At 45.6% G+C, this 500,479-nt stretch overlaps 3 protein-coding genes across 9 annotated transcripts in view; 1 reads left to right on the forward strand and 2 right to left on the reverse strand.

The window, feature by feature from the left end:
• The window catches only part of GOLM2 (golgi membrane protein 2), a 44,183-nt gene extending 30,582 nt beyond the window's left edge, over window positions 1–13,601 (reverse strand). The window contains exon 1 of one of the 3 annotated variants that reach the window (XM_073568994.1): window positions 13,106–13,601. In XM_073568994.1, coding sequence (XP_073425095.1) covers window positions 13,106–13,432 — 327 coding nt within the window. In that variant the 5' untranslated portion in view covers window positions 13,433–13,601. The remainder of the gene's footprint in view (window positions 1–13,105) is intronic. The other 2 variants (XM_073568993.1, XM_073568995.1) reach the window with 2 other exon arrangements.
• A 70,533-nt stretch (window positions 13,602–84,134) lies between these two features.
• On the forward strand, window positions 84,135–181,067 carry FRMD5 (FERM domain containing 5). 2 transcript variants are annotated; one of them, XM_073568996.1, is made up of 14 exons: window positions 84,135–84,316; window positions 125,569–125,673; window positions 130,200–130,242; window positions 137,861–137,939; window positions 150,656–150,753; window positions 151,266–151,389; window positions 152,743–152,830; window positions 152,936–153,024; window positions 163,523–163,586; window positions 164,586–164,677; window positions 164,774–164,848; window positions 165,353–165,421; window positions 165,709–165,815; window positions 173,278–181,067. In XM_073568996.1, exons 1-14 carry the CDS (start codon window positions 84,212–84,214, stop codon window positions 173,823–173,825), a joined length of 1,686 nt encoding a protein of 561 aa, XP_073425097.1. In that variant the 5' UTR covers window positions 84,135–84,211; the 3' UTR covers window positions 173,826–181,067. The 2 variants fall into 2 exon arrangements, with proteins under 2 accessions (XP_073425097.1, XP_073425098.1); XM_073568997.1 differs by lacking the exons at window positions 84,135–84,316; window positions 125,569–125,673; window positions 130,200–130,242; window positions 137,861–137,939; window positions 150,656–150,753 and having other exon boundaries at window positions 151,277–151,389; window positions 152,743–152,825.
• A 6,607-nt stretch (window positions 181,068–187,674) lies between these two features.
• WDR76 (WD repeat domain 76) lies at window positions 187,675–474,192 on the reverse strand. 4 transcript variants are annotated; one of them, XM_073568999.1, is made up of 15 exons: window positions 474,006–474,189; window positions 457,442–457,726; window positions 448,891–449,175; window positions 439,236–439,517; window positions 433,368–433,697; window positions 432,809–432,898; window positions 400,175–400,224; window positions 377,964–378,069; window positions 276,694–276,734; window positions 266,210–266,363; window positions 264,707–264,853; window positions 263,722–263,936; window positions 211,722–211,874; window positions 191,154–191,204; window positions 187,675–189,295 (listed from the first exon to the last, which is right to left on the reverse strand). In XM_073568999.1, exons 2-15 carry the CDS (start codon window positions 457,652–457,654, stop codon window positions 189,049–189,051), a joined length of 2,364 nt encoding a protein of 787 aa, XP_073425100.1. In that variant the 5' UTR covers window positions 457,655–457,726; window positions 474,006–474,189; the 3' UTR covers window positions 187,675–189,048. The 4 variants fall into 4 exon arrangements, with proteins under 4 accessions (XP_073425100.1, XP_073425102.1, XP_073425101.1 ...); XM_073569001.1 differs by lacking the exon at window positions 211,722–211,874; XM_073569000.1 differs by lacking the exon at window positions 191,154–191,204.
• Window positions 474,193–500,479: the final 26,287 nt, after the last annotated feature.

Raw genomic sequence — 500,479 nt, forward strand, 5'->3', positions numbered from 1 at the left:
AGATGAAAAAAAATTCCCTTCCCATGCCGGCCTTGGAAAACAATAAATGCAGCTTCAGATTTGCCTTATCCAGCAATTGTCAAAGCTGCAAGCACGGCATTAGTCATAGTGATGTATTGACCTTTATTATATGAAAATACAAATTGTCTTTACCTTTTATGAAGCAGCATAGATACTGCGCCATGGCTGGGTAGTAAATGATCTGTCAATACGGCTGGCACACAAACAACTCTCACTCCAAAAAGTGGATTTTGCAGCTTAAGTTTACCTTAAAATTGTATTCAGAGTTTTTCTACAGTTTCCTCTTTCTATATTTCCCAGCGCTCATCTCCATGGTAAGCAGACATTATTTATGACATCTATTATACACAGCACCCATAGATAAATGAAGATGCTACTCCCCTTATCACTCTGTAGTTTACTCTCAGAAGCAGGGCAGAAGTACACAGCAATGTAACTGTGAATCCAGCTGTGTGATGAGATTAAAAACTTACTAGAAAGCAGCAGAAGTATCTCTGCCTTTCTGTCTGAAAGTGGCGCTAGGTGGTAAATAAAGCTGGGGAGGCAGGGGCTTGGGAAGTGCTCCGAACACGCCCAGAGCATTTCAACCTCACGAATATAGACTAAGACGTGGATTTTCAGTTATGGCTCAGAGGATTTTGTAGATAACGTTACAGATTTGTTTTACCTTTAAAAGGCTACAAGACCATAAAAGTGGTGTGAGAGGGTGGATTCAGGATAACTAGGATTGATGACGAATATATAGTCAGTTTTCAGTGCCAGGCTGGAGGGTCGCACTAAGCGTACGGATAGGGATGCCCAGGTGAGACGCTGATACCATATACTACATAATATGAGTAGAATTATAGTGCAGGGATAACGAAAAATACTTTAGTAAGTGAATAATAGCTTCTTTGTCCTGCCTTAATGGCAGGAAAAAAAAAAAAAAAGATAATTGTGAAGCATTATGGCGCTGTACAAAAGGAATTTACTATTTATTCATTAAGTCCTGAATCCTGTTGCAACCCGGATTACACGGCAGTGTAATAATACCTGCTGGACAGACACGTTTATCTAGGTACAATCTTAGGGCGCTTTTCCCAGGGCTGTAACTGGCTAAATACCGGTTAGAAAACCTATTATGCTCACCCTGCCACGTCCAACGCATTAGAAAACAGCGATGCCCTAGAAAGGACATGAATCATGAGTAGAGTTGAGCGATACCGTCCGATACTTCAAAGTATCGGATCGGAATGGATCGGCCGATCTTAAAAAAAAGTATCGGTATCGCCGATTCCGATACCGGAAGTCCCATTCAAGTCTATGGGACTTCCGGTATCGGAATAAGAAAAATCCTGTTTTTCCCTTGTACAGCCTCTCTGGGGTCTGTACGGGCCTTTCGGGGGGCTGTGCCGGCCTGCCAGGGGGTCTGTGCAGGCTCCGGTGGTCTGTGCAGGCCTGCCGGGGGGCTGTGCCGGCCTGCCGGGGGGCTGTGCCGGCCTGCCGGGGGGCTGTGCCGGCCTGCCGGGGGGCTGTGCCGGCATCGTCCGATGGGACTACAAGTCCCATCGGGCGATGCCTGCTACCATGACAGTGATTGACACATTAGCCAATGATGGGACAGTAGTAGTCCCATCATCCGGCTAATGTGTTGAATGTAAAAAAAAAAAAAAAAAAAATTACATGCAACATATATACTACATGCATGCAACATGCATACTACATGCATACTACATGCATACTACATGCATACTACATATATACTACATGCATACTACATATATACTACATGCATACTACATATATACTACATGCATACTACATATATACTACATGCATACTACATATATACTACATGCATACTACATATATACTACATGCATACTACATATATACTACATGCATACTACATGCATACTACATGCATACTACATGCATACTACATATATACTACATGCATACTACATATATACTACATGCATACTACATATATACTACATGCATACTACATATATACTACATGCATACTACATATATACTACATGCATACTACATATATACTACATGCATACTACATATATACTACATGCATACTACATATATACTACATGCATACTACATATATACTACATGCATACTACATATATACTACATGCATACTACATATATACTACATGCATACTACATATATACTACATGCATACTACATATATACTACATGCATACTACATATATACTACATGCATGCAACATATATACTACATGCATACTACATATATACTACATGCATACTACATATATACTACATGCATACTACATATATACTACATGCATACTACATATATACTACATGCATACTACATGCATACTACATATATACTACATGCATACTACATATATACTACATGCATACTACATGCATACTACATGCATACTACATGCATACTACATATATACTACATGCATACTACATATATACTACATGCATACTACATATATACTACATGCATACTACATATATACTACATGCATACTACATATATACTACATGCATACTACATATATACTACATGCATACTACATATATACTACATGCATACTACATATATACTACATGCATACTACATATATACTACATGCATACTACATATATACTACATGCATACTACATATATACTACATGCATACTACATATATACTACATGCATACTACATATATACTACATGCATGCAACATGCATACTACATATATACTACATGCATGCAACATGCATACTACATATATACTACATATATACTGTAGTATATATGTAGTATGCATGTTGCATGCATGTAGTATATATGTAGTATGCATGTAGTATATATGTAGTATGCATGTTGCATGCATGTAGTATATATGTAGTATGCATGTTGCATGCATGTAGTATATATGTAGTATGCATGTTGCATGCATGTAGTATATATGTAGTATGCATGTTGCATGCATGTAGTATATATGTAGTATGCATGTTGCATGCATGTAGTATATATGTAGTATGCATGCAACATGCATACTACATATATACTACATGCATGCAACATGCATACTACATATATACTACATGCATGCAACATGCATACTACATATATACTACATGCATGCAACATGCATACTACATATATACTACATGCATGCAACATGCATACTACATATATACTACATGCATACTACATATATACTACATGCATGCAACATGCATACTACATATATACTACATGCATGCAACATGCATACTACATATATACTACATGCATGCAACATGCATACTACATATATACTATATGCTACATACATACTACATACATACTACATACATACTACATACATAACACATATATACTACATGCATGCTACATACATAACACATATATACTACATGCATGCTACATACATACTACATACATACTACATACATACCACATACTGTACATACTACATGCTACATACATACTACATGCATGCTACATACATACCACATACATACTACATGCATGCTACATACATAACACATATATACTACATGCATGCTACATACATACTACATGCTACATACATACTACATACATACATACTACATTCTACATACATACCACATACATACTACATACATACTACATGCTACATACATACTACATACAGTGCCTACAAGTAGTATTCAACCCCCTGCAGATTTGGCAGGTTTGATAAGATGCAAATAAGTTAGAGCCTTCAAACTTCACACAAGAGCAGGATTTATTAACAGATGAATAAATCTTACAAACCAAAAAGTTATGTTGCTCAGTTAAATTTTAATAAATTTTAAACATAAAAGTGTGGGTCAATTATTATTCAACCCCTAGGTTTAATATTTTGTGGAATAACCCTTGTTTGCAATTACAGCTAATAATCGTCTTTTATAAGACCTGATCAGGCCGGCACAGGTCTCTGGAGTTATCTTGGCCCACTCCTCCATGCAGATCTTCTCCAAGTTATCTAGGTTCTTTGGGTGTCTCATGTGGACTTTAATCTTGAGCTCCTTCCACAAGTTTTCAATTGGGTTAAGGTCAGGAGACTGACTAGGCCACTCCAACACCTTGATTTTTTTCCCTCTTGAACCAGGCCTTGGTTTTCTTGGCTGTGTGCTTTGGGTCGTTGTCTTGTTGGAAGATGAAATGACGACCCATCTTAAGATCCTTGATGGAGGAGCGGAGGTTCTTGGCCAAAATCTCCAGGTAGGCCGTGCTATCCATCTTCCCATGGATGCGGACCAGATGGCCAGGCCCCTTGGCTGAGAAACAGCCCCACAGCATGATGCTGCCACCACCATGCTTGACTGTAGGGATGGTATTCTTGGGGTCGTATGCAGTGCCATCCAGTCTCCAAACGTCACGTGTGTGGTTGGCACCAAAGATCTCGATCTTGGTCTCATCAGACCAGAGAACCTTGAACTAGTCTGTCTCAGAGTCCTCCAAGTGATCATGAGCAAACTGTAGACGAGCCTTGACATGACGCTTTGAAAGTAAAGGTACCTTACGGGCTCGTCTGGAACGGAGACCATTGCGGTGGAGTACGTTACTTATGGTATTGACTGAAACCAATGTCCCCACTGCCATGAGATCTTCCCGGAGCTCCTTCCTTGTTGTCCCTAGGTTAGCCTTGACTCTTCGGACAAGCCTGGCCTCGGCACGGGAGGAAACTTTCAAAGGCTGTCCAGGCCGTGGAAGGCTAACAGTAGTTCCATAAGCCTTCCACTTCCGGATGATGCTCCCAACAGTGGAGACAGGTAGGCCCAACTCCTTGGAAAGGGTTTTGTACCCCTTGCCAGTCTTGTGACCCTCCACGATCTTGTCTCTGATGGCCTTGGAATGCTCCTTTGTCTTTCCCATGTTGACCATGTATGACTGCTGTTCACAAGTTTGGGGAGGGTCTTAAATAGTCAGAAAAGGCTGGAAAAAGAGATAATTAATCCAAACATGTGAAGCTCATTGTTCTTTGTGCCTGAAATACTTCTTAATACTTTAGGGGAACCAAACAGAATTCTGGTGGTTTGAGGGGTTGAATAATAAATGACCCTCTGAATAAACTTTTCACAATTTAAAAAAAAATTAAACAAAGAAATAACATTCTTTTTTGCTGCAGTGCATTTCACACTTCCAGGCTGATCTACAGTCCAAATGTCACAATGCCAAGTTAATTCCGAATGTGTAAACCTGCTAAATCTGCAGGGGGTTGAATACTACTTGTAGGCACTGTATATACTACATGCATGCTACATACATAACACATATATACTACATGCATGCTACATACATGCTACATACATACTACATATATACTACATGCATGCTACATACATACTGCATGCTACATGCATGCTACATACATACTACATACATACCACATACATACCACATACAATACATACATAGACATACAGTACATATAACATAGAGTAACATACTTACCAATACTTGTCACATTGTTCCCCGAAGCCATTGTCTTTTACGGAATAAATATTAACATAACAAACCACAAAAATACTCACCCACGATCCGAAGCAGTCCACGAGTGTGTCCCACGACGATCTTGGGTAGAGAACTGCAGCATCAGCTGTTGCTGCCGTTCTCTACGGGCTGCAGGAATCCAATGACGGAAGGTAGGTATCCTTCCGCACTGTATTCCTCCGCCACTTAAAAAAAAAAAAAGTCCCTAGTCTCACTTTATGCCATTGCTGTGTGGGAAATTCCCACGCAGCAATGGCATAAAGTGAGACTAGGGACTTTTTTTTTTTTTTTTTTTTAAGTGGCGGAGGAATACAGTGCGGAAGTATACCTACCTTCCGTCATTGGATTCCTGCAGCCCGTAGAGAACGGCAGCAACAGCTGATGCTGCAGTTCTCTACCCAATATCGTTGTGGGACACACTCGTGGACTGCTTCGGATCGTGGGTGAGTATTTTTGTGGTTTGTTATGTTAATATTTATTCCGTAAAAGACAATGGCTTCGGGGAACAATGTGACAAGTATTGGTAAGTATGTTACTCTATGTTATATGTACTGTATGTCTATGTATGTAGCATGCATGTAGCATGCATGTAGCATATATGTGTTATGTATGTAGCATGCATGTAGTATATATGTAGTATGTACGTAGCATGTAGTATGTATGTACGTAGTATGTACGTAGTATGTACGTAGTATGTACGTAGCATGCATGTAGCATGTATGTAGTATATATGTATGTAGTATGTATGTAGCATGCATGTAGTATGTATGTAGTATTTTTTTTTTTTTTTTAACATTTAACACATTAGCCGGATGATGGGACTACTACTGTCCCATCATTGGCTAATGTGTCAATCACTGTCATGGTAGCAGGCATCGCCAGATGGGACTTGTAGTCCCATCGGACGATGCTTGCACAGACCCCCGGACATCAGCACAGCCCCCCGGCAGGCCGGCACAGCCCCCCGGCAGGCCGGTACAGACCCCCACAGGGTGCACAGACCACCGGCAGGCCGGCACAGCCCCCCGGCAGGCCGGTACAGACCCCCACAGGGTGCACAGACCACCGGCAGGCCGGCACAGCCCCCCGGCAGGCCGGTACAGACCCCGGGCAGTCCACACAGCCCCCCGGCAGGCCGGCAGAGACCCCCGGAAGGCCCGAAATGACGGCGCATCATGATGCGCACACACCGCGCATCATGATGACGTCAGGCTGTCAATCAACTTTGAACTTCCGATTCCGATGCCGACTTCCGATATTGAAAAAATATCGGAAGTCGGTATCGGAATTCCGATACTTGCGGTATCGGAATGCTCAACACTAATCATGAGCGATTATCACTTTAACATGTTATGGAGCTTTTTATAGAAGTCCTTGCATGTATAATATTCTGTATATATAGATATTTAACATTTTGTTACATAGCAAAGTTTATATTTCTATGTATTGTACTTGATTATTGGCACTAGCACTTTATTCTGCCTTCTTATATTTGATGTTCATATTTCAATGCAACTTATTTTGCACTTTCTTCACATTATGTATTCGCATTTTTATTGATTATTAACCTTTCCCTATTACCACACATGCACTTTAATGAGAACGGATTACCTATTATTTGACTCTTGTAGCATCCATACAATCGTATCCTCTCCTGGCCTCCCTTCTTGCGGTATCATATTTTAGTCACGTCGAAAACGGCCACGTTTATGGGACTCCGTAAAGAATTCGCGCTCTGATGTACCGTGTCTTATAGCCTCTCCCGGCCGTTACTAAAAGGCGACGCGCGCGTGTCTATCATAGCGGTGGGCGAGTGCAGATTCTAAAAGACACGGACTACAGCGCCCAATTATTCGACACCTGTACTTGGGGGTACATAGTTAATGTATCTCTCAGGACTACAATGAGGTCGCAAGCACCCTTGAGAAAGCACATGCAAAACGCGCGTCGGGGTAGTATGGGTGGGCACATTCTGTCTCTCCTAGCTATGGGTAAGCACTACATATCTAGCAGCTACACAGCACTTTTGTAAGTACTGTCACTTTATTAACTTTACTAACTCTGCTACCTCTTGACACCACCTCTTCTACTCTCATATAAAAGGATGTTGTCAGTATGTGCACCTATATGTATTGCATTAGGGTCTGATGCTTTTTCACACCCATTATATTTCTCCTTGTTAGACCTGATTTACATCCTTATCTGCTGAACCTTTTCCTTTGCATGGTGGTAATTGATTATTCCACTTTTGTTTGTTTCTGGTTCATTAATGTTATGGGAGTATGTCGCTATTTATTTGGTTTACTTAGGGCGGATTGTACACCAATTATCCCCAACCTAGATCTATAATGTGTTTTTTTAAAAACTTCATACTGATATAGAACGGACATGTGTCAGTCAGTCGTAGATGAAAAAGATAATACATCTTCGAGCACTCGGATATAATTCCGCATGGCTGACAACCTCAGAATAACGTAGGGACTATTATTAGGCTATGTTAGTAGTCAGTATGGCCACAATCCTTAATGACCCTTGTAGGAGATTACAAAAAATTTCCAGTCTTAAAAGTATTTCTGACAACCTTCTGCTCCTCCAGACCTGACAACTGCAGATCTATCATCTGAATGTTGGACACCGAATACCATGTCCGAGTCCCCGCAGCTGCATGTCTTATAGCTGTTCAATAGCCGCAGCACGTGCAGGGGTTTCCCGTCCGTTAGGCAATCCCTGCATGTGTTATGGCTGTCGAACAGCCGCTGGGACTCGAACATAGCAGTACAGTGCGCCGAAGATACCCTGTTAGCACGCATGGAATATGATGGCGCAAAATACATCTAATTGCTAGGAGAACCCAAAGATCCTCAGGTCCAGTCCCTGCTCCTCCTTCCTGCGGTTGACTAGACCATGACCGCTGCTCCCCCCAGTAAGTGTCTATGGGACCGACGGTGGTAATAGAACACAACACTCAGCCATCTATCAGTCCCACAGATACTGATGGGGCAGCAGTGTGGCACAACCTCCACGCCATTCAATGCCAAGCACAATGCAGAGAACCGGGAGATCAGAACCGAATGATCGTGGGGGCTCAGTGATCATGCATTAACCATCCTGTGGAGAGGTGATCAAGTCCCTGAATTGATGCTTTCTCGAGAGTACATAGAATTGTTGGCCATCCGCCCACTCCTTTTGCCATATATCTGTGACTCTGCTGACACCAGTAGGCTCCGTCCCAATTACCACGGCTCTTATCTATTCCTAAGGTGTGTTCAGGATCCTGATCATTAAAACGTGACTAATGCCAAAATAATGGTCACTTATTTCTGCAGTAGATTGTCGGCTTCTTGTGATCTGACTCTCTCTCTGGGAGAAAATTCTATCACACGTAGATGCAGAACAAGATTTCTCCATTCTGTGAGCCTGCAAAAGTCAGACTGCACTCGGATGTCATCTGAGAGCAGTCGGATATTTTCCACGCACTCATGGACTTGAATGGGTGAGTGCATCTGATTTGCACAGCCACGCGAAGCATGCTGCAATTTTTTTTCTCATGCCAAATCGTTGAATTTTAACGGCTGAAGGTTTTGTTCTCCAGGAGATCAGCAGCTTCTCATAGAGAACACTGGAGCGATCGGCCGAGCCTAGTCTTCCCACGTCTGGGGAACTCAGGAGAGATAGCGGTCATCATCATGATCGTTAGGTTGGGAGCCATCTGATGTGGAGACCAACGTTAGACATTTTGGGTCGAGCTTTCGGTAGGATTCTTCAATGTGATAACTCACAGGATGGTGTCTCCCCCCCTTGGATCACTGATGTCTATTCCCGAGAACCTGCAGACACATTTATGTTTATCTGAGTGACATAAGCATCTCGGTTTACAGCACATATTTCAGGTTTGATGGCCCTTTAAAGCGGATCTGCCACCAGATTTCACAATGCAAACTGCAGACAAAAGGTGAACAGCACCAGGTGGACTCATGAAATGCTCCTCTTGATATCCGACAGCAAAACTTTCAAATAGGGTGACAGCCATTGTGACATTTTCATAGTAAATATACCAGCCTCATCAGGTAACGGATATGCTGAACCCAATAGGTATTTTTTATTCACTAGATATATGACAAAAGTTAAATTAGTGTGTGTGGGGGGAAGGGGGGGGAGGGGAGGGGTCCTGACCACTCGAACCCCAACTGTCATGGTTGTGTGTCTCCAATGAACCAGACTCCCACAAGCACCCCCACTTCTGGAAATTGGTGAAGTATCACAATTCCTACACACAATGTGGGACACCACAGAGGCCTGCCCCTACTAAAGGGTCTTCATCTAGAAAACGTCTCACTCAACATGAAATAACAGAAAAATGGGGCCAGACGCTGGCACCACCAGAACACTGGTCCGGAGCAATCATCTCCCCGTGGCCGATCACTACAGAGCGTCCTCTGATCTTACTAATCGGTGATTTACAGCACAGAGCTCATTATGGGAACGTCTATGACTGTTCCTCTATACGGCTCATAAACCTGTCGGCAGTCGTCATCGCCCTTTAATAAGTGTGATTTCACATGGACACGTTTTTGGTTCATGTGTTTCTTGGCATTCATGTCTATTTGTTCAAGAATAATATAAATGACACTACAATAGAAGGAAAGGAACCAAGAACAAGGCTCCTAGGACCCAGGAAATAACAGCAGCTGACATATACTTCATGGAAAACAAGTCACACAACTACGCAAAAGTCACCGGTCACAAGGAGGAGAAAACTAACGCAAGGCTATCTCCATTGTGTATTCAGTGTAAGTGACTCACAAGATCCCACTGCGAACCTGGGGGTCCAGTTATCACAAATGATCACCGACCCCCAGCATAGGCAACAACTTGTGAACTGGAGGGGGTCCAACTGCTGGGACCTGCCCTGATTGGCTGCACTTTCTAGTGGGGATTAAAGGGGACCGTTCTGCCATTCATTCTCTATGGTGCAGCTCAGCTTTTTCCGGCAGCCCCATAGAGAATGAATGGAGCGGCCATCCGACCTGCTGCGTCATTTTGGAACGGAGATCAGAGGTATCAGTAAGGGATAAAAGTTCCCGAATCCGTCCATCAGCGGCGGGACACCGACACGGCTGCAGGTTATAACCCTCTGGAGAGGTGAGGTTCAGGTTCAGCATTGTGGTTTGGATAACAAGATGTAAAGTTTCACAATGCTAAAGGATGGCACAACAGACTCCAGAGAAATCCAGCAAAAAAGATAAATTCACCCCCACACACAGGTACATGAAGATCGGTGGTCATCTCAGGAGTTAGAGCGCACCAATCAGCAAGTGCACGGGTCTACTGGCCCCTAATAATGAGTTTAACCCCTTCCTGACATAGGATGTAATAGCAATGTGCCCGTAACATCAACTGGACCCGGCGCCAATTGCTGCCATTTAACCACCACCGACATTTAAAAAAGTCTCCGCTGTCGATGGACTGGCTCCCGCTGGCCCCTCCGTGATCATGGGATGCCAAAAGCACATTACAAAAAAAAAAAAAAAATGTTTGAATGACGCCCTTCCCCAGATTAAGAAGAAAATTAATAAACCATTATGATAATCTGTGTAAAGTGAAAAGAAAACACTGAAATGCAAGAATTGGTACTTTTGAATTGCCGACCCCCCCCCCCCCCCCCCAATACAAAAACTCTATAAAAAGCGATCAACACATAGAGATCATACTAAGGCTTTACTCACTCATCAGAATTGCGATCTATCTATACCAAAACACAGGAGTGGGGGAAGGCTGTCAATTAGAGCTATTCTCTGTAAACTCCACTCTTGGCATAAAACACTGATGCAAAATACTGACCAAAAACTCCCCCGGACTGGCCGGCTGCTGCCCCCCCCAACAATCCCCCCCCCCCCGGACTGGCCGGCTGCTGCCCCCCCCCCCAACAATCCCCCCCCCCCGGACTGGCCGCCGGCTGCTGCCCCCCCCCCCCCCCCAACAATCCCCCCCCCCCCGGACTGGTCGCCGGCTGCTGCCCCCCCCCCCAACAATCCCCCCCCCCCGGACTGGTCGCCGGCTGCTGCCCCCCCCCCCCAACAATCCCCCCCCCCCGGACTGGTCGCCGGCTGCTGCCCCCCCCCCCCAACAATCCCCCCCCCCCGGACTGGTCGCCGGCTGCTGCCCCCCCCCCCCAACCATCCCCCCCCCCCGGACTGGTCGCCGGCTGCTGCCCCCCCCCCCCAACCATCCCCCCCCCCCGGACTGGTCGCCGGCTGCTGCCCCCCCCCCAACCATCCCCCCCCCCCGGACTGGTCGCCGGCTGCTGCCCCCCCCCCAACCTGCCCCCCCCCCAACCATCCCCCCCCCCCGGACTGGTCGCCGGCTGCTGCCCCCCCCCCCAACCATCCCCCCCCCCCGGACTGGTCGCCGGCTGCTGCCCCCCCCCCAACCCCCCCCCCCCGGAGTGGCCGGCTGCTGCCCCCCCACAATCCCTCAGAGTGGCCGGCTGCTGCCCCCCCACAATCCCTCAGAGTGGCCGGCTGCTGCCCCCCCACAATCCCTCAGAGTGGCCGGCTGCTGCCCCCCCACAATCCCTCAGAGTGGCCGGCTGCTGCCCCCCCACAATCCCTCAGAGTGGCCGGCTGCTGCCCCCCCACAATCCCTCAGAGTGGCCGGCTGCTGCCCCCCCACAATCCCTCAGAGTGGCCGGCTGCTGCCCCCCCACAATCCCTCAGAGTGGCCGGCTGCTGCCCCCCCACAATCCCTCAGAGTGGCCGGCTGCTGCCCCCCCACAATCCCTCAGAGTGGCCGGCTGCTGCCCCCCCACAATCCCTCAGAGTGGCCGGCTGCTGCCCCCCCACAATCCCTCAGAGTGGCCGGCTGCTGCCCCCCCACAATCCCTCAGAGTGGCCGGCTGCTGCCCCCCCACAATCCCTCAGAGTGGCCGGCTGCTGCCCCCCCACAATCCCTCAGAGTGGCCGGCTGCTGCCCCCCCACAATCCCTCAGAGTGGCCGGCTGCTGCCCCCCACAATCCCTCAGAGTGGCCGGCTGCTGCCCCCCCACAATCCCTCAGAGTGGCCGGCTGCTGCCCCCCCACAATCCCTCAGAGTGGCCGGCTGCTGCCCCCCCACAATCCCTCAGAGTGGCCGGCTGCTGCCCCCCCACAATCCCTCAGAGTGGCCGGCTGCTGCCCCCCCACAATCCCTCAGAGTGGCCGGCTGCTGCCCCCCCACAATCCCTCAGAGTGGCCGGCTGCTGCCCCCCCACAATCCCTCAGAGTGGCCGGCTGCTGCCCCCCCACAATCCCTCAGAGTGGCCGGCTGCTGCCCCCCCACAATCCCTCAGAGTGGCCGGCTGCTGCCCCCCCACAATCCCTCAGAGTGGCCGGCTGCTGCCCCCCCACAATCCCTCAGAGTGGCCGGCTGCTGCCCCCCCACAATCCCTCAGAGTGGCCGGCTGCTGCCCCCCCACAATCCCTCAGAGTGGCCGGCTGCTGCCCCCCACAATCCCTCAGAGTGGCCGGCTGCTGCCCCCCCACAATCCCTCAGAGTGGCCGGCTGCGGCCCCCCACAATCCCCCGGCTGCTGCCCCCACACTCACCCTGTCCACCTCGCAGCGCTGGGCCTCCACGTCCCGGGCCTGCAGCCGGTCGCCCACGTTCTGGTACTCGCCCAGTCGCTGCTCCAACTGCCGCCGGTTGCTCTCCGCCTGCACCATCAGCTCAGAGTGCCGCTTCTCCAGCCGGCTGCGGGCCACCTCCGTGCGCTGGACCTGCTCCTGCAGAGCCGCTATGTCCTCCTGCAGGGCCGCCTGCCGGCCGGACACGCTCCAGTAGTTGAAGGCCAGGAGGGCGATCACCACTAACAGCGCCACCAACACGAAGGGGGGCAGCCGTCCCGTGCGCCGCGGGGCTCCGAATCCCACCATGGTCGCCCCCTCGGCCAGGCCCTGTCTCCGCTTTCACACCGTCTTTCTCTCTTCTCCGCCGCTGCCAAACCTGCTGCGCTGTGACAGCTAATGCCTGACCCGAGACGATGCTCCAATAGGATGAGGGCCGTCCAGAGACAGGCGAGCGGTGATTGGGTGACGAGATGCGGTAACCCCGCCCACACTGTTGGGTTGAACGGAAAGAGAACGGATAAGAATTGGGGAAAAAAAAAAAGATTCATCAGTGTACGCATGCGCAACTCAGTTCCGCATTCGTTGTCATGGCCGCGTTGCCTGTCTCCAGGGGGGCGTGGTTCACACATCCGGTTACCATGGGGATGAGACAGCTCTGAAGTTTTCTGATTGTATACCCTGTGAGTGTTGGTGACATCTCCTTGTCACTGCTGTCCCCAGTTACCATAGAAAAGGCAAAAACATTGTGTAGTGTGCGGGTCAGCACTGGGCACGCAGAGGGGTCACCTTCATGCGGGTCAGGGCTGGGCACGCAGAGGGCTCACCTTCATGCGGGTCAGCGCTGGGCACGCAGAGGGCTCACCTTCATGCGGGTCAGCGCTGGGCACGCAGAGGGCTCACCTTCATGCGGGTCAGCGCTGGGCACGCAGAGGGCTCACTTTCATGCGGGTCAGGGCTGGGCACGCAGAGGGCTCACCTTCATGCGGGTCAGCGCTGGGCACGCAGAGGGCTCACCTTCATGCGGGTCAGCGCTGGGCACGCAGAGGGCTCACCTTCATGCGGGTCAGCGCTGGGCACGCAGAGGGCTCACCTTCATGCGGGTCAGCGCTGGGCACGCAGAGGGCTCACCTTCATGCGGGTCAGCGCTGGGCACAGAGGGCTCACCTTCATGCGCGTCAGCGCTGGGCACACAGAGGGCTCACCATCATGCGGGTCAGCGCTGGGCACAGAGGGCTCACCTTCATGCGGGTCAGCGCTGGGCACGCAGAGGGCTCACCATCATGCGGGTCAGCGCTGGGCACGCAGAGGGCTCACTTTCATGCGGGTCAGCGCTGTCACGCAAAGGGCTCACCTTCATGCGGGTCAGCGCTGGGCACAGAGGGCTCACCTTCATGCGGGTCAGCGCTGGGCACGCAGAGGGCTCACCTTCATGCGGGTCAGCGCTGGGCACGCAGAGGGCTCACCTTCATGCGGGTCAGCGCTGGGCACGCAGAGGGCTCACCTTCATGCGGGTCAGCGCTGGGCACGCAGAGGGCTCACCTTCATGCGGGTCAGCGCTGGGCACAGAGGGCTCACCTTCATGCACGTCAGCGCTGGGCACACAGAGGGCTCACCATCATGCGGGTCAGCGCTGGGCACAGAGGGCTCACCTTCATGCGGGTCAGCGCTGGGCACGCAGAGGGCTCTCCATCATGCGGGTCAGCGCTGGGCACGCAGAGGGCTCATCATCATGCGGGTCAGCGCTGGGCACACAGAGGGCTCACCATCATGCGGGTCAGCGCTGGGCACAGAGGGCTCACCTTCATGCGGGTCAGCGCTGGGCACGCAGAGGGCTCACCATCATGCGGGTCAGCGCTGGGCACAGAGGGCTCACCTTCATGCGGGTCAGCGCTGGGAACGCAGAGGGCTCACCTTCATACTGGTCAGCGCTGGGCACAGAGGGCTCACCATCATGCGGGTCAGCGCTGGGCACAGAGGGCTCACCTTCATGCGGGTCAGCGCTGGGCACGCAGAGGGCTCACCATCATGCGGGTCAGCGCTGGGCACAGAGGGCTCACCTTCATGCGGGTCAGCGCTGGGCATGCAGAGGGCTCACCTTCATGCGGGTCAGCGCTGGGCACAGAGGGCTCACCATCATGCGGGTCAGCGCTGGGCACAGAGGGCTCACCATCATGCGGGTCAGCGCTGGGCACAGAGGGCTCACCATCATGCGGGTCAGCGCTGGGCGCAGAGGGGTCACCTTCATGCGGGTCAGCGCTGGGCACGCAGAGGGGTCACCTTCATGCGGGTCAGCGCTGGGCACGCAGAGGGCTCACCTTCATGCCGGTCAGCGCTGGGCACAGAGGAGTCACCTTCATGCGGGTCAGCGCTGGACACGCAGAGGGCTCACTTTCATGCGGGTCAGCGCTGGGCACGCAAAGGGCTCACCTTCATGCGGGTCAGCGCTGGGCACAGAGGGCTCACCTTCATGCGGGTCAGCGCTGGGCACGCAGAGGGCTCACCTTCATGCGGGTCAGCGCTGGACACGCAGAGGGCTCACTTTCATGCGGGTCAGCGCTGGGCACGCAGAAGGCTCACCTTCATGCGGGTCAGCGCTGGGCACGCAGAGGGCTCACCTTCATGCGGGTCAGCGCTGGGCACGCAGAGGGCTCACCTTCATGCGGGTCAGCGCTGGGCACGCAGAGGGCTCACCTTCATGCGGGTCAGCGCTGGGCACAGAGGGCTCACCTTCATGCGGGTCAGCGCTGGGCACGCAGAGGGCTCACCTTCATGCGGGTCAGCGCTGGGCACGCAGAGGGCTCACCATCATGCGGCTCAGCGCTGGGCACAGAGGGCTCACCTTCATGCGGGTCAGCGCTGGGCATGCAGAGGGCTCACCTTCATGCGGGTCAGCGCTGGGCACAGTGGGCTCACCATCATGCGGGTCAGCGCTGGGCACAGAGGGCTCACCATCATGCGGGTCAGCGCTGGGCACAGAGGGCTCACCATCATGCGGGTCAGCGCTGGGCACAGAGGGCTCACCATCATGCGGGTCAGCGCTGGGCACGCAGAGCGGTCACCTTCATGCGGGTCAGCGCTGAACACGCAGAGGGCTCACCTTCATGCGGGTCAGCGCTGGGCACGCAGAGGGGTCACCTTCATGCGGGTCAGCGCTGAACACGCAAAGGGCTCACTTTCATGCGGGTCAGCGCTGGGCACGCAGAGGGCTCACCTTCATGCGGGTCAGCGCTGGGCACGCAGAGGGCTCACCTTCATGCGGGTCAGCGCTGGGCACAGAGGGCTCACCTTCATGCGGGTCAGCGCTGGGCACAGAGGGCTCACCTTCATGCGGGTCAGCGCTGGGCACAGAGGGCTCACCTTCATGCGGGTCAGCGCTGGGCACAGAGGGCTCACCTTCATGCGGGTCAGCGCTGGGCACGGAGAGGGCTCACCTTCATGCGGGTCAGCGCTGGGCACTCAGAGGGCTCACCTTCATGCGGGTCAGCGCTGGGCACGCAGAGGGCTCACCATCATGCGGGTCAGCGCTGGGCACGCAGAGGGCTCACCATCATGCGGGTCAGCGCTGGGCACGCAGATGGGTCACCTTCATGCGGGTCAGCGCTGGACACGCAGAGGGCTCACCTTCATGCGGGTCAGCGCTGGGCACGCAGAGGGCTCACCTTCATGCGGGTCAGCGCTGGGCACGCAGAGGGCTCACCTTCATGCGGGTCAGTGCTGGGCACGCAGAGGGCTCACCATCATGCGGGTCAGCGCTGGGCACAGAGGGCTCACCTTCACGCAGGTCAGCGCTGGGAACGCAGAGGGCTCACCATCATGCGGGTCAGCGCTGGGCACAGAGGGCTCACCTTCATGCGGGTCAGCCCTGGGCACGCAGAGGGCTCACCTTCATGCGGGTCAGCCCTGGGCACAGGGCTCACCATCATGCGGGTCAGCGCTGGGCACAGAGGGCTCACCATCATGCGGGTCAGCGCTGGGCACAGAGGGCTCACCATCATGCAGGTCAGCGCTGGGCACAGAGGGCTCACCATCATGCAGGTCAGCGCTGGGCACGCAGAGGGCTCACCTTCATGCAGGTCAGCGCTGGGCACAGAGGGCTCACCTTCATGCGGGTCAGTGCTGGGCACGCAGAGGGCTCACCTTCATGCGGGTCAGTACTGGGCATACAGAGGGCTTACCTTCATGCGGGTCAGCGCTGGGCACAAAGGGCTCACCTTCATGCGGGTCAGCTCTGGGCACACAGAGGGTGTTACGGCTGGCGGAACGTACCAACTCATAAAATAGTAGTAGGTGCGTTCGCAGCCCGGGGTCCACCGTGCAGAGGTGGTACGCTGCTGCTAGATAATGGCGGGAGACAAGCGGTGTGAAAACAGTCACACGTGGGTTACGTCACCCAATGTGAACAGTAGCGAACTGTTAACTCACAAAGCCACACCACCGCTGAAAGTAAATGCCGGAGCCTGTTTAGCTTACAGAGCCCGGCCAAAAGAGCACACAGTGAATGGCCACAGAACTCTACCCCAAGGACACGGGGTTAGAGTCCCTCTAGGCACACTGAGCGCGCGGCGTCGCTGCCACAAGCGCCGCTAAAGACACTGGCTATGGAATGTGGAGCACTCGCACTGAGGCGTGCCGAGTCACTGGTGTGGACTAAAGCCTGACTCCAACTCTGACCTACCTACAACTAAGCCTGGGCGCTAGCAGGCTAGGCTGCACAACACATGCGTACCAAGGGTAGGGGTATCTTAATGAGTCAGTCACCAGAGACATTCATATGTGCATGCAACACTAACTCCTCATAGTCTGAAATTACAGTCTATCCTAGCGCATGACCGAGCGGCCATGCAAACCTTTTATAGCCGCGAGCGTCCGAGACCTTCCTTGCCTCTCGGATTGGCCAATCCGCACATGAGCAGGACCTGAGCACTTGACCTTCGATCTCCAATGGGCGATCTCTCCACGGGCATGCTCAGTGACCCGACATGAGGACTTAGTCCCTGGAGAATCTTGCTGCTGAGCAGCATGCATTGCCATAGCTGTGCCAGAGGTGACAACAGCAAGCAAACCCACAGAGCTTGTCTGGGCAGAGCGCCGGGACCGATGAGTTTGCTGAGCAAACTCCTCTGTGGCTGGAGAGGAATGGGAGACCATCGGAGGCAAGCTCGGGATTCTCGCTGTGCAGCTACAGAAATCTGACACCTAACATTACCCCCCCCCCCTCCTCCCTGAGCCTCGCTCCACTCAAACTCTGCAATGAGAAGTGGAGTGTGGATGTTCTCCACTGGCTCCCAGGTCTGGACCATGACGCTTCCAATCCACCAAATAAAACTTTTTGCCCCGCATCACCTTGCATCCCACGATGGCATTGACCTCAAGCTCGTCTGATGACAAGTCTGATGTCCTGGCAGATGGCTCAGAAAACCGGGACATGTGAACCGACTTAATAATAATAATCTTTATTTATATAGCGCCAACATATTCCGCAGCGCTTTACAGTTGAACAGTTTCAAACACAACAGTCATAAGTAACAACGTTAACAATACAATAATTAAAGCGAAATAAGACGACCCTGCTTGTGGAGCTTACAATCTACAATGAGGTGGGGGAGATACAAAGCATAGGTTTGTATTTACAATGATGTATTTACAATGACGGTCCAGCCATCTTCAGGGGGTGGGGGTTAGATGGAGATAGTGAATGGGCTACACACACACAAACATAACATGACTTTGATTACTGAATGTGATAGGCCGCTCTGAACAAATGTGTTTTGAGCGAGCGCCTAAAACTATGCAAATTGTGGATGATCCTAATATCTTGGGGTAGAGCATTCCAGAGGATTGGCGCAGCACGGGAGAAGTCTTGGAGTCGGGAGTGGGAGGTACGGATTAGGGCAGAGGTTAGTCGAAAGTCATTTGCAGAGCGCAGCGGTCGGTTAGGCCGATAGACAGAAATGAGGGAGGAGATGTAAGGGGGTGCCGCACTGTGGAGAGCTTTGTGGGTGAGAACAAGTACTTTGAATTGTACCCTGTAATGAATTGGCAGCCAGTGTAACGACTGGCGAAGAGCGGACGCGTCTGAGTAACGATTAGCCAGATGGACAACCCTGGCTGCTGCATTAAGGATAGACTGGAGAGGGGAGAGTCGAGTGAGAGGGAGGCCAATTAATAGAGCATTACAGTAGTCCAGGCGGGAGTGGATCAGGGCGACAGTGAGAGTTTTTGTTGTTTCCATGGTGAGACTTGAGGAAAGACACATGAAACGTGTCCGAGATAGCCAAGTGTGGTGGAAGGGCCAGGCGGTAGACCACAGGGTTGATCTGCTCGAGGACCTTGAAAGGGCCAATATAGCGTGGTGCGAACTTAGCGGATTCCACCCGCAGCCTGATGTTTCGAGCGGAGAGCCACACTAAGTCTCCAGGGGCAAAGGTCAGAGAAGGGCGCCGGCGACTATCAGGGGAGGACCTCATTCTCTCCTTAGAAGCCCGGATAGCATCCTGTGTGCGTTCCCAAATGTCACGTGCCTTCACTGCCCAGTCTGCCACCCTAGAGTCGGTGGACGACACGGGCATGGGGACGGGGACGCGCGGATGCTGACCGTAATTTAAGAGAAATGGGGTCTGACCGGTGGAGTCGGCCACCGCGTTGTTCAGGGCGAACTCCGCCCACGGCAGCAAGGATGCCCAATCATCCTGCCTGGCCGAGACAAAATGTCGCAGATATGTCACCAGGGTCTGGTTGGCTCTCTCCACCAACCCATTCGTCTCGGGATGATAGGCCGAGGAGAGATTTAGCTCAATGCTGAGCAGAGAACAGAGCTCTCTCCAGAACCGAGACGCAAACTGAGGACCCCGGTCGCTGACAATCTTATCCGGCATGCCGTGTAGGTGTGACGGACTCAGCTCCTGCTGAGCCCATTTTTTGAGTGGACCCTCTGGGTCGTGGCACCCACCCACCGAGGGCGAGCTGACCTTGTGAGAATCCACCCCCTATACAGGGAGTGTCAGGGGCAAGACCAAGGGGGTGAGCCACCACGACTGCTGGGACCAGACGGCCGGCTCAGGGGACACTAGACGAGTGTCTGACGACAAGGACGAGCAGGAAGCAAGACGAGACCAGACGTAGGTGCAAGGTATCTTCATTAGAATAACACAGGATCACATACAGAGTAAACAAGCAAAACGTGCAAGGTGCGCGCGTGGGCACGCCAAGGTCCATAACATGGTACGTGCCAGGTGGCACACCTAGGCACAGGTAATGGCACTGGACTCCGGACTGCTGGCAAACCGACAGGGTCCAGGGATCAGGCTGCGGACGTCAGCTCCGGACATCAGGCCGTAGTCATCTGGTTCCGGACCTCTGGCAACGGTCGGCAGGTTCCGGGCATCCGGCAGGCAAGCCAGGGTTCAGGCAAGGAGGCACGACAGATATCCAAGCAGGGTGCGTGTTTAGGGAACACGCCAAGGTCCAAGGCTAGGTGCGTGTGTAGGGGACACGCCAGGGGTCAAGGTTAGGTGCAAGGCAAGGTGCGTGTGTAGGGGACACGCCAGGGTTCAAAGCGAGGTGCGTGTGTAGGGGACACGCCAAGGTTCACAAACGAGACAGGGTGCGTGTGTAGAGCCATGCCAAAGCATAGGATAAGACAGTGCGTGTAGAGACACGCCAAGGCACAAGGTACAAGACAGAGTGCGTGTAGAGACACGCCAAGGCACAAGGTACAAGACAGAGTGCGTGTAGAGACACGCCAAGGCACAAGACAGGGTGCGTGTAGAGACACGCCAGGGTCCAAGGTACAAGACAGAGTGCGTGTAGAGACACTCCAAGGTTCAAGGCAGGGTGCGTGCTAAGAGCCACGCCAGGGTTCAAGGCAGGGCTGCGTGCTAGGAGCCACGCAGAGACGCACACCTCACTGGCCAATGCACACGGCTGTAACGCCAGTACGAGGCACGACTAAGGCACAGGAGGCGGTCAAAGGAACCTTCGTGCTAGGAGCCACGCCAGGTTCAGGGCAGGGTGCGTGCTAGGAGCCACGCCAGGGTTCAAGGCAGGGTGCGTGCTAGGAGCCACGCCAGGGTACAAGGAAGGGCTGCATGCTAGGAGCCACGCAGGGGGCACGCCACACTGGCCAGTGCACACGGCTGTACACAAACACGTGGCACTTACCACGGCACAGGAGACGGCCAAGGGGAACCCACGCCGGGGTTCAATGCAAGGACAAGGCAGGGAACAAGGCAAGGAACAAGCAGAAACAGAGCCAGGTCAGAGCGAGGACAGAGTCTAGCAGCAGAGCGTAGGCAGAAGCCCAGAGCCGGGCCAAGGGAAGACCTTGGGACTAGACATAGAAACGAGCACTAAGGAGAGGAGAATTGGTGCGTGTGCCAGGGAGCACTACAGAGCACCATAGGAGAGAGCGAGGCAGAGCAAGCAAAGACTGAGACCATAGGGAGGAACACAAAGGAAGGAATAGCAAGGCAGAGAACACAGGGAGGACTACAAGTCAAAGCATAGCAAAAGCAAGACATGGCAAAACAGGCGAGGCAGAGAACACAGGAAGGACTACAAGTCAAAGCATAGCTAAGGCGAGACATAGCAAAACAGACTAAGACAAAGAACAGCAGAAGGACTACAAGGCAAAGCAAGGCAAAGACAAACATGGCACGAGAGACAACACAAGACATAGCACAAGACAAGAGGTGGAATACGAGCACGGAGCGTGTGCAGAGACGCACTACAGAGCAAAGTGCAAGGGCACAGAACAGCGGGAGCAACCCCACAGACCCAGCGCCTAGCAGGGAAGCAACACAATAATCAGGCCCTGAGCATAGGAAGAGGCGGCCTGATATAGGGCATAGCACCTGCTCCTCCAGGTCAGGACCAGGGGAGCACTTCCGGGATTCTAGACATGACGAGATGATAGCAGAACCAGACAGTGCAGGATCTTAGGAATCATCACATGATCAGGGTTTCAGACATGACGAGATGATCACCGAACCAACCAGTGCAGGATCCTAGGAAGAACACATGATCCGGGATTCTAGACATGACGAGATGATTGCAGAACCAGACAGTGCAGGATCTTAAGAAATGTCACATGATCAAGGACTCCAGACATGACGAGAAGATCACAGAAGGCAGAGCAGAAACGCAGGCATCCTGTAGCTCAGACATGAGGTGAGTGTGCACACTGCTCTAGCGGACATGCAGGACAGCAGACAAAGCATGCGCATCGCTCCAGGAGTTCTTGAGACAAACAGATATGGCAGACGTGACAGTAGGCGGAAAACATGTGTGAACAACGCTGCCAGGCCTCGTGCCGAAGGTAGCCGAGAGTGTGGTACCAGATGCACCATCTTGGAGAAATGATCGGTGATCACCCAAATGACGGTGCTGCCACTGGACTTGGGCAGACCCACCACAAAGTCCATACCGACCATCTCCCATGGCCTGTCCGCAACCGGCAGAGGATAGAGTAACCCAGCGGGCCGCTGCCGAGAGGACCGATTCTGGGCGCAAGAGACGCCTGAATATAGTCCCTGACGTCACGAGCCATATGCGGCCACCAGTATGTCCTCGCCAGGAGTTCAGATGTCCGTTTGATCCCGAAATGACCACCCACTCTGGATGAATGAGCCCGAGAGAGGACCTCTGGTCGCAGATGGGCAGGGATAAAAGTCTTGCCCGGAGGTACAGACTCGAGAGCAACCAGAGCCACGGTCATCAGGCTCTCCGATGGGACTATCAGTCGAGGCTCCTCCTCCGATGACACCACGGAGCGAGAAAGAGCATCGGCCCGGACGTTCTTCTCCCCGGAGAGAAAATGCAGTGTGAAATGGAATCGGGAGAAGAACAAGGACCATCTGGCCTGGCGAGAATTCAGCCGCTGAGCCGTCTGTAAATAGACCAAATTTTTGTGGTCGGTGAACACCTGGAAAGGGTGGCGAGCCCCCTCCAGGAGGTGTCTCCACTCTGAGAAGACCAGCTTCATTGCTAGCAACTCCCTGTCCCCGATGGAATAATTCCTCTCCGCCGGTGTGAAGGTCTTGGAGAAGAAGAAGCATGGATGCTTCCGACTTTGCGAGTCCTTCTGAAAAAGGACCGCTCCACCTCCAGAATGAATGGCTTAACTACATCAGGGTGATGTAGAATGGGAGTGCTAGCAAAGTGGGACTTAATGGAGGCGAAGGGCTTGGAGACAGTTTCCGACCACAATTTGGGATTTACACCCTTCTTGGTGAGGGCTACCATGGGTGCTACCAAAGTTGAGAAATGGGGAATGAATTGGCGATAGTAATTTATGAACCCCATAAAGAGCTGCACCTCTTTGAGAGAATGGGGTTCCTGCCAATCCATCACCGCCTGTAGCTTGGCAGGATCCATGGCCAAACCCTGGGATGAGATGATGTAGCCCAGGAAAGGCAAGGACTCCTGCTCAAACACACATTTCTCCAATTTGGCATAAAGAAAGTTGGCCCGCAGGAGATCGAAAACTTTGCGAACATCTCTCCGGTGGGAGTCAATGTCTGGAGAGTAAATGAGAATATCATCCAGATAGACTACTACCGAGGTGGCATGCATATCCCGGAAGATATCGTTCACAAAATCTTGGAAGACAGCTGGGACGTTACATAGCCCGAAGTGCATCACCAGGTATTCATAGTGCCCGTCTCTGGTGTAAAAAGCAGTCTTCCATTTGTCCCCCTCACGAATGCGAATCAGGTTATAGGCTCCCCGCAGATCAAGCCTAGTAAACACTCTCGCTCCCCGTAGCCTATCAAACAGTTCTGATATCAGGGGCAGAGGATACTTATTCTTAACGGTTATGGCGTTACGTCCCCTGTAATCGATGAACGGACGTAATCCTCCATTTTTCTTTTGAACAAAGAAGAATCCCGCTCCCGCCGGAGACACCGACTTCCTAATGAATCATCTTGCCAGATTCTCCCTGATATACTGAGACATGGCCTCTGTCTCTGGGAGAGATAGGGTGTATACTCGACCCCGGGGAGGCTCAGCGACGGGCAAGAGGTCAATAGGGCAGTTGTAAGGGTGGTGCGGCGGAAGGGTCTCCGCCGCCTTCTTGGAGAAAATGTCTGCATACTGCTGATATGGCTTGGGAAGCGAGGAGAGTTCTGCAGGGACCTCGGAAGTAGCGACCTGTACGCAGTCCCTCAGACACCTACCCTCGCAGGACTTGCTCCAACCGAGGATTTTTCCCAAAGACCACTCTATGTGGGGAGAGTGAGCTCGTAACCAGGGAACCCCTAGGAGGACCTCGTCGATACCTTCTGGCATCACAAGGAGAGACAGCATCTCCTGATGAGAAAGAGACAGTGAGAGTCTTAGTGGAGCCGTCTGGTGGGTGATTTGGGACGGGAGTGTCGCCCCATTCACCACCCTGATGGTGACTGGTTGAGGTAGCAAGACCAGGGGGACTGCGTGTTGTTGAGCGAAGGCAGATGACATGAAATTGCCCTCCGCCCCAGAGTCCACGCAAACCTCCACCATCAGAGTGGAAGAATCAAACTCTAATGCCCCTTTAAACAAGAGCTTGGAGGAGAAAGTAGCGGTGTCTAGTAGGCCCCCTCCGATAACCACTAGACGGGAGTGTTTCCCGACCGCTGTGGGCACTGGTTAGCAAGGTGCCCAGTCTGCCGACAGCGGAAGCAAACTGGAGGTACCCGCGCGGCCCGGGCCCTGGGCCCCGTGCGGGACACCTCCATGGCCTCTGGAGGCTCGTGCGGTGGACCGGGGGTTCCAGCGGTCTAGCACAATTTGGAGCCAACTTATAACGCTGGCGGGACCTGGAGCGCTCCAACCCTAGCTCAGTGAAGCGAAAGTCAATTCGGGTGGAAACCGTAATGAGATCCTCTAGAGTGGTGGGCACCTCCCTAGTGGCCAGGGCGTCTTTGACATGATCAGCCAGGCCTCTCCAGAATATGGGTATGAGAACCTTATCTGGCCACTCCAGCTCTGAGGCCAGAGTTCTGAAGAGGATGGCATACTGGCTGACCAAAGACGAACCCTGAGTTAGAGCCAGCAACTGAAGTGCCGTATCGTGCGTGACCCGAGGTCCCAGGAACACCTGTTTCAGAGTGACCAAAAAATGGGTGACACTCTGTACCAGGGGATCCCCGCGCTCCCACAGCGGGGTGGCCCATTCCAAGGCCCTGCCCGACAGGAGGGATAATAAATCCCACCTTGGCCCGCTCAGAGGGAAATCATGTAGCCAGCAACTCCAGGTGAATGGAGCACAGACTCACGAAACCCCTGCATGAAGCACTATCACCTGAGGACTCGGGCAGCGGGAGGCGGGACAAGGTTGGGGCAGGACTGGCCGTGGAGACACGAGCGACAGCCTCTGTAGCAGCATGAACGGCGACCGAGGTAACATCCGCAGCTGAGGTGGAACGCTCTAGCGCTCCCAACCTACCCTCCAGCTGCTGGATGTACCTATGCAGTCGTTCTTCATCCGCCATTATTAGCCAGACCCTGGCGCTAGGATAATGTTACGGCTGGCGGAACGCACCAACTTATAAAATAGTAGTAGGTGCGTTCGCCGCCTGGGGTCCACCGTGCAGAGGTGGTACGCTGCTGCTAGATAATGGCGGGAGACTTAAACGGTGTGAAAACAGTCACACGTGGGTTACGTCACCCAATGGGACCAGTAGCGAACTCTGTTAACTCACAGAGCTGCACCACTGCTGAAAGTAAATGCTGGAGCCTGTTTAGCTCACAGAGCCCAGCCAAAAGGGCGCACAGTGAACGGCCACAGAACTCTACCCCAAGGACACAGGGTTAGAGTCCCTCTAGGCACACTGAGTGCGCGGTGTCGCTGCCACGTGCGCCGCTAAAGACACTGGCTATGGAATGTGGAGCACTCGCACTGAGGCATGCCGAGTCACTGGTGTGGGCTAAAGCCTGACTCCAACTCTGACCTACCTACAACTAAGCCTGGGCACTAGCAGGCTAGGCTGCACAACACATGCGTACCAAGGGTAGGGGTTTCTTAATGAGTCAGTCACCAGAGACATTCATACATGCATACAACACTAACTCCTCATAGTCTGAAATTAAAGTCTATCCTAGCACATGCCGAGCGGCCATGCAAACCTTTTATATCCGCGGGCGTCCGGGACCTTGCTTCTCGGAGGCCCGACCTTGCTCAGTGGCCCGACATGAGGACTTAGTCCCTGGAGAATCTTGCTGCTGAGCAGCATGCATTGCCATAGCTGTGCCAGAGGTGGCAGTAGCAAGCAAACCCACGGAGCTGGTCTGGGCAGAACGCCGGGACCGATGAGTTTGCTGAGCAACCTCCTCTGCAGCTGCAGAGGAATGGGAGACCGTCGGAGGCAAGGCTCAGGATTCTCGCTGTGCAGCGACAGAAATCCGACGCCTAACATTGGGCTCACCTTCATGCGGGTCAGCGCTGGGCACAAAGAGGGCTCCCCTTCATGCGGGTCAGCGCTGGGCACAGAGAGGGCTCACCTTCATGTGGGTCAGCGCTGGGCACGCTGAGGGCTTACCTTCATGCGGGTCAGTGCAGGGCACGCAGAGGGCTCACGTTCATGCGGATCAGCGCTGGGTACACACAGAGGGCTCACCATCATGCGGGTCAGCGCTGGGCACCCAGAGGGCTCACCTTCATGCGAGTCATCGCTGGGCACACAGAGGGCTCACCTTCATGCGGGTCAGCGCTGGGCACACAGAGTGCCCACCTTCATGTAGGAAAATATAACAATTATCAATTTTATCAGGAAAATAAAAATTCTACCTGTCTGATGTCCTCACCTCCTTCTCTGTTGTCAGGGGACCCCTTTATACAGATGAATGACAGCTGAGCAAAAACGAGCTTCTAGGTACCAACTGCCCCTGTAATCTGCATTTGTGCGTCCTTACCCAAACAGGTAATATAGAGGAAAGGCAGACTGGACATGTTAAACGTCAACATGCCTGATCTGTAGATTTCAGGAGAGATCAGCCACCTGCAGAGCTGTCTGGAGGGTTTTTTTTTTTAATCAGCCTTCAGTTCCATCTCCAGCCATGGAGACTTGATGGATGAACGCTCTGTAGGACTTGTGTAAGTCTAGACAGATCCACCGGGGTCTTCTCCATTATCTCCATAGTATCAAGCCATCGGGTTGCTGGCCATGCTCTTCACCATGTTCCTCATATCCTTCCCACGATGATGTCCTTCTCCATTGATGGTGATGGCTTTCTTCATATGAAGTGTCCAAAGCAGCCTTGTCGTAGCTCGGTGATCCTTACAGTGACATGTCGGCTTGATTTGTTTGTTCTTCTTGCCATCCATCCATATGTTACCACAGAAAAGACCAGACTGTGTACGAGCCGTGTCTTCATCTCCAGTGAAATGTTCCTCGATTTGCAGACCTTGTCCGGTGACTTCCTTGTTGATTTGCCCTCAGCTATTCTCCTATTGACTTCTGGTGTTGTCGATGTATCTTGAGTTATCATCGATCCGAGTAGGTCGCCGTCCATCTCAGATGTGTCCCAGTTGTACCAGGCAGTAGTCAATATCTTCCTGCGGAAGACTTCTCTGAATAAGGACTGTGTACGGACTATAAAAGAAGGATCTGCCTCTGTTTTCCAGAGAGACACTAGAGAGCAGCAGCCAAGGCACCATGGCTCCAAAGTCTCCATTTTTCGGGATCTGGGGTTGGGTGAGGGCATACTTTTTGTGCGCTGAGATGACGTTTTTATCAATACCATTTTGGTGTAGAAACAGTCTTTCGATCACCCGTTATTGCATTTTATTGCAATGTTGATGCGACCAGGAAAACGTAATTCTGGCGTTTTGATTCTTTTTCTCATTACACCGTTTAGCGATCGTATTAATTATTTTTATATTTTGATCGATCAGACATTTCTGAACTCGGCGATAGCAAATATGTGTATTTTTTATTTTTATTTTATTTTGAATGGAGCCAAAGGGGGTTGATTTAAACTTTTAGATTTTTTTAAATTTTTACATATTTTTTAAAATATATTGTTTTTACGTTTCACTGGCTTCAATAGTTTCCTTAGGAGACTTGAAGCTGAGATCTTCTGATTGCAGATCTGCTATGAGATAAAAGTACTTCCTTCTTCTGACCATTGAGGATTATCAGAAGTCAGACCACCATCAAGCAACTAGTTATCACCTATCCTGAGGATAGGCAAATTTGTTGGTGTGACCACTCCCTTGGATGAAAGAAGACTGCTGTATTTTCATGTTGAGTGTTTGAACCTTGTGTTAGAGTTTTTAGCTTCTTACACATATATAACATTTGTAACCTCACTCTAGTGTCATTGGACCTGATGAAAAGACTGGTTCACTCTTCAATCTCATAGTCCGGAATAAAAGTTTGCTTTCCCATTGTCACCGATGGAGTCCCTCATCTCTCCCATTGGTATCAAATCCAATTTCAATAATTTTTTCCTTGGATCTTGTAATCCAGCAGCTGGACTGTATAGGAGATTGTAAATTTCACAATATGTAAGGGAGGGACAGGACTGTAGTCGTGACCCGGATAACTGCACTATCGAGGTCCAGTCCTTCCCCTACAGAAAACTGTACTCTTCTCTCTGGCATATCTGCATCTCCAGATTCAGCGTCCTCTGGGCACTTCCCAGGCAACGACGGTCCCTCTCTCAGGCGACCCCCATCAATGGAGACACAGTTCAAATTAACTTTAATACTTTCTTTACTGAGTACTTCACATGTTACACTCACAGTTGATACATTGTGGCATTTGCTTGTTTCCTCATCTTTCCCTTTCTGGCTGTCACTTCTGTGCAGTACACGCTCGGACTGGACCGTCCTAGACTGCTCTTTAGTTCCTTCCTGGCCTAACCTCGCCATGATGACAATTCCTTCTGCCTGTTTCGCCCTAGACTATAGCCCATGTAGACACTAGGGCACCCTGGCCCCGTCAGACCTAACTTGCTACGGGGTCCCTGCTTACTACCCAGCAGCCCATCCTACACTTAACCCTCTATGAACGTCCTATGAGCTATACCTATAGAGCCCACTAGTATGCCCCCATCTAGTGGCCCACAACAGAACTACACTTAAGGCCCAGTCACACACAGTGATCTCGCTAGCGTGAGCGCTGATATTGTGACGCCACAGAGATCTCGCCAGCGAGATCGCTGTGTGTGACGGGGATCAGCGACCAGCCCCCCTGCCGGGTATCTGCGATCGTGCTCGATCGGCCTGGGCCATTTTTTGATCGCTGGTCTCCCGCTGGCCAGCACGCATCGCTGCGTGTGGCAGCGAGAGACCAGTGATCAGCGACGCTGCACGTTGGTTTCTAAAGTAAACATCGGGTATCCAGGAGCCGCACGGCTCTTAGATACCCGATGTTTACCTTGGAAACCAGCGTGTACGCCGGTTTCGAAGGTAAACAGCGGGTATCCAAGAGCCGCGGCTCCAGGATAACCGATGTTTACATTAGAAACCAGCTTGCTCACTGGTCCTGATCGCTGGGGCTGTCTATGTGACAGCTCGCCAGCGATCAGCCTAACGATGTCCCAGCGATCCCATCCATGTCGGATCGTTGGCGGGATCGCTGGGACATCGTTATGTGTAACGGGGGCTTTACCCATAACTATGTAAACTATATAGTTAAGTACCCTCCTCTAATGTCCCCAAAAGGATGCACTAACTTTCCCTAACTGTACATGCAATAATATAATACAGAAACACAAGACAATATGTTACAGTTTTCTGCACAATGGTAACACATACATGTGGCAATGCCATTAAAGACAAGATTTAATACATATTTCTATATAACATGTACCGCAGACGTTTATCATAAACATTATCACTAAAGGTACTGTCACACTAAGCGATATCGCTAGAAAAATCGCTATAATTTGTGACGTTATAGCGATATTGCTAGCGATATCGCTATGTCTGATACTTACCTACGACCGGCTCCCCCGCTGGTTATCGCTGATCGCGCGAGAACGTCCAGGACTGTTTCTCGTCGTCAGCTTCCTGCGGCGCTTCCTGTGGAGAGACGAGCGACGAGCGTGGAGCCGGGCGGGAGGACGTCAGGATCGCCTAGTGTGGCAGGTAAGTAGCGACCCCCGTCCCCAGCGATGTCGCTGGTGAGATCTGCCTGTGTGGCAGCTCACTAGCGACCACTTAGCGATGCACCAGCGATCCTGACCGCGTCATATCGCTGGTCGGGATCGTTGGTACATCGCTAAGTGTGACCGTACCTTTAGCAATATATACACAATAACATAGGAGGGACAATCTGAGGAAAGGAAGCAAGAAAGACTTCATATCTCACTCCTTTACAAATACTCCACTGCTAAAGGGGTAGTTCACGAGTCTGACAACCCCTTCTCAATTACTATGCTCCCCCATGTAAAATAATAACAACCTATACTCATCTCCAGTGCCAGTGTAAAGTGGCCAAGCCAGGTAGTCGTGGGCGAGCTGATGCTCCCACTTGCTCTGGCACTCTAAAGACAGCACATGTCCCTGTCCCGGTGTGCTTCTGTGCGTGGGGTGTATCACACTTCTTGCCCGCAGGCCTCCACTGGCTCCAGGTTTTCCTCTTCTGAAACCTTGGCAGCAATCAATCCAGGGGACACAGGTTTCGTAAAAACAATCAAACTTTTACTTCACAACTGGAAGTTTTTACAAACAGGAATTAATGATAAGGCCCAACGGGTTGTTGTCTTTTACGCAAGTACCGTACACAACTTCAGCCCTGGTCCTCGGTGTGGGTACAGCATCCGTCTTGCTAACTTCTCTAGAACTAGGAATTCTTTTCCACCACTAGCAGTGCACCCAGATTGCATCACCTCTCACCTCTTAAAGTTTGAGTCCATTTTTCCCTATAGCTTCACAGGTTGAGTGCGCCTAAGGGCCCAGACATCCATCTCGAGGTTCCTTGGCCAGCAGACGGATTCACACAGAAGGGTTCTTTGGCAATCCACTGCTCCGAGTATTAGGCCCACGTTCCTAGCAGCCTATTGCCTGCGACTGCTGCTATGACTTCCCACTACTTCTCTCAACTGCACTTTACTTCATGTTCCTCACACTAACCTGAAATTCCCAAACCTCCTCCCCACAATGGGAGGCTGGCCTTTACATCTCTCACTGTCTTTGTGCCTGCTGTGTTGCTGGCAGACCTCACTTTTCACTTACATTCTAGACAGTGGCATCATGTGACCGTGCGTTAGTACTGCAGCCTCCAGGGCAATTAATAATTGTTATCACAAGGAAACATATGAGGAGCAAAACATTATTCACATTCTATACCACAGGAGAATTAATGGGAGGAACATGACAGTTGTCCATCTCCTTACACCGGTACCACTCTAACAATGTCACCGCCAGGTCTATCGGGGCTTGCATAACATTATCATGTCACGTGAACCCAGTAGCAATTCATTGGTCGCTAACTGGCTGCTTTACACTCACTTCCTTTGGAAACTGACATCCGCAAGAAATGAAAACTGCTGTTGCTTTCTGACTTCCATTGGATGTTAGTTATGTATGAATGAGGTGAGTATGAAGCAACTGCAGCACTCAAATGACAGAATGTAGAAAGCCCTGGTGCCAACATTGCTGGAATGGCGTTGGTACTGGAGGCTATTATTTTACTTCAATAAATTTTTATTGCATATTTTCAAAAAAGAAAACATATAAGTAACAACACCCCCAACGTAGGGGTTTAAACAAGGGAAACAAGCATAAATGCGCATACTCATAGATTGACATAATGTATAAAACAGAAAACATATCGACACTTGCATAAAAAAAAAATATGAAAAGACATATATCTTCAATGCAAAGGGGCAGACCTCTGACTAAGTATCCATGATTCCCATATTCGATCAACCTTTTTCTTGGTAACTGACGAGTGCGCCAGAGTTTGTTCATATTGACAATGTATATTAATTTAGTCCACCACTTCTCTCATGGTGGGAAGAGACATCCCCTTCCATTTAGCAGCAAAGGTGAGCCTAGCCGCAATCAGAATATGTGACACTATACCCCTGATATTTATAGGAAAATCATTTGTCCCTATATGCAACAATCCCATTGATGGTGTCAAGTTAACCTGAATCCCAGTCACCTCCCTTAACAACATATTTATAGTATTCCAAAAACCGATCACCACCGGACAGGACCACCACATGTGGCTCAATGATCCCAAACCTCCGCAACCTCTCCAGCAAGCCGAAGTCTGGTTTGGCCCATAATGTACCAGTTGTCTTGGACACCTATACCACCTAAGATGCATCTTCTTTAACTGTTCCAGGTGACCAATACAAGATGACACTCTACGTATTTCTCTTAAACTATCCCTCCATTCCTCTGGATCCTACGTTGTTCCCAATTCCGCCTCCCATTTTAGCATATATGATAATTTAGCATCCACCTCTGGATCATTTAATACACTATAGAGGATTGAAACACCTTTGGGGCCTGATTCAGGTCGTAGGAGGAATCCCATGGCTTTGTGATTCACAGGGGATTTAAGGAAGAGGGAGTGTGGCATAGTTTGGAGCAGATGTCTGATGTAGGTATTGGTAAAAAAGACGCCTAATACTAGGGAATTTGGAACAGAGTTGATCGAATGGGATGACAAGAGAGCCATGTATCAGGTCTTGGAGGGATTCAACTCCTGCAGTGGACCAGCATTGTAAGTTAATAAAGGGGATATGCATTTCCAAAGCTTTTAAGGAAATATTTCTTAAATGAATATTTAGAAGGCTTGAAGCAAATTTCCTCCAATAACATATTGCTGTTGATGCGGTAGGTAGACACGAGGTGTAGTTACTTAATTTAATAGCTTCCATTTCCACCGTGAGCCGCGTCGAGGTCAATTTAGTATAAAATGACTCAATCTGAAGCCACTTATGTGTCTTATCCAATAACCACCAGTCTCTAATACCCGTTAATACCGCCGCTTTATGATAAGCATGTAAGTTAGGGGCACCCATCCCCCCAAATTCATAAGGATAATCTAGTAACCTACCAGCCACTCTTGGTTTTTTATATGCCCAAATGAAGTCATTAGCTATTTTTTGAAGGGATTTAATTATCCTAAAGGGCCTGTCACACTAAGAGATATCGCTAGCAATATCGCTATAACTTGTGACGTTATAGCGATATTGCTAGCGATATCTGTGTGTGTGATACTTACCTACGACCGGCTCCCCCGCTGATTATCACTGATCGCGCGAGAACGTCCTGGACTGTTTCTCGTCGTCAGCTTCCTGTGGCGCTTCCTGCTGTGAGGACGAGCGACGCGTGGAGCCGGGCGGGAGGACGCAGGATCGCCTGGTGTGACAGGTAAGTAGCGATCCCCGTCCCCAGCGATGTCGCTAGTGAGATCTGCCTATGTGGCAGCTCACTAGCGACCACTTAGCGATGTACCAGCGATCCTGACCGCGTCATATCGCTGGTCGGGATCGCTGGTACATCGCTAAGTGTGACAGTACCTTAAGAGGAATCTGGACAGGGATGCAGCGAAAATAATATAAAACCTTGGGAAGTACCAACATCTTCTAAATGTTAATCCTTGCTATCCATGACATAGTAGCTGTACGTAATTCGTCCAGACTCCTCCTAGATTCTTGTATCAATTTTGAGAAATTCCTTTCCACCAATTGTGTAGAATTAGTGAGGACTATGCCTAAATATGGGAGTTCATCACTCACCCACTTAAAGGGATACTCCCGCTCCAAACATTCCTGAATTGTGGGTGGAACCAATACAGGAAAGACCAAAGACTTAGCAGCATTTAGTTTATAATATGAGACATTAGTAAACTCCTCCAAAGCAAGGATAATAGCACGGAAGGAGGACTCTACATTAGTACAAGAGATAATCACATCATCGTATAATCCAATTTTGTGAGACACCTGTCCAACTCTAATACCTGCTATATCCTGGGCACTCCTTATTTTTTCTGCCAAAGGTTCCATGCACAAGGCAAATATAACAGGAGACAATGGGCAGCCTTGACGTGTACCATTCGATATACAGAACGACTCTGAAAGGAACCCTGATGATAAAACTTTGGCAGAGGGATTCAAGTACATGAGGCTATTATTTTAGATGGCAAAGTATAGCAATTGAGAAGAGGTTGTTCGATTAGCAGACAACCTCTAGTGTTTTGCAGTGTACTGAATAGGGGATCAAGAGATCACTGTTTCAAGTCCCCTAAGAGGACCAGTGAAAGAGAATGTGTCATCAGTAAATTGCATTGTTTAAATCATGGTTTTCTGTTAAATGTATTTTTTAATAAATCATGTTTATTTTTGATTATCACAATATGCATAAAAAATAGACTTTTAACTTTCACAGTTGCCATTTTAGACTCATGTATCTTGTCCTATGAGGAAGAATTGTCAGCATGCTCCATATTATCACAGGCATGATTTCAATGACAGATGAAACCTCAATATGGGTCGCCCCTCACACCCAGGGCTGCGGGGTACTCGGTACCGGGCCGGTGTCAGGGGGAATGTGTGTCACAGCAGCGGTGACCCGGTCCGTGGCCCTGGGCACCCAATATCAATGGCGGTGATGTTAATGGTGTAATAGTTTAGTTGAATAGTTTGTGACGCCACCCGTGGTGTTTGGCAAGTAAGATGTTGAGCCAACGCTGCATGCAGATCCGCTGGGACTGATGGTGTGGTGCAGCAGAGAAGGTATAGCTTCCCACAGTTGGAGCTGTAGTCCCAGGGCAGTGTAGGTGCAATGGATGAGGAGAGGCGCAGAATGGTATAGAGGCTGGTACCCAGGTGTAGCGGTGCTGGAATAACTGGAGGACACCAGAGTATGCGGTTCCAAAGCTTTACTCACTGTTTGCAGTTCACACAAATGCCTGCCTCCGCACTGTGTTCTTCAGGTCAGGGCTCCAGCCATCCTCCAGGCAGGATAGGATTCTCCCCTCCACACTCCGCCAATATGCACCTTACTGAACGACTCCTCCAATGCGCCTTTAGGTGCGAAGCATTCCAGTACTTAGTTACCCTGGAATGCCTCTCTCTACGTGTTCCTAGTCTCTACTTGTATGACAGACAGCTGTAGCCTGCTTCGGGGACTCCTCTCTGCGTCCCGGCTCACTATCCAGTTGCTGTTGTGTCCCAAGTCTATGATGGGAGCAAGGCGTTAGTGGCTCACTACTCCTCCGGTGTCTGTTGCCGGACATAAAGATCCAATCAGCCTCGGGGACCGGGCCCCGGCCTTTGCGCTCTGGACTGGAAGGGTTCTCTCTCTTTCTCAACCTGCTTCCCACCGTCCTTCTATTCTCCTTCGTTCCGATCTGTTCTATCTCTCTTATGGAATCTGTAGTCTCCAGTCTCCTTCTGTTCCTTTCCCGTGCCAGCTGGCTCAGGTCAGGGATTTGGTGAGATGAGTATCACTTAGGAATCGCAAAATAAGATTTTATCGTCAAAATGTATTAAAGGGCTTGTCTAGGACTAACATATTGATGATCTATCAATTAGATAGACCAGTGATATGAGGTCAGTAGAGGTCTAACACCTAGCACCTCACCCATCAACTGCTCTGGCAGCAGCTCAATGAAAGTGATGCTATACTTGGTGAAACATAGGAGCGCCATACCTTATTTAGTAGCTGCTGCTGAGTATTGTAGTTTATCTCCCATTCACTTGAATGTTGAACCTGTTAGAGGTGCATCCACTAAGCTGAAGGTCTGGATGAACACATGGACCAGTGGTGATGGGATAGCAGCAAAGATCTGAACAACAGGTAATGATGGTTGGCAAGTAAACAGGTAGAGCAGAACACAGTATGAGCCAGGGAGCCAGGAGTGAAAATCACAGGAAAGACAAGGTCAATGGTCTGAATGTCTGAATGAAATTATTGATGCAGATTATTGAAACCATAGAAGATGACTAAAGTGATACTTGCTACGTAATTTGAACAGTTTCTAAGCAGCAGTGCAGCAGACGATGGGTAAATCAACAGGCAGCAGTAAACCAGCAGGTCTGAAGGACAATCTATCAAAACAAATAAAGGATCAATCAAAGGAGTTTACAAAGATGAATGCAGAAAGATGTAAGCAGTTAAATAGAAGCAATTTGTTACACCGCTCCGACATACTCACCCGGCCTCCGCTCCCACGCCGTCTCTGCATATTCACCCGGCCTCCGCTCCCACGCCGCAGCCTCTCGCCACCCGACGGCCACGGCGGTCATCCCTGACAGGCTCGCCTCCCTTCAAGCACCTTCGGACCAATGACAGACCAGACAGGGCCAAATGAGGCCGCCTCCCCCTGGGGGAGGCGCCTGATCATTGTGTTATCTTTCACACTGGGCCCTGCTTTCTCATGTGCTCTCTGCAGCCTCTCGGTGCCGTCCTCAGTGTTTCCTGCAGCAGCCTCGCAGCCTGTCTTCCGTGTTCCCTGCAGTATTTTCAGTCCTGCTCCAGTCCTGCCGTCCTACTCCAGTCCTGCCTCCGGTGTTCCTGTTCCATCCTTCTCCAGTCCTGCCGTCCTACTCCAGTCTTGCCTCCGGTGTTCCTGTTCCATCCTGCTCCAGTCCTGCCGTCCTATTCCAGTCCTGCCTCCGGTGTTCCTGTTCCATCCTGCTCCAGTCCTGCCGTCCTACTCCAGTCCTGCCACCGGTGTTCCTGTTCCATCCTGCTCCAGTCCTGCCGTCCTACTCCAGTCCTGCCTCCGGTGTTCCTGTTCCATCCTGCTCCAGTCCTGCTGTCCTACTCCAGTCCTGCCTCCGGTGTTCCTGTTCCATCCTGCTCCAGTCCTGCCGTCCTCCTCTAATCCTGTCTCCTGTGTTCCTGCTCCAGCCATCCCTCCACATTCCAGTCTACAGTCTTACTCCACTCCTGTCTCCTGTGTTCCAGCTCTGTTCTGTCATCTACACTTCAGTCCCACAGTCCTACTCCAGTCCATCCTGAGCCGCCCCTCTCAGTACCGGCTACCGTGGTACTTGAACCCCTGGGCCTGCTCCTAATGGTCCCTGTATAGGGGTCGGTTCCACCTGGCAGCTCGCCCAGGGCCCCTCGGAGCCACGGTCCAGAGGGTCCACTCCTGGAGATTCTGGCTCCTGACCACCCACGCTAACAGTACGATCAGGCCATGGACTCGGTACTACCGCTGCTACTCAGAAAGAGTTGCTCTTCCTGCGGGAGAATCAGGGACACATTATGTCGGTCATGAAGCCTGTGGTGCTGAATCGCTTCCATTCCTTGCCTGATCCTGGTCCTCAGCCGGTGGGTGCCGATGATGTCTTTGAAGTGCAGGACATTCTCGCTATGAAGAGGGTTAGAGGTAGGACATTCTTGTTGATTGGAAGGGCTTTGGTCCTGAGGAGAGATCCAGGGACCTCGGGAGAATATCTACGCTCCCCGTATCCTCAAGAGATTTCTTGCTAATCTCCGGGGAGGGCGGCTTAGGGGAGGGGATACTGTAACACCGCTCCGACATACTCACCCGGCCTCCGCTCCCACGCTGTCTCTGCATATTCACCCGGCTTCTACTCCCACGCCGCAGCCTCTCGCCACCTGACGGCCACGGCGGTCACCTCTGACAGGCTCGCGGCCGACGCCATCTCTGCATGCAATGCGCATGTTCCATAGGCCGCGGCCGCGCCTCCCTTCAAGCACGTTCGGACCAATGGCAGACGAGACGGGGACATATCAGGCCGCCTCCCCCTGAGGGAGGCGCCTGATCGTTGTGTTACCTTTCACGCTGGGCCCTGCTTCCTCCTGGGCTCTCTGCAGGCTCTCGGTGCTGTCCCCGGTGTTTCCTGCAGCAGCCTCGCAGCCTGTCTTCCGTGTTCTCTGCAGTATTCTCAGTCCTGCTCCAGTCCTGCCATCCTACTCCAGTCCTGCCTCCGGTGTTCCTGTTCCATCCTGCTCCAGTCCTGCCGTCCTACTCCAGTCCTGCCTCCGGTGTTCCTGTTCCATCCTTCTCCAGTCCTGCCGTCCTACTCCAGTCCTGCCTCCGGTGTTCCTGTTCCATCCTGCTCCAGTCCTGCCGTCCTACTCCAGTCCTGCCTCCGGTGTTCCTGTTCCATCCTGCTCCAGTCCTGCCGTCCTACTCCAGTCCTGCCTCCGGTGTTCCTGTTCCATCCTGCTTCAGTCCTTCCGTCCTCCTCTAATCCTGTCTACTGTGCTCCTGCTCCAGCCATCCCTCCACGTTCCAGTCTACAGCCTTACTCCACTCCTGTCTCCTGTGTTCCAGCTCTGTTCTGTCATCTACACTTCAGTCCCACAGTCCTACTTCAGTCCATCCTGAGCCGCCCCTCTCGGTACCGGCTACCGTGGTACTTAAACCCCCTGGGCCTGATCCTAACGGTCCCTGTATAGGTTCGGTTCCACCTGGCAGCTCGCCCGGGGCCCCTCGGTGCCACGGTCCAGAGGGTCCACTCCTGGAGATTCCGGCTCCTGACCACCCACGCTAACACAATTCATGATGCTTACAACAATGTTTAGACCAACAGGTCTTTAGGAGCATTAGGTGCAAATTGTAGAAATCACAAGAGTCTGAGAAGATGATGACAACAGAAGACACTGATTGCTGGTAAAGAAACAGCAACTGAACACATCACAGTCTCAATACTCAGACACAGGGGTGTCTCTAAATGGCTCTTCAAAAGCTATGGGAGATGATAAACGCTGGGTCACTTGTAAGGCCCAACCTAGGGTACAGCTTATGATGGCAGCCATAGGAGAAGGGAGAGCGGCCGAGAAGATAAGACAGGTGTGTAACTGTACCTCTGAGAGATAAGCCATTGACACAGTGCATATTTATCATGTGCATGGCAAAACTGTCAGGAAAATTCTTAATTGAAAGTGGGTTAGTGTAACATTTTGCAAGTCAGTTTTCCAGAGAACAATTTTGCTATGACGGAGAGGGCAATGGAAGTAACGGTCAAAATTAGTCATCGGAGAAAAACCCAGTCCCCTGCTCAGCACAGAGATTTGTTCCATACCGGAGCCTCTAATAACGGCGGTTCTTGTGCCGGTAGGGTATCTTCCTCCCCTCCTGTGTTTCTGGCCCGCACGTCTCCTGCGTTTTTTGGAAACGCTCCACTTGAACTCGGAACATTTATGGTCATTCTCTGTTGTGCTGAGTCTGTACTGTTCATAGATCCCGTAGATGAGTCCGAAAATTCATCGGGTTTTTCTCCGACGACTAATTTTGACCGACTTTATTAGATTTGAATAAATTTGCACGCAATTTAACAGTTATATGTCGCTTTCTCTCAGATAAAGTCAATGATCATGATATTTGTACAGAGGAAACTGATGACACCATAATAGAGAGTATTCGAATGTTTCCGGAACAGAAAGCGTTTTTAGATTTAAGGAAATTAGAAAAAGAGTCCTTTATGGACTCAGTATCATTGAATGAGTCATTTCCTGTTAATAATCCATCTTTCTATCTTCTAAAATCTAGACCACTTGTACTGGATTAATTCCAAGATTTAATTGAAAAAGATCTAGTTGAGTTAAATAAACATAGTAAGGAATCTAAAAACTGGCATTCTAATCTCTCTGTAAAGATAAAAAAAAAAGCATTGAAAGAGCTTAACAATAACCATGACTTGATATTTAGACAATCAGACAAGGGGGGCACTATCGTGCTGCTAGATGCAGGTTTATACAAAAAAATTGATTCAATGGATTTGGAAAATAGTGACATCCCACCATGGAATATAATTCACTACTTAATGATCTATTATTGGAAGGGATGCATATGAATGTAATAGATAATAAATTAGTGGAATTTTTGAAAAATAACCACCCCATTACATCAATATATCACTCATTCTCTAAAATCCATAAAGGGTTATTCCCTCCCCCATTGAGCTAATTGTTGCTGGTATTGAGCCCCTGGGAGAGAAATTAGGATCTTGGGTAGACCATTACCTGCAACTGTTGGTAAAAAAACACTCCCAGATTCATAAGAGACTCAAAATACATTACTGCCATTTTTGATAAATTCTACTGGAAAAAAAGAATACGCATGGTTAACATGCGTTGTGGTGGGATTATATCCACCAATACCCCACTCTGTGGCCATATCAAGTCTGTCATACCATCTGGATACATATTCTGTTTACAATAATGACACAAAAAATTCTGATATCAGCAGTAGATTTTTTATCAAAACATAACTATTTTTGCTTTGATAACAGATTTTTTTTCTACAATGAACAGGTGTTAGTATGGGTGCCAAATTCTCGCCTTCCTTAGCAAATATTGTAATGTCAAAATGGGAAGAAACCCATATTTTTGATGACAATAATGATATTTGTAAACATATAATATGGTATGGACGTTATATAGACGGATTTACTCTTTATATGGAGGGGGGTACACAAGAAGAGGCCATTAAGTTTATTGATCACATAAATAAAAATGATTATCAATTAAAATTTACTTTTTCCTATCAGAAAAATCAGATTAAATTTTCAGACTTGTGTCTTTTTGGTAACGAACTTGGACACAACATTGAAATTTCTCCGTATAGAAAACCGACCGCCAGTAACTCTATCCTCAGAGCCAACTCTTGCCATCCGCCACGTGTCACCAAGAACATCCCATATGGGGAACTAATCAGAATAAGAAATTGTTCTGAAAACAGTTCATTTTTAGCTTAAGCAGACAAAAATCTGCGCGCGACTTTCGCTAGGGGGATACCCCAAATGGAATCTGGATAGTGCAAAGAAAAAAATTCTAAAAATAGATCAAAATAAATTATTAGCCACAAAAAAATAGGAATTTATTTGAAATAATGCACAAAAAATATCAATAATGTGGTTTTCAGTACTTCTTATAGCACACAATACAGAGAAATTGTAGAGATCATCAAAAAATATCTACCTATGTTAAAACAAGTCAATAAATTAAAACAGATATTGTTACAAAAATGATATAAAGTTTGTAGCTAAAATGTCTCCAACCTTGGGATCGGTCCTGTCACCCAGTTTGTTTTCCAGCTTTCCCAATGAAACTAATCGAGCAACTTGGCTTAACGCCACTGGGCTTTTTAAGTGCGGAGCAAGTTGGTGCAAAGTATGTAATTATGTTCAAAAAACACTTTATATTAAGACAATGAATACGCGATTATAGTAACTGCAATACTGAAAATGTGGTGTATCTGGTTGAGTGCGCTGAGTGTAAAGTACAATATACTGGTTGCACCACATGTCCATTAAAAGTACGTATTAGACGACATCTCTCTGACGCAGTGAATTCCAAAGCAATCTCAGTCTCTGCGGTTTCCAGACATTTTTAATGTAACTAATTTAAAATTTTGAATTGAATTTTTGGATTGAAAAAGTTTTACAACAGAAATTATTGAATCGTGGAACCTATTGGATAGTCATGCTTGATGCCCGAATTCCGCATGGTCTCAATGCGAGTCGAGATATGATAAAGCAATATTAATCATTATTCAGAAATCCACATTGTATAGTTGATATAATTGCTATCGTGTCAATAATTCTGTATCTGTGATTGGTTTTTCCTTTTTTCTTTCATTTGCATGTTTTTTTCATTTTCATTTGCATTTTTTAACTGTCTGTCCAATCAATGTTTTGCATGTATTATATGTATGTCCTCCTCCTACTATTAGGTAGATCATGAGTAAGACTTTTTAGTTGAAACGCGTTGATCGCCGCCACTGGTGTGCCAGGTGTGTGCTACGTTTTGGATATTTTAAGTTTGTCCAATAAAGGTTTGTCCTATTTTTGCCTACTCCGTCTTGAGCTGGATTCTTCCTTTCTTCACTTGATGTTTGCTGTGGCTGCTCACCACGATCCGTGATGGACATGAGCTGGCTAGGGGAGTTTCTTCAGACCGATAAGCTGACTTTCACCATTTCTTTTTAGGGCTACAATAATGATGCAATACATTGGCCTATTCAGTAGGTGATGTGCAGATTGGTGGAGCCCGACATTTTACAGCTGTGTCAAGGGATCATGATACTTGAGAAAGTGCTGCAGAGTCTTTGGTGTTACACTGTTCCATGATACATGGCTCCTTGAAAACAGCTGTCAAGACTCAGACTCCATCGATCTGAACATCATCTACTGAATAAAACTGATTCTCTCACCAAGACAGCTCCCTTTTAAGCTTTTGCATTGCCTGGGAATATACAAGCCCCCCTTTAGAGCACATAGTGTGGGGGCTTCATGGTATTGTGGCACCAGCTACCTCATGTTTTCTATTGGCTAATTGGATTAGAGTTCAGTTTTGGTATGTTCCCTTAGTTCTCTCAATGTTTAGGGTTTATTCATATCTCCCCCCTCTTTGATTTGTTATGTTAATGGTGCTTACCTTTTTGTGGATTGGTTCTTCTAGTCCTCAGTTGACAGGCAGAAATGAGCCACAGGAGTCTGATTGGTTAACAGATTTCGGCGCCAAGGAGAAGAACTCCTTAAACACTGCTTTACTGTCAGAAGAATTACAGCAGCCGGGATCTTAATTACAGCTGCCCGCCCTCCCTAAGTTAACATCGTCGTGGTATTTATTAGATTGTGCTCGTCCAGCTTTCTGGGTGGAGACTGGATGGTTTTATTGTCTATGGAGTAATTAATTTTATTGTTATTTATTGGTTTACTATACCGTATATACTCGTGTATAAGCCGAGATTTTCATCCCATTTTTTGGGGGCTGAAAGTCCCCCTCTAGGCTTATACACGGGTCATATACCTGGGGGTCGGCGGGGGAGGGGGAGCAGGGGTGTCAGGGATCATACTTACCTGTCATGCTGCGGTCTCTGCAGCCCCCCCCGCTTCTCCACTGTCTCCCTTCCTGTCTTCAGCGGTCACGTGGTACCGCTCATTACAACTCATGAATATGCGCATATTCATGAGTGTAATGAGCGGTACCATGTGACCGCTGAAGACAGGAAGGGAGACAGTGGAGAAGCGAGGCTGCAGAGACCGCGGCAGGATGGGTGAGTATAGCGATATTCACCTGTCCCCCGGTCCATCGCTGCTCACCGCTGTCTCTGCTGCATCCTGTGTCAGTCCTACTCTAACATGAAAACCTCAAAAAGAGGAAAAAATCCTCCAAAAAATTCAAATACAAACCAGACAGGCCTAAATGCATCTGCACTAATACAAGGTGCAGCAGACCCAAGTAAAATGGCAGCTGCACAGGTGCATAAATACCAAAGGAAACAGCCAGCCTACAATCAGGGATTGGCCGTGTGGTACACCAGTGCAGAAAAAATAATCCGCATGTGGCAGTGTTCTCAGGCAGCGGGGGGGGGCGGTGATGTGGTTAGTGTGCGCCGCCCCTCTGCTGGTTGAACAGTCACTGACACAAGAAGCGGCAGACAGCGGCGATGGACCCAGGAGAGGTGAGTATGACATTTTTTGCAGCATATGGGGGCATATTCTATGGAGAAGCATATGGGGGGCATAATCTATGGAGCTGCATATGGGGGCATAAACTATGGAGCAGCATATGGGGGCATAATCTATGGAACTGCATGTGGGGGCATAATCTATGGAGCTGCATATGGGGGCATAAACTATGGAGAAGCATATGGGGGCATAATCTATGGAGCAGCATATGGGGGCATAATCTATGGAGCAGCATATGGGGCATAATCTATGGAGCTGCATATGGAGACATATTATTCTATGGAGCTGCATATGGGAGCATAATCTATGGAGCAGCATATGGGGGCATAATCTATGGATTCCACCCTCGGCTTATAAACGAGTCAATAAGTTTTCCCAGTTTTTTGTGGCAAAATTACGGGGGGTCTATGGAGCTGCATATGGGGGCATAATCTATGGAGCTGCATATGGGGGCATAATCTATGGAGCTGCATATGGGGGCATAATCTATGGAACTGCATGTGGGGGCATAATCTATGGAGCTGCATATGGGGGCATAAACTATGGAGAAGCATATGGGGGCATAATCTATGGAGCAGCATATGGGGGCATAAACTATGGAGAAGCATATGGGGGCATAATATATGGAGCAGCATATGGGGGCATAAACTATGGAGAAGCATAAGGGGGCATAATCTATGGAGCTGCATATGGGGGCATAATCTATGGAGCTGCATATGGGGGCATAAACTATGGAGCTGCATATGGGGGCATAATCTATGGAGCAGCATATGGGGGCATAATCTATGGAGCTGCATATGGAGACATATTATTCTATGGAGCTGCATATGGGAGCATAATCTATGGAGCAGCATATGGGGGCATATTCTATGGAGCAGCATATGGGGGCATAATCTATGGATTCCACCCTCGGCTTATACACGAGTCAATAAGTTTTCCCAGTTTTTTGTGGCAAAATTAGGGGGGTCTATGGAGCTGCATATGGGGGCATAATCTATGGAGCTGCATATGGGGGCATAATCTATGGAACTGCATGTGGGGGCATAATCTATGGAGCTGCATATGGGGGCATAAACTATGGAGAAGCATATGGGGGCATAATCTATGGAGCAGCATATGGGGGCATAAACTATGGAGAAGCATATGGGGGCATAATCTATGGAGCAGCATATGGGGGCATAAACTATGGAGAAGCATAAGGGGGCATAATCTATGGAGCTGCATATGGGGGCATAATCCATGGAGCTGCATATAGGGGCATAAACTATGCAGCTGCATATGGGGGCATATTCTATGGAGCAACATATGGGGGCATAAACTATGGAGAAGCATATGGGGGCATAATCTATGGAGCTGCATATGGGGCATATTCTATGGAGCAACATATGGGGGCATATTCTATGGAGCAGCATATGGGGCATAATCTATGGAGCTGCATATGGGGGCATAATCTATGGAGCTGCATATGGGGGCATAATCTATGGAGCTGCATATGGGGGCATAATCTATGGAGCTGCATATGGGGGCATATTTTATGGAGCAACATATGGGGGCATAAACTATGGAGAAGCATATGGGGGCATAATCTATGGAGCTGCATATGGGGCATATTCTATGGAGCAACATATGGGGGCATATTCTATGGAGCAGCATATGGGGGCATAATCTATGGAGCAGCATATGGAGACATATTCTATGGAGCTGCATATGGGGGCATAATCTATGGAGGAGCATATGGGGGCATATTCTATGGAGCAGCATATGGGGGCATAATCTATGGAGCTGCATATGGAGACATATTCTATGGAGCTGCATATGGGAGCATAATCTATGGAGCAGCATATGGGGGCATATTCTATGGAGCAGCATATGGGGGCATAATCTATGGATTCCACCCTCGGCTTATACACAAGTCAATAAGTTTTCCCAGTTTTTTGTGGCAAAATTAGGGGGGTCGGCTTAAACACGGGTCGACTTATACACGAGTATATATGGTATTTAATATTTGGGTAACCATTATTTATTGGTTGAATATATTTAATTTTGAGTAACCATTAATAAATACCGCGGCCTTTTATCTTCACACCATGTGTTTCGTGTCATTTATTTGGTAAGTTGGGAAGGTGGTTTGAGGCGGGGGGAGTTTTGGTGCCTGCTATCCCATTAGATGAATTAAGGGCCGATACTACTTTGTCCGCTACTGCAGCAAAGGGACAGTTTTCCAGCCAGCACCACTGTCCCTTAATTCGCTTATTGGCATGGGTCTTAGGATTGAGACCCAACCAATCACTGATGGATGGTCTATCCCATGGATAGGCTATTAATGCAATATCTTGTAAAATCACTTTTAAGGACTATTTTTCTAATAGTCGTAATGATGTATAAGGTTCTGGAAATGCTCTTAATGGCTATAACATGTTACGATTGCTATAAAAAGCCTTCAAGATCTGTTCCAGTAATTGACGTTCTGCTAGGAACAAACTGAACAAGCTTGTAGCAGGAAATCAGAGACTCTCACAGTAATAAGATTTACATAATTTCATGTTAAATTATTCCTGCTGTCTTTTAACCCAGCCCAGATTTTACATCTTCTAATCCTAGTCACATAATTCACTCCCTTCTCACCCTAGATTATCTTTATGGAAACAACAGTGATCTGGTTTTAACTTGTAACATGCATTGCATAGTTATCAACAATCTCGAATTTACCAAAACTAGGCTTGGACTGGCACACAGTGGAACAGGTGAATCCCGGGTGGGCCCCCCATCTCCCTGCATGGCAGATAGCACAATACACTTGATTTACAATGTACAGACAATGCAGGATCTCATCATTCATTTTACAAACTACCCATTACATTATTTTATAAATTTGTGAAAGAGTGTAATATAATATTTGCATGCAGCTGAACATAGGGCTCCAAGATTCAATGTTAATGGTCGGCCCTTGGCACCCTAATCCCACCCTGGCCCAAAGGATCCCTACCTCTTACGGTCAGTCCAGGCAAATGTTTTTCCTGGGCACTGTCCCTTATATGCAAGCTCATCATTTTTGTTTATAAATTGTCTGTTCCCTATTGGATTAGTCTAATACAGTATTCCTTACGGCCCCCAACATGTCATGTTTCCAGGATTTCCATAGTATTGCATAGGTGAGATAATTCCTGTTGCCTTTATGATATTTCCACCACCTGCGCGATTCTAAGGAAATCCTGAAGAACTGACCTGTTGGGAGCGTGAGGACAAAAATTTGGGAAACACTGGACTAATAGGTAAAGCCAAGGCTGATATTAATTACTCAGTTGTAATTACTCTTGACTACTCTGCAGGCACAGCTCCTTTTCTTATTTGGCCTGTTGCAGATCATAGAGCGTCATCTGTAGCAGCATCCAGAGCTAAGGACTTTGTATTATGGGGTGAACATTGGGTTCTGATTGGGAGTATGGCCTCAGGTCTGAATATTGATTGGGGTCTGCTCTGGAGTGTTAATGTTGAGGTCTGTCCTGGGGTCTAAATTATGGGGTCTGTAGTTTGGATTCTGAGTTTTAGGTTCTTGAATAATTTTAGGTCTGATTTTAACAGCAAATGGCATTCAAAGTCTTTGTAGTGGACAAATTACTGTATTTTCTGCAGTCTAAAGTTCTTATTGCGAGGACAATATAAAAGCAATACTTGAAAAATAAATTTGATTTTTCTGGTAAGCTCCCCTCGTTCACACTCTACGGACACTCACTTGAGGCTTTTGTTGGTGACATCAGTGTACTGAGCATTGCATTATTTTTGGTGACTTATCAGAATTTGTAATTTGTGTAATGAGCAGTGTAGCTGTTAATCAAGCAGTTCTTTAGACAATAAGTCCAGGATCACATATGCGAGGAATACGACTGAGTCTCGCATGTTAATACCCGGCACTGCCGCCAGCACTCAGGAGCCGCACGCTCCGCTCCTGAGTGCCTGCGGCGCGGCAGTGCCGGGTATTAACGTGCGAGACTCGGATGTATTCCTCGCATGTGTGATCCCGGCTTAAAGACTTAATAGAATTAACAGCATCTTTGTGGGTCCATACCTCTCTCTTCTGCTCCTACTCCACTGGCTACATACATCTATGGGCAACTGAAACTTGATCTCTGTAAAGCTGATAATCCATCTTCATATATTTTAGTGATAGGTTGAACTTATTGGACTTATATCTACCTTCAACCTTAAAAAAACTATGAAAGAGAACATGTTAGCTACTGTTTATATATACAGTGTCAGGAACACCACACTACACTCGCTCACTGAGCCAGTGCGCATGTCCTGAGTACAAAAAAAAGTGCTCAAAGATACCTGTGGAGCAGGGCAGCAGCGGTGACAATGCGTGCTTCAAACTATCAGGACCTGAAGCATGTGACTCCTGGGGGCGTGGCCTAAGCTCCACAGAGCTAGGAGCTGCAGGGAAACTCCTAGAAAGGTAACTACAGGACAAATTACCAAGGGGCAAAGACAGGGGCGGAAACCAGATCAAGCCGGGGTCAATGCACGAGATAGCAGGACAGTACCAAAGGGTTAGACAGAGCGGATAGTCAGGACGTAGCAATAGATCAGAAAACCAGAACGGGCAATAGACGGTACAATAGGGGCAAACGATAGCGGAGTAACAAAGCCAAGCCAGGAGGTCAGAACCAGAGAAGACAATAGTACCTAAAGCATGAGACGGAGTTCAGAGTGAGGGGACAGGCCGGGTCATACACGGGAATCAAACAAGCAATGCAGTACACGCACACCAGGGGGGTCGGTCAGACACACAGCCAGAATAACAGTATAGCTGACAGAGAATGCTAGTCTGGAGTGAGTATAAATACCCCTCCCAGATCCAAAGAGAGGCCGGCAAAAGTTAGCCCTGTGAGTACTGGACATTAACCATGTTCTAACCATGACAGTACCCCCCTCTTAATGGGGGGCCACTGGACCCCCAGGTTTCTCAGGGTATCTGGCATGAAAAGCCCGCACCAGTCGATCAGCGTGCACCGAACTGGCCGGAACCCACGACCTATCCTCAACGGAATATCCCTTCCAATGGATAAGGTACTGAAGTCTCTGGCGCACCCATCGCAAATCAACGATGCGCCCTACCTCGTACTCCAGTTGACGCTCTACCAACACTGGTGGAACCACAGATGAGGGATCTTCTCTAACTGTCCCCACAGGTTTTATTAGGGACCTGTGGAAGACGTTAGAGATTTTGAAGGAGGTGGGCAACTGTAATCTGTATGCCACCGGGTTGATGACCTCTACAATCTTGTATGGGCCAACAAATTTGGGGCCCAACTTCATAGAGGGTATTTTAAGTTTGATGTTACGGGTGGACAACCAGACTTTTTCCCCCACTGTCAACGTAGGAACCACCCCCCTCCTCCTGTCTGCAAAATGTTTGAACTTCTTCTGGGCTTTGGAAATGTTCCCCTGCACCTCCTTCCAGAGGGTTTTTAATTGTTGTACCATCCCCTCGGCACCAGGGCAATCCGAATCCATACGGGAAAATTACCCAAACTGCGGACCAAACCCATAATTGACCTGAAAGGGAGACTTTCCGGTAGACTGATTAATCCAACAGTTGAATGCAAATTCTGCCATGGGTAATACCTCACACCAGTCTTCCTGTCTGGAGGAGGCCAGGCATCTCAGAATCTGCTCCAGCGACAGGTTGGTGCGTTCAATTTGTCCGTTGGATTCCGGGTGATAGGCAGAGAATGACAACGTGACCCCCAACTTCATACAAAATGCTCTCCAACATCTGGCCACAAATTGCACACCCCTGTCCGACACCACGTTCACAGGCACTCCATGCAGTCGAACAATGTGCTGTATAAACAAGCGGGCCAAGGTTTCACCAGATGGTAATGCAACAAAGTGGGCTTGCTTAGAAAATCTATCAACCACTACCCATACCACTGAGTTGCCCTTGGAAGATGGAAGATTAGTGATAAAGTCCAAGGACAGGTGTGTCCATGGTTTATCCGGAATTGGCAAAGGCCCCAATTCCCCGGCCGGCCGGACCTGAGAGCTTTTAGAGCGCACGCACACCCCACAAGTATTCACAAACCTTTTTATATCAGTACCCATAGAGGGCCACCAAAAACCCCTAGCTACCCCTAGCTACCCCCCGGGTAGCTGCAATTCCAGGGTGTGCACTTAACACAGAATCATGAAATTCTTGAAGGAGTGTGGGACGGAATTGTTCGGGTACAAACAATTTACCTGGGGGCTAATTCCTGGGAGCTTGTGCTTCCAGAATCTCTCTCTGTAACTCAGAGGAGATTTTGGCTACAACCACTCCCGGTTGAAGAATGGAGGAAGGAGGTTCTGGAGGGGACACACAATCAAAACTTTGGGATAAGGCATCCGCCTTTACATTTTTAGACCCTGGTCGGAATGTGATGGTAAAATGAAATCGAGAAAAAAAAAGTGCCCACCGAGCCTGTCTGGGGGTCAATCTCTTAGCAGACTCGATATAGGCCAGGTTTTTATGATCAGTGATGACCGTAATGAGATGAGCAGCCCCCTCCAAAAAATGCCTCCATTCTTCGAAGGCCAATTTAACTGCTAACAATTCCCTGTTACCGACATCATAGAGTCTCTCGACCGAAGAGAACTTCTTAGAGAAAAAGGCACAGGGTTTGAGGTTAGTCAGGGTAGAGGGGCCCTGTGACAATTCTGCCCCCACCCCCACCTCCGAAGCGTCGACCTCAACGATAAAAGGTCTTGACGAATCGGGTTGTACCAACACAGGGGCTGTAGTAAAATACTTCTTTAATGCCAGGAAGGAATTTTTTGCGGCCACGGACCAATTTTTTACATCTGCCCCTTTAAGAGTGAGGTCTGTCAAGGGTTTCACCACCTGCGAGAACCCTTTATTGAACTTCCTATAATAATTAGCGAAGCCCAGAAATCGCTGCAACCCCTTCAGGTCATGAGGATGCACCCAATCTGTAATGGCCTGAACCTTCCCTGGATCCATGCGGAATCCCTCCCCGGATACAATAACCCCCAGAAAAGCTAGTTCTTGCATAAAAAATGAGCAGTTCTCCAGCTTAGCATACAAATGGTTCTCCCGGAGTCTCATAAGAACCGTACACAGATGGTGCAAGTGTGACTGACTGTCCTCAGCGTAAATCAAGATGTCATCCAGATAAATGACTATGTAACGTCCAATCAAGTCAGAAAAAACAACATTAATAAAGTTCTGAAAAACCGCAGGAGCATTAGTGAGGCCGAAGGGCATAACCATGTTTTCAAACAGCCCCTCAGTTGTCAGGAACGCTGTTTTCCATTCATCCCCCTCCCGGATCCTTATAAGGTTATAAGCCCCTCGTAGATCAAGCTTAGAAAACCATTTGGCCCCCGTGAGTTGATTGCATAGATTAGGAATCAATGGGAGAGGGTACGTGTTTTTAACAGTAATTTTGTTCAGTTCTCGAAAGTCGAGGGACGGTCGCAACCCACCATCTTTTTTCTTTACAAAGAAAACCCCCGCTGCCACGGGTGACACCGAGGGCTGAATATGCCCCTTGCGAAGGCTTTCTTTAATGTACTCATTCATAGCTTGGCGCTCAGGCCCGGGCATTCGGAAAACATATCTTTAAAGTCTCTCAGGTACTCCGGAATACCCTCCAGACCGACAGATGACACAGATACAGATTTTATCGGATTGACAAAAGGAACCGGGTTACAACACAGACCAATATCATTACATCCCCATTGGGTGATCTCCCCCTTCACCCAATCAATAAGAGAATTGTGGCGTTGTAACTAGGGCATTCCCAATACTAGTCCTGGAGGCAGATTATTCATAATGAAACAACTTAAATTTTCCACATGAGTGGAACCCACTTTCATAGAAAAAACTTGAGACATAAAACAAATTCCATCCCGGGTAAGAGGGGATGAATCCACAGCCACAATTTTAACAGGGTCTTTTAACCTGACTATCCCTATCTTATTAAGAGTCACAACTTGGGCATCAATCAGATTAATTGAGGAACTACAGTCGACAAAGGCGGTGGTCATAACAGGACTGCCAGCAAGTTCCAATTCAACCTGGAGCACCATTTTTATACGTGAGAAAAAATGTACCTGGGAGTCCGGACAACCTCCTCGATTGTTGCCCAGACTCAGTCGTTTCTCTGATGGTTTCTCTGAAGAAGGGCAGGAGGGGCAATTCCTTTTCCAATGTCCAGAGGCTCCACAGTAAAAGCATAGTAGGTTGTCTCTACGGTGCCTTCTCTCTTTCTCCTTAACCGAGACTGACCCAACCTCCATGGGCTCAGATACAGGTGCAGTGTCACACAATTTGGGGTACAAGGGAGACTCTTGTTGCATCATTCCTCTAGCACGGAGTCTCCGGTCCATACGGACCGCCAGCATCATGGCGTCCTTCAGGGTATCAGGAGGCGAATGTAATGCCAGAGCGTCCTGCAGACGGTCAGACAGGCCCCTGCGAAACAACCCTCTCAGGGCGGCGTCATTCCAGGATACTTCGGACGTCCAACGTCTAAACTCTGAGTAGAACCATTCAGCAGAGTGCCTCCCCTGTGTCACACTCATCACCATATCCTCTGCCAGACGCACTCTATCAGGCTCGTCATAGATGTGCCCCAGAGCCTCAAAGAACAAATTCACAGACATACGTTCAGGAGCAGAGGAAGAGAGAGAAAGCCCATGCCTGTGGAGCCCTCCGAAGTAGGGAAATAATGACCCTCACCCTCTGGAACTCATCCCCGGAGGAGCGGGGCCTTAGAGAAAAAAAAGCTTGCATCCTTCTCTGAAAGACCTGAACTCCTTTTTATCCCCTGAGAAAGGGTCTGGCAATTGGACCGGAGATTTGGGGGACGCTAATGACAATCTCTACCCCCAGAACTAGAAGCCCCTGCATGGACAGCCCCCTGCACAGTAACCACCAACTGTTGCTGGGTATGGGCCCTCGTGCGCTGTTCCACATTGAGTTTATGGAACATTTGGGTAAGGTGCTTGACCTGATCAGCCAAAGCTTGTATGGGATCCATGAGGATAACACACTTTTTTTTTCCCTTCAGAGAAAAAAAAAGAACTGAAACAGTTAGCTATAATGTCAGGAACACCGCACTACACTCGCTCACTGAGCCAGTGTGCATGTCCTGAGTACAAAAAACCGTGCTCAAAGATACCTGTGGAGCAGGGCAGCAGCGGTGACAATGCGTGCTTCAAACTATCAGGACCTGAAGCACGTGACTGCTGGGGCGTGGCCTAAGCTCCACAGAGCTAGGAGCTGCAGGGAAACTCCTAGAAAGGTAACTACAGGACAAGTTACCAAGGGGCAAAGACAGGGGCGGAAACCAGATCAAGTCAGGGTCAATGCACGAGATAGCAGGACAGTACCAAAGGGTTAGACAGAGCGGATAGTCAGGATGTAGCAATAGATCAGAAAACCAGAACGGGCAATAGATGGTACAATAGAGGCAAACGGTAGCGGAGTAACAATAGCCAAGCCAGGAGGTCAGAACCAGAGAAGACAATAGTACCTAAAATGTGAGACAGAGTACAGAGTGAGGGGACAGGCCGGGTCATACACGGGAATCAAACAAGCAATGCAGTACACGCACACCAGGGGGGGTCAGTCAGACACACAGCCAGAATAACAGTATAGCTGACAGAGAATGCTAGTCTGGAGGGAGTATAAATACCCCTCCCAGATCCAAAGAGAGGCCAGCAAAAGTTAACCCTGTGAGAATGGGACATTAACCATGTCCTAACCATGACATACAGTATAGTGATATTTCTCTATAGGCACTTGAGCCCCAATAAAAATTATACCTTTTTTGTTGAGATCTGATGTGCAAGTCATGAGATATCAAAGGCCTTGTTCATAAGGTGTTTATGACAGAATTTGGTTGAACAACACCTTCAAATGTTGCATTTTTGCGCAACATTTTTGGTATTTTCACAACACTTTCATCCAGCTCCACCAGAGAGGGCAAAACGGGAGTAGGACAGGAAATGGCAAAACCGGCCTAACAAATTAATGAAAAAATGTGAAGTAATTTACACCAGAAATGTTACTCCAGTATTGGCCTGGAATAACAATTCTGACAAAGACTAACTCAAGCTGTAAGATGTACCTAATTCATTAAATGTCATACTCTTCTTAATTAGGCGTTTATTACTCCCTCACTCCCATCAATAACACTGAATCAATCAGGCCCTTATTGCAGAAGCAACATGCAAACCAGCTGGACGTGCACTGGGGGGTGCCAAAGCACTTGAAAGATGCCGTCCAAGTTCACTGACACATCCCCAGAACACTTCCAGCTTGATTTTCATATGGCTTCAACATTGGCACATTGGACCTGTTCAAAATTATATAATTGCATCTTTAGCCACTATGCCCTCCAAAACAGAGATATTCCCAGCTGACAGACACAACCATTCAGGAGTTTTTAGCCTCTGTCATGGATATGAGAGAGGTATGACCAAGGGAAAAAGAGTACACAGATAAAGGGTCACAATCCAATCACTATGAGTTAAGTCCAATCTACTAAGTGCAAAGGTCCTCACAGGCAATCTATCATGGGTTCTGTGATTATGGCGACCTATGCTCCACGGTGTCTGTGGAGGGAAAGGGCTGAATGACTCAAGGGCCAAGTTCTGTATAGGAAGAGAGGGTCTAATTTATGAGGGGGCAATCAAACAGGGGTCAGCGGGTCTATGGGGTGGACAGAAAAGTGGGAATGCTTAGACATTTAGATGTTAGCATATGCTGCCCCGGTGTACCATCCCTTTCTGCTCAATAGTAGAGAGAAAACTCCAGCTCCATGGATCACGTAAAACACCAAGGCTTATTGAAAAATATATTAAAAAAGAGAATGCTTAGGCACGATGGTCACTTCCCTGGGGGAGAGATAAGGAGCAGACCCGTTTCAGACCCTAAGGTCTTCAGTCATTTCAGTCTGAAGTGACCCAGAAAGTCAGTGTTAAATATCGCTTCCTGCTTAAAGGGAATCTGTAACCCTTTTTTCGAATATGAGCTGCCAGCACCGACATCAGGGGCTTATCTACAGCATTCTGTAATGCTGTAGATAAGCCCCCTATGTAACCTGAAAGATAAGAAAAAAGAGTTATATTATAATTCTGCGTTTAAAAAGTCAAACGGCGCTCCTTTCCTTCCGAGCTCTGCCATGCGCCCAAACAGTGGTTCTTCCCCACATATGGGGTATCAGTGTACTCAGGACAAATTGTACAGCAACTTTTGGGGTCCAATTTCTCCTGATACCCTTGGTAAAATAAAAAAATTGGATCTGAATTAATTTTTTTGTGTAAAAAAGTTAAATGTTCATTTTTTTTAAATATTCCAAAAATTCCTGTGAAGCACCTGAAGGGTTAATAAACTTCTTGAGTGTGGTTTTGAGCACCTTGAGGGGTGTAGTTTTAGAATGTGTCACTTTTGGGTATTTTCTATCATATAGACCCCTCATAGTGGCCTCACATGTGATGTGGTCCCTAAAAAAAAATGGTGCTGTAATAATGAGAGATCACTGGTTAACTTTTAACCCTTATAACCTCCTAACAAAAAAAAAATTGGTTCCGAAATTGTGCTGATGTAAAGTAGACATGTGGGAAATGTTACTTATTAAATATTTTGTGTGACATATTTCTCTGTTTTAAGGGCATGAAAATTCAAAGTTGGAAAATTGCAACATTTTCAAAATTTTCGCCAAATTTCCATTTTTTTCCCCACAAATAAACGCAAGTCATATCAAAGAAATTTTACCACTATCATGAAGTATGTCATAAGAAAATAATGTCAGAATCACCAGGGTCCATGGAAGCGTTCCTGAGTTATTACCTCATAAAGGTACAGTGGTCAGAATTGTAAAAATTGGCCCGGTCATTAACATGCAAACCACCCTTGGGGGTAAAGGGGTTAATGTTCAATTTTTCCAAAAGCGGAAACATTGAGATTGTGCCCTGTGTGGCTACACCAATGATATGTCCACCCCTGCAGTGTCAGCCGACCAAGCAGAAGAGTGGTCACATGGACTTGAAAACAGGCGAGAAGGGTTGGAAACTAGGGAAGACAGCGATCGTTAGGTATTTTAATAATACTACATCCAGGATTAAGGGAAAAGTTTCCTGAGACCTCTTCTTTAATGTGAGGACAATATTTCAGTTGGCAAACCTCAATGTATAAAAGGTCATGCCCCATGATATTTAAAATGAAAGAAACAAAAACATGTTCCCTTAAAATGTGAGCCTCTCTGCCACGTGGCTAAATAGCCTAGACGGACTGTGCATATGCCATGTGCCATGAAAAGACCAGGGGCACAGCAGGAGTGTGGGGGGAACTGTGACGACTACGGAGGTAACCTGTTGGAGATGACTACATGCTCCTAAATGTTGCGCAGTTAATGACTGTTTCTGAAGGTAACCGCCATGTGTAATGGGGTTTTACACTTAGTCAATCACATTTTTTGACCATAAGGTTACATTCACACTAAGTGTTCTTGCTGCATTTTTATTTGCAGGCAAAACCTGTTCTCTTGGCTGTAAGGGGTTGGAGAATTAACCCCTTTAAGCCTTCTTATTGTATGCATAATTTTAATATATTTATATTGTTGTTGCTGTATTACCCATGTATTATATGTTGTCTTAATGCTGTTGCTTGTGTATGGTAGGGATAGTGCAGTTTGGGTTGTAGCCACTAGATGGGGGCATAGAGGTCACTACTGCAGTTAGTAATATAAGAGTTAACTATAGGAGGGGTTAGTTGGGGAATAGCCAGGAAGGTCCTGACCCTGTAGTGCTCGGGTGGGCTATATGCCCGAGCTGCCTTACTACCCTGTAACATTAAAGGGTACTCCCAGCCATCCACGGGGGGAACTTAGAGAAGAACCAGGTACAGCAGAACCAGCAGTAGAGAGGAAAAGAAGGAAGTAGAGGAAGATGGAAGGTCACCGTAAAAGTGTACGGGCAGGTCGCTACAGAAAGTGGTGGATAGCCTCGTGGGCTGGATCTCTGTTGTCTGAGGCGAAGCAGACAGGAGAATGCTCTACCGTGGTGACACTCCACTGGGAGGACACTGAGGGGTCGTCTGAGATACCCCGTCCTGCGGAAACACTTAGTGACGCAAGGAGCAGTGAAGGGAAAGATGAAGTAATGTGCCGTCTTTACTGTGATGGAAATGCTGGATACTACATGGATGTGCTGTGTTCTGAAGCAAATAAATATGTTCAGTTAAGAGTTGCCCATGACTGTGTCTCTATTCTTTGGGATCCAGGATCAGCTTCAAGTCAGTGCAGCAAAGAAGACACTGATAGCACAGTGAGTACTGATTATAACATGCAAGAGAAAAGGTACCGCTTTCCTGTAGAGGGAAGCCAGGGTATACAATGCCCGACAACCTCAGCTGCGGCTACCACCCTGGCCAACCTTTACATGGCAGTAAAAACACTGAGTTGAAAACGCCCATTTTGTGTGTTTTTTTTCTTTTTGCAGTATTTTTTTTTTATTGTACAGATCACGTGTGCTTTGTCCAGAGTACATGTTCATTGAATAAAACTACTGAAAAAAGGCGCAAATACACATATTTTGATCACTTTCTTATTGCTTTCTATGTGTGAAAAAAATGCTACAAAAAGAAAGAATTAACATGTTGCAGATTTAAAGAATGCTGCAGTTCTCATTCTCAGTCAAGGAGAAAAAAAAACAAGTCTGCAGGAGATTTCTGAAAACTCATAGCTTTTGCTGGGACTGTTAGAAGCAGTTTTTAATTTGAAAAAAAAAAAAACCCTGCAAAAACGCTGCATGTGAATGTAAGGAGGTGGCAGACAACCCCATTGCTCCCCCTGTAATCACCAGGCCGAACGTTCCCTGCTATCCACCCCCACACAGTGTCCGCAGCTGAAGGAATTATGACACACACCGGTCTCGGGGATAACAGTTGCTGTTACTTCAGCAGGAACGGGAATTATAACTTGGAACAAATAAGGAACAGTCTCTCATGGGTAGGAAACAGCAATTACAGTTCACACTTAGATGCTGAGATGTGATTGGGGTCTGGAGCATTAAGAGCACTGGATAGTGTCTTTTGGTATTTTACAGAGGGAGGTAGACGCAGCAATTAGAGGTTACATACCTGTACTTGGGGTTATCTCCACAGTGTGTACGTATAGGTGAATGTTGAAACTGTGGTGAATCCTGTCATAAAGACTTTAGATGTGGTTAATCCTGTCAGCAATACTTTAGATGTGGTGAATCCTGTCAGAACCCAGACGGTGTACCCGTTTAGTAGTAATGTCTGCATTCTTATTGCCTTATGTATCTGTGTTAACTTGTAATGCACTGTAATGGATAATGTCTGCTGTTGTTGATGTACTTGTATGTTAATATGATGTCTGTATATTAGAGTGCTAAATTTACAATGCCCTTACAATGTTCATATACTGTATGTATTAGAGGCAGGGCCAGCAGCAGAAAGACAGCAGGAAGTTGCTGCTTCCAGTCAGCAGCCTGGTCACATTGGCCCTGGGCAGGTGTATAGGAGCAGCCGGGGAATTGCCAGATTCCAGGAGGGAACAGAATCTGCTGCCCCAGACCAAGGACTTAAGGACCGCAACACGGCCCCAGGATTTCGTAAGGGCCCCCGCTGAAGGGACTAAGGCGTCCAGATTCCAGCGAGTGGACTGCTCCTTGATTTCGGCTACCGTGGCTGCAGTGGGTACGACGGTGGAAAGTATCATGGAGAGAGCAGGAAGTCAGTGTTGTACCCCTTGTGCTCATTACTGTTTTATTAAAGTTCATTCCCTGTTGGACTGCAGCTGGATCCTGGACTCTAATTGCCTTGACTACCATGGCTGGAGGAAGAAAAGGTAATTTGTGGGGGAAGCTGTGTCCGTCCGTTGATTCTTGTTCAAGTGGACTGTGTCTTGTGGGTGAACTCAGTCAGGGCTACCACCCCGGTCATCCTTGTTAGGCCAGGTTCACATAGCGTTAACAGCAGTCCGTTCAACGCATAGCGCTGACGGACTGCGTTAAGGCTATGACATAACGCGATAGCGTTATGCACTCCCGCTAGCGCAGATGCCTCATCTGCGCTAGCAGTGACGGAGCCTCAGACGCTGCAGCCCGCGTCCGAGGCTCCATCACAGAATGACGGCACATTGCTAGCGCATGACGATTATGGCATGCGTTAGTGATGCGCTCATCTATAGCTGTGTATGGGTGCGTTAACACATCCATTACATAGCGTTAATGCCGCTGTGTAGCGGATGCGTTAAACGCAGTCCATTAACGCTATGTGAACTCAGCATTACATGAATATGGTCTAATGCCTGTGTTTATGTGCCCTTATTGTGAGAGATTTGAAATATTTTGTCCTGTAGCTGACTTGCTTCAATGTACCTGTATTCATAGTAAACTTTTTCATTTTGCTAGAATCTAAACCCGATGTCCACTTCTTATTCCAGGCGGCATGGCCTAATAGGCTGCTACTCAGTGTTAGGGCAGGTGCAGCGGCCAGAGATTGACCCAATTCTCTCGGATGAGACAATTATAAAAATGACAGCCTGATCAAACTCTCATCAGAGTGAACATAGGCGTGATACAATTCTCTCGGATGAGAACAAGATGGAGAACAAAATTCTCCATCTTTTCCATTCTATCAGTCCTGGAAATCATACTGTACTCAGATGTCATCTGCGTGCAGTCTGATTGTTTCCATGCACTCATTGACTTCCATGGCCCAGTGTAATCCGAATATCAGATCGGGCTTGCAGCGATTTTTTTTTTTTTTCTTCCTTGGACTGACTGCCCGAAGAAAAAGATCTGACATGTGCACAGTCCCATAGACTGAGTGTGATCCGATGTTTTATCAGATCTCACTAGGGCCAAAAATACAGTCATCTATACCTGCCCTGAGACCGGGTTCAGACAAAAGTATGAGAAATCCTCCCATTTTCATCAAGAACAATCGGACCACTTTCATTCCCAGGCTACGGCCACACTATCAGTATTTAGTCAGTATTTCACATCAGTATTTGTACGCCAAAAGCCGGAGTGGGTCAAACATGCAGAATTGGTGCACTTGTTTCTATTATACCTTGTCCTCTGATTGCTCCTCATCCGGTTTTGGCTTACAAATGCTGGGAAAAAATACTGAACAAATACTGATAGTGTGGCCGTAGTAATTTATTAGAGACGCTTGTTCATCTGTTCATATCTCCTACTGGCGTAAAAGAATAATGTTGAAGAAAGAGACGCAGCATCAAATCTGTGATAAAAACGTAAGTAGCCTAATTTTCTTAATAGGTGCAAAAACTCCCCAAAAGCTCATTGTGATAACGTAGCCTAAAGTCTGGTCTAGTAAAACATACAAATAAATAAATTATACAAAAGGGAAATATAATAAACCGAAAAATAATCAAAATGCTAAAATTACAGTTTTTCGGCCTTAAAAAATGAACTACCGTAAATATCAATCCAAACATCGTAACTGGTATCAAGAAATGCATCAACTCACCACACAAAAAAAGAAGCATCTCCACGGATGGAAAATAAAAATGTTTCTGGACTCTAAAAATAGTGACAGAGACTGAGTGTTTTTGTTTTTTATTACAAACCTCTGAATTACTATTTTTTTTTTCACAATTACAAGAGGATTGCTTTTGCTTTTGTTCTCACAATGAGCTTTTGGTGACTTTGATTATTTAAATTAGGTTACTTGCGGTTTTTCATTGCTTTTTTTTACATGCGTTTTCATCGTGTTATGTCGCTGCGTTCTTTTATATCTGTTTGGAGTGTCATGCTTTAAGTAAAATTGCCAGGGAAATGAATGCATTCTTGCTTACAGGATGACATCCACAATCGGATATGATGGTGGTTTATTGTCAAGGCATTTCAGAGTCACACCGACTCCGTCTTCAGGACCAAAATTAATTCATGACACTTTCATATGGAGGCTGCAGAATCTGGTTTTTAGACTTTCAGTGGTTGCGTCTCACTCAGTCCCACAAGGTAAGCGTATTTACTCGTTTTCTTTCTCTTGTGTATTAGGATAAGACCCTATTGCGCTTGTATTTTTCTATGCTTTAAATAAAGCTGCTTTGTTTTTTATACGTCCTGGTTATTTGGCTTTGACATTTCGCATTGCAGCCATGAGATTTTTATAAATCCCATACACTTTGGTAGAATTGTAAGGCGCTGCATTTTTGACACAGTGAAAATACGCAGCGTAAAAAATACACCAAAAGCTCATCATGGGAACGTAGCCTTAGAGGGTAAAATCAAGACAAATTTGCAAAAAAAAATACAGCTTCTTTCACTTAGGGCGGATTTACACCTCCGGGTGTCACTGTCCTAGTACAGTCTGTAATGCATGGATACATACAATATGGAAATGCACCTTTATGTCAAAATTTAGCGTTCTTGTTGTGACTATACCTGAAAAAACTGCATAGGCGTAATGGCTGGCCACAGAGTTTTGCATGGGACACAGCTGTTCGCGATGCAAAATCAAATCATTGTTTGACCCCTTTACGACATCAGAAGCAGGTAAATGGAGCCAGGGGCGGACATGAACAGCTTGGGGCCCCTGTGCAAGAAATGTGTCTGGGCCCCTTTCCTATATATACATTTAGCCACACACACATACATGTATATATATTACATAGTCTCCTTTATTATGCATATTGCTGTCCCTTTTACAGTGCCCTCTCTTGTTATGTACAGCACCGTCCCTTACATATTGGATTATATAGAGCCCTGTTTTTTTATTACATACCGTCCTGTCTTGTTAGCTGTATAATGCAATGATGGCTGATGAAGCATGGGAAAGCTTCCATTCTAATGTAGGAGCTGATGGACTGGTAATCTGGTCACCGGCTCCTCCATCAGCAGTCATTTTATAGCTAACAAGAAAGTGGACTATGTAATAAAAGGGCACTGTGAATCAAAAAATTAACAAGAATACACTATGTAAGAGACAGCACTATACATAACAGCAGAGGAAGCTATATAACTAGAGAGGATGGTATGTAATAAGGGACGGTGTTATACATAATAAAAGAGGAAACTATGTAACTAAGGATGGTGTTATACAGAATTAGTGAGTACACTATATGCTATATATGCTAAGGGACTGTGTTATACATAATAAGTACGTATACTATATGCTAAGTGAGTATATTATATACTAAGGGACTGTGTTAGACATAATAAGCGATAATGTCTTCCTCCACCTTTCCCTCTTCCTAAGGCCATTATAAGTCCCCCTTCCTCTCATCCCAATCCCCCACACCCCTCATTGTCCTCTTCCCCCTGCATCCCATTATTGTCCTCTCCCCCACCCCATCATTGCCCTCTTCACCACCTCCATCATTTCCTTCTTCCCACCACTATCTTTGCTTTCTCCCACACCACTGCCATCTTTGCCCATTCCACCACCTTCATCATTTCCTCCCCCCACCACCCTCATTATTGAATTCTCCACCACCATCATTGAATTTTCCCCCATCATTGCTCTTTCTACCACCTCCATCATTGCCTTCTCCCCTACCACCACATCATTGCCTTCTCCATCACTCCCATCATTGCCTTCTCCATCACCCCATCATTGCCTTCTCCCCATCTCCCCATCATTGCCTTCTCCCCATCACCCCCAATATTGCCTCCTCCTCATCACCGTATCATTGCCTTCTCCCCATCACCCCCATCATTGCCTTCTCCCCATCACCCCCATCATTGCCTTCTCCCCATCATCCCCATCATTGCCTTCTCCCCATCACCCCCAATATTGCTTCCTCCTCATCACCCATATCATTGCCTTCTCCCCATCACCCCCAATATTGCTTCCTCCTCATCACCCATATCATTGCCTTCTCCCCATCACCCCCATCATTGCCTTATCCATCACCCCCATCATTACCTTCTCCCGTCACTGCCTTCTCCCAATCACTCCCATCATTGCCTTCTCCATCACCCCCATCATTGTCTTCTCCCTATCAGTGCCTTCTCCCCATTACTCCCATCATTGCCTTCTCCCCATCACTCTCATCATTGCCTTCTCCATCACCCCAATCATTGCCTTCTCCCCATCAGTGCCTTCTCCCCATTACTCCCATCATTGCCTTCTCTCCATCACCCCCATCATTGCTTTCACTCCATCACCCCCATCATTGCCTTCTCTCCGTCACTCCCATCATTGCCTTCTCTCCGTGACTCCCATCATTGCCTTCTCTCCATCACCCCATCATTGCCTTCTCTCCGTCACCCCATCATTGCCTTGTCTCCATCACCCCATCATTGCCTTGTCCCCATCACCCCATCATTGCCTTGTCCCCATCACCCCCATCATTGCCTTGTCCCCATCACCCCCATCATTGCCTTGTCCCCACCACCCCCATCATTGCCTTGTCCCCATCACCCCCATCATTGCCTTCTCACCATAACCCCCATCATTGTCTTCTCACCATAACCCCCATCATTGCCTTCTCACCATAACCCCATCATTGTCTTGTCACCATCACTCCCATCATTCCCCTCTCCTCCACACACACACCACCACTCATCTCTATACACACCAGCTCTCACCTGTCCCCATCATTGCCTTCTCTCCGTCACTCCCATCATTGCCTTCTCTCCGTCACTCCCATCATTGCCTTCTCTCCGTCACCCCATCATTGCCTTCTCTCCGTCACCCCATCATTGCCTTGTCTCCATCACCCCATCATTGCCTTGTCCCCATCACCCCATCATTGCCTTGTCCCCATCACCCCCATCATTGCCTTGTCCCCATCACCCCCATCATTGCCTTGTCCCCATCACCCCCATCATTGCCTTGTCCCCATCACCCCCATCATTGCCTTGTCTCCATCACCCCCATCATTGCCTTCTCACCATAACCCCCATCATTGTCTTCTCACCATAACCCCCATCATTGCCTTCTCACCATAACCCCCATCATTGTCTTGTCACCATCACTCCCATCATTCCCCTCTCCTCCACACACACACACCACCACTCATCTCTATACACACCACCTCTCACCTGTCCGCAGCATCACCGGCGCCCGCACTTCCTCGCTCTGGCACAGCGGCCACTGAATGATGACGTCATCCAGCGGTGTCGGTCTCTGTGTCAGAGACAGGAAGCGCGGGGGCCGGGCAGGAAGCAGGATGGATCCTTGCAGCTCCGCTCGTGCTATTTTCTCTTGCAGGCAGCGAGCTGCTGGGATCGCTCCCTGCCTGCAGTACATGAGGGCAATCTGGCCAGGGGCCCCCTGGAGCCTCGGGCCCGGAGAAACCAGCCAGATTGCCCTTATCATTAGCCACCCTGCAGGCATACCTCCCAACTTTTGAAGAAGGGAAAGAGGAACAAATGCACCAGCGTGCCACAGCAAATTTAAGGCCACGCCCTGATCACACCCATTTCACAACGAGTCACACCCATGTCCACGCCCACCCACACCCATTTAGCACTGCTGATCACACTGACTAGTACTGAGGGCACAGTGGCTGGCATTATGGGCATAGTGGCTTGTACTGTGGGCACACTGACTGGTACTGAGGAAAATAAAGAGAGAACAGAAAGAGAGAAAACAGAAAGAACAGAGAAAGAATAGAGAGAAAGAAGTAACGAAAGAAGGAGAAAGAACAGGGAGAAAAAAAATAAAGAAAGAGGGGAAAGAAAGAACAGAGAGAGAGAAAAAGGAAAAAAAGAAAGATTAAAGACTGAAAGAAAGAACAGAGAGAGAGAGAGAAGCAGAGAGAGAAAGAAAGATTCTTTAAAGATATTATAGCAGCCCGGCTTCCCATGCAGGACATATCATTATCCGCTCACATGGCCGGCATCCCTGATTCCAAGGCGATCCCGCTGTCGGAGGAGGACATAGTGATGGATCTGAAGCATTCCCTGAAGTGCCTCCATGGTTCTGTCACAATCTCCTCCCGAAATTATCTCATTTCTGGTCAGCTTCCAGCACATCACTTCCGGTGGAACATCATGTGTGAGTTTTAAAGTGCTCCTCGGGAATCCGCTGTGTACTCCTGTGTCCGTGGGAAAAGTATGCTCCAGGCCGGGACAACAGGGCAGACTCTCAAAATCGGGACTGTCCCGCTGGATCCGGGACTATTGGGAGGTATGAATGCTCCACACCATACACCTTGTATACGCATGGCTCCACACACCTCATACACACACGGTTCCACTTTGTAGGCTTTGTACTCACACGGCTCCACTCCGTACACCTCGCGCACACACACGGCTCCACTCAGTACACACATGGCTCCACTCTGTAAACCTCATACATACATGGCTCTGCTCCGCCCTGTACACACATGGCTCAGCTTCGTACACACAGGGCTCCATTTATTACACCCCGTACACATGCGGCTTCGCTTTGTACACCAAGCACACACATGGTTCCACTCTGTACACTTGTACACATGTGACTCTGCTCCACACACCCCATACACAGGTGGCTCCGCTCCATACACAAAGTACAGACACGGCTCCGCTCCGTACACCAAGTACAGACACGGCTCCGCTCCGTACACTTCGTACACACACGGCTCCGCTCCATACACCTCGTACACACACGGCTCCACTCCGCACACCTCATACACACACAGCAACGCTCCGTACACCTCGTACTCACACGGCTCTGCTCCGTATACACACAGCTCTGCTCCGTACACCTATAAACACATCTCCTCTCCATACACCTCTTACACACGGCTCTGCTACATCCAACCTGTAAACCCCTCCTGACCCCACACATAAACTTCCCCCATCCAGCACCATGACAACCAGCACAGCAGCATCCTGCATACACTGAGGCCCCTGATGATGTGACCCCTGACTCCTCCCCTCATGTGACCTCATCACAGGTCCTGTGCGCACAGAAGAGAACAGCCTAGCGATGTCATTGCAGGCTGTGAGGGGCTGCGGTGGGTCTCACTGGGAGGGTGAGGATGGGGTCGGTGCATGGGGGCGTGCGGCTCATCTCAATGCAGTGCGGGAAAAATAGACTCCCGGGACAGCAAGTGGGGGGGAATCAAAATCAGAACTGTCCCGCGAGAATCAGGATGGTTGGGAGGTATGCCTGCCAGGGCCCCCCGGATCCTCCAGGCCCCGATGCACCAGCGAGCGTACCCCATACCTAGCAGGCGATGGCTGTATATTACAGCCAGGACTTGTCGCTAACAATCGCAGGTGGACTGGTGCTCCGTCTGTGATTGTTAACCTGACAGCTGCATTAAACACACTTCGGCATGCACACGTGTCATTCTCTCCGCCCATCAGAGCGCCAGTGACGTGATCGTGGGTCGCCGATTGGTTGTCATGACAGCTGGAGGTCAGCTCATGACCCCCCGTGCCTGTTATTAAGGAGTTCCTCTGAAACCCCTACTGTGACTGGTCTTCAAAGAAGACCATGATATCTGCTCTATGCTGCAATGCTAATGCATCGCTGCATATACATATCAGACTCTCGCCTACCGTAGAAACCTTCAAAAAGAACCTGAAAACCTACCTCTTCCAACAAGCCTACAACCTGCAGTAACCATCGATCGACCAAACCGCTGCACGACCAGCTCTACCCTCGCCTACTGTATCCTCACCCATCCCTTGTAGATTGTGAGCCCTCGCGGGCAGGGTCCTCTCTCCTCCTGTACCCATCGTGACTCGTTTTGTGCAGGATTATTGTACATGTTTTTATTATGTATACCCCTCCTCACATGTAAAGCCCCATGGAATAAATGGCGCAATAATAATAATATAGCACAAGCTATTGGACGATCGCATCTTCAATTCCACTTAGAGGGCTAACAATAATAGTAGAAAAAAAAAAGAAAAGACCCTAAAAGTTCAAACCACCCCCCTTTCCCATTGAAAATAAAGATATTAAAAAAACATACACATTTCGGTATATCCGAGATCAGAAAAGTCCAGTCTATGAAAATATGAAAACAATTAACCTGATTGGTAAACACTGTAACCAAAAAAAAATCAAGAACGCCAAAATTCCTTTTTCTTTTGGTCGCTGAAATTCCACAAAAAATGCTGTAACAAGCATTTAAAAAGTCGCATCTATGCAAAAATGGTGTCAATAAAAGCATAATTTTACCCCCCAAAAAATAAGCCATCACACAGTTCCGTTGGAGGAAAAATGAAAATGTTACGTGTCTCCAAAAATGGTGACACAAGTGAATTTTTTTTTCACAAACTTCTGATTTTTTTTTTCACCACTAAAACAATAATAAAACTGGACATGTCTGGTATCTCCGTAATCGCACTCATGAAAAGAATTGTAATTGTAAGGTCATTTTTACCACGAAATGTCCACTGTAAAAACAATTCTCCAAATAAAGTCAGAATTACATTTTTTTATTTTTTTTTTGCAATTTCACTGTACTTAGAATTTTTTCTTTTACTTTCCAGTACACTATGTGATAAAATGAATGGTGTAAATTGAAAGTACAATTTGCCCTGCAGAAAAACAAGCCCTCATATGTCTATGCACAGTTGTGGCCAAAAGTATTGACACCTCTGCAATTCTGTCAGATAATGCTCAGTTTCTTCCTGAAAATGATTGCAAACACAAATTCTTTGGTATTATCTTCATTTAATTTGTGTTAAATGAAAAAACACAAAAGAGAATGAAGCAAAAAGCAAAACATTGATCAAAATGGGCCAGACAAAAGTATTGGCACCCTCAGCCTAATACTTGGTTGCACAACCTTTAGTCAAAATAACCGCGACCAACCGCTTCCGGTAACCATCAATGAGTTTCTTACAATGCTGGTATTTTAGACCATTCTTCTTTGGCAAACTGCTCCAGGTCCCTGATATTTGAAGGGTGCCTTCTCCAAACTGCCATTTTTAGATCTCTCCACAGGTGATCTATGGGATTCAGGTCTGGACTCATTGCTGGCCACCTTAGAAGTCTCCAGTGCTTTTTCTCAAACCATTTTCTAGTGCTTTTTGAAGTGTGTTTTGGGTCATTGTCCTGCTGGAAGACCCATGACCTCTGAGGGAGACCCAGCTTTCTCACACTGGGCCCTACATTATGCTGCAAAATTTGTTGGTAGTCTTCTGACTCCATAATGCCATGCACACGGTCAAGCAGTCCAGTGCCAGAGGCAGCAAAGCAACCCCAAAACATCAGGGAACCTCCGCCATGTTTGACTGTAGGGACCGTGTTCTTTTCTTTGAATGCCTCTTTTTTCTCCTTTAAACTCTATGTTGATGCCTTTGCCCAAAAAGCTCTACTTTTGTCTCATCTGACCAGAGAACATTCTTCCAAAACGTTTTAGGCTTTTTCAGGTAAGTTTGGCAAACTCCAGCCTGGCTTTTTTATGTCTCGGGGTAAGAAGTGGGGTCTTCCTGGGTCTCCTACCATACAGTCCCTTTTCATTCAGACGCTGACGGATAGTACGGGTTGACACTGTTGCACCCTCGGACTGCAGGGCAGCTTGAACTTGTTTGAATGTTAATCGAGGTTCTTGCGTTGAAATCTCTTGTCAATTTTTCTTTTCCGTCCACATCTAGGGAGGTTAGCCACAGTGCCATGGGCTTTAAACTTCTTGATGGCACTGCGCACGGTAGACACAGGAACATTCAGGTCTTTGGAGATGGACTTGTAGCCTTGAGATTGCTCATGCTTCCTCACAATTTGGTTTCTCAAGTCCTCAGACAGTTCTTTGGTCTTCTTTCTTTTATCCATGCTTAATGTGGTACACACAAGGACACAGGACAGAGGTTGAGTCAACTTTAATCCATGTCAACTGGCTGCAAGTTTGATTTAGTTATTGCCAACACCTGTTAGGTGCCACAGGTAAGTTACAGGTGCTGTTAATTACACAAAGTAGAGAAGCATCACATGATTTTTCGAACAGTGCCAATACTTTTGTCCACCCTCTTTTTTATGTTTGGTGTGGAATTATATCCAATGTGGCTTTAAGACAATTCTTTTTGTGTTTTTTCATTTAACACAAATTAAATGAAGATAATACCAAAGAATTTGTGTTTGCAATCATTTTCAGGAAGAAACTGAGTATTATCTGACAGAATTGCAGGGGTGTCAATACTTTTGGCCACAACTGTAGATGGTAAAATAAAAGTGCTATGTCTCTGGGAAGAAGGGGAGGAAAAAACAACAATTGGCCGCGGTCTGAAAGGTTAATCGGCAATTTAAAACACTACTGCGACATCTGGCCACCAAGGTTCTCAGCCGCAATTCTGGCCATACACTTAAAGGGAATCTGTCACCTCATTTTTGCCCTGTGAGATCCGGCCACCGCCATCATGGGTTTATCTACAGCATTTTGTAATGCTATAGTATGCAAATTGCCTCTTCAGAGAAAAAGAGGACTTGAACTCTGTAGCGCCACCAGTTGGTAGTAGTGATCCTACAAGTCACAATCAACCCTTTAACGAGTCTTGTAATATGACTTCCTATATTACAAGACTCGTTAAAGGGTTGATTGTGACTTGTAGGATCGCTACTACCAACAGGTGGCGCTACAGAGTTCAAGTCCTCTTTTTGTCTGAAGAGGCAATTTGCATATTTTCCCAGAGGAGCATTGCATGGCAAATAAGCCTCCTTACCTTGACAAGCCAGAGCTGGCATGTCACTCTCCACAAGGAGAAACCTTACCCCTTAGGCCGGTTTCACATTAGCGCTTTTTAAGCGCACGCACGGCCGGGGGTAGCTCCGCCCCCGAGCCGGCTCTCTGCCCGGCGTGCCCGCCCCTTGCTTGTAGCGCCGCCTACTAGCGGACAGCGGCGCCTGCGATCGGCGCACCCTATCTTTAGCATAGGGTGCGCAGATCGTGCGCAGGCCGTGCGCTAGTTGCGCTTTGACCTGCGCTGCGCACTTTTGACGGTGCGCCGTGCGCGCCAAAATCCGAAAAGTTTGATTTTGGCGCGCACGGCGCACCGTCAAAAGTGCGCAGCGCAGGTCAAAGCGCAACTAGCGCACGGCCTGCGCACGATCTGCGCACCCTATGCTAAAGATAGGGTGCGCCGATCGCAGGTGCCGCTGTCCGCTAGTAGGCGGCGCAACAAGCAAGGGGCGGGCACGCCGGGCAGAGAGCCGGCTCGGGGGCGGAGCTACCCCCGGCCGTGCGTGCGCTTAAAAAGCGCTAATGTGAAACCGGCCTTAGACCTGTAATGATATAGATAAGCCCCCGATGTTACCTGAAAGATAAGAAAAACAAGGAGCCGCGGCAGAATTAAGGAGGAGGACGTAATCTCTAGAAGATGGGAGGCGCCTGACCAGACCGGACCCCGGGTGAGTATAATCTAAATCGTTTTTCTTATCTTTCAGGTTACATCGGGGGCTTATCTACAGCATTACAGAATGCTGTAGATAATCCCCTGATGGCGGTGGCCGCATCTCATAGGGCAAAAATGAGGTGACAGATTCCCTTTAAAGGGGTTATCCACTGACTAGGTGATAACTTGTTGATTGTGGGGGTCCAATCACTTGGACCTGCACCGATTGGAAGAACAGGACCCTTTTATCCCTGTTAGAATGTATTGACAGTAATAATGGATGACCTGCGCTCCATTCATTCTATATGGGGCTGCTGAGCGCTGCACTCTGCTTTTTCCCTAGAGAATGAATGGAGCTATGGTCGGGTGTTCAACCTGCCGAACCTTTTTGTAATGGGAATAAAAATTCCCCATCAGTGATACAAATTCCCAAATTTGCCGATCAGCGACGGCCCCAGTGATGGGGCATCCACCGATCATCAAGTTATCACCTAAACAGCGGATAGTTGATCATTTGTTTTAAATGCACAACACCTTTTTGTGTAAATGGTTCGTACACTTTAAGAGCTGAACATGTGTAAGAGGTGAGCATCTCCGGTCCGAGAACTGTGCGATGTATTCCCTTTGGGCAAGTTATGAAGATTCCTTTTATATCACGCTGTCGACAGAAATGTTCTGTGCGCTTCGGCTGTCTATGGAGCAGGCTGTCCCTTCCCTGTGATGTGCAGACTCATTGATGTGACTGGTGGAGTTCTTGATGTCACCTTGTCCTTGAAGCATGTTACTGTGCAAATGTGAGGACAAGTGGAAAGTAGGACAATAGTATTACAACATCTTCAGAATCATGGGGTGATGACTCTTGAAACCAATCCTTCTCTAGTCTTTTTTTTTTCTACTGTGATCATAGAATCATATTTAATCTTTCCATCAAAATGGCCATACAAGGGCTTGTTCTTTATGTATGAGGAGTAACATTAGTTGTTGTTGTTTCTTTGATTATGACTAGTGATGGGTGAGCATTAAAATGCTCGGGTGCTCGCTCATCATTAATTATGACATGACATCTTCACTTCATTCCGTGGGTCAGTACAAATGCAGTGATGCCAAAGTTATATAGATTTTTTGTTTTGTTACTTATACTCAAAAAACCCCTTTAATAATAATTGTTTGTTTGGCCACAGAAGCATAACTTCTATATTTTTAAATGAAATTTTTTTTTTAATTAAAGTTTTAAATTTATTTTTAATACCTTTTTGAGAGGTGGATGAATAAAAATGCCATTTTTACAGTGCTCACTGCACGGATTAAAGGGAGTCTATTGTAAAAAAACACTATAAGGGTATGTGCCCACGTTGTGTGTTAAAACGCACACAGAAAACCAGACTCCTTCCGAGAAATCGTGCGTTTTTTTTTTTTGCGCGATTATGTTCGCGATTTTGCCGCGATTTTCGCGTGCGATATTCAAGCAGTTTCCAAGCATCGCTTGGAAAGTGATTGACAGGTTGGTCACACTCGTCAAACATAGTGTTTGACAAGTGTGACCGGGTTTTTACTATTGAGGCTGCCTATGCGGCCTCAATAGTAAAAGATAGAATGTTAAAATGCTAAAAAAAAATAAAAAAATCGGGGTATATTTACCTTCCGTCGTCCCGCGCTGCCATCCCGGGCCTCAGCGTTCCCAGTAATGCCTTGCGAGACCTGTGATGACGTAGTCTTGCGTTGCTATAGCGATCTCGCGAGACTACGTCATCACAGGACCTTGTCGCAAGGCATTACAGGGAACTCTTAGGCCGGGAATGCAGCGCGGGACGTCGGAAGGACCGCACCGTATGGGGGTATACTGTAATTAAAGGTATTTTTTTTTAATCTGCAGATAAGATTGGAGACCTAAATACTGTTTACTAAAATACTGTAAAAGAGGCCTTAAGGCTGTGTGCCCACGATGCGATTTTTAAGCGTTTTTGCCGCGATTTTCGGCGCGAAAACGTTTAAAAATCGTGTACAGAACGCCCCCCATGCATTCCTATGGCATTCCGCACATGCTGTGCTAATGCTGCGCTTTTTTCCGCGGCGGAATCGCATCGCGGAAAAAAATCGCAGCATGGTCATTCTTTTGTGTGGAATCGCAAAGAATTGCCGCGATTCCGCACCCATAGGAATGCATGAGAATCGCTTACTTCCCGTATGTGGCTATGCCCACCATGCGGGAAGTTAAGTGTCTCATGTGCGGTTGGTACCCACGGTGTGGAGGAGAGTAGACTGTCCTCCAGGCCCTGGGTACCATACCCCTGTAAAAAAAAGAATAAAAAATAAAAAATCAGGGTATATTTACCTTCCGACGTCCCGCGCTGCATTCCCGACCTCAGCGTTCCCAGTAATGCCTTGCGGCACGGTCCTGTGATGACGTGGTCTCGCGTGACTCTAGCAGTCTCGCGAGATCACTATAGTAACGCAAGACCAACGTCATCACAGGTCTCTCAAGGCATCGCTGGGAACGCTGAGGCCCGGGAATGCAGCGTGGGACGTTGGAAGGTAAATATACCCCGATTTTTTTATCATTTTTAACATTCTATCTTTTACTACTGATGCTGCATAGGCGGCCTCAATAGTAAAAAGCTGGTCACACTTGTCAAACACTATGTTTGACGAGTGTGACCAACCTGTCAATCACTTTCCAAGCGATGCTTCAAATCGCCTGGAAAGTGCTTGAGAAAATCACGGCAAAATCGCTAACAGAATCGCGGTGAAATCCGCGCGATTTCTGGGAAGGAGTCCGGTTTTCATTGTGCGTTTTAAAACGCTACGTGGGCCCATAGCCTAAAGGTGGTGGCCGAACTTTATATTGGGAAAACCTGGTGACAGATTCCCTTTAATGATCTTAAATATTAATGATCTTTACATACTGTGATATCTGACCAGTTGCTGTATCTTGGTGGTGATGCCAGATGGCTGGAATTACATTTATTTTACAGGTCTTAGAACTTCAGTGTTATAATAGTCTAAGATCCAGTCTTCATTTCAATATCCCAGCTTACATTCATTATTTACTCATACAGTCACTGTCATTCCAACAAACTTTGAATGAATCAGTAGTACAAGCAAATATGAGAAACTCTGTTACCTCTATTATTAGAAATCTGCTTCTTTCTTTACCTTTGAATCATTTCTCTTCCTCCTACTGCCTCTTGGACTCATCATTTATGCTGGAATCACACTCACTAGCGGGCAGCACGGTGGCTCAGTGGTTAGCACTGCAGCGCTATGGTCCTGGGTTCATATCCCACCAAGGACAACATCTGCAAGGAGTTTGTATGTTCTCCCCGTGTTTGCGTGGGTTTCCTCCGGGTACTCCAGTTTCCTCCCACATTCTAAAGACATACTGATAGGGAATTTAGATTGTGAGCCTCATCAGGGACACCTATGATAATGTGTGCAAAAACTGTAAAGCGCTGCAGAATATGTTAGCGCTATATAAAAATAAAGATTATTATCATTATAGCGATTTTAAAATCGGTCCGATTTTGTTCTTGCAAAGTCAGACGAGTGTAATGCAAGTGTCATGTGTTTTTCATGCAAGTGCCATCAGATTTTTAACACCTAACATCAGATTGCCATCCAAGTGCAATGTGATTTTAACATGAGCTTTTACATACAGCAATTCTCTGTCATTTATACATTATTTTCAAAGGAAATATTCTTCAAAACACATAGATAGATAAATACATAACACTGCATACTGTATCTTTCTTGCATAGCACTCGGCCATATTCTACGGTAGTGTGACTCCGGCCTAAGGGAGAGACGCACACACGTCACTCTTGCTTTCTAGTAAGTGTTTTATCCCACTGACTGCTGGATTCACAGGTACACTCCTCTACTTTTGCTTCCAGGCATGTGCTACAGAGATACAGAAGAGTAGGAATCTGTCATGTTTGTGTGTCCTCTATATAGGAGACATCATAACATCTAGTGTCCAGCTACAAGCTTCGAGACCACTGAAAATTAAAGCTGGAGCAGGAAGAACATGGAAAAATAAAAGATGAAAATGGCATAAAAACTAGGAATAGTGTTATTCCTCACGTGAACATAAATGACAGCTCATTCTGAACATTCACCTGAAATGACAGATACTCTTTATCAGTGACTCAACATACTCCAACACGATCTGTGCCGCATTGTTTGATTCCTGAAGAAAATGAGATGATGGCATTGTACAGCTTATATTCAGCCTCAAACTATTTTCACTGTTTGTAAAGAGCTTGTCTCAGCTTCATAAAAGGGTAAACGTGCATAGTGCTGGTAGAAGCAAAAGCATTTTTTATTTAGTATTTATGGCTCCAGTCTATCAGAGCAGGTTGGTCTCCTAGAGAAGGAGCGCAGTGCTTACAAGCACTCTTCTATACAGCTTGTAAGCGCTGCCTTGCATGTGGTCAGATCGCTGGATTCAGCCAGCCTCAGTGCCCCTGCTACTCTTCCGAGGTTGCAGAGGCAGAACTGTGTTATATAGCAGTTTGGGGGAGCGCACAGTATGGGCCAGCTGCGCAACCATGCCGTTGATCTGTACTATCAATCGATCGGTAGAGCACCACGTCGGGAGGTTTAAGCAGACAAGTTGGGAACAATACTTTAATGCATTTAGTAAGCCAATGAAAAGTGAAAGGTATTGTCGCTTATACATCCCTTTTAACACATATTCCTTTTAATAAGATATTGAGCTGTTATAGACTTCACAGTCACGACGCATCCATTATGATGCAGTTTTTATAAGCAAAAACTGGGAATGGATCCAAAAAAGAGACGTATACAGCTTTTAATTACTTATCCTCCACTATTGATTATGGCTTAAAAAATAATGGAAAAATCTGCACTGTGATCTGTCTCCCATCTTCATTGCTTAGGCTGGGACAGATTTACATGTATAGACATTTTACCTGAAATATCTGTGCAATACACGAAGTCACAAGGGCCACCACAGGGGTGGACATAACGCTGGAGCAACCTATGCAGCCACACAGGGGCCCAAGTGGTAAGGGGGCCCGCTTCTACATCCTCTGCAGGTGGCGTTGTGCATTATGGGTTATTAGACTGCAAATGGCCCATATATTGTTCTTGTACAAGGGTCCTCTTATTCCCGTGTCTGTCCCTGGGCCATGTGTATTTGCATCCACAAGGGATAGTGCGGGGATAAAAAGGTGGCAGCACTGAGGGTCCGTGTCAGACCATCAGCTCTTCCTACCTGAAGCTGCCTCACCTTCCCGACCTTTCGAAGGGGTAATTCGTAATGGCCATTGGGATTAGTCGTCCAGGATATGGGCGGACAGAGGTTTGATGGCTAACGGGCTTGAGTGTATTGGGCTAAGCGGCGTTTTGGTAAGTTCTATAGTTATGGATTTATAGATGATTTTATATTATGGTTGTATTTTTAATTTCAAGAAAGGCCATGGCCAATATTTATCCACCAATTTAACGTGTCGGATGATTTTTTTATTTTGTGTCTTTAAGTTAATTATTTATATTGTGCTATAAATTCACCACATAGAGACATAGAGTATAATCCAAAAATTAATTTTATTCCAATACAAAAATATTTTAAATGAAATCTTAAGCAGAGGCTACTAATACACATAGAAGGACTATAACACCGGCAAAATGTCTAAACTTATTGCACAAAGCCCATATCAAATAGTAACATTACAATAAATTTCATGAGGGCACCGAATGCAGTATATAATCATAATTGGCATAAAAAAGTGCTTGATATGTCACAAAAAATGAACATGACTAAATGCTGCTAGATGTCTTATATAAATATAGTATAATGGATTTTAGTAATTATATCAGACCAACAAAGTTATATATAAAATTATTTTTATACTAATTAAATGTGCACAAATCCATGTACTGGCACTTAATTTAAATGTGCATAAAATCTATTAAACTGATACAGCAATAAAGTGCACAATGAATGCCTTTAATGTGATAGAAAACCAAGTGGTCACAATAAAGAATAATGGATTTAAATAATAATACGTGTATTAAATCATATATTTATGTTGCTGCACTGATTTGGATGTGCACAAGTCCATATAATGGTGCTAGATATAAGTGTGCACAAGTTCATTACACTGATACCACAATAAAGTGCTAAATGGATGCTTGTATCATAATAAAAGACCAAGTGATCAGAATATGTAAGCAAAGACTAATGCAACATTAAATAAAGCAATGTCAATATAAAGCATAAAGTGCCAAAGAATTCTTACATGAAGCCAGTGAAAGTCCCGCGCCCAAACACACGTATACGCCTCCTGATGAAGTGAGCCGCGATACACTTTTTATTGTGACCTTGGTGTTTTAGTCCTTCAATGTGTATTAGTAGCCTCTGCTTAAGATTTAATTTAAAATATTTTTGTATTGGAATAAAATTAATTTTTGGATTATACTCTGTCTCTATGTGGTGAATTATTCGAATAAGAGTTCTCTGTCCTAATTCATATACTGTGTACTATTATGTATATTTATATTGTGCTATGTAATGTCATGACTGGATGACTGGTGCAGCGGTAGGCATCTGACCGCCACAGCATTTTGTCACAGGGATAAAATGTATCCGTCAGGCAATAAAAATTCAACTTTCCGACCATTATTGTGGGTCCAACAGTTGGACCCTCACCAATCAGCAAGTTATCACCTATCACCTTTTTTCGCTGGCCAACACTTAACCTTTGTCCCAGACGAGGCTATCCCCGAACACTGGAGGACGTACTCTTGGCAGAAGTGATCTGTAATAGATTACTATTAAGGCAAGAGATAAATGACAGCTATGAAGCCACTCACTTCTGTTCGACCTACACAGGAAATGGAGCACCCCCAGGACAGTGGGGTTTACTTTTTACCGGGCCGGTGTCTTAAAGGGGATGTGTCACGGTGGCAGTGGCCCGGTCCGTGGCCCTAGGTGTCCATGTAGAATAAGGCCGGTTTCACATTAGCGCTTTTTAAGCGCACGCACGGCCGGGGGTAGCTCCGCCCCCAAGCCGACTCTCTGCCCGGCGTGCCCGCCCCTTGCTTGTAGCGCCGCCTACTAGCGGACAGCGGCACCTGCGATCGGCGCACCCTATCTTTAGCATAGGGTGCGCAGATCGTGCACAGGCCGTGCGCTAGTTGCGCTTTGACCTGCGCTGCGCACTTTTGACGGTGCGCCGTGCGCGCCAAAATCAAACTTTTCGGATTTTGGCGCGCACGGCGCACCGTCAAAAGTGCGCAGCGCAGGTCAAAGCGCAACTAGCACACGGCCTGCGCACGATCTGCGCACCCTATGCTAAAGATAGGGTGCGCCGATCGCAGGCGCCGCTGTCCGCTAGTAGGCGGCGCTACAAGCAAGGGGCGGGCACGCCGGGCAGAGAGCCGGCTCGGGGGCGGAGCTACACCCGGCCGTGCGTGCGCTTAAAAAGCGCTAATGTGAAACCGGCCTAAGAGGAATAAAGTTTATGTGTAGATAAGTTTGTGACGCCACCTGTAGTATTTGGTCAGAGGTGACCAGCGCTGCAGTTGGTGGGATGCAGTAGAGATGTAATAGCTCTCCACAGGCAGAGCCGTAGTCCCAGGGCAGTGATAGTAAATGTTGAGGTAGATAGTGTAGTATTCAGGTGAAGGATTTAGCAATGCTGAAAGGTTGACGCAGGAAGGAGGCTGAGACACAGCTGAATGTAGTTCCAAAGCTTTACTCACGTTTCTGGCATATACAGGTGCCCGCTTCAATGCCATGTCCTCCAGGTGAGGGGCTCAACCAACTCCCAGGCAGATGAATTACACCCTTCCAGCACCCCCTTCCGTATGTGCCTTTACTGGACGTCTCCTTACTAGCGCTAATCTGAAGTACTTGTAGTTATGAATTACACTCAAGTTCCTCTTCCTTGCTGTTACTTAGAACTCCACTCGCCTGACGGGTAGCTTGTAGCCTACTTCAGTGACTCCTTACAATCATATCCCAGCTCACACACGTGGCTACTGTGTCGTCGAGTCTTAGGTGGGAATAAAGTGGTCAGAACTTCTATTCCTCCAGTTTCTGCTGTAGAACCATTAGCATTCACACAGCCTCGGATACCGGCGCCCGGCCTTTGGCGCTTAAACTTAGGGAAGGGCTCTGCTCTAGCTCCAGTTCCCAGTTCTCCTCCACACGTCCCGTCCTTTCCTTTCTATCCTTCTGAAGAACTGATACTTCTGTTCCTCTCCTTCCCAGCAGCTCCAGCTCACAGGAGGCTGCTGCATACAAGTCCTCTCTCTGCTTCCCCTCTGGGGAACTGACTGACTTCCTATCAGATCTCCCGCTCTCTAGTGCAAAACGAAACTCCACCCACCTCCCAGCACCCTTCATGAACCAAGGAGAGGTCATAGAGGGTGCCCTGCTGTACTAAGGTTTCCGTGCTGGGTGCAGGTGCTGGAGTCTGGTCAGGTGTCTCCAGCTTAGGCCTGTTTCACACTTCCGTTTTTGTGTCCGCCAAACGGATCCGTTTCCGTTTTTTTGACGGAAACTGATGCAAACGGATCCGTTTTTTTAAAAACGGATCCGTTTTTTTGACGGATCCGCGGTAACCGTAATGGAAGTCTATGGGACAAAAAAAACCGGATCCTGCAAAAAATGGCGGATCCGTTTTTTTACGGAAAACAACGGATTTTGACGGATTTGAAAAAACGGAAGTGTGAAACAGGCCTTACCTGGGAAGTGGGGCACCACACCTTAGGAAGAAGTACAGTACCTCTGTGGCGACTGAACCCTCAGGGGCACCACAGAAACACTTATATTCTTCTATATACAATAGAAGTTGGATTTGTATGGAGCAGCCTCACTCGTTCTATATCGGGCGTGTGCTGGTGGTTTTGCACAGCAGGCACCTGCCTGTAACTGCTGAGAACGGAGCCTGCTCTGCTTGCAGAAGTTTAGTCCTTTAGGTGCCATCTGGGCCGGATTTACATATTTCTATGCCTAAGGACAAAACAAATAATTCTGCGCCCCCATCCCCAACCCTCAAAAAGCTGATTAGAAATGTATTGATTCAAAAGTTGCCATGCCTGCTGAAATGAGCTTCACCATCATGTGTCTCATCGGAATGAAGTTTCCTGGGTATCGAACAATTTGCATCGCGCTCACATATTTTCTTTTCAGAAAGGTTGAGCGCTTTTTCCTAAAATCAATAAATAATAATACAATCAATTAAATAAAATAAATAATAAATCAAACTGAACTTTAGTAATGATTGGAGACCTTCGACAACTTCCAGAACATCAATTCCCACATTTTTGCACATGTGTTCACTTGGTGTAATGTGAGCAGCCCCGTTCCCCAAACTTATGCCATGAGCGCTGCTTCAGGTCTGGGCAGCTTGATGCTTATATCTCTAGCCGCTGCTCGAGTTCCTGCTTTTTGACTTTCGTCACCTTGGAGGCATTTTAGAGCATCTATTAGGCAGTAGATATGTAGAACGGAAGCTGTATGAGCGCAATCAATCACTTGGAATCACTATTGTAACGCCAAGGCTGGAATGTTCCATTAACACGTGGTTTTCGCTGATTGTGCTAATCTATCCCTGTGTGGCACAGTCAAAAGTTTTACCATAACCAGGTTCCCCGCATCATGTTCCCACATGCTTTATGCATCCATTAGCCCTCTGTGTCTGTACTGTTACACACTTAACATTATGGCTGGTCCATACAATCAGGGCAACTGTTACCACCCACCTTTTGTGTCTACCTCTTTCCTCATAGACTGTAAGCTTGCGAGCAGGGCCCTCATTCCTCATGGTATTTGTTATAATCTATGTGGTTATTGTTATGCTGTAATGTCTATTGTCTGTACAAATCCCCTCTGAAATGTAAAGTGCTGCGGAATATGTCGGCGCTATAAAAATAAAATTTATTATTATTATTAAGAGATGCACCCCATGCTTTTTGCTTGTGACTGAGCAAGACAGCGACGCTGTAGAGATGGGCGACGTAAATGTGCCGCTCAGTTTATTTAATGTGTATGGATGGAAATAAAAAAAAAGCATTTTACTTGGGCTTTTCAAAATAATACTGAAAAATGTGTCAATATTTGGTTGTTGTTTTGTCTGTATATACGTCCCTTGATTGCTGCGCCCTTGGCCATGGCCTAGGATGGCTTCCAGTGAGTCTTTGCAGCCCACAATGCCAATTCCCGGGGACTGCAATGCTTTGGCCGGCAACTGTATTTCGATGTCTGCTGGCCCATTAATTTCTTCTTGCTCTGTGAGCACATGGACGTACTGAGCGCAGAGGCGTGTGCAATGCCGGCGTCAGGACGTATTTTGTGGGCAGTGTTAGTGCGCGATTTGGACGGCCCCCGAAGGATAGCGTACAGATATCCAAATGGCCCTTGGCAGAAAAAAGATTCCCCCCGCCCCTGGGTTAGCTGATCACCCCCATTGGGACCCTATGACGGAAACCCCATGCAGGCTCGGACTGGCCCACCGAGGTACCGTTGGATCCCTCGGTGGGCCCCGCCCCCGCCTGACCATGAATGTCACTGAACAAGCCCGCTTGCTGCCGGCCGCTTGTACCTGTGAAACAGATCATCCAAGTAGTGCAATTACATACTCACCACCTCTTCTAGCATGTCTCTTGCAGCCCCCTGTGCTTATTCCATCTTCAGTCTCAGCGATGTTCTATCTTCCTGTATTCAGCGGCCGCTCATTACCTATGCGCATAACTAATGAGCGGCTCATTACATATGCGCATATGTAATGAGCGGCTCAGCGGAACCACGTGGACGCTGAAAGCAGGAAGAAGAACAGCGGTGAGATTGAAGATGGAATAAGCACCGGCCAGGGGCTGCCAGAGACATGCTAGGAGAGGTGGTGAGTGCCTCTGTCCTGTCCCTGCGCTCTGCCCTGTCCTGTCCCTGCGCTCTGCCCTGTCCTGTCCCTGCGCTCTGCCCTGTCCCTGTGCTCTGCCCTGTCCACTCAGCTGCACTCTGCCCTGTCCCTGCGCTCTGCCCTGTCCCCTCAGCTGCACTCTGCCCTGCGCTCTGCCCTGTCCCTGCACTCTGCCCTGTCCCCTCAGCTGCGCTCTGCCCTGTCCCCTCAGCTGCACTCTGCCCTGTCCCCTCAGCTGCGCTCTGCCCTGTCCCCTCAGCTGCGCTCTGCCCTGTCCCTGCGCTCTGCCCTGTCCCTGCGCTCTGCCCTGTCCCCTCAGCTGCGCTCTACCCTGTCCCTGCGCTCTGCCCTGTCCCCTCAGCTGCACTCTGCCCTGTCACTGCGCTCTGCCCTGTCCCTGCACTCTGCCCTGTCCCCTCAGCTGCGCTCTGCCCTGTCACTGCCCTCTGCCCTGTCCCCTCAGCTGTGCTCTGCCCTGTCCCCTCAGCTGCGCTCTGCCCTGTCCCCTCAGCTGCGCTCTGCCCTGTCCCCTCAGCTGCGCTCTGCCCTGTCCCCTCAGCTGCGCTCTGCCCTGTCCCTGCGCTCTTCCCTGTCCCCTCAGCTGCGCTCTGCCCTTTCCCTGCCGCCGCTCTCTTCTCTTTGGGTATGTGCACACGTTGTGGATTGTGCTGCGGATTTGGCTGAATCCGCAGGTAAAATGACCTGTGCTTTACCTGCAGATTTAGTGCAGATTTTGTGCGGATTTCGCCTGCGTTTTTACACCTGCGTATTCCTATAATGGAATTGGTGTAAAAACGCTGCGGATTCCGTACAAAGAAGTGACATGCTGCAGAAAATAAACCGCAGCAAATCTGCGTAGAATTTTCCGCAGCATGTGTACAGCGGATTTGGTTTTCCATGGGATAACATGGTACTGTACACCGCATGGAAAACTGCTGCGGATTCGCAGCCAAATCTGCAACGCGTGCACATACCCTTCCTCTGCCTGTGCCAACGCTCTCTTCTCTTTCTCTGCCTGTGCCAACGCTCTCTTCTCTGTGCCGCTACGCTCTGCATGCACCTGAGTTTTGTACAGGCCACAATATGTTTTGCGCTGTACACAAGAAATGGCCGTCAGTGTCAGTATAACTTCAAGGAAATCTATCAGCAGAATTCACATTCCAATCTGCCTGCATTAGTGGACCTGATGAGGCTGGTGAACTGACTGCAAATCCATGTCTGGTTGGCTGGATAATCCTGCATGAAGGTTTTGCTGCCTGAATCTCCGCTGGGCGTTTTCTGAACGCTAGTCGGGTTGTGAAATTCTCATCTTATAAGGTCCCAGGATTATACAAACATTCATTCCTACAAGCCGTGCACCAACCGGAGGAGCACAGGAGGGAGCGCTGAGTAATTACAGGGGGTGGGAGGGTGAATGCACAGGTTTCACAGCCTGGAGCTGTAATACTCCTATGTCACCGGGAGCGCTGCTCCTGCAGCTGTACATTCTATCATCCCACAGGGGAGAGACGGATGTGAACTACAGCTCTGGAATGTAATACAGCAGGTAGCTCAGGATCAGTAATGAAATGTTATAATTCTGTATGGAGGCCTATGTGGTGCCTATAATACTGTATGGAAGACTATGTGGTGCCCGTAATACTGTATGGAGGGCTATGCGGTGCCCATAATACTGTATGGAGGACTATGCGGTGCCCATAATACTGTATGGAGGACTATGCGGTGCCCATAATACTGTATGGAGGGCTATGCGGTGCCCATAATACTGTATGGAGGACTATGCGGTGCCCATAATACTGTATGGAGGACTATGTGGTGCCCGTAATACTGCATGGAGGACTATGCAGTGCCCATAATACTGTATGAAGGACTATGTGGTGTCCATATTTCTGTATGGAAGCCTATGTGGTGCCCATAATTCTGTATGGAGGAATACATGGTGTCTCATAAATCTGTATGGAGGACTATGCGGTGCCCATAATTTTGTATGGAGAGATATGTGGTGTCCCATAATTCTGTATGGAGGCCTATGTGGTGCCCATAATTTTGTTTGGAGAGATACGTGGTGCCCCATAATTCTGTATGAAGGACTATGCGGTGCCCATAATTCTGTATGGAGGACTACACGGTGCCCCATTATTCTGTATGAAGGACTATGCGGTGCCCATAATTCTGTATGGAGGACTATGCGGTGCCCATAATATTGTATGTAGGGGATATGTGGTGTACTGTATGCTATGCCAGGCCTGCCATTGCCATTAATGATCCCTCTTCTGGATTCTTCTGTTTGGTTCTTGTATGTACGGTGATGGCGCTGACATCCTTGTGTTCAGACATCTTTTCTCCAAGTCTCTAAATTAAAATGTCCACTATTGTACTAATGTACGGCGAGGGGTTCCGTCGGTCCCTGCAGCTAAACGCACGGGTACCGGGAGGCTTTCGCCGCTAAGATCGGCAGGCAGCAATTTTAGCCCCCCCCTGCAGATACGAACGCTTCGATTGGCTGGGCTGTGTAGCATCTACCATGGAACGCTTGTTGGGACAAAGTGATCACTATACCCCATACGTCAATCCTTGGGGGTGTATGTTCCACAATTGGGTCACTTTTTAACTTCAAAGTAACACAGGTCAGATTTGCAAAAAAATGGCCTGGGCATTAAGGTGAAAACAGGCCTGCGGCCCTAAAGGATTAAATGAATCGTAGTGCGGAAAGATCTGCAGCATATGAACAACGGTGCAGCTTTTAGTAGAATTAGGATGCTGAAATTATGCAGATTTGGCGTGGGATATACGGCAAAAGAACCCATGGTGTAATTCCGCGGTCTCAAAGCCTAAATGTTGAGTTGTACATTACTGTAGGTGGGCCCCTAAAATTCATTCCCTTGGTGGGCCCTACACACCCCAGTCCAACCCTGACCCCATGGGTCGATGGCCGTCGGGGCATGCTGTGATGCCCCTGGTCGCCATGTCCTCCTCTGCCTCAGGGATGACTGATGGCTGACTACAGAGGGACACATTTCGGCTGGTATACCTTCCACCCCTGCTTTGTGCTCTCCCCAGTTTGGGGATGAGGGGGGCACCATTTAAAGCTGTGAAGAAGGCCATGCATGGGGCAGCATGGCAATAGGGCTGCCTTGGTGGACGTCTCAGTGCCAATACGCAGACCCACATACATAGCGTTTTACTGTAATGCTGCAAACATGACGAGCCGTGAGGTGGCACGGGTGACTTCTGGGTGACGTGTGGCCCGGCCTGGCCGCGCACCGCGCTCCACCAGCCGCTCCATCAGTGTCACCGTCCTCTCTGGGTACCAGCAATTATTGTAGTGATGATGGGGATACTGAGCCACGCCCCCTGACCGCCCCTTTCGCCAATTAGCGGAGAGATCTTCTTTCTTAGGAGATTCTCTACTCCTATTGGCTACTTAGCCATCATTCACTCATTACGCGGTTATGATTGGTTGGGCAAATTCTAGGGGGCGGGCTGTGTCTGCAGCACAGCCCGGCGGGCGCACTGTGACCCGGAGCGGGTGTGTTCCCGTCGTGTGCCCGGTTTCGGGATGATGTTAAGTCGCTTAATGAGCGGAAGCAACCGCAGTCTGGATCTCCCGTGTGTGTGCACCGTGAGGCTGCTGGATGACTCGGAGTATACGTGTAACGTGCAGGTGACCGGAGGGAGCAGGGGGACTGGATGGTGGCGAGGGGGACACGAAGGACAGGCAGGGCACGGGTGGGCCTGTGTGTGGCCAGGAGATGGCACGCTGTGTGGCACCCATGTGTCTGTGCTCCCATAATGTAATTGTGACCAGAGGCAATGCCTGTAATGCTGCATCTGGGTGCTGATAGCAGGGGGCGCCCTCCAGAACTTCACAGGGCAGTACCCAGCCCTGACTGTGGGGGGCAGCTCTTCTTGTCTCCTCACCTCAGGCATAAAAGTTCCTTTACCCATTTTTCGAAATGTCTGCTAAGTGTCGCTGCTGCTTTGTAATGGCATAAACCTTGGGCGCAGCTCCTGTCTGCAGCCGCCAGCCAGGGCTCGCTCACACTGGCATATAACTCAGACGAGTGCTAGCCCATGCTTTATCGGATCAGTGGTGTGCCATGGGGCAGATCAGCCGTATTTTCTCATGCTGCAGTCTGTGGGTGTGTGTGAAACATCAGACTGCACTCGGATGTCATTGGAGTGCAGTCCCATGTAAACTCACAGAAACAATGAAGAAATTAAGTTCTTCGTCTTCTCCGCACCTGTGCTGCGATTCTCTCACGCGAGAGAATTGGATCAAACTCAGATGACACTCGGCGCAAACTCTGACAGAGTGTCATTAGCATAATGGTCCCCATTCTCTCTCATGAGAGAACATGCTCCAGTCTGAGCAAGCCCTAAAGATGTGATCCGTATACCTGCTGTATCCCTACAGACAGATTCCCTTTACAAGTCATCTTTTCTTGCCCTCCTCTGCTCCAGTGCTGGATCTCTGCCGCTGCTCCCAGTGACCGTTTGCAGACAGCACCCATGACATCATAACTACAGTGCACATGAGCGCTGCAGCCAATCGCTTGCCCTAGCAGCTTATTGCGTCTACATTGGATGAGCTGCTGAGCTGAGTAACACGGTCACACGCGCTATGGTCGGGATGTCACCAATGCAGTCTGTAGACAGTCACTGGCACTGTAGAGCCAGCACTTGGATTTGGGAGGATAAGTAGCGTAGATTATATTATTTTTAGCTACCGCAAGCCAAGGGGTTAAAGAAATTTATAGATGAAAAACCACTTTAGTGGGTTATTCCAAAAATATTCATTGGATAGGGGTTAAAACGTCTAATTGCTTGTTGTCTGTCCACTGGAACTCCCAGCAATCGTGAGATCAGGGCTCTGCAGAGTCCTGTCTTCAATGAAGCAGATGTGCGCATGCTTGACCTCCTCTCCATTCATTGTTCATAGGACTGCTGGAAATAGACGAGCGATGTACGCAGCTTTCTCCGGCAGTCCCATAGACAGTGAATGGGACTGCTTCATTCAAGATCTCCCCTGAATGGTGAAGTGAGGATAATTCAAAGGCAATCTCTCAGTAGGATCAACCCTCCCAAGCCGTCTATATTGCCATGTAGGTCCTAGAAAATGGAATAACATGATACCTTGATATTTGCAATCTGATGCCTTATTCCAGAGAAATCAACATTTTTCGTAATATGTAAATTTGCTGTTCAGGACTATGGGCTGGACATAGATCTCCCTGAGAATCTGCCTCCAGGGATTATTTTAAATGAATGTAGTGTTACCAGTGTGAGACATGTGATGACTGACAGTCTGCTGTCATGATCTACATGTCTCATACTGGTAATGCCCCCAAATCTCTGCCGGCAGATTCCCAGGGAGATCTATGTCCGGCCCATAGATCTTAACAGCTCATTTACATATTCAGAAAAATGTGGATTTTTCTGGAATTAGACATCGGATTACAGATATCATGGTATTAGATTCCTATGACCTGCATGTCCATATTGATAGTTTAGGAGGGTTGATCCTACTGATACCCTTTATGGCGCGCTCACATGGGCGAGTAGCCTCTGATGATTGTCTCATGCAAGAGAATCGGATGCAATATGCAAATGACCCTCAGCTCAAACTCTGCTGAGAACGTGATCCAGGTGTTGATTTACTGTGATCTGATTACACCCATAGACTTGTATGGGTGCGTACCGACCGATATATGCTGTGGTGCCCCATTTGTCTATGAATGAGCTTTAGATCAGGGGGCGGTGGATGTGAGCTCCGTGCTCAGTTAGATCAAGGGGCGGTGGATGTGAGCTCCGTGCTCAGTTAGATCAGGGGGCCGCGGATGTGAGCTCCGTGCTCAGTTAGATCAGGGGGCCACGGATGTGAGCTCCGTGCTCAGTTAGATCAGGGGGCCGCGGATGTGAGCTCCGTGCTCAGTTAGATCAGGGGGCAGCGGATGTGAGCTCCGTGCTCAGTTAGATCAGGGGGCCGCGGATGTGAGCTCCGTGCTCAGTTAGATCAGGGGGCGGCGGATGTGAGCTCCATGCTCAGATCAGGGGGCGGCGGATGTGAGCTCCGTGCTCAGTTAGATCAGGGAGCAGCAGATGTGAGCTCTGTGCTCAGTTAGATCAGGGGGCCGCGGATGTGAGCTCCGCGCTCAGTTAGATCAGGTGGCGGCGGATGTGAGCTCCGTGCTCAGTTAGATCAGGTGGCGGCGGATGTGAGCTCCGTGCTCAGTTAGATCAGGGGGCGGCGGATGTGAGCTCCGTGCTCAGTTAGATCAGGGGGCTGCGGATGTGAGCTCCGTGCTCAGTTAGATCTGGGGGCGGCGGATGTGAGCTCCGTGCTCAGTTAGATCAGGGGGCGGCGGATGTGAGCTCCGTGCTCAGTTAGATCAGGGGGCGGCGGATGTGAGCTCCGTGCTCAGTTAGATCAGGGGGCCGCGGATGTGAGGTCCGTGCTCAGTTAGATCAGGGGGTGGCGGATGTGAGCTCCGTGCTCAGTTAGATCAGGGGGCTGCGGATGTGAGCTCCGTGCTCAGTTAGATCAGGGGGCTGCGGATGTGAGCTCCGTGCTCAGTTAGATCAGGGGTGGCGGATGTGAGCTCCGTGCTCAATTAGATCAGGGGGCGGCGGATGTGAGCTCCGTGCTCAGTTAGATCAGGGGGCAGCGGATGTGAGCTCCGTGCTCAGTCGCTCCGTAGACTCTACATGGGGACAGTCGTGGCACTCATACTGTGCATGCTCCACAGTTATATGAGACCCCTCTGCTTCGGTCACAGATAGGACCCCTGTCTATCAGGAGACCTGGTCTTTGCTGTGATATAGAGAATGTTATTTTTATGGGTGGTCTGAAAATTGCAAAGTGTGCCTTCCGAGCTAGTTTTGGAGCGGTGCATGTGCATTGATTGCCACAAGTGAGTGTTAGAAAAAACTTGTGTTTTTATTATTCGCTCTTTTTTTCCTTTCCTATTGCCTCTGTGCACATGCTTTGTGTAGCCCCCCTGTGTGATAAAGCCATAGTCTGCTCCTTGTTACAGGATGTCTCATCAGCTGGGTCTTCTCCTTATACACTGTACTTGTGGTTAGTTATCAGACAAAGGGCCTCTATTCCTGCGATCTGTATGGTCACGCACAGCCGAGTCCGTGATACTCATTGTACATGAGCTGCAGCGTTAATATAGGCCCCCATCCCCTTTAGTTTTCCTGTTCACGGCAGCCCCCGGACACCAGCTGTACAGGGGGCTCTAGCACATTTCTATTCCATTGAATGAGGCACCGCGGCAGCTCCTTCCTTTACTGAATACATATGCTAATTTGATCTCCTCCATAAGGAAGAAAGCTCAGATCTAGCAATTCCGAGACTCCTCCTTAAGAAGAGTGTGATCTACAGACAGCTGTCTCAGGTGTCTTGTCCCTCATTGGAATTTGAAGCCTAAGATGTTTCAGGGGAGTCACTTCCTTCATAAGTTATTCCCAAAATTGAACATAATCCCCTATTAATAGGATATATATATACAGTATATTGATGGTCTGACTGTTGGGACCACTAGCAATTCTGAGAAAAGGACACTGGATCTCGAGAACAGAGCTCCGTCTGAATGGAGATGCACATGCTTGCCCTCTGCTCCATTCGTTGTCTATGGGACTGCCAGAAAAGAAGAGTACAGCGCTCAGCTATTTCTGACAGTCCCATAGACAATGAAGCTGAGGTCGAGCATGTGCATCTCCACTCTATAAGGCCCCAATACTTTGGGCGTCCCAGCAATTGGACTACTAGTGATCTAAGGTAGGGGCCAACTTTGAGTTGTGGGAATACCCCTTTATTTAAAGGGATGCTCCAAGAGAAAACAATAGGTAAATGAGCTTTCCTCCAAAAGCTGTCTCATATCAGCATTTATGAGAAATGATAAATTCATAAAACTTTGCTGGTCCTGTAATACGCAGAGATATGCTTCCCCTTAATACCCTAATTCTGTGTGTCTGGACATCTGTCATGATAGAACTATTAGATACTGATCTGATTTCTGGGAGAACACTTGACATTTTCCAAAACACTCATTCATTTCAGTTAGGAACTATTGTGCATTCATGGCCCGGGGCCACCTGGGATAGCCCAGGGGCCGATCAGTGTCCGATCAGAATGTGTGACACTTCGGTGTGAATTCTCCTTCATTTGTCAGTGATTCACAAAGATATCTCCTCACGGTCTTTATAACTTTATTGTCCAGCGACCGAGGGTAATTCTCAGGATTGTCAGATCCCTTTTCCATTCAGCGTGATCTTATTTACACAAGGTTCTGCACGATCCTTTATGAATCCCGTCTTATCTGCGTACTAAGGCTATGTGCACACGGAGTTTTTTGCCTCTGTGGATTTTGTAGTGAAAACCGCAGATAAATCCGTAGGACTAAAGTCCTGCGGTTTATCTGCGGTTTTACACCTCATAATGGATAAGGTGTGAAACCGCCGCGTTTCTGGACAAAAGAATTGACATGCTGCGGATTTGAAACCGCAGCAAAACCGCGCGGAAAAATCCGCAGCATGTGCACTGCGTTTTACAGTTTACCATTGAAAACAATGGTTCTGTACAACGCACCTAAATCTGCTGCGGACCTGCAGAAACGCTGCGGATCCGCAGCAGAATCCGCACCGTGTGCACATGGCCTAAATGGCAGCCCGAATATTGTCAGCCAGCTCAGGGTCAGGCTACTTATTCTGAACCTTTGGGTGGTGCAACGAGTAAAGGACTCCCTAGTATTAGCGGTGACTTGACCCAACACACACTTCTGATAGTCTTTCTTAGGCCTCGTTCACAAATTCAGTATTTGGTGAGTTTTTTACCTCAGTGTAAGCCAAACCCAGGAGTGGAACAGTCAGAGGGAAAGTATAATAGAAACACGTCACCACTTCTGGATTTCTCACCCACTTCTGGTTTTGGCTGCAAATACTGAGGTAAAAAACTCACCAAATCCTGAATGTGTGCACATTTCCTTAGTCTAGGATCACACGACCGTATTTTCTCTCATCCGAAAAAATCGGTCAGATTATGTTACTCATACTCTGATCAGAGTGTGATAACAGTGTGATCCGATTTTCTCGGATGCAGAGAAGATGTAAAAACAAAGCTTCTCCATCTTCTCGATTCTGTCAGTCCGTAAAAATTGGACTGCAATCACATGTCATCCGAGTGCAATGTAATTTTTTTTTGACGGGCTCATTGACTTGTTTGGTCGAGTGCGACCTGATTTACAGATGCAAATCGTGCTTGCTGCGATTTTTTTTTTTTTTTTCATGGACAGACTTAGTTCGAGGAAAAAATCAGACATGTGCACGGTCCCATAAAATAACTGGTTTGTGTGATCTAGTTTTGGTCGTCGGCACAAACCCTACCTTTTATGAAGTTCTCTGCGACTTTACACCTGTTTTCCAGCACTTACCACTTCGGCATCTGACCCCCTCGTGTCCTTCGGCTGCTTGCCTGCTCTTGTGCACAGCCAGCAAGTATTGTGCACCTGTCCTATATATAAGAATAGCTGTGTGCTGTATATATCGCTTGTTAAGCACAGTGAGTCGTGGCTGCTGAAAATCACAGCACAAAATGATCTTTTTCTAAGTTTATAACATTTCTGTTTCCCCTTTGTTTTTCAAAGCGCCGGCATAAACCACGGTGCTGTACATGGATTGTCATTAGATATTATAAACAACCCAAAAAACTGTAGCAATAATTTAGACGCGTTGACTACCCGATTCCTGCGATTTGTCACTCCTTGAATTGCTCATGGGTCGCCCTCCCAGGGCCGTGGGGTACTCTGTACCGGGCCGGTGTCAGGGGAAGGTGTCACAGCAGCGGTGACCCGGTCCGTGGCCCTGGGCGCCCAAGTAATGGGGCAATGTAGTTAAAGGAATGGAATAGTTTGTGACGCCACCTGTGGTGCTCGGCAAGGGAGGTGTTAAGCCGACGCTGCAGACAGATCCTCTGGGACAGATGGTGTGGTGCAGCAGTGATGGTATGGCCCTCCACAGGCAGGGCTGATGTCCCAGGGCATTGTAGATATGGAGACACTTAGATCGTGTAGTGTTTGGCGCAGGGGATGTAGCAGTGCCAGGCGGACGGACGCAGGAAGGAATGGAGGACACCAGGGCATGTAGCTCCAACGCTTTACTCAGTCAGTAATGCCCGCTTCTGTGCCGTGTCCTCCGGGTCAGGGACTCGGTCAACCTCCAGGCAAGATGGAAAGCTCCCCTCCAACACTCCGCCAACTTATGTGCCTTTCCTGAACGTCTCCTCTATAGCGCCTTTAAGTGTGAAGATCTCCAGTACCGTGGTACTCTGGAGTTCCTCCTGACAGATGTTCCCAAGAACTCTCCTTGTACGGCAGACAGCTGTAGCCTGCTTCGGGGACTCCCTTCTCCTTAGTCCCGGCTCTCTATCCATGTTGCTGTTGTGCCCCAAGTCTTAGATGGGAGTAGTGCATTTACAGTCAACTACTCCACCGGTGTCTGCTGCAGAACCATTAGTGTCCATACAACCTCGGGGATCGGGCCCCGGCCTTGCGCTGAGAACCTATAGCCAGGGTTCCTCTTCCAACCCACGTCCTCTCTGTTCTCCTACTCCTTCGTTCCGTACTTGTCTTTCTCTCTTATGGAAGCTTAGGTTGCAGTTCTACGTCTTTCTCCTTCTTTTCCTTTCCCGTGCCAGCTGGCTCAGATCACTGAGGCAGCTGCAGCACTCCTTCCTCCATCCCTTCTTCCAGGGATCCTCACTCCTGTCTGAGTGGCTTCCTTCCTCGCTGACCTTCTGTCAGACTGACCTGTCATCCTACACTTTCCCACTCTTTTATGTATCTTAACTCCACCCACCTTCCAGCACATCCAGTGTTCCATGCAGGGAACCACCAGAGGTGCTCTGCTACTCTCTAAGCACTGAGCCGCAAAGTGGTTGTGCAGAACTACCCTGTTGTGTGGGGTGCGAGTGTTGGAGTGTGGAAAGGAGTTCCCACCTTACCTGGATGGTGGGGCACCACACCTTAGGAGAAGGTGCAGTACCTCTGTGGCGACTGAGCCTCAGGGGCGCCACACTTACATCAGTTCCTGTGACCCATAGAGCTCACAGTCTAATTTCACTGCTGAATGTTATGCTCATGTACACACAAGTTTTTTTGAATGATCATGCCTCACATGAAATGAACCTGAACCCCATCCCCATAGAAATCTATGGGGACCTGAAATTTAGAGCTGGAAAATTCTCTCTCCTGACTGTAAAACGGACTTCCAGGAGAAGTCCACGTTCAGAGTGTTCGGTACAAACCCCAAACGTTGACCCATGATCAGTGGAAGTAGTCAGTACTTTCCTCCTCTCTACAGTCTGAATGTTGCCAGATAGTGACATGAGACCGCCCAACAAGCAGCAGTTTTCCTGCTTCTTCCTGGCGATGATGTCCATAAGGGTATGTTCACACTACTTTTTTGTAGTGTTTTTTTTTTTTTCTGCATGCATAATGTTGACAGGAAAACTGCTGCGTATAATACGTGCATTTATTATGTGGTTTATTTACTGTAGTTTTTCATGTTTTTTTCCCTCCACTTACCGTAATTGAATGGTTCAAAAAGGTGCAGCAAAAATGCTGAGAGAATACGCACCAGAGCTTAAAAAAAAAAAAGCGCAAGTGACGAAATGCACCATATGAATGAGATTCTAGACATCTCATATATTTTGCTGCTATTGTAAAATGCTGTGTCTGAATAAGCCTGAATAAGTGTTTTCATGGCTATTTTTCTACCCTGATATGAGTCTTCTGCAAGAGAACCTCTTATGGTTTCCAAGTCTTAGGTTTGTTCTTAATAAAGTTACCCATGTGTAGGTGACTTTTTATTTGTTTTTTTTCTTTTTTTAGATTATTTTAACCCCCAGCTTGTCTAGAGGTTAGGCAAAGTTTTCACCATCAGAGGCATCTTTTTAGTTTTGAACGTCAGAAGTGTCACCCTATGCTAGAAGTAGGGAATAAAAGCGAAAGGCCACCTAAAGTTCTGCTCTAAGAACCCCTTACAACACGGGGGACCAGAATTGAAGGATCTTCACTCTCAATTATTGTCGTCTTTCGTGTTATTTTGGATATGATTTCCTTACCATTTAGTGAGCTCCTTATCTCTGTCCGTGTCTATAGTTATATCATTATTACCGCCATCTCTCGGCATTGACGGCTCGCGACTGTGATCACTTTGTCTTCCGCACAAAACCCTTTTCTCCTTGTGGCGTCTCCAGTGACTGAATGGCGCTTTGTGACTGGTGAATGCTCGGTATTATACCCACCATGACATGATAACGAGGACAATGAGCTCTATGAGAGGGTTTTTAGCAAAATTTGGCTCGACTTCAAAAATATATGATGTCTTGAGTGACTAGTCTGTGTGATCCACAGTTCATTCCACGTATTTATCCTTGATCTTCCTGAGCAGTGGGGTGGAAGTCCTGAGCCTGGAGGATACTCTCACAGCAATGATTTTTCCAAAAACGTTGGATCATTGCTGTGTGACAGGCAACAATTCACCACAAGAGCATTACTGGGGTTGGCGTTGGGATGGCGGCGGATGTGTTGTGCCTCGCAACTAATTTCAAAGCTTGTCAATGGGTTGAGGTGAATGCTTTTTGTAGGACACTTGATTGTTCTTTCATATCAAACAAGATTTTTTTACTTCAAGCTTTATATCAATAGTGTACTATTAATTATCTCCATCCAGTGGAACTTCCCGCAACAACAAATACAAGGGAAAAGAAGGATTGGACATGTTGGATTTCTATATGTCCAAATTTTTTTTCTATTAAAGGGGTTTTCTCACAAACATAGCTAATTTTATTCAACATTTTAATCAACAGATCTTGGAATAATAATAACTTCCACAATTGGATGTGTTTAAAAAAAATGTTCCTGTGCTGAGATAATCTTATAAATGTCCCCTGCTGTGTACTGTGTAATGGCTGTGTCTGACCGTGCAGGGACATGGTCTGATCATACCACAGCTCCTGGGCAGGGGAGGAAGGAAAAGAGTATACAGACAGGACAGCAAGGGGACATAGCTAATTCTTTCTGTGAGGTAAAACATCTCTTAAAAACAGGAAGTGAAATGTTTTACCTCACAAAAAGGATCAGCTGTGATCATCTGTTGTAATGTCTGTACACTCTCTTTTGTTTCCTCCCCCGCACAGGAGCTGTGGCACTTTGTTAGTGGGAAAACCCCTTTAAGGCTATGCTCTCACTTAGCGTATGTACTGCCGACCACCCGCAGCGTCGGATCCACAGTGATATCCACAGTCATATTTCCTGCTGTCAATATTATTGCTAAGAAGATGTGGGGGAGCTGCGCCCTGTGCAATGCAAAGAGTAAGGCTAGTTTCACATTAGCGTTTACGGCCGCAGCGTCGGGCTGCGCACGGCCGCCACTAAGCCCCGCCCCCTGCCACGCCTCTAACGGTAGCTCCGCCTACGGGCGCAAGACGCTGCATGCGTCCTGCGTCCCCTATCTTTATCACTGGGGACGCAGGCCGTGCGCAGTATGCGTTTGGTGGCGCATGCGTCCTTTTGACGGTGCGCCAAGCGCAACCAAATTGCAACAGATTGCGTTTGGCGCTGGTCGGCGCACCGTCAAAAGGACGCATGCACCGCCAAACGCATACTGCGCACGGCCTGCGTCCCCAGTGATAAAGATAGGGGACGCAGGACGCATGCAGCGTCATGCCCCCGTAGGCGGAGCTACCGGCGGAGGTGCGGCAGGGGGCGGGGCTTAACGGCGGCCATGCGCAGCCCGACGCTGTGGCTGTAAACGCTAATGTGAAACTAGCCTAAGGCCGGGGTCAGACTTGCGAGAAACTCGGACAAGCCTCGCACGTCAATACCCGGCACTGCCGCCGGCACTCAGATCGGAGCGTTCTGCTGCATAGAAATACATGCAGCTGAATGCTCCAATCCGAGTGCCTGGGTATTGACGTGCGAGAGTCGTCCGAGTTTCTCGCAAGTCTGACCCCGACCTGAAAGTCACGCTTGGTCGCTGCAGAAAATGACATGCAGCAGATCACAAACCTGCTGCTCTTGTCATTTTATAATGCAGATATTTATTTTAAGTTTGTGTATGAGATTTCTAAGACTATGCTCACACGTTGTAATTTTGCTGTGTTATTTGCTGCTTATTTTATGCAAATTTTAAGCTGTTACAGCACCAGCAAAGTCTGAGATTTCAGAAATTGGTTTATTTTCCTGACCGATTTGGAAAACTGTTGCATTTTTGCAAACTATAAAATGTCACTACTTTCAGCGTTTTTTCAACCATAGGAAACAATGGGTAATTGCAAAAACGCAGCAAAAAAATGCAGGTATCCATTTTTGTTGCACTTTTGGTGCAAAAACCTAAGGCTATGTGCACACGCTGCAGATTCTGCTGCGGATCCGCAGCGTTTCTGGCCCTGCGGGTCCGCAGCAGTTTATGCTGCGTTGTACAGTACCATTGTTTTCAGTGGTAATACCAAAAACGCTGTGCACATGCTGCAGATTTTTCCGCGTGGATTTGCTGCGGGTTACAATCCGCAGCATGTCAATTCTTTGTGCGGATTCCGCTGCGGTTTCACAACTTCAGCATTGTGAGGTGTGAAACCACAGGGCTAAACCGCAGGCTAATCCGCAGGTAAACCGCAGGTGTTTTGAACTGTGGATTTTTCAAAATCCGCGTGGAAAAATCCGCAGCACTTCCAACTACGTGTGCACATAGCCTAAGGCTGTTAAATCATGCTTTTTTGGGGGGTGGGGCACTAAACTTTATCAACATGCATAAGAGTCAGCAAAAACTCAGCAAAACCTGTTTTTGTAGGTTGCTTCTACCAAGAGAGCAGGTTTTGCCTGCAGAAAAAATGCAGAAAAAATGCAACATGTGAATATAGCCTTAAAATTTCATGCACTACCCTGGTACTGTAAATGTAGCAGATTTTCTGCAAGTGAATACAGAGCAGGAAGTCTGCTGGATCTTCACTATATAGGAATATAACCTATGAGATGAGCCTCTTCCTATTGAGAACACAAGGAGTAGCCTTTTACAAATGAGTGTGTGACCAATGGCTATTTAAATTGTGTTTCCAGTCTTAAGCTGTCCATTTACATTAGGTGGTTGTTGACTGAACAGTGCTTCGTTTGGTTGACAGTCATCTCTTTTGGCTGAGTGCTCCTGTGTTCTGCATGAGAGCCACCGGTTGACATGTCAGCCTGCAGCTTATCTCCAGGAGAACAGTGCCATCTTCTCTGATCATTATCAGGTATCTGGGACCCCAATACAAATTAGACCAGAGGTCTCCACATAGCCTCCTATTCACCACATGAGCCTCAACATAGCCTTCCATATACAGCTTGAGCCCCCACATTGCCTCCTATATACAGCTTAAGCCCCCACATAGCCTCCCATATACAGCTTGAGCCCCCACATTGCCTCCTATATACAGCTTGAGCCCCCACATTGCCTCCTATATACAGCTTGAGCCCCCACATAGCCTCCCATATACAGCTTTAGCACCCACATAGCCTCCCATATACAGTTTGAACCCCCAGTCTCCCATATGCAGCGTGAGCTCCTCATAGCCTCCCATATACAGCTTGAACAACCACATAGCTTCCTATATACAGTTTGAAATTCCCACAGCCTTCCATATACAGCATGAGCTCCACATAGCCTTCTATATACAGCGTGAGCCTCACATAGCCTCCCATATATACACTGTTATCCCCACATAGCCTCAAGATATATAGGGTGAGCCCCCAAAAGTCTCCCATATATATATATATATATATATATATATATATATATATATACAGTTGTGGCTAAAAGTATTGACACCCCTGCAATTCTGTCAGATAATACTCAGTTTCTTCCTGAAAATGATTGCAAACACAAATTCTTTGGTTTTATTATCTTCATTTAATTTGTCTTAAATGAAAAAACACAAAAAGAATTGTCCTAAAGCCAAATTGGATATAATTCCACACCAAACATAAAAAAGAGGGTGGACAAAAGTATTGGCACTGTTATAAAAATCATGTGATGCTTCTCTAATTTGTGTAATTAACAGCACCTGTAACTTACCTGTGGCACCTAACAGGTGTTGGCAATAACTAAATCACACTTGCAGCCAGTTGACATGGATTAAAGTTGCTTCAGCCTCTGTCCTGTGTCCTTGTGTGTACCACATTGAGCATGGAGAAAATAAAGAAGATCAAAGAACTGTCTGAGGACTTGAGAAACCAAATTGTGAGTAAGCATGAGCAATCTCAAGGCTACAAGTCCATCTCCAAAGACCTGAATGTTCCTGTGTCTACCGTGCGCAGTGTCATCAAGAAGTTTAAAGCCCATGGCACTGTGGCTAACCTCCCTAGATGTGGACGGAAAAGAAAAATTGACAAGAGATTTCAACGCAAGATTGTGCGGATGTTGGATAAAGAACCTCGACTAACATCCAAACAAGTTCAAGCTGCCCTGCAGTCCGAGGGTACAACATTGTCAACCCGTACTATCCGTCGGCGTCTGAATGAAAAGGGACTGTATGGTAGGAGACCCAGGAAGACCCCACTTCTTACCCCGAGACATAAAAAAGCCAGGCTGGAGTTTGCCAAAACTTACCTGAAAAAGCCTAAAACGTTTTGGAAGAATGTTCTCTGGTCAGATGAGACAAAAGTAGAGCTTTTAGGGCAAAGGCATCAACATAGAGTTTACAGGAGAAAAAAAGAGTCATTCAAAGAAAAGAACACGGTCCCTACAGTCAAACATGGCGGAGGTTCCCTGATGTTTTGGGGTTGCTTTGCTGCCTCTGGCACTGGACTGCTTGACCGTGTGCATGGTATTATGAAGTCTGAAGACTACCAACAAATTTTGCAGCATAATGTAGGGCCCAGTGTGAGAAAGCTGGGTCTCCCTCAGAGGTCATGGGTCTTCCAGCAGGACAATGACCCAAAACATACTTCAAAAAGCACTAGAAAATGGTTTGAGAGAAAGCACTGGAGACTTCTAAGGTGGCCAGCAATGAGTTCCGACCTGAATCCCATAGAATATCTGTGGAGAGATCTAAAAATGGCAGTTTGGAGAAGGCACCCTTCTAATATCAGGGACCTGGAGCAGTTTGCCAAAGAAGAATGGTCTAAAATTCCAGCAGAGCATTGTAAGAAACTCATTGATGGTTACCGGAAGCGGTTGGTCGCAGTTATTTTGGCTAAAGGTTGTGCAACTAAGTATTAGGCTGAGGGTGCCAATACTTTTGTATGGCCCATTTTTGGAGTTTTGTGTGAAATGATCAATGTTTTGCTTTTTGCTTCATTCTCTTTTGTGTTTTTTCATTTAAGACAAATTAAATGAAGATAATAATACCAAAGAATTTGTGTTTGCAGTCATTTTCAGGAAGAAACTGAGTATTATCTGACAGAATTGCAGGGGTGTCAATACTTTTGGCCACAACTGTAGTGTGAGTCCCATATAGCCTTTCTTATACACAGTATGAGACCCACGCAGCCTTCTATATTTTAAGCGTGAGCCCCAACTAAGCCTCCCATGTGTACAGTATGAGCCCCACATAGCCTCTTTTATACAGTTTGGGCCCCACATAGCCTCCCATATATTCAGCATGAGACCCACACAGCCTTCCATATATAGAGTGTGAGACCCACATAGCCTCCATATATACAGTATGAGCCCCACATAGCCTCCTTTCTACAGTGTGAATCCCCTCTATATACAGTGTCAACCCCACATAGCCTCTGCATATACAATGTGAGCCCCACATAGCCTCCCATACACAGCATGAACCCCCTATATACAGTGTGAGTCCCACACAGCCCCCTATATACATAAAAGCATCCCATATGCATGAAAGGAAACACCATATACTCACCTCGCTCTCGTTCCTCAGGCGTTCTGTGAAATGATATCATTGCGTCTGCTGTCTCAAAACCTGATTGGTGGAAGAAGGTGCTGGTGGCCTCTCCTCCACCAATTTATTCACTGTTTGCATACTGAGGATGCAGATAGTGGTGATGGAGACGGCAGTGGTGGCCAGGCGGGGGAGGGCACTTGGCGGCCCGCTGTTTCAGCCCTTTGGCTGTGTCGATCCGCGGGCCGGAGTAGAACAGCCAGAGGGCCGGATGTGGCAAAAAAAGGTTCTTTTGGCCCATATGAGAAGACCAATACTGTAAAAGACCCATGATAATTGGGGTTTCTGTTGGAGATGTTGCATTAGAGTAAACAAACTTCATATTATGCCATTATTTGGGCATTTGGGCAGTGCACATACAGAAGAAGCAATCAGTAGATTCCTTCTTCCTTGTCTATTGGTCTTCACGGAGGCAAAACTAGGAGAATTTGTAGGCTCTGAAGGCAATGACTACTGTACACTCCAGTGGGGGCTCTGGTGAGGTGTGGGGCTGCCTCATCCAGTAATACAACCAGACATAGTGGGATCCACTAGGGGCAAGGGATTCCCTGCTGATCCTCAATTTTTCAGCCAATGAGAGCTAAGAGCTTACAGAGATCCTGATTGGATGAGAGCTGGAGGATGCGCAGGGATTCCCTCCCAGGGTGCTGCATAAAATCTGAGTATTAATGAGATCCAATGCATATTTATAGTCTTGGCGAAGTGGGTCACAATGAGCTAACCATGCCGCACACAGCCCCGGGGATATCCTGAGCTTGTTTCTGGTACGTCTGATCAAAACAAGTCCATATAGTAAATCTGAGGATCCGTTCACCTGGGACTGGCAAGATATCAAATACTCGTGAGCGACCGGTTACCTGAGCTAAGATAATAAATTCTGAATGAGGAACAGACGAATTTCTTATGATTTGCATCGCATAGCTCCTGTACAAGGTGCTCTTGTATCTAGTCATCATATTTAACATTTCAAGCTAACTTTTTCATAGATTTGTCCTCAATTGCATAGTTGTGATCCCCATCACACAGATCCTGGCACCTGGATGACTTTTCCTAAGGATAGGACTATCCATATAAAATTGGGGTCCCACTCTTGGCACTACATTGAAGAGGCTTCACCACCGTTCCATTTTCATTGTGTACATCGGTCCGTACAGCACGCTGCCGTCATTTTAGAGCTATGCTTACTTTTGAAGTTTTTTTTCCTATGCGCTTAATGTAATATTGATGTCCCATGCTGAGGATAGGCCAGCATTTTATTTAAGAACTGGGTGACTCTTTTACGAGTCTATTTATACACAGAATCTTCTGAGAATCCTTTTCCACTGAATTTGGCTTGCAGAAAACCATCTAAGGTACTTCCTCCCGAAACAGCCCCATTCAGATGCATGGAACTGATTATCCGGATGCAAAAATTTCTGCATTTTATTCAAGTAAGTTTTACTAACTTTAATTTGTAATATACCGTACTTTTTTTGTGTTTTTCTCATGGTTTTGGAAAGCTACCAGAAAAGAAGCTTATACCCAGAGATCAAAGCTTTTAAATAAAAATGCTAATGACCCAAAAAAACACTGCAGAATCACATGCTTAGTATGTCGTTTATTTTATATTTAATGTAACATGACTGCGCATTAAAAGAAGGTGAGGAAAAAAGCTATTATAAACCACAAAAAATGGCACCAAAAACTTTAATTCCTCTGATATTGTTCAGTTTGGCCAGGATTGTGGCCATGATATGCCAGTGTTGTGCTGGGTACAGCAACAGCCACACAAAAATCAGGACACTCGCTTCTTAAAGGGGGTATCTGGGACGTTACAAAAAAAAAAAATGTACGTAAGCACTAACAGGCAGGTAATTTCAACTTACCTGCCTGTTGTGCCCGATGCCCAGTTAGGCAGAGGGGATCCGGCTGTCAATCAGAATGACCTTGGAAGTCCCCCCCCATCGGAAAAGAAGCCTCAAACATGACGTCAGCAGAGGCTTCTGAATCCCTGGCAGGAGCTGACGGCTCTGTGCTGGGGAAGAACGGCGCCGTGCTCAACAGGCAGGTAAGTTGCAATGACCTGCCTGTTAGTCAGTGGACATTTTACAGCTGACATCAACTCCAAAACCAGTACCCTGATTGCCACAGCGCCCGCAAAGAGCTGAGGCCAAGCTCCAGAAGTGGAACATCTGATAAATGCGCTATTTCTGGGTTGGCTGAGGGCTGGTCTTATTAGGCTAAGAAGAGGTCGATATCCATGGCCCTTTCCAGCCTATTAATATCAGTCCCTAGCTATCTGCTTTCCCTTAGCTGGTTATTAAAAATAGGGAGGACCCAACATCATTTTTTGGGGTCCCCCTTTTAATATCCAGTAAAGGATAAGAAGACAGCTGTGAGCTGATGTAAATAAGCTGGGAAGATCCATGTTTATAGGCCCCTTCTCTAACTAAAATACCAGCTCTCTGCTGTCTGCTTTGCCTTAGCTGGTTATTAAAAATAATGGGAACAATCCTGTTTCTTTTTCTTTTTTTGTTTTTGTAATTGAAAATGATATAATCTTTCAATAAAAATTTTGAAAAAATAACGGGAGCCCCACGCCATTTTTTTCTTTTCATTATTTATTAGCTAAAAACAAGTACAGTAAAAAATACATGCAAACACTGATTAAATATTTCACTGACATCTTTCTATCTATTCAATTATGACTGTTCTGTCTGTGAATTTACCGTACTGGGCTGGTAAAATTTCCTGTGAGTGTGCATAAATTCGGACAGCATACACAGAGTCCATGTGCCGTGCAATATTTTTCCCGCACTCAACGACAAGTCACGTCCGATTTACGCGGCCACTTGAAGCATGTTGTGATTTTTTTTCTCATCCAGATTCCAGCCGAGAAAAAAACCCTGCAGATTTACACTGCCTCATTGAATAACATTTTTATCAGATTGCGCTCGTCCGATTTATACACAGTTGAGAGCGAGCCCTTATACATAAAATTCTCTTGGGCGAGAGGCCATAGCCTTTTCTCTTGTGAATTTAGGGCTTGGCGGGTGTGAAGATAGAGAAGGTATGTTGTGTTATTAGGAGCGCGGCTGGCATGTGCTTGTGCGTTATCACAGGAATTAGTCAGGGTGAATTCTATTATGAGCTGTGCGAGGGAAGGAGGGAATCTAGAGCTGGAACAGGCAGAGAGACTCGAATAAACCAGAGCTCAGGGAATACAGAAATTAAATGGCTTGATGAGAAATCTGTGTTCCTTCATCAGACACTTTCTTTTTGTGCAACGTCTCTGGGGGTATGTGCTAAAGCAAATGCTATTTTAAAGGGTAAATATGCTCGAAAAATGAAGATATAGCCAGCGTACTTCTGCCGAGGCTCAGAGTCGCTGCGATCGCTATCATCTCATTACATGTATTAGCTAATATTATGCTACATATGATACGACACAGAGGTCTGGCACATAAGGAAATTAGTTACAGGGTTTAAACATTGTCTTATATCCAGGATTTTGGTAGTTTGTGTATTTCTACTACGTATAGGGCTAGATTCAATATGTCAGATTGAGGGCTTATCCATAAAGCCTTAGTAAAAATCTGTGTTGTGCTGATCCATATGGTGCCTGTAGTGTTGTGCTCATCCATACGGTGCCCGTAGTGTTGTGATGATCCATACGATGCCCGTAGTATTGTGCTGATCCATAAGGTGTCCGTAGTGATGTGCTGATCCATACTGTGTACGTAGTTTTGTGCTGATTCATACGGTGTTTGTTGTGATGTACTGATCCATACGGTGTCCATAGTGGTGCACTGATACATAAGGTTTCCATAGTGTTGTGATGATCCATACAGTGCCTGTATTGTTGTGATGTTCCATACGGTGCCCGTAGTGTTGTGCGAATCCATATGGTACTCATAGCGTTGTGCGCATCCATAAGGTACGAGTAGTGTTGTGATGATCCATACGGTGCCCGTATTGTTGTGATGTTCCATACGGTGCCCATAGTGTTGTGCAGATCCATACGGTGCCCGTAGCGTTGTGCGAATCCATATGGTACTCATAGCGTTGTGCGTATCCATAAGGTACGCGTAGTGTTTTGCTGATCCACATGGTGCCCACAGTGTTGTACTGAATCATACAGTGCCTGTAGTGTTGTGCTGATCTATAAGGTGCCCATAGTGTTGTGCTGATTCATACGGTGCCTATAGTGTTGTGCTATTCCATACGGTGCCCGTAGCGTTGTGCGGATCCATAAGGTACCAGTAGCGTTGTGCGGATCTATAAGGTAACCGTACTGTTGTACTGATTCATACGGAGCCCGTAGTATTGTACTGATCCATAAGGTGCCCGTAGTGTTGTGCTGATCCATACGGTGCCCGTAGTGTTGTGCGAATCCATATGGTACTCATAGCGTTGTGCGTATCCATAAGGTACGCGTAGTGTTGTGATCCATATGGTGACCGTAGTGTTGTGCTGATCCGTACGGTGTCCATAGTGTTGTGCTGATCCATGCAGTGCCTGTAGTGTTGTACTAATCCATAAGGTGTCCGTAGTGTTGTGCTGATACATATGGTGCCCGTACTGTTGTGCTGATCAATATGGTGCCTGTAGTGTTGTGCTGATCCATACGGTGCCCGTAGTGTTGTGCTGATCCATACAGTGCCTGTGGTTTTGTGCTGATCCATATGGTGCCCGCAGTGTTGTATTGATTCATGCGGTGCTTTAGTGTTGTGCTGATCCATACGGTGCCCGTAGTGTTGTGCTGATCCATACGGTGCCCGTAGTATTGTGCTGATCCATAAGGTGTTCGTAGTGATGTGATGTTCCATACGGTGCCTCTAGTAGTCACATACAATCCAAACCTGGAAGTGCTAAAGGGAGCTGCACGGAAATTACAGCCTTTACTACAAAAAGATGCCCAATTGCAATTCATTTTTCCAGACCCCCCACTGCTGTGTTTTAGGCAGCCCCCAAATTTAAGAAGCATCATTGTCAGAAACTCCCTGCCCTCCCCAACAGCTACAGGAAACTTTCCTTGCAACCATAAAAAATGTAAAACCTGTCCATTTATAATGACCTCACAGCCGGACTACAAGATCCCAGGTAGTTTCAGCTGCATCACATCTAATGTGGTGTACCTAATCATTTGTACTAAATGTCCAACTGGGGGTCTGTATGTGGGGGAGACCGAGCAAAAACTGAGAACAAGGATGAATTCTCATCGCCAGACAATAAGAGAAAAAATAATGGATCTACCTGTGGCAAAACACTTTTGCATGCCTGATCACAGCACCATGGACATGAAATTACTGGTATTGAAAGGTAACTTAACATCTCAGAGAGACAGAAGAGTCTGTGAGTACAAACTCATAACGACCTTTGACACACTCAATGCTGGAATGAATGTGTCGCATGGATTTATGTCTTTTTACATCAATTAAGGAATTTGCTCCTTAGACCTTGTGGGGGCTTCACAACACATTACCAGACCACAATCAGAGGACAATAAAACTTTCACTCCTTATCTATGAACTGTTCCAATATTTATGGCCATAACTGTCTATCACTCCCCATAATGATTGTTCTGCTTCATAACTTGTCTTATCTAGTGCATTATTTCTGTGCTGTGTTGTGCATAATTATGTGATTCTTCAGATTTTGTATTAGTCAATGCCTGATGAAGAGACCTGAGTAGTCTCGAAAGCTTGCAATTTGTTCCCATCTTATCAGTTAGCCATTAAAAGGTATCAACCAATGAGGACTCTCAATTCTGAATATTTTTTGTGGTGATCCATATAGTGTTGTGCTGATCCATACGGTGCCCGTAGTGCTGTGATGTTCCATACGGTGCCTGTATTGTTGGGATGTTCCATACGGTGCCCGTAGTGTTGTGCTGATCCATTCGGTGTCCGTAGTGTTGTGATGTTCCATACGGTGCCCGTAATGTTGTGATGTTCCATACGGTGCCTGTAGTGTTGTGCAGAGCCATTAAAAGGTATCAACCACTGAGGACTCTCAATTCTGAATATTTTTTCGTAGTTTTGTGGTGAACCACATAGTGTTGTGCTGATCCATTCGGTGCCCGTAGTGTTGTGATGATCCATACGGTGCCCATAGTGTTGTGATGATCTATACGGTGCCCATAGTGTTGTGATGATCCATATGGTGCCCATAGTGTTGTGATGATCCATACGGTGCCCGTAGTGTTGTGATGTTCCATACGGTGTCCGTAGTGTTGTGATGATCCATATGGTGCCCGTAGTGTTGTGATGATCCATACGGTGCCCGTAGTGTTGTGATGATCCATATGGTGCCCGTAGTGTTGTGATGATCCATACGGTGCATACGGTGCCCATAGTGTTGTGATGATCCATACGGTGCCCATATTGTTATGTTCCGTGCGGTGCCCATAGTGTTGTGCTGATCCATACGTTGTCTATAGCGCTGTGATGTTCCATACGGTGCCCGTAGTGTTGTGATGATCCATATGGTGCATACGGTGCCCGTAGTGTTGTGATGATCCATAGGGTGCCAGTAGTGTTATGATGATCCATACGGTGCCGGTAGTTTTGTGATGATCCATACGGTGCCCATAGTGTTGTGATGATCCATACGGTTCCCATAGTGTTGTGATGATCCATATGGTGCCCGTAGTGTTGTGATAATCCATACGGTGCCCGTAGTGTTGTGATGTTCCATATGGTGCCCGTAGTGTTGTGATGATCCATACGGTGCCCATAGTGTTGTGATGTTCCATACGGTGCCCGTAGTGTTGTGATGATCCATAGGGTGCCCGTAGTGTTGTGATGATCCATACGGTGCTCGTAGTGTTGTGATGATCCATACGGTGCCCGTAGTGTTGTGATGATCCATACGGTGCCCGTAGTGTTGTGATGATCCATACGGTGCCCGTAGTGTTGTGGTGATCCATACGGTGCCCGTAGTGTTGTGATGATCCATACGGTGCCCGTAGTGTTGTGGTGATCCATATGGTGCCCATAGTGTTGTGATGACCCTAACCCATCTCTTCAACCTATCACTAGCAACTGGTATTTTCCCCTCAAGTTTTAAACATGCCTCCATCACACCTATCCTCAAAAAGCCCTCTCTTGACCCATCCTCTGTATCTAGCTATCGCCCTATATAACTTCTCCCCTATGCCTCCTAGCTACTGGAACAACACGTCTACCTTGAACTGTCCTCCCATCTCTCTTCTTGCTCCCTCTTCGACCGCTTACAATCTGGCTTCCGGTCACACCACTCCACTGAAACTGCTCTTACTAAGGTCACCAATGACCTCTTAACCGCCAAGAGCAAGCAACACTACTCTGTCCTCCTCCTCCTGGACCTGTCGGCTGCCTTTGACACAGTGGACCATTCCCTATTATTACAGACCCTCTCATCCCTTGGCATCACAGACTTGGCCCTATCCTGGATCTTATCATACTTAACAGACCGGACATTCAGCGTCTCCCACTCACACACCACCTCCTCACCTCGCCCGCTATCTGTCGGAGTCCCACAAGGTTCAGTGCTAGGACCCCTGCTCTTCTCCATTTACACCTTTGGCCTGGGACAGCTCATAGAATCTCATGGCTTTCAGTATCATCTCTATGCTGATGACACACAGATCTACATCTCTGGACCAGATATCACCTCCCTACTAACCAGAATCCCTCAATGTCTGTCCGCTATTTCATCCTTCTTCTCCGCTAGATTTCTGAAACTTAACATGGACAAAACAGAATTCATCATCTTTCCCCCATCTCACGTGACCCCCCCAACGAACCTATCCATTGCAGTAAATGGCTGCCCACTCTCCCCAGTCCCACAAGCTCGCTGCCTCGGGGTAATCCTTGATGCTGATCTCTCTTTCAAACCACATATCCAAGCCCTTTCCACTTCCTGCCGACTTCAACTCAAAAATATTTCACGAATCCGTTCATTCCTCAACCAAAAATCTGCAAAAACCCTAGTCCATGCCCTCATCATCTCTCGCCTTGACTATTGCAACCTCCTGCTCTGTGGCCTCCCCTCGAACACTCTCGCACCCCTCCAATCTATTCTAAACTCTGCTGCCCGACTAATCCACCTGTCCCCCCGCTATTCCCCAGCTTCTCCCCTCTGTCAATCCCTTCACTGGCTCCCCATTGCCCAAAGACTCCAGTACAAAAACCTAACCATGACATACAAAGCCATCCACAACCTGTCTCCTCCATACATCTGTGACCTCGTCTCCCGGTACTTTCCTGCACGCAACCTCCGATCCTCACAAGATCTCCTTCTCTACTCCCCTCTTATCTCCTCTTCCCACAATCGCATGCAAGATTTCTCTCGCGCATCACCCCTACTCTGGAACTCTCTACCACAACCTATCAGACTCTCACCTACCATCGAAACCTTCAAAAAGAGCTTGAAGACCTACCTCTTCCGACAAGCCTATAACCTGCAGTAACCACCGATCGAACAAACCGCTGCATGACCAGCTCTACCCTCGCCTAATGTATTCTCACCCATCCCTTGTAGATTGTGAGCCTTCGCGGGCAGGGTCCTCTCTCCTCCTGTACCAGTTATGACTTGTATTGTTTAACATTATTGTACTTGTTTTTATTATGTATACCCCTCCTTACATGTAAAGCGCCATGGAATAAATGGCGCTATAACAATAAATAATAATAATAATGATCCATACGGTGCCTGTAGTGTTGTGATGATCCATACTGTGCCCGTAGTGTTGTGAAGATCCATACGGTGCCCGTAGTGTTGTGATCCATACGGTGCCCGTAGTGTTCTGATGTTCCATACGGTGCCCGTAGTGTTGTGATGATCCATATGGTGCCCATAGTGTTGTGGTGATCCATATGGTGCCCATAGTGTTGTGATGTTCCATACGGTGCCCATAGTGTTGTGATGATCCATACGGTGCCCGTAGTGTTGTGATGTTCCATACGGTGCCCGTAGTGTTGTGATGTTCCATACGGTGCCCGTAGTGTTGTGATGTTCCATACGGTGCCCGTAGTGTTGTGATGATCCATACGGTGCCCGTAGTGTTGTGATGATCCATACGGTGCCCGTAGTGTTGTGATGTTCCATACGGTGCCCGTAGTGTTGTGATGATCCATACTGTGCCCGTAGTGTTGTGATGATCCATACGGTGACAGTAGTGTTGTGATGATCCATATGGTGCCCGTAGTGTTGTGATGACCCATACGGTGCCCGTAGTGTTGTGATGATCCATATGGTGCCCGTAGTGTTGTGATGATCCATACGGTGCCCGTAGTGTTGTGATGATCCATACGGTGCCCGTAGTGTTATGATGATCCATAAGGTGCCCGTAGTGTTGTTATGATCCATACGGTGCCCGTAGTGTTGTGATGATCCATACGGTGCCCGTAGTGTTGTGATGTTCCATACGGTGCCCGTAGTGTTGTGGTGATCCATACGGTGCCCGTAGTGTTGTGATCCATACCGTGCCCGTAGTGTTGTGGTGATCCATACGGTGCCCGTAGTGTTGTGATGATCCATACGGTGCCCGTAGTGTTGTGATGATCCATACGGTGCCCGTAGTGTTGTGATGTTCCATACGGTGCCCGTAGTGTTGTGGTGATCCATATGGTGCCCGTAGTGTTGTGGTGATCCATATGGTGCCCGTAGTGTTGTGGTGATCCATACGGTGCCCGTAGTGTTGTGATGATCCATACGGTGCCCGTAGTGTTGTGATGATCCATACGGTGCCCGTAGTGTTGTGATGACCCATACGGTGCCTGTAGTCTGCTCTGGCCGCCACAGATTGTACCTCCTTAAATGATTTTATATGTAAGAAACTGTAAAAAAAAAAACCCAACCACGTAAGTTGCCACAATGAGTTTTTGATACTTGATACTGAATAATTTTGCTGCTTAAAAAAATCAGCATATTACAGTTCCAGCAAAGTGAATGGGATGTATAGAAACCTCATGACAGCTGTACTTTTTTTTTTTAACACAGCGTAAAACTGACCTGCGGTGCTTGTTCAAATCCACAACATGTGAATTTCTCTTGCGGGTAATCGGAGTTTGTGTAGATTTTCCCAATAGAATTGCATTAGATGTAGAAAATCCCCAGGTAGAAAACGCAGAAACACAGTAAAAACACATGTAATCTGTACGTGAGTTTATCAATAAAGTTTTGTAAAAACCAAATACTAGGAAGTATCAAAACCAAAGCAACTTTATTTAAAACGTGACATACCAAAAAGAGACAAATACCGCAGTGTCACAAATGTGATAAAACTGCATGTAAAAAAAAAACGCAGTAAAAAATCAATGAAAAAACCCAAGTCACCTAATAGGTGCAGAAATGGTGCAGGAAATCTGCATAATCAAAAACTCTCAGCATTCCAATTATTGACCCCCTTTAGGCTCGGGTCACACCACCGTATTTTCTGTCATTTTGAGAGAATTAGGAAGAGTATACTAATCACACTCTGACCAGAGTTTGATCACAATGTGATCCGACTTTCTTAGATTGGGAGGCTATGGAAAAAATAATGTCTCCATCTTCTCCACTCTGTCAGTCTGTGGAAATTGGACTGCAGTCAGATATCATCCAAGTGCAGTCGGATGTTTGCCATGCGCTCATTGACTTATAGAGCCGAGTCTGAATATCATATGCAACTTGTGCATCCTTTGATATTTTTCCTCGGACCAAGGAAAACATCGGACATGTGCATGGCCCAATAGAATAACATTGGTTGCAGTTCGAGCTGACGTTTTTTTGGAATGCACTTTGACCGAAAGTACAGTCCAAGTGTTAACTGTTAAAAAAAAAAACCAGGTCGCACTTGGACCAATGTTATTCAATGGGACAGTGCAGATGAACAATTTTTTTTACTGTGAGTGAATCTGCATGTAAAAACATCGCAAAAGGGACAAATTTCCTCCGAAAATCAAATGAGACCCATGCAAATTAATGAGTGTTAAAAAAAAAAAAACGGATGCTGTGCAGAAACATAGCGTAACATCCGATTTTTACCGATTCAGTGCAGTTCTGTAAAATAGGAAAACTTAAATGGTCCTGTAAATGATTAATTGCTGATGAGTTAAAAATCGGTTTGCATATGGACTGCACACGACCCATGGGGTCTCGGCACCTTTGTGAGTGTCAGCCAGGGCCGTAGTCATGGCCTGCATATGTGTCTGCTTCAGCGCTCGCTGGCTGCCCGCACCACATACATACAAGTCCACTGACCCACTTGCCTGGTTTTCAGGGTCCTCTCTGAGCCACAGAGTAACTTCTTCTTTTGATCTCTCATTAAGGCTATGTGCACACGTATGCAGAAAATTTCTGCATGAAAACCGGACTCCTTCCCAGAAAACGGGTTTTTTTCCCGCACGTTTTTGCCGCGATTTTTTCTGGAGCGTCCCCAGACACATAGAAAATATCCAGAAATGCGGAATTTACCGCAAAATTAATGAGCATGCTGCGTTTTTTACCGAGAAGCGTATGCGAAGCTTCTTTTAGGCGTTTTTTGAGCTGATTTTTGGGTAAATCCCTGGGGAAAACGCGAAAAAAACGCAACGTGTGAACACAGCCTTAAAGAGACAGAGTCCAATTTCAACTTTAAGCATAGAACTTTACTTGTATTCCTTTGAACTACGTCCATGTCAGTTACAGCATTTACATAGAGTTCCACACAATTCACTTCCTTCATTTTCCCTGTATTCTTTGCTAGGTCATTCAGTACATTGCTGGATCGTAGCGTCTCATATGATACCACAGCGTCCTCCCTGTTTGACTTTACCACGTTCAGCAGTTCCCTTGTCCGTTTCACCCCAGACATGAGGGCTCTGCCCATGTGGTAAGCTGCCACATCCTAGAATGACCTGCGTCCCTGTACTACTGTTACTTAGGCTGTAGCTTCCATTCTCACCACTGCTGTCACTGCTGTTGTCTCTCTTGCTGTCTCTGCTGGCCACTACAGGTCCTGGACGGCTGGGCTATCTTCCTTGAACGTTACGGAATCCAGCCACCCTACACCTGCACTGGCTCCTCCTAAGTTAACTATGTACACTACTACGTACTACCATGTCCCCATCTAGTGATTTGATTAAACGTGCGTATAAAAATTGCACGAATATAAATCAGGATTCTTTAATTGCCACTAGAACTGTAAACTCAAAGGAAAATAAATTTCTGTGAAATTTTATCACACATTTCTGTACTGAACATAAAGTTATACGTAATATTTTGCAAAAAAAGTTGGCATATTTTGTTAGATGACCCTTTTCTCAGTAAAATTTTACCCAGAAATCCTGGCATTACTTTCCGTAGAGCACCTTCTATCAAAAATATTATTGCACCGAGTTGTCTAAAATCTTCTGCAATTGAATCAAATTCTGTTATCAAAGATATTAAAGGAATTTTTAAATGGAATCAATGAAATTGTTTATGCTGCCATATCCTCAGTCATAAAACCGAGAGTGTAAGTTCTGCTACTACAAATGAAATTTTTCCAATTAATCAATATCTAAATTGCACTACTGATTTTGTAATTTAGGTTATAGAATGTAGATGTAAGAAGCAATATGATGGGAGAACTGTTCAACCCTTGCATTTATGATTAAACGCTCACAGACATAATATACGCAAAGGCTTCCTTCAACATGGATTATCCCGACACTGCACTATTATGCATAATGAGAACTATAGCAATCTGAAAATAAGTCCAATAGAACATATCCCCAAAGATGCCGCAAATAGAATTCAGAAATTAAATAGGAAAGAAATCTATTGGATTTATAGATTGAATACTTTAAAACCACATGGGTTAAATGATATTACAGAGGTCTTCCTTTAATAAATTTAATTATTTTTTAATATAAATGTTATATATATATATATATATATATATATTTTTTTTTTTTATGAAATATTAATTTTTATATTGTATGATACATCAAATTTTATTAATTAGAAATCTCATCACCGGCACCTTTTTAAATATAACCTTTTTAATTGTTTTTATTTTAATCAATCCCTTATATAATTGTTTTAATAATTATTCCTGAATGACTTTTTTTTTACTATGTATACTACTTTAATTTATCTTTGGTATATTTGTGATAATTCTTCTTAAACAATGGTTCTCAAATAGTTAATATATCTTTATATGTGTTGGCCTTTTGAAAATAATTACAGTCATGGCCAAAAGTTTTGAGAATGACACAAATATTAATTTTTACAAAGTCTACTGCTTCATTTTTTCTAATGGCAATTTGCATATACTCCAGAATGTTATAAAGAGTGATCAGCTTAACAGCAATTACTTGCAAAGTCAATATTTGCCTAGAAAATGAACTTTATCCCCCAAAACACATTTCAACATCATTGCAGCCCTGCCTTAAAAGGACCAGCTAACATCGTTTCAGTGATTGCTCCATTAACACAGGTGTGGGTGTTGATGAGGACAGGGCTGGAGATCAATCTGTCATGATTAAGTAAGAATGACACCACTGGACACTTTAAAAGGAGGCTGGTGCTTGGCATCATTGTTTCTCTTCTGTTAACCATGGTTATCTCTAAAGAAACACGTGCAGTCATCATTGCACTGCACAAAAATGGCCTAACAGGGAAGAGTATCGCAGCTAGAAAGATTGCACCTCAGTCAACAATCTATCGCATCATCAAGAACTTCAAGGAGAGAGGTTCCCTTGTTGCCAAAAAGGCTCCAGGGCGCCCAAGAAAGACCAGCAAGCGCCAGGACCGTCTCTTAAAAGTGTTTCAGCTGCGGGATCGGGCTACCAGCAGTGCAGAGCTTGCTCAGGAATGGCAGCAGGCAGGTGTGAGCGCATCTGCACTCACTGTGAGGCGGAGACTCTTGGAGCAAGCCCTGTCTCAAGGAGGGCAGCAAAGAAGCCACTTCTCTCCAGGACAAACATCATGGACAGACTGATATTCTGCAAGAGGTACAGGGAGTGGACTGCTGAGGACTGGGGTAAAGTCATTTTCTCTGATGAATCCCCTTTTCGATTGTTTGGGACATCTGGAAAACGGCTTATTCGGAGAAGACCAGGTGAGCGCTACCACCAGTCTTGTCTAATGCCAACTGTCAAGCATCCTGAAACCATTCATGTGTGGGGTTGCTTCTCAGCCAAGGGAATGGGCTCTCTCTCAGTCTTGCCTAAAAACACAGCCATGAATAAAGAATGGTACCAGAATGTCCTCCAAGAGCAACTTCTCCCAACCGTCCAAGAGCAGTTGGGCGATCAACAATGCCTTTTTCAACATGATGAAGCACCTTGCCATAAAGCAAAGGTGATAACTAAATGGCTCAGGGAACAAAACATAGAGATTTTGGGACCATGGCCTGGAAACTCCCCAGATCTTAATCCCGTTGAGAACTTGTGGTCAATCATCAAGAGACGGGTAGACAAACAAAAACCTTCAAATTCAGACAAAATAAAAGCATTGATTTTGCAAGAATGGACTGCTATCAGTCAGGATTTGATGCAGAAGTTGATTGAGAGCATGCCAGGGAGAATTGCTGAGGTCCTGAAGAAGAAGGGTCAACACTGCAAATATTGACTTGCTGCATTAACTCATTCTAACTGTCAATATAACCTTTTGCTACTCATAATATGATTGCAATTATATTTCTGTATGTAATAAAAACATCTGACAAACACACATAAAAACCAGAGGCCAGCAGATCATGTGAAAATATAATATTTGTGTCATTCTCAAAACTTTTGGCCATGACTGTATATGTCAATGTAAACAAACTATTTAAAGGGAATCTGTCACCTGGTTTTGGCGGGCTATTTAAATGAGGTCTGTCCGGTCCAATAGGCGGTGTTTCGGATCTTTGCCGCCTCCCCATTCTTGGCCGCCGTCCGCAGTTTTTTCATGAATAGGAGTAGGTGTCCGCCATCTTTCCGGGGCTTAGTTAACCGGCGCATGCGCAGTAAGGCTTTTCGGCTTTGCCCGCAGTTGGGCAAAGCATACGGAGTGTGCATGAGTCAAGAATGCTTAGCGCACACGTGAAAGATGGCGGACACCTACTTCTATTCATGAAAAGACTGCGGACGGCGGCCAAGGATGGGGAGGTGGCAAAGATCCGAAACACCACCCATCGGACCGGGCAGACCTCTTTTAAATAGCCCGCCAAAACCAGGTGACAGATTCCCTTTAAGAAGTTTTTTTTACTTTATCGAGAGTGTATAATTCTTTATTTCATGGCAGCCTCCTTGCATTTAAAAATCCCCCGTTTTTAATGCTCTCCGTTCATTTAAGTATAATTCTTAGCGGTGCATTTATGTACATATTTATTAAGACCTGTATATGAATATTATTTAAAAAAAAAGAAGTTCTTTGGTTGATGTATTTTTGCTGGCCACATTGCTGGATCCTGTCTCCCTCCAGGCTGTATTTGTGCATGGTGGCGCGGGGTTGGGCTTCCTTCCCGCCATCCTATGCAATTGTTTTGTATCCAGTTGATCTCAATTTCTCTTGTTTCCCTTTATGTTGCTTCCTTTTATTTTTTAATATTTTTTGGTTTCACTCCCTGTTTAAGAAAAAAATGTTAATTTAACAATCTGGGTTTTTTTTGCTGATATTTACATATTTTTATGATAATTTCTAGATATTACTGCATATACTCGAGTATAAGCCGAGGTCCCTAATTTTGCCACAAAAAACTGGGAAAGCTTATTGACTCGAGTATAAGCTGAGGGTGGTGCTGCACGAGGGTTAATGGTGGTCCAAAGAGATGCTCCATAGATAAATACCCCCCCATAAAATGTTGCACATGGATTAATGGTGGCCCAAGAAGATGCTTCATAGATAAATACCCCCCCATAAAATGTTGCACAAGGATTAATGGTGGCCCAAGAAGATGCTTCATAGATAAATACCCCCCCATAAAATGTTGCACATGGATTAATGGTGGCCCAAGAAGATGCTTCATAGATAAATACCCCCCATAAAATGCTGCACAAGAGTTAATGGTGGCCCAAGAAGATGCTTCATATATAAATACCCCCATATGTGGCTAACGCTGCTGCAATTAAAAAAAAAATGACCTCTCGTTGCTGGGGGCCAGGTGCCGGTGTCCAGAGCAGGCGGGGACACTGGCGAGCTATGTGTGCCAGGTGCCGGTGTCGCCGCTGGCTCAGGCCCCCGGCACTGGCAATATTTATCGGTCCCCTTTCCACTGCCGTGCGCCGCTCTGTCTTCCGGGTCGTCTGCAATGATGTTCAGCAGAGGGCGCGCACTGACTACGTCATCACGCCCTCTGACCTGAACGTCACAGAGGACAGCAGGACGCGGAAGACAGCGCGCAATGGTGGAATGGTGACAGGTGAATATTGTAAGTGCCTGTGCCCTAAGCAAGCGGCGACACTGGTACCTGACTCCCATAGCGTGCCGGTGTCCCCGCCTGCTTAGGACCCCGGCACTTGCCCCGCTGCCAACGCTGACCGCAAGCCCTGCAGCAGTCACTGGGGACACTGACAGAGGCTTCAGGGACGCAACTACATCGTCCGGAGATGCCGGGGACCTCCACCCTGCATCTGTGACTAGTTACGTGGGACCCATGACTCGAGTATAAGCCGAGGGGGACTTTCAGCCCAAAAAAGGGGCTGAAAAATTCATCTTATACTCGAGTATATACGGTATATTATTTTATGAATCAAGTACACAAGCAATTTTTTCAAACAAATTTATTCTATATCCACAACAAATTTATCTAGTGAATTTACATAAAATAATGTTTTTCAATCAAATATATACCTTTTTAGTTAATAAATAAATATTTTTATCCTAATTGATGATGGTGACTTTTATTTTTTCTCTCTCATTTTTCGTTTTCTTTTCTTTTTTTCTCAAATCTCTTCGTTTTTTTTGGGTACCTGTAAATAGAAACATATGTATGAAAATAATTGTTATTATTTTAAAAACAAAACCCATTTTTTTCTGTAACTCTCATGTGCTGCACCATGTGTTAATTCCATGAACTTTGACATTTGTTTGACATGTGATTTCCTATTTGGTGCTAGATTTGAATGCTAGGCCTATTTATTATAGCATGTAATGACTGTGCATACTTGTATCAGCTCCTGAACAAGAAGTCCTTGAGACTTTGAAAGAAGATAACCATATATAGCATCATGTACCTATCATCATGACAATGGGTAATCGCGATACCTATAGAATCCCCCCATCTACTATATATACATGTGTATATATATCATCATGTACCTATCATCATTACGATAATACACATACAGATAAATAGCACATGGCACATATACAATAGCAGCATTAGGTACACCATATTAAGTACAGTAAAAGGCACATGTATATTGGGTTCTCTACAACCCCTTACACCTTCACATTTGCCTCTGACACATTCAGAGAGCGTCCTCTTTGCCTTTGCTGTTGGTGGCATGTATGAAGGAGGATGTCTGTGAGGCTGAGTTTTGTTAAGCCAGCACCCTTCTTTGTGCCACAGCCATAAAGGAGAAGGAGTCTGGCTTAGTTAATGAGCTGAGCCGGCCAGCCATCCTCTTCATCACATGGAGACACACTGGAGGGTGGGAGCAGGGCAGGACAGGGTATTTTGGTGCCTCAGGCAGATGAAGCTGATGGCGCTTCTCCGATGAACCCTCAGCACCTAAGTAAAGGAATGGGTCAGAGACTAAAGTAAAAAAAAACCCTAAAGTGCCCGCCTTTTTTATCAAAGAATTCCAGCAAATGTAAAAAAAAGTGATGTACTTCAGGGGTGAGGCGCAACAATGAGTAGGGCCGGTTGGTTTCAAAGTGTCCATCATTTGGCAGATGCCCTAATGGAAGCTAAACAGATAAAGGGATACAGATAAGTATGAGTGTTTTAAAGACGCACTCCTCCTCCTCCTTCCATCAAAATTTTTACTGTCTCAGTATATTTTAGTCGTCATATTATATAGCACTGTGTTCCTACAATTGCTCATTTTGCCCATATACCCATCTATTTCTTCCCTTTTCCATTGGGTCTATGACATCACGTGATTAAGAACTGACGAGCTGAATCCTTCTAAGTCAGGCCCATATACATTTGTATCTCATGAATCTATAACTCCCAGTATGTCCTTAACAATGGTAAGGAGATGCTGGGAGTTGTTATCAGTCTTAATCAGACTGCGGACCATACAAGAACCACCGTACAGATGAGACTAGTCAGTATCAACAAGTAAACATTTACATCCAAAGTATCTTACAGATTACATCTGCTCTGAGTCTTTTCTTTCTTTTCATGTCCATCTTGAACAGACCCCATGATGACTTTTCACATCCACAGCTCGATTTTCCAGATTTCTGTCTTCTCCAATCTTTTGCAGCACATCCTGACATTTTGCCCTTTAAAAATAAGAGTGTTATTTAAATTCCCTCTGCATAAAAATATCTGTCCATATCATGGCCTAAATGACCTGCCTGCCCTTATGAACCATGGCCTATACCATGGCTGTCCCCCCATCATGCTAACCTCTCTCGTACTGTGCTCCCATTTCACTCTGTCCCCTCTCCATATCCATTTTTATCCCTTTTCACACTATGCCCTCATAATGCCCACCACGTTGTCCTTATATCCCCCTCACACTGGTCTCTTAGGCTGCTTTCACACATCCGGCTTTTTGAATCCGGCACGATGTGGCGAAATTTACCGGATCCGGTTTTGTCCCATAGAGTTGTATTGTCGCCGCACCGTGCCGGATAGGTATGCGGCGCATCCAGTTTTTGGTGGATACGGCAAAAAGTAGCCGTCCGGCGTCTGCAAAAAACGTTCGCTGCAACGTTTTTTGACAGCGCCGGACCGGTTTTTCTCAGAGCGCATGCGCGGAGACTGAGTCTCGCGCTGCTCTTTTAAATGTGGGCGCCACCGTATCCGGCCACACAGGCATCCGGTGTCTCCGGCACATCCCGGATCCGCCCCTACGGCTTTTCGCCGCACGGCATCGGAGACACAAAGCCGGATGTGTGAAAGAAGACTTACACGGACAGTATGATGGTCACCACAGCCATCCGTACAGTGTGATATCCAAAATATCCCTGTAATATACACTATGATGCCCTTTCAGATTATTATACCACGGCTGCAAAATGCGCATCTCCCACAGTTCTTCTGAATCGGATTCAGATCATCAAAGGACCCTCTATTGATCTAAGTCAGGAGCTCCTTTAACTACGACCACAAAACAGACACTAAAATGCTTTTTTACACTTGTGAAAAAGGAAAATGTTAATGTCAGAATTAACATTACATTAAAACAAATCTGAAGGTCTCCTATGATCACTGTGTAAAGAAAAAATCAAAATAGAACTCAAAATGGTAAACAATAAAAAATGTTTAAAATTAACAAAAGAGATGACCATACAGTATATAAAGTGGCCATAGCTGAAAGATAAATCCCAATAAAACTTTACTTAGTGATTTTTTTTTTTTTTTCTTATCCCTTAAAACACAAAAAAGAGAAAGACATGCATAAGAAAGTACAATAATAAAGCTTCTGGCATCATGAGAAAGATAGAACATCTATGTGGATGTCGGAACAGAAGTTAATTGTCATTTTTTCTCAGAGGAGTCTGGTCACTAACAAGGGAAGAAGTCCTCTTACTGAAGTGGTTAATCTAAACATGTAACTTAGACTTTTATCTTCATAAATGGGGAAAAATCCCCCAAATGTGATGTTGAGAGCTCGATGGTATTATGACGAATGGTCTAAAATCACTGCGAAAAAAAGTGATGAATTTCAATCCCTTATCTTTTATATTTGTCAGTGGCAGTAAAAGACCTCATAAGTGGGATCAGTACACATCCCTAGCGTGTGGCCCCTATGGAGAGCTGACCCCTGACCTAGGAGCCCTGATAGTGAACGCTGTTGGTGAGGTTAATACCGCCGAGCCACCGACGGCACATCAGCTCTCTCCGCGCTCCCATTTCCCCGCTAAGAGATTATAGTCCACTCAAGCACACAATAAGATCAGAGCCGCTCAATTAACCCAGGGCCTGCGAGCCCCATGCCTGGAAATGATATGGAGAGCGAGGCAAGGCCTGGAAAGAAATTCGTTTTCCTTTCACCATTTTCCACAACCAAGGATTTTCTTTCTTAAAATGGACTCACCAGTACAAGTTGTGTAATCGGCTGTGAACAATCATTGCTTCGTAGAGACTCTACATAATAATGCCGCCTTACAGCCATCTGCATTGAGATTGCAGTCTATGGGGGGGGGAATACACCAGTCTTAAACAAACCTTGCTTTATTGAAGCGCGCCACATTTTTAACCGATGCCTGCCTTTTAAAGAAGTGTCGAGAAACAGAAAAAGTCTCAAACTATTGTGAAAAAATAGCCTCGAAAGTTGTGAACATATAGTAAGTACAGATCCTAATAAATGTTCTCTTATAGGCTGACTACACACGTTAGGATCGAGTTAGACAAACCTGCCTGTATCAGAAAAATCATTCCCTCCATGTGTGAAATTGGGGGAAGCAGTGACATGTTGGGTTTCACCATGGCTACTCCTTTGCCACAACCAAGGTTGTCTGGCAGCAACATATTCAGCTCTTCTCAATAAAATATACATTAATAAGTCATAACGTTAAGACCATCTGTCTAATATTGTGTAGATTTACATGATCAAAGCAAAGAGTCCAACAGACCACCCTATGTGGCACCAAGGCATTGCCAGCAGATCCTTTACTAGCAATTGTGATGGGCAGCGTCCATGGATCCCACTTGTTCTAGTACATCCCTACATGCTCCATCAGATTGAGATTTGGGGAATGTGAAGGTCAAGTCATCACTCTGAACTTTGTCATGTCCCTCAAACCATTTCTGATTGTGCCAGGGGCATTACTTGCTGATAAAGCCACTGCCATATTGTTACAATGAAGAAGGGGTGCACGTGGTATGCATAAATCTTCAGGTAAGCGGTATGTACAAAATTAACATCCACATGAATGTCAGGAGTCAGGGTTTCCCAGAAGAACATTGCCCAAAACGTCACACCACCTCCCTTGGTTGGTCTTCTTTCCATCGTGCATCCTTCCTTATGTAAGAAATATGTCTCTCTGTGTTCCAGTTTCTTGGTGGTGTGAACACTGTCTTACCGAACTGTTCACTGTATGTGCATGGCCCATGCTTTTGTTTTTATTCTTATGTAAGAAATGCAGACACACACATACGGCCATCCACATGATGGAAAAGAAAACACAAGACCATGGCCAGCTTCTGTTGCTCCATGGTTCATTTCTAACGGTCAGGTGCCCATTGTAGGTGCTGTCTGCGGTGGACGGGCTTCAGTCTTCAGCTATGTAGCCCCATAGTTTTCATTAATCTGTGCCACAATAGTTATCATAAATTCACGGAATGATTATAAAGTAAATATCTCCAAGAAATATCACCAATAATTCACTGTCTAATCCAATTGGAGTAAAATGTAAATTATAAAACCTAACTTTAATATTCAATTTTAAAATGGATAAACACACATTAAGATGTCAAACGTCCCAACCAGATGAACCATGCTCGCACTCTCCTTGTTATTCTTGGGTACTAGTAGGGATTCACGGTTCTGCGATAGGGCCTGTCGATATGCATCACCAAACACTCTCTTAGGATATCCTTTTTAAAGGAAGCCCACATATAGTCACCTTTAGGCCGGGGTCACACTTGCGAGAAACTCGCACTAGTCTCACGACTCAATACCCGGCACTACCGCTGGCTCAGCTGCATAGAAATACATGCAGCCACACACTCCGGTCCCGAGTGCCGGCATCAGTGCCGTGTATTGAGACGCGAGACTCGTGTGAAATTCTCGGAAGTGTGACCCCAGCCTTATTGGAGCAATTTCTCCTTAGCTTTAGGTATTGGCCCTTCAGAATTCCTCTACGAAGTAGCACAGGATGGTGACTGTCCCATGATAAAAAAAAAATAGTGTTCAATATAGCTGATATCAAAATGTAGGCTAGTACGGTATATTCTAGTTTGTTGATTGGAGATTTAGGGTGTCCTTAATGTGAATAAGGGGTTATGTTTGACCAGGGTTATTGAGGTCAAAATATTAATATAATAATCATTTAATATACTCAGGCCCAAATAATACCTTGTTACAGCAATAGGATCATTCATAGTCTGTGTCCTGAGAGAATTTCTGTACTTTTGCATATTTGTATTGATGTTGTAATGTGTTTATCCATTATAAAATTAAATATTAGAAGTTAGATTTTATAATTCTACATTTTACTCCAATTGGATTAGACAATGAATTATTTGTGCTATAATAGTTCTTCTGTTGTTTCAGACTAGACAGATTGCCCTTTTCTCCCCACGGCCATCAGTAATCCTTAGGTGCCCATGACCATTACCAGGTCACAAGTTGTCATTCATTAGACCACTTTTGGTAAGTCCAAACCACTGAACAAACAAGACTTGCCATGTTAGAGATGCTATAGCCCAGTTGCTGAGCCCTCACTTATTGGCCTTTGTCATAGTCACTCAGATCCTTGCTCGACCAATTTTTTTCTGATTCCAACACAAGAGCTGATTCTTCTCTTCCTGCCGCATATTCCAGGTCCCATTGTCACATGATGTGTGTATGCACCTGCTGTGGCTGATGGGTGCATACTCCCGCGCCCAGACAATGCACCACTGCTTACCACCAGCAACTTTGTTATGCTGTTTATATTCTTTTTTTCCTCTCCTAGGTGTGCAGTATGGTGTAAAACATATTATGTGGGCCATTTGGGATGAATGAATGAGGCGGGGCGGGATGGGGGTAGTAATACATGCCTTACCGCATCAATGAAAAGATGACTGGTAATCCTTATAGGACTTGGTGGCATCAGCTTGCTCATTTAGGAGATCATAGAATCATAGAATCGTAGAGTTGGAAGGGACCTCCTGGGCCATCTGGTCCAACCCCTGCTCAAAGCAGGATTTGCTAAATCATCCCAGACAGATGTCTGTCCATCCTCTGTTTGAAGACTTCCATTGAAGGAGAACTCACCACCTCTCATGGCAGCCTGTTCTACTCATTGATCACTCTGTCAAAAAGTTTTTTCTAATATCTAATCTGTGTCTCCTCCCATTCAGTTTCATCCCATTGCTTCTAGTCTTTCCTTGTGCAAATGAGAATAAAGTTGATCCTTCTACAATGTGACTGCCCTTTAGATATTTGTAGACAGCTAATAAGTCTCCTCTCAGTCTTCTCTTTTGCAAGCTCAACATTCCCAAATCCTGCAACCATATACTGTGTGTGTGTGTGTGTGTGTGTGTGTGTGTGTGTGTGTGTATATATATATATATATATATATATATATATATAAAATTTCAGACAGAAATGCTAGTTAAGGATTATTTTAATGCTCAGTTATGGCCTTTGTAGCTGGTAGGGGGCTGCACAGATGATTCTGGGGTCCCAGTTTTGTAATCCCGCTATTCGCCTGGTTGGTCCTGGGTTGGGTTTGCAGAGACACTTGGCTTTCTTGTATTTCTGGAAGCAATTCATTATCTGCAGCTCCTGAGTATATAAAGGCCACAAGATGAATTAGGAGTCACAGATTACACATAACAAGCAATAAATGAGGAGCTCCCCGGATGTGAGCAATCTCCAGTAATGGAGGCTCTCCCGGGGTGAGACACTCCGGTCCTGCCTCATATTTTCCTCTTGCATTATTTTTCCTTACCGGCGTAATCCTCCAGTGCTTTAGAAGACGTGTTTTAGCTGGAGCGTACTTAGTATTAGCCACAGTAGGGCTTTGCCTGGGGGAGATAAAGGCTTCCCCTGCATACAGCATTTGTCAGGGTGGATTTATCTTTTTCTTTTTTTTTCACAGAAACAAAAATATAAAGTGTGACAAAAATCAGCTAATGTGTATGGGAGGAAGCCTATTGCACATATCTGTAGTAGATACACATGCATACAAGTGACAGCAGTATATTCATAGACACACATACCCACATACTGTACATACACATAGTAGCAGTATAGGTGTACACACATAACAGTATATACCCAGACATCACATAAAGAGATGCATCTACACAAATACATACAGTGCCTACAAGTAGTATTCAACCCCCTGCAGATTTAGGAGGTTTGATAAGATGCAAATAAGTTAGAGCCTTCAAACTTCACACAAGAGCAGGATTTATTAACAGATGCATAAATCTTACAAACCAAAAAGTTATGTTGCTCAGTTAAATTTTAAGAAATTTTAAACATACAAGTGTGGGTCAATTATTATTCAACCCCTAGGTTTAATATTTTGTGGAATAACCCTTGTTTGCAATTACAGCTAATAATCGTCTTTTATAAGACCTGATCAGGCCGGCACAGGTCTCTGGAGTTATCTTGGCCCACTCCTCCATGCAGATCTTCTCCAAGTTATCTAGGTTCTTTGGGTGTCTCATGTGGACTTTAATCTTGAGCTCCTTCCACAAGTTTTCAGTTGGGTTAAGGTCAGGAGACTGACTAGGCCACTCCAACACCTTGATTTTTTCCCTCTTGAACCAGGCCTTGGTTTTCTTGGCTGTGTGCTTTGGGTCGTTGTCTTGTTGGAAGATGAAATGACGACCCATCTTAAGATCCTTGATGGAGGAGCGGAGGTTCTTGGCCAAAATCTCCAGGTAGGCCGTGCTATCCATCTTCCCATGGATGCGGACCAGATGGCCAGGCCCCTTGGCTGAGAAACAGCCCCACAGCATGATGCTGCCACCACCATGCTTGACTGTAGGGATGGTATTCTTGGGATCGCATGCAGTGCCATCTTGTCTCCAAACGTCACGTGTGTGGTTGGCAGCAAAGATCTCGATCTTGGTCTCATCAGACCAGAGAACCTTGAACCAGTCTGTCTCAGAGTCCTCCAAGTGATCATGAGCAAACTGTAGACGAGCCTTGACATGACGCTTTGAAAGTAAAGGTACCTTACGGGCTCGTCTGGAACGGAGACCATTGCGGTGGAGTACGTTACTTATGGTATTGACTGAAACCAATGTCCCCACTGCCATGAGATCTTCCCGGAGCTCCTTCCTTGTTGTCCTTGGGTTAGCCTTGACTCTTCGGACAAGCCTGGCCTCGGCACAGGAGGAAACTTTCAAAGGCTGTCCAGGCCGTGGAAGGCTAACAGTAGTTCCATAAGCCTTCCACTTCCGGATGATGCTCCCAACAGTGGAGACAGGTAGGCCCAACTCCTTGGAAAGGGTTTTGTACCCCTTGCCAGCCTTGTGACCCTCCACGATCTTGTCTCTGATGGCCTTGGAATGCTCCTTTGTCTTTCCAATGTTGACCATGTATGAGTGCTGTTCACAAGTTTGGGGAGGGTCTTAAATAGTCAGAAAAGGCTGGAAAAAGAGATAATTAATCCAAACATGTGAAGCTCATTGTTCTTTGTGCCTGAAATACTTCTTAATACTTTAGGGGAACGAAACAGAATTCTGGTGGTTTGAGGGGTTGAATAATAAATGACCCTCTGAATAAACTTTTCACAATTTAAAAAAAAATTAAACAAAGAAATAACATTCTTTTTTGCTGCAGTGCATTTCACACTTCCAGGCTGATCTACAGTCCAAGTGTCACTATGCCAAGTTAATTCCGAATGTGTAAACCTGCTAAATCTGCAGGGGGTTGAATACTACTTGTAGGCATTGTATATGTAGCAAAGGTATATACATATGCATCCACATATACATACATGTAGCAGCATCATTTTTGTACATATAAGTATGCATTTATACATAAAAACTATATGTGCACATACAGCATATACGTAGTAGGAGTACTGTATTTCCATACAAATACCAGCAGAATATAGATAGACAGATATATACAGATATAAGCAATCTATACATACACATACTCTATATGTAGAGCTATATAAATATACACATAGCTGCAATTTATACATATACACAGTAGCGGTATATATACCGTGTGTACAGTGTGTGTGTGTGTATATATATATATATATATATATATATATATTTACAGCAGTATATACATACTCACAGTAACAGTATATATATATACATATATATAATATATGAATTACAGCAGTGTGTATATATACATACATACACACACACATATATATATATATATATATATACTCGTATATGTACAGTAATTTACGACAGTATATACATACACATAGTAACACTATATATATATATATATATATGATTTATGCATTACAGCAGGATATACATACACTATGTAAATTATCTATAGAAAATGACATATTCTAAAAGCGGCTTTGCAATGATCCATGCACCTGGCAGAGCATGGTGACTATGATGAATTCACGTCCCCCTTCACTCAGCTGTCCTTTTAGCACCGTCAGCAATATACAGGAGCCGTGTGGCTGTCACTATGTGCAACAGCCGAGGTTGTAAATGCAAGCAGAATGTAAAATAGTGGAATGGTAACTACGGACATTGTGAATTCTCTACAGCTGCAAAAATCTAAATCCCCCTGACCATATCAGGGTTTAGCTCTGCGGGACGTCTTGCTGCTGGGACCCCCAGAGAGAAGCTACTAGTAACTAGTAGAAGTAACTAGTGCTTAATACTCCTGCAGCGCCACCACAGGGGATAAAAAGCATTGCACCGCTCACACTGAAATGAAAGAGAGGCTTCTTTGTAACCCTCTCTGGTTGTCTTGAGTTTGGGACCCCCCTCCCCATTATTATTTATTTATAAAGCACCATTGGTTCCATGGTGCTGTACATGAGAAGGGGTTACATGCAAATATTTCATTTTAATTCAAATTCCAGTATAAGGGTTTCTGAAAATGTGTTTTTTTTCTTTTTTAAGCCAGACTTCCATCTCTAGACAGATGTTGCGGGCTCTTGCCCCTCATTAGTGCAGAGCAGGATACTGGTTTGCAGCAGATGATACAGCTCTGGTAGGGGGACCGGTTCTCATTGAAGACATTTTTATCTCTTACTTAGTATTTTATCTTGTTTTACAGAGAGATGCAAAGGGCCAGCAGGTGTTTGATCTCCTCTGTCACCACCTGAATCTTCTGGAGAAGGACTACTTTGGAATCCGATATGTAGATCCCGACAAGCAGAGAGTAAGTGAAAGAACAGCTGAAAGTGGGGGGAAAAAGCCATTTATTATTAATAATCCAATTATGACTTATCAATTAGCCAATTATTTCCAGATAAATACGGTAGTGATCAGGCATAATTAGAGAATAGACCATTCACCTGAACTGTAGCTGATATCTTCTCTGACTGTAGTCTTCCATATCAGCCACAATACTCACCGTGACAGCGACAGTTCCGTCACAGCCTGTTTGCCCTTCTCTGTCAATAATGCTCGCCATGATAGCCACAGTGCCCCTCATAGCAGCCACAATGCCCTTCATGCCAGGCACAAAACGGCGCAATAACACAACGCCAATGGAATAGGGGAGAGGAAGGCCCTGACAATAGGGAATCGGGGACGGTCAGCTCCTGAGCTCCAACCTGAGCCAGTCCCTGTTCTAACCTAACACCCTATGCAGGTCCTTCCCCCTGCCGACGTCAGGATACCTTGTCCCTAAATGTCACCTAGATCGGCCCTGGTTAGTGCACTGGCCAGCAAGGAGCACTAGTCTCACCTCTGCAGATAACACACAGGGGGAAGTGACAGATACCAAAGGGACAAGGTAACAAAAATACAACTTAGCTTTCTCTGCTGCAAAGCACCGCACAGCAGCATGAGGCACCAGAAAAGCGAACTCAGCAAAGCACCACTGCACCCAGATAGCACCTTCCTCCAGCTTGGTCACTGTAGAATGCCCTAAGGTCGGGGTCAGACATGTGAGAAACTCGCACCAGTCTCGCATGTCAATACCCGGCACTGCCGTAGGCACTCGGGACCGGAGTGTGCGGCTGCACAGAAATACATGCAGCTGCACGCTCCTGTACGAGTGCGGTATCGACATGCGAGACTCGTGCAAGTTTCTCACATGTCTGACCCCAGCCTAACACCGACAGCTGATCCACTAGCAATGTAATTACACCAGATTGCCAGTGGGGAAAAAATGACATTAACCCCCACTGGACTGAAAGGAAAAAAGTTTCAATCTGAGATAAACCAGATCTGCCACAAATCCAAAAATGGATCGTGACAGCTGAATTGTTTTTGATTCTTCCTGGTATTTGGCTTTTACCAAACTTTGTTAATGCAGTCATATTTGCATTACACGCACTTAGTGCGTTTCCACAGTAAAAATGCTCTAAAAACACATACGGCAAAAACTATTTTTTGTAAGCTAAGAGTTATATACAAAGGTTTTTTACGCAGTGGGCAGAAAATGTGTGTCACAGTAGCAGCTCTGTGTAGGCATTTTAAGCTGCAGATTTCGTCACGGGTTTCGCTCTTTGCAATGCAAAGGATAAAATATGCAGCTTTCCTCCACAAAATAATCAGCGGTTAAATTCTCAGCGCCGCGTGAAAATCTTATCGTCCCATAGTCTTACTGCCCATACACTACAGAATACGCTGCTGAAGCTTCTGTCTTACGCGTAGCGGATGCCGCCTTGTTGTAGTTACAGTCCGGGATATTAAAGGATCATTAGACAGAGCTCTCTGTTGACCTTTGGTATAGTTATACTGGTAAGCAGGTCACCCCTAATCCACCCTGTCTAAATCATTACAGTTGCGCTAATCTTTCCTTCTACTGACATCCGCACGTTCCCTTAATTACTGTGGTCGTCTGCCTGTAAACCCTCTCCATCTCTGCCATGTCCTCCTTACATAATAAAGACAAAAACCATGTGTAATATTCCATGTGTGGCCAGACGAGTGAAATCATAGGACGCTGCTCACATCAGGTACATCCAGACCTGCCCGTAAAAAAACAAAAAGGAGACCTGTACTATATGTTCGTGACCTGAGTCAGGGATCAAACGCGCCAATTCAAGTCAGTGAAAAAAACCAGCACATAGATGAAAAAAGGATGGATTATGTATGTGAAAAAAAAGTTAGTTGTCTGAATAAAGTCCTATTTACAGCCTGGTCCTAGGTATTTGCCAGCAGGTTTACTTCCTTAACATTCTGGCAAATTTTGTATTTGTCAACCAGGCCTCCTATTGGTATCTCCCAGTAATTAAAAGGATGGATCTCTACTCCCAACATTTGCCTTCATTGACAATCAAGCTGCCCCCACACTTTAGACTGTTGTTACAGATTTGGAGGTTTTGGACAGTGTTGTGCTGCAGTGAGACCAGGCTTGGACTGGCCCACGGGAGAGCAGGAGAATTCTCCGGTGGGCCGCTGTATAAGACTGTGACCGCCCTCTTATATAAGCAGTACTTGGCACTGTACAGACAAAGGCAGAATCTTATTTATCAATCTACTCAGTCCATTGTTATATAAATTTGTGATTGAGGAGAACGTCACGTTTGCATGTAGCTGAAAAGCGGGACCCTGGAGTTTGTTACTGGTGGACCCTTGGCCCCCCCCAGTCCGACACGGAGTGAGACCGATGCTTGGTGTTATCCTGTGCGGACACCGAGCTCCAAATGGGGAGATCTAGTGTGGTCACTACGGCCGATGGTGTCTAGACAGCCAGGGATATTATCATTAATCTCTGTCTTCCCTACACGGCCATGGATACTATTTTTACACATCAACCAACCTAAATCACCGGCGATATTAAAAGCAAACAATAAAACCCACTCTTCACCAGCAGGACTATTATTTATCATACCCCTAAACTACCCATCAGGGATATTATGTGCTGACCTATTGATCGCCAGGAATACCACTGATATTAACATCACCTCCACACATCACTTATTATAGGGACTGTTCAGTAGTGTAGCCTCTGGCTGCAGAGCCATAGTAAGCACCGAGCCCCCCAGGGGTGCAGAAAGCCGCTCTGTTACACAGGGTCATGTTTTCTTAAAAATGTTCATGAGATTGTATGACGAATATCTTCACATTGGTTTCAGCTAAAGATAGAAATGAAATAATTGTTGGTGTAATGGTTAAATGCATTTTATTAGGTATTCAGGCAGTTTGAAGAATGCTGTGTTTTGGCCACTAGGGGGCACTGCAGCATCTGAGGTCATTCTGGATGCTGTCTGCAGCAGGGGGGCATTTGCAGTGCCAGCGCCATGTTTGCTTCCATTCCAGTTATTTCTGTGGTGCTTCTCCCATGTTACTGACAACAGCACACAATAAATGGAGTCACAGTGCCCTCATCCTCTCAGTGGGAAGAATTTGTTAATTGTACAGGATATTAAAAAGTTATTTCTTTTTGGAAAGACTGGGTTAGAGCTCCACATTAAACAAACTTTGTGCAAACCTAAATTTTCATCTTGACAAAAGTTATATTTTAAGGCTTGAAGGAGTTGTTCAGGATTTTGATATTGTTGATCTACCCTAAGGGTACGTTCCCACGATCAGTGTTTGAGTATTTGGCGTACAGAAATGTCTGCAACCATTAGTTTACTTGCATTTTTTCCTCTCATTTTTGATTTGTTTTTGTCTCAATAATCTTGGTTGAAACACGGGCAGCAGAGAAAAATGGATGTTGCCCAAAGCAAAGAGTTCAGCACTTAAACACATATACAGACACAAACAATATAAAGATATAGCAAGATAAATGATAGAAATATATTAGATACAATAGAGAGAGAGAAAGGTTTCCTGCAGCTATCTAATTTGCCAACCTCCCTTCATGTTATAAATTTGCACCCTATAGTGCCTTTCATGTGGTACTAAATGTGTTTAGCTTTATTTAACCTTATAAGTAAATGAATAAATAATGAAATAAAAAAACACTGGTTCTAGACTATTTTTTGATATCCAGCTAAGGTAAAGCAGACAGCTGCAGGCTTATATTAACAGGCTAAGAAGGTCCATAGATAGTGGTCCCTTCCCAGCCTAAAAATATAAGCCCGCAGCCAATTCTGGCACTTTGCCTCTGCCTTCCTGATCACCCTGGTACGGTAGCAATCAGAGTGATGGTTTTTGGGGTTGATGTTACCCGTGAATTGTCCAAAAAAACAGCTGCCATCCTCCTTGGCGTTAGTAATGAAGACGTGTCTATCAGAGATCTTCATTATTAACCCAGTAAATATAAAGATAAAAAAACACACACAAAAATAGTTTATTTAAAAAAAACAAAACAAAAAACATTCCCTGACTTTCTCCCTGGTTCACCAATTTATAAAAAAAAAAAAGCCATGCAGATCCACCATGGTCCAAATACGCTGCATCCAGATGCAGATTCAGTAAGTGAGAAAAATTGCAATGCCCCATTGATAGCAGTCAGACCGAAAATACAGTCGTGTCCACAAGCCCCTAGGATAAGTCATTAGTATAAGGTCTGAGTACTGTGACAGTCAGCAAGTCAGTGCTGGAACTAAAAACTAGAATAAAGAATTTGTGATGTTTTTGAACACACTGCTGTTATTTTGAACACTATATATATATATATATATATATATATATATATATATATATTGGAGAACGCTTTGCTATAATCACGATCTAATAAATCTTGGCCTGATTGTTGGGGAGTTGTTTGTGTGATTCGGCAGCATTGTAATCCTGGATGTTAGAATGGAATATATGACTGAATTCTCTTTTCTTTTTTAGCACTGGTTGGAGTTTTCTAAAGGGCTCGCCAAACAAATGAGAGGTAAAGTAGTACGTGCTCAACAGTTCACATGAGTCTGTGTCCGGTGTATAAGGTGAGAATATTATATATTCAGTGCTGTCCGTGGGCCCAGAGGAAAGAGGCAACATAGGATGAATTGCCTTCCCCAGGTGGACAATCATGGAAACAGCACCATATGGCTAAATTCACATGAATGTATTACACGGGTGGTGTATGGACCGCTGTGCCTGACCCGAGTACAGGTCTCCTGACTCTAACAGCCTCGTAGGTACAGAATAGGTATGTATGATGCTGTTAGTGTGCGTCCGGAGACCGGCCGTCTTTCTGGTCAGTGCAGTCCATAGTCGGAGCACATAATGCGTTAATGTGGACGTAGCCTATCACTGAATTCCTGCCTAACTATAAAGAGCCGAGAAGCTGTTCCAGTTGGATTACTCCATTAGCCAGTTTTGCATTTTTTAGCAGCCAAACAATAAGATCCTCAGCAGACATCAATTGAGCTGAAACAAATAAAGTGCCAGCAGCGGATTGCTGGAGACATTGGTGTGCTGAGATTTGTCTTTCCTGAGGGTTTGTAACGTTAAGGGAACACTTACACAGTACAGTATAACCCCAAGTCAAGTGACCTTCAAGGCCATCAACCTGTCCAGGTAGGATGCATAAGACGGCATCCTTGCGTGAACGCAGTCTGAGCTATTGTGAATCTGGGTCACCTACTTCTCTGCAAATGACAGTGACAACAGACACAGAAAGGGAGACAATCCCCAAAAGGTAATGGTCCTGAGGGTGGTGGCCACAGACAGTTGTTCTGTCCTTATCCTTCCTGACTGATTCTTCTCTAGTTTTGCTTTTTGCTAGTGGCCTTGCAGAATGCCTCAGTCCACGGCCGGTATCTGCTCCTTCTTGAGTGGAGGAACAGGAGTAGCACGGCCAAATGACCTCTAGTGGGCAACTGGTGTGCACCCTTCTGCCAAACTGTCAGAAAGAGACTCCATGAGGGAGGCAAGAGGGCACGACTGTAGTGGGACCTGTGCTCACAGCCCAGTATTGTGCACCTCGATCAACACCAGAATGGTCAGGTCCTCCATTAGCACCGCGGACTCTTCATAGACGAGAGCACGTTCCACTTAAGCACATGCGACAGACATGAAAAGAGTCTGAAGATGCTGTGGGGATTATTATGCTGCCTGCAGCATTATTTAGTGTGAGTGGTTTGGCGGTGGCTCCGTCATAGTCTGGGGAAACAAATCCTTGGAGAGTCGCATGATAGTCAATGGTCCCCAGACTACTGTTAGGTGCCACGATGAAATCCGCAGAGCCATTATCACTCTGGTGCAGGACAATGCCCATATCCGTGCCTAAACTGTGTAGACAGTTACTGGATGATGAAGGCGTAGGTGCCATTGACTGGCCCTCATATTTCACAGGCCTAAATCCAGTCAAGAACCTCTGAGACATTGTATATCAGAACATCCGGCACCACCAAGTACCGCCACAGACTGTTCAGGACCTCACTGCTGTCCTGCACCTCTGTCACCTCATCAGGAGCATGGCCATATGTTGTTAAGAGAGCATTCCGGGATGTTGGACCGAACACAAGACACATTATGAATTGAATATTGGATTCGCCTGCGATTCTGATTTTTTTTTTTTTGGGGGGGGGTGGGAGTAATTTGGAATCGAGCTCTAAGTTGGTTGATAACTTTGCTCTCTTTTCGCTATTGATGCATCATTTTGTTTTGCAATTGTGGTGTAGTGACCACTGTGTCCGCTAGGGGGTGCTGTGTAGATGTTCTAGGAGAGACGATGAATGGCTGAGTCCTGAATGACTGTTATGTATCTCAAGGTGGGTGGCCTAGAGATGGAGACTTATGTGTGTGTTGATCAGCAGTGATATTGCTGAGGTGCTGTTTCAATGTGTCAGGGAGAAGTCTCCAGGTAGCTGGGGAGACGGGCTGCCCCAGTTACCTACAAACCCACCCAGGTGGTGTGTTTAAGAACGCTCTTGCAAAGAGTGTGTGAATGGTTCAAGGACCTGTGATGAGGTCATAGCCATGTGACCCAGTGGGCGTGGCTACGGACCATATAAGGTGGCCAGGATAGGTCACATGTGGTGAATGCAGGGACCTGGTTGGTCCATTGTGGAAGGTCCCGCTGGGAGATGTGTCTCCTGGCTAACAGCATGTGAAGTGGCTGTGTGTAATGGCTGCACGTGTCTGATGATTCCCTGGAGGGAATGGATGTCTGCAGCATGGTGAAGGAACCATGAGGAAATCCTGACGTGGGTGAGATAACTATGAGGCTGAAGAGCCTGCGTATGGAACATGGTATAACCTGTGTGACCACAGGGAGGACAGAGTGAAGCTCTGTCATGGATGCTATGCTGTGAATATGAACTTTATGTTGCTGGTTATGGTTTATGATGCCTGAATAAACCACACGGACTGAGATTGTTTTATGGAAAACTTGTGCTGGTTGTGATTATTTGGCTGCCAAGCGAGAATTCCCTACTTGAATGACAGCGCTACCTCACACAATGAATAGCTGAGGTCAGGTGTGTGATTCAAGTGTTCCCTTAATTTTTTACATTTTTTACCAATATATTATGTTCTTGGACAAATCTGAACCATGTGCTGAATCATTGGCAACGAATTACGGTAAATTCACATGTGGCAGATTCAACAGTAACGGTCGTAATTTTGATTTCATTAATCAATAGTACACGTAAGCAACTTTGTAATATATCTTACCTGAGACATCTGCTTTGGTCTCCTTCTGGTCCACTTTTTCACTCTCAATTTATAGGTAAAATCTATGTTCAGTGAAGACAGATTTCCCCATTACTGAGATAGGAGATGACAGTTAGTGTTTATAATCTTCTATGGCGAGGGGACAGTCTGCTGAAAATTCTCCTGAATTTGAAAATGTTCCAGTCATTTCCTGTGAACTTCCAGCGGAATGTCTGAATGCCTTCCTCCATCCCCCTCTCCGTAGAACCTTATAAACACCAATTGGCATCTCCTATCCAAGTCCTGGAAAAAAGGTGTCTTCACTAAATACAGATTTTACCACTAAAATAAGAGTGAAAGATCAATGTACTAGGAAAAAGTAACAGATTCCTCTGACAAGATATATTACTAAATTGCTTATTTTCATGTGTACTATTTATTTATGAAATAAAAATTAAATAATGGTTACTTTTTCTCTACATATTTTACTTGCGGGTTTGTGAAGGTAAAATGTGTGGCCAATTCAAGTGCCAGGAATATGGATGAGATTTTACTAATCTCCTCCACATGCTGTAGACATTTTCTGTTCAGAGAAAAGATCATGTTTGGATTTTCATGCAGTAGGGGGACTCTGCCCTAAGCGATACTGACATTTTTTTTGTGTTTACAGTAAAGGCCCCTAGCCACATTAGATAATTCATCCAAACGCAACTTATGGCTGGACCGTCCATCTATCTGATATGAATGGGGGCCTGCTAAGTCAATCCCGACAGGTGATATCGGGGTAGAGAAGGATCCGGTCTGTTGAATTTCGAAACAAGATCCTTTTGTTAGGTGTACAGATAAGTCTCTTTTCTCAGTAGATCTCAGAGAGCACAGTTGCACTTGGCTGAGCCAAGAGTTCCTGTTTATGGGGGAGATACAGTAAAACACCCAAACTATTGTTGGACCCACAGCTATACAATGTGCAAATTGGTAATCTTTTAATTTTCACACTTGCCACTGGGACTATTTTAGACTCATAATTCCTTGTATTTCAGAAACGAACAGTTTTCAGCAGTCTCATTATCATCAGAGACAGGATTACAATGATAGGTAACACCTCCATAAAAATCTGATAACACAAAATCCACCAATCATAATAGGTGATGTCACAGCTCCACCTCCCTTCACAACGACCTCTGCACACACTCATTAGATGCTTCAGTACAAAAGATAGGGTCAGAGTGTGTTCATTGCAGCAAATGTACATGTGGATTTCCTCAAATAACACGAAGTATGAGTCTAAAAAAGCTCCAATGTCCAATGGGAAAATGACAAGATTTCTATTTTTTATTTTTAATACAGATTGTGATATTGGGAAAAAAACCTTTGCCATTTTTTTTAAATACATGTAAAACAAAAATCTGATTTAAACAATAGGTCATTTTCTGATGAGACTTCACTTTAAGAAGCCGTTACCTTGTCTTCATTGATCTGTATGTCTATGCACGTGTTGATGTTTCACCTGTATGTATTGCTGCAGATGCAGGGGCGGACACTGACAGCTTGGAGCCCCTGTGCAAGAAATGTGTCTGGGCCCCTCTCCTTCTATTGTGGCAAAGATATATATATACACAGGGGTTGGACAAAATAATGGAAACACCTGGAAACATCAACAAAAGTTAGGTTAATATGGTGTAGGTCCACCTTTTGCGGCGATTACAGCCTCAATTCTCCGAGGTATGGATTCATACAAGGTGTGAATTGTTTCCAAAGGAATTGTAGTCCATTCTTCAGTTAAAACACCCTCCAGTTCTTTGAGCGACAATGGCGGCGGAAATCGACGTCTAACTTGAATCTCTAAAATCGACCATAAATGCTCAATAATGTTGAGGTCTGGGGATTGTGGGGGCCAGATGAGATGCTCAGCTTCATTACAATGTTCCTCGTGCCATGCTTTAGCGATTCTAGCTGTATGAATTGGTGCATTATCATCCTGAAAGATGGCGTTCCCCTCCGGGAACAGTGCTTGAACCATAGGATGCACTTGGTCGCCCAAAATGCCTAAATAATCTCGGCTGTTAATTCTTCCATGAAGGGATATCATTGGCCCTGCAGATCTCCACGAAATAGCACCCTAGATCATCACAGAACCTCCGCCATGTTTTACGGTTGGGAGAAGGCAGTCTGGATGGAATGCTTCTTTCGGCTGTCTCCAAACGTACACTTGGCCGGAGGTCGGAAAAAGGGTAAACGAAGATTCGTCTGAGAATATCACATGTTTCCACTGCTCGAGGGACCAATTCTGGAGGTTTCTACACCACTCTAAACGCTTGGAAACATTTGTCATTGAGAGCAGCGGTTTTCTAATTGCAGCTCTTCCGTGGAATCCAGATTTGTGCAGCTCCCGACGAACAGTTTTCGTGGAAACTGGGTTCTGTAGGTGTTCATTGAGCTCAGCAGTGATTTTCAGAGCCGTGGTCTTGCGATCCTCTCACAATTCGCTTTAGAGTCCGACGGTCTCTCTCAGTCAACTTCGACTTTCGGCTGGACCTGTGCTTGGCTGCGGACGTTTTTCCTTCTCTTTCAAACGCAGTCATTACTTTGGAGACAGTACCTCTTGACACGCCAAGCATTCGGGCACTTTCTGTTACACTAGCGCCTGCCATACGAGCACCAACAATTTGGCCTCTTTGAAAATCCGAGAGGTCTGCCATTGGTATCAGGTTCTCATCAATGTTCTTACAATTCTGCAAAACAAACAGTTAATTTACTTACACATATCACATAACACAAATAATCAACTACAAAACATTACCATATGTCACGGTTTGCATGTTTATAACACGTTCGAAGATTATGATGCCAAAACGTTAGGTGTTTCCATTATTTTGTCCAACCCCTGTATATACACACACATACATGTGTGTGTATATATATCATAGTCTTCCTTATGTATATTGCTGTCCCTTATTATACAGTGCTCTCTTGTTATGTACAGCACCGTCCCTTACATATTGGATTATATACAGCCCTGTTTTTTATTACATACCGTCCTGTCTTGTTAGCTGTATAATGCAATGTTGGCTGATGGAGCATGGGAAAGCTTCTTTTCTAATGGAGGAGCTGATGGACTGGTAGTCTGGTCACCGGCTCCTCCATCAGCAGTCATTTTATATCTAACAAGGGAGCGGACTATGTAATAAAAAAGGGTGCTGTGAATAAGAAAAATAACAAGAATACACTATGTAAGAGACAGCACTATACATGACAGCAGAGGAAGCTATATAATAAGGGACAGCATCATAAAAAGTGACTACACTATATACTGAGGGATGGCGCTATACATAATAAGCAAGTACACTATATACTGAGGGACTGTGTTAGACATAATAAGCGATAATAATGTCTTACTCCACCTCCCCCTGTTCCTAAATCCATTGTAAATCCCCTTCCTCCCATCCCAATCCCCCACACCCCTCATTGTCCCCTTCCCCCCGCATCCCATTATTGTCCTCTCCCCCATCCCAATCATTGCCCTCTTCACCACCTCCATCCTTGCTTTCTCCCCCACTACCTCCATCATTACCTTCTCCCCACCACCCCCATCATTGCCCATTCCACCACCCCATCATAGCCCTTTCCATCATCATTGTCCTTTCCACTACTACCACATCATTGCCCATTCCACCACCTCCATCATTTCCTCCTCCCCACCACCCCTATTATTGTCCTTTCCACCACGACCATCATTGTCCTTTCCACCACCACCATCATTGTCCTTTCCACCACCACCATCATTGTCTTTTCCCCACCACTCCATCATAATAATAATAATAATAATCTTTATTTTTTATATAGCGCTAACATATTCCGCAGCGCTTTACAGTTTGCACACATCATCATCACTGTCCCCGATGGGGCTCACAATCTAAATTCCCTATTAGTATGTCTTTAGAATGTGGGAGGAAACCGGAGTGCCCGGAGGAAACCCACGCAAACACGGGGAGAACATACAAACTCCTTGCAGATGTTGTCCTTGGTGTGATTAGAACCCAGGACCCCAGCGCTGCAAGGCTGCAGTGCTAACCACTGAGCCACCGTGCCGCCCATCATTGCCGATTCCACCACCTCCATCATTGCTTTCTCCGCCACCACCCTTATCATTGCTCTCTCCATCACCCCCATTATTGCCTTCTCCCCCACCATCCCATCATTGCCCATTCCACCACCTCCATCATTTCCTCCTCCCCACCACCCCCGTCATTGTCCTTTCAACTGCCACCATCATTGCTTTCTCGCCCACCACCCACATCATTGCCCTCTCCATCACCTCTATCATTGCCTTCTCCCCATCACTGCCCTCTCCTCTACCTACACACAGCACCATTCACCTCTCTGCATGTTCTCTCGCAGCGACACACACACACAGCACCATTCACCTCTCTGCACATTCCACCGCAGCTACACACACACAGCACCTCTCACCTCTCCGCACGCTCTCCCGCAGCACCACTGTTGTCGTCAGCTTCCTTTCTATGGCACAGCAGTGGCGCTGAATGATGATGATGTCATTCAGCCACGCTGCTGACTGTGTGAGAGACAGGAAGCGCGGGCATGGAGCAGGACGCATCGCTGCAGCTCCGCTGCCATTTTCTCTTGCAGGCAACAGAGCTGCAGGGATCTCTCCCTGCCCGCCGCACATGAGGGCAATCCAGCCAGGAGTCCCCCGGAGCCTCAGGGCCAGATAAACAGGCCAGATTGCACTCATTATTAGCCATCCTGCAGAGGCCCCCCTCCACCTCTGGGACCCAATGCAGCCGCACCGGCTGCACATGCGGTATGTCCGCCCCTGTGCAGATGGTAAATCTAATTGCTGGAAAAGGCAGTCAGATTGCATTACTTAACTCCCTATGTTTCCCCTCCAGCTCGTCCTCCCTTTATTCTCTGCTTTCGGGTGAAGTTCTATCCTCCAGATCCAGCAGCTCTGAAAGAAGAAATTACCAGGTGAGTGACATGCATCTGTTTATCACACAGTTTAATGATAGTTCAGATGATTAAAAGGAATCTGTTTCCAGGCCTTTGCCTCTAAGGCCGGGGTCACACTTGGAAGTGCAATGCGAGAAACTCACCTGAGTCTCTCGCATCAATATCCGGCACTGCCGCCGGTGGTGCAGACCGTAGTGTTCAGCTGCATAGAAATACATGCAGCCCCACACTCCGGTCCCGAGAGCCGACGGCAGTGCCGGGTATTGATGCGCGAGTTTCTCGCATTGCACTCGCAAGTGTGACCCCGGCCGTAATCAAGGTGCAGCATGGTGTAAAGACTGATTCCAGCTATGTCACTTACTGGGCAACTTGCTATAGTTTTGATAAAATCACTGTGTTATTAGCTGGAGATTATCACTAGAGGACTAGTAAACCTGCTGCCAGGTAGTCCTACATAGTCATGAGCTCTGCATAACTGCGCCTCCATCACTGATTGGCAGCTTTCTGCCTATGCACAGTGCAAAGAGATCTGCCAATCAGTGATATGTGCGGGATTATATAGAGCTAAGCATTCAAAGAACTGCTAGATCTGCAGGAGATAAATGAGTTACTTTATCAATACGGTACAAGCAGCCCAGTAAATGACACATAACTGGAATCAGGATCGCTGCCTCTACATCATGCTGCTCTCTGATGGGTCAGCAAAAACCTGGTGTCAGATTCCCTTCAAGACTTTCCAGGCTATGATTGTCAAGTCTTGCCAAACTGTTTTTTCTGAATATACGCTGTATACAGTGATGAATGCAAATTCCAGTAAAGAACAGCAATGTCTGATTAAGTTTATTAATCTCCACCTGTTAGGGAAATGCGGTTTCCTTGTGTATTCGTGTAAGGAGATGGGCTCCTTCCAGTCTGAGCTAGCAGCTGCAGTAGTACAATATTCCTGCCTCTGTCAGCAGTGAGTTATGGCCACAGATGTAGTTTCCTAAGGAGGCTCCTACTACTGTCCCAAAGTTTACTGGAAAGGGTAGCTGGACTTTAAACGACCTTTCTCCTTTACACAGACTACTAAAACTAAAGTGGCCAGCTTATAAAAGACAAGCTCTGACATCGGTCACACATATTTATAGAAATGTTCCTGGATGGTGTCACAACTGAACGTACGTGAGATGTGGTAGTGATTATGGGGCAATTTCTAGTTAGTCATTCTATTAAAGAAGAATCTAAACCCAAAGAAATGAGCCGGAATATATGTTGGTAGAAGTGTAATGTGTAGGTGAACGTTCACACTGTGGCCATTTAACAGGCAGAATCTAAAATAAAAGCAAAATGAGCAAATCTGCAGCAAGTAAATAAATAAATAGTAATAGTATATTACATAACATGGGGTACTTAACACTATTGGGATGAAAAAAGCATAAAAGCCATCCGACTGCGACAAGGTGTACCCAATCGGGATGGTACCTGACTCTTGTAGTTCACCTCACTATGTGTCAGCAGTCGGGTCTGAATCCGGCTCTGCCCTTATCCGTTTGGATGTCTGCTGACACATAGAGAGGTGAGATACAGGAGTTTGGTACTGTCCCGATTGGGTACGCCTTGTCATGGTGGGATGGTTATTACACATTTTTGATCAAAATATTAACTAAGTAATACTATTCACTTACTTTTAACAGGGTATTTGTTCATTTTGTTTTTATCTTAAGTTCTAAAGAAGAATATAGTCAAACTCCTTGCAGAAAAAAAACCCCTGCAAAGTGTAAACTAGACCTTTTAAGAAAAAATCAATTGCATTCAGCTGCAGAGTATTTGTTGTTCGAGGATCACATTGCAATCCTTGGACTGGCTGCCGACTCTGCTGATCTGAGCCTGACAGCTGCATAGAAATGCATCATGCTGTCATGCTCAGGTCAGGAGAGGTGCTGGGCCAGTCCATGCACTGCAATGCGATCCTCGCACGAGAAATACAGCCGTCTGTCTGCACCATTAGGCTATGGTCGTCCGAGAAAATTGGTCAGATAATGCAAATCACACTCTGATCGGAGTTTGATCACAGTGTGATCCAATTTAAAAAAAAAAATGTCTCCATTTTGTGTCTTCGTAAAAATCAACCCGCACTCGGTTGTCATCTGTGTGCGGTCCAATCTTTCCACAGATTTGTTGACTTGCATGGCCAAGTGCGATGTGATTTTAGGGATGCAAATCATGCTTGTTGCAATTTTTTTCTGGGACAGAGTCACACTAAAAGTATGAAAAATCAGTCCAAGTCTCCCTGCCGAGAATCGCACGAGTGTAATGAGAGTGTCATGCAAGTGTCATGCGAGTACAATCCAATTTTTCACACCTAGCATCTGATTTACATCCAAATGCAGTGCGATTGCTCTCCGATTGCAATGAGATTTTAACACGAGCTTTTACAAACAGCAATTCTCTGTCATTTACACATCGTTTTCAAAGGAAATATTTGTCAAAACACACACATATACAGTGAATATAGATAGATAGATAGATAGATAGATAGATAGATAGATAGAAGAAATGCCGGCAATTCATGTGCTGTAAAATCACAGAGTGCCAGGTTAGAATAGAATAGATATATACACATAGAATACATAGATATATAGATGTCACTGACATATATATATATATATATATGTGTATATATATATATGTATTTATGTTGCATAGATAGATACAAGATAAGCCGGCAATTCATGTGCTGTGTAGTGTAAAATCACTGCAGGAGCCGGCAGGATAGAAGAGTTGGATTACATACAGTTAATACAAATAGATTAGGTAGATATACAGATGTCAGTAACAAACACAGTTAGTACAGTGTGTGCAGCTTACTATACATGTATTTAATTACTAAAAGATTTTTCTGAAAAAAATGGTGTGGGCTCCCGCGCAATTTTCGTAACCAGCAGAGGGAAAGCCGACGGCTGGGGGCCGATGTTTATAGCCTGGGAAGGGGGTAATACCCATGGAGCCTCCCAGGCTATTAATATCGGCTCACAGCTGTTGGCTTTCAATCTGCTGGTTATGAAAATTGCACTGGAGCCCATGCCATTTTTTTCCGAAAAATAATCTTTTAGTAATTAAATACATGTACAGTAAGCTGTGCACACACTGTACTAATTGTATTTGTTACAGACATCTGTCTATCTACCTATTCTATTTGTATTTACAGTATGTAATCCATCGCTACTATCCTGTCGGCTCCTGCAAGGATTTTACAGTACACAGCACATGAATTGCCGGCTTATCTTGTATGGCTGTGAACTCGCAGGACCTGTCTGAAGGCACCGCAAGCAGGAGAAGTTTCTCACGCTCGCGGTGCCCTCAGACAGGGAATCAAAGGCAGTCACTAAGCACACGGTGCTCAGTGTCTACTGGATGGCAGGCTGCATGGTCACATCATGCAGCCTGCCATCTAGATGTACCAGACCTAGACCCGTCATGGGACAAATGGATTAGCAGCATTTCCGTGGAAGGTGAGGAAGTTTGTTGTTTGTGTTTTTTTACCTCTTTTGCAGATGACAAGGGCATCAAGGAATGTGCGAGGTCGTAAGTTTGGTTTAATTAAGATTATTAAAGTAGTCTGTGTCTTTCAATTAAAGGAGTTTTTTCTGGGCGTCTGTGTTTTCTTACAATGTGACTATGGGGATAGTAATGGGGGCGTCTCATTGACGCCTCTCCATTGCTAACCTCACGGCTTGATGTCACCTGACGATACAATGGTGACAATAACCCCCCCAACTATCACCCCACTTGCCACCGCTACAGGGCAAGTGAGAAGAGCGAGGCTCTTAGAGATGCGCCTTTTCTGGGGTGGCTGAGAGCTGATGTTTTTAGCCTGGGGGGCATTATCCATGGCCCCTTCCTATGCTGTGAATATCAGCCCGCAGCTGTCTGCATAACCTTTGCTGGTTATTAATTATAGGAGGACCCAATGTCAGTTTTTAAGGGGTTCCCCTTTTTAATAGCCAGTAAAGGCTAATTATACAGCTGTGAGCTGATATTAATAGCCTGAATAGCTCCATAGGTATTGCCCCCTTCCCAGGCTATAAACATCAGCCCCCAGCCGTCGACTTTCCCTCTGCTGGTTACGACACTTGCGCGGGAGCCAATACGCCATTTTTTTTTCAGTAAAATATATATATTTTTTAATTAAATACATGTACAGTGAGCTGCACACACTATTAATTGTACTTGTCACATTCCTCTATATATCTACCTGTTCTATTTGTTTTTACTGTATGTTATCCATCTCTTCTATCCTGTCGGCTCCTGCAGTGATTTTACAGTACATGGCACATGAATTGCCAGCTTTTCTTGTATCTATCTAATCTATCTATATATATGTATACATACATACATACATACATTATATATGTGTGTCACTGACATCTATATATCTATGTATTCTATGTGTGAATATCTATTCTATCTACCGTATATACTCGAATATAAGCCGAGATTTTCAGCCCGTTTTTTTGGGCTGAAAGTCCCCCTCTCGGCTTATATTCGAGTCATATACACCGGGGGGTCGGAGGGGGAGAGGGGGCAGGGGTGTCAGGTCATACTTACCCGTCCTGACGCTGTCTCTTGAGCCCCCAGCTTCTCCGCGCTCTCTGTTCCTGCCTTCAGCGGTCACGTGGTACCGCTCATTAAAACTCATGAATATGCGCATATTCATGAGTTTTAATGAGCGGTATCACATGACCGCTGAACGCAGGAAGAGAAAGCGCGGAGAAGCTTGGGGCTCAAGCGACAGCGTCAGGACGGGTAAGTATAGTGATACTCACCTGTCCTGCGTCCATGGCTGCTTGCTGCTGTCTGTCATCGGTCAGTGACTTGAGACAGCAGAGGGCGCGGTGACGTGATTAGTGCGCGCCGCGCCCCCTGCAGTCTGAACGTCACTGACTGATGACGTGGCAGATAGCGGTAAGCAGCCATGGATGCAGGACAGGTGAGTATCTGACACCCAGCGACGGAGAGGTGAGTATGTCATTTTTTTTATTTTTACATGCTGCAGCAGCGGCAGCACATGGGGAACAATCTATGGAGCTTCTTATGGGGGCAGTATATGGGGGAACAATATGGAGCTTCTAATGGGGGCAGTATATGGGGGAATAATCTATGGAGCTTCTAATGGGGGCAGTATATGGGGGAACAATCTATGGAGCTGCTTATGGGGGCAGTATATGGGGGAACAATCTATGGAGCTGCTTATGGGGGCAGTATATGGGGGAACAATCTATGGAGCTTCTTCTGGGGACACCATATGGGGGAATAATCTATGGAGCCTTTCCCACCCTAGGCTTATACTCGAGTCAATAAGTTTTCCCAGTTTTTTTGTGGCAAAATTAGGGGGTCGGCTTATACTCGGGTCGGCTTATACTCGAGTATATACGGTATTCTATTGTAACATGTCACGCTGTGATTTTACTGTACACGGCACATGAATTGCCGGCTTTTCAAAGGACACCAGTGCACAAAAATCGGATATCACTCGCATTGGTCTGAGTGCTGTGCGATTTTTTTTTTTTCTCTCGCACCCATAGGCTTGCATTGGTGAGTCTTGGACGATATACACGTGCAATCGCAGCATGATCCGAGTTTACACGCACGCTGAATAAACCTGAGGAAAAAACGTTAATGTGATCTGCCCCATAGATTGACAATGGGCCGAGTGCTATGCAGTGTTTTCTCGCATAGCACTTGCCCGTATTCTATGGTAGTGTGACGCTGGCCTTAGGAAAACATCTAAGGCCTGTTTCACACTTCCGTTTTTGTGTCCGCCAAACGGATCCGTTTCCGTTTTTTTTGACGGAAACGGATGCCAACGGATCCGTTTTAAAAAAACGGATCCGTTTTTATGACGGATCCGCGGTAACCGTAATGGAAGTCTATGGGACAAAAAAAAACGGATCCTGCAAAAAATGGCGGATCCGTTTTTTTACGGAAAACAACGGATTTTGACGGATTTGAAAAAACGGAAGTGTGAAACAGGCCTAAGACATTTGCACGGCCCCATAGACTAAAATTGGTCCGAGGGTGATCCAATGTTTTGTGATTGCACTTGGACCGAAAATATGCTCTTCTGTATGAGCCCCAAGGGCAGGTTCACACGAGCGTATAAAAAATCGTTCACAATTTTATCCAGAAGAGTGGAGCGATATTTTTTCTCACATTTGCAGTACAGTCTTTTTTACAGCAGCTATTAATCATTTACCGGACCATTTACAGTTTCCTGTGCTACAGAATTGTAATGTATCAGTAAATAGCAGATGTTCTGTCTCCATATGGGATGTGATTTTTTTTTTTGTACACCCTAAGACTTGAATGTCTGAGTCTCATCCGACACAAAGAAGAAACTCATGCACGCGATCTGAACAACGATATGCACAGCAGTATTTATGGCAATATATTTTGGTGCAGCTTTTCTTTTTTTTTTTTTTAATCAGATCATTTTTATTGAAAACTCCAAATACAAATTTTACATTTTCAGTTATCATGTATGACATAAGCAAATTGTCTCTTCAGAGAGGAAGAGGACTAGAACTCTAGTGCCACCTATTGGAAGTAGCAATCCTAAAAGTCAATGTTGACCCTTTAACGAGCCTTGTCACATGACTTAGAATAAAAGCCAAATCAGAATCTCACTATGCAGACACAGTGTTTCGGGGTACTGCCCCTCGTCAGTGCAAAGTGTGAGATCTGGTTTGGCTGGGTGAGAGACATCTGACTGGTAAACAAGGAGTAATGTTTCTCCATGTGGAGTATGACATGTCAAGCATGCCGAGATGAGGAGACTTAAAGCCGCAATGCTCTTCTAGGGAATATGCAAATTGTCTCTTCAGAGACAATACATTCCCTATCAGTATGTCTTTGGAGTGCAGGAGGAAACCTGAGAACCCGGAGGAATCCCATGCAAACTCCTTGCACATGTTGTCTTTGGTGGGTTTTGATCCCATGACCCCAATACTGAGAGCATTAGTGCTAACCACTGAGCTGCTCACAGATGGCTCAGTGGTTCATAATTGATAGTAAAGAGAAAGTGGAGGTACATAGGAAACATAATACAGGGTGGGCTATTTATATGTATAAACCTGGGTAGGCCATTTAAACCTAAATTAAATGGGAATGGTTGGTGATATCAACTTCCTGTTTGTCTCACATTAGTATATGGGAGGGGGAAAACTTTTCAAGATGGGTGGTGACCACGGCGGCCATTTTGAAGTCAGCCATTTTGGATTGCATCTTTATAAATGGCCCACCCTATAGTTCTCTCTTTTCTTAATCCAGTCCGGGTTTTGACTTAAAAAAAACTGCATGAAAACAGCACATGTGCACGCATCCCAACACTGCGGTACTGTGCTGTATTGTACCCCTTTCCTAATAAGCTACACAACAGGATCCTTCTCTGTTTCTGTGACTTCCTTAGACTTGGGTCGCTGCCATGTATCAGTTCACTTGTGTCTTAATCTTTCCATCTTGTATCTCACTACCCAACAAATCCTTTCCTCATTATGCCGGTGTCTCATTACCCTCTGGGATGTTTGTAGCTGGCTGCCAAACATGTGAAAGTGATGTAATCTCTAAAAGGTGTTCACTGCGCGTAGACCGTGCCGCCGCCTGGAATTGTTCTACAACTGTTCCGTTATCCGCTGACTTCTGACAAGTGCCAGGAATCGCTCAGTGATGTAGAAGTTATAAATTAAGAATGAATCTGCACTTTGGAGCCACATACATGGATATGTTAGGAAACCGCATAACTGGCCAATCCCTAATATAATCTTATCGTTGGCATCGTGCCCTTTACAAGTGGGAACATCCCAATGATAATCCAGCAGGACTGCAGGGAAATCACTGGTCACGAGCAAATCTCAGCAGCAGTAATGCACTGACTGGATACAGGCGGCCACAATGTGAAGAACATTGATGCAGAATTGAAAGTCCAGTAGCCCACCAGCCTTAGTATAAAGCCCACCATGCACATTAGAAAATATCTGATATCAATGGGTCCGGCCAACACCAATGGTGCACCAACCGACTGATTGTTGGGGGAGATATCAGTCGGCTATGTCCAGTTTCAGACTTCCGTTCACATTATTCTCTTTGAGATAAGCCACTGGCAGACATGTTTGTTGGCGGTTTTCTCTTAGAGAACACAGGAGCGCTCAGCCAAATGAGGGCTCCTGTGTGGCAGAGCCGCCAAGGTGGTTATCTGCCAAACATTCTTCTAACAGCCATCTAATGTGTACAAAGGGCTTTATGCCGGGTTCAGATGGCCGTACTAAATATGCCTGTCCTGTCTACAAATTGGGAACTTCATTGGCTCCTTGTGCTCTTCACATTGCGGACAGGTGCTGGAGCTGCCTCCTATTCTATACACTGGGCCATAAAACAGACCAGACTAGTGCAATCTGCAAAACCCTTCATATTTCCCAAAATCCATTTACAAAAAAGTGAAGAAAATCCACATGAAAATGAAAGCCCCCTGCAGGTTTTCATATCTGGACCATGCTGATCCCTGTGCGGATTTTCACCCGATTTCACCCTGTGCAATGCATTGTAATCCCTGGGCAAATCTACCATAAAATCCGCTTTTCACTGATGTGGATTCTGTTGCAGATTTTCTGCTCCATGTAAACATTTCCAAATATTCACAGAACTAGTGAATATTTGCTGGGCTCTTCTCTTGGTCAACCTGACAACCCAACTCAATAGGTGTCATATATCAGCAATCTGTCACAGTAAATACTGTATATGGCTGATAATACGTGAATGTGATGGCTCGGGATTCTATGTTGAGGATTGAGAATAGATTTTAGTCATGTATAGGGATGGTCGCCTTGTTTGATTGTGATGGGATGGACTCAACGCGATTTGGTTGCATATCGACAGGTAGATGGATGATCACTGCCGGTATTCTTCTTCTCCCTCTGTGAGGATGGAGTGGAGGATATAGAAGTAAATGGTCAGCAGTGTTGGAGACCGATGAATACCAGCAGACTGGTGCAGTCATGCAGGAGAGTTCATGTTGGCTACGGTTCTTTATATTATTACTAGGCATCACCATTAGAAACAACGCGCTTCAGGGATCCATAACTCCTTTCTCAAATGTTCTGAAGCACAGCTGCCAGCACTAGTCGCCATCTTCTGTATCATAGTACATATAGTGAGTATGCCTTGCAGGATATTATTTCTGCCAGGATGGAGGTGGATCTTATAAGTAGAGGAGCGCATATGGTGAACGAAGCAACTGCTGGATTCACAACTGCTCAGAATTGAGAAACACAAATTCTGACGTTGGATCACTGATAATCAGAGACTTCCATGGCCTCAGAAGTAGCCACAACACCTCTAAGGCCACGTTCACATGTTCAGTATTTGGTCAGTGTTTTGCCGCAGAATTTGTAGCCAAAACCGTGATTGGAACAATCAGAGGAAAAGTATAATAGAAACACGTCACAACTTCTGTATTTATCACCCACTCCTGGTTTTGGCTTACAAATACTGAGGTTAAAAAAAAAAATCACCAAATACCCAACTTGTACACGTGGCTTAAAACGGCTACACACTATCTAATAAATGGGCTTGTTTACCTTTGTGGACATTTTTTCTTCCCTTAAGGCCGGTTTCACACGTCAGTGGCTCTGGTATGTGTAGCGACAGTTTCCTCACGCACCGGAGACACTGACACACGTAGACCCATTCAAATGAATGGGTGTATGCACATGTCAGCGTGTTTTCACGGACACACGGTCCGTGTGCAAAACACGCTGACATGTCAGTGTTTGTGGGAGCCCACAGTCCACAAAACGTGCTGAACGCGTGCACACGGAGAACAGTTCACACTGTCCTCAGTGTTCACAGATGGCCGCCGGGGAAGAAGTGCTACAGTAAGCACTGTTCCCCGGCAGCTGGTGCTGAACTCCCCTGTCATTCTTTTCTTCTGCTCTGCCGGAAACAGCGAGCAGGAGAGAGAGAATGAATGAAAACCCAACGTGGGGTCCCCCTCTGTTTGTGAACCAACCCGGCAAAACTCACAGCTGGGGGCTGCTATTCTCAGACTGGTATGGGGCCATTGATCTTGGCCCCCCACAGCCTAAAAACAGCTGCCCAGAAAAGGTGCATCTATTAGATGTGCCTATTCTGGAGCTTTGTTGGGTTCTTCCCACTTGCCCTGTAGCGGTGGCAAGTGGTGTTAATAAGGGGTTAATGTCACCTTTCTATTGTGAGGTGACATTAAGCCCGGCTTAGTAATGGGGAGGTGACAATAAGACACCTATCCATTACTAATCCTAGAGTTATTCAAAGGTTAAATAAAAACACAATAAGAACAAAGTATTTTAATGAAAAAATACACAGTGTTTAAAGCTTTATTTTACTCCTAATTCCATATCGACACCATCGTTCTCCTGTAAAAAATTATAAAATAATAAACCAACAATGTCCCATACCTGTCCGGCATATAGTCATGTCCGATGGCGTAAATCCATCTCGGGGGGTTAATCAGTTTACAAGCCGGAGCGCTGTTAATACAGCCGCTCTGACAGTAAACTACTGGGGAATGAATGGAAGCAGCGCGCATAGGCTCTGTGGCATCACCGCACCGCTAGTTATTGAGCCTGCGCGTAGCTTCTCATTCATTCCCCAGTAGTTTACAGTCAGAGCGGCTGCATTAGCAGCAATCCAGCTGTAAATTGATTAATCCCCCGAGATGGATTTATGCCGTGGGACGTGACTGATCGCCGGACAGGTATGGATATTGTTGGTTTATTATTTTTTTTACAGAACAATGGCTTTGACATGGGATTAGGAGTATAATAAAGATTTTATATTTTATAGTGTATTCTTTAATTAAAATACTTTATTCTTATTGTGTGTGTTTATTTAACCCTTGACTAACTCTAGGATTAGTAATGGATATGTGTCTTATTGACACCTCTCCATTACTAAACCGGGCTTAATGTCACCTTACAATAGAAAGGTGACATTAACCCCTTATTAATCCCACTTGCCACCACTACAGGGCAAGTGGGAAGAACCCGACAAAGCTGCACCTTTTCTGGGCAGCTGCGGGCTGCTGTTTTTAGGCTGGGGGGGCCAAGATCAATGGCCCCTTACCAGCCTGAGAATAGCAGCCCCCAGCTGTGAGTTTTTCCCAGTTGGTTCACAAACTGAGGGGGACCCCACATCAGGTTTTCATTCATTCTTTCTCTCCTGCTCGCTGTTGCTGGCAGAGCAGGAGAGAAGAATGACAGCTGTGTTCAGCACCAGCTGCCGGGGAATAGCGCTTACTGTAGCGCTTCTTCCCCGGCGGCCGTCCGTGTGGTTCTGATGCGGCACACGGTTGCCACACGGATGTACCATGTATCCACATAGACACCCGGACACGGATAGCTCCGGTACTGGAATTATCTGGACCTGTGAGACTGCCCTAAGTAAATGAATGTATTTTGGGAGAAAAATAGACTTTGTGATTCTGTTTCATTAAAAATGTTGCACCATTGGCCTTCTATAGCCATTGTTGTACTGTTATTGCCGACTGCAGAAAGTGTTAACTGAGAATCCATCAGTGAGCTCATTCTGTTCGTCTAAGGCCACGTTCACACATTCAGAATTTGGCCAGAATTTTACATCAGTATTTATAAGCCAAAACCAGGAGAGGAAAAATCAGAGGAAAAGAATAGTAGAAACCCGTCACCACTTCTGGATTTATCACCCACTCCTGGTCTTGGCTACAAACACTGAGGTAAAAAAAAACTCACCAAATACTGAATGTGTGCACATGGCCTAATGGAAGAGTTTCTAAGGTCGGAGTAACACTAAGGCTTGGGTCACACTTGTGAGAAGCTCGCACGAGTCTCGTATCTCAAAACCCGGCACTGCCGCCGGCACTAGAACAGGAGTGCTCAGCTGCATGGAAATACATGCAGCCGCACACTCCGGTCCCGAGTGCCGACAGCAGTGCCCGGTATTGAGACACAAGACTCGTGCGAGTTTCTCGCAAGAGTGACCCCGTCCTACCGTAGAGTACGGACGAGTGCTATGCGAGAAAACATCGCGTAGCACTCGGCCCAGTGTTACTCTATGGGGCAGCTCACATCACCTTTTTTTTTCTCAGGCGTAGTCAACGTGCGGGTGAAATCACAGCATGCTGCGATTGTACGCGTATATCGAATCGTTCGAGACTCGCCAATGCAAGCCTATGGGTGTGAGAAACTCGGACACCACACGGAGCATCAGTGTAGCTTGTGACAAATACGCACATATTTTCCTCATTTCAGCCCATTGAGCCATTAAATTCAATGGGGGAAAATCAATGAGAAATGTAAAGCCATACGGATGTCATATGGATGCACGGGTGTGAGAAAATCGCATCATCGCATTGCAAATGCATTACACACGGATGACCATACGGAGAACACTTGTGCGACTCTCGGCAGGGAGACTCGGACGGATATTCCATATGTTAAGTGTGACCCCTGCTTAACACTGTTATCTGTCTTTTCTGAGCTCCTCTCAGCTGATTTATTAACATGGACCACATGAAAGTTTAATTCTGGAGGGAAACAAAAAACCTGTACAAGCTAAACAGTGCAACAGTATTGATGAGGCCAAATACAAAATAATAAAATGTCCTCAGAAGATATTTGTACCATCTTTGCTGTGATGTGACTTTTGTGCACGCTAATGATGTAGGTGATTGATTCTTACAGGTATCTGGTTTTCCTACAAGTAAAGAGGGATTTGTACCATGGCCGCCTCCTCTGTAAGACGTCTGACGCGGCTCTGCTGGCAGCCTACATACTACAGGGTATGTTCTGTTAGCAGATTGTTCCTGCTGTTTCTGATAACGTTTCTGTGTTTGTATGGCTTTGTTCACACTGACTCGTTGATTTCCAATTTTATCAGAACCATGACAGATATGATCGGTTCATCATGATCTCAGAACCTGACAGATCCCTTATGATTTGTGGGATGGATCTGTGTTTTTCTCCATGAATTTATAATTGATCCATCAGGTTTCTATTTTTTTTCCCGGATACATTATTGGAGCATGTTACACTATATGTTACGACAGCCTGACGCTCGGCTTATGCATCTTGTTAAGGCTGTGTTCACACTGCCATCATGTTTTCAGTTTTTCACCGACAACAACAACTCCCAGCGAAACCCGCTGACTTATAATTGTGCTCTGTCATTTTCGGCTGTGGTGTCCAACGCTATTATGTACCCCGCCATATATGATCTCATGACAGAAGTGTGAACAGAGCCTTTAAACATCATTGTCTTTTTTCTGTCACTAATGTTCTGTCCCTCCACCAGCTGAAATTGGGGATTATGACCCTGGGAAGCATCCAGAGGGTTATAGTTCCAAGTTCCAATTCCTCCCCAAACACTCAGAAAAGCTGGAGAGACGGATCGCTGAGATTCACCGGCATGAGCTCAGGTGAGGTCTTCAAGAGCACAATGGTCTTGTTCACACAAAGCAGTTCTGTGAAATTTTTTGCTGGTGTTTTTTTTTTGTTTAACACTTTTGAGACGTTAACATGTTAATTACTCCCAGTAGAAGCAATACCTATTGCAGGTTTCCTAAAGAAGACATGAAACTATCAGGTCATTTTTTCCTTTAAATACATATTTTGAGCTAAAAATAATTTTGGGGTTTAAATAAACATTATGCACCAATTGGCTTTCACAGTGTCATTGTTTCTGGCACATTGCTGGTAGCAGAACGAGTTAACTGTGAACCCGTCAGTAAGCTAATTCTTTCAGGAGAGTTTGTAACTCTTATCTGTCTTTTTCTGAGTTCCTGTCATCTAATTTTAAGACTGTGTCACAGCTCACTGCTCCTTTGATGTGGTCTGTGGTCAGAATTAGCTCACTGACAAGATTCTCTGTTAACTGATTATTCAGCCAGCAATGTGCAGGGAAACAGCCTTAAAAGCCGAACGGTGTAATCATCTATAATTATATCCAATAACCAGATTCATTTTTAGCTCTAAATACATGCACTTAATAAAAAAAATGTCCTCAGAGGTTTGCTTATTTTTTTTAAAGGGATTGACTGGTTTAAAGAAATAAAATAAAATATATAAATACCCTTTGGCCGGGGTCACACATGTGAGTGTGATGCGAGAAATTTGCACGAGTCTCTCGCATCAATATCCGTCACTGCCGCCGGCACTCGGGACCGGAGCGCTCAGCTGCATAGAAATACATGCAGCCGCACACTCCGGATGCAAGTGTGACCCCGGCCTTTAAGTGAATACTGGGCATGAACTATTAGCCCTAGCAGACAACGACCATACAGAGTATCTCTGTGTCTGTCGTTGCAGGACCTGATGTGTCTGTGAGTTAGGACGGGGGTCACACTTGCGAGTGCAACACGAGAAGCTCATGCGAGTCTCTCACCTCAATATCCGGCACTGCCGCCGGCACTCGGGACCGGAGTGTGCGGCTGCATGTCTTTCTATGCAGCTGAGCGCTCCAGTCTGAACCGCCAGCGGCAGTGCCGGGTATTGAGGCGAGAGACTCGTGTGAGTTTCTCGCAGTGCACTCGCAAGTATGACCCCGGCCTAACACAGACTGTTGAGAGATTTAAATTGCCACCTTGTAATGCCTCATTTTGCCTGTGGTGGCGCTGCAGGAAAATTGTGCTATTGCTGCTTGGTTCCTTCAAATTCTAGCTGATCATTTTACTTGGGACTGACAATTGTAAAGAACTTGATGGAGATGCATAAAATGCAGAGACGTTGTGGAGCGCTCCCCATGTCATCGCTGTCTCTGCTCTCCCTTGTAGTGGCCTGTTACCTGCGCAAGCAGAGCTGTGTTTTCTGAGGAAAGCTCAGACTCTGGAGACTTATGGCGTGGATCCTCATCCGTGTAAGGTACCTCATACCCCAATTGTTGTCTCTGTGCGACCTCCGCCTTCTTCTCTTTCTTCCACTTTTTCTTTCCCTGTCCTTTCTATTCTCTGTCTCCCTATCTTTCAGGATGTCTCTGGGAACTCTGCATTTTTGGCCTTTACTCCTTTCGGCTTTATCGTGTTGCAGGGAAATAAGAGGGTTCACTTTATAAAATGGTGAGTCTAGAAGAGCTCTATCGCCAGCTGTACTTTTAAATGACCCCATTCATTTTATCATGGGATGCACTGAAAACCAGAAAAAAATCCAAGTGTGTTGAAATACTGTAGCAAAAAGAGTGCAATTCCACAATTGTTTTTTTTTTATTTGCCATATTAACTATATGGTAAAACTGACCTGGCAATATAATTCTCAAAGTCACTGCGAGTACGCAGATACCAAACTTGTATCATTTTTTGTTATTTAAGTGATGAAAGCAAATTCAAAAATTTGTAAAAAAAAACGTTGCTTCGGCTGTCATGGCAACCCATCGGCACCCCACTATCATGTCACAGAGGTGCCAATGGGTGGCTGGAATGACGCGCTCCGTGTCAGCACGTGTTAAATGCCACTGTCAGCTCCACTCCATCCGCAGGTATTAAAGGCACATGATGGCTGATAAAATCAGCAGGTATCTTTATTTAATATACATGTGTGCGTGTGTATGTGTGTATATGTGTATATATATATATATATAGCCATATAGTTGACAGCCAATGAACTCAGCTCAACTCAATGACATCAGTGCTGAACTCTGATGACCTTTCTGACAGCATCGTGAGTGTCGTTTGCGGTGACGTCAGTGAGGTGAAATGAGTTCATTGGATATGAACTCCACTCAACTTTAGCACATCACCGAAAGGCACTGAGCTTAGCAAGTATGCGCAGCTCAGTGTCTCTGCTGGATGGCAAGCTGTATAGTCGCATCATGCAACAATGCAGCCTGCCATCTAGATATAGCAGAGCTATGCGCATCACAGGAAAATTGGATTATTATCTTCTCAGCTGACAGGTGAGGAATATAGTTGTTTATTATTTTAATGCTTTTACAGGGGACATTGGTTCAGTGGATTGGGTGTAAGGTTAGTATAACAGTTTTTGGTTAATTTAGAGTCAATAAAGGAATCTGTAATTTGTTCAAATAAAGGACTTTATTCTGTTATTTCTTTCTCAATTTGCCTATGGGGTTAGTAATGGGGGAGTCTTAAGGTATGTGCACACGTTGCGGATTCTGCTGCGGATTTTTCTGCGCAGATTTAGCTAAATCCGCAGGTCAAATGACTTGCGTTTCACCTGTGGATTTAGTGCGGATTAGCCTGCGGTTTTCCCCTGCGTTTTGCACCTGGTCATGGAGCAGGTGTCAAACCGCTACGGATTCCACACAAAGAATTGACATGCTGCGGATTTAAAACCGCAGCTAATCTGCACAGAAAAATCCGCAGCATGTGCACTGCGTTTTTCAATTTCCATTGACTATAAAGGTACTGTACAATGCAGCAGAAACTGTTGCGGATCCGCAGGGCCAAATCCTCTGCGGATCCACAGCAGAATCCGCAACGTGTGCACACACCCTTATAGATGCCTCTCCATTACGAACCCCTGCACTTGATGTCACCTGACAACAAAGGTGACATCAACCTCAATACTATCACCCCACTTGCCACCTCACCAGGGCAAGATGCACCACTTCTGGAGCGGCTGAGAGCTGATGTTTTTAGTATGGGAGGGGCCAATATCCATAGCCCCTTCTTAGCCTTTTAATATCAGCCTGCAGATGTCTTCCTAGCCTTTGCTGGTTAATTATAGGGGGACCCTACTATTTTTTGGAGGGTCCTCCATTTTAATAATCAGGAAAAACTTAGTATACAACTGTGAGATGATATCAATAGCCTGGGAAGCTACATGAGTATTAAACCCTTCCCAGGCTATGTATATCTGTCCCCAGCTGTCTGCTTTCCCCTTGATGGCTAATAAAATTTCAGGTGATCCCACGTCATTTTTTCAGAAAATAATTTTTTCAGTATACATGTATAGTAAGCTACACACACACTGTACTAATTATATATGTCACAGACATCTTTATATCTATCGATACTATGTATATATACATATACATAGAATATATATATATATATATATATATATATATATATATATACACATGGTGGGCAGTTTATATGGATAGACCTAAATAAAATAAGAATGGTTGGTGATATCAACTTCCTACTTGTGGCACATTAGTATGTGGGAGGGGGAAAACTTTTCAAGATGAATGGTGACCATGTCGGCCATTTTGAAGTTGGCCATTTTGGATCCAACTTTATTTTTTTCAATGGGAAGAGGGTCATGTGACATATCAAACTTATTGAGAATTTCACAAGAAAAGCAATGGTGTGCTTGGTTTTAACGTAACTTTATTCTTTCATGAGTTTACAAGTTTATGACCACTTATAAAATGTGTTCAAAGTGCTGCTCATTGTGTTGGATTGTCAACCCTCTGCCATGGTCACCACCCATCTTGAAAGTTTTCCCCCTCCCATGTGCTAATGTGCCACAAACAGGAAGTTGATATCACCATTCACTCCCATCTTATTTAGGTGTATCTATATAAATGGCCCACCCTGTGTGTGTGTATGTATATGTATGTATGTATGTATGTATGTATGTATGTATGTATGTATATATATATATATATATATATATATATATATATATACACATACATATACACACACAGTTGTGCTCAAAAATTTACATACCCCGGCAGAATTTTTGCTTTCTGGGACTTTTTTTCAGAGAATATGAGTGATAACACCAAAACTTTTTCTCCACTCATGGATAGTGGTTGGGTGAAGCCATTTATTGTCAAACTACTGTTTTTTCTCTTTTCAAATCATAAGGACAACCCAAAACATCCAGATGACCCTGATCAAAAGTTCACATACCCCATTTCTTAATACCCTGTATTGCCCCCTCTAACATCAATGACAGCTTGAAGTCTTTTGTGGTAATTGTGGATGAGGTTCTTTATTTTGTCAGATGGTAAAGCTGCCCACTTTTCTTGGCAAAAAAGCCTCCAGTTCCTGTAAATTCCTGGGTGGTAAATTCTGCCGGGGTATGTAAATTTTTGAGCACAACTGTAGATAGATAGATAGATAAACAAGCTTTTGAACGGTATGGTATATATTTAGTCATATATCTATATAGTAGTAGATATTTAGTGGTTCTCTTTGTTCGTTGTGGCATATGCACATTATAGATTTAGACTAAAGGCAACAAAACCATGAAGAAACACATATAATGAAGGAACACATGTGAAACAATGCAGAATGTGACAAATATATGTACAGGTGTTCTTGACAAAATTAGGATATCATCAAAAATTTAATGTATTTCAGTTCTTCAATTCAAAACGTGAAACTCATATATTATATAGAGTCAATACAAACAGAGTGATCTATTTCAAGTGTTTATTTCTGTTAATGTTGATGATTATGGCTTACAGCCAATGAAAACCCAAAAGTCATTATCTCAGTAAATTAGAATATTTTATAACACCAGCTTGAAAAATGATTTTAAAATTCGAAATGTTGGCCCACTGAAATTCACAGCAGAGCCCCGGCGACACCGGCAGCAGTGCAGGGCACCCCCGTATCACTGCCGGACACCTGCAGCAGCATCGGGCAGCACCACTGGACACCCCCGTAGCACCGCTGGACACCCGCAGCACCGTACACACTCACAGCAGCACCAGATACCCACAGTACACACTCGCAACAGCACCAGACACCCGCAGTAGCATCAGACACCCGCAGCGGTGCGCTGCTCATCGGAACACCCCCTCAACCCAGCCTGTGGTCTGCAGCATCACCCCACTCCTGCCTCCTGGGACCCCGCTTCACCACAGCCACCACTCCTGGTAAGCAATAAGACGCATGGATTATAAGAACCACAACCATTTTATTAAAAAATAATTTTTTTCCTATTTTTCTCCTCAAAATTTGGGGTGCGTCTTATAATCCAAAAACTACGGGAATTATTAAAGGATTATTTTATTTAAAAAATGGCGTGGGCTCCCGTGTAATTTTCTTGACCTGCAGACAGAAAGCTGGAGGCAGATGTTTATAGCCCGGGAAGGGGGTAATACCCATGGAGCTTCCCAGGAAATTAATATCAGCTCACAGCTGTATACTTAGCCTTTAATGGCTATTAAAATGGAGGACCCCCCCAAAAATGACATAGCGTCCCTCTATAATTAATAACCAGCAAAGGCTAGGCAGACAGTTGCAGGCTGATATTAAAAGCCTAGGAAGGTGCATGGATACTGGCCTCCCTAAGCTAAAAACATCAGCTCACATCCGCCCCAGAATAGGCGCATCTATAATATGTGCCAATTCTGGTACTTAACCTTGCTCTTCCAACTTGTCCTGTAGCCGTGGCAAGTGGGGTGTGATAGTTGGGGGAGTTTGCTGTCACCTTTGTATTTTCATCAAGCCCTGAGGTTAGTAATGGAGAGACTTCAATTAGAGGCCCACTGTTAACTGCATAGTTACACTGTATAAAAACACATACAGAAAAAAGTCCTTTTGTTAGCGTGGATGGTCTGGAGCCGGAACTCCAGGAGTGGACCCTCTGGACCGTGGCACCGAGGGGCCCCGGGCGAGCTGCCAGGTGGAACTGACCCCTATACAGGGACCGTTAGGAGCAAGCCCAGGGGTTCGAGTACCACGGTAGCCGGTACCGAGAGGGACGGCTCACAGGAAACACGGTGAGTATGTCTGAAGGACGGTACTGGATACTAGGAACACCAGGTGTGTACACGGAAGTGTGCTAACTACAGGATAGTGCGAGACAGGTACACTTGAGCACGTATGGCGAGTAGCGAGAAATACATCCGGAGGTAACCAAAGCAGGACGCGTGCAAGGAGCACGACAGAGAACCGAATGGAGCAGCAGTCGTGCCAGGAGGCGTAACAGAGCACAGGGACAGAGTGAGTGCCAGGAGGCACGACTGAGCAAGAGACAGAGGACAGGATACGAGAGTGTGCCAGGAGGCACTACTGAGCAAAAAGCAAGTGAGAGTTCAAAACGAGAGCTAGAAGCACAATAGAATGCAAGACAGAGCAGAGGACCTGGGAACAGCGCACAGCCAGGCAGGGACAAAGCAGACCCAGCCAGGAAGCACAACAATAATCAGGCACCTCCCATAGGGGGAGGTCGCCTGATATAACACATGAAAACTATTGGTTCCGGGTCAGGTCCTCTAGCCAGAAGCACCTGACCACTACAGCTTCCGGGTCAGGTCCTCCTTTACCATAGAGAGGACCGACCGGAGGCCTGCAGGACAGGAACGCGGCAATGCGAGCGCAATATGGAGGAGGCGAAAACCCGAAAGCGCGGCGTGCGCGTGTGCACCCGATGAGGGACCCGGAGCGGCGCGACACCGGAGAGAATAAAGTCGGGACCACAGCCCCGCCTCCTGGTGAGCACGGCATGACACCTTTAATTGAAAGAATAACAGACTCCTTTAATAAATCTTAATGAAACCATGCTTATGACATTACCCTTTCCACCATATATGTAACTATCCTACAAGAAGTTACTTTGGGCACTCAAGTACTATGGGTATGGAAAGGATAACATAGTGTTTCGGCAAAACAACGACTTGAAGCATACGTCGAGATTCCCGAAGAATTGGTTCAATGACAATGAAGTACAGGTGCTGATTTGGCCCCCACAGTCCCCAGACCTAAACCCAATTGAACACTTCTGGGTAGAGTTGAAGAAAAAAACTGTATACATACCAAAGTGAATCGACTTTGGGAAAGTGTAAAAAAGACCTGGGATCAGATATCTAATGAGACATGCTTGAATCTGAAGCATGCCCAGAAGGATTCAGGCAGTGTTGAAAGCCAAAAGTGAATTTACAAAATACTAGCAAGATAATAAAAAATTAAAATTTAGATTTTCAGGAGCAAAATAGTAACAATGCAGTGACATGACAAGAATCTGCATAACTAATCACATGCTAATAGTTGAAAATCAAATTTATGTATGAGATAGCCAAAATGATGGTAGTCTCACGTTCGAAGCTGTAGTGGATGGTGCGAGATGAAGGCCTGAAAGTAGTCAAAAGTTCTAAACGTTACCCTTTTGCTCGTCAGTGTATGTGTGGATTTATATTATATATATATACACCCATTAGCTAGATTTTATAAGGACATATTTATAATATCACAACAGCTTCCACCTCTTTCCAGTGCAGAATGTAGGGCCCTTGTAGTGATGGCGCTGTGTCCCTCAGAGGCAGAGGATGTTACTTGCCTTCTCAGCAGACTCGCATACAGTCGCCTAATATATACTGCTCAAAAAAATAAAGGGAACACTAAAACAATACATTGTATTGTTTAGTGTTCCCTTTATTTTTTTGAGTAGTCTGTATGTCGCTTCCAGTTCAGCAGAGCGTTTTCCCCATAGTACAGCTGCCATGTTGTAAGTAGGTCAGATTCCCTTGTTGTGCCTGATACGGCTGAGAGCGGGTCTAGTGACTTCATCCAGAGGGCTCCCAGTTTGTGTCTTGTCCTGTGACCTGTTCTGCAGTGTCTCGTCATCCGTGTCTGTGTTCTCTGCTCGCTCTTATTCCGGCTACAGGTTGTACTCTTTCCAACTCAACCCAAGTAGAGCCGAGTCTGCACTCATAACATTCCTAGATTTATTAATATTACCAGAAATCACTACTGTCATTATACTGATTTTTACATGTGATGTGTTATACTAGAATATAATTGATGTCATCTACTCAATCGTCCATCACCGTCCATGCTAGAAGGGCTCACCAGCATTTCTAGTTGCACTCAGTGAAATAGAATTGATTGGTCATGGAATTTCTTAATGTAATAAGTGTTTTTCCAATGAGTAAATTAGTGAGAGAGTTTTCTACAAAGTAAACTTCCCATACACTTAAAAGTTGGCTGAATCTGCCGATTTTGATAGGAATGGCCAATGATCTGATATGTATGAGAGTTCCTGACTTGCCTCCCTTGTCTCCTTCAACCGATGAAAAAAGGATCAGGCTATTGGAATTTCAGTTTAGTGGGTGGAGAGGGGGGTTAGACCACAGCCAGAGAAATATATCAGTATCTTTCTCTTTTCTCTCCGTTGAACATGTATGCTCATTAGAGCTGAGCACTCATGTATATTGGAAAGTTAGTAGAGACAGCTGTCTGGCGAACATTTGGCTAATGCCTATATACAGTGAACGATATAAGTATTTGATCCCTTGCTGATTTTGTAAGTTTGCCCACTAACAAAGATATGAACAGTATAAATTTAAGGGTAGGTTAATTTTAACATTGAGAGACAAAATATCAAAAATTAAATCCAGAAAATCACCTTGTAAAAATTATATAAAATTGCATTTTGCAGTGAGAAATAAGTATTTGATCCCTCTAGCAAACAAGACTTAATACTTGGTGGCAAAACCCTTGTGGCAACACAGCAGTCAGATGTTTTTTGCAGTTGATGATGAGGTTTGCGCACATGGCAGGAGGAATTTTGGTCACTCCTCTTTGAAGATCATCTCTAAATCATTAAGATTTTGAGGCTGTCGCTTGGCAACTCAGAGCCTCAACTCCCTCCATAAGTTTTTTATGGCATTAAGGTCTCGAGACTGGCTAGGCCACTCCATGACCTTAATGTACTTCTTTTTGAGCCACTGCTTTGTTGCCTTGGCTGTATGTTTTGGGTCGTTGCCTTGGCTGTATGTTTTGGATCATTGTCTTGCTAGAAGACCCAGCCTCGACCCATTTTTAATGTCTTGGCGTAGGGAAGGAGGTTGTCACTCAGGATTTTACCGTACATGGCTCCATCCATTCTCCCAACTGACGCGGTGAAACAGTCCTGTGCCCTTAGCAGAGAAACACCCCCAAAACATAATGTTTCCACCTCCATGCTTGACAGAGGGGACAATGTTCTTTGGGTCATAGGCAGCATTTTCTCTTCCTCCAAACACTGCGAGTTGAGTTAATGCCAAAGACCTCAATTTTTGTCTCATCTGACCACAGCACCTTCTGCCAATCACTCACAGAATCATCCAGGTGTTCACTGGCAAACTTTAGACAGGCCTGCACATGTGCCTTCTTGAGCAGGGGGACATTGCGGGCACTGCAAGATTTTAAACCTTTATGGCGTAATGTGTTACCAATGGTTTTCTTGGTGACTGTGGTCCCAGCTGCCTTGAGATCATTAACAAGTTCCCTCTGTGTAGTTTTATGCTAATCTCTCACCCTCCTCATGATCAAGGATACCCCACGAGGTGAGATTTTGCATGGTGCCCCAGGTCGATGTCGATTGACAGTCATTTTGTATTTCTTCCATTTTCTTACTATTGCACTAACAGTTGGCCCTATAAACAATAGATAGCTGTCGGATAAACAATGGCTTGGCTGATGATCTCTCCTGACTCCGTCATATGCAGGAGCACTTGATCTGCCCTACACTCCTGTGATCCTTATGAGAGAGCCACAACTAGACTTATTTTGCCAAGAACAATAAAGATGGGCAGTCCGATATCAAACTTGTCAGGTCCTTATCTTCCCCGACATCATCTGTGGGGGTAGAGTCGGTTGGTGCTCATACACATTAGGCTGCCACTGAACCCACTGATTTCGGCAGCCTTGGCTGACGTTACTCTAAGGTGTATGGCAGCCTTTACTCTACTGAATTTCTTTGTAAATTTCATTACTTAATTTCTTTAACAGCAGATAGCTGTCGGACAATTCTTATTCAGTCCACAACTATCTCTCCTGACTTCCCAATACATACAGACCTTGGGATCAGCCGAGCATTCGTGTGTTTTCAATAGGGAGAAAGCCGATATCAGGCTCTGATGGTCTCATACCTGATGGGGTAACGAAAGAATCAGGTGTTTAAATTCACCATGTGTCTGGGGTCCCTACATCTGGTGGTCAGGGACTTAGGCCAAAATGGGAACACTTGGGTTTAGGTCAGCAGAGGAGATGCAGAAATGAATTTCTCTTCCGCAGATGTTCTGTGATTCTCTGACACAGCAGAAATGGAGCCGAGGGGCATTAGCATCTCGCATCTGCAATACGCTAGTGTGACTCCAGCCTTAGAGTAACGATTTCATGGATTATTGTGGGGACCACAAGCAATATTTGTTTATAATAGATTAGCTGAAGAGCCCGGCGCTGCCCAGGCATAGTAACTAACTACGGTTAGGTATAACAAATTCTAATGAATATATATATATATATATATATATATATAGCTGAGTGTATAGCCTCGCCCACTCCGCATAGCCACATTCACTATAATATCCCACATCATTCCATCAGCCAGAGTTGCCGGACTACTACCCCTAATATTACACATCATCCCATCAGCCATAGCCACAGGACAACTACTACTAATATCCCACATTATCCGGTCATAGCCGCCGGACTACTGCCCCTAATATCCCACATCATCCCACCAGCCAGAGCCACCAAACTACTACCCTTAATATCCCACATCATCCCGTCTGCCTGGTGTCAGAACTGAATGGAATGGAATGGCCCTAACTTCCATACCGGGGATCCCTTTAAGAGAGCCTGGGGCGAGAACCATAACGCTGAGTGGGATTGCCCTAACTTCCATACCGGAGATCAATTTAAGAGAGGCCTGGGGTCAGAATCAGAGCACTGAGGGATTTAACCTAACTTCCATACCAGAAATCCCTTTAAGAGAGGCATGGGGTCAGTACCAAAGCACAGAGTGGATTTGCCCTCACTTACATACCGGGGATCCCTTTAAGAGGGGCCTGGGGTCAGAACCAGAGTGCTTAGTGGAATTGTCCTAACTTCCATACCAATGATCCCTTTAAGAGACTCTGGGGTCAGAACCACAGAGCTGAGTGGAACGGTCCTAACTTCCATACCGGGGATCCCTTTAAGAGAGGCCTGGGGTCTAACCAAAGCGCTGAATGGATTTGCCATCCTTCCATATCAATGATCCCTTTAAGAGGGAAGATCTGCCTATGGGATGGAGGATGTGTGATGGGTATATGGGCAGGGACGAGGTGATTCATTTCTGTCATGTGCTCTTTGCTCCTTCCTGGGGGTCAGACAATGGCTGGGAGCTTATATTCCCAGGGATGCTAGATTTCTCCCACCCGGTCAGTGTCTGCTGAGGTGTTGTCGTGGAGTGGGAAACCTGTTGCTCATAGCAACCAATCACAGCTCAGCTTCTTTTAAACAGCTCTGGTGAAATGAAAGATGCTTTGTGATTGGTTGGTGATACCCACACACATATTCAGTATGTATATATAGATATATATATATATATTATATTAATAGAGCCCATATAGAGTGAATACAGATGAGATCCCCGATGAGAACACTAACATTATTGTATAATGCCTAGATGTGCTGGTGTATTTTCATTGTGTAATCGTATTTAGTGAGAAATTGGACAAATCTTTCTCCCATCACAACCCATCGACCTGATCATCTTCGGCGTGGCCTCGCATCATAAACCCACCATCCTCCGCTGTCACGTAATGTCTTCCTCTTCGCAGCCTCATGCTAGCTTCTTGCACTTGTTCTTGTCTTATGTCCTGTCGTTCCGTTTTTCCTTGTGGAAGTCTTTGTGATTTTTATTTCTTTTTGTTTGTTTCAGGAGTGATGCCACAAAAATGAAATTTGAAGGAAAAACTTTTCACTTATATGTGAGAGAGAAGGAGGTAAAATGTTATTATATACCCTGACAGACTGGTATATACATAAGGACTGGTATATATACTGGGTGACTAGATGATGTGAAAATCTTCATATATATATATATATATATATATATATATATATATATATCTATATATACACTAACTGACTGGAATGTTTATTATGCCTGATTATGACAAATTAGGGGCTGTGAGTTATATACGATATATACCTTTACTAAATGACTGATGTGTATACATACAGAATGGGACAGGTATACACACCAACTCAAATTCCGGTATTGCATATGTCCAAAAATTAGGACATGCATTATTTTTGGACTTATTCCAGTAAAGAATTGCATCTTTTCGTATGGGGTTTTTGATCATTTCTTGCCTTCAAAACGCTCAAGATTGCACAAGGAAATTATCACTTATGTTGAAAATTTGCCATTTGATGGCATCACCCTTTCGTTTTGTCACGAAAAACATATTTTCACCAACTCTGGATGGAAAGTATAAAAGGATTGGGAGTCGCAATACACGATGATCTTTTCTAAAATTTATTGCTATAACTTGACTGAATGGCATCGGTTGCAGAATGTTGTCACTTTTGTGTTATCGTTTTTTTCTACACATTCATTTATTATCACCTTTTATTTGTAAATTTACAGGATTTGACTCATCTCTCTACTTTATAGAAGGGAGAGGATAAGCTCCAAACCATAGATGTGAAAAATAAAGACGAGCCCCTATCACATTCAGTGCTCTGGGCTCCAGCCTTCATGTGTGTATTAATATTCATTTCTGAGTGTGTGTATTCATCAGTCATATAAGCCCTATATATACCAGTCAGTCAGGATATATATAATGTACATGGGCAACCAACCATCAGATAGCGAGGCTGTCAAATTTTAGGCCCTTCCTTTGTCAGGAGTGACACTATTTGACAGCACTTTATTTGTTCTCTTTGGATCTATTACATTTAACCTTAAATCTACCTTTCCATGTCTGTCTCTGTAGGAAAAGCGCTTGGTGCTGACGTTCCTGGCCCCCACTCCAGAGGCCTGCAAACACCTGTGGAAATGTGGTGTGGAGAACCAGTCTTTCTACAAGTCAGTCTTCTGCTTTCTAATCTATGCATTGTCTTGTATGTCACATGGATCCTCCTGTTTCCACATCTTCTCACCACATTATCTCACTCTCTTCAGACTTGAAAACTCCAACCAGGTCCGCACGGTTTCTAGTAGTAACTTGTTCTTTAAAGGGAGCCGCTTTCGATACAGGTAAATAAAACATGGAAAATAATTTTTAATTTTTTTTCTCTAAAACTTATCTCGCAAGAACTAGCCTGGTGGGGCTACATGGCAACTCTGGCCACGACACACTTATCACATGACCAAAGTTCATGCTACATAGCAGAGCAAAACAAGTTAATGGAGTCGCATTGCATCCCTGATGGTACTGCGACGACAATAAGCAAGTTGCAAAAAATCCAAAATAGTCGGACGTTTGGTGACAGGTTGCATCTGCAGTACCCTTGGGGTCGAAGTATAAAAAACAAAGCAGCTTAAATTTACCTCAAGACACACTAAAAAGAGACAAATACTTCAATATCAAAACTGCTATTAAAACAATGATAAAAAATGCAAGTAAACTAATTTAGGTAATAGAATATCTGCAACATCAAAAACTCAAAGTGATTCTAACTCTACAATATTTTTCTTCCCCTCCCTGGTTTTATGTAGGATTTTTATTTTCCACTTCAAAATTTTTATATATTTCCTTAGTGGTCGAGTTGCTAAAGAAGTAATGGAATCAAGTGCCAAAATCAAAAGGGAGCCTCCTGAAATTCACAGGTACATACTATTTACCAAACTCTTATTATTCCTTCCTAATTACTTAGTGTTCCTTAGAGGGGATGTCCAATATTAAAAAAAGAAAATCGGTGTCATATCAAAAACAGCAACACGCTGTGCCTTTATTACTGCTCCACGTGGATGGGTCTAAACTGCCATAACCTGTATAGTGGTGAAATGGTCTCCGGTATCCTTCCACTTGGGGTCTCCGAACAACTACATGCCTTTAGTTAAGTCCTGCTGACTTAAAAACCCTATTGACACATTATGTCTTGTTTGTGCTGCAGAGCAGGAATGGTGCCGAGTCGTAGTTGTCCCTCAATTAGCCATGGACTGAGGTTAAGTAGTGTTCCCCGGACACGGAGACGTGCTGTTCATATATCCATCATGGAGGGTAGGTATCGCTTTAAATATTTGTCAGGCACAAATCTACCCATAATGCTTATGTTTTGTCATTTAGGTTAAAAGGTATCACTAAAGGAGTTTCCAAAAAGTTACGGTAGAGCAGGAATTTACTTACCAGTTCTGTGCCCCTCTGCTCTGATAATGCCACTTACCGGTTCTGTGCCCCTGTGCTTCGATAATCATAGAATCATAGAATCGTAGAGTTGGAAGGGACCTCCTGGGCCATCTGGTCCAACCCCTGCTCAAAGCAGGATTCGCTAAATCATCCCAGTCAGATGTCTGTCCAGCCTCTGTTTGAAGACTTCCATTGAAGGAGAACTCACCACTTCTCGTGGCAGCCTGTTCCACTCATTGATCACTCTAACTGTCAAAAAGTTTTTTCTAATATCTAATCTGTGTCTCCTCCCATTCAGTTTCATCCCATTGCTTCTAGTCTTTCCTTGTGCAAATGAGAATAAAGTTGATCCTTCTACAATGTGACAGCCCTTTAGATATTTGTAGACAGCTATTAATGTCACTTACCGGTTCTGTGCCCCTGTGCTTCGATAATGCCACTTACCCATTCTCTGCCCTTCTGCTCCGATAATGCCACTTACCCATTCTCTGCCCCTCTCCTCCGATAATGCCACTTACCTGTTCTCTGCCCTTATGCTCCGATAATGCCACTTACCCGTTCTCTGCCCCTCTGCTCCGATAATGCCACTTACCCGATATCTACCCTTCTGCTCCGATAATGCCACTTACCAGTTCTCTGCCCCTCTGCTCCGATAATGCCACTTACCCATTCTCTGCTCCGATAATGCCACTTACCCGTTCTCTGCTCCGATAATGCCACTTACCCGTTCTCTGCTCCGATAATGCCACTTACCCATTCTCTGCTCCGATAATGCCACTTACCCGTTCTCTGCCCCTCTGCACCGATAATGCCACTTACCCGATATCTACCCTTCTGCTCCGATAATGCCACTTACCAGTTCTCTGCCCCTCTGCTCCGATAATGCCACTTACCAGTTCTCTGCTCCGATAATGCCACTTACCCATTCTCTGCTCCGATAATGCCACTTACCCATTCTCTGCTCCGATAATGCCACTTACCCGTTCTCTGCTCCGATAATGCCACTTACCCGTTCTCTGCTCCGATAATGCCACTTACCAGTTCTCTGCCCCTCTGCTCTGATAATGCCACTTACCAGTTCTCTGCTCCGATAATGCCACTTACCAGTTCTCTGCTCCGATAATGCCACTTACCCGTTCTCTGCCCCTCTCCTCCGATAATGCCACTTACCCATTCTCTGCCCTTATGCTCCGATAATGCCACTTACCCATTCTCTGCCCTTATGTTCCGATAATGCCACTTACCCGTTCTCTGCTCCGATAATGCCACTTACCCGTTCTCTGCCCCTCTGCTCCGATAATGCCACTTACCCGTTCTCTACTCCGATAATGCCATTTACCCGTTCTCTGCTCCGATAATGCCACTTACCCGATCTCTGCTCCGATAATGCCACTTACCCGTTCTCTGCCCCTCTGTTCCGATAATGCCACTTACCCGTTCTCTGCTCCGATAATGCCACTTACCAGTTCTCTGCCCCTCTGCTCCGATAATGCCACTTACCAGTTCTCTGCTCCGATAATGCCACTTACCAGTTCTCTGCTCCGATAATGCCACTTACCAGTTCTCTGCTCCGATAATGCCACTTACCAGTTCTCTGCTCCGATAATGCCACTTACCCATTCTCTGCTCCGATAATGCCACTTACCCATTCTCTGCCCTTATGCTCCGATAATGCCACTTACCCGTTCTCTGCTCCGATAATGCCACTTACCCGTTCTCTGCTCCGATAATGCCACTTACCCGTTCTCTGCTCCGATAATGCCACTTACCCGTTCTCTGCTCCGATAATGCCACTTACCTGTTCTCTGCCCCTCTGCTCCGATAATGCCACTTACCCGTTCTCTGCTCCGATAATGCCACTTACCCGTTCTCTGCCCCGATAATGCCACTTACCTGTTCTCTGCCCTCTGCTCCGATAATGCCATTTACCCGTTCTCTGCTCCGATAATGCTACTTACCCGTTCTCTGCTCCGATAATGCCACTTACCTGTTCTCTGCCCCTCTGCTCCGATAATGCCACTTACCCGTTCTCTGCTCCAATAATGCCACTTACCAGTTCTCTGCCCCTCTGCCCCGATAATGCCACTTACCCGTTCTCTGCCCCGATAATGCCACTTACCCGTTCTCTGCCCCTCTGCTCCGATAATGCCACTTACCCATTCTCTGCTCCGATAATGCCACTTACCCGTTCTCTGCTCCGATAATGCCATTTACCCGTTCTCTGCTCCGATAATGCCACTTACCAGTTCTCTGCCCCTCTGCTCTGATAATGCCACTTACCCATTCTCTGCTCCGATAATGCCACTTACCCGTTCTCTGCTCCGATAATGCCACTTACCCGTTCTCTGCTCCGATAATGCCACTTACCCGTTCTCTGCTCCGATAATGCCACTTACCAGTTCTCTGCCCCTCTGCTCTGATAATGCCACTTACCAGTTCTTTGCTCCGATAATGCCACTTACCAGTTCTCTGCTCCGATAATGCCACTTACCCGTTCTCTGCTCCGATAATGCCACTTACCCGTTCTCTGCCCCTCTCCTCCGATAATGCCACTTACCCATTCTCTGCCCTTATGCTCCGATAATGCCACTTACCTATTCTCTGCCCTTATGTTCCGATAATGCCACTTACCCCTTCTCTGCTCCGATAATGCCACTTACCCGTTCTCTGCCCCTCTGCTCCGATAATGCCACTTACCCGTTCTCTGCCCCTCTGCTCCGATAATGCCACTTACCCGTTCTCTGCTCCGATAATGCCACTTACCCGTTCTCTGCCCCGATAATGCCACTTACCTGTTCTCTGCCCCTCTGCTCCGATAATGCCATTTACCCGTTCTCTGCTCCGATAATGCCACTTACCCGTTCTCTGCCCCTCTGCTCCGATAATGCCACTTACCCGATATCTACCCTTCTGCTCCGATAATGCCACTTACCAGTTCTCTGCCCCTCTGCTCCGATAATGCCACTTACCAGTTCTCTGCTCTGATAATGCCACTTACCAGTTCTCTGCTCCGATAATGCCACTTACCCATTCTCTGCCCTTATGCTCCGATAATGCCACTTACCCGTTCTCTGCTCCGATAATGCCACTTACCCGTTCTCTGCCCCTCTCCTCTGAAAATGCCACTTACCCATTCTCTGCCCTTATGCTCCGATAATGCCACTTACCCGTTCTCTGCTCCGATAATGCCACTTACCCGTTCTCTGCTCCGATAATGCCACTTACCCGTTCTCTGCTCCGATAATGCCACTTACCCGTTCTCTGCTCCGATAATGCCACTTACCCGTTCTCTGCTCCGATAATGCCACCACTTACCTGTTCTCTGCCCCTCTGCTCCGATAATGCCACTTACCCGTTCTCTGCTCCGATAATGCCACTTACCCGTTCTCTGCCCCGATAATGCCACTTACCCGTTCTCTGCCCCTCTGTTCCGATAATGCCACTTACCCGTTCTCTGCTCCGATAATGCCACTTACCCGTTCTCTGCTCCGATAATGCCACTTACCCATTCTCTGCTCCGATAATGCCACTTACCCATTCTCTGCCCCGATAATGCCACATACCCGTTCTCTGCCCCTCTGTTCCGATAATGCCACTTACCCGTTCTCTGCTCCGATAATGCCACATACCCGTTCTCTGCCCCTCTGTTCCGATAATGCCACTTACCCGTTCTCTGTTCCGATAATGCCACTTACCCGTTCTCTGCCCCGATAATGCCACTTACCCGTTCTCTGCCCCGATAATGCCACTTACCGGTTCTATGCCCCGCTGCTTTCTTTTTTGCGATTTTGATTTTCCCTACGGGTTTGCACACACAACGTCTTTTTCAGACTGATTCTGCTTGGAACCTGCCACAAAATCACCACAAAAAAGAAAATAATGCTTTGCAATGTTAAAGCGACATTACTGTGCACGTGTTCAGTCTTTTGTTACGTCTTCTAATCGCTTGAGGGTTTGGAAACTGTGAAGCAGATAAAAGTCGCAGTTCTCATCCTTCAGTCGCCTTCTAGTTATACTTTACATTACAGAAAAATACAGCTGCAAAAACGACATAGAAACTGCCTTCGACTGCCGGCTTTTTCCTGAAGCGTCATCATCTCGGAAAACCTCAGCGTCTTTAAGATGCCATGTGCACATACCATACCACTGCATAATAAAATGCAATTCACATGGTGAATGGGGCACATCCATACTATCACCTGCGCCCATCCTCCTTCCATCACGGGGGGAGCAGGGGAAGCTACACTGCAAAAAGCGCATCTGTCACTCATAATGCACGTTGTGCACCTAGTGAGTCCTTTTTTTAGTGATTTGATTTTCTATTAACCCTTGCATGAATGCAGGGCCGGCGTTGGCGGCAGGCAGACCAGGCAGCTGCCTAGGGCCCCCGATCCCCCAGCCAGTGGCCGTTATGCGCCGGTACAGTTCAATGCAATGATTGAGGAGAGAGCGTCAAATGACGCTCCCTCTCCCATCATTCCCCTCTGACACTGCAGGTGCGCGATGACGTCACTTCATCGCGTACCCACTGTGTGCCGAGCAGTGCAGCTGCTGAGGCCGGAGCCGAGCCTGGAGCAGCGTGGGGCACGAGGGGAGGTGAGGATTTTTTTTTTTTTAATGTCAGTGAGTCCTGGACTGTGGGGCCATTCTCGAGGGGGGGGGGGGTGGCTACATTATATTCTATGGGGACTGGGGGGATGGATACATTATATTCTATTGGAACTGAGGGGTGGCTACATTATATTCTATGGGGACTGGGGGGGCTACATTACATTCTATGGGGTGCTGTATTATATACTATGGGGGGCTGTATTATATTCTATGGGGGCTGTATTATATTCTATGGGGGAGGCTGTATTATATTCAGTTGGGGGGCTGTATTATATTTTATGGGCGGCTGTAATATATTATATGGGGGGGGCTGCATTATACTCTATGAAGGGGCTACCATATATTTTATGGGGGAGCTGCATTATATTCTATGGGGGTTACATTATATTGTATGGCGGGGCGGCATTATACTCTGAGGGGGCTACATTATATTCTGTGGGGTGGCTGCATTATACTGGATCGACAACTATGGAGAATACATTATACTATATGAAGAACTATGGGGTGCATTATACTATGGGAATTGAATTGTACTAAATGGATGAGTATGGCAGTGCATTATACTATATGGAGCATTATGAGGAGTGTATTATACTATATGGAGGACTGAATGAAAATTTTTTTTTTACAGCAGAGTATTTTTTCACGTTTGTTGTACTGTGTTTCTCTGTGTTCCTATATGGAGGACTGAGCAGTGTATTTTAATATATGGAGGACTATGAGAAGTGTATTATACTATATGGAGGACTATGTAGTGTATTATACTATATGGAGGACTGAGAATATTTTAATATGGAGGGCTATGAGGAGTGTAGTACACACTATATGGAGGACTGAGGAGTGTATTATACTATATGGAGGACTATGGGAAGTGTATAATAAGAGTGTATTTTAATATTTGGAGGACTATAGGGATTATATTATACTATATGAAGGACTATGGGAAGCGTTTTATACTATATGGAGGACTATGGGATGTGTATAATAAGAGTGTATTTTAATATTTGGAGGACTATAGGGAGTGTATTATACTATATGGAGGACTATAGGGAGTGTATTATACTATATGGAGTACTATGGGGAGTGTATTATACTATATGGAGGACTATGGGGAGTGTATAATACTATATGGAGGACTATGGGGAGTGTAAAATACTATAAGGAGGACTATGGGGCATATTATATGGAGGAATATGGGGTGTGCATTTTACAATATGGAGGACTGTGATGCACATTATAATATATGGAGGACTATGGGGTGTATTATATTAAACAAGCAAAATGCTTCCTATTCATCGAGTGATTGGATTGTTTATGGCGGAACAAAAATCATTGTTCTCAGCAGCACATCGCCAGTGTAAACTGCAGATATGCTGCTGATAACATGATACTATATGGGGACAGACTGATCCATTAGTGATTGTTCTGTCCCCATCATTCTTTCTCAGTTGGTGTAAAGAGGCCGGGAAACAAGTGTTGAACGACTTCAATATCGTCGATCACACTCATTTAGCGTCCTGAACTCAGCGCATGTAACTACAAACAAAATTCTTCTGTGTGATGTGCAATACGTTAGCATTTGGGGCCCCATTTTAAACTTTTGCCTAGGGCCCCACTTTGCCTAAAACCGGCCCTGCATGAATGTCTATGGACGTGGCGCTATTTCGTCAGTATATTCCACATTACTACTCAGTGGAGCATTGGTTGCTATGTATGAGGGTGTCCTGTTTGCAGCCATCATTCCCGTATTATGCTTGGTGAGTTTCCAGGTCGGTGTACAGACATATCCATCAGCATCATAGGAACAGCAGCTTGCTAATGTTCACACACTGCAGTTTGGGAACCCTGTGAGTACTGAAGGGTTAAACTCACATAGAAATCCACTACATGAGGACAGGAGTCTGGGAAGTGGGACAGTGTCTGTAAGGAGCTGCCCACCATGGGGGGAGTGGTAAATGACAGCTGGGGTAAGAGTTCTACCGATTCTGCTCAGTAGTAAATATACTGGTTCCCAAAATAGCGTCCAGGAGCCAGAAGCTTCACCTTGTATGTCAGAGCATAGGGAGAGGGGAGGTGGGGAGACACAGTGCGGAGATGAGGAGAGCCAGATGCCCGGGGGAAGAGAAGTAGAAGGTTATAGAAAGTGTCTAGAGAGAGTGGCAGGCAAGTGCGGGTGATCAGGGTGAGACGTGCGGGTGATCAGGGCGAGACGTGCGGGTGATCAGGGCGAGACGTGCGGGTGATCAGGGCGAGACGTGTAGGTAGGAACATAGGTGAAAGTGCTAAACAGAAAGTGTGACTAGAAATAAGGGCTGTCCTTCATTCATCATGGTGAAGTGTCTCATCCGTATCAAAACCAAAGTGAACGTTCACCTGCGTATGATCAATCACTGTTACCGCGATGTGAAGATTCGGGTGCTGAGTCTGGGGCCTAGGCTTTTGGGTAGAGCATTGGGGGCATTGCCTCTCTTCCCAGCTCTTACTGCAGCGATCCCTGTGTTTACTACACCACCTGCACCATCGAGAGAAATGGGAATGTCAGAGGAAGCAGGAGGACTCCCTGCACCATGTGCACCAGCTGCAAATGTGAGGGAAACTGGAATAAAAGGTAAATATCTCAGTATGGAGCATAGCTGTATGCCGATCCTTTATTGTGCTCGTGCTTGTGTGATCTGTTGTGCGTGTCTACATTACTTTCTTTCTCTAAGTGTCACTGTCCCCCCAGGTCTGGAGTCTCTGCGTGACAGTACCCACTCTACTCCGGTTTGCTCTTCTGACAACCTTGATGCTTTATCTCCTTGCTCCTCCCGGGAGACGGTGATCAGTGATGAGGCATACACTCCATGTTCCAGCATCCTTCCTACTCCCGTGTCGGATTCTAACCTGGAGTTATCGATTGGGCAGCAGGTGAATGGTACAACCTGTACAACCCAGGATGAGGAGAGTGATCCGGCTGCTACCAGCATTCCTGACCTGGAGATACCCCCGCCAGCTCTGCCCGGTCCAGAGCGAGCAAGTCAAAGGGAACCTGAACCGGAACAGGCAAATAAGTTTCTACAAAGTGTTCTGCGGCTGCTTGCAGTCACTCTGTGTCTTCTGTTGGCATTACTGTTGTTGCTGGTTATATTGGCAGAGTCTGACCTGGAATTAGCATTTTTGAGGGACATCAGGTTGACCCCTGAATTCCAGCAGTTTCATTATCAATACTTCTGTCCTCTGCGCCGATGGGTATCATGCAAACTACATCCTCTCATCCGCCTTATTGACTCCTGATGTTACAGTACGTGCAGTGGCCCTCATTGACTGTGGAGTGATGTCTTCCAGTGCCCTCCCCTTCTCACCCCTGTCTTGTCTCACAGACCCTTCATAATACAAAGGTTGTCAGAATAAACCTTTGCTTAGGGTTGTCCAGTGTGAATGGATGGATGACAATGAGAGAGGTGGAGGGTATCCCAAGACATTTGCATGGGGCTTCTGTAGCCACTTTCAGCTGTGTAATCTCACACCCATGGACCCTATATATGGGTCAGGCAGGATTAAATTTCCTCTACTCGATAACAGATTAGGGTTTCTAAGAGCCACATGCAGCCGCCAGGAATGGACACTTGATAGCAGATGTGCTGCAGGCTGGCAATACCTTACTCCAGAATTACAATTTCCAGCGTGACCCAAGCGGTTACTGTAAAGATAAATGGTCAAGAGTAGGAACATTGGGGGGAGATTAACAAAGGGCCCAAATCCGTCTAATATCTTCAAGATGAGCCACATGTATCACACGTGATACGTCATGGTGATACATTGGGTCCAGTTTTTGCTTGTCTCGTCTATTTTTAAAGATGAGCATCTCCATTCATGCTGCCCGGTTCCACGGTCTGGTCCTCTGTGACACCCGGTCTTCACTTCTGTGCCCAACATCGTGGGCACCTCCTACAGCGTGACGTGCATCATGAGGTTGTGTGAGGCAACATCAGGATGAAGCTGGGTCTTGTAAGCGCCAGAGGTGCCCTGGATGCCACGTCAACCACACTGCTCGCAGGAGTAAAGTCCAGCTGCCACCTAATGCCGGACCGGTGCAGTCTGAATCAAATTGCTCCTCTTTATCTAGTTTCCTGCGGTGACAATATTAATGTATCAGCCCCATAGGTACAAGTAGGACCCTACGTAAGGCCAGTCCAGCAGTATAGGTTATTTAGGATTAGTCTGGCTACATGACATTATCACGGCTGATGGGCACAGGGAAAACCTACAGCGTCCAGCAGCTACCCCCAACAGATGCACCTGTCAAGCACTGGTTTGCTATGGTTTTCTGTGAATTACGGTATTTCCCCTTAGCCTTGATCCCGCCTCACACAGTACCTACCTGCATTGTACTGACCCAGGTACAACTAATGATAGGATAAAACTAACTAAATCTGCAGAACTGGCACTGTCTAGTGTAGGTAAGAGCAGGTGCCTGGTTAGTGCTGGGTCACAGCACTTTACACCATGTCTTACATGATCATGAGCTGCAGAGCTTCGTCAGCATTGTTTAAATCGAGGGTCCAATAAATGGCCATTAAATAGCATGCAGCTGTCACTGTTTCAATCACCTTCCGCACAGGGAAGGTTCCTGCTGGGATCAGGCTTCTTAGATTTGTTTTAATAGTGACATCTGGAGGTTAGTTGTGGGAACTGCACCCAAAATCAGACCTAAATTATTATGAATTGAGTTCTATAAAATAGGTAACATTATAGTTGATAATACCTTTTCTGTAAGAAACCCTTTGTTATATTAGAATTAAACCCAGGAAATCACTTTTTTCATCCTAGATTGCTCTACAATGATTGAAAGCCATGTTTAAACTTAGGTTTTGCTGTAACACGTGTCCGATTTCTCCTACGGTTTACTCACCCATCATGGTCCTGTTGAATTGTTTTTTTTTCCAGTGATTTTAACAAAATCATTTTGCCCCAGTTTAAACGAAAATTGCAGCTAAACCCAGAATATGACCATGACTGGAGTATATCCCGAGCATCCGTTTATAAAGCAATGTGATCTGTGCTAAAAGAATCCATCACAGGATCCCTCAATAATAAAAACACATATCCATGTAGCCAGGTAGGCTTTGCCCCAGATTCCACCAAATTTAATACAGTGGGCAAAATCTCCTGTGATATGAAATTGGTCACAGACGATGCACGCTGCAAATTGTAATTGGCCAGGTGTGAATGGGGCTTAGAAACACTCGGTCACGGCCATTTTTCCCTGCAGTTGGTGTGGATAGAACATGAGCCTGCAGTGTGGAGTTTTTCAAAAATTGTTTTTCAATCGAAAACTGGTTGTTCAGGATGTGATCCTTTGTGGTAGGAGATGTTGGAGGAAGAGTTTTTGAAGATGTTTTTTCAGCGTTTTGCTTAGACTGTGCCTAATTTGGAGAAGTTTCCTTAGGGATTTTATTTAAAGAACTGACATAAAAGCACATTGCTTTTCACTAGGAAAAAAAATCATTAACCATTTAAGATAAAAAAACGAGCTCATAAAACTCCCCATAAGAAACAGCAATGTGGATTTCCCATAGAAGAAAAAAAAATTGTGTGTGAAGCTTTTATATTAGGATATAAGGCTCACCACTGCCCCAGTGTTATTGGGCGCTATCCCACTACATGAGATGGGATCCATCTCCACCACATTAATCTGACATATCCAGACCGGTAGAGCAGAGCCGCCATCATAGGCTGAGTGGTGTGTGGCTACGATCATCGGCATTGATAGGACTATGACAGGCAGCCTCATTGTCCTGGCGATTACACACTATCCTGGCTTGCCCAGATGGCTTTGTAATTGAAAAAAAAAAAAAAAAAAAAGTCACATATCGCTATCACCCAGAATCCTAGAAGGAATACCGCCCCCTCTATTTCGTAAGTCATACCGCAGGGACTGCAGCGGCACAGTGGCCCCATAGTCCTGATCTATAGGACATCACAAATCAGAGCAGAGAGTCCAGGCAGAGGATACGCCGAGTCCTACAAAGGGATTGTGTTACTGGGTATTAGCAGATGGTAAGAGATCTGCGTCATCATAGCTAGGAATTAGGAAGTGAGAATTCTGTGACATCTGCAGATAATGAGATTGATCTCTGCCTTCATGTCTGGAAGTAAAGCTCTATGTCCCGATGTCTGTGTATTAGGTGAGAGCTCTATGTCTGTGTATTAGGAGGAGGGGAGAGCTCCATGTCCTGATGTCTGTGTATTAGGAGGAGAGAGCTCCATGTCCAAATGTCTGTGTATTAGGAGGAGGCGAGAGCTCCATGTCCTGATGTCTGTGTATTAGGAGGAGAGAGCTCCATGTCCAGATGTCTGTGTATTAGGCTGTGTGCACACACTGCGGATTTTGCTGCGGTTCCACAGCGGTTTTGGCCGCAGCGGACCCGCAGCAGTTTTTGCTGCGGTGTACAGTACCATGATTCCCTATGGGAATCAAAAACCGCAATGCAGATGGTGCGGAATTTTCCGCGCGGGTTATCTGCGGTTTTCAATCAGCAGAAAGAAATGACATGTCAATTCTTTCTGCGGATTCTGCTGCGGTTTGCCATCTCCTCCATTGAGGAGATGAAAAACCGCAGAGCAATCCGCAGGTAAAACCGCAGGTATTTTGACCTGTGGATTTTACAAAATCCGCGCTGATGAATCCGCACCTAATCCGCAGCGTGTGCACACAGCCTTAGGAGGAGGCGAGAGCTCCATGTCCAGATGTCTGTGTATTAGGAGGAGAGAGCTCCATATCCAGATGTCTGTGTATTAAGAGGAGGAGAGAGCTCCATATCCAGATGTCTGTGTATTAAGAGGAGGAGAGAGCTCCATATCCAGATGTCTGTGTATTAAGAGGAGGCGAGAGCTCCATATCCAGATGTCTGTGTATTAAGAGGAGGCGAGAGCTCCATATCCAGATGTCTGTGTATTAGGAGGAGGAGAGAGCTCCATATCCTGATGTCTGTGTATTAGGATGCGAGAGCTCCATATCCAGATGTCTGTGTATTAGGAGGAGGAGAGAGCTCCATGTCCAGATGTCTGTGTATTAAGAGGAAGCGATAGCTCTTTGTCCTGATGTCTGTGTATTAGGAGGAGAGAGCTCTATGTCCCGATGTGTGTGTATTAGGAGGAGGCGAGAGCTCTATGTCCCGATGTCTGTGTATTATGAGGAGAGGAGAGCTCTATGTCCTGATGTCTGTATTAGGTGAGAGCTCTGTCTGTGTATTAGGGATTCGAGAGCTCCATGTCCAGATGTCTGTGTATTAGGAGGCGAAAGCTCTATGTCCCGATGTCTGTGTATTAGGAGATGAAAGCTCTATGTCTCGATGTCTGTATATTAGGAGAAGGCGAGCGCTCTATGTACCGATGTCTGTGTATTAGGAGGAAGCGAGAGCTCCATGTCCAGATGATTGTGTATTACGAGGAGGCGAGAGCTCTAGATCCTGACGTCGGTGTATGAGGAAGGCGAGAGCTCTATTTCATGTCTATGCATTAGGTGAGAGTTTTATATCCGGAGGTCTATGTAGTAGCTGAAGCTTTGTCTGTGTGGGAGAGAACAGCTGTTACCCAGTTTTAGGATATTAGACGTTAAAAACTCTCCATATTGAACTGTTCTGAATATCATTGAGCTTCTATATGGGTTACTTATATGGGAAGGGACAGAGCTGCTAGTTGGGATTTTGCAGTATGGTTTATTTTTTTCTATATTGGCAGTGAAGCAGACATATGCACCTGTGGAGGGATTACTTCATATCAGAAGATTGCGGTATATGCCGTCTGTCCTAGCCTTGTGTCTTATTTCCTCCACTGGCTCTAGAAATGTGAAGGAGGGCTCCAATATAAGCTGAAATATAGGGCACCATGGACTATAGAAGTGTTTTCATTCTTTCAGCCCAGTGGTCATGTATACTGGCGTAGTGGAAGAACTACTCTGTATAGGTGCCCATTATTAACCCATTGAGTGGCTGTTTAACAGGCGCACAAGCCTGGGAGCTGTCCATAGTAGAATGAGTGTGGTGTCGTTTTCTCCCCATAATCCTAGTTGTTATACGTTGTGCTTCGTAGCTAAATGCCTGTGTCATCATTAATGGACCTTCTTCCCATTCCCTGCAAATGTGGGGAACTATTTGCCTCCAAACATATTATTGTACCTTACTTTTGTATCGCAGAGACTGTTTCAAGGTTATATTTTAAGAAAATAGTATTATTTTGTTATCAAAATTATCTTTACTTTTTTAATTGCTTTTTAGAATTTGTTTTGTTGGCGTGCTGTGTGTCAAAATAAAAAGTAGAATTATAGTTAAGTTATAGTCACAGAGCAACTTCATCTCCAGTTCATCACAGAAGGAAAACATATGTATAAGGGAAAATATGTGCCCAATTCTGTACAGGCAAGAGCTGGTGGGTGTAGGCCCCTGCCCAGCACCGCTAACTCTATGATATTATTGCCCCAATATCACGGACGACTTATTAAGTCCTTATCAGTGGAAACATATTTGATGACTGGGGCTCTTCTTTTAGGTCACATTGGAGAACAAGACTCCCAATAATGTCTCTGGGGTAATAGTGTACATACACTTGTACTGAACAGGTTTAAAGATAGACATAATGTAAAGGTAGCCCAATATCAGCATGCTTGACAAAGACCTGCAAAGGTCGAAACGTTGCATTTTGGCAGAATAAAGTTTTTTGAAAACGTCTAATCACCTGGAAGGGATGCTGTTCTTCTCTATTTGATAATGTAAAGGTAGCAGCACACCTTCAATGTCTGGCGGACAAAAGTTACTCCTCCTCTATTTACATGGACGCTTGGCCGAGCATTAGCGAGTCTGTGGAATAAGCTGCGGCTAGAGTTGTCCGCTCATCTCCCATGAGAACAAAAGATGGGGTGTCTAGAAATCAGACATGCCCGACAGACTGTTCCCCAATATCTGCCACTTGGGGCTCGGACGCTCCGATACATAACATAGTAGAATGGTCCTGCTAGAATCGGTGGCTTTGCTCTACATCCAGCGAAGGTGTATGGCCGCTTTTAGACACCATCCGGAGCCATTTCCTCCAGCAGCTGGCATCTCTGCATGCTTTGCTTAGTAATGAAGGCAGGTGCATGCAAAGCTGTGAAGGCTTCTACCATCCACGCTGAAGTGGCCAAGCTTGGACTAGACAAAACAAGTCAGGAGTTCAGGCAAAGTGCTCATGTCTTATCATTGTAAAGAATTGTTTGCATATTAATGTGCCAATGTCTGATAAAATTGTGACGTCGAGTGTTGTGTACATTGTGATGTGGAATTGTTCCGTCAATGGAATCTGTCACGAAGACAAGGACCTTTTAAAATGGCTTCGCTCAGCACCCGCCCCTGCTCAAATAATGAAACACAGCCGGACTTGGGGACGTATGGTGATTTGTGTAACTTTATTCCTGGATATTCTCCCATAGAATCAGTAGTTATAGGGGACAGCATCAGATAGAACGTGCCAAATGTTATTGTCAATCTTACAAGAGAAGAGCCGTTCTGACACCTGAGGCATATGGAAGTGCAGCATGGCGCCATGAGAAGGTTCACAGTTCTGTAGATCTGGTAAGTTGCAGCACAGTCATCGGCATGAGGCCTGGTTACACATGGCTATAATATGGATACGTATTAGGCTGCAGCACGCAGACCCCTGAAGTTCTAATAAACCAGATTAGATACATGTAGAGGCCTGTGGTTCTGGCTCTTGCACTGCAGACATTAGTGTGCGGCTAAGATACAACCAGACCAAGCCATCTAGTCCATCACTGGCACTTTCAGGTGATTATTATCGTGTCTAGTAGTTTAGCTCTAATTGGCAGATACTATAGTCCGGGTATGTTCCCTAACACATTTTTGGTTACTGTTACTCGAAAGAAGCCTTTAAGTGACTTAGGAAATAAAGCCACAGATAAGAGGAGCCATTTTATATTCCACGTGCTTAGTTATCATTCCAGCTCATCGTCTTTCTCTTCATGCATAGCTGGTATCTATGCAGCAAACTGAGGTAGCTCATCTGTGCCAATACAACGCTGACGGATAGGCATGTCGTGGTAGAAGTGTCAAATCCATGGTCTGTTGAAATACTTCTATGCAGTTTTCTTTCTAGAAGATCTAGAAACATTTGATTTGTATTCTGGTGCTGGGTTGCTTTGTGACTGTATCAAGCATATTCAGAAGCTGCCATACAGCGCACTGCCCATGGCTGTCATTTTGGCATAGAGAAGTTGTTCTGTGTTTTTCTCATATTTGCTTGTTTCCTGTTCTGCGCACTTATAGTGTGGTCGAGCATGAGACGGCAGACCGCATGATGTATTTGCCGGGGAAACATACTGCAACTGTGAATCTTATGGCTTCGTAGATGAAAAATGACCTCCTTGTGCCAATTCCAAGTCATGTTCTCCACCGCGCCCTCCCGCATAGTACGGTGGAGACACGCATAATAGTCCTGGTGGTGGACAGAATTTTTAAATAATAAAAACAACATTGTAAACTGCTCAGACTCTGTGCTTTTTTAGTTCTCCCTGTTGGGCATCACCAGACAGCAGAGATAATGTGGTGACAAGTTGCCTTTGCGCAAAGACGACAATCTCACTATTTCAGCAGCTGTTACAAGGCTCCCGCTGTGCATTCAGCGCTCCGCAGCCTCTAGAGAAATCACAGGTTGGTGGTCACGTTATATTATTTTCTGGGACGTGCAGCATTTAGTTACCGATATTTTAAGCAACTGTTCAGCTCATCCTGCAGTGTAACCCTGCTTTGGTGTCATCACAGACAGCAGGATGTGTGCAATACTGTCAGGTACTGTTCTTGTCTTCTTAGAATAGGACATGATCCATGGAGATTGTGCCTGCACCCTGACAGGTGTCTCCTCATGCGCTGTCACCAGCGCGGCACCCCGATGCCAAAGTGAGGGGCACTGTACACACCATGCAGACCAATATGTTAAGACTGTTTGGATCGAAAGGGTAATTCCCATCTTTCTGGCTCATGCACATGAGCATATACATCGGATGAGTCTATCTGATGTTTTCTTGGATAGCACTCAGACCGATGTTCTACTATGGAACAGCGCAGACCTGCAATTTTTTTCTCACGCCAACCCGCATGAGAAGAAAATGGTCTTCCATTGACGTCCAAACCTTTTTGAGTTCCCAAGCTCACCAGAATGTAACAAACTGTTGATTTGGCCACTCGTAACATTTCTGCTCTCTCTATGATAGATTTTTCCCTTTCAGCCCAATGATAGTCTGTGTCTCTTCCATTGAGAGCTCCTTTGATCACATGTTGTGAGTACATATCAACCGCTTCCAAATGCAAATGCAACACCTGGAATCAGCTCCAACCTTTTACCTGCTTAATTGATGCTTGATTAAAGAGGAAAAAGCCTATTTAGCCCATCAGAGCTTTTGAGACAATTGTCCAATTACGTTTGGTCCCTTGAAAAAGAGGCAGCTACATATTAACCCCTCTCTGACAGACGTACTATTCCGTCCATGTGCCCTGCGCTCACGGGGGGAGCACGTCCAGGTGTCAGCTAATTCTCACAGGTGACACACTGCACTAAGTGCCGGGAGCGGTCACAGACAGCTCCCAGCACTTTAAGCCCCAAAATGCTGCAATCAAACATGACCGCAGCATTCTGGGAACAAGCCGAGAGACTGACAACCCCTCCGACTTTGTATCAGAGACCCCGCGGCATGACGCAGGGTCCCGATCGCTGCCATGGAGAGCAGATGTCGTCATGACGACATCCAGGTTACTAGAGCGGAGAAACTTCCCGGTAATGCGCAGTGATGATCAGGAAGTCTCTCAGGTCAGTGTGCAGTGCTGACAGCTTCTATAGTGATAGAAGCGAGCAGCCTGCACAAAATGATTGTCCCATAGTGGGACAAAGTGTAAAAGACAGAATGAAGTAAAAATTATTTTTTTACATAATTGTAAAAATATATATAAAAATAAAATAATTAAAATCAATATTTATGCTATCACTAAATAAATATGAGTGAAAATAAAATCTAAATAAAAGTACCCGACCTACCTATAAAACGCTCCCACTAGTTAACCTCTTTTAGTGAACAACATAGAAAAAGAAAACAAAGCAAAATCATCATAACGCCGAACAAAAAGATGGATATATAAATAAACATGGTACCGCTGAAAAGTTATCTTGTCCCCAGAAAATAAACCCCCACACAAATCCATCACTGGAAAAATAAAAAAAGTAATAGCTCTCAGAATAAAGCAACGCAAAAATAATTATTTTCTATATAAAAGTTTTTATCGTATAAAAGCGCCAAAACATTAAAAAATTATATAAATGAGGTATTGCTGTAATCGTACTAACCCAAAGAATAAAACTGCCTTATCAATTTTACAACACGAGGAACGGTATAAACCACCCCTCCAAAAGAAATTCACGAATTGCTGCTTTTTGTTAATTCTGCCTCCCAAAAATCAGAATAAAAAGCGATCAAAAAATGTTGTGCGCCCGAAAATGGTACCAATAAAAACGTCAACTCGTCCCGCAAAAAAAAAAAAACCTCACATGACTCTGGGCCAAAATATGGTGATGCAAAAACTATTTTTTGCAATAAAAGCATCTTAGTGTGTGACAGCACCAAGCATAAAACACACTATAATGCCTTTTTCACACGTCCTGATATTTCCGGTACCGGAGATGTCAGTGTCCGTGCCGCATCAGTACCACAAGGGCGGGCGCCAGGGAAGAAGCGTTACAATAAGCGTGGTTCCCCGGCGCTGAACATGGCTCTCATCATTCTCCCCTGCCATTTGCATTGATGAGGGCCAATAGCCCAAAACACCATATCTGCAAATTGAGTTTCTGATTTGGCTTTTATCCTAAGTCATATTACAAGACTCGTTAAAGGGTTGATTGTGACTTCTAGGATCGCTACTACCAACAGGTGGCGCTATAGAGTTCAAGTCCTCTTCCTTCTGAAGAGGCAATTTGCATTTTTTTTTAAACATTCCAAAAATTCCTGTGAAGCACCAGAAGGGTTAATAAACTTCTTGAATGTGGTTTTGAGCACCTTGAGGGGTGCAGTTTTTAGAATGGTGTCACTTTTGGCTATTTTCTATCATATAGACCCCTCAAAGTGGCTTCAAATATGATGTGGTCCCTAAAAAAAAAAAAAAAAAAAATGGTGTTGTAAAAATAATAAACCGCTGTTTAAATTTTAACCTTTATAACTTCCTAACGAAAAAAAATTTTGATTCCAAAATTGTGTTGATGTAAAGTAGATATGTGGGAAATGTTACTTATTAAGTATTTTGTGTGACATATCTGTGTGATTTAAGGGCATGAAAATTCAAATTTGGAAAACTGCAAAATTTTTGCAAATACGCAAGTAATATCATAAAATATGTCATGAGAAAACAATGTCAGAATCACCGGGATCCATGGAACTGTTCCAGAGTTATTACCTCATAAAGGGACAGTGGTCAGAATTGTAAAAATTGGCCCGGTCATTAACCACTTACTGGCCGATGACGGGATAATACGTCAGCAGCCAGTGGGCTCCGGCGGTGAGCCCGCATCAAAGCCGGGAAATGTCAGCTGTTTTGAACAGCTGACATGTGCCCGCAATAGGCGCGAGCAGAATCGCGATCCACTCGCGCCTATTAAGTACAGTAGTTAAATGCCGCTGTCAAACACTGACAGCAGCATTTAACAAGTGCTTCCGGCCACTGCGCCGGAAATACGTGCACCGATGACCCCCATCACGTGATCAGGGGTCATCCGGGCGTTGGCATAACAACCAAAGGTCATTCTGCTACATAGAGGCGATCTGAGCATTGCCTCTATGTAGCAGATGCGATCGAGTTATGGCAGCTTCTATTGAAGCATGCCAAAAGTAAAAAAAAAAAAAAGGTTAAAAATATAAAAAAAATATATAAGTTTAAATCACCTCCCTTTCACCCCATTCAAAATAAAACCGTTAAAAAAATCATGCATACACATATTGCAACAGCATCTCGGGTACCAGGCAACTGTTCATTGGCTTTTTTTTTTTAACCATTTGGAAGCCGGGTGTGTTCCGCTACAGTAGGAACACTCATGGCAAAAATGACGAGTGATCGGCCACTTAAACCAGGAGTCATTAAATGAGCAGCAAATTCCTTTTTTATGAAGTTGCTGCGACGCCAACCTCTGAGTCACGTGACGTTGGGAAAGCATTACGTTATTCCAAAGCCCGACGTCTTTGACTCCCCAACAAGCAGTAGTATGAACTGCTATTTTTGGCCGGAAGGCCTAATCATAGGCCAGCCAAGTTGTTCCCCGAAAGTTACAGAACGCCTCTAAAATGATATCGCGATGTTGAAATAAACCGGAGCCAAGGCTCAGCTCCTCCCAAAAACAGCAGCGTAAATGTAAAATGCTTGTATCCAACAGTGGAAGGATTTGAAGGTTTTTCTCCTGTCCACATCAGATTCAAGCCTATTATCCTTTGTCAGTTGAAGCCACAAGCTTATAATTAGGGAACAAAGTGAAAATATCCAAATACTCCTGCTGCCAGATCTTCTCTTAGACCGCAGCAGCTAGGTGAAATCCCAAAGGTGTCATTTTACAAACAATAGCTTCCTTCAACAATATCTCAGAAATTCTAGAGGACCCAACTGCAGTAGGAGGGTGAAGCTTAGGGCACAGGGTAGCCACAGCTACCAGACAGCGCCTGATTGACAGATTTTTGCACTAACCCAAAAACCCTCCTTTCATCTCATACATTAGAGACCAGCATATCAGATGAAAAACATCTCACCAGATCCAGTGCAAAGAGGAAAGTTGTGTTCCTGTGATCTTCTCGGGCCCTGGGGACACGCTCTCTGTGACCCTTGTCATCGCTGGATAAGTCATGGGAAGCTCAGGCCTGGGCTGGTGCAGCACTGACCGCTGATACAGTCAGCCTGGTACGCTGGCACGGTCGCTGCGGTGAGGGGTTGGTGTTGGCACCGCCGACAGATGGGTCCTGGATCAGTCCCTTCTGGCGTTATCCACGGTCCCCTCCGCCGGAGCACCCGCTGATGCTGGATTTCTTGCTTCTGGGCTGTCAGCGGTAATCCTCCTTCCTCCATGCTTCCCGATGCCATGGGTCCTCCTGACAGGGAATGAGTCAGGTGAGTAAATCACCTTCGAACACCTCTTCAGTGGTGCACGGCTACTACTCGGCCGTTCCCTCAACGTTGGCTCATCTTCCACTACCTCACACATAGCTGGACCTAGTTGATCAGGGTATCCACGGGGATGGCAGCAGCAGGGGGACCTACAGTACCCAAGCAGGAATGAAGCCATTCAAAGCTGCCCTCTCCTCCACATGTCTCCTAAATTCATCAAGCAAAGCGTCCATAGTGACAGTTGCTTCGTCTCAGACAACTGAGAATTCCAGAGGGAGGGAGGGATGTATATAGAGCACCTTCCCACACTTTTTCCAACCAATCCAAATTAACAGCTGATAGCCAGGCCAGCTAATCAGGGCAATCACCTGCTTCTGTTACATGACAACATTAACCCTTTACCAGATCAATCATGAGGATACCTCATGAGACAAGGCAACCTATAGTAAAACAAAATGGTTCCAGACAGCATATTCCTAACAATATCCCTACACGTCATACATTTACCCTAAGAGCCACGAGCTCTAATTGATGTGGGGGCTTTCCAGTATTGCTATGCTGGAAAATCTAGCTCTTTCAGAACACAACATGTCGGAGTGCATGTATGTAAGTTGTTAATTTTGAAGAAAAAAGATAGGAGATATAAATAAAGGGCCAGAATAATATGTCAATTGGAAAAAAAATAGTTATAATTTGGAGTCAGGAAAATATGTGCATACATGGATTCTGCCTATCCATAAATTATATCCAAAAAAGAAAAATGCACAAAAAACAGCAAAAATATGCACTAAATATATCTGCTCTCATAACTTCCAAGTACAAACTCATTAATACTTTCATACTTGGTATCTTTATCCTAGGGATATAAATAAAAAAAAAAAAATTATGTTTACTAAATACCCTTATTATTATTATTACCTTTATGCATTATTTGCAGTATATTTTTTACTTTTTAGTTCAGGATATTTGTGTTTTTTGCTTTTTGTTTTCTCTGGTTAATGGTCATGTGTTAACATGCGCTTACATTGTGCATACACATTAACTTACTTTTCTCAGTTCAGATTTGTTTTTTATTCATTTCATTGTGCATTCAGTGCATATAGGGGTGGGACCGCCCTCTTTCTGAGCTGGGAAAGCCATCCAGTCTGGCCTAAGCTGTTACTAGTGGTTCAGCCGCTCGACCCTTATTCACATTCACGCCACTTGGCAAGTGAAAAGGTTTTAAATACTAGAGTAGGGACTGTCCCACAAGGGTTGCCGTGACGTGGCAGGATGGCTTGTACATTATTTTGATCAAAATTATGTTTACTAAATACCCTTATTATTACTACCTTTATGCATTATTTGCAGTATATTTTTTACTTTTTAGTTCAGGATATTTGTGTTTTTTGCTTTTTGTTTTCCCTAGGGATATAGCAGACGCAGAAGCAGTTAGTTCACAACACACTGACTCAGGCTATATTTCGGGGGAACGCCTCCTTTATCAAGCATGCACCTGTGAACACGGTGCGTTTTAGGGATTGGAGGCACGTCTGCAAAATTGTACTTGGAAATTATTACAGTAAACATTTTAATGCATATTATTTGCACAAATTTTTTTTTTTTTTTTTTTTTTTTTTTTTAAATAAGTCGCCATTAAAAGATCAGCAAGGAAGAGATCGTCCAGCGACGATCGGTATAAAACGTATATTCCAATATATTAAAGGCAGAGAAATGCAGGCAAATCCACAGGGACAGTATAACCTAATGATGGCTTATTCATGGTACCATAAGGCATCACACTGAAACGGGCAAGTTACACTTTCATCGCCAGAGGATCAGCCCTGCCGGGGGCGTCTCCGCGTGATGTCTCCCAGCCACAGCAGTGAACACTACTATGGTGAGCTGACGCTCCTTCCCTGTTTGGTTGCTGTTTGGCCATCAAAAGATGGGTGGAATATGTAAAAATAAGTTAATGCAAATAGCCATAAGGATTCATATAGTTTTAATACACAAGGCACATTATATTAACCATAAAACAAAACAGATAAAAGAATGACAAAGAATTTAACCTCTTGCTTTCATGGCTATTTTCCTATTTTTATGCTTTTGCTTTTCCCTCCCCCCTCCAAGAGCCATAACTTATTTTTTTATCAACATAGCCGAATAAGGGCTTTTACTTAACTGGATGAGTTGCACTTTTGAATTAAACTCTGTCTTAACCATTTAAAACAATTTTAGAATCTAATGTAATGTAGTGGGGAGAACAATTTGCTTTGATCGCCTCTTATTGTATCTTTTTTAAAGTGTTGCTGAAGCCGAAAAAAAAACGCAGTGCAGGTGCTCATACCATTTACTGATCCGGTTAATTAATTTTATATTTGTATGGATCGTCGGCGTTTTACAAAAATAATACCACGTGTGTTTTTTAAATTCTGAATTTTAAATGAGAGAAAAGGGATGATTTTAACCATTAAATTTTTTTTTTCTTCAGATTTTTAAAAACTTTCTTTTTACTGTATTGTTAGCTCTCCTATGGGACTGGAACCTGCAACAGTCTGATCCCTTGTGTTTTATACAACAATGCCAAAATAATGCTGTATAGTTACAAAATCATGGTCTCCTAGGAAAGCCAACCATAGGCCGGCCCTGCACAGGAGTACCATCAGGACAGGCCTGGGGGGGGGGGCTATAGCAGACCGCTGGCTGACACAGCAACACATCAGTGCACAGCTGTTACAGGCAGATGACGACTGAACATTACAACAATCATCTGCCAGCAAAGATTCAGCTGTTGAGGCCACATTAAAGTCAGGGAGCCGACATATGATGCACTAGTAGTATGTCATAGGTTGGTGAGGGGTTAAAAGTAGTGATGAGCGAGCGTGCTCGGTTAAGGTGTTATCAGTGCTCGTGAGTTAATTGTGTGTGTTCGGCATGTTCGAATACTATGTTCAACAGCTGCAACACATGCAGCCATGGCGACTCGACAGATTATTCTAGCACGTCGATTATTAGCACACAAGCATGCTTGCTCATCACTACTTAAAAGGAATGTTCACCTGTGACTTGAGAATTTATTTTATTGCTGCACCACATAAAAACAAACACCGCCATGAAAACATTTTTGATATAGACCAGTGTGTTACTCGAGTTACAACCGTCAAAACAAGCCATATGAAGACCGATCCTCCTACTTTTTTCTGTCCCCTCCTCTGTAAACTAGCTGAAAGTCTAGCCTCACAACAATAAACAAAGTGCAAAAAAGTAATACAACACCTATGTCCTTATTAATAGGTTACCATCAGTTTCCAATAAAGTTATTACAAAAATGTGTTTTTTTACTGGCATCCGGTTTGTGTTTAAATTTTTTTCCACACACATACTTGTCCAGTCGCTGTCCCCGCAACCATCAGGTCTCTAGTGGGATGAAAGGCACAAGCAGAAGGCTGAGACGTAAGAGGAGTACAGGAAAATGTGTGTAAAAGTTGTCCATTCACGTGAAAAATATTTATTTTATGATCGATTTTGATTCCTTGTCCAAAGCAGTTTTCTTGTTTTCGGTCCCAGGAAGCAGGAATGCGGAAATGTGAAGCATCTTCCTTAAATCTGAGAAAGAAGAGTGTGCACCAGGTTAGGAAACCTCACCATTCATTACTTAATATTTGAGACAAAAAAAACAAAACCTCTATTATCATCCAACTATAATTAATCACACCGGTGATGGCGTGGCCAGCAGGCAGCATGCACGAACACACAGAGAGCGCCACAATAAACTCAGTTTACCATCTATGCTCCTGATGTAATTGGGCTGTAACAGCACCCAAGGGTCGGGACCTAGAGTCTTATGAGCAAAACGATGAACAAGAAACAACAATGCATGGCAAAGCTTTGAGAATTTGCACAGTCTGCCTCACAAAGTGGCGCCAAGGTCTCAGAACAACAAGAGGTAGACGAGATGGGGCAGGAAGCCAGAGTGGGGGGGTGGGGGAAAACGCAATCGGAGGAACCCAAACTCACATTATAGCTCAACTACTATCAGCTACTCAAGCCTCCACTTTTTCGCTTACCGGCAAGATAGACGAGGTGAAAATAGATGTTGGTTTGCAGAGACCAGATTAAAATCTCCGGGAGTGGGCAAAGGAGAGTGAATTCAGGATATACACAGGGGAAGACACATCTGCTCCGGTGACGGGTATGCTATCAATTCTGGAAAAAGCTTTCTAATATGTGGACCCAGAAAGTGGAGGAAATTGCATCTACCTCAATAACTTGCGGATACGGAGATTCTCAGAACAAGCTGAGGGAAAAGACCTCTAAATTCAGGGAAAACCAGATTAAATCTACATTCCCAGATGCTAATCTGTCCATAGCGTTTGCCATAGAATGGGCACACCGGGTTCTGACCTGTCCTCATCTGCCAAGAGCTCAACCCAGGCCCCTACTAGAAAGCTTGTTGAGCAGCGTAGACAGACGCTTTTCTAGGGGCCACACATCGTAAGGGCCCGATCACATACAATTCATTCACTGCAATTTTCCCGGATTTTTCTGCAGCACTACAGAAGACAAGTGTCACATTTATAAATGTTAAAAAAAAATGTCTGAAAGAGTTACACATCCCTGACTTGATGTCCTTAACAGCGCGATTACAGGTGATACCTGGAGAAACTACATTATTTTTCTCATCCCCATCAGAAGGAGATGAGTGACTGAAATTGACTCTTGACTTAACGTCCTAGATTGCGCTAACACCTCAGAGCAGGTTTTATATCAAGTTCCTTCAATGGTTCCTATACCCATGCTGCATAGAAGATTATAGAGCAATTATTACTGCGCTTTTGCATTTCTTCGCCTTTTTTGTTATGATATCCTGACTCTCTCTCCCCCCATTTTTCAGTGGTAAAAGCAATAGCGTTATTCAAAACTAAAACTTGTCCACAAAAAACAAGACCTCATACGGCTACGTCGACTAAAAAACAAACTAAAGTAAAAAACTATAGGGCTTAGAAAAAAATGAAATTGCAAAAATAAAGATTAAAGTCACTCAGATCCTTACACTTGCCCATTTTTCCTGTCAATGAACACATTCTATTTGTCCCCATTATATCCTACCCTTTTACACGTGATTCTATTCACCTCTCACTAGGTTTACAGTCGGAACATACTGTCTTATATTTGTCTTCTACTTGTAATAATGGACGATCAGCAGGTTAGAAAGGAGTAGAGGAAAGATGGGAGGGTATAACTGCAAAGCTGTCCAGTTTTTCATTTCACACGCTCAGAAGCATTACAATGAAAATAAAAAAGTTACCGTAGCTTTTTTTTTTTTTTTTTTTTAAAGCCCTAACCTAACGGTCCAAAGTTGAACTACTTTCTGCCCTCTCTAAAAACACTCTTGCATATTAATAGCCACAAAATTCTGATGGCATCCAACTATCATTGCGCATAATAAGGACTCATACATTACCCAATGGACGTGACAGGATACGTATTCTCCATGTACATAATTCTAAAAATCCTAAAAGACAATAAAAATCACATTTTTGCATCGAAATCCATTATTACAATGAAGTACATTAAAGGAGTGGTCCACTACCAGACAACTCTCTCTTACATGCTAAAGTGCCACATACAAAATAAAAAACAAAAACATCCTCACCACCCAGACCAGCCCCATTGAAACACAGATGGCGCGGTGTTTCAAAAAGTCAGATGCCATCATGTCATGTAAGCAGTGCAGCTCATCAGTGGCAGATGATGGATTGCAGCCTTCAGAGTTTTGTTAGACTTGTGTTAAGGCTGCAGCTGATTAGAGGGTGCTGATTATCTCCCAGCGGTCAGGTGGCATTGTTAAGGGTGTGTGCATGCGGTGCGGATTACCCTGCCAATTTTTCCCTGCGGATTTGGCTAAATCCGCAGGTGAAATGACCTGCATTTTTCCTGCGGATTTTGTGCGGATTTCCCCTGCGTTTTGACACCTGCGGATTCCTATATAATGGAGCAGGTGTCAAAAGGCTGCGGATCAGCACAAAGAATTGACATGCTGCGGATTTAAATCCGCAGAAAATCAGTAGCATGTGCACAGCGTTTTTCATTTTCCATACGCTTTAATGGTACTGTACTGTACTGTACAACGCAGCAGAATCTGCTGCGGATCTGCAGGGCCAAATCCGCTGCGGATTTGCAGGGCCAAATCCGCTGCGGATCCGCACCGTGTGCACATACCCTTACTATTCCATCTAACGAATCTCTGAGGGCAGCAACTCATGATCTGCCACTGATCATCTGCTGTGCTCATGTGACAATGCCACCTGACAGCTTGGAGATAAAGTACGGACGATACCACTGGATCTGTGTAGATCCAGGCTGTATATACGCTTTTCCTTTTTTGTCTGTGGCACTTAGTATTTAGGGTGTTGTCCAGTAGTGGACAACTATTGATGTAAAAAAGCAAACGTCAAATGGAAATGCATGAAAAAGGCACAGAGAGGAGAGGTGACACAAACAGGAAAAAGAGGACCATAGTCAGAATCTGTCCACAAGAAAACTATTAGTCGTATACTCCATAAATTTGGCCTTTTTTTGCAAGAGTGGCAAGAAGAAAGCCACTTTTTAAAGCAAACCAGAAGATGTCCAGCATGCAAAAAGCCATGTGGACACAGCTAACAAGTGGAGAAAGTGCTCTGGTTAGAGGAGACTAAAGTATCGTTTTGCATTTATCCCAAAAATTGTATGTGTGGCGGAAAACTAACATTGCACATCATCCCGGAAACCCCATCCCCAGTGTCAAACATAGCGGTGGCATAATGCCGTGGGAATACTTTTCTTCAGCAGGGACAGGGAAGTTGGTCGGAGTTGATGGAGCTACATACACGGCAATTCTAGAGGAAAACCTGTTAAAGGCTGCAAAAGACTTGAGACTGGGGCGCCGATTCACCTTCCAGCTGGACAATCCTAAACATAATGCCAGAACTACAATAGAATAGTTTAGATCAGACCTGGGTAAAGTGTGGCTCACGGGCTACATCTGTCCCTTCGGCTGTTCCAATCCAGACAGACAAAGGTCTGAAAACAGTGTTCAAAGGCTGCACGCAAAGCCATCTGCTGACCGCGTTTCAATATCACCACTATCTGCACCCACATGATTCAGATAACTGTGAATACATTAGTGGGGTTTGGAACTGCAGGCTCCTTCTTTCACCAATCAGCGTGTGCGACTGACACAGTGGAGGCGAGGACGTCACTACATCTTTTCTGCTGTGTGGAAAGTCAGTGCTCCGGAGGCTGAAGCAGGGGGAACAGGAGCAAGGTATGTGTTGGTTATCACTTTTTATGCATCTGTTACAATATACAAGTCACCCATAGGCTCTAATGCCATCAGGGAATTGAAATATTTTGACAAACTCAGAAAGTATTCACAAAACCAGGGTTGTTCAAACTCCATTTCTGAGGCCTCACCAAATGGGGCAAAATGAAACTCTGGCGTAGATTTGCAGGACAACAACCCTAAACACACTGCCAGAACTATAATGGAATGGTTTAGAGCAGGGGTCCCCAACCTGTGGCTCAGGAGCCACATGTGGCTCGCGGTCCCATGAATTGTGGCTCGCGACTGTCTACCAGCTTGGTGCATTAGCTCCATATCTAGCAAACAGGTTTGAAGATTACATCTCAAAATGGTGAATTTTTGAGTAGCCCTGCAAAGAAGAGCAGATCTGGATGCACATACACTGGTCTTGGGGGTTTAGAGATGTTTTCGGTATGGTACGCTGGAGGATGGTACTACCTGTTATAGGAGGTTCTTGAAGCAGGATGCGACAGTGTGTTGGGAGTCCTCAGTGGCGGATTATAATGAGGTCAATTTGGGCAGTTGCCCCGGGCCCAGTGGGGTTAAGGGGCCCACAGCCCAGGCCAGTAAATTGCCCAATTATAATCTGCCACCGCGCAGGGCCGGATTATAGGGAGGGCAGGCGGGGCTTCAGCCCCGGGGCCCCCACCACAAGAGCTTCTAAGGGGGCCCCCACCACATTCCTGCTGGCTGCTGCAATGGCACTCCATCTTCTCCCCACCTAAAAGTGAGTGACCGTGGGGGCGGCATTATGTGCTCTGCTACCAGCAGCATCTACAAGTAGCGTGAACGCTGGTGCTGCTGGTAGCGTGCAAAGGCTTGTGATGAGATCACAGGAGGTAAGGTGTCAGGGCCCCCGATCATGTGACCCCTGTCTCCTCCCCTCCTGTGACCTCATCACAGGTCCTGTGCGCACAGCACAGAGCACTGAGAGCAGCCATGTATGTGGAGTGCGGCTCTGCGGGTGGAGGTCGGTGCTGGAGGCTCCATTATTCTCTATGTGGAGTGGGGCTCTGCGGGTGGAGGTAGGTGCTGGAGGCTCCATTATTCTCTATGTGGAGTGCGGGTGGAGGTCGGTGCTGGAGGCTCCATTATTCTCTATGTGGAGTGTGGCTCTGCGGGTGGAGGTCGGTGCTGGAGGCTCCATTATTCTCTATGTGGAGTGCGGCTCTGCGGGTGGAGGTCGGTGCTGGAGGCTCCATTATTCTCTATGTGGAGTGCGGGTGGAGGTCGGTGCTGGAGGCTCCATTATTCTCTATGTGGAGTGCGGCTCTGCGGGTGGAGGTCGGTGCTGGAGGCTCCATTATTCTCTATGTGGAGTGGGGCTCTGCGGGTGGAGGTCGGTGCTGGAGGTTCCATTATTCTCTATGTGGAGTGGGGCTCTGCGGGTGGAGGTCGGTGCCGGAGGCTCCATTATTCTCTATGTGGAGTGCGGCTCTGCGGGTGGAGGTCGGTGCCAGAGGCTCCATTATTCTCTATGTGGAGTGGGGCTCTGCAGGTGGAGGTCGGTGCTGGAGGCTCCATTATTCTCTATGTGGAGTGCGGCTCTGCGGGTGGAGGTCGGTGCTGGAGGCTCCATTATTCTCTATGTAGAGTGTGGCTCTGCGGGTGGAGGTCGGTGCTGGAGGCCCCATTATTCTCTATGTGGAGTGCGGCTCTGCGGGTGGAGGTCGGTGCCAGAGGCTCCATTATTCTCTATGTGGAGTGCGGCTCTGCGGGTGGAGGTCGGTGCCGGAGGCTCCATTATTCTCTATGTGGAGTGGGGCTCTGCGGGTGGAGGTCGGTGCTGGAGGCTCCATTATTCTCTATGTGGAGTGGGGCTCTGCGGGTGGAGGTCGGTGCTGGAGGCTCCATTATTCTCTATGTGGAGTGGGGCTCTGCAGGTGGAGGTCGGTGCTGGAGGCTCCATTATTCTCTATGTGGAGTGCGGCTCTGCGGGTGGAGGTCGGTGCTGGAGGCCCCATTATTCTCTATGTAGAGTGTGGCTCTGCAGGTGGAGGTCGGTGCTGGAGGCCCCATTATTCTCTATGTAGAGTGTGGCTCTACGATTCGTGAACCCCGTCACGTGACGAGGGGGGCCCACAGAGTCTGAACTGCCCCGGGCCCTGGCTACCCTTAATCCACCCCTGGGAGTCCTTCATGGGAGAATTCTGAATGGGGGTATTGTGGGAACCCCTGGATCTCAGTGTACTGCTTTGGAGTGATTTCTGTGGAAAATCTTCGGTTATCATTACACCCGTAATTTGGGCATTGGTTGACACTACATTGAGGGGGACAGGAGCAGGATGTTGCTCGTGACCCCCTCTCAGTGCTGAATGTAGCTCTCAAGGTCAAAAAGGTTGGGGACCGCTGGTTTAGAGCAAAGCATATTCATGAGATTGCCATTGAGAATCAGTGGCAAAAAGGGAAAATTTCTGTTCACAGACTCACTGAGCGAGAGCTATTTTGCAAAGAAGTATGGGGAAAAAACATAATTCTCTAGATGTGAAAAGCTAGTAGAGACATACCCCAAAAGACTTGCAGTAATTGCAGAGAAAGATGGTCCCACAAAGTATCAGACTACAGGGGGCTGAACACAAATGCATGACACAAATTGCAGATTTATACTTTTAAAATATTTAGAAACCCATGTATTATTTCCTATACACTTCACAAATACCTGCTACTTTGCGTTGGTATATCACATGAAATCCCAATAAAATATATTCAAGTTTGTGGTTGTAATGTGAAAAAGCTAAAACCGTTCACAGGGTTTGAATACTTTTAAAAGGCACTGTAGATAGGGCTATGGATAAAAAAAAAAGTAAATTAACCCCTTTAGGACACAGCAAATTTTAGTATTTTCATTTTTTCCTTTCCTTTTTCAAAAAGCCACACTTTTTTAAAAATGTTTTACAGACATATTTAGATCTGGTTGTTTGCAGGACGAGTTCATTTTACCATACAAAGAGAAAATGGCCAATAACTTAATAAATTGCAAGTGCAGTGAAATAAAACCGTAATATAGTCAATGTTTTTTGGATTTTATTTTTACAGCATAAATTGTGCAGCGAAAATGCCCTGACAACATCATGTCAGTACAATTTCGTTGATACCACAACCCCCCCCCCCCTCCACCACCTGCAATTTTGCCGTTTCGGTTTTGGTCCCTTTTACAGCGTTCAATTGGGTTTGTTAATTTTATACTTTGATAGATCAGACTTTTATGGATGTGGTGATCCCAAACGCATTTTTGTTTTTAACAATTTCATTAATTAACAAGCAAAAAGTGGAGTGAATTGAATTGTTATAATTTTTTTTTTTTTACTACTATTTTACAGATGCCCAGCTTAAAGCTAAATGTCACTGGAGAATTCACATGACAGGTTTCTTCTTCAGTCATCTCCCAAATGTCATAGCAACCCATAGTCCCTTGCGCAGGATCATTCCGCTTTAATGACACATCAGTGATTGACAGTGGCATAAGAGGTTAACAGAAACAAAGAAGAAAGATTTAGAAGTTCTTTCTAAGTGGCCTTGGAAGATAAGCTGTGATGAATATGCAGAGTCCAGGCCATAAAGACTTTGCTGGTGCAGGACAACACAAAAGGTAAATCATAAGGTGGAGTCTGCTGTCGAAAAATCTGCTCTAGGGCTCTTTCAGACGTCAGCGTTTCCAATACATGCGTGAGTTTCCACACATACCGGAGACTTACACACACAGACCCATTCAAGTGAATGGGTCTGTGCGCACATGTGAGTGTGTTTTCACGGATCGTGTGTCCATTGGCAAAACACGCTGACATGTCCATTTTTTGAAAACAGCATGGTCTGCAAAACGTTCCCCGCACAAGTGCTCACGTAAGAACGTAAGATATCTGTGTGTCATCAGTGTGACATGTACCTGGGAATCAGGGGTACAGTTAGTGCTGTCCCCCGGCGCCGGGTGCTGAAGACAGGTCACATCACTGTCCCCTGCTCGAACTGCAAGGGACAATGGAAAGAGTTGTATTCAACTGTTAAGGCTATGTGCACACGCTGCGGATTGGTCTGCGGATTTGTATCTGCGGAACCGCAGGTAAAATGACCTGCGGATTGGCTTGCTGTTTTGCCCTGCGGTTTATCATCTCTACAATGGAGGAGATGGTAAACCGCAGCAGAATCCGCAGAAAAGAAGTGACATGTCATTTCTTTCTGCGGATTCAAAACCGCAGCTTTTCCGCAGTTAAAAATCCGCAGCATGTGCACAGCAGATTGTAAATCACACATGCTACTGTACACTGCAGAACTGCTGCAGATCCGCAGCGGCCAAAACCGCAGCGGATCCGCAGCAAAACCGCAGTGTGTGCACATAGCCTTACAGTGAGAGCAGGTGGCGATTGATGGGAGTATTAAGCATCTGCCTGCGTGGGGCTCCCCTGTATTTCTGAAAACCAGCCAGGCAAAACCGACAGCTGCAGGCTGCAACCCTCAGCTGTCAGCTTTAGCAAGTCTAGTTATCAAGAATAGGGGTCCCCACACAGTATTTATCTATTTAAATGCAAATAATAAAAAAATGATGGGGAGCCCCCATTTTTGACAACCAGTCAAGCTAAAGCAGACAGCTGGGGGCTGGTATTCTCAGGCTGGTAAGTGGCCATGGATATAGCCCCCCTAGCTTAAATATAGCAGCCTGCAGCTGCCCAGAAATGGCGTATCTATTAGATGCGCTAATTTTGGTGCTTTGCCCGGTTCTTTCCAGTTGCCCTGTGGCAGTGGCAAGTGGGGTTCATATTTGTGGGGTTGATGTCACCTTAGTATTGTCTGGTAACATCAAGTCCACTGGTTAGTAATGGAGAGGCGTCTATAAGACACCTATCCATTACTAATCCTATAGTTATATTGTAAATAAACACACAGCCAGAATAAAATCCTTTATTTGAAATAAAAACAACACTTTTCATTTTTTATTTAAAAACGACAGACACTTAGGCTAAGTGCACACGTAGATTTTCCTCCTGCGGATTTTTCTGCGCAGATTTGAAGAAATCCGCAGGTCAAATGACCTGCATTTTTCCTCCTTTTTTATTGCGGTTTTCCAGCGGTTTTTGTGCGGTTTTCCCCTGCGGATTTGGAGAATGGAGCAGGTGGAAAACCGCACAAAAGAAGTGACATGCTGCATTTTTTGTACTGCACAAAAACCACACGGAAAAAACTGCAGCGTCTGCACAGCGGTTTTTTTTTTGCATTGATTTACATTGTACTGTAAATCACTTTGCGGATCTGCAGCGTTTCTGTGCGGTAAAATCTGCTGCGGATCTGCAGGAAAAATGCATCATGTGCACATGGCCTTATACTCCTCTAAAGCCCATTCAACTGAAGTCCTCATCTCCTGTAATAAATCAGAAATAAAAACAACCATAGCTCTCACCTGTCTAACATTCTGTCCCACGCCATAATCCATGTCTGGGATAAACAGTTTTCAACCTGGACGGTGCCAAGATTCGATCGTCGAGGCTGAGAACCACTGGGGAATGAGCTGCTGCGAACGCAGCATCAGTGACTAGCAGGGACATCATCAAGGTTACAGTGGGTCACTGAGGCTGCGTTCCCAAGTGAACTCACTGAGCTTGAACTGCGGTGAACTCGCTGTCTTTTTCTCATGATGTTGAGATCACTGCAGTTCAGGGGCCCAGCTGGGAACGCAGCCTTAGTGACCCGCAGTAGATGGATTACGGCATGAGACGAAACGACAAACAGGTGAGGGATATGGTTGTTTTATTACAGGAGATAAGGGCTTCTGTGGGATGGAAGTTAGGTGAGAATAACTGTTATTTTTAAATGAAAAAGGAAAAGTGTGTTTTGCTTTTATTTTAAATAAAGGACTCAGAAAAAATGCACGAAAAGCACTTGAGTGGATAACGAACCTGCTCTGCGATCCAACCTGAACCAGGCAAAAGAACTGGGTGGATAGCAGGCAACTCTGGATACAAAAAAAAAAGTTACGCCCTGGTCACAAGTAAAGCCAGGGTCTCCATTAATTAATCTTCCTGTGAGGACGTCATCAGTGGTGACTAGGAAGGATCCACCATTAATTAAGTGAATAACGAGGGGACCAGACAGACAACAGGGACCACCAAACACCCTCATGCAACGGCACAAAAACATGGATTTTTGTGAGTACTCACCGTAAAATCCTTTTCTCCGAGACGCTCATTGGGGGACACAGAGACTGTGGGTGTGTGCTTCTGCCGTCTGGAGGCTGACACTAAGTATACAAAAAAAGAGTTAGCTCCTCCTCCGCCGCATACACCCTCGCCCCCAGACCGGGCGTAACTCAGTTTAGTGCATAAGCAGTAGGAGAACGCGCCTTAAACTCAGGCAAGAAATTATACGTCTGAAAAAGGGACCACCCTGATCCTTACATAAGGATTTGTATAATTCAAAATAAACAGATGCCAACTGGCTAATAGGGTGGGTGCTGTGTCCCCCAATGAGCGTCTCGGAGAAAAGGATTTTACGGTGAGTACTCACAAAAATCCATGTTTCTCCTTCGTCTCATTGGGGGACACAGAGACTGTGGGACGTTCTAAAGCAGTCCCTGGGCGGGATCTTAGCTCACCCAATCCATGCTATTTTGCGCCCCTGATTAGAGGTGCGCAACTGCTGCCTGGAGAATCTTTCTTCCCAGGCTTGCATCCGAGGATGCCTGGGTATGTACGTTATAATGTTTGACAAACGTATGCAAACTGGACCAGGTAGCTGCTTTGCACACCTGTTCCGCTGAAGCCTGGTGTCGCAGTGCCCATGAGGCACCCACTGCTCGAGCCGAGTGTGCCTTGATCCCTGCCGGAACCGGCGTGCCACTGATTTGATATGATTCTTGGACTGTCAGACGAACCCATCTGGCCAAAGTCGCTCTGGACGCAGCGAGTCCCTTCCGCCGCCCTTCTGGAATCACGAATAGAGAGTCTGTCTGGCGGAATGGCGCTGTCCTTGTCACATACCTCCTAAGGGCTCTTACCAGATCCAGGGTGTGCAATGCCTTTTCTACCCTATGCACCGGTGCCGGGCAAAACGAGGGTAAGACAATGTCTTCGTTGATATGGAATGCAGAGACAACCTTCGGCAAGAAGGGGGGAGCTGGCCTTAAAACTACTTTATCCTTATAAAAAGTCAGGAACGGCGGTTTACAAGATAAAGCCGCCAGCTCCGAAACCCGCCTAATAGATGTTATCGCTACCAGAAAAACGACCTTCCTGGACAGGTAAGGTAAGGAGACTTCTTGTAACGGTTCGAAGGGAGGCTCCTGAAGGGCCCTGAGCACTAAGTTCAGGTCCCATGATTCCATCGGTGCCTTATAGGGGGGTACTAAATGTGCGACCCCTTGCATAAACGTCCTAACCTGCCAGATCGAAGCGACCTTTCGTTGGAAAAGCACCGACAGGGCCGAGACTTGCGTTCTGAGCGAACTTGGAGCCAATCCCGCGTCCAGCCCTGCCTGCAGAAAAGCCAGTACGTTGGGGATCGAAAAAACCAGAGGAGCCACTCCGCGATCCCTACACCAACGGAAAAACTTCCCAAGTCCGATGATATACCTTCGCCGAGGAAGGCTTTCGGGCACTCACCATCGTGGCCACCACATCGCGCCTGAATCCTGCCTGTGTTAACAGCCAAGATTCAATGGCCACGCCGTCAAACAAAGGGCCCCTAAGTTCGGATGGCAGATCGGCCCCTGGGACAGTAAGTCCGGCCGATCTGGGAGACGCCAGGGTACGCCCACCACTAGCTGAACCAGATCTGCAAACCAGGCCCGCCGAGGCCAGTCTGGGGCCAGCAGAATTGCTGGAACCTTCTCTCTCCTTATCTTTCTGATGACTCTTGGAAGCAGAGGTAGCGGGGGGAACAAGTACGGGAGCCGAAACTGGCTCCACGGAAGCACCAGAGCGTCTGCTGCGATTGCCTGCGGGTCGAGGGATCGAGCGACGAACCTTTGAATCTTGGCGTTCTCTCTGGATGCCATAAGGTCCACGTCTGGTGTCCCCCACCGTTGGCAGATCTGTTGAAAAACCTCGGGGTGCAGGGACCACTCCCCTGCCGCGACCCCCTGTCGGCTGAGAAAATCCGCCGCCCAGTTTTCGATTCCCGGAATGTGCACCGCTGAAATTACCACGTGGTTTTTCTCGGCCCAACGCAGTACCACCCCGACCTCGCGCATGGCTGCCTGGCTGCGCGTGCCCCCCTGATGGTTCACATACGCTACCGCTGTAGCATTGTCCGACTGAACGCGCACCGGCCGGCTTGTCAGCCAACGCTGAAAATGTTGCAGGGCCAATCGTATTGCCCGTATCTCCAGAATGTTGATCGGGAGAATTACCTCCCGAAAGGACCACCGCCCCTGGGCTGTGTGACTCTGGAAAACTGCTCCCCAACCCTGCAGGCTTGCATCGGTCGTCACCACCAACCACTGTTCCGGGGGAAAGGGTTTCCCCTGAACCAGAGACGAGTCGCGAGTCCACCACTGGAGTGACCGTCGGACCGGTGGAGACAAACTGCACCGATGATTGAGGGAAAGCAGCCTTCGGTCCCATGCTGACAAGAGCGCATGTTGAAGCGGACGGAGATGGAACTGGGCAAACGGGATTGCCTCCATCGCCGCCACCATTCTGCCCAACACACTCATGCCGTACCGGATGGATCTGGAGCCCGGCTGAAGAAGGTTCCGTACCCCCTGTTTGATCCTTTGCGCCTTGTCCTGAGGGAGGATCACCAGCCCCTGGGAGGTGTCGAAAACCATGCCTAGAAATACGATTCTCTGAGCCAGAACCAAGGACGACTTGTTCCGATTGATCAGCCAACCTAGGCGGGCCAGGGTATCCAGAGTGATACCGACATTCTCCTGGCACGCCTGAAACGACGGCCCCTTTACCAAAAGGTCGTCCAGGTAGGGTAGTACCGTTATGCCCCGAGCATGCAGGATGGCCATAACCACCGCCATTATCTTTGTAAAGACTCTGGGGGCAGTGGCCAGACCGAAGGGCAGAGCAACAAATTGGAAATGTCGCCCTCCGATCGCAAAACGCAGGAACCTCTGGTGTGGAGGAAAAATCGGGATGTGTAGATATGCATCCTGCACATCGATCGAGGCCAGGAATTCCCCTGGATCCATGGCTGAAATGACCGAACGGAGGGATTCCATCCGGAATCGCCTGACCCTGATAAACTTGTTCAGGATCTTTAAATCCAGTACTGGCCTTACTGTCCCGTCCTTTTTGGGGACTGAAAACAGGTTGGAGTAAAAACCTTGCGTCTCTTCGCTTTTCGGCACTGGGACAATGACCCCGTTGCGCTGTAGCGTCATTATAGCCTGCAACAGACCTTCCGCCTGCGATTCTGTTCCGGAGAGCCGGGAACGGAAGAAACGGCGTGGCGGGAGTCCGACAAACTCTATCTTGTACCCGGACGATATCAGTTCTGCCACCCAAGCGTCGCGTGCCACTGCGACCCAAACGTGGCTGAACCTTAGTAGGCGTCCGCCCACTCTGTCGTCCGTAGGTACGAAGTGCCTCGAGTCATTTTGCTGGAGGCTTTTGTGATCTGGCCCCTCTCGCTCTGGGCAAACGGCCTCGGCCTCTACCCAGCGGATTGGCCCTGTAAGAAACTTGCCTTTCTCTAATCTGACCATCATTTGCGGAGGTGGATGCCCTGGCCGAAGTCCACCTCCAGGAGCTACGAAAGGGCCGAAAACGCCTCTGCGTCTGCCTGAATGCCGGCCAACTTTTCTGCTGCGGTAGAAAACTACTCTTCCCCCCTGTGGCTTCTGAGATAAGCTTATCAAGCTTTTCACCGAACAACCGATTGCCTTGAAAAGGCAATGAGGTCAAGGATTTTTTAGAGATAGAATCCGCTTTCCATAATCTCAGCCATAATGCTCGCCTTACGGCGATCGCATTTGCTGCTGCCACAGCAGAACACTCGGCCGCATCCAGAGCGGCGCCGACGAGATAATCACTCGCTCCTGATATCTGATTTGTCACCTCCAAGATTTCCGCGGGCAGATCCCTGTCTTGGAGGGCCCTATGCAGAGTGTCTGCCCATGAAACCATGGCCTTAGCCACCCAGGTAGCCGCAAAGGAGGGGGCCAGAGCCGACCCTGCTGCCTCATACACTGAGCGGGCAAGCCCCTCTATGAGGCGATCAGTTGGGTCCTTAATAGAAGAACCGCTGGGTATCGACAATAGCGATCTTGATGCTAAACGTGACACCGGTGGGTCCACTACTGGCGACTCCACCCACCCTTTATGGAGTTCAGGAGGAAACGGATACTTTGCTTGCAGCGCCTTTTGCATTGCAAAGCGCTTATCCGGGTGTTCCCTATGTTTCTGGACTAGCTCCTCGAACTCCGGATGTGTGGCAAACCTTCTATGCGGACGCCTGGTTTTCTTGAAGGAGACCTTGTGACCTGAGGCCGTGGACACATCATCCTCGATCTCTAAAGTCTGGTTGACCGCCTCAATGAGGCTGTCCACCGAGTCCTGGTATCACAGGCTTTCTGGATTCCAGGCTTCCTCCTCCTCCTCCTCGCCCTCGTCCTGATCGCTTCCTGAGCTTGGCGACAGGGAACGAGATGCCCTAAAAATCGCCGCCGACTCCCCAGAGGGCCCGGCCGACGGAGAACGAGCTCTCTTACCATGAGCTTGTCTGGTGCTGGAGCGGCCCCTAACGGACGAAGGGTCCTGAGACGTGGACGAGCTGTCTTCCGCTGGCAGACCACCATCCTTGACCCTGCCCGGGCCTCGAAGGGACTCAATTGCCTTCGTAAGGGACATCATAGAATGCGATAAAGACACTGCCCATTCTGGGGGGTCCTGACCCCTGGGCTCTGCAACAATGGGGGGCTCCTGGGCTCGCTCCGACTCACAGGCTTCGCAAAATTTACCCGGCTGCGCCTTAGGCAGCCTGACCCCACAGGAAACGCAAACAGCGTATAGGAAGGAGTGAGCTTTCCCTTTGCCAGACATATTGCAGGGTAGGGTAGGAGGAGGAGGGTAACCCCTTCCTTGACAACCAGTGCGGCACTCGAAACGGGGTTGCACTCACCCACCGGTAACGTCCCACCTCTTCCACGGGGTGCTCTGGCCGCAGCGAAAACTCTGAGACGTGGACGAGCTGCTTCACGTGCCGTTACTCGCCGGGGGCACTGCGGTGCACTTTGGAGAGAGGCGGCGGGGCTTCCGACCGCACTCCGGCGAGGAAATGCGAGGAGGGGGAGGGGGGCGGGAGCCTCCGGTCACTGTGCGCGCCTGCCGCGCTCCCCGGGCCGCCGGAAGTCAGTGGGCGGGGCTTCCGGCCCCCACCGGAAGCGGCGGGCGGGCCTCGCGCGGAACTCGCGGCCCTCCCCATACAGCGGGGACCGCGGCCGCCGGTGGAGCTTCAGCCGTACTCCGGCAGGGACCTGCGAGGAGGGGGAGGAGGGCGCGCGCTCCCCGGTCACTGCGCGCCCGCCGCGCCCCCCGGGCTGCCGGAAGTCAGTGGGCGGGGCTTCCGGCTGCCACCGGAAGGGGCGGGCAGGCCTCATGCGGCCTTGCGGATCTCCCCATACCGCGGGGACCGCGGCCACCGGCGGGACTTCTGCCGCACTCCGCATGTGGCACTACTCGCACCGGGTTCCACCGGGGAGAGAGTCGGGCCCCGAAAGTAACCCCGTCGGGCGGGGGAACAGACAGCCCCGCGGCGCATTCTGGAGGGTCCCGTTCTGGGGGGTGCCCCTACAAACAAAAGGTGAGCCTGGCCGCCGGGGGGGCTCTCTTGGGGTGCTCTCAACCCCATCCCTGGGCGGGGAGGGGGAGGCTACTGGGGGTGGATGCTTCGATCCCCTGGCTCACCTGCGCCTCCAACTGCACCCCTGGTGTCACTACCTAGGGGTGGAAGGGGCCAACCTGAAATCCCGCGTTGCAGGAGAGGAACAAAAACGTGGAGTCCGTTGGGGATCGCCCATCGCTCACACGTGCTCGCCCGTTGTAGTTCATGGGGAAATCGAATCCTCTCATCAGGATGCGTTGCCCCTCTTTACAAAATAAAAAAGAAAAATGGTTGTCTGGGGAAAAGTCCCAGATGTGTCCCTCGGTGCGGGAGAGAAAACACGTGGAGGACTACTCACACGTGGTCGCCCGTTGATGATTTGGGGAGATCGGACCCTCTCTATAGGATCCGTCGCCCCTGTCTTATCTTCAAAGAAAGGAAAAAAAAAAACCTAGTCTGGAGCTCCAGACTGCGTGTGCCTCCATCAGACACTAAGCAAAAACTGAGTTACGCCCGGTCTGGGGGCAAGGGTGTATGCGGCGGAGGAGGAGCTAACTCTTTTTTTGTATACTTAGTGTCAGCCTCCAGACGGCAGAAGCACACACCCACAGTCTCTGTGTCCCCCAATGAGACGAAGGAGAAAACACGTCAAGAAGCAGAAAAACATTGTTTTCTACCTAGTGTTAAGGTGTATACCTACTGTTTTGTGTTTCGCAATGCTATTAATAAGAAAGATCAATCATTTTGTGATGACGCATTCCCTTTTACATCTTGGGTCAAGTCTGGTGCTAATGTTCACATAAGAAGATACATTTATTAAAACTCATGAAAAGGAGAAAGAAGAGTGACATTACTTCGCATGGAAACCAATCAGATAAGTTATCTCAATTTCATAAACCTAAACAGGCTGAAATCTGATTGGTTGTAAAAGACAACTGCTCCAATTTTCTTTTGTACCAGTTATCTTTTGGGATCGACTTGGGAAGACAGACATGTATATGAAACACAACACTTATAGGTAAGTACACAGGAAGTCTAACTTTTGGTCCATTTTCTATTGAAGTCTATGATAGTTCTCAATGCCAGGTCTTTAAAGAGGTTGTCCACTTCATTCATAATGCCACCACCAACTTAAGCCATGCAAAGAAGTATATTTGTAAATACCGTTCGTTGTCATCTGCGCCTGTGGCGGCGCTACTGCTAACTGCTCACTTGGCATCACGTGACCCCAGCTGCAGCCGCAGCTGATGTTACGTCAAGTACCATAATGCCTTGCATTACCTGGGAGTGACTCAGTTGCACACACCCCTATTGATTGACTGGGCTGTGGGCTGAGTTTCACCGCACGTCACAACCAAGTATTCAGTGTGTGTTTTCCCGCTCTCTTCTGCTTTCATTAGCCATAAGCATGCGCTGGATACTGGGCCGTGACGTGCGGCAAAACTCCGCCCACAGCTCAATCAATCAGGAAGGGTGTGCGCGACTGGGTCATGCCCGGGTGATGTAAGGCATTCTGGTACTTGACGTGACATCAGCGCATGTCAGAGGTGGCTGCACCCGGGGTCACTTGATGCCGAGTAAGAGGTCAGCAATAGCACCACTCACAGGCACAGATGACAACAAGAGGTATTTACAAAAATACTTCATTACAAGGTTTAAATCGGTGGTGCTACAGAATGCAGTGGACAACCTTTTTAACCCCTTAACGACCGCCAATACGCCTTTTAACGGCGGTAGTTAAGGGTACTTAAAGCACAGCGCCGTGAATTCATGGCGCTGTGGAAAAAGTGTATAGCGCCCCCCAGAATCAGATTTTCTCCGGGGTCTTGGCTGCTGGTGGTAGCCGAGACGCCAGAGAACATGATTCGAGTCGGTTTTTACCGACCCCGCTTTTGCAACCGCCGTTATTAACCGTATAACGGCGACTGCAAAAAAAAAAGCCACGATTTTGCATTAACTTTCTCTCTCCTCTGATGTGATCGCATATCAGAGGAGAGAGAAACAGGGTCCCCGATCCCCGCCGATACCTCACGGTGGTCCTCGGGCCCTCCTGCATCGGCCAGCAGAATCCATTCATTCACTGAACGTACATTTTGATCACTGTGATAGAGTTTATCACAGTGATCAAAATAAAAAAATAGTAAATAACCCCCCCCCCCTTTATCACCCCCTTAGGGAAATATAATGAAAAAGAAAATATATTTATTTTCATTTTTCCATTAGGGTTAGCGTTAGAATTAGGGTTAGAATTAGGGTTGGAATTAGCGTTAGGGATTAGGATTAGGGATTAGGATTAGGGTTGGGATTAGGGGTGTGTTGGAGCTAGAATTAAGGGGTTTCCACTATTTAGGCACATCAGGGGGTCTCCAAATTGAAACATGGCGCCACCATTGATTTCAGCCAATTTTGCATTCAAAAATTCAAATCGTGCTCCCTCCCTTCCGAGCCCAGACGTGTGCCCAAACAGTGTTTTACCCCAACATATGGGGCATAAGCGTACTCAGGACAAATTGCACACCAACTTTGGGTGTCTAAATTCTCCTGTTACCCTTGGTAAAATAAAAAAAAAGGGAGCTAAAAAAATCACTTGTGGGAAAAAAATGATTTTTTATTTTCACGGCTCTGCGTTATAAACTTTTGTGAAACTCTTGGGGGTTCAAAGTGCTCACCACACATCTAGATAAGCTCCTTGGGGGGGTCTAGTTTCCAAAATGGGGTCACTTGTCGGGGGTTTCTACTGTTTAAGGCACATCATGGGCTTTACGCAACATGACACCCGCAGACCATTCCATCAAAGCCTGCATTCCAAAACGTCACTACTTCCCTTCTGAGCACCGACGTGTAGCCATACAGTAGTTTTCTCCCACATATGGGGTATCAGCATAATCAGGACAAATTGCACAACTACTAATTTCTCCTATTACCCTTGGGAAAATAAAAAAGTGGGCTAAAAAAAATCATTTTTGAGGAAAAAAACGTTTTATTTCCATGGCTCTGCGTAATAAACTTCTGTGAAGCACTTGGGGGTTCAAAGTGCTCACCACACATCTAGATAGGCTCCTTGGGGGGGGGGGGGTCTATTTTCCAAAATGGGCTCACTTGTGTGCGGTTTCTACTGTTTAGGCACATCAGGGGCTCTGCAAACGCAACATGACGCCTGCAGAACATTCCATCAAAGTCTGCATTCCAAAATAGCGCTCCTTTCCTTCCAAGCTCTCCCATGCGCCCAAACAGTGGTTCTCCCCCCACATATGGGGTATCAGTGTGCTCAGGACAAAATGCACAACAACTTTTATGGTCCAAATTCTCCTGTTAGCCTTGTGAAAATAAAAAATAGCGGGCTAAAAAATTTTTGAGGAAAAAATATGATTTTATTTTAACTGATCTGCGTTCTAAACTTCTGTGAAGAACTTGGGGGTTCAAAGTGCTCACCACACATCTAGATAAGTCCCTTAAGGGTATGTGAACACGGTGCGGATTCTGCTGCGGATCCGCAAGCAGAGTACAGTACAATGTTATGCAATGGCTTTTAAAAACCGCAGTGCACATGCCAATTCTTTCTGCGGATTCCGCTGCGGTTTGTCACCTGTACCATTGTCCAGGTGTCAAAATGCAGGGGAATCCGCAGGTCATTTTACCTGCAAATCCGCACGGAAAAATCCGCAGCTGAATCTGCACTGTCTGCACTCACCCTAAGGGGTCTAGTTTCCAAAATGGTGTCACTTGTGGAGGTTTTGCCACTGTTTAGGCAAATCAGGGGCTCTCCAAACGCGACATGGCGTCCAATCTCAATTCCAGCCAATTCTGCATTGAAAAAGTCAAACGGTGCTCTGTTCTGCCCTCTTAATAGGGCAAAGAATGTTTTGTATTTTGTGCTGGGTTAATTATAGCACCATTTAGTGGTGGCTGAATTTATAGCAGTGTTTTTTTTATAGCATTATATAGTCTGTGCCTTTAACAGAAGCAATGCATGAGGGATTGAAGCAATGCTTTGTGGGAACGAAGCAGTGTATTCTGGGATGAAGAAGGGACATTTTGCTTCTGTGGATCTCATAGGATGCACATGTTATTTTGTCCTTCTGCTTAACCTTTGTTTTTCCTGCAACTTCTCTACTTGAGTCACTACCCGGCTAAAGCATATCTGGTGAGAGTCAGTGTTTTCTTGCAATGCAGTGATTCAGAGAGGTGTTATTTACTGTCTAGCAGCCAAGAGATGTCATTAACCCTTTAGTTGCCAGTTCAGTAAATGTAATCATAAACTAATGTATTCCTATGTAATGTTTGCATCTCAGTGTACACTTCTGTGATTGTGTTAGCTGTGATCATCTGCCCAATACTTACGCATGTTATTTGTATTCCTTGTAGTTTTACCACGCATGTTATATACTCTTCACAAATAAACAAGTTAGACTACAGAGAACAGTCTGCTGATTTTGAAGACAGAGCTGTGGTTTATACTGTATGCTGGATTGCACATCGTGTCAGCGTGCCTAAAGGCAGAATAGTGCTCCTTCCTTTCTGAGCTCTGCCGTGCGCCCAAACAGTGGTTTACCCCCACATATGGGGTATGGGTGTACTCAGGAAAAATTGCACAACAACTTTGGGTGTCTAATTTCTCCTTGTAAAAATAAAAATTTGGGGTCAAAAAGATAATTTTTGTGGAAAAGAAATATTTTTTATTTTCTCGGCTCTTCGTTATAGACTTCTGTGAAGCACTTGGAGGTTCCAAGTGCTCAGCACACATCTAGATAAGTTAATTAAGGGGTCTAGTTTCCAAAATGGGGTCACTTGTTGGGGGTTTCCACTGTTTAGGCACATCAGGGGCTCTCCAAACGCAACATGGCATCCGATCTCAATTCCAGCCAATTCTGCATTGAAAGAGTCAAACTGTGCTCCTTCTGTTCCAACCCTGCCGTGCGACCAAACACTGGTTTACCCCCACATATGGGGTATCAGCGTATTCAGGAGAAATTGCAGAACAAATTTTGTGGTTCATTTTCTCTTTTTCCACTTGAGAAAATAAAAAAAAATTGGTTCTGAAGTAAAATGTTTGTAAAAAAAAAAGTTGCAAATTGTCTCCTCGAGAGGAAGAGGAGTAGAACTCTAGTGCCACCTATTGGAAGTAGCAATCCTAAAAGTCAATGTCGACCCGTTAACGAGCCTTGTTACATGACTTAGGATAAAAGCCAAAACCAGAATCTCAATTTGCAGACACTGTTTCGGGGTACTGCCACTCGTCAGTGCAAAGCGTGTGATCTAGTTGGAGAAAGACATACTAAGCATGCCGAGATGAGGAGACTTAAACCGCAATGCTCCTCTGGGAAATATGCAAATTGTCTCTTCAGAGAGGAAGAGGAGAACTCTAGTCATTCTCTGCAAGGAGAAACGATACTTCTTGGACAAAAAAAGTTAAATGTTAATTTTTTCCTTCCACATTGCTTCAGTTCCTGTGATGCACGTAAAAGGTTAATAAACTTCTTGAATGTAGTTTTGAGCATATTGATGGGTGCAGTTTTTAGAGTGGTGTCACTTTTGGGTTATTTTATGTCATATTGACCTCTCAAAGTGACTTCAAATGTGATGTAGTCCCTAAAAAAATGGTTTTGCAAATTTTGTTGTAAAAATGAGAACTTGCTGGTCAACTTTTAACCCTTAGAACTTCCTAAAAAAAAAAATAATTTGTTTCCAAAATTGTGCTGATGTAAATCAGACATGTGGCAAATGTTATTAAGGATTTTTGTGACATATCTCTCGGATTTAAAGGCATAAAAATTAAAAGTTTAAAAATTGCAAAATTTTCGGCATATTTCCATTTTTTTCATAAATAAATGCAAGCCATATCGAAGAAATTTTACCACTAACATGAAATACAATGTCACGATAAAACAATCTCAGCATCAGCGGGATCCGGTAAAGCATTCCAGAGTTATAACCTCCTAAAGTGACAGTGGTCAGAATTGTAAAAATTGGCCTGGTCATTAAGCTGCAAATTGGCTCCGTCACTAAGGGGTTAAAGAAGCACTCCTCCTCCCATTAAAGATTTTAGGCACTTACTATATTACATACATCATATGATAAAGCACTGTGTACTTACAAATTATTATTTTGCAAACCTACCAAGTTAATTCTTCTCTTTTTAATCACGTGAAGTCATAGCCATAATGGAAGACGAAACTAGGAGCAAAAAAGTTCAAATAGGGTCTTATCAGAGTAAAATAAATAAAAAGGTTATGCTAGTCTGATGAGGTTATGTATACACAACCATGTAAAAGCATAGTCGGTCAGCTGCTGCAGATCCACAGGTCTTTCCACCATTAAAGCAGGAAAAAGAGCCAATGATGACCAATAATGGAAATCCAGATTGTGGGATGATAGTGCTTGATCAGCAGTGGAGAAAATTCACAATCTTGCCCCTTTTTCCTGTATCATGTGATTAAAAACAGACTAGGTGAATCATTCTACACTCTATATACAAACAGTCTATTCTTCCCTAATAAATGAACATTAGAACTACAATTCCACAACACTGCAAACTCCCTGGCAGCCCAGCTCCACCTCCTCTTCCACTCCTGACTCAGCTACTTCACTTCTCCTCACGCCAGGGACTTTGCAGTGAGTAGATTTGTAGTTCTAATGATGACTCATGCAGGGAAAGCAGATTCCTGTTTCTACATAGAGCATAAAAGGATTCAGCCAGTATGTATTTAATCATGTGATGTCATAGACATAATGGAAAAGAGAAGAATTACCGTAACTGGGAAGGCAAAAATGAGCAATTGTAAATACACAGAGCTATACAACATGATGTTTGCAACATATTAAGAGGCTAAAAACTATGATGGGAGGAGGAGTGCTTCTTTAAGGAATCAAAATTATAAAAGAGTGTTCAGGATTTCATACCCAGATGAAGATATCAAGGCTCCTTACCGTATCACGTTTTCCGCATCATTGGTAAGAACGTGATTGCCGGTGCTTGGAGAGAAGGAAGCGCTACAGACATCTCTTTCATGCCCAAATAAGTGCATCACTGGCTGGGTGCTGCTGGTGCTGAGCTTTCGCACATCATAGATAAGGGAACTTCTGTAAGAAATTCATATATAAAAAATATAAAATTTTAAACCCGTGTAGCAGAGTACTCAGGTAACTGACAAACATTAACTCATTAAGCAAAATATAGAAAGAATATAAAATTTTATTCTTTTACTTTTTGGATTACAATCTTGGCTAAAAGGCTAAAACTAAGTGTATGAAGCTGTGGAGCCAGATGATGAGGTCCCTCGCCAGCCCAAACCTGCTCCTGTATGAAGCGGCAACAGTGAAGGAACTCAAGGAATGCCAATCAATCCTGTGGCGCTCCAAAAACACCATTCAGGGAACTCAAATGTCATTTGATGGAGGTCTGATATTTTATATTTGGTGCTGGCTCATTCTTCATTCCAGAAAATATAAGAAGCAAAGTGGGTTGTGGATTTCCTTTTGTGAAGCAATTGTAATAATTAAGGTAGGAAGAGAGATTTTTGGCACAATTTGCAACCCAAATCTGACAAGTGGGTGTGACCTTGCTTTAACATGTGTGGTTTACAGAAAGTGGGAGTTGGCTAACATGCAGCACTGTGCCGAAATAGTGGAGGACAATGTTGTCACGAAGGAAGAAAAATACATGGTGCAAACCTAGGCAAGAGACAAGACAGTCCAAAAACACAGCAGATTTATCAAACAATATTAGCCATGGAGACAAATCTGGCACATTTACGTAAGAACTAGGCTGTATAATTATGTTCTGCTTTCTTCCTTAACCAGACAGCCAAATAAATATTACATAGCTTACATGGCTTTATTTTCAATGCTGACTACACAAGGAATAATGTATGAGAGCCATATGAGGGGTTGTTTTTTTTTGTGGAGCAAGTTGGACATATACACACACTTTTTTTTTAAGTTGGCAAAAAATTTGAAATTAGGGAAAAAAAAAAAAAAATCATATTTTGCTTGTGTCATTATATTCCAAGAGTTTTGTGCAGAGTTTTGTACCTTTTAGGTAGAAACATGACTATCACATTTTTTCTGGTGTTGACCAATTCTTGCCTTGGATTTTTTTTCTCTTTCTCTGCTTAGGACGGTTATAAATTTAATTTATTTTTAATGGGGGGAAAAGAGGAGCAACTCGAATTTCATTTTTTTTTTTTACTTTGTATTTTATTTTGTAGGCCCCTTAATAGATGCGAATATACAGTCGTTTGATCACATACTAAATACTACAATACCATAATATTTAAGTATATTATAAAAAATAAAGTCTTCTTTGAATGCCAGCCACAGGCTGTTCTTCATAGAGCACTACCCTGGCAGGAATGGAGGTCATCAGAAGACCCCTAAGCAGCCATGACAACTCTTTGGCACCACTAAATTGCATCAGTGGGGGCTTGGAAGAGTTTTCCACCCTGGGTCATGGGCTGTACATATCAGATATTTGCAGGGCATTAAAAAGGTTAAGTGCAGGAGGAGTCACTTGCTTAAAAGCAGATGATGGCTGAATAAGTCATCTGAGCCCACTGTCATTTTATATGAAAAAAACACAACAAAAAAACAAACCACAACATAAAAAAAAATCCACAAATTCCAAATCCACTAACTTTTTCCTTCGCTATCTATTCTGCAGATCAGTGGGGGTTTATGTTCTGAGACACCGCCAACCACTGTAATACTCTGGAGTACAGAGCACATATGAGTTCACAGAATCCTATAGCTTTTACAGCAGCAGCAAAAGGGACGCTGACAATCGGGCTAAGTGAAGAAAACTTTTATCCCCTAAAACCTTTCTAAACATGTCTGTAGTGTAGTTTTATTAAAATACCTACCAACTGCCGTCTTTGCCAGTTTCCACTGCCGTTCCTTCCTCTTCTGACTCTCGTCACTTCATTTCCCGCACACATACAGTTAGGCCCATATATATTTGGACAGAGACAACATTTTTCTAATTTTGGTTCTAGACATTACCACAATGAATTTTAAACAGAACAATTCAGATGCAGTTGAAGTTCAGACTTTCAGCTTTCATTTGAGGGTATCCACATTAAACTTGGATGAAGGGTTTAGGAGTTTCAGCTCCTTAACATGTGCCACCCTGTTTTAAAGGGACCAAAAGTAATTGGACAGATTAAATAATTGTAAATAAAATGTTCATTTCTAGTACTTGGTTGAAAACCCTTTGTTGGCAATGACTGCCTGAAGTCTTGAACTCATGGACATCACCAGACGCTGTGTTTCCTCCTTTTTGATGCTCTGCCAGGCCTTCACTGCGGTGGTTTTCAGTTGCTGTTTGTTTGTGGGCCTTTCTGTCTGAAGTTTAGTCTTTAACAAGTGAAATGCATGCTCAATTGGGTTGAGATCAGGTGACTGACTTGGCCATTCAAGAATATTCCACTTCTTGCTTTAATAAACTCCTGGGTTGCTTTGGCTTTATGTTTTGGGTCATTGTCCATCTGTAGTATGAAACGACGACCAATCAGTTTGGCTGCATTTGGCTGGATCTGAGCACACAGTATGGCTCTGAATACCTCAGAATTCATTCAGCTGCTTCTGTCTTGTGTCACATCATCAATAAACACTAGTGACCCAGTGCCACTGGCAGCCATGCATGCCCAAGCCATCACACTGCCTCCGCCGTGTTTTACAAATGATGTGGTATGCTTTGGATCATGAGCTGTACCACGCTTTCGCCATACTTTTCTCTTTCCATCATTCTGGTAGAGGTTGATCTTGGTTTCATCTGTCCAAAGAATGTTCTTCCAGAACTGTGCTGGCTTTTTTAGATGGTTTTTAGCAAAGTCCAGTCTAGCCTTCTTATTCTTGATGCTTATGAGTGTCTTTCACCGTGCAGTGAACCCTCTGTATTTACTTTCATGCAGTCTTCTCTTTATGGTAGATTTGGATATTGATACACCTACCTCCTGGAGAGTGTTGTTCACTTGGTTAGCTGTTGTGAAGGGGTTTCTCTTCACCATGGAGATTATTCTGCGATCATCCACCACTGTTGTCTTCCGTGGGCGCCCAGGTCTTTTTGCATTGATGAGTTCACCAGTGCTTTCTTTTTTTCTCAGGATGTACCAAACTGTAGATTTTGCCACTCCTAATGTTGTAGCAATTTCTCGGATGGGTTTTTCTGTTGTTGCAGCTTAAGGATGGCTTGTTTCACCTGCATGGAGAGCTTCCTTAACCGCTTGTTTCCGTCACAGCAAAACCTTCCAAATGCAAGCACCACACCTCAAATCAACTCCAGGCCTTTTATCTGCTTAATTGAGAATGACATAACAAAGGGATTGCCCACACCTGTCCATGAAATTGACTCCAAGGCTATTGTCCAATTACTTTTGGTCCCTTTAAAAACAGGGTGGCACATGTTAAGGAGCTGAAACTCCTAAACCCTTCATCCAATTTTAATGTGGATACCCTCAAATGAAAGCTGAAAGTCTGAACTTCAACTGCATCTGAATTGTTTTGTTTAAAATTTATTGTGGTAATGTCTAGAACCAAAATTAGAAAAATGTTGTCTCTGTCCAAATATATATGGACCTAACTGTACAACAGAGGGTTCCTTTGTGGACCAAAAAGTCACTTGTAAAATGTAAATCTATAGAGTCTTGCTCTGCCCACGATTATTAACCTGTTAAATCCCACAATCAATCTAGGACAGCGGCATTTAACAGGCGCCGGCAGGGAAAACGTCATTTCCACCCGCCCATGGGCATGCCCATTATGTGAAGGCAAGGTACCAACTGGTTGCCATGACAGTCGGTGGTCTGCTGAACACCCAACACCCATGTGCCCGTCATTACAATCCTCCGCTTAGCTGGTGTTCATAAGAGATTGTGATTTTAGCAGTAGAGTACAAGCGATCAGATTATCGCAGCTTCAAGTCCCCCAAGGAGAATATTGAATACAATATTAAAAAAGGGTTTTAAAAATATGAAAAATAAAATCAAAACTTCAAACCACGCCTTTTCTGCCTCATTAAAAAAAAAAAAACAACACATTTGGTATCGCTGCGTTTATAAAAGTCTTATCGATCAAAGTATATTAATCCAATCGACAACAGCGTAATGAGAAAAACAATTGAAATGACAATTAGCTTTTTGACAGACGCAACGTTGCCGCAAAAGGCAACAGGATGCAATCAAATCATCATATCTACCCTAAAATAGTATCATTGACCCCTTAACCCCCCCCCACCCGGAGGTATTTTCGGTTTTGTGTTTTCACTCCCCTCTTCCCAGACCCATAACTTTTTTATTTTTCCTTCAATATGGCCATGTTAAGACTTATTTTTTGCGGGACGAGTTGTACTTTTGAACTACATCATTGGTTTTACTACGTTGTGTACTAGAAAATGGGAAGTGCAGTGAAACTGCAAAAAAAAGTGCAATCCAACACTTGTTTTTTGTTTGACTTTTTTGCGGGGTTCACTAAATGCTAAAACTGACCTGCCATTATGATTCTCCAGGTCATTACGAGTTCATAAGTTCATAGACTCTAAACATGTCTAGGTTCTTTTTTTTTTAGACTGTTTTTATTAATTTTATACACAAAGTGAACATACAGAGTCACAAAATGCTTATAATCTTAAGCTAAATATCAAGCAGTATGTTAAATTGCTATAACTCAGTCAAACTCTCCATTAACATATTTTTTTCCCATCCCCCCCTCTCCGCGTGCACCATTACCCAAAATAATTCTCATTAAACTGGCGTTTGTCCACCAGTACATTGTAATAAGTACCAATTCGTATTTTCAAATTGCAGCTTGTCTGTTCTTAGTCTCTACATCTAGAGTGGGAATAAAAGATGACCATGTAGTAAAAATTTCTCAGTCAGCTTTTCTTTGTTGGTCAGCGCTTCCAACCAGTCCAGCTTAAACAAAAAATTGAACCTTTGCCAAGATTAAAGATCTCAGTGGTGCATTCGGATTCATCTACTGATGCAGTATACTTTTTCTGACCGCAGAGGCGCAGATCACCAGTAACGCTCTCAAATGTTTAGGTAATGATCTCTGGGGCTCCTCCAAGATATTGAAAATTGCCCATTGTGGGGAGAAGGGTAATTCAACCCCACAAGTATATTGCAATTCAGAGTGAATATCATGCCATAACTTTTAAATTTTAGTACAGCTCCACATGATGGAATATGTCTGTTATGCTGACCACATTTTGCACATTGATATGAATTCATGGCTGACATTTTGAACTGTATATAAGGGGTAATATAAGCCCTATGCATAAGTAATAAAGTCATATCAGTATAGCTACTATATGGAATAACTTTTCTTTGTGTCATAGTAGCTTCTAAGATGTCTTGCACCTCTAACCCCCCCCCCAATGTCTTTTGTCCATCTCGCCGGGACCGTGTCCTTTACATCCCATGACCATTCCCTGCGCAAAACAGAATATATGTTACTTGTTGATATTAACTGAAATCTGTGTTCTAAGAAAGATGTCCAGTTTATCTCCCCAACCTAGCTTTTGTCTATTAAAAGGAATCTGCCATGACATCAGGGGCTTATCTACAGCTTTCTGTAATGCTGTAGATAAGCCCCCGATGTAACCTGAAAGATAAGAAAAATGAGTTAGATTATACTCACTGGGGGGCGGTCCGGGTCCGGTCTTGGGCCGATGGGTGTCACGGTCTGGTACGGCGCCTCCCATGTCCTAATGGTGACGTCCTCTTCTTTCCTTCCCGTCACGGCTCCTCTCCCGGCGCCTGCGCACTGCAGGACTCTGCACTGCCCTAAACAGGGCAGAGCAGTGCGCTTGCGCAGGAGCCACGACAGGCAGCAAAGAAGACGTCAGTCAGGGGGATAACAGCCAGGGGCGGCGCGGACGCCGCTCCTGGCTGTCAGTGCAGGATGCTCAGCCACTGCAGCGCTGAGCTCCAGATTGACTGACCAATCACAGCACTCTGGGTGCGGGGACTGACTGCAAGGGTCCCCGCACCTCATCCCGTGCCTGTCAGCTGTCATAGACACCTGTCGGCACTAACTGTCACTGCGTGTTTGCACACAGTGACAGTTCAAATGCATGACGTGCACAGCCCGTCATGGTGCGGAAAGTTACACCCGGGCATGACGGACTATGCACGTCAATGGACATTAAGGGGTTAATAGATTAATGTCAGACTGGGGTAATAGTGGGAGTGTTTGAAATAAATATAACAACTTTGGGAACACTGTCATTTTGAGTAAATTACACCGCCCTGAGAAGGATAGAGTAAGGCTATGTGCACATGTTGCAGAAATGCTGCGGAAATGTCTGCATTTCCGCAACTCCCTGCCGCTGGTAAAACGCATGCGGAATTCGCATGCGTTTTCCCAAGGTTGGTCACACTTGTCAAGCATAGTACTTAACAAGTGTGACCAACTTTTTACTATTGATGCTGCCTATGCAGCATCAATAGTAAAAGCTAGAATGTTTAAAAATAAAAAATAGAGAGATATACTTACACATTGTTGGCCCCTGGAGTCCTCAGCAGAGCTCCCGGTACGTTCCGTTCCCAGGGATGCATTGCGCGAAGGACCTTTGTGACATCACGGTCGCGTGACCGCGACATCATCTGGGGTCATTCGCGCAATGCATCCCTGGGAATGGAACTTGCCGGCAGCGCCGCATGCACCACTGAGGACTCCGGGGGCCGTCAGAGGGTAAGTATATACGGTACCTATATTTATTTTAATTCTATTTTTTTTACAGGAATATGGTACCCAGGGCATGGAGGAGAGTCTCCTCTCCTCCAGACCCTGGGTACCATTCGCACATGAAGCGCTCACTTTACGCATGGTGGGCATAGCCACATGCGTAAACTGAGCGTTTCAATGCAATCCTATGGCGGTGGAATCGCCGCGATTCCGCAGAATTAACGAACATGCTGAGGATTTTACCGCTATGCGATTCCGCAGTGGAAAAATCCACAGCATTAGCACACCAATTGCGGAATCCCATAGGATTGCATGGTAATGCATCTTGTTAGCGTTTCCACGGCGGAAACGCATAAAAAACGCAACGTGGGCACACAGCCTAAAGTGTTTCCAAGAGTTCATTATTTTAGGAATAAGGCTGGGTTCACACGTGGCTTTTTTTCGCGTTTACGCGGCGGTTTTTACCGCACGATTTTTTCCAAACGCGAAAAATAAGCACCCCATGCATTCCTATGGGATTTCGCAATGCTGTGCTAATCTTGCGGTTTTTACCGTGGCGGAATCGCTTCGCGGTAAAAAAAGCAGCATGCTCATTAATTTTGCGGAACCGCGGCGATCCCGCACCCATAAGAATGCATTGTTCTGCTTACTTTCCGCATGTGGCTGTGCACACCATGCGAAAAGTAAGCAGAACATTTGCGGATGGTACCCACGGTCCGGAGAAGAGGAGACTGTCCTCCGGGCTTTGGGTACCATATCCCTGTAAAAAATTGAATTTAAAATAAAAAATATTGCTATTCTCACCTTCCGACGTCCCGCGCAGCCTTCCCGCCTCTCTCCACGCTACCGGTCCCAGTAAGCCTTTGTGAGCGATGACGTCCGTTTTCGCGGGATCGCGAAGTCTCGCGGTCATTAGCACCACGTCATCGCGAATGACCGCGAGAAGTCGCGATCCCGCGAGAACAGACGTCATCGAGGTAATTGTCGCAAAGGATTACTGGGACCGGGAGCGTGGAGAGAGGCGGGAAGGCTGCGCGGGACGTCGGAAGGTGAGAACAACAATATATATATATATATATATATTTTTTTTTACATTCTATCTTTTACTATTGATGCCGCATAGGCAGCTTCAATAGTAAAAAATTGGTCACACTCGTCAAACACTATGTTTGACGAGTGTGACCAACCTGTCAATCAGTTCTCCAAGCGATGCTCCAGATCGCTTGGAAAACGCTAGCAATTCTGCAAGCTAATTACGCTTGCAAAATGCTAGTTTTTCCGCGGGAAAATCGCGGGAATTTAAAATGCGATTTTCCCGCGGAATGGAATTCCGGAACTCTCGCGGTAATTTCCGCGAGAGTTCCGCTACGTGTGAACCCAGCCTAAGGGGTTTATAATTGAGTCTATATAGGGTGTGAGGATCAGCATACCCAGATATTTGATAGATTCCGTCCTCCAATGGAAAGGAAAGGAGCCACCAGATATCCTACCAGATGTAAACATTGCCAGAGCTTCCAACTTGTAGTTAATTTTAAACCCTGTATAGTCTCCAAAATTTTGGAATGTTGACACTATGGCTGGGATTGCCTGGGAAGGATTGACAATAAATAGAATATCATCAGCAAAAGCTAGTAGTTTAGTCTCCACATTCGCCGAGTGTATCCCTTCAAATTCTGAAGAGTTCTTAACAGGGGATTTAACGTCAAATTAAATAGTAGTGGAGATAGCGGACACCACTGTCTGGTACCTTGCTGAATTTCAAAAGACGATGTGACAGGGTATTATTTATAAAAAGCCTGGACGTGGGTGGCTCTATATATCAACCTATCTGCAATACAAAACCATGACCCAAATCCCCGAGTTTCCAGTAACTTATAATAACTCCACAAAACCCTGTCAAAGGCCTTGTCTGCGTCAATACCAACCACTATGTTCTTTTTGCAATTATTAAGTCTACTACAAGATATTGTGCCTATCGCTGTTCTGATATTATAAGTTATTGACTTCCCGTGCACAAACCCCGTCTGGTGCGATGAGATTAATTCAGGAATGATTTCCTGAACCCTGCTTGCCAATATCTTTTTGAGGAGCCTAAAGTCAGAATTAAGCCATGAGATTGGTTTGGTAACCCTCTACTTGCATCGGATCCCTCCCAGGCTTTGGGAGCATAATAATACACGCTTCTTTGAATCCGTCTGGAATGCCACCCGTCTCCATTATTCCATTAAACACCTCATACACCGAAGGACCCAGAATTTTATAATATTGGCCACTAAAACCATCTGGACCCACTGCTTTAGAAATCTTAAGTGTAGTAATGGCCTGTAACACTTCAGAGGTACTGATGGGCATATTAAGCAAAATTCTATGATCCTCAGTAATAATAGGAGCCATCGCAATCTGAAGGAAACATGAGTCTCCAGCAGTTTTTAGTCTCCCTCGGGAGGAAATGGTTGAGGAGGTAAAAGTGGCTGGGACCCTAGGAGGTAGCGACCATGCTATTTTAGAATTTTGGATAACTAGAGGCGGAAGACCTGTGAAGACTCAGACGTCAAGGTTAGATTTCAGAAAGGCAGATTTTAAGGGATTCAGAAAGAGAATTGGAGGGATCCAATGGCTGGATATCCTTAAAGACAAAAATGTCCAGGAAGGCTGGGAAATCTTGAAAAATGAAATTCTCAAAGCACAGTTGTTAACAATTCCGAAAAGAGGGAAGAATAGGAAGCATTTAAGGAAACCAGGATGGATGAACACAGAACTTAAGCACATGCTAAAAAGGAAGAAAAAAATGTTTATAAAATGGAAAGAGGGAGGCATATCTAAAGAAGAATATAATGCTGTCTGCAGAACCTGCAGGGCACAAATCAGATTAGCTAAAGCTGAAAATGAATTGAGGCTTGCAAGAGATGTCAAAAGCAATAATAAAGGATTTTGGGGATATGTCAAAAGTAAAAGAAAAGTCAAAGATGCTATAGGATTTTTACAGGATGAAAATGATGAAATGGTAAGACAGGATGTTGAGAAGGCTGAACTTTTAAATTCCTATTTTGCATCTGTTTTCTCTCAGAAAGGAAATGTAACATCAACTGTTATTCACTGTCCTATTAAGGGAATAGAAGAATCCAGGATATCTATAAACAGAAAGATAGTGAGGAAACACTTAGCTAACCTAAATGAATTCAAGTCTCCAGGTCCAGATGAATTACACCCCAGAGTACTGAAGGAGATAGCAGAAGAAATTTTTGAACCCCTCTCCATAATCTTTGAAAATTCTTGGAGAACAGGAGATGTGCCAGAAGACTGGAGAAGAGCAAATGTTGTTCCTATCTTCAAAAAGGGGAAGAAGGTGGACCCAGGCAACTATAGGCCGGTGAGTCTGACTTCTATACCAGGAAAGATCTTTGAACAAATTATTAAACAACATGTATGTCAATACCTGGATAAGAATGAAGTGATTAAACAGAGTCAGCATGGGTTTGTAACTAATAAGTCATGTCAGACTAATTTAATTTCCTTCTATGACGGTATTACTGATTGGGTGGATCAAGGAAATGCTGTAGATATAGTATATCTTGACTTCAGCAAAGCATTTGACAAAGTCTCTCATTCAATCCTTATTGAAAAAATGACTAAGTATGGAATGGACAAGGCAACTGTTAGGTGGATTCATAACTGGCTTAGTGATCGGACCCAAAGAGTGGTCGTAAATGGCTGCACATCCAGTTGGAAGAATGTCTCAAGTGGGGTACCACAGGGCTCTGTCCTGGGCCCTGTATTGTTCAACATCTTTATCAACGATTTAGATGAAGGAATTGAGGGTAAACTGATTAAATTTGCTGATGACACAAAGCTAGGAGGGATAGCTAATACTAGAGAAGAGAGAGAGAGGATTCAAAAAGATTTAAATAAACTGGAGAAGTGGGCAGCAACTAACAGAATGGTTTTTAACAGGGAGAAATGCAAAGTACTACATCTGGGCAATAAAAATGAAAAAAGCATATATAGAATGGGAGGAATAGGGCTAAGTGACAGCACATGTGAAAAAGACTTGGGTATACTAATAGATCACAGACTCAATATGAGTCAACAGTGTGATGCAGCAGCAAAAAAGCAAAAAAGGCAAATGCAATTCTAGGATGTATTAACAGAAGCATACAGTCTAGATCACGTGAAGTAATTATTTCCCTCTACTCCTCTTTGGTCAGACCTCATCTGGAATATTGTGTCCAATTTTGGGCACCACATTTTAAAAAAGACATCAACAAACTGGAGCAAGTTCAGAAAAGAGCGACCAGAATGGTGACCGGTCTGCAAACCCTGTCTTATGAGGAAAGGTTGCAGGATTTGGGAATGTTTAGTTTGCAAAAGAGAAGACTGAGAGGAGACTTAATAGCTGTCTACAAATATCTAAAGGGCTGTCACATTGTAGAAGGATCAACTTTATTCTCATTTGCACAAGGAAAGACTAGAAGCAATGGGATGAAGCTGAATGGGAAGAGACACAGATTAGATATTAGAAAAAACTTTTTGACAGTTAGAGTGATCAATGAGTGGAACAGGCTGCCACGAGAAGTGGTGAGTTCTCCTTCAATGGAAGTCTTCAAACAGAGGCTGGACAGACATCTAACTGGGATGATTTAGCGAATCCTGCTTTGAGCAGGGGGTTGGACCAGATGGCCCAGGAGGTCCCTTCCAACTCTACGATTTTATGATTCTATGATTCCATACAGAGAGCTAAAAAATTGTTTAAACTCCTCTATTATCTCTTCATTATCTGTTATGATTTTACCATCCTGTTTACGTATTTTATTTATTCTAGCTGCATTTCTATAAGGTTTAGTGATTGAGGCAAGTAACTTCCCCAGTCTGTTCCCCCATTTAAAATATCGGGAGGCACATAAAGACACCTCACCCCCTTCACCAAGATGGGAGCAGCTATGGGGAATGCCCGTCATCATCATTATCCCCCTGCAGCCTCTCCTCATGGCATGAGCCTGCCACATCGGCGCCATTAGTGGGTGAGGAATGGGACTGGAAGGCACACATCAAGGTCATCCCGACTAAGGCCTCTTTCACACATCAGGTTTTCGCCGTCAGGCGCGATCCGGCGCTTTTGACAAAAACCGGATCCGGCGTAATGCAATGCCGGATCCGGTTTCCCCCCCATTGACTTGCATTAGAGCCGGATGGCCATGCGTTTCATCCGATTTTCGCTGGATCCGGCAATGTGACGCGATCCGGCGTCTGGAAAAAACGGCTATTGTAACGTTTTTTGTCTCCGGCAAAAAAGCCGGACACGCCGGATCCGGCGTGTCCGGCTTTTTCATACAATGAAAGCCTATGAGCGCCGCAATGCGCCTGATCCGGCGATAGCCGGATCCGGTGGCCGGATCCGGTTTTTTTGGTCTGAGCATGCTCAGTAGCTCTGCCCACAAGACATATATAAAAGCAAGACAGTGGGACCCTCAGCCACACCCAACATGCCACCCAAGCCAAGAACCAGGAGCAGGAGAAGGCAGGAGACATCTGCAGCAGCACCATCAGCACCACCACCCCCCCAAATGGAGCAGCATGCTGAACAACGGGAGGGGAGTCCAGCAGCAGATGAGAGACGGTAATTATCAAATCCCCCATTTCTCCAAACTAGGGCTATGGAATATCAAGATATTCATTGCCCCTTTGTTTCTCTTTATTCAACAGCCGCCCAATAGATGCAGCAGCAGCAGCAATGGCAGCAGCAGGAACACCACCCACAGCCATGGAGTCTGGCCATGAGGAAGACAGCACATCTTCTTCTGGGAGCCCTCCCTCGCATCGTCAGCGTTTGACGGTAAGTTTTTATTTCCAAAATCCATCATCTCTGTAATATGTGTCTATTCATTGCCTTTTATTTCAAAACAGGAATCACAAGATGAAGAGGAGCTCCCAGAAGAAGGAAGGGGTGGACAGACACTTGGAGTGGGCTCACAATTGGTAAGTTTTTTGCATCAAACGCAGAAACACAACATCACACAACACACAACACATAGAAAACAATGTTCTGTAGACCACACACAGCAAACAAATGCCTACATCCAAAGACATAACATTTTTTGTTTTCTTCTCTAGTCTTCCCAATCTGGTGCTCGGCCAAGAGGTCCTCGCAGTGCCTCCCAGGGTCGTCGGCGACAGCAACGCGGCGGTCACCAGTTTGTAAGTATAAATATTTTTGCTTTGTTTTTTTGCACTTTTTATTTCATTTCTTTTGTGGAGGCTAATTATGTTATTTTTGTCTTTTTCTTTAACAGCCTTCACAGCGTGCTCCCGACTCTGACGGTGAGGATGGAGGAATCGATGTGGACCACCTCATCGATCTCGTCAGAGAAAGGGAGCCGCTCTGGAATATGGCTGACCGCCGCCACGCTGACCTTATCGTTACCCGACGACTCTGGGAGGAAATCTGTTCGCTCCTTGTGGACCGCTGGGAGGACCTCGAAGCTCGGGCCCAGATTAAAGAGCGTAAGTATATACAGTACCGGTTGCTTGATTTAAACCAGTGTTTCCCGAACTCCAGTCCTCGTGGTCCCCACGGATCATGTGTTCAGGATTTCTATTTACTTTAGAAATCCTGAAAACATGACCCCTGGGGACCATGAGGACTGGAGTTTGGGAAACACTGATGTTGTATACTAACCACTTTGTCCTTTCTCGTTTCAGGGGAGAGAATTGTGAAGCGGTGGCGGTCTGTGAGGGATCGTTTCAAGAAGGAGTTCAATAAAGAGATGCGGGCCCCGAGTGGATCTGGAGGACGCAGGAGCAAGTACAAGTACGCACGAGCCCTGTCGTTCCTCCGGGAGACAATGCTCACCAGAAGGTAAATATTACACACCACATGTGACAAAAAAATGTTTAGATGTAACTTTTTTTTTTCAGCCAGGGCCATACCATGTCACTATTTTAATTGTTTTTTTTTCTCTTTATTCCACAGCACGGTGAGCAGCACTCGGGAGCCTGCACGATTGGACCCTTCTGAGGCGATCCCTGAGGAGACCGGCACCGAGGGACACTTCGACCGCCCCGGTACATCTGCACCTTCCCAGCCTTCCCACACATTCGACCCATCTGTCCCATCCACCAGCACAGGAGCATCGTGGCCGCCTACATTACATGAAGCTGCTGGTGAGGAGATCGCTTTCCCTTTACCCCACCCTTCTGCCCCTGCCACCTCTAGTACACCTGCGGGTACTGGGCGGCAGCGGCAGAGGGGTCAGGAAAAGAGTTATGCGCCAGAGTTCTTGCATCTGAATGCATCTTTCCAGAACTGTCTAAAAGTCTTGTCAGAGCAAATCTCCGCAGGCTTTCAGCAGATCAACTCCAGCATTCTGGAGGTGAAGACACTTCTGCAAACCATGCATTCAGAAGCAAGATCTTCGCCAAACCACACCTTTTTCAGGTCTGTTGTGGAGCGCATGGCAACACTATCTCCTACCCAGCAGATGCATGTAATGCATTCGTGCCACGGTGCTCTACAGCAGGTTACCTCCCAACCTCCACCTCCCACCACTGTAGTTCCTCCACCTGCACCCCCTCCAGCCACTTTCCATCCTCCCCCTCCTATTACATCTGCACCCCCTCCAGCCACTTTCCATCCTCCCCCTCCTATTACATACCAGCAACCTCCCCAGTACCAGCAACCTCCCCAGTACCAGCAACCTCCCCAGTACCAGACATCTCCCCACTTCCAGCAACCTGCCCCGTACCAAACTCCTTCCCCATACAACTTTCCATCAACATCATCCATCTGCTCCTACAGTCCCTGCCCAACCCTCCACTCCACCGCCCACCACCTCTTCTGCCTCCCACATGTCCACCCATTCTGTAGCTTTTTCCACACCATCACCTCTAACTGTTCCTTCCCCACCACGATCCCAGTCCTCTCTCCACACTCCCATTGTCGAAGTGTCCCGCAGCCCCTCCAGCAGTATTTCCACCCCACACTACACAGATTTATGATGTGTTTTGTAATAAAAATGCCCAGTTGGTTTCAAACCTTTATTAAAAAAGTTTTTTTAACTTTAAAAACAGTTTACAAAAAAAAAATATTTTAAATAAAAGTTAAATTATTGTTTACACTGGTTGTCTGTCATTTCTTTCTGCGGCGAAATATGTTTAAAAAAAAGGTTAAATACAGGGTACTTAAAAGGTAAAAAGTTATTCAAAACCAGGTATATAACTGTGGGTAAATTTTAGCTTTTTGCCACAGTTGTGTTCCTGGTTGTGTTTGAAGCAAAGTATTTCACCTAAAAAGTTGTGTTTATTGTTGGTGATTTCCTAACAATGTACACAACTTTTGTTAAAAGGTGAAATACTTTGCATAAAACACAACCAGGTACACACCTGTGGCCTAAAGCTAAAAATAGAGACCATGACAAGATAGCCAACTTTGGTTGGCAAAGGTATATACTGTTGGTACAGAAGGTACACAAGTTTGGTTAGGGAACAAATCTTTCACACTCTGTCATCCTGCCAGTGTACTCTGCCTTGAGGTGACATAAAGTATAGTGCAAAATTGTCCCTCATTACTGAAACCGTCACAGAACTTCTAGTGGTAATGTCATGGTAATCTTGCAAGGTTGTTTCTTCAGAGGTGTCCTCAATGGAAATGGGTTCCTTGCAGATAACAAAATTGTGGAGTACCACGCAAGCTTTGATCACCTCGTCAACAGTTTCTGTCTTGAGGTTGATCGCAGTCAATAGGACCCGCCATTTGGCTGTCAGAATACCAAAGGTACATTCAACCATTCTTCTTGCTCTTGTGAGGCGGTAATTAAAAATGCGTTTTGGTCTTGTCAATCCTCTGCTAGAGTACGGTTTCAAAAGGTGTTCTGACAGCTGGAAGGCTTCATCCCCTACACAGACAAATGGCATAGGTGGACCAGATGTTTGCGGCAGCGGTCTAGGTGGTGGGAACTGGAAGGTGTTTCCATACAGTTTACGCCCCATGGCAGACAGTTTGAAAACTTGAGAGTCATTGGAGCGGCCATAGGCCCCAATATCAACAGCAATAAATTTGTATTCCGCGTCAGCGATGGCCATGAGGACAATTGAAAAATATTTCTTGTAATTGAAATATTCCGATCCCGATCCGGCTGGCTTTACAATGCGGATATGTTTCCCGTCCACAGCGCCCAAGCAGTTGGGAAACTGACATATCTGTTGAAACTTGTCAGCAATTTCAATCCACCTCTCTGTTGTGGGCTCTGGTAAAAACTCTTCAGCTAAGGAGTCCCACAGTGCACGGCATGTGTACTTCACTATTCCAGATATGGTGGAAATCCCGAGTCTGTACTGGAAATGCAGTGACGAAAGGGATTCTCCAGTTGCAAGAAATCTGTGGGGAATTAAAAAACAATAAATTAGTTTTAAATCACAGCATTACATACCAAAACTCAGCTATAACACTTGGAGATACAAACTACCACCAACAAGATTGCAGTGAAAGTGTGCTCTGATGCGATCACATCCAATAAATGTGGCTTACCTTAAAGTCACCATCAGACGCTCTGCGGGTGAAACAGAGAAGCGGCAATAGGTGTCCGCTTTTCTTATGAGGTGTGCAATGCGCTCCACCAAGTAATCAAAATTCTCCATTTTCATCCGAACATATCCAAAAAATTTATCCGGGTTTCGTCGAAGGTCCATGCAGAGTGTAGAATAGACCCCACGCGTCATTCTCTTGGCTGTGATGGGGTGGATCCACAAACGTCGTCTACGATGCCTGATGCGCTGCTGTCTCGCTCTCTCCTTCTCCAGAACAATCACCCTCAAACGATTCGCCTCCGCTATAAAATCCGCCAAATTCTTCAAAATATTTCCAATCACAACATCCATCTTCACCAGTAACGTGCTCTTCTCTCCAACCTGCACTTTCTCCTCTACAACCTGTCAAAGAAGGGCTGTAGGAACACGCTATATATAGTTTTCCAGTAGCCAATCCCGTTCGGAAGGCCACAAGGGTCAATTTTAAAAACCGGATCCGGCGTAATCCGTCGAAAAACGGATAGAAAAACGGATGAACCGGATGAGACGGAACCGGATGAGACGGATCCGGTTTTGTCTGTCAAGAACAAGACGGATCCGGCAGAAAACCGGATCCGGCACATCAGGTTTTACAAAACATTTGCCGGATCCGGCGTTCCGGCACGACGCCGGATCGCGCCTGATGCCGAAAACCTGATGTGTGAAAGTAGCCTAAGCTGGAGACGGATGCTCTACTAGGCAAATTAGAAGCTTCTCATAAGGAAGACATGTTTGTCCTTAAAACGGAGATACAACATGTGGGTCAATGCATGGCAGACATGGAGGCCACGCAGGAGCAGTTTTATCAACAGCTGAAGGCACACCAACAGGCGTTGCAGGATCATTCTCTGCAGATAACTGATATTCTCACTCATCGAGATGACATTGAAAATAGACACAGGCGCAATAATTTACGCATTCGTGGCCTTAGTGAGAAAGTGGAACATGCACAGCTTGACAAATGGGCCCAAAAATGCTTCAGTGACATATTGCAGAATAAAGCACAAGACATTGTTGAAATTGATCGTGCTTTGGGGCCCAAATCCACCGATCCAAATAGACTCAGGAACATTACAAGAAAAAAAGAGGTAATCCTGAGGGGAATCAGGGATAAAGGTCCCCTCTCAAAAAGGTACCCGTTTTACTATACTGCCTGACCTAGCACGCAGAACATTCCAACTCAGCCGGGCTCTGAAGCCTTTGTTGAGCTCACTTAAAGACAGGGATATCCAGTATGGCTGAGGTTATCCCTTTCAACTCATGCCAAAAAAGGAGGGAAGACAGCAGTCTTCCGTCATATGGGTGATCTTCCGAAATTTCTAGGAACATTTGAAATACCTATGGTGCGACTTCCAGATCGGCTAGTAATGAACTACCTGAAGCCCTTACCTCCCAGAGAGCAGTGGCAACCAGCCTCTTCGAGATCAAGACAAGCAGGGGGTGGTCATTTCCCGGCTGTTCCATGAGAAGATACCCGTTAATCTGTGCAGGACATTATCGCTTTTTTTTTTTTTCTGAGAGCGGCGCTTTCAGGGAGAAGTTGGGTCAGGGATGATGGAAATGGACCTTGCCATTTCGATACATTCTGGTTTGGTTTACATTCCCCTCTTCTCTTGTCACTTATTATTTATTTATATAGCACCATTAATTCAATGAAGCTGTACATGAGAAGGGGGGTTACATACAAAGTTATAGATATCGTTAACAGTAAACAAATTTACAATGAGACTGGTGCAGAGGGGAGAGGATCCTGTCCTTGCGGACTTACATTCTATGGGATAGTGGGGAAGAGACAGAAGGTCGGGGGTGCAGCAGCTCTGGTGGTGGTGAGGCGGCAGAATGGTTATTGCAGGCTGTAAGCTTTCCTGAAAAGATGGGTTTTCAGGTTCCGTTTGAAGGATCTGAGGGTGGTGGATAATCGGACGTGTTGAGGCATGGAATTCCAGAGGATGGGGGATATTCGGGAGAAATCTAGGAAGCGGTTGTGTGAGGAACGAATAAGTGTGGAGGAGAGGAGGTCTTGGAAGGATCGAAGCCTACGTGAGGGAAGATATTGGGAGATTAGTTCAGAGATATAAGGAGGGGACAGGTTGTGGATAGCTTTGTAGGTCAGTGTTATTAAGGTATAGATAGAAGAGTAAAAGTAAACTCACCAGACGATTTTTGTTAACTAGCTAGGGAATGGTGTTTATGATAGGTTGTCAATTACCTGGTGACTGAGTTATGACAACTTCCAATGTAGTTTATGATTGTTTTTTTACAATGTTTTCTCTCAAAAAGTTACAAAGCTTTCTATATTAGGTTATATTTAGGACCCAAGGGGTCTCATATACAGGTGCTGGAGCACGAGGAGCTTGTTTCCCGGCATATGCGGCTTCGTTACCTCACTTAGGGAACACAGCGCAAGAGCTGTACTAGACAATTGTCCGTCTTAGATACTTTTCTGGGGTTATCACTCTAAGATAACCTATTGTTCTTTTTTTCTCTATATTTTTGCTTTCTTGCTTCTCTTATTATTTTTGATTACTTCTGTGGATGTCAGGGTTAACATTCTGCACATATAATGCTAGGGGTTTGAACAAACCTGAAAAAAGGAGACAAGTGTTATACCGCTTTCATAGGAAAAAAAATAAAAAGTCATGTTTCCGGAGACCCATTTTGTAACCACCAATATACCTAAATGTGTCTAAATTTTACCCAACCTGGTACCATTGTCCCCATCCTTCCTGTAAAGTTTACGGGGTTTCGATCGCCTTTCATAAAACATTCCAACCAAAGGTAATTGACATAAAGATGGATTCAGAGGGAAGGTTTATATTTCTTAAACTTACGTTCTTAAACTCTGTATACACGTTGGCTAACATGTATTTCACAAATCAGGGGCAAGTGAGTTTTGGATCTGGAACTCTCCGGGTACTGGTGGACTTTGCAGATGGCTCCAATATTATTTTTGGTGGTGATTTTAATCTTACTCTGGACCCCTCGGTGGACTCGTCCTCAAGCAGGTCCTCTGTCTCCCTCCTGGCACTGCGTAAATTTGCTGGCAGGAGGATTTGCTGGCTCTTGGATTGGTGGACATGTGGCGGGTGCTGCATCCGAGGGTCAGGGGTTATAGTTACCACTCGCTAGCACATAATAGTTACTCTACACTGGATCATTTATCTCACATAATTTGTTAGGCCAGGGGTGGGGAACGTCCGGCCCGCGGGCCGCATATGGCCCGCCATATCATCTTGTGCGGCCCGCAGCCACTTTCCCCATTTTTTGGCCGCGGGCCCTTTAAGAGGTGCGCGTGGTATTGTGCCGAGCTTTTCCCATCAGTGCTCAGCAGGGCCGTATTTGACATTTTCCCCCCTCCCCCCATACTCACCTCCTCCAGCGGTGCCTGCTCTGCAGGTCCTGTGAGTGCGCGGTCACACGTGGTATCGCTCATTAAGATCATGAATATGGATGCCACTCCTCTCTAATAGGCGTGGCGCCCATATTCATGACCTTAATGAGCAGTACCACGTGACCGTGATCGCGCGCTCACACACACACACAAACAGGAAGTAGTGATACCCGCAGCAGCAGGGAACGGACCAAGCCAAGACACAAGTGAGCCGTATCGTGAATGAGCTGCGGCGGGGGGCAGAGTGAGCGCTGGGGGGGCATAATAAGCCAGGTGGAGAATGGGGGCCGGGGGGGGGATGAGCGCTGGGGGGGACAATGAGCGGAGCCTGCACTGGGGAGACGGCTGCACTGGGGAGACGACTGCACTGCATCGACATAAACTAAATCTCCGAGCACGCCAAAATACTCAGAGGACACCCGAACATGCTCGGGAAAAGCAGAGCAACGAGTATACTCTCTTATCATTATTAATAATTTTATACTGCCCCCGAACGCTATTATAAAATTCCAAATGGCCCTCGGCAGAAAAAAGGTTCCCCATCCCTGTGTTAGACAATAGTTCGGGTAGTTCAATAGATACTATCCTGTAGTCAGACCATGCCCCAGTATACGGAAAACTGGAGGTGCATGAGAAGGGATGTGGTGGGGGATACACATGGAGGCTAGATGATAATCTCATGAAGGATGAACTATGTATGGCAGACCTTAGGGGTGCTGTTGATACCTTTCCAATAGATCATTCTAATGACCCCACACCAAAGCCTATCAAATGGGAGGCTCTAAAATGTATGTTAAGGGGAATTTTCATAACTCATGGAACTAGACTAAGAAGCGAAAGGGTCCAAAAATTGAAGGATACTCTTACTCTGTTGGGGGTCAGAGAGGCAGCCAATAAAGCAGCATCAAATTATATACTTAAAGCAGAAATCTCATCTCTAAGGCAACAAGCTTTATCTATTTTGGAACAAAAGTTCGTATGCATGAGACACAAATTTTGTAAAAATTACTTTGAATTTGGAGACAAATGTGGATGTCTGTTAGGGAGATCTCTTCATCCTAGGCTCGCACAATCCCCAATCCTTAATATAAATTTTTCCTAGTCACTTCTTCGTTTGTTTCTTTCAAATGTTTATTATGTAATATTCCCAGATACTACGAATACTGTTTTAATTGTGTAATAAAAATATATTGAACGATAAAATATCTACCGTATGTTTCTGATAGTCTAAGCTATACAGCACTCTTTCATGCTCTATGCTCTCAGCAGCCTTCTTAGCGTCCCAAATTTTTGTCTAATTAGGGAAGAGTTAGATAGTTTGAAGTTCTTATAAGCCTGGGTTAACTTTCTCTGCGTCACTAATGTAGCCTCTAGCAAATTTTTCCGTTTATTCCCCACATAAGATATAATTTGTCCTCTTAGTACAGCCTTAGAGGCCGCCCAGAATAGATGTGGATCACTGCAATGTTCTTTGTTATCCTCTTTGTATGCATCCCAAGATGTCTGCAGAAAAGCCCTAAAATCATCAGATCAGTATTAATAAGAGGGTAACCTCCACCTCCTCTCTTAAGTACAGAATTTGTTAATCTAGACTTGAAGACCATCGGGGCATGATCGGACACATGAACATTCTTGCACAAGATTCATGGACATGGGAATAGCCCCTTTCAGTGGAGTGCTGCCATCTCCATACATCCGTCAGCCCCAGATGAGCTATCAAATTCTGTATAAGACCTCCGTGTATTGGTGCGCCAGACCTATTCGAACCTGACCTGTTGAGGGATGAGTCGTGAGCCTCATTAAAGTCCCCCCCCCGCCAATTATCAGGTTAGGTGTATCCCATTCTGCTAGTTTGGAAAGCAACTGGGATTGAAACTGGGTGTCTGGGTGCATTTACATTTACTTAGCAATAAGGAACCCCTTCTATTATGATATTGACTATCAAGAGCCTTCCCATTGGGTCTTCCCATATCTCTAAAGTGTCATAATTAATACACTTATTGATGAGAATTGCCACTCCTCTCTGTTTTTTTTTTAAGAGTATGACGCCTCTGCACATAAAACATTTTTTACTAAATAATGATGGGTGTTTACCACTTACAGAAATTGGTCTCCTGCCAAAAAAAAAAAATCACATGAAAGTTTGTACGTTGTAAATAGTGCAAAATCTTTTCCCTCTTAACTGGGGAATTAAGCCCATTTACGTTCCAGGAACACCAGTATAGTGAATTTTTGGAGTCTACAGGAACGCGAAGTGATCAACCAGAGTGGTATCAGGTATGTGTAGACCCCACACTCATCCCAGCAAGTCAGCGTAAAGGTCACATTATCTAGACAATAAAATTAATGCACGCAAGGACCCCCCCTTCCCCCAACATTAACATCTCACTAATAACCATGCTCAAAACACAGATGAGCATTAGCCTGTTCAAAAGGAACAAAAAAAAAGTTCAATGTCTCAACAAGGGTAGAACCATTAAGGGTGACATCACCCTAATAAGCAAAAAGAGCAAAAGAAAAAGAGGATACGTGCCATCAGGTCTTAACCAAGGTCTGCGTGGTTGATTGGGTATCTGTACGAAGATATTGTAGCGCCCTTTTCCGGATCATTAAGGACCCTGTTTTTCCCATTCATGGAGAAGCGTAGAATTGCTGGATATTCTTTGCCGCTAAGAGTGCACATCCGGGATTAAAGGCCTTTCGTTTAGTTGCAACAGCAGCCAAGTAGAGAAACAGTTTATGGTGATCCATATGATAATAGTTGCTTCTTTCTGTATGCAGATAATAGGCCACCTTTATCTTGAAAATCTAGGACCCAGAATATTACTGGACGTGGTCTAGAGTCTTCTTCATTCCTAGGAGGACCTAAGCGGTGGACTCTTTCAATTTTCAAGGCACCTGATGTTAGTGTTAAATTCACTGCTTTTAGGAGCCATTCTGAGACCAGTCCCATTAAATCGGCCGATTTGATCGATTCAGGGAGTCCCACCAGTTTCAAATTGTTATGGCAAGACCTATTCTCTAAGTCGTCAGCTTTGTCTAAATGATAGGTAACGTTTTTGTCTCTCTGATCTAACTTCTCTGAGCGATCCGCAACCATGTCTTCCAAATCCGATACTCTGTTCTGCGCCCATCAGACATGTCCCTTGTGTGTTAACCTGAGAGGCAATAGCATCCAGAGTTGCTTAAAACGCTACCAATCGGGAGTCTATTTTTGGCATTAGTATGTCTGTAAAGGCCTGAGCAATAAATTGTGTATCCTCATGCTCAGTATCAGTAGTTATCTTAGGTGGAAAGGTTGCATTTTGTTGTTGAGTCGAGGGTTGATTGGCTTTGTTAGATTTAGCCACGTACTTTTCTATATTGCATGAGGGTTCTTATGCACGTATGTAGATATGTTGGTGACGTCACTACGGAGTATTCCACTCACATTGAAAAGATCATTGAGAAAATCTTTGAATAAATCAAGTACTCTGCACCCATAATAAAGAAGCTGTCCTGGGAGGCAGTAAATGGACCCCCGCTAAAGGTATAGGGATTGCCCCACAACAGTGTATGTTCTTCCAGCTAATAATGTAATGAGTTAATTATACATACTATCATAGTAAGGCTGGTTTCACATTTGCGTTACAGGCCGCAGCGCCGGCCTGCGCATGGCCGGCGCAAAGCCCCGCCCCCTGCCGCGCCTCCGGCGGTAGCTCCACCTCCGGGTGCATGACGCTGCATGCATCCCCTATCTTTATCACTGAGAACGCAGGCCGTGCGCAGTATGCGTTTGGCTGCGCCTGCGTCCTTTTGATGGTGCGCCGACCAGCGCCAAACGCAACCTGTTGCAACATGGTTGCGCTCGGCGCACCGTCAAAAGGACGCAGGCGCCGCCAAACGCATACTGCGCACGGCCTGCGTCCTCAGTGATAAAGACAGGGGACGCATGGAGCGTCATGCGCCCGGATGCGGAGCCACCGCCAGAGGGCGGGGCTTGGCGGCAGCTGTGCGCAGGCCGGCGCTGCGGCCTGTAACGCAAATGTGAAACCAGCCTAAGGCAGCACCCGAATCCAGCAGGGGGCAATGTGATCCAGCGTCTGATCTGAGTGCCAGCCTGCTGTATGAGAGCTGAGTCACCGGATTTAATTGTGCAACACTATTATAACAAGGCAACACCGAAATCTAGCAGGGGGCAGCGCCTCCCAAGGTCAGAACCGTATGCTAATCTGTAATGTCTGAACAAAAGCACTGAGTAGTGCAGAGTTTATTATATACAGCACCGTTATCCTTTCCTCTGTGCTATGAGCTTACAGAGATGGGTACAGCTCGCGTGGTCCAACCCCGTCGCTCCCAGATCTCAGACCGCGGCACCAATCAGCATCAGCCTGTGGCCCGGCACTCACAGCTTCCCACCTCTACTGTTACTCGGGTACGTGCTCCTTAATGTTGATCGCCGCTGCTCCGTGCTCCTCCGGTAACAAGCACCCGGCGTCTTCCTTTAACTTTATACCTCGTGGCCCGAAGGGAAGATGTTGTGTGTGCCGAGGTGGCCTCCCGCTGCCATCTCCGTCCGTGAGGCCGTACACTTTTCAGCGTTGCCTGCGCCTGGTTCCTCCAGGATCCCCGGAGAGCTGGATCCGATGCTTGGGATCCTTGCCCGGGCCTTTTCCCCGCCGCCTGATAAATTTGGCGGTGAGATGGCAATAGATTATGATCTGCCATCGGGGAGCTCGATTAAAACGTGGCCATCTTACACTCCCGGAAGTCGTCTAGGTTCTTTTTTTATCTAAGGCTGGTTTTACACTTAAACCGCATTTTTTGCGGTCTGTTATTGTGGCCCGTATCGCCGCATTTTTTGTGGTGTATCGCAATGTTCCGCAAATTCGGAAGTGATGGTGCACCGCAAAAACAAACTTCCGTTTGTTTTTGCGGCCCCATTGACTTTCAATCAATAGGGGCTGTGGCCGTACGCCGCAAAAAAGATAGAGAAAGCTCAATCTTTTTTTTTCACGGCCGCAAAAACGGCTCTCATGGCCGTACAGCACACCCTGTAATTTTTGCGGGCCGATTTAGAGGCCCCATAGAAATGCATTGGGGCGCAAAATTGACCCGCAAAAATACGGTAAGTGTAAAACCAGCCTAAGTGATGAAAAAAAAATTCCAAACTTTGCAAAAAAAAAAAAAAGAGAGAAAAAAACCGCATCATTTTCTGATACCTGTAGCGTCTCCATTTTATTTTGAATGGGGCGTAATATGAATATACATACATATATATATATATATATATATATATATATACACACAAAAAATATATATATATATACACACACACACACACACACATATATTTATTAGGGTGCCAAGGAAAAATGAACTTTGCAAATTGGTAAGTCTTACCCCTCAAATTTGTTCCTTTGGCATAAGATTCGCCACGTAAAATGTGTTGACATTAAATTTAGATTGACCACTTGCTCAAGTATATATATATATATATACACACATATACAGTGCCTTGCAAAAGTATTTGGCCCCCTTGAACTTTTCAACCTTTTCCCACATATCATGCTTCAAAGATAAAGATACCAAATGTAAATTTTTGGTGAAGAATCAACAAGTGGAACACAATTGTTGAACAAAATGTATTGGTTATCTTAAATTTTTGTGGAAAGTCAAAAACTGAAAAGGAGGAGGATGTTGGCAGTCACAGGAAAGCCACGGGGGAGTTGGGAGCAGGAGCCATCATCGGAAGGTGACTATAGTGACGGGGCAGGGGGGGGGGAGAGTGCAGGCACATGCAATATGCGCTGCTCTCCTGTCTACCAACTTGGCGCCGCTTCAGCACCGAGGTGATGGACAGCAGGTGCAGTGAATATTACATGAGCCTAATGAGGGGGACCACGTGACCTCCTGCTGTCTCTGCAGCCAGCCCACCCCAGTCCTGACACCATGCCAGAGCCACCCCCCCACCCTACTCTATAGCACAGCAGCACACAGATTCGGATTATCAGACGCACCCCCCACTTTCCCCAAAAAATTTGGGGGAACAAAAGTGCGTCTAATAATCCAAAAAATATGATATATATATATATATATATATATACAGTGGGGAAAAAAAGTATTTTTCAGCAATAGTGCAAGTTCCACCACTTAAAAAGATGAGAGGCGTCAGTAATTTACATCATAGGTAGACCTAAACTATGGGAGACAAACTGAGAAAAAAAAATCCAGAAAATCACATTGTCTGTTTTTTTTTCATTTTATTTGCATATTATGGTGGAAAATAAGTATTTGGTCAGAAACAAAATTTCATCTCAATACTTTGTGATATATCCTTTGTTGGCAATGACAGAGGTCAAACGTTTTCTGTAAGTCTTCACAAGGTTGCCACACACTGTTGTTGGTATGTTGGCCCATTCCTCCATGCAGATCTCCTCTAGAGCAGTGATGTTTTTGGCTTTTTGCTTGGCAACACGGACTTTCAACTCCCTCCAAAGGTTTTCTATAGGGTTGAGATCTGGAGACTGGCTAGGCCACTCCAGGACCTTGAAATGCTTCTTACGAAGCCACTCCTTTGTTGCCCTGGCGGTGTGCTTTGGATCATTGTCATGTTGAAAGACCCAGCCACGTTTCATCTTCAATGCCCTTGCTGATGGAAGGAGGTTTGCACTCAAAATCTCACGATACATGGCCCCATTCATTCTTTCATGTACCCGGATCAGTCGTCCTGGCCCCTTTGCAGAGAAACAGCCCCAAAGCAGATGTTTCCACCACCATGCTTTACAGTAGGTATGGTGTTTGATGGATGCAACTCAGTATTCTTTTTCCTCCAAACACGACAAGTTGTGTTTCTACCAAACAGTTCCAGTTTGGTTTCATCAGACCATAGGACATTCTTCCAAAACTCCTCTGGATCATCCAAATGCTCTCTAGCAAACTTCAGACGGGCCCGGACATGTACAGGCTTAAGCAGTGGGACACGTCTGGCACTGCAGGATCTGAGTCCATGGTGGCGTAGTGTGTTACTTATGGTAGGCCTTGTTACATTGGTCCCAGCTCTCTGCAGTTCATTCACTAGGTCCCCCCGCGTGGTTCTGGGATTTTTGCTCACCGTTCTTGGGATCATTCTGACCCCACGGGGTGGGATTTTGCGTGGAGCACCAGATCGAGGGAGATTATCAGTGATCTTGTATGTCTTCCATTTTCTAATTATTGCTCCCACAGTTGATTTCTTCACTCCAAGCTGGTTGGCTATTGCAGATTCAGTCTTCCCAGCCTGGTGCAGGGCTACAATTTTGTTTCTGGTGTCCTTTGACAGCTCTTTGGTCTTCACCATAGTGGAGTTTGGAGTCAGACTGTTTGAGGGTGTGCACAGGTGTCTTTTTATACTGATAACAAGTTTAAACAGGTGCCATTACTACAGGTAATGAGTGGAGGAAAGAGGAGACTCTTAAAGAAGAAGTTACAGGTCTGTGAGAGCCAGAAATCTTGATTGCTTGTTTCTGACCAAATACTTATTTTCCACCATAATATGCAAATAAAATGAAAAAAAAACAGACAATGTGATTTTCTGGATTTTTTTTTCTCAGTTTGTCTCCCATAGTTGAGGTCTACCTATGATGTAAATTACAGACGCCTCTCATCTTTTTAAGTGGTGGAACTTGCACTATTGCTGACTGACTAAATACTTTTTTTCCCCACTGTATATATATATATATATATATATTTATTGTAAGATAGCGCTTACTGTGTGTTGGGGGACACTCGGCTGCGATATTGAGGCACACAGGAACACTTTCTCACTTAAACAGTCCAATGCAGTTTATTATGCCATCATAAACCGCACCGTACGCAATGTTACAGTTCACAGGCTTATAACATTCTTACAGGGTATGGCTTTTCCTTGTAGTCCCTAAACACGCTGGACCTCTCTGTCCAGAGACCGTGGGCGACCGCACGCCAAACAGTCCAGTAACATCCACGGAACATCACAAACACCAACGGTCTGAGGAGGTACCTTACAGGAGCTCCTGCTCCAGATGCCGACTCTTTGTTAGTCCTCTCTCCCGGGGAAGCTGCCTTGCTGGGATCACTGTCCTTGTGACCAGGGCACTCCAGATAGTCTAGACCCGCAGAAGGTCAGTAGCTCCCACAACACAGGCCGTCACAGACTCTGCTCACACATTGCCACTCCGGGTGCTATTCAGGACGTCTGTCCCCTCCTGGGACCGTCCAACACACAGGCCTCACCGGGTGCTATTCAGGACTTCTGTCCCCTCCTGGGACCGTCCAACTCACAGGCCTCACTGGGTGCCACCCAGGGATCTGATCCTACTCCCAGGATCTCCCAACACCCAGGCCTCACCGGGTGCTATTCAGGGATCTGATCCTACTCCCTGGATCTCTCAACCCACCGGCCTCCAGGTCCAGGGCCCCACCATGTGCTCTTCAGGAAGGTAGCAGCTTCCAACACACAGGCCTTCCAGGACCTTCCACACGAACCAATCAGGTCCATGCACTCTCCCCCCATGTGACCAGACCTCACACTATATGATAAGTGGCAACACCCACAAGTGAGGTACGGATCACATGGTCATGACCACATTGCAGGTCCTTTTACACACAGCCACACATATACAGGCTTTATCGTAGAATCATAGAATCGTAAAGTTGGAAGGGACCTCCTGGGCCATCTGGTCCAACCCCCTGCTCAAAGCAGGATTCGCTAAATCATCCCAGACAGATATCTGTCCAGCCTCTGTTTGAAGACTTCTATTGAAGGAAAACTCACCACTTCTCGTGGCAGCCTGTTCCACTCATTGATCACCCTCACTGTCAAAAAGTTTTTTCTAATATCTAATCTGTGTCTCTTCCCATTGAGTTTCATCCCATTGCTTCTATTCTTTCCTTGTGCAAATGAGAATAAAGATGATCCTTCTGCAATGTGACAGCCCTTGAGATATTTGTAGACAGTTATTAAGTCTCCTCTCCGTCTTCTCTTTTGCAAGCTAAACATTCCCAAAACCTGCAACCTTTCCTCATAAGACAGGGTTTGCAGACCGGTCACCATTCTGGTTGCTCTGTTCTGAACTTGCTCCAGTTTGTTGATGTCTTTTTTAAAATGTGGCACCCAAAACTGGACACAGTATTCCAGATGAGGTCTGACCAAAGAGGAGTAGAGGGAAATAATGACTTCACGTGATCTAGACTGTATGCTTCTGTTAATACATCCTAGAATTGCATTTGCCTTTTTTGCTACTGCATCATACTATTGACTCATTCAGTCTGTGATCTATTAGTATACCCAAGTCTTTTTCACATGTGCTGTCACTTAGCCCTATTCCTCCCATTCTGTATATACTTTTTTCATTTTTATTGCCCAGATGTAGTACTTTGCATTTTTCCCAGTTAAAATCCATTTTGTTAGTTGCTGCCCACTTCTCCAGTTTATTTATATCTTTTTGAATCCTCTCTCTCTTTCTCTAGTATTAGCTATCCCTCCTAGCTTTGTGTCATCGGCAAATTTAATCAGTTTACCCTCAATTCCTTCATCTAAATCGTTGATAAAGATGTTGAACAATACAGGGCCCAGGACAGAGCCCTGTGGTACCCCACTTGAGACATTCTTCCAACTGGATGTGCAGCCATTTACGACCACTCTTTGGGTCCAATCACTAAGCCAGTTATGAATCCACCTAACAGTTGCCTTGTCCATTCCATACTTAGTCATTTTTTCAATAAGGATTGTGTGAGATACTTTGTCAAATGCTTTGCTGAAGTCAAGATATACTATATCTACAGCATTTCCTTGATCCACCCAATCAGTGATTCCGTCATAGAAGGAAATTAAGTTAGTCTGACATGACTTATTAGTTACAAACCCATGCTGACTCTGTTTAATTACTTCATTCTAATCATTCATCTTGTGTTCAGACACACGCCCTTGGGTGGGTTTGTAGGTGGGTTTGTAGGTGTCTGGTCCCACCCATCTCACCAAGTCACCTGGAAGCCTCCCAATGTAAAACAAAACCATCAGCAGTAGATCTGCTGATTAAAACACGTTCCAGATTCCATCACAGGGCACCCACCCCTGTGATACATATTGGCCATTTAAGAGATAAATAACAAGGAAAGGGGAACTTCAGCCCAAAATGCCAAAATTATGTGATCTTATTGTAATATATATCTGGGAAATCCAAATGTGAAATAAAATATAAATCACCACACCAAAATGGCACCACAGGCAAAAAAATGGACCTAATAAGACCGGACCATCGGAAACATAACCTATAAATACCAGAAAGAAAAAAAATGACTAAAAGTCCAATATATAAAGATGTAAATTTTATTATTAATATAAGTATATCAAGTTAAAAACTAGTTTTATGCAGTCACAATTCATAAATATGGGTACGAATATATAGTACAAAACTGTATATTCAAGAAGAAAATGGGGCACTATTAACCAGGAATGTAGAATAGATGTGGAGGTCTCAGTATGTAGCAATGCTAAAATTTACACAGTGACAAAACAAAATTATATACAACAAGTGTATAACATGTAAAGTGCATAACAAATTACATTTAGTATACACTCACTGGCCACTTTATTAGGTACACCTGTCCAACTGTGTGTTAAGACTTAATTTCTAATCAGCCAATCACATGGCGGCAACTCAGTGCATTTAGGCATGTAGACATGGTCAAGACAATCTCCTGCAGTTCAAACCGAGCATCAGTATGGGGAAGAAAGGTGATTTGAGTGCCTTTGAACGTGGCATGATTGTTGGTGCCAGAAGGGCTGGTCTGAGAATTTCAGAAACTGCTGATCTACTGGGATTTTCACGCACAACCATCTCTAGGGTTTACAGAGAATGGTCCGAAAAAGAAAAAAAATCCAGTGAGCGGCAGTTCTGTGGCCGGAAATGCCATGTTGATGCCAGAGGTCAGAGGAGAATGGGCAGACTGGTTCGAGCTGATAGAAAGGCAACAGTGACTCAAATTGCCACCCGTTACAACCAAGGTAGGCAGAAGAGCATCTCTGAACGCACAGTGCGTCGAACTTTGAGGCAGATGGGCTACAGCAGCAGAAGACCACACTGGGTACCACTCCTCTCAGCTAAGAACAGGAAACTGAGGCTACAATTTGCACAAGCTCATCGAAATTGGACAGTAGAAGATTGGAAAAACGTTGCCTGGTCTGATGAGTCTCGATTTCTGCTGCGACATTCGGATGGTAGGGTCAGAATTTGGCGTAAACAACATGAAAGCATGGATCCATCCTGCCTTGTATCAACGGTTCAGGCTGGTGGTGGTGGTGTCATGGTGTGGGGAATTTTTTCTGGGCACTCTTTGGGCCCCTTGGTACCAATTGAGCATCGTTGCAACGCCACAGCCTACCTGAGTATTGTTGCTGACCATGTCCATCCCTTTATGACCACAATGTACCCAACATCTGATGGCTACTTTCAGCAGGATAATGCGCCATGTCATAAAGCTCGAATCATCTCAGATTGGTTTCTTGAACATGACAATGAGTTTACTGTACTCAAATGGCCTCCTCAGTCACCAGATCTCAATCCAATAGAGCATCTTTGGGATGTGGTGGAACGGGAGATTCGCATCAGGGATGTGCAGCCGACAAATCTGCGCCAACTGTGTGATGCCATCATGTCAATATGGTCCAAAATCTCTGAGGAATGCTTCCAGCACCTTGTTGAATCTCTGCCACGAAGAATTGAGGCAGTTCTGAAGGCAAAAGGGGGTCCAACCCCTTACTAGCATGGTGTACCTAATAAAGTGGCCAGTGAGTGTATATAAAGTGCAAGTGACAAAAATATGTGCATATAAAATTTGAATAGAAATATAAAAAAAATCTAAAAATCTGAAAAATACGATAAAGTGCACACAGTGCTAAAAAAATGTATAACAGCATGTGCTGATGTGCCTAAAAATAGAGCTATTGATGGAAAAAATAATAATAGAGTGCTATAACATACAGGCACCACTAGATGTCACTATATCCACATAGAGTAGTTAAGTAACCAGGAGGGACATTCAGGATAAGTAGGGATTATACTGTCATAATAAACAAAAAAAAAATTATATACAACAAGTATATAACATGTAAAGTGCGTAACATATTACATTTAGTAATTCCAAGAGGTCTTCAAATTAAAGTTATACCGTCATTTCCTATAGAGGACGTTGAATTTATTAAAACATGGGAAGAAGTCTGCAATAGTGCATCTAAGCGCTTTATGGAATTATTAATTGATTCCAACACCAAAATTTTAGAAGATCTTGATAAGCGTTTGGATGAACTATTGAAACAGGCCAAAACAGATTTATACATGGAAAACTTTCAATTGATGAATACTCAGATTGAGAAACAGATGGAAACACTGGTTAAAAATATACAAGAGAATCAAATTAACAAGTACAACCGGGACCTTAAAGATTTCCTAAGCAATAATGTCTATCGGTGGAGGAAAACCAAATCTGAACAACAAGTGGCTCGTAGTTCATCTGTATCCTCGGCCACATCTGCAAGTGACACATCTGTTAATTCGTCATTTTCAATGACTACACGTTTTGGTCCAAAGTACAGACGCAATCGGGATCAGAGACATTTCCCATATAAACATAACATGGATGACTCTCCCGAAAGGAGCAGGCGTGATGTGAATCTGAAGGTAATTAACTTGAGCACACATGCTCTGTCAATCACTGATACTGGGGTCCTATCTAAGGGTCTCTCTTTTTCTCCACAATCAAAAATGCATCTTTTTTCTGTAATTAAGAATTTACATATTTTCGCACGATCTCTGATATTTAATAAGTATTTTCATGACCAGACAATAAATACTATGTTTCCCACAGAAACGGAGCAAGAGGCTCTGAGAAATCTGGAAGAGTTGGCCGAGGATCACGATACTCCTGAAAGTGGTAAGATCCCTGTCTCGATACGCCCCAAGTCAAAAAAATTTCCAGCATTATCCACATGTCCCAATGTGGATTTGTTTGTGAAGTTGGTATCCAAGAATCTGGAGATGATACCTAGAAATCTGAAAAATGACAATTTATCTAGAGAGGAACTCAATTCTTTGAATAAGTTTCGTGAGTGGGATGACGTGGTAATTAAACCGTCTGATAAGGGCGGAAACATTGTCATTTGGCCAATACAACAGTATGAACAGGAGGCATTTTGACAATTGGGGCACTAAACAATGATACAAGAAATTAACATACAATCCTTCCAATTCATTTTGCATAGAATTACGAGATTTGATAACTAGGACGTTTGATGAAGGAGTTATCTCTAAAGAATTGTGTTAAGCCCTCCAGGTATCAGAACCAATAATACCAACGTTATACCCATTACCGAAAATTCATATAACCAAAGAAATCCCTCCAGGGAGACCAATTGTCTCCGGAACCGGCAACTATCTTGAATAGGTAAACAAATTCATCGATGCCAAGCTTCAACCGCTTGTGGAATGCTTACCGTCATATGTGAAAGATACAACGGATATTTTGAAAAAGATCGATGGATTATTTATTGGTAAGGACACCTTTTTCGTAACCTGCGATATTGAATAGCTGTATACTAACATACGGCATGTGGATGGGATTGAAGCCACCAAATTTTATATGGAATCCTCTGATTCCTCATCAGATATGACCATGTTTATTATCCAACTTTTGGATTTCTCTTTAAGGCACAATTTTTTTTACATTTAAAGAGTCCTTCTACCTGCAGCTCCAGGGTACGGCAATGGACGCGGCTTTCGCGCCACATTACGCCAATTTATGCCTGGGGCTGTGGGAGAGGGACCTCTATGTCAGATGGGAAGTCATCGGTGGACCGTGTCCTTTTTTGGGTACGGTACATCGATGACCTTTTTTTTATCTGGCAAGGGACAGCTGATGAATTAGAGTCATTCATTTTGGATCTAAATACCAACAACAAGAATATCCATCTGATTAATACTTGTAATCCTAATGTGGTTGACTTCCTAGATGATAAATTTAGATATGATGAGAATAATCTCCTGCAGACAGATATTTTTCGGAAACCAACAGCTGTGAACACCTTAGGGTGGTTTCACATTTGCGTGTAGGGCCGCAGCGTCGGCCTGCGCACGGCCGCTGCTAAGCCCCGCCCCCTGCCGTGCCTGCGCCAGTAGCGCCGCCTACGGGCGCATGACGCTGCATGCGTCCTGTGTCCACTATTTTTAGCACTGGGGACGCAGGCCGTGCACAGGTATGCGTTTGCGGCGCATGTGTCCTTTTGACACTGCGCCGACCAGCGCCAAACGCAACCTGTTGCAATTTGGTGCGGTCGGCGCAGCGTCAAAAGGACGCATGCGCCGCCAAACGCATACCTGCGCACGGCCTGCGTCCCCACTGCTAAAGAGAGGGGACACAGGACGCATGCAGCGTCCTGCGCCCGTAGGCGGAGCTACAGGCGGAGGCACGGCAGGGGGCGGGGCTTAGCGGCGGCCGTGTGCAGGCCGACACTGCGGCCCTAAACGCAAATGTGAAACCACCCTTACTGCATGCCACATATGCTCATCCCCAATCTGTCGTACAGTTGTGGCCAAAAGTATTGACACCCCTGCAATTCTGTCAGATGATACTCAGTTTCTTCCTGAAAATGATTGCAAACACAAATTCTTTGGGATTATCTTCATTTAATTTGTCTTAAATGTAAAAACACAAAAAGAATTGCCCTAAAGCCAAATTGGATATAATTCCACACCAAACATAAAAAAAGAGGGTGGACAAAAGTATTGGCACTGTTCGAAAAATCATGTGATGCTTCTCTAATTTGCGTAATTAACAGCACCTGTGGCACCTAACAGGTGTTGGCAATAACTAAATCACACTTGCAGCCAGTTGACATGGATTAAAGTTGACTCAACCTCTGTCCTGTGTCCTTGTGTGTACCACATTGAGCATGGAGAAAAGAAAGACCAAAGAACTGTCTGAGGACTTGAGAAACCAAATTGTGAGGAAGCATGAGCAAGCTCAAGGCTACAAGTCCATCTCCAAAGACCTGAATGTTCCTGTGTCTACCGTGCGAAGTGTCATCAAGAAGTTTAAAGCCCATGGCACTGTGGCTAACCTCCCTAGATGTGGACGGAAAAGAAAAATTGACAAGAGATTTCAACGCAAGATTGTGCGGATGTTGGATAAAGAACCTCAACTAACATCCAAACAAGTTCAAGCTGCCCTGCAGTCCGAGGGTATAATAGTGTCAACCCGTACTATCCGTCGGCGTCTGAATGGAAAGGGACTGTATGGTAGGAGACCCAGGAAGACCCCACTTCTTACCCCGAGACATAAAAAAGCCAGGCTGGAGTTTGCCAAAACTTACCTGAAAAAGCCTAAAACGTTTTGGAAGAATGTTCTCTGGTCAGATGAGACAAAAGTAGAGCTTTTTGGGCAAAGGCATCAACATAGAGTTTACAGGAGAAAAAAAAGAGGCATTCAAAGAAAAGAACATGGTCCCTACAGTCAAACATGGCGGAGGTTCCCTGATGTTTTTGGGTTGCTTTGGTGCCTCTGGCACTGGACTACTTGACCGTGTGCATGGCATTATGAAGTCTGAAGACTACCAACAAATTTTGCAGCATAATGTAGGGCCCAGTGTGAGAAAGCTGGGTCTCCCTCAGAGGTCATGGGTCTTCCAGCAGGACAATGACCCAAAACACACTTCAAAAAGCACTAGAAAATGGTTTGAGAGAAAGCACTGGAGACTTCTAAGGTGGCCAGCAATGAGTCCAGACCTGAATCCCATAGAACACCTGTGGAGAGACCTAAAAATGGCAGTTTGGAGAAGGCACCCTTCTAATATCAGGGACCTGGAGCAGTTTGCCAAAGAAGAATGGTCTAAAATTCCAGCAGAGCATTGTAAGAAACTCATTGATGGTTACTGGAAGCGGTTGGTCGCAGTTATTTTGGCTAAAGGTTGTGCAACCAAGTATTAGGCTGAGGGTGCCAATACTTTTGTCTGGCCCATTTTTGGAGTTTTGTGTGAAATGATCAATGTTTTGCTTTTTGCTTCATTCTCTTTTGTGTTTTTTCATTTAAGACAAATTAAATGAAGATAATAATACCAAAGAATTTGTGTTTGCAATCATTTTCAGGAAGAAACTGAGTATTATCTGATAGAATTGCAGGGGTGTCAATACTTTTGGCCACAGCTGTAAATTCAGTACCTATAGGACAATTCTTCGACTTAGGAGAATTTGCTCTTCAGATGATGACTTCGAAAACCAGGCTCATGATCTCAAGTTGAGATTTTATGACCGGGGTTACAGTCGCCGGGTGGTGAAACGTGCTTATCAGAGAGCGAAGCACTAATCACAGAATGAGTTACTTTACTCCAGTAAGACACCTGAAGCGAATAACAAAGTACTTTTTTTTTACAAAATACAATGCTCAAGCAGAACATATCCGTAAATGTCTTAGCAAATCTTGGCCTGTTTTATGTGCAGATCCTATTCTAACCTGAGAGACCCTAGATAACATTTCGAAAAGTGAACAATTTGAGGGATCATTTAGTGAAAAGTCACTATGTGACTGCCCCCAAATCAACATTTTTGGACAATTTTCCTGCTGATGATAATGGTTCTTATCCTTGTAGTGCCCAAATATGGAACGGATTAAAACTTTTTACAACCAAGGAGGTATCCGTACATATGAAATCAGGCATAGCATAACATGCAATTCAAAAGCAGTTGTATACTTTGCAACCTGTCCATGTAATAAAATATACATAGGCCTGACTACCAGACAGCTGAAAGTACGGATACGAGAACAAGTTCTGGGCATCAAAGCCGCCATTGGAGAAAATGACGTGAATAACTTGAAGACCATCCCTAGGCTCTTCAAACTCCATCACAACTGCGACAGCACCCAATTGAGGGTACGGGGTACTGATGTGATTAAAACTAACATCAGAGGTGCAAAAATTAGCCGTCAACTCGCTCAATGTGAAACAAAATGGATCTGGACACTGAACACGGTCCATCCATTTGGTCTTAATGAGCATAATAGTTTTGCTCCAGTTCTCCAACCATCTTCATTTTACTGATATCTGTATATAATTTTCTTATTTTCATTCTCAATGTAATATAATAAAATAATTTGTGTGCTTTTAGGAGGTGGTTTTAAATAATTATTTATATGTTTTATTGTATATTAAAATAAATATATATATATATATATATATATACACACACCATATATTTAATTACATTTGACACGGGTATCCAATGTTTATATTGTGTTTTAATTTGCATTTATTAATCATTTTTTATATGTTTTTTAGATCGTGATATCTATTGCTGTATTCTGATCTCATGTGAATTCCGGCAGCCACGATGATACTGATTCCATGGACTACATTGAAGATTTCTGTTGATACTATCTGCATATTGTCATTTTCATGTAATTTCCTTGACTACGACATTTATATATTTACATTTGTATAGTAGGTTGTTATAGTATAGGTATTATTCTCCATTTCTCATATCTTTAAAACATGGTTATTTGCATTTGTATACTGATGTGTTTGGCCTTCTTATCCTCAAGCAGCAGCTGCTCCTGGTCAGGTGCGGTACGCGGTTGTGGCAGTAGTGTGTGTGCGGTGCCCGGCTATGGCCCCGTCTTGCTTGTTGTTGGGTGGTATGACGCGTCTGTTCTGGTCACCTCCTACACCATCCGCGTCACTCAGCGCGTCCTGCTCAGTAAGCTCCGCCGCTCCTGTTGCTAAGGACGCTACACTCACATTACGACCTTTTTGAAGCACTACACTACCGCTCATGCGCAGTATAACCACACGAGATGTGGTCTGTTATTCAGCTGACACAATCTCCTTCCTGACATGCGCATTGGCCTATACTGCCTCTATGACGCTGCATCTCTTGATTGGATGCCCGGAACACACCTCTCTTGTTGTGATTGGTTATGTAACATACATATACTTATCTCTCTCCTTGTGGCGCCACCCCCTGATGAAGGTTACGTGCCGAAACGTTGGGTTGGGTGGGCGCTTTCCAGGAGACCAGGTGGACACTGTATTTGTAAGTTACTGAATTTTATTATGACTGTATAATCCCTACTTATCCTGAATGTCCCTCCTGGTTACTTAACTACTCTGTGTGGATATAGTGACATCTAGTGGTGCCTGTATGTTATAGCACTCTATTATTATTTTTTCCATCAATAGCTCTATTTTTAGGCACATCAGCACATGCTGTTATACATTTTTTAGCACTGTGTGCACTTTATCGTATTTTTCAGATTTTTTTTATATTTCTATTCAAATTTTATATGCACATATTTTTGTCACTTGCACTTTATATATACTAAATGTAATTTGTTATGCACTTTACATGTTATACACTTGTTGTATATAAATTTGTTTTGTCACTGTGTAAATTTTAGCATTGCTACATACTGAGACCTCCACATCTATTCTACATTCCTGGTTAATAGTGCCCCATTTTCTTCTTAAATATACAGATTTGTACTATATATTCGTACCCATATTTATGAATTGTGACTGCATAAAACTAGTTTTTAACTTGATAGACTTATACTAATAACAAAATTTCCATCGTTATATATTGGACTTTTAGTCGTTTTTTTTTCTTTCTGGTAGATATTGGCCATTTACAACGCTGCCGCTCACCATTCCATATCACAATAAAGGAAACGCCTGCATGCATGTCCTGGGAAGCCCATACAGCGCCCCCTAGCTGTCACAGGGGTCACTGCATCACATATACTGTATATATATATATATATATATATATATATATATATACACAGTGCCTACAAGTAGTATTCAACCCCCTGCAGATTTAGCAGGTTTACACATTCGGAATTAACTTGGCATTGTGACATTTGGACTGTAGATCAGCCTGGAAGTGTGAAATGCACTGCAGCAAAAATGAATGTTATTTCTTTGTTTAATTTTTTTTTAAATTGTGAAAAGTTTATTCAGAGGGTCATTTATTATTCCACCCTTCAAACCACCAGAATTCTGTTTGGTTCCCCTAAAGTATTAAGAAGTATTTCAGGCACAAAGAACAATGAGCTTCACATGTTTGGATTAATTATCTCTTTTTCCAGCCTTTTCTGACTATTTAAGACCCTCCCCAAACTTGTGAACAGCACTCATACATGGTCAACATGGGAAAGACAAAGGAGCATTCCAAGGCCATCAGAGACAAGATCGTGGAGGGTCACAAGGCTGGCAAGGGGTACAAATCCCTTTCCAAGGAGTTGGGCCTACCTGTCTCCACTGTTGGGAGCATCATCCGGAAGTGGAAGGCTTATGGAACTACTGTTAGCCTTCCACGGCCTGGACAGCCTTTGAAAGTTTCCTCCCGTGCCGAGGCCAGGCTTGTCCGAAGAGTCAAGGCTAACCCAAGGACAACAAGGAAGGAGCTCCGGGAAGATCTCATGGCAGTGGGGACATTGGTTTCAGTCAATACCATAAGTAACGTACTCCACCGCAATGGTCTCCGTTCCAGACGAGCCCGTAAGGTACCTTTACTTTCAAAGCGTCATGTCAAGGCTCGTCTACAGTTTGCTTATGATCACTTGGAGTACTCTGAGACAGACTGGTTCAAGGTTCTCTGGTCTGATGAGACCAAGATCGAGATCTTTGGTGCCAACCACACGTGACGTTTGGAGACTGGATGGCACTGCATACGACCCCAAGAATACCATCCCTACAGTCAAGCATGGTGGTGGCAGCATCATGCTGTGGGGCTGTTTCTCAGCCAAGGGGCCTGGCCATCTGGTCTGCATCCATGGGAAGATGGATAGCACGGCCTACCTGGAGATTTTGGCCAAGAACCTCCGCTCCTCCATCAAGGATCTTAAGATGGGTCGTCATTTCATCTTTCAACAAGACAACGACCCAAAGCACACAGCCAAGAAAACCAAGGCCTGGTTCAAGAGGCAAAAAATCAAGGTGTTGGAGTGGCCTAGTCAGTCTCCTGACCTTAACCCAATTGAAAACTTGTGGAAGGAGCTCAAGATTAAAGTCCACATGAGACACCCAAAGAACCTAGATAACTTGGAGAAGATCTGCATGGAGGAGTGGGCCAAGATAACTCCAGAGACCTGTGCCGGCCTGATCAGGTCTTATAAAAGACGATTATTAGCTGTAATTGCAAACAAGGGTTATTCCACAAAATATTAAACCTAGGGGTTGAATAATAATTGACCCACACTTGTATGTTTAAAATGTATTAAAATTTAAATGAGCAACATAACTTTTTGGTTTGTAAGATTTATGCATCTGTTAATAAATCCTGCTCTTGTGTGAAGTTTGAAGGCTCTAACTTATTTGCATCTTATCAAACCTGCTAAATCTGCAGGGGGTTGAATACTACTTGTAGGCACTGTATATATATATATATATATATATATATATATATATATATATATATATATATTAGGGTGCCAAGGAACTGCATGGTAAAAATTAAGTAGCGAGCTTTTGAAGGTCTTGCCTCCTAATTTTGTTCCTTTTTTTGGTCATAAATATTCTATAATTTTCTTTTTTTAACCCCTTCACTACCAAGGGTGGTTTGCACGTTAGCTACCGGGCGAATTTTTACAATTCTGACCACTGTCCCTTTATGAGGTCATAACTCTGAAACGCTTCCGTGGATCCCGGTGATTCTGACATTGTTTTCTCGTGACATATTGTACTTCATGTTAGTGGTAAAATTTCATTCATATAACTTGTGTTTATTTATGAGAAAAACGGAAATTTGGCGAAAATTTTGAAAATTCCGCAATTTTCCAACTTTGAATTTTTATGCCCTTAAATCACAGAGATATGGCACACAAAAAAGTTAATAAGTAACATTTGCCACATGTATACTTTACATCAGCACAATTTTGGAACCAAAATTTTTATTTGTTAGTAAGATATAAGGGTTAAAAGTTGACCAGCGATCTCTCATTTTTGCAACACCATTTTATTTTTACTGACCACATCACATTTGAAGCCACTTTGAGGGGTCTATATGATAGAAAATACCCAAAAGTGACACCATTCTAAAAACTGCACCCCTTAAGCTGCTTAAAACCATATTCAAGGAGTTTATTAACCCTTCAGGTGCGTCACAGGAATTTTTTGAATATTTAAAAAAAATTAACATTTAACTTTTTTTCACAAAAAAAATTACTTCAGGTTCAATTTTTTTTATTTTACCAAGTGTAACAGGAGAAATTGGACTGCAAAAATTATTGTGCAATTTGTCCTGAGCACGCTGATACCTGATATGTGGGGGGGAACCACTGTTTCGGCGCATGGCAGAGCTCAGAAGGGAAGGAGCGCCGTTTGACTTTTTCAATGCAAAATTGGCTGGAATTCTGATCGGACGCCATGTCGCGTTTGGAGAGCCCCTGATGTACCTAAACAGTGGAAACCCCCCACAAGTGACCCCATTTTTTAAACTAGACCCCCTAAGGAACTTATCTAGATATGTGGTGAGAACTTTGAACCCACAAGGGCTTCACAGAAGTTTATAATGTACAGCGGTACAATTAAAAAATCATATTTTTTTCACAAAATGATCTTTTCACCCCCAATTTTTATTTTCCCAAGGGTAACAGGACCCTAAAAGTTATTGTGCAATTTGTCCTGAGTACGCTGATACCCCATATGTGGGTGTAAATGACTATTTGGGCACATGGCAGAGCTCGGAAGGCAAGCAGCGCCATTTGACTTTTTTGGCTGGAATTGAGATCAGACACCATGTCGCGTTTGGAAAACCCCTGATGTACCAAAACAGTGGAAACCCCCCACAAATGACCCCATTTTGGAAACTAGACCCCCCAAGGAACTTATCTAGATGTGTGGTGAGAACTTTGAACCCCCAAGTGCTTCACAGAAGTTTATAACGCCCATGCGAGAAAATAAACATTTTTTTTTCCACAAAAATGATATTTTTGCCCCAAAATTTTTATTTTCTTAAGGGCAACAGGAGAAATAGGACCCCAAAAGTTGTTTTGCAAATTGTCCTGAGTAGGCTGATACCCCATATGAGGGGGTAAAACACTGTTTGGGTGCATGGCAGAGCTTGGAAGGGAAGGAGCACCATTTGACTTTTTCAACGCAGAATTGGCTGGAATTGAGATCAGATGCCATGTTGCGTTTGGAGAGCACCTGATGTGCGCAAATAGTGGAAACCCCCAATTCTAACCCTAACCCTAATGGGAAAATGGAAATAAATACATTTTTTTAATTTTATTATTTTTCCCTAACTAAGGGGGTGATAACGGGGGGTTTGATTTACTATTTATGGCGGTTTTTATGTTTGACAGCTGTCGCACGCTAAAAGACGCTTTTTATTGTAAAAATAGTTTTTGCATCACCACATATTGAGAGCTATAATTTTTCCATATTTTGACCCACCGAGTCATGTGAGGTCTTATTTTTTGCGGGACGAGTTGACGCTTTTATTGGTATCATGTTCGGGCATGTGACATTTTTTGATCGCTTTTTATTTCGTTTTTTGGGACGCAGAATTTACAAAAACCAGCGTTTCATGAATTTCTTTTGGGTGGTGCGTTTACGCCGTTCTGGGTGCGGTAAAATTTATAAGGCGGTTTTATTCTTCGGGTCAGTACGGTTACAGCGATACCTCATATAGGTAGTTTTTTTATGTTTTGGCGCTTTTATGCAATGAAAACAATTTTATATAAAAAATAATTATTTTTGCATCACTTTATTCTGCGAGCTATAACTTTTTATTTTTTCGCTGATGATGCTGTATGGTGGCTCGTTTTTTGCGGGACAAGATGACGTTTTCAGCGGTACCATGGATATTTATATGCGTCTTTTTGATCGCGCGTTATTGCACTTTTTGTTCGGCGGTATGATAATCATTTTTTGCTTCGTTTTTTATTTTTATTTTTTAAGGGGTTCGCTTAAGGGGTTAACTATTAGGATAGTTTTATAGCGCGGGTCGTTATGGACGCGGCGATACCAAATATGTGTACTTTTATTGTTTTTTTTTTTATTTCCAAATAATGAATTTATTGGGGAATATTTTTTTTTTTTTTTAATTTATTTGGCGATTTTTTTTAAATTATTTTTACACTTTTTTTATTTTTTTTTTACTTTATTACAATGTCCCAGGGGGGACATCACTGTCCTGTGACAGATCGCTGATCTGTCACATCACAGATCACTGTGACAGATCAGCGATCTGTCACAGGCACTGCACAGGCTTCCTCATGCCTGCGCTTTGCAGGCACTGAGGAAGCCAGCTTCCTGCAGGCCCCCGGAGGTCCCCGTCGCCATATTGGATCCGGGGACCTGCAGGAAAGGAGTCCCCCGCAGCAGCGCTGCACATTGCACTGCCATGGGGGGCTCAGGGAAGCAAGGAGGGAGCCCCCTCCCTGCCGATGCTTCCCTTTAACCCCCGGGACACTGCGATCGTGTTTGATCGCGGTGTGCAAGGGGTTAACGTGTCGGGGGCGGTCCGTGACCGCCCCTGACACATTGTGCCGGGTGTCAGCTATGATAATTAGCTGACACTCGGCCGCGATCAGCGGCGCTCACCACGTGGGCGCCGCTGATCGCGATGACGTAATATTCCGTCCATGGTAATTAGGTCCATGGTCACATGGACGGAATATTACGTCGTTTGTAGATAAGGGGTTAAGATTAGTTATCATTTACTGGTTGCTTAATGGCACATCACATTGCAGTTTTAAGTGTTTGTTTAGAATTTATCGTCATGCATATCCCGTGCTATGTATGGTATGCTATGCCATTTACTGATCAGATTAATTGATTTTATATTTTGATAGATCGGGCGTTTCTGATCACGGTGATACCAAGTGTGCGTGTGTATAATATATGAGATATATGAGATATATATATATACACACACACACACACACACACACATACACAGTACAGACCAAAGTTTGGACACACCTTCTCATTCAAAGAGTTTTCTTTATTTTCATGACTATGAAAATTGTATATTCACTCTGAAGGCATCAAAACTATGAATTAACACATGTGGAATTATATAATTAACAAAAAAGTGTGAAACAACTGAAAATACTGTATGTCTTATATTCTAGGTTCTTCACATTAGCCACCTTTTGCTTTGACTACTGCTTTACACGCTATTGGCATTCTCTTGATGAGCTTCAAGAGGTAGTCACCGGAAATGGTCTTCCAACAGTCTTGAAGGAGTTCCCAGAGATACTTAGCACTTGTTGGCCCTTTTGCCTTCACTGTGCGGTCCCAGCTCACCCCAAACCATCTCGATTGGGTTCAAAACAGCTGACATGTGCCGGAAAGGATGTGGGCTCAGCGACGGAGCCCAAATCAAAGGGAGGGAGTCCGACATTGGCGTAAATATACGCCCCATGTCGTAAAGGGGTTAAAAACATTTTCTCAGTGTGCAAAAAATAAGTACTCAGAGAGCACCTTATCCGAAAAAATGAAAACATTACAGATCTTGGAAAATGGAGACAAGATTTTTTTTTTTGAATTTTCAGTTTAAAAAAAAATGCATGTTTGGTATCTTCATATTGACCTGGATAATCAATATTGCCAGGTCACTTTTACCATACAGTGAACATGATCAATAAAAAAATTCTCAAAATAATTGTGAAAATGCACTTTTTTGCAGTTTGAACACTTGCAATTTTTGTCCCCGCTTTCCAGTACAGTACATGATGAATTAAAAAAAAAAAAAAAATCAAGCCATGACACGGCTATATTGATAAAAAAAAAAAAAAAAAAAAAGTTATGGTTCTTGGAAAAAAGGGAGGAAAAAAATAATAAAAAAAAAGCAAAAACAAAAAACACAGAAAATGCCCATAGAGTGAAGGTGTTAATACAGCTACACTACACACATACAGGTTCTTCTCACAAAATTAGAATATCGTCAAAAAGTTAATTTATTTCAGTTCTTCAATACAAAAAGTGAAACTCATATTATATAGAGTCATTACAGAGTGATCTATTTCAAGTGTTTATTTCTGTTAATGTTGATGATTATGGCTTACAGCCAATGAAAACCCAAAAGTCATTATCTCAGTAAATTAGAATACTTTATAACATCAGCTTGAAAAATGATTATATAATCAGAAATGTTGGCCTACTGAAATTTATGTTCAGTAAATGCACTCAATACTTGGTTGGGGCTCCTTTTGCATCAATTACTGCATCAATGTGGCGTGGCAGAGAGGCGATCAGCCTGTGGCACTGCTGAGGTGTTATGGAAGCCCAGGTTGCTTTGATAGCAGCCTTCAGCTCGTCTGCATTGTTGGGTCTGGTGTCTCTCATCTTCCTCTTGGCAATTCTCTATGGGGTTAAGGTCAGGCGGGTTTGCTGGCCAATCAAGCACAGCGATACTGATGTTTTTACACCAGGTATTGGTAATTTTCACAGTGTGGACAGGTGCCAAGTCCTGCTGGAGAATAAAATTTCCATCTCCATAAAGCTTGTCGGCAGAGGGAAGCATGAAGTGCTCTAAAATTTCCTGGTAGAAGGCTGCGCTGACTTTGGTCTTGATAAAACACAGTGGACCTACACCAGCAGATGACATGGCTCCCCAAACCATCACTGATTGTGGAAAGTTCACACTAGACCTCAAGCTGCTTGGATTGTGGCCTCTACACTCTTCCTCCAGACTCTGGGACCTTGATTTCCAAATGAAATGCAAAATTTACTTTTATCTCTAAACACCTTGGACCACTGAGCAACAGTCCAGTTCTTTTTCTCCTTGGCCCAGGTAAGACGCTTCTGGCATTGTCTATTGGTCATGAGTGGCTGACACAAGGAATGCGACACTTGTAGCCCTCTCCAGCACCGCATGGCTAATTATGACAAAATTCAAATTAGCCATGTGTAGTGCAATGAGGAGAGCAGCGCTGCGGAGGCAAAGGGGCCCCTGTGAGGCGGGGGGCTGCCTGCCCCCAGCGCCGACTCCACCCCCAGCTCCCCGCATTGAAGGAGGAAGGAGGCAATGAAGGAGCCTGGAGGAGAGAGCGTCAGATGCTCCCTCTCCCATCATCGCACTCTCACTGTGTTCCAGGCAGTGCAGGAGAGGAGACAGGAGCCGGGAGCAATGCAGGCATAAGGAGAAGGTGAGGAGTGTGATTTTTTTTTTTTTTATTTAAATCAGTGTGAGTACTGGACTGTGGGGCCATGCTGGGGGGGGGGGGGGGCTATATACCATGCTGGGCTGTATTATACCATGCTGTGGAGGGCTATATGCCATGCTGGGGGGCTATAGGGGGGGGGGGCTATATACCATGCTGGGCTGTATCATACTATGCTGGGGGGGGCTATATACCATACTGGGGGGTGCTATTTACCATGCTGGGATGTATTATACCATGCTGGGGGTTTATACCGGGTGAGTCATAAAGGACGGACGTTTTTAAACTAATCATAAAATCGTTAAATATTTATTAAATATAAATGTATTCACAGATTTGGTTACGTATACTAATAGCATTTGACAAATTCAAGTGTGGAAAACAACATTTGCCATGTGGTGGCCATTATCAGTGATGCATTTCCAAAGGCGTTCTTGGAAGTTGGCATCAACACGTTCCAACACAACTCTGTCGATTTGGGCAACTTCCACTCGAATAGCTTCCTTCAGTTCTTGTAATGATCGAGGCTTAAGCTTGTATACACGTGATTTGAGGTGACCCCATAAGTAATAATCGCACATGGACAGGTCTGGGGACCTAGGAGGCCAATTAATATCGCCAAACCTGGAAATGATGCGACCAGGGAAGAGAGGGCGAAGAACGTTCATTGTTGCTCCGGCTGTGTGGGCCGTTGCCCCATCTTGTTGAAACCACACACTAGAGATGGGGATATGTTGCCGTCGTAACTCAGGAACAAAGAAGTTATTTATCATGGCGATATAACGTTGTGAGTTCACGGTAACAGTATTGCCATTATCGCCTTCGAAAAAGTACGGACCGATCACGCCATATTTGCCCATAGCGCACCACACCGTTACCTTAGGGCTGTGCAGCGGTCGTTCATGTAATTCTTTCGGATTTTCATAGGCCCAATAACGGCAGTTCTGCTGATTAACCATGTCATTGACATGGAAATGAGCTTCATCACTCATGAATAAAATAAGGTTGTCGTTTTGCTCAATAATTGCTTCCATCTCATGTGCGAACTTCAGTCGCGCTGCGTAATCCCCGCGCTCCAACTGTTGCACAATGGCCAATTTATAGGGGTGGAAATGCAGGTCTAAATGCAAAATACGCCTTACTGTACGATTACTGAGGGCAAGTTCTAAAGAATGTTTCCGAGCAGATCGACTCGGACTACGCAGCATGGCTTGCCTGACGCGTTCCACATTTTCAGGGGTACGTGCCGTTCGTGGAGCCCCCGGTGGTCGTTTGTTCATTAGTGTACCTCGTGTACGGAGTGCTTCAACCCAACGTAGGATAGTGTTACGAGCGGGAACAGCTTGATTTCTGTGAATATTGAAATGACGCCGAAACTCACGCTGAACGGCTGTGATACACTCATTATTCTTGACAAAACTGTCGTACGCAAAAACGCGATGTTCTATCGTCCACGGCACCATAGCTTAAACTGAAACTAAAATAAAAACAACGCTTTCACCTCACAAACATAACCCCGCCTCCCGCACATCTCTACCTCCACCTGGTGGTGAGTTATAGCCACTTCAAATACATCCGTCCTTTATATTTAACGATTTTATGATTAGTTTAAAAACGTCCGTCCTTTATGACTCACCCGGTATATCATGCCAGGCTGTGGGGCCATGCTGGGGGGGCTATATACCATGCTGGGCTGTATTATACCATGCTGGGGGGGCTATATACCATGCTGGGCTGTATTATACCATGGTGGGGGGGCTATATACCATACTGGGGGGGCTATATACCATGCTGGGCTGTATCATACCATGCTGGGGGGGGCTATATACCATGCTGGACTGTGGGGCCATGCTGGGGGGGGGCTATATACCATGCTGGGCTGTATTATACCATGCTGGGCTGTGGGGCCATGCTGGGGGTGCTATATACCATGCTGGGCTGTATTATACCACACTGGGGGGTGCTATATACCATGATGGGATGTGGGGCCATGCTGGGGGTGCTATATACCATGCAGGGCTGTATTATACCATGCTGGGGGGGGCTATATACCATGATGGGATGTGGGGCCATGCTGGGGGTGCTATATACCATGCTGGGCTGTATTATACCATACTGGGGGGTGCTATATACCATGCTGGGCTGTATTATACCATGCTGGGGGGGCTATATACTATGCTGGGCTGTATCATACTATGCTGGGGGGGGGCTATATACCATACTGGGGGGTGCTATTTACCATGCTGGGCTGTATTATACCATGCTGGGAGTCTATATATCATGCTGGGCTGTGGGGCCATGCTGGGGGTGCTATATACCATGCTGGGCTGTATTATACCATACTGGGGGTGCTATATACCATGCTGGGCTGTATTATACCATGCTGGGGGGGGGGGGGTCTATATATCATGCTGGGCTGTATTATACCATGCTGGGGGGGCTATATAGCCTGCTGGGCTGTATTATACCATGCTGGGGGGGGGGGCTATATACCATGCTGGGCTGTATCATACCATGCTGGGGGGCTATATACCATGCTGGACTGTGGGGCCATGCTGGGGGGGCTATATACCATGCTGGGGGGGCTATATACTATGCTGGGCTGTATCATACCATGCTGAGCTGTATCATACCATGCTGGGGGGGCTATATACCATGCTGGGCTGTATCATACCATGCTGGGGGGCTATATACCATGCTGGGGGGGCTATATACCATGCTGGGCTGTATCATACCATGCTGGGGGGGGCTATATACCATGCTGAGCTGTATCATACCATGCTGGGGGGCTATATACCATGCTGGGCTGTATTATACCATGCTGGGCTGTGGGGCCATGCAGAGGGTGCTATATACCATGCTGGGCTGTATTATACCATACTGGGGGGTGCTATATACCATGCTGGGCTGTATTATACCATGCTGGGCTGTATCATACCATGCTGGGGGGGTTATATACCATGCTGGACTGTGGGGCCATGCTGGGGGGGCTATATACCATGCTGGGCTGTATCATACCATGCTGGGGGGGGCTACATACCATGCTGGGGGGGCTATATACTATGCTGGGCTGTGTTTATACCATGCTGGGCTGTGGGGCCATGCTGGGGGTGCTATATACCATGCTGGGCTGTATTATACCATACTGGGGGGCTTTATACTATGCTGGGCTGTGTTATACCATACTGGGGGGTGCTATATACCATGCTGGGCTGTATTATACCATGCTGGGGGGCTTTATACTATGCTGGGCTGTGTTATACCATACTGGGGGGTGCTATATACCATGCTGGGCTGTATTATACCATGCTGGGCTGTATCATACCATGCTGGGGGGCTATATACCATGCTGGACTGTGGGGCCATGCTGGGGGGGGCTATATACCATGCTGGGGGGGCTATATAACATGCTGGGCTGTATCATACCATGCTGGAGGGGCTATATACCATGCTGAGCTGTATCATACCATGCTGGGGGGGGGGGCTATATACCATGCTGGGCTGTATTATACCATGCTGGGGGGGGCTATATACCATGCTGGGCTGTGGGGCCATGCTGAGGGTGCTATATACCATGCTGGGCTGTATTATACCATACTGGGGGGGTGCTATATACCATGCTGGGCTGTATCATACCATGCTGCGGGGGCCATGCTGGGGGGGCTATATACCATGCTGGGGGGGCTATATACCATGCTGGGCTGTATCATACCATGCTGGGGGGGCCATGCTGGGGGGGCTATATACCATGCTGGGGGGGCTATATACCATGCTGGGCTGTATCATACCATGCTGGGGGGCTATATACCATGCTGGGCTGTATTATACCATGCTGGGCTGTGGGGCCATGCAGAGGGTGCTATATACCATGCTGGGCTGTATTATACCATACTGGGGGGTGCTATATACCATGCTGGGCTGTATCATACCATGCTGGGGGGGCCATGCTGGGGGGGCTATATACCATGCTGGGCTGTATCATACCATGCTGGGGGGGGCTACATACCATGCTGGGGGGGGGCTATATACTATGCTGGGCTGTATTTATACCATGCTGGGCTGTGGGGCCATGCTGGGGGTGCTATATACCATGCTGGGCTGTATTATACCATAATGGGGGGCGCTATATACCATGCTGGGCTGTATTATACCATGCTGGGGGGGGGCTATATACCATGCTGGGGGAAGCTATATACCATGCTGGGGGGGGTCTATATACCATGCTGGGCTGTATTATACCATGCTGGGGGGGCTATATACCATGCTGGGCTGTATTATACCATGTTGGGGGGGCTATATACCATGCTGGGCTGTATTATACCATGCTGGGGGGAGATATATACCATGCTGGGGGGAGCTATATACCATGCTGGGGGGCTTTATACTATGCTGGGCTGTATTATACCATGCTGGGGGGCTATATACCATGTTGGGGGGGCTATATACCATGCTGGGCTGTATTATACCATTCTGGGGGGGGGCTATATACCATGGTGGGCTATATACCATGGTGGGCTGTACACCATGGTGGGCTGGGCTATATACCATGTGGTGCTGGGCTATATACTATGCAGCTGTGTTATATACCATGGGGGGTACATTTTACATTATATTCTATAAGGGGAGGCTGTGTTATATAATATGGGGGGCTACATTATATTCTATGGGGAGGTGGGCTGTATTATATTCTAGTTGGGACTACATTATATTCTATATGGGGGCTGTATTATATTTATTATATTCTATGGGGGCTACATTATACTATATGAGGAGGGCTACATTGTATTCTATGGAGGGGCTAGATTATACTATATAAGGGGCTGAATTATATCCTATGAGGGGGTTGCCATATATTCTATGGAGGGGCTGCATTATACTATATGGGAGGGGACTGCATTATATTCTATGGGGGGTTACATTATGTTCTATACAGATATTATATCCAGCCCTGCATAGCCTCAATATTAGATAACAACAAATAACAAATAACTTTGTTGCCCTATGAAGGGTTGGGGGGGCCAGAAAAATTTCTTGCACAGGGGCCCACTACAGTCTGTGTCCGCCCCTGTTGTAGCCCATGTCTTGGATGCGTCTGTGTGTGGTGGCTCTTGAAGCAGTGACTCCAGCAGCAGTCCACTCCTTGTGAATCTCCCCCAAATTTTTGAATGGCCTTTCCTTAACAATCCTTTCAAGGGTGCGGTTATCCCTGTTGCTTGTGCTCCTTTTTCTACCACACTTTTTTCCTTCCACTCAACTTTCCATTAATATGCTTGGATACAGCAGGCTGTGAAGAGTCAGCTTCTTTAGCAATGACCTTTTGTGGCTTACCCTCCTTGTGTAGTGTGTCAGTGACTGTCTTCTGGACATCTGTCAAGTCAGCAGTCTTCCCCATGATTGTGGAGCCTACTGAAACAGACTAAGGGACCTTTTTAAACGCTTGGGAAGCCTTTGCAGGTCTTTTTTGTTGGGTTTTCATTGGCTCTAAGCCATAATTATCAACATTAATAGAAATAAAACACGTAAAATCGATCACTCTTTCTGTAATGATTATATAATATACGAGTTTCACTTTTTGTATTGAAGAATTGAAATAAAGTAACTTTTTAATGATATTCTAATTTTGTGAGAAGCACCTGTGCATAGAAAGGTTTAATGATTAGGGGTTTAGTTGGGACTTTAAAGTGGTGTTCCCAAGTTTGAAAGTTATCACTTAACCAAAGGGTAGGGGATAATATTCTGATCACTAGGGATCTATCCGCTGTGGCCCCCACCAATTTCAAGAACTGGTGCACTGAAGAGCCCCGGCTGAATGGAACAGAGGTGGATCACGCGCACTGCTTCTCCATTCATTCCAATAGGAGTGCTGAGGACCAGACAAGCACTGCACTCGGCAAATTAAGAATTAATGAAGTGGCAGTGTGCATGATGGACCTTCGCTACAGTCAAAACCCTAGTACTCGAGATTGGTGAAGGCCACAACGATCGGACTCCCAGAGATTGGAAAGATGTCCCTATCCCGCAGATAGTCAACTTTTAAACTGCAGAACACCTCTTTAACATTCAAAATAACCCAAATACATGAATTACCTACCAAAGACTATGAGAAAAAAAGAAATCATAGTGAGACAAGCTTACCTATCTTCTGCAACCAGAGAGAAATCTCTTGCGAGAGGATGCACATTAACAGTACGGACGTAGTTCAAGTGCAGAAAACCACGAACATTGTGTGTATTTGGTGGAGTCCTGCAGTCCACCACTGATAGCTTCGAATCAAAGTGACTAACTATGAGAACAGAACCGTCCGCTGAAAGGAAGTCAAACGAGGAAAGGCTTTCTTCCCCACGATAAACCTAGACAGGAACATAAAACAAGTTAGCATTTAATAAAGTAAGCAGTATGGACGTGAGAACATTCACCTCTGGTGAGATGATGGACCTTCACTGCTACATTTTATTCTCCTGTATGCCTGGTTTTAGATATCTTTGAAAACACTGTTGTGCGGCAAAACTCTGGGTCTGCATGTGCCACTTACACCAGCAAAAATTAAAAATGTCCCTTCACAGTCTTGAAAGGCAGCATAAAGCGAGGAAGGCAGAAAGAATTGCTGACAGACAACAACCCTTTACGAGCATCTGACAGACCGATATTAATGGTTTGTAGCCTCAGTTGGTTCTTGGTATCGTGAGCCAAAACCGATCAGACTGATAGGTAGATGTGCAAAGCTTGTAAGACTGGGAGCTAAGGGGTAAGGTTTCTCCATGTGGAGAGTGGCAAGCCGGTTCTGATAAATTGCTGTTTGGGTTCAAAGCGGTTTGCTTTGCCCTGGTGGCAAACTCAAGAAATGAAGAAATGCTGGAAAGAATTTTTATTGAATGTTTGTACCGTCGACGCATTTTAAAGTTATCTAACTTCTTCCTCCGGACATAAAACCAAAACCAGGCTGGACATGTCAGAGTGTGAGGAGACTTATATGCCATGCATGCTCCTCTGGGAAATTAAATATGCAATTTGCATATCTAAGCTTGTAAAAGACGCGTCATGGCCGCCACTGTTTTACTGGAAGAATTTGGAACTATAATTTCACTTATGGCATTTTATGTATATGAGTGAGTGAACTCACCTCATCAAAAACAGAGCGGGATATGTCTCCGCAGCGTATTGTCCCTTCCCGACCGGCCGACAGCAGGCGCTCAGCATTTGATGGTGAGAAACCAATAGAACAGACTCTGGAATGGAGGAGTGGAAATCGATATACCCCAGCAGACTGCTGTTATCATATATAAAAAAAGCATGAGGCAATATAAGAAGAGGGGGAGCATTGAAATATTCAATATATTCATATGGAATTCATTATATACACACACATATGGAGCGCAGGGCAATATGTATGTAAAAAGCCATGCTGTGGGACAAGTCGCACAATACACTGGGGGCCGTGCACAACAACTACAGCACGGCTAGATCACATTACTTGGTGGGTACTACACGTAATATGTCATTACTTCTATACAATGCAGGAAACGGTCAAATTCTAGCTATGCATGCAAAGACTTGAGGGTCTACGCAAAATAGCAAAGACATGTCCGATTATAAACGGATTGTCTATGGTTGAGTGAATAAAAATTAATTGGGCAGCACTCGGATGCCATCTGAGTGTGCTCTGCGTTTCACTGACTGTTACATAAGATAAACTTTTTTTTCCCCACGTACGAGAAAAACTGATCACACTTGGATTAAACTGATAAAATTCTGTTCAAAATCACTGATGAAACTGTCAGGTTTGCATGCATGTGAAAAAAAAAAAAAAAAAAAAAAAAAAAAAAAAAATCGATGTCTGAATAAGGCCTTAGAAAGACCAAACATCATTTTTACTTTTATTATAAGGGTTATCGGGTCGAAATCGATAAGTCTGCAGTCATTATGTTACTGCAGACTTATTAAGTTCCCCAGCGAACGCACTGTGTGCCGCGAGGATTCCCCAGTTTCAAAGCCGGGACCTGAGGGTATGTATGAGTTATAGATACTCCTGGCCAGACAGCCTGTCCAGTAGGCGCAGCCTTGCTCCATACATGTTTGGTGGGAGGCCGCACCCTCCACTCGGCCATGCCCACTGGACCGCTGCGTCACTAGACAGGGAGCGGCATCGCTCAATACAAGTGTATGGAGTGAGGCCAAGCCCACTGGATGGGCTCTGGCTGGGAGTATGTATAACTCATATGTCACGGCTCAGAAACCGGCGAATCCTCGCAGCGCACAGTGCGTAAGCTGGAGAGATTCATGAGTCTGCAGTCACACAGACTGCAATCGTATTGATTTGGACCAGACAAGCCCTTGAAATATTCAGGTTAATTATTCCTTTTGGACTGACAGCTCTGCAGTAGTTCAATAAAAAAAAAAAAATCAATCAAAAACACGTTGCCTAATTATTGTGCACGCAGTATATATACGTCCTAGCTGAAATTTGTAGTAAGATTGCAGCGATACTAATCTTGTATAGTTTAATTTAAATTAAATATGTGAAAATTCTTGACAAAAAATAGATATTGCTTGTTATGCCATTTTCCAAATGGTTACTACATTCACACACAAAGAACATAAACCATATAATGTGACTGATATATACCATATCCCACAAGCCAATGACACCACGCATGTCTCCGCCTGCCACAAGGGTACTTGTATTTGATGGATGAATAGCTAAACAGCAAACATAGCTGGGGACAACACGAGCGATAGTCTGCTTGTCCGTCGTCATTGACATCAAGTCGTTTACATAACTGAAACAAAAGTTAGGAGACATATACGTAAGCTACTGAAACAACCATGACGATAGTATCCACATCTCCATGTAAATTCCTAATATATGTAATAATAATAAATTTTATTTTTATAGCGCCGACATATTCCGCAGCACTTTACATTTCAGAGGGGATTTGTACAGACAATAGACATTACAGCATAACAATAACCACATAGATTATAACAGATACCAAGAGGAATGAGGGCCCTGCTCGCAAGCTTATAGTCTATGAGGAAAGAGGTAGACATGAAAGGTGGGTGGTAACAGTTGCCCTGATTGTATGGACCAGCCATAATGTTAAGTGTGTAACAGTACAGACACAGAGGGCTAATGGATGCATAAAGCATGTGGGAACATGATGCAGGAAATCTGGTTATGGTAAAACTTTTGGCTGTGCCACACAGGGATAGATTAGGTTAATGTGTTAAGGCGATAGGCCAGTCTGAATAAATGCGTTTTCAGGGCGCGCTTAAAATTGTGGGGATTGGGGACTAATCGTATTGACGTGGGAAGTGCATTCCAAAGAATTGGCGCAGCACGTGTAAAGTCTTGGAGACGGGAGTGGGAGGTTCTGACTATTGAGGATGCTAACCTCAGGTCATCAGCAGAACGGAGGGCGCGGGTAGGGTGGTATACTGAAACAAGGGAGGAGATGTAAGGTGGTGCTGAGCTATGGAGGGCTTTGTGGGTGAGGGTAATAAGTTTATACTGAATTCTGGAGTGGATGGGTAGCCAGTGTAATGACTGGCACAAGGTAGAGGCATCGGTGTAACGATTGGTGAGGAATATGATCCTGGCTGCAGCATTCAAGACAGATTGGAGAGGGGAGAGTTTGGTAAGAGGGAGACCGATTAGAAGAGAGTTACAATAGTCGAGATGAGAATGAGTCAAAAGTAAGAAAAGGTCGAATTCTAGAAATGTTTTTGAGGTGCAGATGACAAGAGCGAGCCAGTGATGGAATGTGGGGGGCAAAGTAAAGCTCGGAATCAAGTATGACCCCAAGACAGCGGGCCTGTTGCTGGGGAGTAATAGTGGAACCACACACGGAAATGGCAATGCCGGGTATAGGTACATTAGTAGAGGGAGGAAACACCAGGAGTTCAGTCTTTGACAGGTTCAGTTTCAGATATAGTGAGGACATGATATTAGACACAGCGTTTAGACAATCGCCGGTGTTTTCTAGAAAGGCTGGCGTGATGTCAGGAGAAGAAGCGTATAATTGGGTGTCATCAGCATAGAGATGGTACTGGAAACCAAATCTACTGATTGTTTGACCAATAGGGGCAGTGTACAAGGAGAAGAGGAGGGGGCCTAGAACCGATCCTTGAGGGACCCCAACAGTAAGGGGAAGGTGAGAGGAGGAGGAACCGGCAAAAGATACAGTAAAGGAGTGGTCGGAGAGATAGGAGGAGAACCATGAGAGAACGGTGTCCTTGAGGCCAATGGAACGGAGCATAGTGAGGAGGAGCTGATGATCCACAGTGTCGAATGCTGCAGAGAGATCCAAGAGAATTAGCATGGAGTAATGACCATTTGATTTAGCTGTAAGCAGATCATTAGAGACTTTAGTGAGGGCAGTTTCAGTGGAGTGTAAAGAGCGGAAACCGGATTGGAGAGGGTCGAGAAGAGAGTTTTCTGAGATAGCGGATAAGACGGGAGTGGACCAGGCGTTCCAGGAGTTTAGAGATGAAGGGAAGATTAGAGACAGGTCTATAGTTAGCGGCACAGTTTTGGTCGAGGGATGGCTTTTTAAGTAGTGGATGTATGATGGCATGCTTAAATGAGGGAAAAATACCAGAAGAGAGAGAGGTTAAATATTTTAGTTAGGTGAGGGGTGACAGCAGGGGAAAGGGACTGGAGATGTGACGGAAATAGGTCACTGGTGCAAGTGGTTGGGCGAGAAGATGCAAGGAGCCTGCTTACTTCTGTGACTGGTTCAAAATCAGAGAGTGAGCTAGATGCAGTGGGGGAGGGAGGACAGTGCATGGTATGAGGTGATTGGGAGATAATTTTCTGTCGAATCTGGTCAATTTTTTCTTTGAAGTAACTGGCCAGTTCGTCAGCTCGGAGCTCCGTGGTTGGGGCCTGTACTCTTGGGTTGAGTAGAGAATGAAAAGTGTCAGAGACGTTTCGGGTTATTGGACAGTGAGGTGATGAGCGTGTTGAAATAGGCTTGTTTGGAGAGGTGAAGGGCAGTGTTGTATGTTCTAAGCATAAACTTATAATGGATGAAATCTTCGTTTAGATTGGATTTTCTCCACAGACGTTCGGCGCACCTGGAGCACCGCTGCAGGAAACGTGTTTGCACCGTGTGCCAGGGTTGTCGCCGTCTGTGTTGTGGTGTTCTATTTATAGGGGGTGCAAATTCATCCAGGGCACTTTGAAGTGTTTCATTGTAATGCTTCAATGCAGAATCAGGACATGAGAGGGAGAAGATAGGGGCCAATGAAGACTGCAAGTTCTTCATAAGTTTCTGGGTGTTAATGGCCTGTATGTTTCTATAAGCCTGGACAGTGGGGGTGACCTGAGCAGCCTGGCAGTTCTTGATAGAGAATGAAAGAAGATTGTGGTCAGAGAGCGGGAGAGGGGAGTTTGCAAAATCATCCACTGCACAAAGCCGAGAGAAGATCAAGTCGAGGGAGTTTCCGTCTTCATGAATTGGAGAATTAGTAAGCTGCGAAAGGCCAAATGAGGAGGTTAGAGATAAAAGGCGAGTAGCAGATGGGGAGAGGGGAAGAGCAATGGGGATGTTGAAATCTCCCATGATGAGGGTAGGGATGTCACAGGAGAGAAAATGTGGAAGCCAAGTGGCAAAATGATCCAGGAACTCATGGGAGGGGCTGGGAGGACGATATACCACCGCCACTCGCATGGAGAAGGGGGTGTAGAGTCTGACGGCATGGACCTCAAAAGAAGGGAAGACTAGTGAGGGTAGTTGAGGGATAACCTGAAAGGTACATTTTGGTGATAGGAGCAGACCAACGCCTCCACCTGCTCTATTGTCTGATCTTGGGGTATGAGAGAAGTTTAGCCCCCTGTATGAAAGAGCAGCAGCAGCGGTAGTGTCTGACTGCTGGATCCAGGTTTCAGTAAGAGCCAGGAGGTTAAGAGAATTGGAAAGGAAGAAGTCATGGATGAAGGAGTTTGTTACACACAGAGCGAGAATTCCAAAGTGCACAATTAAGAGAGACAGAAGGCATGCAGGGAATATTAATAAGATTAGAGGGGTTTCTGAGTGTAGCAGTCGGGGGGTTTGACTTTCTATAACATGGGGGACCAGGGTTGGGAGCAATGTCTCCTGCGACTAGGAGAAGGAGGATAGAAAGAGTGAGCAGATGGTTAAGTGATTTGTAAGAGCGTCTCTTATGTTGAATGGTGGGACTGACTGGATCTGTGCAATTTAACATTGTGAAAAGAGCGTGAGTGCTATACATAGGAGAGGAAAGAAGCGAGGGGCCGATATGGATGGAGTGTAGAGAGTTAATGCCAGGGCGGTGGATGTGTGAGAATACAGCGGCCAGGATATAAATTACACAAATGCATATGGTATATATTTGATATACTCCAAATGTACAGGGAGTAGATGTATATAATTGTCTTACCCGTCTCCTGCCCTGTCTAACTGCCATATGTAGGGGATAAAAGATATTTCATGGGGTCACAATAAAGCTTTGAATGTTAAAAATTGGAAAATTGGAGATAAGCAGATCCACTACAGAGTCAAATTTCCCTAAACTCGCATGTCCCTACAAATTTGAACTCTCTGCAAACTGTCACTATATGAGCAGTCACAGGGCTGAGACAATGGGTAGGCACCTGCTTAGGGGGCTACCTCCTGCCTCCCAAATGGGGGCGCATTGCGCTGAATGCCTGCGTCCGCCCAGCGCTTTCCCCCAGCCGCAGACATTCAGCACGGTGACGTCGGGGCACAGGCACAGAGGGGAGCACTGTCAGTCACTGAGACCGCTAGCCCCTCTCTCTGCCTGCGCTCCAGCCGTCGATCCTTCCCCGCACTCAATTGTATTTGCTTCTGTCAGACGTGATACAACTGAAGTGAGAGCCGCCCGGGACAGGTGCAGAGGAGCTGTAATCAAATCAGCTGCCCGCCCTGTCGGGAACTCCAGCATGACACAAGCCATTTGGAGACAGCGCATGTCGGAGGGCACTGCTGCACGTCATAGGAGAGTTGACAGTGGCTATGCCAAACAAAGCTGCAATTAGGTGAGCATAATCTTTTTTTTCTTATACTATTTAACTAATGAATGGTGGCCATCACAAGCAGAGTTGTGGGGATATTATACTGGGGGATGCTGGCTGTGGGGGACATATTATACTGGGGGGATGCTGGCTGTAGGTGACATACAGGGGTAGGCTGGCTGTGGAGGGCATTACATTGGGAGATGCTGGCTGTGGGGGGCATATTATACTGTAGGATGCAAGCTGTGGGGGACATATTATACTGGAGGATGCCGGCTGTGGGGGACATATTATACCGGGGGATGCCAGCAGTGGGGGACATATTAAACTGGGGTTTACAGGCTGTGGAGTACATATTATACTGGGGATGCTATCTGTAGGGTACATGTTCTACTGGGGGATGCTGGTTGTAGGGTACATGTTCTACTGAGGGATGCTGACTGTAGGGTACATGTTCTACTGGGGGATGGTAAGCTCTAAGGTACATGTACTACTGGGGGATGCTGATGTGGGGTACATGTTATATCTGAGTTTTGGGGGCCTCATACTGTATATTGGGGGTCTGTTGTGGATATTGTACTGTATAGGCAACTGTGGTCACCATTATACCGTGTAAGGAACATGTGTGAGGAGGGGGTACAGTTTGGAGAGAACAAAGTGGTGGGCAGTATGAAGGCATAGTGTGAAGAGGGAGCAGAGAATGGATGTGGAGTGGGGGCAGGATGGAGTGGGGGCACAGTATAAAGAGTGGTTAGCATGGCAGGGTAGTGTGGAGATATAAAGAGTGAAAGGGAAAAAAGTGGAGATGGAAAGGCCATGGTATAGGCCGTGGTTCATAGGGGCAATGGTGTGGCAGTTATCTAATATATACTTACCTTGTAATGTCTTCACATCATGTTCCGTCCAGATGTCTCCGGATCCCAGAATTCCAAGAGGCGGAAGGTCACTGACCGCCATTTTGAGACACCCAAGTGATGGGTGTCTCAATATGGATACTGCTGGTGGTACCAGCTTATTGCGCGGTACCACCAGAGGAACACTGTGGCACCACACACTGTATACGCCGTACGCAGCCTCTTGCGCGGTACCATCAGTGGAACACGCCGCCACTGGGATCAGCCGAATGATTCACTGACCGCTGTCATCTTTGTACAGGAGGAGCGCATGCGCAGTTTTAAAATGACAGCCGCTATCTGTCTGCACAAAGATGGCAGCGGTCTGATTTACTGTGCCTGTGCGAATTCCAAGCTGGCGCAGTGAATCATTCGGCTGCTCCCGGCAGCAGATGCGCAATGTGTCTACAGGCAGAGGAATCCGGTCACATTAAAGGGGTTTTCCCACAAACGAAAGTTAATTTTAAAAATTGTCTGTGTCTGACCGTACAGAGCATACCACATCTCCTGGGCAGGGGAGGAAGCAAGAGACATTACTGACATTACAGCAGGGGATCACAGAGGATTCATTTTGTGAGGTAAAATATTTCTATGACTGTTTTTAAACAATATTTTACCTCACAAAATGTATCCTCTGCGATCTCCTGCTGCTATGTCAGTGTTGTCTTCTGCTTCCTCCCCTGCCGAGGAGCTGTGGTGTGTTCTGTACAGTCAGATACAGACAATTTTTAAAATGAACTTAAGTCAGCACATGGGGAAAGGGAAAGAGGATAGGTGGGTGAGCATAATGGGGGGGGGGGGGAGGAGATTCTCAACGCCGCAAAGCCTGCCCCCATCATGACATTACCACCCTTCCGATGCGATAGCATTGGGCCTCCATCTAGTAGCTGATAATGGCAGACAGTGGGGTGGTTATAGATCATGAAGGCGGACAGTGTGGCTGGTGTAGCTGATAAGGTCAGAGAGTGTGGACCCCATATTCCATAGAAGGCTTATTTAGGGCATAGTATGGAAAGATATTTTTGTGCAGAGGGCATGTTAATAACCAGGGCTGTGGAATTGTTAAGACAAACCTCCGACTCCTCAATTCCCCTGAATCCCAAGGCTGACTTCATGACTGACTCCACAGCACTGGCTCACTACTGAGCATGTACATAAAGAGCAGCACAGACTCATCTCAAATTAAAAGCCTAGATCCTTAGATCAGGAACAGAATAGACATTTATAGGACGTTAATAAATTTCCCAAATTCTTATGAAATCATTCATCTACAGCACATTCTGCATTGAACTACTGCAACCAATTTATTATATTTTAGGAGATGGACAAAACTGGACACTGACTCAGACTCCACAGCACTGTTAATATCACTCCTATTTTAAAAGCACCATGTGAGGACCTCTGCAGAGGGGAGATGTGGATGTGACAAGTCACCATGAATTCTGGACAAAATGGAGCCGAAAAGAAAGACCACCACAAATCAGAGAAGAAGCCACTTATAGGGTACCTGGATGTAAATGTTTATTTGTGACCCTGCCTGCGTCTCATCAGTACTGTGGTTCCTATATGGTCCGCAGTCTGATAATGACTGATAACACTAACTCCAAGCATCTCCTTACTATTGTTTCCGACATACTGAGCGCTATAGGTACATGTGAAACTAATGTATATGGGGCCCACTTGACAATACACTTGATTGCTGTACTAAGCTTGGTAATACATTTATGTACTTATGGGGATTCTGGTGATGCATTTGTGTACTGATGGTGGTAGTGGTAATGAATTCATGTACTGATGATGTTACTGATGTATTTATTTACTGATGGTGGTTCTGGTGATGTATTCATGTACTGATGAAGGTTCTGGTGCCTTATTTATGTACTATTGATGGCTCTGGTGTTCTATATACTGATGATTTTATTGGTGATGAATACAACACCAGAACAACTATCACTACAGGAATGTCACCAGTACCACAATCAGTATAAGACTACGACACCATTTTTTTTTACTTGTGCTGGTATTTTGTGGCGTAAAAGGTAACAATTTTAGTGTAACTGGTTGTTAGAGTTTGTTACCTGACCCACTGGACTAAGGGCCAGGGTGGGGTGCGCTAGGGTTCCTGTTACCTTAGCCTCTGACCAATTCCTTAGTTTGGGGACTGAGAATTACTTGGGGAAGGAAACTATTGGCTTCATCTGCCTAGGGCATCAAAATTCCTTTTCCGGCCCCTGAGCGGTCATAACCATACATACCTAAGGCTAGTGCAATGCCCTGCACATGGGGTAAGCAACACAGCTAATAAAAAGAAGTATGCTACATTTCTAATTGGAAATATTTGTTAAAAATATTATTAAACCCACTAGATAATGGGGTAGTATCTAGGAGATTGGAACACCCTTTAATCATATAAAAATGTTGTGAAGGAACCTGAAGTGAGCAGTTCATGGTGAAAAAAACAAAATAAAACAAAGCTGTTTTGTAGAGAATAATTGGCTATAATTCCTCCAATCTGATGTACAGGACTAATCAATAACCGGAACCATTTAGAAGTAGTTATTACTATGTAAGGTTCCAGCAGGAACTCAAGATGCAGCAACGCGCAGGAGGCAGAGCAAGGGTTAACAGGTTTATTGACAGGGGAAATTACTCCACGCAGGGAGATGCGAGTTAGACGATATTAAAGGCACTGCACAAAAGCAACAGTACAAATACACAACTATTTGCGTAACATGTATATCAGGAAGTCCTGACTCTGCAACTTCTGCTGCGTACTCAATAGCACGGACAACGGCGGGCGCTGCGCCTCCTCCTGGAGGTCGCTGTAAACGGTAGTCCATCTTCGGGTGACAGTGGTCGGTCTCTGGCACCTTACACTGCCCCTTGTCCATATATTAACATGACTAATTAAAGGCACGGGCCAAACAACTGTGCGGGCCAAATGTGGCTCTGGAAAGCCTGTCCTAACTGACGCGGTCAGGTCACAAAGGGTCAGAACAACCATTAAGGGTCCATGTCGGGGATGTGGGTGTCAGGCCTATGTGTGGTCTCTCCTGGGCAACGTGTGCGCGGTACTCACGGTCACGTCGTGCACAGCAACAGTACTCTCTGGCGGCCACTAGGCACACACCATAGGCTCCGCTCCCCCGGGTCCCTGCTGTTGGCAAGTGGCTCTTCCTCATTACCGTCGGGAACCTCAGGAACGAATGTCACCGGATCTTCTGGCGCTGTCTCCCCTTCTTCAGGACCTTGTGGTCGCGAAATACTTTAATGGTCTTCACGGGGGTTCGTCTCTTCCCTCCCTTCAGGCTGAAGCTCACAGACGGAACCTTTGGACCCAAGTGGGAGCTCTACCAGACTTGCCTCCACATGTCTAACCAACGCAGCTGTCTCATCGTAGTCAGTGGACACTTCCTCCACCTCTCTCCGGTGTTGGATGTCGTGGCTTCACCTGCGTCTGGATGGAACTCTTCTCTTCCTGCTATACCACTCACTGCAAGGACGACGCTCTCTCCAATTAGCTGAGCCTTCGGAGGAACGAGCGAACTTTCCCCGTCATCTGTCTTGTGTGGTGCAATTTCTGGACAGTTGTCCCACTCTTCCACACGTCCAGCACTCGCTCCGGCCTGGTGGGCGCTTTGATCTGGATCGTCAACCTCGGCGGGAAGCATGTCTCACTGGCCTTTGCTCTTCACCCCGCAAACTGAGAATAAATCTTGAGTCAAACGCTGGGGTACTCGTACTGCGTCACAGTCTCCCCCTCTCTTTGCATGCGGCTAAAGAAACGCATCCTCAGTTCCCCTACATCAGTGGGGTCTCCAAGTATTTTCAGTATCTTGTCAAAGGTGTCTCGCACCTGGGGGGGTTGCAGCATGACGGAATTCCTCGCCTCTCCGTCCAGGGCCATCACAGCAACCTCCGCCTCTAACGCAGGAGTCATGGGGTACATCCTCATTATCCCCCTGACCCGCTCAGTCCAGCTCCATAACCGAACATTGCTCTTTGTGAACTTGGAGAGATTACACAAAATTGTCCCCAGTGGTATACTGGCCCTTGGAGCTTCCCCAGCCACTTGATCTGCCACCTTTGCGTCCGTAGGCTGCATCCTGCAGACTACGCCAAGTGTAAGGTTCTAGCAGGAATGTGGGATGCAGCAACGAGCAGGAGGCAGAGCAAGGGTTAACAGGTTTATTTACAGGGGAAATTACTCCACGTAGGGAGATAAAAGTTAAACGGTATTAAAGGCACAGCACAGAATTAACAGTACAAATACACGACTATTTGCGTAACAGGTATATCAGGAAGCCCTGTCTCTGCAGCTTCTTCTGCGTACTCAATAGCGCCGACAACGGTGGGCGCTGCGCCTCCTCTGGAGGTCGCTGTAAGCGTTGCTCCGTCTTCTGGTGACAGTGGCCAGTCTCCGGCACCTTCCACTGCCCCTTGTCCATATATTAACGTGACTAATTAAAGGCACGGGCCAAAGAACTGTGCAGGCCAAATGTGGCCCTGGAAAGTCTGTGCTGACGTGGTATGTTCACAAAGGGTCAGAACAACTATTGATGGTCCACATCAGGGATGTGGGCCGGCACCGCGAGACTCTCTTTGCTGGCAACCGTAGCTCCCTCTTTCTTGCCCGTCACCACAACGGAACTCTTGGGGGGAAAGGCAGGTTGCACCGCTAACCGTTCTCCCGGCTACTCTCAGCGCAGCCCTCTGCACTCCTGTCTGCCGGCGCCAGGATCTGCAGCTTCGCGCGCTTTTTCCCTTTATCCTGCCGACGCTGCGCGCTCTTTTCAGCTTCCCCCCGCCCCGTCACTCCAGGAAGCTTCGTCTCCCTCAAGCTTCCTCCAGACTGCAGGGGAAGCCCCGCCTCTCTAATCCTTCCTCCCGGGGACCGATGATGCAGCCTCTCAAGTTCCGGACCCAGCATGCAGGTATCTGTGGTCCGCTCCACCTCCCTACAACTTGAGTTGGTTTTCTTTATTTTTAAGAGGTGAAAGTCTTATGCAGTTTCAGGTCACTTATGCCGAAATATGAAAAAAAGGTTCACAAACTTTCAAGCATCACTGTATGGGCTTGTTAGTTAATGCTGGCTGCAGTCCCTCAGACGTAGCTAGTCACTAGAGAAAAGATGCACACTTTCCTTTGCATTAAAAAGATCATTGATTCAAAGAGACGTCTAAGATTTCATGCATTATGTAGACTATTTGCCCCTACCTTGCCGAGTTCCTGTATTCATAACTTGAGGGTTTGGGAAACTGAATGAAGGAGGAAAGAAAAGAATCCAGTTACATTTGTGATAACTCTTAAATACATACTGTATATACTAGGGCTGTGGAGTCGGTAAGCCAAACCTGCGACTCCGACTCCTCAATTTCCCTTACACCGACTCCGACATATATTGCTTATATTTAAGTGAAAAATTTATTGTAGTACAATGTGAACATCAGACAATTAATCATTTCTATGATACAATAATTAAGATATTTAGATAGAACATAATATCTATTTATTGGAATACAACTTTAGAACACAAAAAACTGTAATAAATTGTAAATATGTAATACACTGTATACATGTACACATATACGTAACAGACCAAAGATTGGACACACCTTCTCATTCAAAGAGTTTTCTTTATTTTTATGACTATGAAAATTGTAGATTCATTCTGAAGGCATCAAAACAATGAATAAACACATGTGGAATTATATAATTAACAAAAAAGTGTGAAACAACTGAAAATATGTCTTATATTCTAGGTTCTTCAAAGTAGCCACCTTTTGCTTTGATTACTGCTTTGCACACTCTTGGCATTCTCTTGATGAGCTTCAAGAGGTAGTCACTGGAAATGGTCTTCCAACAGTCTTGAAGGAGTTCCCAGAGATGCTTAGCACTTGTTGGCCCTTTTGCCTTCACTCTGCGGTCCAGCTCACCCCAAACCATCTTGATTGGGTTCAGGTCTGGTGACTGTGGAGGCCAGGTCATCTGGCGTAGCACCCCATCACTCTCCCTCTTGGTCAAATAGCCCTTACACAGCCTGGAGGTGTCTTTGAGGTCATCGTCCTGTTGAAAAATAAATTATGGTCCAACTAAACACAAACCGGATGGAATAGCATGCCGCTGCAAGATGCTGTGGTAGCCATGCTGGTTCAGTATGCCTTCAATTTTGAATAAATCCCCAACAGTGTCACGAGCAAAGCACCCCCACACCTCCTCCTCCATGCTTCACGGTGGGAACCAGGCATGCAGAGTCCATCCGTTCACCTTTTCTGCGTCGCACAAAGACATGGTGGTTGGAACCAAAGATCTCAAATTTGGACTCATCAGACCAAAGCACAGATTTCCACTGGTCTAATGTCCATTCCTTGTGTTCTTTAGCCCAAACAAGTCTCTTCTGCTTGTTGCCTGTCCTTAGCAGTGGTTTCCTAGCAGCTATTTTACCATGAAGGCCTGCTGCACAAAGTCTCCTCTTAACAGTTGTTGTAGAGATGTGTCTGCTGCTAGAACTCTGTGTGGCATTGACCTGGTCTCTAATCTGAGCTGCTGTTAACCTGCGATTTCTGAGGCTGGTGACTCGGATGAACTTATCCTCCGCAGCAGAGGTGACTCTTGGTCTTCCTTTCCTGGGTGGTCCTCATGTGAGCCAGTTTCTTTTGTAGCGCTTGATGGTTTTTTGCCACTGCACTTGGGGAGACTTTTTATGTTTTCCCAATTTTTCGGACTGACTGACCTTCGTTTCTTAAAGTAATGATGGCCACTCGTTTTTCTTTACTTAGCTGCTTTTTTCTTGCCATAATACAAATTCTAACAGTCTATTCAGTAGGACTATCACCTGTGAATCCACCAGACTTCTGCACAACACAACTGATGGTCCAATTCCATTTATAAGGCAAGAAATCCCACTTATTAAACCTGACAGGGCACACCTGTGAGGTGAAAACCATTTCCGGTGACTACCTCTTGAAGCTCATCAAGAGAATGCCAAGAGTGTGCAAAGCAGTAACCAAAGCAAAAGGTGGCTACTTTGAAGAACCTAGAATATAAGACATACAGTATTTTCAGTTGTTTCACACTTTTTTGTTAATTATATAAGTCCACTTGTGTTAATTCATTGTTTTGATGCCTTCAGAGTGAATCTACAATTTTCATAGTCATGAAAATAAAGAAAATGCTTTGATTGAGGTGTGTCTAAACTTTTGGTCTGTACTGTGTGTGTGTATATATATATATATATATATATATATATATATATATATACACACACACACACACATATTGACTTATCTCGGCTAAGATAAAGCCTAGATACTCAGGCTACATTCACACTATGGGCGTAGCCAGGATCAAACCTGGGGGGGGTAGAACCTCATACTGTTCCGCAGAATTTCATACTGCACACCTCAGCTGCTGCAGAACCTCATACTTCACACCTCTACACTTGAAAATAAAGCCTGCACCTTAAGAAGATGTGGTGATGAATGCAGTCTATTTATTCCAACTATCAGTTGATGTTGATGTGTTACTGAAGACAAGCAATGCCTGTCCTGGGCGTCCTTTTGGGCAGCTATGAGGTGTACCTGACTGGTGCTAAAAAAAAAAAAAAAAAAAAAGGAGTGTTAGTCTGTGTGCTATCCGGCTTTCATTCTTTTTGGTACAGATATGATATGGATAGATATGAATAAATGGATATATAGATAGAGCAGATTTCTAATCTGCTTTTGCTATTGAAAACATTATCTATGAGCTCAAAAACAACCTTTCAGGTGATGCGGTTTTTTAAAAAGCTGATCTGCTTTTGCAACTGAAAAACGTATCCTCAAAAAGCGCAGCAAAAACGCTGTGTGTGAATGTAGCTTTAGATCAGGAATAGAACCGTCATTTATAGGACATTTCATAACTTTCCCAAATTCCTATGAAAAAATATTCAGCACATTCTGCATTGAACTACTGTACCCAATTTATTATATATTTTAGGAGTCGGTCCATTTTATACCGACTCCAACTCCGCCAAAATGAGCTCCGACTCCACAGCCCTGGTATATACTCGCGTATAAGCCGACATTTTCAGCCCATTTTTTGGGGCTGAAAGTCCCCCTCTCTCTGCTTATATGCGAGTCATATACGCCAGGGGGTCGGCGGGGGAGCCAGATCATACTGACCCCCCTGACGCGTCTCTGCATCCCCCCTGCTTGTCCCATGGTCTCCCTTCCTTCAGTGGTCACGTGGTACTGCTAATTAAACTCATGAATATACACATATTCATGAGTTTAATGAGCGGTACCACGTGACCGCTGAAGGGAGACCGTGGGAGAACGGGGCTGCAGAGACCACGCCAGGAGGGGGTAAGGGCGCGGTGACGTCGTTAGTGCGCGCCGTGCCCTCTGCTGCCTGAAGTCACTGGCAGAGGATGCGGCAGACAGCGGAGAGCAGCAATTGACCCGGGACAGGTGAATATCGCAGGTGCCGGGTCCTGAGCCAGCAACGACAGCGGCACCTGGCCCTCATAGCGCACCAGTGTCGCCGCCTGCTCAGGACCAGACACCTGGCCACCAGCGACGAGAGGTGAGCATGCCATTTTTTTTTTATTTTGCAGCAGCATATGGGGGCATAATATATGAAGCATCTTATGGGGGCAGCATATGGAGCATAATCTATGGAGCATTTTATGGGGGCAGCATATGGGGCATAATCTATGGAGCATCTTATGGGACAGCATATGGGGGCATAATCTATGGAGCATTTAAAAGCCTTGGACGTTCATCCTGTTACTGAACTGCATTCATGTTCTGGACTATTGTATCCTCAGTGTGGTGGATTGTTTATGGACCTTTTAGTTTTGCCTATAATAAAGGTCTTGGGATTGTTCACACTTCCCTTGCTCTGTTGATGGTGTGGTATCGGAGAAGGACCCCGTGACAGGGGGCATAATCTATGGAGCATCTTACGAGGGCAGCATATGGGGGCATAATCTAGAGCATTTTATGGAGCAGCATATGGGGGCATAATCTATGGAGCATTTTATGGGGGCAGCATATGGGGGCATAATCTATGGAGCAGCAATATTGGGGCATACTCTATGGAGCATCTTATGGGGCAGCATATGGGGGCATAATCTATGGAGCATCTTATGGGGCAGCATATGGGGGCATAATCTATGGAGCATATTATGGGGAAGCATATGTGGCATAATCTATGGCCCATCTTATGGGGCCTATTCTATGGAGCATCTTATGGGGCTGCATATGGGGCATAATCTATGGAGCATCTTATGGGGCCATAACCTTTATGGAACAGCATATGGGGCATATTCTATGGAGCATCTTATGGGGCCATTATTAACCTTTGGGGGAGTATTTTGTATGGAGCCTCTTATGGGGTCATCAACTGTATGTATAAACCACCACCACAGAGTATAGTCCATAAAATCAATTTTATTATTCCATCAAATATTAAAAATTAATACAACACTGCTGGACACCAATATGAACAAGTACAAAGTGTTTATCCAGAACAATATAATATTGTGGACAGAAAAAGAACCATATAAGTCAGCTCACATAAAACCTTAAACATAAATTAGCCACCATTTTAAAGAAAGTGTAATATGCTAATACATGGCCAGACTGTGTATACAATAAAGTGCTATATACTAGTTACACATCAGGCGCTAATTAGAAAAACAGTTCATTAAGGACATAAATTTAGAGCACACAGTGTGCTCATATAGCAGTATAAACTGACTTGCAGGGTATCCATAATAAAAAAAAATTTTCAACGTTGCCACAAAAATTAAACCAGAAAAAGTACACCCTATTAATATCCAAATAATATACTATAGAATAGAGGAAAAAGTGCAATGTGCCTATAGATAAATCAACCTGTGCAAATATAAGCTAAAGTGCTGAATTACTGATGCATGAATTGCACACAGGCCGCTAATGAAGACACCTCCTGAAGAAGTTCGTTACGAAACGTGCGTTGGGGCAGCAGGACACTTGTGTTATCCTGCACAGCCAGTAAGTTCATCTCTATGCCCTTTGTGTGCATTATCTTCCTCTTCATTAGCGGCCTGTGTGCAATTCATGCATCATTAATTCAGCACTTTACCTTATGATATTTGCACAGTTTGATTTATCTATAGGCACATTGCACATTTTCCTCTATTCTATAGTATATTTGGATATTAATAGGGTGTACTTTTTCTGGTTTAATTTATTTTTGTGATAACTTTGAAAATTTTTATTTTTTTTATTATTATTAAATACCCTGCAAGTCAGTTTATTACTGCTATATGAGCACACTGTGTACTCTAAATTTATGTCCTTAAGGGCCTGTCACACTTAGCGATATCGCTAGCAATATCGCCATAACGTCACTGGTTTTTGTGACATAGCAGCGATATTGCTAGCGATATCGCTATGTGTGATACTTACCTCCGACCGCTCCCCCACTGGTTATCGCTGATCGCGCGAGAACGTCCTGGACCGTTTCTCATCGTCAGCTTCCTGCTGTGGAGACGAGCGACACATGGACGCGGACGGGAGGACGTCAGGATCGCCTCGTCTGACAGGTATCGACCCCCGACCCCTGCGATGTCGCTGGTGAGATCTGCCTGTGTGGCAGCTCACTAGCGACCACTTAGCGATGCACCAGCGATCCTGACCACGTCATATCGCTGGTCGGGATCGCTGGTGCATCGCTAAGTGTGACAGTACCTTTAATGAACTGTTTTTCTAATTAGCACCTGATGTGTAATTAGTATTTAGCACTACAGCACTTTATTTGTCTATTGTTTACACAATCTGGTCCATGTATTCGCATATTACACTTTCTTTAAAATGGTGGCTAGTTTATGTTTAAGGTTTTATGTGAGCTGAGTTATTTGGTTCTTTTTCTGTCCACATTATTATATTGTTCTGGATAAACACGGTGCTCCTGTTCATATTGGTGTCCAGCAGTGTTGTATTAATTTTCTGATGGAATAATAATTTGATTTTATGGACTATACTCTGTGGTGGTGGTTTATATACTTCCTCTCGTTGTGCTCTGGTTCAATTGTATTGTGAGTTTTTGTCCTTGGAAATATTATTTTGGGACTTTTTGTGTTTCAACATTTCTATGCAACTGGATATTTTGATGGCAATTTGTGATTTAATTGACGCATTAATCAAATTAAACGGTTTCTCCGAAAGTTGTGAATCCTTTTAAATATTAAATCTGGTTCTAAATAACTTTATTTAGAAACAAGGCATGCTAGATGTACTGAACTCTGTCAGGATTTTAAAGATGGGGAACTGCCATGTTGCAGTGTGCAACCGTCATAGATTGCAGAGGACACGCAGTAGGATGGACAGACATACTACTTGCTCTGCACTAAACCTGTAAGGATGTTGATATTCAGTCAGCTAAAGAAAGGTGTTCATTTTCTCCTTTAGTCCGGCTCTACTAAGTGTCCTCTCAGGTTGACTGAACAGAGAAATGATGCCTGGCAGGACGCTGCTCTGACCTGATGTTCTTCAAGCAGACCGTCCTACTGCGTGTCCTCTGAAATCTAGGACGGGCTGCACACTTGATTTATGGCAATTGCCATGTTTTAAATCCTGACAGAATATAAAGCATACCTTTTTGCTATATAAAGGTATTTAGAAAAGAATTGTAATATTTAAACACGCATTTATTTTATAAGAATTATTGGAGAACCCCTTTAAAATGTTTTGCACAATTATCAGGATATGGATGCAAAAAGGAGAAGGTGTTAAAGCCCTAGAAGTTGAAGTCATTTTTACATTTTTCATCCACCGTCCATGATCCATTGGCATTTGTCACTATATTCGCAGATCCACCATTTCTTCCCGTCGAGAAAGCCGTGTGAGGACATGTTTTTCTGTGGTGCAAGACGAAAGTTTTATTGTAAACAGTTTGGGGTACGTATGACTTTTTTTTTCAATCAGGTAATTTTTTATTGAACATTTTCAAAAGCTGAAAAAACAGGTAAAATTCCCAAACAATGTATTACATAAACACATTAAAACCCCATAAAATTCCCTCCCATCTCACCCCCCACCCTACCTATACTTTTTGATCACATTGTATTCCATTTTCTTTCGGTGGGAAAGGAACAACTGAAACCAGAAATTCATGCAAAAGTAATTTTTTATTAGTTTCACGACTTTCACTTTTCAGCATAATTACATCATCTTTTAATAGTTCCTAACAAACAGCAGTATCTATTATGTGAATCCTTTTAAGTATTCGATTCCAAAACGTTGGAAAAAGGAGAGATTAAAAGACCGTTTTCCCTGGTAAAATGCACATCAATAACAGGAGTACTATGAGGACTAGTCTGGAAGACTTCATTAAGGCTCACTCTGTGATGAGAAACCATCTCCAGCTAGCGATCATGTGGAAAAGGGCCGACGGGGTGATTGTCAGCCCCCTTGCCTTGTCCAACCACTTAAGCTAAAAGATGCTAATGACCATTATCTTCAAGTTAGGAAATTACCGGTCTGTATCAGTTGTAATGACAATATATCTATCTATATATATATATATTTTCATCATTATCAGCCACCGTGTATCACCACCTGGGCCAGCTCTATACACTCCATCTCGACATCAAAAAAGAGGAGAGAATGGAGGTAGTGAGAAAACAAGCGGGTGAGAAGGTGTCTTCGTCAGCACAGAATAACTACTCAAACCAAGCGCAGGTCATATATGATAATGCCCAGTATCAGAGAACGAGACAAGGCGGTGACCATGGTCCAAAAACGCCTTGTGCATGGATTACCACTCCATATGCTAATCTTAAAAAGGAGAAAACGGAGTAACGGATACAAAATATATGCAAAAGTATAAATTTTATTAATACTCACATCAAGTGCTGACAAGTATACAAGTTGACTAAAATAGGGGGGATAAGCCCCAATGATACAACAATCAGGACAGACAAGGACAGGGTAAATAAAATGATACCAGTGCTCGAAATCTACATGGCACAACGTTCAGTCAGCCCATGGGCATTGCACATAACAGACATGTGTCTAATGGTAAAAGATAGTCAAATATGGCATACTCAATTAAATGTGTATTGTACATAGTTGTACATGTCTAGAGCGCCAAAAAAAAAAAACATCCAGAGGGGTCAATGTGCAAGTCCAATGGACACTGAACATAAGTGAATCAATGACATGTGGAAGGATTCTTACATAGTAAATAACATATGTATCAGCATATCAAAACTGCGCAATTGTGCCAGAGAGAACCCGGGAGACGACCCGCCCAGCGGTCCAAATGACCGAAGTGTGGAAACAAGTAAAGGCAGGCTGCTTACCGGGGAGCAGAGGAGGTGAAGGCCCATGCAACGACACCCGACGTACGTTTCGCGCCCGCCACAGGCGCTTTATCATGTGGAAAAGGGCCGACGGGGTGATTGTCAGCCCCCTTGCCTTGTCCAACCACTTAGGCTAAAAGATGCTAGTGACCATTATCTTCAAGTTAGGAAATTACCGGTCTGTATCAGTTGTAATGACAATATATCTATCTATCTATCTATATATATATATATATATATATATATACACTCACTGGCCACTTTATTAGGTACACCTGTCCAACTGTGTGTTAAGACTTAATTTCTAATCAGCCAATCACATGGCGGCAACTCAGTGCATTTAGGCATGTAGACATGGTCAAGACAATCTCCTGCAGTTCAAACCGAGCATCAGTATGGGGAAGAAAGGTGATTTGAGTGCCTTTGAACGTGGCATGATTGTTGGTGCCAGAAGGGCTGGTCTGAGTATTTCAGAAACTGCTGATCTACTGGGATTTTCACGCACAACCATCTCTAGGGTTTACAGAGAATGGTCCGAAAGAGAAAAAAAATCCAGTGAGCGGCAGTTCTGTGGCCGGAAATGCCTTGTTGATGCCAGAGGTCAGAGGAGAATGGGCATACTGGTTCGAGCTGATAGAAAGGCAACAGTGACTCAAATTGCCACCCGTTACAACCAAGGTAGGCAGAAGAGCATCTCTGAACGCACAGTGCTTCGAACTTTGAGGCAGATGGGCTACAGCAGCAGAAGACCACACTGGGTACCACTCCTCTCAGCTAAGAACAGGAAACTGAGGCTACAATTTGCACAAGCTCATCGAAATTGGACAGTAGAAGATTGGAAAAACGTTGCCTGGTCTGATGAGTCTCGATTTCTGCTGCGACATTCGGATGGTAGGGTCAGAATTTGGCGTAAACAACATGAAAGCATGGATCCATCCAGCCTTGTATCAACGGTTCAGGCTGGTGGTGGTGGTGTCATGGTGTGGGGAATTTTTTCTTGGCACTCTTTGGGCCCCTTGGTACCAATTGAGCATCGTTGCAACGCCACAGCCTACCTGAGTATTGTTGCTGACCATGTCCATCCCTTTATGACCACAATGTACCCAACATCTGATGGCTACTTTCAGCAGGATAATGCGCCATGTCATAAAGCTCGAATCATCTCAGATTGGTTTCTTGAACATGACAATGAGTTCACTGTACTCAAATGGCCTCCTCAGTCACCAGATCTCAATCCAATAGAGCATCTTTGGGATGTGGTGGAACGGGAGATTCGCATCAGGGATGTGCAGCCGACAAATCTGCGCCAACTGTGTGATGCCATCATGTCAATATGGTCCAAAATCTCTGAGGAATGCTTCCAGCACCTTGTTGAATCTCTGCCACGAAGAATTGAGGCAGTTCTGAAGGCAAAAGGGGGTCCAACCCGTTACTAGCATGGTGTACCTAATAAAGTGGCCAGTGAGTGTATATATATATATATATATTTTCATCATTATCAGCCACCGTGTATCACCACCTGGGCCAGCTCTATACACTCCATCTCGACATCAAAAAAGAGGAGAGAATGGAGGTAGTGAGAAAACAAGCGGGTGAGAAGGTGTCTTCGTCAGCACAGAATAACTACTCAAACCAAGCGCAGGTGATTGGTGCATCACAGCGTGGCCAAAGTTGAAATGCACCTTCCCACCCGCTTGTTTTCTCACTACCTCCATTCTCCCCTCTTCTTTGATTGACAGCCATGGCTGTGCGTGTTCGTACATACACTTTCAGGGTTAAAAAAAAAAAAAAAAAAAGAGAGGAACTAAAATGTCCCGATTATAAAAATATTTAAACACGTTGTAATGTAATAAAATATATAAAAAAAGAAAAAACCCCAAAAGGACAGAGGGAGGGGGTGAATACTTTTTCAAGCCACTGTGCATTTGCCAAGAGTAACATTTTGCCCATTTATAAATTAGATTATATGTCCATACTTTTTATAGGTAAGGTGACTTTCTATTCTCTAAGGGGCTTTTCAGGATGTCAATAGCACAACGTCATTGTTTTTCGTTATTTTGGACTTCGTCAATTGCATTTTTCATCTTAATATAAGTTTCTTTGCCTTTCTTCTCTTTTCTCCACTGTTCGCATGCATGGGGGTTGTTCTGCTATATACAGTTATTGACGCGGTTCAGTTGCACCATTACATATGGGGATTTGTGGACAGTCATTGTTATGAGGGAAGGTTCTCTGTGAGCCACAGATTTGAGTGCAAATGAAGGGGTAAACCTGACCGATATTGAGCAGTGATAGGTTCCAGGCTGGAGCGCATACAGTTGCTTATGTGCTCCAAGGTAGGTCGCACATGACTGTACATGGCCTGATATTACCGCGCCTCCGATCTCGCCTGCCTACCAGAGTAATGTGACACAGCCACATTGCGCTAATGCGTTCCAAAGAGGAGAGGGAGTTCTGTTTTTTTTTTTTTAAATTCGTTTATTGAACCAAAGGCAGGGTATACAATATGCAAACTGACAATGATGAAAATATCATGTAACACACATACATTTCTCAGAGCATTAATGTCAAACAGTGTATGTATACCAGCTGTACATAGAATAAATCATACTGTCAATTGCCTTACACTAGCCTGTGCATTATCATTCAAATAACAAAGCCTGCCAAACCTTTAAAACCTTACTACTACTATAAAACATTTCAACAATGTGTCCAAATATACAAAAAAATGACACTTCAAGATAAGACACAAAACACTATGGTGGCAACAAATTAATGAGCTCACCATTAAAGAAGCGACCCAAAATTGAATTAAAAATTATAATTTATTACAAAATCATGTTATAATAACAAGACCACATATCCATTATAGTAAAAAATACCCCAATATAGGAGACTACAGCATAACCTAAACACAATATTCCTCAGGCAATAAATACAGATACCCCGAGGGCACGTCTCCTTATCAGCATAAAGATCATATATCATATAATAAATGTAATTAGTGCCCTAAAGGCATCCAACCAAAATTTATTGATCCATTTTGCTTACAAGCTAGACTGCCCTAAAAGGATCTGTACTAATTGTAAAGCAACACATTTTATCCTCCCTTTGTTTTGGGCTTAGTTTAATGTAGCACAAAACGTCCTACCTTTTATCATATAAAAAAACCCAGTGAAAAAGAGGCCTATTTATATCCCATAACATGCGGCCCATACATAGCACATAAATTACATCCACAATGGGAAACCTAAAACTGGTGAATTTATCTCATTAATCACTGCGCTTCCTTGTACGTAACATAAATGATGCGCCCATTATATCTATAACCCCTACAAAGAGAAGCCCAAAAGAGGATATATTGTTTATACCTGATGGTGTGTTTTCACGGTCCTGTCGCTGTCCCCTGCGCCCCGACGCGCGTTTCGCCCTGCTGCTTCTTCCGGGGGCGTGGCTAGATGGTGTCCGTAATGGGTTTAAATATATATAGAGAACCAATAAAAAAGCCCCTACCCCGTCATGTGACCCGAAGAGGAGTGTCGGATTATAGGCGCGTCACTACCATGGTTACCCTTACATGCTAGAAAGAAGATGACGTCTTCATTAGAGGCAGGACACTTGCGGCGCATGCGCCCATCATATGCCACCCGAAACAAATGTATTTCCCGTCCACTGTCTCAGTGAGCGGCGTCACACAATGCGCCGTCCACATCTATGACACGGCAGGAAACACCGGGGGCATTGACAGAAACGCGCATGCGCACTGCCTGTCACAATGAAAATTTCTTAAACATAGAAGAAATTAAACTAAATATACATCAGTGCATGATCCTGCAATTAAAAACAGTAACATTGAAGTAACCGGTGCAATTAAGGTGCGCTGATGTTTATTACAAAAAACAAACTTGCGGCATACATATCAAACATCCCTATATAAAAAACGCATCTTATTGTGAAAGTGAAAAAAACACCGGAAGCATTGACAGAAACGCACATGCGCACTGCCTGTCACAATAAAAATATATTCAAATGTGATTTCTTAAACCTATACAAAAATAAATAACAATGCATGACCCTTAAATTAAATCATGCATGGCCCTTAAATTAAATCATGCCATTAAAGACCATGACATTAAAGTGACCAGTGAAATTAAAGTGCGCTTATGTTTATGAAATATCAAACCATCCAAGATATTACTATATAGAGAGCACATCTTTTATATAGAAGTGACAAGTGCAAGTGAAGTGTATACTACATTAATATAAATCATAAAATTGATAAAATAAAAACAAAAAAATACATATTTTTTCATATCAACATCATCATTTCAACTCTTCCTGTTGAATCCTCTATATATTTGATTGAAGAGACATCCTTCTGCGTGATGACATAAAAACTATGTGACCTCCGAATCCAAGGCGGGAACTTGTGGGGGCATCCTAAAACCCAGAAACTATCATTATAAGCACTAAATAAAAATAAATAAAAACATACATTACTAAACAAATATCAGAATTATACCCTAACCCAGTGATTTTCAACCTTTTTTGAGCCGCGGTACACTTTTTATACGTAAAAAATCCCGGGGCACACCACCAACCAAAATGGCACAAAATGACACTAAAACAGTACATATTATACATAATTATCCCTTTCTTTTAGTAATATGCCCCATCATTATCCCCTTCTTTTAGTAATATGCCCCATCATTATCACCTTCTTGTAGTAATATGCCCCATCATAATCCCCTTCATGTAGAAATTGCCCATTCCACTACCTCCATCATTTCCTTCTCCCCACCACCCCATTATTGCCCTTTCGACAACCCCATCATTGCCCTCTCCCCACCACCGCCTTCTTATCACCCCCATCACCGCCTTCTCCATTGCCCTCTCCCCATCACCGCCTTCTCCATGACTCCCATCATTGCTTCTCATCACATCCAGCAACTCACCTACACACGCACACAAACACACACCTCTCACCTAGACACACACACCCCTCACCTCTCCTCACCGGCAGCTTCCTCTCACTGGCACAGCAGCCGCGGGGCTGAATGATGATGTCATCCAGCCGCGCCGCTGACTGCTGTGTCAGGGAGGAAGCGACACAGGAACACGGGACTGCTGCCTCTCCGACCCGCCGCCCTGCTTGCCTCCACATGGCTAATTTGCATCGCATGTAAATTAGCCATGCGGACACGCGGCACACCCGACCAATTTGTTCTAAAAAGGAGAACTTTGAAGAACAAGCAGTGGATCTTTCAAGAAGATTCATGGAAAGGGGTTATAGCAAAAAGATGATAAAGAGGGGCTATTTTAGAGCCTCTAAAGCCCCTCGTGATAAATTGCTTTATGGTCCTTCATGTCCAAAGAAGTCATTAAATCAGGATCAAGTTCGATTCATTTCTACGTATAGTAACAAGTGGAACGAACTTAAAGCTATCATATGGACTTTACTTTAAGCTGTCATGGACTTTATTCTCATTTGCACAAGGAAAGACTAGAAGCAATGGGATGAAACTGAATGGGAAGAGACACAGATTAGATATTAGAAAAAACTTTTTGACAGTTAGAGTGATCAATGAGTGGAACAGGCTGCCACGAGAAGTGGTGAGTTCTCCTTCAATGGAAGTCTTCAAACAGAGGCTGGACAGACATCTGACTGGGATGATTTAGCGAATCCTGCTTTGAGCAGGGGGTTGGACCAGATGGCCCAGGAGGTCCCTTCCAACTCTACGATTCTATGATTCTATGATTCTATGATATATAAGCATTGGAATGTTTTGCTGGTTGATCCAATTTTGAATCAAGTCTTACCCAATCAACCTTCTTTTGTAGCCAGAAGAACATCAAATTTGAAAGACATGCTGGTTCATAGTCATTTTGAACCTATTAAGTATGGGTCTGGCCTTGGAACGCCTGTTTTTTTCCCACGTGGTCTCTGCAAAGGGTGTCTGAATCATATCAAATCTACTTTTTCAAATTTTGATGGGTCACGACAATTTGAAATACGAAAACATCTTAGCTGTAATTCCCAAGGTGTTATTTACCACGCTAAATGCCCCTGTGGAAAAATATACGTCGGATTGACTACCCGAGAACTAAAGGTAAGAACCCGCGACCATGTCCGTGACATGGAAAAGGCTAAAAATAGCGAGGATACCATTTCTTTAAAACCTCTACCCAGACATTTTAAAATGTTTCATAATTGTAACGCAAGAGGCCTAATGATCAAGGCCATTGATCAGGTTTGTCTGGGTTCTAGAGGGGTTGATTTGGGTAGAGTTTTGGCTCAGGTTGAGAGTAGGTGGATTTTTCGGTTGGGGACCCTTAGTCCCAAGGGTTTAAATGAAACATTGGGCTTTTCAGCTTTTCTATAGTTATGCATATCTTGAGAGGTATTTTTTATGGGTTAGGGTATAATTCTGATATTTGTTTAGTAATGTATGCTTTTATTTATTTTTATTTAGTGCTTATCATTAGTCAGTTTCTGGGTTTTAGGATGCCCTCACAAGTACCCGCCTTGGATTCGGAGGTCACATAGTTTTTATGTCATCACGCAGAAGGAGGTCTCTTCAATCAAATATATAGAGGATTCAACAGGAAGAGCTGAAATGATGATGTTGATATGAAAAAATATATTTTTGTTTTTATTTTATCAATATTATGATTTATATTAATGTAGTATACACTTCACTTGCACTTGTCACTTCTATATAAAATATGTGCTCTATATAGTAATATCTTGGATGGTTTGATATTTCATAAACATAAGCGCACTTTAATTGCACTGGTCACTTTAATGTCATGGTCTTTAATGGCATGATTTAATTTAAGGGTCATGCATTGATATTTATTTTTGTATAGGTTTAAGAAATCACATTTGAATATATTTTTATTGTGACAGGCAGTGCGCATGTGCGTTTCTGTCAATGCTTCCGGTGTTTTTTTTCACTTTCACAATAAGATGCGTTTTTTATATAGGGATGTTTGATATGCCGCAAGTTTGTTTTTTGTAATAAACATCAGCGTACCTTAATTGCACCGGTTACTTCAATGTTACTGTTTTTAATTGCAGGATCATGCACTGATGTATATTTAGTTTAATTTCTTCTTCTATGTTTAAGAAATTTTCTTTGTGACAGGCAGTGCGCATGCGTGTTTCTGTCAATGCCCCCGGTGTTTCCTGCAGTGTCATAGATGTGGACGGCGCATTATGTGTGACGCCGCTCACTGAGACGCTGGACGGGAAATACATTTGTTTCTGGTGGCATATGATGGGCGCATGCTCCGCAAGTGTCCTGCCTCTAATGAAGACGTCATCTTCCTTCTTTCTAGAGTGTAAGGGTAACCATGGTAGTGACGCGCCTATAATCCGACACTCCTCTTCGGGTCACATGACGGGGTAGGGGCTTTTTTTATTGGTTCTCTATATATATATTTAAACCCCTTACTGACACCATCTAGCTACGCCCCCGGAAGAAGCAGCAGGGCGAAACGCGCGTCGGGGCGCAGGGAACAGCGACAGGACCGTGAAAACACACCATCAGGTATAAACAATATATCCTCTTTTGGGCTTCTCTTTGTAGGGGTTATAGATATAATGGGCGCATCATTTATGTTACGTACAAGGAAGCGCAGTGATTAATGAGATAAATTCACCAGTTTTAGGTTTCCCATTGTGGATGTAATTTATGTGCTATGTATGGGCCGCATGTTATGGGATATAAATAGGCCTCTTTTTCACTGGGTTTTTTATATGATAAAAGGTAGGACGTTTTGTGCTACATTAAACTAAGCCCAAAACAAAGGGAGGATAAAACGTGTTGCTTTACAATGAGTACGGATCCTTTTAGGGCAGTCTAGCTTGTAAGCAAAATACATAGTAACACAGTAATTAAGGTTGAAGGGAGACTTTAAGTCCATCTAGTTCAACCCATATCCTATCCTAACTTGCCCTAACATGTTGATCCAGAGGAAGGCAAAAAAAAAAAAACCCATGTGGCAAACAGTAAGCTTCACATTGGGGAAAAAAATTCCTTCCCGACTCCACATACGGCAATCAGACTAGCTCCCTGGATCAACGCAATATTAAGGAAACTAGTGTATATACCCTGTAATATTATACTTTTCAAGAAAGGCATCCAGTCCCTTCTTAAATTTTAGTAGGGAATCCCTCATTACAACATCATATGGCAGAGAGTTCCATAGTCTCACTGCTCTTACAGTAAAGAATCCGCGTCTGTGAGTATGCTTAAACCTTCTTTCCTCCAGACGTAGAGGATGCCCCCTTGTCCCCGTCACAGGTCTAAGAGTAAAAAAAAAATCATTAGAAAGGTCTTGGTATTGTGCCCGCATTTATTTAAACATTGTAATAAGATCACCCCTAAGCCTTCGATTTTCCAAACTAAATAACCCCAAGTGTAATAACCTGTCTTGGTATTGCAGACCCCCTGGATCAATAAATTTTGGTTGGATGCCTTCAGGGCACTAATTACATTTATTATATGATATATGATCTTTATGCTGATAAGGAGACGTGCCCTCGGGGTATCTGTATTTATTGCCTGAGGAATATTGTATTTAGGTTATGCTGTAGTCTACTATATTGGGGTATTTTTTACTATAATGGATATGTGGTCTTGTTATTATAACATGATTTTGTAATAAATGATAATTTTTAATTCAATTTTGGTTCGCTTCTTTAATGGTGAGCTCATTAATTTGTTGCCACCATAGTGTTTTGTGTACTACTATAAAACAACTATTTGCAGCCTATGTCTATATAATTAGTTCTTATCATTCGGTATCTCCGTCCTACAGTGAGGTGAGAGGAATTCCACCTCTCCCATATCTTCTCAAATTTATCTGGGCACCCTCTGCTTTGATAGACCGTACGCTCGTATGGTATAATCGAGTTCACCAATTCTATCCAGGCCCTAAGGGAGGGATCCGAATCCCCCATCCACCGCAGTGCCAGCACCTTCCGTGCCATGAACAATGTCTCATAAGAAAATCCCGGTATAATGTCCCCATGTCTCCATCCCACACCCCAAACAGACAAACCAATGGCTCAAGGGGAACAGGAATCTGTGCCAGGGAGGTTAATAATGACGTTACCCCTTTCCAATAATGTATTATAATTGGACATTGCCAAATCATGTGGATAAAATCTGCATCGGATGCATGGCATCTCAGACACTTCGAAGATTGAAAACGGCCCATCTTAAAGAGTCGAGTCGGAGTCAAATATGATTGGTTTATAATATAAAGTTTTATCATTCTATTGTTATTTGACGGAGACACCTTAGTTGGTGACTCCAGGATTTCCTCCCACTCTTCTCCCTGCGTATCAGGGATGAGCCTTTTCCATTTCCCCCTAACCAAGCATATGGCAGATTCCGTCCCAACCGATAGCATGTGTGTGTACAGAGAGGAGAGGAGACCCTGGGGACCTTGTGACTTAAGAATGCCTATCAAGGGTAGAGACGAAATAGCACTATTCATACCGACACATCTCATGTGCGATTGGAAGGCTGATCTTAATTGCAAATATCGGAAGAATTGTGACCTCGGGACATTGCACTTAATTTGTAATTGTTGAAAAGATAATAATGTACCACATTCATATATATCCCCTATCGTAGAGACATTGTACTGAGGCCAGAATTCAGCAGATGGGTGGGCAAACAGTTTCAGAAAATAACTATTATTCCATAAGGGCATTTCAGCTATGATATCACTAAATCCGACCACCCTCTTAATCTGTCGCCACAGTAGTCTTGCCAGACGAAGCATGGGTAGCAAACGTGGGACTTTTACTTTTTGCATCTCCGAGAATCCTAGCGGGCAATCAGCATGTGCGGCATGAAGCAAATGACTCTCAGAATTAGGAAGGTGATTACCGGGCATCCACTTATTTATAGCTCTTGCCTGTCCCGCCAGATAATATAGAAAAAAATCCAGTAATGCTACCCCGCCCCCTTTTTTTGGCCTTTGTAGGGTGGATAACTTAAGTTTTGGCCTAGTTTTTCCCCATATGAAAGATGTAACCTGGGAATTCAAGTTAGTGAAAAAAGACTTAGGCACCACCACAGCACTGTGTTGGAGAAAATAGCTGATCTTAGGGAGTAGTATCATTTTAATTAAATTAATGCGTTAATGCGTCCAGCTACAGACAGCTGGAGTTTGCTCCAGTTCGCAAATTTGACTTTAACCATTTCTAGTAATGGATATATATTAAGCTGCAGATTAAGTGTGCTGGATTGAGAAATATGAACACCCAGATATTTAAAATGTGGTACAATAGGCAACAAGGAGAGAGTCCCAAGTCGCGGCATCGGGGCATGAGAAAGAGGCATCAGAGCAGACTTCTCCCAATTTATATACAGGCTGGAATATCTACTGAATTCATTTAGTGGCAATCACTCCTGTCAGCGTCTCCTCCGCCCTATCCATGAATATTATATCGTCCGCATATAGGCCAAAGGTGTCTACCCGATCCGCTATCTCTATACCCATAATGTTAGGAGAAGTACTTATGCGAATTGCCAAAGCCTCTATTGCAAGAGGAAAAAGTGCGGGGAGAGGGGACACTCTTGACGAGTCCCCCTGTGTAAAGAAAAGGACTCGGAAGTGGAACCATTTACAACAACACGGGCTTTAGGTTTATACAATGTGTTGACCCATTTTAAAAACCTATCTCCAAAACCGTATTTCTGCAAGCATGCGTGGAGGAAAGGCCACTCAAGAGAGTCAAAGGCCTTAGCCGCATCCAACGACGCCAATGCCCACCTATTGTCCGGCACCAGGGAACTATATTGAACCACTGATTGCACCCGTCTGATATTAATGGAGGTGCTTTCCCAGGCATAAAGCCAGTCTGGTCAGGATGTATAAGTTCCAAAATAATTGGATTCAGCCTAGCCGCCAAAATCTTCGTAAAAATTTTGTAATCCACATTTACTAAAGATATGGGGCAATAAGATCCACAGTCCAGAGGATCCTTCCCTTCTTCCTTAAGCACTATTATATTAGCTTCATAGAAGGACTCCGGCATGACCCCCCCCTCCCCAAATCTCCCGAAACACCGAAAACAAAAGTGGCGCTAAAATCTCCCGGTATTTCCTGTACAGCTCAATAGGAAACCCATCCGATCCAGGGGCCTTCCCAGAGGCTATATCCCTCACGGCATCTTCTATCTCCTCCAGAGTGAACTCAGCGTCCATAAAGGCCCGCTGAGAAGCACTCAATGTGGGAAATGTTATATCTGATAATCTAGACACCCCTGGCTATCAATGTCGTTTTTAGAGCTGTACAGTGAGCTATAGTAATCATGGAAGCATCCCGTCGAGGACACTACTGTACCATCTGAACTGCGGACCTGTAATATTGTGTTAGTTGTATTGTGCTGTCGCACCAAGTAGGCCAGAAATTTACTAGACTGGTTCTCTAGTTCAAAGTAGGATTGACGAGTAAAAAGTAATTTACGTTTGGACTTGGGAGTCTATATGTTGAGTATATAATCATTGGGCCGTCAACCACTCCACTCTATTACCACTAGTTTGATCATAAGTGATACATAAGTGGCCTCTGAATTTTTCAATCATTGCTCTATTTCATCATCCTCCCCCGACGTCACCCGTTTGATGTAGATCGTGGAAGATAGACAACCCCTCAAGGGTGTCCCAAAATAAATTAACATTCCGGGGTTTGGGGTGGGAGGACACGAAGACATGTAATTGGTCGGTTGTTCTATCAGGTGACTTAATCAATTTCAGCCAGAAAGGGTTTAATTTCCATGTTATTCTACCACCTGGCGGGCCATACCTGAGTTTAAGGATAATTGGGCTATGATCTGAAATCCCTCTACTTCCATGTTTAATACTGTCCATCCACATTGCCAAACCACTAGATCCAAAGATGTAATCTATACGGGATAAGGAACGCCTAGTGGAGGAATGGCAAGTATACTCTTGTGTGTGGGTGTCGTGTTCTCCATAGGTCCAACCATCTACTACCCTCTATAAACTGAGATAATTGGGATGTAACTGTTGCCGGGGTCCCACCCCGTGTCCCATCATCCAGTGTCAATCTGTCGAGGCAATTATTCATTGCCAGATTAAAGTCTCCCATACAAATGACATCAGCGTCTGGGTAATTCAAAGCAAAACTCAATGCTTTCTGGAGAATTGACGTGCCCGCTGGAGGGGGATTATAAACACACAAAATAACATATTTCCTAGAGTCGATCAGTGCATACACAAATACGAAGCGCCCTTCAGAATCCCTCCGGGCTTCCCGGACCTCCCATCTAACGTTCTTGTGTATTAGTAATGAGACCCCCCTAGAGTAACTGGTGTGAAATGCGTGTATAGACCACTGAACCCACGGTTTTTGTACAGTCCGAACTGTATCTCTGGTCAAGTGTGTTTCGACCAGAGCCACGATGTGAGGGTGATAGTGCCTAATTTGTGAAAATACTTTAACCTTTTTTCGGGGGGTCTTAACACCCCTTACATTCCATGTCATGCATATTAAATCAGAACCCATCTCCATTTATCTGAACATATTGCGCATCGGCGCCTAAGTGGAACTTAGAGACACCGCATAAATAGCAAGATTTCCATTGGCTGCAACTTCTACCTAAATAACACTTAAAGCTAAAACAACAAACAGCGTAGGAGCAGAGTCCCATACTCCCATCACCAAGCAAACAAGGAGATACCATCACTGAGTCCAGTGTCCGGTATTGTTGGAAACCTGAACGCCGTCAAGTGAAGCCCCAATCAGCCGAGTAATAGAAAAAATTCCAGCTAGCAATCGATGTATTAGGATTCTTTTTCAGCAGACCCTCTGTGGGATCGCAGCAACTCCGCCGCTTCTGCAAAAAAACTAAGTAGAACCCCCGTTGACCACCCGGTGCTGGGCCGGATAAATCATCGAGTACACAATATTCCTCTCCCGTAGACGTCTCTTGACCTCCATAAACTGTGCCCGTTGCTTCTGGAGTTCCGCAGAGAAATCCGGGAAAATCAAGATCGTGGCGTTGTTGAACTTAATCGGACTCTTTTGTTGCACCAATCGTAGAGCCAAGTCTCTATCCCTGTAGTTAAGAATGCGCGCCAAGAAGGGTCTAGGCGTGGCTCCCGGAGGAAGAGGCCTAGTAGGGACTCTGTGAGCCCTTTCCACTGCAAAGATTGAGGAGAATTCATCGCCCAAGGTGATTTTGAGCCAATCTTTTAGGAATTGCTCCGGATGTTGTCCCTCCGATCGCTCTGGCAGGCCAATAATTCGGATAGTTTCGACGCATCCTGTTTTCCAGGTCATCAGCCTTTTGCCTCCACGCATTCATGGATCCTGCCACTTTCGTCAGCTTAGCTTCCATGGGCATAATGATGTCTTCCACCTGGGATATCCGCGTCTCCACCTCCGTAATGCAGCCCCTCATGGTTTGCATGTCTTGTCGGAGGCGTCCCACCTCGGTTTATACGTCTTCTATCTTCCCAGACAGAGATGTCCTGGTCAAGGAGATGGCCTGCATAAGTTGCTCGGACACCTGTTTAAGGGTTAATTCCCCCTGCTCACATTCTTCCCCACCTTCAGAGGGGCGGTTCTTACGCCGAGTTTGTGTGGGGTTATTTTTAGTAGATCTTGAGCTCTCAGCATGGTCTGGCATATTCTTTTAGCTTTTCAGCCGCTGTGCCAGACCCCTTAGAATGACTCATTTTGGAAGCGATAGGGCAAAGCCTGGAAGCAGGAATCATGCACTCCGGAGTCTCTAAACAGGATGACTGACGGTATGATAGGCAGGTGGTGGCTGCAGGGTCCTTGACGCAACACAGACCCTCAACGTCTCACAAGGGGGCAATATCTAGCCCCAGGCGGCAGGCAAGGGCCCCCCAAGAACAGAAAACATCTCCCAAGGCCCCACAGGGGTCACAGCCAGGGAGGGATCCAGGTCCCACTAGGTATGGCGCTGGCAGGTAATATAATGAATAGGGGACGCGGGGCCCAACTTTTCAGTGCACACACTGCTTGTCCCTCACAAATGATCCAGTTATCTGCTCACCGTCCCTTGCTTCTTCAGCGCTGCAGGATGGAGCCTGGCGTCACGTCTCACACAGACAGGGCGCGCGCCTTCAGTATGACTGCCACCCCCTGCAGGCCCCGCCGGCCGCCCAGGTCCTCAGAGCCGCAGGCACCGCCGAATCCAGCCACGCTCTCACGCAGGGGTCCAGGAGCGACCCTGAGCTCACAGGAGTCCAAAAAACTGGTAAGTATGCCCCCAAAGCACGGGTCCGCTGATAGGATTTAGTCAGGATATCAGGAGCCTTACAAAGCGCGTCCTCACTCCGTCCCTGCCATAGCCACACCCCCCGAGAGGGAGTTTTTAGCGCAGATTGGAGCACACAGGCAGTAACATCACATGCCCAATGTGCACTCCTGGTCTAGCATGGGCAAACGTGCATCTGGGGACCTGGGAAAGGTGATCTGCTAAGTTTGAACAACTGTCCACTCTTTATGAGGAAAGAAGACATTTGCAACTTTATTATTACACCTGAAAGACCGGTGGGCGAAGGCATACCTATTGGTATTTAAGGACTGCTACTGACTATGGTCTCATTTGAAGGACTGGTCTCTAGATGGTTATACTAAGCGGCCTGGGTCATGGCATGGGTTCAATTAACCTACAGACTTTGAGTCTTTGTATACAAAAACACTTGGAGTAAAGACATCCACCAAGAAGAATAATTAAAATAGTTTTATTCTCAAAGATTCATGATATAAACAAGAAACACATAAAGACGGGTCACATGATTAAAGAGCTCCATATGATGAAGAATTCAGGTGCAGAAAAAACACACATGCAGCAATACTAAGAGCAATGGAGTAGAAAGTGTGTATAATGGATATACAGAGATGAATAAAGTGCCAGTGCTTCAAGTCTTTCTCTCAAATATCCAAAACATCCCACAAAGTGACCCCCTCACAGTAATAAACCGTCACAGCATAGTAGCTCAAAATCTTAGTTTGGAGGCCACATATTGAAAACCTGTTCAAAAACGCTTACCCATAGCTGATTAGTATGCCACACGTGTAGCCCCTACGCGCGTTTCGCGTGGGCTTCGTCGGGGGGGGCTGTGATGGCATGTTCTGTCCCACTCTCCCTTATATCACCCCATCGCAGCTGTAGAGAATCATCATAGATGGCGCATGTCATCACAATAGGACCCGGAATTCGCGTCAACAGACGGTGCCAAAATGGCGGTGCGGCTCACCCAGAACTGGTGACGTCACTGAACCGCACACGTCATTAAACGGCGCCGGAGGTAACGCGCCGGTTATCTCTATTTGCGAGACATGCGCACCGATAATCTCCCAGTGCTGATCACCAGGACAACGGGTGACGTCATCGGACCGCCCACACCATACAGCGGCACCTAAGAATGACGCGCCAATCGTCTCAGGATGTGCGTTCTACCCATCTGGCGGTGCAGTCTAGCAATTGGAATCGATCACAAATTTAAAGGCGCATCTCTAATAATAAGAAATTTGCACCCTACAAACCAATGCAAGATTATATGCACCGCTGAGCAAGGTATATAATATTCAATTCACAAATTAATAACGCATTAATGCACAATGAGTTAAATCCAGACCCATATACACATGAAAAATAAAAAATATGAAAAATTATTAAAATTAGATTATATAATATATATACTATATGGTATACTATACTATATTTCATGTGGTCACCATGGGTCAGGGCCACCTGTAATCATATGTTCACTGCCCTTGAAATCTTGTTTGCTAGACTTATAGCAGTTCCCCTGAAGAATCCTGGCTGAGTAAACGCATTGGGAGGCACAAAGGAAATGGACAAGGCCAAAAGTGATACAGGGTCAGCTGTTTACTGCCCTTGTAAGGGTGGGAGTCTTTGAGGACATAGAGCTTTTTAGGTGACAATACTTAGGCTGTGTACCCACGCTGCGGATTGTATGCATTTTTGCCACGAAAATGCATACAGAACGTACCCCATGCATTCCTATGGCATTCTGCATTGCTGTGCTAATGCTGCGTTTTTTTCCGCAGCGGAATCGCATAGCGGAAAAAAACGGAGCAGGCTCATTATTTTTGCGGAATCGCCGCGATTCCGCACACATAGGAATGCATGAAATCGGTTTACTTTCCGCATGTGGCTATGCCCACCATGCACAAAGTAAGCGGATCATGTGCAGATGGTACCCAGGGTCTGGAGGAGAGGAGACTGTCCTCCAGGCCCTGGGTACCATATCCCTGTAAAAAAAATAAAAAGTTTAAAAATAAATAAATAAATAGGGTTATACTCACCTTCCGGCGTCCCGCGCAACCTTACCGAAGCTCCCGCCAACTCCCGTTCCCAGTAATGCCTTGCGGCAAGGACCTGTGATGACGTAGCGGTCTTGCGAGACCGCTACAGTATCGCGAGACGGCTATGTCATCAAAGGTCATTGTCGCAAGGCATCGCTGGGAACGGGAGCATTGCGCGGTACGCCCGAAGGTGAGTTGATCACGATTTTTTGTTGTTGTTATATTTAACATTCTATCTTTTACTATTGAAGCTGCATAGGCAGACTCAATAGTAAAAAGTTGGTCACACTTGTCAAACACTATGTTTGACGAGTGTGACCAACCTGTCAATCACATTCCAAGTGATGCTTCAAATCGCTTGGAATGCGCTTGAATTCCGCACATGAAAATCGCGTGAAAAACGCTTGTTTTCCGCTGGAAAAACGCATGTGAATTCCATGCGTTTTCCTGCAGCGGGAGTTGCGGAAATTTCCACAGCATCTCTGCAACGTGGGTACATAGCCTTAGGGTCATCTTTTTACTCTCCCTACATAATGAATGCATAATGATGAAATCTCTGACTGACCCTGCGCGTCTTGACACCAACTATAGAGGTGAGATCGTTTCATTTTTATATTTCACCACTGTGTTTTGGAAGAGTTGGGAACATTATATTTATTAATAACCATTGCAGCTTCATTTTATATAGCATCACTGTAACTTAACTGTATGAGAACATAGTTTTATTAGTCAGTTTCTGAACAAGTCTAATAGAGGTTATGACTGAACATTCAGTACTTGCATCCAACCACTGTTGGTCTCTTTTTGTGCTACATTTAATTATATGAGAACGTCTGTTGTTTGTTTTTGAACATATTTTATAGGGATGGTGAATGTATTTAAGTATTTGTGCGCAACCACTGTTGGTCTATGTAACCCAGTATTCAATTCGGTTTTCTGGAATTGGGGTTTAATTTCAATTGTGAATTTTAGATTTCCTGAGGTCTGATACTCGGGATTTTGTACTTAGGATAGATACACCAGTTCCCCCATAATTGGAATCAACACATGTTGCAATTCGTTTGAGCATGTCAATACGACGGTTTTTATGTCCACTTATTGATATTGGCAAACTTGATAGAACTACTTTGTTGTCCAACATTTTACACTATAATCTAGGATAGGGCGGATCATAATGTAAAACACATACCAGATAAGGTTTATCCTACTATGCCCCCGTTTTTTTTTTTATTATTGATTGGTCTCAATTTTAGATTTATCTAATAAGTTGTTTTAACGTAATTCTCACATATTTGATGGAAAAAATAACTAACTACCATAAATAAAATGTTCATTTTTAATACTTTGTAGAAAATCTCTTGCAGGCATTGACTGCCTGAAGTCAGGAAGCCATAGACATTAATGGTGGATTTCCTCCTTTAATGTATGTGCACACGTTGCAGATTTTTGTGCGGATCCATAGTGCTTTTTCCGTGCGGATTTGCACCAAATCCGCAATGGTAGTAAAAGCAATGTTAATCAATGGGAATCCAGAATTGGTGTGCACATGCTGCGGAAAATTCCACACTGATTCGCAGCGTTTTATTTTCCGCAGCATGCAAATTCTTTTTGCGGACCTGCAGCATTTCTGCACCCATTGAGTCAGTCAAATCCACAGCAAAACTGCAGGTGTAAAAGGTTTGCGGATTTGCTGCAGATATGGCTTTCAAAAACTCTGCGGAACTGTCAAAGGGAAATGATGTCAGAAGGAGGAAGTGTGTGGGCGGAGAATGTGTCTGTGGGCAGAGAATATAGACTAGTGACCATCTTGGAAGAAGCATAGCCAAAATGGAGTCCTATCGTCGCATGGAGATTGATCGTGCCCGTCTAATTGAGATGGGAAGTTGTGTGTGTGTTCCCATGCGATGATAGTGACAATCATTGTACTTAGGCGTAGTCTGATGGGACTACAACTCCCATCTGGCTATGTCTGCTGTCACATATAACAGAGACAGCCAGACCCGATGATGGGAGAGTAGTCCCTTCATCAGGCACCTCAGTACAATTGTAAAAAAACCCCCAAAAACAAATACATACATATTCACATACTCACCGAACACCTAATCCCCGACGTCCTTGTTCTACTGCAAAAAATCCAAAATAATAATCCAACATTTACTCCCTGTCTGCTGTAGTCCAATAACGAGTGTCCCACATCGATCTCACCCGGCTGCCATTGATACAGTGTATAGCAGCTGTCGCGAGAGTTCAACGGAGTTCAGCTGCTCCGGTGCTGTCACTTTATGGCACTACCGCTGTGTGAGAACTTTCCCACGAAGCGGTGTCGTGAGAGTACCGCAGCTGCTGAACTCAGGTGAATTCTCGCGGCGGCGCAGTGATACACTGCAGGAGCGATTATCTCCTGTCAGTGTATCACCAGAGGCCGGGTAGAGCAGTCGCATCTCCCGATGTGACTGTTCTACAAGTGAGATCGTCGTGGGACACTCGGTAAATGGACTACGTTGAACATGGAGTATTTCATGCTGGATTTTTTTTTTTTTTTTTTGCAGGAGATCGAGGGCTTCGCTGGAATTAGGCGTTTAAATAAAAATGGAAAACTATTTAGTCTTATTTCAAATAAAGGACTTTATTCTGGCTGTGTCTTTATTTACCATATAACTATAGGATTAGTAACGGATAGGCATCTTATAGACGCCTGTCCATTACTAATCCGTGGGATTGATGTCACCAGACAATACAAAGGTGACACCAACCCCACAAATATTACTGCATTAAGTGCAAGAATTGGTGCATCTATAAGATGCACTATTTCTGGGGTGGCGGAGAGCTGATGTTTTTAGCCTGGGGGTGCCAATATCCATGGCCCCTTCCCAGACTATTAATATGAGCCTGCAGCTGTCTGCCTAGCCTTTGCTGGTTAGATTTTATAGGGGGACTCCATGTCATTTTTTTTCCTGGGGTTTGCCTGTAAAACAGCCAGCAAAGGCTAAGCAAATATTTGTGAGCTGATATTAATAGCCTGGGAAGGTGCCATGGATAATGGCTCCTACCCAGAATATTAACATCAGCCCTCAGCCGTCGAATTTACCTCAACTGGTTATGAAAATTACGCAGGAGCCCATGCAATTTAAAACATTTTTTTTTTTAAAAATAGATAGTGTTTCACGCAGATTTTTGACAGTTGCTGTTTTGTGATAGCATATGTAGGTTAATTATGTTCATGCTCCTACATAGGCTGGTGTGTGTGTGTGTGTGTGTGTGTGTGTGTATCTCTTCATGTAATGTTTTATTAACGAGGTTATCTGGCTGACAAATATATATATATATATATATATATATATATATCTCCATATGCCAAAGAACGTATGGAGTAGGGACTGTGGGGATAATGGGTGGGGACTGTAGGAACGATGGGGCACAGGGCACGCGCTCACAAACTGCTGCCATCTCCACCGCGATTTCTTCTCCAGCAGGATATAAGTTTTCTCTTCCTCCTTCATGGAGCTGAAATCCGGAAGAGATCGGATAGTCTCCTGAGGCGAGTGTCCTTCTCTGGTGAGTATTTGGTGCAGTTTAGCAGGAAGTGGGTCAGTGTAGGAACAGTCTTGTCTTCCCTGGGCTTGTAGCTCTGTCTGTGCCGGTCGACCTCGATGGCCAGATTGTGGGCACTGAGTCTATACCGGCTCAAGATCTGGCAGTGTCTGGGGTCTGAGAGTTTCTTTAGATATGGAGCCAGTCTGTAGTCTCTCTGTAGACTCTGGTACATGGTCAGTTTCTGAGAGCTGCTGATCTCGTTCCTTGTCATTGATGTACCTTCTCCTGCCCCTCGTCTACTATCTTCCTGATTCTGGCTTTTGTCAGGTTACTTTGGTTGACTATTCGGTCAGGTTGGGTGAGCTGTTCCAGGGGTCCTGGTTTGTGGGGATCACCTATGGTGATGCGAGCTTGGGTTGCTACTCTGTAGGTGAGCCTGGAAGGACAGCGCTCTCTTCCGGACTGCTAGGTGCAGTGGGAATCTGCCCAGCTCAGCCCGGCAGGCATTGTTGGTGGTGCTCCAATGAACTTGGAGGTGTCTACAGAATTCCAGGTGGAATATATCTGTTGGACTGGAATCCCACTTTGACCAGTCTGGGTATGTGAGGGCACCAGACTTCACTGCCGTACAGGAAAATTGGGGTGATTATGGCATCAAAGATTTTTAGCCAGACCCTCACTGGCGGCTTCAGATGGTAGTTTCCTTCGAATGGCATAGAAAGTCTTGCAGACCTTGTCCTTTAGGGTCTCTATGGCTTGTTAGAAGCTCCCTGGATAGTGAATTTCCAGGCAGGTATAATTGTTCGTTTCTGTAAGAATGCAGTTGTTTAGCACAAATGGAACGTGCTGATGCGAACTTGGCTTTCTCCTCAGGAACACCATGATGTTGTTTTTCTTTGCATTGATCGGTAGTGTCCATGTGGAGCTGAAATTCTCCAAGATTTTCAGGTTTTCTTGGGGATCTTTCTCAGTTGATGACAGCAGCAGTAGGTCATCTGCATACAGCAAAAGTTTCACCTGGGCATCATGGAGTGTGAGACCTGGTGCTGTGGAAGATTCCAAAGCGGTGGCCAGATCATTGATGTAAATATTGAAGAGCGTTGGACTTAGGGTGCAGCCCTGTCTTACTCCACGGCTCTGCTGGAAATCAGGAGCTCTTTTATCATTAACACTCATGCTGCAACGATTCTTGGTGTATGAGTTTTGATGACATGATTGGTCTTTATCCTATTTCAGTAACAGGCCTTGGTGCCACACAGAGTCAAAAGCCTTTCTAAAATCCACAAAACAAGCGTACATCTTCCCGTGCTTTTTGTTGTAGAACTAACTATGAATGAGGCTGTGCAGGGTGTAGATGTGGTCGGTAGTGCAGTGATTTGGCATGAACCCTACTTGGCTTTTGCTGAGGACGTTATGCTCGGTGAGGAAATTAAGCATTCTTTTGTTCAGGATGCTGTTGAACAGTTTCCCCAGGTTACTGCTGACATATTCCTCTGTAGTTTGCAGGGTTGTATCTGACCCCACTCTTGTGAATGGGTGAGATGAGGCCTTGATTCCAGGTACGAGGAAAGTAGTCAGCACTCAGCGCAATATTGAACAGTTTAACCATTGCTGCCTGTATTTCCTGTGGGCTGTATTTCAGCATTTCTGGTGGGATTCCACTTGGGCCACTGGCTTTTTTTTTTTTTTTTTTTTTACACCTTATGGAAGAGATTCTCTGTAACTTCCTGAAATGTGGTTTATCCAGAGGGTTTGGGAAATGTTTGACTTTTTCCTCTATTGCCTTTAGTTTTTCAGATATGTTTTTCTGCTTTTGGTTTAGTTCTTCCTTCGGGATGTCTTTGTAGAGGTCTCTGAAGTACTGAAGCCAGATATTGCCATTTTGGATATGGATGTTGTTTTTCTTGCTTTTTGTGCCCATATTGTTCCATAGTTACCAGAAGGAGTGGTCTTGGAGTTGGTTAAGTTTGGTGGAGATGTATCGCTGCTTCTTCCTCTTGAGGATGGTTTTGTATTGCCTTTGTATGGTGTCGTAGGCATCCCTCAGACCCGGATGGTTAGGGTCTCTGCGTTTCCTGTTTGAGGCTTTTCTCAGGGTCTTCCATACGGCTTTACATTCTTTGTCAAACCAACCATTGGTCTGTTTTTCTTTTGGCCTTTTATAGTTGAATTTTTTTTAAGGTCGGACAATTCGACCATGGCATAGAATATATAATTGAGGTCTTTTGTAGCTTGGTTCACTCCTTCTGGATTAGGCTGGTAATTGAAGAAGTGGTGGAGCATCTCCTGTGTTCTGGGTCTGTTGGGAGCATCTTGATATTTTATTGCTGACGTCTTGGACCATTTATTGGATGGAGGGAGGTTGAAGAGGCCGCTCTGCTGAGGCTTTTGTGTCTATGGTTTCTTTGTAGATTTCATGCATAGGAGAAGTTGACTGTGATCTGACAGTTGTGCTTGTGGGGTGACTATGAAGCCGCCGATATTTACCATGTCCATATCTGCAATGGCGTACTCTACTACACTCCTTTCTACATGGGAGTTTAATGTATATCTTCCTACGGAGTCTCCCTTGGTACAGCCATTAAGAATATTATGTCCTAAACTTCTACATAGGTTCAGGATCTTTTGGCCACTTTTGTTGACTGTACTGTCGTAGCCGTTTCTCTCCCTGTGTACTGAGTCATGGCCGTCAGTCTCTGCTCCAAATATGTAGATGTTTCCATCCGTGGTCAGAAAGTCTTTTTCTCTCCCAGTTCTTACATTGAGGTCTCCAAAGATGAAAACTTTGCCCAGGGCCTGATAATGGGCAGCTTCTCCCTGTAAGATCTCAAAGCTCTCTGAACTGAAGTAGGGTGACTCTGGTGGTGGTAAGTAGGTGGCGCAGACATGCACATCAGACTGATCGGTGAGGATGGAGCTGCTGATTCTAAACCATATGTGGTTGTCTCCTCTCCATCGGTTTGACATACTGGTGGAGCTCTTCTTTATGCCAGATCAATATTCCTCCTGGGCAGCGGTCCTGTTTAATGTTTATATTTTTCAGGGAAGGGACACAGATTTCCCTGTATCCGATGGGTACCAGGGATTCGTTTTCGGCCCTGGTCCATGTTTCTAGGAGAATCTCAATGTTTATGTTTTTCAGTCTTTGTATACAATCTGGGTCATTTGTTTTACATCCAAAGGCCAAGGTGTTCAGGCCTTGGATGCTCCAGCTGCTAATTTTAACCCCTTTCCTACATTGGACGTAATATTCCGTCCATATGACCTGGGCCCTAATTCCCATGGACGGAATATTACGTCATAGCGATCAGCGGCGCCCACGTGGTGAGCGCGGCTGATCGCGGCCGGGTGTCAGCTGATTATCACAGCTGACACCCGCCGAACAAAAAGTGAAATAAAGCGCGATCAAAAAGACGCATATAAATATCCATGGTACCGCTGAAAACGTCATCTTGTCCCGCAAAAAACGAGCCGCCATACAGCGTCATCAGTGAAAAAATAAAAAAGTTATAGCTCGCAGAATAAAGCGATGCAAAAATTATTATTTTTTATATAAAATAGTTTTCGTTGCATAAAAGCGACAAAACATAAAAAAAAGACATAAATGAGGTATCGCTATAATCGTACTGACCCAAAGAATAAAACCGCTTTATCAATTTTACCGAATGCGGAACGGTGTAAACGCACCCCCCAAAAGAAATTCATGAAACGCTGTTTTTTGTTCATTCTGCGTCCCAAAAATCGGAATAAAAAGCGATCAAAAGATGTCACCTCTGGTTCCAGGTCACACAGCACATTAACCTCATGGCTAAGGACTTCACAATTACGCCTGAAAGAGCACTTCTTTCATTAGACATGGAACAATTTGATGATTCGGTAAGACATATCATCCACATCCTCTTAGTGACTAAGACCATTGTTAGCACAATGGTGGAAGAAAGTCGAGGTTCCTAAGTTTTCGGACATACTTGATAAAATAGGCCAACATAGTGATTTAGAACTCAGATTTGCGATTAACAACAATCACATCCACAAATATACAAAAAAATGGAGGACTTGGAACAACAAATTCCATATCAAATACACCTATTAAGAGGTATTATATTTTGAGGCCTAAACATCGCCGTTGTAGAACCGGGATGTCGTATTTCCTTCCAAGAATGTTACCCTATAATAAGGATTGTCGATTTTCTTTTCCTTTTTTATTTGCTATATGCTATTTAATGGCTATTTGTGGGTTCTCTAGTTTTAAATTTTTTCCGTACCTGTACAAGGTTCTTTACTTCCCATTCCCTTTCCTCCCTTCCTTCCCTTACCCTGTTTAATGACTGAAAACCAATAAAATTATTTGAAAAGAAAAAGATGTCACGTACACTGGTGTCTTCGACCGAGGATATTCTTGGCTGTTTTCAGGATTACTACAGGTCATTATATGAATCTAAAAGTGACTTTGACACTTTGGGGTGTTTAGACTATTTGTCAGATATATCATTCCCCACATTAGATTCGGAACAGCGAGCCCTTATGGACGCTGAGTTCACCGCAGAGGAGATAGATAATGCTATGACAGATATGGCTTCTGGGAAGGCCCCTGGACCTGATGGGTTACCTATTGAACTATACAGGAAGTATCGAGATATATTGACGCCACTTTTGGAAAAGGTATTTCGGGGAATATGGAAAGGGAATTCAATGTCTGAGTCCTTTTACAGGGCTAATATCATAGTGCTTCGGAAGGAGGGGAAGGACCCTTTGGAATGTGGATCCTATCGTCCCATTTCATTAGTAAATGTGGACTATAAAATTTTCACCAAGATCCTAGCTACTAGACTGAATTCAATTATATTGAATCTCATACATCCAGATCAAACGGGTTTTATGCCTGGTAAAAGTACTTCTATTAACATCAGAAGAGTCCAGTCAATAGTCCAATATAGTTCCCTGGTGCCAGACAACAGATGGGAATAAGCATCGTTAGATGCTGCCAAGGCTTTTGACTCTCTTGAATGGCCTTTTCTCTCCGCATGTTTGCAAAGGTATGGCTTTGGCAATAAATTTATAACATGGATCAAAATATTATACATGAAACCTAAGGCCCGTATTATAATAAATAATTCTATATCTGAGTCTTTCATGTTGCATAGGGGAACCCGTCAGGGTTGCCCTCTTCGCTCTTGCGATTGAGGCACTAGCAATACGTATAAAGTCCTTCCCTAATATCCGAGGTATAGATATAGCAGGTCGGGTAGATACCATAGGCCTATATGCCGATGACATGGTGATATTCTTGAATGATGTGGAAGACACTTTGCCACAGGTGATATCCCTTATAGATATAGTAAATATTCAGGCTTACATATAAATTGAGAAAAGTCTGCCCTGTTACCCCTTTCCCATGCCCCGATGCCCCAGCTGGAGGCTCTCTCCTCGCTGTCTATCGTATCTAGTTTTAAGTATTTGGGCATCCACATATCCAATAATAGTACGCTTGATCTACAACTTAATGTCCATCCGTTGCTGGAATTGGTTAAAGCTAAATTTGCATCGTGGAGTAGACTCCCATTATCTGTGGCTGGACGCATTAATATGATTAAAATGATACTGCTCCCTAAATTTGGCTACTCGCTCCAACACAGTGCGGTAGCGGTGCCCAAGTCCTTTTTTGTTAATCTTAACTCCCTGGTCACATCCTTTATTTGGGGGAAAACTAGGCCCAAACTTAAATTGTCCACTTTACAAAGACCAAAGAAGGGAGGTGTGGCGGCGCTGCCAGATTTTTTCCTATATTACTTAGCTGGGCAGGCTAAAGCTTTAAATAAATGGATGCCTGGTAATTGCCTCCCTAATTCTGAAAGCCACCTGCTTCACGCTGCACGAGCGGATTGCCCATTAGGTTTTCTTGAGTTGGAAAAAACTAATGTTCCACGTCTGGTACCCCTGCTTCGGCTGGCATGATTAATATGGCGACAAATCAGGAAGGTAATAGGGTTTAAAGATGTTATGGCGGAAATGCGTCTGTGGAGTAATAACTATTTTCCCGAGCTGCTGAATCACCCATCCGCTGTTTTTTTGAACCCAGTGTGGAGTTTCTTCAGTGGGTGACTTGTATGACCAGGGGGACCTTAAAGTCTTTTGAACAATTGCAGGCCACACATGATATTCCGGTATCTCAGTTTTTCCGCTATTTGCAGCTGAGATTGGCTCCTCTTCAATCACATATGAGGGACACGGGTGTGGACTGTACTATCTCATCGTTACCTCTGATAGGAATTCTTAATTCGCAGGGCCCCCAGGGTCTCATATCCTCCTTGTATACATATATGCTGTCAGTAGGGGCAGAATCAACCATAAGCTCTATTAAGAAGTGGGAACGACTCATCCCTGATACGCAAAGAGAGGAGTGGGAGGAGATTCTGGAGTCTCTGATTGGAGTATCACCATCTATTAATAACAGAATGATACAATTGTATATAATAAATCAATCATATTTGACTCCGAGGCAACTTTTCAGGATGGGTCGGCTTCAGTCTTCGGAATGTTTGCGATGTCACTCGCCAGATGCTGATTTCATTCATATGGTATGGCAATGTCCCACTATCCTACACTACTGGAAAGAGGTGACTACACTACTGACGTCCCTGGTCCCTCTAGAGCCATTGGTCTGCTTGTTTGGGGTGTGGGAGGAGGAGATTTGGGATCGCTATACTGGGGTCTTCTTGCGCGAGACGTTGTTTATGGCGCGGAAGGTGCTGGCGCTGCGGTGGATGGGGGGTTCATGTCCTTCCCTTAGATTTTGGATCAAGTTGGTGAATTCAATTGTTCCATATGAGTGCACGCTATACCAAAATAGGGGATGCCCGGGTAAATTTAAAAAGATCTGGGAGAGGTGGAATTCCTCCCACCTTACTTTGCAAGACTGAGACATCACATGCGACACAATATGATATAGGAAACCAGGCTGCGGAAATAGTAGATATTAGTTGATGTAGTGCTAGCTGTAGTTTAGAAGTTTTAGTTAGATCTTACCATTGCATGATATGACAAGGTTTGTGAAATCGGATTGATATATATGTTGGAAAATGCATAAATAATTATCCGTTACGTATGCCTGGAGGGAAGTGTACATATTACCTTGTTCATCTATAGAGTGTGCAACTTTTGTATTATATTTTACTACATGTGTGCTTTGGATGGTGTCTGTTTTCATAAGCTAATGTGTATGTTGTGCATTCTTTATACCCTGATGTTTAATAAACGAATTAAAAAAAAAAAAAAAATGTGACGTGCCCGAAAATGATACCAATAAAAGCGTCAACTCGTCCCGCAAAAAATAAGACCTCACATGACTTAGTGGGTCAAAATATGGAAAAATTATAGCTCTCAATATGTGGTGATGCAAAAACTATTTTTACAATAAAAAGCGTCTTTTAGGCTGTGTGCCCACAATGTGATTTTTAAGCGTTTTTGTCGCGATTTTCGGAGCGAAAACGTTTAAAACTCTTGTACATGACGCACCCCATGCATTCCTATGGCATTCCGCACATGCTGTGCTAATGCTGCGCTTTTTTCCGCGGCGGAATCGCATCGTGGAAAAAATCGCAGCATGATCATTCTTTTGTGCGGAATCGCAAAGAATTGCCGCGATTCCGCACCCATAGGAATGCATGAGAACCGCTTACTTCCCGCATGTGGCTATGCCCACCATGCGGGAAGTTAAGCGTCTCATGTGCGGTTGGTACCCACGGTGTGGAGGAGAGGAGACTGTCCTCCAGGCCCTGGGGGTACCATACCCCTGTAAAAAAAAAGAATAAAAAATAAAAAAATCGGGGTATATTTACCTTCCGGCGTCCCGCGCTGCCATCCCGGGCCTCAGCGTTCCCAGTAATGCCTTGCGGCAAAGTCCTGTGATGACGTAGTCTCGCGTGACTAGCGGTCTCGCGAGATCGCTATAGTAACGCGAGACCAACGTCATCACAGGTCTCGCAAGGCATCGCTGGGAATGCTGAGGCCCGGGAATGCAGCGCGGGACGTCGGAAGGTAAATATACCCCGATTTTTTTTATTTTTTTATCATTTTTAACATTTTATCTTTTACTATTGAGGCCGCATAGGCGGCCTCAATAGTAAAAAGCTGGTCACACTTATCAAACACTATGTTTGACGAGTGTGACCAACCTGTCAATCACTTTCCAAGTGATGCTTCAAATCGCTTGGAAAGTGCTTGAGAAAATCGCGGCAGAATCGCGGTGAAATCGCGCGGAAAAAAACGCGCGATTTCTGGGAAGGAGTCCGGTTTTCATTGTGCTTTTTAAAACGCTACGTGGGCACATAGCTTACGCGTGTGACAGCTGCCAAAAATAAAAACCGCCATAAATAGTAAATCAAACCCCCCGTTATCACCCCCTTAGTTGGGGAAAAATAATAAAATGAAAAGAAAATGTATTTATTTCCATTTTCTCATTAGGGTTAGGGCTGAGATTAGGGTTGGAGTTAGAATTGGGGGTTTCCACTGTTTGCGCACATCAGGTGCTCTCCAAATGCAACATGACGTCTTATCTCAATTCCAGCCAATTCTGCGTTGAAATAGTCAAATGGTGCTCCTTCCCTTCCAAGCTCTGCCATGCGCCCAAACAGTGTTTTACTCCCACATATAGGGTATCAGCCTAGTCAGGACAAATTGCAAAACAACTTTTGGGGTCCAATTTCTCCTGTTAATCTTAGGAAAATAAAAAATTGGGGGCAAAAATATCATTTTTGTGGAAAAAAATGATTTTTTTATTTTCACGCCCGGGCGTTATAAACTTCTGTGAAGCACTTGGGGGTTCAAAGTGTTCACCACACATCTAGATAAGTTCCGTGGAGGGTCTAGTTTCCAAAATGGGGTCACTTGTGGGGAGTTTCAATAGTTTAGGTACATCAGGGGTTCTCCAAAAGCAACATGACACCCACAGACCATTCCATCAAAGTCTGCATTCCAAAACGTCACTACTTCCCTTCCGAGCCCCGACATGTACCCATACAGTAGTTTTCGCCCACATATGGGGTATCAGCGTACTCAGGACAAATTGGACAACAACTTTTGGGGTCCAATTTCTCCTGGTACACTTGGGAAAATAAAAAAATTGGTGACTAAAAGATCATGTTTGTGGAAAAAATACAATTTTTTATTTTCACGCCCGGGCGTTATAAACTTCTGTGAAGCACTGGGGGGTTCAAAGTGCTCACCACACATCTAGATAAGTTCCTTGGGGGGGTCTAGTTTCCAAAATGGTGTCATTTGTCGGGGGTTTTCACTGTTTTGGTACATCAGGGGCTTTCCAAACGCGACATGGTGTCCGATCTCAATTCCAGTCAAAAAAGTCAAATGGTGCTGCTTCCCTTCCGAGCTCTGCCATGCGCCCAAATAGTGGTTTACCCCCACATGTGGGGTATCAGCGTACTCAGGACAAATTGCACAATAACTTTTAGGGTCCTGTTACCCTTGGGAAAATAAAAATTGGGTGTGGAAAAAATATGATTTTTTAATTGTACCGCTGTACGTTATAAACTTCTGTGAAGCCCTTGTGGGTTCAAAGTTCTCACCACATATCTAGATAAGTTCCTTGGGGGGTCTAGTTTCCAAAATGAGGTCACTTGTAGGGGGTTTCCACTGTTTAGGTACATCAGGGGCTCTCCAAACGTGACATGGCGTCCGATCTGAATTCAAGCCAATTTTGCATTGAAAAAGTCAAACGGCGCTCCTTCCCTTCTGAGCTCTGCCATGCGCCGAAACAGTGGTTCCCCCCCACATATCAGGTATCGGCGTACTCAGGACAAATTGCACAATAACATTTCCAGTCCAATTTCTCCTGTTACCCTTGGTAAAATAAAAAAAATTGAACCTGAAGTATTTTTTTTGTGAAAAAAAGTTAAATGTTCATTTTTTTTTTAAATATTCAAAAAAAATACCTGTGACGCACCTGAATGGTTAATAAACTTCTTGAATGTTGTTTTGAGCACCTTAAAGGGTGCAGTTTTAGAATGGTGTCACTTTTGGGTATTTTCTATCATATAGACCCCTCAAAGTGGCTTCAAATGTGATGTGGTCCATAAAAATAAAATGGTGTTGCAAAAATGAGAAATCGCTGGTCATCTTTTAACCCGTATAACTTCCTAACAAAAAAAAATCTTGGTTCCAAAATTGTGCTGATGTAAAGTAAACATGTGGGAAATGTTATTTATTAAGTTTTTTGTGTGCCGTATCTGTGATTTAAGGGCATAAAAATTCAAAGTTGGAAAATTGCGAAATTTTAAACATTTTCGCCAAATTTCCATTTTTTTCCACAAATAAACGCAAGTTATTTGAATTAAATTTTACCACTAACATGAAGTACAATATGTCACGAGAAAACAATGTCAGAATCACCGGGATCCATGGAAGTATTTCAGAGTTATTACCTTATAAAGGGACAGTGGTCAGAATTGTAAAAATTGGCCTGGGAGTTCACGTGCAAACCACCCTTGGTAGTGAAGGGGTTAAGTGAAGTCATTTTTCTATATCACTTGTGTGTATACCTTGCAATGAGAGTAGCTGTGTAGGTCACACCGGATCTCTGACTGGTTTACTAATGATGTTGGTTCAATTCCAGTCACATTAGTTTCCTGCACAATGTGTTGAGCAGAGTCTTTATTTTCTCCATATATCTGCTCCGGATGCCAATTTTTGTACGTCTCTGTGTGAGATCGGTGGTCTCCTCCTCTGATGGTCCAGTTTTGGGCGAGGGTGTATGTTTCCACCTTCCTTTGATATAATTGTTTCTTGCCTTCTCATTGTTGTGGGTCTTTCCATGGGATTCTGGTTGGTGTTGCATCCAGGCTTAGGGTCCCTGTTTAGTACAATGTCCTTCAGCTCTTTGGCCAGAAGGCTGAACACACTAGTTTGTTCAGGTGCTTTCTGTCATAGAGGTGATGGTGATTTATGGAGGGGTGTTGTGCCAGAATCACTACTGGCACAGATTTCATTCTTGCCGTTAGGTCAATATTGATGTTCTGGATGGTGTAGTTGGATATATTATCTTGGGAGCAGAGATGACGGAATGATTTTGCTGTCAGGGAATTTTAATTGTGCTGTCCTTGCTAGTTGGGTCAGTTGTCCTGAGATCTGCTGGTGCTGGTCTGGCAGATTGTTAATGATATGGTTTTGGTTGGTAAACCGTGGATTATTGATGACCGCTGTCACCTGTTCAATAGCTCACAGCAGATTTTATTGACCATTTTTCCTGGGAATAGCCACCGTGTATTCAGGTATTTCCCATTTGAGTCCATTATGAGGACGGTGTCAGGACTTTGTGGGTGGGTGATGTGGCTGCTGATGGGGGTCTGTGCTGGCGATTATGCTGGTAGCAGGTTATCTTTTCTCTTCTATGGGTCTTATTTCTGGCTCACTTTTACTATACTCAGGTTCCTCCATATTGAGGTTATTTAGCCTGACAGCCTCCTGGCTAGTGGAGGTCATGTCCTCTGCACTCCTCGTCTCCAAGGCCACCTCCTGGCTCAGATGTCCAGGGGTCGGTGGTTTCAGCTTTTCCAGCTCCTGTCTCAGCCTGGCATTTTCTTTCTGCAGTTCACACATTGCAGCTCTTATTTCCTGCAATGCTGACCTGTATTCACATTTCAATTTGTTTATCTCATTAATTACTTGGTCATTAGCATTTCTGTCTCCAGTGTTTCTCAAATGTTCTTCCTTAAATTGTACAAAGTCTCTTTCTAATTGAGATAGACAGTCTGAGGGTCTGGGGTGAGGGGTGTGAAGCATTGGGGGCAGTGGTGTCTCAGGAGGTCTCTGTAAGGGTGAGGACATCAGAGGTGGCTGGGGTTTGTTGTTCTTTGTGAGATTGGGCCTGGAGTTTAACATGAGGGAATCGGTCTTAAAATTGCTGCAGATTGTACAACAGTGGCACCGTCCTGGTACAAGGGACTGAGGACAGAGTGATGGTAAATGAGCTGTACTTATCGTCATGGTTTCTGAATCTGATCTGCCAGCCATTATTGATATCAGACTTGGTTGTATATGTTTTGCACAAGGTGGTGTGCCAGGCCAGGAGATGCTGTGATGAATAGCACATTGGTTTTTCTTTTATCTTCCTCACTTGATGTAAAGTCAGCATAGAGGGTCTCTGGGTTTACTCTAATTGTGGCAGTTTTTATGGCTTTCTCTGCATGAGTGCTCTTCTGCTTTGCAGAGTATGTGATCTCCAGGATCTCTGACCCCCTCTGCTGGCTTGTGTTCCCCAGCTCTCTAACATTTACTTTGTTCTGTTTCTTTTGTTCCAAATTTAAATTTATTTTTATAATTCTAATTCTTATTTCTGATAGTTTGCAAGACTATGAGTGTGGTCCTACCTGAGGGTGCTGTCCTCTGGATGTCAGACCTGGTGCTGCTTGGTGATTGATGTCTGTCCTCCAGAAGATTCTTTTTTTGTCCTGTAAAAATTATTTTTCCTCCTTTTTCATAAAAATCTTTAGTCCGGCTCAGTCCAACTTGCTTCTGTAATCCACGGAGATGAAATTTTCCAGGTTGTGTCCTAAAGTTTCCTCATTACAAAGTATAAAGTGATGAAAATACAGGAGCTCATGTTCAGTGCTGCTTACTTCTGGAATGGTTGGCGGGGCTATCTATGTCTATATCCATATCCACATATATAGATATCTAATTTATATAAATATCTAACTTATATACTCTATATACTCGTGTATAAGCCGACCTGTGTATAAGCGACCCCCCTAAATTTGCCACAAAAAACTGGGAAAACTTACTGACTCGCGTATAAGCCTAGGGTAGAGAATGCGACAGCTACTGGTAAATATCAAAAATAAAAATAGATACCAATAAAAGTAAAATTAATTGAGACATCGGTAGGTTAAAGGTTTTTGAATAACCATATTGAATCAGGAGCCCCATATAATTGCTCCATACAGTCCATGATGGCACCATAAGATGCTCCGTACAAAATATACCCCATATAATGCTCCATACAGTTCATGATAGCCCCATAAGATGCTCCATACAAAATACGCCACATATAATGCTGCACAAAGGTTAATAATGCCCCATATGCTATTCCATAGATTATGCTCCGTAGATTATGCCCCCCGTAAAATGCTCCATAGATTATGCCCCCATATGCTGCTCCATAGTTCATGCCCCCATATATTGCTGCTGCTGCAAATAAAAAAAAAATTACATACTCACCTCTCGTCGCTGGGGGCCCGGTGCCGGTGTCCTGAGCAGGCGGTGACACGCTGGCTCACGACCCCAATACTGGCGATATTTACCGTACCTCGCTCCAGGGCTGCGCGTCGCTGTCTGCCGGGTTCCTCTGTCAGTGACGTTCAGGCAGAGGGAGCGGCGCGCACTAAGTACGTCACCGAGCCTTCTGACCTGAACATCACAGACAGAGGACGCAGCGGAGAGGACAGAGCATCGTGCAGCGATGGACCGGGGGAAAGGTGAATATAGCTTATACTTACCCCCTCCTGGCGCAGTCTCTGCAGACTCCCTGCTTCTCCGGGCTCAGGCTCCTTTCTTCAGCGGTCACGTGGTACCACTCATTAAAAACATAAATATGCGCATATTTATGACTTTAATGAGCGGTACCACGTGACCGCTGAAGGAAGGAGCCGGAGACCGGGAGAAGCAGGGGGGCTGCAGAGACCGTGCCAGGAGGGGGTAAGTATGACCTGACACCCCCGCCGACCCCCTGGTATATGACTCGCGTATAAGCCGAGGGGGGACTTTCAGCCCCCAAAAATGGGCTGAAAATCTCGGCTTATACGCGAGTATATACGGTAAATATTTAAATATCTATCAATAAATATATCTATCTATATTATATATATACTAGCTGAAGAGCCCGGCGCTGCCCGGGCATAGTAACTAACTGTGGTTAGTTATAGCAAATTATAATTATCCTCCATCCCATAGTCCCGTGCCCATATACCCATCATACATATCCACGATCCCATATGGCCCGTGCCCATATACCCATCATACATATCCTCCATCCCATAGTCCCATGCCCATATACCCATCATACATATTCTCCATCCCATAGTCCCATGCCCATATACCCATCATACATATTCTCCATCCCATAATCTCATGCCCATATACCCAACATACATATTCGCCATCCCACAGTCGAGTGCCCATATACCCATCACACATCCTTCATCTCATAGTCCCATGCCCATATACCCATCATACATATCCTCCATCCCATAGTCCCGTGCCCATACACCCATCATATATATCCGCCATCCCATAGTCCCGTGCCCATATACACGTCATACATATCCTCCATACCATAGTCCAGTGCCCATATACCCATCACACATCCTCCATCCCATAGTCCCGTGCCCATATACATATCCACCATCCCATAGTCCCGCGCCCATATACCCATCACACATCCTCCATCCCATAGTCCAGTGCCCATATACCCATCATACATATCCTCCATCCCATAGTCCCGTGCCCATATACATATCCGCCATCCCATAGTCCCGTGCCCATATACCCATAACACATCCTCCATCCCATAGGCCCGTGCCCATATACCCATCATACATATCCTCCATCCCATAGTCCCATGCCCATATACCCATCATACATATCCTCCATCCCATAGTCCCGTGCCCATATACCCATCATACATATCCTCCATCCCATAGTCCCATGCACTCATCATACATATCCTCCATCCCATAGTCCCGTGCCCATATACCCATCATACATATCCGCCATCCCATAGTCCCGTGCCCATATACCCATCACACATCCTTCATCTCATAGTCCCATGCCCATATACCTATCATACATATCCTCCATCCCATAGTCCCGTGCTCATATACCCATCATACATACCCTCCATCCCATAGTCCATTGCCCATATACCCATCACACATCCTCCATCCCATAGTCAACCATTATGACATCATAATGAGCGGCGGCGGGGCTTGCAACCTATGATGACATCAGCTTCGCCATGGCAACCATTGTGACATCATAATAAGGAGCGGGGCTTGACGCGCACACACTTTTTCCCCAGTATGTAGATAGGGGCAAAATTGTTTGGTGAATTGGAACGCATGGGGTTAAAATTTCGCCTCACAACATAGCGCAGGACGCTCTCGGGGTCCAGACGTGTGACTGTGCCAAATTTTGTGGCTGTAGCTGCGACGGTGCGGATGCCTATCCCGGACATACACACATACATACACACTTTGAGCTTTATATATTAGAGAGAGATATATATATATATATATATATATATATATATATATATATATATATATTTGCTGAAGAGCCCGGCGCTGCCCGGGCATAGTAACTAACTGTGGTTAGTTATAGCAAATTATAATTATCCTCCATCCCATAGTCCCGTGCCCATATACCCATCATACATAACCACGATCCCATAGACCCGTGCCCATATACCCATCATACATATCCTCCATCCCATAGTCGAGTGCCCATATACCCATCACACATCCTCCATCCCATAGTCCTGTGCCGATATACATATCCGCCATCCCATAGTCCCATGCCCATATACCCATCATACATATCCTCCATCCCATAGTCCAGTGCCCATATACCCATCACACATCCTCCATCCCATAGTCAAACATTATGACATCATAATCAGCGGCGGCAGGGCTGGCAACCTATGATGACATCGTCGCCATGGCAACCATTGTGACATCATAATGAGGGGCGGGGCTTGATACGCACACACTGTTTCCCCAGTATGCAAATAGGGGCATTATGACATCATAATGAGGGGCGGGGCTTGACACGCACACACTTTTTCCCCAGTATGTAGATGGGGGCAAATTTGACTGGTGAATTGGAACGCGCGGGGTTAAAATTTCACCTCACAACATAGCTTAGGACGCTCTCGGGGTCCAGACGTGCGACTGTGCCAAATTTTGTGGCTGTAGCTGCGAAGGTGCGGATGCCTATCCCGGACATACATACATACACACACACACACACACTTTGAGCTTTATATATTAGAGATATATATATATATATATATATATATATATATATATATATATATATATATATATATATATATATACATATACACACACACACACAGTACATACTAAAAATTTGGACACACCTCATTCAAAGAGTTTTCTTTATTTTCATGACTATGAAAATAGTAGATTCACTCTGAAGGCATCAAAACTATGAATTAACACATATATATAGCGCTAACAAATTCCGCAGCGTTTTACAGTTTGCACACATTAGCATCACTGTCCCCGAAGGGCTCACAATCTAAATTCCCTATCAGTATGTCTTTGGAATGTGGGAGCAAACCGGAGTACACGGAGGAAACCCACGCAAACACGGGGAGAACATACAAACTCCTTGCAGATGTTGTCCTTGGTGGGATTTGAACCCACTAACCACTGAGCCACCGTGCCGCCCTAAACACATGTGGAATTATATAATAAACAAAAAAGTGAAACAACTGAAAATATGTCTTATATTCTAGGTTCTTCAAAGTAGCCACCTTTTGCTTCGATTACTGCTTTGCACACTCTTGGCATTCTGTTGATGAGCTTCAAGAGGTAATCACCAAAAATGGTCTTCCAACAGTCTTGAAGGAGTTCCCAGAGATGCTTAGCACTTGTTGGCCCTTTTGCCTTCACTCTGCGGTCCAGCTCACCCCAAACCATCTTGATTGGGTTCAGGTCTGGCGACTGTGGAGGCCAGGTCATCTGGCGTAGCACCCCATCACTCTCCCTCTTGGTCAAATACCCCTAACACAGCCTGAAGGTGTGTTTGGGGGTCACTGTCCTGTTAAAAAATAAATGATGGTTCAACTAAACGCAAACCGGATCGAATAGCATGCCGCTGCAAAATGCTGTGGTAGCTATGCTGGTTCAGTATGCCTTCAATTTTGAATAAATCCCTAACAGTGTCACCAGCAAAGCACCCCCACTCCATCACACCTCCTCCTCCATGCTTCACGATGGGAACCAGGCATGTACAGTCCATCCGTTCACCTTTTCTGCGTCGCACAAAGACACGGTGGTTGGAACCAAAGATCTCAAATTTGGACTCATCAGACCAAAGCATAGATTTCCACTGGTCTAATATCCATTCCTTGTGTTCTTTAGCCCAAAAAAGTCTCTTCTGCTTGTTGCCTGTCCTTAGCAGAGCAGTGGTTTCCTAGCAGCTATTTTACCATGAAGGCCTGCAGCACAAAGTCTCCTCTTAACAGTTGTTGTAGAGATGTGTCTGCTGCTGGAACTCTGTGTGGCATTGACCTGGTCTCTAATCTGAGCTGCTGTTAACCTGCGATTTCTGAGGCTGGTGACTCGGATGAACTTATCCTCAGCAGCAGAGGTGACTCTTGGTCTTCCTTTCCTGGGGCGGTCCTCATGTGAGCCACTTCCTTTTTAGCGCTTGATGGTTTTTGCCACTGCACTTGGGGAGACTTTTAAAGTTTTCCCAATTTTTCAGACTGACTGACCTTCATTTCTTAAAGAAATGATGGCCACTCGTTTTTCTTTACTTAGCTGCTTTTTTCTTGCCATAATACAAATTCTAACAGTCTATTCAGTAGGACTATCAGCTGTGTATCCACCAGACTTCTGCACAACACAACTGATGGTCCCATTTATAACGCAAGAAATCCCACTTATTAAACCTGACAGGGCACACCTCTGAAGTAAAAACCATTTCCGGTGACTACCTCTTGAAGCTCATCAAGAGAATGCCAAGAGTGTGCAAAGCAGTAATCAAAGCAAAAGGTGGCTACTTTGAAGAACCTAGAATATAAGACATTTTCATTTGTTTCACACTTTTTGTTAATTATATAATTCCATGTGTTAATTCATAGTTTTGATGCCTTCAGAGTGAATCTAAAATTTTCATAGTCATGAAAATAAAGAAAACTCTTTGAATGAGGCGTGTCCAAACTTTTGGTCTGTACTGTATATATTATTTTCAATTATATTTGTGTGTGTAAACATTATAAATTAGAATATGACATGTAATGACATTATGGTATACACTGTAAGTAAAGGACATTCCAGCTCTGTAAGACGCAACTTGTGAGGGATAACAGGATTTTTAGTTGTTTACCGTAAAATCTGTTTCTCTGAGCCTTCATTGGGGGACACAGAAACCATGGGTGTATGCTGCTGCCACTAGGAGGCTGACACTATGTAGAAAAAAGTTAGCTCCTCCTCCGCAGTGTACACTCCACCGACAGGAAGTAGGATGTTCAGTTAGTGAGAAAGCAGTCGGAGAAGCAATCTGTGAATGATATAAAAACCACAGAAAAACACAATTCCACCCTGTAACAATGTTATACAGTAAACCGAGCTGTTCAACTTGGGAGGGTGCTGTGTCCCCCCAATGAAGGCTCAGAGAAACAGATTTTACAGTAAGCAACTAAAATCCTGTTTTCTCTATTGCCTCATTCGTGGACACAGAAACCATGTGACGTCCCAAAGCAGTCCCCAAGGGGAGGGAACAGCAAATAACTCCATCAGGACAAGGAAGTCACCCTCGTCACCTGCAGGGTCACCTGCGAGGTCTTTTTTACCCCGATCGGCACTTGCCGAAGCTAGGCATGGGCTTGAAAGTCTTATGGACCTGTGGGGGACATATCATTGCACTGCAAAGGTGCCCGACGAAGGCCCCGAGAGTACCGTCAGGAGGACACACACTGCCCGGGCAGAGTGCGTCGAACTTAAAAGGAATGCAGTCCTTCCTGATCCGGCATCCCTACTAATGCCACCCAGTTTCCTCGAGCAGAAGTCTAACCTGAAGGCCAGAGGGACTCTACACCTCAAGCCTGAGCTTGAGAAGTACCGTTGCCGTGGCCAAGTAGCCTGATGAGAGGGCGTCACGAAGGAAGAGTCCGAGGCGGACAAAAGAAAGAGAATTTAGAATGACCGATAGTGGATCCTTGATCCACAGGAAGTGCACCACAGCTACTACAGACTGTGTAAGACCCCAGGAGTGGTTGACAGTCTGAAGAGAAAGACACCAACTAAAAGGGAAGATGAGTCCGTTCGTGCAAAAGTATCGCCCAAGCCCTGAAGACCTGGATAAGAGCTGCACTGAACCAGGAAAAAATCTTGCGATTCACAGAAGGTAAATGTTGAACAAAGAAATTTCCTTCCTGAAAAAACCAAGGATGAACTCAATCCTAGATCTCCAAACGTCATGCTGAGGAAGAGACACTGAAGAAACGACGAGGCTGAGCTTGAGGAAGGGGAGCGCTTGTCCTTCTGGTGAGCTGCGTAATAATTTGGCCTATCGGAGCTATACGGAAGGAATGGAAAGTTGGTGAGGGACCTTGATGGCCATAATTCCACTCGGGAACAGAAAGCCAAATGGACCCTTAGATGGGAACAATTAGGCGAAAACCCATGTCTCCCTGCAAGAAAAATCTTTGGACAGTAAGGATTGTCAGATCTTCCGACTGGTCACCAGAGAGAATGCTCTGAGTAAACTAAGCACGCATCTTTAGAACTTCGCAACACGAGAGGGTGCTAAGGCAGAACACGCTATTGCAGCGGGTGCTTTGAAGGTTGATCCTGTTAACTACTGTGTGAATTCGACGTCTGTATCCCTGAGGGCAGAACGTCTGGGCGAGGAAAGGTCGTAGCGGAGAACTTGGAACCGGAGGGTTCGTAGTCGCAGAAGTAGTCTAATATGTGAAGCACTCAGGAGAAAAAGATACACCGAGGCGCTCCATTGTTTGGAAACGGCTGAAGTCCGTTCCATGAGAATATGACAAGCTCTGAGAGCAGGCCCTGAGAACCTGCTAAAGAGCCGAACACTGAAAACATACTGAATGGATCTAAACGCTGCAATGAAGGCACAGGTTGGCTTTGAAGAGACAACTGATTGCTTGATTAAGCAGATAGACTGAAGACTACTGGATGACCTTTTAGACTGAGATTAAGAGGAAGATAAACCCCACACACAGGGATGAGGGTGAGTCTGGAAAAAAATTAGCCCAGCTTGACTTATAAAAATGAATAGTCGAGCCAGGAAGGTCCACGGCAAAACATGAAGTATGTCAACTGCAAAGAAAGTTGGCTCTAGGTAGACCAAAAAGACCCCAGAAAGCCAACTAAACTGCAAAGAAAGTTGGCTCTAGGTAGACCAAAAACACCCCAGAAAGACAACAAGGCCGATAAAAAGGTTAATCCTTATGACGATGTAAACGGCCGAATCCATCCTGGACCCTCTGGAGCAGGGGGGGGATTGCAGTGTGTAGATCTGCATGCCTAGTCTAAGACCACACGCGCCTGAAGAACACAGTGAAAAAAATTACAATTCTAGCTGAAGTAAGAAACCTGTTATCACCATACTCATCCTTAGATCCAAGACTGGAGCAGCTGTCCACCCTGGTCGATACTTGCGCAGAGTGAGATCCCACTCCTGTCTGAGGTGAGAAACTTGTCACGGTCAGAAGTCACATCTGTGATCCGCTGGAGGCTTTATCCGGTGTCTGAAAGAAAGAATAGGTAAGATCCGACAAATAAGGAGCTTAGGTATTGTTGTAGCTCGAAGGTCCTTAGGACTTACTAGAACCTATAATCTACTATTAGCCAAACCTTAATGATAGGCGTAACCCACTGGGCAGTATGCTAGCCTGCAGACGGTACTGTAAAACTGGACAGAAGGTGGGACAAAATTCTTGTGGAGTAACTCACCTCTAGGGTCCAGTACATGCTACAGTAAACTTTGACCATCCGTACCTGACACGAGAGTGTCTGACCTACCTGAAGGTGGAGTATACAGTTATGTTGCTACTGAGATCAGCCCTGTGGTACAGAGATCCCCTCCGTTTGGGCATGATAGCCTTTTACGTTTAACTGTTAACAAACCACAGATGTTATTGAGTAAGAAATAAGCAGCTGAAAGATGTCTTAGACTCACATGAAAGAGGTTTGAAATCGCAGCTGAAGCCCGCTGGAGGTAATAAATGCCGTCACCTCATTCAGAGTGGTGATTGTACGAGAGTTAGGCAGACGCTGCAAAGGACCCTGAGGAACGTGAGAGAGGGCGCTCCTGACTCATCTGACAATGGGACAATAGAACCGGGCCAGTATAGTCGCTGGACCTTGGATACGGTTGAGTTAGCGGAAAGACGGCGTATTGACAAAACCTGTCTGGTAGAGGACCATCCATGTGCTCGACAAGGGATAGAATACTGCTGCAATAGGACGCGAGGAACTTGAATACGAGGGTGTATGACTCACCTGAATACGGTACTGAACACCAGTACCACTGAAGCAGTCAACCCCAGAACACGTCTCCACAGTAATACAGCCATTTCAAACACTGTACCTGGTAGGTGTTGCGTGTGAAGCCTGGATAGCGGATATAGTATAGCCCTGTGAAATAATCAGCGTGGAGAGAACCCGGAGAAGGATATAGAAGACGGCTGCTTCTGTGTCGCGGTGCGGTCTAGGCCTGGATACTTGACGACATTAGGCAGAATAATGGCTCCTGTGTTGTGGTCTGGATACCTGATGACATTAGGTAGAATAACGGCTTCACGTGTAGTAAGCCGTATCACGTAGTCTGTATTAAAGAATATTCTGACCAGTCAATTCTTTTGACAGTAGAACAGTAGGCCTGGAATCAGAGGGAGACAACTCTACTCTCTGTTGTGCGACAGGGTTCCAACTACTGGATCTGAGAGTTGTGGTCAGCTTCTTTATCCACTGAGCCACTGCAGAAAATTTCCGGGTCACACAGACTTGACTTCTATCCAGCTGGAAATCTGGCCCAAACACTGCAGAAGTGAAGGGACAGAAACAGCTCATCATTCTGCTTAGAGCAGCGTGATGCCGGCGACCGGATTGCTTGCGAGCAGGAGATATGGAAGCATTTGCTATGCCGAGGCTCCCGCAGCATAATGTGTGAAGTAATGGTCGAATCCTGCACCGCCGAGAATCAAGGTACAGATCTGCGATAGCAGAAACCACAACAGCCATGTGACAAAATCAGATCTTCGAGGCAAAACGTGCGATTGAAAACTTCTACCCGGCAGACGCCATATGGCAAGTTTTATCCTGTCCAATGTACGTGAGCAGACAGAGAGTGGATCGTGTCACAGAAGACAGCCGCAAGGGGTAACACATACACCATCGACTGCATGGCTCTTGTGTGCTATGACACCGGACATACTATTCCACTAGAGATTGAGCGGCAGGAGATTACTATTACGTCAGTGAATGTTATGCATGACCCCGGACCTGCGAGCGCAGGTTGATCTCCCATTCGAGTCTCAGCCCAGGCTCAAGCTGCTTAGCGGTCGCCACGTGACGAATGCGGTGACGCTCAGCCTAGAATGGCCGGTGGCTCTAGACTACAATTGCACTAGGGCTGCACGGCTCTAGAGTACTACCGGCTGTAGGTCACTATTACCCCAGTGACCACACGACGCCCAGGTACTATTACGTTAGCGACTGTATGGCTCTGGAGCACTGTTCTGTCGGTGAACGCACATTTCCAGAGCACCATAACGCCAGTGACTGCCCGGCTATAATACAACTACTGATAGTACGGCTAGGAGTACTTAATACACTAAAGACTGCACTGCTTATATGAGAGACTGCACCGCTATAGCGCAATTCCCATCAGTTTACCTAAGAAGATGGACTCAATGCCCCATCACTGGCCCTGCGGATAGTGAGGCCATGCTTAATTTTAATATAAGTGGAATATTCTCCGCACTGTACCTGTCTAGGCCGAGTGGAGATGGGCAGGCAAAGGCTGGACCTGCCCGGTGAAGACACTAACCGGGTCCCACTCTGATAGAAAACGACCGCCCCTTAAGCGGTGCCGAGTAAATGGAGGCAGCCTGGAGGAGCAGGGCAGAAAAGCGCATGGTTTAATTGAGGGGCCGAGTGAGGAGGAATGAAGGCCCAAGATGGCGTAGCCCGAAGACAATAGGCAGGCATGGGGAAGTGGGTGGGGCCGTGCGCCGCCTCAGGGATGCAGAACCTGGAGGGAGTGAGCGGTGGGCGGGATAAAACGGGTGGGAGAGAAGCCCGCCCGAGAATGAAGGCGGGGGCGTGGCCGCGACGCCGAACAAGGCCCAAATTGAAGCCGGGGCCTGGAGTAAATGCGGCGGCCGCCGGGGAACGCGGGGCGGCGCGAAGCCACCGTTGCACCCACTTCTGAAATGGATCCCTGCATGAAGCCCGGCTGCAGAGATGAATAAGTGCAGCTAGGGGGGGGAAGAAGCCCTTAGTAAAGAAAGGCGCAGGGAGAGGAGGGGGAAGCCAGTAAAAGAGGCCTTACACCTAAAGGGAGGCTGCCACAGGGAGCTGGATAATGAAGGAGCCGTGATTTGTCGCCCTTTATTGAGGAGAAAACCTGGGGAAAGAGAGGTACCTCACTGTCCAGGTGAAGTAAAGACGTCCATGAATTTTCTTAGGACGTCCGCGCCTCCTCCAAACCGTCAGGCTCTCGTGGACGAGAGACGGGGTTCCAGGACCATTCTGGATCGCCTGACACACATTCGTGTTAGGGGGCTCTTGGTCCTGCTGTGGAGAGCTATGAGGATACGGGGTGGCAGTACACGCCGTACTCACAGTCTCTTTGTGGGACTACAGATGTGACTATTCACTCTGTATCCCTCCAGAAAACCTAAAAGGAAACGACGCACAGTGAGGTAGATAAGGGTCTAATGAAAGACCCGTGTCCACCTCCTACTGACACTAAGCTAAACTGAACATCCTACTTCCTGTCAGTGGGGTGTACACTGCAGAGGAGGAGCTAACTTTTTTCTGCATAGTGTCAGCCTCCTAGTGGCAGCAGCATACACCCATGGTTTCTGTGTCCCCCAATGAGGCGATAGAGAAATAAAGAAATACCATCGGCATGTTTGCTGGAGCAAAATGTACAGAGACCTCTATCCTGAGTGGGAGTCATTCACGAGCGCACTTCAGCTGCGAGCTGGTAATTATTTTTTAGTGCTATCTAAAAATGTATAATATTGTTTAAAAAATTGACTGATAATGATCATAGTGGGTTGTATTTTTTTTTTAGCTTGTGATATTAAACAAAAGGCTGGTTTTACACTTGCCGTGTTTTTTGTGATCAGTTTTTGTGGGCCGTATGGCCGTAATTTCCACGTTGTTCCGCAAAAACAGGCCACAAAAAACCTTCTCGGATCGCCGTTTTTCCCGTTATAACAAATAGCATATACGGTGTACCGCAAAAATAAGCTAATGTTGTTTTTGTAGTACCATTGAAATGCATTGCGGCCATGTCCGTAAGCCGTGAAAAATATCGAGTTTGCTCGATATTTTTTCACGGCCGCAAATACGGCCCTCCTACTAATTTTTGCGGCCCCATAGAAATGCATTGGGGCTGCAAAAACACGGCGAATGTAAAACCAGCTTTAGGGATAGGTTTAATAAATTCAATACTCTATATTCCAAGAGTGGCATTTCACCACCTATACATAAATGCCCATACTACGGACAGCTGATGCTTACATTAGCAAAAAGGACATTACGGAGGTAAGTTTTTCAAAATAATGATAAATTATTAAAAATATATATTGCCTTTATAATGATGAGTTTTTTCTTTTATTTACACAGCACTGATGGGAATCTTCATCCGGCTGAGCCCCAAGACGCCAACATAGAAGATGCAGCAGCCACAACTGCAGAAGCAGGCACATCTGCTGCTGCAGAAAGTACACCATCAACTGCGAGCACATCCAGAGCTGCCTATCCCGTGGCACAGAGCCAAAAAAAACAAACAAATAAAGAGTCTGAGGCTACGAGACCGGCTAGTGAAACATTAGAGCTGATCAAAAAAACGACAACAGAAGATCAATTTGATTTTTTTGGGTCAACTATAGCCAGCAAGACTTAGTTACTGACATGGGATAGGCAGACACCATTTATGGCTGCTGTGTTTTCTATGATGGCCGCATTTGAGGACCCAGCACCAATCGGTAGTTTAAACAACCTTTTGGTGGGGGTCACTAGTATTGTACGGCCGAAACCCCTACCACCAGCATTGGAACAACACCAGTGATACCCAGCAAGTTCAACACCATCAAGTACATTTCAGTACTGTTCGGAGTCAACAAGGTCACAAAGGCCGGGCCCCTCACCCAATGAAAGTTTAAATTCTGATACAGGTCCTAGATATGGGTATTGCCCAGAGTATCAGTTTTTAAATTAACAACCCGCCTTTGGCATCTGGGGGTACAGAGACCTGACCACAGCTGGTGCCATGACCCTCTGCTACCGTGATATGGGTACACGCCATCATGCTCATGCCAACTCCATTAACATTTTGAAAGTTGAGGTGATTCCTTCCAAGTGTCGCAGACCAGCCATCAAGCAGTTCCATGATTCAAAAATCAAATTTTGCCACACAGAGGTTTGCGTTGCCAGCACAAGCCCCGCGTGACCACCAAGAGACCAAACACCTTCTAAGCAAGGCAACATTCTTGTTCTGTGGTCAAAGAAATTACTTATTTGACCAAAAATTAAAAACTGGTTTTGATATTGAAAAAAGAAATGACAATGTCAATGTTTTTATTGTTTATAAAATAAAGTTATCTTTGAAAAGTTTTGTTAGTTTTAGCAACATTCACATAAGGGGTATATACAAGGGCTCTTGTGCTGAATAACAAATACTTTTGCCACTACTCCAGCTCATTTTATTACAGCGCTGGAGTGGTGATACAAATGTAATTAAACTGAACAACTGAACAGCCGCAATTTAAATTTATTCCTGACGACCTTCCCACCCTACACCACCATCTTTTGACCAATACTTGTGACTGAACAGAATAAAAAGTCACCTAGCAAACTAAAATGTATGATAGCCATGTTCTAGTCTTGTTATTGCTGTCATGGATTTACATAGAGATCACGGCCGGCGTTAGGGCCACAGCTCGTCCAGGGGCACCCAACCTGCCGCTATGTGTTCCCTGAGTAAGAGGGTCTCGGCACCGAACTTCACCCCAATTGCGCATTCAACTATCGGCATCATAGAAGCGGATACAATTACGCCAGGGTCACACTTGCGAGTGCAATTCGAGAAACTTGCACGAGTCTCTCGCCTCAATACCCGGCACTCGGACCGGAGCGTTCAGCTACATAGAAATAGATGCAGCTGCACACTCTGGTCCTGAGTGCCGGCGGCAGTGCCGGTTAGTGAGACGTGAGACTTGCGTGAGTTTCTCACATTGCACCTGCAAGTGTGACCCCGGCCTTACAAAGCAGTGGAGGAGAGTCATGTGTCGCTCCCTCTCCCATCACTCATAATTAAAAGCAATTAAAATAAATAAAACACAAAAAATTAATCAATTAGGGTTTATTTATAAACATGAAAATAGATAACGAACATTCTTCGCAAAACCAAAATTTCCTTAGGCATCTTTTTTTTCAACTTTGTTCAGTTCTTCTCTGCTGGTCAGGATTCACATCAACAACACAGGACTATTGCCAGTGCACGGCACCTTCTGGACTCATGAAATAGTCAGTAAAGGTTTCTCGCACACAGTCACCAGAGTCGGATGGTGTTCCCAGACCCACGTTGAGCACTGGAGTAAATACTGTCTGCTGTGACTCCTCATCTACATCAGTGATGTACTCACGAGCATAGTTATGGAGTACACAGCATGCCTTAATCACAGGGTCAACAGTGTCTGTACCCAACTGGATGACAGTGTGAAAGATCCTCCACTGATTAGTCATGATTCCGAAGGCGCATTCCACATATCTGCGTGCACGACTCAGCCGATAATTAAAAACCCTCCGCCGGGCATCCAGTCCCATTTGTGGGTATGGGCGCAGCAGGTGGGTCATTAGGGGAAATGCCTCATTCGATACCATCACAAAGGGAACTGGATGTGTGGAACCCGGCAAAGGTCGTGGGGCTGGAAGCGTACCAGAATCTTGAAGAATTTGCAGAGGAATCTGTGATGTTCGCAACACCAGAGAGTCCCCAGTGTTGCCATAGGCACCAACATCAACGGCAACAAATTTATAACGTGCATCAGCCACCGCCATGAGGACTACAGAAAAACACTGCATACAATTAAAGAAGTGTGATCCTGATCGTACTGGCTGCTGAACTCTTACATGTTTTCCACCAACGGCACCTACGCAGTTTGGGAAATTGGCCACAGACTGAAAGCCTGCTGCGACTTGCAGCCAAGTCTTCTCGGTTGGGGAAGGCATCACGATGGGCTGCAACTTCTGCCATATCACGTTACATGTGCGCCTCACAATTTGTGAAATGGTGGATTTACCAACTCTAAATTGGATTTCCAGTGATGTATAGCTCTCTCCTGTGGCCAGAAATCTGCAAAGGAAAAGAAAAGGTGATTAGAAACGTCAACAAAAACTAATGACATACAAATAAAAAAAATAAATGTACTTACCGCAAGGTGATGAGCAGCCTTTCCTCAGCAGAGTTCGCCTTTTTTCTGAACGTACTGCAATAGCTCAGCTCTGGGGATAATATCTGTAACAGCCTGTCAAATCCTTGTATTGGAAGCCGGCAAAAAGCTTTGAATTTATCTGGATATCTGTAAAAAAAAAAAATTGACATGAAAAAAATGGTTAGGCAATATATTGTGATTTATTGGGGACACATTTTACACAGGAAACTCTTTACATACAGTTAACTTACCTCCTTAAATCTCGGTATAACTCATTGAAATACCACTTCTCCCTTTTCTCCGAAACTATAGGGTAGACCCAAAGCTTTTTTGCTCTTCTTCTGGACTGCTCCTATTAAGATAAAACAATTGGTTACTGCATAACACAGTTAAAAAAGAAAGACATGCAAGATATTACTTACATATTCTTTAGCTTACCTGCTCTCTGCGACTATACAGAATATGTAGCACCAATCCCCATATCAGGTTTTTATAGGGCCTGCAGAGCCGTAAGGGCTGCTGTGTGCTCATCTCTGCCCTCAACTGTGCGCTCAATCTCTCCAAAATGGAGAATAAAACAAAAAAGGTTGAACAAGGAAATTACACCACACTTCTATTTAATAATATATCTTTATTTAGCTTGCAAATCTGCATGAAAATCCGCATCAAAACAGAGCAGATTTTCAACTGCGTTTGCTGCCAAGAGAGGAAGAATCCGTGCAGAAATTTCCACAGGCAAATCTGCAACGTGAGCACATACCCTAATGATGCTTTGTCAGGCCTTCACAGCGGCTGACTTCAGTTGTTGCTTGTTTGTGGATTTTTCTGCCTTTAGCTTTGTCTTAAATGTTTGGGCACCTTTCGCACGAAATAAAAATGTTTTCACGTTTTTTTGCTATGATTGCAGTGTGACTTTTTCTCCTATACATTATTCACTTGCCAGTGGATTTTGAGGACCGTACCCACTTTCTTTTTCAATATGATAGATAGATATATATATATATATAGATATATATATATATATATAGATATATATAGATATATATAGATATATATAGATATATATAGAGATATATAGAGATATATATATATAGATATATATATATATAGATATATATATATATAGATATATATATATATAGATATACATATATATAGATATATATATATATATATATATACATAGATATATATATATATAGATATATATATATATATATAGATATACATATATATATATATATACATATATATATATATATATATATATATATATATATATATATATAGATATACATATATATATATATATATATATATATATATATATACATAGATATATATATATATATATATATATATATACATATATATATATATATATATATATATATATATATATATATATATATATATAGATATATATACACTCACTGGCCACTTTATTAGGTACACCTGTCCAACTGTGTGTTAAGACTTAATTTCTAATCAGCCAATCACATGGCGGCAACTCAGTGCATTTAGGCATGTAGACATGGTCAAGACAATCTCCTGCAGTTCAAACCGAGCATCAGTATGGGGAAGAAAGGTGATTTGAGTGCCTTTGAACGTGGCATGATTGTTGGTGCCAGAAGGGCTGGTCTGAGTATTTCAGAAACTGCTGATCTACTGGGATTTTCACGCACAACCATCTCTAGGGTTTACAGAGAATGGTCCGAAAAAGAAAAAAAATCCAGTGAGCGGCAGTTCTGTGGCCGGAAATGCCTTGTTGATGCCAGAGGAGAATGGGCAGACTGGTTCGAGCTGATAGAAAGGCAACAGTGACTCAAATTGCCACCCGTTACAACCAAGGTAGGCAGAAGAGCATCTCTGAACGCACAGTGCGTCGAACTTTGAGGCAGATGGGCTACAGCAGCAGAAGACCACACTGGGTACCACTCCTCTCAGCTAAGAACAGGAAACTGAGGCTACAATTTGCACAAGCTCATCGAAATTGGACAGTAGAAGATTGGAAAAACGTTGCCTGGTCTGATGAGTCTCGATTTCTGCTGCGACATTCGGATGGTAGGGTCAGAATTTGGCGTAAACAACATGAAAGCATGGATCCATCCTGCCTTGTATCAACGGTTCAGGCTGGTGGTGGTGGTGTCATGGTGTGGGGAATTTTTTCTTGGCACTCTTTGGGCCCCTTGGTACCAATTGAGCATCGTTGCAACGCCACAGGCTACCTGAGTATTGTTGCTGACCATGTCCATCCCTTTATGACCACAATGTACCCAACATCTGATGGCTACTTTCAGCAGGATAATGCGCCATGTCATAAAGCTCGAATCATCTCAGATTGGTTTCTTGAACATGACAATGAGTTCACTGTACTCAAATGGCCTCCTCAGTCACCAGATCTCAATCCAATAGAGCATCTTTGGGATGTGGTGGAACAGGAGATTCGCATCAGGGATGTGCAGCCGACAAATCTGCGCCAACTGTGTGATGCCATCATGTCAATATGGTCCAAAATCTCTGAGGAATGCTTCCAGCACCTTGTTGAATCTCTGCCACGAAGAATTGAGGCAGTTCTGAAGGCAAAAGGGGGTCCAACCCCTTACTAGCATGGTGTACCTAATAAAGTGGCCAGTGAGTGTATATAGATATAGATATATATATATATATATATATATATATATATATATATATATATATATACACATACTCAGCAGACACAGGGGCGCGCAGCGATGGATGGAGGATCGGTAAGTATCGCCAGTGCCATAGTCCTGAGCCAGCCGTGGCCCCGGCACCTGGCCCCAAGCAACGGAAAGGTATTTAATTTTTTTTATTTATTTGCGGCGGGAGCAGCAGCAGAAGCATACGGGGGGGTATTCTATGGAGCACCTTATCGGGCAGCATATAGGGGGATAGTCTATGGAGCACCTTATGGGGCAACATATGGGGGGGTATTCTATGGAGCACCCTATGGAGCAGCATATGGGGGGAGGGTATTCTATGGAACACCTTATGGGGCAGCATAAACTATGGAGCAGCATATGGGGGCATAAACAATGGGGCATCTTACAGGCAGCATATGGGGGCATAGTCTATGGAGCAGCATATGGGGGCATAATCTATGGAGCATCTTATGGGGCCATAACCTTTATGGAGCAGCATATGGGGCATATTATTCTATGGAGCATCTTATGAAACTATCATGTACTGTATGAAGCATATATGGGGCTCCTGATTCATATGGATATTCAAAAACATTTAACCTACTGATGTCTCAATTAATTTTACTTTTATTGGTATTTTTTTTTATTTTTGAAATTTACCAGTAGCTGCTGCATTTTCCACCCTAGGCTTATACACGAGTCTAAGTTTTCCCAGTTTGTTTTTTTTTTTGTGGCAAAATTGGGGGGGGGGGGGGGGGGGGTCGGCTTAGGCTGGTTTCACATTTGTGGTTTTTTTCGCGGTATTTTAGCGCTAAATAGCGCATGCGTTTTTTTCCCCTATACTTTGCATGGGATGCGCTTATGTGCGCATACACATGCGTTTGTATGCGTTTTACCGCGCATGCGTTTTTTTGCGGTATGCGCTCGGGCGCACAAAATGCAACCTGTTGCATTTTTTGGGCGTCCGACTTGCCTCAAAAAAACGCATGCGCGCGCAATGCCTTTTTTTACAGCAAGACACCCATTATAAGTCTATGGTGAGCATATGTGCGCATTGGCATGCTTATGTATGCGTTTTTTTGCACATGCATTTTTTTTTACCATTAGTTTAGACAATGGAATTTAGGGGTTTGGGTTAGAGTTAGGGTTAGTTAAGGGGGTTTAGGGTTAGGGTTAGGATCAGGGTATGGTTTGGTTAAGGGTTAGGGTCAGGGTTAGGATCAGGGTATGGTTTGGTTAAGGGTTAGGGTTAGGATCAGGGTATGGTTTGGTTAAGGGTTAGGGTCAGGGTTAGGGTATGGTTTGGTTAAGGGTTAGGGTCAGGGTATGGTTTGGTTAAGGGTTATGGTCAGGGTCATGGTTAGGGTTAGGTTCAGGGTTAGGGTCAGGGTTAGGTTTAGGGTCAGGGTTAGGTTTAGTTAGGGTTTAGGGTTTGGGTTAGGGTTAAGTATGGTTTGGTTAAGGGTTAGGGTCAGGGTTAGTAAAGTCATGGTTTGGGTTAGTGTGAGGGGCCACCTAATGTTGGAAAAAAACGCAAACGCGGTAAAAACGCACTAAAAACGCATACAAACGCATAAAAACGCTGCGTTTTTTTCATGCATGCTCATAAAAATGCTTGAAAAAAACGCAGCAGTTGTATGCTTTTGTATGCGTTTTTTCAATGCGTTTTTTTGCGGGAAAAACGCGCTGCAAAAAAAAGCAAGTGTGAAACTAGCCTTATACACGAAAAAAAAAAAAAATAAATAAAATATATATATATATATATATATATATATATATATATATATATATATATATATATATATATATATATATATACACACACACACACACACACACACATACATATATCGCAGTCAATATAAATTTTGTTGCACACCCCTACACAAAAAAACAATAAAAAGGCAATAACAATTGATCAAAAAACACCTTATGCACCTAAAAATGGTATCAATAAAAGCGTCAGTTAGCCATATAAAAACAAGCCCTCACACAGCTCAAATCGACGAAGAAAACGTTAGATGTCTCAGAAACATGATTTGTTTTACCACACAAAAGAACAAAACAACCAACCTATGCAACTTTGGTACTGTAATGCGAAAAGTGAGCAATTGTAAGAGCACAGTGCTAATATAATGAAAATTGCAATATATTAAGAAAAAAACTTTGATGGGAGCACTTCTTTAAATGGATACTCGACATTGGCATCCATCACTCATAGATTAACAACAGTGATTTCAAAGTAAATCAAACATTTTTAATAGCTTTTTGACGACATATCAATCAAATGGATAGAATGAAAGCCCATACATGTTGGATGTCACTTTTTATGCCTCTGTTTAATAAATAAGTTACCCACAGGCTCTAATGGTGTCTGGGTATCCAAAATATCCTTAGAAACTCAGAAAGCAACCAGGGCTTCTCAAACTTTTCCTTCTGGGGCCTCACCAGATGGACAAAAATGTTGCCTAGACCTCAAAAAGAAGCCAAACAATATGCCCAAGCCTCACCATTAGTGGTGAAAGTCCATGCCAAAATAAAATATCCTACTTAATTTAACTTTTACTTGTTTCTGAGGATCTGAATAACATTAAAATATGAATAATTGTCAATTATTTTGCTAAATACTAATTTGCTTCAGCCATAAAAAAAGGAGTGTGAAGCTTATATTGACTTCTGTAAATTTCACCTAATCAGCTGCAGCTTGCCAACAAGCAGGAGCCGCACTGGTGAGACCCACCTCAAAATTTGAAAAGCCCTGCAGAGGCATTCATCACCAATGGGTTCCTAATAAAGCATACAGTTCATTGAAAAAGTATTTATATGTTGAGAATTTTTACACGTTTTCAAGTGACACTCACAGTCTTAAAGGGAACCTGTCAGCAGGAATGTGCCCAATAAGCTACACACAGTGTCAGGTCGGCGCTGTTATACTGAATAAAATGATACCTTAGTTGACGAAATCAGTCCTGTAGCTGTTTCTTAATTTTTATTTGCAGTTCTGTGTTAAGGACATTCTCATGTCCTAAGGTGTGGTTCATGTACGTGGTGCTCGGATCAGATATTCATAGTGCAGACTGATCCCTCGGTGACCCGCCCCCTAGTTCGCATAATGAACATCATCGCATACTGAATATACTGCAACATAATCACATGGTTACTGTACACTTAATCCCTTTTGCAGATTTACTTGAGTGAGGAGAAAAAAAAAATCATTTTGAAAATGGCACCCGGGGAGCCTGCACAGTAGCAGCTATAGGTGTGTATAGAGATCCGATAGCTGTTGTTGTGCAGGCAGCGCCATCTTGCTGGAAAAGAAATAAAAATGTCCTCATCCAAGATGGTGCCGCCCACACATGAGCAATAGCAGCTATTGGCGATTTCCGAGAGCTGATACTGCGCAGGTGCGGGCGGCGCCATCTTGGAGGAAATTTTTTTCTTCTCCAGCAAGATGGCACCGGTGGCACCTACACAATAGCAGCAATTGGATCTCTATACAAACTAGTAGCTGCTACTGCGTAGGTGCCCCGGGCTCAAGTAAATTTGCAAAAGGGATTAAGTGCACAGTAACCATGCGATTATGCTGCAGGCAGGTGCCACAGTCGGCACCTGCCTGCAGAAGCGCTTTTTTTAAATTCAGTATGTGATGGTATTCATTATGTAAACTAGCGGGCAGGTCAGTGAGGGACCAGTGACCTATCAGAAGTCTGCATTATGAATATCTAATCACAGCACCACATACATGAACTCCGCCTTAGGGCACGAGCATAACATTAACACAAAACTGAAAAAGATTAAGAAGCAGCCACAAGACGGATTTCATCAATCATTTTACTCATTATAATGGCGCAGACCTGACACTATGTGTAGGTTGCTATGCACAATCCTGGTGACTGGTTCCCTTTAAATGTAATTTATGTGAAATCCCAACACAAAGTATTTGTGAAGTGTAAAGGAAATATGTGTTTCTAAATATTTTAAAACTATAAATCTGAAATTTGTGAAGTGCATTTGTATTCAGCCCCCCACCTCTTGCCAATACTTTGTAGCATCACCATTCGATGTAACTACTACTGTCAATCTTTTGTTAGTAGCAGGTCTCGTCGAGCTTTTCAAATCTACAGACATGAGACTAGAGAGTAAGTTCACCTTCCAGCAGAGAATTGTTAGGCGTCGGGTTCCTGCAGCGGTTCAACAGGAATCCAGAGCCTCACAGTCTGCAGTCTCCCATTCTCTTTCGACCGCAGCGGAGATTGCTCAGCAATCCCTGCTTCCCAGACGCTCTGCCCAGACCTGCTCTGTGGGGCTAGCTATTGCTGCCACCTTTTGCTCAGCAATGGCAATGAAGGATGCTCAGCAGCAAATCGCTCCAGAGGCTAAGTCCTCCTGCCGCTCCACTGAGCATGCTCACGAGACGATCTCCCATTGGAGATCTGGAGCCACATGTCCAGGTCCTTCTCCAGATCTGATTGGTCCATCTCAGGGATCTGGAAGCTTACAGAAAGTCCTGGCTATAAAAGGTTCGCATGGCTGCTCGCTCATGCGCTAGTATAGTCGCTACTGTGTGAATGGTGATGGATGCATGAACCTGCAAATGACTCATTAAGATCTCCTCCCTCTGATATTACGAGTGTGTATAGGGACTTAGCTATAGAGTCAGCGCCAGCCAGTGGCAAGCTACAAGCCACTACAGCATCCTCCACAGTGCTAGCATCCGACAGTGCGCCTGCTTCTGGGCATTGTCGACTAGCGGCAGTGTCTGTCGCCGCGCTGCAGTCTGCAGCTCCTCATAGCGTCCGCAGTTGCGACGCCGCACGCACGGTAGGTCTAGACGGACGCAGACCCTCTGCCTAGGGCCCAGCTCCTGTGACCATATACCGTGCGTGCACTTCTCTGAGACCTGTGACGCTAACAGGCTCAGTCTTTTGTGTTTTTCACTTAAGGCATCTCTGTGAGTAAACAGATCGCTCAGCGCACCAACCCACGTGCGTAATACCGCCATATGGTACGTCCGCCATTAGCTGCACGGTGGACCCCGGGCGGCAAACGCACTTTACGTTATTTTATATTTAGTGCGTTCCGCCGTCCCTAACATGAATGACCGTAAACGTACTGCCAGAGCTAGAATAGACTGGTTTAGATACAAGCAAGTGTGTGTGAATGGCCCAGCGTCACGCTGTGACTGTACGCGATTAGAAAAAGGGGCTTGAAGACTGTGGCCCTAACTATCCCTGCTCCAAAAGGTACTTCTAAAGGTGAGCAGGTTTGGGCCACCAGCCTTACTGCTCTCTTGTTATTCCGTAAGCTGTCCCCTTCCCCCAGGAGATCCTGGACAGAATTGCTAGGGTATCAACACGTAAAACAGACAGGGAAAACAGAAAGCATAAAACATACACCAAAAAGTAGGGCGGTATATAGGGAAGGATAGGGATGTACCAACCAAATGGGAATAAGACAATGAGGGAAGTATACACCCAAAAACAGCACACAACAATCTGCAATAGCAACACCAAACTTGAATTCAGCACAGCATCTCCTAGGAGCTAGGAAGCAAAGCTTTCACTAGCAAGGAAGAGAAGGTCTGACCAGATTTTATGGGGAGAGGAAAGGACCAGGTCAGGAGCAGCTGTGTAATGGAGCTGCAAGTTTCTAACCACCTCTTCAGCACCAAAGGAAACATAATTAATTTAATATTAAAACACAAACACACAAGCTGGAAGTGCATTGAGCAGCAGGGTGGTGTGCTGGTAAAAGGGAAAAAAAAACTTAAATCTTCTGCCTGAGCGAGTGTGAATGAGCTGAGTGTGACCTGAGCGTAAGTGCGAACTGTGGGACTTGTGATTCAGTGAAGAGGTATTTGGAAAACCTATAACAAATACCTGTGCGAGTTGCTGAATTGTAGGTTGCGGAGTGCTTTCTACCTGTTCAATTTTGGGGGGGGGGCTTTGGGGATTGTTTAACCTATTTTTTCTTTCTACAGGGTTAATCTCTTATTTTACTATCTGTGTTTTTAAGGGTTAACTATACTGCATTTAAATCTTGAGGTGTAACTATATTCACAAGGGGTTAATTAAGGGTGGGAGTTCATAATTAAGGGTTTATAAGGGGCAGCTGGTTGGGGCTCAACTCCTTTTGGAAGTGCATTGAGCAGCAGGGTGGTGTGCTGATAAAAGGGAAAAGAAAATCTTTTAAATCTTCTGCCTGAGCGAGTGTGACCTGAACATAAGTGTGAACTGTGGTAAGTGTGTGACTTGTGATTCAGTGACTTTGGATTCAGGGAGTTTCCAAGGGAGGTATTACTGAATTGATGTTATATTTTATTAATACTTTTTATTTATTTGTGCTTATCTTTTTGTCTGGTGCAATCCCCATTAGGATGTGCTCCACTATTGCCAATGCCATCCAGTGCACGTTTTGCCGCATGTATGAAATCCTTGAACAGCTGGTCGAGGGTGCATACTGATGTGCGAGATGTGAGCACGTTGTGCATTTGGAAGCCCAGATACTGGATCTAAATGTGCAGCTGGCAACACAGATCCATAGGCAATATGGAAAACGGTAATTAGACCTACCGGTGATTGTGTTTCCAGGAATCCATACTGACAGCACATTGGAGGACGTCCTTCTCATCCGTAGTGGGACAGTAAACCACGAGAGTTTAAAAGGATCCTCCCCTTCCCATCCCTCAGTGATTTCACAAAGTAACACCTCTGGATGGATGCAAACAGATTTTATTTAAACCAACATTCTCCATACACGTTACATCACAGTTGTATGAAAAGTATTATCGGGAGGGATCTAACAGTGCTGTCAGGATGGATTCCTGGAAACACAATTACTGGTAGGTCTAATTACCGTTTTCCAGGTCACCACCTGACAGCACATTGGAGTAGTACCAAAGTATATTGGTCCTAGGGCGGGACTACTGCATGGAGTACTTTTCTCCCAAATGCCAGCTGTGTGGATGCTATGTCTAGTATATAGTGTTTGGAGAAAGTACTAAGACTAGACCAAGATGCCGCCCTGCAAATATGCTCCGCCGAGGCGCCCCCCTTTCTGCCCATGAAGCGGCCATGGCCCTGGTTGAGTGGGCTCTAAGGTTCCCCGGGGGATTTTGACCCTGTGATTTGTAGGCTTTGCTAATAGTGGACCTAATCCACCTTGCCAGTGTCGATTTTGATGCTCTTTTCCCTTTATTAGGACCTCTAAACTGGACAAAAAGATTACTATCCTGTCTCCAGGGTCTGGTTGCATCCAGGTACCTGAGCACAGTTTCCTTTACGTCCAAGCTATGGTAGCTTTTTTCCCTGCTATACTGGAAAAAGGAAGGAAGAACTACTTCCTGATTCATGTTGGGAGTTTGAGACGACTTTGGGTAGGAAGGCCGGGTCGAGTCTTAACACTAACCGGTCACTGAACACCTGTAAGTAGGGATCCTGGGTTGATAAGGCCTGCAGTTTTCCTAACCTCTTGGCTGAGGTGACTGCCACTAAGAAGGCTGTTTTAAGAGAGAGATTACGAATACTTATCTCTGTCCCTATCTGATATGGCTGTTTGCAAAGCGTATTGAGGACTAGGTTAAGGTCCCAAGGTGGTATGCTGTTCCTAATTAGGGGTTTAACACCGCTCTCGAGAACCGGGCTACCCATGGGTGTGATGATAGGGCTGTGTCATAGAATACACTCAAGGCTGATATCTGTACTCTCAGAGTACAGAGTCTAAGGCCTTTCCTGAACCCTTCCTGTAAGAAGTCGAGTATTTTCGGGATGTCAGGCTGGTCAGTTCTGACTGTCTCCTCCCCACAAAAGCTGCAGAATTTTTTCCAGATTTTATTATATATTGCCGCGGTCACGGGTTTTCTACTTGCTTGTAGAGTAGAAATGACTTCGTCCGATAGACCTCTTGCCCTTAGGACCTGCCGCTCAGGATCCAGGCTGACAACTGGAAAGCTTCCGGTTTTTGATGCAGAACCGGACGCTGATGGAGGAGGTCTTTCCTTCTTGGTAGAAAAATGGGTTCCTCGCCCGCTAGCTTCCTGAGTAGGGGAAACCAGCTTCTTCTTGGCCAGTAGGGAACTATCAATATAACGCTGGCTCTGTCCTCGCAGATTTTCTTGAGGACCCGTGGAATGAGGGCTAGGGGCGGGAAGGCATACAACAGACCCCTGCTCCAAGACTGTGATAGGGCATCTATTCCTGCCGGATTTCCCAGGGGGTTCAGGGAGTAGAAGGTCGTAAGCTTTGCGTTCTCTTTGTCCGCGAACAGGTCTACCGCTGGTTGTCCCCAACGATCGCACAGGCTGCTGAACACATCGTCGTTGAGCTCCCAGTCCATTGAAGTTACCCTTCTCCTGCTGAGGAAGTCTGCGATCTGGTTCCGAGAGCCCGCCAGATGTACGACCGAGATTGAGAGGACTTCCCTCTCTGCCCATCCGAAAATCTGATCTGCTAAGGCCTGAAGTGTGGGATGTCTTGGTCCACCTTGATGGCGGAGAAAGGCTACTGTTGTGGTGTTGTCTGACAGGACTTTGACGTGTTTGTTTCTCACGTGGGACCTGGCGACGAGCAGCACCTTCCAGACCGCATGTAGTTCTCTGACGTTGGAGGTTCTTCTGCTGTCCTCTGGACTCCATTGCCCCTGGTAATACTTTCCTGCGACGTGTCCGCCCCAGCCGAATAGACTTGCGTCCGTCGTCACTACGACCTCCGGGGACTGAACCCATGAGACACCCCTTTTTAGGTTTCTCGGAATGGTCCACCATAGAAGCGATCTTCTGGCTCGGAGGGTTAACCGTATCTTGCTGTCCAGAGAAGTCTGCCTTCTGTCCCAGGATGTTAGAATTGCGTGTTGGAGGTCGCGGGAGTGGAACTGACTCCATCTGACACAGGAAATGCAAGAAGTCATCAGCCCCAGGATCCTCATTGCATCTCTGACCGATACCTGATTTTTCGAGAACTGACGAATTTTCTTCGGCTTTGAAGTCTGTTTCTCGGCTGGTAGATACGACATCCTTTCTTCTGAGTCTAACATGACCCCCAGGAATTTTACTCTGGGTTTGGGTATGAGATCTGATTTTGCCCAATTTATTATCCATCCTAAACTCTGCAGCGTGGAGATTGAGGATTGACAGTCGATCCTGAGCTGGGCTGCTGAATCGGCTATAAAAAGGAAGTCATCTAAGTATGGGACCACCGTGATATTTCGGGCCCTTAGGTAGGCCACTACCTCTATTATTACTTTTGTAAAGACCCTCGGGGCCGATGCTAGGCTGAAGGGCAGGCAACGAAACTGATAGTGGTATATTGTGCCGTCTTTTTCAACCGCAAACCTGAGGTATCTCTGGTGATCCAGGTGGATAGGGACATGATAATATGCGTTTTTTAAATCCAAAGTGCACATTACCACATCCCTTCCCAGAAGGGGAATCGTGGATCTTATCGATTCCATTTTGAAGCGCCTGTAAGACACCCATTTGTTCAGAGGTTTTAGGTTTATTATTGTTCGGGTTTCCCCCGAGGGTTTTTTTATTGCAAAGAGACTCAAGTAGTGTCCTCTGCCTTCCTCCTGGGCGGGGACCGGAGTAATTGCTTCCATGTCTAGGAGATCTTGGATGTCCAACCACATTGGGGAAGCTGCACTGAGGCGTGAACTGGTCACCAGAAATCTGTTCGGGGGTAGGGAGCTGAATTCTATTTTGTACCCCTTTGAGATGACTTGTAATACCCAGGGGCTGGAGGTGACCTTTTGCCACTCTCCCGGGAACTTGAGTAATCGCCCCCCTACTCTGGTGGCGTCATTTCCTCCGGGAGCTGGACCCCAGGCTGGAAAAGATGTTATCTCTATTCCAATTTCTACCTTCGCCTCCTTTGGGGTAGCTCCATCTACCCGTTTTACCTTTCCCCCTGTAGTGCGCTCTCTGGTTGTAACGGGGCCTACGAAAGGGCTGGTATCTTTTACGTTTCTCCTCAGGGAAACCCTTTTTTTCATCCGACGCTTTCTCTAAAATGTCGTCGAGCACGGGCCCGAAGACCCTGCCCCCCCGAGAAAGGAATTGAGCAGAGTTTATTTTTTGACTGCATGTCGCCTGTCCAATTCTTCAACCAGATAGCTCTTCTGGCTGTGTTGGACAGGGACTGGCTTCTGGCCAAGAACCTAACTGATTCTGCTAAGGCGTCGGCCAAGAATCCCGTAGCCAACTTAAGCAAGGGGAGTGATTTTAGGATTGTTTCCCTCGGGGTTCTGTCTGACAGATGCTCCTCTAGGTCATCTATCCACAGATGCATGGAGCGTGCTACCGATGTCGCGGCTATATTTGTTTTTATGACCGCTGCTGAGCTTTTCCAGGCCCTTTTTAAGAGCCCGTCTGCCTTCCGATCTAGGGGTTCCTTCAAGCTTGAGGAATCCTCAAACGGAATTGCCGTTTTCTTTGATACTTTAGCTACTGGAATATCAATTTTAGGGATCTCTTCCCAGACTTTAACCTCCTCAGGGTCGAATGGTAGACGCGACCTAAAGTCCCTGGGAATAGTTAATCTCTTCTCTGCCTCCTCCCACTCCTCCAGTATCATTGCCCGTATGTGGGTGTTTACTGGGAAGACCATCGAAGTCTGGGAGCGTAATCCCCCGAACATTTCATCCTGTATTGAGAGGGAAGGAGGGGGTTCCTCAATCTGCATAGTCTGCCGCACCGCTCCCAATAGTTCGTCCGTATCCCCAGACGAAAACAAGTATTTTCTCCCCCTTTCTGGGTGTTCTCTAGTCTTCTCTTCCTCTGCGTCAGAGTCGGACAGAATGCCTTCCGATGACGTATCAGACTCCCTCTGTCTTTTCCTGGATGGCTGGGGGTTCGCCTGCGGGGCCTGGGAGGTGGCTAGGCCGGATACAGAGGCCTGCACTTCTTCCCTAATTATTGCTCTCATATTAGACAAACGTAGCCTGCTCTTCCCCCATTATACGCTTGGTACATGCGTCACAAAGGGTCTTCTGCCACGTGTCCTTTAGCTTTTTAGAGCAGACCGGACACTTCTTATCCTTCCGTTTAGGCTCCTTTTTCTCAGAGGTAAGAGGTTACCCCCTAGAACATATAAAATACGGGTTCTATGGGGTTTATTCTTACGGGGCCCTCCAGTGACCTCTTCAGAGGTTACTCACGTGACCCTGGCACTCTGCTCCTGCCTCAGTCTTTGCCTGGTCCTCCATGCTGGTGATGGAAGTCGCTGACTGCTGAGGAGACACATACATGTGAGTGGTGACGGGCGCCCCCTGCCACCTGCCCTGTGGAGCAGAGCTGCATACCTCCTCTATTGTTGCTGCCGCTCCGATCTCCGGACGCCTGCCCTTCTCCTGATGGGCCGATGCCGCCACGGTGTGCTCAGTACCGGGCGGTCACTGCCTGAGGTGTCCTGACAGCGGCGCAGCCGGAATTACTGCGTCCGGTCGGCAGTGACGCGCGCACCGGAAGTGACGCGCGCGCCGGAAATGAAGTGCCCCCGGCCTCTGGCGCTCTGGCCTGTCCTCCGGTGGGGCGGGCGGCTGACGCGCGCCTGCTACAGCGCGCTCCCGCCCTCCTGACACAACGGCGTCACCCGGCGGTAGTCTGCTGTAGATGGACCGCTTGCGGGCTCTGCAACCCCAGTGGCGGTCTGCGGTGGTGGCGTCCAGGGTCGAGAGCCCCCGTCAGGGGGAAGCGACCCCGCGTCCGGGAGCAGCGCTACACCGGAGAAGCTGAGGGACCCTACATCGGGTTTCAGCCGCAGATCTTATCAGGTAGGAAGGGTGAGGCTGAGCCCCCCGATCCTGACCATCTGCATGGAACGGCCCGGATCCTCTCTCGTCGTTCCCATCCGCAGTGGGACAGGAAAAACACTGAGGGATGGGAAGGGGAGGATCCTTTTAAACTCTCGTGGTTTCCTGTCCCACTACGGATGAGAAGGACGTCCTCCAATGTGCTGTCAGGTGGTGACCTGGAAAGGAGTCTTCTGCTCACTGAGCAGACGCTCAATGGGATAGATGAGGGGGGGGATGCTAGGTTGGATCTGCAGGACAATGAAGCAGCTAGCTGGGTGACAGTCAGAAGGCGGGGTAGAGGGAAGAGCACCAGGGAGGCTAGTCCTGATCTGGCACACCCCAATAAGTTTACTAAGTTGGCAGATGAGGGGAGTGTTAGTGCAGGAGTAGCACTGCTGCAGCAAGGTATGTCCTCTGAAAGCCAGAGGAGTGTCTGCTCCAGTAAGGGGGGAAATAGGAGAGCAGGGAAGGCCAGACAGGTTCTGGTAGTGGGAGACTCAATTATTAGGGGAACAGATAGGGCAATCTGTCACAAAGACAGGGATCGTCGAACGGTGTGCTGCCTACCTGGTGCTCGAGTCCGACACATCGCTGATCGGGTTTACAGATTACTGGGAGGGGCTGGTGAGGATCCAGCGGTCATGGTGCACATTGACACAAATGACAAAGTTAAAGGTAGGTGGAAAGTCCTTAAAGATGATTTCAGGGAATTAGGCTGTAAGCTTAAAGCAAGGACCTCCAAGGTGGTATTTTCGGAAATACTTCCTGTACCACGCCAGAGAGGCAACGGGAGATTAGGGAGGTTAATAAGTGGCTCAGGAATTGGTGTAGGAAGGAGGGGTTTGGGTTCCTGCAGAACTGGGCCGACTTCTCAGTTGGCTACAGGTTCTATGCTAGGGACGGGCTGCACCTCAATGGGGACGGTGCAGCTGTGCTGGGGGAGAAAATGGCTAGAAGGTTGGATGAGTGTTTAAACTAGGGACGGGGGGGGGGGGGGGGTATTCCTTTTATAGGAGGGGAAGCCAGTGCAGATAGAGACCTGGGCACAAATAAGGAGATTTTTGTGTATTTTGTGATTATTGGGGGACACAGAACCATGGGTGTTATGCTGCTGTCCACTAGGAGGCAAAACTATGCATAATCTGAAAAAGATTAACTATGGCTCCTCCTCTGCAGTATACACCCCTGAACGGCATCAGCCTTCTCCAGTTTTGTGCAAAAGCATTAGGAGGAACGGAACAATAACATAACGATGCCTGTAAGAAGGCTACTATGTACGAGCTCAAAAAAACAATATCAGAACTCAACCGTAACAACGGCCAGTAAGGGCAACAGGGTGGGAGCTGTGTCCTCCAATTAGAGGCTAAGAGAAAGAGATTTTACGGTGAGTACACAAAAATCTCCTTTACTCTGTCGGCTCATTGGGGGACACAGAACCATGGGACTTCCCAAAGCAGTCCCTGGGTGGGAAGCAATGGACGAATATTGTGCTAGCAGGTCCCTAAACTGGGGGCACTGCTGCCTGCAGAACCAGTCTACCCAGGCTCGCATCCGCTGAGGACTGGGTATGAACACTGTAGTGTTTCGTAAACATGTGTAGGCTAGTCCAAGTGGCCGCCTTACACACTTGTTGTGCCGAAGCCTGGTGCCGAATGGCCAAGGAGGCCCCTACTGCCCGTGTAGAGTGTGCCGTGATACCGGCCGGAAGAGGGGAACTGTAAAGTCGGTAGGCCTCATGTATGGTGGACTTGATCCTCCTGGCAAGGGTAGCCTTGGAAGCCGGCAGTCCCTTGCGACCGCTTTCCGGAAGAATGAAGAGGGAATCAGACTTCCGGAAGGGTGCAGTCCTGGACACGTAAATCTGCAATGCTCTGACGAGGTCAAGCGTATGCAGAGCCTTCTCCACTCTATGGACCGGAACCGGGCAAAGGGATGGCAGTGAAATTTCCTCATTGAGGTGGAAGTTGGACACAACCTTCGGAAGGAAGGATGGTATTGTACGGAGAACCACCTTGTCCTGTTGAAAGGCTAGGAAAGGCCATCTGCATGAAAGTGCTGACAATTCCGACACTCTGTGTAACGAGGTGATTGCCACTAGAAAAACCACTTTCTGTGACAGAATGCAGAGTGGAACTTCTTTAAGGGGTTCGAAGGGTGGTGCCTGCAATGCTGTCAGGACCAGATTGAGGTCCCACGTTTCCAGCGGACGTTTTTAGGGAGGAACCAATCGGGAAACTCCCTGGAGGAAAGTCCTTACTTGCGGTTTGGTAGCAATGCGCCTTTGAAAAAGGACTGAAAGCGCTGACACTTGACTCTTAACCCCTTCACCCCCAAGGGTGGTTTGCACGTTCATGACCGGGCCAATTTTTACAATTCTGACCACTGTACCTTTATGAGGTAATAACTCTGGAACGCTTCCATGGATCCTGGTGATTCGGACATTGTTTTCTCTTGACATATTGTACTTCATGCTAGTGGTAAAATTTCATTCAAATAACTTACGTTTATTTGTGAGAAAAACGGAAATTTGGCGAAAATTTTGAAAATTTCGCAATTTTCCAACTTTGAATTTTTATGCCCTTAAACCACAGAGATACGGCACACAAAAAACTTGATAACTAACATTTCCCACATGTTTACTTTACATCAGCACAATTTTGGAACCAAAATTTTTTTTTGTTAGGAAGTTATGGGTTAAAAGTTGACCAGCGATTTCTCATTTTTACAACACCATTTTATTTTTACGGACCACATCACATTTGAAGCCACTTTGAGGGGTCTATATGATAGAAAATACCCAAAAGTGACACCCCTTAAGGTGCTCAAAACCACATTCAGTAAGTTTATTAACCCTTTAGGTGCGTCACAGGAATTTTTTTGAATATTTAAAAAAAAATGAACATCAACTTTTTTTCACAAAAAAAATACTTCAGGTTCAATTTTTTTTATTTTACCAAGGGTAACAGAAGAAATTGGACTGCAAAGTTATTGTGCAATTTGTCCTGAGTACGCTGATACCTGATATGAGGGGGGAACGACTGCTTCGGCGCATGGCAGAGCTCAGAAAGGAAGGAGCGCCGTTTGACTTTTTCAATGCAAAATTGGCTGGAATTCAGATTGGACGCCATGTCACGTTTGGAGAGTCCCTGATGTACCTAAACAGTGGAAACCCCCTACATGTGACCCCATTTTGGAAACTAGACCCCCCAAGGAACTTATCTAGATATGTGGTGAGAACTTTGAACCCACAAGGGCTTTACAGAAGTTTATAACGTACAGCCGTACAATTAAAAAATGATATTTTTTCCACAAAAATGATCTTTTCACCCCAATTTTTATTTTTCCAAGGGTAACAGGACCCTAAAAGTTATTGTGCAATTTGTCCTGAGTACGCTGATACCCCACATGTGGGGGTAAACCACTATTTGGGCGCATGGCAGAGCTCGGAAGGGAAGCAGAGTCATTTGACGTTTTTGGCTGGAATTGAGATCGGACATCATGTCGCGATTGGAAAACCCCTGATGTACCAAAACAGTCGAAACCCCCCACAAATGACACCATTTTGTAAACTAGACCCCCCAAGGAACTTATCTAGATGTGTGGTGAGCACTTTGAACCCCCCAGTGCTTCACAGAAGTTTATAACGCCCGGGCATGAAAATAAAAAATTCATATTTTTTCCACAAACATGATCTTTTAGTCACCATTTTTTTTTTATTTTCCCAAGGGTACCAGGAGAAATTGGACCCCAAAAGTTGTTGTCCAATTTGTCCCGAGTATGCTGATACCCCATATGTGGGAGAAAACTACTGTATGGGCACACGTCGGGGCTCGGAAGGGAAGTAGTGACATTTTGGAATGCAGACTTTGATGGAATGGTCTGCAGGTGTCATGTTGCCTTTGGAGAGCCCCTAATGTACCTAAACAGTGGAAACTCCCCACAAATGACCCCATTTTGGAAACGAGACTCCCTAAGGAACTTATCTAGATGTGTGGTGAGAACTTTGAAACCCCAAGGGCTTCACAGAAGTTTATAATGCCCGGGCATGAAAATAAAAAAATCGTATTTTTTCCACAAACATGATCAATTAGTCCCCAATTTATTCATTTTCCCAAGGGTAACAGGAGAAATTGGACCCCAAAAGTTGCTGTCCAATTTGTCATGAGTACGTTGACACCCCATATGTGGGAGAAAACCACTGTATGGACACACGTCAGGGCTCGGAAGGGAAGTAGTGACGTTTTGGAATGCAGACTTTGATGGAATGGTCTGCGGGTGTCATGTGCGTTTGGAGAGCCCCTGATGTACCTAAACTATTGAAACTCCCCACAAGTGACCCCATTTTGGACACTAGACCCCCCACGGAACTTATCTAGATGTGTGGTGAGCACTTTGAACCCCCAAGTCCTTCACAGAAGTTTATAACGCTCGGACGAGAAAATAAAAAAAACATTTTTTTCCACAAAAATGATATTTTTGCCCCCAATTTTTTATTTTCCTAAGGGTAACAGGAGAAATTGGACCCCAAAAATTGTTTTGCAATTTGTCCTGAGTAGGCTGATACCCTACATGTGGGGGTAAAACACTGTTTGGGCGCATGGCAGAGCTTGGAAGGGAAGGAGCACCATTTGATTTTTTTCAACTCAATTGGCTGGAATTGAGATCAGACGCCATGTTGCATTTGGAGAGCCCCTGATGTGCCCAAACAGTGGAAAGCCCCAATTATAACTCCAACCCAAATCCCAACACACCCCTAACCCTAATCTCAGCCCTAACCCTAACACTAGCCTTGGACCTAACCCTAGCCCTAACCCTAATGCAAAAATGGAAATACATTTTTTTTATTTTATTATTTTTCCCTAACTAAGGGGGTGATAACGGGGGGTTTGATTTACTATTTATGGCGGTTTTTATGTTTGGCAGCTGTCGCACGCTAAGGCTGTGTGCACACGTAGCGATTTTTAAACGTTTTTGCCGCAATTTTCGGCGCGAAAACGCTTAAAAATCGTGTACAGAACGCCCCCCATGCATTCCTATGGCATTCCGCACATGCTGTGCTAATGCTGCGCTTTTTTCCGCGGCGGAATCGCATCGCGGAAAAAATCGCAGCATGCTCATTCTTTGTGAGGAATCGCAAAGAATTGCCGCGATTCCGCACCCATAGGAATGCATGAGAATCGCTTACTTCCCGCATGTGGCTATGCCCACCTTGCGGGAAGTTAAGCGTCTCATGTGCGGTTGGTACCCACGGTGTGGAGGAGAGGAGACTGTCCTCCAGGCCCTGGGTACCATACCCCTGTAAAAAAAGAATAAAAAATAAAAAATCGGTGTATATTTACCTTCCGGCGTCCCGCGATGCATTCCCGGCCTAGCGTTCCCAGTAATGCCTTGCGGCAAGGCCCTGTGATGACGTGGTCTCGCGAGATCGCTATAGCAACGCGAGACTACGTCATCACAGGTCTCGCAAGGCATTACTGGGAACGCTGAGGCCCGGGAATGCAGCGCGGGACGCCGGAAGGTAAATATACACCGATTTTTTTATTTTTTTTTAGCATTTTAACATTCTATCTTTTACTATTGAAGCCGCATAGGCGGCCTCAATAGTAAAAACCTGGTCACACTTGTCAAACACTATGTTTGACGAGTGTGACCAACCTGTCAATCACTTTCCAAGCGATGCTTCAAATCGCTTGGAAAGTGCTTGAATATCGCACGCGAAAATCGAGGCAAAATCGCGATCATAATCGCGGTAAAATCGCGCGGAAAAAAACGCGCAATTTCTGGGAAGGAGTCCGGTTTTTAGTAAGTGTTTTAAAACGCTACGTGTGCACATAGCCTAAAAGACGCTTTTTATTGTAAAAATAGTTTTTGAATCACCACATATTGAGAGCTATAATTTTTCCGTATTTTGACCCACCGAGTCATGTGAGGTCTTATTTTTTGCGGGACGAGTTGACGTTTTTATTGGTATCATTTTCGGGCATGTGACATTTTTTGATCGCTTTTTATTCCGATTTTTGGGACGCAGAATGAACAAAAACCAGCGTTTCATGAATTTCTTTTGGAGGGGTGCGTTTACACCACTCTGCGTGTGGTAAAATTGATAAAGCGGTTTTATTCTTCGGGTCTGTACGGTTACAGCAATACCTCATTTAGGTTTTTTTTATGTTTTGTCGGTTTTTTGCAATGAAAACTATTTTATATAAAAAATTATTTTTGCATCGCTTTTTTCTGCGAGCTATAACTTTATTTTTTCGCTGATGATGCTGTGTGGCGGCTCGTTTTTTGCGGGACAAGATGACGTTTTCAGCGGTACCATGGATATTTATATGCGTCTTTTTGATCGCGCGTTATTGCACTTTATGTTTGGCAGTACGATAAATCATTTTTTGCTTCGTTTTTTATTTTTTAAGGGGTTCGCTAAAGGGGTTAACTAATGGGACAGTTTTATAGGGTGGGTCGTTACGGACGCGGCGATACCTAATATGTGTACTTTTATTGTTTTTTTTTTTATTTCCAAAAAATGGATTTATTGGGGGAATATTTTATTTTTTTTTTTAATTTATTTGGCGATTTTTTTAAAATTTTAACACTTTTTTTTTTTTTTTTTACACTTTATTACATAGTCCCAGGTGGGACATCACTGTCCTGTGACAGATCGCTGATCTGTCACATAACAGATCACTGTGACAGATCAGCGATCTGTCACAGGCAGTGCAGAAGGCTTCCTCATGCCTGCGCTTTGCAGGCACTGAGGAAGCCAGCTTCCTGCAGGCCCCCGAAGGCCCCTGTCGCCATCTTGGATTCGGGGGCCTGCAGGAAAGGAGCCCCCCGCAGCAGCGCTGCACATTGCGCTGCCATGGGGGGCTCAGGGAAGCACGGAGGGAGCCCCCTCCCTGCCGATGCTTCCCTTTAACCCCCGGTACACCGCAATCATGTTTGATCGCGGTGTGCAAGGGGTTAACGTGTCGGGGGCGGTCCGTGACCGCCCCTGACACATTGTGCCGGGTGTCAGCTGTGATAATCAGCTGACACCCGGCCGCGATCAGCGGCGCTCACCACGTGGGCGCCGCTGATCGCGGTAGACGTACTATCCCGTCCATGGGCATAGGGGCCCGGGTCCCATGGACGGGATAGTACGTCGGATGTCAGGAAGGGGTTAAGCGAGCCTAGGGATAGCTTGGCGTCTAGGCCCGATTGAAGAAAACCTAGTACCTTCGGGAGGGAATAAGGGAGTGGGATTTGTCCATGAGATTCGCACCAGGAAAAGAAAGCTCTCCAGGTACGATAAATCTTGGCGGAGGCTGGCTTCCTTGCCCTGACCATGGTCGCAATGACTTCCGGTGAAAACCCTGTCTGGGTTAGAATCCAGGTTTCAAGGTCCATGCCGTCAAATTGAGAGCCCCTCAATTCTGATGGTAGAACGGACCTTGAGACAGAAGGTCGTGACGGTCGGGTAGACGCCAGGGGGCGTCTGCTGTAAGTTGAACGATGTCGGTGTACCATGTACGTCTGGGCCAATCTGGCGCGATGAGGATGGTTGGAACGCCCTCTTGTTTGATCTTCCTCACGACCCTGGAGATCAGGGGGAGGGGTGGAGAAATGTACAGTAGTTGGAACTGGGACCAGTCCTGGACGAGGGCATCCGCTCCGAGCGACCGCGGGTCGTGTGTCCTGGACATGAAATTGGAGACATTGGTATTGAGATGGGATGCCATTGGGTCCACATCCGGGGTTCCCCAGCGTTGACAGATCTGGTAAAAAATCTCAGGATGGAGAGACCACCCCCCCCCCGAGTCCATTCCTTGCCTGCTGAGGAAGTCGGCTTCCCAGTTCTCTACACCCGGAATGTGGACCGCAGAGAGTACCGACCTCGTGTCTTCCGCCCAGTGGAGGATATTTGCCACTTCTCTCATCGCCTGGGTGCTGCGGGTCCCGCCTTGGTAATTCACATATGCCACAGCCGTGGCATTGTCCGACTGTATCCGTATGTGCGAGGTTGCAAACAAGTGATGAAAGGCTCTCAGTGCCAGGAAGATGGCCCGGATTTCCTGGATATTGATGGGTAAGGTCGCTTCCCTTGGTGACCACTTGCCTTGTGCCCTGTGATGTAGGTGCACGCCCCCCCAGCCTGTCAGGCTTGCATCGGTAGTCAGGATCTTCCATTGACCTGAGAGAAAGGGTTATCCTCGTGCAAGCGAGGTTGGCTTGAGCCACCAATGCAGGGACCTCCTGGTTGACTACGTCAACCGGAACTCCCTGTCAAGGGAAAAGGGATTCCTGTCCCAAGATCTGAGTAGAGCTAGTTGAAGAGGCCTGAGGTGAAACTGGGCAAATGGCACTGCCTCTATTGCTGCTGCCATCCTGCCGAGGACTCTCATGGCAAACCGGAGGGATCGGGGAGGACTGCGGAGGAGTGTACGAACTCCCAGACGGATGGCCAGTGTCTTGTCCTTGGGAAGGAGCACCAGGCTCCTGGAGGTGTCGAATAACGTTCCCAGGAAGGTTAGAGTCTGACTCGGGGTAGTCGACGATTTCTGTAGGTTGACTAACCATCCCAGACAACTCAGAGTGTCTATTGTGATTGAGACACTGACCCTGCAGTCCTTGAAGGAGGAAGACTTGATGAGGAGGTCGTCCAGGTACGGGACGACTAGAATGCCTCTTGAGTGCAGAACGTCCATGGAGGCTGCCATGACCTTGGTAAACGTTGTTGGAGCCGTGGCGAGTCCGAACGGAAGGGCGATAAACTGGTAGTGGTTTTGGTTGACTGCGAACCTGAGAAACCTTTGATGGGCGGGAGCAATTGGTATGTGCAGATATGCATCTTGTATGTCTATGGAGGCAAGGTATTCTCCCTGCTCCATGGATGCAATGATGGACCGGAGGGACTCCATGCGGAAAAGGGGTAGAGAGGAAGAACCGATTCGGTGGAGTGGAAGTGAACTCTATCTTGAATCCGGAAGACTATTTCCCTGACCCACCTGTCATATGTAATAGGCAGCCAGACTTGCTGAAAGAGTAAAAGTCGCTCGCCTACTGGTGGGGTGTCTTCCGGAGTTCGTGAGTCATGATGAAGCGAAGTTCTGAGGTTTTCCTCCCTTGGGTTTCGCATGGCCTGCTTTCAACTGCCAAGCCCTGTCCGGTCTCTGCGCCGTCCCTGCGTGGAGAGCGGTTACGGTTTTGCGCTGGGCGCAAGGCGGACCAGCCCGAGGAATTCCGAAAGGATCGGAATAGTGTCTGGTTTCTTCGTTTAAACGTGCGTTTCGGATTTAGTTGAGGGAGAGAGGTACTCTTACCCCCAGTGGCATTGGCTATCATTGTGTCCAACTTTTCGCTGAAAAGCCTTCCAGTAAGGTACGGAAGATGCGTGAGGAACTTCTTTGAGGCCGCATCCGCTTTCCATTCTTGCAGCCAGAGGATACGCCGAATCGTAATGGCGTTTGCCGCTATCCCCGCTAGACCTCTTGCTGAGTCAAGGGCTGCATGAAGCATGTAGTCTGCTACCACTGCTATCTGGACCGCTTGGTCCGAGAGCCCGACATTTGAAGCTTGAAGACCCTCCTGTAGTTTTTTGGCCCAAGCCAGGATGGCCTTGGCCGCCCAAACTGAAGCGAACGCAGGGGCCAGGGAGTCCCCTGCTGCTTCGAAAATGGAACGAGCCATGCGTTCTACTTGCCGGTCTGCTGCGTCCCTGAGGGTTGAGCTGTCTGGCAGAGAGAGTAAGGTCTGTGCTGCTAGTCTAAATACCGGGGTGTCCACTTCGGGTGTATCTGTCCACTGTTTGGTGTCTGTGAGAAGGGGTACTTCGCCTCCAAGTATTTGCAATTGGCAAATTTTTTCTCAGGCTGCGAAAACTGTTTAGTAAGTATCTCTTGAAACTCATGGTGATTAAGGAAGACCTTAGGTGGTTTCTGAACACTTTCGAAACAAATCTTATGTTCTGGGGCTACCTCTGAAATTTCCAGCACCCGATGGATGGCAGAGATTATGTCCTCAACTAGCACTGTATTGCTAGAGGGAGAAGGTACCACAGACCTCTCCATTTCGTTGTCTGAGTCGGAGTCACAGATGCCTTCCGAATCCTGTGTATCGCTAAGGTGATCCCTGGTGGGCGACCTGGGGCGGGGGTCTTCTGTGGTGGGGGATCTCTGTGGTGAACTGCATTGTCTGTCTCTGACAGGGGACTGCCTAGGAGACCTGGAATGACGGTGTCTCTCCCTTTGGGATCGTGACCTTTGGGTCCGCTTACGTCTGTGAGAGTCGGAAGCAGCCTGTACGTGAGACAAGCTGTCCGTTTGCTGGGTAACGTTCATAGCCGGGACCCGACCCTGCAGTGCTTGCAGCAATGTGGCGGTTAAGTTATCTATGGACTGTGTCATAGACTGTGACATCTGAGTAGCCCATTCCGGCGTGGTATCTGACACAAGCGTTGGTAGGGACTCCCTGGGTTTCTGACCCAGAGTTCTGGATGCAATCCCGGCAGTGTGGATATGTGCTGCCACTGGGGAGCGTGGCTTTGCAGGCTGTGCAGACTGCATAGAAACATTCCTGCCTGGTACTCTTTCTTGAGCACGGCATAGTGCACAGAGGCTGGCTATCAGGGATGGCTACGCAGAGGGAACCCACAGAGAGCCTTATAGGAAGTATGGATTCACAGCGGAGTAAAGAGAACCCAGCTGTGAGCTTACCCCACCAGTGTGCCCCTAGGTCCAGCGCCGACAGATCCCAGTTCTGTGCCCCCCGGAGACTGCTGTGATTCTCCTCTGCTGGAGGCGCCCGTTATCAGGATGTCTGCAGCCAAAAAAATGGCCACCGGGACGCTGAGGAGAGGAAGGAGGGGGCGGAGATCTGAAAAAGGGTGCGCTGGGCTATGTAGAAACGCAAACTTTCTGCCTCGATCCGCCCCTTCTATGACACTCTATAGTGTCATTTTAGTCATCCGGGGGGCGGGGAAAAGGCGGCGGCTTCAGCTAGGCCGAAGCCGCGGTCAAGTAGAGGCCTGATGCCCAGGAGGGCTCCAGAGCGGTGCGGTAGTCCGGGAGGGGGTCTGATTTGTACCAGACTCCCCCGGAATGGGCAACTGGTTAGTGGTGGGGGCAGCAGGGGTAGCGGTTCCTGTTTGGGGGTCCCTGGAGCGCCATGGAGCCGCTGCTGCTGCAGAGACAGGGGCGCAGAAAGCCCTGTCTCTGCTGTGCCATGTCTGCCTGCACACTCCCCCGGCCCCAACAGGATCCCACAGCTGGTCTGGGGTCCCTGGATGCTGCTGTCCGACCCTACCTGAGGCGTCTCAACCTAATGCCCCCTGCGGGGGATTAGGGAGGGTGCATCTGCCAGTCAGGGGGTCTTCATCCTCGCCTCAACCTCAACCCAGACGCCAAAGGGGTTGGGGAAGGAGGGGGGTCTCAACTTCGGACCAGTACCCGAGGGACTGGGGAAGGAGCGACATGGGGAATAGCCGTCTCCACTTCAACTGGGCACCCCTAAAAAGGGGGCCAAGGAAGGAGCCATGCCGGAAGTCTCACAGGAGACCCACTTTTCTTCATCTGTATTCCAGACGAAAAAGGTTAAAACGGAAGAAAAAAAGGTGTGCCTCCTTGCGACACTAAGCAAAAACTGGAGAAGGCTGACGCCGACAAGGGGTGTATACTGCAGAGGAGCCATAGTTAATCTTTTTCAGATTATGCACAGTGTCGCCTCCTAGTGGACAGCAGCATAACACCCATGGTTTTGTGTCCCCCAATGAGGCGACAGAGTAAATGAAATTGGGGGTGGGGGTGGCATGGGGGGTGGGGTTAGAACAGTTAATTTAAGAAAGAATAAAGGTACAGAGAGATACATAAAGTGCATGTATACTAATGCCAGAAGCCTCGACTACAAGATGGAGGAATTGGAGTTAATGTTGTTGGAACATAATTATGACATGTGGGGATATCTGAGACATGGCTGGACGAGAGCCATGACTGGGCGGTTAATTTACAGGGCTATAGTCTGTTCAGAAAAGACCGAACAAATAAGCGAGGGGGAGGCGTGTGTTTATATGTAAAATCAACCTTAAAACCCATCCTTCGTGATAATATATATGAATCTAATGAAAATGTAGAGTCCCTGTGGGTAGAGATAAGGGGAGGGGGGAAACATAATAAATTACTGATAGGTGTTTGTTATAAGTCTCCAAAAATAATGGAAGCAACAGAGAATATCCTCATAAAGCAAATAGATGAAGCTGCGACTCAAGAAGTCATTATTATGGGGGACTGCAACTACCCTGAAATACATTGAGGAACTGAAACCTGCAGTTCCAGCAAAGGTAATAGGCTTTTGACAACTATGAGAGACAATTACCTTTCACAACTGGTTCAGGACCCAACAAGAGGAGGGGCACTGCTAGACCTAATATTAACCAACAGGCCAGACCACATATCAAATGTAAGGGTTGAGGGTCACTTGGGTAATAGTGATCACAAATTAATAAGTTTTCATGTATCCTTTAATAAGATGTGTAGTAGAGGGGTTACAAGGACACTAAACTTCAGGAAGGCAAATTTCCAACGGATGAGAGATGATCTTGGTGCAATTAACTGGGACGATATCCTGAGACATAAAAATACACAAAGAAAATGGGAGACGTTTATTAGCATCCTGAATAGGACCTGTGCACAATATATACCATATGGAAATAAACACTCGAGAAATAGGAGGAAACCACTATGGCTAAATAGAGCTGTAAGGGGTGCAATAAGAGATAAAAATAAAGCATTTAGAGAATTAAAGCAAGTAGGTAGTGATGAGGCATTAAATAAATACAGAAAATTAAATAAATTCTGTAAAAAGCAAATCAAGACAGCAAAGATTGAGACAGAGACTCATTGCCAGAGAAAGTAAAAATAATCCCAAAATATTCTTTAACCCCTTTCTGTCATGTGACGTACTATCCCGTCCATGTGCCCTGGGACTTAATTCCCAAAGACGGGATAGTACGTCACAGCGATCAGCGGCGCCCACGTGGTGAGCGCCGCTTATCGCGGCCAGGTGTCAGCTGATTATCACAGCTGACACCAGGCACAATGTGTCAGGGGTGGTCACGGAGCGCCCCCGACACATTAACCCCTTGCACACCGCGATCAAACACGATTGCGCTGTACCGGGGGTTAAAGGGAAGCATCGACAGGGAAGGGGTTCCCTCCGTGCTTCCCTGAGCCCCCCACAGCAGCGCAATGTGCAGTGCTGCTGCGGGGGGGCTCCATCCCTGCAGGTCCCCGAATCCAAGATGGCGACGGGGACCTTTTGGGGCCTGCAGGGAGCTGGATTTCTCAGTGTCCGCAAAGCGCAGACATGAGGAAGTCTGCGTCTATGCCTGTGATCTGTGATGTGACAGATCAGCGACGTCCCCCCTGGGACAACCTAATAAAGTAAAAAGAAAAAAGTGTAAAAATAATTTAAAAAAAAAAAAAAAAATATTCTCTAAAACAGGCATGAGGAAAGACTGTGCCGTGCCTGTGACAGATATGTCCCCCCTGGGACAATGTAATAAAGTTAAAAAAAAAAAAAAAAAAAAAAAAAAATTGCTAAATAAATAAAAAAAATATATATATATTCCCTAATAAATTCATTTTTTGGAAATAAAAAAACCCAAAAACAATATTTGGTATCGCTGCATCCATAACGACCCGCCCTATTAAACTGTCCCACTAGTTAACCCCTTTAGCGAACCCCTGAAAAAGTAAAAATAAAAAATTAAGCAAAAAATAATGATTTACTATCATACCGCCAAACAAAAAGTGCAATAACACGCGATCAAAAAAGACGCATATAAATATCCATGGTACCGCTGAAAATGTCATCTTGTCCCGCAAAAAAAGAGCCACCACACAGCATCATCAGCGAAAAAATAAAAAAAGTTATAGCTCGCAGAATAAAGCGATGCAAAAAATAGAATTAGACTTACCGGTAATTCGGTTTCTAGGAACCTTCCATGACAGACACCTTGGAGGTTGTCTCCCCGCCTAATAGGGGACAGGAACACAAAGAGGTTAAATAACCCTCCCCTTCCTGCTACCTCAGTGTTTTTTCTGAACATGAATAGTTACCGCCAGTAGAGCCGGAATCATCAGGTAAATACATCATATCGGGAGGGAAATTAGAGCTGTCGTGGAAGGTTCCTAGAAACCAAATTACCGGTAAGTCTGATTCTATTTTCTTTTGTCACCTTCCACGACAGCCACCTTGGAGTCATGCCAACGTTAATTTACTAGGGAGGGACTACGGCTTGCAAGACGCGTCTGCCGAATGTCAGATCCCTATTGAAATCCAGTCAATAGTGTCTAGTAAAGGTGTGCACCGAGGACCAGGTGGCCGCTCTGCAGATCTGCTCCGATGACGTATTTCCTCTTGCTGCCCAGGACGTAGCGACTGATCAAGTGGAGTGGGCTTTTAACGACTCGGGAGGAGAAAGATGTCTAGAAGAATATGCCAGAGAGATGGACTGCTTGATCCAGCCTGCTATCGTGTTTTTTGCCACTTTTTTCCCCTTATTTCTTCCTGAATATTGAAGGAACAGGTTCTGGTCGATTCTCCAATCCTTGGTTGCTTCGAGGTAACGGAGAACTACCCTGCGGACATCCAGGGTATGAAACTTTCCTTCCTTCGGGTTAGAAGGATTTTGGCAAAATGAGGGCAACATGATATCCTGGCTTCTATGAAAGTCTGACACCACCTTGGGCATAAAGGAGGGGTCTAGGCATAGTACTATACTGTCTGAATTGAGTAGGAGGTAAGGTTCCTGCACCGAAAGGGCCTGTGGCTCCCCCACCCGTCTAGCTGATGTAATTGCCACAAGAAACACTGTTTTGAGTGTAAGCATTTGTAATGGGATTTCCGACAGGGGCTCAAACGGGGCCTGTGTTAGGCTATTAAGTACTAAATCAAGATCCCAGGGAGGAACCCGATTAGGGAGTGAAGGGCGAATTCTGCCTGCCGCTGTCATGAACCGCTTGACCCAGCGGTGTTTGGCTAGGTCTTGGTCAAAAAAGGAACTAAGGGCAGACACCTGAACTTTCAACGTACTTGGAGTAAGCCCTAGATCTAACCCTTTCTGCAGGAAATCTAGTATTTGGGCAATATTTGGATGGGTGGGGTCAGGGGCCCCCAGAAGGCACCAGGAGGAAATTTTTTTTTCCATATTTTGCCGTAAATTGCATTTTTTACCGGCTTTCTGCTTTTTTGAAGGGTCCGGATTACCTCATCCGACAACCCTTTGGCTCTCAGAATGTTGGCCTCAATAACCAAGCTGCTAGACATAGCTTGGTTGGGTTTGGGTGTAGTAATGGACCCTGAAAAAAGAGGTCGGTCTTCTGGGGTAGAAGCCAGGGACCTTCCTGGGCCATGTCCAACAGAGCGCTGTACCAGCTTCGTCCTGGCCACATGGGAGCCACCAGGATTGTCGTAACCCCGTCCGCTCTGATCTTTTGTAATGTTTTTGCCAGCATCGGATTTGGTGGAAAGGCGTAGGCCAGTCTGAAGACCCATGGATGGGTAAAAGCATCTGTCCCCTGGGCGCCGTACGTGGGACTGAGGGAGAAATAGGTCGCTGCTTTTGTATTTTATTTTGTGCATTCGCAAATAGGATGACCTCTGGGTCTCCCCATCTCGAGGCTAGAGCCTGGAAGACCTCTTGGTTTAGACACCATTCCCCTGGATGGACGTCCTTCCTGCTCAGGAAGTCTGCCTGGATGTTTTCCGACCCCTTCAGGTGTACCGCAGAAATGGATAACAGGCGCTTCTCCGCCCAGAGGAAGATCCTTGCTGCCACCTTCTTTAGACTGGCGTACCTTGTGCCCACCTGTTGTCTATGAGGTATGCCACCGTGTTCACGTTGTCGGAGTATACCCGAACATGATGGTTCCTGACAAGGTTTGATGCGGCCTTCAGTGACTCTTCCACCGCCGTCAATTCCCTTAGGTTCGAAGATCCGGATCTTATGTTCTGGGGCCACTGCCCCTGGAAGTATGAATCCTCGACCATGGCTCCCCAGCCTCTCAGACTGGCGTCGGTACATAATATTCTTAGGGGAAGCTGATCACAGCTTACTCCTCGCTTCAGGTTTTGGTAGTTGAGCCACCACCAGAGGGTCGATTTTACGTGTCCCGGAAGTAGAACCCTTTTTGACAGGTTGTTTGGATATTATTTCATGTTTATCAGGACATACGACTGGAGGACTCGCGTATGAGCTTGTGCCCAGGACACCGCCCCCAATGCACGCTGTCAGGGAACCCAGGATGGACATGGCGTCCCTCAGCGTCGGTGCCCTTTGGTCTCTGAATCGGATTATTTTCTGCCGAAGGTCTTTTTGACGATCTTCGACAAGAAAGGATGTCCTCTTTTCTGAATCCAAGAGAATCCTCAAGAATTTTTTCATCGGGGAAGGATAGAGGGCCGACTTCTGGAGATTTGGTATCCACCCTAGGGTTTCGAGCATCTGTAGGGTTCTTGATACGTCCTGGTTCAGCCGGTTTACTGAAGGGGCGACGATCAGCAGATCGTCTAGATACGGTACAATGCATATCCCCTGAAGCCGAATGGAGATGACTGCTTCCTTCATGATCTTCGTGAACACCCTTGGTGCTGGGGATACCCCAAAACGGCAGGGCATTGAACTGAAGGTGGCTGATCCCTCGGTCGTGGGTGACCGCAACCTCAGAAACTTCCGGTGGTCCGGATGAATGGGAACATGATAATATGCGTCCTTTAGATCTATTGTCGCCATCTTCCAGCCTCGTCCAATAAGAGGAATTGCTGATCTCACTGACTCCATCTTGAACCTTCGGTACTTGATGAAGTGGTTCAGGGGCTTTAGATTTATTATGAGCCTGTGTTTTCCTGAGGGTTTCTTAATCAGGAACAGGCGAGAATAATGTCCCCTGCCCTCCTCTTGTGAAGGTACATATGAGACCACTTCTTCCCGTAGCAGTTCTTCTATCTGAAGCCACAGAATTTTTTGCAGACTCGGGGATTGCATTGGGGTAATCCTTAGGGCATGCGGGAGGGGGTGCTCGAACTCCAGTTTCAGCCCATATTGAATAGTGTGCAGGACCCACTGGTTCGACATCGTGGCCTGCAATTGGGCGAAAAACTGGGTGAGTCGACCCCCTACCCGGGAGTCACTGCTTCTCCGGGGGCTGCTGCTGTTGGGGCACAAGGATGTTTCTTCCTTTACCCCATTTCGGGTAGCTCCAGCGACCCATTTTGCCCTTTCCTCTGAATGTCCTTTGAGAGGTCTGTTCCCTTGAGGGACGAAAAAACCCACCTTTTGGCGGGTTTCTGTTCCGGTAGTGACTTATTCTTGTCGGAAGCCTTCTCAAGGATATCATCCAGGACCGGCCCCAACACGTGGCGTCCCTGGAAGGGGATGGCACATAGTTTCATTTTGGAGGTGATGTCGCCTCCCCATGACTTCAGCCATAAGGCTCTCCTGGCCGAGTTTGAAAGGACTAGGGACCTTGCTGCCACCCGTACCGTTTCTCCTGAAGCGTCAGCTAAATAGCCTGAGGATTGACAGGGAGTCTAAGATTTCCTCTCTTGGGGTACCCCCCGACAGGTGGTCTTCCAACGTACGTAGCCAGAGAAGGAAAGATCTGGCTACGCAGGTGGATGCAATATTTGCTTTGAGCAGGTTCGTAGAAGCTTCCCAGGAATTTTTAAGATGGCTTTCTATTTTGCGATCCATTGGATCCGTCAATTGGGAGGAATCCTCAAAGGGCAAGGACGTCTATCTTAGGGATCTCCCAAATTGAACTATCACCTTCTAGGGGAAACCGATTTCTTAGCTCAGAGGGCACCGTGCTTTCTCGGGGGAGGACCACTCCTGAGCTATTAAATCATGTATAACCCTCATGAACCGGGAAACCTTTTCTACCTCTTGGTTTCAACCCTCCAAACATCTCATCCTCGACTGAGAGCCTGACCTTCTCCTCCTCCAATCCCATGGTATTTCGTACCATGGAGACCAACTCCTCCATATCCTCAGAGGAGAAATAGTATTTTTTTGTATCATGACTGGAGGTGGACGAGGAGCCCTCATTTTCCCAAATATCCTCCGACCCCGAGGAACGGGCCTCTCCCGAGTCTGAGTCGGCTTCTATAGGTGCCCTTTTCCTCTTTTTTGGGGCAGGGCCCTGGGCCAGGGTTTGGGCCGCTATGGAGGTCTGAACCTCCTGTCTAATGAGAGTCTTTATGCTGTCAAACAGAGAGGGTTGCTCGGTACGCAGGATATTTTGCGTACAAGGCTGGCATAACTTCTTTCTGTAGTCAGAAGGAAACCTGGCACCACATATACCACACTTGCGGGGGTTTTTAGGGGCAGAGGCCTTGTTTTCCTGCAAGAAGAAAAGAAGGCATTACTCATACCTGTGCCACCAATTAGTTTGACAGGCCAGGGACCGGCACTGCTACTCACTGTAGGAGGGGGAACGCTGGGCTCCGCAGATGCTGCAGCTGAGGGCTTCTCACCGTCCATATCTGCACACACAGACACTCTGCGCTTACCTGGAGCTGGTGCGGCGTTCATTCACTGGGTGCTCCTCCCTCCACCATGGGGAGGATGCTGCTCGACCCGCGCCGCCATTGTATTCGTCTCCCGTGTCTCCCCGGGTGCCGGCGCGCGCCCCTATACAGGACGCCGGAGGCCGCAAAACGGAAGTGCGCGTCACCGCTACTTCCGGTCGACTGCTTGCCCCCTCTGACGCGCGCGTGGCCCAATGCAGCGCTGGGAGGAAGGAGGAAGCCGGGGAGCTTGTGCAGGACCCCGGCAGGCACCAAACCGCCCCGCTTTACCCCGGAGGGCGCGGGAGGGGCGGCAGAAGTCCCGAGTCACACCGCGGTGGAGACGGGAGCAGCCCATGGAGGAGGAGAGGCGAACCGCCCGACCTCGGCTGCCCAGCTTGGTGAGTACATAGGGGCTCCGCTCGCTGGCCACGGCAGCCCCTTGTGACCTCTTCATGCCCCGATAGGGGACAGGAAAACCACTGAGGTAGCAGGAAGGGGAGGGTTATTTAACCTCTTTGTGTTCCTGTCCCCTATTAGGGCGGGGAGACAACCTCCAAGGTGCCTGTCGTGGAAGGTGACAAGAGAAAATTATTTTTTATATAAAATTGTTTTCATTGCATAAAAGCGCCAAAACATAAAAAAAAGACCTACATGAGGTATCGCTGTAACTGTACTGACCCGAAGAATAAAAGAGCTTTATCAATTTTACCGCAGGTGGAACGGTATAAACGCACCCCCCAAAAGAAATTCATGAAACGCTGGTCTTTGTTCATTCTGCGTCCCAAAAATTGGAATAAAAAGCGATCAAAAGATGTCACGTGCCCGAAAATGATACCAATAAAAACGTCAACTCTTCCCGCAAAAAATAAGACCTCACATGACTCAGTGGGTCAAAATATGGAAAAATTATAGCTCTCAATATGTGGTGATGCAAAAACTATTTTTACAATAAAAAGGGTCTTTTAGCGTGTGACAGCTGCCAAAAATAAAAACCCACCATAAATAGTAAATCAAACCCCCCGTTATCACCCCCTTAGTTAGGGAAAAATAATAAAATTAAAAGAAAATGTATTTATTTCCATTTTTCCATTAGGGCTAGGGCTGAGATTAGGGTTAGGGGTGTGTTGGGGTTAGGGTTGAAGTCATAATTGGGGGGTTTCCACTGTTTGGGCACATCAGGTGCTCTCCAAACGCAACATGGTGTCTGATTTCAATTATAGCCAATTCTGCGTTGAAAAAGTCAAATGGTGCTCCTTCATCTTCCAAGCTCTGCCATGCGCCCAAACAGTGGTTTACCCCCACATATGGGGTATCCGCCTACTAAGGACAAATTGCACAACTTTTGGAGTCAAATTTCTCCTGTTATCCTTGGGGAAAATAAAAAATTGGGGCAAAAAAAATCATTTTTGTGGAAAAAAAAAAAGATTTTTTTTATTTTTATGGCTCTACATTATAAACTTGTGAAGCACTTGGGGGTTCAAAGTGCACACCACACATCTAGATAAGTTCCTTGGGGTGTCTAGTTTCCAAAATGGGGTCACATGTGGGGGGATTCCACAGTTTAGGCACATGGCATCTGATCTCAATTCCAGCCAATTCTGCGTTGAAAAAGTCAAACGGCGCTCATTCCCTTCCAAGCTATGCCATACGCGCAAACAGTGTTTTACCCCCACATATGGCGTATCAGCCTACTCAGGACAAATTGCACTACTTTTGGGGTCCAATTTCTCTTGTTACCCTTAGGAAAATAAAAAATTGGGGGCAAAAATATTTTTGTGGAAAAAAATAATTTTTTTATGTTCACGCCCGGGCGTTATAAACTTCTGTGAAGCACTTGGGGGTTCAAAGTGCTCACCAAACATCTAGATAAGTTCCGTGGAGGGGTCTAGTTTCCATAATGGGGTCACTTGTGGGGAGTTTCAATAGTTTAGGTACATCAGGGGCTCTCCAAACGCACATGACACCCGCAGACCATTCCATCAAAGTCTGCATTCCAAAATGTCACTACTTCCCTTTCGAACCCCGACGTGTGCCCATACAGTAGTTTTCTCCCACATATGGGATATCAGCGTACTCAGGACAAATTGGACAACAACTTTTGGGGTCCAATTTCTCCTGTTACCCTTGGGAAAATAAAAAAATGGGGACTATAAGATCATGTTTGTGGAAAAAATATGATTATTTTTATTTTCATGCCCGGGCGTTATAAACTTCTGTGAAGCCCTTGGGGGTTCAAAGTGCTCACCACACATCTAGATAAGTTCCTTGGGGGGGGGTCTAGTTTCCAAAATGGTGTCATTTGTGGGGGGTTTCCACTGTTTTGATACATCAGAGGTTATCCAATCGCGATATGGTGTCCGATCTCAATTCCAGCCAAAAAAGTAAAATGGCGCTGCTTCCCTTCTGAGCTCTGCTATGTGCCCAAATAGTCGTTTACACCCACATATGGGGTATCAGCGTACTCCGGTCAAATTGCACAATAATTTTTAGGGTCCTGTTGCCCTTGGAAAAATAAAAATTGGGGGTGAAAAGTTCATTTTTGTGGAAAAAATATGATTTTTTAACTGTACCGCTGTACGTTATAAACTTCTGTGAAGCCCTTGTGGGTTCAAAGTTCTCACCACATATCTAGACAAGTTCCTTGGGGGGTCTAGTTTCCAAAATGGGGTCACTTGTGGGGGGTCTCCACTGTTTAGGTACATCAGGGGCTCTCCAAACGTGACATGGCGTCCGATCTGAATTCCAGCCAATTTTGCATTGAAAAAGTCAAACGGCGCTCCTTCCCTTCTGAGCTCTGCCATGCGCCGAAACAGTCGTTCCCCCCCACATATCAGGTATCAGCGTACTCAGGACAAACTGCACAATAACTTTTGCAGTCCAATTTCTCCTGTTACCCTTGGTAAAATAAAAAAAAATGAATCTGAATTATTTTTTTGTGAAAAAAAGTTAAATATTCATTTTTTTTTTAAATATTCAAAAAATTCCTGTGACGCACCTGAAGGGTTAATAAACTTCTTGAATGTGGTTTTGAGCACCTTAAGGGGTGCAGTTTTTAGAATGGTGTCACTTTTGGATATTTTCTATCATATAGACCCCTCAAAGTGGCTTCAAATGTGATGTGGTCCGTAAAAATAAAATGGTGTTGCAAAAATGAGAAATCGCTGGTCAACTTTTAACCCTTATAACTTCCTAACGGAAAAAAATTTTGGTTCCAAAATTGTGCTGATGTAAAGGAAACATGTGGGAAATGTTACTTAAGTTTTTTGTGTGCCGTATCTCTGTGATTTAAGGGCATAAAAATTCAAAGTTGGAAAATTGCGAAATATTAGAAATTTTCGCCAAATTTCCGTTTTTTTCACAAATAAACGCAAGTTATTTGAATGAAATTTTACCACTAACATGAAGTACAATATGTCACGAGAAAACAATGTCAGAATCACAAGGATCCATGGAAGCGTTTCGGAGTTATTACCTCATAAAGGGACAGTGGTCAGAATTGTAAAAATTGGTTTGGTCATGAACGTGCAAACCACCCTTGGGGGTTAAGGGGTTAACTACATAAATAGTAAGAAGCTAAAAAATGATAGTGTTGGTCCCCTTAAAAATAGTCTGGGTGATATGGTGGATGAGGATGAGGAAAAAGCCAATATGCTAAATGACTTTTTTTCAACAGTATTTACACAAGAAAATCCCATGACGGATAACATGATCAGGGATAAAAATTCTCCATTAAATGTCACCTGCTTAACCCAGCAGGAAGTACGGCGGCGTCTAAAAATCATTGAAATTGACAAATCCCCAGGCCCGGATGGGATACACCCCCCGAGTACTGCAGGAATTAAGCACAGTCATAGATAGACCATTATTTTTAATCTTTAAAGATTCCATAATAACAGGGTCTGTACCACAGGACTGGCGTATAGCAAATGTGGTGCCAATATTCAAAAAGGGGACAAAAACTGAACTTGGAAATTATAGGCCAGTAAGTTTAACCTCAACTGTGGGTAAAATCCTGGAGGGTTTTCTAAGAGATACTATACTGGAGTATCTGGAGACAAATAACCTCATGACCCAATATCAACATGAGTTTACAAGGGACCGTTCCTGTCAGACTAATCTGATAAGTTTTTATGAAGAGGTAAGTTCAGGACTGGACGGAATGCAGTGGACGTGGTGTACATGGACTTTTCAAAAGCTTTTGATACGGTGCCACACAAAAGGTTGATACATAAAATGAGAACAATGGGGATAGGGGAAAATATGTGTAGGTGGGTTAAGAGCTGGCTCAGGGATAGGAAACAAAGGGTGGTTATTAATGGAGCACACACGGACTGGGTCACGGTTAGCAGTGTGGTACCACAGGGGTCAGTTTTGGGCCTGCTTTTTAACATATTTATTAATGACCTTGTAGGGGGCATAGAGAGTAGAATTTCAATATTTGCAGATGACACTAAACTCTGCAGGGTAATCAATACAGAGGAGGACAATTTTATATTACAGGAGGATTTATGTAAACTAGAAGCTTGGGCTGATAAATGGCAAATGAGCTTTAATGGGGATAAATATAAGGTCATGCACTTGGGTAGAACGAACAAGATGTATAATTATGTGCTTAATTGTAAAACACTGGGCAAAACTGTCACTGAAAAAGACCTGGCTGTATGGGTGGATGACAAACTCACATTTAGTGGCCAGTGTCAGGCAGCTGCTGCAAAGGCAAATATAATAATGGGATGCATTAAAAGAGGCATAGATGCTCATGAGGAGAACATAATTTTACCTCTATATAAGTCACTAGTGCGACCACACTTAGAATACTGTATACAGTTCTGGTCTCTGGTGTATAAGAAAGACATAGCTGAACTGGAGCGGGTGCAGAGAAGAGCGACCAAGGTTATTAGGGAACTGGGGGGTCTGCAATACCAAGACAGGTTATTACACTTGGGGTTATTTAGTTTGGAAAATCGAAGGCTTAGGGGTGATCTTATTACAATGTATAAATATATGCGGGGATAAAACAAAGACCTTTCGAATGATCTTTTATCTCTTAGACCTGTGACGGGGACAAGGGGGCATCATCTACATCTGGAGGAAAGAAGGTTTAAGCATACTCACAGACGCGGATTCTTTACTGTAAGAGCAGTGAGACTATGGAACTCTCTGCCATATGATGTTGTAATGAGTGATTCCCTAATAAAATTTAAGAATGGACAGGATGCCTTTCTTGAAAAATATAATATTACAGGTTATATACACTAGTTTCCTTAATATTGCGTTCATCCAGGGAGCTAGTCTGATTGCCGTATGTGGAGTCGGGAAGGAATTTTTTTCCCCAATGTGAAGCTTACTGTTTGCCACATGGGTCATTTTTGCTTTCCTCTGGATCTACATGTTAGGGCAAGTTAGGATAGGATATGGGTTGAACTAGATGGACTTAAAGTCTTCCTTCAACCTTAATAACTATGTTACTATGTAAATGAAAGATCTGTGATTCACAATACACAGTGATCTTCTAACTCCAGATCTCCCAGGAGGATGTGACCCCCTTGCGACACCAAGTCACAGTCCAGACCTAAATCCCATTGACCAGGGTTCCCCAACTCCAGTCCTCAAGGCCCACCAACAGGTCAGGTTTTCAGGATTTTTTTCCCTTGTGTTGTACAGGTGATGCAATTATCACCTTGGCAAAACTGAGGAAGTCCTGAAAACAAGACCTGTTGGTGGGCCTTGAGGACTGGAGCTGGGGAACCCTGCCATTGACAATCTGTGGCAAGACTTGACATTTCCATCCAAACTCACTGTGCTAGATGTGCAAAATCTGGTAGAGATATACCCCCAAAAGACTGGCAGCAGTAATTGCAGAGAAAGTATGTATCATTTCCTTTACACTTCACAAATACTTGTGTTGGTATATCACACAAAATATCAATAATACACTTAAAGGGAACCTGTCAACCCCTCCCGGCGTTAAGAGCCACCTTGTGCAGCACTAATTCTGCATTCTGTCAAGGTGGCTCTTTTATTTAGCGTCCCTTCCACCGCCGAAATAATCGTTTTTAAAATTGGTCAGACATACCTGAAGCTTGTCATGGGGGCAGGTCTTTCCCCCTTTGACAGAGACGCCTCACATACGTCAGTCATGTCCTGCTTTTGAATTTGGCGCTGCCTCCTCAGCATTTCTTTTTTTCACTCCTGAGCTCAGCAGAGTAATGGTGCAAGCAGGACCTGTGATGATGTCAGCACCCTGTGACCAGGAGGGGCGGAGCTCAACATAGCAGTAGTGCAGAAAGACCTGTGATGACGTCAGCACCATGTGACCAGTAGGGGCGGAGTTGAGCAGGGCAGTGGTGAGGCAGGACCTGTGGTGACGTCAGAATATTACAGGCAGGCACAAGAAAACACGGGTATTACATACCTGGTAATGTGTTTTTTCATGAGACATGACGGCACCACGAGAGAGGGGATCCGCCCAGCGAGGACAGGAAACCTTCAAGATAAAAGGGGCGGCTCCTCTCTCCGCATCAGTTGTTTTACAGAGCACGAGAGGAACTCCGCAGGTTAGTGTACACATAAATAATACAACTTTAACGCTGATAAATTTCCGACACCAAGGGAGTGTATAATACTAATAATGCACCCAACTAATGACGTGATCAAATAGGGAGGGAATATAAGGGTGCCGTCATGTCTCATGAAAAAACACATTACCAGGTATGTAATACCCGTGTTTTTCCATTCTACATGACGGCACCACGAGAGAGTTACAGAGATTTGTATTCTCTTTAGGGGGGGATCACTGCTTGTAACACTCTTCTCCCGAATGTGAGATCAGAGGTAGCAGATAGGTCTAATCTATAATGTCTGAAAAAGGTAGATGGAGAGGACCAAGTGGCCGCCTTACAGATCTGGTCGATGGAGGCGTCCGCTCTCTCCGCCCAGGACGTTGCCATGGCCCTCGTGGAATGGGCTTTTAGGCCCTCTGGAACAGCCCTACCTGCACTACTATATGCTAGTATGATGGCCTCTCTCACCCATCTAGCTATAGTTTGCTTAGAGGCTTTAAGGCCCTTCCTTGCCCCCTGATATGAAACAAACAGGGCCCTCTGTTTCCTCCAGGGTTTTGTCATCTCCAAATATTGTAGGATACATCTCCTAACATCTAAGCAATGTAGCCTCTCCTCCTTCTTGTTACCGGGGTTAGAACAAAAGGATGGCAAGACTATTTCTTGAGCTCTGTGGAATTTCGACACTACCTTAGGGAGGTATGCTGGGTCTAATCTTAAGACAACTCTATCGTCCATAATCTGAGCGTACGGCGGGTCTGCTGACAGTGCGTGTAAGTCCCCCACCCTACGTGCCGATGTAAGCGCTACTAATAAGGCTGTTTTTAAAGTTAACACTTTATCTGATGTCACGTCTAGTGGTTCAAATGGACTTTCTGTTAGAGATGATAGGACTAAGTTTAGATCCCAGGGAGGAGGTTTAGGAGATGGGACAGAGTTGGCTCTAGTACAGGCCCGGATAAACCTGGCCACCCATCTATCATTTGCTAGGTCATAATTGAATAATGCTGCCAGTGCTGAAACATGTACTTTGAGGGTGCTGACAGCTAAGCCCAAGTCTAAACCCCTTTGCAGAAACTCTAGCACTGCCCTCACAGGTACTTCCCCCTCCTGTATTGGGCCCGAGGTGGACAAAAATTTTCTCCATATTCTCCCGTATATTTTTGTAGTCACTGGCTTTCTGCTACTGATTAGGGTGGAAATTAACCTTTGTGAAAACCCTTTTTTCTCTAACAGCGACCTTTCAAATTCCAGGCTGTCAAATGCAACCTGGAGTTCGGAGGGTGATTGAAGGGACCCTGTGTTAGGAGGTCGTGGTCCTCTGGGAGTACCCACGGGTCCGTCACTGACATCACTCTTAGCCAGTAGAACCATGGTCTTTTTGGCCAAAAGGGAGCTATCATAATTACTCTGGCTCGGTCCTCCCTGATCTTCTTCAGGACTAATGGAATGAGGCATATCGGGGGGAAGGCGTACAGGAGACCTGATGTCCATTTTATCCTGAAGGCGTCTACCGCCAGTGGCATGTCTGCTGGACTTAGAGAGCAGAACTTTTGAACCTTTCTGTTGGTTTTTGAGGCGAAGAGATCTATTATGGGTTTCCCCCACATAAGCATAATCCGTTGAAAAATGGACTCTTTTAGACACCATTCGCCTTGCTTCAACCGGTTCCTGCTCAGAAAGTCTGCCTTCAAGTTGTCCACACCTCGGATATGCAGGGCCGATAATGAGAGAAACTGACGTTCTGCTAGAGTCAGGATTCTTCCCGCTATCTTCATTAATGACCGAGAACGGGTGCCCCCCTGATGGTTCACATATGCTACTGCTGTCCGATTGTCTGATAGGACTTTCACGTGATGTCCTGTCAGGTGTGTCAGTAAACCTTCCAACGCCCTTTCGATGGCTAACAGCTCCCACTCGTTTGAGGATAGATCTCTTTCGTCCTGAGCCCAAGGATCTTGAAGCCATAGGGTGTCTAGATGGGCTCCCCAGCCCCAAGGGCTGGCATCTGTCGTGATTACTCTGGAGGCTGTGTATGTCCAGGGTACTCCCCTTGGAGAGGACTCTATCTGTAACCACCACCTGAGTGACTGGAGTACAGGGTCCGGGATGGTGAGTTTTTGCTCTAACTGCCCCTGAAGCCTCAGATAGTTTTGTAACACGCACCACTGAAGTTCCCTTGTGTGAAACTGAGCCCATTTTATTGCTGGTATGCAGGAAGTTAGGGATCCCAACACTGACATGGCTTTCCTCAGAGTCATTACTGGCTTTCTTAATGTTGTCCTGATTAGGTTTTTGATTTTTCCTTCTTTTTCCTCTGGGAGGCGACATTCCTGCACCACTGAGTCTATTGTTAGGCCCAAAAAATTCTGGATCATTGTTGGTTCCAGTTTGGATTTTTTGAGGTTCAGTTGCCAACCCAGAGTCTGAAGTGTCTCCATCACTATCTTGACTTGTTCCTGACAGTGAGAGAAATCTCTCCCCACTATCAGGAAGTCGTCCAGATATGGTATTACCAGGGCATCTTTTTCCCTGAGATGTGCCGAGACCTCCGCAATTAATTTCGTGAAGACCCGGGGGGCTATTGCTACCCCAAAGGGTAGAGCCCTGTATTGGAAGTGATGCCACTGAGATTTTATCTGGACTGCCACCCTGAGATATTTGCGGTCTTGCTGCCGGATCGGGACATGATAGTAAGCGTCCTTGAGATCCAGGACCGCCATGTAACACCGAGGAAAGAGGAGTTTCACTGCAGATCTTATGGTTTCCATCTTGAATGATGGGACTATCAAATATCTGTTGAGGCTTTTCAGGTTTATAATTGTCCTCCAGGAATTGTCTGGTTTCTTTATTAGAAATAGGGGGGAGTAAAAGCCTTCCTTTTTTTCTTTTTCCGGAACTTCTTCCAGTACGAGTTTCTGTATGAGTGACAATACCTCCTCTTCCAGACTCTCTTGTCTTTCTTGAGAAGATTGCACTGGAGTCTGAATGAATTTTTGTGGTGGCCAATGGTGGAACTTTAATTCCAGACCTGACCCCACTATCTGTCGGATCCAGGTGCTGGATGAGATTCTCTCCCAGGCTGGGAGGAAGTGAGAGAGCCTTCCCCCCACCTGAGAAGGACCGTCACTGGGAGGGCTTTTTGGCTTCCCTGGAGGCCTTACCGAAATAGAAGCCTCTCCCTCCTCTGTATCGCCTGTCAGAATTGTTTTTGTCTCGATCTCTGAATTGTTGCTTTCTGAATTTTCGGCCCCTCTGAAAGGAGCGCCGAAACGCCTGAAATGGTTGTTTTGGAAAATTTTTCTTTGTATCACCCGCTTTTTCCAATACGTCATCCAACGCTGGTCCGAACAAGAAATTTCCCTCGCATGGCAGAGAGCACAGTTTCATCTTTGCCTGAGTGTCTCCCGGCCAGCATTTTAGCCATACTGCGCGCCGTCCTACATTGGTTAAGGCTGCTGACTTTGCTGCTAGTCTGGCCGAGTCTGCAGAAGCCTCTGCGAGAAAGTCTGCCGCCGCTCTAATAGCCGGTAATGCTTCCAGAATTGACTCTCTGGGCACTCCATGTTCTAGTTGATCCTCCAAGTTGTCTACCCATATCTTTAGAGACCTAGCCACACACGTAGCTGAGATAGCTGGTCTTAGTGCCCCAGCCGAGGTTTCCCAGGCTGTCTTAAGGCAACTGTCAGTCTTTCGGTCCAGCGGTTCTTTCAGAAACCCCAGATCCTCAAAGGGTAGGGAGGTTTTCCTGGCGACTTTTGATATCGCTACGTCGATTTTGGGAGCTCTATCCCAGGATGAGGATGCCTCTTCCTCAAAGGGATACCTCCTCTTCAGAGAATTAGATATCTGGGACTTTTTCTCTGGTTTTTCCCATTCGCGTTTTATGAGCTCTTCTATTTGCTCATTAATAGGGAAGGTCTTACGCTTTTTCTTTTGTAGTCCACTGAACATAAGTTCTTGGGCTGTCTTTTTTGCTCGCTCCTCTACCAGACCCATGGCAGATCTGATTGCTTTAATAAGTTCATCCGTAGATTCTACTGGGAACGTATCTTCCCCATCTGAGCTACTATCTGAATAGTGCGTTTTATCTGAGTCCTCCTCTGATCCTGTATAGTCTTCTTGAGAGACCCCTGAGGGGCTGGATCTATCCCTAGTTTTCCTATCTGCATCCGCAGTTTGCAATGCACTTACTGACTTACAAACCTCGGTTTGAATTAGGGACCTCAGACTATCCGAAAATGAGGGAGTCTCCTCCGCTATAGTTTTGTTAATACACTCCTGGCATAACTTTTTATTCCAGGCTGTTCCTACGGGACTTTTGCATAAAGCACATTCTTTATTCTTAGATTTTCCCCTACTTTTCCTAGGGACTTCCTATACTCCACCCCGCCAGTGTATGTAAGAGAGGGAGGAGAAGGAAGAGAGGAGACAAGAGAAAGAGAACAGACATTAGAGTACTGGACTTTCTCGTAGTTCACTCACCACTCGGACGCTTTCATAAAACGGGTACCGGATCTGGAGGCTGACTGGTCTTCTCACTGTCTCCCAAGGAGACTAGGGACCCCTCCTTCTTGCGTTGACGATCCGCCCGTGCGCTGCCCGAGCGGCTTCCACTGCTGCTGCGGCGTGTCTGGCTCTTTTCGTGTGAGCGTGACCGCCTTGCTTCCTGGCGTGGTTGTATATGCTCTGGTGAGGGGCTCTCCATCCTGCCGTATATGTCTGCTGCTATCTTGTGCTGAGAGCAGTCACACCCTACCATATAATGGTGTAGTGACGCCTGCCGCTACTGGTTTAAATAGCAGCCCCCAGCTTCCCGGTGCTTAGCAGGAGCCACTTAATGAGAGCAGTCACCTTCCGCCTAAGAGGGAAGGTTATTCCCTTTTTTTTTTTTCTCCTAATTGGACCGCCTGGTCCCCGCGCCCTGCTTGCGCCCTGTGTGCGCGCGCGCGCGCCACCGCCTGTGCCCGCGCGTCCCCAGTAACTGCGCACACCCTCCTGTGTCTCTGCTGAGCGCGCCAGTACTACTTCCGGGTCGCCGCTTACCACTTCCGGTTTAGCGTCGGCTTCCTCCCAGCAAGGCCCCGCCATGCGTGCTCCCATGCGCGCATCCTTGCCGCCCCGGTGTGCTCAGCGGCGCGATCCCGGGTTGCCCGGTGAGCGCCTGGGCCCCATACCGGCCATCTGCTCCCTCTTACCTGAGGAGAAGAGGATGGGTGACCACTATACCACCAACGCATCCACCAGGTAAACTTTCCCCTGAATCTTGCAGGGACTGGCGTCGGGTCTCAACAGGGTGGGTACACCAACGTGGCACCCCCGAGGAGCAATATCTTCGCCCAGACACCGATGTGTCGCATGGGCTGCATGGCCACCGTACGTCGACAGGGAGGGAACACGAAAAGTGGCCTCCGTGGACGTTTTACGGGGTATCTTTACCTCTTGGAGGGTACACCACCTGTGGCCTCCAAGGTATCCAGCTTCACCCGGGCATCTGCCCCATGGGCTGTGGCCATGCACTCGCTCAGGGGGGACATAGGAATATATGACCCCCGAGGCGACTACCGGTACTTGGTATCAGGTGTAGCAGACCGGCGCCTGCTATTTGATCACCCGATCCAGGCCCAGGCATCCTCTTCTTTCTTCCATCAAGAGGTTTTCATCTTGAGGGTTTCCCATCGAGGACAGGAAACCAACTGATGCGGAGAGAGGAGCCGCCCCTTTTATCTTGAAGGTTTCCTGTCCTCGCTGGGCGGATCCCCTCTCTCGTGGTGCCGTCATGTAGAATGGAAAAAAGAAATGAACCCTGAGGAGGCGGCGCCAAGTTCAAAAGCAGGACATGACTGACGGATGTGTGGCGTCTCTGTCAGGGGGGGGGGGGGGGAGACCTGCCTCCTGACAAACTTCAGGTATGTCTGACCAATTTTAAAAACGATTATTTCTGCGGTGGAAGGGACGCTAAGTAAAAGAGCCACCTTGACAGAATGCAGCATTAGTGCTGCACAAGGTGGCTCTTCTTACGCAAAAACGCCTGGAGGGGGGGGTGACAGGTTCCCTTTATATTTGTGGTATAACGTGAAAAAAATGTGGAAAAGCTCATGAAGAATACTTTTTCAAGGCACTCTATGTTTGTTACTGCACTTCGGGAGGTAGAGTCGTACAGTTTTTCAATTCTCCATTTGGTAAAAAAAGCTCATGGAAAAGCTTAGTATAAATGCTAAAGATAGGCCTTTACTTACTTTCTTCTGGATAAATTGACTCTGTTCCTCTGCCATTGGTAATGAAGGTGCTATTCCTTGTAGCCTATTGGACTGCCGCGTAACAGTATGAATTTGTGGCTTCTCTCTTACAAAAAAAAACAAAAAACACTTGAAATATTTCAAGATTATCAGATAAATGCTCACATACCTCAGACAACCAAGAAATATCCAATTTTCCAAGTAGCACAAACCAAGGCCCAAAGTAACTAATGTCTCTACAAGTACAAACCTGTGCAAAACAGCGCTTTTTTCCGAATGGTCAATGAACACATGGAAAAGCCTTGTATATTTTTGCCACAGTCTTGTAAGTGGTTCTCAAGGCCCATGGCATTTATACGAAAAAACAACCTATTTTACTCATACGAGCAGTTTAGCCAAAAACAGCATCTCAATACTGTGGAAATTTGTAGTGAAAGTGAAATCCATCTTGTGGTTGTTGTGTAATCTTTATTTTCAGTTCTGAGATATTGATATGCTCGTGCTCCACGGCAGCATGTGGGGGGGTCTTCATGTGGTGATCTGCTTAGGTATTCACCAGTACGGCTTCTGACAAGTCACTGATACCTCAGTGCTCCCTATTTTACATACTGTATATCTTATTGTTTTGAAAAAAAACAACAAAAAACAATCATGCAGGTGCTGGCGCCTGCGCTGTAGCATGATCAAATCTATAATATCCTTTTATTTTATTTAGCTATATAAATTTGTTGAGAAAAAAACCAAAAAACATTTCTTTCTCAAAATGACGCGGGATGCACCTACACCGGAACTCAATAGATGCTACTGGAACTACCACAGATGCCATTTTGCTAGAGAGAAAAAAAATTTGTCTCCACAAAGATGGCGCTGGACGTTCCTACGCAGTAGCATCTCAGTGAAGTCAATTTTTTTTCCTCTAAGGAAATGGCACCGGTGGTGGCCTGTCAGAAGACATACTGATGAATACCTACCTAATCAGAGCACCACATATGAAGAACCCCCCCACAGGCCGCCCCCAGAGCACGAGCATATCATTAACTCAAAACTGAAAATAAAGATTAAACAACCACAAGATGGATTTCATCAACCAAGGTATCATTGTAATCAGTATAACAATGCCGACCTGACACTGTCTGTAGGTCATTGTGCACCATCCTGCTAATAGGTTCCCTTAAATAAATGTTTAGGAAAATAACAATGCTGTAGATAAGCCCCTTATGTCAATGCCGGCAGCTGATAGGCAGAAAAAAGTGTGACAGATTCCCTTTAATAACAGAATGATAGTTATATATCATAAACCAATCATATCTGACTCCAACATGACTCTTTAAAATGGGCCGATTCCAATCATCGGAATGTTTAAAATGTCATTCAGTAGATGCATACTTTATCCACATGATCTGGTAGTGTCCTATTATCGCACAATATTGGAAGGAGGTGTCGTCATTATTAACTTCCCTGGTACAAGCTCCTGTTGTCAAAGAAATGGTTAATCTTAGTTCTCTAAAGTCTAGAAAAATATCAGAAAAACAAGTCTGTAACCCATGACACCATTTTAATTGTTATCTGTCTACGTGGTTGAATACTTTTAGCCAGTGGTCAGCTCCAAATTCCCCTCTTCTATATTTGAATGATGCCTAAATATGTCAAGGCCAAGTATCTTCTTGGCCAAATGCACTAAAAGGATATGGTTCCACGAATTGTTAAATTGTCCTAAAGGAAATGCCGAAACCCCCCCATGTTCCCGCCACATTTAATTAAATTTATCTCATATCCCAGGATTTAGCTGACACATCGTTATATACGACTCCTCTCCTGATAGTTTTGTAACTTCTAACCCCTTTTTTTACCCTGTTCAATCTAGGCCATCTATCCTAAATATTTTTCAGGAAAAGGTGGAGGCAGATCTTGTTGATTTAGACAGAATTACAAGTATTGATAAAAACAATCTTAATCCTCAAGAAATTCTGGCACTACAAGATCTGCAATCCAACACAGGGTTAATTATCAGGGAAGCAGACAAGGGGGGAGGGGTCGTGGTTCTGGACTCTTCACTTTATTTTAAAATGAATCATGCTATTCTATCTGATAATAACACCTACCTACATCTCCAGGGAGACCCTACTAATTTTTACAAGAGTAAAATCGATAAATTACTTCAAGATGGTTTGGAGGGGGGCATTTTTTCTCAAAAAATATACGATTATTTAAAAGTGGATTTTCCTATTATCCCCATTTATCATGCCCTCCCTAAACTTCACAAGGGTATTTTTCCACCACCCTTTAGGCCTATTATATCAGGCATTGGTTCCCTTGGAGAAAAGCTGGGTGCTTGGATAGATCATTTTTTGCAACCTTTAGTCAGGGATGTGCCAGGCTTTCTGAGAGACACCAAATCTTTAATAAACAACTTAAATCCCATTTCTCGGCATGATGATTATATGTGGCTGACCTGTGATATTGTCAGTCTATATTCGTCTATACCACATTATGTAGCCATTGATTGTCTCCAGGTGTTTCTCAGAAAGAAGGCATAGTTCTTATCCCTTACAGACTCAAAACTTCATTATTACAGCTATTAATTTTTTGTTGACACATAATTATTTTTCTTTTGATGGGGAATTTTTTCTTCAGAAGTGTGGCGTTAGCATGGGAGGTAAATTTTCCCCCTCCCTTGCTAACATTGTGGTCGCCATTTTTGAAGAACTTTACATTTTTGATAATAGTTTTTCAGAGCATATAATCTTTTATACACGTTATATCGACGATTTATTATTCATTTGGGAAGGAGATGTTGCTACAGCACATTCCTTCATAAATCATCTCAATCAAAATTCCTTCAACCTCAATTTTACTTTTCAAGTCCATCCGTCTACTACCAACTATTTAGATGTGACTTTGATTGGCGACCGCAATAAGATTGATATTCTTCCCTATCATAAAGAAACTGACTCTAATTCCATTTTACTAGCTAGCTCATGCCACCCCCTCCCCATACGGTGAAAAACATCCCCATTGGAGAATTAATCAGACTAAAGCGTAATTGCTCCAGGTCTGATCTTCTCCAACATGAAACTAGCAAAGCTGTTGCTAGAATAAAACACAGGGGATATCCCAACTGGTGTTTGAATAGAGCTCAAAAAATAGTGAACCAAATTGACAGATCGGACCTTTTTCTAAATCATCACAAAAATAAACATAATATTAATCACCAATTAACTTTTTCTACCAATTTTTCTCCGCAATTTCAGGATATTGTAAAAATAATACAAAAACATTTACCTATTTTATTACAGGACAATCAACTTAGTCATATTCTAGAAAAAAATAAAATCAAATTTGTGGCGAAAAAAGCGCCCAATTTAGCCCACATCTTGTCACCTAGTCTAGTAGTCAGTAATAATAAAAAGAGCTATTCCAAAAATTGGTTATCATGCACTGGCTTTTTTGGCTGTGGGCACAATTTTTGCATATCGTGCAAACATGCCAAGAGATGCAAATCATTTACCTCCATGTACACTGGTTTGACTTACAACATCAGGGATTTCATTAATTGTAATACCCCTAATGTTGTATATCTCATTGAATGTACTTCTTGTTCAATTCAATATGTAGGTTGTACAACTTGTCCTCTCAAACAGCGAATACGCAGACACATGTCTGATACTTTAAATCCTTCTGCAGTGAATGTTTCTGCAGTCTCGAGGCACTTTATTACTATTCATAATAGGTGCCTCGATTCTCTCACATTCACTGGCATTGAAAAGGTCTACAAACCAGTCAGGGGAGGGGACCATCGTAGAAAGATTCTCAATCGAGAGTCTTTCTGGATTTATAAATTGGGCACTAGAATACCGCATGGTATGAACAAGAGGAGAGATCTAATCATGCAGTATTCTTAGGTATCTCTTTCTCTTGTTCATGCCATTCAAATGTGTGTTTTTTTGTTTTTTTTTTCCTCTCCAGTAAATAACTTAGACATTTTCACAGTTGGATATACGAGGGGTACTTAACACAGGGTATATATTTGTACATATATATCTTTGAAAGAAAATTGTAAATGAATGAAACAATGGTTTTGTTTTTTTTGCTGCAGTATTTTTCTCTTTCTTTCCGTTTGTTGTAATGCAATCAATTCCCACCATTTGATAACATGCTACGTACAAATTGTCCGCAAATTATAAGATCCTTGTTATAACGCTATCAGAGTACATGATGGCTTCCTTTAAACACCTAGATGGTTTTTTAACTGCTTTATATGTGATATATCAAGTAAGAAAAATTTCTTTATAAAACATTTTTTTTTTTTTTCCTTGATCTGTTTATTATTATACCCTTCGTATGTGTTGGTTTCCATGCATTGTACACTTTTTTCAAATTTGGTTTTGTCTATGTTAAATGTAATGGGTGTGTTTTTCACTTAATTGAATCACCTGTTTCCTTGACATGTTTTGCACTTAAATATCTGTTTGGAGACCTTCTTTACGCATTCCATGATTAATCCCTTTCAGGGTGAAACGCGTAGGAAAGTGCTCCCTTCCATATGCCTCTTTATGTTGTTTTTACTTGATGGTAAGAAGATTTTATATTTTCAATAAAGCAATTGTTATTTTATCTCCTGGAGACGCTGGAAAATCTTTTTCTATGTTGTGCATATCGTTATATAACTTATCTTTTTTGCCAATTATTGTGTAAACTCTTCTTCATTTTGACAATTGCTACGAAATGTTACAGAATTGTCCAGACAATTGTTACGAAATGTTACAGAATTGTCCATATTTGTTCATTTCCTCTCCTGACGGGCTATAATAACTCGCCCCATTACCACCATTAAAACAGGAGATTTACTTGATAGACAAGCTACTTGTGTCTCTCGTTTTATTTCTCCCACTCCTAGGTACCTAGGCAAGAGAAGCTCCACCTGAGGTTGGTTACTATAAGAAAAATCCCGACACTGACACTGTTCCCCTTGAGCCACTGGTTTGTTTGTTTGGGGTATGGGATGAGGAGATATGGGGTCACTATGCTGGGATTTTTCTGCGGGAGAAGCTATTTATGGCACGAAAGGTGCTGGCACTGCAGTGGATGGGAGGCTCATGTCCCTCCCTTAGAATCTGGATTGATTTGGTTAACTCGATTATACCATATGAACGTATACTGCATCGAAAAAGGGGATGACCGGGTAAATTTGAAAAGATCTGGGAGAGGTGGAATTCCTCTCATCTTACTCTGTAGAGTGGAGGCATCGCATAACAAATAGTTTATTGTATGAAATCAGGCTGCAAAATAGTAGTTATTGTAGTTACAGTATAGTTGTAGTTTAGGAAGGTAAATAGGCGTTATTACTTGTGCAATAATATAAAGGCTTGCACAATTTAACTGACATTTGCCCTTCGTATATATTTAATAGGCTGAGTATGTTTTATTTTGTATGTAAACCAGAATGCATATTTTGCTTTGCTTTTAACAATATTTAGAAATGTGTATATTCTGTCCAGTGCTTATTTCCATATGAAAGTATGTATGCTGTATGTTTTGTTTGTGGTTTAATAAACGAATTAAAAAAAAAAAAAATTACAACTCACCCAGGAAAAAAAAAAACAAGCTCCCATATGTCTAAGGGTGTGTGCACACGCTCCGGATTCTGCTGCGGTTCCGCAGCAGATTTGGCCGCTGTGGGTCCGCAGCAGTTTTTGCTGCGGTGTACAGTACCATTATTCCCTATGGGAATTAAAAACCGCAGTGCAGACGGTGCGGATTTTTCCGCGGTTTTGAAACCACAGAAAGAATTGACATGTCAATTCTTTCTGCGGATTCCACTGCGGTTTGCCATCTTCTCCATTGAGGAGATGAAAAACCGCAGGGCAAAGCCGCAGAGCAATCCGCAGGTAAAACCTCAGGTCTTTTGACCTGCAGATTTACCTGCGGATTTTACAAAATCCGCGCAGCCAAATCCGCACTGCAATCCGCAGCGTGTGCACGTACCCTAAGATATTATGGAAGCAAAAAAAAAACAAAAAAAACTTGTATCCCATTTAAAGATTATCCTAGGAATGTTCGTTTCCGGATAAACTTAATAACTGAACACCTGCTGTTGATTTTTTGTGATGCATAAAAATTCAAACAGAAGCCCGCGCTTTTGAGAACCATTGCGGCTTTTGCACACTGAACCATCTACTGCAGATCATTCCCTATGCAACATTTACAGGTTTTTAAACAATATGCGCTCCTGAAGGATGATGATGGAACTTGATATTTAGATTCAAGTATGATTTTTATTTTTAATTCAAAATAGAATGCAACCGGTTTCAACTGCTAAGAGTCTTCCTCAGGTATAATGTCTTGCCATTATACCTGAGGAAGACTCTTAGCAGTCGAAACCGGTTGTATTCGGGCGCTGCCCATCGCCAAGGTGTTTTTGGACTGAGGCCCTGGGAGGGGAATGCGGGAGGTGGGAGTAATGCCAAATTTTCCTGCCAATGTGTTGCTTGGGACCGAATTGGGGCGGCTAGTGACTCAGTGGGTGACCACTGAACCCCCAAGTCCGGCTCCCCAAGAATGTCATGACTCTACTGTGAATGCTAATGTTAATGTGTTGAATGTGCCTCCAACAGTGGAGGAGGGAGTGAAACCTGATGGTAAGCCATGCACTGACACTACACACACAGGGCTCACAGTGAGGACAGGTGAGAAGCCTGCAGGGGAGAGCTCAGAGGTGGAGGGAGGGGCTGCTATGGGCAGTGTAGGGCCCCTAAGTGAATCCAGCCTGCTGAGTCGAGGGCCTCTGCAGAAAGAGGAACAGGCCATGGGGGGAGGGGGCGTCCAAGGAGAGGAGCCACCAGATAAGACCCCAGGGCAGGAGTTCCCCACATCCGGAATGTCAGGAGGCCAGGGAAGTCTGCCTGACCCGGCGACTTGGTCGGGGGCCGAGGGGAAGCAGGCGCTACCTGTGGTCTCAGCGGTCGTGGCCGCTCTTACCAGGAGTAGGAGCGCCGGAGCCCCGACGGTTCCCCTCTCTCCGACCAAGTGGCTGCCGAGTCAGACAGCGGCCAGGAGACAGATCCCTGGAAGCTGTCAGAGGAGGTGGCAGTTTCGTCAATTCTTGCCACATCGAGTCAGGGATTTCAGGCAGCGTTGGAAGCTGACGCTAGCCTGAAAGCGCTCAAGGAGCAGGCAGCACAGCCTCCCCTGGAGTCCGACCGCGAGCGAGTGGTCTGGGACCAGGGACGGCTGTACCGTGTAACGGTCCAGCAGGGTTCACCGGAGGCGTGGCCCAGGGACCGACAGTTAGTGGTACCCTATCCGTTCAGGGCAGAATTGTTGCGGATCGCACACGAGATTCCCATGGCCGGACACCTAGGGATCGCTAAAACCAGGGCCAGGCTAGCTCAGCATTTCTACTGGCCAGGAATGAGGACCGAGGTGATTGCCTACTGCCGTTCGTGTGACACCTGTCAGAGGGTGGGGAAGGCGGGGCGGCGCCCCAAAGCCCCGCTGGTAACTCTGCCCATCATCGAAGAGCCTTTCTCGAGGGTGGCTGTGGATCTCATTGGACCTCTGTCCACTCCCAGCCGCTCCGGGAAATGCTTCATACTAATGGTAGTGGACTATGCCACCCGGTACCCGGAGGCGGTAGCTTTGTCGTCCATTCGGGCCGACAAAGTGGCCACTGCCTTACTGGAGATTATCTCCAGAGTGGGGTTTCCCCAGGAAATGCTCACCGACCGAGGGACCCAGTTCATGTCGCAGCTGATGGAGTCTCTCTGTAAGCAGGTACAGGTGCAACATCTGGTAGCCAGCCCGTATCACCCACAGACCAATGGCCTGTGTGAGCGGTTCAATGGCACCTTAAAGCAGATGCTGAAGATGTTGGTCTACTCCCACGGGAGAGACTGGGAGCGGTATCTCCCACACGTGCTGTTTGCCTACTGAGAGGTCCCACAGGCCTCAACAGGGTTCTCCCCCTTTGAGCTCCTGTACGGGCAACGTGTACGGGGGCCCCTTGCTCTGGTGAAGGAAGCATGGGAAGGGGATTTGGCTACCCCTGGAGTGTCGGTCATTGAATATGTCGTGCGCTTCCGGGACAGAATGATGGCCTTGACACGGCTGGTGCATGACAATATGGCCCAAGCCCAGGCTGACCAGAAGCGGTGGTACGACCAGAATGCTTGTGAGCGGACCTACGAGGTGGGTCAAAAGGTGTGGGTACTGGTCCCCGTACCTCAAAACAAGCTTCAGGCGGCCTGGGAGGGTCCATACCTCGTGCACCAGCGGCTCAACGCTGTCACCTATCTGGTCACCCTGGACCACGCCCGTAGAAGGCGGAAGGCCTTCCACGTGAACATGATGAAGGCCCATCATGAGCGGGAGGCTTGTGCCCACCCAGTGTGCAACCTTCCCGGCAAGGAGATGGTGCGGAAGGGTGCATGGGGGATCACAGGAATGTGATACCCCCTAGCGCCCTCTAAAGCAGGGAGGTGTGATGAAGGAGCAGCCGCCATCTTAGATATGGGGCCACATGTCTCAGCTTGGCATCCATTTTGGTCTAAGTTCAGGAATTACAGGCTTCTATACCCCCAGGTGCTGTGTACTTTGTAAATACAAGCAGGATTTAGTGTTCCAATGCTAAATAGCCAGGGCCATTGGTGTGATAATGAGGATAGGCCCAAAACAGAGCTTCAAAGCTCAGGTACGGAGCCGTGCCAGCAGGGGGCCGGAAAAAAGCCTAGGGCTTCAATTAGAATATACCTGCTAGCAGACGCAGGAATATACGTCCTTTGTGTGTCACAGACGCTTTGGCTCCATCCTAGGAGCATGGATTATTAGCCCACCCTCTGACACAGGGGGAGCAACCTAGCGTGTTTAAGGACTAGCAGCCCCTGGCAGACATTCATTCTTTCACACAGAAGATCCAGACGATGACTACCTAAGAAGGACCTGGGGACAGACCTGCCGAGGGGAGCAGCGGCCCATGCTTTGGGGGTCTGTCCGGCAACTAAGATTCTTGTACCTGTGGACTGCAGAGCTCCCCAGCACCTACAATCTGGTAAATTGACCTCCAGCTTAATATCTTAAGTCTTGTACCCTTAGTGTTAAATCTTTTCTCTGACTGCAAATTTACTGTATATTTCTGTAATTATCTAGTGCGCACTTAAACTATTAACTTAATCTTGGGCTGATGCTTTTACTCTGATCACGAATCTTAGAACCCCCAGCGGGTAACAGGACCTCCTCCCCGGCGACCATTTGCTCTAGGTGCAGTTCCCTTACTGACCTGAGAGACAAAGGGGGCGCCGGAGAGCGGTGCCTGTGTAGTTACGTCACGGTGGTGACGTGGGATGAACGGTTCTGTGTGCGTTATCGTTAAATCGTCACCGATTTTGTGACGCAGAAGCGATATCACTAGCAATATCGCTACATGTGATACTCACCTCCGACCGGCCCTCCTGCTGGCTATCGCTGATCGTGCAAGATCGGCCTGGTCCATTTCTCGTCGTCGGCTTCCTACTGGAGCCGACGAGCGAGCCATGGACGCAGGCAGAAGATGGTCACCCTTGCCGCATCTGGCAAGTGAGTACGACCGCTGCTGCATCGCTAGTGAGATCTGCCTGTGTGGCAGCTCACTAGCGACCATTTAGCGATGCACCAGCCATTCTGACCAGGTCGTATCGTGGTCGGGATCTCTGGTGCATCGCTAAATGTAATGGGGCCTTATGTCTCGCCACTTGGTGCATTATGGCAGGGATGATCAATTATAGACACCTTCACACCTGCTTATTTTTCCCTGTATCTCCACCACCCACTAATTTGATGGACAACTCTGGCTTCATAGAGCCAGAGAAGAGTGGAGATAGAGCAAAAAAAAAAAAAAAGCAGGTTGAAAGGTATATATAAAATGATTGTAAACACAGAATGACTGCTCAAACCAAGTACAGGATCTTGGTGGGCCAGAGTCCCTTTAACTAACAGTGGTCATTTCGTGCAGCCATGTATATAGACCTTTAGCCATCAAAGGGGGACACAAGAGATATTGGGCATTGGTTACTGCCAGCAGGGTGCTGACAGTAAAGATAAAAAAAAAAAAAAAAAAAAAAAAGTCTGCTTCTCTTCTGCAAGCTACACACTAGCAACAAACAGTCGGAGAAACTAAAGTAACAAACAAGAGTATGAACAAAGGAGAAACTCCAAGGAAGACAAAGCCACCGCCTATTAGGCCAACCAGGGAAGGTGTTGTGTCACCCAATAATAGCCAACACAAAGCTTTCATGATGTGTACTAAAATCCCTCTTTTTCCTATCGCTTAATTTGCAGATCAAGTGGACCATTGAACAACAGTCAGATGAAGGAAAGAGACAAGGTCTTCAGATTGCAGGATAAGCCATTGCTGCCTGCATATCAATTCTGCCAAGGCCTGCATCCACAGATGCTAAGGCGTGTGCCCTTATCAAACTTAGAAAAGGTATATATTGAATACCAAGTAGCAGCAATTACAAACTTGGAGCAACATGGCATGATTGATCATCGGATAGAAAGCCCGTAATTTTAGGTGAAGTGGGTCGTAGCAGTGAAAAAGGGATTTCCATGATCACAGACCGAATCCAACAAAAAATGAATAACTTGGAGGCTGGCAGAGCTTTGTGGGTCCTAGCCATAATCATGAAGAGGTTATCCACGCTTTTAAAAGGAGTATTGATCAAAAAGTAAACATGAAAGGCCCTAACATCATCCAACTTGTGAAAGATTTTTCTTTGGAACGAGAAAAAAAAAAAAAAGAAAAAGATGATGACTATTTTGTGGATTAATTTGGAAATTACTTGGTCAACAGTGAAGGGTTAATTTAGCCCTCCCTCAAAAGCTACCTTGTCACCTCTACCCTGATTGAAGAGATGAGAGAAGAAAAGGAAGGCACCATTAGGAAATCTGAAGGAAAATTCCAGGGTGAAGTGACCATGTTCCTGCTATTGCACAGTTCTAGTTGTACTGTATACCTCGGTTATGTGAATCACTGAGACTGCAGGAACATTTTACTCCATCCAGAGTAGGATCCAGGATACCTATGCCATGATGGCTGGAGGAGGTGAGACAAACACACAGCTGATCTCCATATAGCGCTGGTGTTCTTCACTTCAGCTTTCAATCTTAGACATACATGCAAGACTGACCTGACAGCATACATTATAAATGTATTTACAAAGGTCAGCACCTTAAGGCTGGGTTCACACGTAGCAGAACTCTCGCGGAAATTACCGCAAGAATTCCATTCCGTGGGAAAATCGCATTTTAAATTGCCGCGGAAAAACTAGCATTTTGCAAGCGTAATTAGCTTGCAGAATTGCTAGCGTTTTCCAAGCGATCTGTAGCATTGCTTGGAGAACTGATTGGCAGGTTGGTCACACTCGTCAAACACAGTGTTTGACGAGCGTGACCAACTTCTTAATATTGAGGCCGCCTATGCGGCATCAATAGTAAAAGATAGAATGTAAATAATAATATTAAAAAAAAATAGCTTCGTTACTCACCGATAACGGTGTTTCTCGGAACCCATGACAACACCACGGAGAGAGGGGGTCCGCCCATCAAGGACAGGAACCTACAGATAAAAAGGCGGCACCTCTCTTCCGCCCCCAGTTGGTTACAGAGCATCAGAGGGTCTCCCGGTTAGTTAACAAAAGTATATACATAACATTATAATATTGCATATTATGGAGAAGCACCGTGTCTTACAAAAAACACTCTACATGCATTAACTCGTGCTCACTGCACACGTGAAAGTGCCTGAAAAAGGTAGGTGGTGTTGACCAGGTGGCCGCTTTACAGATCTGTTCTATTGATACCTCTGATCTTTCTGCCCATGAGGTCGCCACTGCTCTTGTAGAGTGCGCTTTTAGGCCCTCCGGGATGGTATTCCCACTAGATGAATACATCAAGGCAATCGCATCTCTTATCCACCTTGCTAGGGTACTCTTGGATGCCTTGAATCCCTTCCGAGGTCCCTGAAAACACACAAAAAGAGACCCTTCCTTCCTACATCCCTTGGTGGCCTCTAAGTACTGAAGTAGGCACCTCTTCACATCCAGGGTGTGAAATCTTTCCTCTCCCCTATTCCTAGGGTTTGGGCAGAAGGAAGGACGGACTACTTCTTGTGACCTATGGAAGTGTGTCGACACCTTAGGTAGGTATGCTGGGCCGGGTTTTAATATGACCCTGTCGTCTGGGATTTTAGTGAACGGGGGTATTGCTGACAGGGCTTGAATATCTCTCACTCTGCGAGCGGATGTTAGGGCTACTAAGAGTATGGTTTTTAATGATAAGGTTTTCAGGGGTGCTGACTGGATGGGCGCGAATGGGGGCCCTGTTAGGGCAGACAACACTAGGTTTAGATCCCATGATGGTATCTTCTGGGTGGTTATTGGTCTAGATCTGGCTGCAGCCCTCATAAACCGCCCGCCCGCCACGTCCTGGTTATAAAGGGCGCCTAGAGCCGCTACCTGTACCTTCAACGTATTAGTAGCCAGCCCCTGTTCTAATCCCTTTTGCAGGAATTCAAGAATTTTGTTAATCTGTACCCCATCTTGAACCCTAACCCCGGAGCTGGATAGAAATTTCCTCCAAGTTCTACCATAGGCCCTGGTTGTGATCGGTTCCCTACTCTTTTGTAGCATGGAAACTAGGTTTTCTGAGAACCCCCTCTCCCTCAGCAGTGCCCTTTCAAATTCCATGCTGTTAAATGGAGGTTCACTGCTCGAGGGTGTAACACGGGACCTTGGGACAGAAGGTCGGGGAGATCTGGTAGAACCCAGGGGTCGGTTACTGACAGTATTCTCAGCCAGGAAAACCACGTTCTTTTTGGCCAAAACGGGGCTATTAATATAATTCGTGCCCTGTCTTCTCTGACTTTCCTTATTACTGCCGGGATGAGGATGGGCGGTGGGAAGGCATACATTAGGCCCTGAGTCCACGGAAGCATAATCGCATCCAGGATTCGTGGATTCCCCCTGGGGTCTAGGGAACAAAATGCTTCCACCTTTTTTGTTTTTGTGGTCGGCAAATAAATCTATGTCTGGGGTTCCCCACATTTTTACGATCTTCCGAAAAATGGACTGTTTTAGAACCCACTCCCCTTGATGTAGCTGGGTGCGACTTAGAAAGTCCGCTGTCTGGTTCTCTGCTCCCCGTATGTGTAGTGCAGATAGGGATAGTAGGTTCTCCTCTGCTAGCGTGAATATTTCGGGGGCTGTGTTCATTAGTGTCCGGGACCTGGTTCCCCTCTGATGGTTTATGTAGGCTACCGTCACTTGATTGTCCGAAAATATGCGGACATGATGCCCCCTTAATATCGGTAGAAAGTGTGTTAGGGCGTAATCTACTGCCAACAGTTCCTTTTGGTTTGAGGAGGCTTTTAGTTCTTGACCTCCCCATTCCCCTTGAGCTACTCTGTTGCTCATGTGCGCTCCCCATCCCTTGGGACTGGCGTCTGTGGTGATTATGTGTGAGATTTTTATCACCCAGGGAATCCCTTTGGATAGGTTGTCTCTGTTTCCCCACCAAGCTAGGGAACGAATAGTCTTGGAGTGTAGTGTAACATGACCTTCCAGGTGGCCTCCTAATGATGACTGGTTGGCTAAAACATCCCATTGGAGATATCTCGTATGTAGTTGCGCCCACTGGACCGCTGGCAGGCAGGCGGAGAGGGACCCTAATAATGACATTGCTTTTCTTAGCGTCATGGAAGGGTTCTGTGTCGCTCTTGCTACCATCTGAGCTATCCTCTCCTTTTTGTGGTCTGGTAGGTAACATTCCTGGGTGTTTGAGTCCAGTGTGAGGCCTAGGAACTCCTGGACTTTTCTGGGCTCCAGCCTTGATTTTTTTGAGATTTAGGAGCCAGCCTAGGTTTTGTATAGTGTCCATCACTCTGTCCATTTGTTCTCTGCATGTTTGGGCCGAGTTGCTCGCTATTAAGAAGTCCAGGTATGGAACTATTAGAACATCTTGCTCTCTTAGGTGAGCCATCATCTCTGCCACTAGCTTCGTAAAAACCCGTGGGGCTACTGAGATCCCAAATGGCAGGGCCCTGTACTGAAACTCCCTTATTTCGCCTCCTATGGAGACCGCCAGTCTGAGGTATTCTCGGGAGTCTTTGTGGATAGGGACATGATAGTACGAGTCGCTGAGATCTAATACCACCATGAAGCAATGTGGAAAGAGAATTTTGATGGTCGACTTGATCGACTCCATTTTGAATTTTTCGTTTTTGACATAGCTGTTCAGCCTTTTTAGGTTTATAATTATCCGGAAAATACCATCCGGCTTGGTTACTAAAAAAAAGAGGCGAGTAGAATCCTCTGCCTTTCTCCCTGGGGGGAATCTCCTGGAGGACTTTTTTGTCCAACAGAGTTAGGACCTCTTTCTCGAGGGCTTCTTGTTCCAGAACTGATGATCTTAGTGGGGTCACTACATATTTTTGAGGCGGTAGAGAGAGAAAATCTATCCTTAATCCTGATCCTATCAGATTTAGCAACCAAGGGCTGTTCTATATTTTCTTCTAGGCTGGGAGAAAAAAGCTTAGCCTCCCTCCCACCCTGGGCAGACAGTCACTTGGAGGGCTTTTTGTCTCGGGACGAGTTAAAGATGGACCCTCTGTCCCTTCTTGTGTCGTCCCATTTCTGTTCTCTCGGGGGCCTCCTTTGAAAAAACCTTTTGTTCCGAAAGGACCTTTTAAAGCCTGTAGGACCTAGAATTGGGAATCCCTTCTTTTTATCCCCTGCTTTTTGGAGGATATCATCCAATGTCTCTCTGAATAAGAATTTTCCTTCACAAGGGATGGCGCATAATTTTATCTTAGTTTGTAGGTCCCCTGGCCAACATTTAAGCCACAGCGCTCTTCGGGCTGCGTTTGATAAGGCTGCCGTTTTAGATGACAATCTTACTGAATCCGCCAATTAATCGGCTAAGAAGGCCGCCGCTCCCCTAATTACTGGAATTGATTCCAGGATTTTCTCTCTAGGTGTACCTTCTCTTAGCTGCTTCTCTAGGCGGTCTACCCACACCATGAGGGCTCTAGAGGTACAGGTTGCTGCTATTGCTGGCCTAAAGGCCCCATCTCACTAGGCGACTTACCAGCGATCCCGACACCGATATCAAGGTGTCAGGATCGCTAGTAAGTCGCTATGTGATCGCTGGTGAGCTGTCACACAGACCGCTTCACCAGCGATCAGCACAGCGATGCCGAGCGCCCGGCATCGCTGGCCATTCCTGTAAAAAATAGAATAAAAAATAAAAAATATATTATTCTCACCTTCCGACGTCCCGTTCAGCCATCCCGCCTCTCTCCACGCTCCGGTCCCAGTGAGCCTTTGCGAGAATGACCGCGAGACTTTGTTATCCCTCGAGACCGTGACATCTCGCGGTCATTCGTGCAAAGGATCACTGGGACCGGAGGGTGGAGAGAGGCAGGATGGCTGAACGGGACGTCGGAAGGTGAGAATAATATATTTTTTATTTTTGACTGGATGAGTTGTGACTCAGCAGCGATCTCGCTACCGAGATCGCTTAGTGAGACGGGGCCTTAAGATTTCCCCCTGCTGATTCCCAAGTGCCCTTGAGAAAAGTATCAGCTTTTTTGTCTAATGGGTCTTTTAAAAGAACTCATATCCTCAAAGGGGAGTGCAAATTTATTTGAGGCCTTGGCGACCGCCACGTCTAACTTCGGGGCTTTGTCCCAAGACGTGGATGCCTCCTCGTCAAATGGGTATTTCCGTTTAAGGGAGGGGACCGTGGAGTTCTTCCTATCTGGTCTCTCCCATTCTTTTTTTATCAGGCCCTGTACGTTTTCGTTTAACGGAAACACTCTTCGTTTCTTTTGGCCTAGTCCCCCGAACATAATGTCCTGGACTGATCTATCAGGCCGAGGGTCTACTACCCCCATGGTAGACCTTACTGCCTTTACTAACATGTCCACCTCATCCAGGGGAAAGCAATGACGACTTTCTGTTTCCTCATCTGAGGATGACGAGTCAGTGTCTGAAGTGTGAGATGTAACTTCCCCTGAAATCGAGACCTCTGACTCAGAGGCTACTACTGCGTCTCTTTTCTTTCCCCTCTCTTTATGTTTTAGGGACGAAAGGGCACTTTGAAACTCCGACCGGATTACCGCTCTTAGATCTGAGGCGTAATCCGGAGGTTTCATCACAAAGAACCTCCTGTATACAGGAGTCGCAGAGCTTTTTATCCCAAGCTGTTGGTAGTGGCCTGCTACAGGTGGGGCATTCTCTGTTTTCTTTCTTTCTTCTTTACCTAGTAAGGGAAAGAAGTATATTATAATGGGGGACATTCACGTAGATCACTTACCCCATTATGCGCGGTTGCAGGTACCGGTTCGGGAGGTGGATTCGGATCCCTTACGGGCTGATCCACGGAAGGTGACTTGCTCTTAGCAGTCGACTTGCTCCGCTGCGTGGAGTGGCTACTGGACCGGCCCTCACGCCCGTCCTTTTCTTTTTGCCGGCGATGATGATGCTGCCTATGCTGCTCCGTATGCTGCTGCATTGGCTGCTCCTCGAGCTGGTCGCTGTCCTCCATAGTTATGGGACGCTTCCAGCAAGGAGCAGCTGCAGCGTTCCTCTTTTTCAAATTTCCCGGCGATGACGTCACCTTCCCTCCCAGCCTGCCCCGCTGTGTCCCCGGGAGCGCGCACTGCGCATGCACAGACCGCGGGGACCCAGAAGTCGGTAATTCATTTCTGGGGCAGCGCCATCTTGGTACACCTCTGTACCCGGCGCTGCCCGCACGTATGCCGGCGTCCACCAGCCCCATTTTCCTCTCCGGAGTGACGGCTCGGTCCTCTCCCGCCCGCTCACCCTGTACAGCCCCTCGGCGACAGCGGTGGCGGCTTCAGTTACCGACCCCGCCGCGGTAGGGGCCTCCCCGCTACCAGGACTGCGGACGGGACGGCCCTGGCTCTTCCTCCAGGTAAGCTGCTGCTGCCGCTCTGCAGATTCTATGGTTCACCCGTCAAGGACAGGAACCCAACTGGGGGCGGAGGAGAGGTGCCACCTTTTTATCTGTAGGTTCCTGTCCTTGATGGGCGGACCCCCCCTCTCCGTGGTGCTGTCATGGGTGAGAGAGAAAAATATTGTTATTCTCACCTTCCGACGTCCCGCACAGCCTTCCCGCCTCTCTCCACGCTCCCAGTCCCAGTAATCCTTTGTGACAATTACCGCGATGACGTCTGTTCTCGAGGGATCGCGACGTCTTGCGATCATTCGCGATGACATCGCATGAATGACCGCGAGACTTCGCGATCCCACGAGAACGGACGTCATCGCTCACAAAGGCTTACTGGGACCGGAAGCGTGGAGAGAGGCGGGACGGCTGCGCGGGACATCTGAAGGTGAGACTAACATTTTTTATTTTAAATTCTTTTACAGGGATATGGTACCCAAAGCCCGGAGGGCAGTCTCCTCTCCTCCGGACCGTGGGTACCATCCGCAAATGTTCTGCTTACTTTTCGCATGGTGTGCACAGCCACATGCGGAAAGTAAGCAGAACAATGCCTTCCTATGGGTGCGGGATTGCCGCGATTCCGAAAAATTAATGAGCATGCTGCGTTTTTTACCGCGAAGAGATTCCCCCATGGTAAAAACCTCAGCATTAGCACAGCATTGCGGAATCTCACAGGAATGCATGGGATGCTTATTTTTTGCGTGTCAAAATCGCACGGTTAAAACCGCAGTGGAAACGCCATAAAAACGCCACGTGTGAACTCAGCCTTAGAGGCAATATTGCCACCTCTTTTCAAGAAAATGCACTGAAAAGGAGTTAAAAAGGGCTTTGATCCGTTTATCAAGCAAAATCGTGAAAGTATCAATGAGAATCTGTAGACATTCCAAGTTTTGGGACTGAGATGGAGCTACCTGACAATCAGACATGGGATTACTAACTCCCTTAGCATGAAGAAGCTCCATGATCTTAGTTAATTATAAAAGGGAGCAGCTTGTGGCTAGCCCAAACGAAAGTGCAATAAATTGGTCTGTGTCAACTGAAGAAATGCTGGTGAGAGGAGAAGATGGGGACGTGGGCATGTCCATTGAGGACAACAATTTGCCGGACTCCACAGAATCTACCATTGAATACAGGCACTTCATACTGAAGCACTAGAGTTGAACTTACAGGTGCATCTCACAAAATTAAAATATCAAAAAGTTAATTTATTTCAGTTCTTAAATACAAAAAGTGAAACTCATATTGTATAGAATCATTACAGAGTGATCCATTTCAAGTGTTTATTTCTGTTAGTGTTGATGATAATGGCTTACAGCCAATAAAAACCCAAACGTCATTATCTCAGTAAATTAGAATACTTTATAACACCAGCTTGAAAAAATGATTTTAAAATCCGAAATGTTGGTCTACTGAAATGTATGTTCAGTTAATGCTCTCAATACTGGGCTCCTTCTGCATCAATTACTGCATCAATGCGCTTTGGCATGTAGGCGATCAGCCTGTGGCACTGCTGAGGTGTGGAAGACCAGGTTGCTTTAATAGCAGCCTTCAGCTCGTCTGCAATGTAGGGTGTAGGGGCCCCTCGTCTTACTCTTGACAATACTCCATAGATTCTCTATGGCGATAAGGTCAGGCAAGTTTGCTGGCCAATCAAGCACAGTGACACTGTTGTTTGTAAACCAGGTATTGGTACTTTTGGCCGTGTGGACAGGTGCCAAGTCCTGCTGGAGAATGAAATTTCCATCTCCAAAAAGCTTGTAGGCAGAGGGAAGCATGAAGTGCTCTACAATTTCCTGGTAGATGGCTGTAGTTAAACACAGTGGACCTACACTAGCAAATGATATGGCTCCCGAAACAATCATTGATTGTGGATATTTCACACTAGGCCTTGGAAATCAAGGTCCCAGATTCTGGAGGAAGAGTGAAGAGACACACAATCCAAGCTGCTTGAGGTCTAGTGTGAAGTTTCCATATCTGCTACAAATCTGTTCGATTGACACATCCGATATGTCTGCCAAGAAAGTTGAAACAGCCTTTGTGGAGTAAAGCCCCCTTCTCACATAGCAAGATCGCTAGCGAGATTGATGAAGTGTCACCGATTTTGTGACGCAACAGCGACCTCACCAGTGATCTCGCTACAAGTGACACATAGCGACGACCCCCCCCCCCCCCCCCCGCTGGATATCGCTGATCGTGCTTGAATGTCCTGGGCCATTTTTTTGTCTTTGCCCGCTAGCCAGCGAGCATAGCTGTTGTGCACTTTCCTGCGTCCATGAAAGGACACAAATACATAATTATCCCTCCTCCAGGCTTCTGTAACCAACAGGTATCTAACCAGACATTTAACATCTAGAGTAGGAAGTTTTTCTTATTTACGATTTTGTGGGCTACAGCAAAAAGGAAGGAAGGACTATCATCTGCGTTCTACGGAACCAGGAAGCTACTTTAAGGCAGGTAAGCCAGAGCAAGCTTCAAAATGACTCTGTCTTCTTTGATTTGTGTGAATGGTGGCCTGAATGTCACTGACCCTATGTGCAGATGTCAAAGCTAACAGGAGGGCCATTTTAAGTGACAAGTCTTAAATGAAAGGAAAAATGGCCCTCCTATTGTGACAAGTCTTAAATGGAAAGAATCTCCTTTGTCCCCCTGACGAAGGAGATTCTTTCTGAAACGCGCATCGGGGTGCGTCATAAAGGCATACCGCGTTATTTACAGCTACTCACGGCTCACAGGTTAAAACTGCCTCACTTTCACATTTTTGTGTTTATTGTATGTGGCGGTTTTTTAGCTATACTAAAGTCCACCTTACCGCACCAGGCATATGTCCATTTTATAGACATTTCATCTCTTTTTGCACAATTGCACTTCATAGTTTTTTATTTGGCCATTTACCTGGTTCTATTATTAAAAAAAGCCTTTAGGGTATGGTTATCCATGATATATTACTCCATATATTTTAATATTTAGTATTTTCTACATGCATGGTCCTGTATAATTTAATTGCGGTTTATTGCCTTTTTTATGCATTATTATTACGGGATTTTGTGCCATTTTTCAATATAGATTTTACAAATTATTTATTTTTCTTATTTTAATTATTTAATATATTTATATGTTCTTCACAAGTACCCAGGTTGCAAAAGAACTGGATAAGATCAAAGTTTTTAAGGCTGCAGGTCCTGACGGCATCAGTGCAAGGCTAATCAAAACCTGCGGGCACCAGCTGAGTGAGATCATTGCATATCTGTTCAATATGAGCCTGAGAATAGGTATAGTACCACAACTGTGGAAATTATCGTGTGTGGTACCAGTTCCGAAGAAACCTTATCCGAAAGACCTTAATGACTATAGACCTGTAGCATTGACATCACACCTGATGAAGGTACTAGAGAGATTGGTTCTCACACGTCTCCGTCCTCTAGTGAGCTCGGATATGGACCCCCTCCAGTTTGCCTACAGGCCGGGCATTGGTGTGGATGATGCCATTATCCACCTTCTAGATTGGACTCTCTCTCACCTGGAGAAACCTGGGAACACTGTGAGAATAATGTTCTTCGATTTCTCTAGTGCTTTTAATAGCATACAGCCAGGTCTACTGAGAGACAAGCTGGGCCTTGTTGGCGTGGACCTCCAACTCTCCACCTGGATCCTTAACTACCTTACGAACCGACCTCAGTTTGTAAAGGTTCGGGACAGTGCGTCAGACACGGTGATCTGCAATACAGGGGCACCGCAAGGTACAGTTCTTGCCCCTTTTCTCTTCACACTGTACACTGCGGATTTTAAGTGCAACTCATCTAGCTGCTACTTGCAGAAGTATTCTGATGACTCTGCAATAGTAGGCCTCATCACAGGAGGAGATGAAAGAGAGTACAGAGATACTAACCGAGCTTTTGTGGAGTGGTGTCTGAGGAACCACCTTAGGATTAATTCCAGGAAGACCAAGGAATTGGTGGTGGACTTTCGCAAGGGAAAAAATCCACCAGTAGTGGTGAACATTCAGGGAAATGACATTGAAATAGTCGACACCTATAAGTACCTTGGTGTGATCCTCAATAATAACCTTGACTGGGCCCATCACTTGGATGCAGTGTATAGGAAGGGCCAAAGTAGGCTTTATCTGCTCAGAAGGCTGAGAGCCTTCGGAGTTAGGGGGGCACTCCTTGCATCTTTTTTCAACTCTGTTGTGGCATCAGTCATCTTCTTTGGTGTGGCGTGCTGGGGTAGTGGCATATCAACCAGGGATAGGAATAGGCTGGACAAACTGATTAGAAGGGCCAGCTCTGTCCTGGGATGCCCCCTTGATCCAGTTCAGGAAGTAGGCGACAGGAGGATACTGGCCAATGTGAGCTACATGGTGCAGAATGATTCCCATCCCATGCATGAGACCGTGACAAAGATGTGCAGTACTGTCAGTGACCGGCTACTTCATCCTAAATGTGAGAGGGAGCGTTATCGAAAGTCCTTCTTTCCTGCTGCAGTTAGACTGTATAACCAGCACTGTCCAAAACGGAGAACGACCCAAACAGTGAACTGATAGATCCAAAGTTGTGATAGTCCGGTTATATCTTTTTTTTTTCCCCCCCCCCCGTATATGTACCTACCTACTGTAAATGTAATGCCCTTATGCATCTGTACTTGTTCCTGCCTTGCTGCTGTAATGCTCTGAATTTCCCCATGGTGGGACGATTAAAGGATTATCTTATATTTATGATTTTTGTCAGGATCTACTTCCACCATTCGCAGTAGTTTTTTTTTGAGCATATATTCACCGGATGGTCTGCCATCCATATTTTCTGGAGGGGCACATTAACCTAAATATACATATTATATATACTTTTTGTCCTCATATAGTGGTATTAAAAGTGCGCCCTCTTGTTTAATTCAGAAAAAAAAAAAAAAGACAAACCTGTGTCTGCCTCGTACAGAAATGAAGCTTAATTGGTGTTAGGTTGGTGACAGTAGGTAGGTGTAGACCACAGGGGAGGAATCAACTATTTTTTGTTGTATCATTAGAGTCAGCCTCCTGTCGACAAAAGTCAACACCTATGGTCTCCTACGTACCTCATTGAAACATAAATCCCACTTATGAACTTTGCAAAGGAGAGCACTAAAGCCTTCAAGGTAGAAGAGTTGTGAGGGAAACAGTTAGCACTGCCTCCCTCAGTGTACAAACTCTACAGTTCAACAGACTCAATGTTATATTTTACCTTCTAACTATTGTCCTATTTTTCTTCAGTTGATAAAGATCTGATGAAACCTGTAAAACAGTATGAAAAACATTTCATAATGCAGACCAAAAATGTATCACATCGAAGATTATCAGATTTCGCACTTGAACAAACTTAACCAAAGTATGGATACACTTTACGTCTTCACCTACCTATATGCACTGCCAACAAGAAAGCAGGCCTCAGCAAAATATTTTTATATTTCATAGCTTATTTTCTCGCTTTCAGTGCTTGATGGTGGTTTTAGGAACAATACCTAGAATAGTAGAGCTATGTTCCCATTTAGTGAGTTGTTGATGTTTTAGATGTTCTGCAGCATCTCTGCACCACATAGTGGAAGGTAAATTGGTTAAAGTGAACCTGTCAGCAGGATTGTGCACAGTAACCTACAGATACTGTCAGGTTGGCGCCGTTATACTGATTAAAACGATATTTGGGGTGTTGAAATCCGTCTTGTAATTGTTCTTTAATCTTTATTTTCAGTTAATGATATGCTCGTGCTCTGCAGCGCTGTATGGGGGAGGTCTTCATGTGGTGCTCTGATTAGGTATTCATCTGTATGGCTTAAAGGGAATCTGTCACCCCACTTTTGGACTATCAGCTGCCGGCACCGCCATCAGGGGCTTAGGCTAGTTTCACACTAGCGCTTTTGAGCGCAGCGACGGCCTGCGCATGGCCGCCACTAAGCCCTGCCCCCTGCTGCGCCTCCGCCGGTAGCTCCACCTACCGGCGCATGACGCTGCATGCGTCCTGCGTCCCCTATCTTTATCACTGGGGGCGCAGGCCGTGCGCAATATGCGTTTGGCGGCGCATGCGTCCTTTTGACGGTGCGCTGACCTGCGCCAAACGCAACCTGCTGCAGTTTGGTTGCACTCGGCGCACCGTCAAAAAAGCGCATGCGCCACCAAACGCATATTGCGCACGACCTGCGCCCCCAGTGATAAAGATAGGAGACGCAGGATGCATGCAGCATCATGCGCCGGTAAGCGGAGCTACCGGCGGAGGCGCGGCAGGGGGCGGAGCTTAGCGGCGGCCGTGCGCAGGCCGTCGCTGCGCTCAAAAGCGCTAGTGTGAAACTAGCCTTATCTACAGCATTCTGTAATGCTGTAGATAAGCCCCCGATGTAACTTGAAAGAGAAGAAAAAAAAAAAAGAGTTAGATTATACTCAGCCTAGCATTCAGTCCGGTCCGATGGGTGTCGCAGTCCAGTCCATCGCCTCCCATCTTCATACGATGATGTCCTCCTCCTTGCTTCTCCCTCGGCTCCTGTGCAGGTGTACTTTATCTGCCCTGTTGAGGGCTGAGAAGAGTACTGCAGTGCGCAGGTGCTGGACCTCTCTGACCTTTCCCAGCGCATGCACATTGCAGTACTTTACTCTGCCCTCAACAGGGCAGATAAAGTACGCCTACACAGGAGCCGAGGGAAAAGCAGGGAGAAGGACATCATCGTGTGGAGATGGGAGGCGCCGGACCTGACCGCGACACCCACCGCACCTGACCCGGCCCCCCCGGTGAGTATAATCTAACCTGTTTTTCTTATCTTTCAGGTTTCATCAGGGGCTTCTCTGTAATGCTTAATAGTTTCATAAAAAAACACCCCATTTATATTAGTAGAATAAGTACACAGATGTATAACGTTAACAAAATGGGTATATAAGTGGACATAGCAGGACAATCGCAAATCATGTATAAAATATATGAAAAAAAACGCGAAAAAAAGGTCCAATGCAAAGAATTACAAATTTATAACAATAATTTTATTCAAGTATAACAGGATTATAGAACAAAGGTGAAACAGGAGTCAATGATGACCATAGAAAGTACATGGGCAAGAAAATAGGGCATACCAAAGGTACATGGACAAGGGAACGTGCATAATATCTATAAGTATATAATACAAAATTTGAATATTCCACGTAATCCCATATTATTATAGCAACCAGTCACTATGTCCTAAGTAGAAGCCTAAGTGACACTACCTCCGGTGGTGGAACCTGCCACCACTCATGGTATATACTAAATCTAAAGGAACCACCAAATGAATTCACAAAATAATATTACCTTGAGACTGGTCAGTAGTATGAGTCCACCCAGGTATACCCTCCCCGACGCACGTTTCGGCTAGATGGCCTTCATCAAGGGGTATGCGCATTGCAGTACTTTAATCTGCCCTCAACAGGGCAGATAAAGTACGCCTACGCAGGAGCTGAGGGAGAAGGACATCATCGTGTGGAGATGGGAGGCGCCGGACCTGACCGCGACACCCACCGCACCTGACCGCGACACCCACCGCACCTGACCTGGCCCCCCGGTGAGTATAATCTAACGTGTTTTTCTTATCTTTCAGGTTTCATCAGGGGCTTCTCTGTAATGCTGTAGGTAAGCCCCTGATGGCGGTGCCGGCAGCTGATAAAGGGAATCTGTCACCCCATTTTAGCTCTAAGACAAGTCTCTGATCCCTCACTGACCTGCCCCCCTATTTTACATACTGCATAGAAAATTGCTTGAAATAAAATAATTGTAGCATGATGCAGTGGATAATATGAATGTTTTCATTTTATTAAGACAGATGTCTAAATAAAATTAAAACATGCATATTATCCACCGCCGTTGGTGCCTGCCCGATGAATGTGAATTTTTTTTTTCTCTACACAAACAATACAAACAATATTTTATGCAGTATGCAAAACATAGGGCAGGTCACTAAAGGATCATAAGTCATACAGATGAATATGTAAGCAGAGAATCACATTAAGACCCCCCCCCCACAGGCCGCTCCTGAGCACGAGAATCTAATTTACTGAAAACTACAAATACAGATTAAACAACAACCACAAGACAGATTTCATCAACCCAGGTCTCATTTTAATCAGCAAAAAGGCGTTGACCTCACAGTGCCTGTAGTTTACTGAGCACAATCCTGCTGACAGGTTCACTTTAACTGCAGTCTTCTCATTGCAGGCTTTTTTTGTTTTCCAAAGTTTTATTCTTTTTCAAAACAATTTTAGTGGGGAAGGGAAAGCAAAGTTGAAAGAAATACAAAACAGTCAAAACAAAACCAGACAATAAGATCAAGTCGCATCGCGGCATAAATTGACGCAACAAACGTATGATCATACGGTCGTACTATGTTAAAATCAAGTGCAAGCACAAACTAAAATGTAAGGGGCATCTATTGCAGTCATAACAATAGGAGTAATGTATATAATAGAAAAAACGGTATATCACAAATCAAACTGAGTGGCCACTTTGTTAAACAAAAATCCTACCAAACTCATACTAACGGGGGAGGAAAAACGTGGTCCCATTCAGACCATTTCCTGAAGAATTTGTTGAAGTGATCGTTGTGAAGAGCGAATTGTAGCTCATGTGATCTATGCTGATTGATCAGTTTAATTATGTCATTAGAACTAGGCAAAAAATTGGATTTCCAGTGATATGCTAAGGTGTTCTTCGTGACGAGACATATAGGATTGAAAATAGGTCTCAGAGAATGATCTATTTCGTCCAAATTTAATGAAAGCAGGGCCATGCAGGGTGTGAGGTCAAGAGGCTTTCCTATTATTTTATTGATTATAGATGAAGAGATTTGAGACCATAACAATTTTGTCATTGGGCATTCCCAAAAGACATGCAGAATGTCCCCTTTTTGGCCGCATCTTCTCGAAGAAAGTGGGGAGTTTGAGGAACCTATGTGAGCCAGTCTGTTGGGAGTGTAGTTCCTTCTGGAGATAGTTTTATAATGGGTCTCCTGTAGTGGGATGGACATTACAGATTGGTAAGCTCAAGAAAGAGCATCCTCCCAACCTTCAGCAGAGAATGAAGAGTTGAGAGCCTTCTCCCAACTCAACATTGAGGGATTTTTAAGTAATAATGTGTCGCTATTAAAATTATCATATGAAGCTGTGGCTCCAAAAGATCTGATGTTCATGATTGTTCAATTACTTTACAGATGCTTCAGAGAAATTGAATTTTAGGTCCAAAAAGGATTGTATGGTGTCTTTAAGAATTTGGTACTCTAGGAAAGAGAATGAGGAAATATTATATTTTCTCTTGAGAAAAAGAATACTCAAAAATTTGTTTTCGTGGAAGATGTCTCTTAGTTTGAAAATATTGGAATCTGCCCAGATAGGAGACAAGGTACGGTTGACGAGATTTGCTATGAAGGTAAGGGGGAGTTTTTTTTTGGATTTTAATTTGCTGAATTTTTAGTCTTGTTTTTGAGAACTTATTCCAGGCCGTAGCAATGGCCTGGAAGATTGGGTGAGCATTCATGTTGGGGAGGTTATTGGTAATGGCTTTGATAAGTATGGCTTTGGGGTGTACATTGTTATTCAGAGTAGTTTCCAAATCAAGCCAGGCTGGGCTGTGAGAATCGTTTAGTCAGTGAGCGCTGTTTGATTAAAAGCGTGTTATAGTGAGCTGTGATATTGGGTATGCAAATGCCTCCGTGTATTTTTTTTATATATAACATTCTTGTTGCAATTCTTGGCTTCTTATGGCCCCATATAAAGGAATTTATCTGTGATTGCATGTTGGAAAGGTGAATAGAGAATATTGGGAGAGGAAGACATCTAAGTATGTGAAGAAGTTTAGGTATAGTGAACATTTTCATTGTCAAGACCTTCCCCCACCAAGTTAAGTGTTTGGTTTTATAGGTGGCATTATCTTTATTAATGATTTCAGTCATTTTAGTAAGATTAGATTTGACCATCTGTGTAAGGTTATTGGAGATGAGAATACCTAGGTAGGGAAGAGTTTTATTGGTCCAATTAAGAGAAGTAACTGTTTTGATATGAGACTGATTCTTCATTAACGTTTATCGGGAGAATATATGAATTTTGGTGGTTAATTTTAAAGTTAGATATGGCCGAGAATTTGTCACTTTCAAGGATAGTTTCAGGGATGGAGATGCAGGGGTCCGTAAGAGTAAGGAATAAGTCGTCGGCATAGAGGCTAATTTTGTATTGGTGGTTTTGCGTGTCCATACCTTTGATAGAAGGATGGTTTCTAATTCGTTCTGCTAGGGGCTCCATGGCAAGATTGAAAAGGAGAGGAGAAAGGGGGCAACCTTGCCTAGTGCCGTTTTTTTATGAGGAATGCGTCAGATACATGATTATTACAAACTACTCTGGCTTTGGGGGATGAATAAAAAGAGTCATTATGGAGGTTACTAGTGAATCATTGAATCCAAATTTAGTTAGGGTTTCTCGAAGGAAGGGCCAGCTTAATCTATTGAACGCTTTTTCTGCATCGAGCGATATTAAGAGTCATGGGATGTTTGGTAGCATTAGCCCATTTTATGGAGTTTATCAGTCTCCTTGTGGCATCCGCTGGTTGCCTTCCTTTGATAAAGCCTGTCTGATCATTGTGAATAAGCCTAGGGAGAATGGAGCTAAGTCTGTTCGCTAGAATTTAAGAATATAATTTAACATCAGTGTTAAGGAGGGATATGGGTCTAAAATTTTCGATAGCCTCTGGATCTCCTTTGTTTTTAGGTAGAACTGAGATTGAAGCTTCCATAATCTCAGAGGGAAATTGACCTGTATTGGAAGCTTGGTTAAAAGCCAAGGTAAGGTGGGGTGAAAGGATAGTGTTGAAAGTTTTATAATATGTATTGGTGAACCCATCGGGGCCTGGAGATTTGTGGAGGTCGAGCTTGTTGATGGCTTCCTCAATTTCTGATTTGTCTATTGGGGCGGATAAGAACGAGAGGTCATTTTCAGAAAGAAGGGGGAGGTTAATAGATGAGAAGTAATTGGCAATTTCTACTGTATTCTGAGGCGAAGATGTGGGGTTGGTATTTATGTTGTAGAGATTGGCATAAAATTTTGCAAATTCATTTGAAATGTCTTGAGGATGAGAAATTTTGGAGTTTCCTACAAGAGATTTGATTCTGTTTATTTTACTTTGAATTCTACTATTTTTAATTTTGTTGGCCATGTATTTTGTGGGCTTGTTTAGAGAGGTATAGTAATTGAATTTGGATGATCTCCCTGCGGCTTTGTAGGGGGCCGGAATTAGATTCCTAAGGTCAATTCTGAGTTCTGATAGGTCCGATTGATGTTGTGGTGATGGCGAGGGCAAACCAATTATAATGTTCTCTATTTTCCGAATTGATTTTTGGATATTGGAAATTTTTAGGTTATTTTGCTTTTTGTTCTTAGAGGAAATCTCTATTAGAATACCCCTTACCACCGCCTTGTGGGCGCACCAATTTAATAACGGACTGGTGTCTTCTGGCTTGTTCTTTTTAAAATAGTTGATAGCATTTTGTAAGGTAACTTTATGAATGGGATCTGATTAGAGGTATTGGCTGCAGCTGGGTGAGCTAATATATAAGGATGGGTTGTCAGGCATCTGACACAGCCCTGACGAAGAGGGGAGCCCCCCTCGAAACGCGTTGGTTTGCGCCTCTCACGCACCTGTCCTCTGCTCTGTTTGTGACATCACAGCAGTTCTGCCCCCTGACACCGCCGCGTCCTCGCTGTTACTTCCGGCCGGAGTACACGAGGTGCTGGCGTCCTCTCGCTCTCTCACCACACGCGGCACCGCTCATCCTCCCTGTCAGCAGCCATTACTTCGATAGATTGCGGTACTTCACAAGCGGTACAAGTCTATAATAGTGCCACCAGCAGTAAATATTGATTGCAATTCCGTTGTAATAAGTTAATCATCTTTTATCTAGTGCCTTGTTATCGCAGCAGCAGACACTGCTCCTGCTCCGGATTAGCTAGCAGAAACCAGCACAAGCTTCCCATTAGATCTCACTGCCCAATTGGCAGTTTCCGTCATCCACATAGTGGATATAATTCTCCTCTACAGACAAAGTCCCGCTGCACTGGTTATTGTTCCTGCCTACTCCAATTTTTCATCAATTAAAAAGCACAAGTAAGTGCAGACGTGTTCCTTTTGGGACTTGGTGTCCAACTTATGACCTTTATCATTTACTATATTCAACCCTTTTTTTCCTGTACAGCACCGTGGTATTGATCCATGAGCAATTAACTCTGTACTAACGAAATAGAAACGGATAGAAATTTACTAGTGAGTATAGTGTATTCATGAGGTGCAACATGGGTTATTAAAATTATTGGTACTCTAATTTCATTTTTTACTTCATCAGTATCACCAGCTATTACAAGAAAACCATCCCTACATAATTAGGGGTGAAGTACCCACCAGTTAGATACTTGTGACTACATAGAATACTCTATCAATTCCTTCAGTCAAAGTAAGTACCAACAATATCTCATTTATGCAAGCATAATCAAAGATTTCACTTATGCCTATATACATCAGCTCAGTATAGCGCGGTAAGCCCTACTACTACATGCGTTAATCTGATTCACAAACAGGAACTGACACAGTCCTCTCCTCTTACCAGCTGCATCTGAGTTTCTAGTTCCAATCAGGTAGCGCCCGTGTAAACTTTATTCCGGTAATAAAATTTCGTTGAGATGGAGAAGCAGAAATAGAAAAGATTTGCGGCGTCACGGTAGCGATCTCAAATGGAGTCGCACAGAAGTTGTAATGAGGTAAAGACCCGCGAGGGTTTTTGGTGCGATGCCGAAAGATTGCGAAGTGAAAGGAAGACTTAGTAAAGTCCTGTTTAAGGACGCCTGGTTCCACTGCGTCTCGTTAGGGAGCTTGCGAACAGAGACGGGGTCTAGTGGAGACCAGATAAGGACACTTGAAGCTCCAGCAGTAAGAGAAATCGCAGGGGGGATCGCGGAACCTCACAAAGGTAGGTCGCAGCTGTGTCCCGATTTGCTGATATCTACAAAAGGAGGTCGTAGCTGCATCCCGATTATGGAGCTTGCAGAAGGTCACAGCTGTGACCCGATTCTTTGTGGCAAAAGAGGGCCTCTCTGCTTACCAATCAGTTCCGTTCTGTGTCCGCGGTCCTGGTGTGTCTGAGATGTTGATGGTATGTGGTCTGGACCAGGAGGGCCTGTATTTTCAGCTCCGGTCACAGTTACGATGAGGCCGGCAGCCCTGGAAATGAAATCGGCCGCTACCAGCTACTTTAGCCCCCGACTTTGCGGCCTAGCAGCCGTTTTAGGCCTCAATCCTCTGTAGTGCCCTTAAAGGTCTTAAGTCGATTTTTACCGGGCCTCAAGTGATCTCTTGGGTGTCAGAAGTATGTTATGCACAGATTTAGTGCTGAATGGCCTGTTTTAGCCGCTGTGGAAGTCAGTTTAGGGAGGTATACTCTCCAGAGCTCCAAAACCTACATCCACCTCATGTGGGATCTAGGCCATGCCCACTTGCGGGCTTTTTTAACATGTAAGTTTGTGCTACAGTTTTTGTCTCTTTTTGGTATGTTATGTTTTAAATTAGAGGAGTTGTCCAGAAATATGATAAGTCTGCAGTCACTTATGTGATCACAGATTTCAGAATCTCACATTGAGCGCAAAGCACGCTGTCAATCGATGCTGGCAGAGGGTGTTTGTGGTCACATACTTACTTGACATGCTTGGCATTGCTCAATTCTTTTATAGCGAGCGAGACCGCACACGTCTAATCAAAACGTGGCAGGAAGTATGCAAGTCACCTACTTGCACTTACGTGACCGACTACTCTTATCGCCAGCGCTGAAGAATCCTGACAGCGAGCAGAGTGATGGTAGACTTTCATCCCAAAACTGGACACAACTTCCTGAAGCAGCTTGTTTTTGCCCCTTCCTTTTATTTGGCGTTGATAAAACTTTATTGATATAATCACGTATGGACTACATGTGTTTTTAAAGGGTTTCTGCAGTGGAAACTCACTAAAAATGAATTTATGTTCCGCAACTAATGATCTAAGTGGAACTCTACATCAAAAACTCACCATACTCGCAAAAGAAATCATCATCATGTGGTGGATTTTAAACATGCACCGCAAATCAGGTTATGATGGCCACGGGCATGAAATTTCTATAAATTTCATCTGCTTTGTCGGAATTCAACTTTACAGTCATAACTTCTAACCACAAAAAAAAAAAAAAAAATATCAAAGTGCACAGAAGACAAACCGTTTTTATATACCTAGACCAGTGATGGCGAACCTATGGCATGCGTGCCAGAGAGGGCACACAGAGCCCTCAGCTGGCACGCGGCCTTGCCTCACTGATCCGGAGCTGCAGTTTGCTGCCTCTCAGGGTATGTGCACACGCTGCGGGTTCTGCTGCGTTTACATTTCCATTCAAGTCTACCTATTTTCAAAAACGCAGTACACATGCTGCGGATTTGCTGCGGGTTCAAATCCGCAGCATGTCAATTCTTTCTGCGGATTCCACTGCGTTTTGACACCTGCTCCATTGTACAGGTGTCAAAACACAGGTAAAATGCAGGAAAACCGCAAGTCATTTTACCTGCGGATTACCTGCAAATCCACGCGGAAAAATTTGCAGCAGAATCAGCAGAGTGTGCACATACCCTCAGGCTCTCTCACATTGAGCGGCGCGGCTGCGGAGCTGAATGATGATGTCATTCAGCCGCGCCTCTCGATGTGAGAGAGGAAGTGAGAGGAGGGAAGCTGCCGGCGCGTGGAGGCGAGTGTGGCCGCCGTAGTGTGTGTTTGTCAATGATGGGGAGAGGGCCAGTGATGGGGACAGGGCCAGTGATGGCGGTGATGGAGAGAGGGCCAATGATGGCGGTGATGGAATGGGCAATTTCTAAATGAAGGGGATCATGATGGGGCATATTTCTGCATGAAGGGGATCATGATGGGGCATATTTCTGCATGAAGGGGATCATGATGGGGCATATTTCTGCATGAAGGGGATCATGATGGGGCATATTTCTGCATGAAGGGGATCATGATGGGGCATTCGGCACGTGTTGGCACTTCGTCATAAATAATTGGGTTTTAGGTTGCCGTTTGGGCACTCGGTCTCAGAAAGGTTCGCCATCACTGACCTAGACAATGCAATATTTCACAAATTATCCAGTTTGACATGAGGGTGCTTTAACATAATTTTATTTCTATAGTGTCAACATATGACTGGGTGGATCACGGAAATGCGGTAGAGATAGTATAGCTTGACTTTAGCAAAACATTTGATAGAGTATCTCATACTATTTTTATTGAAAACACGACCAAGTATGGGATTGACAAGGCTACGGTTAGGTGGATTCATAAATGGCTCAGTCCTTACTGTTTTACACCATGGATAAATGTCTGTTTCTCCAACAGAAGTAGTGCTGGAGGATTAATCACCTGGATGTGTTGTATTGTGAAGAACCTGACACCGATCTATGGTGGTTTAAACTGAGTCATCTACAAAAGGTTGATACATAAAACAGGATTTTTGGGTTGCTTACCGTAAAATCTTTCTCGGAGCCCTCGTTGGGGGACACAGAGACCATGGGTGTATGCTGCTGCCACTAGGAGGCTGACACTATGCACAAAAAAAGGTTAGCTCCTCCTCCGCAGTGTACACCCCACCGACCGGCAGGTGAATTCCTCAGTTAGTGAGTGAGAAAGCAGTAGGAGAAGTAACAGAATAGATTGAGAACAAACAACTCAACTGTAACCAACAAACAACATAAGAACAGGAGTTGTAGAACATGTGAGGGTGCTGTGTCCCCCAATGAAGGCTCCGAGAAACAGATTTTACGGTAAGCAACCCAAAAATCCTGTTTTCTCGTTCGCCTTATTGGGGGACACAGAGCATGGGACGTCCCAAAGCAGTCCCTGGGGTGGGAAACAAACTTCCATCAGGCCAGTGGACTCACCACCGCAGCCTGCAGAATCCTTCTACCTAGGCTGGCGTCCGCCGAAGCGTAGGTGTGGACTCTGTAGAATTTCACAAACATGTGAACCGAAGACCACGTTGCAGCTTTGCAAAGCTGCAGCGCGGAAGCTCTGTGGTGCACCGCCCAGGAGGCACCCACCGCCCAGTGCGCTCTGATCCCTGGAGGAGCCACTCGATGCTTGACCCGGTATGCCTCCAAAATTGCCGATCTGATCCAACGAGCAATAGTGGCCTTTGAGGCTGGGTGCCCTTTTCTCCCCCCATCAGGAATGATGAATAGAGAGTCCGACTTTTGCAAGGAAGTCATCCTAGCTAGATAGACTCTCAATGCCCTGACTAAGTCCAGCTTGTTCAAGGACCTCTCCCGAGGATGAGCTGGACTCGGACAGAAGGATGGCAGAACAATGTCCTCGTTGAGGTGAAACGAGGATACCACCTTCGGAAGAAAAGAGGGCGGAGGCCGCAGAACTACCTTGTCCTGATGAAGCACCAAAAAGGGAGAGCGGCAAGAAAGAGCCGCCAATTCCGACACCCGCCGGATGGAAGTAATGGCCACCAGAAAGGCCACTTTCCAAGAGAGGAAAGAAAGGGGAACGTCCCTGAGCGGTTCAAAAGGAGAACCTTGCAGAACCTCAAGGACCAGGTTAAGGTCCCAAGGATCCACGGGAGCACGGTACGGAGGAACCGTGTGGGCCACCCCCTGAAGAAAGGTTTTGACCTGGGGCCGGGAGGCCAGCGTCCTCTGAAATAAAACGGACAGAGCCGAAACTTGACCCTTCAAAGAACTGAGGGCAAGCCCCGCATCCAGCCCTGCCTGAAGGAACGCCAGAACAGAAGGGAGTGAAAAAATCATGGGCGCGACGTCATTGGTTTCACACCAGGAGAAATAGGCTTTCCAAGTACGATAATAGATCTTGGAAGAAGAAGGCTTTCTGCACGGATCATGGTATGAATTACTCGATCGGAGAATCCTGCCCGTTTCAAAACCTCGGTCTCAACAGCCACGCCGTTAAATTGAGCGACCGAGAATTGGGGTGGCAAATCGGGCCTTGAGACAGCAGATCTGCCCTGTCGGGAAGCTGCCAGGGGGCGTCCGCGAGAAGGTTGACAATGTCCGCGAACCAAGACCTTCTGGGCCAATTTGGGGCAATGAGGATGACTGGGATCCCCTTCTGCTTTGCCACCGCCAGAGGATCCCGGGACCTGGAGACAAACTGAGGGACTTTTCTGTTGAGGCGAGACGCCAGCAGGTCTACGTCCGGGGTTCCCCACAGACGGCAGAGCAGGTGAAACACCTCCGGATGTAGGGACCATTCTCCCGCTGCGAGACCCTCATGGCTGAGAAAATCGGCGGCCCAGTTGTCCACGCCGGGAATATGAACCGCGGAAATCGTAGGAACAGATATCTCTGCCCATTGAAGAATTCTGGACACCTCCGCCAGGGCCGAGACACTCCGTGTCCCTCCCTGGCGGTTGATATATGCCACCGCTGTGGCATTGTCTGTCTGAATCCTGATCGGCAGACCCTTGAGGCGCCTTTCCCAGTGGACGAGAGCCAGATGAATCGCTCGTATCTCTAGGACATTTATTGGCAGAGCCGATTCCTGAGCCGACCATCGACCCTGAACAGTGTGATTGCGGAACACTGCCCCCCCAGCCGAGGAGGCTGGCGTCCGTCGTGACAATCTGCCAGTGGACGGGAAGAAAGGATCGACCCAAGAGAATGAGGGGAGACGTCAACCACCAGTTGAGAGACTGCTTGATCCGGCATGAAAGACGAACAGGACGATCCAGAGATAGAGCCGACCTGTTCCACCTGAACAGAATGGCCTGCTGAAGGGGTCTGGCGTGAAATTGGGCAAAGGGAACTGCCTCTATCGCCGCCACCATCTTCCCCAGGACCCTCATGGCTGTCCGGAGGGACGGAGATCGCGCGAACTGCAATGATCGCACACCCTGCTGCAGGGAAAGAATCTTCTCTTGTGGGAGAAAGACCCTTGCCCGACGAGTGTCGAACAGAAGGCCCAGAAACACAAGGCGTTGAGTCGGGACCAGACAGGATTTTTTCCTGTTGACGATCCACCCAAGACTGGACAGGGTGGCTAGAACTATCGTCAAACTTAGGTGGGCCTGTTGAAAGGAGGGAGCTTTGATCAGAATGTCGTCGAGGTACGGAAAAAGAACGAGACCTCTGATCCTCAACAGGGCCATCAACGCAGCCATAATCTTCGTGAAGACTCTGGGAGCGGTGGCGAGCCCGAAAGGCAGCGCGACAAACTGGTAATGTTCATGGCGAACCGCAAACCGCAGGAACTTCTGATGTCCGGGAAATATGGGCACATGTAGATAGGCATCCTGAATGTCTATCGAACACAGGAATTCCTGCTCCTCCATGGAAGCGATGACCGAGCAAGCCGACTCCATCCTGAAATGTCGAAGGCGGACTCTCTTGTTGAGTAGCTTGAGATCTAAGATGGGTCGGACTGCCCCGTTCTTTTTCGGCACCACAAACAGGTTCGAATAAAACCCTGTGAATCGTTCGGATTCGGGAACGGGCACAATTACCCCGGAACTGAGAAGAGAGGCGATGGCCGAAACAAATCCCGGGATTAAGGCCAGATCTCTTGGCGGATGGGATTGGAAGAAACGATCCCGTGGCAGAGAAAGGAACTCGATCTTGTATCCTGTCGACACAACGTCCCTGACCCAAGCGTCCTCCACTGAGGCGAGCCAGACGTCGCTGAAGAAAAGGAGTCGACCTCCCAACTGAAAAGGACCCCTTGGAGACCGACGATAGTCATGCAGAAGTAGACCGTCCAGATCTAGATCTGGATGATCGGCCCTGGGAAGAGTGCGACCGCCATGACGGAGTGGGTCTGAAAGAAACCTTCCTTTCCTGGCGAGCTTGTGGTCTTTACTGGTTGGAAGGGTTTTCCGCCGCATTGAAACGGCGGAAAGTCCAAAAGGGACGAAACGGACGCCTTGGAGGAGGTCTGCGAGGCTTGGATTAAGGGAGAAGAGAACTCGTCCCCCCCGGTAGCGTCCTTAATAATCTGGTCCAATTGGGACCCAAAGAGGCGCACTCCCTGAAAAGGCATATTAGTCAGAGACTTTTTAGAGGACAAGTCCGCCTGCCAGGCCTTGAGCCAAATTGTACGTCGGATCGCCACGACGTTGCTTGACGCCTGAACCGCGCAGGAGGCGGCATCCAGGGAAGCAGAAAGCAGATAATCCCCCGCATGGGAAATCTGATTGACGAGATCGGCCAGGTGCTCGGGTTGAGCTTTATCCAGGATGCCCTGACGAAGATCCTCTGCCCAAGTAGCTACCGCCTTTGCTGCCCAAGATGAAGCAAAGACTGGACATACCGCCGCTGATGCCGCTTCAAAGGCAGACTTTGCTAGAGATTCTATGATCCTGTCGTTAGAATCTTTCAGAGACGCCACACCCGACAACGGGAGAACCGTGTTGGTAGAAAGTCTGGACACGGGAGGGTCCACTGAGGGAGAAGCGGACCAGTTATCCAAGAGCTCTTTAGCAAACGGATAGAGCACGCCGAGACGCTTTCCTCTTTGAAAGCGTCTGGTAGGATCATCCCTCTCCTTGGTAAAAATCTTTCCAAACTCTGAATGGAAGGGAAACACCCTGGATGGTGTTTCCGCCCATCTGAACGAAACCTCCTGATCTGAGAATTTCGCAGGGGCGTCAGTGATGTCGAAGGTATGGTGAATCGCGGCAATGAGGTTCTGCACCGTAACCGTCATGCTCGCATCCTGGTCCGAATCCAGCTCTAAAACCCCTTCAGATTCCGAAAGCGCTTCGCCTGACTCGGGAGACGAGGCCCAAGAGGGAGACTGCTGGGGACCGTGGGGTGAGGTAGGACGAGGAGAGGACTCCGCCTGGAGATCCTGCCTGGGCCTCTTGCGACTGACGCTGGCTGGCTCAGATGGGACGTCCTGAGACGTGCTGATTCCCGCCGAAGCTCCCAAGGGCAACTTATCCAGAACGGCTACTAGGGACTGAGACACCTTGTTGAGGTCTGCCACCGACTGATAGAGAGGAGGCCCAGCCCGGCATGGGGGGCTCACTCACCACTGGAGCTATGGATGGCTCCTGAGCGGCGTCGGGCTGAATTGGATTGCTACAGTCCAGGCAGAGGGGAGTGGACTGACCTGAGGGGTAGTTTGCGATTGCAGGACGAGCAGGCAAAGAACTTCACTAGCGTGCTAGGGGGAGCCGCAGAGCGGGTACGATCAGACTTAGCGTAAGACATAGTGAAAAATGAGGCAGTGCCGGCCGGTTGGGGGACAGAAGGCAGAGAAGGGTGTCAGTCTGCAAATGCAGAGCTACTCACGGTCCGGTGTCCCCAGAAGGTGACGCTGTCTGATCTGTCTGCAGGATGCGCCAGGCCAAACCGGCTGAAACAGAACCAAGTGGACGATATTCGGCAGGGAATGAGGTCCGGCTGGCAGGCTGAAAAGATGGCGACCCCCGGAGGAAAGAGCACGCTCCCAGAGAAGGAAGAAGGGCGGAGCTCGCCGCAGAGATCCCCTCAGCACCGCCCGCCGACCAATGGCAGACAGGTGCAAGGAAAGGGGGCTGGGAGGGCCTAAGACGGGCGGGAGAAAAGCCCGCTTAGAAGAAAGGGGCAGGTGGCGTGGCCGCGACGCAGAGGGAGGCCCGAAAGAAGCCGGGGCCTAAATTAATAGCGCCGGCCGCCTGTCAGCAGGGGGTCGGCGCGGAAGCGCGCCGCAACACCGGCCCACGTCCCTGCTCAGAGCTACCCGACTCCTGCGCCACCCCTGCCGAGATGGAAAAAGGGAGGGGGAGAAGCGCAGAACGAGGCCCGTGAAAACCCGGGGCCTGCATGGATGCGGAGACCGTGGGGGATGCGGGGTGCGCATGGACCCTAACGTGGTCCCCCTGGCGACCGCTCCAAGAGAAAACGCCGGGGGACCGCCTAGACTGAGGGGGCCTTACAATAAAGGTACCTGAAAATCCCGCGCAGTCTGTCTCTATGAAATCCGCGCCTCATCCAAACTTCAGGCTCTGGTAGGCGAGAGGGTGGGAGGCTGGGGGGCAAGGACCGTCAGTGCGGCTGGCACCTACTTGTGCGAGGCTCCTGGTCCTGCTCCGGAGACCTATGAGGATACGGGGTGGCAGTACACGCCGTACTCAGTCTCTTTGTGGGAGTACGGATGTGACTGTTCACTCCGTATCCCTCCGGAACCTGTAAAGAAACGATGCACACTGAGGTAGATATGGGTCTAATAAAAGACCCGTGTCCACCTCCTACTGACACTAAGCTAAACTGAGGAATTCGCCTGCCGGTCGGTGGGGTGTACACTGCGGAGGAGCTAACCTTTTTTTGTGCATAGTGTCAGCCTCCTAGTGGCAGCAGCATACACCCATGGTCTCTGTGTCCCCCAATAAGGCGAACGAGAAAATGAGAACAATGGGGATAGGGGAAAATATGTGTAAGTGGGCTAAGAGCTGGCTCAGTGATCAGAAACAAAAGGTGGTTATTAATGGAGCACACTCGGACCGGGTCACAGTTAGCAGTGGGGTACCACAGGGGTCAGTTTTGGGCCCGCTTCTTTTTAACATTTATTAATGACCTTGTAGGGGGTATAGAGAGTAGAATTTCAATATTTGCAGATGACACGAAACTCTGCAGGGTAATCAATACAGAGGAGGACAATTTTATATTACAGGAGGATTTATGTAAACTAGAAGCTTGGGCTGACAAATGAGCTTTAATTGGGATAAATGTAAGGTCATGCACTTGGGTAGAACAAGCAAGATGTATAATTATGTGCTTAATTGTAAAACACTGGGCAAAAGTGGCCAGTGTCAGGCAGCTGCTGCAAAGGCAAATAAAATAATGGGATGCATTAAAAGAGGCATAGATGCTCATGAGGAGAACATAATTTTACCTCTATATAAGTCACTAGTTCGACCACACTTAGAATACTGTGTATAGTTCTGGTCTCGGGTGTATAAGACAGACATAGCTGAACTGGAGCGGGTGCAGACAAGAGCGACCAAGGTTATTAGGGAACTGGGGGGTCTGCAATACCAAGACAGGTTATTACACTTGGGGTTATTTAGTTTGGAAAATCGAAGGCTTAGGGGTGATCTTATTACAATGTATAAATATATGCGGGGATAAAACAAAGACCTTTCTAATGATCTTTTATCTCTTAGACCTGTGACGGGGACAAGGGGGCATCCTCTACGTCTGGAGGAGAGAAGGTTAAAGCATACTCTCAGACACGGATTCTTTACTGTAAGAGCAGTGAGACTATGGAACTCTCTGCCATATGATGTTGTAATAAGTGATTCCCTACTAAAATTTAAGAAGGGCCTGGATGCCTTTCTTGTAAAGTATAATATTACAGGGTATATACACTAGTTTCCTTAATATTGCGTTGATCCAGGGAGCTAGTCTGACTGCCGTATGTGGAGTCGGGAAGGAATTTTTTTCCCTAATGTGAAGCTTACTGTTTGCCACGAGGTTTTTTTGCCTTCCTCTGGATCAACATGTTAGGGAAAGTTAGGATAGGATATGGGTTGAACTAGATGGACTTAACGTCTTCATTCAACCTTAACCCCTTCACTACCAAGGGTGGTTTGCACGTTAACTCCCGGGCCAATTTTTACAATTCTGACCACTGTCCTTTTATGAGGTAATAACTCTGAAACGCTTCCATGGATCTCAGTGATTCTCACATTGTTTTCTCGTGACATATTGTACTTCATGTTAGTGGTAAAATTACATTCAAATAACTTGTGTTTATTTGTGAAAAAAAAACAAATTTGGTGAAAATTTCGCAATTTTCCAACTTTGAATTTTTATGCCCTTAAATCACAGAGATACAGCACACAAAAAACTTAAGTAACATTTCCCACATGTTTACTTATCAGCACAATGTTGGAACCAAATTTTTTTTTGTTAGGAAGTTATAAGGGTTAAAAGTTGACCAACGATTTCTCATTTTTGCAACACCATTTTATCTTTACGGACCACATCACATTTGAAGCCACTTTGAGGGGTCTATATGATAGAAAATCCCCAAAAGTGACAGCATTCTAAAAACTGTACCCCTTAAGGTGCTCAAAACCACATTCAAGAAGTTTATTAACCCTTCAGTTGCTTCACAGGAATTTTTTGAATATTTAAAAAAAATGAACATTTAACTTTTTTTCACAAAAAAAATACTTCAGGTTCAATTTTTTTATTTTACCAAGGGTAACAGGAGAAATTGGACTGCAAAAGTTATTGTGCAGTTTGTCCTGAGTACGCTGATACCTGATATGTGGGGAGGGGGGGGGGGGACCACTGTTTCAGTGCATGGCAGAGATCAGAAGGGAAGGAACGCTGTTTGACACTTTTTCAATGCAAAATTGGCTGGAATTCAGATCGGACGCCATGTCACGTTTGGAGAGCCCCTGATGTACCTAAACAGTGGAAACCCCCCACAAGTGACCCCATTTTGGAAACTAGACCCCCCCCCCCCCAAGGAACTTATCTAGATGTGTGGTGAGAACTTTGAACCCCCAAAGGCTTCACAGAAGTTTATAACGTACAGCCGTACAATTAAAAAATCATTTTTTCCACAGAAATGATCTTTTCACCCTCAATTCTTATTTTTCCAAGGGTAACAGGACCCTAAAAGTTATTGTGCAATTTGTCCTGAGTACGCCGACACCCCATATGTGGGTGTAAACAACTATTTGGGCGCATGGCAGAGTTCGGAAGGGAAGCAGCGCCATTTGACGTTTTTGGCTGGAATTGAGATCGGACACCATGTCGTGTTTGGAAAGCCCCTGATGTACCAAAACAGCAGAACCCCCCCCCCACAAATGACACCATTTTGGAAACTAGACCCCCCAAGGAACTTATCTAGATGTGTGGTGAGCACTTTGAACCCCCAAGGGCTTCACACAAGTTTATAATGCCCGGGCGTGAAAATAAAAAAATCGTATTTTTTCCACAAACATGATCTTTTAGTCACCAATTTTTTTTATTTTCCCAAGGGTACCAGGAGAAATTGGATCCCAAAAGTTGTTGTCCAATTTGTCCTGAGTACGCTGATACCTCATATGTGGGAGAAAACTACTGTATGGGTATACGTCGGGGCTCGGAAGGGAAGTAGTGACGTTTTGGAATGCAGACTTTGATGGAATGGTCTGCGGGTGTCATGTTGCCTTTGGAGAGCCCCTGATGTACTAAACAGTGGAAATCCCCCACAAATGACACCATTTTGGAAACTAGACCCCCCCACGGAACTTATCTAGATATGTGGTGAGCACTTTGAACCCCCAAGTGCTTCACAGAAGTTTATAACGCCCGGGCGTGAAAATAAAAAAATCATTTTTTTTCCACAAAAATAATATTTTTGCCCCCAATTTTTTATTTTCCTAAGGGCAACATGAGAAATTGGACCCCAAAAGTTGTTTTGCAATTTGTCCTGAGTAGGCTAATACCCCATATGTGGGGGTAAAACACTGTTTGGGCGCATGGCAGAGCTTGGAAGGGAAGGAGCACCATTTGATTTTTCAACGCAGAATTGGCTAGAATTGAGATCAGACGCCATGTTGCATTTGGAGAGCACCTGATGTGCCCAAACAGTGGAAACCCCCCCAATTCTAACTCCAACTCTAACCCCAACACACCCCTAACCTCAGCCCTAACCCAAATAGGAAAATGGAAATAAATACATTTTTTTAATTTTATTATTTTTCCCTAACTAAGGAGGCGATAACGGGGGGGGGTTTGCTTTACTATTTATGGCGGTTTTTATATTTGTCAGCTGTCATAGGCTAAAAGACCCTTTTTATTGTAAAAATAGTTTTTGCATCACCACATATTGAGAGCTATAATTTTTCCATATTTTGACCCACCGAGTCATGTGAGGTCTTATTTTTTGCGGGACGAGTTGACGTTTTTATTGGTATCATTTTCGGGCACGTGACATATTTTGATCGCTTTTTATTCCGATTTTTGGGATGCAGAATGAACAAAAACCAGCGTTTCATGAATTTCATTTGGGGGGGTGCGTTTACACCGTTCTGCGTGCGGTAAAATTGAAAAAGCGGTTTTATTCTTCGGGTCAGTACGGTTACAGCGTTACCTCATTTAGGTCGTTTTTGTATGTTTTAGTGCTTTTATGAAATGAAAACAATTTTATATAAAAAAATAATTATCTTTGCATTGCTTTATTCTGCGAGCTATAACTTTTTTTATTTTTTCGCTGATGATGCTGTGTGGCGGCTCGTTTTTTGGGGGACAAGATGACGTTTTCAGCGTTACCATGGATATTTATATGCATCTTTTTGATCGTGCGTTGTTCCACTTTTTGTTCGGCGGTATGATAAAACATTTTTTGCTTCGTTTTTTATTTTTATTTTTTAAGGGGTTAACTAATGGGACAGTTTTATAAGGCGGGTCGTTACGGACGCGGCGATACCAAATGTGTACTTTTATTTTTTTTTATTTCCAAAAAATGAATTAGGGAATATTTTTTTTTTAAAATTTATTTAGCGATTTTTTAAAAATTATTTTTACATTTTTTTTTTTTACTTTATTAGGTTGTCCCAGGGGGGACATCGCTGAACTGTCACATCACAGATCACTGACAGATCAGCGATCTGTCACAGGCATAGACGCAGACTTCCTCATGTCTGCGCTTTGCAGGCACTGAGGAAGTCCGCTCCCTGCAGGCCCCCCAAAGGTCCCTGTCGCCATCTTGGATTCGGGGACCTGCAGGGATGGAGCCCCCCTGCAGCAGCGCTGCACATTGCGCTGCTGTGGGGGGGCTCAAGGAAGCACGGAGGGAGCCCCCTCCCTGCCGATGCTTCCCTTTAACCCCCGGTACACAGCGATCGTGTTTGATCGCTGTGTTCAAGGGGTTAGGGGAGGTCCGTGACCACCCCTGACAGCTGTGATAATCAGCTGACATGTGGGCACCGCTGATCACTATGACGAAATATTCCGTCCATGGGACTTAGGTCCCAGGTCCCATGGACGGAATATTATGTCCATTGTAGAAAAGGGGTTCATAACTATGTTACGAGACTTGTGAACAGACCAATCACAAAACCTGACTGTGGTGGTTAGACGATACTGAATCTGTATTACCTTATGTTTTGAGAGGACCAACATTATATTTAATACAGCTTCTAACCAGGCAGCAATATTCTAGTACTCACACGCCCTCCTCTTGTCTGTGCAATGGACAGGAACAGAAATGGAGTCCAAACTGTGACAATTTGTGAGAAAGTTGCAGTGGCGACAATGTGCAATGAATGGTTGTCCATTGCTTGCAACAGCACCCATGTCACACAGAGCCGTTGGGAAGGAGGGAACATATTTCAAAACATATATTGGCAAAGTCCTTTTTATCAATAGTATTTTTCGACGTTCTACAACCTTTCCTAGGGCCTTGATGGGAGACAAATGGGCATTATCTTTCTTCCAGGGATCGGTGACTGCCAGATATTCTATGAGGCATCTCCTAACATCCAGGTCGTGCAGTTTCTCTTCCTTCTCGTTAGCTGGGTTAGGGAGGAAGGATGGGAGGACTATCTCCTGTGTCCTATGAAAGCTAGAAACTACCTTAGGTAAGTACGTTGGATCAGGTCTAAGTATTACCCTATCCTCTTTGAACTGTAAATAAGGAGGACGCCTAGATAATGCCTGGATATCGCTTACTCTGCGAGCTGATGTTAGAGCTACCAGGAAGGCTATTTTGAGGGACAGGTTTTTTATGGAAGCCGATGAGATAGGTTCGAATGGGGTTTCCGTCATAGCAGAGAGGACTAGGTTCAAGTCCCACGGCATGAATCTATCATTCACTATTGGTCTGGTTCTACCTGCCGCCTTAATGAACCTGCTGACCCAGTAATTATCAGCGATGTTGCAGCTAAAAAGGGCCCCCAAGGCTGATACTTGTACTTTAAGGGTACTGGTAGAAAACCCCATGTCCAGACCTTTCTGTACTGTTTCTCAGAATCTAGGATTAGGCCCAAGAATTGTTGGACTCTCATCGGTTGCAACCGAGATTTTTTGATGTTCAGCAACCATCCTAACCGCTCTAGGGCAGACATTGCCCTTTGTAGCTGTTCCAAACAATGGTTCGCCGTTTTGCCTACAATAAGAAAATCGTCCAGGTAGGGGACCACCAGAATGTCAGATTCACGTAGATGGGCCATGACCTCCGCTATCACTTTAGTAAATACTCGGGGGGCGACTGCCACACCAAAGGGAAGGGCCGCATATTGGAAATGTCGAACTAGAATCATAGAATCGTAGAGTTGGAAGGGACCTCTTGGGCCATCTGGTCCAACCCCCTGCTCAAAGCAGGATTCGCTAAATCATCCCAGTCAGATGTCTGTCCAGCCTCTGTTTGAAGACTTCCATTGAAGGAGAACTCACCACTTCTCGTGGCAGCCTGTTCCACTCATTGATCACTCTAACTGTCAAAAAGTTTTTTCTAATACCTAATCTGTGTCTCCTCCCATTCAGTTTCATCCCATTGCTTCTACGCTTTCCTTGTGCTTGTGAACTGACCCATCTAACTGAACCGCCACTCTGAGAAAACGCTTATGAGCTGCATGGATGGGTATATAAAAATAAATCTTTATTTTTATATAGCGCTAACATATTCCGCAGCGCTTTACATTTTGCACACATCATCATCACTGTCCCCGATGGGGCTCACAATCTAAATTCCCTATTAGTATGTCTTTAGAATGTGGGAGGAAACCGGAGTGCCCGGAGGAAACCCACGCAAACACGGGGAGAACATACAAACTCCTTGCAGATGTTGTCCTTGGTGGGATTCGAATGAGCCACCGTGCCGTAGTAGGCGTCTTTTAAATCTAACACCACCATAAAGCAGTTTTGGAACGGCAATTTTATTGTGGACTTAATTGTTTCCATTTTAAACGGACGTATGACCAGAAACTTGTTGAGGGCCTTAAGGTTTATTATAGTCCTAAAGGAGCTGTCTGGCTTGCGGACCAGGAACAGAGGGGAGTAGAAACCCTTCCCCCATTCTCCCTCTGGAACCTCTGTTAGGACTTTATTGCCGCATAGGTCATGAACCTCAGCCTCCAGGGCAGCTTGTTCTGAAGTAGAAAACCTGAGTGGGGTGATTTTAAATCGATCATGGGGAACCCTAGAGAATTCTAGTCGCAGTCCCACAGCTATCACCCCCAGTCTCCAGATGCTATTAGAGATCAGCGACCAGGTTGGGTAGAAGGCAGCTAGTCTCTCTCCTACCGGGGCAACTAGTCATTGGGGCGGCTTTTTCGTGTCACGAGCTGGACCTTCCTGGCGCCCCCCTCCAAACATGAATCCTGTACCTTTCCTTCTTTTCTCATCCCATCTGCCCTGATCTCTGGACGGCCTTCTACGGAAATATCCTTTCCTGGTAAAGGGACGTCTATAAGAAGGATTCGGCAGACTGGGAAATTTCTTTTTGTCATCCCCAGCTTTTTCTAATAATTCGTCCAGGACAGGGCCGAATAGATACTCCCCCTCGCAAGGAATGGAACAGAGACGGGACCGGGCCTGAATATCTCCCGGCCAGCAATTTAACCAGAGCGCTCTTCGCGCTGCATTAGATAGACCCGCGGCTCTAGCCGCCATCCTTGCAGAGTCTGCTGAAGCATCGGCTAAAAACGCAGCGGCATTCTGGATGATCGGCAGATTTTTTCGAATGGATGCTCTTGAGGCTCCGTCTTTTAGCTCGGAATCGATTTGATCTAGCCAGACCATCATGAATCTGGCTGTACTGGTGGCAGCTATCGCTGGTCTTAGTGCGCCTGCTGACATCTCCCATGTTCCTTTTAGAAAAGAATCTGCTTTTTTATCTAGCGGATCTTTCAAGGAGGCCATATCGTCAAAGGGTATGGAGGATTTTTTGGACGCTTTGGCTACTGCTGCGTCTAGTTTCGGGGCCTTATCCAATCTGCTTACTACTGGGTCATCAAAGGGGTATCTCCGCTTGAAAGCTGGTGGCATGGTGCCCCTTTTTTCAGGTCTCTTCCATTCTCTGTCTATTAGGCTCTGGACTTTATCATTTAATGGAAAAGCCCTGCGTTTTCTGGGGTCTAGACCCCCGAACATTATGTCCTGTGCTGAGAGTTCCCGTTTTGTGTCCGCTACCCCAATGGTGGACCTTATTGCTTTCACTAGTATGTCCATTTGATCTAAGGGGAAGCGGAACCGGCTAGAGTCTTCATCCGAGGAAGACGACGAGGAGTCCGAGGAATTATCGCCTTTCTTAGGGGTGACTGAGGCCTCCGAGCCTGAAACACTAGCCTCTCTTCTTCTAGAAGGTTCCCCTTGAGATAAGACTTTCATCTCCGACCTGATTATCTCCCTCAGGCTTGAAGTGAAGTCAGGGGTCTCTTCCGCTACCTGCTTAAACGGGGGAGAGTATAAGGGCCTGACAATCTACCCCTGGACTCCCTGTCTCTATCAACCCCTACCGTCTGTCGTATGCATGGCTGACATAACTTTTTAGGGTGGCCATCTGGTAGGGGGCAACTACAGAGGGCACATTCCCTGTGCTTCTGTTTTCCCGTAGCTTTCTTCCCCTGCGAAAAAAACATAAGGGAACACTGCATCAGGGTACATTCACGGAGATCTCTTACCCATGCAGTTGAAGCACGGATCACGGAGGGAGGCAGGGGGATCCTTTAGTCTGGAGGAACTTCCGCGGCTTTGGCCGCTTGTTCGTCTGTTTCTTTTGCTGGCCACTCGTATGTGGTTTTGTTGTGGCCTGTTTCTGCGGGCGCTCCTGCGCCTCGTCCTGCTGGTCTATGGGGGCTTCCGTCGTATCCATCGCTGGGCCCTTCGGAAGCACCCCAGCAGCGTCCCCCCTGCCTTATATGGCCTCTTGGTGTCCGGGTCAGCAGGGATCTGGCCATGGCACCACCCACCCGGGATTCTCCCGTGACCCCCCCCCCCACCTTACCCAGGCCGCCGCCCGCGACACCCGGACAGGCGTGCACCCGCGGCGCGCATCGGAAGCCGGCCGGCACCCGACTTCCGGTTTCTGCGTTCCCGGCTCCGCCCCCTTCCGCCGCGTCACTTCCGCCGCTCACCAAAGCTTTGCGGGAGCGCGCGCGAAGGAGCCGGCGCGGCGCCCCCCGCCCGAAATGCCTCCCAGCCCCGCGCGCGCCGCCATGACCGCCAACCAGGCGCCAACGTCGACCGGGAGGACCGGACCCGGGGGAGCGCACCAGGAGGGCCCGGGGCATACGTACCCGGTGCTGGCGTTCTGGAGGCGGTGTCCACCGGACCCTCTGCTCCACCTGCTCCGTCCACTGCCGTGGTGACCTACCCGGCCCCACCGTGGCGCTTCCAGGGACCCCGCACTGACCGAGGTAGGAGACCCCCCCGCTACCTGGGTCGGTCAGCCGGCCTGGGAATCCATGACGACTCCATGACGGACGATCTGTAGGGAGTCCTGTCCTCTAGGAACAGGAAACCAACTGATGCGTGGGAGAGGTGCCACCCTTTTGTATCTGTAGGTTTCCTGTTCCTAAAGGGCGGATCCCCTCTCTCAGGTGGTGCTGTCATGGTCGACCGAATAAAAATATTCTTTATTCACTCAATAGAAATGAGGTTTAAAAGCCAGCATGAGTTACAAGGCATGCGATCGATCTACGCGTTTCGAGTGGCTAAGCACTCTTAATCATGATACGCAGCTTTGTCCATGGGTAGATCTTATATACTCTATCCGGTCTGCACACCGGTTAAATAATTAATTAAAACAAATATAAAACAAATGGAGAGAAAACTAACAATCACAATTAAATATAACAATTTGATTCATTAAGATAAAATACTACTGAAGGCGATAATATTGTATCTTTTTTTATTTCTTAATTTTTATTCATTATTGTCTTATTATCTATGAAAAAATGAAGCAAACTTCTGAAATAGAAGAGAAACATAACAGATCTCAATGTTGCAACCATTCACAACAGTAAAATTCACAGATACAATTTTTTCAAAATACATGCGGTTTTCAATTACATGTCAAATTTTTTATTTCTTTTTTGTGCAATGTTAATTTTAGCACAACAAACCATTTTTTTGGGTATACACATGTATACAAAAAAAAAAAAAAAGGATCAAGATTACAAAGATTTTTTCAGGGACTATTTCAATTAGCGCACCAAATGTGCACACAGCCATAATATATTCGTTTAAAGAGGAGATGGAAAACTCCAATTTGCACTGTTCTAAAGAATTTTTTTCACTGTATATGAATTTTTTGTTCATATACACAGCCAAAAAAACATTTAATTATTTTATTCCCCATCATACACCAATCATAAAAATCCGTTCTGATACATTTATTGAAAAGTCATTATTATAAACTTTCTCAAGACAGAAAGATGGAAAACTTCAATTTACACAAAAAAAAAAAAAAAAAATTTTCGTTATGTTTAATTTTTAGTTTGTATCTACAACCCAAAAAAAGGGGTGAGCATTCGGTTATTATATTTCCCCTTCATGCACTGAAAAAAACCGTTCTAATGCATATATAGAGAGATTATTATCATAGACTTTCCCAAATAAATGAAGCATTTCCTGAGTAACTGATCAACACAAAATTATGTCGAATATTTTAGTTTTTATATTTTAAACATGCAGATTCGAAAAACGGCATGAAAATACAGTTCTATGCACAAAAAATACCCTATGAAAAACCTTGCAAAAAACTACCATATTCCCACATACTTTGATATATATTTAATCAGAACATGAGGATTCATTATAAATGTAATAAAATAGATATTTCAAAGAGGAAAGGGTTGATAAGTGCTAGTCTAATAAAAGAGCATGGTGTCTTTTCTTTTATTCAAACCTCGTGGCATACTGGTGTTTAATGTGAATATCCACCACGCCTCCCTATTCCTAAGCACAGGTTCTAAGTCCCCACCTCCAATCCGATTGTGGACTTTCTCAATCCCATATACTTTTAATGAGTCCAGTTTTTTACTATGAGTCTCAAAATGTCGGGAGAGCTGTGATATGTTTCTATTCATATTAGCATTCTCTACATCAAGAATGTGCTCTCTAATCCTAGTTTTTAACGTACATTTTGTGCTACCCACATATTTAAGTCGGCATGAAGTACATTCCATGATATAAACTACATTTTTGGTGTTGCAGTTTATGAAATCTTTGATGTCAAATAGATTACTGTCATCAAAATCTCCAAATTTATCACACCTTTTGGTATAGGTACACATCTTGCACTGACTGGCAGCACATTTAAAAAAAACCCTCGTTTTCAACCAATTGCCCGTATGTTCTTGCCGAGTACAAAGAAAACTTGGTGATAAACTATTTTTTAAGGATGGTGCTTTTCTGGAAACTATCCTTAGTCCTTTTTTGATTATTTTTTCAATATCTGGATCTTCTTTTAAAATTGCCAGGTTATCCTCAAGTATTTTTTTAATATTGGAGAACTGATTACTAAATTGTAACACTATGGTTATAGGATTAGCAGAATTTTTGGACAGTTTATGCGAGTCTTTAAAACGAGATTTTTTTGAAACAATCTTTTCAGCCCTGTCTAGACTCCATCGATCATAACCTCTCCTACCCAAACGTTGTCTAATGTCAGAAACTTCTTTTTTATAATCAGAGGGACAACTACAATTTCTCTTAGCACGCGTCATTTCACCCACAGGAATACCCTTAATTGTGTGCCTGGGGTGATGACTTTTTGCATGGAGAATTGTGTTCCCAGCTGTCTCCTTGCGATATGTACGAGTAATAACGGATTTGTTAGGTATGCCAGTCAGATTTAAATCCAAAAAAATCAATAGTGGTCTTTTCATGTCGTGTTAGAAATCTTAAATTCAGAGAGTTGCAATTGATATACGCATCAAACTTCTGTACTGTTATTATATCTGATTTCCAAATAATGACAGTATCATCAATGTATCTACCGTAAAACTGTATACAATCAGTGTAAGGATTATCAAGATTGTAGATATACATTTCTTCCCACCAACTCATAACGAGATTTGCTAGGGAAGGGGAATATTTAGCTCCCATGGATACGCCATTTACTTGTGTATAGTAATTCTCATTGAATATAAAATAATTGTTGGAAATCCACAAAAAAGTGACATCCAAGATGAAATCTTGGAAGTCACACGAGAAATTACTATATTTTTGTAAATGAAATTTTAATGCGTTAATTGCTACTGTGTGTGGAATCGATGTGTAGAGAGAAACAACATCAGTAGTTATCCATGAGAATTTGGAATCCCAGATTAAACCATCCATTGAATTTAATACTTCTGTACTGTCTCTAATAAAACCAGGGACCCTCTGAACCAAGGGTTGTAGAAGCAGACCTAACCATTCCCCTAGTTTCTCACTCACAGATCCTATCCCTGATAAAATCGGTCTCATGGGTGGAGGAAAGCTTTTTTTATGGGTTTTTGGTAACGCATAAAGCGTTGGTGTAACTGGATTTAACACCTTTAGATAATCCCTCTCTTTCATAGTAATAAAACCCATACAAAAGCCTTCATCAATAATCTGAAAAATACGCTCTTTGATATTAAGAGGATTCTCTAACATACGTTTATAAATCATGGGGTCATTAAGCATATTTTCAACCCAGTTCACATAATCATCCCTATTCATAAGGACAATTGATCCACCCTTATCTGAATTCTTTATTATAATATTTTCATTTGACTTCAGTTCTAACAGTGCTTTTTTCAGGGACGGCCTCAAGTTACTGCAGGCACAATTCACACCATGCGTTTTTTCAGATAATTGTCTAAGATCATTTTCAACAGCACTTTGAAACCTATCCATCACAGGTCTCCTTGCTTTAACCGGATAATAGTTTGGATTAGGAATACTCATGCCTTTTGCTAAAGAAACAGCAATATCAACATTTGGCACGCTTTCATTTTGTAAAGCCTGCAAATTGATAATAGACATTTGTTCTGGAAAGGAACAATTACTATAAGTATTTTCAAAATTCACATCATTTTCCACAATATCATCAGGGTTATCTTCAAAATGCAATTTCAAAGTAATATTCCTAATAAATCTATTAACATCACATATTGTGGAGAAAAGATTAAAATTACAATTAGGAACAAAAGAAAGTCCAAATGAAAGTAACTCACGTTGATCAGCAGTTAGATTCAATGATGAGAAATTAACAACATCAAAGTCACCTAACGTGGATTCCTCAGATGATATCTTTGCGTTATTCTTGATGTTCCTATGCTTCCTTCCCTTTCTCCTTTTTTTCTGGATCTGTTTCTCTTGTAATATGAGTTTTTTGACTGCCTCGTCACATCCATGTCAGAGTCTGATGTAGCTCCATTCGAAGTTTCAGCATCAGATGAACTGAAAGTCACTTGTCGGGGAGTTTGATTAACACTGGTGTGTCGTTTAGGTCTTCGTAGTATAGACCTGGGAGACTTGTTAGAATTTTCCCATCTCCCCCATTCGTACACCTGCTCTTTGGAATAATCAGATAAATCACGCTCCAGTTTGCGTTTTTTAGTATCCATAATCTTTTCCTCAGTTTTATTAATCTTGATAGTAGTATTGTGCAAAAATTCCTCATAAACTTCTTTCGATAATTTATCTTGCGCATTTGATTTCAAGATATCAATTTGTTTTTGTAAATCTTGCAAGAGAATTTCTTCATTTCTTATGATTAGGGAAATCAATTTCAAGGAGCAGTCCGATAATATATTATTCCATTCTTGTACAAACCCACCTGAGTACAGTGTACTAGGGACTTTTTTAACTCTAAGTCCTCTTGGAATAATGTTTTTATCTCTATAATTTCTTAACGAACTCACATTCCACCATATCCGATTTTCCTTTAGCATAAGTGCTAACAAATCCTCTAGCTCCACATTTGAGCTTGTTGAAACGTGCAGATTCAGCGGTAAACCCAGCAAACTGTTTGGCAGCTTTATTCTGTCTAGCTTCATTTTCCATGGTCAAATAGCCAAATAAGAAAGTCTTTTATGATGCCAGCACTTCCTCTTGTGAAATAGAGAAGGGAAGCCTCTGGGTGCACGGAGACACTTGAAGCAATAAATCAGGATACAAATCCAGCTCACCAGACATAGCATTCCAACATCGGAGCACAAGACCGCTGTGTCAAAGCGCACAATCCAAGGCAATGAGAAAAAACTTTGTCCAGCTCCACGATGTAGTGAAAAATATTCTTTATTCACTCAATAGAAATGAGGTTTAAAAGCCAGCATGAGTTACAAGGCATGCGATCGATCTACGCGTTTCGAGTGGCTAAGCACTCTTAATCATGATACGCAGCTTTGTCCATGGGTAGATCTTATATACTCTATCCGGTCTACACACCGGTTAAATAATTAATTAAAACAAATATAAAACAAATGGAGAGAAAACTAACAATCACAATTAAATATAACAATTTGATTCATTAAGATACAACATTATCGCCTTCAGTAGTATTTTATCTTTTTTTATTTCTTAATTTTTATTCATTATTCTCTTGTTATTATCCATGAAAAAATGAAGCAAACTTCTGAAATAGAAGAGAAACATAACAGATCTCAATGTTGCAACCATTCACAACAGTAAAATTCACATAGATACAATTTTTTCAAAATACATGCGGTTTTCAATTACATGTCAAATTTTTATTTTTTTTTGTGCAATGTTAATTTTAGCACAACAAACCATTTTTTTGGGTATACACATGTATACAAAAAAAAAAAAAGGATCAAGATTAGAAAGGTTTTTTCAGGGACTATTTCAATTAGCGCACCAAATGTGCACACAGCCATATAAAATATTCGACATAATTTTGTGTTGATCAGTTACTCAGGAAATACTTCATTTATTTGGGAAAGTCTATGATAATAATCTCTCTATATATGCATTAGAACGTTTTTTTTTTTTAGTGCATGAAGGGGAAATATAATAACCGAATGCTCCCCCCTTTTTTTGGGTTGCAGATACAAACTAAAAATTAAACATAACGAAAAATTTTTTTTTTTTTTGGTGTGTAAATTGAAGTTTTCCATCTTTCTGTCTTGAGAAAGTTTATAATAATGACTTTTCAATAAATGTATCAGAACAGATTTTTATGATTGGTGTATGATGGGGAGTAAAAGAATTAAATGTCTTTTTGGCTGTGTATATGAACAAAAAATTCATATACACTGAAAAAAATTCTTTAGAACAGTGCAAATTGGAGTTTTCCATCTCCTCTTTAAACGAATATATTATGGCGGTGTGCACATTTGGTGCGCTAATTGAAATAGTCCCTGAAAAAATCTTTCTAATCTTGATCCTTTTTTTTGTATACATGTGTATACCCAAAAAAATGGTTTGTTGTGCTAAAATTAACATTGCACAAAAAAGAAATAAAAAATTTGACATGTAATTGAAAACCGCATGTATTTTGAAAAAATTGTATCTGTGAATTTTACTGTTGTGAATGGTTGCAACATTGAGATCTGTTATGTTTCTCTTCTATTTCAGAAGTTTGCTTCATTTTTTCGTGGATAACAAGAGAATAATGAATAAAAATTAAGAAATAAAAAAAAGATAAAATACTACTGAAGGCGATAATATTGTATCTTAATGAATCAAATTGTTATATTTAATTGTGATTGTTAGTTTTCTCTCCATTTGTTTTAATTATTTAACCGGTGTGCAGACCGGATAGAGTATATAAGATCTACCCATGGACAAAGCTGCGTATCATGATTAAGAGTGCTTAGCCACTCGAAACGCGTAGATCGATCGCATGCCTTGTAACTCATGCTGGCTTTTAAACCTCATTTCTATTGAGTGAATAAAGAATATTTTTCACTACATCGTGGAGCTGGACAAAGTTTTTTCTCATTGCCTTGGAGTGTGGGAGGACACCAGAGAACCCGGAGCAAGCCCAGGAATACACGGGGAGAACATACAAGCAGGGGATCAGAAACAAAACGGTATACAAATTGAGAGGGTTTAATAGTGCACCAAGCACCCTCATTTGCATATCACAGAGGTTTCAAAGTAACCAAAACAATGAAATACTCTATATACTACTAATGTGACTTTGATATGGGCAAAGTCCTCTATATGACAGTAATTCACTTAAATTTGCATTTTGGGAGTTATAGACTCCCTTTAATGACCAATCGGTTAACAAAATTAAAAAGATGGGCGAGTGTCCGACACCTGTCACCCCCACTGATCAGCCATTATCAGCTCTGGCCATTGACATACATAAACACTGCGTGGAGCCAGAATGTAAAAGCTCCATACAATGTGTAATGGCCATTCTCTGGTACCGCAGCACAGCTTATCCACTTAAAGCATCCGAGATTGGCCACTACACAGTGTACGGAGCAGTTAAATTCAGGCTCTGTACACTGTTTATATCTATCTGCTGTCAAAGCTGATCAGTGGAGCTCCTGGGAATCGGACTCAGAACCACAACGATCTGATACTGATGACCAAATCTAAGGGAGGTGAAGTTTTCAATGTAATAATTTTTTAAAACCCATGAATTGGTGCCCATAGATTACCAAAACAATGCATCTGAACCCATTCTGCAATGTGAAGACACTTCAACAATGCCTAGACTGACCACGGGTCCTGACCCAAACTTAGAGCCTTGTAGACATATGAGACTGTAAGATCAGGACAGGAGATTCACGATCAATCCAGGTACTGTGGTTTGCATACGGACCACAAAATACATCCCTATGAACCAAGCTTCTCTCTGTCTCAGAACAATAATCATATTAGTGATGCTTCATTGAATCATTGTCTTCCAAGTGCCCCAGTGTCTTACCTCATGTAATTTGATGGCCTTTAGAAATGTTGCATTTTGTTTAATATTCTTCAGCCTTTGACGCTCATATAGAGACAACATTTCAAGATCCTGAAAAGACAAGATACTGCTAAGTGTTCCAATTTAGGCCTGTTTCACACTTCCGTTTTTTCAAATCCGTCAAAATCCGTTGGTTTCCGTAAAAAAACGGATCCGCCATTTTTTTGCAGGATCCGTTTTTTTTGTCCCATAGACTTCCATTAGTGGTTACCGCGGATCCGTCAAAAAAACGGATCCGTTTTTTTAAAAACGGATCCGTTTGCATCAGTTTCCGTCAAAAAAACGGAAACGGATCCGTTTGGCGGACACAAAAACGGAAGTGTGAAACAGGCCTTAGTTTTTTAGTTTATAAGGAGTCATTCGGCACTGCTGACTTACACATTGGAAGTCAATGGTGCCGACCATGTTACAACCTCACACATGTAGCGAGACGCATGCATAATCACCAGCCAATTGTACCACGAATGGACACTTGCCATCAATTTCCGTGGTTAGTACATTACTCAATAAGAGACTGTACCTGCTCATTAAATTGGTCACTGTCGGACTTTTCTGAAGACAACTCTTCTTGATCTTCATGTTGCACATTTAGCAGAGAACGATCTGTAGGCTGGACATCTTCATGGTCACTGTCACTTTCATTGGTGGCCTGCTTTTCTAGTTCATTTTTGGTTTCTATATTCATTCGAACAAGCTGAACTCTAAGTTGCTTCCTACAGACTGCTTTTTGGTTACAATCTTGCTGATCATTGTTCCTTGTAAATTCTGGGGTAGGATGTAGAAGTGCACTCTGTTCAACAGGAGATAGAACCATTTTGTCATGACCATGACCGTTACCTAGTGCAGGCACCTGTCAGTGAAAAAAAATAGTTTCATATTATTTAGATAAAAAATATATCTGAAAGAAAAAAAAATGGTTAGTTTCTATAGAACTGATGCCCGTACCTGAAAAAGAAGCTGTGGAAAAAATAAAGGAGGGTGATTATTTTGGTACTGCAGAGTATGGAATATTTCACTTGAGCGGCTTCTGTAAAAAGTCCCTGTAATAAATGTTATATTAAAAAACACCAATCAAGGAAAAAAACCCGAATCATTGTATGAAGTTCTGATTAGGCCTGGTGAATATGTGGATCAGGTAAATGGTCTTATTACAATGGGGGAAGAAAAAAATAGAAATTGTATAGTCTCGTGGAACCTGCCCAGGCCGGTGGCAGTTCCTCCGTGTCCAAGAGAAAATAGCACAGTCACGGACCTGTCAGCTGCAAAAGTTACCTTGCGCAATGTCCAGATGTGAGACTTCACTCTCTGTAGTGATCCATGCAGTAACAGTAAGGGCAGCTGGAGATGAAGTCCCAGTGGCCACGGTCAGTAGCTGCGTCCACGCTGGTTTGCGCTGATGGGAGCAGGACCTGGCGTGACACGGGAAGTCACGAGATAGAACATGACCCGGCTTGCTGCGGGCTGCAGGAGAATCCGGATGGCTCTGTCAGTGCGATGAAGTCCGCCGGCAGTGAGAGACTCTCGGCAGCCAGCATCCTAGGATGCTTTTTGGTCCTTTCTGCCTTCCGTACTCCTCTATTGCCAGCAGCAAGTTTGGGTCACGTGTGATCACTTGACCTCCTGCGTCACACCAGGTCCCGCTCCCATTATCACATACCAGCGGGGACGCAGTTACCGTATGAGCAACATGTGGTGCCCATTATACTGTATGGAGCAAAACGTGGTGCCCATTACACTGTATAAAGCAATATATTGGGCGCATTATACTGTATGGAGAACTATGTGAGGCCATTATACTCTATGGACCACTATATAATACTGTATAGAGCACTACATGGGGCATATTCTGTATGGCGCACCATGTGGGGCCCATTTTACTGTATGGCGCACCATGTGTGGCCCATTATATTGTATGGCGCACCATGTGGGGCCCATTATACTGTATGGCGCACTATGTGGGGCCCATTATACTGTATAGAGTACTATGTGGGGCCCAATATACTGTAGGACTATATGGGGATTACAGTTAGAAAATCAGACTGTGATGGGGTCATTCTTTGCCAGGTGGATTGAGTGAGGGGTTACAGTACGGTGGGTCATCATAGTGTGCATGTGGAGGAATTCACTATGAGGGTATCATACTATGTTTGGGGGTACTTTTGTTTGCATATTTTATCTGTATTATTAAAGGGTTTTTTTTATCTTTTGTTATAACATTTAAATTAGGGCATTGGGTCATATGCTTTTTACTGCTCTTACATAACTTATTATTCCAATATTTTATTCTTAGATCTATTAATTAACCCCCAATGGTAGTTTGCACGTTAATGACCAGGCCAATTTTTACAATTCTAACCACTGTCCCTTTATGACGTAATAACTCTAGAACGCTTCCATGGATCCCGGAAAAAAAAAACGAAATTTGGAGAAAATTTTGAAAATTTCACAATTTTCCAACTTCGAATTTTTAAGCCCTTAAATCACAGAGATACGGCACACAAAATACTTAATAAGTAACATTTCCCATATGTTTACTTTACATCAGCACAATTTGCGAACCAAAATTTTTTTTGTTAGGAAGTTATGACCAGCGATTTCTCATTTTTACACCACCATTTTATTTTTAGAGACCACATCACATTTGAAGTCACTTTGAGGGGTCTATATGATAGAAAATACCCCAAAGTGACACCATTCTAAAAACTGCACCTGTCAAGGTGCTCAAAACCACAATCAAGAAGTTTATTAACCCTTCAGGTGCGTCACAGGAATTTTTTGAATGTTTAAAAAAAAATAAAAATAATGAACATTTAACTTTTTTCACAAAAAAAATTACTTCAGGTCCAATTTTTTTATTTTACCACGGGTAACAGGAGAAATTGGACTGCAAAAGTTATTGTGCAATTTGTTCTGAGTACGCTGATACCTGATATGTGGGGGGGAACCACTGTTTCTGCGCACGGCAGAGCTCAGAAGGGAAGGAGCGCTGTTTGACTTTTTCAACACAAAGTTGGCTGGAATTCAGAACGGGCGCCATGTCACATTTGGAAAGCTCCTGATGTGCCTAAACAGTGGAAACCCCCCACAAGTGACCCCATTTTGGAAACTAGACCCCCCCCCCCCCAAGGAACTTATCTAGATAAGTGGTGAGCACTGTGAACCCCCAAGGGCTTCACAGAAGTTTATAATGTACAGCCATACAATTAAAAAAAAATCATTTTTTCCACAAAAATGATCTTTTCACCCCCAATTTTTATTTTCCCAAGAGTAACAGGACCCCAAAAGTAGTTGTGCAATTTGTCCTGAGTACGCTGATACCCCACATGTGGGGGCAAACCACTATTTGGGCGCATGGCAGAGCTCGGAAGGGAAGCAGCGCCATTTGACTTTTTTGGCTGGAACTGAGATCGGACGCCATGTAGCGTTTGAAAAGTCCCTGATGTGCCAAAACAGTGGAAACCCCCCCCACAAATGACACCATTTTGGAAACTAGACCCCCCCAAGGAACTTATCTAGATATGTGGTGAGAATTTTGAGCCCCCAAGGGCTTCAAAGAAGTTTATAACGTACAGCCGTAAAATTAAAAAATCATTTTTTCGACAAACATTATGTTTTAGTCCCCAATTTTTTTATTTTCCCAAGAGTAAGAGGAGAAATTGGACCCCAAAAGTTGTTGTCCAATTTGTCTCGAGTACGGTGATATCCCATATGTGGGAGAAAACTACTGTATGGGCACATGTTGAGGCTCGGAAGGGAAGTAGTGATGTTTTGGAATGCAGACTTTGATGGAATGGTCTGCGGGTGTCATGTTGCCTTTGGAGAGCCCCTGATGTGCCTAAACTGTGGAATCCCCCCACAAGTGACCCCATTTTGGAAACTAGACACCCCAAGGAACTTATCTAGATGTGTGGTGTGCACTTTGAACCCCCAAGTGCTTCACAGAAGTTTATAACGTAGAGCCATAAAAATAAAAAATCATTTTTTTTCCACAAAAAGGATCTTTTTGCCCCAATTTTTTATTTTCCCAAGGGGAACAGGAGAAATTTGACCCCAAAAGTTGTTGTGCAATTTGTCCTGAGTTGGCGGATACCCCATATGTGGGGGTAAACCACTGTTTGGGAGCATGGCAGAGCTTGGAAGGTGAAGGAGCACCATTTGACTTTTTCAACGCAGAATTGGCTAGAATTGAGATCAGACGCCATGTTGCGTTTGGAGAGCACCTAATGTGCCTAAACAGTGGAAACCCCCCAATTCTAACTCTAACCCTAACCCCAACACACCTAACCCTAATCTCAGCCCTAACCCCTAAGGGGAAAATGGAAATAAAAAAAAATTTAAATTTTATTATTTTTCCCTAACTAAAGGGTTGATAAAGGGGGGGTTTGATTTACTATTTATGGAGGGTTTTGATGTTTGGCAGCTGTCAGCAAAAATAGTTTTTGCATCACCACATTTTGAGAGCTATAATTTTTCCATATTTTGACCCACCGTGTCATATGAGGTCTTATTTTTTGCTGGACGAGTTGACGTTTTTATTGGTACCATTTTTGGGCATGTGACATTTTTTTATTGCTTTTTATTCCAATTTTTGGGAAGCAGAATGAACAAAAACCAGCATTTCATGAATTTCTTTTGGGGGTGCGTTTTTACCGTTCGTTCCGCGTGTGATAAAAATGATAAAGTGGTTTTATTCTTCGGGTCAGTACGATTACAGTGATACCTCACTATGTTTTTTTTATGTTTTGGCGCACAAAACAATTTAAAAAAAAAAATTATTATTTTCGCATCGCTTTATTCTGCAAGCTATAACTTTTTTATTTTTTCGCTGATGACGCTGTGTGGCAGCTAGTTTTTTGCGGGACAAGGTGGCGTTTTCAGCGGTACCATGGTTATTTATATCCGTCTTTTTGATCGCGCTATTGCACTTTTTGTTTGGCGGTATGATAAAACATTTTTTGCTTTGTTTTTATTTTTTAAGGGGTTAGCTAGTGGGACAGTTTTATAGGGCGAGTCATTACGGACGTGGCGATACTAAATATGTGTACTTTTGTTTTGTTTTTTATTTCCAAAAAATGAATTAAAAGGTTTTTTTTTTTTTATTTAGTGATTTTCTTTACAAAATATATTTACACTTTTTTTACTTTATCACAGGGGGGACATGTCTGTGAAGTGTCACATCGCTGATCTGACACTTCACACAGCGCTGTGTCAGATCAGTGATCTGACAGGCGCTGCAGCAGGCTTCCTCGTGCCTGCTCTCAGCAGGCACCAAGGAAGCTGCCTCCCTGCAGGCCCCCGTGGCCATCTTAGATCCGGGGGCCTGCAGGGAAGGAGACCGTTGGAGCAGTGCAGTACATCGCGCTGCTCCGGTGGTCTCAGGGAAGCACGGAGGGAGCCCCTTCCCTGCCGATGCTTCTCTAATCCCCCGGTACACTGCGATCATGTTTGATCGCAGTGTGCCAGGGATTAACGTGCCGGGGGTGGTCCATGACCACCCCTGAAGTGCCGGGTGTCAGCTGTGATAATCAGTTGACACCCGGGGGCGCCGCTAATCGCGATGACGTACTATCCCGTCCCCGATCATAGGGGCCCGGGTACCGTGGACGGGATAGTACGTCAGATGTCAGAAAAGGGTTAAAAAAGTACTTTGTTAGGTGGTTTCACATTAGCGTTTAAGGCCGCAGCGTCGGCCTGCGCACGGCCGCCGCTAAGCCCCACCACCTGCCATGCCTCCGTCAGTAGCTCCGCCTACGGGCGCATGACGCTGCATGCGTCCCCTATCTTTAGCACTGGGGACGCAGGCCGTGCGCAGGTATGCGTTTGGCGGCGCATGCGTCCTTTTGACGCTGCGCCGACCGCACCAAATTGCAACAGGTTGAAGACACTACACTCCTTGCCTAGATCAGCCACCTCCGAAAGACTACTGCAGTGGCCAGGAACCTAGGTAACAAGCAGAAAAAACAAAAAAAAAGAATCCCTCCGTTATTGAGAACGGAGAGGATTTTTAATGAGTAAATTTAACTGTTTGAAAGTGCTTGTAAAAACATTTTCATTTTCACACCAATTCTAGAATAAAATTCATCTAGGGAGAAGAAGGCTAACAATTAGGGAACAACATTGTAAATATTTTTTTTCTAAGGCCACGTTCACACGTTCAGTATTTGGTCAGTATTTTACATGCGTATTTGTAGCCAAAACCAGGAGAGGGTGATAAATACAGAAGTGGTGACGGGTTTCTATTATACTTTTCCTCTGATTGTTCCTCTCCTGGTTTTGGCTTACAAATACTGAGGTAAAAAACTGACCAAATACTGAACGTGTGAATGTGGCTGAAGCCGATCTCAGTATTACTTCAAATATTTTAAGCAAAGAGAAGTCATCTTCACACCTCCTGTCTGTCCTGCTCAGAGCGAGCTCTATGGTCAGGCTCCTTTATGTTCCGTTTCCTGATTCCTTGGTCAGGTTCTACATTCAGTTTATGGAGCACAACTACAGGAACTTTCATAGCACAGTCCGACACTAGTGAGGGGCATGCTTTCTTCACTGTGGAGCTTCCATGCTTGGGTTTCAGGTCCAACTGTTTCTTATAAGGAGCCATCTCATCAGTAGGGGGTAAAGAATAATATCCAAGATGAGGAGGTTTGGTTAACTTGTCACCAGCAACGAGATCCTGTAAAATCAGAAAACATATATGGTAATATTTAAGCAGAATCTAAGCAAACAATCCTAAAGCATATTTTGTCAGAATTCTGTAGAGTAAAATTCCTCTTTTATTCCTCCTGGAAATGTATGAAGAAACTGACAACTTTGTTTACCATCTCCCATATCAACGGGGTGCGTCTTTGCACTTTCTGCATCAGTTAGTGTCAGACTCTGTAAAGACCCAATCTGTAGACAAGCGGACATGCTCTACAATTTACAGTATTTCATTGGACTGCAATAATTTATTGTATTGTTCTCAGAACTGTTTGAATTATAAGAAAAATTAGATAATTCTATGTTAACATGTTTACTTTTTACCCAAAAATAATCAATATGTATTAACCACTTTCTGACATGAGACATACTATACTGTTCATGCGCCCTGGGCTTCTATGACCACGGACATAATAGTACGTCTCAGCGATCGGCCGCACACACAGGTGGTATGCGGCCAAGTGTCAGCTGATTCTTACAGCTGTCACAGACCGCGACTATCTATAAAACTGTCCAACTAGTTAACCCCTTTAGTGAACACCATAAAAAAAGGGGAAAAAACAATGCTTTATCATCATACCGTCAAACAAAAAGTGGAATAACACGCGATCAAAAAGACAGATGTAAATAAACGTGGTACCGCTAAAAACGTCATCTTGTCCCATAAAAAACGAGCCGCCATAGTGTCATCAGCGAAAAAATAAAGTTATAGCTTTCAGAATAAAGCAATGCAAAAATAATTTTTTCTATAAAATTATATAAAAGCGCCAAAACATTAAAAAAAATGATATGAGGTATCGCTATAATCATACTGATCCGAAGAATAAAACTGCCTTACAATTTTTACCACATGCGGAACGGTGTAAACGCCCTCCCCCCCAAAAAAAAGAAATTCATGAATTGCTGGTTTTTGTTAATTCTGTCACAAATATCAGAATAGAAAGTAATCAAAAAATATCATGTGAAAGAAAATTATACCAATAAAAACGTCAGTTCGTCCCGCAAAAAATAAGACCTCATATGACTCTGTGGGCCAAAATATGGAAAAATTATAGCTCTCAAAATGTGGTGATGCAAAATCTATTTTTTGCAATAAAAAGCGTCTTTTAGTGTGTGACAGCAGCCAAACATAGAAACCCGCTATAATGTCTTTTTCACACATCCTGATATTTCAGATACCAGAGATGTCAGTGTCCGTGTGTGTAATACTTGCGGTACACGTGTGGCATGCGTGTCTCGCATCAGTACCACACAGTCAGGCGCCAGAGAAGAAGCGTTACAGTAAGTGCTGTTCCCTGGCGCTGAACACGGCTCTCGTCATTCTCCCCTCGCTTGCGCCGATCGCCGTCAGAGGAGGGGAGAATGATGAGAGCTACATTTAATTTAACCCCTGAACAACCCCCGATACGACTTTTAACGGCGGCAGTTAAGGGTACTTAAACGACAGTGCCGCTTTTTAATGGCGCTGAGGATCAAGGTTATAGCGCCCCCCAGCATTGGAATCTCTCTGGGGTCTTGGCAGCCGGGGGTAGCCGAGACCCCAGAGAACATGATTCGAGTTGGTTTTTAACGACCCCGGTGCTGCGATCGCCGATATTAACGGCAACCGCAAAAAAAAGGCACATTTTCCATTTTAATAGGGTCCCCCGATCACCCCCCCAAGGTACCTCCATTGTCCCTGCAAGCCCCCCCTGAAGTCCCTCGGCTTCTTTCGGGAGAAAATGGTGGGCGCATGCTTAATGCGCCCGCTGAGATCAGCTGGCCGGCATTCGGCAACAGTAGATTTTTTCCTATTGGTTCATTTTTATCACTGTGATAGGGTCTAGCACAATAAAAAAAAATAGTAAATCAAACCCCCCTTTATCACCCCCTTATCGTTAGGGAAAAATAATTAAATATATTTATTTCCATTTTCCCATTAGGGTTAGGTTGGGGATAAAGTTGAGGTTAGGGTTTGGATTACGGTTGGGATTAGGGCTAGGAGTGTGTTAGGGTTAGATTTGTGGTTAGGGTTAGAGTTAGAATTGGGGGGGGGGGGTTCCACTGTTTGGGCACATCAGGGGCTCTACAAACGAAACATGGCGTCTGATCTCAATTCCAGCCAATTTTGCATTGAAAAGTCAATCGGCGTTCCTACCCTTCTGAGCTCTGCCATGCGCCCAAACAGTGGTTTACCCCCATATATGGGGTATCAGCATACTAAGGACAAATTGCACAACCACTTCTGGGGTCCAATTTCTCCTGTTACCCTTGGGAAAATAAAAAACTGAAGAGATCATTTTTGTGAAAAAAATATTTTATTTTTACGGCTCTACGTTATAAACTTCTGTGAAGAACTTGGGGGTTCAAAGCGCTCACCACATATCTAGGTAAGTTCCTTAGCGGTGCTCTACTTTCCAAAATGGTGTAACTTGTGGGGGGTTTCCACTGTCTAGGCACATCAGGGGCTCTCCAAATGCAACATGGCGTCCGATCTTAATTCCAGCCAATTTTGCGTTGAAAAAGTAAAACGGCACGATGCAACTATTTTTTATTCCATGAATCCATGGTTGTACAACAAATCCAGGTAGATGACCAACATACAATGCCCTCAGTCCACAAGTTCCCAATCTGAGATCAGTAGTTCCACTGCCTCCGTACCAGGTGACACCCACTATCTCCTAACTTTTGGTTGGCCTACAGCTATTGGTATTGCCAGCTGGTATAGTGAGCAATCACAGCCTATGTCCCTACAAATGATGGATATCACGACAGTAGCTCATGGATACCCCTCCAGCCAACAATCAATCTCCAAAAGTTCATAGTCCGTCCATCCATCCCAACTCAGATCTTCTCACATCGAAGCCACTCCCACAACTGCCTGATACAATCCAAGTGCCTTGTTTCTCCCTCCGCCTTAAACATTTTCTTTAGTTCACAGAACAAAGCATATTCCATCACCTGAGGATGTTGTGAGACGCCCTGTGGTGATGGCTCCCCTGGGTCTACTATAGCCATCCACAGAATGGCCCCAGGGCTGGTAGAACAATGGGATTGCTTTACATTTACCCGTAGCAATCTACTGTCTGGCCTTAAGGTGCCGTCACACTAAACGATGCACCAGGGATCCCGACAACGATACGACCTTGTCAGGATCGCTGGTGCCTCGCTACATGATCAGATGAGCTGCCAAAAAGGAAGATTTCACCAGTAATCAGGACCAGCGAGGACGCTGGTATCCAAGGTAAATATCGGGTAACTAAGCGCGCGCGTCTTAGTTACCCACTGTGTACCTTGAATACCTGCGTGCTGGCGCTGAGAGCTGGTATCCAAGGTAAATATCGGGTAACTAAGCGCGCGAGTCAATTAGTTACCTGATATTTACCTTGGATACCAGCTCCCAGCAAAAGCACACAGGTATCCAAGGTACACAGCGGGTAACTAAGCGACGGGCTCGCTTAGTTACCCGATATTTACCTTGGATACCAGCTCCCAGCATCTGCTTACAGCGCTGGGAGCTCGCTGATTGTTGCTCTCCCACTGCCACACGCAGCGATACGTGCTGGCCAGCGGGAGACTAACGATCAAAAAACGGGCCAGGACATTCGTGCATGATCAACGATAACCGGCGGGGCGGTCTCTGATGCGTGTAACATACAACGAGATAGCCGGTGAGATCGCTGATGCATCACAAAATCAGCAATCTCGCTGTGTGTGACGGGGCATTTAAGGCCCTGTTAAACATAGTGAGATCGTTGAAACGTCACCAATTTAGTGACGCAACAGCGATCTCGCTACGTGTGACACATAGCGGCGACCGGCCCCCGCTGCAATATCGCTGACCGTGCTGGAATGTCCAGGGCCATTTTTTGATCATTGGTGTCCCGCTGGCCAGCGCGCATCTCTGTGTTTGACACCATAACAACGACGAGCAACCTCATTGGCAACTCAGAACGCACGATAATGAGGTCTGAGTGGTCAGAATAGCTGCTGTGTGACAAGGTCCCAACGACCGCCAAGGTCGTTATACGGATCACCGCGTCGTTGAGATCTGCCTGTTTGACAGCTTACTAGCGACCATGTAGCGACGTACCAGCGATCCTTACCAGGTCGTATCGTTGACGGGATCACTGGAGTGTCGCTATGTGTAACGGGGCCCCTTAGCTATACATAAGATCTAGCCTGCTCATCTTCGTCTGCTTACTGTCAGTTTATGTAAATGTGGTGCCCCTGAGGGTTCCGTCGCCCCTGAGGTACTGAACCTCCTCCTGAGGTGTGGTGCCCCACCATCCAGGTAAGGTGGAGACACCTGACCACACTCCAACACCTGCATCCCACACAACACTGTAGTGTAGCAAAGCACCCTTTGGTGGCTCCCTGCTTGGAACACGAAGCGTGCTGGGAGGCGGGTGGAGTTTAGTTGGCATCAAAAGAGCGGGAAGAGTTTAGGATTTAGTCAGTCTGACACAGTCAGAGGAGGAGGGAAGATCCCGAGTGGGATGGATGAAGGAAGTGCTGCAGCCGACCTCAGTGACCTGGGTCCGCTGGCACAGGAAAGGAACATTGATAGAAAGCCTGACTCTCTCCATAAGAAAGAAGGATTAGTACGGAACGTGAGGACAGGAAGACTAAGGATTAGGGTTAGAGCAGAACCCTTCCCAAGTTCATAGCGCAAGGCCGGGGTACGGTCCCCGAGGTTGTATGGATAATAATGGTCCTGCAGCAGACACCGGAGGAATAGAAGTTGTCACCGCTTTATTCCCACACCAGACTTGGGGGCACAACAGCAACGTGAGTGAGCCGGGACTTAGTAACAAGGAGTCCCCGAAGCAGGCTACAGCTGTCTGCCGTACAAGTGGAGTTCATAGGAACATCTGACAGGAGGAACTCCAGTGTAACTCAGTACTGTGAGTACTTCACTATAGGCGCAAAAGGGAGACGTTCAGAAAAGGCACATATGTTGGCGGAGTGTTGGAGAGGAGTACTTCATCTTGCCTGGAAGTTGGCTGAGCTCCTGACCCGGAGGACACGGCACCAAGGCGGGCACCTGTACCTGCAATAGACTAAGTAAAGTTTTGGAACTACATGTCCTGGTGTCCTCCACTTATTGCTGAGTCAACACTCCCAGCACGGCTACATCCTTGTGCCTAGCCCTGCACCATCCACGTCTCTCCCCTATCTCTTCATCTACACTGCCCTGGGACTACAGCCCTGCCTGTGGAGGGCTACATCATCATTGCTGCACCACAACATCTGTCCCAGATGATCTGTCTGCAGCGTCTGCTTAACATCTTCATTGCCGAATACCACAGGTGGCGTCACGAAACAATCATTCATAAACTTTAATCACACTGAACTTTTTCCCCCTTTTACAATGGGCGCCCAGGGCCATGGGCCGGGTCCCAGCTACCGTGACATCTCGCATTGAAGCTCATCGGGCCCGGTACCGAGTACCCCGCCAGCCCTGGGAGGGCGACCCAAATCTTGGCGTCACGAACAGGATGCCGAAGTCCGGTGCCACCGGGTTCTGTGTGCCGGATTTATTGGACTTAAACATTGCGGAGAATGTGCAGAATAATCAAATTGATAGACTGTAAAATGGACTCTAAAAATGGCCGCCAGCAAGGTGAAGAAGGGTGTGACAATATGGGTGGTCCTAAGAAAAGACCGCGAACTGTCCTGGGCCTCCCCTGCCTGAACTTCTATGCAACTGCAACATGGCCCACCCCTCGAGGGGTTCATATACTGGTTTGGTATGGAGGAGTAGGAATTAGACGCCGCCCTTAGAAGGAGGAGCGAGAGCCGGTGACGGGAAAAGAGTCGAGACAGGAAGGAGAGGACGCCATAATGGAGGACGGGCGCAGGCCAGGAGAACGCGATGGCGAAAAACCATTTGCTCCCAGGCGGCCCCTACGGGGCATACGACCGCTGCGATACCACCTACAGCGCCCACCTCCACCTTCAAACCGCTGCTGCCACTGGATGCAGCCTGCCCGGAGGAGGTACATGAGAGTCCCGGAGCAGGTGCTGGAGCAGGGGCTGAGGCCCTACCCAAACTAGGCGCGGCCACGCAGGTCCATCCCAGAGGCCTTGGCAGGTGCCAAGCCTGCACCAGTACAGACCCAGCTGCAGTCCGTCTACCAGGCAGCCTCGGGGGTTATGGCTGCCATTGTTTGCCACCCTGAACTCGTGCCAGAACCAGAGTCTCATCGAGAAGCACCAGGTACGGTCACTGCCCTGACCATGATCCTGGTGCTAGGGACGTCGCCCGTAGACAGAAATGGTCCAGTGATTGCTCACGCATCAAGTGACAGCACCCAAATAGCACTTTACCGGCAGCAACAGGTAGCAGTGCCGTTAACTGTGGTACCACCTTAAATGGGGGAACAACATCCCTTGGTACCAGCTGCAACTCCTGCAGAATTACAGGCAGCAGAGATATCACCAGCAGCTGTTGATGTGCTACCTATACAGGTAGATGCCAACCTCACTCCTGGAGAAAAGGAATACTTGAAGTTTGTGGCCAGTAAGCAGGAAGAGGATATCCACAAGTTCTTCCCTGGAAGCAGCCCAAATCATCAGCTTCCAGCACCCCAGGAGGGGACCAACACTAGCAATGCTTAATAACTAACTCTGCGCCAGCGATTCCGCTACATGTGACACATAGCGGCGACTGGGCCCCGGCTGCGATCTCGCTGATCGTTTTCGTATGTCCTGGGCCATTTTTTGATCGCTGGTGTCCCGCTGGCCAGCATGCATTTTTGTGTTTGATGCCGACGAGCGACCTCGTTAGTGACTCAGAACTCAGGGACACAGGCGTGAGTCGTCAGAATCGCTGTTGTGTGACAAGGTTCCAACGACCGCCGAGGTCGTTATACGGATCGCTTTATCATTGTGTGAAGGGTTAATACTAAAATCAGAGCTGAAGTTTCACTTCTCCATTATTCCTGAAGGTTTCGTTTCTCCGTTTTTGTTGCTTTAAGATAAATTTTTGTAATTGGGATGGGCTGTCATAAAACCAGACTGTTCCCATCAGGTGCAAGATAAGGGAGGCGGGGGTGTAAAACTCTGAAGAATATGTCATTATACTACTTTCTATTTGGATACGGACATATATGTAGTTTCCGGTTTTCTTGCAATATTATTGGCTTATAAAGTGAAATGATGTTATTGGTAGTTGAGAACTTTGCATAATTAAGCAAAATGTTATAAAAGAAGTGACTAAAATAAAGGGGCTGGGTGATTTGTCTCGATCCTCTCGTACAAAGACCCCCGTCTCCATGTGGTCATTTGAGTTGCTAGCAACTCTTTGTGGATTAATTTGGAAATCACTGGCTCAACCGTGAAGGGTTAATTTAGCCCTCCCTAAATAGCTACCTCGACAGCTGCTGCGTCGTTGAAATCTGTCTGTTTGACAGCTTACTAGCGACCATTTAGCGACGTACCAGCGATCCTTACCAGGTCGTGTCGTTGTCAGGATCGCTGGTGCGTCGTGTAGTGTAATGGGTACCTTTAGAGACAGAAATGTATATACGCAAATGTGACAGTCAGAACCCCCAGAGGATGGCTCGATAGGCAGAAAAATGCAAATATACCCTGGGGACAGGAGTATTAGTGAGGTGCTAGTGCAAAAACCATAGATTAGACAATTTGATGAACTTGCAAAAATAGAAGTTTGTAACAAACTGAGTCACCAATGTTGAGGTTGTTTAACCATTTGCAGCAGGAGGGCAACACTCCCCTCCTGACTTCCAGCTTGCCAGATGTAATGGGATCCCTATGACTGAAAATTCAGAACAATGGCATCATTGTGGCGCTGGTATGAACATGATTTCACTGACACTGCAAGCAAATGCAGCTTTTCCCTCTGTAGCACTGGGGGGGCAGGAGCACTGAAGCTGGTCGGATTTAGCAATCCAGCTTGAAGACACTACGCTCCTTGCCTAGATCAGCCACCTCTGAAAGACTACTGCAGTGGCCAGGAACCTAGGTAAGGCTGGTTTCACATTTGCGTTTTTTAGCGCTGGAAAAAAACGCATATGTGCGCATGCGTTTTTTCCCCTATATTTAACATGGGTGCGCATACCTGCGCGCTTGTAAGCGCATGTATGCGATTTTCATGCGCTGCGTTTTTTTGGGGTGTGCGTTGGTATTTTCCAGACGCAGCATGTTGCATTTTTTGGCCCTGCAAAAAAGCGCATGCGCACATATGCGCACGTTTTGCGCTAAAAATGGCCATTATAGCCTATGGATGCGCATATGTGCGCACTGGCATGCTCATGTATGCGTTTTTTTGCATATGCGTTTTTTTTTTTTAACCATGGAATTTAGGGGTTTGGGTTAGAGTTAGGGTTAGTTAAGGGGGTTTAGGGTTAGGGTTGGGGTCAGGGTTAAGTATGGTTTGGTTAAGGGTTAGGGTCAGGATTAGGGTTAAGTATGGTTTGGTTAAGGGTTAGGGTCAGGGTTAGGTATGGTTTTGTTAAGGGTTAGGGTCAGGATTAGGGTTAAGTATGGTTTGGTTAAGGGTTAGGGTCAGGGTTAGGGTTAAGTATGGTTTTGTTAAGGGTTAGGGTCAGGATTAGGGTTAAGTATGGTTTGGTTAAGGGTTAGGGTCAGGGTTAGGGTCAGGGTTAAGTATGGTTTTGTTAAGGGTTAGGGTCATGGTTAGGGTTAGTTAGGGTTAAGGGTTAGGGTCAGGGTTAGGGTTAGTAAAGTCATGGTTTGGGTTAGTGTGAGGGGCCACCTAATGTTGGAAAAAAACGCAAACGCGGTAAAAACGCACTAAAAACGCATACAAACGCATAAAAACGCTGCGTTTTTTTCATGCATGCTCATAAAAATGCTTGAAAAAAACGCAGCAGTTGTATGCGTTTTTTTGCGGGAAAAACGCGCTGCAAAAAAAAGCAAGTGTGAAACTAGCCTAACAAGCAGAAAAAACAAAAAACAAAAAAGAATCCCACCGTTATTGAGAACGGAGAGGATTTTTAATGAGTAAACTTAACTGTTTGAAAGTGCTTGTAAAAACATTTTCATTTTCACACCAATTCTAGAATAAAATTCATCTAGGGAGAAGAAGGCTAACAATTAGGGAACAACATTGTATATATTTTTTTTCTAAGGCCACGTTCACACGTTCAGTATTTGGTCAGTATTTTACATGAGTATTTGTAGCCAAAACCAGGAGAGGGTGATAAATACAGAAGTGGTGACGGGTTTCTATTATACTTTTCCTCTGATTGTTCCTCTCCTGGTTTTGGCTTACAAATACTGAGGTAAAAAACTGACCAAATACTGAACGTGTGAATGTGGCTGAAGCCGATCTCAGTATTACTTCAAATGTTTTAAGCAAAGAGAAGTCATCTTCACACCTCCTGTCTGTCCTGCTCAGAGCGAGCTCTATGGTCAGGCTCCTTTATGTTCCGTTTCCTGATTCCTTGGTCAGGTTCTACATTCAGTTTATGGAGCACAACTACAGGAACTTTCATAGCACAGTCCGACACTAGTGAGGGGCATGCTTTCTTCACTGTGGAGCTTCCATGCTTGGGTTTCAGGTCCAACTGTTGTTTCTTATAAGGAGCCATCTCATCAGTAGGGGGTAAAGAATAATATCCAAGATGAGGAGGTTTGGTTAACTTGTCAACAGCAACAAGATCCTGTAAAATCAGAAAACATACGGTAATATTTAAGCAGAATCTAAGCAAACAATCCTAAAGCATATTTTGTTAGAATTCTGTAGAGTAAAATTCCTCTTTTATTCCTACTGGAAATGTATGAAGAAACTGACAACTTTGTTTACCATCTCCCAAATCAACGGGGTGCGTCTTTGCACTTTCTGCATCAGTTAGTGTCAGATTTTGTAAAGACCCAATCTGTAGACAAGCGGACATGCTCTACAATTTACAGTATTTCATTGGACTGCAATAATTTATTGTATTGTTCTCAGAACTGTTTGAATTATAAGAAAAATTAGATAATTCTATGTTAACATGTTACTTTTTACCCAAAAATAAATCAATATATATTAACCACTTTCTGACATGAGACATACTATACTGTTCATGCGCCCTGGGCTTCTATGACCACGGACTAATAGTACGTCTCAGCGGCCGCACACACGGGAGGTATGCGGCCAAGTGTCAGCTGATTCTAACATCTGTCACAGACCGCGACCCTATCTATAAAACTGTCCAACTAGTTAACCCCTTTAGTGAACACCATAAAAAAAAAAAAAACAGGGAAAAAACAAATGCTTCATCATCATACCGTCAAACAAAAAGTGGAATAACACGCGATCAAAAAGACAGATATAAATAAACGTGGTACCGCTAAAAACGTCATCTTGTCCCATAAAAAACGAGCCGCCATAGTGTCATCAGCGAAAAAATAAAGTTATAGCTCTCAGAATAAAGCGATGCAAAAATAATTATTTTTTCTATAAAATAATTATTTAAAAGCGCTAAAACATAAAAAAAAAAATGATATGCGGTATCGCTGTAATCGTACTGACCCGAAGAATAAAACTGCCTTATCAATTTTTACCACATGCGGGACGGTGTAAACGCCCTACCCCCCAAAAAAAAGAAATTCATGAATTGCTGGTTTTCGTTAATCCTGTCTCACAAATATCGGAATAGAAAGTAATCAAAAAAATGTCATGTGCAAGAAAATTATACCAATAAAAACATCAGCTCGTCCCGCAAAAAATAAGACCTTATATGACTCTGTGGGCCAAAATATGGAAAAATTATAGCTCTCAAAATGTGGTGATGCAAAATCTATTTTTTGCAATAAAAAGCGTCTTTTAGTGTGTGACAGCAGCCAAACATAGAAACCCGCTATAAGGTCTTTTTCACACATCCTGATATTTCAGATACCAGAGATGTCAGTGTCCGTGTGTGTAATACTTGCGGTACACGTGTGGCATGCGCGTCTCGCATCAGTACCACACGGTCAGGCGCCAGAGAAGAAGCGTTACAGTAAGTGCTGTTCCCCGGCGCTGAACACGGCTCTCGTCATTCTCCCCTCGCTTGCGCCGATCGCCGTCAGAGGAGAATGATGAGAGCTACATTTAATTTAACCCCTGAACAACCCCCGATACGACTTTTAACGGCGGCAGTTAAGGGTACTTAAACGACAGTGCCGCTTTTTAATGGCGCTGAGGATCAAGGTTATAGCGCCCCCCAGCGTTGGAATCTCTCTGGGGTCTCGGCAGCCAGGGGTAGCCGAGACCCCAGAGAATGGTTTTTAACGACCCCGGTGCCGCGATCGCAGATATTAACGGCAACCGCAAAAAAAGGCACATTTTAATAGGGTCCCCCGATCACCCCCCCCAGGTATCTCCAATGTCCCTGCAAGCCACCCCCCCTGAAGTCCCTCGCGGCAACAGTAGATTTTTTCCTATTGGTTCATTTTTATCACGGTGATAGGGTCTAGCACAATGAGCAAAATAAAAAAAATAGTAAATCAAACCCCCCTTTATCACCCCCTTATCGTTAGGGATAAATAATAAAAAAAAATATATCTATTTCCATTTTCCCATTAGGGTTAGGCTGGGGCTAAAGTTAGGGTTGGGGGTAAGTTGAGGTTAGGGTTTGGATTACGGTTGGGATTAGGGCTAGGAGTGTGTTAGGGTTAGATTTGTGGTTAGGGTTATGGATAGGGTTGGAGTTAGAATTGGGGGGGGGGGGGGTTCCACTGTTTGGGCACATCAGGGGCTCTACAAACGAAACATGGCGTCTGATCTCAATTCCAGCCAATTTTGCATTGAAAAGTCAATCGGCGTTCCTACCCTTCTGAGCTCTGCCATGCGCCCAAACAGTGGTTTACCCCCATATATGGGGTATCAGCATACTAAGGACAAATTGCACAACCACTTCTGGGGTCCAATTTCTCCTGTTACACTTGGGAAAATAAACTGGGGGCGAAGAGATCATTTTTGTGAAAAAAATATTTTATTTTTACAGCTCTACGTTATAAACTTCTGTGAAGAACTTGGGGGTTCAAAGCGCTCACCACATATCTAGGCAAGTTCCTTAGGGGGGCTCTACTTTCCAAAATGGTGTAACTTGTGGGGGGGTTTCCACTGTCTAGGCACATCAACGGCTCTCCAAATGCAACATGGCGTCCGATCTTAATTCTAGCCAATTTTGCGTTGAAAAAGTAAAATGGCACGATGCAACTAATTTTTATTCCATGCATCCATGGTTGTACAACAAATCCAGGTAGATGGCCAACATACAATGCCCTCAGTCCACAAGTTCCCAATCTGAGATCAGTAGTTCCACTGCCTCTGCACCAGGCGACACCCACTATCTCCCAACTTTTGGTTGGCCTACAGCTATTGGTATTTCCAGCTGGTATAGTGAGCAATCACAGCCTATGTCCCTACAAACGATGGATATCACGACCGTAGCTCATGGATACCCCTCCAGCCAACAATCAATCTCCAAAAGTTCATAGTCCGTCCATCCATCCCAACTCAGATCTTCTCACATCGAAGTCACTCCCATAACTGCCTGATACAATCCAAGTGCCTTGTTTCTCCCTCCCCCTTAAACATTTTCTTTAGTTCACAGAACAAAGCATATTCCATCACCTGAGGCTGATGTGAGACCCCCGTGGTGATGGCTTCCCTGGGTCTACTATAGCCATCCACAGAATGGCCCCAGAGCTGGTAGAACATTGGGATTGCTTTACATTTACCCTTAGCAATCTACTGTCTGGCCTTAAGGTGCCGTCACACTAAACGATGCACCAGTGATCCCGACAACAATACGACCTTGTCAGGATCGCTGGTGCCTCGCTACATGATCACTGATGAGCTGCCAAACAGGCAGATTTCACCAGCGATCAGGACCAGCGAGGACGCTGGTATCCAAGGTATATATCGGGTAACTAAGCGCGCGAGTCAATTAGTTACCTGATATTTACCTTGGATACCAGCTACCAGCACACAGGTATCCAAGGTACACAGCGGGTAACTAAGCGACGTGCTCGCTTAGTTACCCGATATTTACCTTGGATACCAGCTCCCAGCATCTGCTTACAGCGCTGGGAGCTCGCTGATTGTTGCTCCCGCTGCCACACACAGCGATGCGTGCTGGCCAGCGGGAGACTAACGATCAAAAAACGGGCCATGACATTCGTGCACGATCAGCGATACACGCGCGGGGGGTGGGGTGTCTCTGATGCGTGTCACATACGAGATAGCTGGTGAGATCGCTGATGCATCACAAAATCAGCGATCTCGCTGTGTGTGATGGGGCCTTTACACAGAGAGATCGTTGAAATGGCACAAATTTAGTGACGCAACAGCGATCTCGCTACGTGTGACACATAGCGGCGACCGGCCCCCCGCTGCAATATCGCTGATCGTGCTGGAATGTCCTGGGCCATTTTTTGCTCGTTGGTGTCCCACTGGCCAGGGCGCATCTCTGTTTGACACCATAATAACGACAAGCAACCTCATTTGCAACTCAGAACGCACGTTAATGAGGTCTGAGTCGTCAGAATAGCTGCTGTGTGACAAGGACCCAACGACCGTCAAGGTCGTTGTACGGATCACCGAGTCGTTGAGATCTGCCTGTTTGACAGCTTACTAGCGACCATGTAGCGACGTACCAGCGATCCTTACCAGGTCGTATCGTTGTCGGGATCACTGGAGCGTTGCTATATATAACGGGGCCCTTAGCTATACATAAGATCTAGCCTGCTCATCTTCCTCTGCTTACTGTCAGTTTATGTAAATGTGGCGCCCCTGAGGGTTCTGTCGCCACAGAAGTACTGCACCTCCTCCTGAGGTGTGGTGCCCCACCATCCAGGTAAGGTGGAGACACCTGACCACACTCCAACACCTGCATCCCACACAACACAGTAGTGTAGCAAAGCACCCTTTGGTGGCTCCCTGCTTGGAACACGAAGCGTGCTGGGAGGCGGGTGGAGTTTAGTTGGCATCAAAAGAGCGGGAAGAGTTTAGGATTTAGTCAGTCTGACACAGTCAGAGGAGGAATGAAGATCCCGAGTGGGATGGATGAAGGAAGTGCTGCAGCCGACCTCAGTGACCTGGGTCCGCTGGCACAGGAAAGGAACATTGATAGAAAGCCTGACTCTCTCCATAAGAAAGGATTAGTACGGAACGGGAGGAGAGGAGGACTAAGGATTAGGGTTAGAGCAGAACCCTTCCCAAGTTCACAGCGCAAGGCCGGGGTCCGGTCCCCGAGGTTGTATGGATACTAATGATCCTGCAGCAGACACCGGAGGAATAGAAGTTGTCACCGCTTTATTCCCACACCAGACTTGGGGGCACAACAGCAACGTGAGTGAGCCGGGACTTAGTAACAAGGAGTCCCCGAAGCAGGCTACAGCTGTCTGCCGTACAAGTGGAGTTCATAGGAACATCTGACAGGAGGAACTCCAGTGTAACTCAGTACTGTGAGTACTTCACTATAGGCGCAAAAGGGAGACGTTCAGAAAAGGGACATATGTTGGCGGAGTGTTAGAGAGGAGTACTTCATCTTGCCTGGAAGTTGGCTGAGCTCCAGACCCGGAGGACACGGCACCAAGGCGGGCACCTGTACCTACAACAGACTGTGAGTAAAGTTTTGGAACTACATGCCCTGGTGTCCTCCACTGATTCCTGCGTCAACACACCCAGCACGGCTACATCCTTGTGCCTAGCCCTGCACCATCCACGTCTCTCCCCTATCTCTTCATCTACACTGCCCTGGGACTACATCATCATTGCTGCACCACAACATCTGTCCGAGAGGATCTGTCTGCAGCGTCTGCTTAACATCTTCATTGCCGAATACCACAGGTGGCGTCACGAAACAATCATTCATAAACTTTAATCACACTGAACTTTTTCCCCCTTTTACAATGGGCGCCCAGGGCCATGGGCCGGGTCCCAGCTACCGTGACATCTCCCATTGAAGCTCATCGGGCCCGGTACCGAGTACCCCGCCAGCCCTGGGAGGGCGACCCAAATCTTGGCGTCAAGAAAAGGATGCCGAAGCCCGATGCCACCGGGTTCTGTGTGCCTGAATTTATTGGACTTAAACATTGTTGAGAATATGCAGAATAACCAAATTGATAGACTGTAAAATGGACTCTAAAAATGGCCGCCAGCGAGGTGATGTAGGGCATGACAATATGGGTGGTCCTAAGAAAAGACCACGAACTGTCCTGGGCCTCCCCTGCCTGAACTTCTATGCAACTGCAACATGGCCCACCCCCCGAGGGGTTCATATACTGGTTTGGTATGGAGGAGTAGGAAGACACCACCGCCCTCAGAAGGAGGAGCGAGAGCCCGTGGCGGGAAGAGTCGAGACAGGAAAGAGAAGGAGAGGACGCCATAATGGAGGACGGGCGCAGGCCAGGAGAACGCGATGGAGAAAAAACACTTGCTCCCAGGCAGCCCCTGCGGGGCATACGACCGCTGCGATACCACCTACAGCGCCCACCTTCAAACCGCTGCTGGCACTGGATGCGGCCTGCCCGGAGGAGGTACATGAGAGTCCCGGAGCAGGGGCTGAGGCCCTACCCAATCTAGGCGCGGCCACGTAGGTCCATCCCGGAGGCCTTGGCAGGCGCCAACCCTGCACCGGTACAGACCCAGCTGCCGTCCGTCTACCAGGCAGCCTCGGGGGTTATGGCTGCCATTGTTCGCAGCCCTGTACCCGTGCCAGAACCGGAGCCTCATCGAGAAGCACCAAGTACGGTCACTGCCCCGACCATGATCCTGGCGTTAGGCACGGCGCCCGTAGACAGAAATGGTCCAGTGATTGCTCAGGCATCAAGTGACATCACCCAAATGGCGCTATACCGGCAGCAACAGGTAGCAGTGCCGTTAACTGTGGTACCACCTTAAATGGGGGAACAACACCCCTTGGTACCAGCTGCAACTCCTGCAGAATTACAGGCAGCGGAGATATCACCAGCAGCTGTTGATGTGCTACCTATACAGGTAGATGCCAACCTCACTCCTGGAGAAAAGGAATACTTGAAGTTTGTGGCCAATAAGCAGGAAGAGGATGTCAACAAGTTCTTCCCTGGAAGCAGCCCAAGTCATCAGCTTCCAGCACCCCAGGAGGGGACCACCAACACTAACAATGCTTAATAAATAACTCTGCGCCAGCGATCTCACTACATGTGACACATAGCGGCGACCGGGCCCCGGCTGCGATCTCGCTGATCGTTTTCGTATGTCCTGGGCCATTTTTTGATCGCTGGTGTCCCGCTGGCCAGCATGCATTTTTGTGTTTGATGCCGACGAGCGACCTCGTTAGTGACTCAGAACTCAGGGACACAGGCGTGAGTCGTCAGAATCGCTGTTGTGTGACAAGGTTCCAACGACCGCCGAGGTCGTTATACGGATCGTTGTGTGAAGGGTTAATACTAAATTCAGAGCTGAAGTTTCACTTCTCCACTTTTCCTGAAGGTTTCGTTTCTCCGTTTTTGTTGCTGTAAGATAAATTTTTGTAATTGGGATGGGCTGTCATGAAACCAGACTGTTCCCATCAGGTGCAAGATAAGGGAGGCGGGGGTGTAAGACTGTGTCATTATACTACTTTCTATTTGGATATGGACATATATGTAGTTTCCGGTTTTCTTGCAATATTATTGGCTTATAAAGTGAAATGATGTTACTGGTAGTTGAGAACTTTGCATAATTAAGCAAAATGTTATAAAAGAAGTGACTAAAATAAAGGGGCTGGGTGATCTGTCTCGATCCTCCCGTACAGAGACCCCCGTCTCCGTGTGGTCATTTGAGTTGCTAGCAACTCTCTGTGGATTAATTTGGAAATCACTGGCTCAACCGTGAAGGGTTAATTTAGCCCTCCCTAAATAGCTACCTCGACAGCTGCTGCGTCGTTGAGATCTGTCTGTTTGACAGCTTACTACCGACCATTTAGCGACGTACCAGCAATCCTTACCAGGTCGTATCGTTGTCGGGATCGCTGGTGTGTCGTGTAGTGTAATGGGTACCTTTAGAGACAGAAATGTATTTACGTAAATGTGAGTCAGAACCCCCAGAAGATGGCTCGATTGGCAGAAAAATGCAAATATACCCTGGGGACAGGAGTATTAGTGAGGTGCCATTGCAAAAACCATAGATTAGACAATTTGATGAACTTGCAAAAATAGAAGTTTGTAACAAACTGAGTCACCAATGTTGAGGTTGTTTAACCATTTGCAGCAGGAGGGCAACACTCCCCTCCTGACTTCCAGCTTGCCAGATGTAATGGGATCCCTATGACTGAAAATTCAGACCAATGGCATCATTGTGGCGCTGGTATGAACATGATTTCACTGACACTGCAAGCAAATGCAGCTTTTCCCTCTGTAGCACTGGGGGGGCAGGAGCACTGAAGCTGGTCGGATTTAGCAATCCAGCTTGAAGACACTACGCTCCTTGCCTAGATCAGCCACCTCCGAAAGACTACTGCAGTGGCCAGGAACCTAGGTAACAAGCAGAAAAAAAACACCATAAAAAAAAAAAAGAATCCCTCCGTTATTGAGAACGGAGAGGATTTTTAATGAGTAAACTTAACTGTTTGAAAGTGCTTGTAAAAACATTTTCATTTTCACACCAATTCTAGAATAAAATTCATCTAGGGAAAAGAAGGCTAACAATTAGGGAGCAACATTGTATATATTTTTTTTCTAAGGCCACGTTCACACGTTCAGTATTTGGTCAGTATTTTACATGAGTATTTGTAGCCAAAACCAGGAGTGGGTGATATATACAGAAGTGGTGACGGGTTTCTATTATACTTTTCCTCTGATTGTTCCTCTCCTGGTTTTGGCTTACCAATACTGAGGTAAAAAACTGACCAAATACTGAACGTGTGAATGTGGCTGAAAGCCGATCTCAGTATTACTTCAAATATTTTAAGCAAAGAGAAGTCATCTTCACACCTCCTGTCTGTCCTGCTCAGAGCGAGCTCTATGGTCAGGCTCCTTTATGTTCCGTTTCCTGTTTCCTTGGTAAGGTTCTACATTCAGTTTATGGAGCACAACTACAGGAACTTTCATAGCACAGTCCGACACTAGTGAGGGGCATGCTTTCTTCACTGTGGAGCTTCCATGCTTGGGTTTCAGGTCCAACTGTCGTTTCTTATAAGGAGCCATCTCATCAGTAGGGGGTAAAGAATAATATCCAAGATGAGGAGGTTTGGTTAACTTGTCACCAGCAACGAGATCCTGTAAAATCAGAAAACATATACGGTAATATTTATGCAGAATCTAAGCAAACAATCCTAAAGCATATTTTGTTAGAATTCTGTAGAGTAAAATTCCTCTTTTATTCCTCCTGGAAATGTATGAAGAAACTGACAACTTTGTTTACCATCTCCCATATCAACGGGGTGCGTCTTTGCACTTTCTGCATCAGTTAGTGTCAGATTTTGTAAAGACCCAATCTGTAGACAAGCGGACATGCTCTACAATTTACAGTATTTCATTGGACTGCAATAATTTATTGTATTGTTCTCAGAACTGTTTGAATTATAAGAAAAATTAGATAATTCTATGTTTACATGTTACTTTTTACCCAAAAATAATCAATATATATTAACCACTTTCTGACATGAGACATACTATACTGTTCATGCGCCCTGGTCTTCTATGACCACGGACGTAATAGTACGTCTCAGCGATCGGCCACACACACGGGAGGTATGCGGCCAAGTGTCAGCTGATTCTTACAGCTGTCACAGACTGCGACCCTATCTATAAAACTGTCCAACTAGTTAACCCCTTTAGTGAACTGAACACAAAAAAAAAACAGGGCAAAAAACAATGCTTTATCATCATACCGTCGAACAAAAAGTGGAATAACACGCGATCAAAAAGACAGACATAAATAAACGTGGTACCGCTAAAAACGTCATCTTGTCCCACAAAAAACGAGCCGCCATAGTGTCATCAGCGAAAAAACGGAGATTAGACCTACCAGTAATGTTATTTCCAGGAGTCCATCCTGACAGCACCATGGGGGTTGTTCTTTCATACTTCCAGGGACAGGAAATGCACGAGAGGTTAAAAGGTCCCCTCCCACACCACACTCCAGTGATTTTTCCAAGTACCACACCAGTATGATGCAATTAAATTTTATTTAGATTTAGTACAAGCATAATGATACCAATACAAATCATAGGGAGGGAACTACCAGTGCTGTCAGGATGGACTCCTGGAAATAACATTACCGGTAGGTCTAATCTCCGTTTTACAGGACGTCCTATCCTGACAGCACCATGGGGAATACCAAAGTAGGAATTCGTTTAGGGTGGGACTACTGCTTGTAGCACTCTGCGACCGAAGGTCGCCTGGCTAGCTGATAGCGTGTCCAACTTATAGTGTCTACAGAAAGTATTTGGTGTAGACCAGGTGGCGGCCCTGCATATCTGTTCTACAGAGGCACCCACCCTCTCTGCCAATGAAGTCGCTATTGCCCTGGTGGAATGAGCCCTAAGCCCTTCAGGTACCGGCAAGCCCTCGGCCTCGTACGCCGAGGAGATTATTGTTGTTATCCACCTTGCTAGAGTCTGTGTAGCCGCACTTCTACCTTTATTTTTGCCGCCGTACTGGACAAATAGTTTTGTGTCCTGTCGCCAGTCCCGGGTGACTTCCAGGTAACGGGCGACCGTGCGTCTAACGTCCAAAGAATGAAACAATCTTTATCATTCTTTGGGGCTGGACAAAAAGAGGGCAGGATTATTTCTTGGTTTAGATTCTGCGGTGATACTACCTTAGGGAGAAACTTTGGATCTAGTTTGAGCGTTATGTGGTCCTCGAAGATCTGAATGTAGGGATTCTGGATCGAGAGGGCCTGGATCTCACCTAAACGTTTAGCTGAGGAGATAGCTACCAAAAAAGCAGTTTTTTGTGTGAGCTTAGAAATGTCTATCTCTGAAATTGGCTCATAAGGGGGCCTAAACAGCGCTTTGAGTACCAGATTTAGGTCCCATGGGGGGACCGTTTTCCTCAATGTGGGTCTTAGCCTCTGGGTGGCTTTAGTAAATCGCGCTATCCATGGATGGGAGGATAGGGAGAAATTAAAGAAGGTACTTAAGGCCGCTATCTGGACTTTGAGTGTGCTCGGGGTCAGGCCCTTATCGAATCCGGCCTGTAGGAAGTCAAGGATCCGAGGGATATCAGGCCGAGATAGGTCTAGAGGGGCACTACCACTTTATGTACAGAATCTCTTCCAGATTTTACAATATATCGCTCTTGTCACCGGTTTTCGGCTGGCCTGCAATGTGGAGATCACCTGGTCCGAGATGCCATTGGACTTCAGGATGTCCCTCTCAGGATCCATGCTGCCAGCTGCAGGCTTCCTGGGTCTGGGTGTAACACTGGACCCTGGGAGAGTAAGTCTGGTATTGTTGGTAGGTGGAGTGGCCCCCTCTGAGCCATCTTTCTGAGGAGGGGAAACCAACTCCGTCTGGGCCAAAAAGGTACGACCAGCATTACCCGAGCTCCTTCCTCCTGGATCTTCCTGAGGACCCTCGGTATTATGGCGATCGGTGGAAAACCGTATAGGAGGTCCCCTTCCCCAATTCTGGTCCAGGGCGTCGATTTCTTCCGGATGGTCCGCCGGGTTGAGGGAGTAGAACCTCTTCAGCTTGGCGTTTTTTCTTGTCGCGAAGAAGTCCAGCTGGGGTGTCCCCCAGCGATGGCAAAGATCCCTGAAGATCTCTTCTTTTAGCTCCCATTCGGTGGTTCGGACTTCTTGCCTGCTTAGATAGTCGGCTATCCTGTTTTGGGAGCCTTCCAGGTGTACTGCTGATAGGGAGCGAGAATTGTTTTCTGCCCAGGTGAGGATGCGAGCTGCTAGTTTCTGAAGTTTCCCGTGCCTTGGGCCCCCTTGGTGGCGTAGGAAGGCACTGTGGTCACGTTGTCCGACATGATCTTAATATGTTGGTTTTGTAGTCTTGAACCGCTTCTCTTCAGAGTCTCCCAGACTGCTCGCAGCTCTCGGTAGTTTGAGGACTGACAGCTGATACTCTTGGGCCACGTTCCTTGTAAGAATCTTCCTTCTAGGTGGGCGCCCCATCCTTCCCTGCTGGCATCTGTAGTGATGGTTACACATGGAGACAGGATCCAAGGAACCCCCCGGCTGATGTTTCTGTTGCTGATCCACCATTTCAGAGATGATCTCAGCGCCGGAGACGGTCGGAATTTCTTGTCTAGCGAGGACTGCCGTCTGTCCCATTTCGTAAGGATCTCCTTTTGTAGGATTCTTGTGTGAGCCTGGCTCCACATGACACAGGGTATGCATGCGGTTAGGGTGCCCAGGACTTCCATCGCGGTCCTTATCGAAACCTGGTGTTGGCCAAACTGCCGCACTTTCTCCATGATGGGCTTCTTCTTCATCTCCGGCAAGAACGAGACCCTTCTTTTGGAGTCTAGCATTACCCCTAGGAATTTCTTCTGGGTGCTGGGCCGCAGGTCCGATTTTTCTCTGTTTAGGATCCAACCTAGGCTTTCGAGGCTGAAAATTATTGAGCTGAGTTGTTCCTTTAATTCGGACACTGACCGGGATATTACCAAGAAGTCGTCTAAATAAGGCACAATGATTATGTTTCTTTGTCTTAAGTCTGCCAAGACTTCGGCCACCAGTTTCGTGAAAACACGAGGTGCTGATGCCAAGCCGAATGGAAGAGCCTGAAACTGGAAGTGGTAGTGTTTGCCTCTTCTCTCTAGGGCGAAACGCAGGAACCTCTGAGATTGAGGATGGATGGGGACGTGATAGTATGCGTTCTTTAAATCTATAGTGCACATGGACGCGTTCTGGTCTATTAGCGGGATGGCGGTTTTCAGGGACTCCATTCGGAACCTTTTGTAACGGACCCATTGATTCAATGGCTTTAAATTTATAATAGTTCGGCTTTCCCCCGATGGTTTTTTTTATTGTGAAGAGTGTAGAATAGTGGCCCTGACCTCTCTCTACCTCTGGGACAGGAATTACTACTTCCGTTTTTAACAGGTCTGTTATGTCTGCCCATATAGGGTCTATCACGGCTTCGGAACGGGGTTTTGTAACCACAAATCGTGCTGGAGGGGATCTTGTGAACTCGAGGGTATAGCCCTGGGCAATTGTATTGAGGACCCATGGGTTCTGGGAGATGCCCTGCCATGCCCCTGCAAAGTGTTTTAGGCGCCCCTCTACCGGCATGGCGTCATTGCCTTCTGCTCCTGGAACTTTGTCCGGAGCGAGACGGGGGAGCTCTATTTCTTCCCCCCCTCGAGTACTCCCAGCGAGAAGATTTCCCTTTCCCTCTATACTCCTGCCTCTGGTATGGGCGGGATCTCTGAAAGGGAAATTGCCTTTTTGGTTTTTCCTCTGGAAAACCTTTTTTGTCGTCGGAGGCACTCTCTAGAATCTTATCCAAAGCTGGCCCAAATACCTTCCCGCCCGAGAAGGGTATGGAACATAACTTGTTTTTAGATTGGTAGTCCCCCGACCAGGTTTTCATCCATATGGCTCGGCGGGCCGCGTTGGATAGGGAATTATTTCTGGCCGCAAACCGTACCGATTCTGCAGAAGCATCTGCCAAAAAACCGGTCGCGATTTTCAACAGGGGAATACTCTCAAGGATATCACCCCTAGGGGTTTTATCCTTTAACTGTTGTTCCAAGTGGTCTATCCATAGGTGCATGGATCTAGCGGCTATATTTGCTTTAATCACTGCAGCTGAGGCCTCCCAAGCTCTTTTTAGGAGCACGTCGGCCTTTTTGTCCATGGGCTCCTTGAGACTGGAAGAATCTTCAAAAGGAATTGAAGTTTTTCTCGACACCTTGGCCACCGGTGAGTCGATCTTTGGCACCTCGTCCCAAGTGCTGATGTCCTCCTGGTTAAATGGAAGTCGCAGCTTAAAGTCTCGCGGCACGATCAGTCTTTTCTCCGCATCTTCCCATTCTTCCAGGATCATAGCCCGGATATGGTCATTAACTGGGAAGACCTGACGAATCCTGGCTCTAAGTCCCCCGAACATTGTGTACTGGACGGATTGTTCTTTCGGGGTTTCCTCGATCTGCATTGTACTTCTTACTGCCCTGAGCAGCTCTTCTGTGTTCTCTGATGTGAAGAGGTACCTCTTCCCTGTTTCTAGGGGTTCCGAGGTAATCTCGCCCTCTTCCTCCGAGTCCGTGCCCCGTATCTCTTCTTCCGATGATAGGTCGGACTCCCATCTAGGTCTTTTGGACTGGGACCGGCCGGAAGACTGAGTAGGTAGTATTCCAGAGTCTCTGACAACTGCACGCATCTCCGTGAGAAAGGCTGCCTGCTCGCCTCTGACGATTCGGAGTGTGCAATCCTCGCATAGGGGCTTCTTCCATGCGCTCGGCAGTTTGCTGGCACAGATGGGGCATTTAGGTTTGCCTGGTGTCGCCTTATCCTACAAAGACAGGAGTCCTCCCTTTAAAAAAAAAAAAAGTTCCTGTCTCTGGCCATCCTGCCCCTGTGCCCTCTACTCACGGACGCTGGCTCTGGCTGGTCACTGGTCCTAGCGTCCATGCTGGCGGCGTCTGACAGAAACTCAGGCGTCTGTCACCTTCAATCTGCCTGGAGTGATGTCGCTGCGCTGGTCTCCCGCTTCCCCCCGCTCTTATCCTACCTTGTCTTGCGCAGGAACGCTCCTTCTGCCGCCCTCTGACGCGTCCTCCATGCCCCGACCGGAAGTAGTCATCCCTGGGCGCCCGGAAGTGACGCGCCGCCGCTCTGTACTCTGGGCCTCGCGGGAGACGCGCTGGGGAAGCGGGGATGAGTCCCGGAGTGACGCTCCACGGGACACCCGGTGGAGAACCCCCCTTAGGGGGGTGCCGCTTACATCGACCGACCCGGAGGTGTAGGCGGTTAGGACCCCGCACCTCCTGGCCCCGGTAAGATCCTCTTCTAGCCCTTCTCCTGTATGCCGCGGCTGCGGCGCTCCCGTGCCTGTCCTTACAGGGACAGGAAAAATACTGGAGTGTGGTGTGGGAGGGGACCTTTTAACCTCTCGTGCATTTCCTGTCCCTGGAAGGATGAAAGAACAACCCCCATGGTGCTGTCAGGATAGGACGTCCTGGAAAATAAAGTTATAGCTCTCAGAATAAAGCGATGCAAAAATATTTTTTTCTATAAAATAATTATATAAAAGCTCCAAAACATTAAAAAAAATGATATGAGGTATCGCTGTAATCGTACTGACCCGAAGAATAAAACTGCCTTATCAATTTTTACCATATGCGGAACGGTGTAAACGCCCTCCCCCCCCCAAAAAAAGAAATTCATGAATTGCTGGTTTTCGTTAATCCTGTCTCACAAATATCGGAATAGAAAGTAATCAAAAAATGTCATGTGCAAGAAAATTATACCAATAAAAACGTCAGCTCGTCCCGCAAAAAATAAGACCTCATATGACTCTGTGGACCAAAATATGGAAAAATTATAGCTCTCAAAATGTGGTGATGCAAAATCTATTTTTTGCAATAAAAAGCGTCTTTTAGTGTGTGACAGCAGCCAAACATAGAAACCCGCTATAAGGTCTTTTTCACACATTTCAGATACCAGAGATGTCAGTGTCCGTGTGTGTAATACTTGCGGTACACGTGTGGCATGCGTGTCTCGCATCAGTACCACACGGTCAGGCGCCAGAGAAGAAGCGTTACAGTAAGTGCTGTTCCCCGGCGCTGAACACGGCTCTCGTCATTCTCCCCTCGCTTGCGCCGATTGCCGGCAGAGGAGGGGAGAATGATGAGAGCTACATTTAATTTAACCCCTGAACAACCCCCGATACGACTTTTAACGGCGGCAGTTAAGGGTACTTAAACGACAGTGCCGCTTTTTAATGGCACTGAGGATTAAGGTTATAGCGCCCCCCAGCATTGGAATCTCTCTGGGGTCTCGGCAGCCGGGGGAAGCCGAGACCCCAGAGAACATAATTCGAGTTGGTTTTTAACGACCCCGGTGCTGCGATCGCCGATATTAACGGCAACCGCAAAAAAAAGGCACATTTTCCATTTTAACAGGGTCCCCCGATCACCCCCCCCCAGGTACCTCCATTGTCCCTGCAAACCCCCCCTGAAGTCCCTCGGCTTCTTTCGAGAGAAAATGGTGGGCGCATGCGTAATGCGCCCACCGAGATCAGCCGGCTGGCATCCGGCAACAGTAGATTTTTTCCTTTTGGGTCATTTTTATCACTGTGATAGGGTCTAGCACAAAGAGCAAAATAAAAAAAAAGAGTAAATCAAACCCCCCTTTATCACCCCCTTATAGTTAGGGAAAAATAATAAAAAAATATATTTATTTCCATTTTCCCATTAGGGTTAGGTTGGGGCTAAAGTTAGGGTTGGGGGTAAGTTGAGGTTGGGATTAGGGCTAGGAGTGTGTTAGGGTTAGATTTGTGGATAGGGTTGGAGTTAGAATTGGGGGGGGTTTCCACTGTTTGGGCACATCAGGGGCTCTACAAACACAACATGGCGTCTGATCTCAATTCCAGCCAATTTTGCATTGAAAAGTCAATCGGCGTTCCTACCCTTCTGAGCTCTGCCATGCGCCCAAACAGTGGTATACCCCCACATATGGGGTATCAGCATACTAAGGACAAATTGCACAACAACTTCTGGGATCCAATTTCTCCTGTTATCCTTGGGAAAATAAAAAACTGGGGGGCAAAGATCATTTTTGTGAAAAAAATATTTTATTTTTACGGCTCTACGTTATAAACTTCTGTGAAGCACTTGGGGGTTCAAAGCGCTCACCACATATCTAGGCAAGTTCCTTAGGGGTGCTCTACTTTCCAAAATGGTGTAACTTGTGGGGGGTTTCCACTGTATAGGCACATCAGGGGCTCTCCAAACGCAACATGGCGTCCGATCTTAATTCCAGCCAATTTTGCGTTGAAAAAGTAAAACGGCACGATACAAGTATTTTTTATTCCATGCATCCATGGTTGTACAACAAATCCAGGTAGATGGCCAACATACAATGCCCTCAGTCCACAAGTTCCCAATCTGAGATCAGTAGTTCCACTGCCTCTGTACCAGGCGACGCCCACTATCTCCCAACTTTTGGTTGGCCTACAGCTATTGGTATTTCCAGCTGGTATAGTGAGCAATCACAGCCTATGTCCCTACAAACGATGGATATCACGACCGTAGCTCATGGATACCCCTCCAGCCAACAATCAATCTCCAAAAGTTCATAGTCCGTCCATCCATCCCAACTCAGATCTTCTCACATCGAAGCCACTCCCACAACTGCCTGATACAATCCAAGTGCCTTGTTTCTCCCTCCCCCTTAAACATTTTCTTTAGTTCACAGAACAAAGCATATTCCATCACCTGAGGCTGATGTGAGACCGCCTGTGGTGATGGCTTCCCTGGGTCTACTATAGCCATCCACAGAATGGCCCCAGGGCTGGTAGAACAATGGGATTGCTTTACATTTACCGTTAGCAATCTACTGTCTGGCCTTAAGGTGCCGTCACACTAAACGATGCACCAGTGAACCCGACAACGATACGACCTTGTCAAGATCGCTGGTGCCTTGCTACATGATCACTGATGAGCTGCCAAACAGGCAGATTTCACCAGCGATCAGGACCAGCGAGGACGCTGGTATCCAAGGTATATATCGAGTAACTTAGCGAGGGCGTCGCTTAGTTACCCACTGTGTACCTTGGATACCTGCGTGCTGGCGCTGGGAGCTGGTATCCAAGGTAAATATCGGGTAACTAAGCGCGCGAGTCAATTAGTTACCTGATATTTACCTAGGATACCAGCTCCCAGCGCCAGCACACAGGTATCCAAGGTACACAGCGGGTAATTAAGAGACACGCGCGCTTAGTTACCCAATATTTACCTTGGATACCAGCTCCCAGCGTCTGCTTACAGCGCTGGGAGCTCGCTGATTGTTGCTCTCCCGCTGCCACACGCAGCAATGCGTGCTGGCCAGCGGGAGACTAACGATCAAAAAACGGGCCACGACATTCGTGCACGATCAACGATACCCGGCGGGGCGGTCGCTGATGCGTGTCACATACAACGAGATTGCTGGTGAGATCGCTGATGCATCACAAAATCAGCAATCTCGCTGTGTGTGACGGGGCCTTTAAGGCCCTGTTACACATAGCGAGATCGTTAGCGAGATCGCTGAAACGTCACAAATTTAGTGACGCAACAGCGATATCGCTACGTGTGACACATAGCGGCGACCGCCCCCCCCACCCCGCTGCAATATCGCTGATCGTGCTGGAATGTCCTGGGCCATTTTTTGATCGTTGGTGTCCCACTGGCCAGCGCGCATCTCTGTGTTTGACACCATAACAACGACGAGCTACCTCGTTGGCAACTCAGAACGCACGCTAATGAGGTCTGAGTCGTCAGAATAGCTGCTGTGTGACAAGGTCCCAACGACTGCCAAGGTCGTCATACGGATCACCGCGTCGTTGAGATCTGCCTGTTTGACAGCTTACTAGTGACCATGTAGCGACGTACCAGCGATCCTTACGAGGTCGTATCGTTGTCGGGATCACTGGAGCGTTGCTATGTGTAACGGGGCCCTTAGCTATACATAAGATCTAGCCTGCTCATCTTCCTCTGCTTACTGTCAGTTTATGTAAATATGGCGCCCCTGAGGGTTCCGTCGCCACAGAGGTACTGCACCTCCTCCTGAGGTGTGGTGCCCCACCATCCAGGTAAGGTGGAGACACCTGACCACACTCCAACACCTGCATCCCACACAACACAGTAGTGTAGCAAAGCACCCTTTGGTGGCTCCCTGCTTGGAACACGAAGCGTGCTGGGAGGCGGGTGGAGTTTAGTTGGCATCAAAAGAGCGGGAAGAGTTTAGGATTTAGTCAGTCTGACAGAGTCAGAGGAGGAGGGAAGATCCCGAGTGGGATGGATGAAGGAAGTGCTGCAGCCAACTTCAGTGACCTGGGTCCGCTGACACTGGAAAGGAACATTGATAGAAAGCCTGACTCTCTCCATAAGAAAGAAGGATTAGTACGGAAGGAGGACTAAGGATTAGGGTTAGAGCAGAACCCTTCCCAAGTTCACAGGGCAAGGCCGGGGTCCAGTCCCCGAGGTTGTATGGATACTAATTGTCCTGCAGCAGACACCGGGGGAATAGAAGTTGTCACCGCTTTATTCCCACACCAGACTTGGGGGCACAACAGCAACGTGAGCGAGCCGGGACTTAGTAACAAGGAGTCCCCTGAAGCAGGCTACAGCTGTCTGCCGTACAAGTAAGAGTTCATAGGAACATCTGACAGGGGGAACTCCAGTGTAACTCAGTACTGTGAGTACTTCACTATAGGCGCAAAAAGGAGACGTTCAGAAAAGGCACATATATTGGCGGAGTGTTGGAGAGGAGTACTTCATCTTGCCTGGAAATTGGCTGAGCTCCTGACCTGGAGGACACGGCACCGAGGCGGGCACCTGTACCTGTAACAGACTGTGAGTAAAGCTTTGGAACTACATGCCCTGGTGTCCTCCACTTATTCCTGCGTCAACACACCCAGCACTGCTACATCCTTGTGCCTAGCCCTGCACCATCCACGTCTCTCCCCTATCTCTTCATCTACACTGCCCTGGGACTACAGCCCTGCCTGTGGAGGGCTACACCATCACTGCTGCAACACAACATCTGTCCGAGAGGATCTGTCTGCAGCGTCGGCTTAACATCTTCATTGCCGAATACCACAGGTGGCGTCACACAACAATCATTCATAAACTTTAATCACACTGAACTTTTCACCCTTTTACAATGGGTGCCCAGGGCTACGGGCAGGGTCCCAGCTACCGTGACATCTCCCATTGAAGCTCATCAGGCTCGGTACCGAGTACCCCGCCAGCCCTGGGAGGGCGAACCATAAACATTCCTTAGGATGAACGGAGGAGCAAGCAAATCGCTAATAAAACACAGCAAGAAAATATCAAATAAAACACAACAAACCTGGTGTTCGGGCTGGAAAAAGTCTCCGCTCTATGTCCATTCGTCCTATAGTCTTTAGTAAGCGGCCATAACCCCACAATGTTTATCCAGAGTCACGTGGCAAGGCTAATTAGGGTGTGTGTACACTAGGGTGACCGGATCTCATATGGGGGGGAAAAAAATGTCAGAATCTTGTTCGTCTGGACCCCACAAAACAATTCCCCTTTCCAGATATTGAGAGAGCCAAAATTTGAGCTCGATCAAACGACGTTAACCCGTGCCGCTCGTCGCTCAAAGTTTGAAAAAATCCAAATTGAGGTATTTTAAGATTTAGGTATTTTGCATAGTCTGTTAGACTATAAAGAATGTGACAACAACATTGCAGAAATAGCCCTGACCAAATTTTCGAACCATTTGTGATATTTGAATGCAGAGTTGGTGGGATTATCGTTTTTTGATCCCACCATTACAGACAATGAAAGGTTGTTAATGGCTAATAAATTGCTCAGTAGCACAGATGAACCATCAGAGCACGCTAACCTACATGAGTTGATAATTTTACATAGTTATCTAATCTATTCTAGAGCTTTTGTTAAAGTAGTTTTTGAAATGTCAGAATATAATGCTCGGCATTTGCTTACAACTTGCAGGACATATTGCTTTTGTTCTTCATCTTTTGTCAGAAGGTCGTTAAAGTCGGTTACTTCCTACCTCTTTTAATTTTTCTTTCCTAACTTTTGGATTTACAACCCAAGCGTGCTCTGATGGTTCATCTGTGCTACTGAGCAATTTATTAGCCATTAACAACTTTTCATTGTCTGTAATGGTGGGATCAAAAAATGATAATCCCACCAACTCTGCATTCAAATACCACAAATGGTTCGAAAATTTGGTCAGGGCTATTTCTGCAATGTTGTTGTCACATTCTTTATAGTCTAACAGACTATGCAAAATACCTAAATCTTAAAATACCTCAATTTGGATTTTTTCAAACTTTGAGCGACGAGCGGCACGGGTTAACGTCGTTTGATCGAGCTCAAATTTTGGCTATCTCAATATCTGGAAAGGGGAATCGTTTTGTGGGGTCCAGACGGACAAAATTCCGACATCGATTTTTTGCGGTCACCCTAGTGTACACGATGCGGATAAGGCGTCTTTCACACTTGAGTTGTTTGACGTCAGTCAATATCCGCCGTTTTTATAAAAAAGCGGATCCACCATTTTTTTCCCCCATAGACTTGCATTAGCGGCGGATTATGACTGATGGTCATCAGTTTTTTGTCGGATCCGTTTCAATTTTAGCGTCCGCCAGCTGGAGTAGACTGACAAAGGAACATTTTTTTTTTACAGCGGTGGACCGCTATTTTAAACTACGCATGCCCGGAAGATTTTCTCTTTCATGCATTTGAACCCTGAACGGCGTTCTAGAAGCAGCGAAAAAATTCTCTCTTTAAATTTCATACACTGGCGGATCCGTCCACAAAATGGATCCGGTGCATCCGTTTGTTACATAGCAGAAACGGATCCATTTTTTTCACTCTTTGGCTGATTTCAACTGACATCGAACAACTGAAGTGTGAAACAGGCCTTACCCTGCGGATTTTGTGTGGATTCCTATAATGAAGCAGGTGTAAAATGCTGCAGACTACAATGGTGCTGTGCTGCGGATCCGCAACAGGTACACACACCCTTAAAGAGTCGATATTGATTTACCATTGCTTGTGTTGATAGTTTTCAGGACCAGTAACTTAGTTGTCTGCCGATGGGGCAGTGAGAGTCCCTTTCTTGCATGCCGAGCTGACGTTTTTCTGGATACTATTTTGGTAGACATATTGATCACATTTATTTTTTGGGAGGTTATGGTGGGCAGGGGCTATTTTTGCAGACAAGTCAAACTTGGCACTTTTTTCGGCTTTATATTTTGATAGAAGGGACTTTCATGGAGAAAATTCAAATTTTTTTTATTTCAGATACTACCGCTGCTGCTGCTCTTTCATATGGGGGGCTACACTTCTCTCATACCCCAAGATCAGACAATAGAGCTGGTGGAGGCGTTGGTCTGCTCCTATCACCAAAATGTACCTTTCAGGTTATCCCTCAGGTACCCTCACTTGTCTTCCCTTCTTTTGAGGTCCATGCCGTCAGACTCTAAACCCCCTTCTCCATGCGAGTGGCGGTGGTGTATCGTCCTCCCGGCCCCTCCCATCAGTTCCTGGATCATTTTGCCACTTGGCTTCCACATTTTCTCTCCTGTGACATCCCTACCCTCATCATGGGAGATTTCAACATCCCCATTGCTCTTCCCCTCTCCCCATCTGCTACTCACCTTTTATCTCTAACCTCCTCATTTGGCCTTTCGCAGCTCACTAATTCTCCAACGCATGAAGACGGAAACTCCCTCGACTTGGTCTTCTCTCGGCTTTGTGCAGTGGATGATTTTGCAAACTCCCCTCTCCCGCTCTCTGACCACAATCTTCTTTCATTCTCTATAAAGAACTGCCAGGCTGCTCAGGTCACCCCCACTGTCCAGACTTATAGAAACATACAGGCCATTAACACCCAGAAACTTATGAAGAACTTGCAGTCTTCATTGGCCCCTATCTCCTCCCTCTCATGTCCTGATTCTGCATTGAAGCATTACAATGAAACACTTCAAACTGCCCTGGATGAATTTGCACCCCCTATAAATAGAACACCACAACACAGACGGCGACAACCCTGGCACACGGTGCAAACACGTTTCCTGCAGCGGTGCTCCAGGAGCGCCGAACGTCTGTGGAGAAAATCCAATCTACACGAAGATTTCATCCATTTTAAGTTTATGCTTAGAACATACAACACTGCCCTTCACCTCTCCAAACAAACCTATTTCAACACCCTCATCACCTCACTGTCCAATAACCCGAAACGTCTCTTTGACACTTTTCATTCTCTACTCAATCCAAGAGTACAGGCCCCAACCACGGAGCTCCGAGCTGACGATCTGGCCAATTACTTCAAAGAAAAAATTGACCAGATCCGACAGGAAATTATCTCCAAATCCCCTCATACCATGCACCGTCCTCCCTCCCCCACTGCATCTAACTCACTCTCTGATTTTGAACCAGTCACAGAAGAAGAAGTAAGCAGGCTCCTTGCATCTTCTCGCCCAACTACTTGCACCAGTGACCCATTTCCGTCACATCTCCTCCAGTCCCTTTCCCCTGCTGTCACCCCTCACCTAACTAAAATATTTAACCTCTCTCTCTCTACTGGTATTTTTCCCTCCTCATTTAAGCATGCCATCATACATCCACTACTTAAAAAACCATCCCTCGACCAAAACTGTGCCGCTAACTATAGACCTGTCTCTAATCTTCCCTTCATCTCTAAACTCCTGGAACGCCTGGTCCACTCCCGTCTTATCCGCTATCTCTCAGAAAACTCTCTTCTCGACCCTCTCCAATCCGGTTTCCGCTCTTTACACTCCACTGAAACTGCCCTCACTAAAGTCTCTAATGATCTGCTAACAGCTAAATCAAATGGTCATTACTCCATGCTAATTCTCTTGGATCTCTCTGCAGCATTCGACACTGTGCATCATCAGCTCCTCCTCACTATGCTCCATTCCATTGGCCTCAAGGACACCGTTCTCTCCTGGTTCTCCTCCTATCTCTCCGACCGCTCCTTTACTGTTTCTTTTGCCGGTTCCTCCTCCTCTCACCTTCCCCTTACTGTTGGGGTTCCTCAAGGATCGGTTCTAGGCCCCCTCCTCTTCTCCTTGTACACTGCCCCTATTGGTCAAACAATCAGTAGATTTGGTTTCCAGTACCATCTCTATGCTGATGACACCCAATTATACGCTTCTTCTCCTGACATCACGCCAGCCTTTCTAGAAAACACTGGCGATTGTCTAAACGCTGTGTCTAATATCATGTCCTCACTATATCTGAAACTGAACCTGTCAAAGACTGAACTCCTGGTGTTTCCTCCCGCTACTAATGCACCTATACCCGACATTGCTATTTCTGTGTGTGGTTCCACTATTACTCCCCAGCAACAGGCCCGCTGTCTTGGGGTCATACTTGATTCCGAGCTTTCCTTTGCCCCCCACATTCGATCACTGGCTCGCTCTTGTCATCTGCACCTCAAAAACATTTCTAGAATTCGACCTTTTCTTACTTTTGACTCTGCAAAAACTCTTACTGTTTCTCTTATTCATTCTCGTCTCGACTATTGTAACTCTCTTCTAATCGGTCTCCCTCTTACCAAACTCTCCCCTCTCCAATCTGTCTTGAATGCTGCAGCCAGGATCATATTCCTCACCAATCGTTACACCGATGCCTCTACCTTGTGCCAGTCATTACACTGGCTACCCATCCACTCCAGAATTCAGTATAAACTTATTACCCTCACCCACAAAGCCCTCCATGGCTCAGCACCACCCTACATCTCCTCCCTTGTTTCAGTATACCACCCTACCCGCGCCCTCCGTTCTGCTGATGACCTGAGGTTAGTATCCTCAATAGTCAGAACCTCCCACTCCCTTCTCCAAGACTTTACACGTGCCGCGCCAATTCTTTGGAATGCACTTCCCAGGTCAATACGATTAGTCCCCAATCCCCACAATTTTAAGCGTGTCCTGAAAACGCATTTATTCAGACTGGCCTATCGCCTCAACACATTAACCTAACCTATCCCTGTGTGGCAGAGCCAAAAGTTTTACCATAACCAGGTTCCCAGCATCATGTTCCCACATGCTTTATGCATCCATTAGCCCTCTGTGTCTGTACTGTTACACACTTAACATTATGGCTGGTCCATACAATCAGAGCAACTGTTACCACCCACCTTTCGTGTCTACCTCTTTCCTCATAGACTGTAAGCTTGCGAGCAGGGCCCTCACTCCTCTTGTTATAATCTACTGTATGTGATTATTGTTATGCTGTAATGTCTATTGTCTGTACAAATCCCCTCTGAAATGTAAAGTGCTGCGGAATATGTCGGCGCTATAAAAATAAAATTTATTATTATTATTATTATTATAAAACTGGCAAAAAAAAAAAAAGGGGGGGGGATTTAAACTTAAGATATTTTAAAACACATTCCTCCAGGGAACCTGCAAGAGTCTGACTGTGCATACTATAGACCGACCCCAGTGTTGCATGTAAGTAACGGTCTCCTTTGAAGCTCAGCCTGAGGGGAGCACCAAGATGGCGTCATAAATGGCTGAGGAGCACCAAGATGGCTGTGTGAATGTGGCTGAGAGGACCAGCAGTGATGGAGGCTCTGGTCGCTGCTGGTACAGGCAGGTGCCGGCTGTGTATCCCAGCGCCTGCCCCATGTGCATGCTGACTGATGTACAGTTGTGTCCGGGTGCATTAAAGGATTAAACTTGTAGCCTTAAAAAAAAAACGTTCAAATAAGAAAATGCTCAAAAATAACACCTCAGCCTCGCCAGGTTTATGTGAGTCATATTGGTGTGAGCTGCCGGAGTTACAGGTCACTGCCCATGTAATGCAGGAGGGGGCACAGCACCGGCTACCGGCAGGGGCTACTGACCGTATACCGTCCTCTCACCTGAGCTACCGCCGGGTCACATCATATCCGCCTATCGGCTCCTGCTGACCGCATTCTCCCGCGCAATAGCTTGCATAACAACGAAGCACCGTGAGAGCGGATGTGACGTCATGCCAGTAAGAAGCCAGCGCGTGATCTTCCAATACAAGGGCGGAGCTTAACCACGCCGGCAGTAACTCTCTTCAACCACGTGGAAAGCAGAGTGGATCGGTTACCAAGACAACCACGCAATTTTACATGTTTTTCCTCCTTTTTCTTCACCCAAGAGGTCTCACTGCACATTGACATTGGGTAAGGGAGGTCATCCTGTGGGTGCACTGTGCCATTCATTTTACAGCCAAAGCCCCAGCACAAGTCTACACATAAGAACGCGTCCGACATTTGTGGCTGCCTGAGACCCAAGTCTCACCTAATCTGTTTTTATTACCCTCCTCCACAGATATTTTTACTAGACTAAGTTCACACTTCCGTATTCCATTTTTAAGAACGGGCAAAAGGAATTAGGCCACGTTCCCACGTTCAGTATTCGGTCAGGTTTTTACCTCAGTATTTGTAGCCAAAACCAGGAGTGGGTGATAATACAGAAGTGGTGACGGGTTTCTATTCTACTTCTCCTCTGATTGTTCCGCTCCTGGATTTGGCTACAAATACTGAATGTGTGAACGTGGCTTTAAAGCGAGCTCGGCTCCTGATTGCAGCCAGAAGTGTTATTCAGTGAAGATCGCCTGCTTTGACCTGCCATAATCAAGTCTGTGTTAGGTCGCCCTCATGCAGGTTAATTCTGCACCCGTTTTTTCAATCCTTTATTCCATTCCCATGTAATCGCTTGTTCAATTTTTCATGTAAATCAGCACAAGTGCCGGATGCTGGGTCCTGAGGTTACAGCTCTCCGGCCTCTCGCCCTCTTTTCCTGCCCATCGCTGTCTTCTGGTCATAGCCACTGACTGACAACCCATACTTCTCTGAGTGATCCCCCACCGGAGAGCTTGTGAATGCGCCATCATTCCCTGGGGCAGTGCACGTGTAGTCGTATCCTGATCACGTTTTGAGAGCCGGACTATGAATCGCTGCATGTGCTGACCCAGGGAACACCGGCGTCTGAGCAAGATCTCTGGCGGGTGAGGCCGACCCGCAGACTCATCTACATCACAGTCAGTACGCGACTTTGGATTTTTCAAACAACTGGGAGCAAGCAAAGCTTTTAAATTGTTAGCCCATCTAAAGGTAATCCCAGGAGTGGGCGACAGTTTCCCCCAAATTGGGATCAACTCTTCAAAATGGACAAATGTGATTGTAGAATATTTCTAATTTTCCTACCCACAAAGTTGAACTGGGTGACAAAATGACATGCTCTATTGAAGTGTTTTTTGCACATCTGATGTTTGTAATAGATGTACAGGTGCTTCTCACTAAATTAGAATATCATCAAAAAGTTAATTTATTTCAGTTCTTCAATACAAAAAGTGAAACTCATTATATAGTCATCACAGAGTGATGCATTTCAAGTGTTTATTTCTGTTGATGATTGTGGCTTACAGCCAATGAAAACCCAAAAGTCATTATCTCAGTAAATTAGAATACTTTAAAACACCAGCTTGAAAAATGATTTTAAAATCTGAAATGTTGGTCTACTGAAATGTATGTTCAGTAAATGCACTCGATACTTGGTCGGGGCTCCTTTGGCATCAATTACTGCATCAATGTGGCGTGGCATGGAGGCAATCAGCCTGTGGCACTGCTGAGGTGTTATGGAAGCCCAGGTTGCTTTGATTGCAGCCTTCAGCTTGACAGCCTTATTGGGTCTGGTGTCTCACATCTTCCTCTTGACAGTACCCCATAGATTCTCTATGGGGATAAGGTCAGACGAGTTTGCTAACCCTGGGACCTTGATTTCCAAATCAAATGAAAAATTTACTTTCATCTGAAGACACCACAGTCCAGTTCTTTTTCTCCTTGGCCCAGGTAAGATGCTTCTGGCGTTGTCTATTGGTCATGAGTGGCTTGACACAAGGAATGTGACACTTGTAGCCCATGTCCTGGATACGTCTGTGTGTGGTGGCTCTTCAAGCAATGACTCCAGCAGCAGTCCACTCCTTGTGAATCTCCCCCAAATTTTTGAATGGCCTTTCCTTAACAAGCCTCTCGAGGCTGGAGTTATCCCGGTTGCTTGTGCACATTTTTCCTTCCACACTTTTTCTTTCCACTCCACTTTCCATTAATATGCTGGGACACAGCACTCTGAACAGCCAGCTTCTTTAGCAATGCCCTTTTGTGGCTTACCCTCCTTGTGGAATGTATCAGTGACTGCCTTCTGGACATGTGTCAAGTCAGAAGTCTTCCCCAAGATTGTAGAGCTACTGAAACAGACTAAGGGACCTTTTTAAACACTTAGGAAGCCTTTGTAGGTGTTTTTTCTTAATTATACTATTCTATTTTACTGAGAGAATGACTTTTGGGTTTTTATTGGCTGTAAGCCATAATCATCAACATTAACAGAAATAAACACTTGAAATAGATCACTCGGTAATGACTCTATATATGAATTTCACTTTTTGTGTTGAAGAACTGAAATAAATTAACTTTTAGATGATATTCTAATTTTGTGCCAAGCACCTGTATATATAAAATTCTGCTCTATAATGTGTCCCTGCCAGTCAGATACATGGCAGGTGATCTTGAAAATGAACGCACTTTAATCTGCTTTATCATGGCTGTACGTAACCATTTTGTTTCTGGCCAATATTTTTACATTTGTAGGTGTCATTTGGACATTATGGAGATGTGCAAGTTTATGCAAGAAAAATACATTGGCACAAGGACAAGAAATGAATTGTTGTCATTTGTCTGGTTCCGTTTTTACACCTGCTGATTCCTATAATGGAATGGGTGTAAAAACGCTGTGGAATCAGCACAAAGAATTGACATGCTGCGGAAAATAAACCAATGCGTTTCCGTGTGGATTTTTCCGCATGTGCACGGCGATTTTTATTTCCCATAGATTTACATTGTACTGTAAATAAGAAAACACAGAATGACAGATTTGCAAAAATACTCTGCAATAAAAAATGGCAGTAATCAGCAAGTGCTGGATAACAAATACAGGGTATATAGTCGATATGTTTTTTTGTGCAAAAAAATGTACACCAAGCTGCTCCACCACGTCAAGGTAACCCCTATCGAAGCAGTCCCTATCTAATGTATTAAAAACCTGAACATGTGAACAGTGTCTAATATGAACAGGATTCAGACAGGCCGCTCCCTAGTATGGGCTTGTGGTCTGAGACAGCTTTTTTTTTCCTTGCTTAGCATGGTTTGGGAGACCCCACCCCTCTCTTGTGTGACGTGCACATAAGAGCTGTCTCAGGCCACAAGCCCATATTAGGGAGCGGCCTGTCTGAATCCTGTTCATATTAGACACTGTTCACACATTCAGGTTTTTGCAAATCTGTCATTCTGTGTTTTCTTGTTGTATCTCAGTTAGTGGGTGGTGTGAGCATTGTCTGATTGACGTGTTCACACTTGTGCATGTCACATGTGTGTTTTTAATTGTACTGTAAATCACTAGGAATTCTGCAGCAAATGCGCAACGTGTGCACATACCGTTAGGCTACGTTCCCTTGATGAATATTTGGTGCATTTTTGACGCTGCTTATTTTTGCTATGCAAATACCGCAGTGTATTACAGTTCCAGCATAGAATATGGTATTTCTCAATCTCATACCCAGTGTTTTTTTTTATGTAGCGTAAACTGAGCTGTGGTGCAGTTTTGAAATCTGCAACATGTTAATTTCTGTCGCAGTCAGTATGCATTTTATTTGCAGATTTCCTCTTTAACCCCTTCACCCCCAAGGGTGGTTTGCACGTTCATGACCGGGCCAATTTTTACAATTCTGACCACTGTACCTTTATGAGGTCATAACTCTGGAACGCTTCCATGGATCCCGGTGATTCTGACATTGTTTTCTCGTGACATATTGTACTTCATGTTAGTGGTAAAATTTCATTCAAATAACTTGCGTTTATTTGTGAGAAAAACGGAAATTTGGTGAAAATTTTGAAAATTTCGCGATTTTCCAACTTTGAATTTTTATGCCCTTAAATCACAGAGATACGGCACACAAAAAACTTGATAACTAACGTTTCCCACATGTTTACTTTACATCAGCACAATTTTGGAACCAAAATTTTTTTTTGTTAGGAAGTTATAAGGGTTAAAAGTTGACCAGCGATTTCTCATTTTTACAACACCATTTTATTTTTAGGACCACATCACATTTGAAGCCACTTTGAGGGGTCTATATGATAGAAAATACCCAAAAGTGACACCATTCTAAAAACTGCACCCCTTAAGGTGCTCAAAACCACATTCAAGAAGTTTATTAACCCTTTAGGTGCGTCACAGGAATTTTTTTGAATATTTAAAAAAAATGAACATCTAACTTTTTTTCATAAAAAAAATACTTCAGGTTCAATTTTTTTTATTTTACCAAAGGTAACAGGAGAAATTGAACTGCAAAAGTTATTGTGCAATTTGTCCTGAGTATGCAGATACCTGATATGTGGGGGGGAACGACTGTTTCGGCGCATGGCAGAGCTCAGAATGGAAGGAGCGCCGTTTGACTTTTTCAATGCAAAATTGGCTGGAATTCAGATTGGACGCCATGTCACGTTTGGAGAGTCCCTGATGTACCTAAACAGTGGAAACCCCCTACAAGTGACCCCATTTTGGAAACTAGACCCCCCAAGGAACTTATCTAGATATGTGGTGAGAACTTTGAACCCACAAGGGCTTTACAGAAGTTTATAACGTACAGTGGTACAATTAAAAAATCATATTTTTTCCACAAAAATGATCTTTTCACCCCAATTTTTATTTTCCCAAGGGTAACAGGACCCTAAAAGTTATTGTGCAATTTGTCCTGAGTACGCTGATACCCCACATGTGGGGGTAAACCACTATTTGGGCGCATGGCAGAGCTCGGAAGGGAAGCAGCGCCATTTGACGTTTTTGGCTGGAATTGAGATCGGACACGATGTCGCGTTTGGAAAACCCCTGATGTACCAAAACAGTGGAAACCCCCCACAAATGACACCATTTTGGAAACTAGACCCCCTAAGGAACTTATCTAGATGTGTGGTGAGAACTTTGAACCCCCATGGGCTTCACAGAAGTTTATAACATAAAGCCATACAATTAAAAAATCATATTTTTTCCACAAAAATGATCTTTTCACCCTCAATTCTTATTTTTCCAAGGGTAACAGGACCCTAAAAGTTATTGTGCAATTTGTCCCGAGTACGCTGATACCCCACATGTGGGGGTAAACCACTATTTGGGCGCATGACAGAGCTCGGAAGGGAAGCAGCGCCATTTGACGTTTTGGGCTGGAATTGAGATCGGACACCATGTCGCGTTTGGAAAACTCCTGATGTACCAAAACAGTGGAACCCCCCCACAAATGACACCATTTTGGAAACTAGACCCCCTAAGGAACTTATCTAGATGTGTGGTGAGCACTTTGACCCCCCCAGTGCTTCACAGAAGTTTATAACACCCGGGCGTGAAAATAAAAAATTCGTATTTTTTCCACAAACATGATCTTTTAATCACCATTTTTTTATTTTCCCAAGGGTACCAGGAGAAATTGGACCCCAAAAGTTGTTGTCCAATTTGTCCTGAGTATGCTGATACCCCATATGTGGGAGAAAACTACTGTATGGGCACACGTCGGGGCTCGGAAGGGAAGTAGTGACGTTTTGGAATGCAGACTTTGATGGAATGGTCTGCGGGTGTCATGTTGCCTTTGGAGAGCCCCTAATGTACCTAAACAGTGGAAACCCCCCACAAATGACACCATTTTGTATACTAGACCCCCCAAGGAACTTATCTAGATGTGTGGTGAGCACTTTGAACCCCCCAGTGCTTCACAGAAGTTTACAACTCCCGGGCGTGAAAATAAAAAATTCGTATTTTTTCCACAAACATGATCTTTTAGTCACCATTTTTTTATTTTCCCAAGGGTACCAGGAGAAATTGGACCCCAAAAGTTGTTGTCCAATTTGTCCTGAGTATGCTGATACCCCATATGCGGGAGAAAACTACTGTATGGGCACACGTCGGGGCTCGGAAGGGAAGTAGTGACGTTTTGGAATGCAGACTTTGATGGAATGGTCTGCGGGTGTCATGTTGCCTTTGGAGAGCCCCTAATGTACCTAAACAGTGGAAACCCCCCACAAATGACCCCATTTTGAAAACTAGACCCACTAAGGAACGTATCTAGATGTGAGGTGAGCACTTTGAACCCCCAAGGGCTTCACAGAAGTTTATAATGCCAGGGCATGAAAATAAAAAAATCGTATTTTTTCCACAAACATGATCAATTAGTCCCCAGTTTTTTCATTTTCCCAAGGGTAACAAGAGAAATTGGACCCCAAAAGTTGTTGTCCAATTTGTCCTGAGTACGCTGACACCCCATATGTGGGAGAAAACTACTGTATGGACACACGTCGGGGCTCGGAAGGGAAGCAGTGACGTTTTGGAATGCAGACTTTGATGGAATGGTCTGCGGGTGTCATGTGCATTTGGAGAGCCCCTGATGTACCTAAACTATTGAAACTCCCCACAAGTGACCCCATTTTGGACATTAGACCCCCCACGGAACTTATCTAGATGTGTGGTGAGCACTTTGAACCCCCAAGTGCTTCACAGAAGTTTATAACACTCGGACGTGAAAATAAAAAAATCATTTTTTTCCACAAAAATGATATTTTTGCCCCCAATTTTTTATTTTCCTAAGGGCAACAGGAGAAATTGGACCCCAAAAATTGTTTTGCAATTTGTCCTGAGTAGGCTGATACCCTACATGTGGGGGTAAAACACTGTTTGGGCGCATAGCAGAGCTTGGAAGGGAAGGAGCACCATTTGACTTTTTCAACTCAGAATTGGCTGGAATTGAGATCAGACGCCATGTTGCATTTGGAGAGCCCCTGATGTGCCCAAACAGTGGAAACCCCCAATTCTAACTCCAACCCGAACCCCAACACGCCCCTAACCCTAGCCCTAACCCTAACCCTAGCCCTAACCCTACCCCAACACACCCCTAGCCCTAACCCTAGCCCTAACCCTAATGGAAAAATGGAAATAAATACATTTTTTTAATTTTATTATTTTTCCCTAACTAAGGGGGTGATAACGGGGGGTTTGATTTACTATTTATGGCGGTTTTTATGTTTGGCGGCTGTCGCACGCTAAAAGACGCTTTTTATTGTAAAAATAGTTTTTGCATCACCACATATTGAGAGCTATAATTTTTCCGTATTTTGACCCACCGAGTCATGTGAGGTCTTATTTTTTGCGGGACAAGTTGACGTTTTTATTGGTACCATTTTCGGGCACGTGAAATTTTTTGATCGCTTTTTATTCCGATTTTTGGGACGCAGAATGAACAAAAACCAGCGTTTCATGAATTTCTTTTGGGGGGGTGCGTTTACACCGTTCCGCGTGCGGTAAAATTGATAAAGCGGTTTTATTCTTCGGGTCAGTACGGTTACAACGATACCTCATTTAGGTCGTTTTTTATGTTTTTGTCGGTTTTATGCAATGAAAACTATTTTATATAAAAAATAATTATTTTCGCATCGCTTTATTCAGCGAGCTATAACTTTTTTATTTTTTCGCTGATGATGCTGTGTGGCGGCTCGTTTTTTGCGGGACAAGATGACGTTTTCAGCGGTACCATGGCTATTTATATGCGTCTTTTTGATCGCGCGTTATTACACTTTTTGTTTGGCGGTATGATAATAAATCATTATTTTTTGCTTCGTTTTTTTATTTTTATGTTTTAAGGGGTTCGCTAAAGGGGTTAACTAATGGGACAGTTTTATAGGGCGGGTCGTTACGGACGCGGCGATACCCAATATGTGTATTTATTGTTTTTTTTTTTTTATTTCCAAAAAATGGATTTATTGGGGGAATTTTTTTTTTTTTTTTCTAATTTATTTGGCGATTTTTTTTTAAATTATTTTTACACTTTTTTTTATTTTATTTTTTACTTTATTAAATAGTCCCAGGTGGGACATCACTGTCCTGTGACAGATCGCTGATCTGTCACATCACAGATCACTGTGACAGATCAGCGATCTGACACAGGCACTGCAGAAGGCTTCCTCATGCCTGCGCTTTGCAGGCACTGAGGAAGCCAGCTTCCGCAGGCTCCCGAAGGCCCCCGTCGCCATCTTGGATTCGGGGGCCTGGAGGAAGGGAGTCCCCCGCAGGAGCGCTGCACATTGCGCTGCCGTGGGGGGCTCAGGGAAGCACGGAGGGAGCCCCCTCCCTGCCGATGCTTCCCTTTAACCCCCGGTACACCGCGATCGTGTTTGATCGCGGTGTGCAAGGGGTTAACGTGTCGGGGGCGGTCCGTGACCGCCCCTGACACATTGTGCCGGGTGTCAGCTGTGATAATCAGCTGACACCCGGCCGTGATCAGCGGCGCTCACCACGTGGGCGCCGCTGATCGCGCCGACGTACTATCCCGTCCCCGGTCGGGATAGTACGTCGGATGGCAGGAAGGGGTTAAATTTGAAAGGAGGAAAAGAGGGATTTTTGGGTTCTTACCATAAAATCTCTTTCTTGAAGCCTTCATTGGGGGACACAGGTTACCACGGGTGTATACTGCTCCTGCTGCTAGGAGGCTGACACTATGCAAAATGAGAAAATTAGCTCCTCTCCGGCAGTATACACCCACCGACAGGCACCAAGTACCTCTGTTGGTGAAAAAAGCAGTAGGAGAAGCAATAATAACTGAAAATATGTACCAACCCAACAAGGGACTCGTAGGCCCAACACGGTACAACTTAAACAGGTTGGGTGCTGTGTCCCCCAATGAAGGCTTCAAGAAAGAGATTTTACGGTAAGAACCCAAACATCCCTCTTTCTTTATCGCCTCATTGGGGGACACAGGTTACTATGGGGCATCCCAAAGCAGTCCCAAGGGTGGGAAAAGAGCTTAGGGGAACGTGAAGACAGGACTTAGGTCGGCCGGTGTGCTACTGCCGCCTGCAGAACCTTCCTACCCAAGCCTGCATCAGACGAGGCCTGGGTATGAACCTTGTAGAACCTCGCAAAGGTGTGTAAGGACCAGGTCACGGCCTTGCAAAGTTGGAAAGCCGAAGCTGGTGTCGGATAGCCCAAGAAGCACCTACAGCCTGGGTGGAGTGGGCTCTCACTCCCGGAGGGGGCCGTTTTTCCTGAACGCGGTAAGCTTCCAGGATACTAGAACGAACCCAGCGAGAGATAGTGGATTTGGATGCCGGGAATCCTTTCCGGCGACCTTCAGGGATGACAAGCAGGGAATCGGACTGACGAAAGGAAGCGGTCCTAGCTATATAGACACGCATGGCTCTCACCACATCCAGCTTGTGGAGAGACTTTTCCAGTGGGTGAACAGGTGAAGGACAAAAGGAGGGGAGGACGATGTCCTCATTAATGTGGGATACCACCTTGGGAAGGAAGGAGGGAACGGTCCTGAGAACTACCTTATCCTGATGTACGGGGAACGACAGGATAAAGCCGCCAGCTCAGAAACTCTACTAATGGATGTAATGGCAATCAGAAAAGTCACCTTCCATGAGAGAAGGGAAAGAGGAATGTTCTGGATAGGCTCGAAAGGCGCACTTTGGAGAGCGCCGAGAACGAGATTAAGATCCCACGGATCTATCGGAGAATGGTGAGGAGGGAAAACATGGGCAACTCCCTGGAGAAAAGTCTTAACTTGAGGCAAGGGGACCAGATCCCTCTGGAAAAGAATTGACAGAGCTGAAACCTGGCCTTTGAGAGTACTGAGGGACAGGCTTGCATCTAGGCCGGATTGAAGGAAGCCAAGTATGGATGGAATAGAGAACGACATTGGAAAAACATGTTGTTGTCGCATCAATGGAAAAAGGCTTTCCAGTACCTATGGTAAAGGCGGGAGGAGGCTGGTTTTCTAGCTCTAATCATGGTCTGAATGACCTGGTTGGAAAAACCTGATTCTCTTAGAATCGCGGCCTCAACAGCCATGCCATTAAACTCAGAGACTGAAAACTCTGGTGGTAAAGTGGGCCTTGTGAGAGAAGATCCGGAGGGTCTGGAAGCCTCCAGGGGACGTCCGAAAGCATGTTCACCAGCTCCGCATACCAAGGTCGTCTTGGCCAGTCTGGGGCTACCAGAATTACTGGGATGCCTTCCGATTTTATCTTCTTGAACACCCTTGGGATCAAGGCGAGTGGAGGAAACAAGTACGGGAGTCGGAACTGAGACCACGGGATTACCAGAGCGTCGCAACCGACGGCCAGAGGGTCCCTGGACCTGGCTACGAAGCGGGGAACCTTGTAGTTCATCCGAGACGCCATGAGGTCGACGTCCGGAGTACCCCAACGCTGGCATATCTGATTGAAGACCGTAGGGTGGAGAGACCATTCGCCTCATGCTAGGCCCTGGCGACTTAGGAAGTCGGCTGCCCAATTTTCCACCCCTGGAATGTGAACGGCGGAGATTGCTGGAACGTGACGCTCTGCCCAATGTAGAATCTTTGCTACGTCTGCCATTACTTGTTTGCTCTGAGTACCGCCCTGGTGGTTTATGTACGCCACAGCTGTGGCGTTGTCTGATTGGATACGGACTGGTTTGCCCGTGAGGGGAGGCTGCCAGCTGAGGAGAGCAAGGAAGATCGCTCTGATTTCCAGAAGGTTGATGGGGAGCAGAGACTCTTGGGCGTTCCAGCGCCCTTGGGCAGTCTTCCGCTGGAAAACCGCTCCCCACCCGAGAAGGCTGGCATCGGTGGTGATGACTTGCCACTGAAGAGGAAGAACGGACCTCCCTTGCAGGACTGACGAAGGCATTGATCACCAAGTCAGGGATTGCCTCACTGTGAGAGGCAGGAGTATGGGGCGGTCCAGGGAGACTGAAGTCGTGTCCCAGACTGAAAGGAGGGACAGCTGAAGGGGACGAGTGTGGAATTGGACAAAGGGGACGGCCTACATGGAGGCTATGATCTTCCCCAGGACCCTCATGCAGAACCGAAGGGGGACGGGGACTGTCCGCTTCAGGGATCGGATACCTTTGCAGAGAGCTGAAAATTTGTCCCTCGGAACACCTGGGCCAGGTTCGTGTCAAACTCCATGCCCAGGAATGTCAGTCGCAGAGTTGGGAGCAGGTTGGACTTCTCTCTGTTGATTATCCAACCGAGACGTGTGAGAGTATCCAGGGTAATCTGAAGACTCTGAAGGCAGTCTCGGCGGGACAAGCCCTTGATCAACATATCGTCCAGGTAAGGGGTTATGAGGATCCCCATGGAGCGAAGGATGGCCATGACGGCTGCCATGACCTTTGTGAAGACCCGAGCAGCCGAGGCTAGGCCAAAGGGGAGGGCCGTGAATTGGTAGTGAGCCTCCTGAATCGCGAAGCGAAGAAACCTCATGTTGCAAACAAACAGGGATATGGAGGTAGGCATCCTGTATGTCTACAGAGCAGAGAAACTCCCCCGGCTCCATTGAGGCGATTACCGAGCAAAGGGACTCCATCTTGAAGTGGAGGATCCTCACATGGCGATTGAGTAGTTTGAGATCCAAGATTGGACGAAGCGAGCCGTCTTTTTTCGGGACTACGAAGAGATTTGAATAGAACCCCGAAAACCGTTCGTTTGGAGGAACGGGAACAATTACTCCAGTGGATAAGAGGGAAGAGACGGCCTGGAGGAAACCTGGGGTGAGGGACGGTTGTTTGGGAGGATGAGACAGAAAGAAGCGTCTCTTTGGGAGGGAAGAAAATTCGATTTTGTAGCCGGATGTGATGATTTCCCTGACCCATGCGTCGTTTACAACAGACAGCCACGCGTCTTTGAAAGCAGAAAACCTGCCTCCCACCCTGGAAGAATTTCCAGGTGGGGGTGACCCGTCACTTGGAGGAAAATCTACCAGAGCGGGACCCTGAGGGCTTGGAGGGTCGGCCCTTTGATCTCCAGTGGGGTGCGGGTTTATACGTTGGTTTTCTCCGTTCCCCGGAGATAGAGGGCCGGTCCTGCTGGGAGGAATTTTCCGAGGAAGGAAAGGGGCGAAAGGACCTAAACTGACGAGGAGCTTTTCTGTTGAAAAAACGTCTAGGCCGAGACTGAGGAAGGGAGGTACTTTTACCTCCAGTGGCATCAGAAATTATCTGATCCAGCCTGGCGCCAAAGAGCCTAGAACCCTGAAAGGCTAGGTTAGTGAGCGACTTCTTAGAGGTGGAGTCCGCACTCCATGTCTTCAACCAAAGGATACGACGTATGGCTACTATGTTGCTGTTAGCTCTTGCTGAACACCCGGCTGCATCCAAAGAGGCGGCCAAGAGGTATTTACCAGCATGATTAATTTGGTCAGCCAACTCCGCTAGCTCGTCCTGAGGAGCTGATGCTAAAATGCCCTTGCGAAGAATTTTTGCCCAGGCTGAAATGGCTTTCGCTACCCATGCGGAGGCAAAACTGGGAGAGAGAGGCGCCAGTTGCCTCAAAAATCGATTTGGCCAGCGATTCGATCTGCCAAACAGACAGACAACAGACAGTTGAATCCTTAAGTGATGTGCCGTCCGGAAGGGATAGAACCGTTTTTGAGGAAAGACGGGAAACTGATGGGTCCACCTCGGGAGCTTTGGCCCATTTCGTGAGAATGTCCGCATTAAAGGGATACAGCACGTCTAGGTGCCTGCGTCCAGGGAACCGCTTTTCAGGATGCTCCCAGTGTTTGGTTAACGTAGCCTCGAACTCCTTGTGATTGGGAAAGGTTCGGGAAAGAGGTTTCGCTTGTTTGAAGGGGACTGAGCATTCTTGTGGGGGCGTGTTGTCCTCCTTTATTTTGAGCGTTTGGGTAATCGCCGATATGAGACTATCTACAATGTCCTGTGTTTTGGACATGTGGTCCGAATCTGAGTCAGACCCCGATTGGGAGTCTACGTTTGACTCAATGTTGTCCTCCGAAGAAGGGGACTGAGGCGAGGAAAGCAGCCTGGATGATGCGGAGGGGCCTTGTGAGCTGGAAGAAGAGCCAGACAGGGCCCGCTTCCTGGAACTCCTATCCGGTCTGTCCCTCTGGAGGTCGCGGTCAGGTGCGGACGACTCACCGTGAGAGACGGTCGAAGCACAGGGGGCTGTAGATAGCTGAAGTAATCGTTCTAAGACCTGGACCAGGGACTGAGACACTTTAGTCAGGTCGGCGACCGACAGACATTGCAACAGCCCACTCTGGGGGGGGTGCTCTCATCCCGGGGTTCCGTGTGCTCCTGAGGGGAAGACATAGGACTGCAGGGCGGGCAGAAAGGTGACGACTGACCTGATGCCCACTTCTTTTTACAGCGCACGCAGGCGTAGTGAGTAGCGGTGGGCCCAGAATAGGAAGCCCTTGCAGGGTCGGGCATATGTGAAGTCTGCGGCAGTATAGCAGAACGTATTTGGTGAGAGTACTGCAGGGAAGGGCGAGAGTACTGCCGAGGGGAGCTAATTAGAGCCCCAGGAAGGCAGAGCCTACCGTAGCCTTATGCGCAGCAGAGCGTCGGGTAGATGTGTCCCCCCAGCAGATACGTGGGATGAGGAACGCAAGATTCCAGAGCAGAAGGACCTTAGTGGTGGGCGGAGCTTAGCGGCCGTGCCGCGCAATTGGCTTAACACTGCAGGAGGCGCGGTTAAGGGAGGGAAGGAGGAGGCTGCAAAGCGAAAGTAGCTCTGTGATGAGCTAGGAAGAAGCGCGAAAAGAGCGCACGCAGAGCGGGGGGCGTGAGCAGATGAAGCCGCCCACAAACGAAAGTGAAAGTAAAAAACGCCCGGAGACTCTCTTGGTGTTCGTGACGCCACCGATACCAGTAGGTATCGGGAGACTAGCTGCGGGGGTCCCTTGCAGAGCTCCCGACTGCGGCCGATGAACAGAGAACCTGTGAAAAGAAAAAGGTGCAATTTTTTTTTTTAAAAAGGGAGCGCGGGCATTGAAGGGTTAACAGAGGCCCGATGACTTCTATGTGACAGGAGCACGGGGCCGGTGGGGGCAGTCAGACCACTTACCTGACGCCCACTTCTTGAACGTGAAGAGGATGACCACAGGGGCCCACGAATTGGGGAAAGGCCGCTGGGAGATCCTCTGTACCCGCACTGCGTCCGAGCAGTGCAGAAGACAGCGTCAACCCCTTGCTAGAAGGGGGAAGGTCACCGCCAGTGACCACCGTCTTCCTCTCAGCCCTCTCCCGGGAGAGGGGTGAGGAGGGGAATTGGCTAGGACCAGCCACCTGTCATCAGCCCGTAGCACCCGAATGGTGATAGGGAAAGGGTCCTGCCTGCGGTACTGAGAGTTGCGATGTGGGCCACACCACATTGCTCGCTCAGCCGCCTGATATGGGAAGGCAGGGTGAGAAATTACACCCTGTTTCCCGAAGTTGTATCTGGAAAATAAATGGAAAAGATTAATAACACACAACTAAAACCTGAAAGGAAAAAAGGATAGTTAACTGCGGATCTGGGGAGATCCCGGTTCGCCTCCTACTGACGCTAAGCACAAACTGAGGTACTTGGTGCCTGTCAGTGGGTGTATACTGCCGGGGAGGAGCTAATTTTCTCGTTTTGCATAGTGTCAGCCTCCTAGCAGCTGTAGCATACACCCGTGGTAACCTGTGTCCCCCAATGAGGCGATAAAGAAATCTGTATGTAAAAACCGTATCTGAGTTTTTATTGCATTTCCCCAAGGAAAACACACTAAAATCACATAATTCACACATGATTGTGTCACTAAAGTTGTATCGAAGTCAAATACCAGCTTTATTTAAAACAAGACATAGAAAATGGAGACAAAAATCTACGATGAAACAATGCCTGTAAAAGATACGCACTAAAAATGCAGTAAAAAAAAAAAAAAACTCTACAAGTAACCTAATTTAGCTAATGGACGCAGAAATCCTGCAGAAAATTGGCAACACTCATTGTGGGAATTTAACCTAAGGGGATTGCACCAAAATTTGAACTTAAAGACAATCCGTAGGATAAAGGAAAACGTTCTGATCACTGGAGATTGACAACGCGGCCACCAATGACCCTGTTAACGGAGCTGAAAGGCTGTGTGAATAGAGGGGAGGTCGAGCCTGCTTGATTCATTTCCTATTGGCTTGCTGGATAGCGTAGTGCTGTGTTCGGCTGTCACCAGCACTCCCATTGACAATAAATGGCATGGAGTTGCACATGCTTGATCTCAGCTCGCTCCTTCCAGAGAGGGCACTTCAGTGCCCCTTGTTGTTGGGATCAGTCCAGGTCCATGCTGTGGATAGCTGAAACCTGTCTTCGGGAATTTAGACTCCAAACTAATAGCATTAAAACAACTTTACATGCATGCTAAGTAAATCCGTACCTTTCTTGAAGAAATCCGTTTTGCTCTTTTAGAGAAATCCATAGCTGAAAATTTATGCTAAGGAGCTGCAGGTGCAATGCACTTACAGCTCCTCCTGCCTCTCCCCCTATTCCATGCCTGCTGTCTCTGACTGACAGGTCACTGAAACATGAGTGAGGTAGAGACAGGAGGAAAGGGAATAAGGGGAGAGCATACAATTTCAATTATGGATTTCTCTAAAACAGCAAAACAGGTTTGTACCAGAAATGTAAGTATTTACTTAGCATTAAAGCGCCTTTACATACATGTCATTAGTTTGGGTGATAAAATCCTGATGAGAGGTCCTCTTTGAATTCTCATTAACGACTTTATGTCCTGTGCCATAATGGTGCATCACTGAGATCCAAAAACCAGGGCAATTATGGGATTATCAACATTAAATTTTATTGAAGCCTGGAGAAGCTTCATAAACATAAATGCTTATATTTCAAGCACTTGGAAGGCACGACACCCTCGCTTTAATGGCAAAGATAAAAATCTGCACACAGCCACGGTAACTGCAGCTGAAATCTTGTGGGCACAAATGACTTTTTGCAAGGCCGCATTCACACATTCAGTATTTGGTCAGTATTTTACATTAGTATTTGGAAGCCAAAATCAGAATTGGAACAATCAGAGGAAAAGTATAATAGAAACACGTCACTACTTCTGTATTTTTAACCCACTCTTGATTTTAGTTTACAAATACTGATCAAATACTCGTGTGAATGTGGCCTAACATACATGTACAGTACTGTGCAAAAGGTTTAGGCAGGTATAGGAAAAAGATGGAAAGTAAGAATGGTTAAAAAAAAAAAAAATGGAAGTTTGAATTTGTTTATTAATAACTGATAAACTATTTAAAGTGTCCGAACAAAAAATAAATTAAATCAAATCATTGTTTGTTGTGACCACACTTTGAGCATCAATTCTTTCAGGTACATATAATGCCAGCGTCCCTGCGTGCCTCCTACTCACCATCCTGTTGCGGGCATCTGTCATGGCTCCCTGATCCCCGTGCCTGTGAACACTTCGCAGGTCTCCAGGCAAGGTGTCTAGTATGCTTGCGAGTGATTCCTGTTTTTTAAAGGGGTAGCATGCGCATGCCTGAAATGTCCCCAGCCAATTCCTGGAAGGCATTTTGTATTTAAGGCACCCTCCCCTATTGGGAGGTGCCTGTTAGGGCTTTAGTGTGTAGCTTGTCCTTTAAGCTGCTATGTCCGTTGTCAGGTCCTGTCTGTGCCCGAACCCATCTGGCCTAGGCCTGAACTCTGAACCTGTTTTCCCTCGGTCTGTACGGCCGAGGCCTGAACTGTGAACCTGTTGTGTCTGAATCAGGCTCTATCCCTGTCATGTCTGAATCAGGACCTATCCTTGAACCTGTTTGTATCTAAATCTGGAACTTTCTCTGAAATGGTCATATCTGGATCGGTCTCGGAATCATAGAGTCTGAATTAGTACGATCTCTAAACCTGTTGTGCCCTAGCAACATTTGTGATCAGTGTGTGCACTTGCCTCTTCATTGCAAAGTCCCTGTCTGCTCTGGAACATTCAGTCCCCTGCCTGTCCCGCCACTGACCTAGTTCTTCCTACAGCTTTTCCTGTCAGGACCCAGCTCAATCTGTTCTGCTGTACCTCTTGCTGAATCCTTCCTGCATACCAGTCGTGTCCGCCAGTACCTGCTATTCCTGTATACCAGCCATGCCCAACAGTACCTGCATACCAGCCGTGCCTGTCAGTAACTACCGTGCCTTTCTGTCTACCAGCCGTACAATATCCATTAACCCCGTTAACTGGTTTCTGTCCAGCCAGTCATGCTGGCTCCAAGGCTGCATACCTCCCTGGGGGCTCAGCTACAGTGTGTCCATGGTCTGTCCTGGAGTAGGACCTGGGGTCCATCTGGAGCCAAGTCTATCCACACTGTCAGCGGATCTAACAAAGAGGTGTTCGCCTAGTCACGCGCTCCAGGCTCTCCTCGTTCCACAGCACAGCGAGTCCACGTTAAAGTACATTTACAGTTTTTGAAGGAACTCTTCATGGAGGTTGTTCCAAACATCTTAGAGAACAAACCCCAGATCTTCTGTGGCTGTAGGTTTGCCCAAATCTTTCAGTCTTTCATGTAATCCCAGACAGACCTGATGATTTTGAGATCAGGGCCCTGTGGAGACCATAGCATTACTTCCAGGACTCCTTGTTCTTACATATGCTAAACATGACATTTGCTGCATGTTTAGGGTCGTTGTGCGGTGTCAAAATAAATTGGAACCAAACACCTCCCTGATGGTATTGCATGATGGGTAAGTATCTGTCTGTGTTTCTTAGCATTGAGGACAACAAGAAATAGACAACATTAAGGACAATAGTTGCAGTTGTCAGCTAGTGCAGCAAATGAAAGGCACATGATGTTTAATTGCCTTTGAAACCGAAAGATGTCCAGCAGTGCCATCAGGTCAGAACCTGCAGCAACCAGTTGCTCCCATCTACTGTTCTGTGATATCTAGCAAGAATTGGACTCAATGTAACAATAGTATTCAAACGCCATGGTTTTCTTTCCATGTTGATTCAACTGTGCACAGAAACAGGAACTGGGTTGCAGAAAAATAGCAAATGATCTGGACTAATGAGTAGCAATATGAAATATTTTGCTGTATAGAAGACATTTTGTCGCCAGAGAGCAGCAGCAGCACAATAATGAGTCTGCAGGAAACAGTGAAGCATGGTGGTGAATCCTTGCAAATTTGGGCCTGACATTCAGCAAATGAAGTTGGGGATTTGGTCAGGATTAATTGGTGTCTTCAATGCTGAGAAATAGAGGCAGATACTTATCCATGCAATACTATCAGGTAGGCATCTCATTGGCTCCAAATTTATTCTGCATAACAACGACTCCAAACATGCAGACAATGTCATTAAAAACAATCTTAAGAGAAAAGAACAAGGAATCCTGGAAGTGATGATTCGGCCTCCACAGAGCCCTGATATCATCATCAAGTTGGTCTAGGATTACATGAAGAGACAGAAGGATTTTCACAAGTCTAAATATACAAATCTGTGGATAGCTCTCCAAGATGTTTGGAATACTCTCCCTTTATAATTTTTTTTTTTTTTTTTTAACTGAGCAAGTATACCTAGAATTGATGCTGGTTTGAAGGCATACTGTCATCATGCTAAATACTGATTTCAATGTTTCTTTTGTTCAACTACTTTGCTTTTTTTCAGTTGATATATATATAAAAAAAAAAAAAAAAAAAAAAAAAAACTATAAACACTTTTTTTATCATTACTAGTTTGCAGCATTTTTTTCCACACCTGCCTAAAACCTGTCGCACAGTATCCTACATCTCAATGTAACATAATTCCTAAGGGATATATACGCCAAAGCATGATTATGCAAATACTGTATCTCTCAACAGATGTACCCTTATAACGCAGCCTTTAGGACTCTGCATATACCTGCAAACACAGGCCACCTCCTGCAGCCTCCAGCCCAAGATCCAAAAGTTTACCATTGCATATTAGAAAACCAATAAAAGCAAAAAAGGAGATTTTTGTGTACTTACCGTAAAATCTCTTTCTCTTAGCCTCTAATTGGGGGACACAGAACCATGGGTGTTAGGCTGCTGTCCACTAGGAGGCGACACTGCATAATCTGAAAAAGATTAACTATGGCTCCAGCTCTGCAGTATACACCCCTGGACGGCGTCAGCCTTCTCCAGTTTTGTGCAAAAGCATTAGGAGGAAGTTAACAGAAATAACATAACTATGCCTGTAATAAGGCTACCATGTATGAGCTCAAAGAATATGAGAACTCAACCGTAACAACTGCCCGTAAGGGCAACAGGGTGGGAGCTGTGTCCCCCAATTAGAGGCTAAGAGAAAAAGATTTTACGGTGAGTACACAAAAATCTCCTTTACTCTGTCACCTCATTGGGGGACACAGAGCCATGGGACGTCCCAAAGCAGTACCTGGGTGGGAAGCAATGGACAAATATTGTGCAGACAGGTCCCTAAAGTTGGGGCACCGCCGCCTGCAGAACCCATTTACCCAGGCTCGCGTCCGCTAAAGACTGGGTATGGACTCAAGTGTTTCGTAAATGTGTGTAGACTAGTCAAAGTGGCCGCCTTACAAAATTGTTGTGCTGAAGCCTGGTGCCGAATGGCCCAGGAGGCCCCTACCGCCCGCGTAGAGTGTGCCGTAATACCGGCCGGAAGAGAATTTGATCCACCTGACAAGGGTAGCTTTGGAAGCCGGCAGACCCTGACGGACACCTTCCGGAAGAAGGAAAAGGGAATCAGACCTCCGGAAGGGCGCAGTCCTAGACACGTATATACGCAATGCCCTGACGAGGTCAAGTGCATGCAAAGCCTCCACTCTATGAACCAGGCAAAGGGATTGCAGAGAAATTTCCTCATTGAGGACACAACCTTCGGAAGGAAGGATGGGACCATAAGGAGAACCACCTTGTCCTGGTGAAAAGCCAGGAAGGGCCGTCTGCAGGAGAGTGCTGACAGTTCAGACACCCTGCGTATCGAAGTAATTGCCACCAGAAAGACCACCTTCTGGGATAGAAGGCGGAGTGGGACTTCCTTAAGGGGTTCGAAAGAAGGTCCCTGCAATGCTGTCAGGACCAGGTTGAGGTCCCACGTTTCCAGTGGACGTCTGTAGGGGGGGAACCAATCGGGAAACCCCCTGAAGAAAGGTCCTTATTTGCGGCCTGTTAGCAATGCGTCTCTGAAAAAGCACTGAGAGCGCGGATACCTGGCCCTTAAGCGAGCCGAGGGACAGCCTGGCATCCAGACCCGATTGGAGAAAACCAAGTACTTTGGGAAGGGAATAAGAGTGTGGGCTCTGGCTGCGAGATTCGCACCAGGTAAAGAAGGCTCTTCAAGTACGGTAATAAATCTTGGCGGAGGCAGGCTTCCGTGCCCTGATCATGGTTCTAATGACATCTGGTGAGAGCCCTGCCTGGGTTAGAACCCAGGTCTCAAGGGCCACGCCGTCAAATTGAGAGCCCCTGCGTTCTGGTGGTAGAACGGGCCTTGTGACAGAAGAACGGGACGATCGGGGAGACGCCAAGGGGCGTCTGCTGTACGATGTCGGCGTACCATGTACGTCAGGGCCAGTCCGACGCGATTAGGATGGTTGGAACTCCCTCTTGTTTGACCTTCCTCACCACTCTGGATATGAGGGGGAGAGGTGGAAAGATGTACAGAAGCTGGAACTGGATCCAGTCCTGAACAAGGGCATCTGCTCCGAGCGACCGCGGATCGTGTGTTCAGGCCATGAACTTGGAGACCTTGGCATTGAGATGGGATGCCATGAGGTCCATGTCCGGGGTCCCCCAGCCATGGCAGATCTGGCGTAAAATTTCGGGGTGGAGAGACCACTCTCCCGAGTCCATTCCTTGTCTGCTGAGGAAGTCGGCTTCCCAGTTGTCCACACCCGGGATGTGGACCGCAGAGTACCGACCCCGTGTCTTCCGCCCAGTGGAGGATATGTGTCACCTCTTTCATTGCCTGGGTACTGCGGGTCCCGCCTTGGTGGTTCACATATGCCACTGCCGTGGCATTGTGCGACTGTACTCTGATATGAGAGGCTGCCAGTAAGTGACGAAAGGCTCTCAACGCCAGGAAGATGGCCCGAATATCCAGGATATTGATAGGCATGTTCGCTTCCACTGGTGACCACTTGCCCTGTGTGTAGGTGCACCGCACCCCAACCTGTCAGACTCGTGTCGGTGGTCAGGACCTTCCATTGACCTTTGAGAAAGGAATTCCCCATTGCAAGCGAGATTGGCTTGAGCCACCAGTGCAGGGACCTCCTGGTTGACGATGTTAGTCGAAACTCCCTGTCGAGGGAAAAAGGGTTCCTGTCCCAGGACCTGAGAATGGCTAGCTGGAGAGGCCTGAGGTGAAACTGGGCAAATGGGGCTGCTTCCATTGCTGCCGCCATCCTGCCGAGGACTCTCATGGCAAACCGGAGAGATCGGGGGGGCTGCGAAGGAGGATGCGGACTCCTAGGCGGAGAGCCTTGTCCTTGGGAAGGAGCACCAGACCCCTGGAGGTGTCGAATAGCATCCCTAGGAAGGTCAGAGACTGACTCAGGGTAGTCGATGACTTTTGTAGGTTGACTAACCAGCCCAGGCGACTCAGAGTGTCGATTGTGATTGAGACGCTGATCTCGCAGTCTTTGATGGTGGACGCCTTGATGAGATCGTCCAGGTATGGAACGACTACTATGCCTCTGGAGTGTAGAACGTCCATGGTGGCTGCCATGATCTTGGTAAACATTCTTGGAGCCGTGGCGAGTCCGAACGGGAGAGCCACGAACTGGTAGTGGTCCTGGTTGATTGCGAACCTGAGAAATCTTTGATGGGCGGGAGCAATCGGTATATGCAGGTATGCGTCTTGTATGTCTATGGAGGCGAGATATTCTCCCTGCTCCATGGACGCAATGATGGACCGAAGGGACTCCATGCGAAAATGACGAACCCGTACGTATTTGTTGAGTTGTTTTAGGTCCAATATGGGCCGTACACTGCCTCCTTTCTTGGGGACTATGAAAAGATTGGAGTAGAACCCTCGGAACGGGAACCGGTACTATGACTCCTGCTTGGAGAAGGGAAGAAACCGCTTGGTGAAAGGCACGAGCCTTGGCTGGAGGGTTTGGGGGAACAGAGAGGAAGAACCGGTTCGGTGGGTTGGAAGTGAACTCTATCTTGTATCCGGAAGACACTATTTCCCTGACCCACCTTTCTTCTGTAATAGGCAGCCAAACTTGCTGAAAGAGCAAAAGTCGTCCGCCTACGGGTGGGGTGTCTTCCGGAGTTAGTGAGTCATGATGAGGAGAAAGTCTTAGGTTTCCCTCCTTTGGGCTTCGACTGGCCTGCTTTTGACTGCCAGGTCTTGTCCGGCCTTTGCGGCGGCCGTGAGTTGTCCCTGCGTGGGGAACGTTTACGATTTTGTGCTGGACACGAGACGGACCAGCCCAAAGAATTCCGAAAGGATGGAATCGTGTTTGGTTACGCCTTTTATAAGTGCGCTTAGGCTTTAGATGGGGAACAAAGGTACTCTTACCCCCGGTGGCGTTGGATATCATTGCGTCCAACTTTTCACCGAAAAGCCGCCCAGAGGTACGTGAGGGATTTCTTTGAGGCCGCGTCCGCTTTCCATTCCCGCAGCCAGAGGATACGCCGAATCGTGATGGCGTTGGATGCTATCCCCGCTACACCCCTTGCAGAATCCAGAGCTGCATGAAGCATGTAATCTGCCACCACTGCTATTTGAACCGCTTGGTCCGACAGCTCAGGGGTTGATGCTTGGAGGCCGGCTTGTAATTTTTTGGCCCAAGCCAGAATGGCCTTGGCAGCCCAAACTGAAGCGAAAGCGGGAGCCATGGGAGCCTCTGCAGCCTCAAAAATTGAACGAGCCATGCGTTCAAACTGCCGGTCTGCTGCGTCCCTGAGGGTTGAGCTATCCGGCAATGAGAGCAGGGTCTGTGCTGCTAGTCTAGAGACTGGGGGGTCCACTTCGGGTGGATCTGTCCATTCCTTGGTGTCCTTCTGCAGGAAGGGATACTTGCCTCCAAATATTTGCGATTGGCGAATTTTTTTTCTCAGGCTGTGAAAACTGCTTGTTAAGGATCACCTTAAATTCTGGGTGATTAGAGAAGACCTTAGGCAGTTTCAGAACACCTTCAAAGGAAATCTTGTGTTCTGACGCTTCTGGGGGCGGATCAGAAATATCCAGCACCCAATGAATGGAAGCGATTACGTCGTCGACTAGCGCTGCATTGCTAGGGGGAATTGGTATCAGGGACCCCTCCGTCTCATTGTCTGAGTCGGAGTCACAGATGCCTTCCGAATCTTGTGTATCGCTGAGGCGTCCCCTGGTGGGTGAATCGGGGTGGAGGTTTTCTGTGGTCGGGGATCGCTGTGGAGATCCGCGTTGTCTGTCCCTGGTAGGGGACAGTCTAGGTGACCTGGAACTACGGTGTCTCTCCCTCGAGGGGGATGACCGTGTGCTATGGGATGACGCAGATGAACGCGACCTGTGGGTCCGCTTGCGTCTGGGTGCGTCAGGAACAGCATGTCCCTGAGTCGCGCTCTCCCTTTGCTGAGTGAGGTTCATAGCCTAGGTATGACCCTGCAGAGCCAGAATCAATGCGGAGGTTAGGTTATCTATAGACTGCGTCATAGATTGTGACATCTGGGTAGCCCATTCCGGCGTGGTAGCCGATACCGAGGCATTGGTAGGGGCTTCTTGGGGTTCTGACCCAGTATTCTGAATACAGGCCCGGAAGTGCGGGTACGTGCTGCCACTGGGTAGATTGATTTTACAGGCTGTGCAGAATGAATAAAAACAATCCTGCCTGGTTCTCTTGGACCTTGAACCCGGCATAGTGCAAGAGTGCAGAAGGGCTGGCTATGCAGAGGACCCTACAGGGGTGGCTATGCAGAGGAAACCTATAAGGGAGCCTTATGGGGAATATGGACTTCACAGCTGAGTAAAAAACCCAGCTGCGATCTTACCCCACCAGTTTGCCCCTAGGTCCAGCGCCGAAGATCCACAGTTCTGTGCACCCCGGAAACTGGCGTCCTGCTGAGCTCTCTGTCTTGCAGCAGAAATGGCCGCCGAGAAAAGGAGGAAGGAGAAGGGGGCGGAGAGCTGAAAAAGAGTGCGCAGAGCTGTGTGGAAACACGCCCTTTCTGCTTCGATCTGCCCCCTCTATGACACTGCAGTGTCATACACTGTGTTCCAAATTATTATGCAAAAAATATTTCCTCATATTTTCTCTAAATTACCTATATGAATTGCAGTCAGTTATTTTCCAGTCATCTAATATTCTAGTATAATTGCAATGTTTTTGAACAAACTGCCTATGAAAACAGTATATTTTTAAAAATAAGAAACTCAAAATGCATGTTCCAAATTATTATGCACAGCAGAGTTTTCAACCTTTTTATTTTGAACAAAAAATGGTCAATTGTGAAATTATAAGCATTATCAGCTTATTACAAAATGAAATCAAACAGTTTTCAAGTCAAAACTTTATTCCAGGTGATGTTACATTTGCACATAGGACCCCTTGTTCGAAAGAAGCTTCTGAACTCTCTCGTCCATTGAATGTCAGTTTTTGGATGGTTTGAGCTTCAATTGTTTTGCATGGGGACAGAATACCCTCCCAGAGCTGTTGCTTAGATGTGAACTGCCTCCCGCCATCAGACACTCCTTTTGATGATGCTCCAGAGGTTCTCAATGGGGTTGAGGTCAGCGGAAGATGGTGGCCACACCATAAGTTTGTCCTCTTTTATGCCCATAGCAGCCAGAGATGCAGATGTGTTATTTGCAGCATGAGACGGTGCATTATCATGCATGAAAATGATCTTGCTGCGGAAAACACGGTTCTTCCTCTTGAACCATGGCAGGAAGTGCTGTTTTAGAAACTCCACATAGATTATGGAGTTCATCTTTACCCCTTCAGGGATCCTAAAGGGGTCGACAATCTCTCTCCCCATGATTCCAGCCCAAAACATTACTCCACCTCCTCCTTGTTGGCGCCTTAGCTGTGTTTTCATAGGGCGTCCATCAACCAGCCATCCTCCACTCCATCCATCTGGACCATCGAGCGTTGCACGGCACTCATCTGTGAACAAAACAGTTTGGAAGTCAGTCTTCATGTATCGTTTGGCCCACTGGAGCCGTTTCTGCTTGTGTGCAGTGGATAGAGGTGGTCGACAGGATGGCTTACGCACAGCTGCAAACCTCTGAAGGACCCTGCATCTTGTTGTTCGGGGGACGTTGGAGGTACCAGCAGCTTCAAAAACTTGTCTGCTGCTATGACAAGGCATTTTTGCAGCTGGTCTTTTAACCTGACGCAATTGCCTGTTGGAAAGAGTCCTCAATTTTTCCTTATCAGCACGCACACGTGTGTGCTGGGAATCAGCTACATATTTCTTGATTGTGCGATGATCACGATGAAGTGTCTTGGCAATGTTGATTGTAGTCATGCCTTGACCTAAATACTCCACAATTTGTTGCTTCTCAGCAGCCGACACATCCTTTTTCTTTCCCATTTTGGCAAAAAAATGTAGGCTGCTTAATAATGTGGAACAGCCTTCTTAAGTAGTCTTGCCTTTATTTGGACACACCTGCCAAACTAATTTGCACAGGTATCTGCAATTGCTTTCAGTGATATAAAGAGCCCTGACACACATCACCATCAATGAGTTTAAATGACAAACAAAAAAATTCTAACCTTATCACTCAAACTCTTTTTGCATAATAATTTGGAACAGTTTGTCATCCGGAGGGCGGGCCGGGGGGCGGAGAGGAGGCGTCGTCGTCAGGTAGGCCGAAGCCACGGCCTAAATTAGGTGCCTGATGCCCAGGAAGGCTCCAGGCCGGCGCAGAAGTCCCGGAGGGGGTTGGATCTGAACCGGAACCCCCCGGATTGAAAGGCAGGATAGCGGTGGGGTTATAAGCGGAAGGGGGGCTATGTGAGGGGTCCCCCTGAAGCACTATAGAGCTTGTGCTGCCGCAGAGACAGTGGCGCAGGGAGCCCTGTGTCTCTAATGTGCCATGCCTGCCTGCACTCCCCCAGGCCCCGACAGGAGCCCGCAGCTGTGCTGGGGTCCCTGGATGCAGCTGCAGTGTGCTGACTCATTACTGGGAGCTGCAGAGTGCTGCCTGTAGAGATCCTACCTGAGGCGTCTCAACCTAATGCACCCCGAGGGGGATTATGGAGGGTGCTGCTGTCACCATCAGGGGGCTTCATCCTCGCCTCGACCTCGACCCAGAACGCAAAGGAACTGGGGAAGGAGGGGGGCTCTCGACTTTGAACCAGCACCTGAGGGACTGGGGAAGGAGCGGCATGGGGAATAACCATCTCGACTTCAACCGGGCACCCCATAATAGGGGACCGAGGAAGGAGCCATGCCGGGAGTCTCACAAGAGACCCACTTTTCTTCATCTGTAATCCCGTCGAAAAAACGGAGTGAAAAAAAGGAAAAAAATCTTAGGTGTGCCTCCTATGCGACACTAAGCAAAAACTGGAGAAGGCCGAC

This window comes from Dendrobates tinctorius, unplaced genomic scaffold (genome assembly GCF_039654945.1).
Source record: "Dendrobates tinctorius isolate UK_male_01 unplaced genomic scaffold, ASM3965494v1 ptg000022l, whole genome shotgun sequence".
Taxonomy (NCBI): Eukaryota; Metazoa; Chordata; class Amphibia; order Anura; family Dendrobatidae; genus Dendrobates; species Dendrobates tinctorius.

What these genes read in the sequence shown, in the direction of transcription:
- WDR76 (XM_073568998.1), bottom strand. Translation starts at nt 457,654, where the DNA reads ATGGCTCCTTATAAGAAACGACAGTTGGACCTGAAACCCAAGCATGGA. An exon ending in CTGAGCAGGACAGACAGGAG is followed by an intron (nt 439,518 to 448,890) that starts GTGTGAAGATGA and finishes CTGATTTTACAG; the next exon opens with GATCTCGTTGCTGGTGACAA. An exon ending in CTGAGCAGGACAGACAGGAG is followed by an intron (nt 433,698 to 439,235) that starts GTGTGAAGATGA and finishes TTTCACTGACAG; the next exon opens with GTGCCTGCACTAGGTAACGG.
- FRMD5 (XM_073568996.1), top strand. Translation starts at nt 84,212, where the DNA reads ATGATGTTAAGTCGCTTAATGAGCGGAAGCAACCGCAGTCTGGATCTC. An exon ending in CTGAAAGAAGAAATTACCAG is followed by an intron (nt 137,940 to 150,655) that starts GTGAGTGACATG and finishes TGATTCTTACAG; the next exon opens with GTATCTGGTTTTCCTACAAG. An exon ending in ATTCACCGGCATGAGCTCAG is followed by an intron (nt 151,390 to 152,742) that starts GTGAGGTCTTCA and finishes TCTCCCTTGTAG; the next exon opens with TGGCCTGTTACCTGCGCAAG.